Here is a 576716-nt window from a genome sequence, read left to right on the forward strand (position 1 = left end):
AGCTGGAACGTACATAATTACAAAAGATAACAGGATTTAGATTTCTGGGCTTTCGGCATCTAATGCCATTTAACCTGTCACGTTTTGAGGGATGACGCCCTTCGGCGTGCACACTGTCCGTGGAAATGGAAGGAAGAAAGCGGCCTGGGACCTATAAGGTAGGCACTACCCCAGCATTTGCCGGTGTGAATGAGGAAAAGCCAGGAAAACCTCATTCAGGGTGGTTGGCCTGAAAAAGTCTTTTACACTTTTTCGACCAAGTGCCCCCACCGGGAATCGAACTCGGGACCGCTCGCACCAAAAGATAATAGGAACAGACAAACATAGACATCAGGATACTTTATGCAGCTTATAATCGCACTTTGATTGAAACAAGTGTGAACTGAAGGAAATGGCAGGTAATTTATTTTATCAATAGAAGAACAAAACAAAGGTTGAACCGATAAACAGACACTCACCTCTCGGTTTTATGGACCCTCAATTTAACGAGTTTCGAAAGCAAGGGACAAAATCTAGAGCAGCCGATCCAGTTTGAAAGTCCTTAATTCAAACTAAAATGTTAAATATACTGTGTTTAGTTTATATATTCAATTCCAGAGTTCTGATTTTAAACTAAAAATGTTTAATTTGCTGTATTATATGACATATTTTTAGTCTGAAAGTTCTGATTTTAAAATATTGCACTGCAAACAAAAATAACCAGGAACATCAACAATATCAGGCAATACCTAAGTACAAAACAATGTACTCATTGCGAACAAATGAATTTCCAAGAACACTACACTGTATGCCACAAAAAAATTAATAAATCCACAAAACGCATACAAACACACGAGAATAAAGAAACAGAAGACTAAAAGAAAGTATAAAATCAACACAGAACAGAACAATATTTGCAATATGTAAATACTTCGACAGATTCACACAATATAATCACTTACCAAGTCTACCACCACTGAATAATTCAACATCAACTTCGAAAACGAAAACAAAACTGAATGGAATTTCGAATAAAATAACCAACTAAAATAAAAGTACAGAGCAAAAACTTCATTTATCTAAAATTACAAATAATTAAAACATTATTACAACTTCATATATACAAAGCAATAGACGTATACATGACTAGTGTGGTTAAGTAAAAAATCTCTTAGTTCCTGTAATAATATATTTCAACGGTAAAGAAAAGACCAACAACAGGAAAAAAAGAATACCGAAAAAAATAAGGAAGGAAAAGGAACCAAAACCAGGTACGTAAAATATATTTCATTAGTTTTATACAGGGGACCTGTAGTTTAGAATCTACAAAATGCTATTATGTAAACAAAGTTGTGACCAAGAAAGCTGGGATCACTTTTATAACGATGTAATTATCGGCCACTTAAATTTCTCCATTATATTAAAGGTCTTAAGATAATAATTAGTACGTCAACGTGTGCAAATACCGCATTTTTTAATAAATGGAAAATTGGTACTTAACAACTGCGCTGTACGCTATCAAAACAGTTTCCAGTGTAAATGATAATTCAGCGCAGTGAACAGTAGTAATTTTCTCTTTATTAACTACATTTAATAATAAGGTACAAAGAGTGAAAAAGTGACTGACTGGACCACGACTCGAACCCGGGACCTTCGGCATACTGTTAATCCTAAGCCAGCCAGTCAGCTTCCCAGAACAGCTATTCACTCTCTCACTCTGGAAGTCGGTGCTCTTCACTTGAACCACGTGGGTTGTACCACAGACCCCTGCTGTGCTTAGACAATCCCTGTGTCCATATATATTGAGCACCTTATGACGGTTGGGATTTCATATAGATATTAATGAAAAAGGAAACAACCGATTGTGTTAACACACTATATCCTCTATAGATGTGAATTCAATAACGTAAAGTGAAAAAGTTACTGGACCGCAACTCGAACCCGGGACCTCTGGCATACCGTGCCAATGCGTTACTTTTTCACTCTTTGTACGTTATTGAATTCACATATATAGAGGATATGATGTGTTAAAAAATCGGTTGTTTCTACTTTCATTAATATCTACATTTAATAATGTTTCGAGTACAAAGATTTTATGAAAATAATAATAATAATAATAATAAATGGAGATGCAAATATGTTACAAGATTTTAGTACTCAAGTGTGATGGTAAGAAGAAAAACCTTGAGACTGTAATCTAAATGAGCTATTAATATGTTTTCCTTTTGAAAATGACTTGTCCTAAGGGACAAAGATGATATAAGCTAATGGGACTTTTAATTGCTGAAGAACCATAAATTTAGCATCTGATTTCATATTAATGACTAAAAAAATTGTAATAAAATGAGAAACCGGGAACGGGGAGGATGATTGGGTTTGGCAACTGCCAAGAGTGGCAAACGGAGGGAAAAGAGGCATTCACGAAAATCGCATTAGCCATGCACGTGAGAACGAACTTTGGACTTGGTTTGAGAGGTTCTCATATATATTCATGTAAGTTTTTTTCATTGACATATGTAAAATTTGGTTAAAAAACAGAGTCTGAGCTTTCAGTTTTGGTCTCTTTGCGAACACAGGCTTGTGCCATGTAACTCATAGCAGCTCTTAGATACTGTACATAGTGTTATTATTCTTCTTCTGTTAAAATTATAAATTTCTTTTACGTTAATAAAATTGTAGTACCAGCATTCAGAAGTGAAAGGGTTCTTTTACTTAAATTCCACAAAGAAAAAATAAAACCTACCTCTTATGCACAAATGTTATTAATGCTGTTAACTTTATTCGATACAACAACTACCAGCATAATTACATTATAAACTTACATTTTTATTAAACAATAACATTTTGTAAATACTAACTGGTCTACTTCCGAAAAACTGACATGTTATTTGGTGTTACATTTTTTTTTCTTTTTCAAATAGGGGCGAGAAGAGTGTGCGAAACATTTTAATATTGATCTTTGCGACTATATAATAATAATAATAATAATAATAATAATAATAATAATAATAATAATAATTATTATTATTATTATTATTATTATTATTATTATTATTATTATTATTATTATTATTATTATTATTATTATTATTATTATTATTCCAAGATTTATTTATTATACGTCACAAATTTTTACGCAACATATTAAAAAATTGAACTTACTGGGCTTCTTCCTCCGGCTGGAGAACATTTTCTGGTGTAATATATTTACAAAACCAATCCAAAAATGGTTCAATATTTGGGTTCTCAAACAAATGCTGGAAATCTTCCACTGTTATCCCACTCGTGTTACAACCAATATTCTTCAATATTTGTTGTAAACTTCTTCCTTGCACCAAGGCATCCATCTCCATTAGATGATAGAACTACCTAAAGTGAAGAAAGAGAACCAAACTGTTTAAAAATGAATCTTTATGATTTCTTATTTTAATTTAATCATAATTAGGGGCACGAGGTTTTCGCACTAAGAATTGGACAATTTCGCGTTTTGTCGTATTTTCCAAATAAAGTTTCGCATTTTGTAGCTCTTGTGGCAAAGATATTCTCTGACATTTTTACAATTGTTCCTTTTGTTACTAAAACACTACAGAAATAAACCACTAATTATCTAAAAACAAAATATACTGAATATTTCACTTGACATTGTAAATTTCACTCAGATTTTTTAGTCAAACTGAAGAAGAATTATTAACTAAACTTACTATAAGTAGGAAAGTTTTGCTGTATTCTGAAACACACAGGTATAAGTTACATTTAAACATTAAACATAAACATGTTATATATGATTCCACAATTTCCTCCTCCATATGTATGTTTGTCCATACTTGAAAAAAAAAAGTGCTTGGGGTCCCGGGTTCGATCCCAGCCCCCGCCAAGTGAACTTTGTGGTGGACAAACGACGTGTACGTGGGTTTTGTCGGGGTTCTCCCGTTTCCTCCCACTCTTCATTCCACCATTTCATTCATCACTCATCATCACCGTCTCCATTAGCCTAACCGGCATAACCGTGGGACGTAAAACTCAAAGATTTTTTGAAAAAAACATCTCAGAATTGGCATTCCTTGTTGGAAGCCACTCAAATGTAAGTGCATTTACAACAAACTTCAATCAATCATCACTTCGGAACTTTTGTCCATTCAAAACATTCACTACACTGCACTTTCCAGACGAATCACTTGTCAGGAGCTCATAGACCACTTTGTAAAACTTCAAATACGGTACTTCATAATTAGATGCTTACATTTTTTTTTTTTTTAAATGAAAGCAAAGCTTTAAAAAACTTCCTTCACGCAACAATGTCTGGCTCACTACTACATGCAATTACAGTAGGATCAAATAGCTTTCCCAAAGCAGCATATATTTCTGTAGTTTGGGAGTCTTTGGGAAGAAACCTCCAAAAATTATCTTTCCGCACATATTTTTTAAAGTATCATTCAACACTAGCCCTCTTTTCACTTGGTATCAAACGTCAGAGTGCTTTAATTTTTTCACCACAGAAGCCCTATATGTTCTCTATAACCGTGTCCGAATCACCCAAAATGCACCGTTCATGCTACGTTCTACCGTCCCATCAGCGGAAAAGTGGCGCTTTTAAATTAATGACAACTTATTTTTAAAATTTCGCGTTTTATCGCGCAACAGAAACCAATGAAAATACACATAGAATATCACAAAACGTCAAGAAACTGAAAATTACTTAATTCTGACAAATTTCGTTTTATCGTACATTGCGAAAAACTCGTGCCTCTAATCATAATATTCTTGCTCTTATAGGTATGTTAATGATAATGTTACTGCTTGTTAATATACGGTATATTAGTAATTGTACAATCTTCAAGAATTCAGAAAATTATTGCCTATAAATTATTTCACTCATATCATTAAAATAAGGCAACTACAAGTGATACCTACCAATGGAAGACCGTGTAGCGCCAACAACAGCTTTAATTTTAAAACACTCGCTGTTATAGCAGGTCAGAATGGGGAATATGTTTAAAATAGAATGAATGCAAAATTCTTGGTGGTAGGTACAAACGGACATTCTCACATCCTTCTAGATTCCAGATAACAGTAGCATCACTTCAGGTTTTGCCAGGGAGGGTAAGAATCCACTGACATAAGTCTTCCACGTTGACAAGTACATGCTTCTCAAACTTATGGGAGGCAATTGCTCCCCTGCCCTTCCTAAATGACGCCCTTGTCAGAAAGTAATATCCCATTACTTCATTATCCTTTAGGCATGATGTGATCTTAATTGATATGCTCCGCAGCTTGATGCATAATGGTTCTCATTTACAGATCGATGTTCGAAACATGATTGAATAGAACAAATTATTATTATTATTATTATTATTATTCGTGGCTAATACCTAGGCAATTCTTACGTCCTTCTAGATTCTATAAAAGTATAACATAATTTATTTCCCTCATCTGATAGAAATACAATACGAATCTCCTCCCAAATTTAGGCCCGAGAGGGGCACCGGGTTCACCCGGGTAGACGGTTCTACCAAATAAAACATTTATAGGTGCAGGTAAAATATGAGGATTTAGGATTTTAGATTTCTGGGCTTTCGGCATCTAAGGCCGTACATGAGGGATGACGTTCCTCAGCGAGTACACTATCCGGGGAAACGGAAGCAAGAAAGGATTGGGAAAGGAGGGAAGCGGCCTGGGACCTGTAAGTTATGTACCATCCCAGCATTTGCCTGGTGTGAATGAGGAAAACCCAGGAAAACCTCATTTAGGGTGCCTGGCCTGATAAAGCGTTTACACTTTTTCGACCGAGTGAGGTAAAATATGATTTTTCGTAAAGGAACGAGAGTGTGAACATTAGGGTGATGATTTTTGATTTTTTTTCTCAAGAATTATTTCCTGTAGCACGAATTATTGAACTTTTGTCTATTCATGAGTAAAATAACGTTTATTCCATTGAAATATTGAAAAAGGTCACGCACAAACCACTTTGAAAAGTTACGTTGACCATTCTACCATTATTATTATTATTGATTACAAGCTGACCCTTTCTATCAATTTGTTGACGAAGCGAGTTTAATAGGTACTAAAAAGTGGACGTTAAATGGAGATATAGCCAGAGTTTATTGTTATAATTAAGCATATAATATTTTATTAGTGCCTGCCTTTTTGTTTTGTGTAGTTGTTATTTGCTTGTTTTTAAACAGCAAAACGCAATAACAATATGAAAATAACAATTTCTTTAATTTGTTACGTATTTAATATATACGTTAATGCTTTTTCTATTTGACTTCCTGAGTAGAAGACAACACGTAGTTCAAGAAGAGCTTTTCCTTTTTTAACACGGAGAACAAGGAAACCTGGACAAAACTCACTCCAGTTTCAAGCGCCATCAAGAAGAGGCAACGCGGCAATTTATGAAGCTCCCTTGAGTGAACGGAGTTGTATACCCCTGAAAAACCACGTCATTGGACGATTCAAATTTCTTGAGCCGGAGAACGGTGAGAGAGAATCGGTATAATTGCTGTGGAACTTAAAGCCCTATGGAGCAAAACATTGAACTTCCTGTATGTATCTGATCAAGCTATTTTTGCAAAATTAGCAAACCTTCTGCAAGACTATGAGCGCTGTATATATATATATAACTATTCGTTGAATGAACTATTTTACGTGACCAAAGTAAAAGGCGAATGGATGTGCGAAGAGAATAAGAACCTCTACAAATTGCAAATTGAAGGTAAAGGTCAGGTTGGTTATTCCACTGGCAAACCTGCTACTGCAAAAACCATCCATTCATCCAAGCGAAGGATGGCAATGGAAGTGACTGTGTCAACACTTACCAGTAAGCAACACCTTATTGCTCCGCTAGTAGCACGAACTCATGCGACAACAGCGAAGAGAGCCCGTGAGAGAATAAGAATGCAGCATCAACGAGCAGAAAGAAGCATAACTCAACAGGCATTTGCAAGACGCCTTGTTACAAGCTCAAACTTGTCGTCTCAAGGAGCAGTAAAAGTCTGCATGGGTGAGGGCATTGAAATCCCAACCCCATGTCAGTCAGCAATCCACAAGGCTATCTACACGAGAGCTGCTCAGGTGAATAAACACTTAGTGAGCACGCGTCATCTGGAGAAGTGGAGCACACACTTTCACGGCAAACGCATTGATGGCTCTGAATATCTGGCCGTGGTCCTTAAGAATGAAGCAAAAAAATTAAGCTGATTGCGCTCAAATTGAAAGATGGAAAAGCTCAAAGAATCGCATAAGGACTCTAGTGTGTTAGAGGAGTCCAACCTGCGGAGTTTAATTGCTATGATTGCTGCCGACACAATAAGTATGAATACCGGGAAGAAAAGTAAATGTTTGAACACAAAAGTCACCCGAAACCCAAGTTCTTAAGCTGCCAGCACCTTGTGCTGGGTTGCGTTATTCGGGTTGTCATGGACGATGAGCTGCATGGGTCGACCAAATCACTAAACATCAAGTATTTCTGTGTATACGATTTGATGAGCAAATATGATAAACTGAAAGCAGCCTTCAGCAATGGTAAAACTGAGACTAAGGAACATGCAGCTGGAGAAACGACGAAGTTTTTCTACTACCTCGCTCGTGTCTTCCGTCACTTTACTGAGGACGGAAATTCATTTCGTGAAATTTCAACAGATCCCAAACACAGCAATGCACGCTGGAACTCTCGTGTCATTCTAGCCCTTCTTGCGTTTATTCTGATACCTGAAACCCGGAACAGGCTGCATAAAATCTGTTCATTCATTCCTATTTATGGACTGACCATTGGTTCAGCATTCGATTGTTTCATGCTGAAGATGTTGATGAACAATCTGAAACTCTGAGTGACTACCCAACAGGTCTCAAATGCTTGAAAACCCATCTGAAAGATGAATCTCCAATTTGCCCGCAGCAACCAGTGCTGTGAGCGTGCGATCAAAGTTTTGTAAGATTTGTGACTCCTGCTGCAAGAAGGGCAACCTCCCACTGAGATTCATCCTGTCTACTGACATTATAGTGAATAATTGACTTTCTGAGTATGTTTGATGACTCTATATAATATGGTATATATGTGATTCTAAAGCTTATAATCAATCTTGTATCTTTCTAAATTGACCCAAAAATTGGCAGAAAAGCTGATAAATAATAATTTTAAAATCGTTTTATGCGTGAGGTTTTTCCATCATACCGTATTGAAAGTGAGATTTTCTCTAATCTTGAATGAAAGCTCATCAAATTACGATACAGGGAAACGAGGTTGTAATCATCACCCTAGTGAACATACGTAAGTTCTGTCAGTGCACAGCACATTGAAATGAACTTTGGATGGTAGTAGAGGTATTGTATGTGTAACTATTTACTAACGCGGACGGCGGCAGAATACAAGAGTACAAATTGGGTAGAAATAGACGGCGGGAATTTTCGGTTTGTAGGTTCACCTAACCTAACCTGAAAATTTAAGAAATGTCAAAATTTGGTAAGCAGTAAAACAGTTTCGAAGGTAAGAATTATTACCGGTATTTTAGAAGCTCTAACCTAACCTGAAAATATAATAAATCTGCCCAAATTTGACAGAACCAACCCGAAAGCTCAAACCTCACCTAAAAATGTAAGAAATCTGTAACTATTTGGTAGAACCGTCTGCTCGAGTAATGTCGCTGCGCCAATAACAGGTCAAAATTCGGAATTTGCTTTAAGTAGAACGAATGAAAAAACTGATACCCTGGGATTTTCCTCAATATTTACGACATGAGACGAAAACACTTTTATTTTTTCTTCTCGTCTCGTTCCGTATGCAACACTATTCGAAAGTGTAAATATTCATTATAATGCAAAAGCTTGGGCCATATCCTGTACCAATTAGCGTCAACGCAATACAAAAATTCGAGTTTACTTTTGCGGTAATTGCTAAGGACATATTACCTAAGTAGTTGAGCCAAGACTTTTTCTGAAGTGGTTTAATAAGAAAAAGCATAGCATAAGATGAAAGTATCAACAAAAGCATATTAGTTGAGTGACACAGCTAAAGGATTGACTGTAACTTATGTTTGAATTTCAGGTAATTGTGCAGATGCGAATTGTAATCAATGATTCCAGTTTCTCGTGGAGTTTAATAAATTCCCATTTAAGAACAGAACTATCTTTGGCACATAAACAAGAGAACGCCTGTGCAAAAGCCACGGTTGGTCACGTTTGAGATTAACTGTAGGTAACATGTGTAGCTATTTCGTCGAACACAATAACCGCACATTGAATATTCAACGAACTTAAAAAGTTCGTTACTGAATTCTCTATGTCTGTGTGTCTGTCTGTTATTTGCGATTTTTTAAAATCTTGAACCCACCATTCGATAGACCATCAAAAACTATCTGAAAAAGTGATGAAATTTTTTGCGTCACTCTTACCGTTCCCGAAATATTGGCCAAAAAATGGCTGACTTTTAGAGATTTAAGGAGCCAAATCTCGGGAACAGTAAGTCGGATAGAGATCATATTGGTGTTGATCAATACTTAAGAGGATGGAAAATATCTTGGTACCAAATAGTAAGCGGTGGCCTCTGATCAAATGACCACCGTTTCCCAGATATTGGCCAAAAAAGTTCGAATTTCGGGAGATTTAAGGATCCATATCTCGGGAACCGTAAGTTATGGAAAAATGATATTTTGCGAATTTTTTCGAGAAACAGAAGGTCCGGAAAAAATATTTACTTTTACAAATAGGAACAATCACAGTTATCATTTCCGCTCCATTCTTTTTAAGTTCGTTCTCGCAATGTTCTTGGAGCATTCGCAACTCGTTTTTTTTGAGCACTAACAACATTTTTTATGGCTGAATCCGCGACATTCATTAGTATGATGCAACACTGAAATCACTAGATCCTAATTAACGACGGTAAAGTGCAGGATTAGGTAAAACCTTACTTTAGACAATTCATTTATTAGAATAATATTCCTATTTAATTTCATAGCTATTAGAAGTAATAAAAATTTAGTAATGAAAAATTAGGTCAGGTTAGGATTAGGTGTCTTAAAGAGACGAACCATTGAATAAATTGCCTAAAGCAAAATCTTGCCCAAGATTACCTCCAAGTGGTATGGGAACTCATTGTGAATACCCGAGTTTTTTCACTACCTTCACTTACGTCCATAACCCCACTAATCGCTTAGACCCAACAGTTTCGTCTTGCTCAAACTCGGTTAGAGAGTATTCATCCTTATTAGCAGCCACTTAGCAGAGGTTGAGTTATTGTCCGATATTTTTTATGGCATAGGTCCAGAACTGTATTTCTAAAATATGGGCATCACTTGAACAGAAAGTTCTACAAAAGTTTGATACTTTCTTACATTTTCACGTTAGATTAAAGCTTTGTATTAGCAGAACATGCACTAAATGAGGAACTTCATTATTGCTTGCAGATTGACTTCACGAGGGCTCAGTGTAGGCCTAAATACAGTGTGGTCGTATGGAATAAAACACGAACCAACTTGTGCTACGTGGCCACTAAAAAGCACGATGCTATTTAACTAAGTCAAGGTAGGAGCGCTGCAGGGGAGCATGAGAAATAGCGATGGGGTGCGTCCGTAGGTAGCAAGCGCGTCTGCGACGAGTGGTATAGGCGAAACGAGAATAGTAAGAGCACAAGGGTTAATTGCTGCATCGAAGGACCAATTTTAGATAATTTACCAGATGAATTGAAGAATTTATTTTGATTTGTGAGCAAGAGTGAGTGAAAATCAGGTGAGGGAAATAGTTGAAGAAAATAATTTTTGTTAATTGTTTTTGATGTTATAAGCGCCACTATAAGTGGAGGCAGAAGGACTATTTCGCGGAGAGATACACTAGTTATGATTTATGGGTAGGGACGTGAAATTTTCGTTTTAACAACATCATCGAAAACTTGAAAAAGGCGAAGTAAAGTATATAGATATACCTAAATATATGATAAAAGGCCGTGTTTGGTGTTTCTAAATCGCGAAATAACGCGAATTTGGTATTTTTTCAAAATAACACCAAAATGCACTGCATAAAACAATATATTTGCGAAATCGCCATGTTGGTCGGTAATACTAATAAAATAACATGTTTCCATTGCAACAAAATGAGATTCACAGAAGATACCAGCCCTGTTATTTTTAGACCGGGTGGTTAGTGAAAGTTTGCCCCTGAGATTTTGCTGCCTGTTCTCTTGAAGCAATATCTTTGCCAGCTTCCAACGTTGATTCTGAAAGATATTTTTCAGAATACAACTCTGTAGTTACGGTAAGGAGACAAAATCTTACAGAAGAAAATAAAATATTGGACATTTTGTCCTTTGAAAAATAACAAACATTGAAGAAACTATACATTCACCCTTAGATCTAACTCAAAATGAGTGTTGATAATGATTTGAATTGCGTTGCGAAATATATTGTGAATTGATTTTATTTTATTTATATATTTTGACGTGAAGAAAATGTTAAGAAACACTGCAGTGTGGTTTTTAGGCTATGCATGTATTCAAATTATACGTTAAGTAAATCCAACTTTAGGAGAGATAACGAGCCACTTTTTCTCAGACAGAAAATCCAAAAATATAATTTATTCCTTCAAATATGGGATGTCAAAATTTAAAACTACTCATTTAATTTTAAAATTAAATTTTAATTTAGTTAACTTTCACAGACTACCTTCTCTATGTTTACAATATACCGTAAATACGCGCGTAATTTTCACCCTCGCATAATTTTCGCATCCCAATTTTGAAGGGCATTTTCTGTATATTTTATTTTCCTCGCGTAATTTGCGCACGCGAGGATTTGAAAGTGATTTCTAAGGTAAGAAACTTCTTAATCCATTTTTTAATGTTAATTTTCTACAAATTTAGAATTAGTTGTTTGTTGTTAATTCTTGCTACAAAGAAAATGTGTTCCGGTATTTTCGTGTTAATTTGACTGGGGAAAAAAATTAGATGATCTTCACTGATGTGGCTAATTTTTTTTCCCGCATAATTTACGCACCCTTGTTTCAGAACAACTTTTTTCGTCTAAAAAGTGCGAAAATTACGCGAGTAAATACGGTACTTGCTTTTCAAAACCAGTATAGAACAAAGCAAATTACCTCTCATTGGTTGTATGAAATCGCGAAAAATAACACCGATTTTGGGCAAAGAATAACACCGATTTCAGGGATAAAATAAAATGAAAATTTCACGTCCCTATTTATGGGAAAGGGAGTGTGGAAATGGTGCGTAAATGACAAGATTGTCACATATTGAGTTTGAATTTTAGGAAGTTGTACAAAGTTAAGAAGTGTCAGTTGTTGAAATTGTGTGATAGTTATGGTCTGCTAAACAAGCGAACAGTTTGTCGTAAGTGAAGAAACGAATTGACACTATACAAAGAAGAACATCTAACCAAACTAATTTAACCTAACATAATTTAGCGCAATTGGTACTTTTTTGAATGGTACTTCGTATCTCCCCCAAAGCTGTGCAACACATAATCCATGCACTTAATGACAATGTGATTCCAAGTTTATGCGAATACCCACTGCTGCACACGCGCCTGCCCCATACGGACGCATCCCGTCGCTACCGCTTGGGCTTCCCTGCTATTCCTGCCCTCACTCGGTGCTTTTTAGCGGCCACCCACCTCAATTCAATTCGTGTTTTATGCCATACTTCCACACTGTGAGGTGACGTGATTTTGAGGTTAACGTCGCGTTCAGCAGCCAGGCTATATGAGACGTGGATCTACTGATTAACGTGGAATCCGAACCACATGAGCTCCCACCGGGAATAGAACCCGGGTCTCCCACGCCAAAGGCGTCCAGACCGTATGCCGAGCACAATTATAGGGTTAAGTTCCAAAGTTGGACGTCCGTTTCGAGCAAAATTTTGAAAATTTACAGGGAAAATGTGGACAATTTGATCGTTTGTGTGCTTGATAATATATAAGGGTCTCGAGAAATCTGTTTATTTGTAATATATATGCGGTTATAAACATGGGACTATACGGCGAGCGGGGGGAACTACTTGGCGCGAAGTAACCGAACAGGTGCATTGTGGGAAAGTAACTAGCATTTATGTTATCAATACTGCGGATGTACAAGGGCTGTAAACTAAGTTTTAACATATGTGAAGCAATACGTTCATAACGAGCAAAATCTTTTAAAAGTTTGCGAAGAGCACGGATTAATGAACTTAATAACAAATTGAAGAAAATGTGGAAATCAGATGACAGCGAAAAAACGTGGCGAAAGCGGACGTCCAAATTCGGATCAAATGCCTATTCACTCTCTCACTTAAAAAAAAAATAAATAAATAAAAATAAATAGTTTCATATCATATTCTACCTACAAAAAAATCCTAAGGATCTGGGGTAAATGTTTAGCAGACGGGGTTCACAAGTACGTAAAAAATACAAAATTTACTGGAGAAATGGTCAACAATTATTTCGAGTGGTGAGGTTAACTGTACCTGCACGACACTTTTTCTGTCTTCTCGGGATACCAACTGAAGTTGTAATTTAAAGTGTTAAAATAATGTTAGCTTCAAACAGACAGATATACTTACTTCACAAAACAACGTTCACTTTTTTATATGTTATCACTTCTTCATAAACAGCTTAAATGAGCACTGCGTTTAAAATCAAGGAGAACGTAAGGAAATAAACAGCTATTTATATCCAACTCACATTACATTAACATACTTCTCTTTACACAAAGAAAACGGAAACTTTATGAATACAAAATACATAACTCAAACAGTCCCGCCGCCATGACGGGCTCATACAATTCTTCTTCTTCTTCTTCTTTGCTAAGCGCCCAGAGTTGCCAGATCTCTTAGATTCAAAAGTAGCAAGGTTGTGCTCAAAAAGTAGCGGATTTGAACTATATCTAGCCCAAAATATTTTTTGCAGCTATATATACGTGTGTGTGTGTGTGTGTGTGTGTGTGTGTGTGTGTGTGTGTGTGTGTGTGTGTGTGTGTGTGTGTGTGTGTGTTCGAGTTGGCAACGGTCAGGCGGCGACCATGGTTTCACTGTTGTCGGTGGTGTTAGAGGAATCTCTACATACGTAAAAATCAGAAGAACTTCAATGCGCAGTGAACTGGGCAGATGGTGATAGTATAAAATAGACGACTTTTCTGATTTCCAAGTCAGTTTTGTGGGCTCTGAAATACTCTTTAAAACGATTATAGTATGTTTTTTTACTGTTATTGCTCACTTCTTTAATTCATTTCCTAAATTCTTTATCTAGAGCCATGAATTTTGGAAGTTTTTATTGTAAATCCACTTGCTCATTATGTTAATATGGATAATACATTAACATAATTAAATTTTCGATGTTCACGTTTACACAGCTCCATGAAACTATTATGTCTAGGCATTAGACACAAACACGATCACTGATACTGCAGCAGCTCAAACTCAACAAAAATCTAGTGTTGTCAGATCTGGGAATTGAAAGAAGAATTAAACTACCTAGGTATTGTCGAACATGTTAGCATTAGTAAAACTATTGTTCATTATAAATACAGTATTCAACACTTTTATTGTATAGTATAAAAATAATAATTTTTGATTTCATGTATGAAAATTAGAAAGTAGCGGATTCTTAAGAGTTATAGCCTGTATATAATTAAAACTAGCCGAAAAAGTAGCGTGTCGCCCAACTTGAAATTTTGGTAGCGAGGGCATCTAAAAAGTCGCCCAATCAGCTACTTGTAACCCAATTTGACAACACTGTAAGCGCCGGAACGACTTGTTATTGTCTTAAACAAGACCTATCAGAATTTAGTGAGGTAACAACAATTTAGATCCGCAGATTTAGCTTCGTCTAACTATTACGTGTACTTATTTCCGAAACTTAAATAGCACTTGAAAGGACGCCATTTTAGATCTGATAGGGGTAGTGCTACGAACATTGGTGCGAGGAAATCTTCAGATTTTTTAACTTTTCTGCAAAAACTGGAGCACTGTACAAGGTAGTATATTGACTTCGGGGGATGTGTAGAAGTAAAACTTCACCATTCCACGTGCACTCCTGGGTTGGGCTACGAATTTTTCAGCAGCTCCTAGTGAATATGGTAGACGTCACGTCAGTACTTTGAAACAAAATAAGTAAGGGAGCACTAGTATAAACCAATTACTAACTAAAGATCAGCACTCTGACAATACGTTTTATTGGGAAGCAATTTAATTCCACAAATTTATCATTATCATTATTGCAGGAAGGGAAAACACAACTGTTTTTATTCCCTTCAAAACATTAAGCCCTGGTAGTTGCAAACTAAGCTGCTATAAGCACATCCTCTGAATATTGAAAGCCGAGAATACTGTTTCAGAAAAAAGAAATAGTGAACCTTTAAATAAAACAAAATATGAAACTGAAAGCTTCAAACCTGGATAAATACAAACAAGTTACGTAACTGTTTTTACCTTTCTTTTGTTCTCTTCGAAGTTGATCCAATGAGAAGAAAACAAATCGACCAAATCAAGTATTGTTCGCTAGGCACAATAATTAAAAATCATAAGAAATAAGTATAACTAAAATTTACCTCAAAAGCGCTAAAGTAGAAAACAGAAGTATGCGTGCATACCCAAACGCTCAAAGAAGAAAGCTTGAGGACTAATCTGCCACATAGTAAATGCATGGAAAGTAGACTACAATTTGACGATGAAATTGGTTATGATACTGATATAAAATACTACATGTAGAATGTTTAAGGATTGTAGGAGTCTGGGGGGCAGTCTAGGTGGCAGTCAGGGGGGCAGAAGTAGCTACTAGGGGGCGCTCGCCCCCCTTGCCTCCCCTGTGGCGTCGTCACTGGAGCAAATTAAGTAGGAGATAAACTCTGAGAAAAACATCATACAAGGAAGAAAATTATGAACTGCAGGGAAACATGCGATTTGTACAAAGATAAAAGAGAAAAAATTGAAGAGAAAACGGAACCGTGAGAAGAATGGTATCCAAGTTGAAAAGTCCTGGTCCGTAAGTTGCATACAAGGGAGGGTAGAACTGGGAATATTGAGTAGATGCAAAAACCAAGTGATTACCTGTACGCATATTTTTTTTATTCCTACCCCAGCCTAGCCAAAGTTCATTGGCTGATGAAATTACGTGACAACATTCTTTTCGCCAAGTACATTTGTTTTGCACACAACAATATACATATTATAAGCATGGCGGGCAATTTCAACGTTTACTAAATCCTCGCCGGTACATATGCCGACCAGTGCACATATGTCCTAATTGTCCTATACTTCATTACGTACAATGCATAAAATCGGCTTAATATATGCCTGGCGGAAAATTTTAACGTTTACTAAGTGCTAGCCGGTACATATCCAGACCAGTGCGTATATCTCCTATATATTAATACGTAGAATGCCTAAAATCGGTCTAATATATGCATAACGTAAAATTTTTACTATTACTAAATGGTAACTATTATATTTGCTTACCACTGTACATATTTCCTATACTTTAATACCAACATGATATAAAATGTACTAATATACAAATGACAGGAAAAATGGCGCGTTGATGCTAATACTAGGTGGTACGCATTATATTTCCCGGCCACTGCGCATATTTTTTATACTTTAATATGTACAGAACATAAAAATGGACCAAAATTTGTATGTCGCGAAAAATCATCCGTTGCCTTACATAGTAAGTGCCAGCCATTATATTTGTCGGCCACTCTGCATATTTCCTATTCATCATTAAAAACAAGGAGTAGAAACGAATTACTGTATGTTTCGCAGGAAAAAATAACCCGTTGACGCTGATACTAAATAGTATCCATCATATATGTCGACCAGTGTGCATATTTCCCTTACTTCACTACGTACATAACATAAAAACGTACTAATATATGTATGGCGCTAATACTAAATGTTAGGCATCATATTTGCTGACCGCTGCGCCTATGTGCTATATTTCAATACGTTCATCGCATAAGAATGCATTAATATATGTTTGGCGGAAGATTTTAGCTTTTAGTAAGTGGTAGTCATCATATATGCTACGCAAAGTACCTATGTCCTATATTTCAATACGCACAACACATAAAAACGAACAAAATATGTATGGTGGGAAAATCTCCCGCTAACACTTATACTAAGTCATATCCACTATGTTTGCTATGCGGATAAAAACGGAGTAAAATGTCCCGCTGATATACATTTAAAATGTAATTATAATTCAGGAATTATCTGTCTCATCAAAAAATAATAAATGACCATGCAACTTAGGTACATCGTTAATTTTTTATAGTATAAATTGCATTGAGATGTTCTATTTATTGCTGGCTTATTTATTTATTTATTTAATTTATTTATTTATTCGTAGTTTGTGTGTAGGAGAATGTTGCGACAGCGAAATGTTATCCATAAAGATAGAAAAAGATACATATTCTGCTTGCTCCATACACCTCTATACCTTGCTGCTTCTCGCTCGTGACGTCACGTGAAACGAAGAGTTAAGCGTCTGAGCTTATAGCCCAACCTTTCCTTCTAGTAACCTTAGCTCAATATGCCGAAAGCGTGGGCACGGGCTTCTCCCTGCCTTTAAGATCCAAATATACTAGTATGGCCGCCCCTTGCAAAGGGACCCAGGAGTCAAAACTCAGGCATTTCTAATGACAGAACAAAGCCTATAAATAATCACTAAATTAGGCAGATAAGCATTTCTAGAGGACACCGGATCCAGCCTTTCTATCAGGCCTTTAGAAAATTTACTGCCTGGTGTTCAATTAATACCACATGAAAGAGTCATTAAAGGGATATCGAATAAAATTAATAATTTGAAGTACATAGCATTGTTAATATTGAAGTTGGGCAACGGCATTCTCTCATTACTTTCGTATAAGGAAAAATTCATGTATTTAAGTAATTTTTCTTTAGATTTGCTTAAACCCTTATATGTTACAGCCAAAATGAAATGAAATCAGTTTTACGTCCCAAGGTTATGCCGGGTAAGTTAAAGGAGACTGTGATGATGAAAAGTGAATAAAATGCTAAAATAAAGAAAATGGTTGGAAACGGAAGAATCTCGAGGAAACCCACGGACATATTATTTGTCCACCACAAAGTCCACACGGCGCGAGCTGGGACCGAACCAGGGACCCTATGCACCAGAGGTTAACGCTCTACCAGTGTGCCACCGCGGCCCCATGTTACAATCGATTTAAGAAAGAATCTTATCTCCTTGTATAAATCATAAGAAGCCAACATTACCGGAAAAGAACCAAGAAAACATTTGATCACAACACACGACTCATATACTTAGACAAAGTCAAGAAGTTTTTTCATCGTCAAGCGCATTACGTTACTTCCACTTGTCCTCACATTTATTCCGGTGATAGCAAAAGACAGACTGATGATTTTGCATCTTTCTTCGTATCGTTTTTTCACTAGTTTCTTGACAAATACAAACTACAAACTATTGAGCAAAGGGTAGACATAAACAACATAACTGTTAGTTTTCAATCTAAATAGTTATTCTGTAACTAAATAGTTATTCTGTAACTAATACTTATTCTGTAAATTATACGACCCACAGACGATAGTAGCTTCGCCTCGCCACAGATAATTCTCAAGAACCCAAATATGAATGAGTTTAGAATTGTTTTGAACTTACAGCGTACATTAAATACCTGTCGGTGCCATTCCAGTCAACTGAGAATGTGTTAAACACTTTGAAAGGCAAAAACTAAATGTCGATTTAGATTTCTCGTACAGCTACCACCAAATCTTGCTCCATCCGAAAAGCGGTAAATTCATGACACTCGAGGTCAATCATACAAGAAAATCTTAGAAATTTTTCATATGCGTAATGGGTCACAAAACTAGCGCCCAAGCTCTCTCAATTCCACCTATCATGATTTTGAACGGAATAACGAATATTTTTCCGATGACATCGTGCTGGGAGGCTACACTTTTCAACAATAGCTATCGGATTTATATTTGTTATTTCAAAAATTACGGAATTTTCATGCTTCACCTGAGAAGAAAAAAATATTTTACTCAGAGCTGAATGTTCTCGAATATTTAGTATCAGGATATTTTATTAGTCTCTCCAACAATAGCCAGAAAATTAGATATATCAAGATCCAGTCACAACGAGAATTTTGAAAAATTTTATTGGTTTATGTTCTTAGGGGCACATATAAAGGATTTTGCCATAAAAAGATAATTTTCAACAAATGATTCCAGTGCAATTATTTTGCTTTTCAAAAAACAATCTTGTGGATTATTCTGTTTCTGGTGAGGGGGCTCTAAAGTTTTGTACCCTCACGTGTAAGCAACTACTATGAAACATGTTATTCACTAGCACGTGTTATTGTGTCCAAAACATAATCACCAGCAGACAATGGAAGGAGGATACCAGCAACACACGAAGTTGGTTCCGAAGGAAATCGAAAATGGCCGGGCTTCTCCTCACGGTCCTCCCCTTCAGAGGACATCCATGAAAGAATTTTAAGTGGACAGAAGCAACAGTTCCATTGCTGATCGCTAACCTTCCTAAATTATCTCCTGAGACCTTCTTGTGTTACGGAGATTTCCTTAAATCCAACCTCTCAAACCGCAATGAGGAAAACAGCATTTCTATAACTACCTACTCCGGAGGCTGTAATGAACAAAGAGGTGATCCATAATTATACTATCTCCTGAAACTACGATTAGTAAGGGAGATATCTTTTAAATCACCGTATGAGGCCGCTGTGGGCTAGGAGATTTTATCTTTTAATCTGAAACCACATTTCGTTTGCTGAAGTTTTGTATCCTCACGGGAAAACATCTTATAAATTTTGAATTATTTACAAGTAAATTTTTAAGATAATATTTTTTATAATTATACGGTGAAGGGTTTCTTAGAATTTTATTAGATTCTACCAAGTAAAATATTGCAGTATGATAATCAGCTAAGCAGTTGGATATCATCATCGACTGCAAAAGCATTACAGCCAAGCCGCATGGTGTTACTACTGTCGATGCAACCATAATACGGGTCTGAGAATAAGCGAGCAATTATTTATCTCAAACTAATTTAGGGTTGTAAACTTGTTTCAGAGGCATATCGAAAGGTGCGTCGAGTTGACATAGCTCTCAATGAATTTGCATGCACCGGAATATATTCACTGAACCCTCAGATATTTACATATACCGACTGTCTGTCCTTAAACGTGACTCATGTTGCAAAATGTTACACTAGGCCTACCTATGATTACCTAGAAACTTCACTTCGGTAGCGGTCGAGGGAAAGGGGGATACTTTTTGTTCGTCGTATGCAGCGGATCCACGTTTTCTACATATGACCGAGGAATAAGAATCTTCTCGTCCATGAACTAGTAAAGAGCTCTCCATTAGTAAACAGTTACCGTCATTGCCGGAATATCGCAAGACGTTTAGCGCCACAAAGCAGAATAACTGGAGAGGGTACGACACTAAAATATTCACCATATAAGACGCAAATTTAACGAAAAGTATCTTCAGCACACGAACTACCAAAGGAAGGTCACAAAAAAATAATCAACTACCTCACAGACAGAGAGAAAATACGACCAGACGAACAGGAAAGCACCACTAAATACATAATTTGTAGTGAAACGTTCAATAAAGCCTGGGTATTCATTTCTATGGGGCTATTTAAAGCAAGAGGTATACAAGAACAATTCTAGAACTATTCAAGACCTGGAAAAAAGCTTTCATAGTGCCATTAAGAACATTAACACTTCTAATCTTCGTAAAGTTGCTGCCAATCTAGTGAAACGTGTTAATCAGTATTTGAATCAAAACAGGGGACACTCCCAGCATCCGCTGTAAAGCTGGTAACTCATTTCTGATAGTAGCAGTATTGCCCCGGGTGCATGTAAGTAAACGTTTTATCATGATAATTTCAAAGTTTGTTTTTCATTGTTTTCAGGAATTGCATAATGTAGACAGATCCTTAGTACACCTTTTGATGCACTGAACCATAAGCAAAGTTGCCAATTCAGAGTGTTAATTTATGAAAACTACGATTTCCCTAGTTTCCCCTTAGAGAGGCTCATCCAATTAGTTACCGGTAGAAATGGAAAATTATTTTTCTGCTCCGTAGTTTCCAAGCTACTCCAACTAAACAAACTGAAAATTAACGACAGAACATCCATACGTATGAGTTATGAGTCAATTTACATGTTTTGCAGAAAAAAAATGATTTACACTTTCGGTTACATCTGGCAACACAGTCCTTTGCACCCTTCAAAAACAAACCGCGTAACTCGATGTTGTATCACTGCGCGGACGACTATTGCTGATTGGTGAAGAGAAAATTCTTTCATCTGTTTCCTGCAATATTTCTGCTGCAGCACGTGTATGTATTTCTGCCACTGCGATGTGCATTACTCGTCTCTCTCACACTATCGCTGTGATATGGGGCAAAATATCCAGTACTATAATATCCCCCTCTCATTTTAGAGCAACTGAACATTGTTAGTTTTCTCTAAATTATAATTACAGATGAAACTACAATGTGTTATGTTAAATTATTAACTGAATTATAAAGAGCTGGTATGTAATTGCAAGCATATTTATCATTATGGGAGATTATTTCTTCTTCATCTATTACCTAAATCATTACGCATATCCATGAAAACAGATGATACTTTTCCCCCTTAAGTTCAATTTATTGATGTGCTTTCTTACATTGTATAGCATGCGAACATACAAATAGTAACTACAGTAATGCAAAGTAAATAAATCAATAACCTGTATATACTATTCTATGAGAACATGAAAATTAGCTACTTAAGGTCATAATTTTCTTCAAGTGAATTGAACAACTATTTGCTTTTCTTCTGCACTTATGGGTTTGACTTGTTTATGTTTAACAGAATGACTCGGAGCAGCAGGTAACATCTGGTTTTCTTGGGTGAGATCTTTAAATTGTGGCGCGCACTTCGCGTGTTTTGACATTTGTTGTAACAGTTTTCTCTTACAAATTCGATTCTCTTACAAATACAATTTTTTATGTCTGTTCTTTTTCTACGAATACGGAGGGAATTTCACGAATGTTACCTCATTGGAATTTGTGCTCTATGTGCTTTCCAATGGTGTATAAATCATGACTCTGTGATAATTAGAGGAATTACCAGAGCCCCTAACGCGAGAGTCTACCATTTTGTTAAAATCCCTGGCGAGGGTCTAAAGGTTAATTGTGTTGTTAAGTGGTAGACACTAATCATCGTTAGCTGTCCATGTTGCAGATATAGATGGATCTTCAAAACTTTTCATTTGTTTCTTGTAGGCTAGTCACTGCTCTTTCCTTTGAGTTGTATTGTTTTTGTCATAGTATTTCTTCTTGCTTATGATGTGAGAACTGTTCATTATTATGGAAATGATAGTGACCAAAAAATGATAGTGACAAATTCAAAATACGAATTGAATTTGTGGATTTTTATCTTAGAATAAATAATAGTGTGTTAGTGTATAGTGTGCATAGTGTATAGTATAACCTCCGTTATTCTTGGAAATTAAGAAATGTTCAAATACTTAACTTGAATTTCTGTTGGTTTGGTTATACGCACATTGAAGTGCAGAATTTCGTTCAGTAATTACTGTTATAATAAGAATATAACTCTGTTTGTAATTTACTCCTGCACAAATCGTGCGGAGGATGGGTTGTTTCAGGCACGTAGCCGAGGGGGGGTCCGGACCCCCCCTTCGAGACCAGAAATAAAAAATTAAGGAAAAATAAAACAAAATGAAAAAGAAGGATCAGCGTTAAAAATTAAAAAGAAAACTACAGGAATCTTTTGCTTACTCTTTCTTATGAGGAGCTTTGTATTACTTGCAATATGGTGGCGAGGTAAGCGAGATATTCTGGAAGAGTCAGGGAATTTGAAATTTCTAGAAAAGTTATAGAATTCTCAGAATTCCTGCTACTAGTCAGGGAGATTTCAAGCTTTCGAAAGCATAAGTGCCGTTGTGTAACAGCGTGGACATTTTTAATCATAACTTTTCGTCATCGCATCCTTGCAGTATCAAACATGTTATTTCAAGGACAATTTTCTGTTGATCCTTTAACCTGTCATTTGGAACCGACAGTAGTTGACGGAACAATAAAAACAAAAAATATGTTGAAAGAAAGTTTTGTTAGCATTTGATTCAACAGAGAAAGGAACGCATATATTGTAAAACTAGTTGAATATACACATGCTTCGCACAGTGGCTGTATTTGGAAGTCAACGCCTGTGGGAGTATCACCATTGATCTCAGCGACCGCGAAAACTATGTATTTGATACTAATATCGGTCATTTTGGGCTATTTCTTTACATGTCTCGGTATCCACCCCCGCTGACTCCCGGCCCGCATACTTGCAAGTCATCGCTAATGGAAGTGTCACCATTGATTTCAGCGACCGCGAAAACTATGGGTTTGACACTAATATCGGTCATTTTGGATTACTTTTACATGTCTTGGTATCTCGCCCCTCTCCGGTGACCCACGGCCCGGAGCCGCATAGCGTGAATTTAGAAGTTAATGCGACTGGAGTTTCACCATTGATTTCAGCGACCGCGAAAATATGAATTCGACACTAATAGCCCAAGTGGTAGAGCGTTGGCTTCGCATTCGGGAGGTCGTGGCTTCGAACCCCGCTGCCTACCATCCTGACAGGTTTTCCAGAGTTTCCCTCAGTCCTACCAGACAAATGCCGGGATGGCACCTACTAAACAGGCCCTGGTCGATACCTTCCCAAATCCTTTCCATTGTGATTGTTGTTGGATATTCAATGTAAAATGGCCTCTGAGCTGTATCTGGTGATTGTTAAATAAATAAATAAATAAATATCGGTCATTTTCTACTACTTTTACATGTCCCGGTAAACGCCCCCTGAGACCCCCCTGGTTTGAATTTGGACAAAAATGTTTAACTCTGGTCTGGAGCGTGGACCAAGGTATTCGTGACTAAAATTTGGTAACTCTCGGACAATTTGTCTGGTTCCCAAGCCGGTTCCGGTAAACGCTCCCCCTGATACCCCACTGTTTCGAAATTAAAAAAAAACGCTTCGTCTTGATCTGGGGCCTGGGCCAAGGCACCCCTGACCAAAATTTGGTAACTCTCGGTCCACTCGCCTGGTCCCCAGGTCGAACGCAGACAGACAGACAGACAGACAAACACACAAACAAACTCTTTATTTTACTTATATAAGAAGATAGTTTACAAGACAGTATTCAGTGTGTACTTTTTATAATAATTGAGGTCATAACGAAAGGAAAATTGTTAAATTTGAATAAACAGGGGAAGGTCGTAAATATTGCAAAATCTTTTTCAATCCTTTTTTTTTTTTTATTATTTTGCTCGAAATTTCTTCATAGTTTGTTATTAAAATACTTGCCAACATATCCTCATTTTATTGTCCTAACAAACCAATATATGTTGATAGTAGTTTAGATTGATCGAGCTCCTGGGCCTTCAGAATTTCGTGCCACTCCCCCCCCCCGTTACGAAATCCTGGCTAAACGAACCAATATATGTTCCAGTAAAATAGTTTAGAGTGATCGAGCCCCTTTTGTGATGACCACAGTATTTCATGTCACGGACCCCCCCCCCTTCACGAAATCCTGGCTACGTGCCTGATTGTTTGTTAGAAAATTAAATTTGCTTCATCAATCTGACATTTTAGTTGTTTGAAACATGTCCAACCAGCATCGAGGAAAAACACGTTTAAAACAATTTGTTTAAAACGTTTAAAACAAACTGAATAAAACAACAGCTCTCGTTTTAACCCTTTGGGGATCCTATGGTACCTGTACAATTTTGTACCATACGCGTTTTTCATGGTACATTGTGTTATTTCTCTTCTATTTGAGCTTTTTCGTCCGGTTTTTTTTTTTTTGTTTTCCAAGTCCAGAGGCCTTGTAGAAGACATTACGTATGGCTCCACACCTTCCTGCGTCCAGACATAGGAGGTGATGACCTCATAAGTCAAAAATTTATTTTCTCATTTTCTAAGCCTATGTTCAATATTTTTTGGCGGGCTTATTTTTCCACGTAGAAGATTGAAACTTTGCACAAACATTCAGTACACCGAATAGTATTTACCAGATTTTTTGTTCCGATGTCAGTGCTAAAACAGGGGAAGAACCAGAGGGGCAAAGGGGTGAAAAAAGGGATATTTTTACCCCCAAAATCCCGTTTCTCGTCATTTTCCCGCCTCACATACATGATGGGGACACGTGAATCATACCGTCTGAAAGGCAGTTCCATTCTGAAGAGAATGACGGTCGAATCATTGTCCTAGGGTAATTAGGGACGTCTCAGGGATTTTTTGAAAAATATACTTCTATATAGGGAAAAATGGGACATGGTGGGCATATTATTTTGGCGGGCTTACTTTTGCACCTAGAAGATTGAAATTGTGCACAAACATTCAGCCTACCTAGTAGTATTTATCAGATTTTTTTTTCAGATCTCTGCGTTAAAACAGGGGGGGTCCAGAGGGGGAAAAACTTAAAAAGGGGATTTTTAGACCAAAAAATCCCGTTTCTCGTCATTTTCCCGCCTCACATACATAATGGAGACACGTGAGTCATACCGTCTGAAAGGCAGTTCCATTCTGAAGAGAATGACGGTCGAATCATTGTCCTAGGGTAATTAGGGACGTCTCAGGGATTTTTTGAAAAATATACTTCTATATAGGGAAAAATGGGACATGGTGGGTATATTTTTTTTGGCGGGCTTGCTTTTGCACCTAGAAGATTGAAATTGTGCACAAACATTCAGCCTACCTAGTAGTATTTATCAGATTTTTTCAGATCTCTGCGTTAAAACAGGGGGGTCCAGAGGGGGAAAAACTGAAAAAAGGGATTTTTAGACCAAAAAATCCCGTTTTTCAGGATTTTCCCGCCTCACATACATAATGGAGACACGTGAGTCATACCGTCTGAAAGGCAGTTCCATTCTGAAGAGAATGACGGTCGAATTATTATTCTAGGGTAATTAGGGACGTCTCAGTGAATTTTTTCAAAATATACTTCTGTATAGGGTAACATGGGGAAATTTCTGATTTTTTTTTCTGGCGGGCTTATTTTTGCACCTAGAAGATTGAAATTGTGCACAAACATTCAGTCCACCGAGTAGTATTTAACAGATTTTCTTTCAGATTTCTGCGTTAAAACAGGGGGGGTCCAGAGGGGCTAAAAGTTGAAAAAAGGGAAATTTAGACCAAAAAATCCCTTTTTTCTGCAATTTCCCGCCTTAGATACATGATGAAGAAATGTGAATGGTACCGCCTGAAAGGCAGTTTTATTCAGAAGAGAATATGGGCGACACATGACCCTAGGGAAATTAGGGATGTCTCAAAAAAATTTTTCCCTGAGATCATAGTGTTTTGTTGTAATTTGGGGCATGGTGGGAAATTTTGATAAAATTTCTCCCTCCCTTACTATTCAAGATAGAAACTTGAAATTTGACACACACATTCAGTATACCAGATTTTTTTAGATGGCTACGTTGACACAGGGGGGTCCAGGGGGGCCAAAGTTCGAGAAAAAAATTCCCTCCGAAACTTTCACTTTGACATTTTTTCCCGCTTCTGGTATATGGTATGAGCATGCAAGTGGTATCATTTGAAAGCCAGCTTTATTCTGAAGAGAATGAGGTATGAACCATGATCCTAGGATAAATAGTGTCGATACAGTAGCTGCTTGACTGAAAGTCTAAAAAAATAGCCCAAAAAGCCAGGATCCGGAAAGGGTTAAACATGTTTTAAACGTTTTGTTTTAAGCATATCAACTCTGACTGAGTAATGATCAGAAAACGGGAAAGAAACAACTTCAGTACTTATTTCGGTGCTATTCATGTTGGTAAATATATTGTGTAAACAAGCAGATCCCGTAGTAGGTCTGCGTATAAATAGATGACAAAGAGTTCCACTTGACCCTTTTCCTCCACTCAGCACCACGAGGACACGATATTCACAACACGGTAATCAATGCCAACAATGCCACGTCATCAACTTTACTATCATGAAAGTTCAAAGTTCTGCAGCCATAAATCGACAACTACGTGTATACTGCCTATACTTGTTTCTTCCATTCTCCTAAATCGTATCGTCCCCTTTGCTTTGTGTTCTCTTTCTTCTTCCTCCGATCCTAAACGAGTGTTCTTTGAGTTGGACATTCGACTGCTGTAGTTGATTATTCTGCCTTAAGTTAGATTTTTCGTTTGCTTTGAGTCTAGCGTCCTGTTCAGCAGCTACGATACAAGAGACGTGTGTTTACAAATTAAGACAAGATACAAATTAACATGGAATCTGAATCACATAAACTTCTGCTGGGAATCGAACCTGAGTCTTCCGCGTCACCTACTGCCTTAGGATTGGTTTGTATATTCATAAGTGTTCTAATTCCAATTCTCTGTCAATAATTTTATCAATTGATATTTTCTTTTCGAAATACAATATGATATCATATCTTTTTTTGGAACTTATTTCCATGAAATAAAATGCGTTATATGATCTAAATTTTTATTGGACATAAATTATTATTCAGTTAATATTACAAATAAAAGTACAGTAAATAAATATAGATTTTAAGATACACATAAGTACTTCAATTTTTGGATGATTGTTCTTTTGACTCAGTCCTGCACAATGTCTCTAGGCAGTCCTATCTTTACAATAAAAATTACAATAATAAGCATAATTGTTTTATTATATCTTGGATTGGGTCCCTGGTAGAATGGAACTAAATTTTGAAGATTCTAATGAAATCAAGAGTAAATTAAGACATAAAGAGCGAAGAATAACATACAAATAACTAGAACAAAAACAGAAGTCAAGAATTAAGATAGAAGGAAGGAGAGAAGTAATAATTCAGAAACGGGTCGGGACTCTAATTAAAGGATAGAAACCATTCTGACTCACGCCGATCTGAATTCAGATAATCTAGGGTTCTCATTGTCTCCAATTTCGAAGAAGTAACCAATCAAGGACATCTACATCCTAGGAATGGACAGAAAATACACAGACATCATCGTGCGATTGGCAGACATGTTCAAAATCCTGGTTTCGAAGATGTATGTTTCTTAGTTGAGATCTTTCTGTTTTTCTTTTATTCTTTGTCACTTTCTTCTTTTCTTGCAGTCAGAGGCAAAAGGGTTCTTCCACACTGACGTTTGAAGAACTCTTGGGCAATAAAGAATTGTAGCACTTACTCCTCCTTCCACAATAGGGAGAAAAGAACGTCTAGCTTTCATAATTTTATCCGTGGAATTGTATATAAATATTGTGATAGAAAAAAAGTTCCAGTAGCAGCATGTCGAAAAGTTATAACAGAGTAGAATTAGGAAAATGGCACAGTTCTACCTGTTTCCTCGTGAGTTTAATACTTCTTGTAGTTGGTCTTGAACTATGTTTTATGTGGTATGTATTTCTTGTCATGTCATGTGATTTTCTTTCATTTTCCTTCGATTTGTTTTAAATTTCTTGAGTGATGGTGATCAGTTGCCGTCACTCTTCCTCAAGTAGTTGGCTAGTCAAGCTAATGTCTTATGGATATGCCTGGGAGTGGAGCTATTAAGTAATGTATTTGTCACCGGTGAAGTATGAGTAGATATTAATTTCTGGATAAAGTTTCTTTTTAGTCGTTTGGGTTATTTTCTTGTGAAGTATGAGTAGATATTAATTTCTGGATAAAGTTTCTTTTTAGTCGTTTGGGTTATTTTCTTAACTTTGTATCAATTTCATGGTTGATGTTTCCTAGCGACACTTTCCTAATGGTGTCGTAGAGAATAAGCCGGATAATTTTGTTCACCATCGTTCCAATTTCTAGTATTAGTTCTGTTCTTTCTTGGTATGCTGTTGATAAGAACTATTTCTTGATTGGTATGTTTTATTGTGTTTGTCTTCTGGTAAATATGATATGGTAATTCTAGACAGAGGATGCGCTGCAATAGTATTGTCTTCATACTTCATGGTTCTTCTTCCATGCTCCATTGGAGTGAGCAGTTGTATTCTAAGATATGGTTTCATAGCGTGTTAGGTAAATCAAGATCATCCTGGATCACATTTCTGTGGTCAGAAGTGTAGAGGAGAACATGGACATTTGCTCACACCAGCTGGAAGGTTGCCTAAAGCTTTTACTTAGCACAATGTTCCTCTATCTGTGCCCAGCACCTGTAGCATTCGGTAGGATTACAAAAATTCTTTGTTAGTGTTGGCAGTACCTTCAGCATTTTCAACAAGGTTGGGGCCGCGGAAAGACCCTGTGTTCTTGTATTTCGTATATCTTCTTGCATATGTTTACCCCTGTCGTGATAAGCTTACTTATTGGATGAGATCCAGGATGAAGATGAATTAAAGCTTAGTGATTCTTTTATCAGAACTTATCCTGGTGATTTGGATGCAGTATGTTCTTGACTTTGAAGTTGACGAATAACTTCGTCTTTACTGAGGCTGAGATGAACCTCTGTTATTACGATGATGAAAATAGCTTCTTTTATGGGTAAGTTGGTCAAATCTGTCCTTTTCGAGCCATAATAGCTAGCTGCTGCACCAAATTCAATAGGTATTTGTTAGTAAGAAAACTGAATTTATATTCTTGTTTAATATCTTGAATTTCCCTAATATCATAGTATTACTAGAAGATCGATTTTGCATTGTGACCTTTAAACCTTGTGGAGAAAAGGTTTTCTGAAAGTGAAGTTCTTGGTTGTTCTCCTTTTGAATAATAAAAGCATGATAGTAGTTCTTGATGTAAATAGCTTCACGCTTTTTCTTGTTGTGAAGATAAATTAGTCATTGACATACTTGTAAGCATTCACCCCTCTAAACAGTAGAAAGTCATCCGGATAGATCGCTATTTTGTCTTTGAAACTTTGTGGAATCGTTTTAGAGAACATTATTTAACATGCAGCAGAAAGTGGGAGCAAAAATAGATCTTGAATAGCATCCTGTGTCGGAAGAATAGTTTAAATTTTCTAACACTCGAGTACTTACTTCTTTCTCCTTGATATCGAGTTCAGGATTCTTGTTTGGTTTCAGGGAACTATGCTCTGTCTCCTTAATGATATTGGCTCAATCATCTTTATAACATAGATGTGTTTAGTTTGTTGTAATCGGCTAAATGTTTTATTAGATGTATACAAATAAATTCCGGATTGGCAGACAAAAGTACTTGGACCTTCTTTTATGTTTGATAAGTGACATTGCAAATGTTCTTGCAAAAATGATAAAGTTCTTCATGTTTGGAGATGGTAGCGATGATAGTACGGATGTTTTGATAAATTGATCTTCCTATTACTTGTTTTGTAGTAGTTTCAATGAATTGGTTGGAATAACTTTTAAGTTGAATCACTTCATTTCTCCTTCTATTTCTGTACTGAGCCGTTCTTCATTCTGAGTAACATTTTTATTTGCTTTGAGGTTTACTAGCTTTTAGTTGCCTTCTTGTTCTTAGTGTTGTGGTCCTAAAGTGCATTTACTTGAGGTTTCCTAGTTTGTTCTAGGTAAAATTGCTGTCGTGTATGTCATTCCAAAAGACTACTTCATGGTTCTTCTAGGAGCTGCTGCTGTTGATGGTCATGTATAAATCTTCTTTGTGAAGTAGCGTAGGTCTGGCTTCTCAGTTAACGTTCGAGATATTTACCAGCTCCCGTTCGACGTTCCAATGTTTTACAGACGGCACATGAAAGAGAACGAGAGTTTCATTATTACAATGCAAAGAAAATTGTGTAAGCATACGTATTTTCATAGACATGATTTAGTGCGTTAAGTGTTATTTCAATTAATGAACGATCAAAGAGAATATAATAATACTAAGTTTGATTTGTGAAAAGAACCAATAAAACTGATACTGTATTAAATTTCTTGAAAGTTATCCAAGTAGTCTTAAGATACTAGGAAGAAATTTAATCTTAGCGTTATCTGTTTCAAGTTATATCCAGTAAAAACCCATCATCAACCCAATATTTATTTATTATTTTCCCTGATTTTTGTTTTTTGTTTCTCAGTGGCAACACTAAGCATAATCTCTTGCGATTAGAAATAGAATGAGTTGCTTGATAGCTATGAAGCACGTAAACAAACAAAACAAAACGATCAAGTTGTGAGTTGTTGATTCATTTTGTAGGAAAGGAATCTGTCCCTATTTTATGAATAGGTGTATGTATTTATACATGTACATGTTTTAATATAAAAATAGTAAAGCCTTTCTCAAACTGTCATAATCATAATCATAATTTATTGCACCCATTCATCGTCATACAACGAAATTGGATATGCCAGTTATATATATACCGGTTCACATAAACATATATACTATTGTTACATATGGATTCTTATAATTAGGTTCACTAATTTACTTAATAAACACTTAATTTTACGCATACGAATTATTTTGTATATATTCCTCAACAGAGTAAAAGCATTGTTTTATTAAGTACATTTTAAGTAAGATTCTAAAGCTGTTTAAAGAGACTTGATCTTTTATACATGATGGACATAGATTGTATAATACAATGCCTTTGTGAGTAACTGATTTATTGTATATATTTATTCTATATGCATGCAAGTGAATGTCTTCTTTACTTCTTGTGTTGTACCTGTCAATCGCTTTGTTAACAATAAATTCACTACCATGATTTTTCAAATATATTAATATTTCGATCAAGTATATTGAGGGAAGGGCCATTACTTCAAGTTCCTTAAAACACTTCTGCAAGGAGAGTTCCATTCTACTCTTGCTAGTATCCTTACCACTTTCTTCTGTAGCCTAAAGATGACAAGAGTTTTAGGAGTATTTCCTCAGAATATCAATCCATATTTTATTATAGAATGGAAATTTGAGTAATATTTACACTTAGTAATATTTACATTAATTTTATCTCTTATACATCTAATTACATAACACAGTTTGCTTAACTTACTTCTTACATGTTCTATATGTGGTTCCCAGTTGAAATTATTAGATATTTTAACTTCAACAAAGGTAGCAGTTTCTATATATTTAACTGTTTTATTATTTATTCTTATTATTGTATTGGCTTGATTACTTTTAACATTATGCAAATTTAAGGTACATGTTTTATTTGCATTAATAATTAGACCATTTTAGCTGTGTTGCGCAGACCACAAGCGGTGCTCGAGATCTTCCCTTGTGGTATTTTTAGATTGATCATTATTTCGAAAACACAGAAATAATAAAATTCTTGTTATTTTAATTGAAAATCTCAAATAGGTGTAGATTACGTAAATTGTAATAGTTTGTATATATGTATTATTATTCAGTCTACAATTATTTGAAAATGTATTTTCCTTTATTAATATCCATACATAATTAAAATAATTTTATTTAATACCATTTCTAAACTATAAGTATATTGGTATTACCTATCTTTAACAATAATAAATTTAGTTTCGAAGGAAATAAGAATACGGTGGTAACTAGAACATTCTGACTAATAAAACTGGTCCCCATTTGAAAAGAGTTTGTGAAACGTTAATGAGTTCAATCATAAAAGAAAAGTTTTGTTGAAAAAAATAATCAAAGGTAATGGCTAGTTTAGAAGTAAATGGGAGGTGGGAATTCTCCAAGTATTCAGTTGACCTACTGTGTTTCCCACAGCCATAAATGTAAATTGTGGTGTCACGTGCCTTGTGAAAAAAGCCCAGAGGGCATATAGTGTCATAGGATTGGACAACGTTTACTTCTTTTGTACTATCTACAAGGAATCCAGACATTTTGATATAGATTCAGAGGACGCGCGTGAATCTAAGAAAAAACAGGTAGTAGCAATCATGATGTGAAAGATAACTTTTGCAAGTCAGGTCAATATTATTATAAAACTTGTGGCAAAAATGTAAATCAAAACACCAATCAGGATATTAATGAAACAACACAATAAACTAATGTAATATAGAAAACGAGTATCGTATCAGAAAATGTAAGGAAAATAAATTATAATATTCATAAAATATGTCACAAGTGTGAAAGATTAAAGTCAAAGTGCTGTAGAAAATATCAAACAAAATCAATAGTACAAAGACTGACGTAAAGTTGTTACATTATGAAATATGCAATGAATTTACATTAGTCATGAGAAAATATACAGATTGAAGTTCCGTTCCCATGTGCACGACGCCTGACAGTCCTTACTAAAGCAAAATTACTTTAGCAGCGTTTCAACTGTTTCTCAAACAGGTTTACGGAGATGTCAATCCCACGCCAGTGACCATCATTCATACATCTAGTGTTTGTTGGTGGAGAGTTCCTACTCACAATCACACAGTTGATTAACTTAGAGAGCATTACACTCATGCCAGAGGTTCAACTTTGTTTCTCAAACAGGTTTACGGATATGTCAATCCCACGCCAGTGACCATCATTCATACATCTAGTGTTTGTTGGTGGAGAGTTTCTAATCACAATCACACAGTTGATTAACTTAGAGAGCATTACACTCATGCCAGAGGTTGAACTTTGTTTCTCAAACAGGTTTACGGAGATGTCAATCCCACGCCAGTGACCATCATTCATACATCTAGTGTTTGTTGGTGGAGAGTTCCTACTCACAATCACACAGTTGATTAACTTAGAGAGCATTGCACACATGCCAGAGGTTCAACTTTGTTTCTCAAACAGGTTTACGGAGATGTCAATCCCACGCCAGTGACCATCATTCATACATCTAGTGCTTGTTGGTGGAAAGTTCCTACTCACAATCACACAGTTGATTAACTTATAGAGCATTACACTCATGCCAGAGGTTCAACATTGTTTCTCAAACAGGTTTACGGAGATGTCAATCCCACGCCAGTGACCATCATTCATACATCTAGTGTTTGTTGGTGGAGAGTTTCTAATCACAATCACACAGTTGATTAACTTAGAGAGCATTACACTCATGCCAGAGGTTCAACATTGTTTCTCAAACAGGTTTACGGAGATGTCAATCCCACGCCAGTGACCATCATTCATACATCTAGTGTTTGTTGGTGGAGAGTTCCTACTCACAATCACACAGTTGATTAACTTAGAGAGCATTACACTCATGCCAGAGGTTCAACTTTGTTTCTCAAACAGGTTTACGGAGATGTCAATCCCACGCCAGTGACCATCATTCATACATCTAGTGTTTTTTGGTGGAGAGTTCCTACTCACAATCACACAGTTGATTAACTTAGAGAGCATTACACTCATGCCAGAGGTTCAACTTTGTTTCTCAAACAGGTTTACGGAGATGTCAATCCCACGCCAGTGACCATCATTCATACATCTAGTGTTTGTTGGTGGAGAGTTTCTAATCACAATCACACAGTTGATTAACTTAGAGAGCATTACACTCATGCCAGAGGTTCAACTTTGTTTCTCAAACAGGTTTACGGAGATGTCAATCCCACGCCAGTGACCATCATTCATACATCTAGTGTTTGATGGTGGAGAGTTTCTAATCACAATCACACAGTTGATTAACTTATAGAGCATTACACTCATGCCAGAGGTTCAACTTTGTTTCTCAAACAGGTTTACGGAGATGTCAATCCCACGCCAGTGACCATCATTCATACATCTAGTGTTTGTTGGTGGAGAGTTCCTACTCACAATCACACAGTTGATTAACTTAGAGAGCATTACACTCATGCCAGAGGTTCAACTTTGTTTCTCAAACAGGTTTACGGATATGTCAATCCCACGCCAGTGACCATCATTCATACATCTAGTGTTTGTTGGTGGAGAGTTTCTAATCACAATCACACAGTTGATTAACTTAGAGAGCATTACACTCATGCCAGAGGTTGAACTTTGTTTCTCAAACAGGTTTACGGAGATGTCAATCCCACGCCAGTGACCATCATTCATACATCTAGTGTTTGTTGGTGGAGAGTTCCTACTCACAATCACACAGTTGATTAACTTAGAGAGCATTGCACACATGCCAGAGGTTCAACTTTGTTTCTCAAACAGGTTTACGGAGATGTCAATCCCACGCCAGTGACCATCATTCATACATCTAGTGCTTGTTGGTGGAAAGTTCCTACTCACAATCACACAGTTGATTAACTTAGAGAGCATTACACTCATGCCAGAGGTTCAACTTTGTTTCTCAAACAGGTTTACGGAGATGTCAATCCCACGCCAGTGACCATCATTCATACATCTAGTGTTTGTTGGTGGAGAGTTCCTACTCACAATCACACAGTTGATTAACTTAGAGAGCATTACACTCATGCCAGAGGTTCAACTTTGTTTCTCAAACAGGTTTACGGAGATGTCAATCCCACGCCAGTGACCATCATTCATACATCTAGTGTTTGTTGGTGGAGAGTTTCTAATCACAATCACACAGTTGATTAACTTAGAGAGCATTACACTCATGCCAGAGGTTCAACTTTGTTTCTCAAACAGGTTTACGGAGATGTCAATCCCACGCCAGTGACCATCATTCATACATCTAGTGTTTGATGGTGGAGAGTTTCTAATCACAATCACACAGTTGATTAACTTAGAGAGCATTACACTCATGCCAGAGGTTCAACTTTGTTTCTCAAACAGGTTTACGGAGATGTCAATCCCACGCCAGTGACCATCATTCATACATCTAGTGTTTGTTGGTGGAGAGTTCCTACTCACAATCACACAGTTGATTAACTTAGAGAACATTACACTCATGCCAGAGGTTCAACTTTGTTTCTCAAACAGGTTTACGGAGATGTCAATCCCACGCCAGTGACCATCATTCATACATCTAGTGTTTGTTGGTGGAGAGTTCCTACTCACAATCACACAGTTGACTAACTTAGAGAGCATTACACTCATGCCAGAGGTTCAACTTTGTTTCTCAAACAGGTTTACGGAGATGTCAATCCCACGCCAGTGACCATCATTCATACATCTAGTGTTTGTTGGTGGAGAGATCCTAATCACAATCACACAGTTGATTAACTTAGAGAGCATTACACTCATGCCAGAGGTTCAACTTTGTTTCTCAAACAGGTTTACGGAGATGTCAATCCCACGCCAGTGACCATCATTCATACATCTAGTGTTTGTTGGTGGAGAGTTTCTAATCACAATCACACAGTTGATTAACTTAGAGAGCATTACACTCATGCCAGAGGTTCAACTTTGTTTTTCAAACAGGTTTACGGAGATGTCAATCCCACGCCAGTGACCATCATTCATACATGCAGTGTTTGTTGGTGGAGAGTTTCTAATCACAATCACACAGTTGATTAACTTAGAGAGCATTACACTCATGCCAGAGGTTGAACTTTGTTTCTCAAACAGGTTTACGGAGATGTCAATCCCACACCAGTGACCATCATTCATACATCTAGTGTTTGTTGGTGGAGAGATCCTAATCACAATCACACAGTTGATTAACTTAGAGAGCATTACACTCATGCCAGAGGTTCAACTTTGTTTCTCAAACAGGTTTACGGAGATGTCAATCCCACGCCAGTGACCATCATTCATACATCTAGTGTTTGTTGGTGGAGAGATCCTAATCACAATCACACAGTTGATTAACTTAGAGAACATTACACTCATGCCAGAGGTTCAACTTTGTTTCTCAAACAGGTTTACGGAGATGTCAATCCCACGCCAGTGACCATCATTCATACATCTAGTGTTTGTTGGTGGAGAGTTTCTAATCACAATCACACAGTTGATTAACTTAGAGAGCATTACACTCATCCAGAGGTTCAACTTTGTTTCTCAAACAGGTTTACGGAGATGTCAATTCCACGCCAGTGACCATCATTCATACATGTAGTGTTTGTTGGTGGAGAGATCCTAATCACAATCACACAGTTGATTAACTTAGAGAGCATTACACTCATGCCAGAGGTTCAACTTTGTTTCTCAAACAGGTTTACGGAGATGTCAATCCCACGCCAGTGACCATCATTCATACATCTAGTGTTTGTTGGTGGAGAGTTTCTAATCACAATCACACAGTTGATTAACTTAGAGAGCATTACACTCATGCCAGAGGTTCAACTTTGTTTCTCAAACAGGTTTACGGAGATGTCAATCCCACGCCAGTGACCATCATTCATACATCTAGTGTTTGTTGGTGGAGAGATCCTAATCACAATCACACAGTTGATTAACTTAGAGAGCATTACACTCATGCCAGAGGTTCAACTTTGTTTCTCAAACAGGTTTACGGAGATGTCAATCCCACGCCAGTGACCATCATTCATACATCTAGTGTTTGTTGGTGGAGAGATCCTAATCACAATCACACAGTTGATTAACTTAGAGAACATTACACTCATGCCAGAGGTTCAACTTTGTTTCTCAAACAGGTTTACGGAGATGTCAATCCCACGCCAGTGACCATCATTCATACATCTAGTGTTTGTTGGTGGAGAGTTTCTAATCACAATCACACAGTTGATTAACTTAGAGAGCATTACACTCATGCCAGAGGTTCAACTTTGTTTCTCAAACAGGTTTACGGAGATGTCAATCCCACGCCAGTGACCATCATTCATACATCTAGTGTTTGTTGTGGAGAGTTTCTAATCACAATCAGACAGTTGATTAACTTAGAGAGCATTACACTCATGCCAGAGGTTCAACTTTGTTTCTCAAACAGGTTTACGGAGATGTCAATCCCACGCCAGTGACCATCATTCATACATCTAGTGTTTGTTGGTGGAGAGATCCTAATCACAATCACACAGTTGATTAACTTAGAGAGCATTACACTCATGCCAGAGGTTCAACTTTGTTTCTCAAACAGGTTTACGGAGATGTCAATCCCACGCCAGTGACCATCATTCATACATCTAGTGTTCGTTGGTGGAGAGTTTCTAATCACAATCACACAGTTGATTAACTTAGAGAGCATTACACTCATGCCAGAGGTTCAACTTTGTTTCTCAAACAGGTTTACGGAGATGTCAATCCCACGCCAGTGACCATCATTCATACATCTAGTGTTTGTTGGTGGAGAGTTCCTAATCACAATCACACAGTTGATTAACTTAGAGAGCATTACACTCATGCCAGAGGTTCAACTTTGTTTCTCAAACAGGTTTACGGATATGTCAATCCCACGCCAGTGACCATCATTCATACATCTAGTGTTTGTTGGTGGAGAGTTCCTACTCACAATCACACAGTTGATTAACTTAGAGAGCATTACACTCATGCCAGAGGTTCAACTGTGTTTCTCAAACAGGTTTACGGAGATGTCAATCCCACGCCAGTGACCATCATTCATACATCTAGTGCTTGTTGGTGGAGAGTTCCTACTCACAATCACACAGTTGATTAACTTAGAGAGCATTACACTCATGCCAGAGGTTCAACTTTGTTTCTCAAACAGGTTTACGGAGATGTCAATCCCACGCCAGTGACCATCATTCATACATCTAGTGTTTGTTGGTGGAGAGATCCTAATCACAATCACACAGTTGATTAACTTAGAGAGCATTACACTCATGCCAGAGGTTCAACTTTGTTTCTCAAACAGGTTTACGGAGATGTCAATCCCACGCCAGTGACCATCATTCATACATCTAGTGTTTGTTGGTGGAGAGATCCTAATCACAATCACACAGTTGATTAACTTAGAGAACATTACACTCATGCCAGAGGTTCAACTTTGTTTCTCAAACAGGTTTACGGAGATGTCAATCCCACGCCAGTGACCATCATTCATACATCTAGTGTTTGTTGGTGGAGAGTTTCTAATCACAATCACACAGTTGATTAACTTAGAGAGCATTACACTCATGCCAGAGGTTCAACTTTGTTTCTCAAACAGGTTTACGGAGATGTCAATCCCACGCCAGTGACCATCATTCATACATCTAGTGTTTGTTGTGGAGAGTTTCTAATCACAATCAGACAGTTGATTAACTTAGAGAGCATTACACTCATGCCAGAGGTTCAACTTTGTTTCTCAAACAGGTTTACGGAGATGTCAATCCCACGCCAGTGACCATCATTCATACATCTAGTGTTTGTTGGTGGAGAGATCCTAATCACAATCACACAGTTGATTAACTTAGAGAGCATTACACTCATGCCAGAGGTTCAACTTTGTTTCTCAAACAGGTTTACGGAGATGTCAATCCCACGCCAGTGACCATCATTCATACATCTAGTGTTCGTTGGTGGAGAGTTCCTAATCACAATCACACAGTTGATTAACTTAGAGAGCATTACACTCATGCCAGAGGTTCAACTTTGTTTCTCAAACAGGTTTACGGAGATGTCAATCCCACGCCAGTGACCATCATTCATACATCTAGTGTTTGTTGGTGGAGAGTTCCTAATCACAATCACACAGTTGATTAACTTAGAGAGCATTACACTCATGCCAGAGGTTCAACTTTGTTTCTCAAACAGGTTTACGGATATGTCAATCCCACGCCAGTGACCATCATTCATACATCTAGTGTTTGTTGGTGGAGAGTTCCTACTCACAATCACACAGTTGATTAACTTAGAGAGCATTACACTCATGCCAGAGGTTCAACTTTGTTTCTCAAACAGGTTTACGGAGATGTCAATCCCACGCCAGTGACCATCATTCATACATCTAGTGCTTGTTGGTGGAGAGTTCCTACTCACAATCACACAGTTGATTAACTTAGAGAGCATTACACTCATGCCAGAGGTTCAACTTTGTTTCTCAAACAGGTTTACGGAGATGTCAATCCCACGCCAGTGACCATCATTCATACATCTAGTGTTTGTTGGTGGAGAGTTCCTAATCACAATCACACAGTTGATTAACTTAGAGAGCATTACACTCATGCCAGAGGTTCAACTTTGTTTCTCAAACAGGTTTACGGAGATGTCAATCCCACGCCAGTGACCATCATTCATACATCTAGTGTTCGTTGGTGGAGAGTTCCTAATCACAATCACACAGTTGATTAACTTAGAGAGCATTACACTCGTTGAAAATTTGAAAAATGAGGAAGTAAGAAATATTATCGGATGAAACTAAGAAAGAAAGAACTCAAACGAGGAAAGGAAAATTGAAGAGAGTAACACGGTGACAGCATGTTTACTTTTGCATACCTGGAAGAAATAATAGGTTATCAGGAATCACAAGACAATTAAGAAGCTATGGAATACTGAGCAGATTTTGGAGCGTATGAATGAAAGAAGCTTTGGAAACAGCGGAAGAGGACAGAAAAATGCACAGGAAGTTAAACAACGAGTTATGAAGGGAAACAAACAGAGCAGGAAAATGGTTTTTTAATAGAAAATTTGAGCACGTAAAAGAATTAGAGAGAGTTTGTGAATATGAAGATATGTACAAAGAGTTAAAAGTTATGAAACGTCTTTAAAATGAAGAGTTTATCACGATAACAGTGGAATATAAGACTGTGAAGGTGGTCGGCGAGAGAAGTGAAGTCTTAGGTTGATGGAAAGCATATGTTGAAGACTTGTATGAGAGTATTGATAGACCCCTTGACTTAGATGTATTAGTAGAAAATAAGGTAACCGAGAATAATAAAGAGTTTAATATTCTTTGGAATGAGTTGAGTCTGGAATGATGAATATTCGAGAATAGGAATTGAAAGACAACTGGGGTTGATAAGCGAGGGATGTTGTTACTTGCGATGTTATTTAATACATATCTAAAATATAATAAGTGGGGATGTTGAAGATGGCATTTTGGTAAAGTTAGAATAATTCGGTATACCCGCATTGTAAATGAGATGGTGCTTATTGCTTTGTCTGAAAATAAAATCAATAACGTGTTAGAAAACTTGAGGGAGGCTTTGAAGAATAATGGGATGGAAATAGATGTCAGAAGACAAAAACCATGGTGCTTGGGACGAAGCATTTTTTGTTAAATATAGAAATAAAAGGGGGTAGAACAGAACAGGTAACTAGTTTTCGTTACCTCGGTAATGTTATTAATGATGACATGAAATAAAAGCAAGAATAGGAATGGCGAAGAATTTAGGAAAAAGAAAAGTTTATATTATGGGTATTGAATAACGGGTTGAGAAAAAGACAAAATGCTTCGGGTAGAGTATTGTACTATGTGAAGCAGAAGCATGGCTTATCCAAACGTTATGAAAAAAGACTACACGCTTCTGAAATATGGGTATGCAGAAAAATGGAGAGAATTAGCTCGATCGAATGGAAAACAAATAAAATATTAGATATAGTAGGTGAGAAAAGGACCATTTTAGATGTAATTTTAAAAAGGTTAGTGACGCGAAAAAGGGATGAAGCGAGAGAGGCTACAGCACATGGAAGGTATCAAAACAGAAAAATCGTACATAACGACGGAAAGGTTAGCTGAAGACCGTGGTGCATAGAAGCTTCTCAGTTGCGGCAAGTGACCTGCCAATAATGGCAGAATGCTTATGATGATGATGATGATGAATAAAACTGTTACTTGAGAAATGTTATTTGCATCTGGAGGTCTAGTGCTGGATTTGATTATGTTTTCCCAAGTTGTATTCCAATTATTTCATTTAATGTTACTGCTTTCTCAATGATGATTATCATTAGACACTTTCTTCGTTTACCATTTCCGATCTACTTTATATTGAGACCTTTCAATTGGTCAGTCTATAGGTAAACATAGCAAATTAAACGTCAGAACTAATTTTTTCGTCCGTATGTTTACCTCCTTCATTGGTTCGATAAATTTTACCTACTGTTGTGATTTTATTTTTACCTTTATGCTATCTAATAAGATCATCTGTATTTGTCTGTTGCTACTTTACTAATTACATCTATGACAGCCCTGGATTTAGATTTGGTAGGGCCGTAAGCTATTGAAGATAATGGGGCCCTTTATGTGTTCAGATGAACGTAGGACCCTATATACAGAAATGAAGAAACCAGTGATATTTTAGGGAGCAGGCTAGCAGAAGGGGGCCGCATTACTTACATCATAGGGGTCTACACAAATGAACCACTGTTGCTATATGTAGATTTTACTTTATTGGTTTTCTTATATTTTGGAAATGTGCATTGAATTTTTCCCTTTAATTTTTGGGGCCCTGAACTATAGCTTGTTTAGCTTATACGTAAATCAGGCAGTGTCTATGAACGATATATCTGCCAATATAAAGGCAGTCCAACTAGTAGTTTTTAGAACACCATGTTTCAGAAAAGAATTTGCATTAATCCACCGAATTAAAGCAGGTTTTATATACGTGAAATCTCTGCCAGAAGGAATTTCCTGCTTTTACTTATAGGGTGCTGCACATTCGTATTATTTGATTTTAGAAAGACAAAGTACGAAGGAAGATTATCTTATTGATTTTTAAAGTATAAGGTATATTCTTCCATTTCTTTCTTTTCTTTTCTTTCTTTTTTTGTACTCCTCCCATTATTGTTCCTTTTGTCAAATGAAATGCCCATAGTTCTTTCATCGTTGTGCTGTCTTTCCCTACAATTATAGAATAATTTGCTAAATGTATATCTCATAGTGGACTGTTCGTTTGCCCATCTTCATTGTGAATGGCTTCAGCCATTTTGGATAATGTGATTGAATAGGGTAATTTATATTATTCTTAATCCCAACACCTTACTCCTAAAACCAAGAAGAAAGACTATGTACACAATATTTACAAATATTCTTAAAAACAACTAAGTACACTTGTCTAAAGTGTGGGTATTCTTCAACACCTTTAAAGATGTTTAAACTAGTGGATATCGACTGAATAAGTGTTAAATTAAATCAAATTATATTCTATTGCTTTCTTATAAGACGGTAGTCACGTTGTAAGTTGACTCACTGATTACTAGTTACGTAAAAGTTTTATAAATAAAATTTGTTCAATTATTTTTAACGTTGATTATAATTAAGTTCCTTATATACTTGCTAAGGTTGATTGTATACTATATTTCTCTACTTACCGTATAGCTCTAATAAGTAGATAATTATTACGAACTTTTTCATAATCATTGATTTCTTTTGCAAAACATAGACACGTTGGGAATTTTTCATCTTTTGTAGTTTCTTAGATGGAGGTTTCTTATTTTGAAGTAAATCTTGATTATGTATGACAATACTTCTCATTACTGTATTAAAAATGATTTATGATGCCATGAATTGTGATTAAAGTATATGGATAAATAATCAAAAAATTGTAAAATTGGTTTAAAAAATACACACACCACTAAATCCACAAGACCCTTACGTCATCTTGTAGCCTCGAAAAAGAGTGCGGATTCTTGTGTAAACCTTGTGTACCTACCAATGATTTATATTCATACACTTGATTGATTATATTCATTTTATATTCGGCTACCTGCGGATCTCGCTGCCCAAACCCTGACACTTACTTGACCTACGCCTTGCACTTCTTATATTCCTAACATATAACTAATCTTAAGAGATGTCGAGATATAACCATCTTATTATGGCAATTGCAACCTCCACCCTTCCCACATTTTTCCCTTCTAAAGGAAACATTAAAAAAAAAAAAAAAAAAAACCGCTGAAACATATCTTTCATTAACATGTCTCTAAAGGGACTTCAGGATATAACCATCTTATTTTAACAATTACAACTTTCACCCTTGTTTATACTCGCCTTTTTTCTTTCCTTCTAGGATAAATATATTTTTAAAAACTCTGAAATACGTCTTTAATTATTTTAAAATAAAAATATAAATATTAAATTTAATGTTCTAACAAGGGCGCCGATCCTGGGGGTCCGAGGGGGCCGGGCACCCCAAAGCTCAGGTGGGCCCTCTCATTGTATTTATAAATTTACGATATTTGACATAATTTGAATGTAATTTGTCTTAAAATCCTCATATACGCTTTCTGCATCTGAATGGGACCCCCAAATTTACAGAGAAATCGCCGCCCTTGCGTTCTAACGTAGACGAATTTCGAGATATGGACATTGTAAGATAATAATTGCCACACCTCTTTTTCCCCTTCTCCATTGAATTTCTAAAAAAAATCATTCCTTACCAGTGGTATCTTGCCCCGAAAGATTACAAGGAGCTTCCTTTGTCCAGTGCGATCGCGGGAGATATAATTTCTCCGTAGCTCAATGCAGCCGCAAGAGTAAGGTAGTTGTAGGATGATATCTCTTCTGCCCAATGCAGCCGCCAGAGACAAGGTTTAGAAGGATTTCTCCATAGACCAATGCGACCGCCGGAGAAAGGTGTTATCAACTGATACTTCTGTTCACTTGTGGTCCTCTTTTATGAGTGTACTCTGAAGGGGAGGTAGGTGAGGAAAGGGTCGTCCATCTTCAGTTTCCTTCCGAACCAACTTCGTGATTTCCTATTGTTCTCCCTCCATCGTCTGCTGGTGATAATGTTTGTACACAATAGCACGTGGTTATGAATGAAGCATGTCTTTATAAGAGGTTGCTTACACCCTACAATGTAGATATGGAACCCTACAATATTCTTACTTTAATAATATTATTTTCTGTCATTTATTCCAAGTGCTATGAACATAATTTCGCATTAGGTGAATATTGAAAGGCGAATTTTGAATTCAAGATTCAACAATATTTTCTCTTAAGCTTCCATATTTAAATTCCATTCACAGAGGTAATGAGACGAATCTTAAAAAAGAAACTTGATGTCACAATATTAAGTTGGTGAATATTGTATTTAAGAAGTATAAAGATCTTGTAAACTGATACAAACGGGATAACAATGTGTTGGTGAAATATGACGCAGGGACGGATCCAGGACCGACTTCTGGGCGGGAGGGCGGGGGGTTGTCATACTGCTACTTATAGATACTTTTAACAGCTTTAAACTCTGGGATGGGTTTTATTTATATGTATGTATGTATTTATTTATATGCGGATTGCATTATGATGAATGATAGGATGATTATGATAGGATGAATGTTAAGCTCGACTTGAGACAGAACGTAGAGTAGATAAGTTTGATTAGATAAAGAAGACTTGATAATCATTCGAGAATAGTAGTTAGTAGTAAGGATTTGCTGGTTTTTTTTCTTAAAATTTTATTTTGTTTTGTTTTGATTGTTTTCTCTGTTCAATGTGTTGTGGTTCGCCCTCGTCCTTGTCCTTGTCCTTGTCCTTGTCCCCGCTCTAAAAAAAAAAAAAGGAAAATGAATGATGAAATAAAGAAAGAAGAGAAGATTGCAATGATGATAGCCCGTTTCGGTTTAAATCTTCAGGTGCCGAAACCGAAGAGGCGCGTCTGAGCAATAATAAAAAAAAATATATGCGGATTGCCCCGATCGCCCCTCTGGATCCGCCACTGGTATGACGTAGCCGCCAGCAAACATTATACTACTGCAGTGTTCAAATTGGTTCAAATATTAAATGACATGTTCCAGTCAGTGATGCCAATTGCCAACCCTACGGGAAAAGCCCGATCTTTGGGGATTATTACGTTAGTTTTTTTGAATAGGGATAAAGGGAATTTTACTCAAAATTAGTAGCATAGTTATATGGGCTTTTTCATATATATTTTTTTTTTCATCGACGCCAATAAAATTCTCTTATGAGCGGAATATAGGCTAATAACACTTGAAGATAAGTAAAATCAGAGCTAATTGTCAAATTTTGTTATTGGAAAGTGCATGTTAGTGTAAAAGTTATTTACGTAAGAACTTGTGAATTCTTGTTAATTCAAAAAACAAGCACCAAAGAAGGTAAATTGTCCCTCTGGAATTTTAAAAATATCACGAATGAAGGAGAGTAAATTGCCAAATGACAAACAACCAATTCCTAAAATATCCTACACGAAATAACTGGAGAATGAAATTTACCCAGTTTTACTGCATTTAGTAGAAGATTATGGCACAAAAAGGTGAAGGGAATACTTAATTCTGATAACAAAATGTCCTTGTTTTCATCAAAAATTTCAATAGCTTCTTTTAATTCAGGAAAATACTTATTAGGAGCGGGGGTAAAAGTGGATGTGAAAAGGTAGGGGGACGGATGACGTCACACCGTCCCCCATGCCTATGCTTACCCATTGTAATTTTTTAGGAATGAGGGGATGTCATAGATATTTTTTGGAAGTGGAGTAACGGCGTCTTGCCGCTCACTTTTACCCCCTGATTAGGAGTTTAGAAGATCAAAATTTAGGAATAATGGACTCAAATATTGAAGAAAGAGAGTGACGTGCTATAGTTTCAATTTTCATATTTTATCAATTTGGAAAATTTTGTAATTAATATAGCGCGTAGGAAATTTAGAAGCAAAACAGGAATTTCTTGCTTTCGAGGTGGGATTTTATAAGGTTCCAGGTTGAGATCTCTGTTTCCAATTAGAATGAGAAATGAGAATATGACATTTTAGTATGTAAAGTACGTACCCGGAGAATCCTCGAGAGTTACCGTAAAGGTAGTACCGTGCCGTGGAAGGAGGGCAACGGCCACGAAGGCCGAAGTAAGGGGACGCAAAATTCGGGAGGAAAAAAAGAAAAGATATATAAAATGGAAGAAAAAAGTAGTAAAAGGTGCACAAAATCAAGGAAAAGCAGGGTTTATTTTTGAAAATTTTCTTACGCTTCGCGCCAATCATGGTGGCGCTTCGCGGCTGATCTGTCGACCTCATGTACGGGGGAGCTGTCGTATACTCTCGCCCCGGGCGCTGATTTTCTACGACACGGCACTGCGTAAAGGTGCCCAGAGAGTGATGCGTACATCATTTTCTGTACAAGCCAATAACTCAAAAAACATGAAGAAAGCACTTACCTCTACACTCCATGGTTTGATATTTTCTTCTTTATTCACTGGACATCTTGGGAGGTACCTTCTCCAAGCGCAAATCAAAATTCCAGTCGTGTTTCTCCGTCAATAATAAAGAGTCTTCATTGACTACCACTTTCGCTCTATGTTAAGTAACATTCCTCAACAAATATATCGTCACTATAGTTTTGATGTTATATTTATTTATTTTATTGTTGAAAATATGTCAATAATTAATTATATATTTTGAAACTAATTTTTTAATTGTTGGCAGGGATTTGGGGTAATTGATTTTTTCTTTCACAAGTAGATATCACAGACAGTGTATTTCTCGCGAATAATGTTGACTCCATCAGTTTCATTGTTTTTTTTTTTTTTGGTAAAAAAAAGATGAAAGTTCGTATACAGGTACTATTCCTTTAAGGGTATAAATCACTTTGGGCATGAATTGTCATAAAAAAAAATGAAAATATCGGGGTACAATGCAAAAGTAGTTTGCTAAGCGTTCAAATTTAAACACTTCACTTCACGTGACTGTTTCCTAAGTTCGATTAGGGTCATCCCACATTTTTACTTTTTACCGTTATAAAGACCCTGCACCAGGGCCGTAACTTGTTTGGGGAACGGGGCCAACTGCCCTCCCCCCAGGAAAGCACCTTGCCGTTTGAGGGGGGCCCATTTTGAGACAAAATTTTCTTACTCCATATGCGATACGAACATGAAATTATAAATGAAGCATCAAACATTTTCACTACATTACATAAACAAAACAGCACACAAAAGGTAAATAAAACAAAAACGAGTTGTGGACCCATTTCAGTAAAAAATGTCTACTATTAGGGGTTCTAGAAATAATAATTATTCGTATGGATTTGAGATTTGTCAATATTGTCCCCTTAACTAATTTGTTATGTATGGAACGGGCCCTGGGACATAACTAACAGCCCCGGAGACGTTACCATGTGGGAGGGCCACAGGCTCCGGGAGGCCCATAAAGAATGAGAGAAAGATGAAAAGAAGGTGCCCAAGAATGAGAAAAACAACTTTTCCTAGGGGCCCAAATATGCGTATTAATGCTTGCCCTCACCGAGAAAAAGACTCTAAGTTACAGCGCTGCCCTGCACTAACAGTTCGAAAGCGAGTCGAAACCGGTAACACAAGTCAGCCTTGTAGTATGTTACAATATTACACTTAAAAAAAAAAAAAAAAGTGATTTAAATTCGAAAATTTGAGATGTTTTCAGAAGTTTTGCGCTTCTCTTTAGCCGGCAATATGTAGGTATCTGGAGATAGAACAGAATTATTGTGGCGAGGGCAAACTGAACCTCCTGTTATGAAAATAGCGGTGGAATACCTACTCTAGACGCCGCATATCCGGAATTTGATGTTCGTCGACTCTTAGAATTAGAAGAGAAGAATACGGAAGTTGCACCATTTGTCACCCTTGCACTAGAGAATGTTATGAATGAAACTGAAAATTTGGGTCTCTGTATGTTATTCACTGTGTGGGCGAGGAAGTGATCTTACTCATCACAAAATCTGTGTGTTCACGTGCTATTATAAGAAGATATAAACTGAAAAATAAATGGAAAGAAAAAGCTCTTACTTTCTGTTTAGCCAACAATAATAAAATGAATTGGTAATACCATGATTTCCGATTGAGGGAATTAAAAGGTATGCTCCGTGGTGCTGTGTGAGTCGTCAAGGTATATTACTGACCATAAAAATAATATAAAGACACATGTCTGGCATGCAGGAAATCGCTTGGAGTGAATCATGGCTCGATCCTAACCGATTAGTAAACCGCTCCTGGTGATTACCCTTGTCTCAGGAGAGAGTAGTGTATTCTTCGGAAAAAGGGAGAAACCTATCAAAAATCCTGAACAGAGGAAAAGCTAGCGTGCTGAAGGGCTCAATATTCAGTGAGAACTGGAATAAAAAGGACAAAAAAAGAATTTGTAAACATGGTTTGAGCGTACAAGCATTCTGTATGGCAGTGGTATTTTGGACAGTGATTTCAAAGTGATTAAAATCCACACAAAGAAAGAAGAAAAAGGATATTTATTTCTTTAGAGACTACTCCCTTCTACTTCAGCCGAAATTTAGGAGAAATAAAACTACTGACTTCAGTCGAAGTCGGTGATTATTGGATGTGCTTCGTCGAGTTTGAAAAGTTTGAAAGGTTGTCCGAACCTCGAACAACGAAGGTTTAAAGCCTCTTTAACGAACCTTCCCAAGTATAAACAGATCTGCAGGAATGCAGTAATCAGGTAGGAGATAGGCTCGGATACTTGAAAAGAACTCAGAATAGTCACCGACAGCCGTATCACCGTGGATCGTGGATTTGTGATGGAAACTGTAGATGGTCAATGGGGCTGCTGGTTCACAGGATTCGCTCGGAACGATGCGATCAGTTTATTGCCCAGGACACGAGAACATGAGGCGACAAGCCTGCCGTGCAGGACATTTTGATCAAATACTCCGGTCTAGCTTCCTACCCTCCTCAGTCAATTCAATTACTACTTTACTCTTTTTGCTTGGAACTCAAAAAATATTTTTAAAGAATTTGTACATTTTCAAAATAGTTCAACTTTTCAATATTCCACAAACTTGTGAAAGTTGGTTGATCTTGTCACATTATTCCAGTTTAGTTGTGCTCTCAGAAGGTGATGATACTTAAATGATTGACGGATCAATGCCAAACTTAAGTAAAGAAAATCAATATTTTGTTTATTTTATTTTGTTCGTTTTCTTGATTTTTTTATATCGTGTTTTTAGTTTTGTCAAATAAATGTTATATGATTTTGGATTCTTGGCCTCCGGTCATTTTAGATACAATGCAATATCTCCTTTAAAGTTGACTAAGCATTCTGAGGTCACGATCCAGCCGGTCTTACGGTGTTGAAAACAGATAACACAGGACTAGCAAGTGGTAGAAATCCCGTACTTCTACAGACAAGTGTAAATACAATCACATGTGAATGATTTGATTGCCTTAGTGCATTGTGAGGATGGCTAAACCTTGACAAGAGTGACGGTGACACTATCTCTAGAATTGATCATTCCACATCTTCGTTAGTCTTACCTAGCGGTAGTAGCTGGGAGACACTTCGGAATCCGCACCAACTAGAAAAGAGCAGCTTGGTTCGTGTTCTGGAGATTCCAAACTATCCTCTCGGATCTGGTTCTGAGAAACTGACAACCAGTACCACCCTACCATCTGTTGAAAGTATATGAAAGGCCAATATTTACTAGGACAAATAATGGTGGAGCCCTCAATGATCAACCGGCCGAGCTGGTATAGACTTCTTTTGGTGGTACCTGCCGGTCGGTGTACACTTTCTTACATAACATCTTTGGATCAGCGTGCCAGGCAGCCTATGATGTTTTCTCGTCCTAACTTTTCTGACTTCCAACTTATCCAACCTTGTCGTTTGTAGGAATTAGATGCAAGAAATCCCTTAGTAAAAAGCCCTCCCAAAAGTGCGATATTTAGCTTTAGGTACAGGTGATTTTCGCGGTGGTTGTAATAAGTAATGTGTGTGTTTTTTTTATGATATCGTTGTATAATTACTGAGTAGAATGTAGGATCTTATCATAGAGGCGGCTCATGCCGTGTTCTCTATAATGGCAAGCACCTATCAGTTATAGGTTAGCAACCCTAAGTATAGAATTGATGAGGTAGCGACGAATATTGTGGAAAGCAGAAGGTAAACATTTCACCTGCTAGAAAGGGAAAGTTTTAAAAATCACTCTTGCATGCTATTATTCTTCAGCACATGGAGTAGCTTAACGGGGTTACTGCTTGGGGATGACATCCTGCTATATGCTTTCGGACATAGCGTCTGATTAATTATCTCAGTTAAAAGTCTGTGTTTTCATTCATATAGTCGAATTGGACACACGGTCGAACCCTGTCATACGAAACATGCAAGAGTAAAGCCTTTCTCACATGGACCTGAACTGAAGCCTCAACCCAGGTTACAATTTGACAGTGTTGCTTAACTCAAACTTCTATGCAATTTCTTTTATCCTGAGGTGATGGAAGGGTCTCAGACGATCCTTAAAACTAGGTGGGTTTTACCAGCAGATCCTCTCGTGGCCGCTCTATTAAACAGTAACGTAGCTTGAAGTACTGAAATAGGTAGGCTTAAATTAGATTCCTAGATACAGGGTTGCTAGGAGGGGCCCAGCCCCTGAAACTTGCAATTGTTTGTTGTATATATATATATATATATATATATTATATATATATATATATATATATATATATATATATATATATATATATGAGTGTAAAGTGAATTCAAGTTGCTCCCTCCCCCCAAAACAAACTATCCCACCGTTATTTAAACAATCACGTCTTAGTGTTCTGACTACGCTGTAATGCTTGATAGAAAAATGCTAATTCATGCAATATATTTTTCATACAATGCAAGAAAAAGTATAAGAGTGGTTCTGCTTCATATTTCCCTTACACATACGGTTTCGTTACATATGCGATACTCGCATATCACACATACACTGTATTACTGTTTCAAAGAAACAAATAAAATCGGATAGCTATAGGGCGATCTTAAGTGTAACTCCCCCATATCATAGACAAAATTAAGCACTTCACCACAACCTATCAGCATACTAATGGAGAAAAGTAGTGCTGCAGCTCACAGTCAATTAATGCTTTTTACAGAAAAAGCTAGTTTTAGAGGAAGTTTTTACAGAAATAGCTAGTACAGAAAAAGGCACTCTACCTCATCTGAGGCCTCATTCATATCAATCTTCGCAAAGCTTGCGGCTCGAAACGCAACGCAAAAAATGCAACAAGCAATTATCGCCAACTAAAATGCAAATTTTACGCTGCGATAGCGGAAACCGGTACGCAATAAGATCCCTTATGTATTACTACTATTCATAGTAAGATTTTTAATCTCTCTCCCTTTTCTCTCTTTCTCAGAACTTGTTACTGAATGCGAGCTCCTAAATTTTTCATAGTCTCTCTGTTTTATACTTTCTTACAGGACGTGTCCTGTCGCTTTTGTTTCCCCAAACACCCGAAAGGCTAGCCTTTCGTCAACATTCGTCCACTTTCGTTGCATCGTGTTGAATTTGTGTATTGCTCATGGTTTTCGTCTGCTGAGGGTGACTGAAAAGCGATTGCGACCACCCCATTCTCAAAATTACATAAGAAAGGAGGAAGGCTAGCGGCTCATAACCTTCAATGTGTTTTTGCAGAAGCTTCAATCTATTCTTGCATGATGTTTAAACAGTGCATTATAAAATAAATCCATTTTAATAAAATTAATTGTATCAATGTCCAAAAGCAAAATTTCAGGCTGATGTATAAATAAATGGATAGGCTAAGCCTTATAGTCTCAATGGACACTACGTCCCTGGTATTAAATAGACGAAGAACATTTGCAGAATTTGTTACGTACAGGGCAATACTAATTTGTTACGTACCAACAATTCCTTACAACTATTGGTAGTGATTCTATTGATTGATTCCTAATTTTATTTCGATGAAGCCATGTTGGATTTGTCACCGACAACCGGTAAAGTAATGATGGCGAAGTGCTGTACCTACGGCGATTGAATCAGTTGTACCTACGGCCACAGCACTAAGACTCATGAACAAGTAGCAGATGACAATGAAGCAGGACCATCCTCGAGGAACAAGGATAAACAGCATTCAGAACCAGTGATAGGCATAAATCAGCAGGAGCCTCATATTTCGGAAGCCACCATCATGCCTGGAGGTCCATCAGCATCCTTGTTGATATCGACAGAAGTTTTGAGGCCTTATTCCAAGGCCCTCCCCGAAAAACGAATTGGTGAGGGCGACAGAATGGCAGTTCAAGAATTCTGACAAGCTCACAAGAGATTAAGAAACTAGAGAAAGCTTATCAGGAAAAACAAGAAACGCTTCTGAAGAGAACTATAAAAGAAGCATCACCAAAGCTAGTAAATAAAGAGAAGATGACTAAACGGGCCTTGCCACTCACGAGTTTATATCTTAAGAAGCTGCCATAACCAAAGGTTGGATACACTGCACGTCAATCCCATCTTCTCTCATTTTCAGTTGGTTTCAGCGATTTCAACGTGGGTTAAAAATAAAAATTGCACTTTTCAAAAAAACGTGTGCGATTAACGAGCATAACCCTTGATAACTTTTGCTCAAAGATCTGTTTCCTTTACTACCTGTTTAGTAACAAAAATAAAGCGTTATTTGTGGCCTATTCTTGCCCATTTTTTCCAATTTCAACCTACTCATTGGTACAAACAATAGGTGGCCGTAGGTACCTAAGGCCAAAAAAGGAGTCTTTGGAAAATACAATAATTCTTATTGAACAACATTTTGAACTGGTCACAAATTTTGTGTATTCAAGAGACCCCAAACTATGGGCCTAAATTTTGAATTTGCGAAAAAAAAAATGCATTACAGAGATCAGAAAACATTCAAATCGAAATTTTTGCCGTAGGTACAGCATCCTTCCCTACCATTAATGCTTCTCTTGTTCAGGTAGCATCGTTTTGAAATGACAGCGAGAAATAAAGTTGAATATCGTCAGGCGCTAGTCTTTTCTGATGGCAGTTATATGCAAGTCCAGGAGAAAATAGAAAATGCTCCTATTTCTTCCAAGTCAGGATCCAAATAAGGATAGTAGAACATTTCAACCTGGAGAAAGGACAAGTCACTTCTCACATGATCGTTAAGTAAAGTCGTGAGTTTTAGATCGTGAATTGCATCCTTACTTCAGACCCGTCTGAGACAGGCTTTACAGAATTAGCGACACTTGCAAGATATTTCCGCTCCTATTACTATCTTTATTTCTGTTTCTATTCTACAGATATCGTAGATAATGGAGAGTATTCTTTTGTCTGTTATTTAGCAAGGAACATTATTAAAACTTATTTAACATTTGTGTTTTGACTGGCAACACTATGTATCTTAATTCGGTGCTGATGTTGCCGATCTTAGCGACAAGTCGCTAAATCTAATTGATTCCGAGAGGCAGATAGCGACAAAATTTTTAGAAAAGCGACTAACGACTTGGCGACAAAATTAGCGAATCCTTCCATTGCTATGCTCTTTTTAAATGTAGATACTACTGAGCGATTGTCAAAAGATCGCTAAATGAAACGAACGCGAATCATTATGTGAATGTCATTTTGCATAATTCGAGTATAATCTGTGTTGTTCACGACGTCATCACTTGAAGGTACCATGTGAGGCAAACTAGGACTTCCCTTGTGGTGCGGGTTATTATTACACGTTCGTTTCTCCAAAAGAAGAACCAACTAGGATAGTGACGGGTGAACTTTCTTAGAAGAGGACCTCCCTCCCCAAAAAGGGAAAACAATCTTAATCAGCCCAATATAATTTTCTAAAATAAGAATGGCACATTTAACAGTTCTTGTAATACTAAGCTCTATTACCAAATGAAGTTTTTGTAATCTGGTTCGTGCTGGGATGCAGTGATTCTCTGAAGTGAAGTTAAATATTCATGTATTGGTCTGTTCTAATGCAATTTAATCGAAGAAACCCCATTCTTCTTTTTATTCGCAAGATTAGGCATCATGTTGTGAAACGAAGAGAACCTTTCAGGAGATCTCATCTCGCCCGGAAGCCTAGTTTATCCATCACTAAATTAAAGCATTTCGATTTTTCACCATGTCTAAAAGTAGATAATATTTTCGAGCTGTTAGAAAAAAAAATCGAGTCTGCACAAGAAGCTGGTGTTGTTTCTGTCAATGATGTTGACAAACCTGAAATGCTGCGTGTTTCTGAGAAATACAGAAATACAGTTGTGGAAAATGTTAGACTGAGATTTAACGACGATTCTCAGGTTTGGGCACGTTTCAGGAAAGTTTAAAAAAGAAGAGAAGCCAGACTTCAAGAAACTGTCTTCTCTACTGAAAGTGTCGGAAGAACTTTCTTTTGAGTATACCTAGGCAGAATGGAAAAGAGGTTGCCAGACGATATTTCTAGCCCTTAACTACTCTGGTAGGTCTCACAGACCTCATGCCAAGTTATTCTTCACGTACTTTCCAAACGAAAAACTAGATAGCGTTGACACCTTAGATATTCTCTAGTGGGCAAAAGATGACTCTTATATCGGCTTGACTTCTAATTTATTTCGTGCTGTGTCGCAGTTTACTATAGTTGTATTTGCAAATGGATCTGTGAAACCCCACCAGAGTGTAAACGTAAGTTTTTTGTGACTGCAGTGAACATTTCGTGAGGAAGTTTCTGGCACCTCTGTGTGTTACATTTTCGGGAAGTGTGCTTCAATTGATGCGCAATTGCCAGGAATACGTTTTTAACAGATGATGTAATTCAATTTCTGGTGGATGACGTACGCGTAAAATACAGTGGTATAAATAAAGAAGAATTAACGTCTTTGTTGGTAATGCCTGACGGTATTTTTGACTGTAATGATGCATCAGCCTCAGCAGTGTGCGAATTAGATATCTATATTGGGGGGGATAAAATTAGGCCAAAGAACATAGTCTGAAGGTTCAAATTTCAAAACGAGACAATAAATGCCTTACCCCAATATATATATATATATATATATATATATATATATATATATATATATATATATATATATATATATATATGTGTGTGTGTGTGTGTGTGTGTGTGTGTGTGTGTGTGTGTGACATCTGTAATAAATAAGAGATTTATTAATTTAATAAATCTACCGACAATAACTATGCACATATATATTGTCTGACATACACACACCCCACTAAACCTTTCTGAACGGGTTTTAATGTTGTACTCACTCTTGTCCCCGTAGCTCTCTAAGGTTTATTTAGTTAATAATTTGGCTCGAGCGATAGCCATGATCACAAGCATATGTTAATTTTTCCACTCATATTGAAAGCTTCCACTTTGCATTAATACATACAGGTTGCGAAAAGAAACCTACTTCAGTCTTGTAAAAACCACTAAAATTATCAGTTAAACCGGACATTTTTTTTTAAAGAAAATCTAGATATTAGCCTATCAAATAAGAAATGGATTGTTGCTGGTCCCGAATTCTCACATCAAGGTCAAATCGAAGGCCAAATATTTAAAATCTCTCAATTCAAATTTCGAGCTTGTGCTTCTACTTCCCGCTAAAGCTGTGCTCATCACGACTTTTTTTCTCCAAATATCGATTCCGTGATGGGCACGGAAAGTCAACACTTAAAAATTACTTTACTGTTAGGTTGAAGATGAGTTGATTCACTATGGGCTACGTTATTCAAATAAAGTAAAACATTGCACTGAAGTTTTTCAGACAACATTAATTGCGTGGACAGCAAACTGTACAGCGTAAAGATGGAAAAATGAAGGGTTAACTTTTAAAAAAACCCGCTCCAGTTGAAATGCTTATACAGATACGGACAATGACACGGAGAACCAGTCGTATTAACAAATGCTGAAACAAATCTTGAATTATTCGCTTATTCACCTAAAAATCACCTTCATTAACATGTCTGCTCACTAGGAGCGTATCCCCCAGCGTGTACGTTAACATATACTTACGAGAGAATACCTATGTCTCAGATTTTGAGTACAGTTTCAAAAGTTTATTTCCGTAAACTGTAAAAGCAGTGATTACTATGCTAATTATCACAAATTAAATGCAACTTTTGAGTTTCATACACACAACCTACTAGGGAATGAAGACCATGTGCTAACAAAGAGTACACTGGAAAATGAAATAACATGTTATAACAAAAATTAAAATAAGATGATAATCGATACAAATATAGAGAGTGAATATGACATATCCGAACTTCGCCAAGTATGGTAGAAGAAGCTATTTGTTTACTTCTTCTTGGCCAACCGCTAAGAACATTTAAGGCGGATTTTCATGCCCGCGTTAGAACGGAAGCATCACATGTAGCGTATTCACCGTAAATTATTTTCGTTTTCATACATCCGTGCGTGTATTGCGCCAAATTACTACTCCCTAGCTAATGCGCATGCGTAAAATAGAAAGTTTGCGACTTCCGCCATGTTAGTCAGTGAATACAATAGTGTACGCGCGCTACTTCCGTCAGAATTGAACAAATTTCTACTCTGACGCGAGTGTAGCGCGCCATCTCCGATGCGTGATTTCATTGGCTGTTTAGCACAATCGCTCGCAACTCACGGAGGTAAAGGACACATGAAAATCCGCCTTTATAAATCTATATGTGGCTTTGTTATACGCAATTAGTACATTCAAATTCACAAACGATGACAAACTGAAGGGTACGAAGGTACAGTTGCAAGTAACAACCGTAGTCATAATAATATAGTTCTACTAAACAACGTTGAAAATAGTGGGTAATTAGGTGGTAAGTAGAAATGACCAAAACTGAACAGTTTACATCGATCATTTCGAAATACAGCTAGAAGATTAAATTTACAAGAAATAACAAAAATCAGTGAAATTTGGAGTTATATTAAGCATAGTTTGAGGGGAAAAGCTAGCATCCCCGGTGGGGATACTTCAGCTGACTTCTTTGGGGGGGAACAAAATGTGATTGAGGGGGAAAATCCCCCTCACCCCCTCCGGTAATTCGCACCCTGAGCCTCAGAGAAAAGAGAGCTGTGACGAAGATGGTGTGCCTGCACATTACAGCTTCTTTCTATGAAAAAAAAAAAATCAAGTGGAGCAGAACGGTCCCTGCACAGGGGTGTACAAGTGCCCACAACATGGTGATCAGGTTACCAGGAGTTAAGGGAGCCGCAAAGAATATCCGTGTCGGAAACATTTTAGGCGCGTGGCTATTATACATCACTGGCGCCATGCTACAAATTATAGTAGACAACACGAATGAGGAAAGGGTGTTGCCAGTTGTGTCCCCGAGAAAGAGACAGAAAAACAAAATCTCATATGTACAGTGTGAGAGTCCTTTTTTTTTTTTTTTTTTTTTAAACACAGTTTATGTATTTGCCCAGATTGTCCAAAGTAGCACTTTACCTGTTTGTAAGATCCATTGTACATTAATTGACACGTATGTAACTCGCATTCCAACAAAAATTAACGAATTAGCATATGATTTTCTTGTTATGAGGTCTTACAGACCCCACCAGAGTATTAGTGCAACATTTCTTCATTGTAGTAGTTAAGGGCTAGTGGCGTATTTTGTGTAGTTTAACTTACAATTACTCAACTGTTGCGAGGAAGATACTTTTTTCTGCCCATTGGAACAGCTTCTGTGGAGAGATCTTTCTTAACAACAACAGAATGTTCTGCTCTGAAAGAGTTAGACTCTCCCCTGAACGTGTGTGCTCTTATGAAAGTGTCCATCGACGGTCCCAACTGCAAGGGAAAGCGAAAGGGACGTTTCCCAGATGCAAGGGAAAATGAAAAAAGTGTTCGCCTATTCAACGATTTCATTGAGATAATTCACAATCGTTGGTTTAAGAAACCAAGGAAAAACCACTAGATGTGCATAGTGACATTTACTGCAAGTGTGAAGTGAAAAGTCGTTTATTTTTGAACCTGGTATATGATTAAACTGCAAGCGAACAGGGTGATTAGTGTTTGGATTGCTAGCTGCTTTTTGCAAATAAAGTGAAGTTCCTGTATATCTATTTGGTATTAATATGTGTTTTATGGACTTATGTGTGCATATGAGGGGTGGTTGAAAATCTAATTCTACTTCCAGAAGTCGTTGAGTGCTATTTTTTTATAATAGTTGCAATAGTTTTACGGTGAGTAAACGTATTATTAGCATGACTCGATAAGTAGGCTACACAAGTAGCGAGCAGGTTTTAGATTGCATTCATCTAACTTGGTATATTAGCTTTTTAATATATTTTAACATTAAATACGTATAAACATTAAATGTGTATATGGTAAAAGATATGTAGTAGAAGCCTAATATACAGAAGTCGGGACACTTCCAGGCCCGTATCCAGGAGGTTCTAGGGGGGCGGGCCCCCCTAAACTTTTGCTGGACCCCTCTAAAATTTTCACGGTAGGCTTGGAAATGAACTATAGTATGGTTGGATCGGGCCCCCCTAACTTCAGCCGGGCCTCCTACATTTTTGGGCTGGCTATCGGCCTGGACACCCCCTGAAATCAAAATCCTGGGAAAACCTACCTAAAATCCTTTTTATATTATTATTGAAGTGCACAATATACGAAAAAAAAGTTCTTTTAAAAAATGGTAATACAATACAATGGTCTCCTTGCAATGTTGTTCCCTTCTCAGTTTCTTTCAAGGCCCAGAGTCAAGTAGTAAAGAACAGGTAAAATCTTCATACGGCTATAACTGTTCTCTGAAAAAAAAAGTCACTTTCTTCTAAAGTGCAAACAAAGTTGTCCTTTTGGAAAACAGGGCAATAACAACATTTAAAGATAGTGTAGTGTATCTTTACGGTACCGTACTTCAGAAACTGGAGACAGAGAATACGTGGGACCAGAGAAGTAAAACCAGTATTATATTTATAGCTTTCTGTCCTTTGTGGAAAACTTTAAAAAAATCCACATTTGTCCAGTTTTCGATATTTAAGAGGAGGATGCAAGGATGTTTTAAAAGAGAGAATCTGCCCGTACGTATCTTCATTATATGAACTCAATAAATCCAAAAAGCAACCGAGCATCATCTGAGGCGGCACGTCTGATTGGCTACTCTCGTTTTCACCATGATTGTTGGCTCCAAACATTGCGATCTTAGTGACGCGGAGTAGGCAGAGGAGGTGTAGCGAAGCTGTGACGTATGGATTCACGATTTTGTTGTATGTGCAGATCCTCTATTTTACAACATCCTTGTTTTTCTGCCGGGTCGCTACGTTCGTTGTTCGTTCATGTCTACTCGGTTTCATTCGGAAGAAAATACGCCTCTCTGCAGAGAATCAACTAAATATTAACCTGAGCGATATTGCATGTTGCACCCTTGCAGAAGAGACGACATGAAGCTTGTTTGCAGTAGAGCAGCGAAAGACCTTTCCCCCCTACAAAGTGCAAGTCTTAGAATAATTTAAATCTTACTTTAAGAGGCACAAAGGGAGGTAACAGCCTGTTCCGTCTGTTCTATTGAGTATTCGCTCCGATTAGATTGAAGAATTACTGGGTCTCCTAATCACACTTCGTGTAAGTGGAGACCAATGAAAATTCTGAAGTATTTAGCAGCGATTTACTTTAGCGAACTAAGTCTTGCTTGGAGTTTTCCATTTAACGATAAACAGGAAAATTTCCAGTAGTAAAAAATAAATAATTTATTCCATTATAGGCTACTCCAACGGTATGACACTGCTTTGATAAGTTGATTCTATTTACGAATAAAGAGTACAACTTTCTCTGTGACACAGCTGTGTTTCGCAACACGTAAACTTTACCAGTGGAAGCTCATGTTGTTCGGAAAAGACGTTAAGCTGTTAAGTCCACGTCTTATATACGCTCGGTACTGGACGGAATTCTAAACTCTTAAATTAACAACAACAACGTAAAGTATGTGAAGTGATAAACACTCGAGACTCATGTACAGCATATGAACATTTTTATTAGTGTGTTAAGTGATCGTTTGTAGTACGTCAGACGGACTATCATGGAGGCGTACATTTATGCAAGAGACAGTGGTTAAGCTAAGTAGGAGACCTAAGTTTCAAAAAAGTCAAATTGTGAGTATGTGATTAATTGGCGAAAGTATATCTAAAGCGGGCAGTATGTTAGGTGTCACGAGAAAGTGCCCAAGATGATGACAACCTACAGAGCTCATGGCAAAATAACATTGACGAGGAGTAATTGTGAACGGAAGAGAAGAAACTAACAGAGATAATCGATTGGCCAGGATTGTCACCAAAGACCGTAGAATGAGTTAAGCAAATGTGACTTAGGAATTCAATCAGAACCTGGAACACACTATTGCGACAATTCAGTCCGATACGGTACACAAAACTACCAACAGAGACTGAAACATATATGCAAAACAAACTTCAACAACAAGAACGTAAGTAAAACTACTAATACATTTGCAGTACAACTTCTAACATATTCATTTGGAGTAATAAATAGGACAGAGAGTGAACTAGCAGATCTCAAAAAGAAAATCAAAAGAGCAGTAACAGAGAACATAATACTACGCCCTCAAGCTGCTAAAGAAAGAGTGTCATTACCAAGAAACGAAGGAGGACAAGGACTAATCATAATCCCAAATCTACATTATAGACAAATTCAAATACGAATATCGTATTAAGAAATTATTTCTAGGGAAAACAAGAACATTCAAAACTACGTGTACGTAGAGCAATAGTAGCAGCGGACCACAAATATATACCGGTACTATTTCACCTAAGCCAGATAGAGGAATCGAAAGCAATACCAATATTACAAACAACAGAAGAGAACGGGAAGAGATGGAGAGGAAGAACTATTACTTGGTCGATTCCCAGAATAAGTCAACAAGGAACATGTAGATAAATAAATAGATTAATTAGAGAGTTTAGTGGTGACGTCAGCAGCGAGGTGATTTCTTCCCGTCATGACTGAGGAAGAGTAAACCAAGTGGGAAAGCATTACACTCTTTATGATGAATATCACCTCGTCTCATACCTACGCTTCTACAGGCTTACGAAACTCTACAAGTACCAACTGATCAACGAACTACTTTAGTTTGCAGAAAATCATGTTCTTATTTTACAGAAGTATTTACTCAAATAGTTTCAGAAGGTCAGAATATGCACTTTCTGTACGGAATATCTGGGTTCAATTCCCAATGAGACCTCGTGTGGTTTCAATTCCATATAGTTGTAGATTCATACCTTCTATACCTTGGTCCTCAAAGGAATGCCAAACTCGAAACAAACCTAACCAAATAAAATATTATCAATTATTTCAGAGGCATTATGAAAAGAAATAGCATGAGATTATCACACTTCGTTGCCGAGTCTGTATCTATTCAATGTGCAAACACATGAAAATATGATTACTCAAGGATTTTTTTTACATTCGCTCAGTCGCGTTACTCTTAGTCGGTTACCTAGAGCATTCGAAAACCGACGAGTTATCATCATTGCGAATGATTTCTATAGTAGTTTTGTTGTTTTTTTCTTTATTTCCATAAGTGAAAAAAGAAAAAAATAGGAAAATTTGGGAGGGAAAGAATAGGGAAGGAAAAGAGACCAAAAAAAGGGAAAATTTACAAAAACGAAAAAAAAAAAAAACTAAGAATTTAACAAATAAGTTTGAATCTAGATTGCTTGTTTTTTGTGTATTTCTGTGTGTGTGTTTGGTATCTGTGTTCTCTGCGTATTTATGTTTTTACCTATTGGCTGCTTCTTCTTTTTACCTTAGGCTTCTTCTTGTTTCTTGCAGGTTTTCCCTGTATGATTAGGTTTTTTCACCCATATGTTTTATATACACGTATATATATACATACATACATATATATATATATATACATATATATACATACATACATATATATTTAAATATATTTCTTTGGTATTCACCTATTTCTTTCACTGCACTAATGGTTTTCACCTGTGTTTCCACACTAACACTTGTGCACCAAAACTAATATTCTTAACACTACACTAGACTCTATGCTTTTGCTGTCACTAACACTAATAATCACTGACACATTTTTTTTTTTTCGTTATCGAATTATTTATTTATTTATTTATTTATTTCGGAAAAACAACAGGCAAATGCCTAATTACAGTTTTCCCTTATTGTAAAGTGTATTTAATACACTTTAAAATACATATATAATAACATACTAATATGACACAATTCTATTATAATACACTCTAAAATACACATATAATAAAATAATAATATGAAAGTAAAATATACGTTAAAATACAAATAGCACGATATACAGGATACAACAAATTTATGTAGAGTGAAAATTTTGTTTGTAACTAAAAACATCTATATCTGGGTGTTCTTGTGACGTCTTATTATACAATATACACATTTTTCTGATAGGCGATACATCTAATGCATTAGTCCTTTGCGCTGAAAGATGGAATATGTCATTATGGGGTCTCGTTGCTCTATGTGGGACGCGAATTTTGATTTCTGATAACAAATATTCTGAATCTATTGCACCATGAATTATTTTATGTAAGAAAGATAATATGAAATGACTTCTTCTGCTTTCAAGAGATTGTAATAAATATTTGTTTCGAAGACCTTCGTAGTTCTCAAATTTGGGATATATACCTGTTTCTTTATATGTCAAAAAGCGCACAAATTTATTTTGAATGTTTTCGATTTTATTTATATATTTCTTACTATTAGAACCCCATATTATCGCTGCATATTCCACCTTAGACCGCACATAGGCAGTGTATAATGTTTTGAGAGCATTAGTATTAGAAAAATCACCTCCTAATCTCATCACAAAGCCAAGATTCCTAAAGGCCTCACCAATTACTCTGTTGACATGAATATCGAATGATAAGTTTGACTGCAGAGTGACTCCAAGATCAGTAACATAATCCACTCTCTCAATTGGCGTTTGATTAATAGTATACGCATTGCGTACATAGTTTATTTTCCTGGTGTATGACACTACTTTACATTTACTAATATTTAGTAGCAACTTATTTGATTGACACCATTGGGAAATAGCATTAATGTCATTTTGCAAAGAAATTGCGTCTAATTCCGTGGAGATACTGCGATAGATTTTTAGATCGTCAGCAAACAAAAGTTTGTGGGAAGATGTTATTACAGGTAGTAAATCGTTAACAAATAGTATAAATAACAGAGGTCCTAAGTTCGATCCCTGAGGCACACCAGAGTCTACGACATATTCCTTAGTTAAAATATTCTTGTATCGAACGCGATGTTTCCGTTGGTAAAGATAGGATGCTATAAGTTGTTGAAGATTTTGTGAAAAATTGAATGTCACAAGTTTGCTTAGCAGTATATCGTGATTAATTACGTCGAACGCCTTGGAGAAATCTGTATAAATTACATCTACTTGTTCCTTTTTATCAACTTGATTAGCTATAAAATGTGTAAGTTCTGAGAGATTAGTTACAGTTGACCTCTTTGGCATGAAACCATGTTGAAAGGGAGATATTACTGACCGTACATGTGAATAAATTTTTTCGTATATAATAATTTCAAATATCTTAGATAGGGCAGATAGTAGGGTAACCGGTCGATAATTTTTTATTTGGTCTGTAGGACAGCCTGTTTTGGGAATGGGACAGACGTCACCAATCTTCCATTTCGTAGGAAATGTAGAAGAAGCTATTGACTTGTTAAAAATAACTTGCAGGGGATGTTTCAGTATTTCTGAGCAGCCTTTAATGATATATGGTGGTATTTTGTCTGGTCCACAAGATGACCGTGGTTTAAGTTTTTTAATAGCATTCTCCACATCTTCGATATCTATAAAGTTAATGTTTAATTTGTCCAGGATTTCCGAATTATTGTGTTGCTCCATAGGAATAAGATTGTAGCTCGATTTATTGTGTGTCACTTGAAAATTTTTCATAAACGCGTTTGCAATATCAGCATCGTCACTCAAAGTTTGACCATCATAATGAAATATATTACTTCCCGAATTACTCTTTTTATTCTTAACATACGCCCAGAAAGTCTTAGGATTATTTATAATATTGGCCTCACAGTTGTTTAAATATATATTGTATGCATTAGAAATTTCTTTTTTAGAAAGAGCTCTCAATTCTTTAAATTTATTATAGTGATAAAGTGCGTCCCGAGAACCCTGCTTCCATTTCCTATGGTGATATGATTTGCTCTTAATTAATCTAATTATGTCACTTGAAAACCAAGTAGGGTAATTGAATATAGCTCTTTTTCTCGGGATGCATCGGTCAAAAATAGAATAGAGTATATTATAGAAAAAATCCACAGAGTCATCTACAGTCAAACTATTTGTGATAGGTTCCCAATTTGTTAGTGATATTTCGCGATACAGTTTATCAAAGTCAGCTTTAAAAAAATTATAGTCTCTTGCTTCGCTTTTGTTTGTACATTTAGCATTTCTAGAATTAATACATTTATATTCAGCTAGGAGGGCTGGATGATGAGCATCCTCCGGTAAAAGGGGAGGGTGTTCATGTATGACCTCTACGCTGGTAAGATTCGATAGTATTAGGTCAAGCGTTTTGCCATACGAGTTTTTAATATTATTGTAGGTTTGTAAATTATAAAAATTCATTAAGTGAAATAATTCTTGATAGGTTCCAGTACATGTTAAAAAATTGAAATCAGTTCCCGTGACCTGTGAGAGATTATAGTCGCCTGTCAGAAGAATGTTACTCTTTGGTTGTAGTACACTAAATATGTATTCAAAATATTCTCTATATATTGATTGATTTGACCCAGGCGCAATATATACAAGACCAATATATATACAATTAACCATATCTACAAAAACTTTTACTGTAATACAATCAACACCAGGAATGTTTGGGGAAGGAATTTTCTGCACACGATATTTTTTATTTACAGCTAATACAACACCACCACCCAATTTCTTACCAGAAGTAACAATATTTCTGTCAGCTCTTACCACGACATACCGCGAATCAAAGAGTTCAGAGTCATTATGACTGTTAGTAAGCCAAGATTCAGTTAATGCAATTGCCTGATAATTGTTACTTAATACATTTTCGGTCAGCGTTCTTAATTTGGTACGAGTTCCCCTTACGTTTTGAATATATATATTAAAATAGCCATCTTTCCCCTCAACTATATTGTCACTTTCACCTCTCACTTCGAATGTTTTTGTACTTACGGAAGTGTCCTTGGTGCACCCCCCTCATGCTGATATCTTTCTGCCTGCCTTGGAATGTCCAGATTGTGGGTTGGGGGAGGGAGCGGATGCTTGGTTTTCTTGTCGCAGATGCTGTCGAGGTTTTTCTTGTTCTTGATTGACAGGTGCTTTAGGCGATTCAGGTGGCTGATTGTAAATTCCCTCGGCTTGGTCAGTTTCTTGGAAATACCTGTCTTCACTGTTCTGCAGTTCGGCAAGCGTGAATCTTTTCCCTTCAATATACAAATATCGGAAATTGATATTTGCATATTTTCCTTCTTTGCGCGCTTTCATTAAATAATATTGTAACTGTTTACGTTCCTGTCTTACAGAACTAGAGTAATCTTGGTCCACATAAATGTTTGTACCCCGAAGTTTATTTCTATTTTTTAATACGTGTTCCTTTTTCTTATCACTTAAAAATTTACATACTATGGGTCTTGTTCTGCCCTGACACTTTCTTCCAACGCGGTGAGCCCTCTGTATAAGTTGGTCATCAGTTTCCATTTGCAGTCGGTCGTTTAGCAAATCACACACTTTTTTTTCTGTAGTTGCCCAGTCTTCATTCCCTTCTTCCTTCACCCCATAAAACACTAAATTTTGTCTTCGTGACCTGTTCTCGAGATCGTCAATTTTTTGTTCTAAAAACGTAGTATAACGATGTAGTTCACTTACTTCACCTGTCACTTCCAATAGTTTCGTTTCGATGGTATCTACTCTGTCAACCAGTTTTGTTACTGTTTCCCTTAATGTTTTGATTTCAGTTGTTAAGCGTTCATTAGATGCACAAAGGGATGCCACTTCAACCACTACTTTTTCATTGGACGCGCGAAGAGAAGATAATATATCTTTAATTTCAGCAATGTCATTACGTTGAGTACTAGGAGGCCCAGGATGCTGCTCTACACCCCCGATGATTAACAAAGTAAATATTATTAATCCGTAGGCAAAAAACACTTTCGCATAGCCTGGTGTATTCACTAACACAGAACATGACGATTCTTTCACAGCAATTCTGAATAAGCCTATTCTGGCCCTATAAATTCCAAGCTCAACACCCATCACGGTTCACTGCATTTTTCACCTATATGACTTTCTATTTATATATACTCGTATATATATATATATATATATATATATATTTAACTTCACCTTGCACCACACGAATTTCTGGCTTAACTTAAGCTTTTAGTTTTTCAGCCTGTATGTTTTTCCATTTATTGTCTACTTTCTCTCTTCCACATACTAAAAATTTATCTTTTCATTTAACTCTAATACTTTGTTCATTATTTATTTATTTCTTTTAACCGCTCATTTTGCGTTCCTTGGTATCTTGGCTGGTTCTTATATACTGGGTCCGGGGTCCACTCGGAGCACTTAGTGTGGACCCCGGTCCGTTGTATCCCAGTGCTATCCTCACCAACTTCACCTGGCGCCCGAAACGGTAAATGCGGTGTTTTCCATTTTGTCCTTTCTTGCCATTACCCTATTCCCTCCCGTGAACCCACCACCACTCTCCACTTCACGCACTCTTCTTCACACACTCTTGCACTGGAATTCCTCTTCCAGCCCCTTCCAAGGACTGTTTCAATTTAGAAAACCTCAGACTTTCGTAAAGTACCTAAGATACGAGGAAAAACCCAAAAGAATCCGGATTGAAAGCCACACGGCCATTTCTAGGCGTAGTAAAGAGTTCTTCCGCTATGTGAGTCTAGTAAGATATTCCCAAAATCAGTTGTCCAAGCGGTGTCTGTGTAGGCAGATAACGTTTGATCGTAGTGTTGTTTTTCTCAACTGTTTTCACTTTCCGCCTGCGAATCGTTATGGCAGATTTAAAGGAACAAAGAATGTGTTTAAAATGTTGCTTGCTGCTTTAAAACTCGGCAACGGAAGTTTATCAAATGCTTCAAGACGGTTTCAAGAAGGATTTCATGAGCAGTACACAAGTTTTCGGCTGGATTTGGGCGTTTGAAACGTACTGAAATGAGCGTTGAAGATCATATTTCTTCTGGGCGCCCTTCATCATCTAAAAAGAAGAAAACATTGAAAAAATCCGGCAATAATCAATGAGAATCGTCGTTTCATGATCGACGAAATTTTAGAACTGACAGGAGTGAGTTGGAGCTCGTGCCAGCGGGTTTTGAATGGGTATTTGCAAATGAGACTGTTGCAGGTAAGTTTGTTCCTTACTTGTTCATACAGGAGAAAAAATCGTCTGAATTCAATATGTAGATAAGGTTGAGTTGAGTTGATTTTAGTTTAGCGTCCCTTTCAGCAGCAAGGCTATATGAGACGTGGACCTACTGATTAACGTGGAATCCGAACCACATGAGCTCCCGCCGGGACAATATGTAGATAAGGAAACGACATTTCAGTGTATGAAAATAGGAGATTTATACCCAGAAACACAAGGCTTCATGGGAGGAATACAAGACGAGGTAAAAAAAATACAAATCACTACAAAAAACATACATTCTAAAAACTTTGCAATACAAGATAATAATTGCAGAAGATATAAAATATATCAAGAAACAATACAACTTATCACAAGTGAATGCTCAGTGGAACAGAAACCGAATGCAAGGAAAGACACAACAAAGTGGCAAAAATCATAACAGCAAGAAACAGCAATGAAATAGAAATTACAACGGAAGAAGTATCGTATTGCACATACCAACTGGAAGCCATACTAGAAACAGACAAATACAAAGTTTACTGAAACGGAACAATACTAACTGATAAAGAAGTACATCATAACAGGCAGGATATCACAGTAATAAGCAAAGAGAGGTACATCTAATAGGCATCACAATACAAAGCACAACAAACTTGCAAAATACAAACAACTAGCCCAAAACATAAAAGAACGGTAGAAAACCAAAACTGTGAAATTAATGCCAGTAGTAATATTGGATACCGGAGTGGTCCACAAGATGTTGAAAAAGTGCACTTGAAACAGTTAGAATTGAAGAAAAAACGACAAAGAAAATACAGAAGAGCACAATATTGGGTACATTGGGATAATTCTAAGAAACTTCCTGCAAACCCCAGAATAAAAGAAAAACATAGAGGAAAATTAATATACTACTATGTCGCCTGCTCAGATGAGGAATGGAGGAAATTGTTAATAATAATAATAGAAGAAAAAGGCAAGAAATTTATCAAATAATTAATTTAAACTCTGTCGTATTTTAATAATTTTCTCCATATGTTTATAAGGTTAATAATTATTTTAGAAATCTATCCTAATAAGACTTGCACATCCAAGTGATTGTGTTATATAAAACAAATTTTAAAATTTTGATGTTGCCGCTTTTTATGACTTTTATAAAATAGATGATAATGATGATCATTATCATATGTGTTCTGCCATTATTGGCAGGTCACTTGCTGCACATTAGAAGCTTCCATGCTCCACGGTCTTCTGCTAACCTCTTCGTCTTCACGTACGATTTTTCTGCTTTTGATATCGTCCATTGATTGTAATCTCCTTCGCCCCTTCCTCTCTTTCCTGTCATCATACCCTCTAGCACGTCTCTTATGATACAGTTGCTTCTTATCTGATGTCCTAACCAGTTTCTCTTCCCCCTTTCTAATAATATCTAATATTGTTCCTTTCTCCCCTACTATTTATAACATCTTCTCATTCTTTTTCCGCTCTCTCCATTCTCCACACATGCATTTCGAAAGCTTCCAATCTTTCTTATCGTTTTTGCGTAACGTCCATGTTTCTGGCCCATACGGTACAATACTCCACACGATGTATTTTATGAGTCTTTTTCTCAACTCTTTATTCAAGGTTCCACAAAATAGTATTCTCTTCCTCCTAAAGGCTTCTTTCACCATTCCTATCCTTGCTTTTATTTCACGTTCACATTTCATATCATTACGAATAATACTACCCAGCTATCGAAAACTGGTCAATCTGTTCTATTTTCTCCCCCTCTATTCAATATTTGACATCAACCGCTTCGTTCCAATCACCATGGCTTTTGTCTTTCTAACACTTATTTTTATCTCATATTCTTCCTCAAGTTTTCTAACATCTTATTGATTTTCTTTTCAGAATTTGCAACAAGCACCATATCATCTGCAAACTGTACGCCGTCTTCCTTCCCTAGGCTCCTTTTAACTATCTCTTCTAGATAGACATTAAATAATGTAGGCGAGAGACAGCATCCTTCTCGAACTCCCCTTCCAATTATTCTCTCCTCTGTCATTTCCTTCCCTATTCTAACACTTACTTGTTGGTCCATGTACAAGTTTCTTGAGTCTTCGATCCTTCCATTGCAACCCAATCTTCTTTAGAACTTCCAACAATAATTCCCAATTTACACGGTCAAAGGTCATTTTTCGATCAATAAATACAACATACATCTCTTTCGCTTTTTCTTTAAAACTTTCACCGATCACTCTCAATAATCCAATTGCATCCCTTGTGCCCTTCCTCTCCTAAACCTAAACTGTTTCTTCTCAACTTTTTCATTTGTTCTTCCACACAACCTTCTATTCATAATTCGAAGCAAAATTTTTGGTGCATGAGATATGAGACTAATAGTTCTATAACCCTCACATCTCTTTGGGTTCGATTTCTTAGCTACCGGTATCATGATCGTCTTCAGGAACTCTTTTGGCCATTCTGCTGTTTCATATGTTTCATTGCAGAGTCGGAACATTTTTTTCTTGCCCTCGTCTCCCATATTGTTAATGAATTCGATTGATATATTATCTATTCCGGTTGATTTCCCACTCCTAATCTTGAATATAGCTTTCTCAAATTAATCCCGAAGAACACTAAACCTTTTATCATCCCCACCTACTTCAACATCTATGCCACACGATCTATTCCTACCTTCATATAAGTCTTCAACATATTCTTTCCATCTTCCTAAAACTTTACTTCTCTTGCTGACTACCTTCCCATTCTTATTTTGTACTGCCATCGTAATACCCCTTGCTTCCTCCGCAGTTCCATAGATTTCACCTTCTTATACATTTCCTCATATTTCCCAACTGTTTCTAATTCTTCTATGCTCTTGCATTTTCTTTTGTAAAACTCTTTCCTTGGTCTGTCTGTTTCCCTTCGCAACTTGTCGTTTAATAATAATAGATGAAATTCTATTTTATAGATTTCTATGATATAGAGAATGTGATTTCGGTACAATATTTATAGCTGAAAAATGTAATTCACTACATAGGCAAGTAGTTTTCGGCCCAAACTTTTTGATTTGTATTTTATAGTACTTTCTTACAATCTGCGTTTGTTTTCCTCATTTTATTTTTAATTTCTTTTGGTTGGATGAGTTGGAGTTTAGCGTTGCTTTCAGCCCCAAGGGTATATGACAATGAGAATCGAACCTAGTTCGTCGGGCTGAAGCCACGTACAGTAACTACATGAACACGACGGAAATTTGCCACAGTTTTTGTACTATATACCACCAAGTCCTCTATTAATAAGAAAAGACGCTGGTAGGATTACAAATATATACAAAGTTTACAATTCCTGGTGAAACAGAAAAGGGGTCCAGAATTCACAATTTGTTATGAAATTGTAGCTTCCTACGGAACATCATAAAATTTCTGTGATAATTCTTCGGTTTTAAACGAAAAACCTGGCTACACTATTTCATTTCACTTACCTACTGCATTTTTTGGCTCTGCACCTGTCGGCTGTCAAATGAAGAACGAAAGGATAAATGGTGCGAATTTTAGTTCACCAGGTTTCATAATAATTTCAGTCTGCTTTCAAAATCGTTTCTGAGATGTTGTGGTGTGGAGCTGAGAAAATACCGGCAACATAACTGTGACTGTGTCAATCATTTTCTTTTGTTTAAGAAAGTAACTGTTCCGTTCTTTTACTTTTTAAGAAGTGATTAATTATTCGTTACAATTTTCCTCAAGAATTTTAAATTTAGCTCACCAGTTAATATCATGTTTATTAGCAACTTTCCAATAAATGTATAACTATATATATATATATATGAACAACAACCAGTACGAATTCACAGATCTGGTTCAAAGTTGGAGGATGATAGTAGTGGTAGTAATTCCAATATAATGCACGTGGGACATCTACAACATGCTAAATAGGATTATCAAATGAAAAATTTACCGTGCTAAGTAATTGTTTTCAATCATCCCTACTTTTATACAGGGTGTATCAAAACAACACCGACAACGTTTGGGAGGTGATTCCTCACACCAAGAGAAGACAAAAAAGTATAGACCAACCTGGGTGCAGAGACCCGTCATATCGGAGTTATAGGCTGCCAAAAACAAAAAAAGTGAAATTTAAGGTCCATAGCTCCAATACTATGGGACCTACCATAGTCAGATCATGATTTCACTGAGGAACTAGTATGTACCCTATCCAAATATCCAAATTTGAGAATCCTGCGATACTTCTGCAACAATTTTTATGGAGATAGTTGGTGAGTACTTCAAATTATATGCCCGTAGCCACTCTCTGTAAAAATGGTTGCATGAGTACCGCAGAATTCTGAAACACGTATTTTTGGATAACGCACATATTAGTTCCTAAGTGAAGTCTTGACCCGACTATGGTAGGTCCCATAGTATTGGAGCTATGGACCTTTAAAGTTATTTTTTTAATGTTTTCAGCAGCCTATAACTCCGAAATAATGAATTTCTGCACTCAGGTTAGTCTATACTTTTTGTCTTATCTTGGTGTCAGGAATCACCTCCCAAATGTTGTCAGTGTTGTTTTGAAACACCCTGTATATTTCTATAATCATAAAACATACACAAGTTAACATTGCAAGTCGATTAAACAATCAAAAATAGGCGAAAATGTTATTATAAGGTTTGCAAAACTAATAAAAAGCAATAAAAATGTTGATACCTTAACTAAAGGAAATAAATAAAAGGAAGAAATAAATAATTTTGTACAAACATTTTTTATTCTTTATATAACGCACCAATTTTTACAAGTACATTAAATAACTATCTACTAAATGTTTAAAAATTCACCCTCTTGCATACAATTCTCTGAGCAGCTCCATTATAAAAGTTAGGTTCATTTTCAATCATTAACATTTTTTATCGATAAAATTGTACATCCTACATATTGAAAATCTTTAAATATGAAGATAACTTCTTCCTTTTTCTTTCTGAAAAAGTTCATAATAATAATCACATATTCAACTCATATCACATTTATGATATATTTTCTGTGCATGTAATATCAATCACAGAATTTGTACACAAATTATTGCACATCAACATCACAACTTTTGTCACAAGTAGTTATATTATAGTGTGATGAAAAGTAGCTATTTTATAGTCACTTCACTAGATATCATTTTTAAAACAACTGCTAATTAAATTTTAATTAATGGTTCCAGGTCTTGACTTCTTATTTCGGAAGCAACCTTTGTTCTACCATAGCTTTGTTATTTTTCAAACTTCTGTTTCCTTCGTGAAATGCAACTCAGTCTTTTCTTCTTAGGATTAATATGAAATATTTAATAAATATCTTTACAATCCCAAATAGAAAGATTTGACAAGGCTTGTGTATCTTCTTGCAAAGTATCTACCACATCAAGTCCTTGTTGGTCATGATTGTCATATGAGAACAAATTGTTATTATTATATAATAGGATGTAATTGTATTATTTCTGATAGCGTTTCAGCTCTATTTATGTCTGATGCTGCATAATTAAGGAAGAGAAAGTAGTTTATGGAGAGAATATACTAGGCTTTTCTGTCTGTATCTGAATATAAACTGAATTATACACGAGGGTCGTCCAGAAATTAAAGAATGATTGCGCATCGCGCGCGGCGCCGACTCTTACCACTGCGATCACGTGCGCGGCAGTTAACTCCTTTCTTCCTTCACCTCAGTGTGAACCGAGTCTCAATGCTGTGCGGTCTCGGTACTTGTTTTCGCAGTGATTCAAAATGGTGGTGCCAATCGAAAATCCCGCCAAATGTGAAGTACGGAGTGTCATTCGTTTTCTGAACGCGTAAAAAGTTAAGCTTATTCAAATTTATAGGCAAATAAAGAATGTTTATGGTGATAATAATAATAATAATAAAATCAGGAAAACCAACGTTTCACTTATTTCCGGCACTTAAGGAAGTTTTGGGTGGAGAACAGTTCGCAAACGATAAGGAACTCAAGCAAGCAGTGACAACCTGGCTTAAATCTTTGGCGACGGATGAGTATAACATCGGCATTTAAAAATTGGTCCCACGTTATAACAAGTGTCTTGACAACTATGGCGATTACATAGAAAACTAGAGTTAAGGTTCTGTGGCTTTGTAAATAAAATTTTGTGCTGACATCTTTTGTTTTTTATTTCATCATGCCAAAACGTTCATTATTTTCTGGGAAACCCTCGTATTTTTTTAAATAATGACATCTTATTAATATTACATGTAGAAGAGAGTGTTATAAAATGAAAATGCCTTTTTGTGTTTTGAAACTGAATTGGAGGTTTTACAACTGATCTATTTAAAACTAGAAATTACTACATATATTTGTAGAAAGCCACTTTCTTTCTGTATATATATATATTACCAATATTTACCTTCGTGATTTGTCTGCAGCACAGGGTCAATTCCATTATTTAGCATTTTCTCCTCTTTTGGATTAATCTAGATTTACAATTTCTGTTGTATGGTTGTCATTACAATAAATTGTATTTATTATGAATAATGTTCCAAAAAAATACAATTATTCAATATATCATATAATACCAGTAAATCAACTATCAAACTGCATACTCTTTAGTCTTCGCCAGCAAATATAATTGGAAAACAATTCTGCATAGCTCAGTCGAAAGAATAAATGCTATTTCGTTTTAACTTCTGATATTAAATCTCTCTAGAACTTGATTTATACTTCAGCAAGTTTCACCACGAATATTTAACATTTTAAATCTTCCTACTGATCCGTTATCACAATTTAGCCTTGGTATTGGCTTTCAATCTAAACCTAGATACAAAATCACGATTGTGTTAATCGAAGTACTTTCTGCATGAAATCCCAAATTCCATTTGCAAATGGTACTAATGCCAGGAGGTTGTGGAAACATGGTGCTTTTATGCAGGTGGTAGCTTCATTGCTAGCAGATAATCCCTTTTCTTGGCATTTATTGTCTTCATTACTCCCTTTTGTCGTTCCACATTTGTCTTCAAAAGGAGAGGTTTCTGGAAATGAAATATAATATGTTTTTGTATTTGATATTGTTGCAAATAATTATAATTTATCATGCTTCTCAGAATGAACTAACATTTTAAGAATTAAAATACCTTTAGTTATAAATATAGTCCATTTGAAAGCTTATGTAATTGAAGATTTGACTTTGAGTTTAAAAATTTCGGGATGTATTGTATTAATTAATGAAGGGAATGATGTTCCGCGTGATATTGTTTTTATCGATTTTGCTGATAAGACATTAGCTTATTTGATGGGAAACAAAGTGTTTGACATTCTTCATGACTTTGTAAGCCAATTTATTTTTATTCTTAGGATGGAATTATAACTGTAAGATGATCTTATTTTATATACATTCAGGAGAATAAATGGTTATTGATCTGAACCCAGATATTCACATGGTGAGTATCTTGCAATGTTTAGTTTATGCTGAATTTTGAATCGGATCCCATTAAGTGCCCAAAATACAATTTTCTGGTGTTTTAGAACACATATGGAACTACATTCCAGACAATTTTGTACAAATTCGCAGTGACATTTCTGTGCGAAATTCAAAATTCAAATTTTACTTTGAATTTTTGAAGTATTTATTTATTGTACAAGCTTTTTCAATATAGTACAACTTGTAAAGCAATCTTTAAGATTTTCAATGATTTTTATTACATGTCTTTAGTGCACATATTAACCATTTTATGACAATTTTTGATAATCACTGTAATGAAAAAATGTCCTTTTTGAAATTTCTAAACACCCTGTATGGTGATACTTTCAGGAGGAGAGGGGTAATATTTGGATTTTTTCATCTCCCACTGTAACAAAGATGTGCCCCAATTTTTACAAAAGTATAAAATGGTCAGGTCAAATTTTGTCACTTCATTGGTTGATTTCACATGGAATATCCCTATTATATATATATATATATATATATATATATATATATATATATATATATATATATATATATATATTACAGATGACTTGACTTCATGGACATTAAATGCTTTCTGTTGAATATTGATGCTCGTTGGAATGTTATTTTAATAAGTGAAGACTTATTGATTAATACTAATTGGGTGCTTGAATATTTTTGTAATAAATCGAACCAAATTTGTTCAAAAAGGAATGTTATAAACACATACAATCAAAATTGCTAATTTGTAAAATTATAGAAGATTTAGAAGAATAAAACCCAGAAAATAAAATATTTTCATAGATAATATCAGGTAATCGCCTTGATGATTCAAAATATGTTTGAAATAACAAATAGGGAATTTTTTCTTATAATAAATAACTAATTCTATGGCTTTTGGAACTCCAAGGTTCAATACTGCGTTGACAAAAGCTCTCCATTGACTTCTATCCATAGCCAACTGGATCCAGTTTCTACTTTGTATTCCTATCTCTGGGAAGTCCATCTTAATATTGTCTTCCCATCTGCGCCTAGGTCTTCTTAAAGGTCGTTTTCCGATTGGCTTTCCAGTTATTTCTTATAAGAAGTACAAATACAGTAAAACCTGTCTTCAACGGACCCTTTATTAAACGGAAAACTGTCTTAAACGGAAATATTTCACGGTCCCATGAATTTTGGAGAACAAAACGTGTAAAAAGTCCCTTCACTAAGCGGAAACTGTGTTACGCGGACAACGGAAAAAAATAAACATTTAACGGAAAATTCTGAGTTCCGGACTACAGCGTTTTGAAGATGTTTAGACATTTTGTGAGACATATACTTTACACTGTCTGCGATAAAATGTTCGTTCTTTTGTTAAATATTTCTGGACAGTGTTTACCTTCCCCAACCACTACTCATATTCACCCCCACAAATTGTCCTTAATTCCCGCAATTTAATCAAGAATCATAAGGAATGTCGCAAAGAAGAAAACGAGATAGAGGAAGAGGAGGAATACGATACCGAGTTCGAAGAAGAGTGTAGAATAAATACATATCAAGATGCTCTCAGAAGTTTAAAGGAACTGCAAAAATTTGCCTTACTGAAAAATGATTCTGATTCACTTAGTATAATTTCTCAGGCTAAAGTGTATGCGGAAAGTCAAGCAGCCAAGCAGCAATGTACACAGAAAACCCTGCTTGGCTATTAGAAAAATAAAGAAAACGTGTGCATAGTATATTTTGTATTCATTTTAATTTTTTGTGTATTTATTCGTAGAAGAAAGAAGTATTGTAATCGAACAATGTACGTACAGCAATATATTTTCTCAGTATGCCCCTTTATAAGCATGTATTTTTTTTTAGAAAAAAAGGAAAGGTCTACCTCCACTAAGCGGAAACCTGACTTTAACGGAAAATTTTGCAAGTCCCGCTCGATTCCGCTAAAGACAGGTTTCACTGTATAAATAGAATATAAGAAATAGAAAGAAAAGAAGGAGAGATAAAAAAATAAGTAGAAATATACTAATTTATTTACACACGGTAAGTTACAATCCGCATAGATACATATATAAGAACTAAGAAGACGCCAAACTGAGAACATAATCTATTAACTAATTAGTATATACTATCCACAATGTAAAGCTATACATTTTAATCATGTATATTGTTTAAAATTTCAACATTTAAGCGTTGATCTATTGACGACATTATAAAAATAAGACTTTCCATTGTGTCGAATTGCTAATAATGTGAAATCTCGAAGATTTAATTTTTTTTCTAACAGAAATTGAATACGTTAACACTAATTGGGCTAAAATTAATTGACAACTCTACAAATGTTCATAAAAACTTCGTTAATTTTAGTTAATTTGTGATCCTCCAAACTTTGTTCCACTTGACAAATTCAATATGCTTTAAATAACTTTACCATTACATAAGACAAAAATCTAACTTGTGCGAAAATTGTTGATATATTTTGAAGAAGTTGTAAAACCAATTATTTATCACAAGTTTACTCGTTTCTGACTGTGACCAGAATACAGTGTTAACAAGGAATGCTTCTGATGATCTGAAAAATTGACTTAGAAAACCTAAAAATAAGTGATATTTTCCATAAGTAGAAGCTTTGCTTTGTTATAATTAAATATAAACTAATTATTTGCTAAGCAAAACTATATATTTTCATTAAAATTCAACACGTGTTACAGTTTCGCCAACTAACTCTTTGGCTTCATCAGACACTATGTGATATAATGTTTAAGTTAATTAATTGTTAGTTTAAAGTAGTTAAGATCGTCATTTTGTGTAATTAGCAACAATGGAATGCATCTATATAGAAATGTTCAAATAAGTATAATTGAAAGGGATTTGCTGCTGCCAGTAGCCAATCAGAAGAAAGATATCTTAGCTGTTGTATGTATATACGATTGTGCAGTTATCCTGTATCACATAGCACTGTTGCCACACTTGGTACAATTGTACCACATTCATCCCTTTGTGTCATTCATCGGCCCGTTGGTACTACGCTGGCATTTTCAGCCCCTTTTGTGAAAAAGTTGGTACAATTCTCCCCAATTCAGCACCATAGATACCATTGTGACTTAAAATTATTAATAATGTGTTTTAATGTCTTTCAGAGAAGGTTCTAGAACGCTGGACCGGTTTTACATTTCTTTTTACAGATGTCAGTTTACTTATCTTATATTCTTCTTACAGTCCATTATCCTCCTTCGGTCGCGAAATAAGCGAGAATACTGTGTAATAATTTATCTTTTAATGTTTTATTATAACGCATTGTTTATACACGAACTCGAAGATGATTGATTTATTTCTTGTTTTATTTATGTTTTCTTATATGATCATAATATTGTTTTGGTTTATTGGTCACTTTGAAATAGAGGCGCGTTTGGTTTCTCTACAATACACACCGAAGATGATAAGTGTTTTCCCTTTTAATTTTGCGGCCTCTGTTATACTTCCTACGTGCGAAAAAAAAAAAAAATATCTACATCTACTCCACGGTTGCTCGGGGTCGTCCTATTTGGACGTTTTTAAAAAGAGCACTTTCTTGATTTAGACTCTTGGAAGAATGGGGGGGGGGGGGGGGAGAATGTTCTAGAACTTTACCTCTTTTAGCTTCATGTTATTGAGCCATGTATATTACACTGGTACAAAATAATGAATTCAGCCCTTTTTGTTTCAATTTGGTACTATTTTTCAGCCCACTCCAGACCTAGGACTGTGGCAACACTGTCACATAGTGTCTGATGAAGCCAAAGAGTTAGTTGGCGAAACAGTAACACGTGTTGAATTTTAATGAAAATATATATTTTTGCTCAGCAAATAATTAGTTTATATTTAACTAAAAATAAGATTTTGTCGATATGGCTTTATAAAGTTAGGGGTGCTAATGCTATAAATAACAAAGTTATCGCACAACAAGGCACCCTCTGGTGCATGGTGTCCTTGGTTCGATTCTAGCTTGCGCCAAGTGAACTATTGGAGAATAATACTAAATTAAATAAAATTCAAAATTAATAGGCACAATTCCATCATAGAGTATAACGTATCAGGGTTGTGTTCCTGTTCAGGGCAGCCAAATCTATAACATTACAGGTTCGACGCCAAACATCGAAATAGACAGTCGAAAAGTAACCCTACAGACAAGAGCGCTGATTTCTCTGTAACTTTGGGGGGACCCATTCAGATGTGTGTTCGGTTGCAGACAAGGTAAGATTGCAGGTTGAAGGCTATATATATATATATATATATATATGAGGATTTTTACGACAAATTGAATTCAAATTATGCTAAATATTGTATACTCATAAAATAAATATAACAATATACATAACAATAAAAAAATACGTAGAAAAAATACATATTCATAAAAATACATGGGGCTCACCTGAGAATTGGGGGCTGGGCAATCCCCCCCCCCCACGATCGGAGCCCTTACCTACAGGAACGTTTAATGTGAATTTCAGTGATATAAAGGCAAAAATGACGTAAACTTGATAACAATAACTTACTTAATTGTTGTTCAATAAATATTCAGTAAAAGTTGCTTTACATCCGGTGATACTTATTTTTAACCATAACTCCATCAATGTTACAAGTTATTGGCACGCCTCCACGGATTCTGTTAATCATGGGCTAAAGTTGTGAACAGCAATATTATTTTTGGTGAAACAAAAATAGTTAATTTTGTGAAATAGTGTAGTGTTATGTTATATAATGTAACAGAATTGTGATATGTCGAAGTAAGCATGTTAAGGCGAATAAAAAAGAAAAGCTAGAGAGATATAACGCCGCCACAACATACCTAGTAAAATAACAGAAAATTAAATCGCATTGGTTAGATTTAAGTTGCATGTTAGTTTAAGATAATTGTTTGGTTTATATATTTGATGTGCTTATCTGAATGCAATAACGTTACACGTTATTTCATACAGACATGCCCGTTACAGTGATTTTATGGTGGTGGTGGTACGAAGATTTTTGTCACTCCAAGTATACTGTGTCAGGTTTGGTGCTTGTTTAAGTAAATGCCTATGACTTACCTAAGTCGTATATGAGACATTGAATCGGAATCACTCTGTGTATGAAACCAGCGATATTCGTAGGAGCTATATGAATATAGTAATGAGTGTCAGGAGTTGATAATCGAACCAAAATGCGACATACCTTTGACATTCCGAACCGAAACGAGTACGTAACCAAGCAAACCTGTAATGTTATAGATTTGGCTTCCCAGTACAGGAACACAACCCAGACATGCTATAAGATTTCCTAAAATATAAAGCGTTTTCAACTTTCCAGGAAACAAAAGGAAAACCAAAGCATTGAGGCAGTGATATCTATCAATAATCACTAAAATAAACATTTGATTAGGACTGAATTGTAAAATAACAGATATAGACCACCACACTAACCTTTCTTGCTTTCATTTCTTAAATTAAGTAAAATCACCCTGCAGTTCTTACAGAAATATTTATTTATTAAAGAAAACGAAATTATAATAGACTTTACGGAATACTTCGAATGAAACTCACCTCCCAAGGTTAAACTGCTACTTCTAGCTTTTTCACTAAAAATGACAAACGCCATATTGTAGGATTGCTATTGAATACTTATTTATGAAATAAAACAAGATCGCCTAATAATAAGCAATTTTTGACAAAATCTAAATAATTCATTCCAAGAATAAACTATCTCTTCTGTATACTTTCAGTAGATATGGCTTACGTCACATTATAGGCTTGTTAATAATATACGTATTTATGAAATATGAATAAAATCGTCTGAACAGTAATTGAGGAAGTAATTCTCGATAAAACGCACTCCAAAAATAAACTACCCCTTGTGAATACCTTGTTGCAGAATCTGAAGAGAAAGTCAATAAGATGTTAGAAAGCGTGAGGAAGGGCTGTGATGAATATGGGATGAAAATAGATGTTAGAAAGGCAAAAGACATGGTGACTGGAATAAAGGAGTCGGTGTCAAATATAGAAGTAGGAGGGGAGAAAACAGAACAGGTGAGTAGTTTGCGATGCGTGGGTAGTATTACTAGTGATGATATGAAGTGTGAACGTGAAATAAAAGCAGGGATAGGAATGGCGAAAGAAGCCTTCAGGAGAAAGAAAAGAATATTTTGTGGGATCTTGAATAATGAGTTCTAAAAAAGACCTATAAAATGCCTCGTGTGGACTATTGTGCTGTATGGGTCAGAAACATGGACATTACGCAAAAATGATGAAAAACAACTGTAAGCTTTCGAAATATGGGTGTGGAGAAGAATGGAAAGAATTAGCTGGATCGGGCGGAAAACGAAGGAGACGGTGTTAGAAATGGTGGGAGAGAAAAGAACAATTTTAGATGTTATTAAAAAGAGAAAGAGAAACTGGTTGGGACATTGGTTAAGAAGGAACTGTATCATGTGTTTTACGTGCTAGAGGATATGATGGCAGGAAAGAGAGCGAGGGGCAAAGGAGTGGATCAATATCAAAACAGAAAAATCGTACGAGAGGACGAAGAGATTAGCGAAAGACCGTGGAGCATGGAAGTTTCTCAGTTGCAGCAAGAGACTTACCAATAATGGCAGAATACCTATGATGATGATGATGATGTGAATATCTTCAGGAAAAACGGTTTACACCGTATTATAGGGCTGCTAATGAAATATCTGTTTATGAAATGTGACATATTATTATGATAGGCTGGCCAGCTTTTGACAAAACTGTCCGAGAAAAACTTAGCTCAAGAGTAAATTATTCCTTCAAAGTTTTATTCAGGAGAAATAGCTTATGGCATATTATAAGGTTGTTAATGAAGTAGAAACAAAATTAATTAACCCATATTTTTTTTTTCAGAAAATAGTCTAAGAAAAAAGCTCACCCGCAAGGGTAAACTACTATTTTTGGCAGGATAAACGGTTTATGCTATATTATAATATTGCCAATGAAATATCTATTTATTAAATATGAACAAAATTAACAGTGCAATTTTCGAGAAATAATCAAAAAAGAAGAAAACGTCCCGAAGAATAAACTACCTTTTTAGGAAATTTTCAATAATCAAATATTTATGAAATATGAGCAAACTTTTAAGAATCGTATAGGAAAAAATCACTAGGAAAATCCCTTTGGAGAGACCCGGGTTTGATTCACGGCGGGAGCTTACATGGTTTGGATTCCATGTCAATCATTAGGTCCACGTCTCATATAGCCTCGCTGCTGAAGGGGGTGCTAAATTCAAAATCAAATCAACTCAAACCATTTTACGGATGTAGGAGCCATGAAACATGTAAATATGTTAAAATCTCGAATTCGATTTTTTTTAAAGGATACACGGTAGCTCAGAGGTAGAGCGTTCACCTCTGATGTGTGGGTCCGTGGTTCGATCCCAACTCGCGCCAAGTAGGTTTTGTGGTGGACAAACACCGTGTTCCTGGGTTTTCTCGGGGTTCTCTCCAGTGTTCGAAGTGAAAAAAAACCAGAGGCGGTATGTTTTATTATGATTTTGACTCAACATACCTGTTATTTAAATATTGTCTTGATCACTGAAAAACCAGAGGTGGTATGGCATACCACCGCATACCGTCACACTTCGACCACTGGTTCTCCCGTTTCCTCCCATTTCCTTCATTCCACCATTTGGTCCATTTTTCATCATCACCGTCTCCTTTAGCCTTGCCGGCATAATCGTCGGACGTAAAACTTACATATTTTATTTAATTTTTTCAATTTTTTTAAACGATCAACATACTTTTTCTCTTCTATTGATGAAAATAAAAATATTGTACTACGCTCAATTGTATTAAATTTTATTTTTAAAATATCGTGTTATTTTTAATCGCTATTATTATACATATCATAACATAAAATACGCTTCATTGATTTAGATTAAAGGTCTACACCTATGAAGAAGAAAGCTCGAGAGAGGTCGAAATTAAATGAAAATGTGAAACTTATATAATTAATGCATTGAAATATAAAAAGTATTGGATAATTCTGAACTGAGCAATCTGATATCATCTGTGGCATTTCTTGAAGACGGAATATGACATAGTTTAGTCACTGTATTCGGCAATTTTCCATTCTTTCTATTAGATTGCTTTTGCCCATACCTCGAAATATGTAACTGTGGCATATAAATGTAACACAAAATCAAATGAAACAATATCTTATTGAGAAAAATGACATATGCAAATCACATGATACCAGAATATTAAATTCAGTGGGCCTTATGCAGAGACGTTCTGACAAGTGATTAATGCCATACTAAAGTGTTCGATTAACATATGTTTCCTGCAGTAATCAGGCCTTTAGTATGACTCTAATCATACGTCAAAACGACTCTGCATAAGGCGGAGTATGTTTAATATTTTGTTTTCAGTTATAAAATTATAAATTCTAGTCACATACAACAGAAGAAGGGTGGTTCTGGGTGTTTCCAACACGAAACTGTGTGATACAAGAATTAAGAGTTTATTCTCGTATGTATTCCATTGAGAATGGAAACCGGAACCACAAGCAGAGAAAGCACTTGAGTAAAGAAATAAAATAAAAATTCATATTCAAAACTTTTCAGTAAAAAATGTAAAATACGATATGTTTTCATTCTTGTTTTCTACAAATTAAAAAAAAAAAAATAACTCTATGGCCTATGGAACCCGGAGGTTCAGTGCCGCGTTCACAAAAGCTCTCCACTGACTTCTATCCTTAGCTAATTGCATCCAGTTTCTACTTTGTATTCCTATCTCTGCGAGATCCATCTTAATATTGTCCTCCCATCTGCGCCTAGGTCTTCCTAATGGTCGTTTTCCTATGGGTCTACCAGTCAAGACTTTGAAAGCGTTTCTACTTTCTTCCATTCTAGCTACATGACCTGCCCACCTAAGCCTCCTAGGCTTGATGACCCTCACAATGTTTGGTAAACCGTATAAATTATGTAGTTCCTCGTTATGAAGTTTCCGCCATTCCCCATTCCCGTTCCTCTTGGGTCCGAATATTCTTCTCAGGATCCTGTTCTCAAATACTTTCAGTCTATGTTCTTCCCTCAGAGTAAGCGACCATGTTTCGCAACCATACAGAACAACAGGCATGATTATAGTTTTATATATTTTAAGCTTCAAATTCCTCGACAGAATTCGCGACGACAAGAGATTTTGAACCGAATAGTAACACAAATTCCCTGCTTTTAGTCGACATTTAATTTCTTCGTGAATATGATTTTCGTCTGATTTTAAAAGAATACAAAAAAGACGTGAAAGAATCGATTTGTGCATTTCAACTTCCAACTTTTTCTTTACAACTTTTTCAATGTGAAATGGTTTTAAAGTACTCGCTGAGCAAAACAATCCATTTATTGTAGAAATTACTAACATGTAACACTTTCGCCAAATATTTTCATCAGATACTACTAACATGTAACACTTTCGCCAAATATCTTCATCAGATACTACTAACATGTAACACTTTCGCCAAATATCTTCATCAGATACTACTAACATGTAACACTTTCGCCAAATACCTTCATCAGATACTACTAACTGTTATACGTTAGCAATTTTTACAATAAATGTATCTTGCCTTGCTAAGCGAGTAGCTTAAGTCAAATTTAATTCTGTAAAAAGCAAAGCTTATACAGTGAAAAACTTTTTCAGGCGTAAACGAAGGAAAAGTATAACCGACCAAGAAGATTGAACGAACTCCTGATTCATACCCTATTCACTTAAACCGCTCGACTACTTCTTATGTTGTCTTGAACGTGGTTATGTACTTTATATAGACAATGTTTTCTCTGCTTAGTACAGTATTCTGTTTACAGTTACACGCAAGTGAGTTTGTGAAAATTAATTGAATGTTACAACTTCTGAGATTTACAACGATTTTCATGTAAAGTCACATTTTTGTTATATCATGGTAAGTTATAAAATACTTAAATAAAATAAAATGCGCCGAAGTTTGGAAGATAGTAAAATCTTCCATACTTAGAGGAATATGAGTAGATATCCATGTACGACTTACGGGTGGGGGGGGGGGATTTACTTGATTGAAACATAATACAAGAGCTGCGTTAGAAGTAACAACAATTACACGTTTCTTAAACATTACAAATATTTCCTTGCTCAAAGATGATTGCGACTGTTACTAGAGCAATTCATAAATAAGTGCGATTCTAAAGTAATTCTTAATAATGATACTAGTGTCTTACCTGAGCTGCAATTTTCCGAACAAGGTTTTGATTTAGTAACCCAAGGAATATTCTCGAACGAGTCATTAACTTTTAGTAGTTTTTGCCTTTTCCCTTTCGTAGGAAATCTATCATCATTTTGCTGCTGAAAGACCATATTGTTCAGCTCTTCCATGTCGCTGTCATCAGCTTCTATGTGAATTGGATTGTTCCAATCAATGAGAACTTTAGAATACGAACTATTCCTAGCTTCACTTTCACCTGATGAAATAGAAACATCTAGATTATGCAATCCAAAAAATATATTAGGATTTCTAATATTGATTTTTCTCATAAGTTTTATTTAAGCTAAAATTATTAAGAAAGATGGTAAGCACCAAAAATGAGAACAAAATATATGTAGTAAGTACTTCAGTGGAAATAATATATTTGTACCAGCATTTTTTCTCTTTTCGCGTAGCAATTTGAAAAACAAATCTAAACCTTTATCATAATATATAAGTTTGTATAGCATTTTAGAGCGCAACGGAAATGGAAATTATTATTTATTTCTCATACTATTTTACACGGACATAAAAGAATTAACACGTTTATAGGTAATAAATATGTGTGATAATACAGAGAAAATAGAAAAAAGTAATGTCAATCACACTTCTACGATGGTTCCTGAGCTTTGAATGTGTCCATATTGGGCGTTTTATTAAGTGCAGAAATCACAACGGGGAATTTACATTACGCAGACCACGAAGTGCGCTTTCAATGACAAAATAGCAATAACTTAATTTCACCCAGGTGATAACTTCTTAACTCAAATATTGTACCTAAATATTGTTAAAATGCAGCTCGTTTTTCAATATTGTAAGATCAAATAAAGTTGTAAATCAAACACTACCTTTCTTTCGCTGTTTCAATGAAAAACAAGAAAACGTAGCGAAAGAATACTCCTTGGTCAATGCTATGAAATAACTATGTAGAAATGTAGAAGTGTCATTTATGAACTACTTACCAGACCTTGAAACAACAAGACAGAAAAGGGGAAGTGCTGAAGGCCGGTATTTTCGCTAGTTATCTAATTTTCGAAAAGTAACCTTAGGTCTTGCATTTCGAAACTGCATCGAGACGCTTAATTTCCATATGCTATAAAACGTTGAAATATACATGCTTCCTTTATCCTCAACTTTATGACTAGTCTCCAGTAATATGGTGTGTAATCCATAGTGGATTGGTGAGTGCTATTGAGAACTAAGATACGTCCAAATGGAAACGTCAAGTTTTAGAGTGGAGATTCATCACAACTATTTCGTGAGAGCAAAAGAGAATTTAACTATCGTGAAGGAAATATTATACCGGTACTGTTTTGATCGCAAAAATGTCTCATTTCGGTAATAAGTTATGGTCATGGATGCATCGCGTTTTGGGACGCAATTTTTCGTTTCCATGCATTTATAAAACTTTGTATAGCAAAGTATGGTATGATACCGCTTAAATAAAACACTGGCGTATATATAGTTTTGTATGAATGTACTAAGTTATGAAAACGGGAATGTTCAGGAAGATTAAAAATAAATTGGTTGGAAGTTTACGTATATATATGACCAATTGCAGAATTAACATTTGAAATCATACTAGCGAAACTAAGGGAACTTAATCATATTGGAGAGTGATGAAACAACATAGAGTATAACGGTAGCAACGTTACATGCTGCATAAAACATTTTATTTACTCTTCGTATATATAGTTAAAATTTTTAGACGGAACTCTTGGAAGTGCAGCTAGGAGCTTCAAACGAGTGTATATATAATTGGGAGAACAGATAGGAGTTTCAACTGAGCATACATATATTCGTTCCTAGAGTCCCTTATAAAGAAAGAAAGAAAAAACGAAGTCTTAATTCGTTTAACTTTGTTAGTTGTATCATAGCTTACTATAAGTATTGCATCCAGTTGCTGTTCATCGAAGCTTGTAGAAGGCAAAAACGGGAATTTACTGATATTAATTTCATTAATTGATGAATATAATTGAATAGCAATTATATTGTGATGCCCAGTGATAAGTGTTGAATCTCTCATAGTGTCTTTTTCCTCTGTTAGGGGAGAGCGGAGAATTCTGCCATATCCTTTTCCCTCCTTTCTCCTCGCATCTAGTGCCAGCCACAGCAAAGCCAAATCAGAGGAGAGCAGTAACATTCTAACTATCATAGATTAACAGCGACGAATATGTATCTTGTGAAATTTGCGCCATTACATGTGCGCCCTGTGCTTTGTTTCAATATTTGAATAGTTTCTGTTTAGTTACATTAAAATATATTCTTTTAAAAATTAAGAGTCCAAATGTTGTGTGCAGTGCAGCAATGATAGTAGCAAAGTCTTCTTTAGTAAAATGCTATTTGCAAATTGAGACACGATTTGTAACAGCTACATAATGACGTAGTGGTCGAAGTAATTAGGAAATTTAGTGTTTATTTACGCAAAATGGAACAGTGACGATTTGGCCATATTGAACAAGAAGGACAGTGAGATTATTTAGGGAATATTATTTAACTATTTAAAAAATGACGTTGACAACAGTTTGACACGTTTCCAACTCCTAAATAATGCCGTCTTGAGACTTATACACCAGAGCTATTTCTTTTTCTTTTTTGTACTCGTATAAGAAACTACCTTTAGAAATTAGGCATGATGAAATGTTTTCTTTCAAATGAATGTAGTATTATCCTAGTGTCATATTGAATGCCTCATGAGTTTAAGAAATTTAGGAAAAATCAGTCTTATACCGGAAGAGTTTTATATTTTATTTTAAAGTAAGAGAAATATTGATTTTTTTCTCGTTATATTTTACTATGGTTATTATTTTCTAAGTTTTGTCATATCGTAAATTAGTATGTCTGCAGAATATATAGGAAGACATATGTTTCAGTTAACAGACTTTATACTGTATTAATTATTATTTGAATAAGCCCTGACAATTAATCATGAAGTTAATAAGCTAGCTTTTATCTGATGAGTAATTTCCTGGAGATCCCGTATATAATATCTTGTCAGTGTACGATGAATAGAAATAAATACATACAGATTGATTAATTGAGATTCTTGAAAATAAATATAACGTTACATTAGATAAAACAAAATAAATAAACAATTTTCCATCTTTATTTTTATTCACCGCAGGTAAATGTACACATATCGTGAACATAATCCTGGAAGTCAAGAGAGATATATCCTTAAATAGGGTCAAAGAGCCCGACATTACCTGTTCATATGAAAATTTTAGGTACACACGTAAATCGCATCTTGTTTCAATTAACTATCGCAACATTTTTACAGTAATATTTTCTGCCGAACGGAAGGACTTTCTCGACTGAGAGGAAGCTCACAGAAAGAGGAAGATGTGTCTGGTCTGTCTTAATTGGAAGAACCACCAATAAGAATTCGAGAAATTAAATTCTTTCTTTTCCTTATCCGTTCTGGGCAAGTTTATGACCATATCGGATCCCTTCCCCAATAAAGTTTTCCTACAATTTCAAGGAGGAAGACAGCCACTTCATCTAATTGCATCCGAATGTTTATTAGTAGCCTATAAACAGATAGCTGAGCTTTTAACTATGGATTTCTTTCCGCGTTTCTCAAAACATTAACAAGACGTGAGTTTCTTCAAATTAGACTGTGTGCGCTGCAGAAAGAATAACCTAACTGTAATATATGAACATGTAATATCATAAACAAATTTCTTTTTTAATATCTATAGACAAACTGCATATTCTTTAGTATTCTTTACTTTTATTTTGCGATAGAGTATTGCTTCTGTTTCTGTTTTTCCAATATGAACAAGTTAGTGTAAATATGTGGATGTATTAAATATACTATAGTTATTCTGTTATCATGGAGTTATTAATTGCTTTATATTAATTATTGAAGAAAGGAATTACGCCACTATCAAGTAATATTCGAAATTCTACTTTTAAATACATTCATCTGTCACACTTATTTTCTGTGAGTTGGCCAGATTTTGTGGAATCAGTTGCGGCTTACATTTAGGCTCTGCTGTTCATGTCTAATATACTATAGGACTCACTGACTGATTTATTAACGCCCGATTCAAAATTATGTATTGAAAATCTTCAAATTTAAACATCATCTCTTGTGGCTTAGGTAAAGGATAGAAAAATACCTGCGGAGATGTGAATCTTAAGAGAGATGAAAATTATTAATTACTTCAGTAGAATCTACAAACTTACGACTTGTTAAAAGTAAAGATTTAAATTTAGCATATAAACTACGCTTTTCAAAATTCAATTCCAAAGAATGCGAACAGGAGGAACATAAACTGATTTTTCAAATAACAAAGTGAGAAAGAATTCAACCTGAATTTACTTAAGTTGGAGAAATAAACTTCGGCATATGAACTCTCATTTAAAATAAGTAATCATTAAAGTGTTTTTTTTAAAATCGAAATTTAACTTCTAAGGGAAAGAGGTGACAAAATAACCTATAATATAAAAAACAAATTTTTACATATCTAAATTTTAAGAACAGTACCTTCACAAACGAAAAAAAAAATGTATTTTGTAATTATTATCATTTTTTTAATGATGAAAACTCATCACTTAAAGCACGAATTTTATGTGGAGTTTGATGAGAAAGCAGGTACAGAATATTATTCATGGTAACACACACAGATATTTCCTACCATGATTATATGTTTCTATCAACTTCAGTTCTTAATTGCAGCTACTATGACTAATTTTGATTTGACTGTCAGGAATGCTTAAAGATAACAGTGAAGGTTTCATAAGAAAAGAAAACTGATGAGTAAAGTTGAAGAATACTCACATTTCCTAACTTTCCTCTAACTAAATAGTCTAATAAGACAACAAACATGAGAATTAATGCAGTACAAAGACATTCTCACCAATTGGATTTGATCCTACAATCGCCAATTAAATAATCATTTTCTAAATGAGAAAACAATAAAAGAGCTTTATAGCCATTAAGATACTAGTATTTTAGACAATAGAATCTAGATTGAAAATTCTACTTGAAGAAAAAATGTATTTCTCTGACCTTGGCATTCTTCTAGTGAACTTACCATTTAGATTGAGTTTTGCAATGATCTCTTCTAACTCTTCTTGGTTTAATTTTCGAGTTCCTTCTGTGACATTTGGGACAACACTTCTCTTAAATAGTAAATGGGCAGGATGCAATAAATACTCAGTCTTGTGGAGTGGAGTTTCATCATCTCCAAAATCCTGGAAACGAAAAAGTAAATAAGATATATATATATATATATATATATATATATATATATATATATATATATATATAATAGTCTAAGAATCGTGTGATACTTACGCAACAACTTTTATAGAGGAAGTTTGGCTACGGGCATATAATTTGAAGTACTTACCAATTACCTCTATAAAAATTATTGCGTAAGTACCTTAGGATTCTGAAACATGAATTTTTGGATAGCGCACATATTAGTTTCTAAGTGAAATCTTGACCCGACTACGGTAGGTCACATAGTATTGGAGCTATGAATCTTTAAAATTAATTTTTTTATGTTTTCGGCAGCCTATAACTCCGAAATTACGGATATATTATCTGAAAATTAAATCTACGATTTTTGTGCCTAGAAGACATACGGTTAATATCGATATGGAGAAGATGGAGTTACAACATACGCAGGGATTTAATTAGGAGCTTTCTCATTAAGAGTAAAAATTAAGATTACGATTCATTTCCTCATTTTAGAAATCGCTGTGTGTCGAGGAAAGTCGCAATAACGAATAGAAAGGGGCAGAGAGAAATTGAATTAACAGAATGAACAGACTATACGAAGTAAATCTGTACGGTTGAGAATATTAAAAATATTTTGTGCGTGTGATTAACATGGTATTTCGTTGTGATTTATAAGTTAATTGTAAATAGTTCCCTAAGATAGAATTAGGTATCATCTCGTGAATGGTTGGTCAAGCATAACTTAGAGCCTAGAACTCATAAGCTAATCCATCCTTGTAGTGCATCAGTGTTGCCACCAGAAGAGAGGAAAAGCGTGGAATAGAGCTAGATAATTTTATGCCCTTCAATTAGTGAAAGATTCTCATGTTTAAGGCAGGTATGATATTGTATTGTACCTAGTATTACATTGTCCTGATTCATATTGTACTGATATGTAGTCCTACTTTCTAAAATATTTTGTACATAAACTAACGTTTTGCAGTCTTCTTTTATGGTAGAAGGAATATATTTTAATTATGAATTAACGTTTACTTTTTACTAACGTCTATCAGATTGCTATGCGTACGAAATATAAGTTTATTTATACCGTAAACATCACTTTAAGGTAAGTTGAGCAGAAAATAATTTTGTGAAAGGAAAGTTCAAATTAAGGAATTCTTTTGTTTTCTGGTTTAGTAGAATGAGATACATATTGTCAGTTTAAATTTGTTAGTTTAGTTCATTTAAAGTAAGGTCATTGCATTATGGTGTGTTATCCTGGCCGAATTTAACTTCCCTGTGGATTTCTGTTAATGAAAATATTAAAGGCAAGCGTTGTACCTTTGAAACAATGTACCTTTGAACACTTGTACTTTTCTCGAATTCAAAGCTATATAGGTGAAGTGATTAAAATTCATTTGATAGAGGAAGTGCGATTGGCAGTTGTTTACTGAGTGTTGTGCCAAGTAATGTTCGTTTTTCAATTTTTTTATCCTCAAAAAGAAGATTTGTTTTGTAGTTACCTTTTGAGTTTTGTGCCCTTTGGTTCTCGCGACTTGTGATATATATTTGTCCAAACTTGGGATAGAATCATTGGTGAGTACAGCAATATTTTTAGTTTTAACTTCTAGTGGAGAAATTTTTTTTCGTAATGGCGACCCTCTTCTACCTATGAACATTGATGCATCGTGTACCTTTGAACGATAAATAATAATGTTCAAAGGTACACGATGTAATTAGTTAAAACAATTTATCTATTTTATATAGGTTAGGTTAGGTTAGGTTATAAAGTTATTAAATATAATTTTAAGTAGTTTCTAAATATTCGCTTGTTTTTACGTGTGTTCAGGTAAAATGCCGAGAAGTAAGATTGGGAGGAAAAGAGAATCCATTAATCCTGATGCTATGAATGCAGCTGTTGCTGGCGTAACTGCATTAAAAAAAGTAAAATAAAAAGTAAAAAAGCAATTGAAAGAGCACGAGAAGTTGGGATAATAATGGTGACTCTACCTCCACACACTTCAAACAACTCACAGCCATTAGATAAAACTGTGTTTAGACCATTTAAGACATATTATTACCAAGCTGTAGATGAATGGCATCCAAACAATCCTGGAAAAACATTTGACATTTCTGGAATTGCAGAAATTGGAGAGAAAGTGTATGACAGAGCATTCAGTACTAGTAATATAACTATAGGATTTAAATCACCTAAAATTTTCCCATTGGACCGTGGTACTTTCACCGATGATGATTTTCTGTGTTCCTTCCTTACTGATCGACCACCTCCAGAAGAAATTTTTATAGCTAAACCTTTTATTGCAATTAATAACTCTTAATATTTGTGGCTTCTTTTTATATTATTGCCACAGAAACGTTGTAATTATCACTTTGTTCAAAGGTACAAGAGAGTCTGTTCAATGGTACATGACTATAATGTACCTGTAACAAAACGGATATGTTCATATTATATCTTATAAAAGCTATTGTAATTATGTAACACGTTTAAAAATTGTGCTATCTGATAGCGAAGAGATGGCACTTCAAATATACGACAAAAAATTGGGAAAAAGTGCTGAATATTAGCACCAACATTTCGAAAATTATAAGTGTTCACAGGTACAATGCCGTCCCCTACGTATAATTGAATTAAATCGATATTTTGCTGTTTCTTCCTTAGCATTTACATTTAAATTAACGAAACAAAACATATATGATTATTTTCTTGGATAATAAAGAAAACGATCCTAATTGGTAAATTCTTTTAGATATTCGGTTGGAAAGAATATAACGAAAGTAGAATTTGTCGATGGTTAGATTAAGGGAAAGATCTAATTACACATACACGCTTCAAATACCATACACAACAGAAAAAGTACAAGAAAACTACGAGAAAATAAAGCTTTGAAAGGAAAAAGTGCTCTACTTGTAATGGATGATTTGAATGTTGTTGTGGAAAAACAAAAAGGTAACATAGTAAATAAATGGTTTAGGATAAAGAAATGAAAGAAAAGAAGGATTGATCAATTTTTGTCGACAGAACTCACTGATGATATTGAATGCTTGGTTCAACCAGCAGTAAAGAAGTTTCCTTTCGATGAACATATATACCATATAAATAAATGATAATTAAGGTGGAATGGGTTTCGGAATAGTTTAACGAATACAGAACTTTTTCTTGAGGTCAGTATCTTCGGGTATTACATCTTGTGTTGGGTTAAGGGAATATCCAACTGAGAGATGTTACTTGGAGAAAAAGACTGGAAACAAGAAATATATATTTAAAATTCGAAAGATGGGGAAATGAAAATAGGTTCTCTAGAAAATGTAAAGAAAAGTATTTAAATTCAGACAATTAGAAACAAAACAACGGACAGTGAAAATATTTCAAACTATGAGTGATTGAGGGTGAGGAGGACACGGTAAAGTAATGCGAAGAAAGAGGGCCAAGAAGGCATTTTTATAGAGGATTTTTTTAATGAAAACTAGTAAAACCGAGACATGGAAACAAAGTTGTATAGAAGAAGGAAAAGGAACATATAGAAAGTTCTATACTGAATTGCGTAGAGAAAGCGGAAAAGTTGGGGTAGCTTACTATAAACGATAGTGCGATGATAAAGAAGAATTACAAAAAGTAAGACAATAGAACAAATGTAAAGGGAAACAAAATCAATGGAACTTAGAAAGAAAACTATGACACTAGCAATTAAGAAGGGAAAAACAGTAAGTGAGCAGAATTAAGTTTTAAGTTTAAGGTAGTTGGAAAGAATACACTGGAAAACTATATTGAAATAAAATGACTGTGTAATGTATCTATTCAAGAGCAAAATGAATTAAGCAAGTATGGGAAAGCATATAGAAAATTGACTTTTAATTCAAGAAAGTTCTTAGCGAGATGAAGAATGGGAAGGCAACCATGTCAAGTTGTAAATCAATTAATTTACTTAAGAAATAGGAAATTCCTAACGCTCTTGTTTTTGGTACGAGTGGTCCCGGGTTCGATGTCCGGTATGAACACCCGGTCGAAAAGGTGTAACAGCTTTTCTACGCCAGCCATCTTGAGTGAGGCTCTTCTTGGGTTTTCCTCATTCACACCAGAAAAATGCTGGGATGGTACATAACATACAGGTCGCCTCCTTCCTCCCCATTCCCGGGTAGTGTACTCACCGAACGACGTTATCCTTCATACGTGACCGACTTAAGGCTATAGATGGCGGTCATGACTAGAAATAATATAAATAAATAAGAATATAGGAGAAAAGGGATAGAAACAAATGTTATTTAAGAATATAGGAGAAAAGGGAAAGAAGGAAATGTTCCGGATATGTAACGAAATATATGATAGGGAGAATGGACCCAATATTTGACAGGGATGGTAATAATTACTGTGACTAAAAAAATGAATGCAAAACCATGTGAGGACTATTATTCTTAAACCTGATGCAGCAGAAATTCTGCTTCGAATATCGAACAGGAAATTATATAGCTGAACAAATGAGGAAGTAGAGAAAGAACAATTCAATTCAGGACACAAAGTACTGCAGACGAAATAAGCTTGTTATCAGTAATCAGTGAAAAGCTTCTAGAGAAAGAAAAGAATGTTTTTTTTTTTTTTTTTCCGGTTTGGAGAAGGCTTGTGACCATAAAAATTGCGAAGTTTTGATGGAATTGCTAAAGACAGTTTGGGTGAAATACAAGGACCCGAGATTCATAGAGAACTTGTATATGGACCAGCGAATAAGAGTCAGAATCAGATAAGGAAATAACAGAGGGAAGTGGAATTGGAAAGATTTCGATAGGAGCATGTCTTTAACCCACTATCATTTATATATTAGATACACACAGTGTGTAGTTAGCAAATAGTCAAAAATCGTTTAACTAAGGGAGAACAATGTTTGGACGGGAAGAGAAGAATTGAATGTGTTCATTTAATAGACGATGTAAGCTCTTTAGAGTTCAAAAATTAAAATAAAAGGAAATTTGCAGTAAAGTTGAGAAAAATGTTAGATAAAAATACATACTGGAAAGACAGAAGAAATGATGACTGGAACAAAGGGTACTGTTACATCTATAAAAGCTGGAGAAGAGAAAGTAGAACGGGTAACTTGTTTTCAGTACCGAGGTATTATTACCGAAAACTAATAACGATTTTGATGTGAACGAAATATACATAGGTATAAACAAAGATAACAACTAACTGGACGTATAGAACACACATTTTCAAAACTAATAATTGTGCTAATCTTTATGTGTTCTGTGATGAAGATCCAATCCCATTGACTTCTCATCGATATTTCAGGCATATTACACGAATATCTTTCATCAGGATAAATTCTAAGCTAAATTGTGAAAAGTTAAACTCTTCACATTCTAGAATATAGCACTTCAGTAACAATAATAAATTACTAGAAGCAAAGAAGTTCATCGTTTCACTAAATGAAGAAACCATTCTATTAACGTGTTCTATATCTATTTCCTATATGTTACATACTATATTACTTAATAGTGCATCATTTTAATATACTGTATATACACTTTTATTTCTTTTTACAGGTGGCTTTTACCAGTCTTCTAGTCAGTCTTAAAAAAATCATTGAACAATGTGTTCTTTTCTTACACATCAATGTCGTAGAAAATTTTATACGATTAAATACAATATAGTCTTGCAATTAATATTTCCATACCAAACTTGTTTCCAATGTACAAATTACGTATGAAGCAACTTATAAATTACAAAGTATTAATAAAATTTATATTAATACTGTTTAAATAAAGTGCTTATATATATATACAGGGTGGTAGGCAACTCCACGGACAAACTTTGGGAGGCGATTCCTTATATGAAATGAAAGAAAAAAGTTCTAATAAACATGGGACGAAAAGCGTCTCCTTTCAGAGTTATGAACCGCCGAAAATTCGAAAATTCACGTTTCGAAACGCTCTGCCTTAGAAACTACAGGACCGATCACAAGCGGTTTAAGGAATTGCAAAGGAACTAGTATACGAACTATCTAAATATCCATGTTTTACCATCCTCCGTTATCGGCGAAAGGAACTGTAAAAAGGAAGTTGAGGTATAGGGATACTCCTTTAAGTACTAATAACGCGTTCGTTTCGCCGATAACGAAGGATGGTAAAACATGGATATTTGTGCTAATCTTTATGTGTTCTGTGATGAAGATCCAATCCCATTGACTTCTCATCGATATTTCAGGCATATTACACGAATATCTTTCATCAGGATAAATTCTAAGCTAAATTGTGAAAAGTTAAACTGTACTGTAAAAAGGAAGGAACTGTAAAAAGGAAGTTGAGGTATAGGGATACTCCTTTAAGTACTAATAACGCGTTCGTTTCGCCGATAACGGAGGATGGTAAAACATGGATATTTAGATAGTTCGCATACTAGTTCCTGTGTAATTCGTTAAACCGCTTGTTATAGGTCCTACAGTTTCTAAGGCAAAGCGTTTCGAGACATAATTTTTCGAATTTTCGGCGGTTCATAACTCTGAAATGAGACGTTTTTCGACCTATGTTTATAAGAACTTTTTTCTTTCATTTCATATAAGGAATCACCTCCCAAAGTTTGTCGGTGGAGTTACCTACCACCCTGTATATATATATATATATATATATATATATATATATATATATATATATATATATATATATATATATATATATATATATATATATATATATAAGTAGATACCTAGGTAAATAGGTATGAATCATACTACTAGTTTGTGCTTCGGCTACGATTTGTCTCAACATATCTTACTGCCGCCAAGAGTTGTAAGTACTGAATTTCCAACACTGTACAAAGATGAAATAGTAATACATCTTTGTTACTAAAACATTCACTGGATGTACAAAGCTACTGTGTTCTGTATATTTTTATAAGTTCCGTATCTATTTTGGACTTGCAAATAACATTCTTCTTCTAAAATAGAAGAAAGTGTGTGCTGAAACATAACTTTCAAACAAACATACTTTTGTCTATATTTCTACCTAATTGTATCAGTAGTATAAATACTTATGTACTTACCAAGCACCTTCCGCTGATGCAGTATGCCTTTTTCCCTTGTGCGCCACGACTGCAGTCCGTTCCAAAGGGAAACCATCCATCTTCTCCATTTACTAAGTAGAATCTATATGTTACTTGCTCATCCTGACAGGCCACACGACATGGTCTATCCGGATCCTCTGTAATGAGCAAAGCTTACTTCACACGCTGCAACTATTACATGATTAGATATTATCCTAAAATGGGAACATAAATGATTTTCAAGCTTAAGAGCAAAGACTGTTTTATTTCGTAACCTTTGTAATCATTGGTTACAAAGTTTGAACATTAATTTCTTTTCTAGTTCTCCTTAATTCCACTTTCGGGACAATATGGAAATTAGGCGCTTTAGCATCTTAAACTTAGTTTTTCGGTGCAGAAATTACTTTAAAGCATTGAAAATGTAATTGATGGATCGTGGGTTGCATGCAAGCTATTTAACTCCTCATGATAAATACCAGTAGACCTTACATGAAGAAAATAAAATATTCTAAGTTAGAACGAAATAACGACAGTTAAAACTGCAAATTAGTAATTGTATGAATAGATAAACTACAAAGAAACAGAACTTCAAGAATGGGTAATAAATCGAATTATGGGCAAAATTAAGAACAATTAAAATAGGAGCTTAATCTCCATCGTTATCTATTAAAACAAAAAAAAAAAAAAAAAAAACATTAAATGGGCAACACTAAATGTTCTCTGCCTTGTGAGTATTAAGGGCAATGCATTTATGATAATACGAATGATCACTTCGCGATTTAAAATGCAATGGGTTTCGAATTTGTAATTATTTGTAATTACATTTTGTAATTATTTATTTTATTAGCTTTGATTTAACGTGCTCTCATGTGCAAGAAAGAAGTTCAAAACACGATTCAGTTTAATACAGCTTAAATATACTGATTTTTAACGTACTACTTTTTTGTGTCTATGTTTTAGCAAATATGTCTATGTCCCTGTCAAAATCCAGAGGAGCATGTTTGCCCTTCTGGATCAGAATCCAGAGGAAGGTCAAGGAGTTGCTTCGCAACCAACTGTGGCTAAATTGAAAGGAATTTTGTACTCAGACCAGCTCATAATAAGGTAACATACAAGAAATATGCTACAGAAAGAAGAGATTATGAACGCCCGAGCTTTCTAGTATTCTATGTAAACACTTTTTTAATAATTCTTTGTAAAACATTTTGTAGACAAATTTTGTTGAAGTATCCTCTTATTCTGTTCTAAGGTTGAGCAATTCAACAGCCTCTATATAAAGAAGTGTTTTTCTTATCAGCAATGAGTTGGCAAAGTAATTCCATCTCTTTCCTTTGGGTGTTGGTGAAAGGCAGAGACTAGCTGAATTGTATAATCTCAATCTCATTTAGTATTTATATTTTAAGTGTAATTTCTTTACAGTGACCAAATAAATTGTTGCTCTACGAATTCACTTTGCCTTTGATTGGCCAATATATGATTCCTTATGCTTGCATGTCGCTACAAGCACTCCAGAGCATAAAATGTGCTTGACGACCCTCCTATATTTTATAAAATTTAATATTTATTTCATTTGAATTTATTTGTATTCACGAAAATTCTTTTATGCATATTTGTACTTGTAAGTGTACAATAGTATACGTGTAAGTTTTACTTTAGTACTAGGCTAGCATTTAACCTGCAATATATTGTTTCTTTATTGCAGTATTTATTTACATATATGTGTTATATTTTGTATATGATCAAAATCACATACGCAGTACTAGCTAGCAAATTGTGTATCTATACCTGAAGAGAGTTTAGAGGTACTGTAGCCTAAGTTTCAATATACAAAATAAAGACATATGAAATTCGGAAAACGATGATAATTTTTCAGTAATGAATCCATCTATTTGAATAAGCTTTTCATCATTGCTTGATGATAGTTCTCCTTGTGAGGCATTCTGATGGCGACATGGATCAATTATAAATATCCACAATGTATTGCCGTTATAACTTACAATTCATTAACCTACCCAGATAGATAAAATTATTTTCTTGTTGTAATTTGCAAATGTATGTAAGCCATTAAAACGAACAGTCTTTCAGAACGAGTGGAATTGTACGAAAAGAATTTTACTACGATATTAAGGCATATTGTACCTGTTGATGGTGATATCTGCATGCCTAACCCAGACAATCGCCTTACTCGTTCACTGTACTTTGAACAAATGGCGCTTGCATATTCAAATGGTGTCTTCAGTCTTGAGCAGTCCTAAAAGGAAGAAATAAAAATAAATTTCTATATTTGTCTTTCAGAAACATAAGTAAAATCTCATTATTTTCATCCTGTTATTTCAATAAACTTACATATATTATATTACATATGTCATATATTATTATATTACATATATTACATATTATATTATATTTACACGATGTTTCAAAACAACATCGACAACGTTTGGGAGGTGATTTCTGACACCAAGATAAGACAAAAAGTGTAGACCAACCTGGGTGCACAAATGTTTCCTTTCCGAGTTAGAGGCTGCCGAAAACATGAAAAACATAAAAACATGAAGGTCCATACTGCCCAAATTATGGGATCTACTGTAGTCGGGTCAAGACTTCACTTAGGAACTAATATGTGCGCTATTTAAAAATCCATGTTTCAGAATCCTAAGGTATTCACCAACAATTTTTATAACGGGAGTTTGGCTTCGGGCATATAATTTGAAAGTACTCACCAACTACCTCTATAAAAATTGTTCCCGAAGTAACGTAGGATTCTGAAACTTGGATATTTGGATAGTGCAATATTAGTTCCCAAGTGAAGTTTTGATCCTACTACGGCAAGCCCTATATTTTTTCATGTTTTCGGCAGCCTATAACTCCGAAAGGAAGCATTTGTGCACCCAGGTTAGTCTATACTTTTTGTCTTATCTTGATGTCAGGAATTACCTCGCAAACTTTGTCGGTGTTGTTTTGAAACACCCTGTATTATAGTCATTTTTATATTATAGCAGATACCATCCAGACAATGTATTATTTGAAAAATATTGAATACAATGAATCACTGGTGTTAAACAGGTAACTATCTGCGAACATACGAGCATAGATGAATATCATTATAAGAAATAAGAGGAAGAAAAAATAGTTACACCAAAGAACTTAAAACGTCAGCAAAGATTGAAAATTAGGTCTGAAGTTGCAATACTAAACTTCCATAGTGAACTCTTACTTAATTCCTTCTCAGCTTCTGAAACGTGAAATTAGATGCCACTCGTTTCGAAACTATTACATAGTACTATGTAAATACTCGTATTACAAAGAAGACATATGAGAAATAGACGATGGACCCAATATAGTTTTGCAAATCCATCCTTTGTGGATCTAGTTTGAATTAAATTGAAAAAGGAAAACTGTGACTTAACCAGAGATTCAACGTGGATTTTCTCGGGTTCTCTTTCTTTACACTTTCTCATTCCACCATTATTATCCACCTCATCATCTTCTCCCTTAGGCTCGGTGTATAATCGTGGGACGTTAACTCAAAAAAAAAGTATTGCGGATTGCAGAATACCACCTAAAGAATAGGAAAATATATTCCTGTTTTAGGGACAATACGGTTTCGCAGTCGCTCCCACATCAGCACGGTAATTCCGACACCTAGGCTCGACTCCTACGGTCCAGTGAATATTTTCCACTCTTCGAGTGGCATGGTGATATTGATAGGTGACTATGATGTTTCGGTAGAAAATACAAAAGAAGTGAACGTGTGTACTTTGCAGAAACTATGACATTTTCAACGGAATCTGAATTGTAAATCAACACGGAGCACCGAAATTTGAGGAAAATTTGACGAATATGATTTTAAAAATGTTACAAAGACTAAATCAATTTTAATATTTTGAGGTATGTGATAGAAGGTATGATGAGAACAAATTAAGGGGGGAAGAACAACTTACAAATACAATAAATAGGGGATACAGTTCCTAGGTTAGGACGATGTTATCTAGGACAGTGGTGCATAGAAACTTCTTAATTTTGCACGTTTTCTGTCAGTTGTGATGGAATAGTTTTGACGTAAATTGTACTACTACTGATATTCTGAGGGTAGACAGGCCAGAAAGCAATTTAACAAATGTTTGGTTGTCCCTTCTTTTATAGTACTTTTGTAGACTTCTGCAAATTTAAGTCATTGTACAGGCTTTGACTGTAAATATATAAATTTTAAAAATATATTAATTACCTTCTTTTTCTGATACATGTTTCTTTATAACAATAGTAGCTTATTTATAAATGTAAAATGAAATTGAAAATACCACTACCATTTAGACTCTCGTTTGAAGTATCTTTATTTCAAAATTATGCCCTATGATATAGTTAAAATCATTATGTGGTTATATACATATGAGATGTATATAAGCAACACACATCTCTAGTTTACGTAATAATCCACTCCGACCAATTGGTAGAGCACCCTTCCGATATCTGTTCCCTCCTCTTTTCATAGAGCAAGTTGCTTTCCCAAAATATGTTAACCCTCCTTTAAATAGAGCCAGTCTACACCTTCTGTTATCAATACGAGATATAAATTCCATGAATTTTCAATTTCATCTATATTTACTAGCCATTCACACTGAAACAGTAACTTTTGAACAATACACATTCTTTATTGTGGGTACTTTTAGACGTTATAAACACTTTTTGAGAAGCTTCATGGTGATTGGATGAGTCCTCCGTAAACAATACTCAAGACGAACCTGCTTTCTAATATAAACTTTTCTTTGAAGGGTCGGTTGCTGGAAGAAAAAAATGCCTCGACTTTGGGTTACAAAACACTTTTCCACTCTGTCTTTCCTTCCCTCTGTCGGTTTGTTGCTAGTGGGTCATCCTCCAGACCTCAGCTTTCAGGTCATCCTATCCTTGTTTCTTAGTGTGTAATAATAATAATAATAATAATAATAATAATAATAATAATAATAATAATAATAATAATAATAATAATAATAATAATAATAATAATAATAATAATAAAATCTCCAATGAATGAAGACGCATTGGCAGCAGAGAGAACAAGTTCGAACTATATTTGACCTAGCCGATATATGGTGTAGAGTGAATGGGGCTTGGATAACGTTAATAAAACGCAGAAGTGAGTACAGTAGATCACTCGAACGGTAACGGTATCCGTCAGTGCCGAAAATATAGAAAAATACACTCGTCTTTCTCTTTTCTTTTCGCTTCTCATTTAAAGTATTGATATACCCCTTGTAAAAATCAACATACACTATTTGGAAAATTACCTCGCGAGACGCCACGAACCTAACTCAAAAATCATCCCCATAAAAGGGACTCTCTCTCTCTCTCTCTCTCTCTCTCTCTGTATGTCTGTGTGTGTGTGTGTCTGAGGAAAGAACAGCCAATGCGTTGTTTTTCTGAACCTAATTGTTGAATTTGCTGCCATGGTAAAACTTTCATTTCGCTAAACTTGACAAACAGTATAATAAAATATAAAGTTTGTCCAACAATGAGTGTAGAATGCACAGACAAGCAGTTAACTCTAAAGTTTCCCTATAGTCTCTCCCCGAAATTAAAAGCATTGATCTATTACTTCCAATTCGAAGTCATTCTTGCTTTTAGTTTAGCAGTGACAGAGTTCTTATTCTTTGCAGTCAAGGAAACACATTTTGCTTCGAAGTGCGGGAGTCTCATAGAGACAGGGACCCTTCATCTCATAGAGGCAGTAATCTTTTGTCAGTGTAGATCTTCCCGAGTTATTGGTCTCGGTTGTTCTTTCAATCCTTGTGAAAAATGGCGAAAAACAGTGACGGTGTTCTATATAATACTTTTAAGAACTTGAAAAACCGATTTGAATCCGCACGGTGTTTGATTAAAGTGTGAATTACGAAGAGGAAATGTGAAATTGGTGTATTGTGGCTGTGTCGCAAGAATGAAAACTTTCTTCGTGGTATCCGTAATTTTAACCCTTCCTTTATTGACGGCATTACGGGTAGTGCACTAAAGGAAGATAGTTGCGTGAAACACTCAAAATCTGAAATGCATGTAAATAACAGCAAGAAACCAAAATCAGTTCAAGATTTTTTTCGAAGACTCCAATAGAGCGAGTTACGTAATCCGTACACGATGTGACATTAAAACGCGTAGAGAAACTTATTGACATTGCGTACCTCTTGGCACAAGAAGAGATTGTATTGTATTTAATAAATTTTCTAAGCTGATAAAACTTGAGAAACGCCATGGTGTTGATTTAGATGATACCATAACGTGAATAAATGTGAAGAATTTACTTCTTGTATCGCAGAAGACATGATGAATAACGTAAAAGGTAGCTTGGCAAATGTTAAATATTTTACTATTTGTTGTGATGGGTCCACAGACCTTAGTGAAACTGAAAGGGACTTTTTTTTTTTTTAATATTTTGATTTATGAAGGTAGTGAGAGTTGCAAGGTGGAATTCAAGTACTTGAAAATAGCTGAACTTCCCTCTAGTTCTGCTGCAGGAGTTCTAAATTCAATAACAGACTCTTGCAGAGTTTGGAATCGAAAATTACAGTAATAACTTGGGTTTTTGGTAGACGGGGCTCCCGTTAATCTGGATTCTAGAAAGGGTGCAGTAACAGAATTGAAGAAAAATTGCCCTTGGTTGCTTACAGTCCACTGCCTCAGTCATCACTTAGAATTGAGTATTAAGGGCTGTGTCAAATCGACCTACCTTTCAGAAATACTTAGTTCTTTACAGAAAGTGAATGACTTTCACCTTAAGAGGCCTCATCACTACGAAATTAAAATACCGCTAATTTTACAGTAATTATGTAATATCTTCAAATAGATAAAAGATAATCGAAAAGTGGAACAAGACCTCCCTAGACAGTATTATTTTGCGTGAGATACCGTTATCACGACTCATTTATCTGCTTTCGATTTCCAGCCATTTAGATAATCGGCATTTATTTTCGCGTTTCTAAATAACAGCAAACGAAAAGCTACTAGGTGACTAGTGATAACAGTACCTCATGCAAAATAACATCGTCTAGGGAGGTCTTGATCCACTTTTCGATTATCTTTTATCTATTTGAAGATATCACATAATTACTGTAAAATTAGCGGTATTTTAATTTCGCAGTGTTACAAACTCTTAAAAGCCCCACTCGTTTAGCTCACAAGGAGAGGATACGATATCAGGACTCGAGTTGTGCAATAAGGGTTATGTATCCTTAAAGAGCATCAAGTAGTTAGTTAATTACGAAGTTATTAGCTGCAGTCAGCCAATGGAGAAAAAGTGACGGAACTTCAAAGGTAACATGGAGATCTGGAGATCTATGGTAAACACATGAAAGAAAGCGTTTCTCCCGTCTCTCCTATGTATTTTGGAAGCTGAGATAGCGATTCAAATAAAGTGTTCAAGTCACACAGTTGATGTGGAGAGTACAAAGAATCGAATGATCCAAACAAAAGCGATTTGCACAATGTACACATCTTATAATGACTAACAAAGACAACAAGCTTTCCGACAAATTTATTCCTGCGAATGTCACATTCACGAAGAAACTGATCCCGGTTGGATACACAGGACTAATCCACCCCCTGCAGGTGTACTTTTTCCGTCCTTACAAGAAATTTATCAAGTTCACCACAGACACAATCGTACTTTCCCAAGAAACGAACATGTGGCACCGTATATATATATATATATGAATGATTTACATCATAAACTCAAATTTACAAGTATAGCATTCTATTTCGAAGTATCAATTGTATATTTACTTTTGCTGAATTTTAAATTTGCATCAACTAATGAGAATCGAGTCATTATAACGTTTTGTAACACGTTTAACAAATATATGTAAAATTTTACCAGTTATTTGTTCACTACATGTGCTACAAAGATTCAATATTTTAAAAAAAAGGATATTCCAGTTATATGTAATCAATGAGATTTTTCATCATTAAAAAAAAGAACGAAGAAAAAAGTTCACTTACCGCCTTCTCAGGTTCACATAACTGAATACTTGAGGTACTTCCAATGCAGTTGGATGTTTGGCATTCTCGTTCCACTAATCTCAATCCTCTGCCTGGCGCAATGCAGTTAAATCGACACAGACTACCAGGAGTCCAGGCAGTCCATTCCCGAGCAAACAACGATGAATCTCGAGGTTGTTCAAAAGAACAACGGTCATGGGCATTACTAAATATTGCCGTTCCAAATTTGTCGCACACAAATTCCTGTGAAAGAAAAAGCAACTTTTCAATGCGAGGATTTATTGTCCAGTTACAAAGTTATACCTGTTTATTATGAGATACTATACACTATATATCTATATATCTATTATTCGTTGTTGAGATTTTTTTATATTTCTAATGAAAATAAAATAAAATAAACGTTGCACTGCTCAATTTTATAGCTAATAATTTCGATATCTTTCCGCTGTTGTCTTCTAGGAACCCTTAATAAGGACAGGTTACAAAATTTTAGATACCACAAATGCTATACAAGACTATCTTTAACTAATTTATTTGCTGAAATAGTTTTACTTCAAAACGAAATCCTCCTTAACTGTTAATTTTTAATTTCTCTTCCCTCGATTTTCCCGCTCTTTTGTCAGATTATGGAAGCAAATAATATGGCATAGGCTGTAGCTTTGTATATAGCTCGGATATTTCTGTTAATAAAACTACTTTTGATAGTATCCCATTCTTTGTTTAAATTTCTTCTTTGTTAAGATTTGAATTTTTAATGTGAATAAAAACTCTTCCACTATATTCTTTTCAATACGTGACGACTGTTTATGTAAAAATGTGAAAGTCATTTGTATTATGTTTGTGTTGTAATAAGTGTTTAGATGAGCTTGAAATTTTTAAGCTTTTCTTCTTACAGTTCTTTTTAATTTCAGTTTTAATATTGCTCTTTGTCACAGAAAGCTTCTAATCTCTAGCTTCTAATGTTAATAAACAAACATTGTTTGTAACCAATTAATGTTTTTCCCGCATCGATTGAAGATTTGCAACAAGGTTAAATTTGTAATTTTGAACAATTTTTATTTAAGCTGTTCGTCAGCTTTGGGGATAGTAGAATTACAATTCATTTCCATATAGTATGAGATTTCCATATGCTGGTTGTTGTTTATATACCAACCTAGAACGTGCATTTTTTTAACGTGCTGCGAGTCATATTGTAATATCCCACACTATATTTTTTGAAACGAAACATTAGTGAAATTGATAAAATTGTCAATCTCACTTTTTAAAACATCCTCTCAAGTTACAAACCTCTAAGCTTTAATGAAGAAATTAACTCGTACATCTACTTTAGTAAGATAAGAATATGCTGTTTTTATTATCAATACGAGCCACTAGACATTGCTTTTCTGTAATCTCTGTGGCAAACTTATTATTGTCTTCTGCGCATGGTTATATCCAACTAATTTAAGATATTATATTTGTAATTTTACTATGAATTTTATTTTCAGACCAATATTGTTTAATTCAGCTAATATATATGAGTTTGGTGAATAGCGTAGTAAAAGGTCATGAATGGGGAATTCAAGTTCCCAGATTCATGTTTTTTCAGGATTCATATATATATATATATATATATATATATATATATATATATATATATATATATATATATGCGGCCCAAAAGTAGGTATACACCCCTACATTGAATAAGTATAACATTCTAGCTTATGGGTTTATTTGCTTCTACTGTTCCGAGAGATTAAGGTATGAGTAAAAGGCTTTAAGAACAAATAATAAAGAAACTAAGCAATAACGTTAAGAAATGATATAAAATGCAATGAGCTGATCAGTACGGTACTGTATACCTACTTTTGGGCCACCCTATATATATATATATATTATATATATATATGGGTGACCCGGGAGGAAGGGGCAATATTTTGGGAAATGGTAGTATGGGTGATATTAAGCAAAAATGTTCATATGAACATAGGTCCTAATCTCAATGGTTTGAGAGCTGCAGGTTGTGAACCATTTTTGGCTTTATATTGCGTATTGCTCACCCTGTATTTACTTTACAGAGCGAATTTCAAAGGTGATGAAATGGTTTTTCGAACGGTATGCAAAATGTGGCAGTAGTAGCTTTGAAAGGAAGCTATTGAGGAAAATTTGGGAAAGTTAAGGTTATTTAAAGAAATTGGATGGCAACACTGATCCAAAATATGCCTCAATAACAATGGCAACAAAGACACCACTGCTACATATTGCATACCGTTGGAAAGGTCATTTCATCATCTTTCAAATCCTATATGCCTTACCTCTGTAGAATAACTACAGGGTGAGCAAAATGCAATATAAAGTAAAAAATTGTTCATAACCTGTAGTTCTTAAACCGCTGAGATTAGGACCCATGCTCATATGAACTTTTTGCTTAGAATCACCCATATTACAATTTCCCAAAGTATTGCCTCTTCCTCCTGGGATATCCTCTTCATATGCCAATATCTGCTGTATTTTAATTGTTTCGTTAGAAAAATTTTCATTCAAAATGATTAATTATTATATTAGCCAAGAAGAGGAGCGAAAGTCTATTTATATCCAAGGCTTTCTTGTTGCCTGTAAATCCTGAAAAACATTGATTCCAAATACAGTTCTAGTAGTTTACTTATCTCGTAAATTTCTGAATACAAATTTATTGGATCTTCACAAATTCTGTGTATAAAATATAATCAACATTTCTGCAATACAATAAGTCGCCTATATCAATAGAGGCGATTTTGAGGTTATTAACATTAACTGAAACAAATATCACACTTTTTATTCCATAGTTATTATCGACTATATTCTCTTTACACATGCTATAGCCTCTCTTAAAACTAACGTCACAGTATGTGCCACATTGAAAGCACTTTATACCATTCTCATATCCAACACTTCTCCCCAACGCTTATCTTCTCTATATCCAAATATTTATATTATCTTATATCTTCTCTATGGGCCATGGCCGCACCTACACATCCCTCTAGACTTGAGTCTGTTCTCAATTTCTTTATTGCAATAGTACGTTTTCGTGTTTCCGCACTTCGAATATTACCTAAGGAGGAAATTTTGCGATATCTTAATATCCAAACGCCGGAAGTACGCAGAAATAACTCTGATTTGAAGATTCTTCATAAGATTGTAAATGGGAACCTAAGACCAGAAACCCTAATTCAACAACTATCCTTACATGTCCCTTCCCGCAAAACCCGGAATACCCACCTATTCCATCTTGCACGCCCTAGGTTGACAATTATACAGAGGTCTCTTTTTCACCGAGTACCCAACTATTATAATAATCTAACAAGTGAGGTGGACATTTTTTTCGAGCTACCCGGTGTTTGAAAGAGCAATAAAACGCGTGCTGGCTAAATAATATTACTTGTGCACTCTTTGTTAATACGATTGATGTTACTGTTGTTGTTTATTTTTTAATTCTTTTTCTTTTTTCTTTTTTTCCCGCTTGTTGACATTTCCCTGTGTAAAATGGCACAATTATGCTGTATCCGGGAATTTGTTCAATGAATAAATAAATAAATAAATAAATAAATGTCCAAATATATATTATCTTATATCTTCTTTATATTCAAATATATATTATCTTATATCTTCTCTATATTCAAATATATATTATCTTATATCTTCTCTATATTCAAATATATATTATCTTATATCTTCTCTATATTCAAATATATATTATCTTATATCTTCTCTATATTCAAATATATATTATCTTATATCTTCTCTATATTCAAATATATATTATCTTATATCTTCTCTATATCCAAATATATATTATCTTATATCTTCTCTATATTCAAATATATATTATCTTATATCTTCTCTATATTCAAATATATATTATCTTATATCTTCTCTATATTCAAATATATATTATCTTATATCTTCTCTATATTCAAATATATATTATCTTATATCTTCTCTATATTCAAATATATATTATCTTATATCTTCTCTATATTCAAATATATATTAACTTATTATAAATAAGAGAACGAGAGCTTTTCGAAGAAATACTTTACAATCTGATATAAGTTAGGACAAGGATAAGCAAATGTTTAAAATAAATGAAGGAGAATAAATCTATTGAGTGAAATATTTTCTTTGCAACTCTCTATTGCAGCGTTTCCAAACCGGTTTGCTGCGGTACACTGGTGTGCCGTGAATGGGCCGCTGTGTGCCGCGAGAAAATCGAAATAAATTATAATTCTATAGCAATCAAATTCCAAGACAAAGGAAAAATGCATATTTGTATTTCACATACTATGAACCTCTACTATGAATGTACAACTTTAAGTTTCATACCGTATTACTTTTCTGTACATTTTTAATGTTGAAAAAAGTATTTGTTATCATTGTTATGACTATTATTGCTTCTTTATTGCTGCAGACTATTTCGTAATTTGAAATTTTAAAATAACATTCAATCCTTTCGACAAAGCAAACATACATACAAATTACCTACATTTGTGTTTTAAAACTAAAAGAGATTTGTTTGTTCATTCGTTATTTAGTGATCTTTCTTCTTAGTGAAAGGTTGGATACAGTTTTCGAAAAAGAAAGCTTAGTTTTAAAAATCTCAGTCCAATATTTCATTGCAATTGTTTTCTATTTTTAAATTAGAATGAAAAATAAATATGATGATTTACCACGCGGAAAAACCAGTGATCGAGCTTTCTTCTCTGTGAGAAGATCAGTAATCACAGAAAAAAATACCACGGTATTTTATATTTAGAAATAATAATTTCTATGAGTGTGCCGCGAGAATTCAAGTTACACCCGTAGTGTGCCGCAAGTTGAAAAAGGTTGGGAAACGCTGCTCTATTGCTACTACTTTATAGAACTTACTTCACACTTCCCATTAATGCAATACGAAGGTGGTTTCCCATAGCGTGAACCTGTTCTTGTTTGACATGTTGTGCCATCGGGGAATTTCCAACCACGACTTTTGGGTTCACCATTTCTCATGTAACATAACACGGTACAGGCTTCCTGGGCTGCAAAGAACATACAGAAGAAATAATTTAAATGATCTTCTTCATAAAGCATAATAACATTTGAAACGTATATTTATATAAGGGATTATTAAATATTTTTAGACCAGTTAATAGCAGGCTTACCACTTAAGTTAAAAAAAGTCTTTCAATTGACTTACTCTATGTTTGACTTACTGTCTTAAATTCGGTGTTATTGACAGCTGAAATCGTGAAAAGAATTAATTAAAGTTAACTTTGGGGCTAATTTACTTGAAATATTAAAGTTAATTAATGCAGTTTTTCTTAATTTTAGTGACATCATGCCTACTTTATCTCAAACTGCCAGTATAATAATCCCCACACTCTGTCTGCTTTATCCTTGTACTTTTTGTATGAAACAAAAAATACATAACCATTTAAGCGCGGAACTGTCAAACTTAAAATGCGTCAAAAAAAAAAAAAAAAAAAAAATCAAATAGTGAACTTTGAAAGTTTGCTGTTTTTAGACCCAGCTTTTCGCTCATTTACTTTGGCAAAAAAGCAGATACATTACCTACTTCTCTCAGTGAGAATAGCTCTACTTTGAATCTCACATAAGATAGAAAACTAACCAAGGGATTTCACGTTTAACTCTAAAAGTATTTTGATGTTATCCAACATTATCCTTACTACATTTTAGAATTACGTAACCTCCCATAATACAGTGGTGCACCCCCCTTATGTTTATGACGCACCCCCAATTGTCTATCCGTAGGTGTTCTTCCATGAAAAAAATCTTTTCGATTAATTTTTACACCCCCTCAAACATTTTATATAGATTTTTACCCCCCCCAATATTTAAATGACGCAGTTTGCGTCATAGCCCCCCTTTGTGGGCACCCCTGCATAATACTTCTAAATATCAAGAAACACTATTTGAAATAAGATGCATCAGTTAACGTAATTCTTAAAATTTGCCACAACATTCCTCCCCTTGCAACTTAGAACGTCAATAATTCTTCAATGATACACATTATACGCAAAATAATCTTATACTTTGAACTGGGTATTCATACGAATGGTTTCAAAAGCGAAGTAGTTAACAGCACATGCTAAAACTAATAATAATAACTAACTCTATGGCTTAGGAAACTCGAAGGTTCAATGCTGCGTTTACAAAAGCTCTCCATTGACTTCTGTTCTTAGCCAACTGGATCCAATTTCTACTTTGTATTCCACAATAATAATAAAGCATTAATACACATACATATGTCGATTTTAGAGAAATCGGTATCGGAAACCTTCTGCTTGATTTTGAAACAACTATTCTTTGTGGAACTATCAGCGGCAGGCAAGGTGATATAACGGATTACTTTAGAAACTGAATTTGAAATTTTCAAAATCAAAACGAAAAACGAAGTGTTAGGCAAAAGTGTGATGCTAACAGTCCCTTGACGGTTGAAAATATGAAAAGTAAATGAATTGCAGTTCATTATGATTTTGATCATTGCACTTGTAATATAATATCATTTCCATCACAATTTACTACACTGCCTTGGCTATTGCTGTTGTTATTATCTTCTTCATAACATCTACTTTTAATAAAGTCACTCGAGGGTTTTCAGACCTTTTCAGCACCGAGGCTATGAGAAGTGGACCTACACTTTAAGGTGAAATCCGAACCACAGTAATGCGTTTAAATTTTAAGGCTCTCTCACTGGTAATCGAACTCGGAATCCCTGCACTAGAGATGCATGCTAACTACTAGACACGGTATACTACAATTCATTTTGAAGAAATTTGAATTCGTGTATCAAGGACGATACTAAATTCGTCGTAAATACAGTAAGTGGAACGAAGTTTATTTATTTATTTATCATTCATCTATAACAGAGTTATTGCTTCTTTTACAATAGGAATTACAATAATTGATATAAATATAAATACTTATTACAAAAATAAAACGAGCAAGAGGAACAATTATAATACAATCGATTAATAAAGAGAAATACAAATATGTTCACACTCTCTTTCTCATGTACTTATAACCACACATACTTGAATAGTTATACAAATATGTATATACATATATCGCCTATCGTACATTCATACACATACACATATACATACATATACAACGGAAGTATAGCCCTCTATATTCAATACACAGAATCGATACGTATAAGAATAGACAAGAAACAAGACACACAGTATGTAGAACTATTTATTTAAATATATAATTTGAAATTGAGATGGAAACATATTTCGTAGCAACGAGAAATCTGCAGTTTTACCACATCTATTTCAGCATGTAAACACATGTACAAGTCAGTATTTTGAGGGAGATTACGTTTTCTTTAAGTAAAATTGCAAAAACGATTTATATATATATATATATATATATATATATATATATATATATATATATATATTTGGTCTAGGAATTAATTCGTGCGGTTGGTACGCACACATTGAAGCTGTAGTACAAACACAAAATACATAAATACCTTAAGAAAAATATTGTCCATCGCTAGCCACCACTTTCGCCCATCTGTCAGGCAATGTACGGATTCCGTGGCGAAAGAAGTCCTCATCCTTGGAAGCGATCCAGTCAGAGACCCATGTTTCGATATCTTCTGAAGAAGTAAACCGCTGTCCAATCAAATCGTTGTTCATGCAATCGAACAAGTAGTAGTCCGAAGGAGCAACGTCTGGTGAATACGGCGGGTGGGGTAAAACTTCCCATCCGACATTTTCTAAATAGGTTTTGACCGGTTTTGCGACATGTGGGCGAGCGTTATCATGTTGAACAATAAGTTTATCATGTCTGTTCTCCCATTCTGGTCGTGTTCTGGCCAGAGCTTGCTTCAAACGCATTAATTGTCGTCGATAACGTTCTCCATTCATAGTTTCACCCGGTTGCAGCAGCTCATAGTACACCACACCTTTCATATCCCACCATATACACAGCATAACTTTTGCACAGTGAATATCTCGTTTTGGTTGTGATGGACCTGGTTCACCTGGTTTCACCCAGGCCTTTTTTCGTTTAGGGTTCTCGTAATGGATCCACTTCTCATCACCCGTAATAATTCGATGCAGAAACCCCTTTCTGCTCTGTCGTTGAAGCAGCAATTCGCAAATGGTTTTTCGTCTTTCAACGTCTCTGTCTTTCAATTCATGTGGAACCCAATGTGACATCTTTTGAATCATTCCCATGGCTTTCAAGCGTTTGGAGACTGTTGTTTGATCAACGCCTAATGCTGCTGCAAGTTGTTCCTGCGTTTGACACGAATCCTGCTCGAGCAATGCTGTCAATTCTTCGTCTTGAAATTTTTTTGGCTGTCCAGGTCGCTCTTGGTCTGCCAAGCCGAAATCACCACTTCTAAACCGTGCAAACCACTTCTGACACGTTCGCTCAGCTAGAGCATGGTCACCATACACTTCCACCAAAATACGATGACTTTCAGTCGCACTTTTCTGCATGTTAAAGTAATGCAGCAGGACACCCCGCAAAAACACTTTATCAGGCACAAATTGCGCCATGTTCACTTAACTACAAACTGGTGTTGTTGACGCTTTAATCCACTGCCCTATACTACGAACGATACGCGATGACAGGGGTTTGCAACACATGTGTGGATACACGGAACTGTGGGACGCTCTGTTCGTTGCGCCATCTCTTGTCCACCCGCACGAATTAATTCCTAGACCAAATATATATATCGTTTTTGCAATTTTACTTAAAGAAAACGTAATCTCCCTCAAAATACTGACTTGTACAGCGGGGGACACTTCTAAATGGTACAGCCATACGGAGATTTACGGCTAAGGTGTACCATTTAGAAGTGTCCCCCGTTGTACATGTGTTTACATGCTGAAATATATATAGAAGAGTTCGATACGCTGTTGGGATAAAGGCTGAAACAAGGAGAACAAAACGAAACCGAGCACCGAATGTCCAAGAGTGCAAAATTAACAAGAAAGTGCCTTGATGACTGGGCTATTGACATTATAAGCAAGATAAATAAATAGGTAATTTATTCAGATAATACATCGGAGTTTGCTAATAAAAACCAAAGCCTATCTTATCGATGAAGTGTAGAAAAGCTTGTGTGATGTGACATTACCATAAATTATGACGATAAAATGAAACAACTGAATAAAGAAGTAGCAGGCAAAAGGTGTGCTCTGAAGAAATCCACACATATGAATACTGGTTCTTCACTAATTTCACATGTCTCGGCCTGGGATCGTTGACCAAAACTGAATGCTTGTTCTACTGATTACACTCTTCAGGGGCTGGCATTCGGGAGATAAAAACAGGCACCAACATCAAAACTACTCAAAGTTGCTTAAAACTAGCCACTCCAGTGTGTACAGCAGTGTCGAAGAGATGAGTAAATAGATAATGAATTCAAGTTTAAGTTGCTGGGATCTAAATGTTGATAGTATGTTTGATATCACATAGGGAATCCAAAGTGCGATTCCAAATGTGAAACGTGGTAGCATTGTTATGGCCTGGAGTTATTTAGATTGTGGAAAAGTAGAAGACTTGGTGAAACTTGAAAAAAACAATTCTACCATAACATTTTGAAAAGAAATCTGTTGCACGTAGCCATTTTCTGTTTTAATACGTCCATAATTTGTAACCGTTATCGCTCCTCCATGTTTTTCCTTCCACCATACATTCTGTCACGTCTCTCAGGATACAACTATTGATGAATAGATGGATCACGTTCATATTTCAGAGACACTATCACCTCTTGATCCACATTGAATCATCCAAAATTTATGGGGAAATCTATATTTTAAAGCTATTGCTAATTTTGTATTGGGGGAGAATAAGTAAACTTTTAATAATTTTGCAATAGTAAAATATTTACTATATACCTACACACCATAATTTTAGTAAGTTAAACACACCATGAATTGAGTTAAATATTTTAGAAAGTGTAGAAATTAATCTTGTGATAAATAACACTAAATATTACCCTTAAGATGACTATTGTAGCATAGGCCTGGATGTAGTAAAACTAACTGAACTATGTGTAACATTCTTATAACCAGTCTCTTTGGATTACACAAAAGTTATTTATCTAAGACTTGATATTCCGTTAGAAATCATAGAATAAACCATTTTTATCAATATCTCACATAGCGAGAGAAATAAATAAAATTTAATCATAATATAATTTATCGTTAATTATTGATTGGAGTTATCATTAGTTCCTTTATAACTTTATGGTTCATGATTACTCAAACAAATGCTGTTTAACCACTCAACTCCCATTATCCTAAGAATTGCTCGACTGTATGATAACAATACCGCGGTTTATTAATAATTAGGCCTAGCTTGGAATAAAGGACAGAATTTTTTATTATTATTCTTCTCCTTTGGTAAGTGTAGGAGGCAATTAAATTGCAGCACCGTAACTTTTAATGTAGCTACTTTCAATTAAGCCAACTGGTAAGTAAATTTTAAAAGCATGCCTTGGAATTCTTTTAAGGCAACTCTTACTTTTCTAGAACAAATCTTAGAAAAGAGTCCTTGAAATTACGAGAAAACTAATTTTTCAAAATAAATGTAAGAAATAACGGTGATGAAACATTATCTCCCTATTTGGTGTGTGTTCTTCTTTAAAAGTGCACCAGAAGCAAAAAATACTGCAGTACTAAAATTATCATGGATGTGCAAGGATGTTTGTACGCCAATGACAATGAACATATGTATCATGATTGTGCTTAAGTATTGAACAAAAGAACCTAAACTGTAATTATTCTAACTAATGATCTAACTCATAATTTTAGATTTAGATAGTCTCGTTAGTTTATTTTAGCTCGCGTTTAATCTTAAAAAATAAAATTAAAAAATGTAAAGTCTTTCTACCTAGATATATAAGGTCTATGTGGACTTAGAACCCTCTCACGAAGTTTCAACTGCATTTTTTGATTTAGTATTAAGTAAGGATCATACGGTATTTCAAGTATGTCATATTTCATGTGAATATTAATGTACACATATTATTACATTTTAATCAAGTAGTTATATTGATTGTTACAGCTTTACGTTACGTACTAATTGTTACAATCTATCCCAATACCCGAGTATATTGTAAAAATTATAAAGTCTCTTTTTTTACTTCATTGTGACTTAGCAACAATTTTGTAATATCTAATAGTATATGACTTTTTAGAAACACAAAATCCATGGTGATTGGAACGAGGAGGTCGGTGTCAAATATAGAAGTAAGAGAGGAGAAAATAGAACAGATGACTAGTTTCCGATATCTGGGTAGTATTATTAGTAATGATATGAAATGTGAACGTGAAATAAAAGCAAGGATAGGAATTGCGAAAGAAGCCATTATGAGGAAGAAAATACTATTTTGTGGGACCTTGAATAAAGAGTTGAGAAGACGACTCAGAAAATGCTTCGTGTGGGATATTGTACTGTATGGGTCAGAAACATGAACATTACGCAATAATGATGAAAAACGACTGAAAGCTTTCGAACTGTGGGTATGGAGCAGAATGGATAGAATTAGCTGGGTCGAGCGAAGAACTAATGAAAGTGTGTTAGAAATGGTGGAGAAAGAAAGAACAATTTTAGATATTATTAAGAAGAGGAAGAGAAACTGGTTGGGACATTGGTTAAGAAGAAACTGTATCATGAGGGATGTGTTAGAGAGTATGGTGGAAGAAAAGAGAAGGAGGAGGCGAAAGAGACTACAATTAATGCACTATATCAAAACAGGAAAAAGAGATTAGCAGAAGACCGTGGAGCATGGAAGCTTCTAATGTGCAGCACGTGACCTGCCAATAATGGCAGAATACCTATGATGATGATGATGATGAATAGTATATGTGATGGAAACTACAGAGTTTTAACACATATATCCAAGTTTCAAGTTTTTTACACATGTTATAGCAGTGATGCAAATAACCACTCGCCCGGGGCGAGTGGTTCATCGGTGCGGGCGAGTATTTAATATCATACCGAAGGTAAGTAAATGATTTCTATTGTGAGACGTGAGCTAGTAGTTTTTTTCCTTGGGCGAGTAAAATTTCGTTGCTTATTTGCATCCCTGTGTTATAGTATTCTATTTCAATGTTTTAAATTTGTGTTATATGTCAAAAAGTAGAATATTACAATGAAACCTTTCTCCTCTTAATGATCTTAAATGAACATCACTACTATACAGAAACTATTTAGAGGAAAAAGGAAAAGATTGATATTAATGTAATGGTCCTTTTAATCCACTATATAGTAGTATTTCGCTTTTTGTACTTCCGTGGGAAGAATGTGAAAGGGAAAAAAAAATAGCTCCTTCCAATAATACATCTCTTGGAAGGATTAGCAGGATTCTTAAACTAAAAGAAGGTTGAAAAAAGTGGCTGAAGGATAGGGAGAATATACTGAGTTATGATCAAGGCTAGAAAATCATCAGTTTCATTAATAAAAATAAATAAATAAAATAAAAATAAAAAATCCAATATTTACTTATCTGCTTTTCTCGTCTAATTAAAGAAGCTATTTTACGGTTTATTGAGACAAAATGCATTTTTATCGGTGTGCTACTTAGTAGTCACTGTTGGGAATGAGTCTTGCATGGAATGAGGTTGCTAATATATGGAATCGTTGTGTTACGGAATAAATGGTACACACGTATATTTTGATTATGCCTTCTTAGGATATATTTTGTGCAAGCAAGTTAAAATGTATGTATTACAAGATGGTTTGGTAATTCGGATTTTATTATATTGTTATATGAATTTGGAAGGAATATCTCAAATTTGGTAATATGTATGTATGAATTAATTGATGTATTATGGAAATGGTAAATAATATTATGAGATATAGAAGCAATCAGCAATAAATAATATCTGGAACTAAATGCATGATTATGTTGGCTTTATACCGTTTGATTAAGGGTAGTTAAGAGTAAGGTGCGTACTCCCGGAGATGTGGAGCGACACAATTATGGGTTATAGTAAATGGATATTGGAGGCACAGATTTTGAGTACATGGACCACGAATACATTCATACTCACTCACTTCAAAATTATATATTATTATTTTTTATTTTTTATCTTCTCACAGTCAATAAATAATTGATAAATTTTCAACCAACACTCTATTTTCATTGTATTATGGTAATGTCAAAAGACTTTTAAGATTATTTTATTTCTTTGTTTGTTAAAATTTATTTCATTTGTTAAATCTAATTGTTGAAACAATGCTTTTATAATATTATCTTATTATTGTCAAATTTCTAATGTTAATTAACTTTGAATGTTTTTCTTATATTATATTATATTATAGATATATTATTAGATATATTATATTATATTATATTATATTATATTATATTATATTATATTATTTCATATCATCCATCGTACTTGGAACCACTGAGGTACTGTAATGATTAATTATTATATGATAAATTCACAGGAGAAACGTTCGCCAGCAAAAGTATACAGCCATCGAATACATATTTATTTCTATTAACAGCGTTTGAGGAAAATGAATCAATTTGACAAAGGGCTTATTTAATGACGTTTTAGTTCTTTCTCTATAACACAGACACTATACTTAAAAGATAATGACTGTATCAGAATACTTACGATCAGAACTTTGTTTCTGCATGCCAGTTCCAAGAAACTCAGAATCGACTTGTCGTGCTCTTTCACAAATCTCGTCAGCAAAACTCAACACTGTTGTCTTCGGCACTGTAGAACATTGCTGTAAGTATGATTACGTATTTGAATTTATATTTTAAGAAAAGTAGAAATTAGATCATATGTTGTATTCAACGAAATTAGGTATTGTGAAGAAGTTTTTTTTTTTTTTTTTAAAGCAAAAATGAAGTTTTCAGTAGTAATTTTTCTTTAAAATGGAACTTTCTTTCAGCTCTTCAACCCAGCCGGGATCCCGAGTACTCACTCACCATTGATATACCTACTTTATAGGCAATGTTCTGAGTACACGCTAAATGCAACTATTAAAAAATTCGGGAATGCTCTGCTATCTATATATGGAGTTTTCTTTATACTTTAGAAAGAAGCTTTAAAAATCTTATTAGCAGAGAACTGTTTAAATACTGCCAGTCAGGTAGGGAAGTAAAGATTTAAATACCAGCTTGAGGAGTTACGAACCCAAAGTAAAAATAAAAATAATAATACAATAAAATAAGAAATAAATAAAAATAAAAATAAAAAAAATAAAAAATAAAAAGTATTTCCTTTAGAAACAGTTAACATGTTGTCACTTTTAAGATGCTAACTTTAAAATTGACCCTACAAAAATCATGAATATTGATATTAATTCAAATGTTATGTTCTATTTTTTCATTGCAGATTTTTAGCTAATTTAAAAATTTACTATTTAACAGGCTGCTTTTAAAATATTATTATAATATTTAAGTGTTCTACCAGGAGGTAGGTTCTGGACCAGTGGCGTGGCGTGACACTTTGACGATTGTTACCGGTTGTTGATATTACAACTATCTTTAGTTTTTCAATATCAGAAAATCTAGTACTTTTCATTGTTTCAGTGTATCAACCACTTCAAACTATAGGCATTGGCATCGATTTTTTTTTAGGAGGGATCAAATCCCACTTCATTACCTTAATCTTTTTGAAAATTGTGGCTATTCAGGTTCTTCAGTTTTTTTTACTAAATATAATCGAAACCGTTTCTTGGAAATTTTAGGTATTCTTCAAAGTCATCTATTTTCTTTCTGCAGTTACTTTGATCATTAATTTTCTTTTGTAAGACATTGAACAAGACTTCTTATCTTGATCCTATAACATAAAACAGTTCAAGTAAAAAAATGAAGTCAAAACTTTGAAGAGTTTGATAGAATTTTGCTCCACGAATTCTAGTTTGAGAATCCCGTTCACCGATGTTTTCGTCATGGATTTAAAGTCCTAACAGCTCATTTTTAAAGCTAAAAAGCACATCATTTATCCTACTTCTATAGTTCTATCTTGTGTTTGAGACTGTTGGGATACTTTTGTTGATTACACAGTCCAAAGCATTTGTTCTTTTTGTAGACTTCGAGAAAAAAGAAGCAAGTCACGACATAGTTAAAAAAAATACACTCTTTTGTAGAGTCAACGGACTTTTCTATAACTAAATTAAGCCTATGGGCATAACAATGAAAAATTTATACTTCTGCATATCTTTGTTGAACAAGAGGCTGCAGCTTCTTACGTCACCGACCATAACCGAAGCTATACCGAACCGAACCGTATGTTTGAGCAACAAGTTTTCCGTATTGAAAATTAGACAGTCAAACACAATTTGGGACAGTCAAACTACGGTATAATGAAGACGATTGCACAGTCCTTTTTCAACACATCAAAGTTCAAATTCAACTAGTAGGCTAGAGGCTAGACCTGGAAATTTGCTGAATAGAAAGTATTCTATACTAAATTAAAAACAAAATATTTTTAACTTAATAAATACTAAATAATAATAACTATTCGAATTAGAAGGAACGCGGGAAGCATCTCTACTTCTCTCTAATTATCATTACTACTCCCCCTTGCTCTTGAAGCAGTTCATATATAGCACAATGTGTTTCATCGATGGGCATTTATGTATATTTAATGACACACTTCAGAAACTGACAATATTTTTGCTCTTTCAGGCACGAGATTTTTTTTTCTAGTGTTTAGACAGAAATAAAATCTCAATAATAATAATAATAATAATAATAATAATAATAATAATAATAATAATAATAATAATAATAATAATAATAATAAATTCCCATAGCTCAAATTAACAGTGAATAAGAAACTTTATTTTCAATCAAAGTAAACTTATATTAAATTTGTTCGTCAGAATATCCTCTTAAAATATATACTGCTTGTTCTCTGTTGGTACTGTATATTATTAAAATTTAAAGGTAACGTATTAATATACAAAGCCATGCGAAAATGATATTTTAACATATAAATAATGCACTTGGGAACAGACAGTCTCACAGTAGCAAGTGTTCAATGCGATTACTATGAAAACTTGCTATTTATATTTGTCTGAAATTATATACTGTTAAGACAATGAAATAACCTTACGGATACAGAAATTACAGCCAAATTTCCATCCTTGGAATGCGAAAGCAAACGAAACAGTATAGTTGAATCACACTGCCAGCTCGATCCTTTTAGCAAGAGGAGAGCGAATAGAATAAACATGCTGATGATATTCTAGATTATCCTTGTTTTGACAGGGAACGTTCCTATTTTTTCCTGTTCCACTCAGCCGAACGGTAACATAAGGGCCATTCCGAACGTCCAAATACGAGCGCGCAGGATGCTTCTGGCTGCACGCTGAAAGGCGCTTCTGGAGTGAATGACCGCTATCGGGGTACGTGTTACCTCTGAAATCTGCGGTATCAACAACAGTATGTTCCTATTTGGCGCGTGCATTTTGCGTTCATTCGTATTGTAAATGCAATGCGGCATAGGCCGTCCGAACTTAAAAAAAAAAAGGAAAATATGTAAACATCTTCCCATGTTAATGATTAAATTTAGAGACATGAAAAGAACTAAAAAGTGTCATATTTTTAGCGTTACCGCCGGTAACAGCGGTAATATGCACTACACGTCCCTGTTCTGGACTACTTACCTAACGTTGCTAGATGTGGCCACTAAAATATTACGGCTGGGATAAGTGGTGAGTTCCATTTCTATGTGATCCAAAAGATCAAATTGGAAATTGGAAAATAAGAAGTCGGAGTGCAAAGGTAAACTGGGAATTATGATCAGAAATACCACTCATACAGCAACGAAATAATAATGTTTTAATTACATAGATGTCTCTTTCCGCACGTCAATTATTCCTCATGATGTCAAAAGCCAGATTTTTAATAGAAGTTTAAAAACAAAGACACAAAACTCTTTTCATTAATTTAAGGTAATAGGAGATGAAACTATTTTTGAAACTATCGTTTATATTACTTTAAAAGTCTCTAAAACTATATCTTCTGCAAGCTCAGCTTATTATCTATTTGAAGTAACTTCAAATATTCTAGACCGTCATCTTGAAAATTATGTTGGAAGTTACATAACAAGCCTACAATAATAATAATAATAATAATAATAATAATAATAATAATAATAATAATAATAATAATAATAATAATAATAATAATAATAATAATAATAATAATAATAATAATAATAATAATAATAATAAAGCAAGAGGTTATATTACTACGTTAATGCTAGTTAATATTTCGGATTTTCTTAGTTTATAAAGAAATGTTTTACCCAGTTGGAGATACTTCAGTATTAGTCAGAGGACTTCTGAAATTGTAAAAATAAAATATTGATAGTACATAAATACTTGAGTTCATGTTTTTATTTTTCTTTCTTTTTTTGTGAAAGAACCGTAATATATTAGAACACTTTACATTTTCGTTCAGTCCAAGTTCTTAATCTATTCATTAATTAACTTCTTTAATACACATAAATATGAAAACTCACTGACTAATTGATCGTTATTTTTTCGGAGTTCTTTAAAATTTATCAAGCGTGTCATTCGTAATTCCTAAGTGCTCCCTAAGAAAGGATTTTAAAAAAAAACTACGGAAATTGGAAAGAGATTAAATAGTATTACCGATTCTCTGATTAGAAGATTTACTAAGAGGCTTACACGAAACATATTTATTTCCTAAAAGGTTATGATTAAATCTAATAATGAACCATTTTGTGTAACCGTTCCAAAAAACAAAGATACAATTCTAAAAGAAACAAACAAACAAACAACAAAGATTTTCTACTGCCCGGATTTTGCTTGAATTCTTCCCACTGGTCCAGTGGATAGCGTGCACACTATGTACATAAGATACCGAGTTCAATTCTCGGGGGAAAGCTTAATTTGAATGCATTACGTTAGTTCGAATTCCAGCCCGCAATAACTTTATTATAAAATAATAATAATAATAATAATAATAATAATAATAATAATAATAATAATTCTTTCGGAGATTCATCCATTCAGAGTGAATAGATGGTCCAATCTTTCTATTTTACTAGATTTTTTTGAATCATTGAAAAATCATTTAAATTTCGATTTGGGAGGTGTATTTGGTTCTCAAAATATGAGCTTAAATTAATTTGAAAGAAATCAATATGGAAGGGCAGAGCACATCGCGGTACGAAACGTTAATGGTTGTGACAACCAAGAGTTAGCTACTCACATCTTGTACATCTTTGCTTTAATGAAAATATTCTACAACGATCTAGAAATTAACATTAAAAAATCCAAGGAATAGCTCCTCGAAAACAGAAGATAATTTCTCCTATTAAATGGACGTTATGAATATCTTTGACATTTTAGTCATTTGATCATGCCTTACAGAAATATATTATGTATGCAACAAAGAAACTGGCAACAATTTAATGAGAAAAAGCATCCATTCTGAGGCAGCAAATTGAAGACTTTCGTTCAATAGCGGCTCGTGACTCAAATTCACAGTGCTTCAGAACAAAACATTCAAATTATAACATTCGAACAAGCACTCATTAAAAACACATAAACGAGTTATAAGTGGTTCTCTGAAATATTGAATAATTAATGGAAAATATATATGATTTACTTCAGGATAAATATTATTAATATGTAAATTCTATTCTTCTTTCATCTTTAATGTAAATCTATAATCACACCTTCGTTGAAACCTTAGTGCGTCCTCAACAGCTCATCTTCGGCGAACAGCATTATTTCGTCTTCTGCGATAGAACTTGGAAGGAAAATTTTCATCTTCTTCAAAGATGAGAAGGAACACTCAGTTTCTACCGTCATTATATTTTCAAGAATACCAGTATCATTTAGTAAGATGTATACAAATTATTTCATGAAGCAAAATAAATCCAAACGTAAGTCTGAAGTCACCCCGAATGTAAAGAAGTTGCAATGCCCTAGATTGTTTAAAATAGAAGTTCATTTATTTGAAGGTATTTGAAACCTTTTTCTCTTCATTTTTCTTTCTTGAAAACAAAAATAAATACACGACTCAAAAACTATCATTGTTATTGTGATTTACCGTATGTCACTTGAATAAAACAGCAAAGTATGTTTCAATCACAAATCCGGTCACGTTATTTAATTATTTTGTTCCTTTGACGAGACAACGAAAGGAAATTTATTTTCTTCTAGCATTACATTATTTTGCATTATCTTAAAAGGAACTACACTTTACTTTCACACTATAATCAATTTAGGGTAGTTCACATGAACTAGAGAGTGTGTACAAGCAATATATAGGCTTCGCTGCAAACAATTATAGTTAATAATTAACAACTTCTGTTTAAATAAACCTGCAAAAGAAAACTAGATTATCAATTGTGTCCAAGTCAGTGACTTTTTCATATTTGTCCCCTTCTGTTGGGTTAAAAAAAAATAACTTAAGCGTGGGGTAAGAACTTACTAAACTGTCTTTGTGCAGTATCTTTCGGAGCAAACAACTGAAGTTCGAAAATTAACTTGGAATTAGAAAAACTGAGTGGAAATGTAACATATAAACAAAAAAACATGCACAAATACTTCAAATCAATATATAGTAAGAGTTATAATTTGACCCATTTAATGACGAGACACGAATTCTTACACAGGTAGAATAACTTGAATTTTACATTTTTATTTCATTTTCAATTTCTTGATTTTTTTTTATTTTGTAATAAGTTTGAGTTCAGTGTACATGTCATGTCAACTCTGTGTGTCTTACCTGTATTCAGAATACAGTTAGCGGTTCTATTTCCAGATTCTGTGTGTCTTACCTGTATTCAGAATACAGTTAGCAGTTCTATTTCCAGATTCTGTGTGTCTTACCTGTATTCAGAAAACAGTTAGCAGTTCTATTTCCAGATTCTGTGTGTCTTACCTGTATTCAGAATACAGTTAGCAGTTCTATTTCCAGATTCTGCGTGTCTTACCTGTATTCAGAATACAGTTAGCAGTTCTATTTCCAGATTCTGTGTGTCTTACCTGTATTCAGAATACAGTTAGCAGTTCTATTTCCAGATTCTGCGTGTCTTACCTGTATTCAGAATACAGTTAGCAGTTTTATTTCCAGATTCTAGTCAAATTGCACATTGCGCAAAGACTAGTTTAGAAACGTAGGAAAATTTAATGTAAAGAATTTTGGGTACAAAGAAATGAAGAAATATGTGAACAAAATAAAGAATTAGTACAAAGTAGCAAGGAAATGTAGAAAGTAAGGGAGAAAGAAAAAGCGATAGAGACTCTTGCACCAAAGTTCCCTATTTCCTGCTAAGAATTCTCACACATCTAATGTAGTTTAAATTTGTTCTTATGGAAAGGTACTTGTGGACTGAAATAGGTCTACACTAGACTAGAGGGTTGGTAGGGCAAAGATGATACGTGCATGTACAAACTGACTAGAACTACACTCAACTCCATGTGCGATATAAAGTTACGACATCGTTCCATTTGTTCTCATGTGCGCTTGCTTCTATTGGAAGTAGGTATTCCAGAACCGCAGCCTTAAGAGTTTTTTTTATTGATTTATTTTAACTTTGAAACTATTAATTCGCCAGAATGGCGAATTAATGTAGTCACAAATGTGGTATAATCTAAATAAAGTATCTACCTTACTTGTCAAATCTAACTACAAATGGTGGTTATGAGCTGTGTTTTTCTTGTATTGTTATTTGTCGATTCGATGTAAAATATATATTTTCAAAACGAAAAACTAAATAACTTGATACAAAAGTGTTTACAAATACTTAGAATTTGACAAATCGAAGTTACGGTAATTAGCTAAATGATTTTATTAACTTCTATTACAATTTCAAAGAATGATCTTACCTGAACAGCATTACACGTACGATATCTTCTATCATGACCCTGGCACTGACGTCCACCATTTTCTGGTCTGTAGAAAGCAAATTGTAATTTCACTGTTAAACACTCATACACTGTGTATTGGTACAGTTTTATTAACAGATTCCAAACAGAAGAAAGAGACAAGGAAAATGTTACTCAGAATCTTAGTTGTATGTTATCAGTTAGCTTTAAATTGTAAAGTAATACGTAATCGTTATTTAAAATAATAATAATTGTTATTATTGTTCAACTGAACTTGTAGGTAGTTCCAACTATTTTTTATACCAACAAGACCAAAAGCAGATATCATGATAATTCACCAGAAGTTAGTTTTTTTTTCTTGACAATGTCTAAATGAAATGAAATGAAACTAATTTTTCCAGTTTTACGTCCCTCAGTTATGCCATATAGGCTAAAGGAGACGCTGGTGATGAGAATGAATGTAATGGCGGAATAAAGAAAGTGAAAGGAAACGGAAGAATCTCTCGAAAACCCACGCACATTTGTTTGTCCACCACAAAGCACACTTGGCGCGAACTGGGATCAAGCCAGGGATCCACTTACCAGTGGTGGAAGTTCTACCATTGAGGCATCGCGGTCTCCACCGTCTAATATTTTAGGGATTAAAAGTGGGAATATATACAGACATAATTTTGTTTACTGTGCTGTATAAATGAAGAAGTTAATTTGGAGGGAGGAACACAAATTGAGAAAGCTCAAAACCAAATTCTGTAGGAATATATCTGGAGCAAAGAAAAAAAGACAAAAGAATGAATGCGAATAAGCTAGGCCACGGAGTATCATACGAATTCTTAGGAATAGAATATGCTGAGTTTATTCTTCTTTCTTTACAGATCGCCCTTATACGGTGCATGATGTGAATTTTCATTTCATATTACTTTTATATTGTGGAGATAAAAATGCAAGAAGTGATATTTACAAGAAAAACAACGTAGTATTGTGGTGTATGCGATTTGGCAACACTGTAAACAGTGTAGAAGACAGTAGATAAGAAAGTAGATTAACTGAGGTGTAACTAGCTTAACAAATATTTTACAGTAAATTTACTGTAAATATTTTACAGTATTTTACAGTAATATGCATAAGACGTAAGTAATGAACGATAAAAATATAATACAAATATGGAAACCATAAATTGTAAAATTACCAACACAATCGTATTTGGGGCCGCGGTGGATCAGTGGTACAGCGTTCATCTCTGGTGCTTGGGGTCCCGGGTTCGATCCCAGCCCCCGCCAAGTGAACTTTGTGGTGGACAAACACCGTGCTCGTGGGTTTTCTCGGGGTTCTCCCGTTTCCTCCCACTTTTCTTCATGGGTTGAGTATAGCCCGCTCCCCCCAGTGATTTTTAACGAATCATAGTGATTCTAACGATTCATAGTAGTTCATAATGAATCGGAATCGCATGTTATAAAGATTTAAGATGTAAATCTTGCGGTAAGGAAGCTTTAGTATAAGTAGTAATAGTAGTTAGTAGCAGTAGTAGTAGTAGTGGTAGTTAATAGCAATAGTAGTAGTAGTAGTAGAAACGGGTTAGAAGCCACGCAGGGGTTGGTTGGGTTCTGTTCTTGATATAACTAGTTGTAGCAGTAGTAGTGACTCTTCCAGTTCCGGTGACAAAGAACTGGGGGGAGCGGGCTATACACAAGCCTTCTTCATTCCACCATTTCATTCATTACTCATCATCACCGTCTCCTTTAGCCTAGCTGGCATAGCTGTGGGACGTAAAACTCAAAGATTTCATTTCATTTCATTAACAATCGTATTTTGATTCTCTAAACATACTGTTGCATAGTTACAGTTTCACGTTATACTGTTGCATAGAAAGAGAAAACTCTTTTTCTTTTTCAAATCACTGCAATAAGTTAACAGCAGAAAGACACCGAAAATTCAAAATATGATTCATAAGCGGGATATCAGGAAACAAGGTAATTCATTTTTATAGTATGAGTCCTTCGCGCAATATTGTAATATATACGAAGACATGATAGCACTTTACGTATTACTTATGTATTAGTCTGTATTGCTATTGGACGAATATAGCTATATATTTGGAACTAATATACACTATACAACACATATATTATTCAAACAGAACATTACGTTCCAGAGTGGTAGCCGTCAAAAGTCTTGCTATTTTCGTAGCCGAATAAAAGCCCTATCAAGATGGATTCACACTGATCCAATACAGCTTCCACTTTATTTCAGCAATTATGATCTTCTATCAACTAAATCAAGTACGGCTCCAGTTTTCAGTGAGTGGCTAGTTACAACTATTACAATCATTGTAACAAAAATATTAGACACAGAAAAGACACCTAAAACATCTATTAAGAGAGACTAATGTACAAACTTCATATATTTTAACTTCGTGTAGAACATATCAGATAGATCCACAATTTCATCACAAATAGCTTATATTGAAGTAAATGATACTCTATCTCTCCATTTCTTCCTTATTGTGGTGTAGCCCAAAGATCAGTCTTGTCACCGTTCCTATACGTTCTTTCCAGGACAGATTTCCTAGTTACCGGATAACACAAACTTTGTTCTCTTTGCTAATATATTATCACTGTAACATGTAGGCAGATCATCGTACTATATATACCTTCTTGAAAGACGCACCTGACCAATTTGTCCGATGATGCAATCTTTTGTGCCTAACTATCAATGGCAAGAAAACACAAAGCTCTTTCTTTCAAAACGACATACAAATAAAGTACATTATAATGCTATTTTACTAAATATTCTTATTGAAGGAATATCTAGTCAAAACAATAAAATAAATATTCCTTATTATTCACGCACACTATGATACGGAAATCTCGTCTTGACAGAACAAACCAACGACAAATCTGCTAAAAAGTTTTAACAAGTACAACTTTGGAACTTCTCACCATACTACATGCATATACATTTTTATGTGTGCATTCTCTCATATGGATAGCCAGAATTAAGCACTAGATAAATTTTAAAGCATTTAATATTACTTGAACATGCCTCCGAATAACTCATCACATTTAAGTACCTAAAATGAGCTTTGCGGTAGACAAATACGGTGTATGTGGGTTTTCTCGCTTTCTCCTACTTTCTTTATTCTACTATTTCATTTATTATCATCATCACTGTCTCCCTTACCCTCAGTACGTTAAAATCAAAAAAAGCAAGAAATGAAATATTGAACTATCTCATTCCTACTCGTTTCCTATACAATAGAATGATTTTCCTCATATGTCTGGAATAAATTCAGGAAAAGAACATACAAATTCACGTCTTCTGACTCAATATTTCAAATTGCTAGATACAATTCATCTTGCAACAGCTGATGATAACCTATCAATCTATTATTACTACTGCAACATCTGTTCATAGTCAGCTTCTAATAATACACATTACATCATTCATATACATCAATTGAGCAATTTTTACCATATATTTATCTACTATTGCACTATTTGCTATTACACATGTACTATTTAGTGAATTAACAAAACACACACAATAATCGTTGATAAGATCCGAGTCAGCTCAGAACAGAAGGTAAATCCTATTTTTCTTATTAATCTTTGCCGTTATTGTAATATGAAAGTACATTATTAATAATAATAATAATATAAAACTGAAAATGTGAATATACGAAAAGTTAATATAAAACTGGGAAGAAAAAAAATAATACAATGAAAATTTAAAATTAGACACGCTAAAGTTTGTAGCAACTTTTACATCTATTCCTCTAGACTCATGTCTAATCATAAGCTTCATAGCATAGTTATATTTTTGCACATATTATTCCCATTTGTAAATCTATTGATAATATCTCACTTAGTCCTTTCATATGTTCATGTTATATCAAATAATTTTATTGCTGTTTTGCAAAAGAAAGGGAGAAACTCTTCACTGACTAGATTTGAATAATATTCAAAAAGAAAAAAATATCTAGTCACTAAACTTGCTAGACAATTTCAAAAAAATAAGATAAAATATCCAATCATATCACCCTTAAAAAACATTTTGATAGCATATTTGCCTGCAGATACGCCCTTAAGAAATTTCAACCGCCTTAATAATAAATTAGCAATTAGGTTCTTTTTATGAAGGATCTTCTACCCTTTTATATGAAGTACGTTTTACTAGCACTCACCTATAACAGAACTATTTGTTTAGAACGACCTACAAAATGTTCGTAATATGCACAAAATTACGCAAGCGATCTGTCTGAATTTGATCTGTCCACTTGCTGAACTTTTAATTATGGTGAAAAAGAAAACTTAGAGCAAGAATGTATTTACAAGCTTAAATATATTTAATTTCTGCGATTGCTGAAAGTACAGCGCGCATATACTTGACCAAATCTACAACAGAATTAGTAATTCTCTCTGTAGCGAAATAATTAATAGTTCTATATTGTTTGCATAAAAGGTGCTTTTCTGTTTCGAAAACATGACAATAGGAAGTCTTTGATTTTGTACCTACCTACTTGAAGAGCAATAGAACTGTCATTTTAATGTACCTAGGTATATTAAAAAATCAAAATAGTACTACCAGGTTTACTGGAACGTTCTGTTCGTTTTTGCTCCAGTCAAATCTATTCCCTTCTACACATTAATAATTTCTGTATTAATATCATACATTATATATTTTTATTGTATGAATACTGAATGATTTTAGGAATGATAACTGATTCTTTCTCTACAATTCTTACAGGATCTGTGATCCTAAAAGATGTCTGTAGATAGAGTTCATCTGCGTCACTGAGTATTGTGAGTTCCAGCAGGGATGTCATTAAATCTTTGTGTGTTGTGTTTGGAGAGGGAGCAGTATTTGGCCGTACATGTAGAAGTTGGATCGAGAAATTCAACGATGATATCAATCAATTCTGACAAATACTACCTTCAGCTGGAAGTCTTGAATGCCAAACGCAACAAAAAACGGTGAGTTATAGCGAAAAAAAAAGAAAAAAAAAAAAGGTCATTCTGTTGCATCATAAGCAAGACCGAAAGTTCATTTAACAACTCAGCAGAAAATAGTGGAGCTTCGTTGGGAAGATTGAAGTCACCCATGATATTAAGATGATATTAGGTTGTCTAAAAAGTACCGAGTCTTTGGAGTCAAAATTGAAAAAAACATTTCTTATGAGTTTAAGGTATTAATATGATATCATATATGCATTATTTTGTTCGATGACCTATTATTTTTGATTGACAGAAAAGACTCGAATTTCTGCAGCTTTCTCTATTGCCATTATTAAAATAAATGCAGTAATAATAATAATAATAATGATATGGTAAGAAGTGATAAAAATGGAAAATGCATGGAAGTAAGGAAAACATGCTCAACCATTCATTTTAATACCCAGGTTAGATGATCCCGTTTATTGCTGTTTGTTTCATGCGTATTGTGTAAAACTCTCATCCTAGGACAGGGGTCTTCAACCCGCGGCTCACTAAAATATTACCTGTAATCATGATAAGTTACATTTCATGACCTTCTTCCGTTTAGGAGAAACTGGTAAGAGAGAAATGATAAATTTTTGAATTATTATGAATCTTGCCGGGCCACATATTTCCATTCTGTACATTATTTGAGGTATACTGTCTGGAGGAAGAGCAGAACCTTGGTTCGTTCCAGTCAATTCCTGATAACAGGATAGTTCAAGTTTGGCTTGTTCTCTTAAATATATTTCCTTATGATGCGAAAACTGGATTTACACCGTTGTACTTTTAAAAACCGACCACCTTATGTTTAAAATTGAAATACAAAGGAGGACCTAGCTATGATTTTAACTTTTTCCAGACAATTCTGCCACATAATTATATTCCCCCTTTCTTATTGTTTCCATTTTTAGAAGTACAAGGCCGTAAATTCCATTTCCGCATTAATAGTAACTGTATCCAAACCAAAAGAAAAAAAAAACTTTAAGTACCTGTAGTCAGGAATTGACTGGAACGAGCCAATGATCTCTCCTTTCCCCCGGACAGTAATACTTCAAACAACAAAACATGCAATCACAGAGTTCTCACTGATTGTAAAAATGACAATTTGTGTATGTGTGTGTGAGTGGAGAAATTATTTTTAGTTTGGCATGAAAAAGTTTCATTATGCTTGTTTCCTATGTTAGATGTACAATAATTAATAATTTAAAATTTGATATAGTTTCTGTTGTTGCAAGAAATATACAATTTGTGTGTGAGCTTTCAACTTGTCAATCTGCATTTACGTTGTCTGAAAAAAAAGAGTAGTAAATGTATGACAAATATTGATATGTTAGTAAAGAAAAAATCAACCTCAATGTTCTCACTGAAAATACAAATAACTTTTTGGAAAAATAATTTTTAGTTAGAAAAAGTTTAACTATATTTCTTTCTTATATATTATTATAATAATTAATAATTTAGAAAAATTTTACACTGTTCGGTTCAACTGTTACGAGTAATTTACGATTTGCAATTGAACTTTCTACTTGTCAATACTTATCAATTTGCATTTATGTTTAATGTGAAAAAACAAGCAGTATTTTTTATTACTGAATATATATATATATATTGACTGGACTTGACCGGAACCGTGCGACCCGGCAGTCTTTTATGAATATGAAAATGGCCCGCCACACGAAAAAGGTTGAAGACCACTGTCCTATAGAATCAACACTTTCAATATCTATATAAATGAAAATGAAAGTGATTATGTGTTTGTGACTTAATAATCCTTGAACCACCCGACCGATCTCGATCAAATTTTCAACATAGATGAGGTTCGGGCCTGAGATGGTATTTATCTATTCATTTTGACGATAGAACTTAGGGGAGGAGGTAAGAAGGGGAGATATATAAAAATAAACAAACCTTAATAACTCTTGAACCACCCGACCGATCTCGACCAAATATTCAACGTAGATTAAGTTGAAACATTAGATTATTTTTGTCATATCACTTTGACGATGTAACTTAAAGGAGGAGAAAGACATTTACAAATGATCGAAAATGACCGATATTAGTGTCGAATCTATAGTTTTTGAGGGCGCTGAATGAACAGTGACACTTCTGATGCCATTTAAATCTAAATTGAGTCCCTCAAAAATTTTAGGAGGGTGTATATATAATCAAAATGACCAATATCAGTGTGGAATTCATACTTTTCGGGGTCGCTGAGATAAACAATGACACTTCCGATGTCATTTAAATTCAAATTCAGCCCCGCAACTTGGGGAAGAAGAAATGTATATATATATATATATATATATAAATATATAAATGATCGAAAATGACCGATATAGAGAGCGCTTCAGTACTAGTAAAAAGTGCTTGACTAACGGAACATATTATTAATTTTTCTCACTTTAACTCAGTGAAGCAGTTAATTGACGCTAATTCTAAATATAAAGTAATTTAAAAGATTTTCTTTGTATAGATTGACTAAGAAAATGCGTAATTAATTACCTAGGTTTATTGCATCGTCGAGAAGAGACCATGATTCCAGTGCTTCCTGAAGAAAGACTACCATCTAATCCATAGAGACATCCTGAAGCACACTCTGAGAAGGGAGTCCACTCACTCCAGCCTCCATCAATGCGTTGATTTGGTGCGTAGCCTGCCTGCAGGGCTGACAGCCCACGAGTAATACATCGACCGCTACGACACCACTGCCAAAGACAATAAAACCCACTTTACTTAGGATAGCTCTTTGTGAGATTAACAACTTAGCTCAATGCTATATATTAACTTAGAATTCGGTTGAGATAAATCAGGATTGAATAGACTAGGTAATAATAAAATATATATTAAATGTTTTAAAGAATTACTGGTATTATTTAAATATAACATTTTGAATTACCGTGACATAAGTTATAAGTTACTAAATATTATTTCCCACTTTGCCTAGGCATACATATTGTTAACATTTTTTTTTTTTTTTTTTTAATTTTTAAATTGAAATTTTAATGTGGTTTTATTTAATGTAGAGCAGTCGGAGTAATTTTAGGTTGATAACATTAGCTTAAGCTATATTTTAATGTAGAAAATACCTACTTAAATGTGCTACTCGCTAGAGGGTTATAAATAAAGCATTAATAGGGAATTTTACCACTGTTTTGGGACAGCAAAACAGAACTGTGTGTGTAAAATAGAAACACAATTGAAGTTATTTAACATGTATATTATTTTACTTTTATTGTGTATATGTGTATGTTTGTGTAGCTGATATATGTTATGTTATTTTAGAGTGACTGACATTTTTTTAGACTACAAGAGGAAACGTTAACTTGTTTGTACCTTAAGTAGATAATGATGCTGTTTAAACTTTGGAAGTAAACCACAAGCGGCGAACAGATACTTTTAATGTACACGTTTAGTCTATTTGAAGAACTTGTGAATGTGCTGTTTTTGGTCCTATGACTGCTTTACCTTCTCACTTTTTGACTTTCTGTGACTTTGTTTTAATGCTTATTTTTGGCCCCTACAACGAAGTAAACTGAAGTATTTATACAACAAAAGTTCTTATATTGCAGCTTGTGGTTTTTAAAATTTGGGTTGAGATTATACATGTGCGTATGAGATTTTTTGAAGAAATTTTAATTAAACAATACTTTCTTAAGATTGAACATCAAGTCATCACTTAAAACTTAACATAACTTACATCACGCTGTTTGATAAAACGCGTGTGTGTGTTAACATTAAAACATACAATTATAAAATGCTTACATTAACAGAAATTATTTTAGAAGAAACTTACAGCATTAGCTACACTTACAGACTGTTTTATGGAAGTGAAATATCAACAGAAATAAACTTTGTTAATTTTTAAGAATTGAGCGCTTGAGAGTGAGAAGGGGCTATGCCACAAACAGATAGTTTTGAGAAAAATGAAGATTTATTAGATTAAGTACAAAATGCATAACGTATGGTTATTGTTATTGGGCAATGGCTTATTTGTCATCGAATATCAACAGGTTAATTGGAAAAATTGTTAGCAGCACCAACAGGAACTGTATCTACATCAAAATTTCAGGTTGTATGGCATAGCTCCTTCTCACTCTCAGGCACTCAATTAAGAATTAACATGCAAATGTCTCTATTATTAATTATTTTTAATAAAATGAGATGAAATTATTAAGACTTTTAAACAATACTGACGAGATGTCCTCTTTTACTGGCACGGACATCTTTAGGCATTGACAAGTCGGATAATTGCGCAGAGCAACCTCATTCCAGCAATCTTATATTGATCTATGTACTCTAACCAGTGCTTGTTTTTATTATATAAATTTATGTTGATTGACGATTAATATTCGTAACAACCCATAGTGTACCATCCTCTCTATTCAGTATATCAATTAACTTTCATATATGAGTGACACATTTGTATAATTTTGCTGCTTATGTACTATTGGTCAATTTCTTTGTAAGTTTAATCCTCTCTCTATATAAATACTTTTTATAGATTTATTTTTGTAAGTTCTACCCTTGTTGGGTTTTATGTAATTTAGCAGATTTTCTGTTTGAGTTAGTTATATTTCAGCACAGCACTTGGTAACATTGAAAAGAAGTAAGGTGAAAGCTTTGATGGTGGTATGCAAGGACTTGCAGTGGGACTGAGTGTTTTATGTATAGTCGAAGCAAAGTGTAACTCTATTTAAAGTAATTACAGTCCACATTTTATATAATAACTTGTGCCATTAATAACCTAAAACCATAATGAGACAGCTCTACAGGCTAAGAAAGACGATGAGAAATGAACAATGATAATAAAATGAATGGTGAAAAGCCAATTCATGATTCAAACACGTGATAGGCAACTATTGGCTGTGTTTACAGGCTTAAACCATTCGACCATGTCAACCGGCTGTTTAAACATTATCAAAAGATTTCTGGTTAACAGTTTACATAATTTTGAAAATAGATAGGCAGGTAGAGTCAAGACAGTGCTTTGTTCAGAATCTTTTGTCGTTAATAAGGAACAATACAGAAAGAGAATAACACCTAAAAAGAACAGAATAACATATCGTAGAGAAAATTACATATATTTTGTTAAAGCTACTATTTTAACGGAATCTTTGAGCTTTAGGAGAAGGATTATCTGTTAATACATCAAATACTGATTACAATTCTGTGATAAGAACCAAAGGATGATTCCATTGCACCTAGCATCTTTGAATAGAGGTATGAGTGGATTTCAAAGTTATGGAGTTGTTCTCTGACTTTGCACATATCCCAGACAAATGTGGGAAGCAGATGCGAGCATGGCGATTTAATTTTAATGAATGTTAATCTAATTTTAATTAATAATTCCATCATTTATCCTGAAATTATATTAATATTATTTCAGGTATCTGAAAGTCTGAAACGATGCATGAATCCCTCCTATATTTTATGAGATTTTTGAAATTATCTAAGCAGTGCTTCGGCTCAGAAAATATTTTTGTTGTTACTCAATAATACTTTACACATCTGAATGTGATTAATATTGCAAATTATTTCTGGTTATTAAATGCTACGTTTAAACTAAAACATCAGACGAAGATTAAGTTTGTTAGCTTTGAAAATATGGAAACAATTAATGTTAAATTATTTAGTGTTCGTAATTTACAAAATATGTCCCTCTGTTTACTGTAATGCCTAATCACATATACTTAGCATTATCAAATAAGGAAGTATTACTTAATAATGTATTAATAGGATACGGATAATATCGACAGAATTCATAATTTGTGTTTTTAATGAAGCTTCAATATTACTTTAAACAAAAGGTCTGAAAGATCTATGAATTGTAAATCTTTGGAAACATTCAAAGTACAGAGTATACCAAAAATTTATTTGAACATTGACCAAATGACATATGGCTCATATATGTTAAAAAAACTAAAATAAAATATAACAAAGATATTAATACTATTATTATATTTCAGATATACATATTATTTTGGTCGACTAAAGAAACGGATAATATGTAAAAGTGATTTAAAAAAGACTAGAGAATTCGAAATTGGGAATGAAAGAGAATGAAGAAAATTAGATGGGTAAAGTGGAAAATAAGCATAAAATGTTGAGAATAAGGAATTTGAAGAAAATGCTGGGGAAAATATGAAAGAACACTGAATATAATATCCATAATATTGAAGATAATTAAAGAGAGAAACAGGAATTGATAAAAATACTGTAAAGAGAAGTGAAAAATGTACTAGAATGCAATGGAAGGAAGACAGGAGAACTGAAAGAAGAGCACACATAATGAAGGGGTTAAGAGGGTTAATTCGTAAGTCAAAATAACGGAAGTATCAAGAAATGATAATACATGTTAAGTTTCATATAATAGAATATATATATATATATATATATATATATATATATATATATATATATATATAGATATAGATAGATAGATAGATAGATATAGATAGATATAGATAGATAGATACATATTTCAAACATTGTCTCTTTTCTTTTCCACCCAATTAACTAGAACTATACATCAATATAATATTACCATTCCAGAACCACAATAAGTTCCCTCCAGGGCAGGGTGAGAAGTCCATGTGACGCTGTTCTTCAAGGTATCTCTTCTGCAATGCAAGTCTCGACATACATCATCTAACGGTTGTTGTGGAGCATGATAACTACCTCGTCCGTATTTTAAAAGACCTGCAAAATAAATAGAAGAATATTAAAATATATATATAGTAAATATATCTTTCAAAGTTTATTACGAATGACCTATTCTTTCAGAAGTTGGTTATGACTTAAGGTACATTTATTGAAAAATATTATATATGTGTTTCAGAATATTAAAAATTATTAGTAGAAACACAATTCCGTTGATTGTTCTGTAAGATTTTCATTGATCGCTTTTGTCTATTTAGATTCAAGTTCTTTGTCTATTTACCTAAACACGTTAAATGTGTCAGCTGAACTACTGAAAACAATCTTCTATCGTAACCGTTTATGTTCAGTTTATTCCCAGACCAAACTGCAGATATAGCAAGATTTTTGGGGAATCATCAAAGCTTGTCGAAAACATTAAAGTTTTGAATTTTGTAACTTTTAGCCCTGAAATGTATACGAAAATGAAAATGACTGTAGAAATGAAAATTAGACATAATTGTACAGGTTTGATTTTGACAAATAAAAATCCATTAAAATTTATTATGATTTTTACTTTCAAATGATAGAAAAAAAGTGATCGTGGAAAGTATAGCTATCAAGATTTTAACGAATTTGCACATTTCAAGGCCCTTATGTACCGAAAAAAGGCTGTTGGATGTGTGTCTGTCCGTTCGTGCCGATTTAAAGACAGTGGCGGCTAGTGTCTATATGAAGTGGTAGTGCCAAAATTGTACAGGGTAAAAAAAAAATGGATATTCATAAAAAATAACATGGAAAAGGCAAAAATTATACTACACTACAGCTATATTACGCTAAATTTATTAAAAACATAAAGCTGAAAGAAAGTTTTTAACTTTCAACATATTTATTCTAAATTTTAAACTTGAGGTTTTTAAAGGTTCTCAAGGGGCGTTTTTCGAATTTTCTTCCTATCCTCAAAACTAAAGGTACTTTACTGAAGGATAAAAATCAAAATTTGCTATTTTCTTGGAAACGACTGTAACGATGTTCATATTTCATAAATACATGTTTCATTTACAACCCTATAACATGGTATAAATCGTTTTGTAGGAAAATCGTGAAATTGTAGTTTATTCTTGGGATGAGTTTTACTTGGGCAATTTTCTGAAAAACGACTATAGCAATTCCCTTCAAATTTTGCAAATAAATGTTTCATTCATAACATAACAATATAGTATAGCTCCTGATAAAATCTACAAAAGGTAGTTCGTTCTTGGAGATGAGTTTTTTTTCGGACGATTTTCCTAAAACGGGCTCAGGCGATTTTGTTCATATTTCATGAATACATCTTTTAATAATAACCCGATAATATTCATTCGTCCTGAAAAACATCAACAAGGAATGGTTCATTCATAGGGTTAAGTTTTTTGCTCAAAGGGTAATTTGATCAAAAATGACAGATGATTTTCTTTATATTTCATAAATAAATGTTTAATTAGTAACTTGATAATATGACATAATTCAATAGTCCTTAAAAAGAATTCACATGAGGTAGCTTACTCTTGGGGAAGCCAGATTTTCTCAGAAAGGACTCAGGCGAATTTATTCAAGTTTCATAAATAATTGATAATATTGCCTAACTCATTTTTCTAATAAAAAAAAATGCTATTTTGATTTTATTTCATCAGCAACTCTATATTGTCGCGCAAGTCAAATAACCCTAATATAGGCACAAGTAATTTCTCATTGAAAGAAGTCCACAAACAGTAGTTTACTTTTGGAGCATATTTTTCTTTGAACAAAGTTTCCCGAAAACATAATTTTGTTCGTATTTCACAAATAAATGATTCGGTAATTACTGCAGCATAACATGAATTAGTCTAAGAAATTGGAGCGAAAAAGTTTAGTGAGGTAACACGTACTTTTTATTTGATGATACTGTTCCATCATTGTCTAAGCAACCTTTATTTAAATTTAAAGTTGGACCTTTTTTACCTGATGTAAAACGATTCCAAGACACTTCTTCCTAAGAAGGATAAAGATTTGAGCAAAACATTTAGTTCTGTAATGTTTTGAAAAAACATGTAAAATAAAAAAAAAAATATACTTTAAGTAAATAAAAAAGTGTATGTGTAAAATATACTTTAAGTAAATATATTTCAGCTGTTTATTACGACGTAAGAGAAGATAATTTCGGAGCGAACTTAATTGAAAATCTGAGTTGCAAATATCTTATGCACACACACAAACAAGAAGTTCTAGGAAATTGTTGCTTATGGATTCCGCTGGGAATAATGTAGGTGTGTGTAAAGTAGCACGGTTTCATTTATTAAGTACGTATTGAAGTATTGTAAGTAATTTGTAGGTATGAGTACGCGCATTCTGTGGAGTGAATGAGCACAATACATAGTACGTAACTGTACTCAGTTTCTTATCTGCGTATGCTTGTGATGTCCAGAATTTGTCTGCATTGCGCAATATGTAGGAATCAAGTACGCGTATATAAAATAATCTTATCAGATAGAGTTTTCGGGCTTATTTCGTATCTGAGCAAGTTAGATTATTGGTTTTAGTGCTTTAGAACTTGCATGTTCTACATGCTACTTTCAGAGTAGGGTTGTCATTCTCTCTACTAAAGCCGGGTTCGAAATACATTCTGTGGGTCTACGAGCAATTGAAGTAAATTTACAGGCTTAAATGTTAAACTGCCCATAATTAAATAGCTCTGCCATTTTGATTTGTGTAGTATTTATTTGTTATTAGTTATTTAGAAGGAATTTTATTGTAACGAAAGATTATAGGTTTGAATTGTTTTCAATGTTGCACCTGTATTATCGCGCGACATCAACGCTATTTTCATTTAATTTGGCAGAGCACTGGATGAAACTTAAAATGGTGAAAATAAATTTTCTGTTTAGAAATCTGTAATACTAACACTTCATACGAAGTCGCTACGCGAGTCAGTAATGAGTGTTCTGTGAAATGAAAGTTTTATGATTAGATAGAAACTAAATGTCCACAGAATTTGTGCGGAATATTTGTTTATATGAACCTGAAGAAAAATACTTGTCCAGATATCCATAAACGGTCCACCTTTTTGAGGCAGCAAGGAGCCATGTCTCTCTCGTATATATATAGGAGTGTGTTATCATTGTTTTATGGTATTTTGATTTGTACCTTTAATGAGTAGTAATGATAGTGTCAGTTACTGTTAGAGGTTATAAGTGCAACGTGGTAATAACATGCAAAATTCTTCAGTTTCAAATTTGTATTCCCAATTAACACAAATGCGCTGGTCTCTGGGCTTTCCTTCAGGTTAATTTGGCAAGCCTGACTTTGAGAGACTTGTGCTTGAAACGTATTAATCACTATCGTCATTATTATCTGTATGTTGCGTTATGAACAATCCTTCTTCTATCCGTTTTTTGTATAGTAGAGAGAAATTCATAAATTTCTCCCGCAACAAAGATACCATGTTTTGTCTCATTGCACTACTTTCTATTAACGCCTGTTTTCCATTAATGTTTGGCTCTCGTCGGCCATTGCAACGATAAGTCATTCGATTCCTTGGCACTCTCCAAAGAACATAACTTAAGCAAACATCATATGTGCTGATCTGTTGTACATAGTTCTTTCAGTCTCTCATGGAGTTCACGTAGCAACCTTGGGTGATGTATTGGTTCCTTCTCTTTGAAGTAGGAATATTATTCGGTGACTATTATCTAATGTTGCTAACGACAGGTAAATGCACTACGTCTATCACAAAAGGGAGAACAAAAATAAATGATAGTTCACTGTCGCATTTCAGAACAAGCAATTCAAACAACTATTGATAAGATATACTATTGAGTCCTCAGAAAATCCCTATTTTTATCTTCTGAATATTCTATAAATCACGCTTTGGTACGTTGTAGTATTGTACTTTTTATTTTTTTTATTTATTATTATTAATCTTGGCAACACTTTCTGCTGCTGCTGGCAGCAGTGGCGGATTCAGGATATAAGCAAGGGAGGGATTAAACCATAGTTTGCAGATTTATCCAGTTTAAAGCAGGATTGAAGCCCATTTTATCCAGTGTATACCTGAGCGTCAAGGGATGGTGGCTATAGTTCCTATAGCACCCCCCCCCCCCTTTGAATCCGCGTTTGGCTGGCAGAAATTTGTTTTGTGTACTACACTATCACAGTCCAGGCTAAAATTCCTTCCTGCTATCAGTAAAGCATTTATTTTTGATTGCTGAATGTTCCTGACTGGACCACCAACATTTCCTTGAACTAACAAAAGTAAAAGCCACTTCCAATTCAGTCATTCGATTACAAGTTTTGGCAGGTTTTCCTCTATCAGTAGGAAATTTCAGCAACAAAAGAATTTTTTTCAATACCACGTAACTTTGATGTTGATTACCATTTTAAACTAGAAACATAATGAGTGTATTATGTTTCTATTTTAAAATGGAAAGCAACATGAAAGTAATATGTTTTAAGTAAATTTCTTCACTACCTTAAACTGAGAAATTTCTAACAAATTGTTTAATCTCTGAAGCATACCCTCAAAACAAATGTTTAAAGGCACTTCTTCCCAAACTTCTCTTCGTATCTTCATTTGATTGATGGAAGCATAAACGAATAAAAATGTGAAGAGATTCTTACGTGAAAATTATACAGATACTGGTAAAAATTAGGGAATTTGTTTCTCGGCACGATCTGATGACGTTCAGTCTGTCACGATATTAAACAAATTTGTTCAAGGTTATATAATTGTGATATTTGTTGAGTTACTAAATTTCCATGAATTTAATCACATTAAAACTCTCTGGAACCCATTTGAACAACATTCCTTTCATGATTGCAAAATCCTGGTGGGGATACTCGGTCGAAAAAGTGCAAAAGCTTTTTCAGTCCAGCCATCCTGAGTGAAGTTTGTCTGGGTTATCCTCATTTACATCAGGCAAATGCCGGGATAGTACCTAACGCTCAAACCTCAGGCCACTTTCTTCCTTCCTTTTCCTCGGATAGTGTGATAGCCGAGGGAGTCATGCATGCCGAAAGCCCAGAAATCTAATTCTAATTCTAATGCTAATGATTGTATAAATAAGAAAAACTCTACACGCTTCTAATCAAATTATGATAGATTACTAACCGATTTAAAATAGAGAGTACTATTGATTGCATATTAAATAGAACTGACTAAGCTACTGACATATGTTTCACCATTGTCACATTTCTTCTCACTTAAAATAATTTAATATAAACACAAAATAAATTGTTCATATATATTGTTGTATTTTGTTCTTACTTTGATTCCTTAGGTTGCACAATACTATATATGAGAATGGTGTGTAAGATTAGAGCAATCCCAGACTTTAAAAGATTGTATTTCCCCCTCGTGTCTTTTATTTCTAATAAACTTACATTGTACATCGGCATCGAATCTCTCTCCTGGCAATCTTCCTTCTCGTTCATGGTCGTACTTCGGCAGAGGAACACTATGATCCAACAGACAGCGGGATTGCGGTGTTCTGAAATCAATACAACACCAGCAATTTACATAAATTTATATACTTATTTACCATAGTGTATTGTCTTATATCTACTTTACAGTATACAAGAGAATTTATTGGCGGCCGCGTTTGCTCAGTGGTGGAACGCTCACTTCCGGCAGAGGGGGCACTGGCACGACCACAATTCCCACCATGTGGGTTTTTTGGTGGACAAGCACCGAGTGTGTGGGATCTCTCGGAATTCTCTCGTTTTTCTCCCAGTTTCGTCATTTCACCATTATCATCCGTCTCATCATCACCGTCTACTTAGCCTCGGACATAATCGTAAGACATTATAACCGCCACCAGGTTATAGAAGTATTTTTGTGGACGCTCTGTATATTTCGTAAAGACAGTGATTATTTTTTCGATTTATACTTTATTCTGCGACGCAAATAAGTTCTTTCTTCGATGGGAACTGTTTTTCTTCCCACGCAATCGAACAAAGAAGTCTTTCATCGTTTTATCATATGTATATTTAAAACATTGCTTTTTGGTGAGAACGTTTCTGTGAGCGACGAACCTTTTCAGTGTTTCTCCCTGACTTATTAATATGCACCGTATATATTCTACTGTTATTTGGAACTGAATTAAGTGCTTTCTTTAATCGTTTATGGAAATATTGCAGTAGATTAGAGCACACCAGAGCAGAACAGGTGTTCAAGCGTCTGATCGTACCAGCCTCACCGCTTTTCCAGTTCGTTACCTGTACTTTCACACGCCCGAGTTATCGCAATGTCTCGTGCGTCGTGGCCAGTGGACTAAAATTAACATAAATTCTTTTCCGTATTCTGTTTGCATGTGCATACAGGTGAATTAACTGAGTGGTTTTTAGAATGAACTGCCAACATTCTTCAGTGAACCGTTGCAGCTTGTATCTCGAATCTTTGCGCTCGAGGAGTTTGACTCCAGGTTTGGAAGCCGTAACTATGCACGTCGCGTCGAGCTTCAAGTATGACTTTGTGTTAAGGGGCACAAGCTATTGGGCGGTGAAGGACGTTTTCTTACGGCTATCCCCAACTAGTGAAGTCCCAGGTTCACATACCTTGTGCGTATAAGTTATAAACGAACCCTCCAACATTAGCATTCCACTTTGGAAACTTATTTTGCTGAAGACTTATCTCAACTCTTCAGGACTGTTTCGAGCAGCAACTAGATTACTACGTGGGATTATCCCGACAACTTTTCCCCTAGTATTAATCCCCCAAGTGCGTCAATGGTGGGAGAGAAGCATTTATAGCAAAATCTCAATTATAATTTTCTATATATATAATGTTAAGTGTTGTGATCACTTCTCTTCGTTCTTCTTTTAATAGTATTCTAATAAATAAGTATAGTGTCATTTAACCCACTGTGTTTTCGTTGTATGTGTGAATGATATTGTGTGCGTTATAGTCTGGAAGACCGTCTGATCGTCCGTGAGATTTTTGAGACGAGACATCCGAACCTCTCGGCGCCTAATGCTAATCTCATCATTGAGACCGACGAGCGATTTGGAGACAATTTTGCAATCCCTTCTTGGAGAGGTCCTTCAACGTCCTACCCAGGTAAGTCCAGGTCTCAGGAGAATCCTTATTGGCAGGACCACGGAGGACAGACTGATCCCAGGTCGGTCACAAATAAATGGCAGCCCGGACAGCGACCCGATACCTGGTCGGTTACAAATAAATGCCACCCGATCAGAGACAACGAACCGGTTACAACGTTAAACTAAAAAAATATATATTCCGTCAAATAGTAACCTTTAACAATAAAACTATTGTCGTATATTTTATACAATGAAACTTTTCGGGGTATATTACACTTTAAGTATTTATGCGAAATATCGAACTCCGATCAAAAAGTTGTGCTGAAAAAGAGTATGAAACTTCATAATTATTTTGCCATTATTGAGAGGTACATTACCACGCAAGTGGAGAAGCCTCAATGCATCGTAAACCCGCTAATCTCTTTGTCTTAACCTAAAAACAGTTTTTTTCAAATCATTAATCATTTGGTATATTTTTGTTTTCTTCCCTGATTTTCCCTTCACCGTACTTTCTGTCACGTCCTCAAAGTTCAGTTCCTCCTTAGACAATGTACTAACCAGTTATTTTTCTTGCGTCTAATCTTCTCCTTTACTTTCCCCAATACTTCTTCAGTACTTCTACTTTTCATTCAAATATTCAACTTTTCATTTCAATCTCCACACTTCGGAAAACTCTAGTTGTTTTATATAGGTTTTACGTAATGTCTCTGTTTCTGTGTTGTAAAGTACAACACTGTTCAAAAACCTGTATGAAACATTTTCTCAATTGTTTATTTAAATATCCATAAAATCTTTGGTGATGGACGTTATAGGATGCATATTAAATATTTGAGAGTGCAAATACATCTTACCTTAACATCCTTGTGCTAATTTTAACACAAACGGTTTCAAGGCTTCTTGGTCTTTTCTTCAGTGACTAGTGTTCCGCTACACTGTTAAACTAATGATGTGATGAATAGATCTTGCACTCTTCAGAAACCCAAAACTCAAATAAAATGAAAAACTATACAATTACATGGCGCACTATAATATTTCATAAGACAAAATCAGTTAATAGATTGATTTGAAACTTAGCGTCCCGTTGAGCCCGAGGCCATATGCGACGTGGACCTACAGCTTAACATAGAATCCGAAAAACCTGAGTTCCCACCGTAAACCAAACCTAGGTCACCCATGTCGAAGGTGCGTACGGTAATGTATAGAACAAAATCGATGAAATAGTTTCTCTTGAAAAACCGTATTAGATAGAAAAGGGTTTAATTACTGTTTGGTGTCCTGAAGATGTGCTACAATTTTACTTGTGATTACTAAATGTCTCAATTATAGATTGTAGAAACATATGATTCACACACTGTTGAAACCTTTGCAAATGTAGATGTGAAGATCGTATCCTAAATTCATTCATTTCTTGAACTCTTTCTGGAGGTAGCAGAACAATTTTAAATATCCACAAAATGCTTTTCTTCTTCCTAAACTTCTCTCGTCGTTTCCATCTTTGTGCTTATTTCTCGTTTCCATTTCATATCTAATAACAAAACTACCTAGATACCGGAAAATAGACATTTGTCCTACTTTCTCGCCTGCTACTTTTACAGTTGATGCAGTATACAGGATGCATACAGCATTAAAAGTTTTCGAAATGTGATTTCTGATATTAAAACAAGACAAGAAGTATAGACCAACCTGGATGCATAAATGCCTCCTTTGGGCTCCATGATCAGACGATTTGTCGGAAAAATGCAAAAAATAGTCATAACTCGAGAACAAAATGTCGGATCGAAGTCGGACAAAAGGGAACATTCATTACTTTTACTCGTAGATTTCATTAATGCTTTTCTCTTCCTAAACTTCTCTTGTCGTTCCCATCTTTGTTCTTATTTCTCGTTTCCATTTCTTATCTAATAATATAGTGTAAGAGCGGCGCAAGAGTAGGCAACTAGGAAAGTCCTTGGGTATTTTATCAACAGTGAAGGCAAAAGATAAATGGAGCACAAAGTCAAAATTAATTCCTCAACATCTAATGTTGTTAATAATTTTGGTCTACTGTTTTACTAATAACACATTTAAATTTTTCATAGCGCACTATTTTAAACTTTAAAAAGATATGGAGGGTATTTTGGTAATGTGATATAAATTCCTCCATTGTCACTTGTGAGAATGTGAATATTGGTCTTCAAAATCTTCTTGGAGACAGTATCTAGTAAGAATAGCCGGATGACTTTAATTACACAGTTGTTGGATTGGATCCTACTGAGGTTGTAAAACGATACTAGTTATGAGAGTAATTCTTCGTTTATATCCTCAATGGCGAATATGAGCGGCACACATGCAATCACGTAAGTGAAGGTGACCGGTTTCTTATACTTGAAATGAAATGATTTCTTGTTAATAGCAGGTGCAGGTTCTTGTTGAAGAGAAAATGTTTTCTTCTAAGGGATATTTTCTATTAGTAATGCAATGTCCTTGGACCATTACAATTCGATTTCTGTTGGTGTTTTAGAAAGTATACTCTTATTTTTGTTTTGAATATTGTTTCATGCTGATTTAGTCTTCTTACCTGATGCAGATTTAGATTCACTGAAGAAAGCCTTCAAAACTAATAATATTATTAAAAGTTATTCCAACTTCCATGAACTCTTGATAAGAGTGAACACCTTGCATTTTGAAAGAATATTGGGTAAATATTACAGAAAAAATAAATGTTTTAATTTTTAATGGAACAATAACAAACAACAATATTTACAATAATACATATTTGTACGCAAGTAATATTACTTACTCTAAGAAAGCCTCGAGATATCTGCGACTGCAAGATGACCAGGTAATCTTCCCTCTTCCCAGCGTTGGAGACATTATATAGCTTCCGGGATCACAGTCGTTGTTTGCCACTGGACCATCGTGACGCATACCCAAACTACAAGAGAATTTATACTCTGAAATTATACAGCGCGAGAAACTGCTTTCGTAATAACAGATCACATTATGTGGCAAAGCCAAGTGATATGAGACTTCATATTTACACATGTAACCATGTTTTCACTAATGCGATAACTACGGTCACATTTATTGCTATAGAAACGAGTTTTTGTCTTGCAGATGTTACTACCAAAGTAATTTCTCACCAGTGTAGAATTATGATCAAGCTAGATAACGTTACCAGAATTCGTGGAGTGATTATGTGTTCAGATTAAAAAGACTTAATTCCTACAAGCTGTTTATAACTTCAGCTCAATTGAAACAAATAGACTTCGATAAAATTTCAGTGAAGAATTTGGACAATGCAATTTAATTATTTATCAAGTAGATTACAACAATTCCTGAGTAAACACATAAATTTTTCTTGGCCTTTTTCATTATGTTGACCTAAGAGGCAGTAGCAGATGTCTACAGTACCAAATTTTAAAGAAAGTCATCTTTTTGGTTCATGTTTCTTTCTGATGGAAAGTATATTTTTGCTTTTCGGTCTTTGAATATGAATTTAAGAAAACTTCCTAACAGTCAACTAGGCATACTTTTCTGTACTCTGTTCAGTTTTGACTAAGCAAATTTACACTCTGAGCCTCCAAATAATGCACATGGCAGATTATTTGGGTATAATATATGAATTACTTTAGGTTTTGAAAGTAGTAGTGATTTTTGTGGCGATTTAAAATTTACTGTCTGCAGTCTAGATTTTATCTATTAATGATACTATATATTATACAAAAGAACAAAAGTTTTTCTTTCTTTCTTATTCGAAATTTTCATCGCTTTACCCTTTTATCAATTTGACATTGTTTCACACACACACAAACCATGACAATATATGTGTATGGTTTATAGTTTTAACATTATAATTTGCATTTTCCATGTATAAACAATATTTATAATTCTTGTAATTCTGGTAGTCACGTAATTCTTAAAAGATTTATGATTAAAAATTATTTTCTACTTTGTAGTGCATTTTTGGTAAAGTGAAATTTTAAAAATTCAATCTTGTTACTCTCCCTGTTTGCATAATTAGAAGTTAGCAATGACTTTTTTTATCGATGATAGTCAAGATAATAGTTAACATATTCGTCATGAAAAAAAAATTAAGTACAGTCAGTTATTTAAATATTAAAATATTTGAAAGTAAACATCTCTTAAACATGAAACTTTTTTTGACGTATGCAACAATACGCTTTTATTTGGTTTGATGGCTAAAATAAAACTAATAAGCTACATTCCATTTTTCACGAGGTTATGTATATCCATAATTATTTTTATAATATAGACACTTAAACAGAATATAAATATGTTTCCTACGTTGTTTCCTTTCCAAACAGTTTTCTCTCTTCTTTTCGGTAGTGCTTCTAGCCGAAGCATAAAGGAAATTTTCAATTTGTCCACAGCGTTTAAATTCATTAGTATGTCTCCACACTCGGACCAATCTTTATATAGCATATATGATTTATTTTTATTAATTTTTGTACTGCCATCAGTTACAGATATATATCTAACCACTAATAAAATTACGAATGTATTACCTACATGTTCTTTTGATATTATCTTCGAAATGAGTATACCAATTTTAATTACTTTCCTTCTGGCGTAAAAAGAATGTAACTCTCAGTGCAGAATCGGAAATTGTATTTCAATTGGTCAATTTGCTCAAAACTTATTGACTACAGAAAGTAAAGTAAGATGTATATAAACTTGTTTTGCTTGTAACGATACCAAACTTTAATTCTATTGCACAACTTGAGTAACTGAGAAATTACTCAGCAGATGATTTTAATAATAAAGAATAACACAATGTTTTAATGTAATAATAATGTCAGCCAAATTAACATTAATTTGATGATAAAACTGGTAGTAATATGCTTGTATATTTATCCTGTGAAAAAAATTTCAGAAATCCTTCTATTACTTTGATCGCTCACAATATACCATGAAAATACTAATAGGTATGTCAATTCTTGGCGTTAGAGTTTTTATCTTACATTCTGAACGAATAAAGGGAATAGAAGGGTTCTTGAAATCTTTTCTCGAGATAAATATACAGGCATCGTTAGTTTTATTGTTAAGTTTAAAACAGTTTAATGTTTATATTAAAAGAAAAATATTTTAATACCAAATCGAGAGGTAGGCCTACAAATTAAAACGCATACAAATGTTCCAGTTACCAAATCATTTCGTCTAATTCTTTTTTCTTTTCAGAATCTTTCAGTTACTAAAGTTATCTGTCTGAAAATTTACATGAAAGGCAAAAGCCATGGTGATTGAAATGAAGGGGTCGGTGCCAAATATAGAAGTAGGAGTGAAAAAAATAGAACAGACGGATACTTTTAGATACCTGGGTAGTATTATTAGTAGTGTTATGAACTGCGAACGTGAAATAAAAGCAAGAATAGGATTGGCGAATAAAGTCTTCAGGAGATGCTTCGTGTGGAGTTTGTGCTGTATGGGTTCGAAACATGGACATTACGCAAAATAATGAAAAACGATTGGAAGATTTCGAAATGTGGATGTGGAGAAGGATGGAAACAATTCGCTGGGTCGAGCAAAAAACGAACGAAAGAGTGTTAGAGATGGTGAGAGAGAAAAGAGAAATTTTAAATATTATTAAGAAGAGGAAGATAAACTGATTGGAACATTGGGTAAGAAGGAACTGTATCATGAGGAACGTGCTAGAGGGTATGGTGGCAGGCAAGAGAGGGAGGGGGCAAAGGTACAATTAATGGACGATATCAAAACAGAGAAATCGTACGTGAAGACGAAGAGGTTAGCGGAAGACTGTAAAGCATGGAAGCTTCTCAGTTGCAGCAAGTGACCTTCTAATAAGGGCAGAATACCTATGATGATGATCATTCCATCGGGCGAAGGAGACTACAATTAATGGAAGATATAAAAATAGAGAAATCGTACGTGAAGACGAAGAGGTTAGCGGAAGACTGTGGAGCATGGAAGCTTCTCAGTTGCAGCAACTGACCTTCTAATAAGGGCAGAATACCTATGATGATGATCATTCCATCGGGCGAAGGAGACTACAATTAATGGACGATATCAAAATAGAGAAATCGTACGTGAAGACGAAGAGGTTATCGGAAGACTGTGGAGCATGGAAGCTTCTCAGTTGCAGCTACTGACTTGTCAATATCTATGATGATATTTCAACTAGAAGTGGTAATATCCAAATATTTCTTATCTACAAGAAGAATTGAGATTTAAGTCGTCTGAGTGACGGTAATCTACATATCAAATAGATCCGGGTGATAATATTAGAAATATCCCAATAATGAAACTGGTTAAACAATACTTACTTATGACCAATTTCGTGGGCTACTACGTAAACGCTTTCAAAATGGCGTCCTTCATTCACAGTGCAGCTATTCATCCGAGTGCACATACCAGCCACAGGCGCCAGTCCTAAGGGTAAAAGAAGATTTTCTCAATTATACGTATAAAACACTTTTGAAGCTGCTATTGGGTTTTACATCAAACAATGTCTACTTTCAAATCTTTATGATATCTACAGATATATTTGACTACGTTTGCGGGCACAAGTTCTTGTTTGTCAATTTTCTTGTGTTTAAAAATTACTCTGATTATAAAATCTAAATTAAAGCTTCATTACACATAATTATATCAGAAGGTTTCGAAAAAAAGATTTTGTTTGTTTGTTTGATAAATATTTTGTTCTCACCAAGTTCCGAAGTAGATTACTGATACGGTATCCTCGCTTTGCAGGTACGGCAATGGGTGCTGTTTAATCTTTTCTTTCCTGTTTTTCCTACAACTTTCTTGGTAATTTATATTGTTTTATCTTAGATATAAGAGAAAGAAGAATTCATGTTTGGCTTATTCCTCTTCTAATTAGTCTTTCGGGAGAGATATTCAATGTTGTATCTACGGATTTAGGAACTTTTCCCATCTTGACTCAAATGACTCAAATGGAAACCCACGTAACAGGTTCTTCGAAGTTTCTTCAGTAAAAAATATTTGATCAACTACTTGTTTACTACCACTTTTACTAAGAAATTCTATGTTTACGTATTAAAAATTCAACGTTATTTAGGCAACGAAAATATGTAGTTGTTAAACTCTTTGCATGTTGGGCTCTATTTGTTCACTTTCCACTACCCACTCTACATTCCTCCTCCCTCATCATTCTCTGTAAAGCAAATAACATAGGGTAAATCTATGTCAAGTGGTCCAATGTATGTTTTTTCCCCAAACAGCGGTATGTAATTTTGTTTAAATACTTTTGTTTTGAATTGAGTTGATTTTGAGTTTAACGTCCCTTTCAGCAGCGAGGCTATATGAGCCGTGGACCTAGTGATTAACGTGGATTCCGAACCACATGAGTTCCTGCCTACTGTTGTTTTAATGTAAACTACCCACGAACTCCAAACATTTAATACAAGTTCTTGTTATTCCTCTGGTTTACATTGTTGCTGTGCCATTATTTATATTTTAATATAACGACTGCAATAAAAGCCCAGTTGTTATTAAAAATAGCGTTCCGTAGAAAAGTCCTTATGAAATGTCCTGCTTGTAACAAGTCACTTTACGCACAAAAAGCGGCGTATTTAGGGGGAGGCTATCGGTCTCAAGCCCCCCCGAAATAGTTCCATTATTATTTTTTGGCATTATACGTACAACACAAATGCTTCTTACTGGTTCTCAAGCCCCTCCCGAAACAAGATCCTAAATACGCCACTGAGTTCAAGTATGTCTTTCCTTTGAGACACGGCTTTAAATCAGGGACGCAAATAAGCAACAAAATTTTGCTAGCCCAAGAAAAAAAGCTACTAGAACACATCCCACAATAGTAATCATTTACTTACCTTTGAAATAAGTATTAGTGATATTAAAAGCTAATATTACCGATGAACCACTCGCCCAGGGCGAGTGGTTATTTGCATCCCTGCTTTAAATACATCAAGATTCGAGATAAAACAATTTTCTTAACTGCATACACAGCAAGAAATGAGGTGTTGAAATAACACAAAATGACTATCACTTTAGCGTGTTACTTGTGTGTCAATTCAACACCAAGCACATCGCCTTAGAGCATATCAGAAGTACCTGGTTAATGGCTGTGAGTATTTGCATTGTTTTTTATTGTCTGGTACGAGAAAAGCTTTGCAAAATATATTTCGCATTTGTGGCAATTAACTGAAAAATTCTGTTTTCTGTAATCGGTCACAATAATATTTTATTGTAAACCTGTGAATCAACTGACTATAGTTACACAGAGAGCAGTGCTTCCATATGTTTTATCTGTTATTCTTGTGTCTTAGCATGTATGAACAGAAGATGGCAGAACTGTTGCCTGTATAACTCTTGTCAGACGATTCACAGGTTTACAGCGATATTATTGTGACTGATTACAGAAAACATAGAACATTATTTGTTACTTGGCGTAAGTGCCAAATATATTTCGCAAAGCTGTGCTTATACTAAACGATAAATACCAATGAAAATTCTCTCAGGTAGTAAGGAATTATTTTTTATATGCCCAGAAGGCGATGTGCTTGCTGCTATCGCCCCAGGAACAGAAGATAACTTCATTCGTCTGAACTAACATAACCTTGTGATGTGACGTCCAAAGCACTGCATTTCATCCATTCATTACATTTGTTCATTTTCTTACTGCAGCCCTCAACTTTCGTTTCCTCTCATAATTTGTATTAATGTATGACTGCCAATGTATAACTGCCAATATTCACTTCCAGCCATTAACCTATTATTGCTTGTGTCGTATATATATATATATATTTTTCTCCTGGAATCATTTCAATCCATGTATGTTTAATATAAATATGATGAATAAAGAAATAATAAACCTGACAACCCTTAGACCACCTACTTTTCCATAGAGACCATTGATCTACCTTACAGCACTTACTCGAAGAAAGGGCACAACCCTTTAAACGGGACGACGAACAAAAAAAAAAAAAAAAAAAAAAAAGATGCTTGCTGCTGAATTAACACACAAGTAACACGCTAAAGTGGTAGTCATTTTGTGTTGTTTCAACACCTCATTTTTTACAGTGTACGAAAAAAATATTATATCCTATTAGGAAATCGAGGTTTTGTGTGTTTGTTACTCGAACTTTAGGGATATGACGCAATTCATCTTTGGATATGTATTAAAATGACTGCAAAAAGAATAAAACATGTTGAATTCTAACTCAAATTGCGTGCCGCTTGAAATGATTCTCAATGTGCCAAACAACTAGGAGTTACATATTTATCCCTTTTGTCCCACACGCACACCTCTATGATTGCCACTATTTTTGGTGAATCGTTCTACTTTCTTACATATAGGCCTAAATTAGCTACGAAACGAATTTTGAGCAATGCCATGTCAGTATTTTCGATCAAATAGTTGAGAGAGGTTAAACGCAACCTCGTCTCGATTAAATCTCGATATGTAGAGTCTCGATTTTCGACTTATACATGTTGGTTTCCGTCTCACAGCTATCCCTAATTCAAGCACTTACCGACAACCTGGTCATTGTTGTTCTTTCCATTCTTTGTCCTGACATAAAGATCCAGACCTGTGAGGATAAGCGCGTGATCCCAGTGGTTTGGATCGGAGTCTCCGGCGGGGTTCATCTCCCTTTGCCAGCGACAGAAGCTGGTGAGGAAGCTATCGATGTCACGGGTGCGCTCCAGCGATGGAGGGTCATCACGAAGGATCTCTAGACGTTTCAGAACGTAGTCCACTGGCCAACCTAGTGATGGGTCCTGATACAGCAACTGAACCTGAAATACAATGAAATGATGTTATAACCCTTCAATGCCCAGATTACATGAAATCATGACTTCAGGTGCCTCTGATAACCGATCAGAAGAAAATTCAATATAACTTCACCAAACAAAATTTAAAATATTGTTAGAAATCTGTTACATCATACCGGGTGTCCCAAAAATAAGTAGAATAAATTCTGGAAAAGAAATCTATTGCAGATCAAAATACAAATTGCTAAAATTCTTCAAAATAACTCCCTTGTGTATCGATACATCGTTGTCAGCACTTCTACCAGTTGCCGTGCGCTTCCTGGCAGCGTCGACAGGAATCTCATTCAGATAGCTAGTCACGGCCTCTTTGAGGTCATCCAACATTCCAAAATGGTTGCCTTTCAAGCTCCTTTTTCTACCTGGAAACAAAAGGAAGGCTGTAGGGCGACTGACGCAGCGTTGCTACCTTCTGCTTACTATAGCTACTCGGTCACGAGGAAGGCGCTGTGGAATAGCGTCCAGTTGGCAAAGATCTCCTTCCTGACGCGTTGCACTTTTCGCAGACCTTCGAGGAGTTCCATGTAAAACTTACTGTTCACTGTCTGTTCCTACGGCAGAAACTCTTTGTGGATAACGCATTTTGAAGAAAAAGAAAAGATGACATCGCCTTCAGCCGATACTTGCTTATCCTTGCTTCTTTCGGGTGCGGGAATCCTTCATATGTCGCTCTGCACTTTATATTTTTGACTCGGGTTCGTACTCGAAGACCCATGTCTCGCCAACAGTAACCAAGTTATCTAATAAATGCCGGTCACTTTCACAGCAGTCCAACAATTCACGTGAGATTATCACACGAGCAGCTTTCTGATGTTCCAAGAGCACTTTGGGGACCATCTTGGCACACATCTTTCCCATGGCTAAATCTGTAAGTGTCCGATGCACTATGGTTTTCGGAATATTGCACTCTTCTGCTAACAGTCTGACATTCAGGGATCAATTGGAATTGGTTGTCTCTCACTTTTTGCAGTTTTCGTCGCACTGTGTCGTTGACGGACGTCAAGGGGTTCCACGTCGTCAACATCCTCTCTGGTCTCCCGGAACATCTTGTACCAGAGGAAAACTACTACTTGGGTCATTGCTTCATTCCCATAAACATCCTTGATCATTCTCATGGTCTCTGAACTCGATTTTCCGAGCTTAACACAAAACGTGGCATCGTGAAGTCGTAACATATAGTCGAACAGGGCTTCAGTCTAGGAGCGATTCGCACATTGTAACGGGAAACTGACGTGGCTCGCGTTGCTATCCACAGATCCATCACTACCTTTCGCACCACAAATAGCTGTTTGCAGGGAATGATTTTAGCTGTTCCTGCTGAAACAGAGCGATACCAGAAATTTGGAATGGAAGTAACTGGTACTGAATATTTTCTTCATAATGTTCTGACTTATTACTTCCGTTTTCTACAGCTTGTTAAAAACCTCGATATATATTTTAGGGATGCGCACGAGACGAGTCGAGACAGGATTTTCCTGACAAAATTCGAGTCGAGACATGGCTCTTCCAATAGAAAAATATACATTTTTCGAGTTGAGACATCACTTTTACAGCACATTTTCGAGACGAGACAGTCACAAATCTTGTCTCGTGCGCATCCCTAATATATTTCAATTTGAATTCGCTGGCCTTAATTTTTAAATATATATCTCTGGCCAGTCTGGAAAGTTTTATGTTAATTTTGGTGACGACAGGAATTCGGGAAAACCTTCCCGAATAGTCCTTATATTTTTTCCAGTAAATTAGACCTTTGGACCAGGGACGGACTTCTTGGGGGCGGTGGGTTGTAATACTACTTAGAGCTACTTTTAAGAGCTCCAAACTCTGGGATGGGTTTTATTTATATTTGGTCTAGGAATTAATTTGTGCGGGTGGACAAGAGATGGCGCAACGAACGGAGCGTCCCACAGTTCCGTGTATCCACACATGTGTTGCAAACCCCTGTCATCGCGTATCGTTCGTAGTATAGGGCAGTGGATTAAAGCGTCAACAACACCAGTTTGTAGTTAAGTGAACATGGCGCAATTTGTGCCTGATAAAGTGTTTTTGCGGGGTGTCCTGCTGCATTACTTTAACATGCAGAAAAGTGCGACTGAAAGTCATCGTATTTTGGTGGAAGTGTATGGTGACCATGCTCTAGCTGAGCGAACGTGTCAGAAGTGGTTTGCACGGTTTAGAAGTGGTGATTTCGGCTTGGCAGACCAAGAGCGAGCTGGACAGCCAAAAATATTTCAAGACGAAGAATTGACAGCATTGCTCGAGCAGGATTCGTGTCAAACGCAGGAACAACTTGCAGCAGCATTAGGCGTTGATCAAACAACAGTCTCCAAACGCTTGAAAGCCATGGGAATGATTCAAAAGATGTCACATTGGGTTCCACATGAATTGAAAGACAGAGACGTTGAAAGATGAAAAACCATTTGCGAATTGCTGCTTCAGCGACAGAGCAGAAAGGGGTTTCTGCATCGAATTATTACGGGTGATGAGAAGTGGATCCATTACGAGAACCCTAAACGAAAAAAGGCCTGGGTGAAACCAGGTGAACCAGGTGCATCACAACCAAAACGAGATATTCACTGTGCAAAAGTTATGCTGTGCATATGGTGGGATATGAAAGGTGTGGTGTACTATGAGCTGCTGCAACCGGGTGAAACTATGAATGGAGAACGTTATCGACGACAATTAATGCGTTTGAAGCAAGCTCTGGCCAGAACACGACCAGAATGGGAGAACAGACATGATAAACTTATTGTTCAACATGATAACGCTCGCCCACATGTCGCAAAACCGGTCAAAACCTATTTAGAAAATGTCGGATGGGAAGTTTTACCCCACCCGCCGTATTCACCAGACGTTGCTCCTTCGGACTACTACTTGTTCGATTGCATGAACAACGATTTGATTGGACAGCGGTTTACTTCTTCAGAAGATATCGAAACATGGGTCTCTGACTGGATCGCTTCCAAGGATGAGGACTTCTTTCGCCACGGAATCCGTACATTGCCTGACAGATGGGCGAAAGTGGTGGCTAGCGATGGACAATATTTTTCTTAAGGTATTTATGTATTTTGTGTTTGTACTACAGCTTCAATGTGTGCGTACCAACCGCACGAATTAATTCCTAGACCAAATATATAAAATTAAAAAAAGTTTCCTCTTCTGGATTGCCCTCCTGCCTGGATCCGCCACTGCTTTGGACTCAAAAGGTTTATATCTCTTTATTCTTACGCAAAAGGATGGAAGATTCGGAGGACGCGCAGAATATTACCCGCAGTAACATTTGGCGTTAGCTAGTTCGTACTAACAATAGACTGAGAGCAGATTATTGATCTAACATATAGACAAAAAATACTTCTGTCGTTTCATGTTGTTGATAAAACACAAAAAGAATTGTATTTTCCCTTGAGAGAGCGCGCAGCCCCTTCTGGATCCGTCGCTAAGAAGTTATTATTTCTTTATTTATGTGAGAAAAGGATGGAAGATTCGGAGGGGCGTAAAATATTACCTGCTATAACAGTGCGTGCAATAACAATAGACTGTGAGCAGATTATTGGTCTAATATATTGACACAAAAATACTTGAGACATTTCATTTCGTTGAAATAATACAAAGAGTTTCATTTTTCCTTAAGGATGACCCGAGACCTTTTCTAGATCCGCTACTGAGACACGGAAAGTGTCTCTTCTTTCTTGCGCAAAAGGATAGAAGGTTCAGAGGGGCGCAAAATATTATCCTCTATAACACTTAAGGATATTAAGTAGTTTGTACTAACGATAGACTTACATCAGACTGTTGATCTATAATAAATATATTCAGACAGAAATACTCAGTTGTCTCATTTCGTTGAAATAACATAAAAGTTATATTTCTCCTTGAGGGTCACAGATCCCTTCTACAACCGCCACTGGACCAGGGAAAATTCGTATCTCTTCATTGTGCAAAAGGATGAAAAGTTCGAACAGAATGCAAAATATCACCCGCTATAACACATTGCAATATTAGCTAGTTTGAACTAACAATAGATTGAGAGCAAATTATTGGACAATTATACAGCAAATTATTACCACAATATATTGACAAGAAAAAAATGTCGTCTCGCCTCGTGAACTCGAGACAACAGCTTGACTGTTTGTCGTAATTAAATATTCTATTTTAAGGCAACAAAATGTTGATTCATTTTACACATATGCACATCCCGATGTAATTCCAAAAACGTGATTTCCAGTCATTAAGATAAGACTACAAGAATATGTGAAGCATGCTACTTTCAGATTATTTGGCAATTAAATACTAATTAGTTTGATGTTTTATCTTGTACTAAAAAATAAATTATGTACTGCAATGTTGAAGTCAAGCTTTACGACTTGAAGAAAAGATGGAATAGGAGAATTACTGTGTGATGCCAATATCAGGCGTAGTACGAGAAAGTTTTAGTTTGGTTGATCAGGGGGGGGGGGCTAAGGCGAGTTCTTGCCCCGGGTGTCAACTAGCCTAGTTGCATCACTGTGGATCCGCCACTGGTCCAGTGTGTGTATGTTGGTGGTGAACTCTGAGAAGTGAAAGTTACAAGTGGAAATGGAATATCTATTATGAAATGTTTATAAACCATTAATTTGCTGGTTTATATTAATTTCTTAATTGTTTATCTCTTTAGCTGATTATTACTTTGTTATTCGTTCAGATCCGTGGAGAAATCGACAAATTCAAATCCAGGATTTTTCTTCAAAAATCTTGGTCGAAATGTTTCTGCTAGTTTAATTAAGGGTTGTATAATAGTCCTTGGTATTTCGAAATGACTGCTTTATACTTTATTAACAGAGGTGCCAGTTCTTCACACTAACCGAATAATATGCAACCTTCAATACAATAGAGTAGTGTCGGTCGCCTAACTTAATATTCTATACTTTTTAAACCTCCAGAACGTGTGACTCCTACAGTTTTCCCTCGAGTCGAAAATCGGAAAAAAAAAGAAAGAAAGAAAAGAAAAAAAGACTGCTTTGTATGTGATTAAATCTGGTGAAGATCTGTGTGTGCAAAATGGAGTCAAAAATCGAAAAATAATCTGTGTAGTCTCCTCTCCTGCAGGAGAGTCTTCTGTTCTGAACTTGCATCCTTGACAGATAGGACAGGTATTTCAGAAATTAAATAGTTATTCGTCAACGAAGATTGACAGCTCGTGGAAGGTAACTACTTCAAGATACTCCTGTTTAAGAACTGCAACTTCTCAGCATACAAATAAAATGGTACAACTTGGATTGAGTTTCATCTGTTTTATTGTTATCTTCTCTTTATACTGTTTTCTAATAACGTTATTAAGCCGGTGAAGTTTTACTATACGGATCCATAGATTGTAAAATGTACAGAAAAAATTGGGCAACTCTTTAATTTGTACATTTCATGTCAAGAACAGAATCAAACCAACACCTGTGGGGCTACTATTTATACTATGGATCCGTATAGTAAAACTGCACGAGTAAACCAGTACAAAAATTAAAATTTCGTTCTAGAAACAAGTACAGCATCAGAATTAACATAGTGCTCCTGCGCCAGTTCCTCGTCAGTATAATTTCAAAACAATGTGAGCAAATTTTCCACGCTATACGTCACGTATATCATATACATATGTGGCGGAATGAGACCAGTGGTATGTATGTATACCAACTTAACTGACATACTTGAAATATACAATTATCTAGCTAAACATGTGATTAATGTACCTGGTATATAAAAAAGAAACATGTAAACATGATTGATAGGCATTTTACACTTGGACGGAGTTTCGATGCAGAGGAGTCAACGTAGGATTACTTTTAGTTATTCTTGCATTTTTCTCAGAATTATTCTCTGAACGCGATTATAGTAACTTGCGTACAGATAACTCTTATGGGGGCAACTTTTATATGTATTAACAGTTTTAAGGTGGATCACCACCCGGAAATCAGTACATATTTTACCTCAATCCATTAACTACTGCGCAATGAAACGTTACATGTTATAAATATTGTACTATAAGATAGAGTATTGTTTCAGCTACAGCACAAGACACTGATTCATTTGGTTGTGTCACCTGATATCGAAAAATGTAACAAATAAAAGAAAATATATGATTCGTTTTACAGTGAGAACACAAGATGGCACTGGCTGTTAGATCTTACTACAAGTGCTCCGTTTCATGAAATGTTTATTTGTGTGTGTAAAGCATTTTAAAGTAACAATCTTATCGCGAAATAGATATATTGTTTGACCTTTTTTCGTGTTATGTTTCATATTTTATTTAAATATGAATTTACAATTAAGGAAATAGATTTTGAGAGGAACTTGCGCAGAATGCCATAATGCATTGTTGCCAAATTTGTACGTTTACTGTAGTAGTCACAATAAGAAAATTCCTGGATTCTAGCGTTGCAGTTCGAGAAGCGGAATCGCGGTAAGGGTTGAAAACTAATTTCTCCAGTAAGTATCCAAGCAGAATTCCATGATTACTTCCTTTATTATCTGGCATCAGTAAACACTCGACATTATCTGGCAATGCCGCACTATTCAAGCAGCATTTAGTATAGCACCGAGAACACCTAGTGATCCACCTTAAATACGATAACTTAAAGCAACGGAAATTAAAAATAATAAGATTAAATAAGAAAATTCTATTAGGAATACAAATAATAATTCTGCAACGTCATAACTTTGCATCTCCTTCATACGCGATTAGATCTCATAAAGATCTATCTGTACAAAAGTTAGTAGACCTACGTGACCCTTTTGTATGCTACAATCTGATGACTGATACACAAACACATACACGTTCTTTTATATATTAGTAAGGATTAATAGCGAGAGACAAATACTTACTGCATTAACCATGGCAAGAACTACCCTGATAATTTCTCTCTTGGTGTCTTTGGGGAAGTTAACCTCCATTAGTACATAGAGATCTTTGTCAACGAACACTGCAGTTTCTATGTAGAGTCTTGTTCCTGGCGGAGGCTTCCGGTGCTCAGAGGAAGATCCTGACAGATAGCTTCCGGGGAAGTGAACACGGCGTCTCTTACGTCTTTGGTTCTGAAGCTGAAAGGGCTGGTGGCTGTGACATTCATTTCGAGGATGAGATCTCCTAACCACCACATGGGGCATCTCCTCCTCATCTTCCCCAAAGTCCGCAGAGCGTTTTCGGAATCGGTGAGGCAGAGGGTTTATTACGTAGTAATATTTATCCGAGGCAATAAGCCCTCTCTGAAAGAAAGAAAAAAGTATATAAATATATGGCGATATAAAATATAGAAAAAATCGGCTTAAATTCACATAATTATGGAATACACTCCTCTATATCAATAATTGAAACAAATAATTTATACAAGTTGTGGATAATGACAATTTTAGTGATTTTTCTTCTGGGAGTTAGATGTATTAAAATCCGAACTACCACACCATGGTGGAAATGAATTGGAAAGAACAAATTGTGGATACGAATAGTAGCGTACAAAGAAATTCATTAAAATTGGAGAAGGTCCAAGCCAGTGCCGTGCGCTGGAGTGGGGCAGGAGCGACGGCAACGGACGCCGAAGTAAGGGGGCGCAAAATTCGGAAGGAAAAAAAAAAGAAAAGAAACGAGGGAAAGAAAAAACAGAGTGGAAAAATTACTTGGAATATTACTAGTATGTATTTAAATCTTTCTACTTTAGGAAGTGGTCCTATAATATTACTCATGTTAGGAAAATACATGTGCGTAAAACGGAAGGAAAAAGTAATAAAAAATGCTCAAAATCAAGAAAAATAGGGTTTATTTTTGAAAATTTTCTTATACTTCGCGCCAATCATGGTGGCGCTTTGTGGCTCGTCTGTCGACCTCATTCATATGCCCTCACTCACACGTAATACTCTCGCCCCGGGAATGATTTTCCACGGCACAACACTTCTTCAAGTACCCAAATTCACATCGTTTCAGGATCAGCGACATTTTTGCATACATACCTTAATATGATATATTTGGTTTAGGAATTAATTCGTGCGGGTGGACAAGAGATGGCGCAACGAACGGAGCGTCCCACAGTTCCGTGTATCCACACATGTGTTGCAAACCCCTGTCATCGCGTATCGTTCGTAGTATAGGGCAGTGGATTAAAGCGTCAACAACACCAGTTTGTAGTTAAGTGAACATGGCGCAATTTGTGCCTGATAAAGTGTTTTTGCGGGGTGTCCTGCTGCATTACTTTAACATGCAGAAAAATGCGACTGAAAGTCATCGTATTTTGGTGGAAGTGTATGGTGACCATGCTCTAGCTGAGCGAACGTGTCAGAAGTGGTTTGCACGGTTTAGAAGTGGTGATTTCGGCTTGGCAGACCAAGAGCGAGCTGGACAGCCAAAAAAATTTCAAGACGAAGAATTGACAGCATTGCTCGAGCAGGATTCGTGTCAAACGCAGGAACAACTTGCAGCAGCATTAGGCGTTGATCAAACAACAGTCTCCAAACGCTTGAAAGCCATGGGAATGATTCAAAAGATGTCACATTGGGTTCCACATGAATTGAAAGACAGAGACGTTGAAAGACGAAAAACCATTTGCGAATTGCTGCTTCAACGACAGAGCAGAAAGGGGTTTCTGCATCGAATTATTACGGGTGATGAGAAGTGGATCCATTACGAGAACCCTAAACGAAAAAAGGCCTGGGTGAAACCAGGTGAACCAGGTCCATCACAACCAAAACGAGATATTCACTGTGCAAAGGTTATGCTGTGCATATGGTGGGATATGAAAGGTGTGGTGTAGTATGAGCTGCTGCAACCGGGTGAAACTATGAATGGAGAACGTTATCGACGACAATTAATGCGTTTGAAGCAAGCTCTGGCCAGAACACGACCAGAATGGGAGAACAGACATGATAAACTTATTGTTCAACATGATAACGCTCGCCCACATGTCGCAAAACCGGTCAAAACCTATTTAGAAAATGTCGGATGGGAAGTTTTACCCCACCCGCCGTATTCACCAGACGTTGCTCCTTCGGACTACTACTTGTTTGATTGCATGAACAACGATTTGATTGGACAGCGGTTTACTTCTTCAGAAGATATCGAAACATGGGTCTCTGACTGGATTGCTTCCAAGGATGAGGACTTCTTTCGCCACGGAATCCGTACATTGCCTGACAGATGGGCGAAAGTGGTGGCTAGCGATGGACAATATTTTTCTTAAGGTATTTATGTATTTTGTGTTTGTACTACAGCTTCAATGTGTGCGTACCAACCGCACGAATTAATTCCTAGACCAAATATTTTTTTATTTTTTTCATAATATCTTGTTTTTGCACACATACCTTAATATAATTAATTATTATTCTTTTATACGTTAAGCCAAAGGTGCATACATTAAGCGCTTAGCCACGAAGGGGCTCAGGAACCTCACGTGTCATGTCACTGTTTCGCCTATCTAATCTACGTAGGGAACGGTAAGGTACGAGTTAAAATCTCCATAACTCAATATCCATATAAACAGAAGGAAGACAATTTTTGTTAGATTACATGTACTAGAAACTTTCCACAATTAGTGGTCATTGCTGGAATAGTAACGGTGTAACGACATCACAATTTAAAAAAAAAAAGTACTTTAATACAATATTATTATTCATTATGAACAAAATATTTAATCGAATTCGACCAAGCTGAAGAAAATGACAAAGAGAATGACAGGAAAGGATTTAGAGGGGTAAAAGAAAACAGAGCTTTGCAAAAGTAATAGTTAAAGTCGATTTTCAAAAGGTTGAATGAAAAGGATTCACCAAGCAAAACTATATAACATTTGGCAAGTAGGAAAGAAAACAGAATCCAGGAGGAGAGAATATTTTTTCCTGCATAACACTTGTGACTCTATTTAAAATCCTTTCCTCCGTTAGTGATGGGTAAATTCTCGGGAATATTTCCAGGGAATATTCTCGGAAAGATTCCCAAAATGGGAATTTTCCGGGAATGTATGTACAATCACAAAGAAAAGTGCATTCTATTACTATATTAAGATTTCGAAGTTAAATTCGTTTTTTTTTTTTTTTATCACAGTATATTATTACACTTGTCTTCAGGGGATTCTTTAAAATGTATATTCTGAGCGGTACAATGTTGCTTTATTAGTATTTTATTATGTTTAGATAATACGCATAAATGTATATTTACTTATAATATGCTCTATGAAAGTAAATATGTGGAAAAAATGGTATAGCAAGTCCACATATTTTTTACACCGCTAAACAGTTTAAATTTATAACTAAGTGGATTTTCTATACTTGACTCTACTATTGATATTATAAACATATTAAATTTTTAAATGTTATAAACAAATTAGATTGGGTAACTGCCGTAAGATACATGTCTCACCAATTTATCAACATTTGCGCATACGCATTTATGTTCACAAAATTTGCAAGATACTGATTTATCTTTATAATTTAGCACGTAACATTGCCATACACGACCTTTCTTCCTACCTATTTCTCGAAATTTCATGCATTAATTCACATGTAAGAGAAGTCCGAGTACCTCTTCAGAAATTCGAGTTAGAGAGAGGAGACAGACCGACGTCTATTACTAACGGTGGTTCAGGGTTTATTAATAGTAGGCCTACTTCATCTCTATTTCTACATAATTCTACATTACTTTACAAAATGGTTCCTTTTCACCATTTGTAAATTAGTACTTTGCTAATTTTGGCTATTGTTTAACATTGAGGGGGGGGAAGCTTTTGCACCTACTTTTTTTTTGCTATATTCTATTCCGATGCGGTTGTTTTATGGTTTCATACGTTAAATTACGTTACCAACATTAAATTCAGACAGCACTGCAGAGCGAGCGTTAGCGAGTGAAGGCGGGTTAGAGCCCCGCATGTCACGTTGTTCTCTATCTTCGTTACCAACAACTTACTTTCTCTTCTCACATAAATCACTTCCACTTACCTTTACGGTTTGTACAAATCCCCTACTGCACTAAAAAAATTGTGTTCGGTACTTTCTTGACTACTTGAACACCACTATCAACTCATTTCTTCCGTAAATCATCCTACTTTTTGCTAGTTTTGGCCCCCAATATTAGTATTATTATTACAATTACCTTACTTTTTTGTGCAAATGGAAATGGAACTTAAAAAAATCATATTAGTTATATAAAGTACAGTCAAGAATTTTTAAGTTTGTAACCTCCAAATTCTTTAAAACCTACCGTGTAGAAGTAAATCATAATATATTAAAATTAAGTAATTTGTCATATGGTTCTTATAATTTGGAAGATAAAGTAAACAAATGGAAATAAATTCCTTCCCGGGAATTTATAGGCCAGGGGAAAAACCGGGAATATTCCCATTTTTTTAAATTCCTTCTCACCGGGAATATTCCCACTGCCCATCGCTATCCTCCGTTTTGAGTATCAGTGTTGTCAGGGGTAAGGAATATTGCCAAATGTCACTTTGAAGAGTTTCAGTGTGATTGGTTATTTTGGTAGTTATTAGTGCACTCCCTCAGATAATACTGAATCCGGTCCCCGGCCCTACACTTGTGAGTGTGTGTGTGTGTGTGTGTGTGTGTGTGTGCACCTGAATCTGGAAGTACGTCAATTGTCTGGACTGGCATCACAGCGCCGGGACCTTCATGGAGGTTTGTTAGAGAATATTCCTTACTACGTGAGGAGCAGAAGGGCAGTGTGCAATTGAGTAACGAGATGGTGAGAGTGGTGAACTCTTTGCTTTCGAATAAGTTATGTGCTGCCAGCGTAACGAAAGTAGCCAGTGCATTGAGTGTATCACGAAGGACAGTCAAATGTGATGATGACCTCCAATACCACGACAAAACCACATTGCCCAAGAGGAACAGTGGTCGGAAGAAAACATTCAGTGACAGGTCCTACCGAGTACTAAAGTGGATTGTTACTCACTTGTGGTGCATGTGACAGAAGAACTCAAGCAACACCCCCCACAAATTGTGTTGGCAATCACAGTTCGCCAGAATCTACATGAGAAACATACACAGTGGGGTTGTATGGGCAAAACCGTTGATAGGGGACCATCACGCTTTAGCACGATAGTTCCTTATTGTTGCTGGTACTTTTTTATTGGTACAATAAAGAAAAAGACATGGATCTTGGGAAAATACAAGCCAGCTATCTTCACATATTTCAAGTATAATTCCATGTTCATTCGTCTTCCCTTACTGGAAAATAATAAAGTGGGTTTTAAACATTGACTATACAAAGCATTTAACACAATATTGTTTCGGATCAGCGGCACCTTTTATATTCTAAACGACAAGTTTTACAGGTTTGCTCAATTGAACTTTGATCCTCATAGAAAAAAAAAACATGTACCTTATCTTATCAGGGATTTTAATGCGCTTATACTCTGATGAACCTTGTGGTTATCTTTCAGTGCAATGCTTTGACACACACAGACACATATAATAAGCGAGAAAGAAGATTATAGATTTAGTGAGAAAACACAGACAAAAGAAAATCTTGGTGGTTTGAATTAAAATAGTAGCCTTTCATATACTCCCCATGTGGGTATATAAAGATGTTCCGCGGTCACCGGGACATGACTCTATATGCGTCATTGGTCTGTCGGGTCACTGGGTCTAGTGAGTTACTGAAGGCATATCAGAAGAAGGAGTCCTATATTCTATATTCTAACAGAAGAAAGAGTTATTAAATATGGAAAAGCTTGGTACAAGGTAGATGCCGCATTTGTTCAATGCTGACCCAAAATAAATACAAAAGCGAATTTCTTAATAATGTTTAGTCTGTTTCAGGCCCGTATTCAGGAGGGTCTAGGGGGGACGGCACCCCCTAACATTTTGCTGGCCCCCTAAAATTTTCACGGTAGACTTGCAAACAGGGATGAATTCAGGGGGTAGCCCGGGGGGGAATCTCACCCCCGAAGAAAATTCATTCCCCCCCGGAGAAACTCTCAAACTTCAGTCACAAAATGTAGAAATTACTTCACCCAATTATTTGTTTTTCTTTCCGTGCACATGCAGCCGAAATCCGATCTCTCAATATACATATAAATGGAATACGCGACAAAACGTACTAACGACAAAACGTACCTCTTACCCTGAGGGCTGCTTGTGAGGGGTTTTCTAAGAACACTTTAAATAATGACAAGCGACAAAACGTACCACTTGCCTGGAGGGGTACTTGCGAAGAGTCTTTCAATCAGCCATCAAATAATGACAGGCGACAAAACGTACCACTTCATAGGATGGTATATATATATATATATATATATATATATATATATATATATATATATATATATATATATATATATATATATCGGCCAAAATAAGGTTAAAAGTTGAACAGATTGGTGCTGAGAAAAGTACCGATGCAAGACCAAGACTAAGACTAAGGCTAAGACTAAGACCATGCATGCAAGATTCTCGCAACACCAAGACCATACCTGCAAGATTCTCGCCAGACCAAGACCAGCAAGAATCTTGCATATGCAATATTTGAATATTTGCTTATTTCCATCACACTTTATCCAGGTTTTGGACCAGGGACGGATGGGTATTATTAGAGAGGCGCGGGCGCTTTCTCCCACAAGGGCCACCAGCATCTCAATGTCACAAATCAATTGCACAGTTTTCTTTCTACAATAAGTCAATAGTGTTAACAATTGACAATTAAAACCTGATATTCTTTCATCAATGTATTATTCTGAATTGTTCAAAATATTATATGAAGTTCAAGGAGAACGTATACTATATTACAAAATTAGCAGATGTTTTAGTGTATTAGTTTTTGATGCTACTGTATCTATCACTTTTGCATTCGAAATATTTTTTTAATAAATCTTTTTCAATAGACATCAACAAAATGTTTTCAAATGTTCCTGAGACATGGTACTCGTTAGCCTATTTTTAATGTTTTTCAGTTTATTTCAATTTTGAAAAAAGTCTTTCACATGTTGCCCGAGTTACGGGCAAAGTCAATAAAAATTTGTATGCTGGAAACCTGGATAAGTATTACTGCACAAATTACAATTCTTCAAAATTAAAAAAGCAGCACATTGGACAATTTTGCAACACGTTTTCCATTCGCTTTCCTTGTAAACAAATGTATTTTTTCCTAATTCTGAATCACTTGCACCATCAGCACAGTCATTTTTCCTCGGTTGTGCTCGTCATCAAGACTGACTTTCAAGGATATCCACGTCCTTCAAAAGTCCAAGAGAATACATTTATAGTATTCTTGGAAACTTCTTAACTGAAGTTTTTCAGAAAATATGTAAGTTTATCGAAAGGCACGTCTGGAAGTTCTGTTACTTGGTTGAAGTGGCTAGGGTTCAAATAATCCATAAAGTACATTGCTTCTTGAATCTTGAAGAAATACTCAAAACTACCATGTCCAATATTGTATTGAATGCTTCGATGCAGTACCTGGTCATTGGATAGAAACAGCTTCATCTTCATATTCACAGGAAAAATCTTTGTCCATCTCTGAAGGCGAATTGTCGATAGGTCAATAGAAAAAAAGAAATCACGTTCTAAATCTTCAAATTTGTTATTGGCCCATTCTGCAAAGCTTAATGCTGCATTCTTAATGGATTCAAAATCATCTCTCTACTCTTTCAGTTGGAACAGAGTAGTCTGCACCATCCGATAGGACTACACTAGCAGCACCCTCTATTTGGAGATAGTTTGACAGAGATCGTCACTTGAAATATCTTAAGGAACATTTGTGCTGTCCGAATTGTTTTGAACTTGAGAAGATCTTTTATATATCCTTTCGCTTTACACCTAGCTTTTGGTTTGATATTTTCTGTAGAAGCAATTTTCTTAATTGATATGATCAACTCTATATAGGCTATAAAGCAGTTTTTGGGTTCGAAAAATGACCAAACTTTTTCTGAAAAACAGTGTGTTTTCTATCATCTTGTTTCCGCAATAACTGTAAGACGCCTTTGTTAACATTTGATCTTCCAAATGTACATTCGCTGATAAGACTCACGCATAAATATCGCAAAGTCATTCAGCAGAACAATTACATAGTATCAATGCAATTTTTTGTCAGATCACATATGACATGATTGAAAATGAAATGAAATCTTTAAGTTTTACGTCCCACGGTTATGCCGGTTAGGCTAAAGAAGACGGTGATGATGAGAGATGAGTGAAATAGTGGAATGAAGAAAGTGGGAGGAAAACGGAAGAACCCCGAGAAAACCCACGAGCACGGTGTTTGTCCACCACAAAGTCCACACGGCGCGAGCTGGGATCAAACCAGGGACCCCAAGCACCGGAGGTGAACGCTCTACCACTGAGCCACCGCGCCCCCGATAAGACATGATTGAGTATATGAGCGTAACACCACACGTGTAACTGAGTTTCTTAGTAGTTAAGCGGTTAGCGTATGCGCCTTTGTCGTGGGAGACCTGGGTTCGATTCCCGGCGGGAGCTCATGTGCTTCGGATTTCCCGTAAATCAGTATGTCCCGTCTCATATAGCCTCGCTGCTAAAAGGGCCGTTAAACTCAAAATCAACTGAATCGCACGTGTAACTGATCATAGGTGAATTGAAAAAATCCGAATATTGTCCTTGCATCTTACTTGAGCCATCGGTTGAATTTCAAATACACTTCTTAATATCAAGGTTCAACTTCTGCAGAATTTCCAGCAGTAAACCGCAAAGACACTGGCCTGTGGTAGATATGCATTTTACAATGACAACAACACTTTGTTTAACAACCATTTTAACAACATACCGTAAAACAACAGAGCACTGGCCTGAAACTACTATATCTTGAGTAATGTCTAATAGAACAGAAAATATTGAAGCTTGAGAGACTTCTTTCGACATATCTTCTCTGATAAGTGTGCTGATAGCATTCAAAACATAATTCACCGTGTTTAGTAAAAGTTATGCGACCACTATCCTGCTTACTTCCTCGTATATGACTCTTCTCGGTGACCTTATCTAAATTACTTTTAAGCGGAAGATCAAATTTGCTTAAGAAAGGAATAATATGCAAAAAGTTTCCATGATCTATAGCTGTGTCTTTCAGTTTATAGGCTGCTACATTTCCTCTGTAAATGAGCCGTCTTTTACCAATAAGTTTCTGCATTTTGAGAACTCGATACATTACCTGTCTGTTCTTCTCAACCTTATACTGCCGTTGTTTTACCTGCTCATGAGGAAGTAGTTTCTTAACATGAAGTAGTACGTTTTGTCGCGGATTAAATATCCGAAATGTTTCAATTAGTCCATGACAGGTTGTAATTTATATAAGTGGTAGTTTTGTCGTGGAATAAATACCAGAAATGCTTTAATTAATCTTGATAGGTTGTCATTTATGACAGGTCGTCAAAAGTGGTACGTTTTGTCGCGAAAATTCAAGTGGTACGTTTTGTCGCTGGTACGTTTTGTCGGGACACCATATAAATGATGCAGACCTATTCTATATAAATATTAAAAATGTAACATCTAAGTTAGAATACCAAAATAGTCAATAAAACCTGTATTTATTAACGCTATGACCGAGTTTGGCAGAACATGAAATTACCAACTGCTGAAGAAAGGTTTGTATTTTAGTAGGTACTATACTCTCGCCCTATATTATATATTAGTAGGTAGCACTAGCACAGATTGAGATAGGAAAGATCTTTCGATCATTCCATATGATCTTTTATGTCAGCAGACTTCAGTTCTTGAAAATGTACAGTTCTTGCATTATTTGAAATAGAGCGCCTAAATCCCATTTCTCGCATGGGAAGTAACAGACGTAAATGTGCTTTACGATTGTTAAAGTAAACACACCTTTCTTTAACTAAAAATAAGTCAGTTAAAGGGTGAGATTCAGAGGGCGTCATTTAGAGGGATCAGGGAGGAACAGTTATCCATCCTCGGTTAGAGATTTATACAGAATTTATCAATATAATAGTAGTATATAAGTGAATGATTGCTAATGAAGGTGACGAAGGAGGGGCAAGCGGGGCGATGGCCCCGGACACCGAAGTAAGGGGCACATGATTGGGAGGGAAAAAGAAAAGAAAAGAAGGAAAGAAAGAGAGAGGAATGAAACACATGTGCACATGTGGGCATGTGCACATATATAAAATGAAAGGAAAAAAATTAATAAAAAGTGCTCAAAATCAAGGAAAAGCAGGGTTCACTTTCTAAAATTTTCTCATCTTTCGCAGCTGGTCTGTCGACCTCACTGATATGTTCGGGGGTGCCATCGTATACTCTCGCCCCAAGCGCTGATTTTCCACGACACGGCACTAATCCTACTGAAGATTTCGTAAACTAAACTATTGATGTGTATGAAGTGAAGAAACCAAGGCTAATATAGCCTACTTGATTTAGAATCAGAAGTGTGAGAAAGAATGATTACTTTTTGTTAAGATATTCCTTTGTATGTTTGTTTTAGGACAAATAATATTTGAGTTAATTTAAATCATTTTAAAAACTTCTACATTAGTAACAAACAGTAACTACTGAATATAGGAAAAACTAACTAAAATAGCTACTGTAAATAGCAGTTAAAATTTAGTCTAAAATATTTTTGTCAGTTTTTATTTAATGTTTTAGATAAAAATTAAACGATTGTTTTTTTTTTTTAAATTATAATCTCACATTGAATATTTATTAGCAATTAGTCTCAATATTAGCTAAGATGTACATGTGAATGGAATTGTTAAATATGCTGCTTTCTTGCAAAAATAGAGAAAAACAACCCTCCCCCCGAGGAGTTCACATTCCCCCCCGGGTGAAAATGTCTGAATTCAACACTGCTTGCAAATGAACTATAATATGATGATAAACTATAATATGGTTGGATCGAGCCCCTCCCCCAAACTTCAGCCGCCCCCCTCCCCTACATTTTTGGGCTGGCTCCCAACCTGGTCTTTTTTAGAAGAATTCAATCAATTTTGTGTGCCGATTTGTTAGTATGGGTAAGACATGGGTCGACAACTACACGCAAAACAGTGGGTGGAAGCCGATGGTCCTACAGAACTTTTTTTTTTATAAAAAAAAAGATAGAGAGAAGTTGCTTTTATCTGGTAGAAAGAATATGATGGCCAACTTTTCTGGGATCCAAATAGATTCTTCTTATTGATTACCTTGCAAAGGTAACAAATAATAGCTGGCGAATACTACGTAAATCTGATGCATTAACTGGATGTAAAAATACGTAAGAAGAAGCCCAGATAAAAAAAAAAAGTCATGTCATCAGGAAATGCATCTCTTTACAAAGTTGTTTTGCCAATGCAAAAACTGGATTTGAAATATAAAGTGCTACAACATCTACCATATTCAGAAGATTTGAGTACTTATTCCCACATCTAAAAAAAATTGCGACTGGAAAACGTTTTGAGTCCAATAAAGAGATAATGGTAATGTCAGCTGTAAATAGGTATTTTATAGATCTTCCAGAATTTCATTTCAGGAAAGAAACCAAGTTACTGGGAAAACGTTGGACAAATTGCATTGACGTAATATGTGACTGTATAGAAAAGTAAGTGAATGTTTGACCTTTAAAAAAAAAATCACTTCCAGGTCGATAACTTTTCCTCTTGCCCTTGTAATGCTTCAATAATCGTGAATGAATTTTTAAATTTTTTTTCTCAACTACAATATTAGTCATGTTTCTGTAACTATAAAGTCGTGAAAGGCCAAGGATTAATTTTCATTGGCAATGAAGAAAAATACGAGATGCATATAAACTTTCCTCATAGGATATGCAAAACATATTTGAAACTTCATTAGATATTGCAAGAATGTTAAAGAATATTTGGAAATGATTAGGAACATTCCTGGAATATGTTTTATTGTATGGTAACAGTAAAAGAGTTCTGTTAATAAGAATGATTGTATAATGTTCAGGGTGCGAATGACAGAGGAATTCGGGGGATTTTCTCCCTAATGACATTGTGATCGCACAGGGAAGCCCGAAGAAAATTTTCCTAGGGGGGGGGGCTCAACTCCATGGTTGCTATATTACATCTGGTATTTCTGGTACTTAATATACGTAGTTTGCTATATTACTTATACATTTTTGTGGACCAGAGGGGGGCCCGGGCCCTACCCCGCCCCCACCTTCGGTCGCCCATGTCACCGCCCCAAAGGAACCTATTGAAGCATTCCAGCCGGGGATGCTTGTTGCTCCTAAATCATGTTTGGTTATAAAAGATTTCATATCCCACTGCTTTTTGTTATTTTATGTAATTTTTATCTGATAGCTACTTGTATTTCGAAATGAAAGACCGCAATATCTCACTTTTCTCCTCTTCTAATTTTATACTTACAGCTGTCCAAGCCCGCACAGGAATTTTTTATTGGGAGAGGTTCAATTTTGGGGGGGCAGGGGTAAAAGTGAGATGGAACGCGGAGGCACGCCATCCTCCCACATCGAAAAAATATGTACGGCGTCCCCCCAGTTCCTAAAATATACAATGGGCAAAGATAGGCAAGGGGAACGGCGTAGCGTGATGCCGTTACCTACCGTCCCCCCTTTTGAGATCCACTTTTACCCCTGGGGGGATTGCAATACTACAAAACACTCTGTTTATCTAGTATTGAACTTATATTATTCTACATCCTGCTGTTATTCTACAGCACTGGCTAGACAAAAAAGTCATAAATTCTGTCAACGTAGAAGATTTTAGATTTAGAATAGTGAGTAATTTTCGCGGCCATTTGCAAAGTGTGGTGGTGTGTGCATACTAGCACACAAAGACACCCAGGTTAAAGAAATAAACATAACAAAGTTCGTATCGGAAATGCACTCAGAAGCGGCAGCAGTATATTTACATATAGGCCTATTTAGAATTTGTGGTTGGATTATATAGAGCTACATCGAGATACATTTTCTATATCAAGTTAGATGCATTACTTACATTCCTAAAGAAAACGTATGATAATATCATACTATGTGGTAATATAAATATAGACTGACTAACAACGTCAAAAGGAAAAACTAAGCTTGAATTGATTTTAAACGCTTTTAACCTAAATGCAATCCTAAATACTCCCACTTGGCAAGACAAAACAGCTTTAGATCAATTTGTTATTAACGTAGAAGAATGGAAATATTCAACCCAAGTTTCAAGTCTCGGTTATTTAGATCATGACGCAGTATTCTTTCACATTGACACGGAAGAAGTTGGAAAAAGCAACAAACCTTCAAATAGATCGTACATTTTAATGAACAAACGAGACTTTAGTGAAGAAGACTGATCTCTTACTGAATCTACCATTGTATTATACAATTGATGAAAAGTTTAATATACTAATTTCAAAGTTTAAATTGGTATTTGATTCTTCATTCCCTAACAATTTTTCAAATAAACAAGACTCAAAAAACCCTTGGATTACTACTGGTATTATCACAAGTAGTAGAACCCTAAAGGAGGAACTACGAGTCAAGTGTAAAAAGACAAATGATAACCGTGTTAGAGATCTTCACAAAAGATATAAGAAAATATACAGAAGGATAATACACCAAAGCAAACAAAACTACTGCGATTTATTGATACTTAAGTCCAAAAATAAAAGTAAAGTCACATGGAAAATAAATCAGGAGAGCGACAGACATGAATAAAATCAGGTAAACATAAAATCACACATAGATAATTCAAACGAAATTTTAAATAATCCAACTAGGATTGCGGATCGCTTCAATGAGTATTTGAGTTTAGTTGTAAAAATGCTCCCCAATCAGACATCTCTCGCAAAACATAGCCCTCAATTAAGATCTATACCTATGACCGTAAATTCTATTTCCTAACATCAGTTACTTCAAAGGAAGTTCAATCTGTTACAGGGGCATCATTTAGGGAGAGAAGGAAGGGGCAATTGCCCCCTGAGTTTGAGATTTTTATATAGATTCTATCAGTAAAACAGTATTAAATCAGTGAAAAACGTGAAATTTTACTTATATCAAGGGGTCTTGCCCCCTAAGCAAAATCTGAAATGACGCTCATGATGTTATTTTAAAATTAAACAATAAAATTTTCACTGGTATTGACGAAATCCCTATTCTTGTATTGAAAAAGGTAGCGAAAATAGTAGCTTCCCCACTTGCCTGTGTCATCAATGCATCTTTTAAAGATTACACATTTCCTACGAAATTAAAACCATTACTCAAGAAGGGAAGCAAGGATAAAGTGGAAAATTACAGACCAATTTCTTTTACGTCAGTGTTCTCTAAGATATTTGAAAACGTTTTCCTTTCTAGGTTACACCAACATTTAAAATGTAATAATATTGTTTGCTCATATCAAATTTTTATTAAAAAGAGAAATTAACTCAAACTGTTATCTACAATTTCGTTATGTACGTCATACACGCCATGGATACAAAATACTATCCTTTCGTGTCTTCTGTGACTGAACGAAAGCATTTCGCTGCATGGACCATAAGATTTTATTAAATAAGTTGTATAGATACTTTATAAGGGGTATTCCATTATCTTGGATAGAATCCTCCCTGGAGCAGAATACAAATGGTAGAAGTATCCAGAACTCGAAATATAATGAGTAAGCACAAATCAAAATCTGCATACATCAACATAGATGTTCCACAAGGTTCAATTTTAGGACCTATCCTGCTTCTTCTCTACATAAATGATATGCCAGGCTACCTTAGAGAGACTAAATTTATTTTATATGTAGACGATTATAAAATCACAACCACCCAAAATCCAAGAGAAAATAGATAACAGTATGTCACAGAAGTTTCCTGGTTTGCAAACAACAAACTATTTCTAAATTCCGACAAGACATCTGCTTATGCTTTCATTGTAACTATGCTAAATTAATATCATATCCAATACTTCAAATTAAAAAAAAAAAAAAAAAAAAAAAATGAAGCGAGCTGAAACATCAACTTTGTTGATTTTCTGATAGACAATAATTTGTCCTAGTCTCAACATATTGCAAAATTATCTCATGAATTATCCTCTGTAATTTTTCTAATAAGGACACTTGTTCCCATTTTAAGCAGAAAAGCAGTATTAACACCTTACTATGCACTGTTCCACAGCAAAATTAGATACGGAATAGCCTTTTGGGGTTCATCCACTGAATTTAAGAAAGTTACTCCAAAAGACAGTGATAAGAATAGTTACCAATACTTCATTAATACTTCTTGCAGAACGCTATTCAAAGACCTAAATATTCTTCTACTTCCTTCATTTTATATATACGAAACGTTAATTTTAGTTCACACGGAACAAGAACTGTACAAAAAGAACTCAATTTGTTTTCGAAAACAATTGCATACAAAGATGTACAACTCTTTAACTCATTGCCTAATCAAATTAAGTCTCTTTTCAGACATGAAATTTGCAAAAAGTCAGTACGTACTCTGTTGCTAAATCATTGCTTTTAGAGTGTGGAGGATTTGCAAACTGATCTAGGTTTCTGATAAATCGTAGGCCCAAATGTAATTTTTGTAATATATTTTTCTACTTTGTAAAAAAAAAAACCCTGTATTTTCTGTATAAGGAAACCACAATATTTTATCATGTTTTTGCATCATCTAGGAAATATTGTAAAAGTAGTTATGTTTTAAGTATAATGTGAATATATGTTTATACAGTATAATCACATCATTGGCATGTTCTACGTGTACCATATGGCAATCAGCCAGTGTAAATGGTCATTGAACGCAATAAAATTCAATTCAATCCAATTCAAATCAATCCGAAAAACGATAGGTAATTGTTAAGTATTGCAACCTATATTTCTAAGAAAAACATGATAGAACTAGATTGTTTTTATTGAATATGAGATCAAATATTTAGGCTACATCAATTTCTCTGCTAAACAAGTATAGTTTTAATAAGAAAATTAACAAATGTATGTCAACTAAGAGAATTTTGGATTAGGAGTTGTGGACTTGATTGCCTCTGCAGCTACCACAATATACACATTATTTTCTCCTGCTTTAACTATTTAACTTGAGCCTATATTTACTGAAACTTGTAACCAGGGGTGCCCATCCTCCCCAAAGCTGATGGCGCACTCCCCCCAAAAACTAATAATCTCTTCCCTCCTCAAAACTCAAGTCCTCTAAAAACAATTGCCCAGTGTAGCAGTAGTTTTTATAGTACTAGTAATTGTTATTTTGTTGTTGTTTTTATTTCCTGTAGTAGTATTATAGAATGCTTGTAGTAGTAGTAGGGGCAGTAGTAATTATAAAAATGGCATTACTTTTATTAGTAGTCTTGGTAGTGTACAATACTAAATATGTTCTATAAGGATATTGAAGGGTATAAAAACTTCTACACACTGTGTATGGCACAGGTATTCTTTTTTTACAATTAGTAGTATTATTTTTTTCTTTACAAAATATTGATATAATTCCCTTGTACATGAAAAGTAAGACGCAAGTTACAAGTTATTGAGTTTGATACCAAAAGAAAATGTTGTCCTCGAAATTAGCCTACAAAAAGAAGTGATATCCAACAAAAAATATTCCTGTAAAAGAGCCAAGTACGAGTGGCCTTAAAAAGAATTGAAATCACAAAAATAGGCGCCAAGTTCTGGTCGACAATAGTTACAAACACTCAAGGAATCACTTTCAAATTTAGATTTGAAACTTGGCTGTTGTCGGTATGGTTACCATTAGCTCACAATTATGACAAACTACTTTATAATTTTCAACAGACAACATAGGCAAGTTTCAAATCTAAATTTGAAAGTGATTCCTTGAGTGTTTGTAACTGTTGTTCACCAGTACTTGGCGCTATCCTTTCATATAGCAACTTGCGCGGTACTTCATTCATAGAGTTTCTAAGCAGGGGGTAGGGGGATTCATTCTCGAGATTTAAAAAAAAATCGCATCGTGTTGCAATGTTATTCTGACGACAGCAAAATTACTTATTCGACATTAGAGTAAAATTCTTCCCCAATTTTTTTATTCCCCCCAATTTTTTTCTCGATGGCACAACTTGCGCCATTCATCCCTCCTGTAGGCGGCCCTTCTCTCTTAAAACAAACCAACCTTTCCTTTCATACGGCTACTTGCGCGGTACTTCATTCATCGAGTATCGAAGCAGGGGGTACGGGGGTTCACCCCGGAAAATTTTTGAAAATTAGCTTCTCAAAATCGTGTTTTAATGCTATTCGAACAGTAAAATTGCTAGTTCGAAAGTAGAGTAACCCCCCCAATTTTTCTCAATGGCGCAGCTTGCGCCATACATCCCCCCTGTGGGCGGCCCTGCTTGTAACCATATCTTCATATCCTTCAATTCGCCGTCGGAGACGAATTTGGATGTAAGCCTACTAACTACACATATATAACGAAGTCATATATGAATTTGCAAGCGTCCTTAACTGTTGGCCAAGATTATATGAGCAAGTGGTGTGCATCTTGTGCAAAGGTGTCAAGATGTAATGTGATAAAACGTTTAAGTAACCTATTCATGATTATTTAATTGTAATAACTATAAAAAGCAAAAGAAATTTTGACTATTGTTGCTAAATTTGTTGATTTAGTAAGTTTCTTATTTATTATTGTTGCCAGGAACTTATATCTGTGTTGGGAGAGGGAAAAGGCGTTTTCGTTTCATTTTGAATTATTACAATCACGCAGTGGGCTGTTAGCATGCCCGTGCGTCCGTTACTCCACACAATAAATCTTTAAAACGAAAGCGAATTTTTAAATTGTTTTCTGCAATAGACAGGTAAAAGAATTATCGGTGGCGAGTTCGTTAATGAAGTTAATCCGTTAATATCTTAACGGGTAACGGTAACATTAAGAGTGGATACCCACATTCTGTTTAAAATCTATATTAACTAGCTTCTGTGCAAACTACATAATAGAAAATTGATGTTGGTTGCCCATAATCAGGACGTACGCACGGGGTGGGTTCAAGGAATCCGTATCTCCCCGAAATCCCGACTTTTCTGTAAATTTCCTTTAATTTATGAGTGATTTTTACAAAATTTAATATAATTTATCCTAGTGCTCCTTCGTAGCTAAGCGGTTGACGCATGTGCCTTTGGCGTGTCAGACAGGGGTCGATTCTCGGCGGGACCTCATGTGGTTCGAATTCCACGTTAAGCAGTAGGTCCACGTCTCATACAACGTCGCTGCTAAAAAGGATGCTAAATTCAAAATCAACTCAACTCAACTCATAATTTATCCTCATATTGAATTTAGACCACCCTAAAATAAATTCCTGTGTACGAACGTGCCTATAAAAAAATAATATGGAATTGATTAATTCTCTTTACTACCTTTGCCAGAATTTCAGCGGCGTAGCGTAAGGGAACGCCGGTATGCCCGGCATCCCCTGTTAATAAGAAAAAGTACATATTTCATTACATATAAATTGTTTGCCGTGTAACGTGGGTTCCTGTCACCACGGCATGGCGCGTCCTCAGGTTGCGGATCGAGGAGAAGGCCTCTAGATATAGAGGTTAGCTGCGAATATACTGAATAAGCAGTCGCGGACAGCCGACTAGGAGTGGTCCTCCAGCTTGGGGGTTTGGGTAGGGCTAACAACCTCATCCTATAAAAAAAAGCACTTGTTCAGAAATATTCACAAAAGCCTCGGACAAGGACTGATAACTTGGCACGACCTCAGCAAAAGAAAATGGACATGAGATTTGGAACATGGAATATAAGGAGTCTTTATAGGGCAGGCGCGTTAAAATCCGTAACGAGTGAGTTAGAGAAATACAGGATGGACGTAGTAGGAGTTCAGGAAGTTAGGTGGGAAGGAAATGGATCTGAGAATTCCGGAAATTTTACGTTCTTTTACGGGGAAGGAAATAAAAATCACCAGTTAGGAACAGGGTTTTTCGTTCATAAACGTATATTACCAGCAATTAAACGGGTTGAATTTGTTACTGATAGACTTTCTTTTATTACTCTTAAGGGACGGTGGTGTGATATTATTGTTTTAAATGCACATGCCCCAACTGAAGATAAGGATGACGATATAAAAGACAGTTTTTACGAAGAAGTGGAACGGATATTTGACCAACTCCCGCGATACCATATGAAGATTCTATTAGGGGATTTCAATGCGAAGGTAGGACGAGAGGATATTTTCAAACCGATTATAGGGAACGAAAGTCTGCATAAGGAAAGTAATGACAACGGTGTTAGACTCGTGAACTTTGCAACATCCAAAAACCTAATCGTGAAGAGTACAAAATTCCCACATCGCGACGTTCATAAATACACTTGGACATCACCAGACGGAAAAACACACAATCAAATTGATCACGTTTTAGTAGATAGAAGAAGGCAATCTAGCATAATTGATGTCCGGTCGTTTAGAGGGGCTGAATGTGACACTGATCACTACCTGGTAGCGGCGATAATACGAGAGAGGTTATCGTTGAATAAAGGTAATATTCATTGTCCGAAAACGGAGAGATTCAATTTAAAGAAATTAGAAGACAGCCAGGTAAGAGAGAAATACCAGATTGAAGTTTCGAATAGATTCTCGGCTTTAGAAGATTCGGAGTGCACTAGTGTTGAGGATACCTGGATTGAAATTAGAGATAGCATTAAACTTTCAGCAAAAGAAAAATTGGGACACACGGAAATACGTAGGAACAAACCATGGTTCGACCAGGAATGCATAAAACTAGCAGAGAAGAGAAAACAGGCAAAATTACGTTGGCTACAAAATCCGAATGAAATAACTACACAAAAGTTCGCAGATATCAGGCGGGAAACTTCCAAAACTTTTAGAACAAAGAAACGCGATTTTTTGAAAGCTAAAATTAAGGAACTTGAAGATAATAGTAAAAATAAAAATATCCGGGACATGTATAAGGGAATCAACGAATTTAAGAAAGGCTATCAACCTCGTGCTTATATATTAAAAAAATCTGACGGTACAGTTCTCATTGACACGGATAGCATCTTAAATAGATGGAAAGATTTCTTTGACGATTTGCTTAACACGCAACCAAAAACTAGTGTGCGTGGAGAAAAGGTGATACACACCGCAGAACCGTATATTCCAGAACCCAACCGAATGGAAGTAGAAACCGCTATAAAGAAATTAAAGAAACACAAATCTCCGGGTGTAGATGAAATTCCGGCTGAGTTAATTTTAGCTGGAGACGAAAAATTGTGGAACAAGATACACAAACTCATTCTCCTTATCTGGAACAAGGAAGAATTGCCACAAGAGTGGAAAGAATCAATCATTGTTCCAATTCACAAGAAAGGCGACAAAACTGACTGTAATAATTATCGAGGCATTTCTCTTCTGTCAACATCCTATAAAATCCTTTCAAATATTCTGTTAGCAAGACTGACCCCATACGCAGATGAAATTATTGGAGATTATCAGTGCGGATTTAGACGAAATCGATCAACTATCGACCAAATATTTACCATTCGCCAAATACTCGAAAAGAAGTGGGAATACAATACCCCGGTACATCAATTATTTATTGATTTTAGAAAGGCGTACGACTCGGTTAGGAGAGAAACATTATACAACGTTCTTACAGAACTTGGAATACCGAGAAAGCTAATTCGATTAATTAAGATATGTTTAAATGAATCCCAAAGTAAAGTCCGGGTAGGAAAATTTTTGTCCACGAGTTTTCACGTCGAAAATGGCCTGAAACAAGGAGATGCGTTGTCGCCATTATTATTTAACTCCGTTCTGGAATACGCTATAAGGAAAATCAAAGATAGCAACCAGGGCTTACAGTTGAACGGTATTCACCAGGTTATGGCATATGCTGATGATGTAAATTTAATAGGGGATGATAGGAGAACAATAGAAAGAAATGCAGAGATCTTATTAAACGCTTGCAGGGACATGGGTTTAGAAGTAAATGCAGAGAAAACTAAATACATGGAAGTGCGTCGGGACCGGAATACAGCAAATTATGGATGCGTTAAAATATTAAATAATACTTTTGATAAAGTGGATAATTTCAAATATCTAGGATCAGTATTAACAAAAGAAAATCATATTCACGAAGAAATTAAATGTCGTCTCAAAGCAGGGAATTCGTGTTACTATTCGGTTCAAAATCTCTTGTCGTCGCGAATTCTGTCAAGGAATTTGAAGCTTAAAATATACAAAACGATAATTATGCCTGTTGTTCTGTATGGCTGCGAAACATGGTCACTTACTCTGAGGGAAGAACATAGACTGAAAGTATTTGAGAACAAGATCCTGAGACGAATATTCGGACCCAAGAGGAACGGGAATGGGGAATGGCGGAAACTTCATAACGAGGAACTACATAATTTATATGGTCTACCCAACATTGTTAGGATCGTCAAGTCTAGGAGGCTTAGGTGGGCGGGTCATGTAGCTAGAATGGAAGAAAGTAGAAACGCTTTCAAAGTCTTGACTGGAAGACCAATCGGAAAACGACCATTAGGAAGACCTAGGCGCAGATGGGAGGACAATATTAAGATGGATCTCGCAGAAATTGGAATACAAAGTAGAAACTGGATGCAGTTAGCTAAGGATAGAAGTCAGTGGAGAGCTTTTGTGAACGCGGCATTGAACCTCCGGGTTCCATAGGCCATAGAGTTAGTTAGTTAGTTATAAATTGTTTGCTTGTAATTATCACAATTATTTCCACTGCAATCTTCTGAATGCGCTCTCTCGCCTTACTTTGACAAGCGGAACCTACGCATGCGTGTCACTCAGATGCACATTTTCTGTCTTTTCTCTTGTCGTATGCTATGTTCCTTGGGCTTCCAGGCCTACTGCAAGCATCGGAGTTTTCGTCTGCTTTCTGTCGAATGCGCATGCCCAACTACTTGCTTTCTTACTCTCCTCAACCCTTGCAACTCTACATTTTGCTTAAGATATACGGCTGGCATATTCAAGTATTTCCAACTCTATATATATTTTGAACTAAGTTATAGTTTCTGTACAGAACATACGCGCGCTAATATCAAGGAGATCGAACAAAACAGAAATGGATAGTTCAATGCATTTTTGAAGCATGTGAGTTACGTAAATAATAGTATAAAAATGTTGTTTTAATCGTAATTGTAATCGTAATTAAAGGCAAACTATTAATCTTCATCATAAATACATAATATGTCCAGTGGCGGGCCAGAAACTCTTTGAGGGAGCTCACATACACAAGCATAAATATAAAGCATTCTGTAGAATCACGGTCACCGATCTGGTAGGCCAAGAAAGCCAGCACTCCCCCCTTCGCAAAGATCGCTTGGACCCTTCAGTCACTGGCACATATCCCGGGGAGATGAGGGGGACATGTTCCCTCCAATCTTGGAACAGAGGGACTGTCCCTCCCCAATAATCCGATTTGAAATTGTGATGATTTGTATCTGACTGCCACAAAAGAAAGTGAGATGAAATTGATGTTCCTTGACTTGTTTCATTAAAAAAAAAAAAAAAAGAATCGTATTCTTTAATAGGCATATTTCATTGTCATTAATTATTGTTAGAAACATATCAATTATAAATATGCATGTATTCAGATTTCAGAATGTGTTCACAACACTGATTTGTAATGCTGATATGTACCACAATTTCATCTACACATGATATATATATATATATATATATATATATATATATATATATATATATATATATATATATATATATATATATATATATATATATATATATCACATGTTCTAACTTTGGAGTAAACTGGGAAAAAAGGATAAACATTCCCACGTAATTCAATGCAATGAAACATATCAAATAACCTTCCCCTACAATCTTAGATACATTTCTTTTAAGATTAAACAACCTACATATTGTTCTGTGGTTCAATTCCAACCCATTCCACCTAATAATTCAATTTCACCAGAAGTGGTGCTTTTACTATGATGTTCACCAGAGACAATCGTTTATTTAGAAAATAAACATTTGCTATCTGCAGCTATTTCTGAAAAGTTCCATAGATGGCAGCACCAACAATAAGCAGAGTTGTACTTCCCTGCCATCTGATGGATGCGGTCTGTAAAAGGCTTTCCCCGGTATTTGCTGTAAAATGCATTTATAATACCGTACATATTTTCTTACTTGAATAAAACATACTTTTTAAAAATGATATGTTAGTGAATTTAGCAATTTGGTTTTGTATACAAGCTTATTCTGTACACAGAGTGATTCATAAAATATAAGAGGCATTTTATCTTGAAATACAGACTTGACACTGGAAATGTTTTACAGAATATTCACATTTATTTATTTATTTTAAAATTTAGTTTATTATTATTATTATTATTATTATTATTATTATTATTATTATTATTATTATTATTATTATTATTATTATTATTATTATCGGTAGATCTACATGTCTGAATTCATTCCAGTCAGTACTCGACTACAATTATTATAATTTACATAATACTAGCTGTTATTAGACAGACTATTGTTACATGCTTTTCTTTAACTCGCAATGGTTCAACTGAGAGATCAAATCTTGTAACTTTAATGTAACTCAGTTCCCTACAATTGTTCGATGATAAATTATGTAAAAATGACATTGATCTTGTCTGTGATCGATTCATGAGAAAATTTCTAAACCGATTGAAGTGATTTGTTAGATACAATTATCACCTACCTCGAAATGGTTTCTTATCATGTTACTTTGATTAAAACGGACATTCTAAGGGGAGAGCGGGATTTATAATTCATGCAAAAAATTTAGTATTTCACGTGTCCGTTTATTTTTGTATACCGTTATAAATATACTGGTATACATATGACGTAGGAATCTCGAAACAAATACTGTGGGAGAAAAGACATTTCTAGCACCTAGGGATGGGTTGTGAAGGGGTGACGTAAAATAAGTGAAAACGACAATGTTAGATCATTGAGATGCCCAGTAACACTCTCGATGCCGTTCAAGTAAAAGATAAACCACCAGTGAGAGGTAAACATTCATAGCATCCCTAGGCATGTGGGTGGAAGGACATGACATGTGAAGAAAATCTTAAACGATCGATACTACTTTCAAATTCGTAGTTTTTGGGGACACTGAGATGAATGGTGGCATACTGCCGATGCTTTAAAGTCCAAATTCATCTCCCATCGGCATGGGTTTGAGGGTTGGGGTAAGCAGGCCCGTATCCAAGGGGACTAAGGGGGGACGGGCCACCCATAAATTTTTACTGCTCCCTAAAAGTTTCAAGGTAGGCTTGCGAATGAACTATAATATGTTGGTGAACCATAATATGGTTGGATCGGGACCCCCCTAAATTTTACCAGCCCCCCTACACTTTTAGGCTGGCTACTGGTCTGGGGGTAAGACGGGACGATATGTAAAAGTAATCGAAAATGACCGCTATTAGTGTCCATTTCATAGTTTTCGGGCTCGCTGAGATGATTAAGACAAACTCGCAACCTTAGTTTAACTCGTTTTCCGATTCCATAAAAAGAAATTTTTGCACGGCTACAGAAATAGTGCTGAGCAAATGTAAGACCAAAACCAATACCGGATGATCTTGGTCTTGCACTGGAGACCTTGTTTTAGTCTTGCACGTTTAGCCTTGGTCTTGGTCTTCCTTGCAAGAGTCTTGCAAGTCTTGCTTTTAAGAACTTATGCTTTTCTTGGAGATAAGGGATAATAAAATCTACGCATATCATTCTACGTCTTAATGCGTCAACAGCAATGGATTTTTTTTTTAATATTAATGTTCACCTTGGATTGTGAACAGAATTGGTGAAATTCAATATTAGAATTCGTTTTAGTTTTCAAAGAACTTCACTAACATGTTTTGTAAGTTGGTTTTTAGTTTATCTATTCTCTTAGGCACACAATTATTATCCGTAGGATTTTACAAAATCCTATCATGTGCTATTGTAAATCAATCAGATGGTACCCAAACTAATTGATTGGTTTTGAGTTTAACGTCCTTTTCAGCAGCGAGGCTATATGAGACGGGACCTACTGGTTAACGTGGAATCCGAACCACATGAGCTCCCACCGGGAATCGAACCGGGGTATCCCACGCCAAAGGCACGTACGCCAACCGCTTAGCCATGAAGGAGCTCAAGTAGCCAAAATAAATCAGACCCTGTAACAATTCATAAAGTTTGTACTCTCCGTCTTATACATCGTACCAATTTATCGTCATTCACCGCCCTTCATCCAGGTGAATTTCAAAGGAAGATCAAGGACTCACGGAGATGGTAATTAAACTTATATTATTGTTATTCATACATATTGTTACGTGGGTTTTCTTGGGGTTCTTCCGTTTCCTCTCTCATTATCATTCCAACAATTCTTCCATAATCATTCACTTGTCTTAATCATAGTCTCCCTTAGCCTAAAGGGAATAATCGTGGGACGTTAAACTGAAATATTTCATTTCATACATATTGCATAATATATCTGAACAGTGATGACGTCAGCTTTATATTAAGCCAGCTTCGGGGGGAGGGTGCAAGCGCAGAAGCAGAGACATCTTTTCGATGGCAGCTTTTTTTTTTTCTACACCGAAAATAATAATTTTATATAACTTAACCTATATTATAATACAATATATCTGGGGAAAACCCGTAGCTATGAGGAAGCACACGGGGACTGCTCTTCCAAATTTAGTGGTGCTCCCAAGTGGAAGATCAACATAACCCTAAAGCACAATTACAAAGCAGGCATATGACTATCATGTTCTCTCAGGTACATGGGAATGTATCCAGTATGAGCCTTATATACTTCTGAAAGAGAAATCATATGGATGGCAAGTGATAGTCACAGTCTATGTCTGCCCCTAGGCACATGCCTGACATATACCTGGGGAACTTACCTAGTATGTTCCAGGTATGTTTTTCCCCATACCGTAAGCGAAAATTAGTTCCCCAAAATATGTTAAATCGCCTTTATGCGTAATTTGTTTACATTAAGGTGAGTCAAAAAATACTTTTAAAAAGTATAAAGAAAGTACCCTGGGGTGGGTGCGAACCACCAATTCTTTGATTACTAGGCGCGTGCTCTTCCGACTTGGCCATGGAGGCCATGAAGAATAGGTCGCTTCTGGAGGGATAAATCCTTGGGGTCTTTTACATTTGGCTAATCAGACTACTCTTATAACCCTGTATATTCGACTATAACCGTTTGGGATCAGATAAAATCCGCTCGCCATGTAATTTTATAACAAAATGACGCGCGTATTTTTACTTTATTTCATGGTCCTTCCATCTTCACTTTTAAATGATCGACGATAGTTGGTATCTAAAAAATACAATTCTTTATCCCTAACCACATAAATACATGTATGAAACATTCATCTTAATCTTTATTCATCAGTTATGTCATTTCTTTCTTCTAAATTTATCTCCCAAATTTGATGCATTTGTTGCTTCTTTTTTCTAAGCGATTGTGTACTAGAAGGACAAAGTGGAGCAGAAACCGAGAGAAACCGTTGCATGTTACTGCGCATGAGCAAATGCAAACAGCTGACTGTCATTCGTGCGTCGCTGCAGATATCAATTATGTGTCATCAGTATCTGAAAAAGTATGCACCTAAAGGAAGTACCTCGAACACGAAAGATATATGTCCCAAGTGGCGATATAACAGCAAATGACTATCAGAGTGCGAAACTGAGCCAGGTGTATAAATGCTACATTTGTGGTACATAGTCGCAAATATCAATTTGGTGTAACAAGCACCTAAAACTTTGGGTAGCTGAAGTACATACTTAGCACATGAATATCATAAGTACCAAGTGTCTGGTACCTAAAAAGTAGCTGAGACACCTAAATAGTACATGCCTAGCACATCTTGTGTTGTTAGGGAAATTATTTAACATGTTTTATATTAGATTTATTGGTTTAGAAATTTCATTCATCGATCGGTGCTAGTTTTCGTCATTTCGAGGCTAAAAGAACAATCTACACTTGGATAGTTTATAGCAGAATGAAAATAAAGTGCTTCAATGGTCTTTCGAAGTGCAAGACATCAGCAATTAGATAACTAGCGAAAACAGGTAACTTGAGCAATACTATCTTTCTGTCCTCTATTGTTTCAAGCTCTGGTTGAGTAATTCATAAATGACACATCTACATAATTATTTCATAGTGTTGACTCAGAAATGTTCTTTTGCTAATTTGTCTTGTTTTCCATTGAAATGACAGAAAAAAAAGTAGTATTCGGTTTACAAGTTTTAAAAAATCGGAAGAATGAACTTGAACTGGGTAGCATTTGGCTATAATATGAATTACAAATTAATGTTTGTGCCTGTGCGAATTAAGTTATTGTATTTTTGCCACAAAAATAAGGTTCACTTTGTGGGTTACATAAAGCTAACTCCCGTATCTTGACGACATTACAGATTCAGAAAAAAAAAAAACTCCATAAGAGTACATTCTAAACTAGCAACCATCTTAGGAAATCTGTAGAATGACAGACAATATATACGTTTTCTAACATACAAACGAACTTATGGCGAAATCTGGAACGAAAAAAAAAAAAAAAAAAAGCAATAAGATGTTAGAAAACTTGAAGAAGGGCTGTGAAAAATATAAGATGAAAATAAATGTTAGAAAGACAAAAGCAATGGTGACTGGAACGAAGGGGTCGGAGTCAAATGGAAAGAAATAGAATATGTGACTAGTTTTAGTGATAATATGAAGTGTGAATGTGAAATAAAAGCAAGGATAGGAATGGTAAAAGAAGCCTTTAGGAGGGAGAAAATACTATTTTATGGGACCTTGAATAAGAGTTGAGAAAATTACTCATAAAATGCTTCGTTTGGAATATTGTACTGTATGGGACAGAAACATGGACATTACGCAAAAGTGATAAAAAAAAAGACTGTAAGCTTTCGAAATATGAGTGTGGAGAAGAACGGAGAGAATTAGTTGGATCCAACGGAAAACGAATAAGAGACTGTTAGAAAATGTGGGGAAGAGAAGAACTGCTTTGATATCATTGAGAAGAGAAAGGGAAACTGGTTGGGACATTGGCTAAAAGGGACTGTATCATGAGGGATGTGCTAAAGGATATGATGGCAGGAAAGAGAGGGAGGGGCGAAGAAGGCTACAATTAATGGACAATATAAAAAAAAAGAAAAGTCTTACATGAAGACAAAAAGATTAGCAGAAGATCATGGAGCATGGGAGCTTCTCAGTTGCGGTAAGTGACCTGCTAATAATGGCAGAATATCTATGATAATGACGCTGATCATGGTTACATACGAAAATGTTTATACTTGTTATTTCAGATCCACATAAAACAATAAAATTCAGAGATAATAATTTCCTTCAATTCCGACAAGAAGGCATGCCCCAAATGAAATCGTTACGGGCCTGGTCTGAGGGGGCAGTCGTAAAGGACGGACGACGCCATTGGGACATACGCCCGCCTTCTAGCATTGTCACTGTATCCAAGTGTCACTTGATTTCAAAGCTTGATTCCAAAAGGACAACTCGTAAGTCTAGACATTCTTTACCCTTTTAAAGTAATAAATGTTGGGATTAGTTCCTGGAGCGTCATTTAAGGAGGGCAGGGGGTTATAAACCCCTCTGAGTTTGAAAAACACAAATATTTTAAATACATTACAGAGTAATATACTAATAAAAAATGTAAAACCTTTATATAGGTGAAACATCTAATCTCCCCTTCAAGCAAGATATAAAGTGACACTGCTGATTAGTTCCAAGGCAGCTTATTCTGATTGAACACTTCTTTCGGAATAATTTTTAAAAATTAGAGTGTTTTCTGGAGATGAGCCATCTCGTCTCAAAACTTCGGGACTAGATAGACATTTGTCTCGTCTCGTTTCGCGATCATCCCTACTCCTTTGTGTTAAGTGGTCAATGAGTATGGGGCGATGGGAAATTACCTAATAGATGTTCATACGATGTACTTTTGCTGGGTAGGATGAAATTCAAAGAACGTGAATGAACTGTACGTTTTTTTTTTTTTTTAAATTCAAACGGATACCTTCCACAGATACAAAGTACCAATAACAGTTAGGTGACTCATGAAGACCATCTTCGAATGTAGCATTGTCAAATAAATATTCACGGGACCATGCAAAGTGAGTGGAAATTAACAGTCTGTGAAGTGTAGCTGCGACAATTGCATAATTGCTATTATAAAATATTCGTGAATGCCCTTTCCTAAGAAACGTTGTGCCAGAAGGAAATAAAATGATCGTCTTGGAAGAAAGGAAGAAGAAATTGTAGCACTAAGTGGAGCAGACAACTTAATATTTTAGGTAATAGATGGCGCTCTTTGTATCACATGGATTGTACCGTTCGAGAGGCACTGAGTGTGAAGATTTCCTTTAACAAGGGGTGGAGTCAACAATTCACAAGAAGAAATGTGTCAACAAAATATGATGGAGTACAACACAAATGATATAATATACTTTTTTTGCACAACTCGGAGAAAGGTAATAGAAAACAAATTTGACTCAGTCACTGAGGTCATATCGAGTCATTTGATGGAGCCCTGTGCATACGTAAAGCTCCAAACGGCCTCAATCCGTCTTATAGTGTTCCCATATTCTCTAATAGGAACACAGTTGAAGATTTAAGTGAATATTATACTTATTTCATAATCTTTAACAAATTTCTAGAAACTGTATAAACACACACAAATTCATGGAAGTCCTCTCTGGATGGTTACAGCTAGGCCCGTAGCCAAGGGGTGGAAAAGAAAACAATTTTAGATATTATTAAGAAGAGGAAGAAAAACTGGTTGGGACATTGGCTAAAAAGGAACTGAGGACGTCCTAGAGGGTATGGTGGAGGGAAAGAGAGAGAGGGGGCAAAGGAGACTACAATTAATGGACGATATCAAAACATAGAAATCGTACGTAAAGGCGAAGAGTTAGCGGAAGACTGTGGAGCATGGAAGCTTCTCAGTTGCAGCAAGTGACCTTCTAATAAGGGCAGAATACCTATGATGATGATCATTCCATCGGGCGAAGGAGACTACAATTAATGGAAGATATCAAAATAGAGAAATCGTACGTGAAGACGAAGAGGTTAGCGGAAGACTGTGGAGCATGGAAGCTTCTCAGTTGCAGCAAGTGACCTTCTAATAAGGGCAGAATACCTATGATGATAATCATTCCATCGGGCGAAGGAGACTACAATTAATGGAAGATATCAAAATAGAGAAATCGTACGTGAAGACGAAGAGGTTAGCGGAAGACTGTGGAGCATGGAAGCTTCTCAGTTGCAGCAAATGACCTTCTAATAAGGGCAGAATACCTATGATGATGATCATTCCATCGGGCGAAGGAGACTACAATTAATGGACGATATCAAAATAGAGAAATCGTACGTGAAGACGAAGAGGTTAGCGGAAGACGGTGGAACATGGAAGCTTCTCAGTTGCAGCAAGTGACCTTCTAATAAGGGCAGAATACCTATGATGATAATCATTCCATCGGGCGAAGGAGACTACAATTAATGGAAGATATCAAAACATAGAAATCGTACGTAAAGGCGAAGAGTTAGCGGAAGACTGTGGAGCATGGAAGCTTCTCAGTTGCAGCAAGTGACCTTCTAATAAGGGCAGAATACCTATGATGATGATCATTCCATCGGGCGAAGGAGACTACAATTAATGGAAGATATCAAAATAGAGAAATCGTACGTGAAGACGAAGAGGTTAGCGGAAGACGGTGGAACATGGAAGCTTCTCAGTTGCAGCAAGTGACCTTCTAATAAGGGCAGAATACCTATGATGATAATCATTCCATCGGGCGAAGGAGACTACAATTAATGGAAGATATCAAAATAGAGAAATCGTACGTGAAGACGAAGAGGTTAGCGGAAGACTGTGGAGCATGGAAGCTTCTCAGTTGCAGCAAGTGACCTTCTAATAAGGGCAGAATACCTATGATGATAATCATTCCATCGGGCGAAGGAGACTACAATTAATGGAAGATATCAAAATAGAGAAATCGTACGTGAAGACGAAGAGGTTAGCGGAAGACTGTGGAGCATGGAAGCTTCTCAGTTGCAGCAACTGACCTTCTAATAAGGGCAGAATACCTATGATGAAAATCATTCCATCGGGCGAAGAAGACTACATTTAATGGAAGATATCAAAATAGAGAAATCGTACGTGAAGACGAAGAGGATAGCGGAAGACTGCGGAGCATGGAAGCTTCTCAGTTGCAGCAAGTGACCTTCTAATAAGGGCAGAATACCTATGATGATGATCATTCCATCGGGCGAAGGAGACTACAATTAATGGAAGATATCAAAATAGAGAAATCGTACGTGAAGACGAAGAGGTTAGCGGAAGACGGTGGAACATGGAAGCTTCTCAGTTGCAGCAAATGACCTTCTAATAAGGGCAGAATACCTATGATGATAATCATTCCATCGGGCGAAGGAGACTACAATTAATGGAAGATATCAAAATAGAGAAATCGTACGTGAAGACGAAGAGGTTAGCGGAAGACTGTGGAGCATGGAAGCTTCTCAGTTGCAGCAAGTGACCTTCTAATAAGGGCAGAATACCTATGATGATAATCATTCCATCGGGCGAAGGAGACTACAATTAATGGAAGATATCAAAATAGAGAAATCGTACGTGAAGACGAAGAGGTTAGCGGAAGACTGTGGAGCATGGAAGCTTCTCAGTTGCAGCAAGTGACCTTCTAATAAGGGCAGAATACCTATGATGATAATCATTCCATCGGGCGAAGGAGACTACAATTAATGGAAGATATCAAAATAGAGAAATCGTACGTGAAGACGAAGAGGTTAGCGGAAGACTGTGGAGCATGGAAGCTTCTCAGTTGCAGCAAATGACCTTCTAATAAGGGCAGAATACCTATGATGATGATCATTCCATCGGGCGAAGGAGACTACAATTAATGGACGATATCAAAATAGAGAAATCGTACGTGAAGACGAAGAGGTTAGCGGAAGACGGTGGAACATGGAAGCTTCTCAGTTGCAGCAAGTGACCTTCTAATAAGGGCAGAATACCTATGATGATAATCATTCCATCGGGCGAAGGAGACTACAATTAATGGAAGATATCAAAATAGAGAAATCGTACGTGAAGACGAAGAGGTTAGCGGAAGACTGTGGAGCATGGAAGCTTCTCAGTTGCAGCAACTGACCTTCTAATAAGGGCAGAATACCTATGATGATAATCATTCCATCGGGCGAAGGAGACTACAATTAATGGAAGATATCAAAATAGAGAAATCGTACGTGAAGACGAAGAGGTTAGCGGAAGACTGCGGAGCATGGAAGTTTCTCAGTTGCAGCAACTGACCTTCTAATAAGGGCAGAATACCTATGATGATAATCATTCCATCGGGCGAAGGAGACTACAATTAATGGAAGATATCAAAATAGAGAAATCGTACGTGAAGACGAAGAGGTTAGCGGAAGACTGTAGAGCATGGAAGCTTCTCAGTTGCAGCAACTGACCTTCTAATAAGGGCAGAATACCTATGATGATAATCATTCCATCGGGCGAAGGAGACTACAATTAATGGAAGATATCAAAATAGAGAAATCGTACGTGAAGACGAAGAGGATAGCGGAAGACTGTGGAGCATGGAAGCTTCTCAGTTGCAGCAACTGACCTTCTAATAAGGGCAGAATACCTATGATGATAATCATTCCATCGGGCGAAGGAGACTACAATTAATGGAAGATATCAAAATAGAGAAATCGTACGTGAAGACGAAGAGGTTAGCGGAAGACTGTGGAGCATGGAAGCTTCTCAGTTGCAGCAAGTGACCTTCTAATAAGGGCAGAATACCTATGATGATAATCATTCCATCGGGCGAAGGAGACTACAATTAATGGAAGATATCAAAATAGAGAAATCGTACGTGAAGACGAAGAGGTTAGCGGAAGACTGTGGAGCATGGAAGCTTCTCAGTTGCAGCAAATGACCTTCTAATAAGGGCAGAATACCTATGATGATGATCATTCCATCGGGCGAAGGAGACTACAATTAATGGACGATATCAAAATAGAGAAATCGTACGTGAAGACGAAGAGGTTAGCGGAAGACGGTGGAACATGGAAGCTTCTCAGTTGCAGCAAGTGACCTTCTAATAAGGGCAGAATACCTATGATGATAATCATTCCATCGGGCGAAGGAGACTACAATTAATGGAAGATATCAAAACATAGAAATCGTACGTAAAGGCGAAGAGTTAGCGGAAGACTGTGGAGCATGGAAGCTTCTCAGTTGCAGCAACTGACCTTCTAATAAGGGCAGAATACCTATGATGATGATCATTCCATCGGGCGAAGGAGACTACAATTAATGGACGATATCAAAATAGAGAAATCGTACGTGAAGACGAAGAGGTTAGCGGAAGACTGTGGAGCATGGAAGCTTCTCAGTTGCAGCAAGTGACCTTCTAATAAGGGCAGAATACCTATGATGAAAATCATTCCATCGGGCGAAGAAGACTACATTTAATGGAAGATATCAAAATAGAGAAATCGTACGTGAAGACGAAGAGGTTAGCGGAAGACTGTGGAGCATGGAAGCTTCTCAGTTGCAGCAAGTGACCTTCTAATAAGGGCAGAATACCTATGATGATGATCATTCCATCGGGCGAAGGAAACTACAATTAATGGAAGATATCAAAATAGAGAAATCGTACGTGAAGACGAAGAGGTTAGCGGAAGACTGTGGAGCATGAAAGCTTCTCAGTTGCAGCAAGTGACCTTCTAATAAGGGCAGAATACCTATGATGATGATCATTCCATCGGGCGAAGGAGACTACAATTAATGGACGATATCAAAATAGAGAAATCGTACGTGAAGACGAAGAGGTTAGCGGAAGACTGTGGAGCATGGAAGCTTCTCAGTTGCAGCAAGTGACCTTCTAATAAGGGCAGAATACCTATGATGATGATCATTCCATCGGGCGAAGGAGACTACAATTAATGGACGATATCAAAATAGAGAAATCGTACGTGAAGACGAAGAGGTTAGCGGAAGACTGTGGAGCATGGAAGCTTCTCAGTTGCAGCAAGTGACCTTCTAATAAGGGCAGAATACCTATGATGAAAATCATTCCATCGGGCGAAGGAGACTACATTTAATGGAAGATATCAAAATAGAGAAATCGTACGTGAAGACGAAGAGGTTAGCGGAAGACTGTGGAACATGGAAGCTTCTCAGTTGCAGCAAGTGACCTTCTAATAAGGGCAGAATACCTATGATGATAATCATTCCATCGGGCGAAGGAGACTACAATTAATGGAAGATATCAAAATAGAGAAATCGTACGTGAAGACGAAGAGGTTAGCGGAAGACTGTGGAGCATGGAAGCTTCTCAGTTGCAGCAAGTGACCTTCTAATAAGGGCAGAATACCTATGATGATGATCATTCCATCGGGCGAAGGAGACTACAATTAATGGAAGATATCAAAATAGAGAAATCGTACGTGAAGACGAAGAGGTTAGCGGAAGACTGTGGAGCATGGAAGCTTCTCAGTTGCAGCAAGTGACCTTCTAATAAGGGCAGAATACCTATGATGATAATCATTCCATCGGGCGAAGGAGACTACAATTAATGGAAGATATCAAAATAGAGAAATCGTACGTGAAGACGAAGAGGTTAGCGGAAGACTGTGGAGCATGAAAGCTTCTCAGTTGCAGCAAGTGATCTTCTAATAAGGGCAGAATACCTATGATGATGATCATTCCATCGGGCGAAGGAGACTACAATTAATGGAAGATATAAAAATAGAGAAATCGTACGTGAAGACGAAGAGGTTAGCGGAAGACTGTGGAGCATGGAAGCTTCTCAGTTGCAGCAAGTGACCTTCTAATAAGGGCAGAATACCTATGATGATGATCATTCCATCGGGCGAAGGAGACTACAATTAATGGACGATATCAAAATAGAGAAATCGTACGTGAAGACGAAGAGGTTAGCGGAAGACTGTGGAGCATGGAAGCTTCTCAGTTGCAGCAACTGACCTTCTAATAAGGGCAGAATACCTATGATGATAATCATTCCATCGGGCGAAGGAGACTACAATTAATGGACGATATCAAAATAGAGAAATCGTACGTGAAGACGAAGAGGTTAGCGGAAGACTGTGGAGCATGAAAGCTTCTCAGTTGCAGCAAGTGATCTTCTAATAAGGGCAGAATACCTATGATGATGATCATTCCATCGGGCGAAGGAGACTACAATTAATGGAAGATATAAAAATAGAGAAATCGTACGTGAAGACGAAGAGGTTAGCGGAAGACTGTGGAGCATGGAAGCTTCTCAGTTGCAGCAAGTGACCTTCTAATAAGGGCAGAATACCTATGATGATGATCATTCCATCGGGCGAAGGAGACTACAATTAATGGACGATACAAAAATAGAGAAATCGTACGTGAAGACGAAGAGGTTAGCGGAAGACTGTGGAGCATGGAAGCTTCTCAGTTGCAGCAACTGACCTTCTAATAAGGGCAGAATAAATATGATGATGATCATTCCATCGGGCGAAGGAGACTACAATTAATGGACGATATCAAAATAGAGAAATCGTACGTGAAGACGAAGAGGTTAGCGGAAGACTGTGGAGCATGGAAGCTTCTCAGTTGCAGCAAGTGACCTTCTAATAAGGGCAGAATACCTATGATGAAAATCATTCCATCGGGCGAAGGAGACTACATTTAATGGAAGATATCAAAATAGAGAAATCGTACGTGAAGACGAAGAGGTTAGCGGAAGACTGTGGAACATGGAAGCTTCTCAGTTGCAGCAAGTGACCTTCTAATAAGGGCAGAATACCTATGATGATAATCATTCCATCGGGCGAAGGAGACTACAATTAATGGAAGATATCAAAATAGAGAAATCGTACGTGAAGACGAAGAGGTTAGCGGAAGACTGTGGAGCATGGAAGCTTCTCAGTTGCAGCAAGTGACCTTCTAATAAGGGCAGAATACCTATGATGATGATCATTCCATCGGGCGAAGGAGACTACAATTAATGGAAGATATCAAAATAGAGAAATCGTACGTGAAGACGAAGAGGTTAGCGGAAGACTGTGGGGCATGGAAGCTTCTCAGTTGCAGCAAGTGACCTTCTAATAAGGGCAGAATACCTATGATGATAATCATTCCATCGGGCGAAGGAGACTACAATTAATGGAAGATATCAAAATAGAGAAATCGTACGTGAAGACGAAGAGGTTAGCGGAAGACTGTGGAGCATGGAAGCTTCTCAGTTGCAGCAAATGACCTTCTAATAAGGGCAGAATACCTATGATGATGATCATTCCATCGGGCGAAGGAGACTACAATTAATGGACGATATCAAAATAGAGAAATCGTACGTGAAGACGAAGAGGTTAGCGGAAGACGGTGGAACATGGAAGCTTCTCAGTTGCAGCAAGTGACCTTCTAATAAGGGCAGAATACCTATGATGATAATCATTCCATCGGGCGAAGGAGACTACAATTAATGGAAGATATCAAAACATAGAAATCGTACGTGAAGACGAAGAGGTTAGCGGAAGACTGTGGAGCATGAAAGCTTCTCAGTTGCAGCAAGTGATCTTCTAATAAGGGCAGAATACCTATGATGATGATCATTCCATCGGGCGAAGGAGACTACAATTAATGGACGATATCAAAATAGAGAAATCGTACGTGAAGACGAAGAGGTTAGCGGAAGACTGTGGAGCATGGAAGCTTCTCAGTTGCAGCAACTGACCTTCTAATAAGGGCAGAATACCTATGATGATGATCATTCCATCGGGCGAAGGAGACTACAATTAATGGACGATATCAAAATAGAGAAATCGTACGTGAAGACGAAGAGGTTAGCGGAAGACTGTGGAGCATGGAAGCTTCTCAGTTGCAGCAAGTGACCTTCTAATAAGGGCAGAATACCTATGATGAAAATCATTCCATCGGGCGAAGGAGACTACATTTAATGGAAGATATCAAAATAGAGAAATCGTACGTGAAGACGAAGAGGTTAGCGGAAGACTGTGGAGCATGGATGCTTCTCAGTTGCAGCAAGTGACCTTCTAATAAGGGCAGAATACCTATGATGATGATCATTCCATCGGGCGAAGGAGACTACAATTAATGGACGATATCAAAATAGAGAAATCGTACGTGAAGACGAAGAGGTTAGCGGAAGACTGTGGAGCATGAAAGCTTCTCAGTTGCAGCAAGTGACCTTCTAATAAGGGCAGAATACCTATGATGATGATCATTCCATCGGGCGAAGGAGACTACAATTAATGGACGATATCAAAATAGAGAAATCGTACGTGAAGACGAAGAGGTTAGCGGAAGACTGTGGAGCATGGAAGCTTCTCAGTTGCAGCAAGTGACCTTCTAATAAGGGCAGAATACCTATGATGATGATCATTCCATCGGGCGAAGGAGACTACAATTAATGGAAGATATCAAAATAGAGAAATCGTACGTGAAGACGAAGAGGTTAGCGGAAGACTGTGGAGCATGGAAGCTTCTCAGTTGCAGCAAGTGACCTTCTAATAAGGGCAGAATACCTATGATGATGATCATTCCATCGGGCGAAGGAGACTACAATTAATGGACGATATCAAAATAGAGAAATCGTACGTGAAGACGAAGAGGTTAGCGGAAGACTGTGGAGCATGAAAGCTTCTCAGTTGCAGCAAGTGACCTTCTAATAAGGGCAGAATACCTATGATGATGATCATTCCATCGGGCGAAGGAGACTACAATTAATGGACGATATCAAAATAGAGAAATCGTACGTGAAGACGAAGAGGTTAGCGGAAGACTGTGGAGCATGGAAGCTTCTCAGTTGCAGCAAGTGACCTTCTAATAAGGGCAGAATACCTATGATGATGATCATTCCATCGGGCGAAGGAGACTACAATTAATGGACGATATCAAAATAGAGAAATCGTACGTGAAGACGAAGAGGTTAGCGGAAGACTGTGGAGCATGGAAGCTTCTCAGTTGCAGCAAGTGACCTTCTAATAAGGGCAGAATACCTATGATGATGATCATTCCATCGGGCGAAGGAGACTGCAATTAATGGACGATATCAAAATAGAGAAATCGTACGTGAAGACGAAGAGGTTATCAGAAGACGGTGGAGCATGGAAGCTTCTCAGTTGCAGCAAGTTACCTTCTAATAAGGGCAGAATACCTATGATGATGATCATTCCATCGGGCGAAGGAGACTACAATTAATGGAAGATATCAAAATAGAGAAATCGTACGTGAAGACGAAGAGGTTAGCGGAAGACTGTGGAGCATGGAAGCTTCTCAGTTGCAGCAAGTGACCTTCTAATAAGGGCAGAATACCTATGATGATGATCATTCCATCGGGCGAAGGAGACTACAATTAATGGAAGATATAAAAATAGAGAAATCGTACGTGAAGACGAAGAGGTTAGCGGAAGACTGTGGAGCATGAAAGCTTCTCAGTTGCAGCAAGTGATCTTCTAATAAGGGCAGAATACCTATGATGATGATCATTCCATCGGGCGAAGGAGACTACAATTAATGGAAGATATAAAAATAGAGAAATCGTACGTGAAGACGAAGAGGTTAGCGGAAGACTGTGGAGCATGGAAGCTTCTCAGTTGCAGCAAGTGACCTTCTAATAAGGGCAGAATACCTATGATGATGATCATTCCATCGGGCGAAGGAGACTGCAATTAATGGACGATATCAAAATAGAGAAATCGTACGTGAAGACGAAGAGGTTATCAGAAGACGGTGGAGCATGGAAGCTTCTCAGTTGCAGCAAGTGACCTTCTAATAAGGGCAGAATACCTATGATGATGATCATTCCATCGGGCGAAGGAGACTACAATTAATGGAAGATATAAAAATAGAGAAATCGTTCGTGAAGACGAAGAGGTTAGCGGAAGACTGTGGAGCATGGAAGCTTCTCAGTTGCAGCAAGTGACCTTCTAATAAGGGCAGAATACCTATGATGATGATCATTCCATCGGGCGAAGGAGACTACAATTAATGGAAGATATAAAAATAGAGAAATCGTACGTGAAGACGAAGAGGTTAGCGGAAGACTGTGGAGCATGGAAGCTTCTCAGTTGCAGCAAGTGACCTTCTAATAAGGGCAGAATACCTATGATGATGATCATTCCATCGGGCGAAGGAGACTACAATTAATGGAAGATATAAAAATAGAGAAATCGTACGTGAAGACGAAGAGGTTAGCGGAAGACTGTGGAGCATGGAAGCTTCTCAGTTGCAGCAAGTGACCTTCTAATAAGGGCAGAATACCTATGATGATGATCATTCCATCGGGCGAAGGAGACTACAATTAATGGACGATATCAAAATAGAGAAATCGTACGTGAAGACGAAGAGGTTAGCGGAAGACTGTGGAGCATGAAAGCTTCTCAGTTGCAGCAAGTGACCTTCTAATAAGGGCAGAATACCTATGATGATGATCATTCCATCGGGCGAAGGAGACTACAATTAATGGAAGATATAAAAATAGAGAAATCGTACGTGAAGACGAAGAGGTTAGCGGAAGACTGTGGAGCATGGAAGCTTCTCAGTTGCAGCAAGTGACCTTCTAATAAGGGCAGAATACCTATGATGATGATCATTCCATCGGGCGAAGGAGACTACAATTAATGGACGATATCAAAATAGAGAAATCGTACGTGAAGACGAAGAGGTTAGCGGAAGACTGTGGAGCATGAAAGCTTCTCAGTTGCAGCAAGTGACCTTCTAATAAGGGCAGAATACCTATGATGATGATCATTCCATCGGGCGAAGGAGACTACAATTAATGGAAGATATAAAAATAGAGAAATCGTACGTGAAGACGAAGAGGTTAGCGGAAGACTGTGGAGCATGGAAGCTTCTCAGTTGCAGCAAGTGACCTTCTAGTAAGGGCAGAATACCTATGATGATGATCATTCCATCGGGCGAAGGAGACTACAATTAATGGACGATATCAAAATAGAGAAATCGTACGTGAAGACGAAGAGGTTAGCGGAAGACTGTGGAGCATGAAAGCTTCTCAGTTGCAGCAAGTGACCTTCTAATAAGGGCAGAATACCTATGATGATGATCATTCCATCGGGCGAAGGAGACTACAATTAATGGAAGATATAAAAATAGAGAAATCGTACGTGAAGACGAAGAGGTTAGCGGAAGACTGTGGAGCCTGGAAGCTTCTCAGTTGCAGCAAGTGACCTTCTAATAAGGGCAGAATACCTATGATGATGATCATTCCATCGGGCGAAGGAGACTACAATTAATGGAAGATATAAAAATAGAGAAATCGTACGTGAAGACGAAGAGGTTAGCGGAAGACTGTGGAGCATGGAAGCTTCTCAGTTGCAGCAAGTGACCTTCTAATAAGGGCAGAATACCTATGATGATGATCATTCCATCGGGCGAAGGAGACTACAATTAATGGACGATATCAAAATAGAGAAATCGTACGTGAAGACGAAGAGGTTAGCGGAAGACTGTGGAGCATGAAAGCTTCTCAGTTGCAGCAAGTGACCTTCTAATAAGGGCAGAATACCTATGATGATGATCATTCCATCGGGCGAAGGAGACTACAATTAATGGAAGATATAAAAATAGAGAAATCGTACGTGAAGACGAAGAGGTTAGCGGAAGACTGTGGAGCATGGAAGCTTCTCAGTTGCAGCAAATGACCTTCTAATAAGGGCAGAATACCTATGATGATGATCATTCCATCGGGAGAAGGAGACTACAATTAATGGACGATATCAAAATAGAGAAATCGTACGTGAAGACGAAGAGGTTAGCGGAAGACTGTGGAGCATGAAAGCTTCTCAGTTGCAGCAAGTGACCTTCTAATAAGGGCAGAATACCTATGATGATGATCATTCCATCGGGCGAAGGAGACTACAATTAATGGAAGATGTAAAAATAGAGAAATCGTACGTGAAGACGAAGAGGTTAGCGGAAGACTGTGGAGCATGGAAGCTTCTCAGTTGCAGCAAGTGACCTTCTAATAAGGGCAGAATACCTATGATGATGATCATTCCATCGGGCGAAGGAGACTACAATTAATGGAAGATATAAAAATAGAGAAATCGTACGTGAAGACGAAGAGGTTAGCGGAAGACTGTGGAGCATGGAAGCTTCTCAGTTGCAGCAAGTGACCTTCTAATAAGGGCAGAATACCTATGATGATGATCATTCCATCGGGCGAAGGAGACTACAATTAATGGACGATATCAAAATAGAGAAATCGTACGTGAAGACGAAGAGGTTATCAGAAGACGGTGGAGCATGGAAGCTTCTCAGTTGCAGCAAGTGACCTTCTAATAAGGGCAGAATACCTATGATGATGATCATTCCATCGGGCGAAGGAGACTACAATTAATGGACGATATCAAAATAGAGAAATCGTACGTGAAGACGAAGAGGTTAGCGGAAGACTGTGGAGCATGAAAGCTTCTCAGTTGCAGCAAGTGACCTTCTAATAAGGGCAGAATACCTATGATGATGATCATTCCATCGGGCGAAGGAGACTACAATTAATGGAAGATGTAAAAATAGAGAAATCGTACGTGAAGACGAAGAGGTTAGCGGAAGACTGTGGAGCATGGAAGCTTCTCAGTTGCAGCAAGTGACCTTCTAATAAGGGCAGAATACCTATGATGATGATCATTCCATCGGGCGAAGGAGACTACAATTAATGGAAGATGTAAAAATAGAGAAATCGTACGTGAAGACGAAGAGGTTAGCGGAAGACTGTGGAGCATGGAAGCTTCTCAGTTGCAGCAAGTGACCTTCTAATAAGGGCAGAATACCTATGATGATGATCATTCCATCGGGCGAAGGAGACTACAATTAATGGACGATATCAAAATAGAGAAATCGTACGTGAAGACGAAGACGTTAGCGGAAGACTGTGGAACATGGAAGCTTCTGAGTTATAGAAAGTAACCTGCCAATAATGGCAGAATACCTATGAGGATGATATCAACAGACACTGAATTCATTTTTAACCAGTTCAAAATGCTCGAAGAACATTGCCAGAAAGAACTTTAAAAAGAATGAAGAGCTAGAGCGAGAAGAATAACGGTGATTGTTCCTACATGTAAAAGTAAATCTTTGTATCCGCACCTTCTTCTCTTTCTCGCAAAAATTCTCAATATCATGTCTCTATGACTTACGGTTCATGAGATATGGTTCTTGAAATCTCCTAAAATTCGAACTTTTTTGGCCAATATCTAGGGAACGGTGGCTAGTTAGCCAGTGGCCATCGGTTACTATTTGGTACCAAAATGTTCACCATCCTCTTAGGTATTTACGAACACCAATATAATCTTTTTATAATTTATGGTTTCCGAGATAGGCTCCTTATATCTCCGGAAATCGGACTTCTTTTGGCCAATATCTCGAGAACGGTAAGAGTGACGCAAAAAATTCCATCATTTTCTCAGACAGTTTTTGATGCTCTATCGAATGGAGGACTCAACATTTTAAAAAAAATCTCAAATAACGAATACACACACAGAGAGAGAGAGAGAGAGAGAGAGAGAGAGAAAGAGAGAGAGAAAGAGAGAGAGAGAATTTAGTAAGGAACTTTTTAAGTTCGTTGAAAATCTTGCTGTTTCTCACTCTTTTTCTGTGGTATCTGTGGACAAATATAAAACTTCTATAAGGCTTTCCAGAAAAGAAAAATGGTGCGATTGCTAGTAGTACATATTTTTTATGAAGTACAATGACAATACGCAGACAATTTTCTTCGAACGAAAATCTTGATTTCCGCAACTCAACTCTTTTGATTTATAGTGTTAAATTTATTGCAGTGTTGATTGTTAGAGCGTATTACGAGAAACACCCATCCCACATTTGCGTATTGTTCCTCACCAAGGCTTACCGAGGACAAAGCAACTTGCCAGGAACAATACCTTGCTATGTAATAGTTAATAAGTTCCACCCAACTGGTAGGAGCCTAGTAGTAGATATATAACCCTAGCGATATATTTTACACACCTATAAGCCTACGCCTTTTCCTCCGCTGCATTCTTTGATGAGAAAAAACAGTTACGCAATATACTAGTAATCAGTACGGCATTTAGAAATTACTGTGTTGCAAACAACTCCGTTTACTTCCTTCAATTTTTTATGGTTTTTAGGGTTGTAGTTTAGTATCCCTTTCAACATCGAGGCTATAGGAGACGCGGACCTACAGTTTAATGTGTAATCCGAAATACATGAGCTTCCGTCGGAAATCGAACCCAGATCTTCCACGATGAAGACATGCACACTAACTGTATAGCCAGGAGCGCCCCCAGAAATTTTTGAGTTGACTTTTGAGTTTAACGTCCCTTTTAGCATCGAGGTTATATGAGGCGGGACGTACTGATTAACGTGGAATCCGAGCCATGTGAGTTCCCGCCGGGAATCGAACCTGGGTCTCCCACGCTAAAGGCGCGGACGCTAACCGCTTAGCCACGAAGGAGCTTCCAGAAATTTTTATTGGGGTTCAAGCATTGGAGGGGGGGGGGATCAATCCTACAAACCATTACGTCTATGTAGTATTGAACGGGTATTATTCTGCATCCGAAAAGACGATAAAAAAAATTGTAAAATACTTCCGCCTATATTTTTGTTAGGAGAGGTCTAAGCTTTGGGGAGGAGGCTCTAATACTACAAGCCACTACACCTACACCGTACGTAGTATTGAACGGGTATTATTCTGCACCCGAAAAGAAGATAAGTAATTATAAAATGCTTCCACCGATATTTCTAGGAAAAAATGACAGAACTAGATTGTTTTTATAAGAGAAAGAATATAGATGAAGTGTAAGATCAAATTTTCATGCTACATCAATCATTTCCCTATTAAACGATTATAATTTTATTGAGAAAGGTACAAATGTATGTCGGGTTAAGAAGTTTTGGGTGGTACCCCCGTGGGTGCTCCCCTGCATACAACCTCCAAATTTCGAATATTCAATACTTTTGAAACTTAAGAAATCTGAGCATAACTTCTACAGATGGCTAGAGTCTTGTTTGTTTATTTAGTATAACACCCTAAGATCATGCATGTCTTAAAATATGATTCATGGTATCCTTCCATTGTAAATCTGCGGAAGAACAACCAAAAAAACTAGGTACTTCTATTGTTTTATATTTCAACAAACTGTGATATCCATAATCTCAGAAAAACCTGCAATGAATCCTTTCCTGTGCTACGTCAACCAAGTTAAAACTATTATTACCTGCTTCAACAAGACCCAGCTTTATGCTATGTTTCCATCCTTCTTTCTAGAACTACTAAAGGTATTTTCTATAAGATATTCCGACTAACACTCTCAATACTCCACGTACTATATCTCATGTGATACACATGTAACACTCATCCAAGAACTCATTGACGTTAACTTATTCCATTTCGAATAAAAAACTAAAATACACTTCATTCTTAGGTGAGTCGTGTTTTTGTTTGTCAGTTACATGATAAGATTCGAAAACTAAAAGTCTCAAACGCTAACCCTAATATTATTCTATTTTAAAAATGTAATTGATCTTCCTTTGATCGCTTCCATATGTGCACCTTCATGACGGTATAGAAAAATTGATTTCACGCTATGATACTTGAATGAATGTGGTAAATATGTTGAAAAGTGCGTAAGGCATGTAGCTTCTCTGTTACAAACCTTTTGCACACATTATTATCGGTTGTGTTTCAAATGAAAACTTTCCTTTTTTCTGCATGACTCTTATAATACTCGCAAGGCAGAGTACCCTGGTGTAACACTCATTGTGATAAGATTGCACGGACGTAAAGAACATAAAAAAAGAAGCGACACATATATTTTTTTTACATTGGCCAACAAGCACATTGAAAGGATCAAATAGGGGCAAAAAATGGGGACAAAATGAGATTATGTGGAATATAGCGAGAACGAGAAGAGATATCGGAAAAGGTTAAATGTAAGAAATACTACCCATAATCGACGCAAGGCAATGAGGTAGAACACACCCTTACGAAGGAAGCAGAACATCCGGAAATGGACCAATCACGTGTACAACATTGTCACAATGTGTTACAGAAATGAGTAAAAAGGATGGTAAAGAGCAGAAGAAAGAAGAAACGAAAACAGAAAATATCTGTTTTTGTTTTGGGTGCATATGTTGCCCGTATGCGTGAGACGCAGATTCATCTCAATGCACGAATGCACGAGGATGGGAGAAGACGCAAGGAGGAAGCAAACGCCGGTCGTATAAGCAGCCAGTGAGACAGTACTGACCAGTGGGTTGCATATATCGCGTAATGGAAACAAAAAATGCATAGCACAGTAGAATGTAATAGCAGGGTGTCCACATACGTAAGATAAAAGCAAGAGTAATATATCATATATGTAAGTACCATGCATATCAACATTACATCACTACGAAAATCTACCTACACATCTCCTCCCTTCGTGGCTGAGCGGTTAGCGTACTCGCCTTTGATGTGGGAGACGTGGGTTCGATTCCCGGAGAGAGCTCGTGGTTCGGATTCCACGTTAATCAGTAGGTCCGCGCCTCTTATAGCCTCGCTGCTGAACGGGACGTTAAACTCAAAATCAACTCAACTACACACTAGGGATGGCCAAAAATTTTCGGATCTAAATCCGAAATTCGGACCTCGTATCTGGATCCGAAATTCTAATTTCAGATCTTGATTCATATCCAAACCTATCGAAATTGCTATGATAAAATTGAATATCTAAAATTCGTCCAAACCTTTTTCGTATTCATTAATATAGTAGGTTGTTGTGCTTTTAAATGTTTGCATAACACGTTTGTGCTACCTTTGTTCTTTATTTTATTTTAACCTTGCAATACTTTCATGTTGCACTTTCTGTCAAAGTCTCTTTAGTAAAATGTTTCCAAGTTTGACTTCTTCCCATTTCAGAGTATACTGAATTGTCTGAAAACTGATGTAAATGGTAACAAATTCTTCTGTTTAACTCCTCTTCGAAACTTAATGTTAGCTTTACATTGAAAATATTTTTTTTTTATTATTAGAAAATAAACTTTCTTATTTTCTCATACACGAATGAAATATCTTTTAGGTAAGATCCTTCTAATCGCAGAAATACTAGACAAAACAAACTCTTTATTAATAGTAGTTTCTGACTCACTAGAGTCCAACAAATGTAATAATGAATATCCTTCACTTCGAAGGTATAACATACTTGTTGATTACTTTTTAAATAATTTTTATATTTTAATTCTACTGTTTATTAAAATTATTTATTTTGTACTCTTTATTCAAAGTAAATACAAATATTATTTAAAAAGTAGTTAACAAGAAACACAGACAGCATGATCATTCATCAATTGCCGGTGAGTTCATTTTTCTAGTCGCTACCATAACCTAAATTTTTGGGTAATTCAAATTCTGGTCACACTGTAATTTCTATGGATGGCAACACTGAAAATTCTTCCGATTCGTATTTTCGGGTGTAGAATAACATTATCTATTACTGAAGTAAGTTACATTTCATTATCTCTTTTCACTTACGAAAAACTGGCAAAAGAAAAATTGTTAGCTTTTGAAAAATAGTTAGCAATCTATATTTCCTGGCTTTGTTCCCTATATACTGGACTATTTAATAACAGCGTAAAAATTGTTTCAAGAGGAAATGTTAACTATTAAGAGGTGCAGGACTACCAACGTATGCGAGCTAAACCAAATTGTAAATGCAACTTTCACCTAATACGAAAATTAACTCTGTGCCATCACTTTGATTGACGTTTTCATAGCTAGGAGATATTAGGCGAATCTTGAATACGCGAAACTTGAGGCCCCGTCAAAGACTGGACTAATAAGACAAGATCTGCAACAATCACAAGTCAGATAAGGGGGCGTAACAATGTCCTCCAGCAAGGGGGGGTGAGGGTGGGAAAGTTTTCTTATTTTAGATTGTACTTCAGTTTGTGGAAGAAGAACAGACCGTTAACCTACCAGAAGCTTGTATTTCTTGAGCATTATATTCATTAAATATGTAATTCTAGTTAAATTGGGTCTTATTTTTACGTCCTTTTTTCCAGTTTTTAGGTTCTTTTCTAGACTTTTTAGGCGTTTTTATAGGTTCTTTTTTAGGCAATTTTTAGGTCTTCAACTTCCGAGTCCTAGTGATTACACAGAAAACAATACAGACAATGGGATACATCAAGTACGCTAATTCTTTTAATGGGAACTTGTATACTTTTTTTTGCTTATAGAACGATGTTCTGTATCGCTCAGTGTTGGAAATATCGATCTAGAACAAAGATGTTCATACCAATTGAAAAGCATTTTAAATTTCTTTTTGTAACAGGAACCACCAATATTGTTTCATTCTTGCTCTTTTCCTTCTTTGTTTAACACTGGCCATAATTTTGTTTTGACCGCGCCCTGATTATTTTCACTGGAAAATTTCTTTACCCACAGACCTATTGAGATAACGGACATTTCACGCTGCCTTGCTTCAGCATGTTTTATTTATGAACAAAAGCATTGTTTCTGGACTCTTCAGACAAGACATGCAACCCACGAGTGTTTTGCTTATTTGTTTTTAGCTGCAGTATAGAAAATGAAATGTTATTATTTTGAACAATAATTGGTATAAATTAGCAATAATAAAGCGTGTAAAAAGCAAAGTTTAAAAAACAATTCCTCGTGATCATTAAAAGTAATACCTTGAATTTATAAGAGCTGACGCTAATAATAGTATACACAAATACTGAAAATATATAACCATAAAAGAACATACACATTGACCTGACAACAGAAATGCGAAGTTCTTGGGCACTTCCCTATGGTATAGTGCACTGGCGTATTTAGTAATTTGTTTCGGGGGCTACGCACAATACGGGAAAGCAAGGGAGCAATTGCCCACCAGACTCTGAGAATTAAATATATTTTAATTTATGCATAAATTGAAGTTTTAATGGCAAGAATTGCAGATTGGTGAATCTTATGTGATATGATACAAAAATTTAGCCGTGAATCTAACCTTTTATTCTATACCTAGAAGAAAAAGGAAACACCCTCTTAGCCTACCTAATTTCAGGGCTACTTATTCCCTCTCTCTCGATTTTCTTTAATTCAAACATTTACCTTTCTTTATAACTAAACGATGTAAATATTCCTTTTCTATAATAACTAAAGTCCCGTTCTGTTGATATTCGTGTAAGTTGGTCTGGAACACCAGTTTCTCTTATCAGCTCCTCTTAGTTTTGGTGTTACTGACGACGACCGACTTGAATCTCAGCTAACAACGGTCGAAAGTATGATAGGAAAAACGAAAGAAAGAAAAAAAACAGAAGAGTAGAATGGACAAAAGAAAGTATACCAAAAAAGAACGCAGTTTTAACATGGAATGACATTTGACAAATACAGTATTATTATTTCTGAACAAAGAAGATAAGAAAATTTAAAGTTAATGAAATTCTTAGAAATGGTAAGAAGGATTATTGTTGTATGCAATGCCAAAAACTAACAAATTTACTTCGGAGGGGCTTGAGCCCGATATCCCCCTAAATACGTCACTGGTATAGTGGCTAACATATACGCATTGGGCATATGAGGTCCTGGGTTCCAGTGGGAGACCATTGAACACATTACTGTTGTTCATAATTCACCTTAAACTACAGATCCACGTCTCATACAGCCTCAATGCTGAATAGAGACGCAAATCTTATACAAACAAGCAAACCAAAGCTATTACCCTAACAGCACAAGATGTGCTAGACATGTGCCATTTAGGTGTCCCAGTTAGTTTTTAGGTACCCGACACTTGGCACATATGATATTCATGTGATAAGTAAGTAAGTAGACCCTACTTGAGCTACCTACAGTTTTAGGTACTTGTTAAACCTAATTGATATTTGCAACTATGTACCACAAATATATCATTTACATACCTGGCTCAGTTTCGCACTCTCACATTCATTTGTTTTTATGTCGACACTTGGGACATATATATGTCATGTTCTAGGTACGTCCTTTAGATACATACTGTTTTAGATACCCTAACATCACAAGATGTGCTAGGCATTTGCCATTTAGGTGTTCTAAGTTAATCTCCCACATTTGATGCATTGGTAGCTTCTTTTTCTAACCGATTGTGTACTAGAATCAACTAACGCATTAACTTTATTAGATGGCAACTGTCGCCGATCATTTAAAACTGAATATGGAAGAACCATGAAATAAAATAAATAGACACTCGTCATTTTGTTATAAAATTACATGGCGAGTAGATTTTATCTGATCCCAAACAGTTATCGTTGAATATACGCGGTTAAAGGAGCACTCTGATTAGCCAAATTCAAAATACATTAATAATTTATCCCTCTATAAGCGACATTCATTTTATCGCCTCCGTGGCCAAGTCGGTAGAGCACGCGGCAAATAATCCAAAGCTTCGAGGCTCGCGCCCACCCTTTTTTTTTTACTTGTTTAAAGTGTTGTTTAGACTCACCTTAATGTAAAAACATCACGCATATAGGAGATTTAACATATTTTGGGGGAGTAACTTTTTGGTTCATTGACGCTTACGGCATAGAGCACATACCTAGAACATACTAGGCACGTTCCCCAAGTACATGTCAGACATGTACCTAGGGGCGAACATAGACTGTGACTATCACTTGCCATCCATGTGATTTCTCTCTGAGAGGTACATAAGGCACATACTGGACACATCCCCATGTACCTGAGGGAACATGATAGGCATATGCCTGCTGTGTAATTGTGCTGTTAGGGTAATATAGAACCTGAACGTACTGTACATTTATTCCCATTCAACTCTTAGTGGAACGTATCTCTCTCTGTATATATATATACAAGACTATATTTGTGACTTAATAACTCTTAAAACACCCGACTGATCTCGATCAAATTTTCAACATAGATGAGATGTGGGCCTGTGATGGCTTTTATCATTTCACTTTGAGAGTTCAACTTAGGGTAGAGGGAGATATTAAAAATGATTGAAAATGACCGAAATTAGAGAGCGCTTAAGTAACAGTAAAAAGTGACTGATTAACGGAATATACTAGTAATTTTTCCTATTTTAACCCAGCGAAGCGAGCCAAGTTATGCTAGTATAAGATAAAATACTGTAAAAGTCTAGTCTTGTGGAACGAATGAGGGTGTGAAGTTAAAAGTTCCCTCATATTTCACCAGATCTCGGAAACTGTTGGGCCTAGGAGCTTAAAATTTTTAACAAAAATGCGCCCTTTAAGCCTCAAACTGTAATAAACGAGGTTTCGCACAGGCCATAATTTGGATCCCGAGAGAAACTTGCGATCTTCCTTTTGAACTATTGGATGTATAGGGAAGAAACTTGGTATTAGGGGACTTCTGGATATATAGTGCATGATATCTTATTCTTTGGGAAATTCCTTCTCGAATGGATAGGAGAAGAGAGAACATTTACTATTATTACATGCTGAACGTGAATCAACGAATTTTTTATAGTTATTTTTTCATTCATTAGAAATCCGCCATTCATTTACACAGAATGAGTACGGTATGTGTTATGGACATACGGCTTTATTTATCACTGTATCACAGTGTTGATGTCCCTTCAATACCCAACATAAGCAATAAGCACAACACAAGGTAAAGTTTAACTACACTAACTTATTAGTATTCATTCGTGGTACCTAGGTATAAATAAACTTTTTTCTACTATGGTAATCACTTTACGCTATTTTCTCAGGGGATGGGAGTGTTAGAGCGTAAAAATTATAGAGGGCGTAGGAATTCCAGCATGCCAGAAACATGAACTATCAAGGCATGTATGCAACAATACATCTCTCACAGACGAACAAGAAAGGACAATGCTCTCCTTTTCAATCGAATATTTACTGTGTTTTCCTGAAAATAATACCTATGCAGAAGAAAAAGCCCTGGCTTAGTTTTTCAGATTACTCGTAATATAAGCCCCACTTCAAGAATAAGCCTTATCCCCAAAATATGACCCAGTAGTTGGAGGACTCTAAACGAGTTACGGGAGATCGTGTGGTTAAGCTTTAAATTCTCGTCTCAAATACGCTGGCGCAAATCTCGGGGAGAGAAGATGAAGGGACATGTCCCCTCCAATCTTGGAACTGAGGGGACTGTCCCCCCAGTAATCCGATTTGAAATGTGTTTTTTGGGAAAAAAAATGTGATGTGTCCGATTGCCACAAAGGAAAGTGAAATGAAATTGATGTCCCCCCAGAATAAGTCTCAAATCTGTCCGCCTCCCAATGATGAAGACAACTCTTCTCCCTGATCCTCCAGAGAATTGTTTTTCAACTTCACAAATATTTCGAGCGTCGCTTAACAAAAAATAAAAAAAAGTGGTCTTACTTGCGCCCCCCAAATGTTGAACATAGATTTGCGCCGCTGCTCAAGTAGCCTCGTTGCTGACCGGGTCGCTAAACTAATCATCAAACAAACACTCAAACGGGTTACTTTACACATAATAAAACTATAGAGATATTTCTATTTGTGTACAAGATAAACCTCAAGGTGTCTTTTGGGAAATAATAATAATAATAATAATAATAATAATAATAATAATAATAATAATAATAATAATAATAATAATAATAATAATAATAATAATAATATAGCCAGTCTTATCTTCAGGGCGACGCAGTATTAAATCCAATTTTGAATTTGTCTTTGTTGTTGAAATAACCTGTCATCAGTGATGACGCCAGCTTTAATATCTTGGGGACGGCAAGCTAAGGGTCAGCTTTTCTTTTTTTGCATGCCGAATATAATTATTTTATATTATAAAGGTAACGAAGAAAGTCCTGTCATTTTTTCACCCACCAACTTCGAATATCGATATGTCACCATTGATGCTCTGACCAGATGTTAGCAGTTCCCGATGCACAATGCCGCGAGAAGTCTACCAAACACATAGGAGGACATTCTTCTGGTGCAGTGTTGGTTTCGGCTGTTTCGAAACCGGTTCATGGGATGCTAACCAATGATGACGGCGCCATGGTGCTTCGTACAGGACCCATTTCTTATTACATGTCAACACCCTATCCGGAAATGGCTCTTACCTCAGACGAGAGACCAAAGATACACAAGTGTCTGCTCGCATTGCCTTCTGACCCGGAGTCAAATCATGTGGGACGCATCGACCCAACTTGTAGTGCTTCCCAAGTTGATGGAGGTACTGCCGAATGGTTTCTCCACTCACACTGAATTGTAGTTCCAGTTCCTCACATGTCTGGCCACTGTTCGCCTTAATTGCTGCCTGAAGATATTCATTTTCCACATGTGTTTGTGTTCCGGCACGTGGTGCGTCTCCCAATGTATCACCGTCTTTAAATTTGTTAAACCGCCGTTGTACTGTACGCGTAGTCATGACACCCTCACCAAAGGCCTGACATATCTTCTCCCTTGCTACAGCGGCGTTTCACCCCAGTTTGAACTCGTACACCATACTCGCCCTTAGGGCTCTCTGTGGAGGTCCCATGTTCAGTCTGTCATTCCACAAGTTCACTGTGTAACTGAACTGCCAAAATCAGGTAATATGTTGGATATACCCACAACAACTTAACTCCATTGGGCCAATTGAACACAGACCTCCACAGAAAAGCGACAGAACTTTCTTGGTTCCTTTTATACCAAGCTACATTACAATACAATATGACTGGGGCAGCCTCCCCCCCAAAAAAAATAGTACAGCAAATGTATAACTGAAAACGCATGTTTTATAATACTTTCTGTACAAGTGTTCCATTTATACGTACTTTCCGTATGAAACAATGTAGGCAGTCAGGATCTCACATACAAATGGACGTATATAACATATAGCTGACGAAGGTAACATACATATATGTATGTAATATAAGGAAGACTGTTAGATATCAGACATCCTACAACGACATGATGTAACACTTAAGGGCAGTGCATATGTAGCATACGGATAACGTATGCTCCGTACTGATTTCTGTAGTAAGCAAGATGATTCCGTATATTTGTACAACATACCGTTGTCCGGAGACGGATTTTTCTCCGTGTAACTTTGTCTAAAGAATAATATTTCAAATTCTCAAGATATTCTATATTATTTTTTTGTCTATGTTCATATTGCTTCATCTAAATGTGTCATTACAAGACAAGAAAATATTTTGAGTTTAATGTAGTCGTGTTTCTTGTAGATATATTTTTAAGATATTATGGGTAAGGTTGTTATTGGCCGGCCGAGAGAACCAAATGCTCAAATTAATAATCCACAATAGACAAACAGTCGCAGTAAAATGTCTGACGTATAAGATTCAATAGGTAATATTCAGATCAAATTATCAAGTGCAAAAGCTATAACCTCGAATTTCATTGCGTAAGCGACGGATTTTGGGGACAAAAGATCTGGTCAGTCCAATCTAGGTTGAGTATCTCAAAACAAAGTTCGGTGAAAAAGAACGTAGTTTTCAAAGTCAGTGGTATTACACAAGGACTTGGTCTGAATATTCCATTTGAAGAGACCAACATTTCTGCTATCCTTGCAGGAAGTTTTTAAGGAACAGTCCATGGGATATGACTTTTATTGTGACAGGGGTTTGCAACTGAAGTCAAGATTGGAGCAGAGGAAAGGATTTGATAGCATGCTTCCTCTAAAAGCCACACAGAAGCAATTCAAATTTGTGAAGAGAAATTAAGACAGTGCAGTACATCTAAAGCAAATTTTTAATGTCATTCGACCATACAATATTAGAAACTAGAGAGAGACAGATTTGCAAGGAATAAAGAACAATATTTGAAATCTCACGACTGATTGTTGCCACAGTCAGAAACATTTTTGAACAGCCGAACTGTTGCAGCTATTGAATTTCCTAGACTGAATTAAACTATAGTTTTTGACTTCACTTTATTTAGAAAACAAAATCTGACCTAGAATCTTCCCTCCCCCTTCCCCTACAAGCTAAATCTGAAATTATGCTGCTTTTCCTTGTTATGCAATTAGCACACTTGACGAATAGGGTATAATACTATCCTTTTAGTAAAATCTAAAAATGACCTCTTTTTAGAAGTCTGTTGTATGCTAGTCCTAATTCAAAGGTCACAACAACTATGGCTGGACAAACAGTTTTTGTTGTTGTTGTTGTTGAATAATGTGTAGTCAACGCTCGGTTCTTCAAGCCATGGTTTCTGGCTTCCTAGACCGCAGCTCACTAAATTTTAATTCAAGTAGTTATCAAAATGTCTATCAAAATTTGTTTATTTGTGGTGGACAAACACCGTGTGCGTGAGTTTTCTCGGAGTTCTCCCGTTTCCTCCCACTTTTTTCATTCGACAATTCACTCATTTCTCATAATCACCGTCTCCTTTGGTCTAGCCGACAGAAGCGTGGGACGTAAAACTTATAGATTTCATTTCAAAATTTGGTTAACACAAAAAGTTATGTGTTCCACTGGGAATGGAATCTCACACTGTAGCTACATACAAAATCTACATGTGCTAGTCATTGCCAACATTAATCTGGAGCCAAAAGCTGTAAATGAAAGTTGCTATTCCTGGCAACACTTCTTATATTTTGTTTTAGAGAAGTGGGTACATTTGTGCAGGCCTAAAGAAAAAGTATGCTCCTAACAGCTTGATATTTCAGCTTCATATTGTAAAAGTTACAAGAGAATTGCACCATTGAGAAGAATAACAGAGCAATTTTTGCTGGAAAGGTCATTTTATCCCTTGGTACATGCTGGGTCTGTACCAGGCCCGCAACCAGAGAGGGGCTACGGGGGTCTGGCTCCCCCTAAACTTTCCGTGGCCCGTCCAGACCTTAACACAAAATGCTATTATTAATACGAAAAACACAATTTACCATTTGTAAGAGAATTTTTAATGAGTTGGCCTCCCCTCACATATTCATGCCCCCCCCCAAAACCTCTGTGGCTGGTTGCGGGCCTAGTCTGCACTAAGGGACAATGGTTATTACACCCAGGGACAATATTAAATCTAATGATGATTGATTATTTTCAATGATTAATTTATTTGTTGCAAAACAATCGATTAAAATGCCATACAAAAATTATAGACTGTTTCTTCTTTTCCATCAGAAGTTGATTTTTTGTTCTGTAAGTTAACTTTAATAACAAGGGACACAATATGCGTTTAAAGACAAACATATTACTGTTTTATCAGATTATTTGTTGAAAGAACATACAATAAAAGTGGAATTAGGCTTCTTGGTTTCAAAATTAGATATATATATTCGATCAGGGCCGGATTAAGGTTTGAAGAGGCCCTAAGCTATTGAAGCTAGTAGAACCCTTTTTATGTCTAGCTGCCTTTCGCCAATAATAAATTGTCTCTGCTTTTGTGTTGAATATATGTTATACGGTAATTTATGAACCTAATAGACCTCTTTAAAAGAAAAAACATTTGCATATGATAAAATATATACTTTATCCAATTAATTATTGAACTAAAGTACAATTAGGAAGAAATGAACTAGCTAGTGATATTTTAGGAAAAAGACTAACAGAAGTCCCCATACTTACATCATAAGTGCCTACACAACACAAACACTGTTGCTAAATGTAGGTTTTGTTTTATTTACTTGATGTGAAAAGGTGTTATGGAACGTTATATTTTGAAAATGTACATCCAGTTTTTTCCTTTAACTTTCTTTTTGGACCTACCAAGAGAGTGGAACTCTCAGCCATAGCTTGTTTATCTTATATGTAAATCCAGCACTGATAAAAGTGCTCACTATATCCAAATTATTATTCCATGGTACACCAATACGCATGTTTCTTGGTATAACCATCGCTCAAATCATAAACAGAAGCCAATTCTTAAAAAGATGTATATAATAAATTAAAATTATCTACGTGATGAAACAGTAGATAGACGTCTTAAATATAGCAATACCCCACATGATTGTGTTTACAAACAGCCAACATGTGCTTCTATTTACAAATATCAACAATGTACGTCTCACTACGGATTACTATGCCTGCACACGACAGGGACAGCAGCGACACAACTGGTCATGTGACGACGCTGGAACAACAGCACCACCGCCTCACCTGGAGCACCTACAGTGCATAATCGAGGGGATTTCAACAAAACGCATCAGTCTGCGACTGGTCATCCCTCCTCTAGCTTGCTCTAGAGCTCTAGGAGATACCTAACGCAAAGTCCCTAGTTTATTCGGAACTCTAGGCTTTCTATCTTGCTCGGAACTCTGTTGGGCCTCCTAACCTCAGTTACCTAGCTTGCTTCGGAGTTCTATGACTTTTAACCCCCTCACTGCTTGCACGGAGCATTGTGGACGATAAAAACCAGTTCACCTAGCTTGCTTTGGAGCTCTGTGGAATTACTGCCCTACGCTGCCCGGGCCTTCGGTCACCTCTCTTTATCCAGTATTAGAGAATTTACATTATAATAACATTTTTGTAATATATTGTTTATAGTGGATTTTGTAACAAAAACCGGTAGTTGGAGAACGATTCCGGACTGTAATTTGCTCTACCTACACCTGCACAAACAGAACTTTACATGGTAGAGGCGCCGGGTATCGACCCCGGAACTTTACAATATACAGCAGTATTTGCTTGTCACTTACATTTATACAACGGGAAGAAATTTAATTTTAAATGTCAAAACCATTTACTTTTATACACTAACAACATAAATGGCCTTCTCGCTAGCTTGTTTCGTTGCTGTATACAATTATTTCACGGTGTTCAAATAACTCATGGAAAAATGACTTCATTGGAAGAAAGAAAGAAGTGCCTCGGAAATTCAGGGGAGATATAGGTGTCATGTTCTCTGGGATGAACAACTTTTTCTAGTGTCTAAAATTGTGGACCCATAAATTAGTTTGTCCCTTAAAATATACTATATATATATATATATATATATATATATATATATATATATATATATATATATATATATATATATATATATTAGGGATGGCCAATTCCGGAATTTTTACTTTCCGGAATCCGGAAAGTAAAATCGGAAAATTCCGGAATTCGGAAAAATTCCGGATTTCGGAAAAATTCCGGAATTCGGAAAAATTCCGGAATTCGGAAAAATTCCGGATTTCGGAAAAATTCCGGATTTCGGAAAAATTCCGGATTTCGGAAAAATTCCGGATTTCGGAAAAATTCCGGAATTCAGAAAAAATCCGGAATTCGGAAAAATTCCGGAATTCGGGAAAATTCCGGATTTCGGAAAAAATCCGGAATTCGGAAAAAATCCGGAATTCGGAAAAATTCCGGAATTCGGAAAAAATCCGTAATTCGGAAAAATTCCGGATTTCGGAAAAAATCCGGAATTCAGAAAAATTACGGAATTCGGAAAAAATCCGAAATTCGGAAAAAATCCGGATTTCGGAAATATTATTTTTTCTTTTTGTAATCCTAAGAATTTTGTTCAAATGCAAACGAACAAATTTCCTTTTTGTAATCCTAAGAATGTATGATGGAAGTTAAGCTGAAACTTACATCCTAAAGTATACACTACTCAATCTTCCCATGGTTAATGAGATGTAGTCCAAAAGTACGAGGTACTCCTAATATTTAATTTTTGTTTTACTGTGATATTGTCCAGAGATAAGACATATATCACACTGAGATAAACAACTTGACATTATGACGATGTTATCATACGTAGTTTTCCAGAAAATCGTGAGAAACGATTTTTTATGAAGTTAAAATATGCGTCGCTTGTTGCCAGTGTGATGCAATTGATAACTTTTATGCTGGAATAGTCTTATTATTATTATTATTATTATTATTATTAATCGTCTATGTATTGTAAAAGAAAAATATGAACCGTTAAGTAGTAGATTTTATCTGTTGTTTTTTGATATCTTCTAACAGTAATAACAAATTGCTTGTAAATACGCAATGATTATCAAGGACAATGGCACATTAATGTAAGGACTACTCTGCAGACTAGCAATAAACAATAAACAATAACAGATAAACAGTAGTCCCCCCCCCCAAAAAAAAGTAACTAACTTGGGCACGTCAGAATGTTCGCGAGAATATAGGGACGCATTGAGACTAGCAAAAAACGTTTTGTTATTATTACTCAAAGGGCCGTACGATGGAGGCTTTAACGTTAATGTTAATGGCACCAATGAGCACTTACTTGCTCTAACGGTTAACCTCATTTTTGAGATGATTCTTAGAAGTGGGCGTGTTGGCATGCAGTTGGAGTACTAACGATTTGCGTCACTATCGAACACTAACGTAGCACTAGCGACGTTTAAAGTCGAAATTGGAGTCTGACATAAGTGGCTTGTCAACTTCACGGACATTATATTTTCCTTGAATGCGAGAATTTTGCGCCCGGGAAATTTGCGCCCTACCACAAAAATAGGAAAAAATGCGCTCGCAATATATTTGCACTGGGATGTTTGCGCCCTACCCCAAAAAGAGGGGAAAATGCGCCGGCTATATATTTGCACTGGGATGTTAGCGCCCTACAATTCAACTTTTTATTGTATTGTGTAAAGTAACTTCCACTCGCACTTGAACTAGGCTTGCCTCTCATCGTCTCAGTGAGTTACTCCATCCGTTATAATATTCCGAACAAATGAAAAGAATCATTTTTAGTTCACTAAAGGGCAATCAATACAAATACAATTTCCATTATACTACAAAATTTACAATAAAAGTATAAATGACTGATATATAATTATTTATTAATATAATCAAAGAGTATAATTTAATCTACAAAAGGCTGTTTGGCTCTACCCAGATATCTCTGTTCACAATCCTTGCGAGTTGTTTGGCTTTTCAGGACACAAAATATAGAAAAGAAAATGTAAAGTGAATGTAAAATCAGTTCAGTAATATTATCAAGAAAACTATGTACAGTGTGTTTACTTGCTGGAATTACACTTCAAACACACAGTTGCGTTCAGTCGTTCTTTCAGGAAAAATGTTCCGGGGGGCACATTTAGTATTCCGGAGGGGGGTCACTGCTGGTACTATTCTATTTATTATTATATTATAGACGTATTAATTTGGTCTCCTCCGAGGGGGCACTCTGAGAGCTCTGGGGAGGCCAGTGTTCCCCCAAAATCATCTCTGGAAGAAGCAGTGATTGCGTTGATCCGTTGTGTTCTTTTGGCTTATATTGAAGTTTATTCTCCCCTTATATAGCCACAACGAAAATAAATCACAAATGGCATGGTTGTGGGGGGAGGATTGTTTATGCTGTAATGTCAGCCCCTCCGAGGAAATGCGTAAGCTCCAGTAGGTTCTTTTATTTCGCAGGGCTCAAACTTCCCGGTGGAGGTACATCGCAGGCGCAATTTTCCCTGTTCTTGAGGTAGGGCGCAAATTTCCCAGACGCAAAATTCTCGACACCGTTCGAATGACCTCGGAAGACGATATCTTTTTCAATACTTTTTTTATATTCTTTTACTCGAGATTTCTTCATAGCTTCTTATTAAAATACTTACTAATATATCCTCATTTTATTGTCCTAACCAATCAATATGGGTATGTTGTCAGTAAAATATTTAGATTGATCGAGCCTCTGGTGTGTAACCACAGTATTTCATATCATGCCCCCATTAGAAATCTTGGCTAAACGAACCAATATATGTTGCCAATAAAATAGTTTAGAATGATTGAGCCCCTGGTAAATAACCACAGTATTTCGTGACAGACCCCCCCCCCCTTCCTATTACCATATTCTAGCTACGTGCCTGACTCAGCTAATTCTCTACATTCTTTACCAAGCACACATTTTCTAAAGCGGAAAATGCTCTCTAAATACCTAAGCTCATTATTTTCAGCAGATGCACAAACTGGGTAACATTCTATCTACATGAATGTTATATATGTCGATTGCTGGAAACCGCTTCTCGCTATCTATTACCATATTTACTATATAATGATTAACGTTAAAACCGGAAATGGTTGATTTGTACCGCTTCCGGTTTGAATATTACATTCATCAGGGAACTCGATTCTTAACTATTGACTCTGTACATCATGGCCAAAATTGATTGGTAATCCATCAGATAGTTCTTGAGACTGTTTGTTTCACTGACGGACAGAATGAATATATGGCTATAGAGTTTTGATAAACTAAATTCGTTAATGAGTGATGATGGAACAAATATAAGAAAGGGAACCAAGAGTACGACCGGGAAAATTTTCGAACACAAAATTAGCCATCGAAAACCCACATGTCCTGGGTTAGAATACCATAGATGAAAACTCTACCACTGAGTCATCAATCACCCGCTTATTAGTTTTGTTAACTATTATATTAATATAAATTAATGAATGCCTGCTTATGTTAATTATTGAACAATTACATTGTATACTTCGTAAAGTCAAAAATTATAAATTTGTATTTACTGTACATACAGTGAGCGCAGAAAGTGTTCGTACACCTATGCTATTGAAACGAGAATGCCTGCGAAAAAGAAACAGAAAATTTAAGAAGTGTAATAACACACACAATATGAATAATGAAAACTAAGCTTTATGAATATATCAATAAAGAACCACAAAAACAAGTTTAATGGTCAGAAAGTAAATAAATTCCGTAGAAAATGTATAGAGTAGACGCAAAAAGTGACCGTACACCTGACGTACGAATACGAAACAAAGATACCACAACTGGGGTTCACTAGTATTCACCTGAATATACACCTCTGTATAGCATGACGAGTAACAGAATGAGTTTAGTTGTGAATAGGAGTGAAAAAACTGCACGGTGGGCTGTCGAAATGGGAAGCAACCGAACAGAAACAAATGAGGAGACAAGAAAAGTAATTATTAAAGTGCATAAGAAGGGTAAGTCTTTGAGAAAGATAGCAAACCTCAGGGGCAGATCCAGAGGGGGGCGATCGGGGCCATCGCCCCCCCCCACAAGAGGAAACTTTCTTATTTTATATATAAATAAACCCATCCATAACAAGTTTGGAGCTCTTAAAAGTAGCAGTATTACTGCCGACCGCCCCTTCCCCAGAAGTCCGTCCTGGATCCGCCCCTGTATAGAGTAGCCACAATCGAGTATTTTCCGCTGTATGTTTGGAGTCGTTGTCTTGCTGAACAATAAATTGTTTTCAAGAACCATCTTCTGCGCACTAGTATGGAGATATTCCTTTAATATGTTAATATACACTTTGTGGATCATCACTCCATCGATAAGGTGGAGACGACCCACTCCTGAGGCACTCATACAACCCCAGACGAGCACGGACCCTCCTCCGTGTCTTACTTTAGGGACGAAATTTTGAGGATTCATCTCTGTATTCACCTTGCGCCATACCATACGCCTCCCATTGGACTCGATAAAATTAAATTTACTTTCGTCCGAAAATATGACTCCATTCCAGAAAGAAGCCTGATTCCTTATCTTTATACTCTTTTTCAAACTTTAGTCTCTTTATACGATTTGTCTTGTTCACCCAGAACATTTTCCTGGCTATCCGACCATGATACCCTGCAAATATTCCGCACTGTACTGGCTGATACTTTAACACCGCGTGTTTCCAGATCCGTTGCCAATTGCACAACACTACTTTTTGGAACCTTTTTTCTTTCCCTAATAATGTAACGTTTAACTTGTTCACTCAACACTCTTGGTCTTCCAGTTCTTTTTTTTATTATTATATTTTTTTTATTTTTTTTTTATGGTTTCGCACAGTGATAGAAACATTATACATCGCAATTATTGTTTGTACTGTTGAACGAGGCCTGTCTGCAAGGTTTGCCAGGGGCGGATCCAGGACGGACTTCTGCGGGGGGGGGCGGTCGGCGGTAATACTGCTACTTTTAAGAGCTCCAAACTTGTTATGGATGGGTTTATTTATATATAAAATAAGAATTTCCTCTTGTGGGGGGGGGCGATCGCCCCGATCGCCCCCCTCTGGATCCGCCCCTGACTCTATAATACCTTGAAACAGCTTCGCACACCTCCCCAATCCCCAGACATGAACCCCATAGAACATCTATGATCTGTTCTGGAGACAAGAATCAGAATTCACAGCTTGTCTACTAAAGAAGGCCTAAGAAAAGCTATTCAAGAAGAATGGGACATAATCAGTCCCGAAGCGACAGAACTACGAACTACTACAGGTGAAATCAATGCCACGAAGACTACAGACAATCATTAACGTACAGGGTAATCCCACAAAATATTAAATAGCGTAATATACTTTATAAGCATTAATTCAAGCATAAGTGTACGGTGACTTTTTGCGTTTACAAAAAAGGAATTCTCTCTTTTCTTCTGAACAAAACAGTGATTGTGTTTGTTTGGCCTTTCTCTTGTATATAGAAATAAAATGTATGAATGTGTAGTCTTAATTCTGTTTATATATATTTTCCACCTCCCGTTCTCATGCTAGCTGTTTTCAATATAAAGTATGCACGGTGTACGAACACTTTCTGCGCTCACTGTAGGTATGTTGACAATAAGCGAATGTTATTAGAATATTTGTTGAGATTTATTTTCCTTCACTGCCTTTCGCCTGGTTAAAAAGTAGTTTGCAGTGCTTTGGAGCAGCTGCAGGTGGGAACGCGATAATGTTTGAGACATACCGGCGACTTTTTTGTGTGTGAAAATAAGACCTTTCTCATAAAGTAGTAAATAACTGCAGTAGCAATTGTCTACGTAAATGATAAAGACATATCCAACTACAAGAAATTAATACAGTATATATAGCCTATTCATTATTATGTTTCTCTTTTAACAGCTATTAGCTAAGGATGGATAATTCCAGAATTTTTACTTTCCGGAATCCGGAAAGTAAAATCGGAAAAATTCCGGATCTCGGAAAAATTCCGATTTTTTCTAAATTCCGGATTTTTTCCGAATGTCGGAATTTTTCCGAAATCCGGAATTTTTCCGAATTCCGGATTTTTTCCGAAATCCGGAATTTTTCTGAATTCCGGAATTTTTCCGAAATCCGGATTTTTTCCGAATTCCGGATTTTTTCCGAATTCCGGAATTTTTCCGAATTCCGGAATTTTTCCGAATTCCGGAATTTTTCTGAATTCCGGAATTTTTCCGAAATCCGGAATTTTTCCGAAATCCGGAATTTTTCCGAATTCCGGAATTTTTCCGAATTCCGGAAAGTAAATTTTCCGATTCCGGAAAACAAAATTTCCGGAATCCGGATTCCGGAAAATTTTGGCCATCCCTAATATATATATATATATATATATATATATTCCTACAGTAGTATGCCTAGGCATTGTCAAAAAGAAATGTAAACAAAGAAAGAAACGCACACAAGGAGGAACGGAATGGCTTGTAAAAGAAATAATTATATATATATATATATATATATATATATATATATATATATATATATATATATATATATATATATATATATATATATTCTTTTTGAGTTGTGAGGAGAGTTCAAAGTGAATAAGGAGACTACAATATCTCATGTTACTGTTGTTTGTTGAAATTGTAAGCTTACATGCTTTACGTGATCTCAAACAACGAAACACCTAACAAAATTATAAACTTAATAATAGCTTTGTATAAAAGGATGCAGCCATTTGACCAAGAAGTAGCTTCGTCATTTTTCTTCCATGAGGAAGACTTACACAAGAAATTGCTGGGCCACAGTACTGAACGAACAATATAGGTCAAACTCTATGCCTCAGTTGTTTCTCTGTAATTTAATCCGAAGCAGAAATGTTATATAATTAAGAAATTAGGAATGATTTAAATTCACGTTCAACTCTTTCAAAAGTACTGGTACTGAATGGATACAAGTTATCGAACATTATGTACCCATATTGTTACACCACGTAATAATACAATCACCAAGTAGAATAGTATGTCTAAAACGTATATAATCTTGCAGCTAGATACTGGTGTCTATACGATTCAGATATTTTTAATTTTTACCGTTAATTTATTTTCCCGAACTGACTGACGAGACTTAATGTAAATTCAGTCCCCAGTCTCAGCTTCCGAAAACATTATAATTTCATTCAAAATTCCATTATTCATGATTTCACAATTGCATAATGTGCTAATTTCTTTTCAAATCTATGCTGTAATGTTGCGAGTAGTATATCTGCTAACATAAGTTTTGAGCTGTACAGCTGGGTTTATTTGGAATCAAGCACCAATGATAGATCTTTTTTCTGTGATCCGCTACGCTAGAAATTCACATGAGTGTTCTCTAGTAGTAAAATGGCCTATTTACTATCTTCCTACATTAAGACATACTCAAGTCATGCAATTTTCTTAAGTGCTTTCAAACTATTGTGTAAAATCGTTCGTTTTCCAGAGGTCTGCTAGATTCCAATGCATGCTCTGTATAACAAGCAATAAGTGCTTATTTGCAGGGTTAACCAGACTATTATTGATTTGACTTAATATTCTAGCTTACTCCGTTTTGCCAGGCCATTTCACTATTTGTTTCTTCTTTTCACACTAATTGAAACGTAGTAATTTTACATCAAAACAGTGTGGGATAGAAAGAATTAATTATGAAGACCTTGACTGAATAACTTAAATGTTACATATGTACTACAATAATGACTGGATGTAAAGCTATCACAATAACAGAAGTAATAATCAGAATTTATGTGTGAAAAGCATAAAGAAAATGATTTAAAAGGTCTGATTTCAATCCTTGAGTTAAATTATTACATTCTCATGATGATTAAGGGTTTATTAAATTAAATAATTAAAATTATATACTTTACTGATTCAATCTCTTCACATACACATATTTTAAAATATTTTTTCTCGTTTAAACACATACATTAATATTAATATTAATTATTGAAGTAATTAAAATACTTTTTGCAAAGTACTTTCTGAAATTTTCACAGAAGAAATCATGTAATAATTGACACATTATTTGCTTTCATGTTTTCATCCATGTTTTATTTGACTTTAAATCCAAATGATGACGTTTCGAAACTATCATGACTATTTTCATTATCTTAGTTATTATAACTGATTAAATATAATTTTTAAATTATGCAATTGTTGACACATGATCTTAGACGTTGATAAAATTCTGCAATTTTAAGAATTTCCAATGTTATCGTTCTTAATTTTACATCACTAGAAATTCTTAATTTTATAGTCTTTTGCTTATCTTTATACTATATATGCATTTAATTTTACATTTTTCGTTCTTTGTACAGGGTGATCTAATACAACTTCCCACATTTGAAAGGCTAATAAAACAAAAAGTATTGCAGATAGAAGGTTGTTTACTGAAAAATATAAAATGGTATTGAAAACCATTCTGTAGAGATCCTGTCTGCGACCTCACGGCCAAAGACTACCTGTAACTAACCTTGCAAAACTTAGAGAGATTATTTATATAGTATTTTGAAAAAGTACTTTTTATAGTGGAATTTTTATAATAAAAGCCGGTAGTAGGAGTCAATTCCGGAATGGGACAAAGTTTTACAATAACTTCGTCACTGTAGCTATTTCTTTTGAAAAGAGTAGAACTTAATTCTCTATTCTGTAGAGTTTTCTAGTGTCAGAGAACTTAATTCTCTGACTTAAGCCTCTAGAGGTCTATCTGGTAGCATTGTAAAATTTATCAACTTTAAATATGTGTTTCCCTATTAATAAGTAAGTTGTGTATATACCTGTACGTATAAATTTGGAAGGACTTTTGAGGTTGCGCAAAGCCCGAACTAAATTATCAAATAGCATATCATAGACTCTAGTTACATCTAAACATATTGTTAATACTGATTGATTACTCTGAAAAACTGTTCATAAATCTAGAATTAAACATCCGATTGTGTCTAAAGAAGATAAGTTATTGCTAAAAACCACAATATTTGGAGTAAATAGATAGTTGTATTCAATATATCAGATAAGTCTATTTAAAAATAATTGCTTAAATATCTTAAGCATGATATAAGAGCAATTGGTCTATAACAAATAGCTTGATCTATTGTTTTTAGGCCTCTTTAACAGGTACTATAAAGATTTTGTCCACATTTTAGGAATATACGAGGTATCCTAGATTTTATTATAAATACTCAACAGAATATCTATGTCTCAGCACTGTAAATTTCACAACAGTGAGTAACGCACCCTATCTGAACCTGGGTTATATTTTGTTGTGTTGTTGTTTGCTGTTGCAAAGCACACTTATATTAATTTGAAAGGATGTTCTAAAGATTAAAGATGTTCTAAAGATTAAACCGACCCAGGATAAGTGTTATTCGGTAAAACGACCTCTGTTATTAAACCTACGGTTATTATTCACATATGGTGGAGCTGAATTACTTATGCAATTCATCAATCCTGGATGAATTTTCTCCTAAAGATGTGTGAAGTAATTGAGGAGAATTGATTTGTCGCCTATGTTTTTCCACAAAGTATAAGAAGATGATTTGGTTGATAAATTATTACAAAAATTCTCCCAGTGTTCTTTTCTTATTCTCAAAAGGTTTCTTTTCATTAAAGCTTTAGATTTTTCATATAACAAAAAATTTCTAGAATTTGACTTTAAAATATTTCTTAAGATTCCAGTGATAATTATTCATCCACATTTGGCATTCTACTCTCCACCAGATGGATTTTGCAAAAAGTTTCTATTATTTTCCTTTTGTTGAATTTTATCTGTTGAATTATGAGCTTTTTATGTGTCTTTTTGGCTGCCTCTTTTAAAGTTTCTGTAAAATTTTATAAGGAAATATGATTATTAATTGTTTGAAGTAATGTTCTGTGTTATTAGTATATTGATTCCATCTAACAAATATGAAATAAAAGGTATTTTAAGTAATGAAGGTCATGAAGACATATTTGTAAAATTATAAGTTAATATTGAATTTGTTTTATTGTGAACTTGACAGATTATCACGTAGTGGTCTCTGCCTAAAGGATTGTAATATACTTTCCATTGACTTAATTTTCTAAATTTGTAATTGTAACGTCTGGAGCACTAGTACTATAAAGATACCACATTGACTTGATACCTAGCCTTCCGTTACAAGCGCTGCTATCGGCTGAAGGAATTCCACTCGCTTTCTCTCGCTTAGCAACAGCTCAACCTTTATTGGCTCAACGCGTGGGTGTGTGAGGATGTGAGCTTTAGTTCGCATTTTTGCCACGGCTCAAGACATTTTGGCAGCACAATAATACTATTGTATATAAGCCTAATGAGAGTTCCATCATTAAGGTAAGTAGCATGCCCACTAGCTATTACCCCATAACCTTGAATGACAATTACCATCTCCAGCAAGTACAAACAGTTTTTCTAATTTCTTATATAATTCACGGGGCCTCGGTGGTTCAGTGGTAGAGCGTTCACCTCTGGTGCTTGCGGTACCCGGTTCGATCCCAGCCCCCGCCGAGTGAACTTTGTGGTGGACCAATCCGTGTGCGTGGGTTTCCTCGGGGTTCTCCCGTTTCCTTCCACTTTCTTCATTCCACCATTTCATTCATTTGTCATAATCACCGTCTCCTTTAGCCTAACCGGCATAACCGTGGGACGTAAAACTCAAAGATTTCATTTCATTTTTTAAAATTAATTTATGCAAGAAAAGATAAGAAAGAACAATATCTGGAGGTGATAAAAATTTATAATTGACAGATTGTGAATTTTGATTCCAGTTATTTTTGTATTTTGAGGTAAATTTAAAGAATCAAGGTACTAACTGTGTTATTGGATACACATCTCCATATGAATAATATCGTTAAGTAAGTTACGCATACGTCTCTCCTTAGTTGCTTCTGCTCAAAAAATTATTGAAAAAATACGATTTCATACTCATGACTGCTTTATATGCAGTTTTAATATCTCTCTCACCCTCAATTGTACTATAGTACTTTTACTAAAAAAATGATGGAAGCTAATAAAGATAGAGGATGAATCCCTGAGATTTGCTTCAGTTCGAAAATATTTTTCACTAAAAAGAATGAAAATCGGATCGGTTACATTGAAAATGATCATACATTACGTTAAATAGGATATTTCGAGACAATTGATATGATCACTTTCCATCCATAGGCGGAGCTAGGAATTATCTGCTGGGGAAGGGGCAGACCTTTTGGTCGGTCTCTGAGGTCTTGGTAGGTGGTCATTTTTAGGTAGCATTTTTATTTTTTGTTGGTTGGCAATGCCCTCATGCCGCCACCAATAACTCCGCCCATGTTTCCATCTCATAACTAAGTATTTATGTTTCAAACTGAAAGGATAAAAAGAACTCACTCTTTCAGCATAATTGAAGCATACAAACTTCGTAATGATTGAAAGTCAAGGGAACCACATAAATACGTACGCAGGCAACCTGGCGCCATAACATGAAGAGATGAAAGAATTGACATCTCAATTCAGACAAACACAAGGTCACTGTTATTCGAGTCCGCACCCCTGTCAGAATCACGGACGGATGATGTCTTCCCTTACTTTTTTTTATATTTATTTTCTATTTTGATAACGAAAACTGAAATGATATTCACTTGTCGCTTTTGGCGAAGGGACATCCTGACAAACGATGCACGAACGATGTGCGAGCCGGAAGCCCTTTGGTCCGCCTCGTGCTGGCAATGACCGACATATGTTAGATCGTAATCACATCGAAAGTGTCACGGTTGCCTATCATGAACAATGTTAAAGCGCACTGCAGTTCGGTATTCATGCATTATTTTTAACAACTTGCATATATGTGATCAACTCTCCGCATCCTCCTGGAACAATTTTGTATCTATGCATTAGACTAATGGGCCAATTGGTCAAAATATCACATATATCATTGATTGCTGCATGATTATCAAAAAAATTCTCTTTCTTTTATGTAGTTACGCTTGCGAAGATTTCTCGTTAGGTTATATTGAATTATAATTGCATGGTACTATTTTATTTACGGATCAACAAAGGGAGAAAAATCTTTAAGTTTTACGTCCCACGGTTATGCCGGGTAGGCTAAAGGAGACGATGATGATGAGAGATGAGTGAAAATGGTGGAATGAAGAAAGTGGGAGGAAACGGGAAAACCCCGAGAAAACCCAAGAGCATGGTGTTTGTCCACCACAAAGTCCACACGGCGCGAGCTGGGATCGAACCAGGGACCCCAAGCACCGAAGGTGAACGCTCTAACACTGAGCCACCGCGCCCCCAACAAAGGGAGAGTTTTCAACTAAAAATGAAATGAAATATTTCAGTTTAACGTTCCGATTATGCTCTTTAGGCGAAAGGAGATAATGATTTAGGCGAGTGAATGATGATGGAAGAACTGGTGGAATGAAATCTGGGAGGAAACGGGAGCACCCCAAGAAAGCTCACGGATACGATGTTGTTCACCACAAACTTGCTTGACCCGGGATCGAAGCAGGGATCCCACACACAAGAGGTAAGCGCTCTACCACTGAGCCACCATCCTCCCTTTCAACTAAATATATTATATCAGAAGCGGCTCGTGAGGGAAGTCACAATAGGAAAAATTAAAGTTTCATTGCCTGAAACTAAATGAATAAAGTAATTTAATGTATTACGTATTGTATACAACAACTAATACATTAAGAAAGTTTTCTTCTTTTAGTTTCAAGCGAAAAAACTTTAATTTTTACGATGTGACTCCCCTCACAAGCCGCCTCTGTACCAGAGTTGGATTTAGGTTTGGTGGGGCCCTAAGCTATTGAAGGAAATGGAGGCCCTTTAAGTATTAAGATGAACGTAGGCACCCTATATATAGAAATGAAGAAACTACTGTTTTTTTAGAAAGCGGGCTAGCTAAAGGGGCCCCATTACTTACATAATAGGAGTCTATACAACGCGAAATCCTCCCTATATGTAGATTTTATTTTATTATATTTCTTATATTTTGGAAATGTACAATCCACAGCAAATAAACATGCAACATGTGCATGTAAGTTTATTGTGAAACTACGACTAACGGCACAGTGGCACGAATCACGCCAGGAGGAATCTTGGCGTCCTCCTCTGCACACTAATTTTGGAGCAAAAGACCTCATCATTTCACAATAAACGTACATACACATGTTGCAGGTGTTTTTACTGCGGACTGTACATCCAGCTGTTTTCCTCTTTAATTTATGGGGCCCCCAAGAGATTGGGGCCATAAGATATATCTTGCTTAGCTTATACGTAAGTCCGGCACTGCGTCGGCAATTCAAAACCTGCTATGTGCATTTTTAAAAATTTTTCAGGAGAAACGAAAAACAGTAGATTTTTCGCTTTATAAAAGTGATGTTATAAGTAATATTTGATGCTGCAAGTAACTTGATACCTTCTCAAGTAATAATAAATTAGAGAGTCTAAAAGAGTCTAAAAGCTGCACCAGATAGTACTATTATCTCGAAATATCCGAAAATGTCACATAGCAGGTTTTGAATTGCCGACGACGAATACTCTTGTCACTTACCAGTGATATGGTGTAGTTCTTGTCGTATGGATATTTCACATGAACCAGATAGTAAAATATTTAAGCAAATAATATACTATGGTTTGAAGCACATGTAGTTTAGAAATATTCCCTGCTGGCATAGCAACCAGAAGTCAATAAATTCATTTTGTTTTCACGTATTTCAAATATTCTTTACTCGATTCGCTGAATAGCACATTCGTCGAATATACTAACAAAATAATGATTTGAATAACGAATAGCTGTTTTATGTTAATGATGTTATTAACGAATAGCTGTTTTATGTTTTAACAACATATAGCCAGTTTCACTAACTTCCGTTATTCCATTTAACGTGGGTTAAAATGTTTTAACGGAGCTATACGAATAATTTTTGTTTCACCATTCATGGTTAGATGTGACGCTGCGTTAAGCTGCCTCATTTTGTGGTGGTAAATTAATGTAAATGTATTTCTTTCTTTTCTAGATGTAATACAGTAGAAGAAACATAGTTTTATTAGAAATTTGTCGATCCCAAAAATCTCGTCAGGTGTGGTGGTGACAGCAGGAACAGTGAAATGGCGACCAATGCAGAAAAAGCGCAGGTAGTGTGGTGGTGGTATGCAGAATTTGGTTCCATTGTCGCAGTGCAACGACTATTCCGCGAGGAATACCAGAGAGAACCCCCCAATGCGAAAAAAATTCGAGTATGGAAACAGAATTTCCAGGCGACTGTTTCAGTGGCTAGAAAGCACAGTGGTGGTCGCTAAAGTGTATCAGAAGACAATGTGCAGCGCATTTCGGAAACATTTCAAAGAAGTCCGCGTGGGGCACATGTTGAAGTGTTCTGACTTTCTTGATATTTGTATACAAACTTAATGTGTGTACCTTCTTAGTGCATTTTGGTTCATTTGGATATCTCAAATAGTGTGGGAGAAATGCAGAAATGAAAATAGGGAGATTCAATTGGGACACCCTGTATTAACAAATGACCAAGTTAATAATAGTAAGGAGAGCAAACGAAATGTACACCTCCTGACTTTAATATTGAGTGTTCCATTTTATGTAAGAGTTTTCTGAATGTTAAGACAACTATAACAATTACAATTTAAACAAACTAAGTTATTTTAATTTATAAAACGATTTTAAAGTATACAAACCGGGAACATTCGAAATTAACTTCCGCTGAATTAGCCAATGACAATGCAGATCTTTCAACGAGAAAATCTGCAGTAATATAATTTCCATGGTAACTAATATAGATCAAAGCGATAAGTAGTTTATGTCGATGAAACAATTTTACTTATAGAATACTTAGAATACTTAAAATACTTAACACTCGTTAAATAACAATTTATATGGGTATTTAACAGCAATTGGTGAAATTGGACGATTCTGTGAAAACTGAATAACTTTAAGATACGGTACTAGTCTTCTTGAAAGGAAAATAAGTGTTAGTTCAAACTATCCTCAGTGCAAGACTCGTTCAAAAAAAAAAAAGTTGCTCGTAGATGTTACATGGTTCCCTGAGTCTCGAGGAATGTGAAATAAGTACAGATTAACAGACAGTGGCATTCATAGGACTTCATCAAGGGAGAGGAAGGATATTTAAGCTCCCACATTCACATATCTAGATATATATTTTTAGCTTAACGTTCCACATTTATACATTGAGAATAATGGAGATGGTGATGATGAGATGGATGATAATGGTGGAATTATGGAAGTGAGAGGAAACGGGAGAAACTCGAGTTGAGTTGAGTTGATTTTAGTTTAGCGTCCCGTTCAGCAGCGAGGCTATATGAGACGTGGACCTACTGATTAACGTGGAATCCGAACCACATGAGCTCCCGCCGGGAATCGAACCCGGGATTCCCGCGCCAAAGGCGCGTACGCTAACCGCTTAGCCACGGAGGAGCTCGGGAGAAACTCGAGAAAAAAAACACACACACGATGTTTGCTCACCACAAAGTTTAGTTGGTTGGAATTGCGATCAGACTAGGGATCCCATGCGCAAGATTTTTGTGTGCAGATCTTAACCCCTTCAGTGTGGGTGGCGTATATATACGCTTTCATTTTGCTTTGGCTATTTTGTATTGCGTATGGCGAATATACTTGCCTATAATATGAGTAATGTTATCCCGACAATATTTAGCTAGTTTGCGCTCAGCTGGTTTCAATTGTTGCTTAATTAAAAGAAGAAGAGGAAAAAGAAAGAAATTAAAATAGAGTTTGGGCTTCGTCAAATACAGTTTTCATTCTTTGTTTTGTTTGAGACCAGACAGCACAGTAATGGCTTCAAAACGATATTTCAACGATGCTGACATCGAGCAAGAATTATTATTAAATAATTAGTGATTCTGATGTAAGTGATTTTGAAACAGATTTAGAATCAACATCCGAAGTTCCCCCCAAAAACTACACTTTTTACAGCGGTTCGCATCTGAAAATTACGCACTGAAGGAGTTAATGTGGTAAAAGTATATGTTTTCATATCTTGTGAAAAGGGGGATTATAACCCGGATCTTCCCCTTTGTGTACGCCACTGAAAATTCACAGGTACACAGATAAGAATTAGCGCAAATAAGGGGAGCAATATGTAATTAAGAGGTCTTACAGTGTCTTTTGGTAGAAGGCCGCGGTGGCTCAGTGGTAGAGCGTTCACCTCTGGTGCTTGGGGTTCGATCCCAGCCCCCACCAAGTGAACTTTGTGGTGGACAAACACCGTGTGCGTGGATTTTCTTGGGGTTCTCCCGTTTCCTACCACTTTCTTCATTCCACCATTTCATTCATTTCTCATCATCACCATCTCCTTTAGCCTAACCGGCATAAGCGTGGGACATTAAACTCAAAGATTTCATTTCATTTCAGTATCTTTTGGTGATTTACTTTACATACGTAACTTGGGAAGGGAAATCTTCCAATCTTGTCCCCCTATCCTTCGTTCTATAGTAATGTTTTTCCATGCAAGGCAAGTGTTTTTATAAGGCATTTGACATCTAAAGAGATTGCTTAAAAATTGTTTCAATATTTGTCCCATGAATTACGAGATATATGTATTAAGAATATTTGTGCAAAATGTATTTAATTATTTCCTCGTCTTAATGATAATATTATACTTAACTATTATCAATGAAGACTAACTTACCATTCCTCCGCAGAGTCCGACGGCCACGGGGTCATCTTGGCTTCTGTTGGAATGAAGATCGGAGTGGCGAACGCGGCCCTGGTAGAAACAGTGTTCTTCAGGGCTGAGATCCTCAGACAAGATGTCGGTTCGATTCTCGTAGCGATTGAGCATTACAAAATTTTCGTCGAGGAGTCCCGAAGAGGGCCACAATGTGAATTCGAACTTCTCTCCGAGCGCTTGCAGAGTCAAATGTTCGGTGGAGAGAGACCGCCTCCTCCTCGTCCGATGGGGAAGCTTCACGACATCGAATAATGGCACTGCAAAGAAAGAAAAGCTGTTGATGAAGTATTTGTGTAAACATTGTGATCTTGTGAAAATTACACACTAGAGTTTCAACCGAGAATTAAATTACTATTAGTCGGTTCCCAATCTGTCTAATTTACAGACTAATTAATTACTCACAGAATCTTGCTAGAAATAAGACAAAGCGTAACGAAGAGGATGCAAATGCAAATTAGGGATGGCCACGAAGTTCGGGTTCCGCGAAGAACCGGTTCTCGGAGATTCGGTTTTCAGAACCCGTTCCAGACCTGGATCCGAAAACCCGGTTCCAGAACCGGATCTTAAGAACCGGTTCCAGATCTGGATCTGAAAACGCGGTTCCAGAACCGAATCTTAGGAACCGGTTCCAGACCTGGATCTGAAAGCCCCCAAAGACCCATAAAAGAGGCACAAAGTTCACCTTCAAAAAAAATGCAAAGAGGACCATGCGCTTGTGCCTTCCCCGCCCAGACCCGCTTGTGCCCCCAGAAAAAAATGTTGGTCCACCAGTGGGTGTTTAGTAGCTAAATGAGTTGGCCAGTTTGCCTGTTTACCCAATGAGTTAGCCAGTTACCCAGTTTATTTAGCCAAATGAGACAAGCTACCGCCGCCTGGGCGCCTGCCTGTCGCTTCCACCATTTCATCTAGCATACTGTTCACAGCTTGCCAGCAGCTCGCGTTTAGCGTAGGGATGGACACAAAGTTTCGGTTCCAGCGGAACCGGTTCCACGAGGAACGGTTCTTGGGGATCCGGTTTTCAGAACCGTTTCCGGATCCGGTTCCAAAAATGGATCCGAAGAACCGGTTCTAGACCTGGTTGCGAAGAACCGGTTTCAGATATGTATCCGAAGAACCGGTTCCAGACCTGGATCCGAAAAACCGGTTCCAGACCTGGATCCGAAAAACCGGTTCCGTTTAGACCCGAAAACCGGTTCCACGAGGAACCGGTTCTGGCCATCTCTAATGCAAATCCAATTGTAGATGTTACAGAAATATGCTAACTACTCTCCACGCAATTGTCTGTAAACAAGGGCGCCGACTTTCCAAAATATATGTGGGTGCGAATAGTGGCGGGATGTGTTATATGTATTTAGGGGAGTCTCAATATTTTTTATTGATTTTTTAGTTAAAATCTTTTATGAACACTGTCACTGAGGACTGTCTTTGACTAGGCCAGAGACAGGCAAGGAAGGGTAGTTTGTTGCTTGGTTGCCTTTGCACAAACAATTATGTTTTAGAGGTTACAAATTATAACTTCCATCTCAATATTTTAATTGCTTACTATTTTTTTTCATAAAGTCAAGTGAGAAATATTTATTTTATTTTGTTTCTATCAAACTAAAAATCTTGTGGGTGCGCCGCACCCACAAGATTATTTGTGTGGGTGGTCGAGTCCCGGAGCACCCATGTAGTCAGCGCGCATGTCTGTAACGCTGTGCTTGAATGTTGGTAGAGAGAAGATTTGAAACATTGTGAAAAGGAGATACGTGAAGGCATTTATATCCTATCTTATTAACAACTGTTGTATATGGCCAATGACTTAAACATCCATAATCGAACAGTGTTAAATCATTTGGAGACCGCTAGCTACCGCATTTGGAGTCTTGATGTTTGGGTACCGCATGACTTTGACTCAAAGACGTTTACTCGATCGAATTTCTATCTGCAAATCTCTACTGAAACGTAACGAACTCGAGCCATTTCTGAAAGCTGTTGAACACGAGTAATGAAAAGTGGATAACCTATGACAACAACATGGGGAAAATATAGTGGTCGAAGTAAGGTAAAGCTTTACAGTTTGTGGCAAAGCTTACACTGACGTCCAGGAAGAATATGCTGTACGTTTGAAGGGATTGGAAGGACAGCTGCTGCGACCTGTATTGTCGACAAGTAGCGCGACTTGGAACTGGTCAATAAAAAGAATGCCGTATACTTCGCTGATAAAGCCAGACCGCATACATAGTTAACGACCAGCAGAAATTGGGAAAACTTGACTGAAAGGTTTTGGTGTATCCATCATACGTCTCAGGCAAGGCCCCGTCACACTATCATTTGTTTTGGTCTTCACAGAATTCCCTGTATGGTGTTAAATTACTTTCAAATGAAGTCTGTGAAAACCACGTGTCACTTTTTTTTCTTTTACCAGAAACAACAGAAGTTTTGTAGTGACGGGATTATAGTGTTACACAAAAATTGCAGAAGGTTATCGAACAAAACTATTTTCAAATAACGATAAATGTAAATCTCAATTTTGATTTCCAAAAACAAATCGTTTAAGACAACCTGACATTATTATTTTCTTCCATTTTTTCTCCTATATCGAGATGATTGATGTTAGCTTGATATTCTTTCTATTGTTGTAGGTTATTAAGCCATTGCGTGTTTTTGAATTAGGAGCTGACATGACATGGGGTAATACTGTAATCCATTTCTCTCGGAGGCGAAATACTGCGATAATAAAAGCAGTCTATTTGATATTACCATTCACTTCAGCAGCGAGGCTATATGAGACCCGGATATACAGTTTAACGTAGGATCCGAACCACATGAGATGGGAATCTAAAAAGGGTCTCCCGCGTCGTCAAAGGCGTGTATGCAAACCACTTAGCCACGAAGGAGCTCAGGAATACAGCGTATTGCGAGGATTGATCTTACTTGATGGTCTGTGCACCCGTCTACTACATCGTATTTAAGCCCCGATCATGGTTCGGAGCCCACGTTAAAAACAGGTCCCGTCCTTCTTAACCTCCATGTTGAATAAGGACACAAAACCAAAACTCAAAGTCAAGAGTAAATTTGGAGTTACTGTATTTCACAATAGATTAAGGAAACACTGAAGGCTAAGATGAGAGCAATTATTATATGAACTATTTTAATTCAGCGCAGTTCTATCTTTTCATACTCTGTTCAGAGGTTTGCCTCTTACTTTGACAATATTGATTTCATTAGACGTATAACAATTAAAAGAAGGTTTCAACTAGTGGTGGGCACAAAAACCGGTTTTTCACCGAAACCTGTTTCGGTTTTTCACCGCAACCAGTTATCGGTTTTCTCCAAAACCGGTTCGGTTTTTTACCTGGTCCGGTTTCGGTTTTCTTCAAAACCGATTCCGTTTTTTTTCCAAAATTTTGTTCTATTTCTGACCAGAATGGTGTATCGTTGTTCTCCGGAAACCGAATCCATTTCCGGTTTCGGTTTTATGTGTTTACGAAAAGTTTTCACCGAAACCAGTTTCGGTGAAAACCGAACCGGTTTTGGAGAAAACCGAAACCGGTTTCGGTGAAAACCCGAACCGGTTTAGGAGAAAACCGAAATGTCGGTTTTTCGGTTTTTATAGAAGCCGGTTTTGCCCATCCCTAGTTTCAACCTTTGTCTGTAGATACAGCAATGACTTACTAAATAGCGACCTGCATTCAGAATAACATTCAGTTATCGACTTCTGATTACAAAAGAGCTCTTGCTCTCTCACTATATTGGATAACGTTCACCTTTCCCTCATTGTGATCTCTTCTTGAACCACCCTGATGCCATCATGGAAAGGTAATGATGAATACTAGTGTTTTGAAATATAAGTGCCATATGTTTTTAGTGGTGTTATTTCGTAATGGAAATTTCTCCTAAGGATATTAATGTTACTTTTGAAGGTAGCTTAACCACCAGCATTTTTAAAAAGCAGTATCGCATCGCAATTTGCTATACAAAATTACACAATTGCGATGCAAACGTAAAACGTAAAATCGATGCGATGTCTCTATAATCATAATTTATTACCGAAGTGAGGTTTTATTTATTTATTTATTTATTTTTACAAGAAAACAGTATAACATGGTATTCCGATCATGATAGAGAGTTTCTTTTTTCATCTCACATATAGTTGCGGACATTCTCCCCTCAAAAATCTGACGTTTTCCTTCAGATTCATTTTTTGTTCTAAATAACACACGCAATTCATTATGAACTGAAGACTATATTACTTGAGAATGTCTGTAGAATATTACTTGAGAAAGTGACACAATATGCACTTCGACATTTTATAACACATGAATACGAAGCATCTAAGTGTATTTTCGAAATGCAAGACCTTAGCTTACTTTTTTGGAAGTTAGAAAACTAGCGAAAACATATAATCTTAGCTTTAGGAGTACCCACTTTCTCTATCCTATTGTTTGAAGCTTCGATAAGTAATTCATAAATGACACATCTGTATGGTTCTTCCATAGTATTGACTAGTGGTGGGCACAAAAACCGGCTTTTGATTTTCTTTTTTTTAAAAAAAAAGGGCTTTTCGCCGAAACCGATTTGGGTTTTTCTCCAAAACCGGTTCGGTTTTTCACCGAATCCGGTTCCGGTTTTCTTCAAAACCAGTTCAGTTTTTCATCGAAATGAGTTTCAGTTTTTGCAAAACTGGTTCTATTTCTGATCAGAATAGTGTTTCGTTGTTCTCCGGAAACCTCAGGTACAGATATATCGATTTTACGGCATTGTAACATGCGTCGTGAACACATGTGAAAGAAGCTAAAAAATATGTGTAAATTCTCATAAAAAGGAAGTGCAAACCGAAACCAATATGCTTAAAAACCAATATGTTCAAAAACAAAACTGCTTTTGTTGAAAACGAATTCGGTTTTCGGAGAACAACGAAACTCTATTCTGGAGAGAAACTGAATCGGGTTTTGGAGAAATCTGAAACCAGTTTCGGTGAAAACCGATCCGGTTTATAGAGAAAACCGAAAAAGATTTTGGAGAAAACCGAAATGTCGTTTCTTCGGAGTTCGGTTTTTCTAGAAACCGATTTCCGCTTTCTTTTTAAAATATAAAAACCGGTTTTGCCCATCCCTAGTCTCGACCCAGAAATATTCATTTGTTGCGTCCTGAAATGGTGAAAGAAAAGTTGTGTTGGGTTTACAACTTTAAACCAGTTGAGAATAGTCGAAGAGCACTCACAGAACAAACTTAGAAGGAATTAATTTTTTTCGAAATTTATATGAGATTGTATATTAAATGTATTTGATTAAATTCGATACATAATACAATATAGATAATTGTATTAATAAAAAATTATAATTGTAATAAAATAATTTAAAAATTATAATACAAATTGTTAGCAATTATTTAAATGAAAAAGTATGTAATATTATTTAAAAGTTTAAACTGAAATAACTAATAACGCAATAATTATTGAATCAATAACTAATGACACAATAATTATTGAATCAATAACTAATGACACAATAATTATTGAATCAATAACTAATAACGCAATAATTATTGAATCAATAACTAATGACACAATAATTATTGAATCAATAACTAATGACACAATAAATATTGAATCAATAACTAATGACACTATAATTATTGAGTCAATAACTAATGACACAATAATTATTGAGTCAATAACTAATGACACAATAATTATTGAATCAATAACTAATGACACAATACTTATTGAATCAATAACTAATGACACAATAATTATTGAATCAATAACTAATAACGCAATAATTATTGAATCAATAACTAATAACACAATAATTATTAAATCAATAACTGGTATTAGTATTGATCAACACCAATATGATCTCTATATGATTTACGGTTCCTGAGATATGGCTCCTTAAATCTCCCGAAATCGGAACTTTTTTAGCTAATATCTCGGGAACGGTAAGGATGAAGCGAAACATTCCATCACATCTTTCAGATAGTTTTCGATGTATGATGTTCCATTGAATGGAGGGCCAAAAATGGAAAAATTCTCAAATAACAGACACACACAGAGTCATAGAGAATTCAGTAAAGAAGTTTGTTGAAAATTGAAGAATGAGCTGGATCCGGGTAGTATTTGCCTACAATATGTGTTAGGAAATTAGCACATAGGTGAAAAAAAAAGATATATTGTTCTTTTGCCATAAAAATGAAGGTTTACTTCGTGGGATACGTAGTACCAATTTTCCGTTGCTTGACATTACGGATTCAGTACACATAAAAAACAAAACCCCATATGGACACATTGGAAACCAGCTACCAGATAGTACTGAAATATACTATATACACGGAGTGATTGGTTCTAAAGTGAAATAGTCGAAAACTATTAATACGTTTGTGCTAATACTGAAACGAAATAACACATCTGAAAGGTTCACTTCTCATATTCATAATCTTGGCTTGTAGCATGGTGGCAGATAGAAGCACAAACTTAGTTTCCAAATGGCGTCTATGCAGCAGAAAGCATTCTCTGCTTTAAAATACTAGAATTGCTTTCCGTCGTTACCGTACAGTGTGCATTCCGTAGCCAGTATGCAACTGCACTGACAGGTCACTGACGTGGTATTGACAGTTTACGGACACATGTCGTCTGTATAAAGGTAAAACCAGAAGACGTCCAAGCGTTTCTGATGAAACATATGGGGCGAGTTTCATGCGTAGCCCACAGAAGTCAACACGACGCTCCGGTCGGGAACTTAATACACGGTGTCTACTAAAATTCCAAAATGAAATTTCGTGACTTTTTCCTGACCTTTTCTTTCCCAAACCATAAAATTTAGTAACATTTTCAAGAGCAAATTTGGGTGCGAATTGAGCCGAATTTTCATGCATGCGATAAAAACGTGCTTTGCTTGCGATTTGGTAGCGTCTAAAGCCAACCATAGACATTTTTGGTGGTGAATTTTGACGCTTTGGTAAAACAAAATTTTCCAGTCTACAGTACTGGCACAATTATTATGGAATTTTGAAAAAAAAAAAAACATATTTTTTCTACAAAAACGCCATTTAAGCAAACAAATAATAATGCAAATCAATTTTATTCACAAATAATGAGTACGTCAATAGTAAACAACTATTTTAATATTTAGTTTGTCCACCCTTTGCATTAACAAGTGCTTTAACACCTCTGGGCATTCCAGTGATCAACTTTCTGCACAATTCCCTGATTCTACCTGAATGAACCCATACTTTCATAAGACGTTGTATGAGTTCTGTTTTGGTCGTTATGGGAACTTTATGTATTTCATCTTTCAATACAGACCATAAACTCTCAGTCGGATTCATATCCGGGGAATTTTCAGGCCATGAGAGCACTTCTACACCATTTTCTTCAAACCAGGTCTTAACTGATCTTGCCGTGTGACACGGGGCAGAGTCCTGTTGAAAAATCCAAGGTCTATCCGCAAACCAGTCCCTTGTTTGAGATAGCAAACGTCTTTGTAGTACTTCTTTGTACTTATACTGGTCCATGGTGCCATCTCCAAACGACTTGTTCCATGCACAGAAATGGCTCCCCAGACCATGACCTTCTGAGGGAATTTTACAGTCTTCTTTAAACATTCCGATGTAAATTGCTCACCTGATCGCCTTCTTACAGTCTGCACACGGTCGTCAAGCACTGCAATGGTAGACTTGTCAGAGAACACAAAATAAGGCGTCGGACAGCTGAAGAAAGTGATTAAAGCAATTGAATAACTAATAGACTTAATGACATGAAAGTCTGCAAGGTTTAAAATTGGAAGTAAAGTTTAATATTTTGCATAATTTTAATCATTTGTGTTATTAACGTTTTTACATGGATATTTTAAACTCTTACCTTCTCCCATTGCTCAGATGTCCAGTCAACGTGAGCCTCTTCCCAGGCCTTACGAGCCTGTTTCATCTTGTCAGTAAGGCGAGTTTTTTTTTTCTGGGACGATATGCTTTTAGCCCACCTTCCAATAGTCTCTTATTTACTGTTCTACGAGCAATGGTAATGCCCTCTGCTTCAAGTTGGTTGGAAATCATTCTGCAAGATGCTCTTCTCTTGTTAATTGCCATTTTAAATATTTTTCTGTCCATTCTCAGTGTTGTTTTCTTAGGTCTACCACATTTTCCAAGCCTATTTGATGCCAAACTGTGGCCATATTCCAATTTCTTCTTGATATTACTGACGGTTTGAGTTGAAACTTTAAGTTTCTTCGCTATTTCTGTCTGTTTTAAGGTGGTTTATTACAATAAAACACTAATCTGTCTAACCTTGCGAGGACTGAAATCACGAACTTTGCCCATGTCTGCTCAATTGCATAAACACATTAGAAAATCTGAACAAAAAAAAGTTGGCATTAAACTTAAATGCACAAATACACAGAACTAAAGTGATCACGTGACAGGCAGACAATGCAATAAAAACACATTTTTCCACGCAAATGCCAGACTATTACTGAGCTCTGTTCAGACAATGCAGTGATTGTGTCAGGGTTATCAGACGTTTTCTCTCTGTATTGCCAGACACTCCCATATAAGACTGTAAAACCCACTTAAAATAACTAATAAATATTTGTTTGGTACAGGTGTGGTAAAGTAAATAAAGTATTAGTTAATAAAATTGTTTGCAAGAGATTTGCACAAAAGTTTTGTTTTTATCAAAAATCCATAATAATTGTGCCAGTACTGTATACTTATATTTGTACAGATGAAAAAAGTTTTGGACTAAAAGCTAAATTTCGTGATTTTTCCTTGACTTTCATGACCGTTTTCTGATTTCGTGATTTTTTCATGACTTTCGTGACCGATAGACACCCTGTAATATCCCGCAACCGACTGCCTGGAAGAATTTGGAACCCAATTGAAACTGAAACCATACCGCATACAGTTATTGCAAATGTTAAAACCGGACGATCTTGTCAAACGATATGCGTAATTCTATGCATAACGCTATGGACGACGATGGTTTTCTGGGACTTCTACAATTTAGTGACGAAGGAACATTCCATTTGAATGGTATAAAGTTCATATCTGGGGCATTGAACAATCACACATTACAGTACAATATGAAGGAGATTTCCCAAAAGTGAATGCTGTTGGTGCAGTTCTAAATCAAAGGTGCACGGTATGTTTTTCTTTACAGGGAACATTATTATGGGCAATACGATTGCATTTACGAACATTAGTGGGAATATACTAGAGTGCGTGTGGGGCAAACTAGGGTAGAATAGATGTGTGCCGTGTGACGAAAGTAAGAAACATCGAACATTCGTCGCAGTATGTCTGACAGTTTCTGTACATTTTCATGTATCATTCGGTACTGTATGTATTAGATACAATTTTCAATACAGCCCTTTTAAACCCGATTAATCATTTATAATTAATATGTATTATCATTACTTTATCTTCTTTTTCATGTACATTTGCTACATACAAAAATTGTGTTTTTATTATTTCTTGTCCATGTAAGATAGTAAAGTAAATAAATAAATAATTTGTTTCGATTACGAAAATGTGATTTAAAAAAATATAAATTGCAATTAAAATTTAAATTTGCTTCCTAAATTGCTACGCAAAAACCAAAATTAAAAAGAAGAAATTTTTTGTATAACTAATTACGAAAGTTATTTATAATTTAGCTAAATTTATGTATAAATGGTCTCTCTCATAAGAATTAAGCATTGCTATATTATGTGGTATGAAATTTCTATTATGAAGTATACAAGCTGTATTAGGAATTTGAAAGACAAAGGACGAATCTGAAAATTAAGGATTCGAAAATAACATTTGAAGCTGATGAAGCTCAGAGAGGAAAGAAACCACCAGTACACTAGTCATTAGTGGTGTTAGAACATCTCGAGAAGTGATTTTCTTTTCTAAGTTGGGAAATTTTCACGTTCTGATCCATGACGGATTTCAACTTCAAAGAATAGGAACACCTTTCGTCTAGAAATAAAGCAATCTTTTAGAAAAGGAAGTGTTATTTTTCCGAAAGTTATACCCTGAAATATTTTTCAAAAGTTTGGGAGTGAATTCATCCTCTTATCCTTAATGAATTTTAACTATGACCAATACACATCACTGGGAAGTCTCAAAGAAAAGGCAGGCCTATCTACTGAAGATCGTTAATGTTTAGGATAGTTTTTTTTTAAATATATATATATATATATATATATATATATATATATATATATTAAGATGGGGTAAACTCATTTCTTACAAGTAACTGATTTGAAATATAAGTAACAGATCATCACGGAGAAAACGTTATATTTCTTGCAGGCGCGCACCCAGATTTTTTTTTTTTTTTTTTTTTTTTATGGAGAGGCAATTCGAGGTTTGAAGGGGAGCTTAAATACTACAAGCCACTACGTCTATATAACGAAGGTGTAGTATTAAACCGACTTCCTTCTATATTTTCAGAAAAAAATGATTGAACTAGATTATTTTTATAGGAGAAAGATTAGTCTAAATTTTCATGCGACATCAGTCATTTCATTATAAAATTATAGATTTATTGAGAAAGTTCACAAATGTATGTTGAGTTAGGAAGAATTTTTTTTGGGGGGTATCCGAGCCCGGTGGACTTTCTCTGCGGGTACACCCCTGCTTTCATGACTTTCTTAAACACAATTTACAACGGAACATTTTATGGGATGTGGTTAAATTACTCATTATATCTCACTGATTAAAGGTCAAGTAATGATATGATTAGGAAGTTTCAAAGAAATATACGCCATCCTCTTTCTAAAATAGAATTTCCTCTTTAGACAAGTAATCTTGAAATATTTTGTCTTGTTATTAATATGAATGTATTCGAATTTGAATTAAATTTACCCCCTTACTTCAACACAAATGAAAGACCTGTTTTTGAGAAATTTCCACAAAAAATTAACGCTAACGTCAAAACAGAAGAAATTTTGGAAAGTTATCATGGAATAGACAGACACAAAAGTCCAGATAATAGGAAATAACAATGATAGATTGATGACAAAAATGCAGATGATATAAGATAATAGATGATATACACAACAATCCAAATGATAGAAGATAATAGATGATAGATTGATGATAGACAAAAATCCATATCATTGAGAATCATATATGTTAGATAGATGGTAGACAAAAAAAATCCAGATGGTAGAAGATAATAGATGATAGAAGATAACAGATGATTGATAAATGATAGACACAAAAATCCTGATGATACAAGATAATTGATGATAGATTGATTATACAAGATCAGACGATAGATTGATGATAAATACAAAAATCAGATGATAGAAGATAATAGATGACATAAGATAATATATGATAGATTGATCATAGGCAGACACAAAAATACAGACGATAGAAGATAATAGATATAGACAAACACAAAAATGCAGAAGGTAATACATGATAGACAAACACAAAAATGCAGAAGATAATAGATGATAGAAGATAATAGATGATAGACAAACACAAAAATGCAGAAGATAATAAATGATAGATGATAGGCAAACATAAAAATGATTAGGATAGAAGATAATAGATGATAGATTGACAATAGACACAAAATCCAGAAGAGAGAAGATAATATATAATAGATAAATGATAGGCAGAAAAGTCCAGATAATAGGAGATAACAGATGATAGATTGATGATAGACACAAACATTCAGAAGATAAAAATAGATGACAGACAAATGCAAAAGTGCAGATGAAATAAGACAATTGATGATAGACACAAAAATCCAGATGATAGAAGATAATAGATTATTGACAGACATTAAAATGCAGATGATCATCCTTGTCGATGATAGAAACTTATGGTCGCTTCAAATTTTAAAATAAATAAAGTAATGTACTGAAAGTACTTATTGGGATTACTAAAAGAATAAATTATAATAATAACTGCATTAAACTTCTCAGTTCAATTCCTTAAACTAGGCTATATCATGTTATGTTGCAGTTATTATTGAAAAATTTATTTGTGAAATATGAAGAAAGTTATAAGTCATTTTCAGGAAACCTCGTTCTAAAAAAGTCACCTCTAAAACTAAACTACCTCTTGTTGATATTTTCATGACAAATGACCAAGAGCGCCGATCCTGGGGAGCCGGGACCCCAATGCTCATGTGGGCCCCATATATTTTTTAAATATCAATTTTTACATGTATTTTTAGTATTGTATGTATTGTTATGTGCATTTTTTATAAATATCCAATATTTGGCATAATTTGAATTCAATTTGTCTTAAAATCCTCATATATGCCTTCTTAGACTCTTGTCTGCAACCAAACACCCATCTTAATGGGCCCCCCAAAGTTACAGAGAAATCGGCGCATTTGCAAATGACTTGTGCCATATCTTAGAGTTTTTAATGAAATATAAACAAAATTTGAGGAAATTGTTTTTAAAAAACAAAGGAACATGCCACTATCGAAAGAACAAATTGTATATCATTCAATAAACAGTTGATAACTGATCAGCTCTCGCTGCCATAGCAGCGATAGAAAAATGAATTTGAAGACGACAAGAAAGTTAAAGTTAGCAAGAATGAAAGTTTCCAGGAACTTCTACGTATAATAATACATATAATAATGTGATGCCATGCACATAATAGTCGGATAATCAGTGGTGAGCCAACACTATTTCCGCCAATCCGAATTTCGTATCAGAGACAGACATGAATGGCGAGCACTAGGAGCTGATTTTATTATAATTTGCTTCTTTAAAAAATAAATAAAATAATATAACAATAAAAATAAAAAGTACCTCTTGTAGGTATTATCATGAGAAGTGATGTACGTAATATTCTTAAGTTATTAATGAAGTATTTTTTATGAAATGTGAACAACATCGCCTGTTGATAAAATCATCCAAAAATAACCCGTTTTGAAGAGTAAACAACCTTTTGTAGTTTTTTTCTGGACAAATGAATTATCCTATATTGTTAGGTTAACAACTGACTCGCTTTTAAGAGAATTGTCCGTAAAGAACCCATTCCATAGAGTAAAGTCTCCCTTCTGGATTCGTCCCAGGGAAATTCTTTACATCACAGTATATACTGTAGTTATTCATGTATGTGAAATATAAACAAAATCATTAAAAGTTTTTGAGAAAATCGATTTTTTTCACCTTTTGCTATACTACTCTATTTTGGGCACTAGGAAAGAAATTCAACTCACTTACTACAGAATATATATATTTTTAAATGTTTAAAATTTGGCTCTGATATATCGAACGATATGATCTCATACATACAGCGGGACGAACAGACATCCAAAAATTCCCTTTTTCGGTATGTGGGGGTCACGAAATGTGTAACTCCGTAGAAATCTGGAATTCGATTTCTTTTTCACGATCACCATAAACTCTCCTATCATAGCTCAAAAGTAGAGGAAAGATGAAAGATAAATATTATGGAATGTTTTAAAATCCTGATCATAGTATGGAGTTTGGGGTGATTAGTGCACTATGTCAAAAAAAGTAAATAATTAGATATTTTACTGAAGCATGATTTTAACTCACAGTGTACACCGAGCCAAAGTCTTGACTTGGTTTGATTCGATTTTTAGATTAGCTTCCCTTTTCAGCAGCAAGACTATATGAGACATGAACCTACAGCTTAACATGTGATATATAGTAAATCACATGAGCTCCCACCGAGAATCAAACCTGGGTCTTCCATGCCAAAGCCCTAACAGCACAAGAGGTGCTAGGCATGTGCCATTTAGATATCCCAGCTACTTTAGGTAGCTGACACTTGGAACATATGCTATTCATGTGCTAAGTGTGTACTTCAGCTACCTACAGTTTTAGATACTTGTTAAACTTAATTGATATTTGTAACTATGTACCACAAACCCACGTAGCATTTATATACGGGGCTCAGTTTCTCACTGTGATAGTCATTGGTTTTTATGTCATCACTTGGGACATATATCTATCATGTTGTAGGTACGTCCTTTAGGTACATATTGTTTCAAATACCCTAACAGCACAGGATGTGCTAGGTATTCGCCATTTAGATGTTCTAAATTCATTTTCCAGATTTGATGCATTTGTTGCTTCTTTTTCTAAGCGATTGTGTACTAGAAGCAATAAACGCATTAACTTGATTAGATGGCAACTGTCGCCGATCATTTGAAAGTAAATATGGAAGAACCATGAAATAAAGTAAATAGACACTCGTCAATTTGTTATAAAATTACATGGCGAGCAGATTTTATCTGATCCCAAACGGTTATAGTCGAATATATGCGGTTAAAGGAGCACTGAATAGCCGAATGCAAAAGACCTCAATAATTTATCCCTCTACAAGCGAAGGTAGTTGGAAGAGCACGCGGCTAGTAATCCAAATGTTGGTGGTTCGCGCCCACCCTAGGGTAGCCCTATATTTTTTTACTTGTTTAAGGTGGTGTTTAGACTCACCTTAATGTAAACACATTACGCATATATGTGATTTAAAATATTTTGAGGGAGTACTTATGTATTTCATTGACGCTTACGGCATGGGGAACATACCTAGAACATACTAGGCACATTCCCCAGGTACATATCAGGCATGTGCCTAGGGGCGGACATAGTCTGTGACTATAACTTGCCATCCATGTGATTTCTTTCTCAGAAGTACATAAGGCACATACTGGACACATTTCCATATACCTGAGGGAACATGATAGGCATATGCCTGCTATGTAATTGTGCTGTTAGGGAGGCGCTACCAAGACCGCTCAACCAAGAGGTACCTTGGCCGACATTTGAGCGCGGAACAACTAGCTTCAGTAATTTCAAGATGTACATAATCATTGAATTCCGCTCTGTTATCCCCGTTACGTATGTGATAGCGATACATAAATATGACGTTTGGAAAGCTATTCAATTCCACAATCAATTTAAGTTCACGTAAGTTCAGTTTTGATTCCAGTTTTTTTAATATATAATACTTAAGTTACTTCTATAGAATCTGTCTTGAAGGAAATTCTTCGTTGGTGTCAATCGCAGCAGAGATTCCTGAGCTAAGCTTTACCAGGGCCGGAATTAAGCCTACCACTGGGCCCAACGTGGCCAGGCCTAGAAGCGTAACATTCTTAAGGGAGCATATTGGAACAAAATTTAGTAAGACAAAAAAATTATAACTTTAATAATAATAATAATAATAATAATAATAATAATAATAATAATAATAATAATAATAATAATAATAATAATAATAATAATAATAATAATAATAAACATGATTATAGTGAGAGCAAACGCTCTCCAAGTAATAATTCCTTTAACGAGTCTATTGGCTTCAATCATTGGTAGTTAAAGTAAAGTGGAACTTTATCATTGTACTTAGTTAGATACTTGGGTAACATTCATTAAAATTTACACAAAAGTACTGGAACAAATGTAAGTATCAAGTCTTAGTTTTTATTCCTTATCGTGTTAAAATTTTGTACGTCGGAGAGGCGGCAAACACCTTTCCGCCTAAGGACAGCAAAACATTAATTCTGGTCCTGGCAACTACCAAAATGCTGTTAGTACAATATGAAAACGAAAGCTACTTGATATATTTATAAGTTTAAAATATTCAAAGTAAAAGAAGAAATATCAACTAACCTTTCTTGGACGGCCCAAAGTAGCTTTCCCACTCAGGCGCCGTAAGCAGTCGGTGGAGATTTTGCGCATCCACCTAGAAAAGGAAGAAAGAAAAATATTAACGTGAGTACACAACCTCCATTTGCAACTAAACTTTATAAATTGATTATTACTTGAAACCCAAGGCCTTAAATCAAGTACGTCACTGTCGAGGTAGAGAATTTATTTTTATTCAGTGAACAATTAAGCAAATGATCAGCAATATCCATTATATAAAGATAACTTCTGTCGCATTTTCACCCACTACCTTTGAACATAGATATGTCGCCTAAAATGTATCTGAAATATAAAAAATAGTCTCCATCAGCATCGACGACTTTCTGCGAACGTTCTGGAAGGCCATGGATTCCATCGCAGTAGAACTTGGTGGGCCATGAAGAAAAGAAGGTATCAAGTGTTTGCACCCCTACTAGCGATTTGAACTGGCGTCCTCTAAGGTTATTGACCAAGGAATGGAACAGGTAATAGTCGGACGGTGTAATGTCCGGAGAATATGGCGGATGCAATAATGTTTCCCATCCACGGCGTAGAATAGTGTCTCGGGCCATCCTAGTCACGTGGGGCTTAGCTTTGTTGTGTAACAGGAGGACCTCTTTGCGATTCAGAAGTGCTGGCTCCAGAGTTTTGAGTTTTTCTTGAACACGGCTCAACTGCTGACAGTACATAGTTGCGTTGATGCTCTAACCAGCTGGTAGCAGTTCCCCGATGCACGATGCCGCGAGCAGTCTGCCAAATACATAGGAGGACCTTCTTCTGGTGCAGTGCTGGTTTCGGTTGTTTTGGAACTTGTTCCTGGGATGCTAACCAATGATGATGGCATCGTTGAGCTTCGTACGGGATCTACTTCTCATTACAAGTCAATACCCTGTCCAGAAATGCCCCTTCCTCAGAGGAGGCAGGAAACAAGCACAGGTGTCTGCACGCGTTGCCTTCATCATGTAGGACACATAGACACATCGACCCAACTTGTAGTGCTTCCTAAGTTGATGGAGTTGCTGCCCAATGGTTTCTTCACTCACACTGAATTGTAGTCCCAGTTCCTCACATGTTCCTCAATTGTAGTTCCAGTTCCTGCCCACTATTCGCCTCAATTCTGCTTGAAGATCTTCATTTGTACATGTGTTTGTCTTCCGGCACGTGGTGCGTCTTCAAGTGTGCGTGGTGCGTGTTAAATCATTATGCACTGTTCGCATAGTCACGACACCCTGACATATCTTCTGGCTCCCTGCAGCGGCGTTTGATTCCAATTTGAACTCGTACAGCATACACGCCCTTATGACGCTTTGTGAAGGTCTCATGTTCAGTCTGTCCTTACGCACGTTCACGGTGTAACTGAACTGCCACAACTAGGTAATATGTTGGTCACATCAACAACTGACCTTCGCCTTATCTCCATTTGCATTTAACTTACGGAGTGAGAGCCAATGGAACACAGACCTCCACAAAAAACGACGGAACTTTCTTGGTTACCTTTATAATTAGAACGTATATTGATTATAACCTTAATATACCATCTTGTATATAAAAGGATAATCATACTGTGTAATGCAAATGAATATTAGACGGGCTTTTATGAATACATAGTTACATAATGGACAGCACCCTGTAGGCACGGAAGCTAAGTATACAAAAATTTAAAGTTTCACTTATGTACAGGGCGCGCTCTGTAGTTCAACATTCGAAACTTCAACAAGCCCAGTAGTTCAACACTTTTGGGTATTTTCCAGGCACGCAGGGCCAGCTCTACAGTTCAACAGTTTTGCAGCCACTATGTTCGGCTACATTTGGCAAAATGGCTAGCAGATTGCTCTGTACTTCAACGGTTTTGAGGTTCAGTCGCCCAGTAGTTCAACGCACTGTTGACAAACAAACCTGACAGAAGGCGCTACCGCTGAATTGTACTGTACTCCCCTCTGTTTCACCGCCGAGCCAGACGACACGACGCAAGTGAGCAATTTAAAGCGTGCAATATTGTTTCAACTGTACTGTACATGGTTTTGATAGAAAAAATGTGATTTTAAATTTGACTTAAATTTTTACCAGTAAATGCGCTTTTTAAGTACAGTACATACAGTAATGCCGTTTTAATACGTATTTACACTTAATCTAACCGCGCCCACAGTTTTTGCAAATATATCCAGTAGTTCAACATTTCCGGTAGTTCAACACCTTGCTAGCCCCATAAGTGTTGAACTACCGAGCGCGCCCTCATATTGTATCAATGCATTTTGTAATACACTTTTAAGTTTTGCTCCCAGTGAAATGAGTGTTTTCCATTAAATAAAAAAATAAAAGCACTGGTGTATAGCCAAGAGCAATGTATTAACAATCAAATTGTTATACAGCAATACAAACACAGCATATATGATCCATTTGGCACCTTTTTTTTTAATTTTCTGGTACACTTTTTACCTAGTAATGTTATTACTTATTTCATGTTACATATATTTTCAGTGTATATTACTAATATTAACAGATTAAGGTATCAATGGATTGAAAGTGAGTTCCGTACGTACAAACCTTTATCTGGTTTGAATATATTTAGTACGTAAATGCAAGTTCGAAGCTGAGATGCTTGAGACAATACTCACTCCCTCATTATAAATTATGCAGGACAATAGTAAAAGACCGTGTTCCAATTTTAGGGACAAATCGCTGAATCTAGCGGATTTGAAGAGGCGGATGGCGACTTTTTTTTTTTTTTTTTTTTTTTTTTTTACAAAAGCAACTTGTCGACAAAATTGGAGAATTCATTTAGTTTTTTTTTTAATTTCGATATGATTTACTGAGCAATTGTGGTAAGACTGGTGAGTGAAACGAAAGCGAATCATTATGTGAGTGCCACTGGGCATATTTGAGGAATAGCACATGTGGTTCATGACGTCACCACCTTAATTCACTATATGAGACAAATTCGGGAATTCTGAGGCCGCGGTGGCTCAGTGGTAGAGCGTTCACCTCTGGTGCATGAGGTCTCGGGTTCAAACCCTGCTCCCGCCAAGTGAACTTTGTGGTTTACAAACACCATGTACGTGGGTTTCCTCGGGGTTCTTCCGTTTGTTCCCACTTTCTTCATTTCACTCATTACTCATCATCACCGTCTCCTTTAGCCTAACCGGCATAAGCGTGAGACGTAAAACTCAAAAATTTCATTTCATTTTCAAATTCGGAAATTCTCAGGTGGACAACTAACAAGACAACACCTTATTACGGTAGCCAATTGATAAAATTAAATATTAAGAACTGAAAAACTCAGAAGATAAAACTAAAAAGTCGATTGACAGTGGAAACTGTGTCAGCTATACTCGAAGTGGAATATTCTTTAGATCTTGGGAAAGAACTGCCATTCATATGAATTGTTAATAAAATAACTGAAGTAAAAGCAACTCGTAGCAGACGTCTTTCTAACATCCAACCTTACAGCACCCGCAGCAACTGAAGAAGAAAGTATGGAGAAAGAGACTGTGTTTGTTTTCAAAAAGATAAATTATTTTACATGATTTGTCTTTATTGATTATGTTTACGTATAAATGTTTACTTTATTATCCTTTGCAAAATGCAAATAAATAAATTAATTAAAAATCGCTTTTGGGCTTAAATTCGACAAATATCTGTTTCAGCGACTATCTGAGCTGAATTTAACGGCATTTTTGCCAGTACAGTGGTAAAAGAGGAGCTATGGTATACCTCTGCAGATGCTGTCTTTAAACCCAGAGGCCAGAGCAAATCATCGCCGCGGATTCTTCCTAAAATTTGAATTGGTGGCATTCATTCCAACAAACTGGTTACACTTTCGTTTGAAGAACTGCGTAAATTTCTTGGTAAAATGAAGTCGAGTAGGCAGTGAAACGCTGCAAAAGTACATAACATTTCTACACGGCGAATTTTATTGCTGCGAGGATGCACGGGAGAGGTTAATACTCAAGGCAATGATTTTTTTTTTTTAAAAAAAAAGTAAATAGTAATGCCTTGTGTAATTAACACTTGGAAATATTCATAATAAAATATTTGACAACACTGATTAATAGGCTTCATTGCTGTTTAGAAAACGTCTGTTCTAAAATCGTAAGAGTTAGAAGGACATTTCATCTAATTGTTACAATACTATGTGAAAATCAAAGGTTACGTTCTAAAAATATTGTTTGCAAAAATTTCGTTTTCTTAGCTGCAAGTAACATTTCATTTTAATTAATTGTTAGCGAATAGATTTTTAAAATCCTGGATACGGACTTGTTAACTTGGTACAGATTGGCAGACATCCCATTGATATTGTTTTGTCGTTTGAAATAAAGATATCGTAAGTGAATTGTTTCCAATTGTCTCCTATGTCTGCTGTTGCAATCACGTGGTTGAAAAACCAACAAAGGTTGTCCTTGGAGTGTCATGTCATCGAATACTGTTGAAATACAACCCTTTCCTGGCAATATATTATTTTTTTTTTTCATGTGACATTTCCACATACAACTATGAATTAACTAACGAAGAAATAATAATAAAAAAGAGCTGTCAAATGTTTGCTGTATCTGTCAATAAAGAACGTAATTGAAACGCCGGAAGCACCCAGACACTGAGGCGGTGAAGCCCATTCCTGCAATTACGCCGAGCTGCATTACATTTTGTGCCTCCATACTATACATAAAAATAGAATTTTCTTTAACCGTATTTTTACTAAGTTTGTGCGCTTGTATGTTATAAAGCCTGTTTATTGAAACTTAAATATTGAACTGGCACGAAAATAAGAAACACTTTGGTAACTCTTTACTTTGAGCAAGGCAGTGATAAACTGTCAATACATATTATTGCCAAGCGAGCGTCAGCGAGTGAAGGCGGGTTAGAGCCCCGCAGGGCACGTTGTTTTATGCCTTTCCTTCTTGGGAACTGTAACTATAATTGCGTGAACCGGTTCAGATTCATTGCTTATTGTCACTGCCTTGCCCAAAGTAAAGACTTGCCAACACTTTTTACGAGTAATATTTCTTCCTGTTAGGAATATGTCAGGATCTCTGTTAGAAGAAATCGAAGAACAATGGATACAATCCGGATATTATTTTCTATTGCAATACAATTAAACAATCTCTGTATTAGGCTTGCATCCAGACATTTTTTTTCTGTTAAAATGGGTCCAAAGTTTTTGGAAAGTTCAATACTACAATACTACTACGTTTATATAGTATTAAACTGGTGTTATTCTGTACGCGAAAAGATGATAACTAATTGTAAAGTTTTGCAACCAATATTTTCTGAGAATGATGAAACTAGAATGCTTTTATAAGAAAAGAAACAACAGTAGATGAAGTGTAATGTCAAATCTTTATACCATATCATAATTTCTCTGCTCTTCGGCTAGGTGGGGACTCTGCTCCTAAACCCCCATATTTGCTCGGCCTATGGCTTCGCATCTCTTATGTATCAGCATTTGCATCAACAGTGAATTTCGCGCATTTGCTCTTAATATTTTGTGAATTTGGCCAGGTGAGGGCTTCGCTCTGAGACCCTCCCACCTCTTAAACTCATAATTTTAGCAAATGTTAATTTTGTTTTCCTATTTCAACTATCTAAAAGATAAGATTTTGTATCTCAACAAAACGCCTTTTAAATAACATTACAATTTCTTCATCCCCCCTTCAGACCCCTTGGAAACTAAAACTACCGACATTCACTTTTGGCAATTTTCCCGTGGGTTAGTCCCGGAAGGCTATAATCATGCCAAATTTTATCATTCTAATGCTGCCGGAAGTGTCTAAACATTTTGGGGTGTAGATGATGTCCCATATAAATAATAATTGGGAAAGATTTTTCAGTTTCCGATAAAACCACTCTAAAGTTGGAAAGTTTTATTTTTGGTGATTTAGTTGCGTAACGCTAAAAAAGCCGTACAAGCATACCTATTTTCAAGTTTTTATTTTAATTCCAAGCCTGAAATATGAGATTATACGTTAAAAAAAAAAAAACTTTAAATAACATGGGGGATTTCTTCATCATCGCTTTAGACAACTAAAAATTAAAAATATTCACTTTTGGCAATTTTTCTGTGGGTTAGTCCCGAAAAGATGACAATCATGCCAAATTTCAATTGTCCACGTCAACCGGAAGTACCCATTTATTTTATGTCAGTCAGTCTATTTAGTTTTATATATAGTTAGGATATAGAAATGCGTGTCGAGATTTGAAGTTTTAGAGGAGTGAGTTCGGCCCTTAATGTGTTATCAATGAACGACAAACTTTGTAAGACCATAAAAATGAGTTTCTCCTCTCCTTTTTTTTTTTTCAACTTACTCTGAAACATTTATGTTCAGCTCGATGTGGCTCATCTTTGAACGATATTAAACAAAGATAAAATACTGTGGCAGTAACAATCTTAGATTTTATTTTCAAGTTAAATCTGATTCTCATTTTTAGTTCATGAAATAAGAAAATACGGAAATAAGTTCATTTGTAAACAATTGTATCTGAAGAATTAAATTAGATCACGATTTAACTGTTATACAATCATGTTTGTGAATTTGTCTTATGCGCTTATGACAGCTTTACTTACATAATTAAACTCATTACGAAAAGCAGGGGGCCGCGGTGGCTCAGTGGTAGAACGTTCACCTCTGGTGCTTGGGGTCCCGGGTTCGATCCCAGCCCCCACGTGTGTGTGGGTTTCCTCGGGGTTCTCTCGTTTCCTCCCACTTTCTTCATTACTCAAGATCACCGTATTTTTTAGCCTAACCTGCATAATCGTGGAACGTAAAACTCAAAGATTCCATTTCATTTTCATTACGCAAAGTTAGTATAGACATACTTCTTTCTTTCTAAATTCTGAAATTTGTTCTGGAACTTCTGGAATCGGGACTTGGAATACTTTTATTACTGCACGTGGCTTTACATCACGTCGACGAGCTTTTAGATTGTTAACCTCAGCAAAGTTCCGGATATAAAAGATTAGGTAATTTCAAGAAAGGGGAGTTGCAACAGATCTAGTAGTTCATGCAGTTTAGATAGTTCATGGAGTTGGTTGACGTCTTGGTCTATCGTCATCATGGACATAATGACTCCTTTTAAGTTTAACACCGCCGAAACAGAGGGTGTTCGGCATAACCACTATAGGACTAGTAAAGGACTACTAGTCATCAATACTCTGTCTTCGAGGTAATAATTCACCACCAACAAGAACTATATATATCAGAAAGTTAAAGTAAAGAAAGTTAAAGTCTTACTACATAACATAAAGTATATGCACTTTATGGATAAAAATAAATAAATAAAAGTACAGACATGGTACATTGGCGGTACACTGAATTTTTATAGATAAGTGACAGCATCGATTACGTGCTCTAAGTGAAACAAAAATTCATTTTTGTGAAAAGTTGACAATTTGTACTTAAAATTATTACTTGTCGCTGGTTGTTTAATATTCAACATATTGATTGTAATTTGCAACAGTAAAAGTTTTACCATTACAATATTCTACTATTTCTTGGTCTTAAAGATAAAGCAACATTAGTGGTAAAGGAGAGGAAAACGTTAAATAAAATCAAACACACACAACGTTGATCAATCGCATGCAAGAATAATGATAATAAAGGTTGCTTACACGTGCGTAGCAAGCAGCATGAGGAACAGTCAGCTTATATACCAGTTACTTATATACCGGTATACCAGGATTCGTAAGAATAAATTACAATACTGGTTTAATTTAATCATGAAAGAATTCATTGTTCAAAAAGTCTCCACATGGTGCATGCAGTAAAGATTGTGACCTTGCAAAAATTGCACATTCTAACGAAATTTGTTTCTGTTTGAAATTTCACGTTTCCTCCCGACACCGAGGCTATATAAGGTATGCACTTATAGCTTAGAGTGAGTTAGGAACTAAAGGCACTTGCACCAGGATTGAACCCGAAACTCAGTACTAAAGGTAAAAAAGTAAGCCTGCGTATTGATTAATTATGTCACGAAGGAGTTTAGTCTGGTGAAATTATTGCCTGTAAGTTTAAGACATGGTGCTTTGCATATCATTTCAAGTTTCCTATAATTCATCACCATCGTAGGTATTCTGTCATTATTGGCAACAAACTTGCTGCAACTGAGGAGCTTCCATGCTCCACAGTCTTCCGCTAACGTCTTTGTCTTCATGTACGATTTCTTTGTTTTGATATCGTCCATTAATTGCAGCCTCCTTCGGCTTTTCCATCTCTTTCCTGCCACCATAGCCTCTAGCATGTCCCTCATGATACAGTTCCTTCTTATCCAATGTCTCAACCAGTTTCTCTTCTTAATAATATCTAAAATTGTTCTTTTCTCTCCCACAATTATAATGTACGTAAATGTTGAATTTCAACTCTAATAACACTAGAATTAAAAAAGACGGCTTTTAATGTGTCTACCTGTTGCAAAACTTATATAGCGGCTAGAATTTTCTGTTAACATCAATTCAATCAGAAATAAACAAGGTAGTAATTTCTGTGTATGCATTAGCGATATTTCGAGAATAAACAACACATTGATATGACACTTATTATTGAAAATGACATCGGTGACTGTAACGCGTGAAAATGCCTTAACGCAACACATATTATAATTAAACCCAAATTCACTTAGGATGTCTTAGAAAAATTGACAATTATTGGTAGCCTTTAAAGCAGAAACACACACGAAGCACACAAATACTGTGTAAGTAATTATGTAATGAGGTTCATTTTACTTCTATTAATGAAACCAGAACCACTTATATATTTAAAAAGACAATTAAAGCGTAACTTTACGAAAAGAAACATAATTTATGCAGTTTGTAAGTTTTTAAAACTTCTAATTACTTCACATAATTATTTTAAAATATATGTATCTATGTATGAGTCTATTAAAATCACCTAAACTATATTATGTTCTCAGATTAAAGAGGAGGAGATTATACATCCTCATAGTTCTGAGAATATCAGCTGCTAACAATACTTTCTCTGGCAGAAGTTTAATATTTGGTGGCAGTTTATATTCAGATATAGTATTTGTATAAATTTGTTGACCCGTTTTGATACAGTTAGTGTAACAGGGTTTCAATTTTTCTAACATGGCGGTCAATGTATGTACTTGATTTCTTTTTACTCATAGAAACGATTAAGGTGTCCTTGTTAGTTGTAATTCCACAACCAGTTGTAAAATCACTCAAATATATATCTCCGATTTTAATGAAACTTATACAGTGGATAGTAGAAACAATAGAAAGAGACTCATATTTTGTTATATCGGCAACCATCGTGTTTAAGGGGGCAAAAGTGCAGGAAAAGAAAGACAGTACTAATATTAATTATGTCTGATATGAATATTGCAAGACGTATTCTTTTGACGTGGCTAAAGAGATTAATGTATGCATTGCATACATGTTATCAAGAACGTGTGGTATAAGAATTTTGACCACGATATAAGTATTTGGTTAGAGATTGATAATTAGCTATGATATAAGTGTTTAGTTGCAAATTGATAAATTGATACATTACATTGATAAATTGATACAGTAAAGTTACTCTTGATACATTGCAAGAATAACTTTACTTCATTATATAAATAGATCCGACAATAGTAGTGTTGATAACATTAAAATACATTTCTCTTGATCAGAAAGGAACACTTGTAAATTAAATAGCGATCACATGAATTAATAAATGATAAGTAGTGTTACAATGACATTTGTTAATTTCACACTCATATGACTTGAGTTATTTTTTAAAGTACTACCTTTTATCAGTTATTCCAAACCAAGGGCAAACTTACACTTCCATGTCCTTATATTGAATATAAATTCGGCTCTGGCTAGAACACACCAGAGATTACGTGGGTCAATGAAAACTTGACCCACAACCTACCGTGACCCACGACCCACCATGACCCGCTCCGATCCACCAAAATCCATCGTCATCAACTCTGACCCATGATCCACGCCCTCTTCTCTACTGACTAAAGAGTTTACACTTGTAATAAAACAAGGCTATGAAATTGTCACTAATCGGAGTTTGAATTTCTACGGTCAATCGCTCAAGCACCGCTGTTACAATAACGGTGGATCTGACCTTTACAACATAAAATGATGAAGTGTTTGTCATGGGCTAAATTACGATGAATTTCAATTAAATTTATCATGGTATAATTATTTCCTTGTTGAATTACCGATACTTTTCAGTGGAAAAAAAAAGATGAAATTTGAAAGTCCCAAATCAAGGTAAGTAGATCAACGTAAAGGGAAAAAAGTGTAAAATTTTTCATATAATTAAGCGTTCAGTACAAACTTAAAATTTCCATGTAATTAAGCTAACAGTACAAATTTTATGTCTATTTTTCTCACAACTTTATGGGTTGATTGCCTTGTGCTCTGAGCGCTTCATATAATAAACACAAGCTTCACCAATTATTATAGTAGAAAGCAGTGGATATATACAGCGAAGCAGGGTACTTTTTGTTTCTCAATTAATAATTGTTTCTGAGTTTGATTCTCAACTAATATCAATCGGTTTCGATTATTTTTGTAAATCAATTCACTACCAGTTTCTCATATAAAAAGTGCCCCTCCCCCCTCATAAAAGAGATTTTAAAAAACGCTAAGACACGTTCTGTTTATTTTTAATAAATAGTTAATATACTGAATTTCAGCTCCCTGAGTTGAACGGCTTGTGAGATACGCAATTTTTTTCGCAAAAATTCCGATTCTTACTACCCTCTTACGATATGTATTATAATGAAAGCGCTATGATAACATCTCAGTTTGGATTAAGGTCTAACTATATACCAAAAGTAATTTCATTTGACTTTGCAATTTGGCCGTGATGATCAGGCACACATAGTTACATTCGGGTTTTTTATATAATAATTCATATATTAGAAGTGATTCAAAAATGTATTTTTTTTTCAGTAATTAGCTCCTCTAAAAATTCACAGGCTGTGTCTCGAAACCCAAGTAGTAAATCCTATTGCTATTATTACAACTACAATTAACAATATCCAAAAGTGTCTGAAATTCTTTTTTCAATTAGGTATACTTATCTCAGGTAAGTAAACAATAACGAATGAAAAAGGAAGAAAATGGAAGCCTTGAGAGTAAAATGTAGACAAAATCACCAGTGTTCAGAAGATACTGTCTACAATGCACTCAGCAGAGTGAGTCGGTAGGTCAGTGAGTCGATGGGTCAGAGTGGGTCACGGTGGGTCGTAGTGGCTCACATCCTGTTGACCCATGACCCACTCACAAATCTTGATCCACCTACCCACTCCATCTCTGCAACACAGTTGATTGTATTAAAACAATTGAACACAGTGGTAACATACACATCAATTCAACTAATGTTATACGACTAATGTTGGTGTATTTTGCCAGTATGATTAGTGTTGTAAAATTTCCGAAAATTTTGAAGCCGTTGGTTTAAAAAAAAAAAAAAGTTTTTTCCGTTTCTTTCCGGAAAATTTGGAAAAACTGGGAGAATAATAAAAACCTTTGTATTAGGTTAATTTTACTAGTAATGGAACTATTTTTTTTATAAAAAATGTGCAAGTGTAAGTTGAGAAACTAATATTTCGATTAAAAAAAAAAACAATCGAATATAAAACTGTTGTAATTATTCTTGAAAATTAATAGTCTGCACTCATTTCCTTTACATGCTTTTTGGTCGTTTATTCGTGGATGTGCATTAATTACAGAATTTTTACAGTCGGATACACATCTACAATCATGAAGCGTTTCTGTTGCAACAAATAGGGCTCTTGAATGAAACTGAGTTCTTAATTTGCTCTTTGATCTGGTGAAATTTTGTTAATTTTAACCAAATTACTTCTTAAAAGAGAGAGCAGTAGACAAATTTCACTAATACTCATGCACTGAAACATATAATTACTATTACTAAATATTCTAATATAGATTTTTATATAAACTTTATGCACAAAATTTTGTATGTAAACAAATACCTGTTTTCTAGTGTGACAAATTATATAAAAATCAAAGTGACTATATTTGTAACAACTTTTGAACCACCATACCGATCTCGATAAAATTTTCAACATAGATGGGGTTCGGCCCTAGGATGGTTTTTATCATTTCACTTTGAATGCAACTTGGAGGAAGGAACGGGAAATATATATTGAAAATGACCGATATTACTGTCGAATCCATAGTTTTTGAGGTTGCTGAGATAAACAGTTACACTTCTGATGCCGCTTAAATCCAAATTCAGCATTGCAACTTAGGGGAAGGGAGAGGATATATATATATATATATATATATATATATATATATATATATATATATATATATATATATATAGAGAGAGAGAGAGAGAGAGAGAGAGAGAGAGAGAGAGAGAGAATGATCGAAGATGACCAATAGTAGTGATGAATCCATAGTTTTCGGGTTCGGTGACATGAACAGTAACACTTCCAATGCCGTTTAAATGAAAAAAAAAAAAAAAAAACATGCCCGCAACTTAGGGAAGGAGGAAGGAGAGAGAAAAAAATGATTGAAAATAGCCAATATTAGTGTCGAATCCAAAGTTTTCGGGATCGCTGAGGTGAACAGTGACACTTTCGATGCCATTCAAATCCAAATTCATCCCCGCAAATTGGGGGAACGGGAAATATATAAAAATGATGGAAAATGACCCATATTAGTGTCGAATCCACAGTTTTTGTGGTCGCTGAGATGAACAGTAACACTTCCGATGGCGTTTAAAACCAAATTCAGACTCCATCAGTACTCCTAAAAAGGGGGTGACATGTAAAAGTAATTGAAAATGACTAAAACTAGTATCGAATTCATAGTTTTGGGGGTCCAGTTCATTGCTGACAGTTTTGGAGCCCTTCATGTCCAAAATGAAACGTATTCTCCACGTGCAAAGAACGGGTATTTTGCTAGTATTTAATAATAACGAACGGAAGTTTCACATGTTAAATTCTTTAATATATTTCTCGCTACTCAAGTTTACACTTGTGCGGTGTATATGTATGTGTAAATAAGATCATCTCTCTTTCTAAGTTGTTCGAAAAATTTACAAATAATAAAGAGGGATTTTTACCACAAATCAGAAAATTAAAAAGTAAAATTAAAACCTGTTGCTTTAAGTACTTTTCATGCTAGCGAAATACATTGAATATACGCTGCAGACATGTTGCAGCAAATAAGATTAACATCAGGCGAAGAAATAATTTTAAAATTATATTTTCCGGTTTTTGCCGATATTTCCGAAATATTTTTAATTGGTTCAAAATTTTCAGAAATTTTACACAGCATAAGTAAGATACGTATCTCCATAATATATATATATATATATATATATATATATATATATATATATATATATATTGATTTTAACATATCGGTATTAACTAAAATGGTTCTGGCCTCGTTATTTTAACACTTCCCTGATATAAAGCGGGAACTTCATAAGATTGCTTAAGATAATTTAAATGTGTCTATTTTAATTAATATTATTTTAGTATCCTTTGTAGCCATAACTTCATTCTATCACGGTGCTTACTTTAAAGGAGTGGTGCAAATATATTTGTTGACACAAATTTTCCCTATTTTAATACAAGAAACTTAAGTACTCATTGATCTTAACTAAAGTAAGTATATATTTTCTTAGTAAGTATATATTTTCATTTTAAAAGCATAATGTAGTAAAATATTCGAAAATTTAAATTTTCCCCAAATTTTCCGCCTTTTTTCCAAGCTCAGGAAAAAAACGGTAAAAAACTATTTTTTAAAACCCAAATTTCCGTTGTTTTTTTTTTAAAGGCGTTCTCAACACTAAGTATGATGGACCTGAGGAAAACTAGTTTATCACAAGCGATGAAACTCATCTCGCTAATCCCATACAGGTATGAAAGGGTCTCTGCCAGCGTATGAAGTTCATTTTGATGGAACTGATGACATCCAAGAGCCATATGTTATTCAAGACTGAAGAACTTTGAGAACAAGATTATGAACATATCAATAGAATGGAAGATACCGAAAGCTGTGGTGAAGGGAAGGAACTAGTGAATTTGGAATACAAGCGGAAGAATGCCAACTACTGGAAGAGTGGAAAACGTAAGTTAATATCGTTGGGGAACGAAATGATAACGTACAAGAGGGTTAAGTCGAGAACTCAGTTGTACCGCTGAAAGAAACGAATTACTTTTGACGGTACACACAGGGACAAACTGCGTGGGATGTCATGTGTTGTGCTTCGATCATTAAAATTTCTCTCTTGCACATATCCATGTTCATGACGTTGACCTCCAACGTTGGGTTCTACAAACAATATTTCCCAACGTTCACTGCATCCAGAAAGAAGTTAAATATATTTAAATGTACCCACAACGTTGTTTCACGAAAGATGACAAAATTAATTACGATGGTGTGGCTGGAAGAAAACACGAAGACAAAGCAACACTAGCAACCTTCAGTCAACTAGTGCAGGAAACCATTGTTCATGTTGGAGCTGAACATGTCTATAATTTGAATAAAAATGGATTTCGACTGGAGATACATAGCAGTCAAATTTTAGTCCTTCATGGATCAAAACATGTGGAAATTGTGGTACAATCCGCAGCAAAAAACTTGCAACATGAGCATGTAAGTTTATTGTGAAACTACGCCTAACAGCCCAAGGAATCAACATAACGTCTAAGTGGCACGAATCACGAAAGGAGAAACCTCGGCGTCCTCCCCTGCACACGTATTTTGGAGCGAAAGTCACAATAAATGGAGTCACAATATTTGGAGTCCAATAAACTTACATGCTCATGTTGCAGGTTTTTTGCTGCGGAGTGTACAATCAGTAAGTTCTACAACACGCAGTCACATAATTCAATCAATTGCTTTCGCAAACGATAAGATACTTCAAATATTGTGACTGTTCTTCAGGAATCTAGCGGGGACTTCAGCTCACAAAGCAAGAGAAACATTTTCTATCTTGCAAACACATATTTCGTTGCATAACCCTCAGTGAAGCTTACCAGGGAGCACTGAAGAATGTGTATTTCCCTAACAGGAACAATAGTGTGCTTCTACTAGATTCTTGGACAGTCCATTGTGAGGGGAATATGCAAGAAATCACCCCAGAGGGAATAACCATAATTCTGCTGGCGATACGAAAAGGACTTATGGGTGAGTTACAACTTTTGGATATGTACGGTTTCCGATTGTGGAAACAATTTGTGCGTAGATTTTTAGACATTGTGATGTTGGAGAGACCCAATATTGAATTGTATATGCTAATAACATTATCAAAATAAACTCACCTGTACATAATCACCTTTCAACTCCATGATTTTAAAATGTATTTTAATATCCATTCTACAAATCAGGGCACGTTGTACACCAGCCACCACCAGTTTAACCCTGTTAATTTTTGTTTCAACACAATGAAAGCGTAACATATGACATAAGTGGTGAAGTTGAAGTCATAAGGTATCGTTGGTGCTAGCACTTGCTGTGTTTAACTTTTTGCACGTACCATTAGTATGACAATGTCATTCAATAAAATATAGATAATGTTCCCGAAGTGTTTTTTATCTTGAAATTGGAGGAGGGTTTTGCCCCCCTTAAAACCCACGGTGGCCGATATAACAAAATAAGAGCTTTTTATTTTGTCTCTGGCGTCCACTGTATAAGTTTTACTAAAATTGGTGAGTTATTACCTGAATACCTTCTCTTTCTAGCTGGTTGCGATTATTCATTATTCACTCACTTTCAAGATGGACGTTTGATGCGAACATTTACATGGTATTACCAAAACTGCTATCTTTAGCATATTCATTCTTATTAATTAAGAGTAAACATTGATTATTATTATTATATTGGTTTAACGTTATATTTTAATGATATATCGTAGCACGTTGCTCAACAGTGTTTCTTTCAGACATAATGTTCCGGGGGAGTACGCTCAGTATTCCGGGGGGCACTGCTGGTATTATTGTATTTATTATTATATTCTAAATGTACTATTTTGGTCTTTTCCGGGGGGCAGTGCCCAACCAAAAAACGTGTCTGGAAGAAACACTGTTGCTAAATATGGAGCGAGGAACCAGTTTCATTACATTTACTTCGAATAACAATCATAACTTATCCAAGGATGTAGAGCTTTCTCCAGCTGTCTTCTTTATTTACATTAAAAAAAAAAAAAATATTTACTCTATTACATCCTATAATTTGTCAAGGTTATATTCAACCACTCGTAAACTTTCATTGCCTCAATTATAAGGTAGTGTTTGTTGCAGGAAGTATCTCCTCAAACGTTAAAAAAAATCCCGCAAGTTCAAGGTATGCTAAAGCTCCTCAAATAATTTGTACTACGCTATAACTTTCAGTTACCTCTGTTTGCAATGCTGCCCTCATTTATTGCGCCCTGTGAGCGTTCCCTTAGCATGTTTTAGCAATGAAAACATTTATCGCCAATTGACATATAGTTTATGTAAAACGGCAACTACATTTCAGGCTAGATTTGCGAATAAGACTAGTTTTTTTTTTCTAAATTTGTTGAAGGTGTATAGTGCCCTAGAGAAAATTCAGTCTTTTCTCTCCCAGACATGATAATTATCTTCTGGAAAGATAAAATTTAGTATTATTATATTTTATATAACAGAAGTTGAACAATATACAACCGCAACACCGCAGAGTAGTTTGGGTTGTCTAACTTTAAGGGCTTTCCAGAACGCGTAATTCCCCTTGAGTAAAAAATTTAAAAAGGCTTCGTACACAATTAGATCTGGTTAAGATATATGAGTTCAAAAATTTGGTGTCTCTTTCCTATGGAAAAATCTTATGACAAGACACACATACACATATACGTTCTTTTATATACTTATTAGTAAGGATAAGGATAAAATAAAATGTGAAAATAAAACCCCGAGGCGAATATTCGGACTAAAGAGGCACGAAAATGGGGGAAAAAATGAAATCTTTGAATTTTACGTCCCACGGTTATGCCGGTTAGACTAAAGGAGACGGTGATGATGAGTAATGAATGAAATGGTGGAATGAAAAAAGTGGGAGGAAACGAAAAAACCACGCACACGGTGTTTGTCCACCACAAAGTTCACTTGGCGTGGGCTGGTATCTAACCCGGAATCCCAAGCACGGGAGGTGAACGCTCTACCACTGAGCCACCGCGATTCCACGGGAATGGGGAATGGAAAAAACTTCATAATAAGGAACTGCAATTTTGCTAATTTTATACCGTTTATTCAATATTGCTAGATTCATTGGACCGTATGCAGAGTCATTTTGACGCGTGATTAGTGCCAGACTAAAAAGTTCGACTAACATAAGGTTCCTGTAGTAGTCAGGCCTTTAGTATGACGTTAATCATACTTCAAAACGACTCTGCATAAGGCGGATGAAGTCTAGGAGCCTAAGCTGGGGAGATCATGATGGCAAAATGGAAGAAAGTAGGAATGATTTCACAATTTTAAGTTCCAAAAGGACTATTAGAATGACAGATCTAGGTGCAGATGTGAGGGCAATATTAAGATGGATTTCGCAGAAATACGAAAAGAGTGTAGAAACTGGATCCAGTCAGCTAAGAACCAGGTCCATAGCCAAAACACTAAGACAGGGGGACCGAGATCATGTTTGGTAGGGAGTAACTAGTGTCCACTTTACATTCATACATTTAAACATTCATAGATACATACCAACATGCAACTGAAAATTTTAGGAGAGGTTGAAGGAACTAGTCACTGTGGGATTGATACATCCTAGCCACTCCGTATCTACGGGCCTGCTAAGGGCAAAAGGAATACAGCATTTTGTGAATGCGGGATTGAACCTTCGGATTCCATAATGCATATACTTAGTTATTTAGTTATATACAGGGTGTTTCAAAACAACACCGACAACGTTTGCGAGGTAATTCCTGACACCAAAATAAGACGAAAAGTATAGACCAACCTGGGTGCACAAATGCTTCCTTTCGGAGTTATAGGCTGCAGAAAACATAAAAAAATGAACTTTAAAGATCCATAGCTCCAAAACTATGGGACTTACCATAGTCGGGTCAAGCCTTTACTTAGAAACTAATATGTACTCTATCCAAAAATACATGTTTCAGAATCCTAAGGTACTTAGGCAATAATTTTCGAACAGGCAGTTTGGTTAAGGGCATATAATCTGAAGTACTCACTAACTACCTCTATAAAAATTGTTCCGAAAGTACTGCAGGATTCTGAAGCATATATTTTTGGATATAACACATATTAGTTCCTTAGTAAAGTGTTGACCCGACAAACGTTGTCGGTGATGTTTTGAAACGTAAGTGAATGAAGTTACTGTTTGAAACGGGGGCTGGCCATCAACACGCTAGCGTAAAAGTGAGTCACTTCATTCACTTATGTTGTGGGTCCAGCATTGCATTTTCATTTAACATTAGGCGCATAAAGAGCGTATAGCACAAACGGCTCATCCGACTTAAAAAATTCCTTCACTTTAGATTGAAAACATCATATTTGGAGAAGGTTTCCCCTCTTACGTTTTGTTGTAACTCTGATAATAACAGAGTTACCTTGTCAGGTTACTTTTCAGACACCCTGTATGTGTGTTTATTAAGTTGTTTACGTACAATTCTTTATTTTTAACCTCAGTAAGTTGAGGCTTATATCTTACGGTGCAGATCTAGATCCTAGTCATCTATATTGCTGCGTTTTGTTATAAATACTGTAATTCCTTTTTTCGCCGTTAGTTTAGCGTCCCACGACAATGTTCCAAGGCTAAGGGAGACGCTGATAATGAGATGAATACTAATGTGGAATGAAGAAAGTAGGAGAAAACGGGAGAACCTCAAGAAAACCCCTATAGACGGTATTTGTCCACCACAAAAGCACAAAATTGTAAGACCTGTGATCGAACCAGGGGACTCCACGTACCAAAGGTCTCTACCATTGAGTCACCAAATAATTGTTTTGTAGTATGGAATTTTTAATGCAAAAAATTGATGAAAATAATTAGGTAATTCTAATGAAGAATAGTGTCGAGATCTCGAAAAAAGCAGGTAGTGCTGACGGTAATATCTTACCAATAATTAATAAAGAGGATTTAGTAGTCGTAGATAAATCTCCCGGAATATATATTCGAGATAGTTCCTAAGTCATACTTGACTTTTAGATAGACATGCACTAATTAGCAATGAATAAAATGTGAATAAAACGTAAATATATACACGAAAATGAAATGAAATTAAATCTTTAACGTCCCACGATTATGCCCTTTAAGCTAAGGGACACAATTATTAAACCAATGAATGATTATGGAAGAACTGGTGGAATGAGAAAGCGGGAGGAAGCGGGAATACCCCGAGAAAGCCCATGGAAACCGAACCAGAGACCCCACGTACCAGAGGTAAGTGTTCTTCTATCTTTGCGCTACCATACCTAAAAATATTTCGAGAAGTTCACTTTATACCTATTATGATTATAATCAGTAGAGCAACCCACATTATGCTTTATTTTTTGTTTAATTATGCTTTATTTGTTTTCAAATTATGCTTTATTAAGCTTTATTGTTAATTTCAATCATTGTTTTACGTTAATTGTGTATAATGTATAATATTTACTATACATTAAATATTCTAAATATCTTGATCTATTTACGAATATTTTATACAACCAGTTTCTTTCATATTTAATGAACTTTCTACTTAATGCATTGTAAAGAGATATGCTTTAGTCGAGTCAGTTTTTTTCTGTGGCGGATCCCAGAGTTTGGAGCTCTTAAAAGTGGCCCTAAGTATCTGTATTGCATTCCCCCCAGAAGTCCGTCCTGAATCCGCCTCTGTTTTTTCTATCACTTGTGTGCGCCTTAGAGGTGCATATATACAAAAAGGGAAAGTAAAAGATGCCACCAAAAAAACAGAAAGTTCAAGAGGTACACATAACAATATAGTGTGTTCTTATGCACTTTTTGTATATTTCGAAGCATCATACATACACTTGTACACATGATTTTTGTACCGGAGAAAGTAACTCGCTTAAGATGTTCACAAACTATGTACCGTACAATACCACATTAAAAAAAAAAAAAAAAAAAAAAGGTTTCAAAAAATATGAATACAATATGCTAAACTTGCAGTTAAACAGAATTTTCCAAAATTGTAAATTATGCTTTATGCTTTATTTTCTAAAATTATGCTTTTAAAATTGTTCAAGGTACCAAACATATGTGTAAATTGCTATTATGCTTTTTACGCTTTTGCGTGGCCCTACTAATCAGTTGAACTCTAGGGCAACTATAATTAATATAGATTACTAATATTTTGGTATTTAAAACAAACTAAGGAAGAACAGCATAGGGACAAAGGGACAATGAAGAGGAAGAATGTGGTAACAAACAAGAAATGTTTGTAGATTGGAAGATAATAATCGTCCATTGTTTCACCGCGTTATCTCCTTTCAGCTCCACGTTTCCTCGCCATGGACATAAGGCTAAAAATTATTATTTGCTTTCAACAAAGATAATACAATCTTTATAACATCAAGGAGCATGAATCACACTTGTGTATCAACAGAAGAAGCAAAGAAGGCATAGGAAGAGGTCTGGGGCAGTGGGTGAACACAGAAAAGTAGAAGAAGAAAAACTTGTCGGAAATGTGTTCCAAACGGAAATGCTACAAAGCATGCAGACCATTTTGTGAAAGTTTAATTGTAACATGTTGAGCTTTTAAAAATGGTGAAATCGACAACCGAGAAATGCCTTCTTTCTTTTATTCTTTTTGGATCTTATCGATGTAAATTTCTTCATTCACAAAGAAAGGGGTTAAATAATACAACTATTGGTAATTCAAAACGTACATACATATTCTTCCTGTTTTCAACCACCTGGAACCATTCTTTGCTTACTTCACCAGGAGAAATTACCAGCGCCAAAGAGCCGAACGAGAAAGCTCAGTGGCGTATGCGATCATCATACTCCTGCTGCATAAGAAACGAAAGCTGCAGAGTGTAAAGACGAATGAAATGTAATAATTTTATGACTTTGTAGGAGATGATTCCCGACAAACGAAGCTAATAGAGATATATTCAACAATAAAGCTATTCTTTCTTATTCAGAGTATTTCTACTGTCAAGGAAAATTCGCATAAGCAATTGAGATTTCTAGAATAACAATAACTTATGCGTAAATCGTTAGTTTCATTCAGGAATCCTTGCGCCGTACATAAGGTTCAATGTTTTTGTATTTGAACTGAAATTTCACGTGCATCTGCAATGTATAAACCAATAACACGAATTGAGTACGATCAATAATGATGGAGAAATGTTCATGGAATATGTTGACACAAAGAGTAAAAATGGAAATGCTGGCGTATACGTTGTTGCTACTCTAGAGTTCTCAATATTATTTCGTCACAGATAAGATATAATTTTTGATGAGTTTTATTTTCATGTTTACACGTTTATTTTCATGTTTACACGTTTTTTTCATGTTTTACAAATGTTGATATTTATAGTATTTTCTGCGGTTTATACTATTAATAGTAATTTATACGGTTCACGCAATATTGTTAGGGTCGTCAAGTCTAGGAGGCTCAGGTGGGCAGGTCATGTAGCTAGAATGGAAGAAAGTAGAAACGCTTTCAAAGTCTTGACTGGAAGACCCATCGGAAAACGACCATTAGGAAGACCTAGGCGCAGATGGGAGGACAATATTTAGATGGATCTCGCTGAGATTGGAATACAAAGTAGAAACTGAATCCAATTAGCTAAGGATAGAAGTCAGTGGAGAACTTTTGTGAACGCGGCATTGAACCTGCGGGTTCCATAGGCCATAGAGTTAGTTAGTTAATTATAGTATTTTCTGCGTAAATTATGATTGCATCATACCTTCTGTTAGAATGTCAAAAATGGAGAGTGGGAAGCTTGGGTAACTCGAGTTGAGCTGACTTTTAGTTTACCGTCCCTTTCACCAGTGGGGCTATATGCGACGGTTGAGTCACTTGAGGGAGTGTAACATTTAAATTACAAACATATTCTTTTAATAATTTCTGAAGTTCCTCATGGAGATAAGTACAGATTGTGAGCCGGTTGGTATCCACGAAAAGTGCCCATGGTTCTAGATTCAATTTGTGAGCCACAGATCCCGTTGGTTGGTGAAGTACTTGAGACGGTTGGTGAAGTCTTGAATTAATTCGAGCCAACTAACAAAACATCAGGTTGACACAACCCAATTTAAAAGAGTTTAATGGGAACAGTAAAACAAAAATCTCATTCATATGTGCATCATGTATGATAAAAACTTATTTTAAGGAGGAAAAACGCGATGTATTGCTTTATAGAACCAAACAACACTGAAACCCAACAGAGTAAGAGGAAGGATTATTTTCACATTCCCATTTGAAGTTTCTATTGATAGGCGTGGTTTCATTAAAAGTCATCCCAAACTATGAAATAAGATACATAAAGCTTGAATTTGTATTTAAAAAGAAAAAAAAATATCCAATGGTCGCGGAAAAGACCAAAGGCATACATTCATTGGATTGAATGGGTCTCCATGGAGGAAACTGGAGGAAACACTGATTTCCATACAATTTCTAAGAATATGAGAATCACAACTATTTCTCCACATCAGAGGTCCTTCCAAAGTGGACTGCTTTATCATTATAATTCACGTACTTCATACCTTTCTTTTTCTACTCGAACTCCCAAAGGTCCGTCACAACTGTATATTAACTAGTACCGTTATTCTAAAAGTGTCTTATTAATGTTTTATAGCTCAAATATTACCAATGTTACACTACTACTATTACTATCTCCCTTGTGGTTATAGAGTTACGCCATGCTTCTTCGGTGCTGGAGACCAGATTTCATTATCGATGGGAACTAATTTGGTAGGTATCCTACATAGCTTGTAGAGCTCATAAGCTTTTGCTGAAACGGACGCTAAATTACGAAGCAAATAACCACCAATCAATTACTATTATTATTATTATTATTATTAAAAAAAAAAAACGTTCGTCCGAGATTTTTGTGATGGATTCTCAGCAACAAGAAGGAAGCAATTTCCAGCCTTTCTAATGTTTGTTTTACACACGGACGATCTTGCATGCAACTTTACCACTAGGATTCTCTCTCTATTTCAATGTTCATCAATGGCACACAATAATATTGTTTCCAGACTCTATAAACTAGCATCAATTACAAGCGTCGTCAACACCTATTAGCTCAACAACAATAGACAATAAATTCGGAGATGAGTGTACCTCTCGCCATTTTCTTCTAAAATAAAGAATAATACTAATTCATTTAAGCATTAAATTGTTCTTATACTTTACGTGTTAGGGAACTAGTAATGAGCTTCCCGGTGTCGAGTAAAAAATGTCCAGGATTTGAGGATATCTTTATTATAAGCACCATAAGCAAATGATATTACGTTTCTGGCAGAATCTGAAAAGAAAGTCAGTAAGATGTTAGAAAACTTGAGGAAGGACTGTGAAGAATATGGGATGAAAGTAAATGTTAGAAAGACAAAACCCATGATGATTGGAAAGAAGGGATCGGTACATGGGCGTCCGAAGAAAATTTTCTAAGGGGGGCTCGTTTCGCTGGTTATATTACGCTTAGTATTTTTTATTTGTATTTAAAAAATCTTAAGAAATTTAATACATTTTCGTGAGGCAGGGGGGGGCACCCTGCCCTTCCCTTCGGGCGCCCATGGATCAGTGTCAAATATACAAGTAGGAGGGGAGAAAATAGAACAGGTGATAACTTTTCCTCACTTGGGTAGTATTATTAGTAATGATTTATAAAATGTGAGAGTGGAATAAAAGTAAGGACAGAATGGCAAAAGAAGCCTTTAGAAGGAAGAAAATATTATTTTGTGGGACCTTGAATAAAGAGTTGGCAAAAGGGATCATAAAATGCTTCGTGTGGAGTAGTGTACTGTATGGGGCACAAACATGGACATCACGCAAAGATGGTAAAAAAAATAAATAAAATAAATAAAAAAAACTGAAAGCTTTTGAAATGTTGTTGTGGAGAAGAATGGAATTAGCTGGGTTGAGCGGAAAACGGATGAGAGGGTGTTAGAAATGGTGGGGAAAAAAGAACAATTTTAAATAATCCTAAGAAGAGGAAGAGAAACGGTTGGGACATTGGTTAAGAAGGAACTGTAACATGAGGGACTGTTAGAGAATATAATGGCACGAAAAGAGGGAGGGAGCGAAAGAGACTACAATGGATGGACGATGTCAAAACAGAAAAATTGTAGTGAAGACGAAGGGGTTAGAGGAAGACTGTGGAGCATGGAAGCTTGTAAGTTGCACTAAGTGACCCGCCAATAATGGCAGAATATCTATAATAATAATAATAATAATAATAATAATAATAATAATAATAATAATAATAATAATAATAATAATAATAATAATAATAATAATAATTATTATTATTATTATTATTATTATTATTATTATTATTATTATTATTATTATTATTATTATTATTATTATTATTAAGTACACACTATGTTCACTTAACTTTTGATAGTTGTAGGTTTAACTTCAAATTAATATTTTACAGGTTTGTTCCGCGCATGTTTTTTCGGAATTACTTTTCTAAATAGTAATCAGTGAATTGTTTTGAGAAAGTTTGACTAAATCCAAACATTCATCTTCGATGGACCATAACTCCGGAGTCAACATACGTGCTAGACAAGCCAAGGTCCACCTCCATATAGATGTTAACGTAGTTCGGGAGAGTTCTACAGGATATGTGAAAAGTAACTAGATATTAAACACAAATTGTTATAAATTCTGTAACATTGATTATTATTTACAAAAAAAAAAAAAAAAAAAAAGTACGTGCCCTTTATCAGACACGAAAACGTATGTTAAGTGTCAACATAGGTACCTGTGTTGTTAACCAGCTTCCTCAAACGGGAAGGGATCCTTCGCGTCATTTCAGATTTCGCTTGGAGGCGGGGGCAAGAGCACCACCGACATAAGACTTTCACGGTTTGTACTAGTATGTTAGTAGACAATCTATTAAAGTATATGTATTCCTCAAACTCTTGGGGGGAGGGCAATTGCCCCCTCCTGCCCTCCCTAAATGACGCCCCTGAAAGGGATACAATTCACACTGTTCTGAAAGAAGCCACTTGGCATGTTGGCAATAACCACTTGAATCCGTGGCTCCAGTTCCTCCACTGTGCGAGGCTTGGACTTGTACATCTCTTTCTTAGTGTAACTACACAATAAAATATCCCACAGTGTGAGATTTGGATTTCTTACTGTCCGTTCGTGAAGTCCACGCCGTCCAAAGCCAACGTTCAGAAAGCTCGCCCATAAACAGATAAAAGGTTCGCCATGTTTGTTTACAATCCACGTGCTGCTTCCAGTGGTCAACGATTGAACTAACAAGGAACCCCTCGAGTGAGAGTTCGCAAGTGCAATCTCTAGTAAGACTCATTTGAAAGTGTAGTGTGAACAATGGTGATAGAAAAATATTAGCTGCTAAGACTCACCATGTGCATCAGGAGACCGACAGAAAATAGGTGTCCGGGAGGTGCAAAGATCAACCTTCTATGGGATATATGTAATAAGCTTCACAAAATGGACATCGTCGACATTCTTGAAATGTTCTTAACTTGCACCATGAACACCGAATGAAAAATGACGCGCCAAAGTGATCACAAGAATCATATTGAAATGACGGGGAGATGAGAACTGATGGAATGTGGTGGCATCTATACACCAATATGATTCTATATACATTCTTTAAGAGTGGATACCTAGCTGAATGCCCTGAATGGTTTGTAACTACCAAGAAGTTCGCCATCGATCTTGATGATGCGAACATTTGTGACTGATCACTGTAGCGCGTGATTTTTCATTCGGTGTTAATGGTGCAAGTTAATGGTTTGTTTTGAACATTTCGTGAATGTCGACGATGTCTATTTTGTGAAATGTAGTACGGAGTTCCTTGTAAGTTAAGCAGGAAATGTGAAATCTTAATAAAACTTTATATTACGGGGCTGTTTCAAACATGAAGTCAGTTATGTTGTAATTTTTACAGTGTTAAAAATACCTAGTTATTTTTCACCCATCCGGTATAGATAACACATGATATTGATCTTTAACAGTCCCCTCTATTTGAAGGCTCTCTATTGCCGTCCGTAGGAAGCATATTTCTACACATAGCAAAAGAACTCGAAAGGAAATTTAATTATATTTGCTACACTCGTTGTAATGGAATAGAGTACGTATGACGGAGTATGCACCAACACAGAAAAACAGGTAGAATGAATGAAAGAAGGATTGGCTATGTATGAGTAGTGATAAATCCACGAGAGGTGTATCTGCAAAGCCATCGATGTTTTTGTTTGTCTCTCACCATTACCTTTATCAAATCCATTTATCGTCTGTCCTTTGTGTATGTTTATGCATTTACTGAAACATGGATCTGCAAACTGTTGGAGTCAGCTACTGTTTTTACTTCCTTATTATTTTAAAACTACAAATTACACAATATTTTGCTTAATGTGTAGAGAAAATGTGAAAACCATCCTAATACAAAAGTGAGAACGCATTGCCAAATAAACCCTCACAACTCTTCATACAATATATTGCTTTGTGTATGGAGTGAATACACGAAATATTAATAATGTAAAGTACAAGATTCATAGAAACTTTGCTTAGAGATTTACAGCAGAACTGAACTTAAGTCAATTCGACTGACTGTTTCTAATTGGATGCCTCGGTAGAATATAGTATACTCTCGGCTTGTCAAGTATAGACAACATTATATAAGTTGGCTGGGATCCTAGATCCGATCAAAGTTGTTCCCAATTGAGTCCTGCACAACTTCCTAAGGCGGGAACTGCCATGAAGCGTCAAGAAATGTTACAAAATATTTACCAACACATAGGTGTAGCAACTTCAAAACGAAGTAACATATTATTTCTCATTATTAAAATACAATAATGTTAACATTCGAGAAGAGCTTGTAAAGATATAACGAAAACATTGATGTAATACAGGGATACAAATAACCATCCGTCCGCTAGCCTGGAGCGAGTGGTTCATCAGTAGGGGCGAGTTTTTAATATCACTATTAAAATACCGAAAATAAATAAATGATTTTTATAGTGGCATATAGGCTAGTAGCTTTTATCTTGGGCTAGTAAAATTTTGTTACTTATTTACATCCAAGATTGTAATGGATAATAAAGATTTGGTTTTATCCTTTTGATGTTTTTTATAGACTACATCTGTATAGCCGAATGGCTAGTGACAAGTCTTGGGTTCGATAGTTCTTGGTAGGACTGAGTTTCAGCATTAACCCATCAGCGTTAAAAAAAAAAAAAAAAACTTACGAAATATTTGAGCTAAGAGCCATTGAAATTCGGTCTGAAAAGCCAAAAATAGTGGTTAGGAGATTGATGTACTGACCACACACTACCTAGTTGAAGGTGCACCATCTAGACTGCCTAAATCTGCATGGACTACAGTCGCAGGAAATTAGTTCTAGTTATATCATTTAGATTCAAACTATAAATTTCCGAAAAACTGCGCAATACTATTTTCATATGTACTGTACTTATGTCCCACACAATACACATCTTCTCTTCATTTTGTTGAAACTATCAGATTTAAACAATCAGCTGATTTCCGCATATTTTTCACGCCCTGAGTTACGTGATTTATTCTTGTCATTGAGTGCATGATCTCACAAGCAGGCAGAGCAGCCTCTGTGTACCAAGTCACAATACATATTCCTTCATGTTTTTTCTAGGTTATCTTCAAACATCTTTGAATTTGGTCGCTGAGCCGGCCTCAGCATCTGCAAGCTCCCTTGAAAAGGCGTGTCAGTGCACAAATGCAAAGAGGCCAAAACGACGTTCCGCCTTCCTTCCATGTCTTTTAGCCTCGCCAACGCTGCATAAAACTCTATCACGATATCGTTCATAATAGACGACGTGGCAGACTCCAAGGTCCATGGACCATAAAATGACCAGATTATGTTTTTGCACCTCCTCCTTTGTATCAAAACATGATCGGTTGAGGAATTCGTTCCACTTTGGTTGCAAATAATTATGACAGGTTAACGGTCAAGGCTCAAGGCGTACATCACAAATTGGGACAAAGGAAATAATCATTGAACTCCTATGTCCGACAGCGTTCTAATATTTGGCTGGTAGTCAGGATATAATTGAATTCAATGTACCGCAACTGCCACCAGCTCTCTTGAACATTTTATGAGAGCCAACAGTGTTTATCAGAGACTCTCTTGAAGACTCTCTTGAACCTTATGCTCCTGGTATGCCATTCTAGGGCCTATGATAGTCATGAACAATTAAAAATATTTTCTACTAGCAGCTGAATTACCCTACGTACATAGCCTGGCAAAAAAAATCTAAATAGGGTACGTTCAATGACATTCGTCGGCATGACAAAATCAGCACAATCTAATTTAAACTCATTATTGGAAACCCTGAACTTCTTTCACAATAATACCACCATTACTAATATGAAGTTCAGGGTTCCCAAATGTCCTGGATTTTAAGGGACAGTTCCTTATTTTATGATTTTGTTCCCCGTTCCGGGGAGCTTCGATACGGGACGGCAAAAGTTCCGTATTTTGTCCAAATGACAAATTTACATCACACAACAACTTTAAAGCCCGCAATTTTTAATGAGTCGTCTGCCTGCCCGGAGCCCGCGCCCCTCGTCTGTCGCGAGTAGTCGAGTCGTCCGCCTATCCAGCAGACAAAATATACAGCAAGAACCACCGTAGTTTGTCTTTCTATCTTCGCGCGCATTCTAGCTACTGTGCAGTGTTTCTTTCAGACTTGTTTTTGGAGGGGCATTGCACCCCCGGAGCTCTGAGAGTGCCCTCCAGAGCACACCAAAACAATACATTTATAATATAATAATAAATAGAATAGTATCAGCAGTACCCCCCTGAACATTATTTCTGATAGAAGCATAGCTACTGTGAAAGTGGCAGAATCCTGGAATTTGAAATGAACTGGCACAAGAAATACTGCACAAGTTGCGAAAGCTGAACTTAACAATAGCAATCAACTCTTCAACTTCAAGCTGCAATAAGTTTTACGACAGCCTAAAGAAAAATCCAAACTTGAAAAAGATTATAGGTGTAGTTAAGTCTAGGTGAAGTACGATTTTTTGAAGAAAGTTTAAGTAACTTAAATCTAATGTTTAAAAAAGTAAGATTTACCTAATTTTTCTTATAATAACTCTTTGTATTAGTTCATACTTTTGTATTTCTTTTAATCTAAAATGATTACTCTTTTTATTTGATGCCTGGCTCATTTTTTTTACCACTAGGTCATGTTTATCAAAACCCTTCCCGTAATACTTATTGAAATACGTCAACCCGTCCCTTATTTTCACTATTTTTATTTAGCAACCCTGATGAAGTTTTCGTTTTAAATAAGTATTTGATACTTCTCACTGTGTCTAGAGACAGGGGGCACTGTGATTCAGTGGTAGAGCGCTTAACTCTGGTGTATGGGTCCCTGGTTCGATCCCCGGTGAAGAAAGTTTGTGGTGGACAACATCGTGTCTGTGTATTTTCTCGTGTTAATCCCGTTTCCTCCCACTTCCCCATTCCACCAATTCTTTCATCATCATTCACTTGCTTTAATTATCGTTTCCTTTAGCCTAAAGGGCATAACCGTGGGACGTTAAACTGAAATATTTCATTTCTATTTAACGAAAGGAGGACAATAACTGTTTTGTTAAGAAGAGAACAAGGATTAGGGAAAACGTTAGGAATATTTCCTAGAACTATATACGTATGTTAATGTGTTTTGGGTGAATTATATATAGGGCTCCCAAATTTTCCGAGTAAAAAGCCAGGATACTCTATGAAAATAGTTACTTTACAGTATAGTTAAAGTTATACACTTGCTATTTGCTGAAATTCCTGAATTAATTAAATAAAATGTGGACACCCACCAAAACTGAGTGACAGAGAATAGATTATTCCTATTAGTTGAGTGCCAATGACCAATGAAAGAAGTGAATTTTTATATATCAAATTAATTATATTAACTAATGTTTTGGAGAAAACTTGAGATATTTCAAGTTTTGAACAATTTTTGGTGGGACAGATGATGTAAAGTAAATTAGGGACTGTCTCAGCTAAAAAGAAGCATTTAAGAGGCCTAACTATACAGACAAATCGTAAAATAAATAAATAAAATTAAATTAAAAAGTACAAATGAAGGTATGTGACAATATGCGTCAAACAGAATACTTTACTGTGTATAATTTGTTTCTTTAACCGAGTGCAGTTGATATATTGTATAAAGAATGTCACCTTCTACGTATGGTGGCTCGTGCCATAAATAAGTCATTGCCCGTGGGATCTTGCGGAAAACAATCCCGATAACTAAATGACCAACCAGGACCTTCATTTCAAACAATTGACAATCGCTTGTCAACTCCACGTGGAGTCTTCGTTGCCACAGCTCCAGACGCTGTCCTTTAAGTCAGTGCTCGATTCCCTGTTCCCAAGACCAGCTTCTTTGTTCTTACATTGCCTGACGTTTGTTTCAATTAGTCATAGACTAGTATTGGGAAGCAACAACAGACATAATGGGTGTTAAGGGCATTCACTAGTGCGAAGTTAAAATACCGCTAATTTTACAGTAATTATGTGATATCTTCAAATAGATAAAAGATAATTGAAATATGGAACAAGAGCGCCTTAGACAATATTATTTGGCGTGAGGTACCGTTATCACAAGTCACCTAGTGGCGTTCCGTTTTCAGCTGTTTAGAAACGCGAAAATAAATGCCGATTTTCAAAATGGCTCGAAATCGAAAGCAGATAAGTGAGTCGTGATAACGGTTTCTCATGTAAAATAATATTGTCTAGGGCGCTCTTGTTCCACATTTCGATTATCTTTTATCTATTTGAAGATATCACATAATTACTGTAAAATTAGCGGTATTTTAATTTCGCCGGGATGAAGACTTAAGGGCATTCACTAGTGCGAAATTAAACTACCGCTAAATTTTAGAATTTTTCTGTAATATCTTCAAAACAAATAAAAATATTGAAAAAGCAGCCACGTAATGAACTAGATAATACGATTTTGCATGTGATACCCTTATCACAATTCACCTATTTGCTTTTGGTATGCCGCTATTTACAGAACCCGCAAAAAAATGCTAAATCTATCTACAGTTGCAGATCGAAAGCGGATAGATGAGTTGTGATAATGGTATCACATGCAAAATCGTATTGTCTAGTTCACTACGTTTCTGCTTTTCGAATATATTTATTTGTTTTGAAGATATTACAGAAAAACTCTAAAGTTAGCGGTAGTTTAATTTCGCTGTAGTGAAGACCCTTAAGACGTTGCAACCGTGCAAATGCGGTCAAAAGATGGATGGAAAGAGGAAGGGATACTGTTGCAAAATTCAGTATGGGAACTTCAAAGCCATTTGCTGAATTGTACACCTATTGAGTGAAAACACTATAATGAGCTATGCTTTTCTTAAATGATAGAATTGAACCTAATGATAATATTCCAAAGTGTGTCTAATTGGAATACCTAAATCAAATGAAGCAGTGCAATTGCATAGATTATACAGTAAGGAAAGTGCAAGAAAAACGCGTTCTTTCACAGGGTTCCAATATGGACAGCTTCAATGCCCAGTGGTGTAATTCCAAAATGAACATTTTCAGGAGGGAAGTTTTATGTTCAATATCTTTTGAAACATACATATTTCTTTTATGGTTCCAACCAAAGACATAGTTCTGAATTTTATTTTTTTTTTTTTTTAAAGGATTGTCAATAACTTATCTACATGATGTCTTGAGGTTTAAAGTTTTCTCCCGAAAAAAAAAAAAAAAAAAAAAAAAGACACCACTGGCATCTAAGCGGCCCAATTGTATCATATCAACGCGTTTTCAACATTTGTTTATAAGTAGTAGTATTTATAACTGTTACGAGTATTGGTGTCGCTGCTAGGAGAATTTGTGTCACTGTTAGGACTATTTCTGCGACTTTTAGGAGTATTTATGTCACTGTTAGGAGTATCTTTGTCACTGCTAGGAGAATTTGTGTCACTGTTAGGATTATTTCTGCGACTCTTAGGAGTATTTATGTCACTGTTAGGAGTATCTTTGCCACTGTTAGGAGTATTTGTGTTACTGTTACAAATATTTGTGGCATTGTTAGGAGTACTTGTGACACTGTTCGAAATATTTATGCCACTAATCCGAGTATTTGTATCACTGTTAGTATTTGTGCCACTGTTAGGAGTATTTGTGTCACTGTTCGGTGTACTGGTGCCATTGTTACAAGTATCTGTGTGTCACTGTTAGGAGTATTTGTGTCACTATTAGAAGTATTTTTGTCACTGTAAGAATAAAATAAACAACATTAAATATAATCTGTCAGTTAACAATGTATTTTTTACACATCCATTACACAATATATATATATATATATATATATATATATATATATATATATATATATATATATATATATATATATATATATATATATATATATATATGTGTGTGTGTGTGTGTGTGTGTGTGTGTGTATGTTAGCATACGCATCTTTTGGCGAGTGAAACACGGATTCGATTCCCAGTAGGAGCTGATATGGTTCGCATCCAACGTAAGGCTGTGGATCCACGTCTTATGTAGTCCCATTGCTGAAAGAAACGCTAAATTTAATTCAGCCTATCAACAACAATAAATACTCCATGCCGTAAACGCCGCCAACACCTAGTGGCCCACTTGCTAGTAAATGTCGACTGTCGATATAGCGACACGTCGAAGGATTGCCGCTAGTGTGTCACTGGCGGCAGGGTTTCGTCGAGTCGAAACAGATATCTAGAATCGGGGTGTTGAAGTTATCACTGCGTAGGAGCGAAGATTTAATTTTGGTCCGCGCTCCTTCGATCCGTCGCGGAGAATCGCGAAGGGACCAACACGAACTATCACCAGTTACGTGCATGCGGTTAATATTATATATTATTTTTTCCTGATGAATTGTTTCTAAAATGAGCTCCGGGGGTCAAGAGTAACCCCTCTCCCAGTGAAAACTCTTAAGATGAGTGCGTATAATTGTATGAATTTAGATGGGAACTGTCGCTGATCGTTAGAAAGTGAAGAGAAAGAACTGTGAAATAAAGTAAATACATGGTGAACGCATTTTATCTGATCTCAAACGGTTATCGTCGAATATACACGGTTAAAGGAGCACTCTGATTAGGCAAATTAAAATACCTCAATGAATTATCCCTCTGCAAGCAATGTTTTCTTCACTGCCTCTGTGGCGAAGTCGGAAGAACAAGTGTCTAGTAATCGTAAGTTTGGTGGTTCGCTCCCTTCCCGGCGTACTTTTTAAATTTTTTTCCTAGTGTTTTTTAGACTCACCTTGATGTAAGCAAATCCCGCATATAGGCGATTTAACGTATTTTGGGGGAGTAATTTTGTGGTACATTGGCGTTTCGTCGCATCTCCTCCGCTGTGGTATAATTTTTTAAAACGGAAGTGGGGCCACCAATTTTTGGCGAGATGTCGTTAGTGGCCCATCGTTGGTCCACTCGACGCTTACGGCATGGGGTAAGTAATCTGTTCCAACCGAATAACAACTATTAATTGTTTTTAGATTTAACGACATAATTTAGCGTCATTTCTCGGTTTTCTCGAAGACGAGGAATGAGAATTTGTCCTCAAATTTATCCAAAATTTTCATTATGTTAGCAATAAAAAGGTTAAGTTGTATTTCTTAGAAATAAGGCCAGTAGTTCGAAATGTCCCTTGAACTTCTTTAAAAATCATAATAATTACGTGTCTTTTATGCATGCATATTACAACGTTGTAGACTGTAATTTGTCCTTTAACCTTATTTCGCGACCTCGCCACGTTTTCTTATAATCTTCTGCACCAACTGATGAGTTTGACCTTCAGGTTCCCGGTTTCCTTTCTGCTTTTGTTGACAATGACAAAAGTCTAGCCTTGTCCTTCGATCTCAAACGACATTCAGTGACAAGAAAATGATCGTGGCACAACAACACAACCATACAACAGTCAGTCATCACGGCATTCGTAATATATCAGCTGCAGCAAGACGAAAATTTTTGACGTGAATGGCTCAAATTCGCCTTTTGTGTTGATGGCCTTAATTTTCTTTTTAAAACTCAATGAACCAAACCCATGCTGAATAGTTAGGAACATCATGCTTCAAAATCTAAGGTCGAAATCGTATCTAACTATAATATTAAAGGCAGTAGCTTAAGCAGTTAGTACAAACCACACCTATTCGAAACTAGTACTATAATTTAAATTAGGAAAATACTTTCGTTGATTTGAATTATCTAATCTTTTTGTGTGAATAGGTCTATTCATACATAGGGGAAACCGGGGTTTTCGCGAACACAGGTAATGCCGAACACTCAAGTTTACACCTAGGGAAGCTTGTTGGAAAACAGACCATTTTGTTGCACACTAGCAGAGAGAGCTGGAAAAGTGTAGCAGAAATTTGGTGACAGTTAGTTGAGTGGATTGCCAGGAAGAAGACGTTTTGTTGTTTTTGTCGATTCACTTATAACGTTGATTCAACAATGTGGGCAAAGTAAGTTGGCTCTTATCTATATTGTTACAGATGAGGCTATATATTCCTCTATATTTGAGCACTAGTTCTTTGTAATCTTACTAGCCTATATGCAGTCAACAATTAGTTTCAACTGTAACAATAAAATGGTGTCTCATGGGGAAATGAAAGACAGAATGTTCTCCATTACCCCGGAGTGTTCGGGATTGCATCACGGTGTGAAATAAATCATCACAAAAATTTTAATAGTTTTTTTTTTAAAGTAATAAGTTAATGAAATTGCTTTGGGAAATCAATCATATCTTGGTAATAAGTGTTATTAGCTTTATTAATTAGAATAGCTCACTATATTTATTATTTGCTATATTTATTAGTTATGTCTGTAATTATAATTCTTATTAAAGATTTAAATATTAAATTACGGTATATTTTTAATGTATTTTAATGCATTTCGCTTGTTCCGTAAAGGAATGTTTAAAGTAAACAGTATGTTCGGGATTACCCCGACCACTGGGGCAATCCCGAACATACGTACCGTATATTTTTAAAGCATCTCACTGATTTGTTGAAAAACCTTAATTTTGACTTTCCTTTGCACTTAGTAAACAGGAAAAACTCCAAGCTTTCTATACACAAAAAATTTTAATTTTATCTTCAAAAACGAAAGAGTTACCGTATTTATAATCAGGTTAAATGTTCGTGAATACCCCAGTCTCCCTACTTCTTGAATAATTAATTAGGAGCTGAAATTATCGCCAATAAAAAGTAAATTATAACTCCTAAGATGTAATAAAAATAACACCATTAGACTTTTAACTATTAAACATGCTCTTTGAATAACATACAAGAGCCGATGCTCAATTCTAACCCCATTTATAGAGACGAAACTTTTTCGCAACAATTTTGATATTTTCATTAATTACACATTTTCGCATTTATGTTGCATTTATTTTTTTAAACGTAGCACAAGTTCTTTTTTTTTTTTACTTAATATGGAACTTGTAAACAGTATATTTTTGGTAGTAAGGTGTATATCTAATACAAAAATGAGGATATACCTTGGTTAGGCGCACATTCTAGGCAATGTATTCACTGAAATATAGAAATTAATGCAAAATTTTAAACACTTACTTTGACCTCATCCTTAGTTAAAGGATAACATGTTGCAAGACATTATCAATTCTTCTTTTAAGTTTGTTCTCCTGTCAGTAACAATCATATTATATTTGCAAAAATATCTCTCGGCACTAACACTCGAGACTGGGAACCATATTGAACGTAACGAGCTGACAGCAAAAGACCTTTGGTTAATTTTTAAACCAGGGATGCAAATAATCACTCGCCCATGGGAGAGTGGTTCATCATTGCGGGCGAGTATTTAATATCATAACCAAGGTAAGTAAATGATTTTTATTGTGGGATGTGGACTAGTAGCTTTTTATCTTGGGCTAGTAAAATTTTGTTACTTATTTGCATCCCTGTTTTAAACTGTTTAACAATGATACAATGTCAATTTCCTTATCCTCACTGTTGAGAACTTCAATAACCTTACTTTTAAATTCACAGTAAGCAACCAGCAGATCATGAACACATTCACCACAAAACATAGTTAACGATTTAAACAGTAGTTCAGTTTTGTTGATGTCTACATCTTTATGAAGTGAAACAGTTTCTGGATAAAATAACTAGAAGAGTTTTTTCGTAAATGCAACGTTTTTTAAGTTAAATAATGTTGGAATTGCGTTTTTTAAGTTATTATTAGCAATAATTAACAAGAATTCTAATTTTTCGTTTTAATTCGCATTTACCGCAAGTCATGCCGAATTTAGCAAAAATTCGCGACAATATAAACGTGATTTCAGGCTCTGAAACGAAAAGTTTGAAGTTTCCTGAAACATATTCGATTTCTTTTTAAAGTTTCGCACATATCGCTTTAGCGAAAAAGTTTCGTCTCTACCCATCTACTATAAGTATATTGCTCTGTAAAATGTGTCGTCGGTGAAAATAGGTTGGGAAGCAATAACTTAATCTATATCATCTAAATTTCTCAATATTAACTAGTCTCTGTAATAAATATTTCAAGGCTCTGATTTCCTGACTATTAAAAAAAAAAGATAGTGTCTTATACAGGAATTGACATGAGCGCATAAATACCTCTGATTTAAATGAAAATAAATTGAATACGTATACTAGAGTTTTCGAAAATTTCCCTTGTAAGAGATTTTACTTTCCCAAAGACGTAAGTTCAAGAATAGCGCAGGCTAAACAAGCATTCAATAGGAAAAGAGGACCGTTAACATCAAGAAATGTGTCGCCGGACGTTCGAAAACGATTTATTAAGACCCTGGTATGGAACATGGCGCTTTACGGGTCAGAGAGATGGAGATTGAGAAGGAATGAAGACTACTAAAGGAAGCTAACGAAGAACGACAGATCATGAAGATAATAAGATAAAGAAGAAACAGCACTACTTGGCCATCTTATTGGGCATTCCAATTGGATCACCGTGTTGATAAAGGCAGAAGGAAAACCACGAAGAGTAAGAATAAGGATAGAATATCTAGACGCAGTTACGAAGAAGAGGCCTTATCAAAGGATAAAACAGCTCTCCCAAGGAAAAAAAAAAGTTTTAAAATTTCCATATTGCCTGCCAACCTATGGTTGAGGAGAGAAAGAGCAAAACAATCAGTGCCTTATAAAGGAATTGACGTGGGTGCATGAGTTAGAAAGATGAAAGTCAGTGCTATAAAAACTTCTGATTGAAAATAATTGGACATGTGTTCTAGAGTTTTCGAAAATTCCCTTGTAAGAGATTTTAGTTTCCCATTTTTTAAAAATTAATCAAGTGTCAAAAGTAAGGAAACAGATAAACCGTTCAAAAGGAATTTTTGAAATAGTTAGCACTTGGAGCAACTCGTTTATTTTATTATATTTTATTTTATTTATTTATTTTATCATTTCCCTTTGAAATGCTTATCCTGCGGAGGAACGGAGATTTAAATTCAAACAATAGCAGCTGCGCTGCTTGAAATAAATTTTTGGACATTTAGGTGGAGCTGGGATTTTGTAATTGCATTTTGATTTAATACACATTCTAAAAGGGCAAAGAGGTATCCAAATATATCTTTCAAATATTTTCCATAAACATATTATCCGTATATCAGGATGCCAACCTGTGGGGAAAATCCCATTTTTTTGACTAGTTTTTCGAACAGGGATAAAGGGAATTTTTGTCAAAATGGGCAGCATATATGGAGATTTTCATATATTTATTTTCTCGACGCCAACAAAATTCTCTATAAGCGGGAAATAGGCTAATGACGCTTGAATAAAGTTTGTGTTATTACGAAAGTGGTTTGTGCGGAAACTTATGAATCTATTAAAAAAAAAAAAAAAAGCAACAAGGAATGTATATTATACTCTGGTGTTTTTGAAAAAAAAAATCATGAAGAAAAGAAAGTAAATTACCAAACGAGAAATAACCAATTTGTAAAACGTCCCACACTAGGGAATAAAGTTTGTCTAATTCCACTACATGCAGTAGAAGATTATAGCACAAAAGCGTGAGAGAAATGCTAAATTTTGACAACAAAATGTAGGCCTATATGTTTTCGTCATCAATTTGAATAGTCTCTTTCTAATTAAGGCAAATATTTATTAGGAGTTTAGAAGATTGGCATTTAGGAATAATGGACCCAAATATTGAAGAAAGTGAGTGACATACAGTAGTTTCGTTTTTCATATTTTATAAATTTTGTAATTTTGTAGTACAGCGCGTGGGAAATTTAAGAGCAAAATGGGAATTTCTACCTTTCGAGAAGGGATTTTATAGGGTTCCAGGTTGGCAACACTGATGTACATTTCAACTAGTTATGTCTCGCATACTTCTACGTAACAGTAGGGAAGAGATCATAGTCAACTTAGAATTTTTACGTAGTAATTTACTACTATCGGTACTCAGATTTTCGTGACTTTATCAAAACCGGTTTCAACACATTAAACTGGGTATATCAGGGTCTCTACCTAAATTCCAAAATGAAATTTCGTGTCCTTTTCTTTCCCAAACCATAAAATTTAGTAACATTCTCAAAAGGAAATTTGAGTGCGAATTAGGCCGAATTTTCATGCATGCGATAGAAACGTGTTTTGCTAGCGATTTGGTAGCGTCTAACGTCGACCACAGACATTTTTCGTGGTGGATTTTGATGTTTTATAGAATAAAATTTTCAAGTCTGTACTTATATTTGAACAGATTAAAAAAAAAAAAAATGTGACCCGAAAACTAAATTTCGTGACTTTTTCTTGACTTTCATGACCGTTTTCTGACTTCATGACTTTCGTGACCGATAGACACCCTGTATATGAACTGCTGTGTGAAAGAGAGCTAAGCGGTTAGCGTACGCGCCTTTGGCGTGGGAGATCCGAGTTCGATGCCGGGAGGTCCGAGCACACGTGATTCGGATTCCACGTTAAACAGTAGGTCCACGTCTCATGGGTAGATTCGATTGATGATTGCGAGAAAGTACAACAAGACTTAACTAACATTATGGAATGGTGTATTAAAAATAAATTTAAAATGAATGTAAATAAATGTAACTTCCTACGTTTTACACGTAAGAGTAGTTATGTAGACTATACTTATTCGATTGATGGGACAAAATTAAGTTCTCCCAAGTATATCAAAGATCTTGGAATTTTCTTTGATCAAAATTTAACATTTAAGCATCATATGGAAACAGTAACAAGCGAGGCTTATAGAAACCTTGGTTTTATCATGAGGCTAGGTAAAGAGTTTCGTAATGATTTAACTTCAATGCAATTGTACTTCACTTACGTTCGGTCAAAATTAGAATATGTTACTGTTGTGTGGACACCAAATATGCAAAAATACTGTGATATGATTGAGGGAACACAGAAAAAATTCCTAAGACTTCTAACGTACAGGAAAACTGGGCTTTACCCGAAATATGAATCTTACAGAGAGTTACTGGAAAATTATCAACTACCCACTTTATACGAAAGAAGAAGATATAATGATCTAATATTTTTATATAAATTAATAAATGATAAGATTGACTCTATTGAGCTGCGTTCGTTGCTTTGTTTCCAAGTCCCATCAACCAGAACGAGGATAGGAAACACATCTACGTTTTATCCAAGAAAGGCAAGAACAAATATCCTTCGGAAATCTCCTATATGAAGGATAAGCACTTTCCACAATGAGGTCGAAAAAGACTTCAATATTGATATATTTAGCATGTCGGAAAGTGTGTACAAAAGAACAATTAAACAGGCATGTTTTGGAAACGGCATATAAAGAGCACATATGCTAAAGACAATATGACAAGACAATATGACAATATTTTTTTTTTAGATTGTCTATTATGTAATGTGTATTTCTTTTAATTATTTGTATATCTCACTGTTTTGTACTACAGTGAAACCTCTACTAACGGACACCTCTATAAAGCTGACACCTCTCATAACGGACATATTTTGTAATCCCCAAACACTGTAATAGGAAAAACCATGTTGACAAACCTCTCTAAAGCGGACACTCTCTAGTACGGACACGGACAGTCTTTTCTGTCTCTTACAGGTATTATATACCTCCATATTACGGACACTTTCTCTAGAAACAAGTTGAAAAATACAGAAAAAATACATTTTCAGAAATGCATACATATATCACCAAGGAAACATTGTAATAACATTTTTCCTTGTCAACTGGCTGTTCAGAAACTCAGATGGAGCGTCTTTGTTTAACAACACCTTCATATCCTTTGCTTGCATTCCACTCCCACCCAACCTGTTTTAGAATCAAGTGATTGACAGTTGCCTGCCATTTGGGATGACACGTCATTTTACTGTTTTGCTGGAATCAAGCAGAAGACATGTTTGGTAATTTTTGTTCACGTATTCGCATATTGTCTTAGTGCCTCTATTTGTAGACGGAAGCAATAAGGTGTAAGTTGTTGTGAGCTTTCGAAATGCCATGAGAAGCGCTAATGTTAAAATCGAATTGATTGAATTTTCGAAGAATACTGATGTGTGCGAAGGATAGCTGAAAATTTTTGTATCGGTAAAACTCAAGCACCTGAGATCATATAAAACCTAGACAAGTTAATAAAGTTGTGGTGTGAAAATGACAATGAAAATTGTGTCTCATTGCTTTGAACAAAGTTGGTGTGCAAGTGAATGTTTTTATAGAGTGCGGAATGAAAAAAAAATCCTGTGTTAGAGTCGATGCTAAAAGCTAAGAATTTAGAGGTAGCAACAGAAATGAATGTTTCAGATTTCAAGGTCTCGAACGAGTGGTTAGAGAAGTTTCGGATTAGACAAAATTTCTTTCAAAGCGATTTGTGGAGAATCCGCAGATATCGACATGCCCACAGTCATAGAACGGTTTGATAAATTACCTTCAATAGTTTGTAATTACATATCACCTTATTTACTAATTTACGTAAGAAAATATCGAAACCTCTCTAAGACGGACACCTCTCTATAGCGGACAATTTTTGATTCCCCACGGCTGTCCGCTTTAGAGAGGTTTCACTGTAATATGTATTTCGTTGTCAAAGACAACACAGTAATTGGGCCTAGCGCCTGTTGTGTTGTGCTTGAACTAAAATAAAAAAATAAAAAATAAAATGTACGTATCCTCGCTACGGGACGTTAAACTCAACTCAATTTCTCATATACCACCCGAACACAGTGATGTCATCCTAAAATGTTTTAACAGGTTGACTGCCAAAGCCAGATTGTGTGTAATACTCTGTGGGGCCAAGTAATAAAAATTTGCGAAACTGAATCAACATTGTACGTCTATTTTGACGCCATTGTGAGAAGCGCCGGTTGCTTTCTGGGGCCAGGCTACGAGTATCGTGTAATATTCTGGAGCCAAAAGATTATTATTATTATTATTATTATTATTATTATTATTATTATTATTATTATTATTATTATTATTATTATTATTATTATTATTATTATTTTACCATGTTAACAAGTGCTACTTTTGATAAAGTGGATACTTTCAAATATTTATGATCAATATTAACAGACGAAAATCATATTCACGAAGAAATTAAATGTCGACTAAAAGCAGGGAATTCGTGTTACTATTCGGTTCAAAATCTCTTGTCGTCGCGAATTCTGTCGAGGAATTTGAAGCTTAAAATATATAAAATGATAATCATGCCTGTTGTTCTGTATGGTTGCGAAACATGGTCACTTACTCTGAGGGAAGAACATAGACTGAAAGTATTTGAGAACAGGATCCTGAGAAGAATATTCGGACCCAAGAGGAACGAGAATGGGGAATGGCGAAAGCTTCATAACGAGGAACTACATAGTTTATACGGTTTACCCAACATTGTTAGGGTCGTCAAGTCTAGGAGGCTCAGGTGGGCAGGTCATGTAGCTAGAATGGAAGAAAGTAGAAACGCTTTCAAAGTCTTGACTGGTAGACCCATAGGAAAACGACCATTAGGAAGACCTAGGCGCAGATGGGAGGATAATATTAAGATGGATCTCGCAGAGATAGGAATACAAAGTAGAAACTGGATCCAATTAGCTAAGGATAGAAGTCAGTGGAGAGCTTTTGTGAACGCGGCACTGAACCTCCGGGTTCCATAGGCCGTAGAGTTAGTTAGTTAGTTATGTTAACAAGTGAAAAGTGAAACACATATACGGGTATCGCAGCTTGAAACAGTTGGCGAAGTGACACACTAAAGTGGGTATCACGGCCTCACGAATGACAGTACTTGAGAGCCAATTTTGGATCTCATGGCAGTCAACCTCTTTAAAATTCCTTCTCAAGAGACAGAAATTTCAATTTTGCTCTTGAATTTCACACGCTAGAAAAAAATTTTCAAAATTTATCAAATATGAAAAATGAAGCTACTGTATATCAGTCACTTTCTTTAATATATGAATGACTTCAGACCTATATGTTAGTAAAACAATTTATGAATAAGTAATTTACGTGAGAAAACAACTACATTTTGTTGTTAGGAATTAGTATTTGCGTCACCGCATTTGTGACGTAATCTTTAATAGAACGTAACGAAACTAAGTAAGAAAGCTTCATCTAGCTTTTCAGAATTTATTACTGCGTATTTGTTGTTTTAGACGCTCCTTGTCTCTACGGAGAGGTCGTTCTCAGAATTTATATTAATAAAACACTATGTAAGAAGCACAATGGGCCAAAATAGATTAAATAATCTAGCACTGCTCTCAATAAATGCGAACGAAGCTGAAAAATGGATGTGCGGGGGTTAGTAAAGGATTTTGCTGACAGGAAAGCAAGAAGGAAACCATTCAATTAATTCCTACTACTTTTTATGAAGAATGACGTCACTCACTACAAAGAGGCGAGTCCATCTTCCATTCTGAAGCTTATTGAATAAATTATATGTATAACAAAGTGGTTTCTATTTATGAATATTTAGGCCTAGTAGTTGCATGCATTTAACTCATTATTCACGGATACAGGGAAGTATGATTATTTATTATGCTATCTATCATTACCCAAAAAAATGTTAAGACGGGGACGGCCTTAGGTATTCTCTTACGGGGGGGGGACATAAAACGTAGGTACGCCACTGTCTGACAGACTCCAATCTAATGGTTTCTTTCGCGAATATTGACTTTGTTGTGTGTGTGTGTGTGTGTGTGTTTTTTTTTTTCACGCCACACATACGTAAGTTAGTGTTCTTCTGCATGTGTCTCGTATTACAGAGTTACGAATGTATATGAACTCATTGAACGATAAACAGCACATCTGCTGAGAAGTTGCTAGTGCCATGTTGAGGAACATGAGGCTGAATAAGATTAAAAAAAAAAAATGTAAGTTCGTTACTGAATTCTATATGTCTGTGTGTATGTCTATCTGTTATTTGCAATTTTTCTTTCTTTTTTGAGTTCTCCATGCGATAGAGCATCAAAAACTAACTGAGAAAGTGATGGGATTTTTCGCATCATTCTTATCGTTCCCGAGATATTGGCCTAAAAAGTTCCGATTTCGGGAGATTTAAGGAGCCATATCTCGGGAACCGTAAGTCATGGAGAAATAATATTTGGTTGATCAATACCTAAGAGAATGGTGAACATTTTGGTATCAAATAATAACCGGTAGCCACTGGCCAATTGGCGACTGTTCCCCAGATATTCCCAATGTCTTTGGTTGCACCAAGATCAACTTTTATCAATTTGACTTTGGCCCCTGTCATATGCAGACCAATCAACTTTCTTTTCAGGATAGTAACAACTATTTCGTTCCTTCTCAGGAAACTGTTTGGTTACCACGTATGCCCAACCTTTAACCTTAAGAGTCTCGAGCAACTTTTGCACCCGTTAGGTGTTCCACCGGTTACCTAGATTTGTTTTGAGAGTAAACCTTTCCGAGCCCTTTATAAACTGTTTTGGGTTCTATCGGTACCTTGCGCCCAGGGTCACTCTTGGATATCGTGCACGTGGTGGGAGTACGTAATCGCCTAGGTACGACTGACCCAATCGGACATTCCCCCTGCTTTTGGATCCCTCAAAGTCGTAATATCTAGAGGGAGTCCGCAATAGCATAGAACCCAGAGCTCCAAGCTTGACTCCTGGTAAATCCTTGCCGTCACTCTGCCCGACTTCCTAGCGGTCATTCTACCAAGTTATCTTATCCTCTTGGCTAACTTAACACACAGTTTAATATCATTATTGATTCAATAATTTTGCGTCATGAATTATTGACTGAATAATTATTACGTCATTAGTGATTTTGATTCAATAATTGAGGCAATAACTGACACAATAATTGATGAATCAATAACTGGTATTTGAATTGAAAAAAAAAAACTTTTTAAGTTCGTTTTGACAATGCTTTTCGAGCATTCTCAACTGGTTTCTTCGTTTTTTTTTTGTTTTTTTTTTGTTGTTGCTATTTTCATCTTTAGATATGTAATGTATAACTCCACTGAAACTAGAGCTAAAAGAGGGCAGGAAATATAAAATTATGTACGCTATACATACATATATTTTTTTAAATTAACATTATCATATGATGTAGCCCTGATCCTTAAACTTTTTTTCTTTCTGTTCGTTCTTAAATGACCACATAAATGTGAAAAGGTAATCATAAAAAGAGTCAAAATTTACAGTTTTTAGATTTTGAAAATATTCTCGATAGTTGACTACTTTTTCTGGACAAAGTCGCATTTTTACGAAGGCGTTACGAGTAGACTAGACCGTTCAAAAATATTTTATTGCGGAGTTTTTATTTTTTATTTATTTATTTATTTTCTTTTGGAACTAGGACATATAAGAAAGACTCTACTGTACTTGGAACGATTTTTTTTTTTTTTTAAATATTGGAGCTCATCAAGGTTAGATATGCTATGTATTTGGTATTATATTTCTGGGTAGTGCTAACGGTAAAGACACACGTTCGATCTCACGTAGTTAAAATTCCATGTCAAATTGTAGGTCCATTTCTCATACAGCTCCAATATTGAAAGAAGGCGTTAAACTCAAAACCAACTTACCTATAGACATGAATGAGTACAACCAAAAGAATCACATACAATTAACAAGTAAACTTTGTTTTACATTTTCACATTGTTCCAGAAAACAATAACAACATTGTTACACATGCAATAAACGTTGTCTGCATTTATATTTCACATAGACAAAAGCACTGATTATAAGATAATTTCACTGTTTTGGTACGTTCATTCTAGTTCGTAAAATCATTACTATATAACATTGTTACTTGAGTAATAACATACTTGCAAGTACTTTCAATATATGCAGACACCTCAACTTCTGTTCAAGAACTTCAAAGGTACTAAGTATTAAACAATATTTTCGTAAATACTAACGCATTATGCTTAACATAAACATTTCTATTGAATTGAGTGTACTATTACTAGTCAGAAGTACATATTAACAATAGTACGATTATCAATGATACACTGATTAACAATAAACACAGACCTAACCAAGATTATCTCCAGAACTATAACATAGAGTAAATAGCTTGAAAAAGTAAAAAAGTCAACAATCCAACAAATTGTGTAATTCCACACAACTAATCGTGTTTTATGAGCATGTTTACCATACTTCTTCAGGTTCATTACTACTAACAGTAATGCCTGGTTGATCACTTCTCATGTCTGTTCCCCCATAATTGGAAGCACCCGTATATGATGAGCCATAGTAACTCTGTTCAGCTTCTTTTGCCAGCCAATCAGGAACTTCTTGAGACGCCTGAGTTAGAATCTTCACTAGATCCTTAACCAATGGCTTATCAACATCTGGATCATAGAAGCTAGTAGCTTTTCCTCTGTTGCCAACCCGACCTGTTCTACCAATACGATGAACATATTCATCAATAGTGCTTGGTAAATCGTAGTTTATAACGTGTGACACATTCTTGATATCCAGCCCACGAGCAGCTACAGCCGTTGCTACTAAAATGGACATCCGACCGCTCTTAAAATCTCCCAGCGCCTCTTCTCTCTCCCGCTGTAGGCGATCACCATGAATACTCGTTGTGGGAAATCCTTGTTGTGAGAGGTAAGCCGCTATGAAGTCTGCTGTTCTTTTTTGTTCTACAAACACTAAAACCTTCTCTTTGCCTTCCTCCTGAATAAGTTCTGTTAATTTTGGTCTTTTATCAAATTTTTGTACCAGATAAAACTTCTGTTCAACATCAGCGCATGCACCTCCAACAACCCCAACAGCAAGAAATAAGTAGTTATTAAGAAATTTAGATGCGAGTTGTTGGATTTCTTGCGGAAAGGTGGCCGAAAACATCAATGTTTGTCGTTTGCCAGTAGGAACCATTGTAGAATGGCCCAACATCTTCTCTATTTCTCCAAGAAATCCAAGATCTAACATGCGATCAGCTTCATCAAGAATGAAATATTGAACTGAGCTGAAAGATATTCTCCCTCTTTCAACTAAATCCATCAATCTCCCGGGAGTAGCGACCAAAATATGACATCCTTTCATGATTTGTTTAATTTGATGAAAAGTCGCCGTGCCACCATATGCAAGACATACGCGTGCAATCGAACCAAAAGCAAACTTCCGTGCTTCATTAAATGTTTGAATCGTAAGTTCTCTCGTGGGAGATACTATTACAATTTGCGGTTGACTTTGCTGACCAGTGATTATTGCTTCAGCATTGTTTTCAATAAGACTGTGAATTACGGGAAGCAGAAACGCGGCAGTTTTTCCAGAGCCTGTTTGCGCAGATGCCATTAAATCTCTACCAGCTAATATTATAGGTATAGCATGCTTCTGTACTGGTGTTGGTTTTACGTAACGGGACTTTTGGATATTTTCGATTAAAATTGGCCGTAAACCAGATTCCTCAAAACTTGAAATGGCCTTAGGAATATTCTCGCCTGTAACATTAACTGAAATATGATCATATTTATCGAAGTTGATGCCACTGCTGATTCCACCTTCGAAAATAACTGTTTCATCTTCTGAAGGTTCCGGTGGTATGTATAATTCACGTGGCTTTTCTGGTTTGTCCCCGTCACCACCACCTTCGTTACTGATTTTCTTCTCTTGCTCACCATCATTACCTTCATCAAAAGTTTTCTTTTTGTAGAATTCATCTCTATCTCCATCGGACCTTCCACCACCTCTATTACGATCATTGAAACCTCGAAAATTAGGTGCACTGATTTCCGGTTTTGATTGAGGTACAAAAGTTCTACAATCATCTCCATCATTCCAATTTTCATTGCCACAACTTTCAGCATTCGAAGTACTACTGGATATTGCAAAGGAAGAATTCTGTAATGATCCGACTGTACATTTTGGATCATATCCTACGAAACCTCTTCCTTTTCCAAATGATGTTCCCTGATCGATGAAGTCACTACCTGGGTTTGATGATCCCGAATTCAATCCAAAGTTTGCCATCATTGGAAATATGTCTTTCAACACCTTTCTTTAGATATTAAAATACAGGTGAAAAGTAAGACTGAACTGAATATACTTCTTTCTTGACCTGTGCTTGCTAACCAATTGCATTTAGCTTCACTGAAACTATTTACTAATTTAAAAGTTTTTTCTTCTTCTTCACCTCTGTATGAGGTATATATACATATAGGCGCAGACTAAAATCCAAGTCACCTTAGTTCTTACACTTGTTACGAAGTTTGAAAAAAATATATTTGTTCGATGATTGCTGAAGGTATTGTTTTTGTTACAATTTCCTTAAATTTATTTAATAATGTACCTATACTATTGATACACACTTTAATTATATGCATTTTCTTATTTTCTTTTATTGAATCTAGTTTTTAGATTTCCTGTAATTACTTCTTTACAAAATTTGATTCCACTGTTTAATTTAATTGTTGAATTAGTTGAATTCTACTGTCTTGGTGAAATATGAGCTTACTAACATTCTTATTTGATTCTAATATTTCTGTAATACAATAAGGGCTTCCCCATAAGATGATGAATTTAAAAGTATCTTGCGTATTTTCTCAAAGAACATTGAAACGTAATGTGATTTATAGTAACTCTTTCTTTATTGCACCAAAATAAATCTATGTCGTTGGTTTTATTCCGTATATAACTATGTAGGCAGACTCGTTTATACGTATGGATAACAGAAACCTGGGTCCAGGGCAGTACCGGATTTAGGTTTGATGGGGTCCTAAGCTATTGGAAGGGGCCCTTTATACGTCAAACTTTAGGTTTCTTTATACGTCAAGCTTTAGGGGCTCTTTATACGTCGAGCTTTAGGGTCCCTTTATATGTCAAACTTTAGGGTCCCTTTGACTTCTAGCTTTCTTTATCAGCGACAAAATGTTGCAATTTTTTAGGTTTTAATTAGTGGTGGGCACAAAAACCAGTTTTTCGGCTTTCGGTTTTTAGAAAAACCGAAACCAGTTTTTGAAAATTTTCAAAAAACCGGTTTCGGTTTTCTTCAAAACCGGTTTCGGTTTTTCGCCGAAACCGGTTATCGGTTTTCTCCAAAACCGGTTCGGTTTTTACCTGGTCCGGTTTCGGTTTTCTTCAAAACCGATTCCGTTTTTTTAAAAAAAATTCTATTTCTGACCAGAATGGTGTTTCGTTGTTCTCCGGAAACCGAATCCATTTCCACAGAAATAGTTTTATGTGTTTTCGAATATTTTTCACCGAAACCAGTTTCGGTTAAAACCGAACCGGTGTTGGAGAAAACCGAAACCGGCTTTTGGAGAAAACCGAAATGTCGGTTTTTCGGGTTTCGGTTTTTATAAAAACCGGTTTTGCCCATCCCTAGTTTTAATATATGGTAATTTATGGATTTGATGGATATCTAAATGGAAACAAAGGCCCATTGCAAGCAGTACTGGGAAATGGGGACTCCATTATAAGCGGGGCTGTATAACAGTTGCCTCATTATATGTGGGACTGAGAAATAGAACCCTATTATTTGCTTCATAAAAGCCTAGTACATAACAATACAAAACACCATTGTAGTATGTGCATTTTATCTTATTTACTTTTTCTTGTAATTCGATCTTATACTAGATTCCAATAAGATTTGTCTTTAATTTTTTTGGGCCTCCAAGTGAGTGGGGCCCCTAAGCTATCGCTTGTTTAGCTTGTACGTAAATCCGGCACTGGTCCAAGGCGTCAAATTTTTAGGGGCGACATATGTAAAAAGATCGTGATTGAAATATGGTATGTAGGAAAAAAAAAGACTGGGTATTGCTGGGTTATTACTTATTAGAGTAATTTGTGTGTTTAGTTCTGTACGCCATGGGTAGTTGCTGATGGTTCATTATAAGCGTACTCGACTACAAGGCTACACTGTTTAGACCTATACTAAATAGAAACAAATGAGGAAGGGTGTAAAATTTTCTCGAACACAGAAAAGTAAAGTATCTAAATAGGGGCTAGTGTAAGTATCAACGTGCAGATTGAGTAAAGGTAGCCTTTTTTTTTATACTTTTCTGGGATTAAATGAAATCCTGTACCAATGAAATCTGGGCCTCTGCCTCTGCACGTTGCGCACAAGTTGATAATATGTGTGCAAACTGATATGTCATGAGAACGTTTATTGATTGGGAAAATATATGCAGTAACTTGTGTTACGTTACAGTAGAGTAGAGTAGAACTGAGCGGAGTAAAGTAGAGTAGGGTAGGTTATATCGGGTTACGCTAGCACAGTAGGGTAGGGAATGATCTTTTTTAAAGTTTAACTTCCCACAGTTAAGGTAAACGCGCCTGAATTCGACAGGCACTCGAATTCTACATACCTGTGCTTAAATGTTGTGAAATAAGCGTAAGATGTCATCCCTGCAATCATGAATAGAAGTGGCAACATTATGGGAGTGTCTTTTCTCCTGTCAAAAGTACGGTTACAGTAGATGAGTCATATGTATGGAGAAAAGAAGTACATTGTTGTGTGTGTGACACGCTCTTCGGGAAAAAACACATAATCTTAAGAAAATCATAAGACGGCAGGTTATTTTCGTAAGACTTTTATTAAAGCTAGGTTTGCTTCAAGCAAATAGTGGTACTTTAATGTTGTAAAGGAGTTTGAATCAGTGCGTTTTATTTTCTTCTGTGAGGACAAAGGTTGTGATGTAACATAAACGGGGGGTTGTCGAAAACACGAGCCTTTATTTGTAAAGTGAACCGGATTTCGACAAGGTTGTCGAATTCATGCTCAGTAGTGCAAATATAATTTTAACTGAATATCTAAACGTACAAGTATGTTCAAAGTCTTTCATAAAGCTATTTGTTGCATAATTCTGCGATAGTTGTAACCTCAGTTCGACATGGAATGTCGAAATCAGGTTCCAGCGTGTCGAATTGAGGATCATCGAAGTAACTACTCAGTTCAGAAAATTTAAGTTGTGTTCTTTTGCCCGTCTGATAATTTCTGCATAATAATAAAACAATATTTGAAGCTGAGAAGAGATTACTACTACTAATAATGCCGACTTAATATTTTACATGGATATAATTGAAGGTGTCGAATTCAGATACCGCAACTGTCGAAACCAGGTGAGGTGTGTCGAATTCGGGTTCCATTGGCGAGTTCCAGTTTCATAAAAAATTTTAACATTAGCATTTGAGCCTTGAAGTGACTTTTAGTATTAGTAGAGACTGTACATTTCAAGGGAAAAAATGGGCCAACACCGACCAATATTATGGTCACAATAGGCAATTGATTTTGAAAAAGGTCCTTAACCTGTCGAAATCCGGCGCGTTTACCTTATACCTTTTAGCCTAACTTAGGCAGATGATTAATGAAAGTGAATCATTCTGAACTGAATTTTCTTGCAGGCTAAGTTTAGGTACACCCTTGAAAGGATTTTCGAAGAATTAAAATTCTTTCATTAACTTTCTTCCTAATGTCCTCCGAAAGATTTGCGCTGGGCGACTTGATAATACCCCACTTAGAATAAATGAAATTAAAGGGACTAGCAGAAGTAAGTGTTGAATTCTTTCACGATTTGTGTATAAGTGCAGCATCTACACATATGCTAATAAAAGCTACAGTGCAAAAACAGATATCAAATTGTGATAGCTGGCCACTAAAAAGCAGGAATCCTATTTAACCGAGTTAGTATTAGGTGAAGCTAGTGGGCCCACGCTGGGTTCATCCGTAGGGGCTACACGAATTACCATGTTGGTATGAAGCGAGGGTAGTGAAAACATGTGGGTTTTCGCAGTGATACGAGTAAAATTCAGCTTTTGCATACTGTGCAGAAATACTACGCGTCAGAAAATATTATGTAATATCCTTTTTCATATGCATTTATTTATTTTAAACGTCATGAACATAAAATACATCTGTATTACTTACTTTTTATATCAGTCACCTGGAGAAATTTGTTCCTTATGAACATGTTTTTGTATGCAGTGTTCAATTTCACCTATAAATTTTGCAAAATGTGGTGTACCTAAACTTAGCCTGAACCTTATTTTTTATGGTTTCCCACCGGGAATTGAAACCGGGACAACGTGAACCAAAGACACACGCCCTAACAAGCAGACCAGCACTGAGGGCTCGGGTAGGGTAAGTTAGGTTGTTAAATTACTTTAGGATAGTAGAGTAGATTAGGTTAGGTTAGTAGGGTAAATCAGGTTAGGTCAGTTTAGTAGGTTAAATTAAGTTGATGCTTGTTTCTTGTATTCAAATACCTTAATGTGTTTTCGGCAGGTATACGAGTTCTTATAGCACTTGTAATTGTTTCATACTAGTTACAGTACAGTTGTAAACGAAAAATACAGTGTTTTCTACACTATGCAGAAGTACTCTACCCGGGTAAATTACTATCTAATATAGTCCTCTTTCGTATACATTCACTCAGTTTAACCGTCGTATAGCATTTGTTATGGTTTGAGATTACAAGTAACTCTATAGGGGAGAGGGGGGTACATTTGAACATCTGTTTTCGAATATTCGTTTTTGCTTCCAAACACCCAGTAAATTTCCTTATAGAACTGTAACAAAAGCTAAATATAATATACATTATATTTGCCATAAAATAGAGTAGTTTGTTTGATCTTGTCATTCTGTGCAAGGGCGCAGGGGGTGTCGTTCAAATGTACCCCCTTGGGGGGTAGATTTAAACAAGCATGGGGTAGATTTGAACATACGTGGGGCAGTTTTGAACAAACCATTATTTTACTACAATAATCGTTATTTTCAGGATGAATTCGTTTACGAACAACAAGGCTAATGTAACAAAGCAGCATTAACAGTTTAAGGCACAAGAATTAACCAATCGCGTATGGCAAGGAAATAATAATAATAGTAATAATTGCTGAAACATATATGCAGGCCCGTATTTGTATATTGTGCGCCTCTGTGCTCTAAATAATTTGCCTTCCCTTCGGAAACACATCTGAATTGAGTTGAATTCATAGTTTTTGGGGTCACTGAGATGAATAGTGACAGTTATATTCCAATTCAACTTCAAGGTTATACTCAACTCCCAAGTGAGGCGGACGAGAGTTTAAAAGTAATCGAAAACGACAGACAAGAATTAGAAAGTCCACACACAATATCAGCAGTTGGTATTGAACATTTGTCTTCATTGTCTGAGAACACAAACATGTTGCTGGTACTTATAACTTTCAGAAAAGCATAGGTAGAACAATGTTCAAATGTGCCCCCTAATTTTTGTTCAAAGCTGCCCCAACCGGCATGATCAAGCAGAATTTGATAATACCCAGATAGTACAAGCTATTGTGAAATACAAAGGGCAACATTGGATAAGTAAATTAATGTACCAAATTTCACAAAATTAAATCCCCACGTTAAGCGGGTTTGCATATCCAGGCTCCTAACTATGAAAACATTTACGCTCAGTCCAACCTCAATCATTTCACGAATTCAACCTGTTTTACGTATGTTATTAGGACATAATATCGATTGTGATTTATTCTAAAAACACTTTTATACATTGCAAGAGATGTAACGTCCAAATATTTACTGAGAACTCATAGTCGTATCGGAATAAACAAAAGCGAGTATGGAACAGTAAACTGCTTTCACAAAAGTAAAAAGAATATGTGCAACAGGCCTGCAAAACGGTCGAGTGGTTTGGGTCGATACACTATCAATCACATGTTTGTGAGTTCAAACCCTGTACCAAGTTGTTTCTTTTTTTAAGTGTCTTCCTATTTTCACCCGGAGGCTGAAAATATTTCTTTGAGTAACTCATTGAAAACTTCTTTTGTTTCAAATTCAATTAGAACGGAACATTATATGAATTGCGAATCTTAAATTCATAGCTAAAAAAAAAAAAAATGAAGTATACTCACTACTCCATTATCCTCTGATTTGTAACGAAAAACTATTTATAAACAGTGGTGACTTCAGAAAATTATTTTCGGGGGGAATTTCAATATGCGGGTGGAGGGCAAACATTGGTAGTCCACATTGAGCGCGATCGAATATATAGTCCTGAAGGCGGAAATTTCTTAGCTCGAGAGGGGTCTCAAATTCTCCCTCAGATCACGTCCTGAAAACATCATTGCTTAAAAGCTTTTCGTAACAAATATAATATTACACTTGTTTCTCGTTCTACATTTAGAATTGGTAAAATCATAACTTATAGAGGATTATAATAAAAGCATAAACATTACAATACCGATCATGTATAAATTATCCTGTAAGTTACCAACTTTGGGTCAGATTAAAACTCAAATATTTGTTTTCGGATTGCACTTAGAAGTAAGTCATCTCTATATAATCCTGATTGGAAAGCCATGTTTAACACTAATCAATTAATCAATATTTATACTAATATTTTTTTTTATTTTACTCGTTTTACTATTCAGTATTATATACACTTCATTTCCAAAATCAAAATCTCGAAAATGTATATTGTACGAGTGCAGACTCGCAAATAAATGATTATTTATCATATATATTGGTCTCTATTCGAAATTCTATTTAATCGAATCAGACAGAAACACAGACAGAAACATCGAGAACAGGTGAAAAAAGAGAGAGAAAAAGACGTTGTACCCGGCGGGGACTCGAAGTAAGTTCGAATGGTTCTTTACAAGCCGAACGCCTTAGACCACTCAGCTATGGTAACAACTAGTGATTGTAGCAAAGGCTTCAAGCAGTAGATGTTATTACAGAATAACATTTTTTCTATTGCCTAAAATTTAAACCTAATTTACTTTGATATAATATATCTATTAATTTGTTACATGAACACGTTTTCGTTACTTTGATGAATGATGTATGTTGTTAATATAGATTCTAATACACATTCTTTCGTAAATATTATAGTAAGTATCAGGGTTATTTATGATCTTTCATGGAAATTGACTGGCGCATGCGCAGTACACAGACAGTTCAATTGGAAGGCGAGGAAGGAAACGCTAACAGACTGTTAGAATGTTTCATCGCTATGAAGTATAAAGAATAGCTAAAATGTATTTTACGCTTGTCATTGCGTAAAGAATCACCAGGTTAATGTTTGTCCAAGTTCTCACTAATCAACTGGACTCATGTAAAATAATTAATATTGTCATTACTGCACAATATAAAGAATAAAGAACGTAAATTACACCAAATTGTTCTCGAATTCGAACTTAGCTAAGGAAGGGACAATAAACAAAATGTGATTTATTCATTAGAATTGAGATAATTCAATGAAACTAGAAATTACACAATCAAAAGGAAAAATATCGTTAAAAAGACAATAATACTTTTATCCGAGATGTGAAATAAAGTTATTAATTAACTGAAATGAAAGTAATATTTGGCATGATATAGAGTAAGGAAAAAAAGTAAATGTATTCTTAGAAACGTTCAAAGTAAATTCACAAATACTTTTTGAAGATATACTACTCTTCCTTTACGTTTTAACGAACTAATAAGTAAACAAGCAAAGGAAAAGAATGAAGAACGAAAGTATTGCTCTTGAAAAAAAATATAATAAATAAATGAAACTTAAATAAATGTTTACACAAAAATAACACACTAGTACTTCGTGTAGTCACCTCCAGAGTCAGTAACTTCGTGTAGTCACCTCCAGAGTCAGTAACTTCTTGAAGTCTGGAGGGGATACTAGACACAAGTCTCGAGCAATACGACGGTGTGTCACGAAAATGTAGCCACAGTTCCATAACATGATTTTGAAGAAACGTTTGGTCTCTGTCTTCACGTCTCTCTTCCCATTCTTGCACCATGTAGGCCCACAGATGTTCATTTGGGTTCAAATCTGGGGATAGAGGGGGGCACTCAATACAAATTAACTCTGGATGTTCATTTAGCCACTCTCGTGTTTGCCGGGAAGTGTGAACAGCACTGTTGTCATGCATAAATATATATTCTTCCTGTTCGGGGAAGTTTCTTTCTAAGGACGGTAACAACGTATTTTCGAGAATATTAATGTAAACACTGCTGTTCATTCTCTCAGGCACCGCAACTAAATCTCCAGGACCAGCAGCCGTCATGTATCCCCAAAAGTGTGCTGATATTCGTCATGAACAAGAAGTTCTGATAATATTTTGTTCAGCATACCTGGTTCCGCGCGGTCTATACAATATAACTCTGCCTTGTTGGTTAGACTTGAAAACCTTCTCGTCGGTCCAGATGACTAAGTCCCAATATGACTGAGGTTGGGTTATGTTATTCTGTGCCCATTCCATTCGTCTGGCCTTGTGAGTTTCAGTCAGGAGAGTCTTCCTAGCGGGTCTTGAACAGTGTAGACCAGCCCCAATAATCTTCTTATTGTTTCGTGAGAACAATTATATTCTCTGGCTTTGTCCAAGAGGACTGACGTGTGGCATAGAGGTCTGTTGATTACTTCTGTAACTAAAGCTTGATCTTGAGCTGAAGTTGTCACTTTTGGCCTTCCACTTCTTGACCGAGACCTGAACCATTCACCACCTTCTTCATGTCGCTGAACCCATTTCTTCACCGTTTTCTTGTCACATCCCAGATCTCTAGCAATCTGAGACGCAGTTTGTCCCATTTTTGCTCGGCCTATGATTTCTCCTCTCAGAGCAACAGACAGTTCTCCACAGCCTTTAGAGCGAGGCATTTTGAGAACCTGTTAGAAATTTGCGTTCTGGTGTGTATGACAAATGTCGGTAAAGTGCATCTTTCTGTTTCTACTGCGCATGCACCAGTCAATTTTCATGAAAGATCATAAATAATCCTGACAATTGTTGTAATATTTATGAACGAATACGTAATAGAACCTATATTAACATCATTCGTCAAAGTAAAGAATACCGTAAACTTAAAACAATTTCAACAGACTATTAATCAGGGCAAAATAGGCTTAAACTTCAGAGAATACAAAATAAATTTCATACTGTAACAAAAGATTGAACATGAAACACGCTTACTATATTTTCAACTTGTCACATTAGCCGAGTGGACTAAGGCATTCGGTTAGAGATTCTGAAGCATCATTCAAGAGTAGTTCGAATCCTACCACAGTATAATTTGATTTTCCCTCTTCTTGACGTTTCTGTTTGTGATCCTACCGGATTCTATTAAATATAATTTCGTAATACACTAAAATATACGTAATATTTGAAGTTCTTAACCTCCCATTTTTACATTTTTCAAGCTCAGTTGAGAAGAAAGAGGGAAAATGAAAGTACAAAGATTTACAATAATTACTTAGCATCTACTGTCATTGTAATTGTGGATATTTTATTTATGAAAATGTATAACTAACTAAAAATATATTTAGTAGGTCACATGTCTCCATTTTTCGATTCTAACTTGAAAGTTACAGTTTAGGCGGTGACATATCGAAGACCCAGGGGGTTGAGGGGGTTGTAACTCCTCCCATTGAAACTTTTATATTCTATTGAAATAAAAAGTGTTTCAGTTTATAATCTTGGAAAAGCAACAATCACTGTACATTTTATTTATACTACGATTTATCACTTCCAAATGTGTAGAAGATGTGACTGGATATTGTGTATAATTATTCAAGAAATATAAGACAACGAAGGGACTTCGTAAATCCTTCACGCCACCCCAGGAGGAGGAAGTGCGTCCCGCCGTCCCTCGGTTGGGAACTACTGCTTGCGAGAGAAACATTGAAACAGTGTGTAAGCGTTTCATTCCTCGCCTTCCAATTGAACTGTCTGTGTACTGCGCATGCGCCAGTCAATTTCCATAAAAGATCATAAATAACCCTGATACTTTCTATAATATTTACGAAAGAATGTGTAATAAAATCTATATCAACAACATACATCATTCATCAAAGTAACGAAAACGTTCATGAAACAAATTAATAGATATATTATATCAAAGTAAATTAGGTTTAAATTTTAGGCAGTGGAAAATGTTATTCTGTAATAAAAACTACTACTCGAAGCCTTTGCTACAATCACTAGTTGTTACCATAGCCGAGTGGTCTAAGGCGTTCGGCTTATAAAGAACCATTCGAACTTACTTCGAGTCCCCGCCGGGTACAACGTCTTTTTCTCTCTCTTTTTTCACCTGTTCTCGATGTTTCTGTCTGTGTTTCTGTCTGATTCGATTAAATAGAATTTCGAATAGAGACCAATATATATGATAAATAATCATTTATTTATGAGTCTGCACTCGTACAATATACATTTTCGAGATTTTGATTTTGGAAATGAAGTGTATATAATACTGAATAGTAAAACGAGTAAAATAAAAAAATATTAGTATAAATATTGATTAATTAATTAGTGTTAAACATGGCTTTCCAATCAGGATTATATAGAGATGACTTACTTCTAAGTGCAATCCGAAAACAAATATTTGAGTTTTAATCTGACCCAAAGTTGGTAACTTACAGGATAATTTATACATGATCGGTATTGTAATGTTTATGCTTTTATTATAATCCTCTATAAGTTATGATTTTACCAATTCTAAATGTAGAACGAGAAACAAGTGTAATATTATATTTGTTACGAAAAGCTTTTAAGCAATGATGTTTTCAGGACGTGATCTGAGGGAGAATTTGAGACCCCTCTCGAGCTAAGAAATTTCCGCCTTCAGGACTATATATTCGATCGCGCTCAATGTGGACTACCAATGTTTGCCCTCCACCCGCATATTGAAATTCCCCCCGAAAATAATTTTCTGAAGTCACCACTGTTTATAAATAGTTTTTCGTTACAAATCAGAGGATAATGGAGTAGTGAGTATACTTCATTTTTTTTTTTTTTTAGCTATGAATTTAAGATTCGCAATTCATATAATGTTCCGTTCTAATTGAATTTGAAACAAAAGAAGTTTTCAATGAGTTACTCAAAGAAATATTTTCAGCCTCCGGGTGAAAATAGGAAGACACTTAAAAAAAAGAAACAACTTGGTACAGGGTTTGAACTCACAAACATGTGATTGATATGTATCGACCCAAACCACTCGACCGTTTTGCAGGCCTGTTGCACTTATTCTTTTTACTTTTGTGAAAGCAGTTTACTGTTCCATACTCGCTTTTGTTTATTCCGATACGACTATGAGTTCTCAGTAAATATTTGGACGTTACATCTCTTGCAATGTATAAAAGTGTTTTTAGAATAAATCACAATCGATATTATGTCCTAATAACATACGTAAAACAGGTTGAATTCGTGAAATGATTGAGGTTGGACTGAGCGTAAATGTTTTCATAGTTAGGAGCCTGGATATGCAAACCCGCTTAACGTGGGGATTTAATTTTGTGAAATTTGGTACTTGCTTCTGCAATGAATGGCAGATAATATCAAAACACAGGCTTCTGTCAAAAATCTTACAAAACTTCACAAAAATTCCAACTTTTCACCCCACAAATGTAACAGAGTACTGCTGTTCATCAACAGTTACATTAAAATTGCAGATAACAGTTGACCGTCATGCAACGCAGTTTTGCCAAACTAAAAATTTTGAAACCACCAGATATGCTATTATTTCTAGCCTGTTATCTTAAATGTTCAAAGGTACCCCCTGTTCAAATGTACCCCCCTCTCCCCTACTCGTAATCATAAAAGGTAGCTTTACTTCTATGTGCAGAAATATGCCGCTGGTGGAAATTAGTATCTCATACAGTCCTCTTACATATACAGTCACTAATTTTAATCGTAAAAGTACCATTTTATGACGATCTATTGTCAATCTGCATTGGTGTTAATCCTATATTTTATTTTAACCAGAGTCCATATTATACATATAAAGGTGACTGCGAAGTTTAGGTGGACTACACCATATTTTGGAAAATTTACAGGTAAAATTCAAAATCCTGCATAGAAAGACATGTTTATTAGAATCAAATTCCTGCAAGCAGCAAAATTGAATATTACGTAATACGGCTGTATTTTATGTTTATAAGCACAGGCTTACTAGTGTAAAATAATTACAAGTGCATTACAACTGTTAAAATAAGTGAGTGCATATACAAGATGACTGTATTGAATAATATTTTTCGCCGATGGAGTATTTCTGCACAGATACAAAAGATGTATTTTATCTTTACAAGCGATGGTAGTGTGAAACCATTACAAGTGTTATAGGAACTCGTATCATTGCGAAAACCAACGTGTTTTCACTACTATTCTCTACACGCACACCCAACGTTGCTGACCTTCCTTCTATCCTCGGACGCATCCGTACGCTGCCACACAGACCCAACAGCTGCGCCCTGCCGTAACTCAGTTTGATATTTTTTACACAGTGGTTTTTATGGTATATGTCCAGACACTATATTATATGCAAATCATGTAATAATTAGGATTTTTCAACGATTGCTTCTGGTGCCCCGGTTGAACTTCATCTAAGCTGAGTGGAGTATTGTAAGTCGCCAGCACAAATTTTAGAGGAGAATAAGAAGAAAATCAGTGAAAGAATCATAATTTTTCAACAATTATTTCAAGCGATGTGTCTAAGCTTGACCTTCACGCTTATAATTCTGATTTCATACATCTAATTGTGTTAATTTACTAACATAATGAGCTTAAACTAGCATGAATCTAGGTAAAACGAATTTACAAATAAGTAATTTGATGCTTTTTCCGTTAAAGTTCATATTAACAAAATTTAGTTCACAAATTAAGTAGGAAACAATCGGAATTGGGCCGGATTTGGGGGTTGAAAATGTATGCGAAAACTTAGACACATTTCTCGTGGTTTACAAGAATGCCTTGACTCTACAACCCATATTACGTCATGGTTTTGCGGGCTTACACAACAATATAGGATAAATATCGGGAAGGACACTTTCTCCCTCTCTTTTAATAGCACTTCTAAATTAAGGTTCGACAACGACGAGTCCTTGCACCTAATATCCAATAAGACAATTAGTATTTGTGCACGTAATTGTAATCCCATATGGTGAATAAATCAACATTATATCACTTTGAGACTAATAATTAAATATGGCAGCTTACAAGACATAGACTTATGTGACATTGGATCAAAAATGCATGTCTCTTCACACCTGAACTTATTAAGTTCTGTTGGTTATGATTTAAAAGTAGAAATGACCCCCCTTCTCTAGCTTGTTTAATATTTTAGGATCTGAATATATTTATGTCCTGACATCCTCTAAAATTTGCATGTCTCCTTTAAAAAAGATGATGTAGTAGTACCCGTGCTCAAGAGCTGGAGCTAGAAAAATAAAAGTACGAACAAGTTTCAAAAAGTAAATACTGTAAATGTAAACACATGTGTAGTGAAATATTATCGTTTGATGTTCAAATATTGGCAGAAATCTTCATTCAAATCCATTAGCTCTGCTTGAATGAAACGTAATCATAAGTGCGTCTGTCGCACTGTCGTTAACGATAATTAGTTAAAGATTTCATTGCTAAAATACCTATTTTAAATTGTATCCTTATTACAGTGCCATGACGTAGAAAATCAGCGCCCGGAGCGAGAGTATACGACGGCGCCCCCGTACATATGAATGAGGTCGATAGACCAGCCGCGAAGCGCCACCATAGCTGGCGCGAAACGTAAGAAAATTTTCAAAAATAAACCCTGTTTTTCCTTACGTCCATTTAGACAGCCCCCCACCTTGTCAAAATAGATAAAAAATGGTGTCAATGGGGGCTGTCTAAATGGACGTTTTTTTCCTTGATTTTGAGCAGTTTTTATTACTTTTTTCCTTCCAGTATATATATATTCTTATATATATATATTCTTTTTCCGTCCCGAATTTTGCGCTCAATTACGTCCCGGGGCCGGCACCCCGCTTCCCCCAAGCCACGACACTGCGCTTTTAGTCTTCATAATAAACACCAGTTAAATAGAATGAATGACTTCCGATATAGTTTAATATGTAGGATCTTTATTTATTAACTGTTCCAGGTAACTCATGAATTTAAGTTGAATTTCAGTTTAGAGTCCATTTCAGCAGCGAGGCTATGTGAGACGTAGACCTACTGATTAACGTGTAATCCGAACCACATGAGCTCCCGCCGGAAATCGAACAAGGGTCTCCTACACCAAATGCGCGTACGCTAACCGCGTAGCCACGGAGGAGCTCAGATAACTCATGAAGACATTTTATACTGGAAAGAATTCGCTAGGAAACATGGGAGAATTCTGGAAGGAACTGGAACAAGGTTACATCGGGTGTTCTAAAAATAGCGTCCACGGACCACAGAGCACTATTCTACAAACTATAATATATTTGTATACCTTTCAGGATCTTGTCTGGAGGCACGAATTGCACTATGTGGCAACGTCGCAAATAAAGAATCATAGAACTCATCTATCAAATAGTTGCATCGATTCTTTCAGATGGCAGCTAAAGTCGATATAGATCGATACTAGCATCACTTATTAGTGTAGCAATCGATTTTTACTGCTTGATGTAATTGTAGAGTGATGCTAATGGTTCCAAGTTAATATGCGACGTTGCCACATTATGAAATTTTGATTCCCATAGCGTTTGAAGTACGCTCCGAAGGGCAAACCGTCATATAACAACTTCGCTTTATTTTGGCCTATAGAATAGTGCACTGTGGTCCGTGGGCGCCATTTTTAGAACACCTGATATATATTACAGAAATCGTATTACCATTATTAGTCCAGTGTTACTTCCAGACATGTTTTTTGGGGGGCACTGCTCTCCAGAGCTCTGAGAATGCCCTTCCCCGAAGGAGACCAAAATAATACATCTTTAATATAACGAATAGAATAGTACCAGCAGTGCCCCCCGAAACGTTCTTTCTGAAAGAAACACTGGTTATCACGGTGAAACTGCAAGAATCCTGAAAAAAAAAAAAATCAGTAAGGATCAATAGATTCGAACCCAAGATTTCTGGATTGCTAATCACGAACGCGAAACTGTTCACCAAGTGAACGTGAAAATAGTATATACTTATTTACCTATCATTTTCATTTTATTATAATTGGAATACAAAAGCATTATTAGTTGTTCTTCTGGTTGTAAATATGTAAACGGAAATAGTGACTTGGAAGAGATGGACAAGAAAAGAAAACTTGCTTGATTTTGCTTTAAATAAGAACAAATAGTATTTTATCTTAATCTGCGGTTGTACTTTTTTGAAACTCCCGCAAAGTATTACTGAACTATACCATAAAAACTGTACTTTAAAACTGTTTCTATAACCATAACTCTAAAGCTTCAGAGAACGGTAAAGTGTTTTATTGTCATAGGTAGAGGATTTTGTTCAATTTCTTTTATGGACGAGTGACTTGAAAGTAATCATCTAAGATCATTTGAGCGTTTAGAAGAATGGGTGGGGCGAAGGTTGAACTTCCGGCCCGGATTCTGTGCACTGTTACAACTTGGGATTTTTTTACACTTGGTTTGTAATTTAATGATGTAATATACGGGTCACGATGAAAAGAAAATTTTAAACACTGAAAATTCAAAAGTAATGCACTGGTTGAATTCTGCGGTGTCATTCTCACTTATACAATATAATCAAGTTATTTCAAAGGAAATAGGACAAGAGAATTGGTTGGGAACGTGGTGACTCAGTGGTAGAGCGCTCGCCTGTGATGTGTATGGTCCCTGGTTTGATCCTAGCTCGCGCCAAGCGAGCTTTATGGCTGGCAAACACCATGTGTGGATTTTTTCGACGTTCTCCTGTTTCTTCCCACTTTCTTCATTCCACCATACCACGCATTATTATCATCACCGTTTCCCTTAACCTCGAGATATGATCTTGGGACATTAAACTAAAAAATAAAAAAAGTTATTGACAATATCTTTTAAATCCAACTAGTATAAATCAGAATTTAGGAAACCACTTCTTTATACCGGTATATATAAAAGTAACTATATTTGTGACTTAATAATTCTTGAACTACCCGACCGATCTCCATCAAATTTTCAACATAAAATTCTGCCTTGTTATGGTTTCTATTATTTCACTTTGACGGTACAACTTAGGGGAGGGAGAGAAGGAAATATTTAAAAATGATCGCAAATGACTAATATTAGTGTCGAATCCATAGTTTTCAGGGTCACAGAGACGAACAGTGACACTTACGATGTCGTTTAAATCCAAGTTTATCCCTTCATGTCCAAAATGCAAGGAATTCTCCCCGTGCGAAGAACAGTTGTTCTGCTAGTAACCACACTAAACCAATGTGCAAGTAGTTGCGGCAGGATTAATCAACGAGAACTGACATTAAAAGAGAAACAGTAATACTTTATTAGGATTGCAAACAATGTACGAGTCAGTGGCGTATTTAGGGGGCTTCCGGGCTTAAGCCCCCCGAAATTTTACTTACTATAGTAAAGTATATGAAATATCTTGCAGAATTTTCAAATGTTCATGCAAAGTCCCCCCCCCCGATACAAAATCGTAAATACGCCACTGGTACGAGTAATAAAATCTTTAGCTTAACATCCCACTTTCTTCGTACCAGAGGTGACCACTATTTGTTTATTGCAAAGTTCCTTATATGCAATCTGTAAATGGCAGAGATTGGAGAGAAAAGTAACAATTGGACATTTCCATATATAAAAGAATTACTAGACAAGTATACCCTTATGGCATTTGCTATTAAGTTGTATCATCATTCTAAGAGAAATGCTGCATCCTTACTAATCTATTGTCAAATTCTTTCCCTTAGGGTAGAGCTGAAAATAGTATACGGGAATTTTGGACTTTCGGAATCAACTATTATCATAAATAATTTCTCACATGTACAGTAATAATTACAGTTCAAATATTAAATTCATCTTTGATATTTGATGATGAGTTTGTAGGAACCCGAAGACCAAGCGTCCTAGGGTAACAGGATCCAAGGCTCTTGTGGTCAAGAAGTGTGTATAGGTATATCTCTCAGAGACCAAGCGTTCTAGAGAGTGGAGGTGGAGATCAATCGCTAAAAATCGATGCCTTTTGGGTTATCGTGACTCCTTTTACCCAGAAATATTCCTGACTTCATTGATCGTTTCTTGACGATCGTTGACGATGATTGATGACCTGGGCCAGATTCACGGGGGTGGAAAAGTGCATGTTCACCCCTCTTTGTTGTAAATATACACTAACTAAAGTGAGAAGCTAGCAGTAAAAATAGCAATACTTTCCGAAATTTTCTGCTGTCGTGTTTCCATTTGGCCTTAAAACAAAGGGACGTTTTGTAAAATCGATAGTTTAAGTCAATTTTCTAAAAGTTGAAGGAAAAGGATTCACCGTAAACAGATACTTAGCATTTCCAGGGCATTTCCTCATTCACACCACAGATGCCTAAAAGCATTTTAAAAATTCCAATTCAATTCAAATGTACTTGTAGTTATTGGTGCATCCCCCTTAGAAAATCCTGAATCCGACCCTGTTGATGACGTCTTCTTCATGGCTGTCGTCTGAAGTTGTTTACAGCCAGCACGTGGTGTTGGGAGCACGTGCAGAATCTTGCAATATAAAAGAACGTGTATATTGTGTGTGTGTGTGTCCGTGTGATAAGATTTTCATGTAGTAAGAAGTCAACTAGATCCACCAGATTTTTACACACTTAGATTTTCACCAGAGTTAATCACATGTTTTCGATTTTCGACTCGAGGAAGAATTGATTATCACATATTTTGGAGGTTCAAAAAATATTTCAAAAGTCCCTCAAGTTAGAAAACCCAAACTATTCTACCGTGTTACAGATTACATAATGTTCAGTACATACAAAGAAACCGAAACTTCTGCTAGTTATACACAAACGTACTTGTTAAAGAAATGGAAAGTGTATGTATTCGACTAAAATTCGGAATGTATTCGACATCTCGCAGACGAATCATTAATCACAGTTACAAAGTGCAATCTAACATAATATAGAACTACTGATATACGAAAATAGTGAAAAAGAAACAATCAAATCTAAAGAAGTAAGGGCCGGCGAGAGAAAAAATATATGATTTAATAAAAAAGATTTAAGGCGGAAATGTAATAACGTAATGTCCTATAATTAGTTAAATGTTTTTGATAGAGGGTGTTCAACTCTGACTCAAACTTCAGAATTATATTACACTGGACAATCTCTGTATATGAAAGGAGAATTCCTGTCTGAGCAATGCCTAGGGTGAGCTGCTCAAGATATGCACTTGGAATTTTGACAGTATATAGGGTTTGTGACGTACGGTACCATTTCGGTCTGAATCGACGTGAAATGGAGAGAAATGGAAGTTGTAATGTCCATTTCTCGCAATCACTTAAGGTTATAGACATGAAATTTGGTATTTAGATTTCTAATTTAAAATGGTTATACACGTGATTTATTAATGTTTGACGTAGAAAGGGAAGAAGAAGGTGTTGGAAATTTGACGTGGAAGGAATTAACTGAAGATTGCGATTATTGTAATAAGCAGGGTTGAATTCAGGGGGTAGCCCGGGGGGATCTCCCCCCCGAAGAAAATTCATTCCCCCCGGAGAAACTCAAAACATTTCGGTCACAAAATGTAGAAATTACTTCACCCAATTATTTGCTTTCTTTCCGTGTACGTGCAGACGAAATCCGATCTCTCAATATACATATAAATGACGCAGAACCATTCTATATAAATATTAAACATGTAACATCTAAGATAGAACACCAAATAGTCAGTAAAACTTGTATTTCTTAACTCTATAACCGAGTTTGGCAGAACATGAAATTCTTAACTGTTGAAGAAAGGTTTGTATTTTAGTAGGTACTATACTCTCGCCCTATATTATATATTAGTAGGTAGCACTAGCACAGATTGAGATAAGAAAGGAAAGATAGGGAAGATCTTTCGATCATTCCATATGATCTGTGATGTCAGCAGACTTCAGTTCTTGAAAATGTACAGTTCTTGCATTATTTGAAATAGAGCGCCTAAATCCCATTTCTCCTATCGGAAGTAACAGACGTAAATGTTTTTACGATTGTTAAAGTAAACACACTTTTCTTTAATTAAAAATAATTCAGTTAAAGGGTGAGATTCAGAGTGCGTCATTTAGAGGGATCAGGAAGGAACAGTTATCCCTCCTTGGTTAGAGATTTATAGAGAATTTATCAATATGATAGTAGTATATGAGTAAAAGATTGCTATTGAAGGTGATGAAGATCCTGCTCAGTGCCGTGCCATGGGGGAGGGGCAAGCGGGGCGACGGCCCCGGGCGCCGAAGTAATGAAGTAATGGGGCTGTAGAATTCGGGAGGGAAACAGAAAAGAAAAGGAGAAAAGAAAAACAGGAATGAAACACGTGCACATATATAAAATGAAAGGAAAAAAGTAATGAAAAGTGCTCAAAATCAAGGAAAAGCAGGCTTTACTTTTTAAAATTTTCTCATGTTTCACGGCTGGTCTGTCGACCTCACTCATGGTATACGGGTGCCATCGTATACTCTCGCGCCAAGCGCTGATTTTCCACGACACGGCACTAATCCTACCGAAGATTTCGTAAACTAAACTATTGATGCAGTGAAGAAACCAAGGCTAATGTGCTTGATTTAGAATCAGAAGTATGAGAAAGGATGATAACTTTTTGTTAAGATATTCCTATGTATGTTTGTTTTAGGACAAAAAATATTTCAGTTAATTTAAATCTTTTTAAAAACTTCTATATTGGTAACAAACAGTAACTACTGAATATAGGAAATAATAATAAAAATAGTTACTGTAAATAGCAGTTAAAGTTTAGTGTAAAATATTTTTGCCAGTCTTTATTTAATGTTTTAGATAAAATTAAACGGTTGTTTTTTTTTAATTATAATCTCTCATTGAATATCAGCAATTAGTCCAGTGTGCGAATTGAAAAATTTTCCCAGGGGGGATGAATTTCACCCATATGTGCACCCAGTCCTCCCCCCATATATATATATATATATATATATATATATATATATATATATATATATATATATATATATATATATATATATATATATATATACTAACAAGTACAAAACAGTTGAGATGTGAGATCTTTCATAAATTTTCACTCAAGTAATATTTAGGTTAGCTACGCAAAGAAGACCTACTTATCTTTATGTCCACTTAAAAATACTCCAGAGGGGGAAAAAGTTATCCCTGCCAGGGATAAAATTTTTCTTCTCCAGGGTGGGAAAGATTTTTGTCAGGGGGGAAATCCCTGGCATCCCCCCGCCAATTCGCACCCTGAATTAGTCTCAATATTAGGTAAGATGTGGATATGAATGGCATTGTTAAATATGCTGCTTTCTTGCAAAAATACAGAAAAACAATCCTCCCCCCCGAGGAGTTGAAATTCCCCCCCGGGTGAAAATGTCTGAATTCAACACTGGTAATAAGATGTCCATATCTCGAGATTCCCTGAAGTTAGAGACCTGAAATTTGGTATTTAGACTTGCATTTAAAATAATATAATATGTATTTAATAATTTAATATGTATTTAATATACATTGTATTTAATGTATATGTGTTTAATTTAATAATTAGACCCTAAATATGTGTTTTAGCGTTTGTTCATGCTTGACCTAGAAGGGAAGAAAAAGAGTTGGGAGCGGTTCACTAATATCCTCGTACGAGTCATCCAAATTTCGTGGAAAACTTTAAGTATAGGCGAATTGTATACGGGGCATTTTGGATAGTAAGGCCAAACTCAACAGAAGCTAGATCAATCTGAACGCTTGGAAGGAGTTTGAGCAGTAATACCAACCAATTTCTCTGTGAGAACCAGTTCTAGTGCTTATATCGTCGCATGGGAACCAGAGGAACGTAACTCAATTTTCGTAGTTTTACAGGCGAGAGGACAAAAATGTTATTTTCTTAAAAAGATGTGTTTTTAATAAGGTGTTAATTGAGTTACATTACAACAGATGATGGCCAAGGAGAACAGATGGCGTTACGTTCCATTTACACGAAGTGGAGCTTTCAAAATTATGTCCAAACATGAAGAAAACGAAAACCACATTTTTGGAGTTACGTTCCTCTGGTTCTCAGGTGACGATATGTATAGTTTGTTAAAGTCGTTCCTTTTCCCCTTAGAAAATACACTCTCAAAATAATTTGATTTGATTTGCAGTTTAGCGTTCTTTTCTGCAACAAGGCTATGTGAGACGTGGACCTACAGCTTAACATGGAATCCGAACCACACGAGCTCACGCCAGAAATCGAACCCGGGTCTCCCACGCCAAAGGCGCGTACGCTAGCCGCTTAGCCACGGAGAACCTCTCTATAATTTGATGATTATTTTGACCGCTCAGATTTATTTGCAGAAAAACAAGCCTTTGTTTGAGTTCGCCCTTACTACTCGGAGCACCTCATATAAAAGATACAAAAGAAGGAATGCAAAATATTGTCCATCAGAATGCAACCCACGGGGAATATCCAGATCTCCACAAACACTTCTTAAGAGTCTTCATCCCGGCGAAATTAAAATACCGCAAATTTTACAGTAATTATGTGATATCTTCAAACAGATAAAAGATAATCGAAATGTGAAACAAGAGCGCCCTAGACAATATTATTTTACATGAGAAACCGTTATCACGACTCACTTATCTGCTTTCGATTTCGAGCCATTTTGAAAATCGGCACTTATTTTCGCGTTTCTAAACAGCTGAAAACGGAAAGCCACTAGGTGACTTGTGATAACGGTACCTCACGCAAAATAATATTGTCTAAGGCGCTCTTGTTCCAGATTTCAATTATATTTTATCTATTTGAAGATATCACATAATTACTGTAAAATTAGCGGATTTTAATTTCGCCGGGATGAAGACTCTTAACTCAATATACATTTCTACACTTTCTCAATAAAACTATAATTATTTAACAGAGAAATGATTGATGTAGCATAAAAATTTGATTTTAAACTTTATCTGTGCTCTTATAAAAGCATTTTAGTTCTATCATTTTACCCCTGAAAATATAGGTGGAAGTATTTTACAATTACTTTTCGTCATTTCAGGTGCAGAATACTTGTTCAATACTATACACACGTAGCGGCTTGTAATATTGGACACCAACCCTCCAAAGTCTGGAACCCTCCCCAACAAAAATTCTGGATGCGCCCCTGTTGCTCACAGTAGCATGTGGGAAGATTCCACTGGTATAAGATACAACACGCACTACTAACAGCGCTGACATGAACAATAATATCATATTTTGCTGTATTATTGATGAAACAAATCTGAAATAGACAAAAGTGATAGTTGGTAGTTATTCATAGTATTATTCTATGACATGCAAACACAGGATGGTAGAAAGGGGAATGGACCACGGATGCTGTTGATACCATCCACACAACCGCCAGTTGACCTTGCATGGTGAAGGTCCTGATAGCTACAACACGCATGCCACAAAAACTCTTTTTATTTTCCTCAGAAAGTGAGTTTATTTCCCTCCGGAAAAGGTGTATCCTAAATTTAGATATGTGTGTTATAGTGTTACCTATTGTGTTACTAGTATTGTATATGCATTTGTTTGATATAAAATGGATTGAAATATTTAGTTTTAAGTTCAAAAATATTTAGTTTAGCATCTTCTATGCACTATAGAACGAAAATAAATAAATACATAAATATACCGGTACGGTATATAGATAAATACACGGTACGTAGATAAATAAATTTCAGTACATAGATAAATATACGGCATATAGATAAATAAACATACGATACATCGATAAATAAATATACGATACATAGATAAATATACGGTACGTAGATAAATAAATATATGGTACACAAAGAATTATAAGGTACACATTTGATCATAGTGTTGTTTTTCTCAGCTGTTCTCGTTTGCCGTCTGCGAAATCGCTATTGCAAAATTAAAGAAACAAAGAGTATTTAAAATTTTGTTTCCTGCTTGAAAAAGTGACAACGAAAGTTTACCAAATGCTTCAACAGATTTTTCAAGAAGAATGATAATGAGCCTCACATAAGTTTTCGAGTGGATAGGGCGTTTTAAACATGGTGAGATGAGTGTTAAAGGTCATGCTCGTCCTGGACACAAGGGCGCCGATTTCTCTGTAAATTTTGGGGGGGGGGCATCCAGATGCAGAAAGGATATATTAGGATTTTAAGACAAATTACATTCAAATTATACCAAATATTGTATATTCATAAATACAATGTGAGGGGACCCACATGAGCTCTGGGGGGCCCGGGCCCCCTCGGCCCCCCAGGATCGGCACCCTTGCCTGGACACCCTTCATCATCTCGAAAAGACGAAAACAACAACAACAACAATAATAATAATAATAATAATAATAATAATAATAATAATAATAATAATAATAATAATAATAATAATAATAATAATAATAATAATAATAATAATAATAAAGGCAAAAACTCAATGAAGATCGTCGTTTCTTGACGATCAGCCAGGACTTGAAAAATCAGACTGAAAGTGACTCAAACTTTTTGACCAAGATCATTAAAGGTGATGAGAGTTGGTATTACGAACGACTCTGGGACCAAGCAAGGGTTTAGCCAATGAAAACCCCCGACTTCCAAGACAAAAAAAAAAAAAAAAAAAAAAAAGTGAATTCTAATATTAGAACAATGATCTTTTTTATGTTCGTGAAATTCGGAACCGAGTATTTGTCCCACCCTCCTCCCGGCCAGACTGTTAACCAGCATTTATCTTTGGAAGTTTTAAGACGTTGTGGGAGACTGTGCGGAGGATACGCCTGGAACTCTGGCGATCAGATGACTGGTTTCTTTACCATGACAACGCCCCCCACACACGTCCTTGTCTGTAAACCTCTACTTGGGCTCTCAGAGATAGGCCATTGATACCCACCCTCCGTATTCGCAGACCTAGGTCTATGAGATTTTTTTCTGTTCCGAAGAACGAAAAAAAATCTAAAAGAGAATTGTTTTGATGATGTGAAAGACTGTAAAACCAGCATCACAGAAGATACTGGACGTTATCAAAGTTGAAGAGTTTCAGAGGTGCTTTAGGGGGAAAAAGACTGGAGTAATAGGTTTACATTGGATCTAATGAAGAGTACTTTTTAGAAAACTGGAAGAATTTTGTAAAAAGAAATTAGAATAAAATAAAAATAAACTTAATAAATTATTTTTTTAGAACAGAAGACCGTTTTTTTTTTGGGGGGGGGGTCCCTTCTCGTATGCATACTGTTTGTAATTTCTTGATAATGAGTAAGCTGTCTGGAAGTGGAATGTGTGCATTTAAATTGAATCGAATAATTACAGTAAATTAAGTCAGTTGTTTCTACATAAATCAAAGTCGTTCAACATGAGTTATTCAGTCGCAAAGGTGAAACGTTTCTGGTTTGGAGTGACTTGGAGAGAGTTACGTTTTCTCTATGCGAAACTGTATCCAAATTATTCCATTAGTTTCGGAGCTATCAATAAACGAATATTGATTGATTGATTGATTTAGATACATCCTTTGTCAGCAGCAAGGCTATATTTATTTATTTATTTATTTATTTCAATGCCCTTGACAGAGCTATATGCTCCATTTAACAAGTTGCAAATAAAAGAATACATGATTATGACAAAAGCTGGACAAAATCTTCAGTCTAAACCAGGTTTTGACTCGTGGTTTTCCAATGAAACCTTACATAGGATTACATGTTCGAAAGGTACGTTTTCTAGGAGGGGGAAATAAAAGAATATGTCACTCCATTTGTGAGTGTAATTTGTTTCACCGTACAAGATTCGAATGGTGTAGAATTGTCTTCATTCTTACCAACTCTCATCATCTCAAACAAAAGAAAGAAAAATGAAACACAATTAGTACTTGGAGTGACAAGGGACTTTCTCCACAGTACAACGAAAACAAACACCCATCCAAAATGTTTTCTTGTGAGTTACATGTAAGTAAAACAGCAAGGAAAACAATAGAAACACGTTTGGATACACTCACACCCAGTTATAACTTTCAATCACAGACAAAAATTTGTAAATTGGGCAGTTGTTAAAAAAAAAAAAAAAAAAAAAAAAAAGAGTATTTAAAATGACTTGAAAATTTGCATCACGAAGATTGAACCGGACATTGCTGCACTAGTGAAATGACACCATGTTCAGGAATCTCACTATCGTTCAATTTTAATTGTATTTTCAATATGCAGTTTTTGTTGCATTTGTATTTTTCTCGTATTTCAATTTGCAGTTCTCGTTAGTGCAATATCGTACCTTTTTCATTTAAATTGATTTTTAAACAATTCTGCGCTTGTTGAAAACGTTTAGTAGAAATATGTTTTGTTGTTCTTAACAGTATGTATAAAAAAAATGTGCATATCAGAATAAAATTCAAAATAATACTTAAAAATATTTTCCAGTATTAGATTCTAATTATATTTATCTCTTCCGCTTATCTTCGCAATACACATGAAGCCCTCTTGCGACCCCAGGTTGAGAAAACCCTGATTCAAGATATAGTATCTCCATCAGCACCGACGCTATATTAGATGTGGACCAAGAGCTTAAGTGGGATCTGAATCACGTATGTATATATACTGTGATAAACACTAAACTGATACTGAGAAGGGATAGCAGTGGATTGTTCTCTGGTGTGAAAATTCCTAGTTCGTCTCAGGGAATTTTTACTTCCGGTAGACACCAGGTGACGTTGGTTGTCGCGTAGTGCTTCCGTTTCTTCCTATTTTCATTCCAGGCACTCTTCCGTCATCATTCACATGCAAGGGTGCCGATTTCTCTGTAAAATTATGGGGGCCATTCAGATGTAGAAGGTATATATATGAAGATTTTAAGACAAATTGCACTGAAATTATGCCAAACATTGTATATTTATAAATACAATAGGGGCCCACATGAGTTTTAGGGGGGACCGGGCCCTCTCGGCTCCGCCAGGATTGGCGCCCTTGTTCACATGTATTACTCATACATCGCTTTAGCCTACATTCCTAAGCGTAAACTTGGAATAGTAAAATAAAAACATTATTTTATTGCAGTTGGGCGCGGACTGGGATGAAAATTTCACTGTGGAACAATTCCAGCAACCGACCCCTTTCAAAAACAGTAGCCCCTATTTTTTTGTTACAAAATAATAATTTTTATAATTTTATATTTTTGAATTGTTCCTTTATAAATTAAGGAATATACGCTCTTGTATATGAAACTATATTCAATTCGAGGTAGATCTACTTCGTGGTTCAAGCAAAACAAAAGTTAGGGAGTTTGTTGGTTGTTATATATTTTAGCAAGTTTTATGAAGCTGTAAAGTGAATTAGAAATATGAGCACATAGCTACAGCCAGACATTGATACATACGTACATATCTTTCAGATTATATTTTCAAATTATGAGTAATTTTTTTTTTTTTCAGGACATCACTTTTCTGAGCTACACGATCTATGATGTCTACATCAATATATTGAAACGTTTCCTTTTCCATTGACATAAACATAAAGGATTTCAACTTATCCTGTGATAGAGTCGTTCTTAGTCTTTTTTTTTTTTTTTTTTTTTTTTAATGAACTTCAATGACAGAAAAGCCTCTCTCGCTTGCTACCTGTGTAAAAGAAAGTGTGAGCATGTACTTGTAGGCAAATTCTATGTTACAATAAGTTCCTGTTAAAATATTATACATACACAAAAATCTAACAACAAACCTAACAGTCCTGACATGAAAGTAGTAATGGGGTTACTTTACCGCACTCTCGATTATCCAATTTGGGTCCCCATGGACCATAGTGAATGAATCAGGGATGCTTTGGCCCGGGATTACGTCACCTATTGAAATTTTGCTTATGCTTATTCAGGGGCCATGCACGTTGGTGTAAATGTGTCAGAGGTACCTTGGCCCTGCTATGACGTCATAGAATTGGGAGTATTGGATCAGAGGTCATGATGATTCTTTAAAATTACTAAAAATATGGTCTTGATGATTCATTACGTTATGAAATAGTACAGGTTTACGAATGCTTTCGTTCCCTTTTATAGCATAAAATTTGGAGTTTGTTATATCTTTGATGAGATGGACTAACACTTGTGCAAATGAAATCTTTAGTTTTACGTCCCACGCTTATGCAGTTTAGGCTAAAGGAGACGGTGACGATAAGAAATGAATGAAAGTGTGGGAGAAAGTTGGAGCATAATGTTGTCCACCACAAAACTATTTCGTGGAGTTTGAACCAGGGACCACATACAGCAGAGGTGAACGCTGTACCATTGAGCCACCGCACCTCTACCGGTATGAATGAATTAGAGGTAGTTGGTTCGAGCTAATATGTTCGTTTGACGTCACTGAACTGGGATCTTTAGCTTGGAACTTATGATGACTTGTTTCGTTCCCTTTTATGGGTATAAAATTACCAAAACAAGGTTTGATCTCTTTCTTGATGACCTATTACATTATGAATTAGTAGACCTCAGTAATAGTATAAATTAGTATTAATATGAAACTCGAAAACTTTGGAGTTCCTTTGTGGCTAACCGGTTAGCGTATGCGCCTTTAAAGTGGGAGACCAGGGTTCGATTCCCGGAAGAAGCTCATGCGGTTCGGATTGTTATCCCTTTGATGAGATGGACTAACACTGGTGCAAATGAAAAATCTTTAGTTTTACGTCCCACGATTATGCCGATTATGCTAAAGGAGACGGTGACGATGAGAAAGGAATGAAAGTGTGGGAGAAAAATGGAGCATAATGTTGTCCACCACAAAACTATTTTCTCGGGGGTTTGAACCAGGACCCTATACAGCAGAGGTGAACGCTTTACCACTGAGCCACCACGTCCCTTACTGGTGCGAATGAAGTAGAGGTATTTGGTTTGAGCTAATGTGTTTGTTTGACGTCGGGCTGACCCTATTTCACTTTTGGGGCCCACATGGACCATAGCGAATGAGTTAGAGATGTTTTGGTTTGGGATTGCATTACCTATTGAAATTTTGCTTATGTTTACTCAGGGGGCAGGGGTCACTCAGGCCACATAAGATCACCTTGATTTACATCAGGAGTTGGGGGGGTGGGAGGGCAGTATCGGACCTCGTTCCCTTTGATGATTATTGATTTTGGAGCCTTATTACGTTATATGGAGGCGTATTTAAAATTTCCTTAAATTTGATAAGTACTTTGTGATCCACTTTGTTCCGCTTCAGGGGTGAACATGGATACCTTGCAATCATTCCGAGTTCGATTCTTGGTGCTAGTTTAGGAAATGTTGAATTTAACGTCCCCAGCGAAAACGATGGTGATGAGAAATGATAGGACGAAACAGGAGAAAACATGTTCCCTTTTAGGGGTACAAAATTGCCAAAATATAAACGTAAGCAATACGTTGTACCACGTGTTTGGTCTTTTGGCCCAATTTATCCTCTTGGATGAGGTCCTATTACCTTATATAGTTATATGGGCGTATACAGGGGTTCATTATCTTTCATAAGATATGGGTATATTTGTGCACTCCTTTAAAATTTGGGTGGAGTACTTTGGCCACAAACTTCAGTTTTGGAAATTGCCCAATTTAAACATTTGGTATAATAGTATAGGGCTCTAATATATATTATTATAAATTTGGGTGGTCCACCTCGTTCCTTTTAGGGGCACAAAATTACCAAATTTTACTACAACCATGTGTTTGGTATTTTGGCTCATTTTATCACCTTGGATGAGGTCCTATTACCTTATATAGTTATATGGACGTATACAGATGTCCATTTCCTATTATAAGACATAGGTACATTTGTGCACCCTGGGAGGAGTACCATAGCACACCCCTTAAATTTTGGAAATTTTTTCTAGTTTAAGCATTCGGTATTATACTACTGGACTCTAATATGTATCATGGTAAATTTGGGTGGTTCACTTCGTTCCGTTTTAGGGGTACAAAATTGTCAAAATATAAACATAAGCAATATGAAGTACCACGTGTTTGTTTTTTTTTATCCAATTTATCCTCTTGGATGAGGACCTATTACCTTATATGGTTATATGGTCATGTATAGGGGTCTATTCCCTATCATAAGACATAGGTACATTTGTGCACCCCTTGAAATTTTTGGGAATGGTACCTTGGCCCACGCCTTAAATTTTAGAAATTGCCCAACCACGTGTTTGGTCTTTTGGCCTAATTTATTCTCTTGGATGATGTCCTATTACATTATATGGTTATATGGTTATATATAGGCGTCTATGCCCTATCATAAGACATAGGTACATTTGTGCACCCCTTTAAAATTTGGGATGGGGTACTCTGGCCCACCCCTTAAATTTTGGAAATCGACCAATTTAAACATTTGGTATAATAGTATAGAATCCTAATATAGATCACTATAATACCCCTATGCACTCCTCTTAAGCTTTTTGATAAGAGAGAACCACGATACTTTAAGGTTACCTTCTTGGTCTTGGTGTTAGTTCATGTAATTTATATTTTAAATAACATTGACGGTTTAGTTAAAATCATCTCAAAATATTTTAGCCAAAATTTTTCAGTGAGTGCAAAGAGGGAATTGTTTCACGGTTAACCGCCAAACGTTATCCGGTTTTTAACTATTCGATTAAAAAATTATCGGTTTTTAACTATTTGATTAACAAATAAACGGTTTTTAACTATTCGATTAAATTTTGAGTCCACTAATTTCCAGTTATTACAAAAATTCAAGTGAAAATTTGAAACTAAATTTTCGAAATCAAATTTTTCAAATCAAAAATATTCAAACTGAAATTTTCGAATTAAAAACAAAAAACTAAACTTTTCGAACAAAAAAGTTGAAATCAATATTTTCGAATTCAAATTTTTAAACAAAAGAAATCAAACTGAAATTTTTGAATTATATACATCGAACCAAAATTTGAAATAAAACTTTTCGAATTCAACTTTTTAAACCAAACAATTTCACACTGAAATATTTTGAACTTGAAATTCTAAACTAAAATTTTCGAATCAAAACATTTCAAACCAATTTTAGAACTAGAAAGTTGAAACTAAATTTTTCGAACAAAAAAAATTGAAAAAACTTTTCGAATTCAATTTTTTTCAAACCACACGATTTCACACTGAAATTTTTGAACTAGAAATTTTTAAATTAAAATTTTCGAAAAATGAAATCAAAATTTTTGAACCAAAACATTTCAAACCAATTTTAGAACTAGAAAGTGGAAACTAAAATTTTCGAATTAAAAGTTTCAACCTGTTTTCGAACTAAAAATTTTATAACGAAATTTTCAAATCAAAATTTTGGACCTAAAATTTCAAAACCAAAATTGTCGAACTGAAAGTTAAAGTTTCGAACAAAAGAAATTATTCGAAATTTTTAAACAAACTTCTTGAAAATATTTAACCATAGCCGTTTACTGCTTTTAAAAATTTAATTGTCTTGAAGAAATATTTTGGACTAAGTTTTCAGAGATGAACCGTTTGATAAGCCATAGCCAGACCGAGACATTGATATTGCTTGAAATGAAGTGTAATGAAGCTTTATTTCATCAGACAGTACTAACTTACGATCCGTTTTAGTGCATTTTGGTTTCAGATCAACGGCCAGCCATAATCGGACTTTTTTTTTCGTAACATCATGAAAGTACGCAAAGCTTAGGCGCTACGCTACGTAAAAACCCGAATCTCTACCACAGAACAAACATAAACGCATATTTCAAGACCTTGAATCGAACCTGGGACCATTTTAAGAAAAGGTTACTTACCACAGCGATTCCCCTCTGATGAGATCAATCGACCCAGCCAATCTCTTGAAACAATATTATACTGTAAACTGATCGACTTTCAATTTAAAGAAATCTTAATTTTGCATTTGAAATCACTCAGTTTTGTCACCGGTAAAGAATGCAGCATTTGCAGATTTGTTTTGCGTCATCATTCGAAGCTCAGTTTGCTTCGTGTTCTGCAATAGGATTTCTTGAAAACGTGTTTGTGATGTTAGTTTGATTTCTTCCCTGAGATACGATACCAGTGTTGTGCCGTTCTACTATTAAGGATCGCTGTTTCACAACAGTGCGTAAACTTCATTCGTCAGTCTTTCCATGAAACTTTATCGTACAGCTGATGCTGACCCTTGCAGAAATCATCTTAACCGACCTTGCCACAGGAAGTCGCATTTGTTTTCATTACGAAATCCAACCATTCAACCTATCTTGAGTTGTACTTTGTTATTACAGGAGAGGGAGAGAGGGAGAGGGAGACAGAGAGCGGTAGATGTTTAATGTCAATCTGTTGAACATCTTAGCATTTTGTTTTGTTTTGTTCTAAGGAGTACCAAGCATGATTGATTTTAAGGTTTCTTGATCTCATCAGATGGGAATCACTGTGGTAAGTAACCTTTTCTTAAAATGGTCCCAGGTCCGATTCAAGGTCTTGAAATATGCGTTTATGTTTGTTCTGTGGTAGATATTTGGGTTTTTACGTAGCGTAGCGCCTAAGCTTTGCGTACTTTCATGATGTTACGAAAAAAATAAGTCCGATTATGGCTGGCCGTTGATCTGAAACCAAAATGCACTAAAACGGATCGTAAGTTAGTACTGTCTGATGAAATAAAGCTTCATTACACTTCATTTCAAGCAATATCAATGTCTCGGTCTGGCAATGGCTTACCAAACGGTTCATCTCTGAAAACTTAGTCCCAAATATTTCTTCAAGACAATTAAATTTTTAAAAGCAGTAAACGGCTATGGTTAAATATTTTCAAGAAGTTTGTTTGAAAATTTCGAATAATTTCTTTTGTTCGAAACTTTAACTTTCAGTTCGACAATTTTGGTTTTGAAATTTTAGGTCCAAAATTTTGATTTGAAAATTTCGTTATAAAATTTTTAGTTCGAAAACAGGTTGAAACTTTTAATTCGAAAATTTTAGTTTCCACTTTCTAGTTCTAAAATTTGGATTGAAATGTGTTGGTTCAAAAATTTTGATTCTATTTTTCGAAAAATTTTAGCTTAAAATTTCTAGTTCAAAAATTTCAGTGTGAAACTGATTGGTTTCAAAAATTTGAATTCGAAAATTTTAGTTTCAATTTTCTAGTTCAAAAATTTGGACAAATGTTTTGGTTCGAAAATTTTGATTTCATTTTTCGAAAATTTTAATTTAAAAATTTCTAGTTCAAAAATTTCAGTGTGAAATCGTGTGGTTTGAAAAAAATTGAATTCGAAAAGTTTTTTCAATTTTTTTTGTTCGAAAAATTTAGTTTCAACTTTCTAGTTCTAAAATTGGTTTGAAATGTTTTGATTCGAAAATTTTAGTTTAGAATTTCAAGTTCAAAATATTTCAGTGTGAAATTGTTTGGTTTAAAAAGTTGAATTCGAAAAGTTTTATTTCAAATTTTGGTTCGATGTATATAATTCAAAAATTTCAGTTTGATTTCTTTTGTTTAAAAATTTGAATTCGAAAATATTGATTTCAACTTTTTTGTTCGAAAAGTTTAGTTTTTTGTTTTTAATTCGAAAATTTCAGTTTGAATATTTTTGATTTGAAAAATTTGATTTCGAAAATTTAGTTTCAAATTTTCACTTGAATTTTTGTAATAACTGGAAATTAGTGGACTCAAAATTTAATCGAATAGTTAAAAACCGTTTATTTGTTAATCAAATAGTTAAAAACCGATAATTTTTAATCGAATAGTTAAAAACCGGATAACGTTTGGCGGTTAACCGTGAAACAATTCCCTCTTTGCACTCACTGAAAAATTTTGGCTAAAATATTTTGAGATGATTTTAACTAAACCGTCAATGTTATTTAAAATATAAATTACATGAACTAACACCAAGACCAAGAAGGTAACCTTAAAGTATCGTGGTTCTCTCTTATCAAAAAGCTTAAGAGGAGTGCATAGGGGTATTATAGTGATCTATATTAGGATTCTATACTATTATACCAAATGTTTAAATTGGTCGATTTCCAAAATTTAAGGGGTGGGCCAGAGTACCCCATCCCAAATTTTAAAGGGGTGCACAAATGTACCTATGTCTTATGATAGGGCATAGACGCCTATATATAACCATATAACCATATAATGTAATAGGACATCATCCAAGAGAATAAATTAGGCCAAAAGACCAAACACGTGGTTGGGCAATTTCTAAAATTTAAGGCGTGGGCCAAGGTACCATTCCCAAAAATTTCAAGGGGTGCACAAATGTACCTATGTCTTATGATAGGGAATAGACCCCTATACATGACCATATAACCATATAAGGTAATAGGTCCTCATCCAAGAGGATAAATTAGATAAAAAAAAAAAAAAAACACGTGGTACATCATATTGCTTATGTTTATATTTTGGCAATTTTGTACCCCTAAAACGGAACGAAGTGAACCACCCAAATTTACCATGATACATATTAGAGTCCAGTAGTATAATACCGAATGCTTAAACTAGAAAAAATTTCCAAAATTTAAGGGGTGTGCTATGGTACTCCTCCCAGGGTGCACAAATGTACCTATGTCTTATAATAGGAAATGGACATCTGTATACGTCCATATAACTATATAAGGTAATAGGACCTCATCCAAGGTGATAAAATGAGCCAAAATACCAAACACATGGTTGTAGTAAAATTTGGTAATTTTGTGCCCCTAAAAGGAACGAGGTGGACCACCCAAATTTATAATAATATATATTAGAGCCCTATACTATTATACCAAATGTTTAAATTGGGCAATTTCCAAAACTGAAGTTTGTGGCCAAAGTACTCCACCCAAATTTTAAAGGAGTGCACAAATATACCCATATCTTATGAAAGATAATGAACCCCTGTATACGCCCATATAACTATATAAGGTAATAGGACCTCATCCAAGAGGATAAATTGGGCCAAAAGACCAAACACGTGGTACAACGTATTGCTTACGTTTATATTTTGGCAATTTTGTACCCCTAAAAGGGAACATGTTTTCTCCTGTTTCGTCCTATCATTTCTCATCACCATCGTTTTCGCTGGGGACGTTAAATTCAACATTTCCTAAACTAGCACCAAGAATCGAACTCGGAACGATTGCAAGGTATCCATGTTCACCCCTGAAGCGGAACAAAGTGGATCACAAAGTACTTATCAAATTTAAGGAAATTTTAAATACGCCTCCATATAACGTAATAAGGCTCCAAAATCAATAATCATCAAAGGGAACGAGGTCCGATACTGCCCTCCCACCCCCCCAACTCCTGATGTAAATCAAGGTGATCTTATGTGGCCTGAGTGACCCCTGCCCCCTGAGTAAACATAAGCAAAATTTCAATAGGTAATGCAATCCCAAACCAAAACATCTCTAACTCATTCGCTATGGTCCATGTGGGCCCCAAAAGTGAAATAGGGTCAGCCCGACGTCAAACAAACACATTAGCTCAAACCAAATACCTCTACTTCATTCGCACCAGTAAGGGACGTGGTGGCTCAGTGGTAAAGCGTTCACCTCTGCTGTATAGGGTCCTGGTTCAAACCCCCGAGAAAATAGTTTTGTGGTGGACAACATTATGCTCCATTTTTCTCCCACACTTTCATTCCTTTCTCATCGTCACCGTCTCCTTTAGCATAATCGGCATAATCGTGGGACGTAAAACTAAAGATTTTTCATTTGCACCAGTGTTAGTCCATCTCATCAAAGGGATAACAATCCGAACCGCATGAGCTTCTTCCGGGAATCGAACCCTGGTCTCCCACTTTAAAGGCGCATACGCTAACCGGTTAGCCACAAAGGAACTCCAAAGTTTTCGAGTTTCATATTAATACTAATTTATACTATTACTGAGGTCTACTAATTCATAATGTAATAGGTCATCAAGAAAGAGATCAAACCTTGTTTTGGTAATTTTATACCCATAAAAGGGAACGAAACAAGTCATCATAAGTTCCAAGCTAAAGATCCCAGTTCAGTGACGTCAAACGAACATATTAGCTCGAACCAACTACCTCTAATTCATTCATACCGGTAGAGGTGCGGTGGCTCAATGGTACAGCGTTCACCTCTGCTGTATGTGGTCCCTGGTTCAAACTCCACGAAATAGTTTTGTGGTGGACAACATTATGCTCCAACTTTCTCCCACACTTTCATTCATTTCTTATCGTCACCGTCTCCTTTAGCCTAAACTGCATAAGCGTGGGACGTAAAACTAAAGATTTCATTTGCACAAGTGTTAGTCCATCTCATCAAAGATATAACAAACTCCAAATTTTATGCTATAAAAGGGAACGAAAGCATTCGTAAACCTGTACTATTTCATAACGTAATGAATCATCAAGACCATATTTTTAGTAATTTTAAAGAATCATCATGACCTCTGATCCAATACTCCCAATTCTATGACGTCATAGCAGGGCCAAGGTACCTCTGACACATTTACACCAACGTGCATGGCCCCTGAATAAGCATAAGCAAAATTTCAATAGGTGACGTAATCCCGGGCCAAAGCATCCCTGATTCATTCACTATGGTCCATGGGGACCCAAATTGGATAATCGAGAGTGCGGTAAAGTAACCCCATTACTACTATGAACGAATACACTTTTTCTTCAGAGTGAAGTCATCCGGAGAGATATGTGTTGTTCCTCTTCTAATTCCATTACATCATATTCATCTATAGGGGGCTCAGTCTCTCCCAATGATTAGCTAAACTGGTCATTTCCGTTCTTAATAGATCTGCTGTGATATGTGACTTAAAATATGGCAATGTCTTAGCTAAATGTTCAAATGCAGGTGATTGAAGTCCTCTGCTTCTAATATCTTGGAAACATTTTGGATCAAGACTAGCTAGGTCAGAAAAAAAAATGATTGTTCAATAGGCCTAGATTTAAAAAAAAAAATGTTTTACAGATATAGCCTACATCTTTTGATTTGGTCATACTGTCCTGTTTGAAATTCTTTTAGATCTACCGGTCCCTTGAAATTGTAATGGACCGGCCCCTGTGGAAAGCTCCACAACTCCACTATAGCCAGTCCGCCTCTGATTGCAGTCTATTAAAAAGTACACTGTTACCTTCGAATTTTTCATCTAGTGGAAAAAATTTGAATAACCAGAAGAATTCTGTTTACTGATTTCTGGACTATAAAAATATTTGTTGGACACTTGGTACTTTTCATTGGTCCTCAACGGAGGTTTTAACGCGCTCAGAGGGTGTTCTCGTTTCCAAAGAGGGTGTTGGAACAAGAAAAGGGTGATAGACTATGTACGGGGCGTTTGAGATTTCATCATCTGTTAGGATTTTTTTTTTTTTTTTTTACTATTGGGAAAATGGAATTAAGCATTTTATAAATTATCAGAAGTGTAGAGCTTTTTACAAATAATAATAATATACTGAATAGCACATTTAAATTCTTTTAACCCGGATCCGCCCAGAATTTTCTTTTCGTGTGATATGATGATGCCGCTTATAGTATTTCTTCTTGATGAGCATTTATGACAAATTTTGAGATTTTTATGAGGATCGGTTTTCAACGTGCAGAGGGAAGGGGTGTGACATATTTGTTACATTGAGCGGTTATCATGTTAATTCGTAAATATGGTAACTTTTGGCTTCTTTTGCATAATCAATTATTTATTTATACACGTCTTGAACTAGCTGTAACAATGATTTTTTCTCAATTTAGCATGTATGCAGACTCCAACGTTACATTTTACACGTTTGTTCTCACAACTGCCTTGCGATGATCTGAAGCACTTCTTCGCATTTTTTGTCAGAAATTGCAGCCACAAAATGATTTTTTTTTCCATCGTAGCGGATTTCCATACGCGCCTCCACACCAGTAGATTCAACCATTATGCGCTGATATCTTGGGAATGATTTGTAGCGTGTTATAACACATTTTAGTGCATACACAAACACAAACACACATACACATACATACATACAAACTGGGACATATACAGGTATATATCACTGTGTAACGGCCCGTTATTTTATAACGATCTGTTAATAATCAAACAATTTATATTCGTTGTTGTTATTTAATTTATTTTATGTGGCAGTATCCTTAGTAACATTAAAATTTTAGTTTATACGTTACGAATAATGGTATGCACTGTATAACTAGAAAGTCTTGTCATCTCCTTGAATACTATTTCCCTATTTCAACATTAGATTAGGCTTTGCTAGAAGAAATATTATATGGCTATAACAAATTGATTTTAATCCAATCGGAAAAGTTTATAAAATATAATACCTATTGTGATTTTACTGATTTTACGGTAGTTTGAGAAAAAATAGAAGCGTTACAACTGTATGAGGCTTCATACTTTTAGAACTGATCAAGGTCGTATAGCTAGCTGGAGTTTGGGATGCTACAAAAAATTATAATTTTTAATCATTAATCTGTATTAAAATTTAATCTGGACCAATGATATGACCACATTTAAAAAGCATTAAAATATTTTCCCAAATCACATCATCCAGAAACTTCAGGCAAAGCAAAAAAATGTGGGCCTGGCCCCCTAGTTTCCCTTGGCTACGATTCCGGAGCCGATCCTACATAGAAACAACGTATGCAGAAAAAATTGTTTTTGTTCAAAACAAATGAGAAAGTGAACCTACCGTGTCCATGGCTATCTCATTATCTCTGTAAGAAGGCAAATTTAATCTATAGCTGCCACAGGCATAACTAGACATCCATACAACCAGAACATCCACAGAAGCAAAGCTCTAACACTCATAATTATTTTACTTAAAGAAAATAACGCGATAATTTTATCTGAATTTTTACGTACATCCATTGATATTATCAGAAGTAAGGGGTCTTGCTCCCCAGCAAAATATCCTAGTTACGCCAATGATAGAAAGAAGTACGTTTCAATTCCTACATTACTTTTTAAGAAGTCTAGCAACTAATAAAAAATATAATGACAAGGAAGTATAAAGTAAGGAACAATTTATTTGCATAAACTTTAGATCTTGGGGGTGTTCTGCCCCTTAAGTCACCTGTGCATAGAAGAGCTGTTATTTTTTTAAAACGGCTATACGTAGCTTGTGTTACAGCACTGAAAGTAACATATTTGTATGGAAAATCAAGAACGTAAACAGGCGCACGACGACAGTTGGCTGAGCACCGTAAAACTGAAATGATAACATAAGCGCTCAATGTAACATATATGTAACAGCATAATTTACAAGGACACAAAATCAAAACGTGCAAATAAAAATAGCGATCTGAAAAATAGACTACTCTTTAGACCCTTCTGCGAAATGGAACATATAGCCATCCAAGAAATAGAAAAATAAGTAATTACCTAAGACGTGTGTGCTCAGCTCTCATATCGAGAAGCTGTATATAACTACGACAATCTTCTGTTCATGTTGGTATCATTTGACACAACTTTTGTTCCCATACAGCAAAACAGCTTGTAGCAATGACTCATATCTACTTATCTTTCTTGAGTTACATATATGTTACATTGGGCAGATCAGGGTTAAGAGATTCGACTGCAGAAAATTGCTTATCGCTATATATACTGTATTACCATTATTGTTCTATGGCGGCAAATGTTGAAACCGGAAACCTTTAATCTGAACCACTTCCGGTTTGAATAGAAGGTCAATGTAGAAGGCGGAATCTATTCTTGGTAGGCTGAATCAATTGCTAAAAACTGCATCTCGATATCCTTTACCATTTTTGCTCTCTGAAAACCAATTTTGAAACCGGAAATAGTACTAAATTTCAACCACTTCCGGTTTTGGTAGAATGTTGTAAGTTGTGATGGTATGTTCTCTTATGAAGCTGCGCGACAGAGTGTTTGGCAACCACTAGCCTAAGGCATTCATTAAATCATGGTTAAACGATTCTGAAATTGGCGGTTCAATAGTACAAGAGGTATATATAGTAACGAACCGATGTTATTCTACATCCGAAAGGACGATAAATACTTGATACCTGGCAATCCTAATGTAGACTGTTTTCATAAGGAAAGAAACAGTATATATGAAATATAAGATCAAATATTTATAGGAGAACAATTGCTTTCATGAGGAAATATTAGTTAATATATAACATAAGTACGTCAAACTGAAGTCACTGCCTTAACAGTATTTTTCAACTCCTGATGTATCTTCTCAAAATTGACTATTTTTTTTTTTTTTTTTTTTTAATATTTTTACTTTCCGTCTCCTATATATTTCCAATCAAACCCACCTTATTAAGAAAAAAAGTTGAGAATGCTCCAAGAGCATTGCCAGAACGAACTTAAAAAGAATGGGGAGATGGAGCGGAAAGGATAACTGTCATTGTTTCTACATGTAAAAGTAAATCCTTTTATCCGCACCTTCTCTTTCTCGCAAAATATCATCTCTCTATGACTTAAGGTTCCTGAAATATGGCTCCTTAAATTTTCTGAAATTCGAACTTTTTTTTTTAACAATATCTGAGGAACGGTGGCCAGTTGGTATACCAAAATGTTCACCATCCTCTTAGATATTGATCAACACCAATATGATCTCTCTATGACTTACGGTTCCCGAGATATGGCTCCTTAAATCTCCGGAAATCGGCCATTGTTTTTGGCCAATATCTCGGGAACGGTAAGAGTGACACGAAAAATTCCATCGCTATCTCAGATAGTTTTTGATGCTTTATCAAATGGAGGGCTCAAACTTGAAAAAAATCGCAAATAATAAAGACACACACACAGACAGAGATAGAGAATTTCAGTAACGAACTTTTAAGTTCGTTGAACAGCATAAATTGAAAAGATAAACTTTTTTTTTTTTTTTCAAAATGTGATCCTGGTCTCTCTATTTCAATTATAAGCATATCCTTTAACTCATTAAGATCAGTAATTCTCTTATCTATTCTCTTATTACATCCAACAGTTGTCTGTTACGTAACTAAAGTTTTATTAAGCAATCGTACAAATATATATCAAGTTACGTAGTTTAGAGGGTTTGGAACTCGGTTGGACCCCTCATGGTTGCGATCCTGATGTCATGAGTTAAATTTTATGTTGTGTTTCCATTTACATATAGCAGATTGTTAATCCCGTTTGTAAATGACCTAGGATTCTATAATAATATAAAAAGTTGAACTATATTTAAAAGGGCTCTGCTTAGTCCGATATCCTGTCACAAATGTATAAATAAATATCACTCAAGAAGTGTTTAAAATGAAATATACAACATAATGTGCGTCAATGAAGAAATTTCAAAAACTTTATTTGAAGCTCCTGAAACATTGCTGTAGGAGACCTCCACGAGTACCATTATCATATAGGATTACTTAGGCCTCATAGTTAGACATACCTTTTTTTTTACTACGGTACTACACACAGTAACATCGGGGTAATAGAACACGATAGTCTGTTTTGCAAAGATATCTGATCGGGTAAAGGATAACAGAACAATTTTACGTAGAAGTAAAGAAATATTTGGAAGATATGAAAATGCTATATGTTGTCAACATTATAAAATCCTTTCTGATGGAAAGCATGGAGAATTGCAATTGCGTCATAAAGATGAAGAGACGAAAAATAAGATAAAACGAAAACGTGTAGGGCGTTAACATTTCCACCCACATAAAAGCGCTCACCGGATAAATCTTCTTAATACAAAACGGAATGCCAGGTAATTACCTAACTACATCGTTATTATGTGAGGAATAAGTGGAAAAATCTCCTCACATAATAATAAGTGGGAAATTACACAAGATGAAATCGCATTTTCCAAAAGACAGGACGGAACACTTGCAATGTCTGATAAAAGTGGACATCACTGAAGGTGGACCATTGAGTATTCAAATGAGAGAGATGTTGCTTTTACCTCCTCAAACCAACGATATGGACATCACGTACAGAATACGTACCGTACAATAGAATAACTTTAGTGCTTTTGCCTAAATACCCACCGATACAATGCTCACGGCGAATTAATTGTTTCAAACAGCCCGGATACGTCGCCAACAGAGAGGCCATGGGTCAATAAATACTTGTCCCATGACCCACCATCCGCCGTGACCCACGCGACCTATTGGATCCAAGACACATCGTGACCCACTCAGGCCCACAGCCCATAATGACCCACTACCCACTGTGCTATAGTGTGACCTACCACCCACCATGACCCACTGGAACTCATCGTCATCAACTCTGACCCTTCTTCCCACTGACTAAAGAGTTTAAAAAGGCTTCAAAATTTGCAAGAGGTTTAATCATGATGTTATTGGCATCAGGAGTGATTTAATTCAAGATGACGGCAGCGAGTCGGAGAGTGACTCGCTGCTTCAGCTTGAAGAGAGTTCAAGTTTTGTATAATTACAGAAGAGTAACGTTTAAAATTTATAAAATTATGTCCAAAAAATTAAAAAATGTGATTAAATGTATTTACAAATGCATACATGTTTCATTACCATTTAAAAAGGAATGGCTCTCAAACGTAGCTTTCGTAGAAACTTTAGAGTTTAAACTTATAATAAAATAAGGATCTAAACAGATTGGATCGATGTGTCAGAATGGGTCAGATTCGGTGGGCCGCAGTGGGTCACGTCCTGTTGACCCGCGACACACTGACCCACTCCATCTTTGGTTGCCAACCATCTCTTTTCATTCGTTTACCTATTTCCAAATGGGTTCGGAAAGATAGAACGGTGAAAACTATATATCACCTATGTGAGGTCATATTTTCTTATGTACAAATCGTATGCTCTTCTGTCAGGAGTGTTTGATACTACAAGAAGTCAGCCTATCTTATATTGATGGAACATTAATACATCGCAGTAAAAAAAAAAAAAAAATACCTGTATAATGAAGACATTATCCCCGAATGCAAATATACTACTTACAGATTACTTTGTATTTGTGTATTTTATATTTTAGGTTATATATTTTTTCTAATATGTGAACTTCCATTCTTCGTAAGTTTAAGGAGGGCATTTGAACCTCTCCCTCTTTTAGGATACGAATTTCAATGAAAATTTAATGACAATAATCCGTAATGCCACCCCCTTTCCAACCTCATCCCTCATCACTTCTTACCCCGTGTCAATAGGGACTGAACTTTCACTTAAACGGAATTGGAAGTGTCACAATTTATCTCAGCGAACCCGAAAACTACGGATTCAACACTAATATGGGTGTTTCCGATTGTTTTCCACGTCACACGCTTCCAACAGGCACCCCTATACCCCATGCCGATGCAGAATGGATTAGCACTTAAAAATGGTATTTGGGGTGTCACTATTCATCTCAACGACTCCATAAACTATGGATTTGACTCTAATATCGGTCCTTTCTGATTATTTTCACCGTAATCATCCCCATGCAACGTAATGTCGTAAGATCCTTGGGAGGCCTAAGGTTCATTATTATCATGCCAATTATGATTTCGATTAGTTCAGTAATTAGGCCTATACCGTGATAAAGTCACAGACAAACTCACAATCACTTATATATATATATATATATATATATAGTATATGCTAATCGATAGAATTGAACTGTACAAAGGACTATGCATAAGTGTGAAACCTCATGAGCAGTTTTCGAAAGAAAGGAGAAAAATGAATTTCTTTGTAAACATAAAAATTTACCTGCTCAAGAACTGTGCAGCTTACTGAGGTGAAACTGATACTAAACCAGTATGACTGTACATAGTATAGTTCAGTGGTTCTCAACCTTTTTTGATTGTTGGCACAATTTACTGAACGTTCGGACATCGCGATACATTCGTTTGATATTTTTATTATTACAAATAATAATAATAATAATAATAATAATAATAATAATAAATATTATAATAGTGAAACGTATTAGTTTTTATAATGACTCTATATAGCACTGAGCATTATTACTACCGCTGGAGGTGTTGGCTGGTACAGTCCGTCTCTATTTTAACTAATTTTATTAAATTCTTCATGATTTTTAAATTCTAAAATTTCTATTAAGTAATGACTCTATATAGCACTGAGCATTATTACTACCGCTGAAGGTGTTGGCTGGTACAGTCCGTCTCGATTTTAACTAATTATTATTAAATTCTTCATGATTTTTAAATTCTAAAATTTCTATTAAGTAATGACTCTATATAGCACTGAGCATTATTACTACCGCTGAAGGTGTTGGCTGGTACAGTCCGTCTCGATTTTAACTAATTATTATTAAATTCTTCATGATTTTTAAATTCTAAAATTTCTATTAAGTAATGACTCTATATAGCACTGAGCATTATTACTACCGCTGGAGGTGTTGGCTGGTACAGTCCGTCTCTATTTTAACTAATTTTATTAAATTCTTCATGATTTTTAAATTCTAAAATTTCTATTAAGTAATGACTCTATATAGCACTGAGCATTATTACTACCGCTGAAGGTGTTGGCTGGTACAGTCCGTCTCGATTTTAACTAATTATTATTAAATTCTTCATGATTTTTAAATTCTAAAATTTCTATTAAGTAATGACTCTATATAGCACTGAGCATTATTACTACCGCTGGAGGTGTTGGCTGGTACAGTCCGTCTCTATTTTAACTAATTTTATTAAATTCTTCATGATTTTTAAATTCTAAAATTTCTATTAAGTAATGACTCTATATAGCACTGAGCATTATTACTACCGCTGAAGGTGTTGGCTGGTACAGTCCGTCTCGATTTTAACTAATTATTATTAAATTCTTCATGATTTTTAAATTCTAAAATTTCTATTAAGTAATGACTCTATATAGCACTGAGCATTATTACTACCGCTGGAGGTGTTGGCTGGTACAGTCCGTCTCTATTTTAACTAATTTTATTAAATTCTTCATGATTTTTAAATTCTAAAATTTCTATTAAGTAATGACTCTATATAGCACTGAGCATTATTACTACCGCTGAAGGTGTTGGCTGGTACAGTCCGTCTCGATTTTAACTAATTTTATTAAATTCTTCATGATTTTTAAATTCTAAAATTTCTATTAAGTAATGACTCTATATAGCACTGAGCATTATTACTACCGCTGGAGGTGTTGGCTGGTACAGTCCGTCTCTATTTTAACTAATTTTATTAAATTCTTCATGATTTTTAAATTCTAAAATTTCTATTAAGTAATGACTCTATATAGCACTGAGCATTATTACTACCGCTGAAGGTGTTGGCTGGTACAGTCCGTCTCGATTTTAACTAATTATTATTAAATTCTTCATGATTTTTAAATTCTAAAATTTCTATTAAGTAATGACTCTATATAGCACTGAGCATTATTACTACCGCTGAAGGTGTTGGCTGGTACAGTCCGTCTCGATTTTAACTAATTATTATTAAATTCTTCATGATTTTTAAATTCTAAAATTTCTATTAAGTAATGACTCTATATAGCACTGAGCATTATTACTACCGCTGAAGGTGTTGGCTGGTACAGTCCGTCTCGATTTTAACTAATTATTATTAAATTCTTCATGATTTTTAAATTCTAAAATTTCTATTAAGTAATGACTCTATATAGCACTGAGCATTATTACTACCGCTGAAGGTGTTGGCTGGTACAGTCCGTCTCGATTTTAACTAATTATTATTAAATTCTTCATGATTTTTAAATTCTAAAATTTCTATTAAGTAATGACTCTATATAGCACTGAGCATTATTACTACCGCTGAAGGTGTTGGCTGGTACAGTCCGTCTCGATTTTAACTAATTATTATTAAATTCTTCATGATTTTTAAATTCTAAAATTTCTATTAAGTAATGACTCTATATAGCACTGAGCATTATTACTACCGCTGAAGGTGTTGGCTGGTACAGTCCGTCTCTATTTTAACTAATTATTATTAAATTCTTCATGATTTTTAAATTCTAAAATTTCTATTAAGTAATGACTCTATATAGCACTGAGCATTATTACTACCGCTGAAGGTGTTGGCTGGTACAGTCCGTCTCGATTTTAACTAATTATTATTAAATTCTTCATGATTTTTAAATTCTAAAATTTCTATTAAGTAATGACTCTATATAGCACTGAGCATTATTACTACCGCTGGAGGTGTTGGCTGGTACAGTCCGTCTCTATTTTAACTAATTTTATTAAATTCTTCATGATTTTTAAATTGTAAAATTTCTATTAAGTAATGACTCTATATAGCACTGAGCATTATTACTACCGCTGAAGGTGTTGGCTGGTACAGTCCGTCTCGATTTTAACTAATTATTATTAAATTCTTCATGATTTTTAAATTCTAAAATTTCTATTAAGTAATGACTCTATATAGCATTGAGCATTATTACTACCGCTGAAGGTGTTGGCTGGTACAGTCCGTCTCGATTTTAACTAATTATTATTAAATTCTTCATGATTTTTAAATTGTAAAATTTCTATTAAGTAATGACTCTATATAGCACTGAGCATTATTACTACCGCTGGAGGTGTTGGCTGGTACAGTCCGTCTCTATTTTAACTAATTTTATTAAATTCTTCATGATTTTTAAATTGTAAAATTTCGCGGCACACACTAGGGGACAGCGTGACACAACAGTGAGTCGCGACACATCGATTGAGAATCAATGAGATATGTCGTAAAATTATCATTAATTCTGAAATTTTAATTTCTGCTTAAAAGAATGTCCAACGATAGGACACGTATTACATCGAGATGAACAAAGGGTACATTTCTATGTCTGATTTTCGAGAAGGCGCTGATTGGCGCTAAAAAGTAGGCCTATGATTCTGGTTTATAATAATTTACAGTTTTTGTTTTGCTAAGAGAACTTGCAAATTACACTGTTAAATAACATATTTTGTGTATTTATTTTTTGTCTTCTCCAGAGATACTACATGTACGTAAATGAAAACATCATAAAATAATAAGAATAAGAATAAGAAATTCATAGGAAGAAAATTCGAGATAACCTTAATGTCAAGTTTTCCAATTACCTATATTGCTTTCCATTTCTTGGGCCGCGGTGGCTCAGTGATAGAGCGTTCACCTCTGGTGCTTGGGGTCTCGGGTTCGATTCCAGCCCCCGCCAAGTGAACTTTGTGGTGGACAAACACCGTGTACGAGGGTTTTCTCGGGGTTCTCCCGTTTCCTACCACTTTCTTCATTCCACCATTTCATTCATTTCTCATAATCACCGTCTCCTTTAGCCTAACTGGCATAAGCGTGGGACGTAAAACTCAAAGATTTCATTTCATTTCATTTCCATTTCCATTTCTTGTTTCATAGATTTTTAAAAATAGTGAAAAATATCGTCACATATACAAACTTCTAAATCTTCTCTCTTTTATCTTATGCAATCCACACATACCTTGCAGTTACCGTTATTATTATTATTATTATTATTATTATTATTATTATTATTATTATTATTATTATTATTATTATTATTATTATTATTATTATTATATAATTCTACTTATTGATAAATAAATACAGTAATAGTAGTTCTTTAGGAAAATTTCTTCCGTTTGCTCAACACACCATCCTACTAATAACTTACGTTAGAATGATCAGACTTAGAAAATAAGAGCTGGGCACTGGCATATTCTGACAAATCGCATAGGTATAATCATTGTTATGTCGGCATTCATGCCACTAAGAAGAATTCTCCATTTTCAAAATAACATTTTAGGGGGCCGCATCTGTCCCGCAGACCGTAGTTTGTTTATCAGTGGTCTAGAACATATCTTAATTGTATAAACAATTTCGGCTATTACATAAAAATAATAGTTTTACTTAAATGTAAAGTAATCTCAAGAATTTGTTAAGTGTTTGGTTCACATGTGTTTGAATATAGTTTGTGATGTTGATTATTTTTCAGTTGTTTTTTTTTTTAATCTAACACACACACACACAAAAAAAATACACAAACTGTTAAATCCTGAAGTACGTACACTCATGTCCAAAATTATTGTCGCATGTCTATAAATATGTTATTGTAGGAATATTATTTGATAACGAATTCGCCCGGTATTTCTTATAATGTTAGTATGTGTATAATCGGCAAAGACATGTATGTGGCACATTTCATGTCAAAAGAACAGTAAATACGAACAATAAAACGAAAATAAAACTTTCTTGCGCATTTAGCAACATTTTTTTCCCGTTATAATTTTCGTATTTATGATTCTTTTCCTATAAAACTTACCACAAATATGCATTTCCGGATTATACAAATAGTAACAGTATTAAAAATACCGTGTAAAACCATTAGCAAATTATATTCTTACAAGAAGACAGTTACAGTTATGCGACAATAATTTTGGACATGAGTGTACCTATTTTATTTTCCGTTGTACTTGATTTTTTCTTTGAACCTCTCAGTGTTCTTGTACTTTTGAGCATTAGTGCAAGTTGTTAAAAATCTTTAAATCCTTAAAATGGGTATCTTTCTTCCCTATTAAATTCCAGTCAAAAAAAAAAAAAATAATAATAATATGGTTACATAAAGTATGATTTGTATCACTTATTAACTCCTACATTCAGTGGCGGATCTAGAAGGTGAAAAGCAGTGGTGCCCCCCCTCATATCCATGACGCACCCCCTTTCAATTGTCTATCTGTAGGTGTTCTTCCATGAAAAAAAAAAAACTTTTCGATTCATTTTTACACCGCCTCAAACATATTTATATAGATTTTTACCCCCCCAATATTTCAATGACGCAGTTTGCGTCATAGCCCCCCTTTGTGGGCACCCCTGTGAAAAGTGACAGAGGAGGGGCAACCAGACTGGCAGGCATATCACGAGATTACTATAAACTTTCAAAAATATATAAGTAATAGTTTCAATTATTTTTGTCACTAAAAAAGCTAGGGGCATAGCCCCCCCACTCCCGGGCTAGATCCACCACTGCCTGCTTTGGATTCTTGGATATTCCTCTTAAAGTTTCATCAGGATATAAGTAAGATATATTTTCTTTCTTCCTTAAAAAAAAATCCAATATCTTCAGAGAAAATTCTTATAAATTTAAAATTTGTTTTTGATTAAAAGAAACTTTCGTTCTTTTGGCATCTGATGACTTTCCTCGGGTAATGATCAGGGCCAGATTAAGGGGGGGGCTTATGGTGGTTATAGCCCCGGGCCTCTAGATGGAAAGGGGCCTCCATTTTGATCCAAATCTCAACTGGCTATCTAAAAAGTATCTTGAAGATACCATCATCATCATCATTATCATAAAATAAAATATGACCAAAAATATGAAACATATTCTCTTAACATTCCTAATGTACTTTCACAGAAACGTATTAGATGAAGTCAGCAGGGGCCACATATTTTTTTTCTTGCCCCGGGCCTCCAGATTGGTTAATCCAGCCCTGGTAATGATCCCTGTCTCTCTCGTAGCTGTGAAATTTTGCGAATAGTAATGATTTCGAAAGACTTCATCCAAGAACTCTCAATACAGAACAGATGAAAGTAATATTGCTTAAATACTGGTAGCCGAAGTTGAGCACGATCGGAAATATGTCCGGATGGGGGAGAAGGAATCATTTTGTACTAGGGCACTCCGTGAAATCATCACTGTTTGCAAAGACTGTACTGATCCATCACTGTATTGATCCCGTTCTTTTTTTTTTTTTTAAAAAAAAAGTATGGGATGTTAACACCAATGCATTTCTTAATTGCAGCGTTAGGAAGGATGAGAGTTGTTAGCAAGATTTTTCAAGCTATTCTTACATGTGCAAAATATATTGCGTAAGACCAGTAAACAAGAATGTAATACATATGTTAAATGTTTTATGATAGGCAGTAGAAGTACCACAGGAATAAATTACATATGAGCAGTTACATATGCACGTATGAAAGATGTAACATGTATGACGGAATTACGGTACAGGAAACTAAAAAAAAATATGTGACGGTTTTGACGCAAGATGGTAGGTTCAACGACATTATTAACAGTTCGTAGTTACCCCGTTTAGTATACTTTTATGTCGTAACTAGTTGCTTTTATTGCAAACGAATTAATATTAAATAGACTTTGTAATATATAATGCATTCAAGGATTTGTGAATTACTGTATCATTCCGTTAACCCTTTCTGCATAAGTGTAGATGTAAGAGTTAAGCATAAGTTAAACAAAAAAAAAAAAAAAAAAGATATTACTTCCTGTTTATTAGATAATTACAATCCATGACTAACTATAATATCACGAAGCAATGTAAGACATTTGTGAATGTTTTTAATATTTAGATCAACTGAAGGTCAGTAGTATTAAACACATTCGATTATTCTATTCACATCACGATTCTTTCATATTGTACAGTCAAATTACTGTTGAAACCACAATATCGTATCATTAAACTGAGTTGAAAACATGGTTTGTCTCGTAAAATACAGTTAAGACTAGTAGTTGAACTTCAAATTATACTATTTATACTTTCCTGAAACGTGTTATTTTTCGCTACAATTATGTCATTGAATGCAAGGTCGTGTCACAAATCTTTACGGAAATGGAAGTGTACTAGTGCATTATCCATGGCCGACGAAACGTCCAAAATATTTTCTTTTTTTTTAAAGTTAGGATAAATTCGCCCCCCTATTCTGGTTGATTTCAACCCCTAGATACTAGACTAGTGCTTATGTCTTTTAAAAAATCACGCAATGTTTCACATGAAATGGATTATTATTATCAGACACGTACGCAGGAATTTATTTCAGGGCATGGGCGCCCAAAGGAGAGGGCAGGATGGGGCCCGACCCCCCCTAGCTCAAGAAAATGTATTAAATTTCTTAAGATTTTCTTAATACAAATAAAAAAAAACGTAATATAGCAACCAGGGACTTGAGCTCCCCTTGAAAATTTTCTTCAGGCGCCCATGCTTCAGGGGATCTAAATTCAATATGAGGATAAATTATATACATAAAAATTTATAAAATCACACCTAAAACTAAATCAAAAATACATAAAGGTCAGGATTTTGGTGGGGGATCCAGACACCCAGTATCTACTCCCTGTGTACGTCCTTGATTATTTTATAAAAGTTTTCATATAATTTTATTATTCGAGTCCAATGGAAAACAAAAATGTCAGAAGATGATACATATACCAATCTCAATAGATCTACTTGAGCTAAAGAAAGAGATATAGATAAGTGTAAATCCTCATGCATAGTTTTTGAGAAAAACGGGTTTCCTTTTTGTAAATCTAAAAATCACTGCTGTACGAAAATCATATCTGCTGTTAAGAGTAAGTAAATACTAAAGTATACATTAAACAAGGTTTTCATCGTGATACTAGGGTTAGTGAGATACATCTTAAAATGATTAACCCTGAACTTCTGTTTAACTACATTGTCCAAAGATAAGACACTAATAGATCATATCCAAGTAAAGAAAAAATAAGCTTGAGGGTGTAGTTTCCAAGAAAATGAATGTTCATCAGTGTTAGTAGGTTTCCTTAAGAAAATTTCCCTCAAATGACATAAAATTTTCCCTTTTCTTATTAAAGTTTCTCTAGTTTGCTGAGTGTGCACTTTCTATGTAAGAAGTTATGTGATAAAATTAATTTAGCTATAATGAAGGAAGTGCCAGCTACATTTGTTTTATTCATTTTCTTTTTGCTTCTATTTTTTTTCTTAAAAAAAAATTACACACAAATACACCCAGTCAACAATGAGTGTAAATTAGCTACAGTACTTTGAATACACACAAACCATTGCTATTTTATTGCTTTACTTCTGAATAACAAAGGCAAATTTAAGCACTTATATTGGTTAATAGTCAGCGCAAGAATTTCCCTGGATTTTCACGTTTTACTGAAAAATGCCCTTTCTCCGTTTTTGCTAAATTTACCTACGAAATTTCCTTAGATTTAGGAAAAATTTCCTTAAACTACGAACACTGATGTTTCCGGCTTTAGAAAGTAGGTTGCTCGTTGATAATCTGATGCAGTTGATAGTTTTCATTCTGCAGAAACAGTTTATTGATTTATTGTGTGCTATACACGAATAATATACACTGTTAAAGTGCTGCCAAAATGTCTTGAGGCGTGGCAAAAATGCGAAATAAAGCACACACCCTCCCACACCCACGCGTTGAGCCAATAAGGGTTCAGCTGTTGCTAAGAGAGAGAGCCTTAGTGAAAGGGAGTGGAATTCCTTCTGCCGATAGCAGCGCTAAGAACGGAAGAGTAGGTTCCAAGTCAATGTGGTATATCTATAGATTGTCAGTACTTTGCCGTGGGACGACGGCCTCGAGCGCCGAAGTGAGGGAGTGCAAAATTCAGGAGAGAAAAAAGGAAAAAAGAGAGGGAAAATTACTTCCAATATATGCATGGGGGCACCCTCGTATACTTTCGCCCCGGGTGCTGATTTTCCACGATTGTATCTATTGTTTTATGATTTCTCGTAATAATGACACGCATACTGCTAAGTCACACGCATATTCTTATCAGTGACAAACATATTCCCAATAATCTTTACAGTGACTACATATATTCTGACCAGCGAGCGAGTTCAGGCGGCCGGGTTTGTAACTAAAATGTAAACAGTAGTGTTTCCAACCAGTTTACTTGTAATTAATCTATCACAGTTCTTTTCCCCTTGTTTGTAATAAATCATTTCACGCATAAGCTTACAGTCAATCATATGTAGCACATTTTAAGACTTATCTTAGATTTGAAATAAAGATCATAACTGATTAAAAAAGATCGCCTTTGTCCTTGAATTCTATATGTGGATAATAATGATCCTACGATAATGATCCTAAAAGAAGACGTATTGAAATCAAATTTTAGATGCCAATTCCGAAAGGCAAGTTATCTAATCTCATAATCCTTTAAGAGCTAAGAGGTACAGGGAAAACTTCTTCGCCTTCTGTTTCCGCAAAGGGTTCAAATTCCTCGAAAAAATTTAAATGAAACGTTTTAGTTTAACGTTCTATGATTATGCCCTTTAGGCTAGATGTATGGTTAATGAAAGTGAAGGACTGTGAAATTAAATTTTTCATTTTCTCATCGGGAATCATACCGGGATCACATTCACCAATGGCACACGTGTTAGCCATTAGACCAGCGGAGAGAACTTCGACACTCTTCAAATGAAAAAGTATCTGACTTCTTTCTTGACTGAAATTGGAGAAAATAATTTGTGTTTCAACCGTCAAACATACATTTAAAATACAAAAGCAAGCACCTTTTGTTGTTCGTTGAGCCTTACCCTTAACTTAATTGAAACTTACAAGATATTGCGCAAGTCTTTACACTATTAACTGTACATTAATCTAATAGTCATTGACATCGTCAGTTTTGTCTTTTACGGGCTGCTCCTGTTTTATAATGAAATCGAATAAAATGTAACAAATTTTTACAGAATCTGCTTAATGCATTGTAGAAGTTCAATGAATTGTCAATTGTGTTATGTTGTTCTTGCGTTTGCAATTTCCATGCATATACTGCTATTCACAATACATCTCCACTACTGCAGGAATAATGAACAATCCTCCATTGAATAACAACTAACTGTATAGTTTATGGTGTTCTTTATTAACCGCAAACAGATTAGGCTACTTGTAACATCTAAACTGTAACTTTGATAAACCATTGGATACTGCAGCAGTGACATTCTCCGCTCCGCTGTCCCACCGCGCTCGCCCAGTAACTAAGGGAAACACAACACTAACGCCCTCAGCCAAAAACAGCACTCCTATCCTGGTCACTTAATACTACTTATAATATTTACGAAGTCTATCGTTGGGAATCGTTTTGTTATCACATTACTTGTAAAGTAATTAGGGTTTAAATTCATCTACCTCTTCTTCCTTATCTTTGGGCAATTTCAAATTAAAGTGATGAGACCAATTGGTAAGTTTAAAAGCTAACATACACACTAAGTTAGTTGGAAATCTGAGAAGAGTGCATTTGTGGCTCAGTTGAGCACACCTTCTGCATCTGAATGGGCCCCCCAAATTTACAGAGAAATCGGCGCCCTTATATTCATGGGATCCTTGCATTTTTCCTACATTCCCATTCATCAATCCTTTTGATTATCATTCATCACTTTTGACCTGCCGCAAAGTGGGGCCAAACACTCAAATTTTTCAAATAAATAAATAAATAAATAAATAAATAAAAATGTTGCAAATCTATTGAAGCAATGCTTAGAATTTATTCTTAATTATCCATAGAAGGCAACCCTGTTTAATTAGTTGAAAACATTAGAAGGAAGTGGATTTCTCGCACAACATGCCTACACGTGGCAGTTCTTATACTCATCACTCACCACTACGTTTAAGCGCAGCCTTCGGTACGGAGTTCCTCCGCTTATATTTCTTTAGTGTTATTAGTGATTAATTTCAGCTTGAAGAAGCATCAGTTAAGACAATCTTTTAATATTTAATTAACGTCTAATGTCATTCTGTGTATTTTATTCTGGTAATTTAAAACAGAATGTTAAATGAAGAACATTGCTCACATGTACATTTTTTATTTTTAGAGATTTTTTTAAATACCAAGACAAATCATGTCAGAAACAAAAGTACTGTCTTTTCATATCACACATGTTTGTGCCAAAAGTTCTAACAGATCCTGCGCATTCTTTCACTTTTTTGATACATGGCATTTGGTTCTGTAGATAGATACGCACAGAAGGATGACTTTAAAAAGGTTTTAGATGAAGAAACATTAGATATCTCAACACTGGAATTTGAATTTTCGGTGCTTTATGCACGTATGTCTTCTTCGAATGTACTCTTCTACATCTTAGCTACAAACTACCTCTTAAAAAGTGGCATGTCCATTGAAGAAATTAAAATAAACTGTGGCCGAAAGGAAATGCATTTAGAACAAATTCAGAAGGCAATGGGGTTACTAGTTGACAAACCAAAGATAGGATTTGAAAGGACCAATGATGGCAACCCAGATGTTTCTTTGCAAACCAGCAAACGTCCACAACCATATTTGTCATTGATGTCGATATAATCAGAAGATAAAATATTGTGCTACAAGCTTTTTCTAGTGGCTATGAAAAGGAAAAGTTTCGCACTTACACCTTGTAAACAGTATTTTATTTCAAAGAAGGACCCTTGGAAGCTTATGCGCCAACTATACACAAAGTTCACCTATAATTGCACACGCTCTGACTTCAATAGGACAACTGACCGAAGAAGTTTACTTACTTCATCAGGATCCGATGATTTCATGCTTGCGAAAACCCACGAAGAAACAAGCTTCAATATTTCAAAGAGGTGTAATCGAGATCTTATTGATACCAGAAGTTAGTTCAATTCAAGATGGTAGCAGCGAATCGGAGAGTAACTCCGAATCTGAAGCTTCAGCTTGAAGAGTTCAAGTTTTGTATAATTACAGAAGAGTAATGTTTGAATTTTGTAAAATTATGCCCAAAACATGAAAAATGTGATTAAACGTTATTTACTAATACGTACATGTTTCATTACCATTTAAAAAGAAACGAATCCAAACAGTTTTTGCCCGAAACTCCAGCGCTTGGCCCCACTGTGTATTGGGCATAACCATTGATCTTTAAACTACAAATATTGTTTCATTTTGAAATTCGATGCTATTTTCAACGACAAGGTTCTCAAACAGATCCACTTTTCAGGATCTTCTCCATATCTTAGTTTTGTCCTACAAAAGCCTATAATCTTGAATGTGTTGACAGAATTTTCCCGACAGTCCTCATAAAACACAACTCACGTTTCCTTTTTCTCCTTACTTTTTACATTTCTTATTCGATTCTTAAACCAAAATACCAGTAATAGATAGTACATCATAAAAACGTGATTGAAGGAAAAAGTGTCGGAAGGAAGACAAGATTTTGTTTACATGAACTTGAATATTGAAACCGGAAGTAGATAAATCTGCTTTGGTTTCGATACGAGGATGAGGACGCAGATAGAATCTACTCTTGGACGTTTAGTTAACTAACTGACTTTATGGCCTATGGAACCCAGAGGTTCATCGCCGCGTAGCTCTCCATTGGCTTCTCTTCTTAGCCAGTTGGATCCAGTTTTTACTTTGTATTCTTATTTCTGCGAGATCCACCTTAATATTGTCCTCCCATCTGCGCCTAGGCCTTCCTAATGGTCATTTTCCAATTGGATTTCCAGTTAAAACTTTGATAGCGCTCTTACGTTCTTCCATTCCGGCTACATGACCTGCCCAGCTGAGCCTCCTAGACTTGATGACCCTAACAATATTTGGTTAATGGTATAAATTGTGTAGTTCCTCGTTATGAAGTTTCCGCCATTCCCCATTCCCGTTCCTCTTGGCTCCAAATATTCGTCTGAGGATCTTGTTCTCAAATACTTTCAGTCTTCTTTCTTTCCACAGAATAAGCGACCATGTTTCGCAACCATACAGCACAACAATCATATTTATCATTTCATATATATTTTAAGGTTAGTGTAAAGGGACAGGTTTCGCCGATAGATGTCACTACAGTCTTCGTATATCTCCCATGTAATTTTTACCTTTCACGAAAATTTACAATTTCTTTTACAAATTTCAACGTAGAGACTTCAAATTTTTATAGAAAGAACTTCATAACTTATTAAAGGGAACAATCCGTGCCGATTTTTTACTTAGAATTTTCTTCATTGTTGAAACAGTTCCATTGTTAAAGGTTTGGATATCCATTTCAACAATCAAGACTTTTTAACAATGAAGAAAATTCTAAATAAAAAATCGGCACGGATTATTGCCTTCGGTAGATTATGAAGTTACTATTCTAAAAATTTGAAGTCTGTAGGTTGAAATTTGTAACAGAAATTGTGAATTTTCGTGAAAGGTAAAAAATACATGGAAGAGATATGAAGATTGTACTGCCATCTATCGGCAAAACTTGTCTCTTTAAACTAACCTTAAGTTTCAAACTCCTCGAGAGAATTCGCAATGAGAAAAGGTTTTGAACGGAATAATAACTGGAATTCCCTGCTTAATCGACGTTTAATTTCTTGGCGCATATTTAATTAATGTCAGAAAACAATTTATCGCTTTCTCCTGCCGTTTCTTGCTCTTTATAAACCAGCTAAAGACGGATATGGAACTGTATCATATCAAGAAAACATTTCTCGCTACCGTTTACCCTGTTCCAGTCTGATACCTATCAACAGATGGACGAATGAACAGGCAATCTATAAAAAAATCCCATATTAATGCAGGGCATAGTAGACCCTACTAACACAAGTTCGTCGAGTTCGTAGTATGCAAGTATGGATTCAACGTAAATAGGAATTTGAAAAGATCTTTTGGTTAAAACCTGCAGTGAAAATTCGGGCATTACGTTTGAAGGACAGTTAGTGAAGTTACATTGTTCATTTCTTTGTCTACATTACTTTTTGGTTTCAATGCCATGCCAGAGGACCATAAAGTCTAACAAATGAAGAGTAACCAGTCACAAGCACACCGTACATCTAAAACAAAGCATGTCAACTATATTTTTAAAAATGCACAAAAGACACGCCCCAAATAAAAGATTGATTGGTGGTAGTTTCTCCGGTGAAACAAAGAACATCGAGTCAGGAGGATGCGGTTAGATATGTCCCACTTCGAGGAACAACCTTGATCACAGAAATAAAAAAAATACAGGGATACATAGTCGTTGAACCGAGCACAATTTCCTGGATATTTTTTAAAAGCAAGGTAATCCTTTGAAACGGTCCATCTCCCTATTGTCGACAAGATTGTTTTATTATTACAAAAAAGCTTTTATAAAGTAGGACAACAAGCATTTATATATTTAATCCAAAATTTTTTTTCTTCATTGTAAAGGAAATATGGCAATTAAAATCGTATTATATACAGTCTCTTTCCAGCTTTCCTTTCGAAAATTGTGGTTTCAATGTCAAGAACCAAAACGAATTTCCACTAATGTCTCCAAGAAGCACACCCAAACATTCTTAAGTGAAAGGGTGGTGAAGGCAGATAGAAAGTGTGTTGTAATCCTGAAATGAAAAGACCTGGTTTGAAACCACAACTTGTATTGAGCTAGAATTATTTCTTTCGTCACTATTGTAGACAGTTGTAGATATTATTTTGTTCCATACTAAAAACTTTACTGTAATGAAAAACTTAGTTGTTAAGAAAGTTTCGGATAGATGCTGAGATTATCTTATTACGAGGGCCACTAGAAAAGTTTTGCAGCATGCACCTCTAGATACTCATATCTTTATATTAACTATTATAAATAGACATCGCATTTTTATGCACTTAAAATCCTTGAAATATACATGTAACTATGCTGTTAAATGTGTTAAAGTATGCACTTAATATGCACTAATAATCCAATAAAAGAGAGCATTTTTAAACATGCAGCAAAGTTGTGACAAAGTTTTGTAGTTGAAATACGTATAAAGTATTCATCGAAAGCAGGTTCTCAAACTTATTGTTACCGCGACCCACATTAAATAATGAAAAGTATTTTGTGGCCCACCTACTTTTATCCAAATACACATTAACATTCTACGTAATGGTGGTGTATTTAAAAGCAATTACATTTTGTAAATTATGTCTTTAATTCCAGTTCGTTCAATAACAGTCCATATAAGTGAGTAAGATGAAATTTATTTGAAGATGTTGTGAACACTTCGATATCAATCAGTGACGAACGAGCAAGCGTAATGTAAATTTCTCTCTCAATAACTGTATCATACGAAATTGTACGCTTGCGCCGAAAGGGCTAAAGTGTTTTCATAAAAAGGTAACACAGAGCTAAAACTACCCCCGACGGAATGCCGTACCCCGCGATAAATTTTGACTCACTCGCTTTTCATTATTATTCAGCATCTCTACTGACTGTATAACTCAGCAGAGATCTCAGTAACCACATACTTTTTACCTCATTAAGAAACGCTTCCAATTTTCATTTTTTGAATAGTAATTCACAATATATTTTTCTGAATCAAAATATAATCTTCATAAAAACAGGAAAACTTATCTCGATCCACTAAAAAACGGTCTGCGACTCACCAATGGGTCTGCGACCCACACTTTGAGAAACGCTTATCTAAAGTGTACTTTATCTTTCAGGGACTTCTCTTCAGGATTTAATTACAGTTACAGTTTATATACTCCTAACTTTTTCAAACGTACACAAACTAGGAGATTAAAATAAACACAGTGATATGAGAAGACAATCTCTAATTTTTCATCACATTTGTGTTTTAGAGTGCATTTTGCTTTACACGAAATAATAAGAGCCTGACTTTTCATGTTTTCACTGTAAAAAAAAATCGTTTTTAAGGATTTAGTCCTTCAAGTAATTAGCCTTACAGTGTATCACAAGTTGCTCCTTTTCAATTTTTTGGTGTCATTTTGTGACATTTGTACGAAAAATGACCTCTTAACATCAATACATGTTACGGGACTACATTTGTAGAGAGGAGAAAGTTTAGTATCTATATTTTCTGGTAAGTTGAAACTTAACCCTTGAATGTATTTCCCCATGGCTTCAATTACTTTGTAGTCGGAGTTTCTGGCAATAACATTCATCATTTTTTTTTTTCCACAGAGCATTCGAATTTACCAGGAACTGACTGGAGCTCGTGTTGAACTTCATCAATTAGAGCTAAGCATTCACTGAGCAGCATTCGTCGCGTTTCTTGTTTTTGAATCAATATCGACACGATATTAGACTATTTTTATCATTATCAGATTTCTCTTAACGTCTTGGCAATTGTAAGCGTCTTTGCTCTGCTGGTCGGTTGCTAACGTCATTGGTCCTCCACAAATTAGGCATTCTTCCAGTTTCCCATTCAGAAAGCAGTTTTGTTGCATCAACATGTAAATGCATTGAAAATACAAACTAAAACTGGATTTATTCCGTTTTTAGCTGTAAGCATATCTCTGAAATAGAAACTTATGCTGAATATGCTCTTAAGCACTAATATATGCTCTAACCTTTGAAATATGCATTTATATGCACTATAAAACTTTAAATTCGAGCTGTATTATTGTTGTTAGAAACCCCTACCAAGTTTAACAGAGATCCATACAATCAATCAATCAATCAATATATTATATATATATATATATATATATATATATATATATATATATATATATATATATATATATATATATATATATATATATATATATATATATATATATAATATACATTTGCATAAAAATCCCCTAACATTGCGCAAAACGAAAAGAAACAAATAGCAAGGCCCTCAACGTGCGTCATTGCACAATGACTATACCTAGGTGGACTGTCAAATTATGCTAATTTGTCGATTGTCCCTTTAAATTATTCTCTAAATCTCATCACCCTACTGTATACTGAAGAGCATGTAATAACATATATCAGAGTAAGTTATTGAAATATTTCTCAACCAAGTTAGGGATTAAAAAGAAATAATTACAAATACATTATTAATTTAAAAGTGTTACATTTTGCTGTTTTACTTTTCTTATCGCTCATAAACTCTAACCCCTAATTCGAGAGCGACTCAATCCTCAAAAGTTTCACTGCGGGTTTGTCTGAATATTTTGAATTCAAAAATTCACATACATTGGAGACCTACTTGTTTGTAACAATAGTAAAAGCCCTGTTCACTTTCATTGCCATTATTCGCACAACTGGCTTTACTTTTTCTGTTTGAATCGTGCGCAATTTGATTTTTCTCTTCTTTAACATAGCTTTTTCGATAAACAATGTTTCGTTTTCATTTAAAAAATAATCGAGGGTCGATGAACGTACTCCAGGAAATGCTCTACATTCTGAACAGCGGCTTTTCCTGTGGTAAACGATTCCCGCTCGGCAAGGACGTTCAGACGAAGCTTTTGTCATGGAGCTCCACATGATTGGACTGTCCACTCAACACAACTTTGCACTGAACATTGACGCAGATTCTCATGACCTAAATAACGTTTCTATATCTGCTCTTTTGACTTTTTCCCCCCATCTGCCTCACTTAAGAGGATACGCGTATGACGTATTTTTCAGGGACGTTGCCTCGAGACACAGGGAGAGTTTCAGTTATTGTATTATTGTTTTTTTTTTCTGATTTACATGTATGTTAAAAGTATCAGTTACTCAGGTAAAATAATTAGCATCTAATACAGTATATGAGAAGCCTAGTATTAAAAGCCGACATTAAAAAAAAAAAGGCTATATATTGCTTGTTATGTTTGATCTAAAGGAATACTAAGGAAACAGAATTTTGTTTAAAAGATTAATTTTTCATACTAAAAAACTAGTTCAAATATGGGACTTTGTACGCGTCTATATGGAGCTTCACTGCACGTTTTGCGAGATTACTCGAAACTAAGCAAAATGAATGTGGCGGATTTCGATACTAGGCCCTTCATATCAGGGGCGGATCCAGGACGGACTTCTGGGGGGGGGCGGTCGGCGGTAATACTGCTACTTTTAAGAGCTTCAAACTTGTTATGGATGGGTTTATCTGTATATAAAATAAGAGTTTCCTCTTGTGGGGGGGGGGCGATCGCCCCGATCGCCCCCCTCTGGATCCGCCCCTGCTTCATATCATGAAAAGAACATAAAAAGAGAAACATAATTTCTCCGAAGCTGATCATTTATAGGTTTTAGTACATGAGACGAAAAGTTTGTTTCTTAGTTCGCATTGATTGATTGGAATTCAGCATCCAGTGGAATCCGAACCAGCGCAATTCAGATTTCAAGGCTCTTCCACCGAGGATTGAACCCCTAACCACGTGCACTATAGGTGCGTGATTATCAAGGTTTATATTATAGACGCTCTGAAATCCGGCACGTTCGGAACCACGATCTTGTCGGATAAGCTATTTTACCGGATTATCGAACGACAATATATTTATAGTTTTAATGGGAATGCTAAAGATAAATCGATTAGATAAAAATGCATACGTTTTACGTGTTTACACACATTTTGAGTTTTATTAGCACTTGGAGAACCTGTGTTGGGCTTTTAAAACACTTTACAGAACAGTATACTATATGTACACAGTTCTAACTGGGAACACTGTACTGAAATGAAAATTGCTACAAAACACCAAGCGAATTAAAAACGCGCGTAACGCAGCGGCGCAACCTGGAGGTCAAGAGAAACCCACAGAATGAACCCGAGAAAGCGCGAACGGCTTGACCAGTGCCGATCCGTGAAATCCTGGATTGAAGAGCGTCTGCGGTAATACGAGACGTACACCTAAAGTATCCGAACTAAAAACTCTCTCCACCGTGAATTGGACTCGGGTTTCCCACACTATACGCGAGGATGGAAACCATTTAGAGAGTTCAAGACTGAAATACGTCGTTGTTTATTGAAGTTTCAACTCCCATTCAGCACCAAGGCTATACGAGACGGCCTACAGTTTCAGATGGAATCCGGCCACCGTACTGCATTCAATGTTCTCCCACAGAGCATCGTACTCGAGACCACGTGTACAAAAAGCGTGCACGCTAGCCACTAGACCAGTAGAGAAGATTTTGTTTAGTAGATTTCCATGAGTAGATTAGTGCCTAATATTATAGTCTACATATAGACTGTAAGATAACTCAAAATAGACATCTCTCATACGAAATTTATTGCAGAAGGGAAATTTTATTCACATGCGACATTCCAGTCAACGTTTCTTCTATACAATACTGAGCATAGCCAATACACTACTAGACCAACAAATTTCTAAAATTAGATTCATGGACCTATATTTTATCTCGTGTTGCCACGTTTGGCCTAATCCTCGTTTCGCCTAACCAATTATCTGACACTTTTATGACAGATAAATGATAAGATTTGTGTCCGCCATTTTAGGCGAAAAAAGGATCCTCGTTTGGCCTAATCCTCGTTACGCCTAAAATGGGGGACAATAAGAAAAAATCGTGGAAATTCAATTAGAGGGAAATTATATAAGAGAAAATTCCCTAGTATATAAAGAATTAAGAAATGCAAAATATATAGATTAATATTATATTAACTATTTTCGAGGAGTTAGGATTACCAAAACTCCTTTATGTATGTACTAGGACCATGGATATATACGAATATATAGAGTAGGTGAATAGCAAAACCCGTTAAATTCACATTTTAAGATTTGTGACAAATCGAGAAAAACTGTTTAAACACGTCATAATTGTAAAATAACATTAGAAACTAGAGAACATTTAAAAAAATAAGAATAATGTAAGTGTTGGTCTGACGAAAGCTGTATAATCACACTAGTCTGTGAATTGCGTTATTGAAGAAAATAGTTTGGATTTAACAGGTTTTGCGTATGTAAATGTAAATAACAGCTTTTGCATCTGGACGAGCGGCCATTTTTGTTGAGGCTCAAGATACAAAACCTATCAAAAAGAAAGGGAGTCAGAGTCAGAAAACAGTATTAGGCCTACTAAAATATTGGGGGAATGTATTATCAACTATACATTGCACAAGATTGGCACAAATGAATATGGATACATAAATGCTACATTAATTTTGTTCTAAATTGAAAACAATGGATCCATATGTGCAAAAAATTGAATTATGTAACCTCCTCTCCATCATCATCTACTAAATGGAAATCCATATCGTCGTCGTCCTCTGGTGCATCACCATTTTCTCGGTTTTCTATTCCTCAAAAACCTCTTTGTAAAACGTGAGCTTTGAGCTGCTTTCAATCGTCAAACTCTTCGTAACTACAAGCGGAGTTAATTATACCTATCAGTATACATTTCTAAACTGAATGACTATATTCTGGAAGAGTTTGTAACCTTTACGGACTAACTAGGGTGAATATTAATTTGCCAATTATCCCAATATATGAATTTGAAATATAGCAAAACAGAATGTGCAAATGTTCAGTTTGAGCAAAACAGTGGCAGAAAGAGAATCAGAAATGGTAAATAAGTGGCAAAATTTTTTAACATGTTGTACCAGAAGCATGCTATAATTTTGAATGATAATTGACACGAGACATCTTAAGAAAGAGGTTCTGTTGAAGCTGAAGAGATCGTTTAGAGAAGAACCTAATCCAACAATGTTCTGTTCAGAGTAAAGAGTTACCCTGAAATACAAAACAAACGACTTTTAACCATAGATAGTCTTGTCACCTTGTCTTTTTGGCTACATTTCGTTTCCAGTTTTTCATGTGTCTTGCACGTTTTCTGGACAATTTTGGTGTTGTCTAATAACAAAATTATGATCATTGCTGCTTAGAGTATCGTTTCCTTTCGATTTTGCGTGCATTTGTCTAGTAATTATTAAAGAAAAGCAAATAAGCACAGAAAAGTTTCACGAACAGTTAGGTTAAGACGTATAGTGTCTCCATTTTCAGTCCAGGGTACGAGGTGGCTCAGTAGTAGAGCGTTCACCTCCGGTGCTTGGGGTCCCTGGTTCGATCCCAGCTCGCGCCATGTGGACTTTGTGGTGGACAAACACCGTGCTCGTGGGTTTTCTCGGGGTTCTCCCGTTTCCTCCCACTTTCTTCATATCTCATCATCACCGTCTCCTTTCGCTTAACCGGCATATCCGTGGGACGTAAAACTAAAGATTTCACTCTGTTTCTTTTTTTAATTTTCAGTCCAAAAATAAAAAAATAATGAAAGCGCACCCTTCAAATTCTGCCAAATAAAATTTCGAATGATTTACGAAGAGTTGCAATAAATATTCAGATTACTAAACTAATCCTATACAGTGCGAAACCTCAAATTGTTTGAAATATGGAATGAAGCGGGTTTGATTCTGCTTTTCTCATTAGGTTATTTGCAAGTTTGGGATTTAACAGTTTATGAAACTGAATATGGAAGAGGGATTTATAGTTTTGCATCTGTATTTCTCAGTTTTTCACATAGTAGGGAATATTTTTTTTTCGAAAAATTTCCCTCCAGTTTCATCTCCACGGTTTTTTTTATAGTCCACCATGTTAGGCAAAACGAGGATTAGGCCAAACGAGTATCCTTATTTCGCCTAAAATGGAGGACATAAAGCTTATCTTTTATCTGTCATAAAAGTGTCAGATAATTGGTTAGGCGAAACGAGGATTAGGCCAAACGATGCAAGATCATTTTATCTTATTAAAACATTTCCAAAACACCCATTTCACCTTGAATGTTGATTCCATGACCGAAATTCATTACTAACATGCAAGCCCATTTGTTTCTATTCAACAATTGTTTAGTGAGTTTCAGATACTTTTGCTAACATTGTTGTAAAGAAAGAAATCGATTATTCCTACAATTGGAGCAGATAAAATGAGGTATCTATGCATTTGCCAAATGTAGATAACGATTCTCATTCAAACATACATGAAAAAGAAAGAAAAAAAAAACACGTTACATTCGTTGAAGCATGTCTCATTATCATTAGAAAGAAAATAATGACTTTTGGCTTTCCTGTTCACAGGACATTTGTCAAATCACAGTATTTTGTGCTTTGTCAACACATTGGTCAGTGTGAATATAACCGTATCTTGATGCGTTTGGACAATAACTGATCGTTTTGATGGACACTTTCTCTTTCAGCACCTAAGCTCTTCGCCATTCGGCGTGCCTGAGGATATGAATTAGGTCATATACATATCGCACTGGCTTTACAAACGTAAATGTCCATAAACGAAGGTCAAATATTATTTACAACTACACCAAGAAAGGTGAATTTAATCAAAGGAGCTGGGCAGACGATAATACTTGTGGATAAATAAGAAGTGGACTCCAAGGTTTAGGAACAGAACGACTGGCCCTGAGAACAATAGGCAACTTGGTTCAGACATTGGAATCACATGGTGTTCATTGACCATGAACCAGAGGCGTTGACTTGTAACAAACATTGAGAGTGGGCCTCAACAGAAGTTGAAAAGTTCGTCGGAGTTAAAACAATACACTACTTGATAAATTAATTCAATGACATTCTAATTGATTTTAAAAATGTTCATAAAGAAAAATACTGTCCCAAACATTTCTTAGACCTTGAACTATAATAAAATGGTAGTATTATAAAATGGTGACCTCTGATTTTCAGGGGCCAAATTGTGGATGTGAGGTTTGTTAGAGTAAGTACATTTAAAGTAGACTGCAATAAAATAAGTTTCAAAAATAGTCAGAAACCTACAATATAGAAATGATAATCAAAATAATTGAGATACCTATAATTTGAAACACATAAGATATATGAAATGGTCCCGCAATGAATAGTGTCTAGGATGATGACAGACTACAGAATTCATGGCAAAACAACAACTTTTAGCGAAAAGAAATTGGTGCCAAGAACATATAAAATGGACCACCGATGCCTAGGGACGCATAATACAACTCGATAAGTCCTCTTTCGCTTATTACGAACAATAGGCTATGTCTATGTATTCCAGACGCTTAAAGAAGCTTATGCTCCGAACTTTCCACCTCCGAAACGTGAAACATGGTAGCGGCAATGCAGCGTTGTGAAACTGCAATACGTAAACTGGCCACCTAGTCCCCAAATCTCAACATTATTAAACACCTGTAGTCAGTTCTGGAGCTCAGGCTCTTCCATTCGCGTTGACGTAACTGAATGCTTCACTACGTGAGGAATATTTGTGTTGAAATCATTCGTGACTTTTTGACTCCATTCCATGACAAATCAGCGCTGTTCTTTAGGCATGGAGACTAACAATTGTTCCACCCAGTATTAATAAGAGAATTTGGATTTTATTAAGGTGTTACCATTATTTTAATGACCATCTGTATATTTAAATTGTGTATTTTAATATTATAAAAAGTAACGAATTACAATATCTCGTCATATTAATATACAGTCGTTTAACGCTTTAAATTCGGATACACCTTAGTAACATTAAAAATAGTAATCGTAAACGTTCAAAATTTATAACAAGTTATTTCTTGGTCATTGTAAATTATAAATATTTCAGTTTCAATCAGTAATAGGCGAACCTTCTCAGATTTACAAATTCTGGATTCAATGGAATCACTTTTCATTGAGTTCTAGTTGATACTTTTATACTATGCAGCCATTATATTATTATTATTATTACTAGCAGCGTTCACCCCGCTTCGCTGCGGTCACCCCGGAACGCAATAAACTTTGTAACTTAGATAATTTTTACTTTTTCGCTTTCAAGTGATATGATAAAAACCATAGAAGATTGCAGTAAATGTTAACATTATATCGCCTGTCATTTATGTTAACCCGCCCCGCTTCGCTGCGGTCACCCCAACCCGCCCCGCTTCGCTGCGGTCATCCCGGAACGCAATAAACTTTGTTACTTAGATAATTTTTACTTTTTCGCTTTCAAGTGATTTATAGCGCCTGTCAGTTATGTTAACCCGCCGAGTCACAGGGTCATGCGGGTTGCATATAAATACGTTTATTTTTATACCTATGATGAACTAATAACAAAGGATTTGTACGTATGGACACCTGAATGGTCAATTATCTCAAGACACTGGTAATTGAAAATTAAAGTGATATGATAAAAACCATCTAGGGTCCACATCCTAACAACCCCCCAAAAATGAAAGAAATCGCTTCAGCCGTATTAGCGTGATGAGCGGACAAAGGATTTTTTGTACGTATTGACACCTGATTGGTCAATTATCTCAAGACACTGGTAATTGAAAATTAAAGTGATATGATAAAAACCATCTAGGGTCCAAATCCTAACAACCCCCCAAAAATGAAAGAAATCGGTTCAGCCGTATTAGCGTGATGAGCGGACAAAGGATTTTGTGCGTTCTCTTTTATATATATAGATTATTATTATTATTATTATTATTATTATTATTATTATTATTATTATTATTATTATTATTATTATAAAAGAGTTACAATAATGATGGAGTCAATGGTTCATATCTATTATTTGGTTGAATGGAGAGAAAAGATGTTACTTCATTATTTATGAAAACCAACCATTTTTTTATAATGCAAAAGTTATTTTCATTCCATTTTCCTGAAAGAAAATAAAAAGAAAAACGCCTCCTAAACCCTGAATCGAACCAACTACAATAGTAATATTAATACGAATAACTTCCTATCTGAAAAGAACAAACTAATTTATTAGAAGAATCCAGTTCACATATACATTCACATTCACATTATGGACAGCTCCCTCGTGGCTAAGCGGTTAGCATACGCGCCTTTGGTGTGGGAGATCCGGGTTCAATTCCCGGCGGGAGCTCATGTGGTTCGGATTCCACGTTAATCAGTAAGTCCACGTCTCATATAGCCTCGCTGCTGAAAGGGACGCTACACTAAAATCAACTCAACAGTATGCAGTCTTTGAACTAGTATCAATCGAAATATCATAACATAAGGAACAAACAATCAATGAAACTGAAGTTATGTATCATCAACAAAGAGCATAAAAGTTAATATAGCATATCCGAATATAATTAAATTCGGTATTAAACTCATACTTCAAATGTTCACATTTGAAAACAAAAAAATAGGAGTTAATTAGGTTTCCTGAAATTAGGTCTCGAATTTTAAGTTTCTTACACAAACGAGGTTACTCTATATAGCATATAGGACTGTAAGGCCTGCTATACACTATGTGATAAGTTTTAGGAAATATCTGAAGAAAAATATTACGACATATCTCGTAGGAAATCCTATCCTTTTTTTGTGCCATACACGTAACTACACTGCATATCCTACTGATATTGATATCAGGCGTTATATTGTTAAATAGCACACCTCTTTAAAAAAGCATAAAAAATAGAAGATAAATTAGCAAAACATACCTCATCAGTCCCTGCACCGCTCTTCATTTAGTCCAGTATTTTTGCTCTTTCACCCACATACGGCAGGCGGAAGAACAAATTTATTTTCACTTTGTCTCACCTGATGTCGCTTAAATCGAAACCTTACGAATTTTCTTTTCGAAATAGAGCGTGCTCTAAACAAGAGAAATCTCATAGGATCGTTCCGAACATAGGAAATGACATATGATCTGATATTATACATGTTGAGATTTTGGCTCTAGGAATAATCGTACGAGATTTCCTAGGATCTATCCTATAATGTATAGCAGGCAGGCTTAAGTGAGAATTAATGATAGGTGAAGAAATAAACTCTAGGAAGAAACAAGGTTATGTACTTGAAAAAAATATATGCTGCGTTTATTTAAAAAAGTATCGCAAGTTGCATGTAGTGCACGCAATTTTCTAAATTTCAGATCCAGCTACCGCAAACAGGTGCTATTTGTACTAAAATCAAAACAACAAATTCAGTCATAAGTCAAGACTCTCATGACTATTTGCTCCCATAATGTGAATCGAATACATTATTTCTTGCCATCCTTTCCTTTCTGTTACACTTTACAAATGAAAAATTCAGTGAACAGCTTGAGAAAAATCTCACACTCGATTAAAACGAGTTCTCATTAGTTCTCGTAAGTAAACAGTGAAAAGTTCTCACTCTCTTGACGAAGGTTTTTTTTTTCGTTCGGAATCTGAAAGTCACAAGAATTTACTCAGTGGTGAATACGTAGATGATGTAAGAAGCATTCATTAAAACCAAGTGATGAATCTCTTCCCTCATTTATCTTCGTTGATTATTATATAGCTCATTAGCAACTAATGATATTAAGATTCATACTCATATATCTTGCAGCTCTGGCCTATTGCATCAGACAACTTTCAAAACATGCATGCGAATCATGTAGTTTTGTTATATTATACTTGTATATGGAGAAAACTTTTTAACATGTTATCAACAAAGTATATGAAATTTCAATAATTAACTTTACGTTTACAATTATAGTTTTCTCGTATAAACAAATATGTGTTTTAGAACGTAGAAATGCTAGTACTAGGAATGCAATGGATGTACCCGATTGCAATGAAATGAGCTGAGCGAGCTTAAACTACGTAATCATTCCTGGCCATTATGCAATAATAAATGCCATTTTTAATTGTTGACAAAAAAATCGCGTGAAAACTTTTCCCCCATGTTAAGTCTATGCAAGCGTTTTTCGGTGATTATTCCTCGATGGTACATCGGATTTTTGATTTCGACCTATGTTGTCACTCAGCACGACATACTCTATCAGCGTGCTAAGTTTGGTTGAGATCGGCCAAACAGTCTAGGAGGAGTTCGCGGACAACCAAACGGCTAACCCGAGTATAAGAGCTTCGCTTCGCTCAGCTCAATAATACGACACATTACACTATATTTCACTACCTCAACTGAGGTTTCATATTTTCAAGAACAGACCAATTTTACTTATTATTGTTATAATCAATGATATTTTAATAATATAAATATTTATCATATCATAGTCCAAGTGTCTTGTTGGTAATTGTTTCAGAACTTCCACTTCTCATAAACTTGAAAACTGTCCTTGCTCGAGATTTTTCCATTCTATATGATTCTTCATTATTCCTTGTTGTGAGACACCTAGATGAGATATTTAATGTTCTTCATATTTACATTGTTTCTAATACATATAATTTTGTATTTTAGTTGAGAATTGTATGAATATCAATATACCTATTAGAAGTAAAACTGAATTAATGAATCGAATCATCTGGCAAAGTTTGCCATAGGTTTTTCTTCAAATAATTCCTTATGTCATATTAAGTACATATTAATAATTCTTTTTGTAATAATTAATACTTTTTCTGACCAGAGTAGAGTATATACTTATTTATTGAAATTAAAATAAAGCATAACAGTTTGGATAATTTAACGTTATCTTCATCAGATATTAACTGGAAGAGCTATCTTCTGTAATAATAATAACATTAAATTATAATTGTTATATAATTCTAATTGTTTCATTTTATAATTTTGTTTTAATATTAAACAATCAGGTATCGTTCTAATTTATTGTTTCATTTTAAATTTATAATTGTTTTCTTAATCATTATTATTTCCCCTTTCCTTTTATTATTATTATCATTTTAATAAATAATTTCAAAATATCATTTAATTTTAGTTTCCTCTTAATTCAATGTTCTATTATATAATTTTATTTCTATTGTTTCTTTTTATAATTTATCATATCCGTGATTTTTATTTGCTACAATTCGCTCTAACAATCTATCCCATAATTCATGTATTTGAAGTTATTTTGCCCAGTTCATTAATCTTTCACTTATTTCTTCCTTAATCCTCCGCGCTTTTTCCCCATTTCCTTATTATTGTTCTATTCTCTTTTTCTAGACCTTGGACCTTTCTCAAACTATATCATGTCATGTTTCTTTAACATATTTGTATACGTATAGCGTTATTCTCTCTTTTAAGTCCAACATCATCCCTATGTTGTTTTTCTCTTCCCTTAAGCTTTTTCCTTGTTTCTCCAATGTATATCATATTACAATTCTTGCACTTCACTTAATACATTACTCCTTCATCTTCTTCATTTATGTCTTTCCTTCTATTTCTCATTTTCTTCACCATTTCCAAAACTCTTCTTCCTCCTTTTCTGTATGTATATATACACTATGTGATCAAAAGTATCCGGACACCTGGCTGAAAATGACTTACAAGTTCGTGGTGCCCTCCATTGGTACTGCTGGAATTCAATATGGTGTTGGCCCACCCTTAGCCTTGGTGAGAGCTTCCACTCTCGCAGTCATACTTTCAATCAGGTGCTGGAAGGTTTCTTGGGGAATGGCAGCCAATTCTTCACGGAATGTTGAATTGAGGAGAGGTATCGATGTAGGTCAGTGAGGCCTGGCACGAAATCGGCATTCCAAAACATCCCAAAGGTGTTTTATATGATTGAAGTCAGGACTCTGTGCAGACCAGTTCATTACAGTTATGTTATGGTCGTGTAACCACTCCGCCACAGGCCGTGCAGTATGAACAGGTGCTCGATCGTGTTGAAAGATGCAATCGCCATCTCCGAATTGCTCTTCAACAGTGGGGAATAAGAAGGTGCTTAAAACATCAATGTGCGCTGTGAGAGTGCCACGCAAAACAAGAAGGGATGCAAGCCCCCTCGAAGAAAAACACGACCACACCATAACACCACCACCTCCGAATTTTACTGTTGGCACTACACACGCTGACAGATTATGATCACCGGGCATTCGCCATACCCACACCCTGCCATCGGATCGCCACATTGTGTACCGTGATTCGTCACTCTACACAACGTTTTTCCACAGTTCAATCGTCCAATGTTTACGCTCCTTACACCAAGCAAGGCTTCATTTGGCATTTACCTGCGTGATGTGTGGCTTATGAGCAGTCGTTTGACCATGAAACCCAAGTTTTCTCACCTCACGCCTAACTGTCATAGTACTTAGAGTGGATCCTGATGCAGTTTGGAATTCCTGTGCGATGGTCTGGATAGATATCTGTCTGTCTATTACACTTTACGACCCCTCTTCAACTGTCAGTGGTCCCTGTCAGTCAACAGACAAGGTCGGCCTGTACGCCTTTATGCTGTACGTGTCCCTTCACGTTTCCACTTCACTATCACATCAGACACAGTGAACCTAGGGATGTTTAGGAGTGTGGAAATCTCGCGTACAAACTTCTGACACAAGTGACACCCAACCACCTGACCACGTTCGAAATCCGTGAGTTCCGCGGAGCGCCCCATTCTGCTTTCTCACGATGTTTAATGACTACTGAGGTCGCTGATAGAGTATGTACCTGGCAGTAGGTGGCAGCACAATGCACCTAACATGAAAAACGTATGTTTTTGGGGATGTCCGGATACTTTTGATCACATAGTGTATATTTACTTAAATTAATAAAACTTCTAAAAATTAAGATTCTAACAAATAAAATTATATAAAATTTCGAGCACTGGTTAACTCTGTCTTATATGTCGATTGTCTTGACCTACCCCGACAGTTGACCTTATCCTATTGCACGAGCTATGCAAAATAATAATAATACGATAAATGAATAAAATGAAGGATAATGGAGGAACAAGCAAAATCTTTTATCTACTTATTGGAGTTTCAGAATAATTCTTTAATATTGTACAGTAAAATAGAAAAGTGCCCTGGGATGGGATTCCCAAAAATGTTTTAAGTAAATGACATATTCGTATTCTGTGTATCAAATATACAAGATACACGAGCATCACTTGTAATTTCAAAGGGTGATCCGGTGTTGGGGAGAGTTTCCCTCAGAGCTATAAAATCTTCCCATGAAATAAATTTCAGATTGTGCTCAACCTGGTTACCAGAAATTTCACAGAACTACTTTATTTCACGTGTATCTAAAGTCCCTTCTGGGGGAAATATGAAATCATCACTGTATATTCTATTTTCTTAGAAAGTTTAGGCTACGGGCTTCATAATCCGACATTTACTAGTATATCATTATCACGTTATATAGAGGTTATATTGTCCTGCAGATACGATACAAGTTTTATCTTTTTTTAAAAAAAAAATAATTTATTATCTAGAGCGCTCACCTTTAGTGCTAAGGTTCCTGGTTCGATTCCACCTCCCACCAATTGGACTTTCCGATAGACGATCACCATGTGAGTGAATTTTCTCGAGATTTTCCCGTTTTCTGCCACTTTCATCATTATTATCTCATCATTCCCATCTCCCTTAGCCTTGGTGCACAATCATAAGACGTTAAACTCAACAAGTAATAGAAAGGAAACATGTAATAGGAAACAAACTCGTAAGGATATTTAATGGTAGTTTACTATTATTATTATTTAACGCACTGATGATCAGAACTTATTATTAGCAATTAGTCCCCTTCATTTAGAGGTACAAATTTTACGCTTCATGCAATTGTCTTTCTAAGCTCTTGGCCGAGTACAAGGTCTTTTTGCAATGAAGGAAGTTCAGACTATTAACCACCTCAAGGATCAAAGTGCTTGGAATAATCTCACTTAGCAAGATTTACACGTCAAATAATATCAATTTATCTTTTTATATATTCTTTTCCTTTTCCCGTACAATATGGGATCAACACATGGGATATAATTAATGTCTTCCGATTTCCCGAGATGAACATTATTCAGTTTACGTTTTGGAAATTCTGCTAGTGGAACAGCGATGTTATTCTATTTTGTAGAGTTTTACATCATTAAATATCATACAACTGAAGAACGTACAGTACGTAATTGCAAGTCCCTTCTCAATTAGGAATTTTCAAGATTGGGATATTTCAGATTAGAAATTTTGCAAAAAATAAACGTAAGTACTTGTTTTTGTCGTATGTTTATTCCTCCTACCCCCAAATATTACAATTTTTACTTTGTTTGACATTATTTACATGAATCAGCTATCCATCAAAGAGTAAGGCATCAATCGTGAGTTGCCTGCAGAAACTTGTGGAAGCAGTACATTGATTGGTTGGTGTTCAGCACCATCAAGGCTATACAAGACGTGACTCTACAGTTTAAAGTGCAACACGAACCACGATAATGCATTCAATTTTCAAAGCTGTCTTACCGGGAATCGAATCTGGAACACCTAGCACTAGCACCAGATCTACGAGGAGGGTTGAAGGCAATATGTGTTGTTCGTATTGATCAGGAAGTATGTATAGAGCATGATATTTTCCTTTTTTTTCTTTATTCTTAACTACTGATATATACGTATGATCTATTTCATTTCTTTCGCCATCGATATCCACTGTTTCCACCCTACAGAGATGATGTTCAAGATCTGAAGTCTGAACTCGAGCTGATTGTCGAGTAGAAACAGAAAAGTGATATCAGAGTTTCCAAGAACATTAAAATAAAATATTACGTACTTGGTCAATATAGTAACTGAAAGTAAAAGGAATGAAGGTGATCTAAGTGAAATGTCATGTTGTATTACGTATTTATTTATTGTCGAGTAGACCTATATGACTATACATATATTTATAGTATACGTGTAAAATCATAAACATGTTACAAAGGATGTTCCTACATTACAACCATTAACAGCTGTTAGAATGATGGATTATATAACGTAATTGTCTCGACTTCAGACTGTAGGTCAAAAGGAACTAAACACAACTGTAGTGAAAAATTACTAAAAGAAAATATTCTTATATGTACATTAAAGGTACACAGATGTTCTCAAACTGTGGGTAAAATATCAGAGATTGCAATCAAGTTGGTAATGAGAAATACTTGTGTATAATCTATCTTGCAAGCTCTCAACTGTCTCTAGTGGCAAAATTTTGTAAATAATTATGGGGATTGCTTCACAACAAAATAGAAAGACAACATGAAGCAAAGAATCATAGAAGAGTACGAAGGGATTCAGATACAGAGCAAGGAAAATTTCAATAGTTGACGTATGCATTCAATAGGTTACAAGATCCAGGGCCGAAACTCATGTCTAACCTTGTAAAATATATGTTTTGTCTCGTAATAAACTAATTACTTTGTAAAATACATATTAGGACCTTTTCATATCATCGACGATTTCTTTATGCCAAAGGTACTAGTTTCTTCTTGCATTTTAAAGGGACTTAAACGTAGGTAAACATGTTTTTACCATTGTATACATACAGGCCCGGATTTAGGGGAGAGGCACTGGAGCACGTGCACCTCCCTCCGTTGTGAATATACACTATCTAAAGTGAGAAGCTAGCAGTGAAAATAGCAATACTTTCCGAAAATTTCGTGTCATGTTTCCGTCTCGGGCTTAAAAGAAAGCGGAGTTTTGCAAAAAGGAATAGTTTAAGTCAATTTTCTGAAGGTTGAAGCAAAAAGGATTTACCGAGAATAAACACTTAACATTTCCAGGGAAATTCCTCATACACACCACAGATGCCTAAAGGCATTTTAAAAATTTAAATTTAAATGAAATGTACTGGTAGTTATTGGTGCACCCTCCGTCAGGAAATCCTGGATCCGGCCCTGTATACATAGATCGGGGGCCTGATAGGGTATAGTTAAAAGTATCATGTTTTCTGAATATTTTCAAATCTTGAAAATAATAATAATAATAATAATAATAATAATAATAATAATAATAATAATAATAATAATAATAATAATAATAATAATAATAATAGAATTTCGATCCCGAAACGATTGCTAAATACTATAAATTTTTGTTGATTGAACTTATTAACGAACTTCCGACACATTCAAAGTCCACTTTAGACTCCAATGAATAACACACATGTATTTCGTTTGGTTTAATGCCCCACGATTATGCTCCGAGTTTAAGGGAGACGGTCATAATGAATGAAATGGTTGGATAATGAAAGTGGGGGGAAACGGAAGAAAAACCCACCCACACGGTGTTTGTCCACCACAAAGACCACTTAGTGCGAGCTGGGATCGAACAAGGCAGCCCATGCAGCTCTACCATTAAGACATACGCAATTAAACGAAAGGTTTGCATTAAAGTAGCGTTGTAACGGAGAATGGCATGTGGTTACAGAATTAAATATACCAATACATGCACAGTTATCGACAGTAATAGGATATTTTAAAAAGATTACATATAAAATACTTTATCTACTTTTGTCAATAACTACATAAAATATTACACGAGCTTAGGAAGTCTGTGTCGCAGAGAGACTTGGATGATCCATAACCTAGATCAATGTAGAGATTAGTGTTCACGTGCCCACGTGGAAAGAAGTAGGAAATACTGTTGTTCGGTGTCAATAGAAACTCGTCAATTTAATGTAACTTCTCATTGTTCATGTAACTTGTTCCATATCGCAATACTTTACTCAGCATTTATAAATTTAAAGGGTAAATCAGTGTTGTGATTCTGCCTTGAGATTTATTTCTAAAGAACAGTTCAGTGAATTGATTGTAAAACAGACATGTCATACTGTACAGCTGTAGTTTACGTTCTTTTGCAACTGGATTAATATCAAACATGTAACAAGTTTATTATTTACAATTTTGTTCAATAAAGTACGATTTTATTTGACACCCTGCAACACTACTTATCACAAACAACTCAAATGGCCAGTAGCAAAGTACCACCCATCTCCTTTCTTGTATTAGTTAAGAATTTCAGCAGCTGACTTTCTTCTTGCACTTGAGGAAATTATACTATTGGGGACAATTGAGGAAACAGACAGTTGAGGAAATAGCCTTATTTCTCAAAATTATAATAAATAAACTCCATGGTTCTGGATAATCACAATAACATTTTAAAACACATTTATCGTATAGTTATTAAATATTTCATTTTGTTCTGGTCAGAAATGCGTTTTAAAATGTTATTCTCAAAATTACATATTCTGAACAGATAAACGGGTATCAGATGGCCAGTCACGGTTTATTAAAATCGCTGTGTGTGTGCCTATATTGATCACATACGAAGAAGATATTAGGAATTCATTCCTGAGAAGTTTGTATTAAGTGTCACTGATCAGGTTAGTAATCAGAACTCAAGTTCAGATTAAATTAGTGAATTGTGTGTGAATTACACGTGAATAACCTCAGGGCATAACTAGTAAGATGATGTATTCTAATTAATGTTTTATTAAAAATTAATCCATTATAATATTTGACATGAATACTAATTAGGTCAAGGTTTGGTGCTAAATTTGGTGAAAATCGAAGGAGTTCAGCTGAGGGCATATGATATTGATTCCTTGTGATATTGATTCTTTTATACAGAAGAACCAAATGAAAGACGATTATATACCCGGTCATTAAATTTTCAAAACAATGTAAGGGTTATTTAGATACATTTGAAGATTAAAACTGTAAAGTGAAGACCTTGTATTCACGTTCATTTCAAGGAAACAAAAAAAAAAAGAGAGAGAGCATTTCTTTATACTTAAATGACGTGAAATACACTGTCAATTATGCTTCCCAGCCGAAATAATATTAATGTCGAAGGCCAATCGAAATAGTACTGGTATTGATGTTGAAGACAAAAGCATTCAAACTACAGAAACTGCATCTTTTACAAAGTGTAGGATGTGTTATTCTTTATGCACTTCACAAGAAACTTGGTGTTACGGAAGTTGGAAGTCCACCAAAATGGAAGAGGAAATGTTTTCCTCTGTGTTAACGAAAGTCAAAATCGGAAGACAACTGTACTTCACCGGAAGAAGGAAACCCAAAGAAGAAAACAAAGATGATACGAATAATAATAATAATAATAATAATAATAATAATAATAATAATAAACTCGAATAACAAGGGGTAATGTCACTGATGGTATCAGTGATATACTACAGGCCAGATTTCTTCAACTCTTCTGAGATTTTTGCAGAAATAATGATAATAATAGATTATTATGTATTTGTGGTTACTAAACTATTTGTTCAAAACAACGTTGACAAAACATTTATTTTCCACGACCAACGCAATTTAATACAATTTAGTTAACAATTGGTTATTTGGATGTATGTGATCTGCCCCATTTATTATTATTATTATTATTATTATTATTATTATTATTATTATTATTATTATTATTATTATTATTATTATTATTATTATTATTATTATTATTATTATTATTATGTGTCAATTTCTGAAAAATGTGAGAAGTACATTTAAGAGACCAGAACACGAACAATTGATTGGATCGGAATAATCGAATAACTCTTCAGTAAACAACACATTCAGGTTCTCCACACTAGTTGTACATGTAAATTAATCATTGCGGAATATTATTATTATTATTAGTTTTTGAACAATTACTTCAGTTTTATTTTTTTCATGTAATCTTTATAGTGAAAATTATATTACTAATAACAATATTAATGTATTTACTAATCTTAATTGTGATTACAGCTTGAAAAACTTTGTAAAGGTTAAATTAAATTGCAAGTAGGCGGCTATATTGATGTTGGGTTGGGTATCAGTACCAAAATCATAGAAGAGATTACGAAACGTTCTACCATCTTCATTATTTATATCAAACTCTTGCCGAATGCGTTACTTTAATTAAGAATATCTAATTAAATGGCTTGATCCACTCCTTTTCATTATTATCAATATACAATATTCAAAATATTCTTGGCGGTGGCTCAGTGGTAGAGCGTGCACCTCTGGTGCTTGGGGTCCCGGGTTCGATCCCAGCCCCCGCCAAGTGAACTTTGTGGTGGACAAACACCGTGTGCGTGGGTTTTCTCGGGGTTTTCCCGTTTCCTCCCACTTTCTTCATTCCACCATTTCATTCATTCCACCATTTCATCGTCACCGTCTCCTTTAGCCTAACCGGCATAACCGTGGGACGTAAAACTCAAAGATTTCATTTTCATTTTTCAAAATATTCTTCTTTTACATAAAACTAAATGTATGTACGAGTATGTTTGTATATTCGTCCTCTATGCACATTTTTTCGTCACACTCGACCCTACTACGGGTGTAGGCCAACTGATAACTCCAACCAATCAGAAAAGTGTATTTAATTTCTATGGCTAGGGTCTAGCGTGAAAAAAGTATGCGTTCACTATATATAGTCTTTCCAGCCTTAGAACAATGTAGATGTAAACAAAGCGAAATGTATTACTCCGCGGCTCACACGTGCTTCGGCAGCGAGAGATGTGAACAGCAAGATCTTCTGCTAGCTTATTGTCGTGGTATAATTTCCAAAGCGTAAAGCTCTGTTGGTTGGTATATAATTAACGCACTGACACTGATTACTGTTATGTTGGAAATACATATTTTCTTAAATTGTTATATAAACGAGATTGCCTCTGTTCCTGATGTTCTCTTTTGTGTTTTATAACACGAGAGGAAGGTGGATTATTGTAACACTTTTTCGCCATGGAACTCTCTGCATTCTACAATTTCAAATGAGTGAGGTCGGCGCGCGAACGTATACGCATGCGCAGTAAATACTATATGTCCCAAAACGGGTAAGGTTGAAATAAAGCTACATCTGTTGTTAAATATTACATATATTGCGTTTATTATCATAAAGTACAGGATAAATTCGGATATTTTCATTTGAAATTATCATTTTAGTAGGGATTATATTGCGGTAGGATATTAGTGCAGTGAGACCAACAACCAATCACTGGTCATCGATCCACTGGTAGTCGGGTGGGTTTGTTTACATCCACTTTTTTCTAAGGCTGCAAAGAGATTAGATACAAATTCAGTGTCTCCATTTCAAATTAATTTTTGAACATACTTTGCAGTCGTTTCAACCTGGGTTCTTATCATTTCCTTTCGATTTAAACATGCGTTCTAAGAAGAAGGGAGAAAGGAGTTCGAATATTTTTGATAGACCTATTATCAAGTATTTCAACTTTTTCTCAATACACGAGATTCAGAGTAATACATAATTAAGCACCACGTGTTACTGTGAATATTTCCCCTTGATCCTTTAACACCTTTCACAGAAAATTTGTCATAACTCGAAGTCTTGCACGAAACTCGATTATGACGATGAGTTTGAGTTTAACGTCCCGTTCAGCAGCAAGGCTACATGAGACCTGGACCTACTGATTACCCCATACGGGCATCTCAGTAAACCACTCTACATCTTCTGCTTCCGTTCTAGATCAAATGTCAAAAACGCTGAAACACATATTTAATTATTTTGAATTAAAAATCCTAAATATCAGATTTCATGTCTCTAATCTTAAGAAATACCGAGGTATGGACATCTTTTATAATATCGTAACTGCAATCCTGCACCTTTTCTCTTTCCATCTCTTTTCTGCAATTCTTTGAAGGTTGAAATATAATCTTTAAAAAAAAGTGAGGTCACAGTGGACCTACCTTTTTTATCATTCAAGTTCAGATATGATGATGAAGTAGGTTTCCACAATTTCTCAAATTTAGGGTCGCGGTGGATCTGTGGTAGAGTGTTCGCCTCTGGTGCATGGAGCCCTTGGTTCGATCCCAGCTCGCAGCATTTGAGCTTTGTGGGGGACGAACATCATGCGTGTGGGTTTTCTCGGAGTTCTCCCGTTTTCTCCTATTTTTTTTCATTCCACCATTTCATTTTTTTTCATCATCACCGTCTCCTTTAACCTAGCCGACATAACTATGGGACGTAAAACCTTAAAGATTTCGTTTTTATTTTTGTATCTCAAATTTAAGAAATTCAAGTAAGCGCGAAACTCAAATTTAGCTGGTTTTAGCGTAGTGGTTTATACAAAAGTAAGTTTATCATATTTGCCCGACTATAAGACGAGGTTTTTTTTTTTTTTAATTCGTCATTCCAAAATTATGAGGTCGCCTTAGGCTTTGTAGATGACGTCAATGTTTTTACATTGTGTAATATATATACCGAACGTTCCTATTGTCGTGGTCAATTGTTGTTTTGGTTTTAAATTTTTAATAGTTGCACTTTTCGTCATTTTTACCGTAAAATGCATGTAGACTACAATAAATTCCTGTATCTGTTCTTATTTACGGTACTGTACTTTACCATATTATTTTATTACCATAATTGAGGCAACCAATGATTGGCATAAGTTTACAATAGGTAATGTTACCGTTTTGTTGTATGTTAAAATGTTTTATATCAATAAAACAATTTGTAATTTTGATTATTCAGAATTTCTTATAAATAAGAGAATTCTCAAGAAGACTCCAGAATAAAGGTGTTTTATATTCAGGGTGATCTTATGGTCGCGTAAATACTGTCAGTTATGAAATAATATTTCAGTGAGGTAGGTTAGGATCATTAAAAGAAAAAGTAGTTTACTCAACATTTTCATACATGAGCACGCATTGTAGAACAAATTTCTCAATTATAAATGTTTTGGATTTCACCAATTTTTCCTTTGACGTTAACGAACATATATGTTTTATACTTTCCCTGTGTTAAAAATAATAAAATTGAATAAAGTTGTGAATTTTGCTGAAACGTTACGCAATACAAATTAAAGAAAGATATGAGAAATCTTTAATACTGAATATTCCACAGTATATTTCTTTCCTTTTTATTAAGGTATTGACAGAAGAAGAAAAAGAAAAGGTAATTACTTATCTCATCTGCACGATTTATGGTTGTTGGTCATGCTTGTGTGCATACTTTACAAAAACACTTTTACACTTTGTAAACTTACTTGCAGACCTTTTTTATGGTCAGTAAATCCTTATATCTGTTCGATCGCCACGATTTTTGGATTCAACCTTGAGAGAGAGAGGAGGAAGGAATGGTCTACTTCCTAGCAAAGTGAATATTTACATGTGTCAGCTTAACGTGCAAAGTGAAATAAATGGCAATTAGGTTTTTGCACCAGGATTTGGAAAGTGAAGCTTACACGAAGGGATGCAACTCCTTTTTGTAATAATTAATGTAGATTAAAATTCTCAAGTGTCATGGGAATGAGTGCTCGCAACACAGCTGTTTATTCTCGCAACATGACTGGTGACGAAAATTGTAGCTATCCAGGCGTTAATCAGATGCAATAAGTACATTTATTTATTTATTTATTTATTTACAAACTTAATTCTAAATTCAGCTGAACGTCAATTTATACTGGAATATCTAACAAATCTAAGAGATGATAACATAATACAGTAATAATAATAATAATAATAATAATAATAATAATAATAATAATAATAATAATAATAATAAACATCTAAGTAATTACAAGAAAGATTGACAATAGCTGACTCTAGCGTGTCACCCGAATTGGCGTGTGGCATCAGCCAATAAGCTCGCAGTGCGCTGTTACTAAACTTTCAGGGAGGAATCTAATCATTTTGTTCGTATTTGTGGACAATTATGAATGATCAAATTCCTTCCTGAAGGTTTAGTAACAGCGCACTGCGAACTTATTGGCTGATGCCACACGCCAATTCGGGTGACGCGGACTATACAATTTATCCATTAAAATGGCGTCGTAGTGCATAGTTAAATGAAGTTTCAGAATTAAATAAATCTACGGGTGTATGTGGTATTTCATTGTATAACTTAGGAAGCCTGTAGAACAGAGAGCGTTGAACTACTGAAAGTCTAGGTCGTACTATACGAAAAAGATATGTGTTACGTGTTTGTTTGAATGGAATTCGGAAATACATTTCTGAGACTAACGTTTTGGATCTGAGTTGGCCAAGTGTCAGTATGTACAGATAATTGGAATCACTGATTTCATGACGAGTGTCACGTACTTGAATATTTAATATCCGCAACAATTCGTGTTTTGTCATCACATGTGTGGGAGGTACTCTGAAACGTACTGTTGCCAGGAAGAAGTTTAGAACTGACTTTAGCCGAGATAGGTTTGTAGGAGCTGACATTAGTATTAGTGTATTCCCCTTCGTCGCGGGAGAGCCGGGTTCGATTCTCGATGGAAACATTTACGGTTCAGATTCCACATTAACCTGAAGCCCATGTCTCATGTAGCTTTAATACTGAAAGAAACGTTGAACTCGAATTTATGTATAAAACTTACATAAATTATTAAAAATAAATAAGTTATTACAAAATAAATAGAAATATTATTTAAAAAGTAGTAAACAAGGAACATAGACAGCATGATAAGTCATCAATTACCGTTGAGTTCATTTTTCTAGTCTCTGCCGTAAACTAGATTTTTGAGTAATTCAAATTCTAGTCACACTGTAATTTCTATGGATAGCAACACTGAAAATTCTTCCGATTCGTATTTTCGGGTGCAGAATAACATTATCTATTATTGTGGTAAGTTACATTTTAATACCTCTTTCCACTTACGAAAAACGGGCAAAAGAAAAATTATTAGTTTTTCAAAAATATTTAGTAGTCTGCCCCCTTAACATGAGATCGAATAAGATTTCGAATCTCGGTACCTCTTGATTTGGCGGTAAATGCCAACTGAGTTTCACATTCCTTGCAATGAGAGCAGAAACATATCAGCAGTATTAAATTATAAGATTGGAAATAAACGCCATAGCAAAAATGATAAAACCCTAAAATATTTTCCTTGCATACACACAAATAAGTTATAAATTGGTAGATATGTTAACTTTCTCTAAAAGAAAAATGTTGTTACTCTCATAAGGATATTGAAGTTAAACCCTGCATTTATGTGCTTGTTCTTGAGGTTTGCTTCTAAGTACGTGAGAAATTTACAAGGGCACAAACTTGCGGTGTAACTCGTATTGCCATTAAGAATCGGCGACCGCCGTGAAATTTTCACCCAGAGCACATGACCTTTACGTCAACGATACAGAACTCATAACCTGCTTAGCATAACGAATGAAATAAGACGAAAGGTTATACATTACGTCACGTGCCTTTTTCTCAAAATATGACATTCAAGGGTGATATTTCCAAAGAAGGAAAAAAAATGGTAAGATACCATAATGACATATCCATACAACCATAAATACTTCAAAGCTCTCTCCACAACGTGAGAAAATTTTCTCTTTTTGCTTTCATTCACGTATTTTGCACAGGTTGAATTTAATCTTGCGTTACGCAAGTCACAATTAGAATATTAAATTATGCACGGTCATAAGTAAACACATTACCATTTGAATAACAACAGTCATAAGGCTAACGAAGTTGGCACATGTTGTGCACATTACTGTACCGCATTATTCAAAATATGCTACATAAAATCTACTAAATATATCAGTAAAAGGTAACATACAACAATTTCAATTAACGCAGTAGTCACATGGAAACATACATTACTGTTGAAGTATGAAAATAATAAAGTTCATTTTGATATTAATACGGATCACTAGTGGCGTATTTACGATTTTGTTTCGTGGGGGGAAGGTTTTGCTAACTTTATTCCTGGAAATGTGAAAATTCTACAAGATATTTCATTTACTTTATTGTAGATAATACAATTTCGGGGTGGGGGCTTCAGCTCGGAAGCCCCCCCCTGAATACACCACTGCGGATCATTAACTTCATATTAAACGAAAATATACATGCAATCTTTAATTTGATGCACCACGGTTATGTCCAGTAGAAGGGGACGATTGAAAAATGAAAGAGAAGAGTTAGTAGAATGAAAATATAGAAGAAACTAGGAAAACCTAGAGAAACCGCACACAGATAGGCCTACACATTTATCCATTACACATTCACATACATAGATCCTTCATACCGGAAGTTAGTGCTCTGCCAGAACCATTTTGAAGAAACTGTTGTTGCAATATTTATACACATCATGTATTATAAGTCCCAGGTCGCCTATATTCTTGACGTACGTACTCTCTTGATACTTGTCTCCACAAAACCTTGATACGTGTCTTGTATAAATTATGGCCTTTTATACGAATTTCATGCTCCTAACTGATTCAAACGTCAAATTCTTCCGTCACCCTAAAATTTAAATAATGCACTTTGCATCATAATTCCGAGTTACAAATGTAAGTGGTACATATATGGGAAAGTAAACAGGCACAATTGTAGAATTTGAGGAACAGAAAACTCTCATAATATTGTTGAACACGAGTGAGATTCTCCAAAGGTCAATGTTTCTTTTGCTATGTCCCCAAGAAATTTTATGGGTCTGTCTTCTTTGAAGAACAAACTGTAAATGGACAGTCTTTCCTTCAGATATTATAGAACTCATTAATGCAATTGTTGTACACTGAATCAGAGAATATTGTCCTTTAGTTAGGTCCATTTTCATAGTGGTGTTAAGGCATATCTGAACGCAGAGCTACACAATTGTTTGATTGGTCGTAGTGCAGCAATCGACCATGTGTGATAAAATGGCCTCCTAGGTCCCCGGATATTACCCCTTGTGATTTTTTCTTACTGGGGTTATATAATTAACATTGGGTATGTCCCTCCCCTTCCACGTGATATTGTAGGTATCAAAAGGAGAATTGGGCAAGTAATAGCCACAGTCCTAAAGGATATGTTGGGCCGTGGGTGGCAAGAGTTCGATTATCGTGTCGACGTTTGTCGCGACACATATAGTTTCCACATAGAATGTTTGTAAAGTGAGTGTTGTTGAAAATACTTACAGGTACACCCTTTAAAATGATATACTTTGTTACTTTATAATGCTATTCATTTGGCTACAATATATTTTTTTAAATGTTCCCAACTATTGTTATTTTGATATTTTGAAATATATTTTATATCCAGCTTTACACTAATTTTCATTTTGCGGTTTTAAATCTAAGGTTGTTTCGCAAATGGCCAGAGGAAAAAAATCTGCGCAGGAAGTCGGACTTCTTTTATTATTCGTTCATACTCACATTGCATTACTGACAGTCGTTATTCATATTCATGGTCGATGTAGAATATAATAAAACGCTTGTGTTTGGAAGATCATGCGTTCCGCTTGTTAGCGGTTTCATGGGTTGCCACAAATTATGCTGGCCATCTGAAAGCTAAATTATCGACCTAGTTTTGGCCAGATGGAATGCGATATTAAAGACAATTTTATTACTTTCTCCTCAAGTTACAAATTGAAAACAAGAGTTATGCTATTTCAATCAAAACAAATCATATATATGCACGAAGATAGTGTATTTCGGTATGCATTCACGCATCATTTTTTTCCTTTATAGGAGAACATAGGTAATATTAACGAATACCTTATTTCCTTGCTATCAGACAACACATGATAATCACCATAGCGTTACTTTCTACGTTCGAACAATTTCTATAGGAGAGGGTCATTATTGTTAATGTCTTATTTAAGAAGTCGCTTCTGCTGAATCGGACTTTGTTTTGAATACTTTATTTATTTATTGCGGACGTCAGCAGCAGGACTAATTTAAATACTTTATTTACTTATTTAATTTAATTTAATTTAATTTAATTTAATTTATTTATTGTTGGATATTTAATGGGGACATCTACTGTGATATTATTTTAAATTATTTATTTATTTATTATTGGATATTTAACGGGAACGTCAGCTGAGGTGCTATTTTAAATACTTTATTTATTTATTTATTTATTTATTTATTTATTTATATTTAATGGAGACACCAGCAAGAGGACTAATTTAAATACTTTATTTATGTATTTACTTATTAATTGTTGGATTTTTAATGGGGACATCAGGTGCGGTATTATACTAAATACTTTATTTATTGATTGATTGTTGGATATTTAATGGAAACGTCAGCTGCTGTATTATTTTAAAAATTTTATTTATTGATGGATTGTTGGATATTTAATGGGAATGTCACCTGCGGTATTATTTTAAATTATTTATTGATTGATTGTTGGATATTTAATGGGGACGTCAGCTGCGGTATTATTTTAAATACTTTATTTATTGATTGGTTATTGGTTGATTGGTTGACTATCTTCTTATTATGTTCTTGACGCGACCGTAACATGTAAATCTCTCTCTATCGCCACAAATACAAGTGTGCAGAAATGTTAAATGAAAATTTTAAACACTATATAAGGACAAGAGGAGGAATGCATTAGAAAAAAAAATAATAATTTTAACAAGGAATCCAATTTCTTTTTTATCTTAATGCTATAATAAATTTCCTTCATTGATTTTTTAAATCGAAACTTTTACAGAATTATATTACAACATAGTTGAGCAATCGCTTCATCACTTATTTTTTTATGCTTTAATTAACAAATGGTATGACATTTCTATTTTTACGTCCAACATTTATGCCCTGGAGGCCAAGGGCGCCGATTTCTCTGTAAGTTTGGGAGAGCCCATTCAGATGCAGAAGGTATATATCTGCAGATTTTAAGACAAATTGCACTTAAATTATGCCAAATATTGTACACTCATAAATACAATAGGGGAGCCCACGTGAGCTTTGGGGGGCGGACGCCCTCGACTCCCCAGAATCGGCGTCCTTGCTGGAGGCTAAACACGGATGATTAATTAAAATGAATGATTGTAAATGAATTGGTGGAATGACGATGGACTAGGATCGAACCAGAGACCCTTCACACTAGAGGTGTGCGCTCTACGGCAACTTCTAAGCAACGTTTATTAACAGATTTATTCCATGTATTTTTAATATAAATCGCAATTAGACACTTTTTTCTGGATATATAGGTAATCCCAAAACTCCACTTTGGTTGCCCTACGGAAACGATATTTCGATACAGTAATTTCTATATCTATGCAGTAATTTCTTATGAATAATAGCCAATTTTTTTGGTTTATTACGCATATTAAACAAATTAAGTTTATGTGTTTGGTTGAATGAATGGTCAGCACCCCTTTTGAGTACCAAGGCTATACGAGACGTGGACCTAGAACTTAATGTGGTACCCGATCCACATGAGTTTGCTCCAAGAATCGAATCTGGGTCTCCTGCGCCGAACATGCAGGAGGGAACTAACAATATAGGCACGAGGGAGCTGAAATTAAGATTGTAATTGGTGATTATTACGATTTCATAAGTTAGCTTACCACTTATTTCAATTATATGCAACATGCAGTACTAAACTGCATAATAATAATAATAATAATAATAATAATAATAATAACCTATATTCAACAATATTGCCTTAGAATGGTTGGTAATCAGCTATTCCATCCTGTGTTATCCCCGCAATTCCAACGCAGTACGTCATTATCTAATTAATCATCGTTATATTACCTTTATGAATGAGTTTGGACAGAGTCAAAATTAATGAAGTGACGGAATAGTGGAATATTCGTTATGTGAATATGAATTCTACTGCATACACAGTATATTTGGGTTTTGAAGTTAAGCAGCGTTAAGACCTTCATGGCTGCCCATAACCCAAGGCATCGTCACATATTTAACTCTGCCTATGGCCTTCCATTGATTGTCCATGACTGAGCAGATAAAATCAATGAAACCGGAAAACACATAATACCATCCATCAGTCAATGATGCTGTTAGCCTCTCTTGGTTTTAAACCTTTCTTTTTTTGTAAACGGAAAGTTGTATTTTCAAGTACAATAGAAACCAATTGTGCTTTTGGTGGTTCTATATTATGTTCTTTAATACAATTTCAATAGATGCTAGAAATCAGTACTTCGAAGTTTTGTAAACACAAACATTTGGTTAATACATTTCTTTAAGAATAGGGGAGACGGAGTGAATATTACTGTACATTATATTGAGAATTAGAAGTATCACACATTACAAGAACTGAGTTCTTATAGCTTCAATATATAAATACTATTCATTTCCACGTGTCAATCTCAGCATTCGTCCAAAGCAAGATACTATGGGCCTTATGCAGAGTTGTTTTGACGCGTGCCATACTAAAGAGATCAACTAACATGTTTTCTACAGTAATCTGGCCCAGTGGTGCCCACCCCCCCTTATGTCCATGACGCATCCCCCAATTGTATACCCGTAGGTGTACTTTCATGAAAAAATCTTCTTTTCGATTAATTTTTACACTCCCTCAAACATATTTATACAGATTTTTTACCCCCCCCCAATATTTCAATGACGCACTTTGCGTCATAGCTCCCCCTTGTGGGCACCCCTGATCTGGCCTTTAGTATGAGGCTAATCATACGTCTAAACGACTCTGCATAAGGCGGTCTATCTTCTTTAAGAGCCTGTCTTACTAAAAAATAATAAAAAAATACTATTTTCTTTCGCTTGTTTATTCATAAGTGAAAGGAGATAATGAAATCCAACTTAATACAATCATAGATAATGTTATCCTACAACAGAAAATATGAACTGAAGAATTTTCAGTGTTGCCATCCATAGAAATTACAGTTTTGTCAGAATAACAATTCCCCCAAAATCTAAGTTAAGGGAATGAACTCAACTGCATTGGATCACGTATCATGTTGTTATGGTTTGCTGTGGACTACTTTTTAAATAACATTGTTATTTAATTTTAATAACTGTATATTGAAACTATTTTGTTTATTACAAACTAAATACAACTATTATTTAAAAAGTAGTTCACAGGATACCAAAACAACATGATACGTAATCAAATGCAGTTGAGTTCTTTCCTCTAGTTGCTCTCTTAACTTAGATTTTGGGGGAATTGTTATTTTGGCAACACTGTAATTTCTATGGATGACAACACTGAAAATTCTTCAGGTTCATATTTTCTGTTGTAGAATAACATTATCTATGATTGTGATAAGTTGAATTTTATTATCTTCTTTCACTTATGAATAAATAAGCAAAAGAAAAATGGTAAATTTTGTATTATTTTTAGTAAGGCAGGCTCTTAAGTGATAAAAGGCCAAATGTTTCAAAGAGGAATGTCTACCATATTGTGAATGGTAGAAAGCCTGAAATGGCAGACATTTTTTTATCACCACCTACGAAGTTTGAAAGAACTCATTTTACAAAGCGTGAACAAGCCTTTCTTCTGAACAATCTGAAAATTATAATAACAAAAAAAACTAAAATGAAACGTGTGCCCCACATAAAGTTCAATAAAGGCAGGCAGCAGTGTAACTGCCATTAATAATTTGATAGTGCTTTTTCTTCCTTTGACGCGGTTGATTGCAAGTCATGGAGCAAAAGAAAACAGTAATCAAGATTGACATCACCACAACAGGCACAGCCAGCATTCTTCAGTGAACACGAACGATCCGATCGAAGAGTCTAATGGGGCGTGGAACAATTCCACTTCCAACAAATACCAGGTGAGAAAATTCTTTATTATTTTTTAAACTTCTTTTTATTTCGTGACTGATCTTTCTCGACCCAATTATTCTATCCTCTATCGCTATGCAAACAAAAAGATACATCACCAAAATAATATAAAATGTCTTGAATTAAACCTACTACCAAGGCAGGGTACCCAGGTGTAACACGCCAATTGTGATAAGATTCCACAGACATAAAGAACATCGAAAAAGAAGCGACATATAGGGACATAAAAAGGGGGTCAAAATGAGATTATGTGGAATATAGCGAGAACGAGAAGAGATATCGGAAAAGTTTAAATGTACGAAATACTACCCATAGCCGACACAATTCAATGAGGTACAAAGCACCCATGAGAAGAGAGCAGAGCATCCGAAAATGGACCAATCACGTGTACAACATTGTCAACAATGTATTACGGAAATGGGCCAAAAGGGCGATAAGGAGCAGGAAGAAAGAAGAAACGAAAACAGAAAATACGTGCTTTTGCTTTGGGTGCATATGTTGCCCATATGCGAAAGAGACGCAGATTTATCTCAATGTCTGAAGATGTAATAACACCCAGGAAGGATGCAAACGCCGTCAAAAACTTTCTAACTCAACATACATTTTGTACACTTTCTTAATAAAACATTTTTTTTAACAGGAAAATGATTCATGCAGAATGAACATTTGATTTTACACTTCATCTGTATTCTTTCTCTTATAAAAACAACCTACAGGTAGTTCCATCATTTTTTCTGCAAATATAGATGGAAATATTTTACAATTACTTATCGTCTTTTCGGGTGCAGAATAATACCCGTTCAGTACTACATAGACGTAGTGCCTTGTGTATTGGAGCCCCCCAACAAAAAATTCTGGTTGTGTGCCAGATAGAAAGACATGTATTCTTTTTAAGTGTTCTATCCGAAGGTATTCTCTCAGTTATTTGCTTTTAAATGTACCGTAGCCTAGTGTAGCACAGGCAGATGGCCAGTTTTAACCAACTAGAATAATATTGTTTCTCTGAAATGAAAGAGGGTTGCAAATCATGTTTATAATAAAATTAGGTATCTCAGTTTCACACACATATAAAAGAGTTACTTGGCGTCCATTTGAAAATATTCACTGAGGTTACTCTCACTTTATTCTCGGGATCACCATCTTTGTGAAAGCAAATGAACTATGTTAACATGGAAGTTGTTAATATCCCTTGATATTCAATAATTTTGATAGAAATAAGTATGGACTAATGGTAAGATTAGTAACCAATTAGACTAATCGGGCGGTATTCAGAGAGGATTCGTTAAACAAACGTTAGTAATGCGATTAGTTCGCATCGTACTATATCTGTAGTACGGAGGATTTACTTTTTGCTAATCAGAATCTGCTTGGAGTTCAGCTAATAAGTTGATTTGGGCATGATTAACTAATATAATACATCGTGTGAGAAAAATAATATGGCAACTACGGAAATCTAAACGTGCGCACACATAGTCTGTAAAAATGAAAATACTGTATATGAAATATAAAATTCGAAATCTTTTCTTCGTGGTTTGACATCACAATAACGTATTACTAGTTACGAAGTCGGATTATAATTAACTTATTTATTTCTAAGGGATGTATTTATGACAGAATAAGTAGAAGCCAATTAATATTAGATATAATAGAAAGATTAAGTTGTAATTATAAGAGAAAATAATTTATCGTGTTTTGTGAATAGAATAGGTGCTATATCGTGTTTTGTGAATAAAATGGGTGCTATATCGTGTTTTGTGAATAGAATAGATGCTATACCATGTTTTGTGAATAGTTCTATGTTGTTCAATTTTTCTTCATGAAACACTGATTTGAAACTGAAGATACTATTAACATATTTTATGTATTTTAATATAGTAGGCTATACTTGCTAGTATAGATCAAGCTAGTAGTTAAATTATTTGTTCTGCATAGTATGCACGATCAATCGATTTTCAGTAAAGTGCATTTTCAACGCAAAATTAACTAAAAACTTGTATGCAATGCTTTGAGTTCTTAACATTTTAATTATTGAGATATCTGAAATGCTTGTCACTTAAATTCATTTACCTCAAAAGTCTAGAAATGGCTCTGATCTCATCGGCGGTGTTAGGAAGGAAAAAAACATTCCATAGTTTTTACAATATACTATTTCTTTAACATGGTAAAATACTATCTGAAAAGATTTTGTTAGTTTTGTTGAGTTGGCAATAATATTTAATTTTAATAATTTAAAAATTGATATATGAGATAGATAAGTGAAATGTTGGAAAGAAAACTTCGTTTCTTGACTAGTTGTAAGGAAGTACTTATAAAGTCGTTACTATATGGCATAAGACTAATGTCTAAAATGTGTTTGAAGGTCTGAAAAAAAGCGAATTCGTCAAGCGTTAAATAAACTTATGACAAACCGTTACGTAACAGTTGGATCAGTATACTGGATTGTAGGCGGCCTAACAGTGCATTCTCCGCTTGACAGAACCCTTTGCTCTTCAAAAAACACATCATTTCTATCTGTCAGATTAAGCCAAACCATTTGACATTTTGCGTTCAAGTTCTCCGTAAATTTCTAACGTTTTGACGTTATGCTCCTGAAAGTAAACCTTCTGGAAAATTCCAACGCTGAAAATACTTCTGTGGCAACAGAAATATGTACATGAAACTAAATTAAATCTTAAATGTAACGTCCCATGATTATGCCCTATAGGCTAAAGGAGAGTAATATTTGATGCAAGTGAGTTATTAGAAATAACTGTTAGATTGAGAACGTAGAAGGAAACAAGAGAACCTCGACAAACCCTACCGACACGATGCTGTCCACCACAAACTGACATGACACGGAATCGAGCCAGGGTCCATCAATAAGCCAGGTTCCAGTTCTACCAATAACCATCGTTATCCACATGTGTTTGACAGGCTTAATAGTTGTGTTATTAGTTCAACTCACAAAGTTTGAAAACTGATTGTAGTCATTTGACAATCCCCTGTCTTCTTCCATAACAGTTATGAATTTCTCTATTAGCAGTAATTGACTATCCGTATATATATAAATGAAAGTGAGTATGTTTGTGACTACATAAACTCTTGAACCACCCGACCGATCTCGATGAAATTTTCATACGTAGATGAGGTTCGGGCCTGGGATGTTTTTTTTTTTATCATTTCACTTTGATCGTGCAACTTAGGGGAGAAGGAGGGAAGCGTGGAGTGTATATATACACTCCATGCTTATTATTATATATATTAGGGTGTCCCTTATATAAGGTATTTTCATGTTACGGTACACACACTTACGTATTCTATGTGACCGTAAACAAGCATTAGTGAAATAGCAGCTTCCTCCGAGAACATTAACCCGTGCCGACTTGACGACAAAGTAATGAAATAACGTAACCACATTATAACATAATTTAGAATGTCTAACCGTCGAAAATGACCGATATTAGTGTCGAATCCGTAGTTTTCGGGGTCGCTGAGACGAACAGTGACACTTCCGATGCCGTTTAAACCAAATTTAGGCTCCATGCCCTTTATGTCCAAAATAAAACTTTTCTCCCGGTGTGTAAAACGGGCAATTTGCCAGTAAGTTATAAAATTACAGAAGATATTTTCGTAACCGTATACCGAAGTACCAATCAGAAGTAGGGACCACACGCGCGTGTGTACGCATTACTTTTAGGGTCCAGTAGACCTTACTGTTATGATCTATATTGACAGTATGAGGAGTGCATAGCCCTCTTTAAATGCTCTAAAAGTCACATGTTATCTTTGGACAGGAATTGTCTATCCGTGCTCCTTGTTTCTTTTATAGTGTGAAGTATAAACAGGATTGAGACATTGTAGCATTTTTCAACGTTTTGAGAAATAATTTTAAAGAATTACTTGCCAGTGTTGCCCATGGGTTTTCGAATCCAAAATAAGACGAGAAACATGGACAGTTTCATCTTCAAGACTAGATAAATTTTCCGAATCTGCGAGTGCACAACACTACTTCACCCAAATTTCCGATTTCAAACACTGTTTTAATGTTACGTCTAGTGGCGTATTTAGGGGGGTGGCTTTCGGGCTTAAGCCCCCTAAAATCTTACTTAGTATAGTAAAGTAAATGAAATATCTTGCAGAATTTTCACATTTCCAGGCAAAGCCCCCCCCGAAACAAAATCGTAAATACGCCACTGGTTACGTCATTCATAGTATAACTAACTAACTAACTCTATGGCCTATGGAACCCAAAGATTCAATGCCGCGTTGACAAAAGCTCTCCACTGACTTCTATCCTTAGCCAACTGGATCCAGTTTCTACTTTGTATTCCTATTTTTTGCGAATATGGAAAGCGTTCTTACTTTCTTCCATTCTGTCTACATGACGTGCCCATTGAAGCCTCCTAGATTTGATGACCCCTAACAATGTTTGGTAAACGACACAAATTATGTATGATAGTTCCTCGTTATGAAGTCCCCGCCATTTATCATTCCCGTTCCTCTTGGGTCCAAATATTCGCCTTAGGATTTTGTTCTCAAATACTTGGAGTCTACGTTCTTCCCTCAGAGTAAGCGACCACGTTTCGCAACCATAGAGAACAACAGTATAAACACTACGAATTGATAATGTGATTATAAATGCTACTGAAGGTTTTCTTTACCAACGTTTAAAGATACGCCAAGTCATTACTTAATATATTCCAATAATAAATGTGGTTTAAATGCTCTTATATCATATCAATCGTGGACTTCTCATTGACATAGAAAGATTCTGATGATAATTTTTTAGATGAAATTAAGAACACAATCAGAGTACACATTTTTTTTTTTACATTAATTTATAAAACAAGAGAGCTAAATTTTGAGGCGAGACTACAAAAGCTTTTTCGAGATTAAAGACAAGACGTAACTTCTATAAAATTTAAAAGATGACACGAGAAAACCTTATTTCTCGTCTCGTCTCGTTTGTTAGGTAACACTAGTTTCAACGAGCACATTTCAGATTGTTCGATAGATGTTTTACCTCTTCTATCGCTCATTCAAATCTCTCGCTCCTTATAATGTATATCTAAACTGCGAATGAAACAATATATTTAAAACAATTTGTTGTTTATCGGAATTATACATTATGACAATTACTTGCAATTACTGATCTATATGTTACAATGAAATAATGATAATAATCCGTGATATGATAAGATTTGTTAAGAAACTTCTGTAAATCCCGGTAATTTTAATGATTGGCTAGAAAAGAATGAAAATAGCTTATTTTCACAATAATAAATTATGTCTGGTCATCTTTTTCCCCCTCATATATAATCCAATATGTGAGCCACGGGGACGTAATTAGCGCTAACACTCTACCTGTCAACTGAGTTATCCGGGTTCGATCCGCAGTAAGGGCGGGAAATATGTTACTCAAGGTAGTTATCACTAATACAGCTCTTGGAACTTAATAGTCTGTGCTCCCAAAATAGGCAAACATTTACTTTTTTGTGTGGTAATATAATATAAAATCTTACCATATTAGTTTTCCCCTCAATAATGATTTTATTTTGTAGTTACTCTTGTTTTTGGCCAATACTTGTAATTCATTTCAAAGAACTTGCAATTTTACAGGTGTTTTTCTAAGGTAATCAAATATAATAGTTTTTTTTTAAAAGAATACCCAGTTCTAATTAATCTTACTTTCAGCGACATTTTGCAACTTTATCACTTGAAGTTAACTCCGCTGAAGGGCAAGGGAATAATGGATTGATTCTACGCTAACTTAAATGTTTGTGTGTATTAATCTTCCACAATAGCATTCTTAAGAAGCTTGTGTTTTCTTTAAGGGTTTCCAAACTCACCTATTGCTTGAGATTGAAATAGAATAAGGAGCTAATTCAGCCCTTAATATAAAAAGTAAATATTAGAAGTAATTTCCGTAAATAAAAAAGTCAAAGATTTTTTTTAGTTCAACATCTTACGCTTATGCATCGAGAGTAAGGGATACAGTGGTAATGAGATAAATAATAATGATGTAATGAAGAAAGTAGGGGAACGGGAGAACCGCGAGAAAACATATGCACATGGTGTTTGTCCACCACAAATTTCACTTGACCAGAGCTGAGATCGAGCTGGAGGTTAGCGCTCTACCACTTTTTTTTTTTTTTTTTAAAGAAAAACTTCCTGACTGGTCAGGACTACTAGACTCGACAGGAACATTGAGAACAGTTAAAATTCCGAAGGCTCTCCCACCGGGAACCGAACACGGGACCACGTATACCAAAGGCATACTCGTTAGCCACTAGACCAGTAGGGAGGGCTGCCACTGAGCCATCTCGGCATCCTAGCTTTTATTAAACATGATTGTTTCCTTTAAGGCTTTGGATCGAAGTTGGTTAAGCAAAAGGGGCAGTGTTAACCTATTTCTGAACTACGAGATATTCCACGAAAAGAAAAGTGTGATGTTTAGGAAATATCGTATTGGTTTTCTTCCGAGATTTAATAATATCCTGTATCAGAAAGAATTATCTCTGTCACATGAATTCTTTATGCCTTTATTGCAAGTAGTGTATGCAATATGGTTAGAATTATATGCATCAATATCAGAGGAAGACAATTACAATAGGTTAAGGGTGTCAAAATGTATGCATAAAAGATGATAGATTACCGGAACGCCGGGTATTAGTGTCAAATTCATACTTTTAAAGCTCTATAAATAGTAAAACTCTCGGCACGTTTCAAGTTCAACTTTAGTTCCCAACTTCAATAGGGGTGACTGGAGGAACGTGAAAAGTAACATGTCCAAAATGACCGATATTATTGTCAAACTCATCGTATTCGGGGTCGTTGAGATAAATAGTAACGTTTCTGACGTGTTTGAGTGCAACGTTAGCTCCCATCGTCATAGGGGACTGGGGAGCTTGAAAAGTATGTAAAAAATAAATGATATTAGTGTCGAATCCATAATTTTTTGGGACACCTAAGCTGCTTAGTGAAAATCCAGATGACATTTCAGCCCTAATTTAGGCAATAAGGAACATGCCAGCTGAGCTAGAAACTGACAGGAGCAACACCGTAGGTTGTTCCTTGGGCAATGTCAAAGGTGTTGCTCTTGGGGCAATGTCAAAGATGTTGTTCTTTGGGAAATGTCAAAGGTGTTACTCTTTTGGTAACGTCAAAAGTGTCACTCTTCGAGCAACGCCAAAGGTGTTGCTCATCGAGCAGCGTCAAAGGTGTTACTGTTCGGGCAACGTCAAAGGTGTTGCTCTTCCTTATTCATTTATTACACTAATTTCTTTGCCTTCAAATATGATATATTGCAGAAATCTTACCCTTTCTGTACCCTTTCGGTATTTGAGCTAGTAATAATAAAAATATATGTATCTCACTTTAACTGTGCAAAGTACCACTAGTTTCAATTTATATTTGCAATATAACTACAAAAAATAATTTTTACAAGATCTGGTATATTTTGTGAAAAAGCCTGTGATCTTCAGTCTCTCTCTTTCTCTCGTAGAACGAATAATCAGAAATCGACCTTTTAAAGTTAAAATTTATGTACCTCTTATTCTCATTACGATCTAAATTGTTGTCATGTGAACTTTCACTTTCCTTTTTTTTTCAGCATATAAATTGTATTTTTGAGTTTACTATACAACTGTATTTACATTTAGAAACTCAACATAATGTTAAAAAATAATTTCCTTATGCTGTTTGGTTTACATAAATAAGAAAACAATCTCTCTTCCCCTCCACTCTTAATTTGTGAAACATGAAATGACAGAGATTTTATCGTGCAAAAATTTGGACAGACTCTGCTAGTCATGAGTGTATAAGATTATGCTTGTTCAGCTGCTTTTATTTTACACAACGTTTGTGACAATGGATTCCCCGCCCTTTCACGGATCACGGATATGCTAGTCTCGAAACTGAAATTCCTTACATATGTGGAAATTTCTTTAACGAATGACACAACTCGATTTTTCTTCAAATCAATTGTTTTTTTTTTTCTAAGATTGATTATCTAAACATAACAATAGATCATAGAACTGAACATACACATGCGGCGCAGGATATGGCTTTTATATTACCTTATATTCGAAATAGTGGCGTAAACAATACGGGTTCGGAGTTTAAACTTACCCTTTAACAAGATATGGAAAAATAAACATTTACTATACAGGGTGTTTGAAAAAGAACTCCCTAGTTTTAAGTATAAATTTAATTGGGAAATGAATGAAAACTTACATCAATGAGTACATATCATGAAAGAGATTTCCTTCAAGTTTTGTTCTTCGGGCTCCGAACACAAGAAAGACGGATCTGTTCAACAACATCTTCAGAATTTCTCGGTCTACCTGGTGATTTTGCTTTTAAAACACTACCGGTTTCCTTGAAAGACTTTAGCCAATGACGGATAGTCTTTGCTGTAGGTGGTTCGCCACCACACTGACGTCTAAAATTACGCTGCACTGTTATAACTGACTCAGTTTTCACAAGCCAAATAACACACTGCGCTTTCTGTTGCGGAGTACACATTGTTGCTGAGTTGCTCTGGACTGCACGCCTGCCTGGACTGAACTGAGAAAACAGAGGAAGAAACAGCACTGGTGCCGTCTCAAGGTCAAGCAGACCTGCCAACTGCAGGGGAACCAAACTTGGAGAGTTGATGAATCAAACACCACAAACTACAATAGTGTATGTCACTTTGTACAGATTCTAGGACACATTAAAACTAGGGAGTTCGTTTTCAAACACACTGTATATAGTATATGCAAAATTTATGCTTCTCGTAAAATCATGCAACTCATACTTCTCTTTATGTACTGTGATTTCGAGATAAACAGTTGGAAATTTGAGCTAAACGGAGATATTGTTTAGAAGAATCGTTGGAGTGACCAAGAAGGGGCCAAAAAGCTAAGTATAGGAGAATTTTGCTCTCATTTTTTAAAATTATTATTATTTAAATTTTAAACAATTTTCACTTTAGATTAATTTTGAGTTTGATACAATACAAGTATAAAAATATTTAGCACACTTTAGTTATAGTTGGCGACTCATCCACCTTAAATACATAATCAATAGTGAAAAATAAGTCTACTTATAATAGGCCATTCGTCCATATTAGACGGGTCAGTTTTTTAAAAACCAATTTTAAATTATAACAATCTTTAGCGAGATAGTTAATTTGGTTTACTTAAGCCGCGACTTATAATAATTATTATTCCTTGCAAGAGGACGAAAACAGTTCAGAAAGAATCTTTTTTTAAAATTTTAATAAGCGGAATTTCAGATTGATGGATGGTCGGTCACATTTAAGGAAAGTATAAAATTTTAGGGATCTTAGGTGTACTGTGTAAAAGAAAAGCAGAACAAAGTTAACTTATCAGAAATTGGATTCCTGTTGGGATTAGGCTTAAGTAGCCGTAAGACTTAATTACTACGATAAAGCAGCTAATACTTAAGGTAAAACCATTTTAAAAAGATACAACAGAACCCTCACCCTTGACGAAATTCTACTACGCCATTGATCCGAAGAATGCTAATTGGCCTGTGCAAGTATCTATATTATGATGAAATAATCTACAAAGCACAATATATCCATGAAACATCTTTTCAACATCCTTCAGGTTCTTTACTTGCGCGGGACATTCAGACTCACAGTAGAAACTTTATGGATAATAGTAATATCCATAAGATCTCCCTTGAATTTCAATGGAATTTGCCTGTCACGTGACAATATTTGGGTGTCTAAAAGTTGTCTCGCAGTTATCCGGAAGATTCCAGAAATGTTCTACAGGAAGTACCACTTGTAGGACATTACAATTGGGGAGGAAATGCCAGAGGAGAGTGCAATTGGAAGGGGAGTTCGACAAGGATGCTGTCTTTCGCCAACAATATTTAATATCTATCTAGAAGAGGTAGTGAAAAAGAGTCTACAAAATGAAGACAGCATTTCAGTAGGATATAGAATGATTAGATGTATACAGTTTGTAGATGTTATGGCGCTTATTGCGGAATCTGAAGGGAAAATCAACAAGGTGATAGAAAACTTGGGGAAGGGCTGTGAAGAATATGGGATGAAAATAAATGTTAGAAAGACAAAAGCCATGGTGATCGGAACGAACGGTCGCTATCAAATATAGAAGTAGGCGGTGAGAAAGTAGAACTGTTTAGCGGATGTCTAAATTCAAATAGTATTTCCACATGTTATTGTTTCTCTACATACTTACGTACAGATTTTTACTTTAGGAAATAACTTTGTGAACTACATACAAGCAATAATTTTGTAGTTTCCCAAGTAACTAAGAATGAGCAATTCAGAGAATGTGATATACAGAATAATCTGTGTTGAGATGCTATTTTAGGTGTTGCGAGTTCTCAAATTCTGTCTCATTATTTACAACTAAAATATTTTAAATTTACTTTAAGTTTCAGGTGTAAAAACTGTAATATAATGAAATTTCCTGTCTTGCATGGTTGTTATTGTATGCAAGTTGGAACACCATACCATTACAAAAGCTGGGAACATTCGAACGGAAATTACAGCGACTGAAGAGGAGGCCATAGATACGTGTATATAGCGTTTATTTTTTCAATGCTTAGTTGGACTAAAGAAGCTAGGAACAGCTCTAATTCGTCAGTATCGTATAATGAGGAACTTTTATGGAATTTATTGCAGATCTATCTCTCTTTTTAATAAACTTCAAACACTATTCATCGTGAGAAAATCTGCTCTGTTTTTCACAAAAAAAATTAGCACCAGAAAAATGAATCCCCCCACCCGGTTTTCCCCGCCTATTTGAATGATGCCATCCAGTGCAAGGACACGCGCTTGTGACAGCTTCCGATGTGAATGGAGACAGCTTTACGACTGCTTAATACGCAAGTTAACAGACCATAACAGTTTTATATTTTTGCGTAATTTGAATACACTAGGCGACATGGAAATAACGGAAGAATATTAGTTTAGTATCCACAAAAGTCAGAATCAGTGCGATTCTTCACTTATAGTGCTTTTCAATGTACGTACTGACTGAGGTTGTAAGAGATGTGGACCTAACGTCTAACATAGAATCTTAATTACACACATTTCTACCGGGAAACAAGCTCGGAATTCCCATAACAGGGGCGTGAACACTAAACAACAAAAGAGAGGTCTCTGGTTTGTTTTCAGGACATGTGAGCTTTGGTGGACAATATAATTATGTCCGTGGGGTATTCTCAAAGATTTGTCACATCCTCCATCATTCGCATTCTACTAATATTTTCATAAACATTCACTTTCGCTAACCATACGTCTTCTTTAGGTTACAAGGCATAATCGCGGAATGTAAAAATTAAAAAAAGAAAAAAAAATTTACTAAATAACAAAAAACCGAATAATACATATTCTTCTTCGTTAGAAAGTTTAATGTTCCATTTCTTTCTATTACGAGTGTACAAAGTATGTAGCATTCACATTAAGACTCTTCTTTGCGCTCTTCTATTTTTTGTTGTTGTTTTTGTTTTGAATTTTAGTGAATTGTTTTAAAGACAATCAAGAGTATCAAACACAGTGGCAGATCTAACCCGGGGCTGGAGCAGCCTAGATCTTTGAGTGGCAAAATTAATTGAAGCTAATGTTTTAAAGTTTATAGGGAACTCATGATACAATTATCATAGTCTGAGTTCTGGATGCTCCTTCCAGTTTTTACTTTCTAAATCCGCCACTGATCAAACATCTAGTAAGTGAAGCAGATAGTTATTTTTAGTTTAACGCCCCACAGTTATGTACTTTGGGCTAGTTAAGACGAATGATTAATAAGAGTGAATTCTTATGAAATTAAGTTTTTTTGCTCTTCCACCAGGGAAGGCTGTGAGTTACCTACAAAATGCTATAAAATGAACAAGTAGTTGTCTGCAAGATTATTCGCTCGTGAGACGAAACATTTTTTGACTTGTCTCGAAAGCGTGGCGAAAAGTATCTTATACCATTCGATACGAGATAAGAAATGTGACAATTCTCGATGAGGCGCGAAATTTCACGAATCTCACCGAAGTTTTTGATTTCAAGTGTTACATGATTCGTAGTATAAAAACTACAAATTGATAAATTCTTTGTAGGGACATCATGAAATACACTTACCAACGTTTAAAGATACGCGCATCATTACACAATAAATTTCAATAATAATCACATCTTTCATGTTCCTCTCGTGACACAGAAAGATTCTGATAAGTTCTAGATGAAATTATGAAAACTAATGGTTTAAATTTCGTACATAATTTTACAAAACGAGACGATGAAAGCTTTTCGAGAATGGAGATGACATAACAAAGAATTCTTTGAGAATCAAGACGATACGAGAAAGAATTCTTTGAGGATCAAGATGGCACGAGAAAGAATTCTTCTAGAATCGAAATGACACGAGAAAAAATTCTTCGAGATTCAAGATTACATGAGAAAGAATTCTTGAAAAATCGAGATGACACGAGATAGAATTTTTCGAGAATCGAAATGACACGATAAAGAATTCTTGGAGGATCGAGATGACATGATAAGGAATTCTTCGATATCGAAATGATACGAGAAAGAATTCTTTGAGAATTGAAATATGAGAAAGAATCTTCCAGAATTGAGATGACACGAGAAAGAATTCTTAGAGTAACAAGAAGACACGAGAAAGAATTCTTAGAGAATGAAGAAGACACAAGAAAGTATTCTTCGAAAATTAAGATTACATGAACAATTCTTCGAAAATCAAGATGACACGAGACAGAATTCTTCGAGAATCAAGATGACACGATAAAGAATTCTTCGAGAATCGAAATGATACGAGAACGAATTCTTCGAGGATCGTAATGATACGAGAAAGAACTCTTCGAGAATCGAAATGATATGAAAAAGAATTCTTCGAGAGTCGAGATGGCACTAGAAAGAATTCTAAGAGGATCAAGAAGACACGAGAAAGAATTCTTCGAGAATCAGGAAGACACGAAAAAGAATTCTTAGAGAATCAAGATGACACGAGAAAGAATTCTTAGAGAATAGAAGGCATGACAAAGAATTACTCGAGAATCAGGAAGACTCGAGAAAGAATTCTTAGAGAATAGAAGACTCGAGAAAGAATTACTCCCGAATCGAGGTGAGATAAGACATCTAGAAAAATTACAAGACAAGGCGAGAAAACCTTATTTCTTGACTCATAAACAACACTATTTTATATAATATTGCTATTTGAATGTCAGACAAGTGCATACGCTGTGTGTGCATCCATATTACTGCTCTATAAAGAAAGATCTGAAAACATACGCATTTTAACATATTTAATAGCATTTTGACCGGTAGTATCTGACTCAGTTTATATTTTTTTATGTTCTTCGTTGTCTTTAAGTAATTCGTTATTCTTCTATTTTCTTTTTTTAAAGGAGTGGAAGTGAGCGTAGTGAACAACCTTAATGGTTCAATGTGATCAGATCTTTCGTAAATAAACATTAATTTTTTGTGATAGTAAATGAACTTTTATCAAAAAGTTTATTTCATTTCGTTTTAAATCGTGTGCATTGCAGTTTTCAATTGTAGTGCATGTTGACAATATTGTATTATATAAAATGTGATACAAGATATGGTAGAGTGAAAATAAGGGAACGAAAGGAAAGAAATGAAATCTTTGAGTTTTACGTCCCACGATTATGCATGTTAGGCTAAAGGGGATGGTGATGATGAGAAATGAATGGAATAGTAGAATAAATAAAGTGGAAGGAAACGGGAGAACCCCGAGGAAATCCACGCATACGATGTTTGTCCACCACACAGTTCACTTGGCGCGAGCTGGAATCGAACCAGGGACTTCATGTATCAGAGATGAACGCTCAACCATTGAGCCACCGCGGCCCCAGGAACAGAAGAAGATTAGTATTGAAATGGATAACTTTTACTCAGTGGTGGATCTAGAAGATAGAAACTGGGGGGCAGACAGAACCCATATTATGATAGGTATATCATGAGTTTAGTATAAACTTTCAAAAGTATATAAATAATAGCTTAAATAATTTTTGCTACTCAAAAAACTGAGGACCTAGGCTCCCCGGCCCCAGGCTAGAACCGTCTCTGCTTTTACTTCAGGAGACCCCGCATGAAAGTAGCAACTTATGGTGAATGATCTACCAATTATAACAAATTATTATTATTATTATTATTATTATTATTATTATTACTATTATTATTATTATTATTATTATTATTATTATTATTATTATTATTATTATTATTATTATTGCTTTTAAAATAACTTGCTTATTCCAATTATATGTTAATTGACATGCATAGTGTTCGAAGTGGGGAAATAGGCAAAGCCGGTATGTTTTATTACGATTTTGACTTGACGTACCGGCTACATAAACGTTGAAATGTAGTGAGGGTATGTTGCCTAAAAGGTTGCAATTCTATTTACATAATGACTAACAATTATTGGAGAGCTTCTCTGTAGTTACGAGAGGGAGAGGGGGTATGGAGAGACTTTGATGCCTCGCCAACAACTTTCTTTAAAAAAATGTTTTAAAAATATCCCTTTATGTTGTATTGTAGAGAATTATACACGATAATACTCAAAAATTGAGTTTTTATATTAACAATTTTCTGTGGGAAAACTCCCGGGATCACCTACCCGACAAAGAGGTATTTCAAATCCCTGGAAGATCCACCATCCACAGCAGACAACCCCATAAATCCTCCATGCTCAAAACATGACATTTGTACGCATTAAGGCAAGAAGACACACATACATAAGAAACAAACAATTCAATATGGCACAATAAAATATAAACTAGATGAACTACTTTGAAGACACCTCATTTTTGAAAACAAAAGGTAGAAAAAATATAACAAAATGTCGGTGTTGTCAACTTAGAAATTATTTCTAGATAAAAAAAAAATAGAATCGTTTTACATGTAAAGCTATTCGTTAATTACTGTGTATAAAAATGGATTTATTAAAGGTATTTACTATCTACTCTCCAGTGACGGTATGTCTTGACCACTGAAAAACCAGAGGTGGTATGGCATATTATCGCATACCGTCTCATTTCGACCACTGGACCTGCATAACCGTAGAAAAGAATTGAATTATCCGCTTTTCATATTAAAGAAAATTCTGTCTTAGCTGCAAATGTATATAGAATAGTAAATGACTTGTTATTGAATAAAGGACATAAATACTAAAATACATTGAGCTCATTGTGAAGATTTGAATGCATGAGGTCATAATTTGATGTAGTGACCGATCTTGATAAAACTTACGTATTTCCTTTGCAACCCTCAGTACCATGTGGAATATTTAATAACAAATTTTGAAAAGAAAAAAAAATGTTTGTATCTTAACACACAAAATCCATCTCCTATTTCACTGACACGTAAAACTTTGTGTATGAATTAAAACGCATTTGTCAGAGGCATAAATACAGGCAAGTAGAAGAGAAGTGTCGACTTTGTGAGTACATGATACTTTCTTTTCGTCCGACTCGGAACGTTTTCGCTTCTACTTTATTTTTGAATGGGATAGCATTGATTCTTAGATGATTACATACTAGCAATTCTTAACCATTCTCTTTTAAATACGGGGGCCGCGGTGGCTCAGTGGTAGAGCGTTCACCTCTGGTGCTAGGGGTCTCGGGTTCAAACCCTGCTCCCGCCAAGTGAACTTTGTGGTGGACAAACACCGTGTGCGTGGGTTTTCTCGGGGTTCTCCCGTTTCCTCCCACTTTCTTCATTCCACCATTTCATTCATTACTCATTATCACCGTCTCCTTTAGCCTAACCGGCATAACCGTGGGACGTAAAACTCAAAATTTCATTTCATTTTTTCTTTTAAATACCTTTAACATTTTTAAAAATGAAAGACAATCAATTCATTATTTCGAGATCAAAGCTCGGAAACATGGCAGTAGGTCCTGTCTCATATAGGGACGTTAAACTTAAAATCGAGTCAACTTATTTAGAGGATTTAATTACAATTTTGCCGCTTCAAGTAGTAATCCCATCCAAGTTAGACAATTAAGGAGATCGAAGTTCATGATGGCGAATCTACGTTAATGCTACTCTTGGCGACTTTAGTGTTAAAACGTTGACGAATCATTTGAAAGAGAAATCTTAATATTCTGGTTTGAAAGCTACTACAGACTTAAAATTGAACACTCTTGTGTAATTATCTTAACAGAAGTTTGCTAATAAATAAAATACACTGTAATCAACTAATGTCTGTACTACTAACATACAGACTACCGTTAGGGTCTGTAACAACAAATGCAATGTCATCCAAGAAATTAGGTCATTTCGCTTTGAAGAATCGTTAGTAACAAAACGTAGTTGATGGTTCAGAAGAAATCATTCGACCATAATGTTTTCGTATGTTTCTTAGAATTATAACTCGCTATTCTTTTAAAGCGTAAACCATTGTTTACTTTTACATGGAAAGATTAGTTTTCCAAACCAAACACGCTTAGTTAAGCTTCTAAAAAATAGCAACTGAAAAAAAAACTGACCGTTATTGTGAGGACCTGCTGTTGATTTCTTCAATTTTGATTTTTCTTATATATATAAAAAAAACAATACCTTGATTCTTCTCTCAGACTAGACAAATGATAAGAGTTTTGTTTATATTATTTCTTATTCATCTTTCTATTGACAAAATAATGAACTTCAGATAATTAACACCTTCAAGTGTTATCAAGTTAAACAATGAATAGCTACGTCTATCATGAAATAACCATATTATAATTTATGACAGATTTAAATGTCATTTCTAAAACAAAATTACAAGGGAACTAACTACATAGTCTCTTAGAAGCAGTATCTACTTCTCTAATTTTCAAATTCGGGTAGAGCCAATTCCGTTCAATATTCAGCAGCTGATCTAACAATCGACGACACTTGGCATTCGAGTCCTATTCTGCTAAGTATTGCTCAATTATATCTCGTAGATATAAATATTGAATAAAATATTTGAAGTACACTCATGTTTAAAATGATTGTCGCATATCTATAACTGTCTTCATGTAAGAATATAATTTGATAATGATTTTGCAGGGTACTTGTAATACTGATACTATGTGTATAATCGGGAAATGTATATTTGTGGTAAATTTCATATTAAAAGAATTATAAATACGAAAATTAGAATGAGTAAAACAAAATGTTGCTAAATGGACAAGAAAGTTTTATTTTCGTTTTATTGTTCTTATTTATTGCTGTTTTGACATGAAATTTGCCACATATATGTCTTTGCCGATTGTACACATACTAACATTACAAGAAATACCGGGGGAATTCGTTATCAAATTATATTCCTACAACAATATATTTATAGACATGGGACAATAATTTTGTACATGAGTGTACGTAATGAACCTTTTCTGATTTTCCCTATTTGTATTCAGCTATTACATTATAGTGTTATTGGAGGATGTTTCGCAGACATTTCTTAAATATACTGCGACTATTTTTCATGTATAACAAAACACATGATTATAGATATTTTAACTCTCTGAAATTGACCGATGGGCTTTTCTGAAATATTTGCTGAAATCTACATTTATTGTTATTATTATTATTATTATTATTATTATTATTATTATTATTGTTGTTGTTGTTGTTGTTGTTGTTGTTGTTGTTGTTGTTGTTGTTGTTGTTGTTGTTATTATTATTATTATTATTATTATTATTATTATTATTATTATTATTATTATTATTATTATTATTATTATTATTATTAAAGTTTATGTATGTTCTGTGGCTAAGGCAGACAGTTATGAATGAAAGAAATAAAGATAATGAAATAAAGATGAGAAGGAAATGGAAAAATCCTGGGGAAATTCACGCAAATAGCCTTTGTCCATCACAAAGCCTACTTGGCAAGAAGGGAAATCGCACCAAAAGTGAGCGATCTGCCATTAAACCACGCGGACTTTTGTACGTTGCAAATATTATTTGTGTTCATAATGAATTGTATAACATTTTGGTGTTTAGTTATATACAGTAAAGAAGAGCTGACATTGTATATTCGGGTTCTTGGACAATTTTGAATGGTCATAAAATTTATCTTTGTAATATTCCACTATTTCATGCTTGGGTTCACAAAACTAGTTTCTGTTCTGTCAACTCAGATAAGCTACTGTATATTCACTTGTTTTCGCTATCGGACACCTGTTCTTTCGACGCTGTACAAGGGAAGTTGGGCGTTCTAATATGACTTTTTATATTCCAGAATTAAGATATTGAAATTATGAGTTACAGTTATTATTTGTAAAGCAGTTTGCAGACACGTGTACAGCGTAATAGTTCAAATAACGTTTTCGGTAATAGTATACATGAGAACCCCATGTCTTCCGTGCGCGAGGATACTTCATATTATATATTTATACGTTACCAAATTAAATCACTGCGTTGTCTTCATTATATGTACTTAACATTCTATTTTTACTTTCTAGAATAAATTTTGTTGATTTCGATTCGAAAAATGTTAAATATTTTTAAATTTATATCATGATGCAGACCAAAATCCTTGTTGCATATAATGTAATGCGCTATAGCATATAAAGTACAAGGGCAAATAGGTACGTTCCTTTTTATTTTCGTATCAGTGGATAAGTAAATTAAAGTGGGTTTGTTACCCCCTTTCTAAGTTCGTAGATACTCAATGAATAATCCCTAAAAGTATGAGCGTCCAGCTTCTTCTGGAACTCAGACGGTCTTACGTATACTATATCCACGTTTTCTTATATAGCCAATTGACCATTTGTAATAATTGTTCCAATCACTTTATTTACCGCAGTAATTCATTTGACGACAAAATAATACAAAAAATTAAACCTTAACGTAGTTTTCAAAAACAAAAGATACAATAAATGATAAACTCTACAATTTATCTAAAGAATTATGAAAATAATATGTGAATATTTTATTTAAAAACTACAATCAAGTACTTACCTCTTCTTGGCACGAATATTGGCTAAGAGCCGTCAAAAAGATGAAAATAAACAGAATGCGAGAGAGTCTGTGAAATAAACATTTGCTACGCGAGAAGCTTGATGACATTTCCACACTAATCCAGTCCATGCTTGAAAAATAAATTTTAATAAAGTCAATAATATCTCTTCAAAAGTGACATATTTTATTTAATCGTCTGGCTGAAAACACTCACTGGTTAGCAGTCTATTTTACTTCATGTTATAAATTACGAAAAAATAAAAGAAGTAGGAACTAAGTCATAAAAATTTCAAAGATAATATTTGCAACAAAAGCCAATGTCGTAATACCAGTTCAAGCATTGTCTACAAAACATTCTGAACGAAAAAGAAACACCACCCATCCACGAAAATGGTTTTGCCTCCGCCAATCTATTGTTCTCCACAAAAGAAGAAAAAAAAATGTCACTCACACATAAAAATCGAAGCACTATCACGCGCTCAAAAGAATAAAATTATTGGGTGTCGAAAATTGCGAACAACCTTCACTGTCGATTAAAAAGTCAAGTTACGGCTTCACTTATCAACAGATTGGTATCGTTTGCGGCCTTCTTCGGTGAAAGGATATTTTTGGTTACGTTCTGGTAATGATCCGAGAACACCACCTCGCGACTATTATGATGTTCATTACAACTGCTACGGAGAGCGATTGTTCCTAACCTCCTTCCGCGTTCACCATTCCCGCCACACTGTCACTGTCAGTGAATCAAGACTCCAGTATCCAGTAACCAGTAGAGCACGCGGTTTGCCTTTGGTAGTGGCGCTTGAGTCAGCTACACTCACCTGACGTGCGCCGCCGTGAGTAAATCAGTGGAACGTTTATTATCCCAGCGGGGTAAGATCATTGCAATGGTGATGAATAAGGAAGAAATAATAACAAACAAAAGCGGAAGTGGCCACTCCCCTTAGCTTAAAGAGTAAAACAACTCACACGCTTCACCTACCCTCTTACGTAAGTTTGTCACTTGTCAACATTCGAAGTAGTAAGATGCAAAATTTTAAAGAAACGTGTATATTTGTATTTAGAAAATCCATTTAAATTATCTTTTAGACATTATCAACATTGAGAAAACTCTTTTTCCAAACGAACTCATCTCAAACTCTTTCTGGAGAGCGCAGCGGCTGTCTCAATTCGATTGTCCACCATGTGAATAGGGGAGAGGGGGGGGGACATTGGTACGATTTTTACCTACAAGAGATTTTAGAACATATCGTTAGCTTGAGAAACATGATTTATTTTTTTCCTGCTTAAACTGTGATTCTTTAGCTAAATTTACAATGTACAAAATAGAGCTCCTCCGTGGCTAAGCGGTTAGCGTACGCGCCTTTGGCGTGGGAGACCCGGGTTCGATTCCCGGCGGGAGCTCATGTGGTTCGGATTCCACGTTAATCAGTAGGTCCACGTCTCATATAGCCTTGCTGCTGAAAGGGACGCTAAACCAAAATCAACTCAACAACAATGTACAAAATTGTTTCTACTAATGTCCTACCTGCAGTAAATTACATTTTACGAAAGGTCTGCAATCTGTACCAATCTTCCCCATGTGGAGGTAGATTGGTACTGGCTTGGGGCTGATTGGTACAAGCAAAGTGAAATATCACACAGATTTTTTGATAATAGAGATAACGTATTTTTTTTTTTGTTTTATTTTTTCATGAAATATTTTGAAATGTAATATTCAGTTAACTTCCACAAACTCAAGTATTTTAACAATAGATTTAAGGGCTTACAGCAGCAAAAAATGCAAAATAAAAACATGTTTCATAAAAAGAATGTGAAGATTTGTCAGAATCTTTAGTAATTCAATAGATCTAGTTCAACCTATTACAAATAAATAAATAAATAAAATAAAAAGTCCAATGCTTGCTTGTGTTCTCATCAAAATTTAAAAGTTCCGCAAGCTATCTACAAAGATAAAAAGTACTATAAATGAGGTTCTGTCTCTATAAGGAAAAATAGAAGTAAATAATCCAAGGGCTATCTACAGTTTACAAAATTTTGAAATCTATATATATAAAAGAGAACGTACAAATCCTTTGTTAGCTCATCACGCTAATACGGCTGAACCAATTTCTTTCATTTTTGGGGGGTTATTAAGATTTGGACCCTAGATGGTTTTTATCATATCACTTTAATTTTCAATTACCAGTGTCTTGAGATAATTGACCATTCAAGTGTCCATAACGTAGAAATCCTTTGTTAGCTCATCATAGCTAAATCTAACCGTATTTATATGCAACCCACATGACCGTGTCACTCGGCGGGTTAACATAAATGACAAGCGATATAATGTTAACATTTACTGCAATCTTCTATGGTTTTTATCATATCACTTGAAAGCGAAAAAGTAAAAATTATCTAAGTAACAAAGTTTATTGCGTTCCGGGGTGACCGCAGCGAAGCGGGGTGAACGCTGCTAGTACTTCATACCTCAACTACTAACTGGAAAAGATGTTATAATTTTGGTTCGAGCGTCCCCTTGTCTCCAAAGGAGCTTTGTTATTATAAAGGTAACCAAGAAAGTTCTGTCGCTATTTCATCCACAACCTTCGAACATCGATATGTCACCTAAGACGTACCTGGAAGATCAAAAATAGTCCCATCAGCATCGACGACTTTCTGCCAACGCTCTGGAAGGCCATGGATAGAACAGGTGGTAATCGGATTGTGTAATGTCCGGGGAGTATGACGGATGCAGTAGTGTTTCCCATAAAAGGCATAAAATGGTGTCCCGGGTCATCCCAGCCACGTGAGACTTAGCGTTGCCCTGTAACAGGAGGACCCTTTGCGATTCAGATGTGCTGGCTCTAGAATTTTGAGTTGTTCTTGAGTACAAACCAATTGCTCACAGTACACAATTGTACTGATGCTCTGACAAGCTGGTAGCAGCTTCTGATGCACCATGCCACGAGCATTCCACAAACACACAAGAGGACTAAAGTGCAGTGCTGGTTTTGGCTGTTTTGAACCGGTTCATAGGATGCTAACCAATGATGACGGCGCCGTGGAGCTTCGTACAGGACCCATTTCTCATAATATGTCTACATCCTTCCAGAAATTTCTCCTTCCTCAAACAAGACAGCAAAGAAACACAGGTATCTGCTCGCGTTGCATTCTGGCTCGAATCCAATCATGTGGGACCCATCGACCCAACTTGTAGTGCTTCCCAAGTTGATGGAGGTGCTGCCGAATGGTTTCTCCACTAACACTGAATTGTAGTCTCAGTTCCTCACAAATCTGGCCACTGTTCGCCTTAATTGCTGCCTGAAGATCTTCATTCTGTACATGTGTTCCAGTGTTTCGTCACCATTTTTAAACTTGTTAAACCGCCATTGCACTGTCTACGTAGCCACGACACTCTCACCAAAGGCCTGGCATATCTTCTCCCTTCCTACAGTGGCGTTTGACCCTAGTTTGAACTCGTACACCATATTCGCCTTTAGGGCTCTCTGTGGAGGTCCCATGTTTACTCTCTCCTTACACAAGTTCACTGTGTAACTTAACTGAACTGCCATAATCAGGTAGTATGTTGTGCATATCCACACCAACAACTGACCTTCGCCTTATTTCCATTTGCATTCAACTCATGGTGTGAGGGCTAATTGAACACTGGGCTCCACAAAAAGCTACTTAACTTTCTTGGTTACGTTTATAATATTAAAGTTTCAAGAACTTCGCCGAATAACTTTCAAATAGGTTGCTGAAATTTGAATAAATATGACGCTTACTATATGCTGGCTTTTAGCGTCCATGTACGAATATATATTTGAGGTTCATTTTGTTAGACATGTGCGTATTAAAATCACTTGCATGTTATGACCTGGGGGAAAGAATCCTTCACATTTTTGCTATCATGGCTCCTAAATGGTTAAAAAATTTCCATTCGAAAGTTTGTATACCTATCGACTATACCTATAGTTCCGGAAAGTCGGATATATAATAATAGGAAAGTTTTCCACATTATTTTGGTTAATTTATTTTTATGCTTTGATTACGGAAATCAAGCGATCACACATAAGATATCCTATATTATTAATAAGTTTTTCTACTTGATGTTAATCACAACGAAAACTGTGATACATGGGAAGTGCGCAAAGAGTAGTCTACCCTTATAATTACAAATGGAAGGGGTAGATTAGTACAGAGCAGTGGGGGCACATTGGTCCGTACCAATCCACCCCACATGCATGTGTACTAATGTGCCCCAACCGAACTTCAGGATCATTAATTCCTATAACTTAAAAATTACTCCACACAGGGCAATTGAACATAAATGAAATTATTTGTAAAAAATTACACTTTCATGCAACATACATAAGTTATCAAAAATCCAGTGCTTATTACAAATATAAGCTTACAAAAACGTAAGTTAAAACTTACTTTTGGTCTAAGAAATCAAGTTTTTTTTCTGCACAGAGAAAAGAACGCTGCGTCCATCCAACAACTGTGCCTCACGATGTTCGTTTGTCACCAATGTTGCGAACACCAAACTGTTGTCCATTTACCTCGTCACAGTGGAAAAATATCTCCATCGTACCTATGTGCCCCGTGTACCAATGTACCCCCTCTCCCCTACGGGGAGAACATAGAGCCAGATTAAGGGGCGGGGGTTGTCGGGGCTGTAGCCCCAGACCTCCAGTTGGACAGAGGCCTGCATTCTGATCAAAATCTGAACTGGTTGTCTAGAAAGAATCATACGAGTTACAATCAACATCATAAAATAATGTATGTCCAAAAATATAAAACGTGTTCCCTTAACTATCCTACTGTACTTTCACAGAAATTTATTTGGCGAAGTCAGCAGGGCCCATATATTTTTTCTAGCCCCGGACCTCCAGACGGATTAATCCGGCCCTGGGTGAACAATATTGTATCTGTGGGTTTACTCAAGGTGTCTTTGATTTCCTAATTCTCTTCATTTAGCCTTAGGAGCATAACTGTGAAAAGGTAAGACAAAAATTCTCTTTTCTCCAAACAGCTATTTAGATTCTGCCTTTTGTAATCTTGTGGTGGTGGCTCTATAAGAAAAAGAGTGAAGCTGCAGATAAGTTCAATGTACAGAATATCAACTGTTTTTCAAAAGTAATCATTATCTCTCTATGTTAAAATATAAATTAAGTTTTGTATTTTCAAAACTAATAGTGCCACACTTGCTAGGCTTCAAATACCCAGTTCTGACTTGGGCGTACACTAAACGACAGGATCTAAACGTTTTAAATTCTTTTATTATTATTGATGATAGACATGAGTTTATCAACAACATACAACGACGGTAAACATAGATCATAGGAAAAAGAAACGGCTAATTACTGAACTTTTAGGATCAGTCATATGCAATACATTGTTCTTAGGTAGCACAATATAAAGGCAGTGTTAATAAAAATTTGCAGAGATTGTCACTATTATGTATTGAAAAAATTAAATTCAGTTAAAATTACTTAAAACATTTGTGAATAAAATACGTGATGGTTTAGGAATTTTAAAACTCTTATGTGCCTTTTGTAATGAATAAGAAGACACAGAAAAGTCACAAATCATGAAGTTCGTTTCTCTTAATTCAGCCAAAGATTACACTAATTTAACACAGAGGTCGATACTGGGGTTCAGGGGGCACGGATCTCCTAAAGTTTCCTTGGGGCTCTCAAAATATTAATATTTTTGCTTGAATATCAGACAACGATTCAAGTGTATATTAATGGAGGGAGGAAACAACTGATTTTAATTTATCTTTATTCACCAGATCCTTTGTAGGTGTCAATTCAATAACACTCAAAGAATGGAAAAGTAAATAACTGGTCCCGGACTTGAACTAAGGATATCCTGCATACCCGCGTTAACCACTACTCTATAAAATCCACTTCCCAGAACGCCACACACTCTCTTACTCCTGAAGTCATGCTTGTTCAATATGTGTTCAATTGTCTCGTGAATCTGCAACAACACCTAAAATCCTACTCTGCTACTGGCAATCATGTATTTGCGTTTGCCAAACGCATCCCTTAGACCACAGAGTTACACTAAAAATCGAGGTCTCAAAAATTTCTTTTTTTAAATGTTGGCCAAAAAAGCCAAGCTGAAACTCGCGTTTTTGAAAGACGGTAATCAGAACTTAAGTTAAAAATTCATGTCAGTTTCAGTCACTCTTACTTTCAAATTACATAAAAAGAGAACCATGTTCGTTTGACTGAATGGAGAATATCGTCTTTTAATTTTATTCAGTGCATGTGACATAAAACTACAATTCTATATTATTCACATATTTTCTCTTTTTCTTTCGTTACATATCATCTTTCAAAATCTGTTGAATATATTCTCAAATATTTAGTTATCGTGGTCTTATTATCATATTCTGAAATATTTAGTTATCGTGGTTTTATTATCATATTCTGAAATATTTAGTTATCGTGATTTTATTATCATATTCTCAAATATTTAGTTATCGTGGTTTTATTATTATATTCTCAAATGTTTAGTCATCATGACTTTTATTATTATATTCTCAAATATTTAGTTATCATGACTTTTATTATCATATTATCAAACATTTAGTTATCATTATTTTTATTATCATATTCTCAGATATTTAGTTATCATGACTTTTATTATCATATTATCAAACATTTAGTTATCATTATTTTTATTATCATATTCTCAGATATTTAGTTATCATGATTTTTATTATCGTATTCTCAGATATTTAGTTATCATGATTTTTATTATCATATTCTCAGATATTTAGTTATCATGATTTTTATTATCATATTCTCAGATATTTAGTTATCATGATTTTTATTATCATATTCTCAGATATTTAGTTATCATGATTTTTATTATCATATTCTCAGATATTTAGTTATCATGATTTTTATTATCATATTCTCAGATATTTAGTTATCATGATTTTTATTATCATATTCTCAGATATTTAGTTATCATGATTTTTATTATCATATTCTCAGATATTTAGTTATCATGATTTTTATTATCGTATTCTCAGATATTTAGTTATCATGATTTTTATTATCATATTCTCAGATATTTAGTTATCATGATTTTTATTATCATATTCTCAGATATTTAGTTATCATGATTTTTATTATCATATTATCAAATATTTAGTTATTCATGATTTTTATTATCATATTATCAAATATTTAGTTATTCATGATTTTTATTATCATATTATCAAATATTTAGTTGTTATAATTTTTATTATCATATTATCAAATATTTAGTTATCATAATTTTTATTATCATATTCTCAAATATTTAATTATCATGATTTTTATTATCATATTATCAAATATTTAGTTATCGTGGTTTATTATCATATTCTCAAATATTTAGCTGTCGTGATTTTATTATCGTATTCTCAAATATTTAGTTATCGTGGTTTTATAATAATATTCTCAGATATTTAGTTATCGTGGTTTCATTATCAAGTCTAAACATTTTATAAGTAGTATATACGCCACTGAACCACTATTAGGAAAAATGAAATAATGGATGCAATCTTTCTCTTAACAGGATTTACCTTTTTGAAACACGTTTTTTAGATATTTTAGCTCTCTGAATTTGACCGATGGGCTTTCCTAAAATATTTGCAGAAATCTAAATTTATTATTATTATTATTATTATTATTATTATTATTATTATTATTATTATTATTATTATTATTATTATTATTATTAGTTGATTCCAACGGTAACAGCTATGTTAGTAATAATAAAACTATTGTTAATAATGGTAAAGAGTAAAGAATAGTTAATTACGAGTGTAACTATTTGCTACAGGTAGAGTTGAATATGATAAATATACGTATGTTTAAAAATAATTTACTTCAAATCAGCACAAAGAAAGCAAAATTTATAACGTATATAACTATATATATATATAACTATATATAATATAACGTATTTAACTAAAACACAACATTATGTTACTAATACAAGGTCAATGGTGTGGGAATAGAAAAAACAGACATTATGAAAGATCTGGGAATCACATTTGATAGATTGTTAATATATTGTGACCACACAAATGCTATCATATAAACAGCAAGAAAGAACAATAGGCTTTATTTATTTATTATTTCAGAACGATAGAACATGTATTTATACAAATTACTTGTAAGAACTAAGCTAGAATCTGGTTCTGTAATATAAAACAGTTTATCTAAAACTTTGACAGTATTCTTTGCACGGACGCGATGGTAGCGCCACAAGGGATTTTTAGGTCCAATGCCCTTTAGCAGTAGCGTACGCAGGAATTCATTTCGGGAGGGGTTCAAACTCAATATGAGGGTATTTTATATTAAAATTCCTAAAGTTACCCCTAAAATTAGGCTAAATTTACATGAAAGTCGAAATTTCGATGAGGATCCGGACCCCCAGGACCCACCCCCTGCGTACGTCCCTGCCCTTTAGGACTTGTGCCGTTTAGGACTTGTGCCGCGAAATTATTTTTAGGTCTTGTGCCATTTAGGTCTTATGTCGTTTAGGACTTGTGCCGCGAAATGATTTTTTAGGTCTTATGCCATTTAGGACCAGTGCCGCGTTCCCTTTTGAACATGGGCTATATGGAAATAAAAAAAAATAAACCCGAAACAAAATAATAACGAAATAGTTACCTTTCAATACAATAATTTCTCACGGGGAGATGATGGTTCAGTGTAGATCGCTTACCTCTGGTGTGTGGAGTCCTTGGTTCAATCCCCGGCCAAGTATGTTTGTGGTGGACAACATCGTAATCGTGGGGTTTCTCGGGGTACTCCCGTTTTCTCCCACTTTCTCATTCCACCAATTCTTCCATCATCATTCACTTGCTTTAATCATCGTTTCCCTTAATCTAACGTGAATAATCGTGGGACGTTAAACTCAAAGATTTTATTTCATTTTTGCAATACTTTCATACACAGTAACAGTCTCAAAAATATTCTCTATGTCCATGAATGTCCGTTGTATGGCCGGGTCACACTGGGTCTGTCTGGGTCATGAGCCAGTTCGGGCCACTGGATTTGGTAGGTCATGTGTCTGACTCCATATCATGGGTTAGTGAGAGAATTATGAATAACATTTTGTTTCTTACAAACAATTTAGTTAATTTTCATGTGAAATAACTACTTTCTGTACGAATTTTAGACGAATTCAATGCTCTGTAATATCTAACTATACTTCTGCAAATTCTAGCAAAACAAATAATTTCTAAAAACGTGAGGGACGATAAAAAGGGGAAAAGATATGGAATAACATGTATTTTGATACTTTAAGGTGTTTTCATAGAAACAGCTCTGATGCTCAAAAAAAGAATACATCGCATAACAGAGGAGATCGCTAGTCCGTATACCTTCAGTTCTTCTCCCTCTCATATCTCCTAGGCCAGTGGTTCTCAACAGCTGTGTCACGACACACTGGTTTATCACGCAATCTCATGAGGTGTTTTCTCAACTTTCAGTAATTTAATGAACCGATCAGGTAGAATCAATTTTGAGATACACTTCACCAGTTAACGCCTCGAACGGCAGTATTACCTACACTATAAAAAATCGTTGTGTTATTTCAACGACATGCCTATGTATTAACACGATTGTGTTAAAATATAACACAAACAAGTGGTTAGAACAACTCACTCTCCATTTGGAATTGTTGTCAAATAACGGTAGTTGAAATGACACACAGCCTGTGTGTTAAATTAACACAAGTGTAGAATCTTCGGTGTTGTTTTCTGCGTGATTGCCAAATATGTTGGGCATCTAATTATAAAGGCTTATGAATTGAAGCTACAGACAAACACAGTAGAAAGAAACACTTAAACAAATTCAGGTATACGCAAAATTTCAAAATGCAAACCGCGCGATGTTTTCAATTGTTTTACATAATGTTTCTGAAGGAACCCTAACAGCACAAGATGTGCTAGGCATGTGCCATTTCGGTGTTCTAAATTTCTCTCCCACATTTGATGCATTTATTGATTCTTTCTCTAAGCGATTGTGTACTAGAAGTAACAAACGCATCAACTTTATTAGATGGCAACTGGCGCCGATGATTTGAAAGTGAATATGGAATAACTATAAAATAAAGTAAATAGACAGTCGTCATTTTGTTATAAAAATAGGTCTACATGGCGAGTAGATTTTATCTTATCCCGAACTGTTATCATCGAATATACGCGACACTCTGATTAGCCAAATTCAAAAGACCTCAACAATTTATACCTCTACAAGCGACGTTTTCTTCCTCGCCTCCGTAGCTAAATCGGAAGAACACGAGGCAAGTAATTGAAAGGTTGGTGGTTCGTTCCCCCGCCACTGGAGTACGTTTTTTTACTTGTTTAAAGTGTTTTTTTTCAGACTCAGTATAATGTAAACACATTACGCATATAGGCGATTTAACATATTTTAGGGGAATGGTTTTGTGGTTCATTAACGCTTACAGCACGGCTCAACACCGGTTGTGTGTTAAAGACGTAACACACTCCTGTGTTGAACGCCAACACCGCGGGGTATGTGTTGAACTAACACCGCATAGTGGTAGTCACGCTGGAACCACTGCCCTGTGTTAAAATTGAGTTGAATTAACACAACCATTTTTTACTGTGTAGAGTCACTATTTTGTAGAAATATTTAATCTTACACTACTATAAGTGGAGTACGTAACTGGGCTTTCGGGATTTTAAGGCCCTCACCCCGTGAGGAAGATGTTAGAAGGTTATATTAAGATATATATCCAAAAATCATGTATGTCCTGAAAGAATATGAGATTAGTGCTTGATAAAAGTCTGCTTATGCCTCTGACTATTATAATTTTATGATTTTAATTTAAAAAATCAAACAAGTGTGTCCTGCTGTCGTAGGTGTACCGCAAAATGTGTCATCAGTTAAAGAAGTTGAGAACCAATGTCCTAGAGCAACAAACACATTACATAAGCGTTGTGTTTGAATGATTGACTCATTTTTAACTGAACAAAATGTTACATTTTCCCAATACTTTTGAACGGTACATTTCCTTTGCACTTCATCAATGAAACGTGTCGATCGACTTTAATCGCCTTTATCAGCATCCTAAAAACAACGACACGAAAACAGCTAACATGTTGTAATGTAGTTCCGGGAAAAATGGCCCACTTAACAATAAATCTCCACAATGATACAGGAGTTTCATTAAGTTAAATCAAATATCACTTGTTATAGTGTTTTTGTAGATGGCTACCTACACATGACAAGCCTTAAACACATAAATTGTTAACAAATGAATTATGACAAAATTATAATTTGGACATCTCTTCCGGCCGTACGAGATAGATTCTTACCATCCAATTGAGAAACTTCTTCACTCTTCTTCCCTCATTTGTCAGTTATACTTGCCTATAAGAAGTCTGTAACTTCCTTATCCAACACCATCTCATTATCACCAAAAAATTTGATCGTAATCACTGAAAGCTATTCAATATTAGATAAGTGTTTTAAAAAAATGCATTTCTACTATTTCTGTCAAGGGAATCGAATTGATGTGTAGAATATTTAATACCTTGTTTACTTCAACATTTTGTCCAACGACTAAAACAGTGACACATAAACACAGTTCATTGAGTCATCGAATGCTTAAATTAGGAAACACAATAATTAGGGTATTTCTTCTGGCATTACCTTGACGTGTTTTAGAAACATATAAGATAAATAGATACACAAAATCTCGACAGTAAAATTAATTGATGGAGTTGATTTTGATCAAAAAGTTATAAGTAAGAACTTGACAGTGTATTTAATTTAACCCTTTTAGGATTTTTGGTAACTTTTGTTATCATGGCGTAGTATCGCCTATGGTCGCTTATTTAGGTTCTATAACAGGTATTTAAGCCGAGGTTTTCTATTACTCAAGTCAAGAATGGACAAAATAACACCCAAGATGCGTTGTGGAACCGGATGCTCTACTTGGCGGTACCAAGTGGGGGCGGAGGGGCGTGACATTTTTTTTTTTTCTTGAGACAAATCTCAAAAATTTTTCACGCCTCAGATTGAAACTTTGCATACAGATTGTGTGTACCTTTGGGTATTTCTCAGATTCTTTTGCGATCCCTACGATAAATCGGGGCCGGGCCCAAGGAGCGCAAGTGTTCCGAGGAGGTGATTTTTTAAAAGAAAAAAATCCGTTTTTTCCCAATTTTTCCCATTCAGGTGTATGATGCGGATAGGCGAGTAGTACCGTTGAAAAGAGCTTGTTATACTGAAGAAAATGGAGTTTGATCTATGACTCTAGGCCAAATACTGATGACCCAGTAAATATATATATATATATATATATATATATATATATATATATATATATATATATATATATATATATATATATATATATATATCATATATATAAGGTTATGATCAAGGAAGGGGATAAACCATAGTTTGCCGACTTGAAGGCCATTTTATCCAGTGTATACCGAAGCGTCAAGGGGGGCTATAACCCCTATAGCTCTTGGTTCCTCCACTATAGCAATTTGTGCCCAAGTAGCGAAAGTGGAATTAATACATATTGATGAGACTACTGAACGCACTACAGCACGAAGTTCAATTTGAAATACTACAGAATACGATTCCTTTTAGAAAGCCAAGAGAAATCAATTTCATCTTACATTCCTTTGTGGCAGTCGGACACAAATCATAACACTTATCCCAAAAACCACTTATTAAGTCAGATTGTTGGGAGGGACAGTCCCCCAGGTCCAAGGACATGTCCCCCTCGTCCTTCCGGGATTTGCGCCAATGTTAATAGGCGAAAGTTCCCTAAGCTGTAGCTACTTTTCTCTCTTCATTCAATGCAATCAATTGTACGGAGTGAAGATATTTACAATCCAACTACAAAAGAATTGCCTTAAAAATTCAAAATGACGTCTTATAAAAATACTTTACGGGAAAACGATATGCAAACAATCTCGTTTTATTTAAATTAGTAATGTACCTTCAAAATTTTTCGCGTGTTTAGCAATATTTATCTACATGGCTGTATTTCTGAAAATTACATTTGTCAGTTTAATCCGACGAAAACTTAGCTCATTTTTGTCCTTGCGTCGTGTGTGTAATTGTCAGGGTTGGATTTACATATTTTTAAGCTCTAGACCAGAGCACAATTCTGTTCCCCTAGCTTCTCAAAAAAGATTATTTATAATTCTTGTTAACTTATGTAATGTTTCGCTGGAGAAAAAGTGAGTCATCTTCCTTGTGCTTGTAGATGTAGAAGCACTCGAACCCATCTTATGTTTGCTTGTTTTTTGGTGTTGGAGAGTGTCTGAGTTTCCACTAGGTGCAATGAAAAAATATAACATTGCAAATTTTGCAGTCAATTTTATAGTTCAAATTCTTTCCTTTCAGAAACGGGTACTTCTCCTTCAAATTCGAAGAATAAGTGCACTTCAATTTACGTATTCTTACTGATACAAAATTAGGATACTTCACTTGTAATGTATTATCAATGACATCTTAGTTCATGCATTAAAGGCTTTCAAGTATTGGAGATCTACTTGACTGCTAACGGTGTATAGAGCATACAAGATAGTATGTAAATGTATTTTTCATATGAACATTTTTCATTTGCATATCATTAATTTTATTAATTTACATATAGGAATAGTGTGATAATTTGCATATTGATAATTTTTATTATAGATATAGGTGGTTAAAAATAAAGGATTAGTTGTGGAAGCAATAATGTAGATTTAGGTTGATTTATGTATGTGTTATTATGTTGTTTATATAAATGAAAATTAGGTGAAGGAAGGAAGTATGACATTACTTTATTAATGAGGAATATTAATTCATATATATATTCCATGTAAAGCTTAACACTAGCTAGAGATATTATAGCAAAACGTATAGAAATTTCAAAACTCTCTCTTCCGAAAGCACAGCATAAAAAAAAAAAGAAGTTTAAAGACAAGAGTCTTTGTATACAATAGGAACAGTATGCTTGGTTTGATAATTTCCAGTGTTTGATCTTGCTTGTGATCAAAACATTTAAAAAAAACTTTATAAAATTACTTCGGAGTTACGCCATGGGTGCAAAAATCTAAATTTTACGTGAAGTAAGTGTGATCAAAAGTTCCAACAGTTTCGCGGACTAACAGTAGTCAGTGTCATCTTCCCTTAGTTATTAGGGTGATGAAACTAGTTAAACGCTTTTGAGCCACTTAACAGGCTGGGTCGCGATAGTTAGAAAAAACACGCATTCTGACTACTCAATTTACAATAACGATGTGCACCGTGATAAGGGATATGGGAAAAGTAAAATTGTTCCCGAAAGTCTAGCTTGTTGCTGCGAGAAGGACTAGTTATAGCAGTAAGTAGTTCATTCCAGAAGGTCGTCGTGGCAAACCTCCAAGTCTACAAGACGTCTCGTTTTATGGGAAGAAAACGAGGCCAACGTGGGACGTATGTCTCGTTAATTGGGAAGATAGCGGAACCAACGTGGGAACCCAGGAAATGGAGTCCACCCAGAAGCAACAAGGAACCAGGAGCAACAACAGATGTGACGGAGTGACGTGCACGAACATTTGAAAGTTCTAAAAGGCCTAGAATAAAGAATTTCAGCGAATTAATGCTGTCTATCCAAATGAATATGAGGCGCATTCTTTCTACCCCAGGAGACATTGCAAGGTATGTGAGAAATTTTAGTAATATGTATCTCTTTCAGCTGGCTTGGAGTTGTCTTAATCTAGCAAGACATGGTTTGGAATAACACTCATGTTGTTGTGTGTGTGTGAGCGATAGTATTGTTTCAAACAACCTGAAGTTAAAACTGCAGGAAGGCCCTGTTATTTAGAGTCTCAGCTAAATTTAACTTTCTAGTAAATTTATTTTGTTTCATTAATCTCTTTACTATTTTTTTTTTGTTTTAAATTTTGCTCTACCGACTTTGCTTAGGTAATACTTTAATTTGCATAATATTCAAATCATCTCATTTGCATTCTCTTAATTAATTACATATTTATTCACATATTTGCATATTTCCCCCTCACATTCTATTTACATGTTAGCATTCACAACGGACAAGTGCGACTTCGTGCTGCGAGTCTATTGGCTTACTCGTATCAAATTGGAGAGGGCGGTGTAATAACCAGCTCAAAGCTGTTAGATGCTACAGTTTATTGCTCATTCTCAGCCAATGTCACAAGTTTTGATTTTTAACTTTTCGAATAAACTAATATTGATAGCAGAAATGGAGTTTGATTAAAATACGGGGCATTTGCCCGGCCCGACTTCATTTACGGGGACGCCAGACACAAGGGCCCAAATCGGAATTGTCAAATTTTTCATGGGACATATGGCAGGCTTACTTATAAAGGATGTACCATAAAGAACCAGCTTTTGAAATGGCCGCCATTTTTGTTCTAGTAAGTTGGCAGCACTGAACGTTACACAATTTTCATCTGTCTTTGTGATTAGCAGTCACGGAACGCCGAATAGCACAGATTGTCATCTATTTTCTGTACGGGTCGGAATGGAGCGCTTCACGACGGAACAGCGCGTTGTCATAATAAAAAAACTTATTACAAATGTGGTGCATGTTGTGACAGGGGCGTCATTTAGGTGTGGCAGGAGCGGGAAATCCCCCCCAAGAGTTTGAGGAATACATTTACTTTAACCCTTTAATGGACAAGCATTGATAAACTTGCCATTAAAAATATTTAGTTTGCTTTTATGGTTTAACCATGCCTTCCTGATGGTATTTTGTGATTTTTACTTTGGTTACAAAATACAGTGTGTTTATTTCAAAGTAACATTGCCATAAAATAGGTCTTATGAGTAGCTGGTGAGCAACATTGCCATATTGTGGTAAAATATCATAAGAATACTCTCAGTAATTATCAAAAGTTTCGTTGAAATATTTTCCCACAGAGCAAGGAACCACAAATAAAATAAAAAAAATAAAAAAAAAAAATAGAAAAAGAACTTTCGCGGAACGTAGGACATAAAGCTTTTACAATACTAAATTTGACTGTCCCCTGTTGACGAAGATAAGAAGTATCTAAAGAAACGACCCGCAAATCATGTATATGAATATTGTATGAAAGCAATAATTCCAATTAAATGATCACTGAAGTTATAATTCGTGCGGATAACGCAATAGAATGCGATGTTGCTTGAGAGCAACACTGCCCAATAAAGGGTTAATCGATTGTCAACTAATATGCTAGTACAAAACGTGAAAATCTTATGTTGGTGATGCTCTTGCTCCCCTTAGAAATGGTGCCCCTGGTTTAAATGGTTCTCAGTTAACTTACGAGAAAGTGTCGTAGTGTAATGATCACTTAGGATCAGGACTAGTGATGGGCAGTCGGAACATTCCCGGTGGGAAGGAAAATAAAAAGTGGGAATATTCCCGGGTTTTATCCCTTGCATATAAATTCCCGGGAAGGAATTTATTTCCATTTCTTTAGATTATCTTCGAAATTATAAGACCATGTGACTAATTACTTTATTTTCATTTATTATTATTTACTTCTAAGTTTAAAATAATTTGGAGATTAAAAAATAAAATTCGATGACAGTACTTTGTATAACTAATAATATTATATTACTTTTAAGTTATATTTTCATTTCCACTAAAGAGTAGCAAAGTACTAATTTACAAATGATGAAAAGGAACCAGTTTGTAAAGTAATGTAGAAATTATGTAGAAATAGAGATGAAGTACTATTAATACACCCCGAACCAGCATTAGAAATAGACGTCGATCTGTCTCCTGTCTCTGACTCGAATTTCTGGAAAGGTGCTCGGACTTCTCTTACATGCGAATTAACACACGAAATTTCGAGAAATAGGTAAGAAGAAAGGTCGTGTGTGGCAATGTTACGTGCCAAATTATAAAACTAAGTCAGTATCTTGCAAATATTTTGAAAATAAATATGTTTGCGTAAATGTGTCTTCTGAGACATGGCAAGACATGTGTCTTCTGACAGTTACCCAACCTAATTTGTTTATAACATTTAAAAATTCATATGTTAATAATATCAGTCGTAGAGTCAAGTTTAGAAAATCCACTTACATAAAAATTTAAACTGTTTAGCGGTATAAAAGTATGTGGACTTACTATACCATTTTTTCCACATATTTACTTGCATAGAACATATTGTACTGTAAGTAAATATTCATTTATGCATACTCTCTAAATATAATAAAATAAGATAATACCGTTCAGAATATACATTTTAAAGAATCCTCTGGACATACCAGTAATAATATACGGTGAAAAGAAACGAATTTACCTTTGAAAATATAATATAGTTAATAAAATTCAATTTTCTTTGTGTTTGTACATAAATTCCCGGAATATTCCCATTTTTGGGAATCTTCCCGGGAATTTACCCGTCACTAATCAGGACAATATACACTGGAAGAATGAAAAAAAATTATAAAAACTTTACTTTTAATATTAAACAAAATAAACCAGTGTTTTCCTACAAGTCAACAAGAAACCGTTGAAAAAGTTTCCGTGGCTGCATTAAAATACAAAACAAAAGCTAAAAATTAACTTCCTAAGTAAAATTTAGTTACAAAAAGTAGCTCGTGACCTGAAAACCAAAAACAGTAAGCAGTATTTAAACTTCGGGTTTTGAGGTCACAGAGGTCGTTTTCGAATGGTAGGCAAAGGTGCTGCACGTTCGCTGACAAATTCTTGATTAACAGGCTGCCTCGATTTCGGAAAAGAGAGGTCCTGAGTTCAAGCCAGTTTTATCCAGCTCCATAAGCCAGGCAAAGAGGTTTGCTATGGGCTATCACTAATGCTATCCTTAAAGGTCCAAAGTTCGATCCCGACTCCGTAGCTACACAAAGAGGTTTGTTGTGGGCTTGCAATCTGATCGCTACTCTTGGCTTGGAAGAGGAAGAAGTGATGCATCTAGTGACATATAGTGCCCATAATTAGTGCGTGATTATCGTGTGGTATGAATATAAGACCAAAAGCTAACTTCCAAGACGAGACCGAAACATGTAAGTAGTCAGTAATGGAGTTCAATGCATAAATAATAGATTCACTCTTGAGGCAGTTCTAAGCGATATAGCCTAATGCTTATCTTATGCTTAGCGTATTATTTCAAATCACCTTACTGATATAATGATTTTCTTTATAGTCAAACAGAATCTATATTATTTAATTAAACTCTATTAAACTAACTTTTATGACACACAGAGTTTGACCCTCGTTTAACAGGTAAGCAGTAGTGACCAACAGATTCCCTTTTGTTGTATGTATAGCTTATGTAAATAAACAATCATCATCATTATGTTTTCTCTCTTATTCCATTTTGCAATTCTTAAATAAGTTTAACGAAAGGTTGTAAGAACTAGTAGCATTATATTAGCGAAGGTTCACCAAGTAGTTTGTCAAAATAATTACGTCCTTATTTATGATGGAGCTGCAGGGGCTTATCGCCCAGCCTCGTTAGGGAAAAAAGCACATCCGTTTTATTGCATTGCAAATAACATACCGTACAGGGTACAACGATACGTGTATTTTTACTTGTATTTTTATATTTTGTATTTCAACATCTTTGGACAAGATGTGCCTTCATTTGATGCATAAGCTATTAAAGAAAAGGAAGAAGAAATATATAGAAAAAGGATGTAAAAATGTAATTGCTTAGCTGTTAATAAACTTTGCTGTTTTTGTATTAATATAGATATTCGTTGTAATAGCTACAAAAAATATCAATAAGATATAATTCCAGAACCATTTTGTAAAAAGCTATACGCATGATCTCTAAGGTGTGTATTTATTTTAATAATTAAGTTCCATAATAAAAAAGAGAAAATATTAATGCAATAAGAAGTGTTTTATGGAGTTTTTAGTAGCCTTAGTTGTTGAGCTGAGCGAAGCGAAGCTCTTATACTCGGGTTAGCCGTTTGGTTGTCCGCGAACTCCTCCTGGACCGTTTGGCCGATCTCAACCAAACTTAGCACGCTGATAGAGTATGTCGTGCTGAGTGACAACATAGGTCGAAATCAAAAATCCGATGTACCATCGAAGAATAATCACCGAAAAACGCTTCCTCCTAGACCGTTTGGCCGATCTCAACCAAACTTAGCACGCTGATAGAGTATGTCGTGCTGGGTGACAACATAGGTCGAAATCAAAAATCCGATGTACCATCGAAGAATAATCACCGAAAAACGCTTCCTCCTAGACCGTTTGGCCGATCTCAACCAAACTTAGCACGCTGATAGAGTATGTCGTGCTGGGTGACAACATAGGTCGAAATCAAAAATCCGATGTACCATCGAAGAATAATCACCGAAAAACGCTTCCTCCTAGACCGTTTGGCCGATCTCAACCAAACTTAGCACGCTGATAGAGTATGTCGTGCTGAGTGACAACATAGGTCGAAATCAAAAATCCGATGTACCATCGAAGAATAATCACCGAAAAACGCTTCCTCCTAGACCGTTTGGCCGATCTCAACCAAACTTAGCACGCTGATAGAGTATGTCGTGCTGAGTGACAACATAGGTCGAAATCAAAAATCCGATGTACCATCGAGGAATAATCACCGAAAAACGCTTCCTGATTACGTAGTTTAAGCTCGCTCAGCTCATTTCATTGCAATCGGGTATATCCATTGCATTCCTAGTTATATAGATTTATATGAACTGAGGACTCGTTTGAGTTTCGTCGTTATATAAAATGTTTGGTGGTCCTCACCGCAGGATCATCATTATAAGGGAAATCAAATCATAGGTTACACTCTATCACTGTACTACCACACCAACACTAATAAAATAGTAATATTTTAAGACAAAAACAATTATCATGTTCTAATAGTCGAAAGTTGGACTACTTGTAGAACTGATATTAAAAAATAAATAAAATAATTATGGAAACAAATTTGTGTTTTGTACTCAGAAAATAAACAAAAGGTTATTTGCTAAATTGCAGTTCTGAAATTAAAATATCGCAGGCATTCGTTGATACAGTACATATTGGTTCTCAGTCTCCGTACAACTTGCAATCGTTTAACATAAGTTTTATAGGAGAAAAAAGGACATCATTTGGAGCAAATTTATTAAAGTAACTCAAACTCCATCAGATAAGAAAACGACCATACGAGCTCGTTGCAAAACGTGTAAGAAAGAAATGTTTGGTTTAGTTCAAAGAATGAAGAATCATTATGAAAAAATGTAATGCTGTGGAAAAAAAAAATTGAAAACCCAAACAAATGGTAAAAGTTGATCCGAAAATTGCTTCTGATGATTCTAACGTCAGTGATGTGGTTGAAATATAGCCGGAAACTTCAGGTAAGAATTAATTTTGTATCAAACATATCTTTTTCATTATATTACGAAAATTTAATTTCGTCCCTCTTCCCCACCTCAATTCTAAATTTCCTTAAAAACTTTACACCCTGGCATAGCTTGTATGAAGGGACCAGGCGAAAAAGCGCATGGTGTGGCAGTCACCCGCGTAACTAACCATTAAATCGTGATACTTATTGTAAAATTAGTGTCGGGGACAATTTGATGTCAATTTGTTCGTCTGGCTATATGTATGCACCACGCTATAGGGCGCAATTTTCGGTCTTTTAACATTAAATTTTGAGGATAGAGGTACGAGACGTCGGAATTTGCTGTATAGATTTTGACTGCGATCCGATGAAAAATTTCAAAATTGGTGGTTTGGATCCCACTTTAAACCAAAAGCCCTGTCTCATAAAGCCTTGATGCAAGACTGTAATCAATCAAACTAAACAAACTAATTTTATGCGTTTCGAACAAACTTGGGTTGCACGATAAATTTGGCTTTAACTCCGTTTTTATAAAATATTTTTAGATATAGGGCGTTCAGAGCAGAAGAGATCCAAGTCCATTTTCAGAAAAGTTTACATTTGCTCAGCAAACGTAGTATCTTTGTAGCCGAGGTACGAAATAAATGAAATAAAAACCACGTGAAATAGTTTGGACTAGAGTTTCATAGAACAACAGCTGGACAAGGGCGTTGATGGAATGGGGAAGGAGGGCTAATTTCCCCCTCCTTGCTCATAAATTTAAGATATTAACATTATATTGTGTACGGTGTAGCGTCGGAATGATTAACAAGTCAAGCTCCGAATGCCATAGTCAATGCTGCATAATTACGTTAAATAATTGCAGAGTATGTCCAAAAGAATACACCACGTCATATTTTCACAACGACGAATCCGAGATGAAAGAACTACATGATAAGATGCAATCTAAAATTTTATATGATTGCCGCTAGAGAGGGCGTTCTCTTAGAGGCCACCCGCCTCCTACCTTGCATTTCAGATTTTGGGAGCAGTAATGCAGATTTAGAAACCGATTGCTGAGCAAAGTGCTACACAAAAAATCTTAAGTCCTTACACCGAATAAATACGGATTATGATAAGTTATAAACAATTTCCATTGGCCGTAAGGAGCTATAGGCCTATATTGCTCTCTAGTATATTTCTTGGCTCAAGGATTCCAAAGGTGGCTCTACTTTCGAGTTTTGGGCCTGCTTAAAATTCTGGAAATTGGGCCTAAGCAACTTTCCAGTTTTAATCATCTGTATGTTCTCCGTGTTTATTCGGTGTAAGGACCTCAAACTTGTTCTGTTGGACTTTGCTTATAAAAGATTTCTAAAACTGCCTTACTGCCCCTAAAATCTGGATGGGGGCGGTTGCGCTCCTGTCCCGCTGACGCTTCTGTCTAGTGTCTGCCATATGAAACTATTCCAGGCCCTTTCGCATGGTTTTAGTAACATTTATTTTGAACTCCTGATTGCGAAGATATTAGTTTCTAAATAGAATTCATTTGCTGCGCAAAACTGAACTTTATTGAAAATGGATTTGGATCTATTGTGCTATAAACGCCTCAAATATTACCTTTCTCCAATAAATTATTGACTCAGAAAACAACCTGAAGTGTGCTTCAAACATTACTTTTCGAAAATTTATTATTTTAAAATAATTTTATTAGCATCAGTGTTCTGAAATAGTAATCAAATTTTGCAACAAAAATCTCACCCACGAAACGTGCGTTTAGCCCCTAAATGCATAACTAGAAAACTTTCAGAAGCAGTAACTGCGAAATGATTTACTTTAGGGATAAAATAACCACACAACCGTATTTCTGGTAAAATTCTAGCCTTGAAAATGTAACATGACTTCCTTTGCATTTGAAATTTCGAATACCAATCAAATATATCCTCCATGATGCTTGATAGCACCATATGATGTGTAAGACTACTTCCAAGTTTCATCATTCTCCCTCAACCCGTTCTCAACACACAAGACTTTTGTTTTGCCATGTATATTTATAAATTGTGTGAATCTCTATAGTAGGTAGATTTTAAAATCTGCCTAAAAACTTATTACAACCAAGAAAGTACTTATGAGAATCACTGGCAAGAGGGTATAGTATAAGGGGGTCGTGGTATAAAACAAGTTGGAAATTAGGAGAAAGTCGGACAAAACCGGGCCCCAAAATGTTTTTACTTGTTCCTCAGCATCTATATGGATGGTATAGCTTGAATTAGTTTCCAAATGCTAAATAGATTTGTTATTGACACAAAAATGTTTATTTCAGTGGAAAAAAGTCATAAATTCGAAAGCAAAAAACATTTTTTCAAAGGGAATGCGAAAACCCGGTTTTGTCCGACCAGGTCCGACAAAACCGGGTACACAAAAAATAATTATAAAAAAGCTTTTTTTTAAAGAAGAAAAATATGTAGGCCTAATTACTCCAAGAGCTGGTACAGTAAGCCTGAAAACAGCTGAAAAAATTTGTGAGCTTAAAAAGTACGGAAAATATAGCGGATTAGACTATATTAGACCAATGACATAGAAAAGTAACTTTAAGTCACGACTTTGTTAAACCTAAGAACAAAAATCACAAGTAAAAGTTTCGTCATACTCATCCACATTGCTACAAGCTTCGTGTGTCCATCCTTTACAGTTAAGACACTGTATCCAACCTTCTCACATTTACACTGTACTACCAGGTTGTGTCCGACTTTTGAGGTCCCGGTTTTATCCTACTACGCCATTACTCAGAACTACAGGCCTAGCACCTCTCAAAGAACGCATAAATCCTGATATAAAATAATAGCAGAAAAAGGTATTATTATATGCTGTATACTTACATAAGTCAATCTTTCAGCGGTAAGAAACAGCAGTATATTATCGATGGGAGATAAATCAAAACTTTTTTGCACAAATTCTTACACACATCGCCAACGACAAAGAAGCCAGTTACTCAGCTTTGTCTTAAATTAAGGATGATATGGCTGATGTTTGTAACTAATTCCATGAGTTGGCCGACAGATGGCGACACTCAGAAAACCCAGGTCCCGTTTTTATCCGCCTACTCGGTTTTATCCGACTTTCCTCTACTAATATATACTGAAATATTCTATACCCAACACAGTGTAGTCTTTACGAGAATAAAATAAATAAAAATATTGGTTGTAAGAGCAAAGACGTCTTAATAAATACATTATTACACGATTTTGAAATATGTTTAAAATCATATGTTTAAACTGTTCAAAATGTTTAAAATATGTTTTTTTCGTGTGTGTTTTAAAACATGTATAAAACATTTTGAACACCTTTTTCATGTTTTAAACATTTTTTTTTTACAAAAACTATTTTTTCTAACCCTGGTTCAAACAAGATTTCTGCACACCATTGTAGTGCAATATTATTTTTATCAGCTTTATTCTTAATGAAACCACAATCCTTACTCAATTGTATTTTGTACTTTACGGAATTTACAGTAATTTAACTCATCTATTTTACAACATTCGTAATACAGTATTTGTAAAATAACCATAAGATACAGCATAAATGAAGTATACATTCTTGGCTCTTTGGAAATCAGTTATACATTGATAAAATGTTACTTTCAGTTTTTTTAAATACATCCAACAACACCCACAGCCTTTCCGACGGTAGGAAAAAGCCAATGCTATTGTTAACCAAAAAAAAAAAAAAAAACTTTAAAAGGGAGAGTAACTTGTAATGTAGGAAGATCCAGTATGTAGTTTAGTATTTAGAAGTCAAACATATATCGTCTGTAAAGTTTGCTAAATTTAGTTTCAAGTGATGTTTTATCAATAATTTCATGGTTAATTTCTGTCAGTAGTGTGCCCTTTTTGATAGCTCTTCACATCCCCTCAGGAAGTCTTATCCACAGTTTGGAAACGTCTGATCTAGACGCTGAACAGTAGAAACAATCCCACTACCCATACCTAAAAATATCCGTATCCAACCTTGTTCCAAGAAGTACTGTAATGTTTTAAGTTTACTGGGCGTGTTCCTTATTGATTGCTAACTTACGATCATATTGCAAGAGTTTCCTGTAATTATCATGACCATATGAAGGAAAAACGTCGTGACATGCTCAGAAAAGGTATTCATCTGTTAGTTCCTGGAGAGTTGGAGTTTTTTTTTTCTTTCTTCGGAGGAGGCCATTCCACTGTAGAGTACTGGGTTACTAGCCAATCTCACAGTTTCTGTAAAGAACGGGCGTGGAATTTGAAAGACTACAGAAATGTATTTCTTTGCACGATGACTATGTGTAAAACGACAAACAACATGTGTTAGTTTCAAGCTTTTAGTTCCACTCTCTATGCAAGGTAAACATTTATTGATCGCGCCACACATATGTAACCTTCTCCGACGTGTGGATTACATATTAGCCTCCCCAAAACGCCACTGGTTCGCAGAAATAGAGTCATGGAGCTTTCGAGGATATATGTCAAGCTTTTGTAACAAAAATATGTACAACTTTTACTCTATAAATTAGTGAACCCGGTGATGTTCATGAAGTTGCTATGGAAGAGTTACTATAGAGAATAATATTCTCCATGGTTACATAATAATGGATTTAATATGCAAGGAATTATCTTGAATTGTTTAAGAAAAAAATCCCTCAGTACTTCCTCAATATGCCTTCTCAATTATTACTTTTTGCAAACAAAACTCATACATATAGGAAGTACGAAGTTCTGTCTGAAATGAAGCATAATGGAATCCGATCTTTAAAAAGAAACTATTTTCCATATTGCTTTCATGCTAAATATTGTGTTAAAATGTTTGCTAGAATGGTTTCATACAAGTGCAGTACATTGCATTTCACTGAGACCGAAAGGAAACCGAATGAAAGTACTTGTGTATGTTTATCGTGTTAATTGCAAACCATGAAGGATTTAATTGGAAGTGTTTGTTTTGTTCATTGACACCTAAACTTGTAAACATAATTTCTTCAGTTCATCGCCAATTAACCTGGTTTCCTTCACTTTCTTCTATACAGAGTAATCAGTCAACTCTCAACATCACTATTCACACTCTTTAACAATAGAATACTTGTTAACACTCAGTAAACACACACATGCTTATTCTCTTCTATTGTAACGTATCGTAAGTTAGAACATAACTTAGTCTTCACTATATTGTAAATTGCTTGAATAGGTTGTCTAACATCAGGTCTTATTCCCCGGTTACCTCACAATGATGATCGTCTTGAAACTAATTACTTAAATACAAGTTATTTACTTCATATCTGTAAGACCAAGTTCTGCTCGGTAAGAGTTCTGACCTAGCTAAATTGCTTTCTCACCCCCGAAGGTGATTGATTCACGCCCATTTTATTAAAGCTAGGCGTAAGCCGTTTTCAAGATAAAATACAAAAAGAATTGACCGTTTTAAAGTATGGTGATAAATTTGACAAGTCGAAATACAATCAACACTATTTTACGTTGAACAAAAGAGCATCACTCAAAATTGGTTAACTCAAGAAGGTGCTAACTTTGTAAAAAATACAGCGGTATAAATAAGTCATCGGTTTTTTAAGTGAAATATTGAAAATTACTAATGCGAAACGTTTGTGCTAATGATGAAACGAAATAACACTTTTGAAAGTTTAACATCTCAAATTGGCATCCCTCAGCTTGCGGCTACAGATGACATTAAGCCTAATTTTCAAAATTGCGCCTATCTAGCAGATAACATTCTATGTTGTGGGATATGAAAAGTGCTTTCCCGTTGTTAAGTACAGCATGCATTGCGCAGACAGTTTGCAAGTACCCTGCCAGGTCACCAAAGCATTCTGAGATTGCAAATTGATAGGACACCGCTCTATTGGCACCAGTGTTTCTCCAGACATGCTTTTAGGGGGCACTGTCCCCGAAGCTTTGAGAGTGTTCACCGAAGGACACCAAAATACATCTATAGTATAGTAATAAATTGAATAGTACCAGTAGTGCCTCCCGGGAAACTAAGCATACCCCCCCCGGAACGTTGTTTCTGAAAGAAACACTGATTGGCACATGGAAGTGCATGGCTTCTTGAACGAAAAACTCTCAGGCGTTTGATTGGTTGATATGCTGAAGATGACTTAGTTAGCACTTTTCTTGTAGCTTCCTAGATCTCCCGATCTTGTAGTTTGTAGTTTTGTTCCCTTGGAGGCATATGAAAGAAACAGTGTATGTGCCTACATAATGAAGAGGTTTGAGTGAGCTCTATTGAAAAGGTTTGATTGAAAAGGTTACATAATGAAAAGGTTTGAGTGAGCAAGATCTATTACAACTGCATTCACGACCATCAGTGGAAATATACTAGAACGCGTGTGAGGCGAACTACTCTACCGTATAGATGTGTCATGGGACAAAAAGAAGCCCATCGAACACTTGTAACAGAATGTCTGATAGTTTCTGTATGTTGTAAGGATTCTGTATCCATACCCACACGCACTGCAAGCAAACCACATGTTCCTACTACAAATACGTGTTTCTACATTCATCGTAAGGAGACCACACCTCCAAGAAAGTACGAAGAGGATTCGGGAAAACTATGAAGAAGCCCGACTACCCCTATATGGGTCTTCCTTCCAATAAGACGCCTATAAAAGATGACGATACGAGGAGATAATCAGTTCATTGTTGATCACTCACCTATGAACACCTTCTCCTGAGGACACCATTGGCTACGGAGGCTTCATTTGAAACCATCTCCTGAGGCTGATATGAGCTACGGAGTATCCTCTATATCTGTTTAAGGCCACTGTGTGCTAAAAATGATTAACTTTTATTTTGAGGTCAATTCATATGCCGAAGAACTTCGTTGTAAACTGAAAACATCTAGAGACTTACAAGAACTTCGTAAAAACATTTATAAAGACATTCTTTTTTTGTAATGAAAGTTGAAGCATTTAATTCTCAAGTCCGTTATTTAAGACTGTACTAAACAGAACATTGCAATGTTACATTTTTAAATACAAGCCTTTCGAAGCAGATGGATATTTTGGATCACCTTGTACATCTCAGGTAGGATATTTCTTAACGCACCAAGTCTAAATCGTCAACGTTGTTTACCAAGCTGGGGTCTTCTACGAACCCCAGTTATTTTAATCTCTCAGCTTATTTTTTGCACTTTTTTAACGAACCTATCATTGATCTAATTATGTAGCAGATATCCCAAAAGAATGCAGGACACATATAAAAATCGAGAAGAAATTTGTTCTTATAGTTGCAGCAGTATCACCAAATATCAACCTTTGGGGTCCCTAGAGGACCCCGCTTGGTTTGTTAAGGGATATATGAACGCACTAAAATGTCAGCAACAATCTTCATATACAGATCTTCATGTTCGCCAGGGAGCAATAGAGATAGAGGGCAGTGTCAGAAGTCAGTCCATAGTGGCGCATTGCACCACGATCCTTTGACATTAAAAAAAAAAAAAAAAAAAAAAAAACTCTGATTAATCTTGGAAGTATTGGTGCTACAAAAATGATTCTATTGGATTTCATTGCAGCATGTACTCTTATAGAACGGCTATGTCCGTCCGTATGTCTGTCTTCAACAGGTGTCACAGCTAAAACAATAAGATATATTGAGATATGTATTTTTAATCGATTCAATGTCCCAAGAATAGGTGCTATTTCCTCCGCGAACCCTCTATTGAAACCTGAAGTAGTTCAAATTAGCCATTTCCACGTTGAACTTTTATCGCCATAGAACGAAAACGGTATCAGATACCGAGAAGCTATTTTTCGCAAACAATTCAGCGTCTCAAAACCACGTATAATGAATGTTCGCAATATTCTATTGAAACCGGAAGTGGTTTAAATTTATTATTACATATCAGAATACTATTACTATTACATAACAGAATATCCGTTCTTCGCACGGGGAGAATACTTTTCATTTTAGGAATAAACGAATTTTGATTTAAACGGAATCGAATATGCCACTGTTTGTCTCAGCAACACCGAAAACTATGGATTTGACACTAATACCAGTCATTTTCGATCATTTTTATATCCCTCCCAAGTCGCGGGGCTGAATTTGGATTTAAAACGGCATCGGAAGTGTCACTGTTCATCTCAGAAACCCAGGACACTATGAATTCGGCACTAATATCGGTCATTTTTGATCATTTTTAAAAATCATTCCTCTCCCTTACGTTAAACTGTCAAAGTGAAATGGTAAAAAACATCCCAGGCTCGAACCTCATCTATGTTGAAAATTTAATCCAGGCCGGTCCCGTAGTTAAAGAGTTATGTAGTCACAAACATACTCACTTTTATTTTTACTTACAGTATATAGATGAAACTTAAAATAAATAATAAAAAAATAATTGAAATTAATCATCGACTTTGCTACTGTTATTTGTCTAACTGAAGCACACTGTTCTGAATTCATCATATTACTGCTGAATAACAGTCTCTGTATTTGAACTTATTTTTTTTTAATCGAATTTTTTTTTAAAATCATTTATACCCTTAAAAGTGTAGTCAAATAAATTGACTGCCTCGACAGTTTCTTGTTTCTTTAGCTATAGTTTATTGGCATCTTTCCTACAATCTGCGATTCTAATTTCACACACTGTCAAGACCTATGTTTCAAAAAGGTAACATATTGGAAATAATATGTACGTATGTGTATGTGAAATATATATGTAAGTATGGTAAGTTATTAATGCTGTCATAGGCCTATTTTGGAATATGACTTTTGGTTTGCTTTTAGTCTGTAAAAAGCCCGGTTCCCTGCAACGTCATGTTTCCTTAGAACAACTTCCGGCTACCCAACTATGTAAAATGTGCCTAGATACTGAACAGCATGCGAAATTCCCTCCTGGCTATATGAATATCGTACGCGCGTTTGCCGCGGGGGACGACAGTTCAATTATGTAGGCTTATCTAGTTTGGATCCCACGTTAAGCTATAGGTATATGTCTCATACAGCCTTGTTGCTGATCGGGACGCTAAACTCCAAATCAACTACTCAATTTGATCTGTCTGTCATGGGACAATATTTGAATGTCCGATCCTTGTCCTGTGAATAAGCGGCAAACAGCTCAGAAATGATCCACAGTAAGTCTCGTCTCTGAGATACAAGCAGACATGTGAATTTCTTACAAATATCCAAAGGATGTCTACTGGTTAAATTTGAGCACCCCGCGGGGATCTCTATATTCCAGGACTAACATACTTTGGACGTCTCTGTGCTATGTGAATTGGTTGCGCTTCGAAACGCCTTACGAAAACCCTAAAATGAAAAGATAGTGATTTATTATGAGTGTCAGGCCCGTAGCCAGCCCAAAAATGTAGAGGGAGGGGCGGCTGAAGTTAAGAGGGGGTCGATCCAACCATATGATAGTTCATCACCATGTTATAGTTCATTTGGAAGCCTACCGTGAAAATTTTACGAGGGAAAGTAAAAATTTAGGGGGGCGACCCCTCTAGACCCCCATAGATACGGGCCTGGTGAGTGTACCTGAAACATATTTGAAATCAAAGGTTAATAGTTTGTCCTTTTACCTGTATCGAAAGAATAAGGAGTGTACACAAAATATTGTTAAATACCGTTTTTCTTCGATGCTTTTAAACGGAAAAATTGAATTTTTTGCCGTGGTGAAGATATCCTCTGCTCGCATAATAGGTCAAGCGTGTGATCAGCGGACGACCAGACTAAAAGAGAAAGTAATTACTCGTTTATTGCACGGTGTTCGCCTCCGGATTAAGATATCCAAACAAGCTCAGCGCATCAGTCTGTAAATCACTTTTTATACGACAATAAAATAGAATAATTTCTAATTATATTTTGTTAAGATCCCAGGTAGCTTATGATTAACACTCTCGGCTGCATGTAGTACCGGATTCTATTGTCAATAGTGGGTTAAGATTTTTTTTTTTTTTTTTTTTTTAATCATGACGCAATGTACTGAACAGGGCCGTCTTCAATGTTGCGTCGTCTTAACTTTACGATCATGGATTTAGCCAAGTGGTAGGAGGCGCTGGACATAGAGTACATTAATACTATATTAGCTATCATAGTATAAAGTTTACTTTTGGTGCTAAATATATTAAGGAAACCAAATTTAATATCCATAAAAACTACAGGTTGGAACGAAATGGCATACTTACAAGATGGCACCAAATGATGCCTAATCTGTGGGTAGGCATCATTTGGTGCCATCTTGTAAATACGTTATCTTGTTTCAGCCTTTGTTTTAGGAATTAGATTTCTTGCTTTTTGCATCTATGGCCGTGTTTGCCCGTCATGTATGAGGGGTGATGTCAATCGGCAATCACACTATTCGAGGAAAAGAAATGAAGAAAGGATTGGGGTAGGAAGAAAGTGGTCTGGGACCTATATGTTAGGTACCAACCCGGCATTCGCCTGGTGTGAATGAGGAAAACCTCATTCAGGATGCCTGGCCTAAAAAAACTTTTCACTTTTTCGACCGAGTGTACCAACCGTCGGCTTTTTTTAAAAAAAAAACACTAGTGCTCGAGACGGCCAAATATTAAACACAATTTGAGATAGTACTTGAAGAAAATATGGCAAACTCTGGCTCACATATGCCAAACCGTAGCGCTATTTCGGAACAAAACAAGATTGATTTCATTGTATCAGTGAGTAAGGATATTCACTAACTCCAACCACTTTTTTTTTCATTTTTAAAGGTAACCAAGAAAGTCTTGTCGCTTTTATTTACCCACCACCTTTGAACATCGATATGTCACCTAAAACGTACCTGGAAGATCAAAAATAGTCCCCATCAGCATCGGCGATCTTCTGCCAACATTCTGGAAAGCCATGGATTCCATCGCAGTAGAATTTGGTGGGCCGTGAAGCGAAGAATGTATCAAGTGCATTTTGCACCTCTACTAGGGATTTGAACTGGTGTTCTCTAAGGTGATTGTCCAAGAAATCGAACAGGTGATAATCGGACGGTGCAATATCCGGGAAGTATAGCGCATGCAATAGTGTTTCCCATCCAAGGCATAGAATGGTGTCCTAGCCACGTGAGGCTTAGCGTTGTGCTGTAACAGGAGGACCCTTTTGCGATTCAGAAGTGCAAGCTCCAGAGTTTTGAGTTTTTCTTGAACACGCTCAACTGCCGACAGTACACAGTTGCATTGATGCTCTGACCAGCTGCTAGTAGTTTCCGATGCACGATGTCGCGAGCAGTCCACCAAATACACAGGAGGACCTTCTTCTGGTACAATGCTGGTTTTCGCTGTTTTGGAACCGGTTCATGGGATGCTAACAAATGATGACGGCACCGTGGAGCTTCGTACAGGACCCAATTCTCATTACATGTCAACATCCTGTCCAGAAATGGCTCTTCTTCAGACGAGACAGCACACGGGTGTCTGCTCGCGTTCCCGGGATTAAATCATGTGGGACCCTTCGACTCAACTTGTAGTGCTTCCGAAGTTGATGGAGGTGCTGCCGATTGGTTTCTCCACTTACACTGAATTCACACGTCTGGCCTCTGTTCGCCTCAATTGTTGTCAGAATATCTAGGATTTAGGATTCAGATTTATGGGCTTTCAGCATCTATGGCTATTTAGCCCGTCACGTTTGAGGGATGACCTCTCGGCGAGCACACTATCCGGAGAAAGGGAAGGAAGAAAGGATTGGGGAAGGAAGGAAACGGCCTGGGACCTATAAGTTAGGTACCACCCCGGCATTTGCCTCTTCATTTTGTACAGTCCGCAGCAAAAATCCTGCAACATGAGCATGTAAGTTGATTGTGAAAAGACGAAGCCTTTTGCTCCAAAATAAGTGTACAGTTGAGGACGTCGAGGTTTTTCCTAGCGTGATACGTGCTACTTAGCGTTATGTTGATTCCCTACGTTGTTAGTCGTAGTTTCACAATAAACTTACATGCTCATATTGCAGGTTTTTTGCTGCGGACTTTAAATGTGTTGGCTTTCTGGCACGTGGTGCGTCTTCGAGTGTTTCGTCACCGTCCTTAAACTTGTTAAACCACGGCTGCACTGTTCGTGTAGTCAGAACACCCTCACCAAAGGTCTAGCATATCTTCTCCAGCTGTAGAGGTGTTTGACCCCAGTTTGAACTCACACAGCATACACGCCCTTATGACGCTGTATGGAGGTCCCATGTTCACTCTGTCCTTAATCAAGTTCACGGTGTAAGTGAACCGCCACAACCAGGCAATATGTTGGATATACCTACACCAACAACAGACCTTCGCCTTATCTTCATTCGCATTCAACTCACGATGTGGGGGCCAATTCAACTCAGACCTCCACAAAAAGTGACAGAACTTTCTTGGTTACCTCTATATATAATAACTCAATAACAACAATTATTATCATTTTATTGCAAGCGGTGATAATGATTAGAAATAATGTAAGTAAAAGGCTAATAGTCACCGCAAGAGACAAACCTTATTTCTAGGAAGTACTTAGAATATTTGGAAAAACTTCTTCAGGAGAGTTCTTCTATTTTCTGATCTTGCTGATGACCTCAACCAAGAAATTCAATATTTAATTAAAATTGGACAACAAAATGGCTATCCAAAGTCTTTATTACTGAAGTGGTACAAACAGGGACAGCGGGAGATCGACGGCACCCACCATCGGCCAACAATAAATGCCAAAGAACACAAATGGATTGGTGTTCCTCTGTTTCCACATATTTCGGTAAAAATTAAGAAGGCATTGCATAAATATAACATCAAGGTCTCCGAAGTTCCTTCTAAACCTATAGAAAAATATATTACAAATTTTAAATAATTTTTTACTGATCCCTAACAAAGTAGTTGCGTCTATCGAGTTAAATGTCATTGTGACCAAATATATATAGGCCAAACAAAAAGAAATATTTGTACCAGAATCGCTGAGCACTTTCGCACGTCCAAATCTTGTAGCTTACAACAGTTCTCTGGATTGGCACCACATCTCAAAGAAAATAACCACAACATTGTTAATTCATGTTCGATCGAAAATGCAAAAACAGCAACTGAACGGAAAATTAAAGAAGCTTATTACAATCATAAGGAGAAACCGGCAATCAATCATGGGCGCCGATTTCTCTGCAACTTTGGGGGGGGGGGGACACATTCATGAAAAATACATATAACAATAAAGAAATTCATATAGAAATACATATTCATAAAAATACAGTGGGGCCCACATGAGCTTTGGGGGGAGGGTGCCCCCACGATCGGCGCCCTTGCACTCAATTCAGATAATGGTGACATAAATGCCATTTGGAGCAATGTTTTTGCTACTCATTTTCGCCGTCTGGAAGATAATAATAATAAAAAAGTAAACAACAGTGAACAGTGACAAGTGAATTACTATTAGCATGTGTCTAATTATAGTGACAAGAAGATTTTTACTTCGTACATTTTTAAAATTTCCTTTATGGTTTAAATCCTTTTCGAAGTGTACTTATTCTGAAGATGTTCTTCGAAAGTACTTCCTAGAAATAAGGTTTGTTCCTTGCGGTGACTATTAGCCTTTTACTTACATTATTTCTAAACACCAATTATTATTAATTTTACTCATCTAAAAGTTATTTCCAAATTAGTTCGATTGAGATCATGAAATAAATTGCTACGTAAAGTATGCAAATATAACTTTTGTTATGTTTAAAACTAAAAACTGCAAGATGTCGATTTCATTAAAATTTGTTTACCTTATTATTGTCAAAATTATCACATTTTAAAGTATATATTTTTATGACAAAGGCCAATACAAGGTATTTTTGGTATAAATGTTGATATACAAGTAGACTAAGTTGTATTGAATGCTTGGCACAACTAATGCCCGACTGAAGTTAGGGAGGGCGATTAAACCATATTATAGTTCATCACCATATTATAGTTAATTTGCAAGCCTGCCGTGAAAATTTTAGGGGGGCCAGCAAAAATTTGAGGGGCCTAGACTTCCCTGGATACGGGCCTGCCTGACACTAAAAATAATACAAAATTTACCATTTTTCTTGTGCTTGTTTTTCATAAGCGAAAGGAGATAATGAAATGCAACTTACCATAATCATAGATAATGTTATTCTACAACGGAAAATATGAAGAATTCTCAATGTTACCATCCATAGTAATTACAGTGTTGCCAGAATAACATTTCCCCAAGATCTAAGTTAAAGCAGCGACTAGAGGAACGAACGTAACTGCATTTGATTACCCATCATGTTTTCTTTGAATCCAGTCAACTACTTTTTAAATAATAGCTGTATTTAGTTTGTAATAAACAAAATAGTTTCTATAGATGGCAACACTGGAAATTCTTCAGGTTCATATTTTCTGTTGTGTAGAATAACATTATCTATGATTGTGGTAAGTTGCATTTCATTATCTACTTTCACTTATAAAAAACAAGCAAAAGAAAAATGGTAAATTTTGTGCGGCTGAGGCTTCAGCGTGCTGTACATATAGATTAAACTCGTGCGATCAACATAAGATATGTGCAACATTTCCTTTAGAACAATAAATAACGCGAAAACACTGAAAACATATTCCTTAACTTATTGCCTAGAATCGAGCAAAAAACTTCAATATCATGAAAGCCTTTCACTTAAAATAAATTTTTTACAATAAATTTAAAAAAATAAACAGACACCACTTGGAAATGTCATCGACGAAAGACAGGGGAAAAATAGATAACGCCGATGTTAATAAATCTGAAAAAATCTACAAAATAAAAAAAAAAAACTGGCCTATGCCAATTTTAGGGTGATTTACCCTGTACTTTAATGAAACGAAACGAAACGAAACCATTTGGTATGTTGAGATGGAAACACTTTGAGAAGCTAGCTCCAACTGAGTTCACTACAGACGTTAGAAGCGACTTACGCAAGTGACCTCTCTTGATACTGATACAAACTACGTAGTTTATCCGCCCGCTTTAATTAATAGCTCTTGCCCACCAACCAACACGTGGCTGCATAAATACTAATGCTCACCTTAATAGGATATACCTACAGCCAGGGGTGCATCCACGGGCGGTCCACCGGGTCTGGAGCTTCTGAAAATTCCTAACTCAACACGCATTTGTACACTTTCTCCACAAAACTATACTTGTTTAACAGGAAAATGATTAATGTAACATGAAAATATGATTTTACACTTCATCTGTACTCTTTCCCGTATAAAAACAATCTACTTGTGTCATTTCCCCCCCCTGAAAATATAGGTAAAAGTATTTTACAATTACTTATCGTTTTTTAGGGAACAGAATAATACATGTTCAAAACTGCATAGAACTGGTGACTTGTAGTATTGGCCCCTCCTCCCGAAGCTTGGACCTCTCGCAACAAAATGCATGGTGGCTCAGTGCACACTGAGAAAAAGAAATATAGGTGGCGTACTTAAACAAATAGGTTACATGTGTAATTCCTGTTGTTTTTGGACTTAACGTACATCAGACGTATAACTAAACGTACGTACTTTCTGTATGAAACAATCTACGCGGTCAGGATCTCACATACAAATGGACGTGTATAACATATAGCTGACGAAGGTAACATAAGTATAGAAAGCGCGCTCAGATGATAGCCAGTCGGGAGACTTTGAATTTAGCACAATGAAGCCGTCATAAAGTTTGTGGTTCCTTCGGAAGAAGAAAAAACTAAACGTTGTCATACGTAGTGCCTTCCTTTCCCTCTCCCCCTTTCCTTTCTCCCTCTGTTTCTCTTCCATCCATGTGTCTATCAGTGTGTGTGGGTGAGGTTGTCCCAAAGAAAAAGGATCATTGACGAAAATTTGGCTACAGTTTGGGTTCCGTTTACTGCCCGTCAGTCAGTTTTCAAGGGAGAGGAAAACCAAACAGGACAGTATGAAAAGAAACCGCACACGGGGGCGGCTTCCCTTTGTGAGTAAGTGACTGTCTTTAGAGTGAGTCTACTATATATGTATGTGATATACGGAAAACTGTTAAATGTCAGACATCCTACAACGGCATGATGTAACATCTAATGGCAGTGCGTATGTACCATACGGATAACATACGCTACGTACTGATTTCTGTAGTAAGGAAGAGGATACCGTATATTTGTACAATATACCGCTGTCCGGAGAACGGATTTTTCTCTGTGTAGATGTAACTAACATTTAGAAATGTCACTACTAGATGCCAGTGTAATAAATAGCTATTCGTCTTATCCTAATGTACTGTTCACTTCAGTCACTTTAGGTTTGGTAATAGTTTCTAATTGGTTTCTTTTGCGAGATATATTTAGTCTTAACAGGCGGGTACAAAATGACCCTCCCCCATAGATAGCCCGCGTTACAAAAAAATACCTAGGTACAAGGGTGCCGATCCTGGGGGGCCGTGGGGCATAATTTGAGTGCAATTTGTCTTAAAATGTTAATATATATACCTTCTGCATCTGAATGGGCCACCCCAAATTTACAGAAAAATCGGCGCCCTTGCCTAGGTAGTGCGAGTGTTAAGCGTATTCTACGTATAGCACTTGTTTTCAGTGTAAGATCCATGCCATAGGAACATCCTTCCAATGACTCTTGTAATCTTGCCAAGTTTACACTGTAAAGGCTAACGAACAATCCAGAAGAAAAAGGAAGAAAAACATTCTAAGAATCGTCAGAGCTGAGAAAATTTAACATCATTATTTTGTGACAGAACGACAACCTTATCCAGTTGAATGTCCCAATCTCCTTTACGCTGTCGGATTTTTGTCAAAAGAAAATATTTTGCTTGAATCCGGATTTCCACTTTCCTAGGCACGTGATTAGCTTCCGCCCGTGGAGAAGGGGACAAAACCTTGGCAGAAGGTGATTCAGGAAGTTCCCTCCAAAACACAAGAACAAAATGAAAGAAATAAAAAAGAAAGGTGTTAAACATGACGAGCAAAAACTAATAACTTTTAACAAGAACTACAAAAGCCATGTTAAATCAATATAGAAACCAAACAACTGCAAATAGTTAAATGACTAATTCCTTGAAAGTCTTTTTCTCTCTTTTGATAGCAAATAATGGTCTTACGACTGTTGTAATAGCAAACGCAAGAAAGGATTTGCAGAATTTATTCATTTCCTTTCAACATTATCATCTTCATTTTCTTCTTTTCAGTAAAGAAATAATTCACTATCCATCAAGCGTGAAACTCATGCTTTGTCTTTATTTGGATTGGTTATAATTTTATCTACATTTATCAAGGAAGTTCACGAAAACAAGGATATTATTGTTTCGAAGGGCAGGAAGCCATTTGCGAAGATTGGATTCGTACACATAACACTTAAAATATTTGCTAATATTTCCGTTTGATATGGTATATTAATAGCACTTGTCGATAATGATTTTTTTTTATGACACTAGGTGTTTGCTCCTGAGAGTTTTCTAGTTTCTGAAGACGAATCTAAGGTTAGTTTTGTCCTGCACTCTTTTCCAGTTAGAAATAATGCCAGTAACTTTAACCCTTTGAAGATTATGTTTGATTGAAGAGCAAATTATAATTTCACTGAGGAAGATTTTGATTCTATCCTAATTTCCTCAGATTCATGATCATACATGTCCGCTTTGGACTAACCTTACTCAAACTCACGCTCACAACATTTCGACCTCATGCTCCGTCGACCTCACACTCACAACATCTATTCGACATCACGCTCACTCGAACTCACACTCACATCATCATCTCGATCTCACGCTCACAACATGCATTCAACATCACGCTCACTCGGCCTCACGCTCACAACATCCTTTCGACATCACGCTCACTCGACCTCACGCTCACATGATTTGGAACTCCGCTCACTTCGTGAGGGTGAGGTCCAGTGAGCGTGAGTTCCGAACTCATGAACACCGTCCTCATGCGTTCGGGCACCTTTGTTCATGATTAATGCATTATTATCTTTGTAATAATTCGTATTTTAGAATTATATCACATAATAAAACTTCACAACCCATAATTTGGGGGGAAATCCAGGAAAATTTTTCAGAAAATTATGTTGTTTAGAAATTTGAATGTCCCTGGTGAGGCCCCAATGTGGGGTTCCTACAAGAAATATACACAACCCTTCTGCCTAGTTTCATCGAAGGACAGTTGGGGTAAGTGAAAAAGGTAGGATTTTCGAAATATATTGCGATATTTTTAAATATAAAAAATGTGCTTAATAAGCTTCTGCTTACACCTTAATTATCATATATTCATGACTTGTACGTCATTATCTTTAGGATAATGCAAGCTTTCGAATGATTCCCTATGCATGTGTAGCGATCCATATAGTGTGGAGAAATTCGGGAAAATTCCAGAAATTTTCCTGTAAAATGTATATTTTAATTAAGCGCTCTTATCGGGGCTCCGATGTTAAATATTTGCATGAGAACTATCACGAAAGATTCTGCATGCCTTAGGTTATAGATTAAAAAGATGATTAGTAGTTATGAACATATGAGGACTCTCAGACCCCGTTTTTACTTTTCTCCAAAAATGCTTTTTTGTCGTTAAAATGAACCCTTAGGAATGTAGGAAGATTAGGAATGTAATTGGACTATACAGTAGTATACGACGTGTACCCACTTAATACAGTCCAGTGTATACCAATCTCAAATTTACGAAACAACGAACTATACAGAAGTGGGTATAAGCTTTATTTTTGAAAACAGTGTAACGTATACCCATCAGAAATTGTAACGTTACATCACTGGTTAAAACTGTATCGTCTAACATCGTTAGATCGAAGCGAATAATGTGTCAAACTTGTCTGTTATGCTAAAATCCGTTAAACACGTAGTTGATTGGAGTATTATCCAGGGTGTTTACTTATTGTGTAGCCAAAACCCACTGGTGAAATCCTCACACCTAAAAAAAAAAAAAAAAAAAAAAAAAAAAAAATTTTAAAAGAAAGTCCATATGAACATAAGGCGAAAAACGCGTTGTTTCATAGTTACAAGATGCCGAAATCGAGAAAACTGTAACTTTGAGGCTGCATAGCTCGAAAACTATGAGAGATATCAACGGCAATTAAGGAACTAGTACATCTTACGAACACGGAGGGAGCTTATCCCTTTTAAAAGCTGATCAACATGTGGTTGAAATAAAGTGTTTTCATTCGACTGGTATTTACATACTCTTAATTAATTTGTGGAACTTTGAATAAGGAATTGAGAAAAATACTTCATAAAATGCTTAATATGGTGTATTGTACCGTATGGGTCAGAAACATGGATATCACCAAAAATTATGAGAAACAAATGGAAGCTTTCGAAATGTGGGTGTGGCGAAGAATGGAGTGAATTAGCTGGGCCGAGCGGAAAACGAATTAGAGGGTGTTAGAAATGATAGGGGAAAAGAAACTGGTTGAAACACTGGATAACAAGGAACTTTATCATAAGGGATATGCTAGAGGGTATGGTGGCAGGAAAGAGAGGGAGAGAGTGAAGGAGGTTAGCGGAAGACCGTGCATCATTGACCTGCGTATAATAGCAGAATACCTGTGATGATGACGAATTACATTGTAAATGCGTGTTATGCAACCTATCTTACTCATAAAACTATTATTTTTATATGAAAACACATTCTCCTTTACTCTCTACTATCTCCGTTGCTGAAAAGTCATATTTGCTGGAAATAATATTAACATATATAGAGAATTTGTAATCATAACTACTTATCTTCTTTTCAATTTAAGTTGACAAATATATAACCTAGAACATGTAGGATTTTTCGGAGCACATCTCATGCAGATGCCTGACAGTGGTGCTCTGATATGGTAGCCTAAATTAAAATATACCTTTTAAAAGGAAAATTTTGGGAATTTTTCAGAATTTATCCTTAATTTATAGATCGTTACGTATGTGTGTAGGATATCATTCGAAAGTTTGCATTATTCCAAAGTCTGCATCACGTACAAATCATAAATCTATGTTAATTTGGGCACTATTTCAAAATATGGGGACCTTTTTTTTTAAAGAAATCCTATCTTCTCAACTATCAACTGTACTTGAATGAAACTTGGTAGAAATTTAGTCCAAAATATGTAATAATGTATGTATACACTTGGTGTAGATGTCCTACCAGGGGCGCTTAGATTTCTAAAGAACACACTTTTCTGAGAAATTTCTCGAATTTTCTAGGATTTACCCTAAATTATAAGTCGTGAGGTATCATTAGATGCTATCATTAATAGATGATACCATACAAAGATAATTACAAAGATAATAACGTACTAACCATAATCTAATTAGGGTCAAAATATTTTAGGTCTAATTAGGGTTAATTAGGGTTAATAGGGTTAGGGTTAGAGTTAATAATTAGGGTTAGGGTTAATTAGGGTCAAAATATTTTTTTTTTTAAAAAAAAGGTGATTTCAAAGATTTAATAAAACAATTAAAGTTGAATTTTGTTGGCCAGCGTAATCAAAAGGTACGTGATTCGAATTCTTTTACTCATCCTGCCTGAAATAGTTCTACATGTAGAGTTTATAAGGATAACAGTTATAAATATGTGTTAATATATGTTGACATGGACAACAATCCGTATCGTATGATATCATTTTTCTTTATTGCCAGACCTAAACTTGTATAAACATGTTTTTCTATGGTTCTGATATACGGAATGAAGCCATTAATAGTTAATTGTATCTTCAATTCAGAGGTATAGAGCCAAACCTGCTAAATTCATTTTTCAATTTTGTCAGGAAACGAAGAAAAAGTGACACCTTATATTTCAGAATTGTTGAACTTTTCTTGTTTAGTGGTCACTACTTAATGATGATGAGTGAAATCTACCACCAAACAAAAAATTGTTCAACAATTCTGAAACATAAGGGTGTCCTATTTCTTCGTTTCTTGACAAAATTGAAAAATGGATTTAGCAGGTTTTCCTTCTATACTCCTGAATTATGCCCTATAAAGAAGTAATTTTGTAAAAATAAAAATAATAAATGCAAAAAGTCTTAGGAAAATTCATCAGTTTAAATATATTTTATCTTAAATGTTATCATTGAACTTTTAGTGAGTAAACTACGTTTTAATTAGTTCCAGAAATTGTAATATAGCGAACTTAAATATTGCTGATATACGTATATAGATGTTATAAGTTCTCCTCAGACGACGCATACGAATATTGATATAGTACCTTTACTTCTGTATATAAACTCTCTAATCATTGTAAAAATGTTCTCCTTCTTCCGCTGTCAATGCAAATTTCCTTATATAAAATGGTCTTTCAGCTTTATTTGGATATTGGAAACAAATAATTATTCATATTCAAGCATATACTGTAATGCTAGACTTTCACACTGAAATACTGCAGTTGAAATCTACGAAATCCAGCATAATACACGAAAACATCGTCTTCAAATATATGCTGGGTGGTAGATTAATCAATGCCAAGGATTTGAGTGTAACTAATTGAAATATCAATAAAAGAACAAAAAATCGTTTGAACATGTGTTGAAACCAGGGCCGGATCTATAATCCTGCGAACTACGCGTTTGCAGTAGGCGCCAGGTGAAGAGGGAACTGGAAAAGGAAATTTGTGTTTAAGTATAAATATTTATTAGAGAAAATGTTACGATGGAAAAATTTCCAAATAACTTCAAATAAATATTGTTCAAACTGAGAAACAGATAAAATATATGGAAAGGACAATAAAGTCGAATCTTTGCATGAATGGCTATACAACACTCATTTACAATTGAAATGGACTCCTACATCAATTGGCGGCAATGCCACACTCACAAGTGATGCTAGTTTGAGAAAAATATCCGGTCGAGCAGGGAGATTTAGGAAAGATTTTTAAAGAGAGAAAAAGAGAGATTTTACGAATATAACATAAAATGTAGGAAAATTAAGCTTTTCAATACATGTTATATTACGCACTACGGCAGTATGACTAAAGACAGCGGCAGTCTTTGCACAATCCCACCATATGCACAAAATACAAATATAACAGGCCTCATTCCTCTCCCTAACACACTTCCGCGACCTTGCTAGAGAATATCATCGCCAAAAACATCTTTGAAATAGGAATGTATCAACAAACAAAAGGAAGTCAACTGCACGTTTTGCTTATGAATTGGGTGGCATTATAACAATAGAAAACAAAATCGTCTAGGTGCTCTGCCCTGTCATAAACAGTGTCCCCACAGTGCTTCAGCTCAATGACCACAGTTAAGGGTTGAGAAAAGTCAGCATAAATGAAATTCACATTATAGAAGTTCAAGCGACTAGGCTTTGTTATCCATTGGTCCAGGGAAGGGGCAAATACTAAGAAAAGACGAGTGCTGCAAATGGAAGTTTTGAGCATTTCTGAGGGACATTTTAACGTAAGTTCCTAATATCAGTGGCTCACAATCGCTATCCTCTGTTTAATGGTCACTTTGTTAAGGTCTATTTGTCCATTTGTCATTCGTCAACATATTCGTTTCTATCCCGAGTAGTTTGGCTTTTTATTAATAATGATGTTTGTTCTCAGTAGTATTTTGTTTTCAATAGTATTTTGTTTTTCATATAATAATAATAATAATGGCCAACGATAAAAAAATGGAGCATTTTATCGGAAAAGGAAGCTACGAAACTTGGAAGAAGATGAGAGGCAAGCGAAGGCTCTAAAAAGTGTCTTTCGATTTCTGGACAAAATTTCGAAAGTGATAATCATACAAATGTTGAGTTTGGGGAGTTGTCACTACCAGTTACTGTTAACGAAGCATCTGCAAGTCGACAAACTGTTGAAAGTGTAAGTTAATTTTACTTGATTAGAGTAATTTACTTGTTAAAATAAAATGGAATGAATACGGCCTCTTCGTTTACGGGTCTGAGCTAAATTTATGTATTTCAAAATTTCTTTGAATACAATTAGTTTTCACGTAGTATATGCGTATATAACTGGAAAAAGTAACTGTAATCGAAATCGAAACTCTAAGCCTAATTGAAAAGTCATTAGGATTATATAAATAAGTAACACATTTTTCAGAACTCTCACTGTCATTCTTAGCAGCGTATACATATTGTAATATCCCACATAGTTGTGTTTATAAACACCTAACACGTGCTTCTATTTACAAACATCAACCATGTGCATCGTACTATGGATTTTTATGGCTGCAGATGACAGACAACAGCGACACCACTGGTCACATGACAACAAGGGAACAGCAGCGCCATAGCCTCATCTGGAGCACCAATATAACCAAGATTATACCAAGGAAACTCATCAGTCTGCGACTGGTAACCCTTCCTCTAGCTTGCTTTGGAGCTCTAGGAGATACCTAACCTAAAGTCTCCAGTTTGCTTCGGAACTTTAGGATTTCTTTCTTCCCGCTTAGCTTGCTCGGAGCATTGGGAATTGATAATAAAATCCATTCCACCGAGCTCTGTGGAGATCATACCCTAGACTGCACGAACCTTGAATCTTTATCTAATATTAGAGAATTTACATTATTTTATCATTCTGTAAAATACTGTTCATAGTGGATTTTTATAATGAAAACCGGTAGCGGGAGACGATTCCGGACTGTAATTTATTCTATCTATGCTCTATCCAGGCCAGTAGCTAGTCCAAAAATGTAGGGGGGGGGCTGAAGATAGGGGGGCCCGATCCAACCATATTATAGTTCATCACCATATTATACATTATTTGGAAGCCTACCGTGAAAATTTTAGGGGTGCCAGCAAAACCTTAGGGGGGGGGGGGCGAACTCCTAGACCCCCCTGGATACGGGTCTGGCTCTATCTATACCTGCACAAGCAGAATTTTACAATATGCTCGTTGTATTATAACAGTATAACAATCATTATCACTCCATTCTCTCGTATTAAATTTAGATGGAATAATATTTTAAAATATTTGGTAATAGTCCTAATGAAGTAGAGATTTGTTACTTGTGTTCAGGGATGCACCGACAGAGGTGGTCCAAGAATCAGTGTCTCTAAGAGCTTTTAATTTTTAAGAAAATTAGCACAATTTCATGGGGCAAATACACAAAATTATTTGTATTTTGTAGGTTACACCAAAATCTTCGGACCCAAAAGAGAAGAAATCTTGAGTGCAGCACTGCTTGTGTTTACATTGTGTTACTCATTGCCTAATTTCGAATGTCTATGTAGAAAGAGACATGAAAAGACTGAATTATTTTATAGGCCTAAGAGAGCCTGAAAATAATTTTTGAGGGAGCGGGTTAAGAATTTTTTGCGGAAGTGCCTGATTTTGAAGTTCCGCCTCTGGAATATCGATTACTGCCTAAAATTAATAAAGAATTATTTCAGATCAACTGTATCACAAGAACGATTAAATTGACTTGCTTTAATGGCCATTGAAGATGATATACTCAATGAAATGGATACGGATGCAATAATAAGAGAGATTTTGCCCAATTGAAAGCGAGAAAGTATCTTTATAACATGAACTTTTCAATCGTATTACTAGAAAGTACTATGTAATGAAGCATAAGAACATAAGTCTTTGAATTCATTAAAAATATAGGAGACAAGGGAAAGAAAGAATTGTGGTGACTATGCAATGAAATATATGAAACAGGAGAATGGCCAAGACACTTTCTGAAAACGATCATGATACCGATGGCTAAGAAATCGAACCCCAAGAGATGTGAGGATTATAGAACTATTAGTCTCATATCTCATTCAGCTAAAATTCTGCTCCGAATACTGAACAGAAGGTTATATGGAAGAACAAATAAAGATGTTGAGGAAGAGCAGTTCGGGTTCAGAAGAGGTAAGCGCACAAGAGATGCTATTGGATTATTAAGGGCGATCGGTGAAAGATTTATAGAAAAAGGGAAAGAGGTGTATGTTGTATTCATTGATCTAGAAAAGGCTTTTTACCGCGTGAATTGGGAATTGTTGTTGGGAGTTCTAACAAAGATAGGGTTGGAATGGAAAGATAGAAGACTCATAAGAAACTTATACATGAACCAACAAGTAAGTGTTAGAATAGGGGAAGAACTGACGGAAGAGAGTGCAATTGGAAGGGGAGTTCGACAAGGATGCTGCCTCTCGCCAACACTATTTAATGTCTATCTAGAAGAAATAGTGAAAAAGAGCCTACATGATGATGATGGCATTTCGGTAGGAGGTAGAATGATTAGATGCATAAGATTTGCAGACGATATGGCGCTTCTTGCAGAATCTGAAAAGAAAATCAATAAAATGTTAGAAAAAATGAGAAAGGGCTTTGAGGAATATGGGATGAAGATAAATGTTAGAAAGACAAAAGCCATGGTGATTGGAACGAAGGGGTCTGTGTCAAATATAAAAGTAGGGGGGGGGAGAAAATAGAACAAGTGAATAGTTTTCGATACCTGGGTAGTGTTCTTAGTAATGACATGAAATGCGAACGTGAAATAAAAGCAAAGATAGGAATGGCGAAAGAAGCCTTTAAAAGAAAGAAAAGTCTGTTTTGTGGGACCTTGAACAAAGAGTTGAGAAAAAGACTCATAAAATGCTTCGTGTGGAGTGTTGTATTGTATGGGGCGGAAACGTGGACATTACGTAAAGGTGACGAAAATCGACTGGAAGCCTTCGAAATGTGGGTGTGGAGAAGAATGGAAAGAATTAGTTGGGTCGAGCGGAAAACGAATGAGAGAGTGTTAGAAATGGTGGGTGAGAAAAGAACACTTTTAGATATTATTAGGAAGAGGAAGAGAAACTAGTTGGGACGTCCTAGAGGGTATGGTGGCGGGAAAGAGAGGGAGGGGGCGAAAGAGACTACAATTAATGGATGATATTAAAACAGAAAGATCATACGCGAAGACGAAAAGGTTAGCGGAGGACCGTGGAGCATGGAAGCTTCTCAGCTGCAGCAAGTGACCTGCCAATAAAGGCAGAATACCTATGATGATGATGATGATGATATTCTGGAGCGCCGAAATATTGTTTGCTCACATTTAAGAAATGTCTAGAACCGGTTCTGGTTGAAACTTCATAGTTTCCACTGTAAAAGCTCCCAAAAATATATTACTGGTTGAGAAAATTTCAATACCAAAAACAGAGACTTATAAGTGGAATGTAATCCACTAGAGGTTCGTTACAAGACTCTATAGAAATAAGTATAATTCCAGAAGTGTACAACACCTCCAATCAGGAGTGTGGAAAATGAAAGTTTGATTCTCAGTGGGAGCTCACGTGGTTCGGATCCTACGTTTTAAGTTGTAAATACAGGTTTCATACAGCTCCGCTGATGAAAGGGACGCGCTCAACTAAAAATCAAATCAAATTAAACCTCTAATCATGCCCACAACTAGGATTTTTGTCACCCAAGGCAAAATATATACGAATATTGATATAGATATATATTGCCCTTTTAGGCACCCTCACCAACTTCACGCCCTGAATACGTGCCCAGCTTCCTTCCCCTCAGTTTCTCCCCTGCCTCGAATCTATTTTCACCTGTAAGACGTGAATTTGAGCTGTTTACAAACTTTTTTTTTTTTTTTTTTTTTTTTAAAGAAATAGTTTAGTTTGAACTTTTCCACTCATTGAATAAATTGTTAGCTTGAATACTGGTAACATCTTTCCAGGATTGAGTATTATTTTTTACGAAAGAAAAAACTGGGTACTTTTTGTTTTGACAAATCTGAACCAATACATCACCTACCGAATTATGTAATGCTCCCATTTTTAACGGGGTTATAACTTTTTTTTTTAGAAAGTGGTCCGATATCTGAAGAAAAATGCTAAAGGGATGCAAAATGGTCTCCACTTTTTTTAAGCGTCCAGCTTTTAGTACGTTGTAATTTCTGTTATTAGTTACTAGTAATTTCTTGTATAGACTTAGTAGTAGTGGTAGGCGTTGGCGCGAATGACTCATCCTCACTCTCTTTTATGACCGGGGTGAAAGGTCAATGACCTGGCCCGGGGTCAATGACCTAGGGGTTCCTAGGACCACCCCCTCTAAATTTTGGCAGGGGTACCTTGGCCCACCCCCTAAATTTTGGCAGGGGTACATAGGACCACCCCCCTTAAATTTTGGAAATTGCCAAATCTAAAAATTGGGTATGGTAGCCTAGGACCATAGTATGTACCTCTATCAGTATTGGGTGTCTATGTCGTTCCCTTTTATGGGTAAAAAATTGCCAAAAATTCAAATTTCGGGGTTTTTTGACCTAATTTATCCCCTTTGATGAGGTGTTATTACCCTATATAGTTATATGGGCGTATACAGGGGTCCATTACCTTTTATAACATATGGGTATATTAATGCACCCCTTTAAATTTTTGGGAGGGGTACCTTGGCCCACCCCTTAAATTTTGGAAATTGCCCAATTTCAACATTGGGTATTATAGTATAAGACCCTAATATGTATTAGGTTAAATTTGGGCGGTCCACCTCATTCCCTTTTAGGGGTACAAAATTGCCAAAATATAAACGTAAGCAATACGTTATACCACGTGTTTGGTTTTTGGTCGATTTTATCCCCTTCCGAGTCAGCAAAAATTTTTGTGACGTCATAGGTCAAAGGTCAATCACCTTGGCCCGGGGTCAATGACCTAGGGGTACCTAGGACCACCCCCTCTAAATTTTGGCAGGGGTACAATGGCCCACCCCCTAAATTTTGGCAGGGGTACATAGGACCACCCCCCTTAAATTTTGGAAATTGCCAAATCTAAAAATTTGGTATGGTAGGGTAGGACCATAGTATGTACCTCTATCAGTATTGGGTGTCTATGTCGTTCCCTTTCATGGGTAAAAAATTGCCAAAAATTCAAATTTCGGGGGTTTTTGACCTAATTTATCCCCTTGGATGAGGTGTTATTACCTTATATAGTTATATGGGCGTATACAGGGGTCCATTCCCTTTCATAAGACATGGGTACATTAATGCACCCCTTGAAAAATTTGGGAGGGGTACCTTGGCCCACCCCTTAAATTTTGGAAATTGTCCAATTTCAACATTGGGTATTATAGTATAGGACCCTAATATGTATTATGATAAATTTGGGTGGTCCACCTCGTTCCCTTCTAGGGGTACAAAATTGCCAAAATATAAACGTAAGCAATACGTAGTACCACGTGTTTGGTTTTTGGTCGATTTTATCCCCTTTGATGAGGTGTTATTATCCTATATAGTTATATGGTTATGTATAGGGGTCCATTACCTTTCATAAGATATGGGTATATTTGTGCACTCCTTTAAAAATTTGGGAGGGGTACTTTTGCCCACCCCTTAAATTTTGGAAATTGCTCATTTTACATATTTGGTATTATACTACAGGACCCTAATATGTATTATGATACATTTGGATGGTCCACTTCGTTCCCTTCTAGGGGTATCAAATTACCAAAATATAAAACGTAAGCAATACGTAGTACCACGTGTTTGGTTTCGACATAAGTTATCCCCTTGGATGAGGTCCTATTACCTTATATGGTTATATGGTCATGTATAGTGGTCCATTATCTATCATAAGACATGGGTACATTTGTGCACCCCTTTAAATTTTTGGGAAGGGTACCTTGGCCCACCCCTTAAATTTTGGAAATTGCCCAATTTAAACATTAGGTATTATACTACAGGACCCTAATATGTATCATGATAAATTTGGGTGGTCCACCTCGTTCCCTTCTAGGGGTACAAAATTGCCAAAAATATAAACGTAAGCAATACGTAGTACCACGTGTTTGGTTTTTGGTCGATTTTATCGCCTTTGATGAGGTGTTATTATCCTATATAGTTATATGGTCATGTATAGGGGTCCATTACCTTTCATAAGATATGGGTATATTTGTGCACTCCTTTAAAAATTTGGGAGGGGTACCTTGGCCCACCCCTTAAATTTTGGAAATTGCCCAATTTAAACATTTGGTATTATAGTACCGGACCCTAACATGTATTATGATAAATTTGGGTGGTCCACCTCGTTCCCTTTTAGGGGTACAAAATTGCCAAAATATAAACGTAAGCAATACGTTGTACCACGTGTTTGGTTTTGACCTAAGTTATCCCCTTGGATGAGATCCTATTACCTTATATGGTTATATGTATAGGGGTCTATTCCCTATCATAAGACATAGGTACATTTGTGCACTCCTTTAAAAATTTGGGAGGGGTACCTTGGCCCACCCCTTCAATTTGGAAATTGCTCATTTTATATATTTGGTATTATAGTACTGGACCCTAATATGTATCATGATAAATTTGGGTGGTCCACCTCGTTCCCTTTTAGGGGTACAAAATTGTCAAATTTTAGTACAACCACGTGTTTGTTTTGGCTCAATTTATCCCCTTGGATGAGGTCCTATTACCTTATATGATTATATGGTTATGTATATTGGTCCATTCCCTATTATAAGACATGGGTATATTGATGCACCCCGGGAGGGGTACTTTGGCCCACCTCTTTATTTTGGAAATTGCCCAATTTAAACATTTGGTATAATAGTATAAGACCCTAATATATATTATGATAAATTTGGGTGGTCCATCTCGTTCCCTTTCATGGGTACGAAATTGCCAAATTTTAGTACAACCACATGTTTCGTTTTCACCTAATTTATTCCCTTGGATGAGGTCCTATTACCTAATATGATTATATGGTCATGTATAGGGGTCCATTTTCTATCATAAGACATAGGTACATTGATGCACCCCGGGAGGGGTACCATAGCCAATCCCTTAAATTTTGGAATTTTTTTAATTTAAGCATTCGCTATCATAGTACATGACCTTAATATGTATCATGATAAATTTGGGTGGTCCACCTTGTTCCCTTTCATGAGTAAAAAAAATTGCCAAAATATAAACATAAGCAATATGTTGTATCACGTGTTTGGTTTTTGGCACAATTTATCCCTTTTGATGCGGTTCTATTACCGTATATGGTCATATGGTCATGTATATAGGTTCATTTCATAAGACATGAGTACATTGATGCACCCTTTAAAAATTTGGGAGGGGTATCTTGACTCATCCACTCAGTTTTAGAAATTGTTTAATATAAGCATTTGGTATCTTCGTACAGGTCTTCAATATGTACCACTATAAATTTGGATGGTCCACATCGTTCCCTTTCATGGGTAAAGAACTACCAAAAATCAAATTTCGGAGGTTATTGACCCCTATTTAGCACGTTATATGGTTTATTACCTTTATATGTTTATGTTCTCTTTTAAATTTGGGAACTATAAAATAACATAATTTGGTAAACGTTTTCTAGGACCCATTGGTGTTCCTCTTATGGCCAAATATTCAAAATTTAAAGGTTATTGAACGGCTTTATTATTGAATAACTACAGGATTTATTACTTTTTCATAAGACACAGGTGTATTTGTGTACCAATCTTAAATTTCGGGAGGGGTGCATTTCTTATTGTCATATCAATAATTGGTAATTGTTCTTTGGGTAAATCATTATGATCACGTGATCAGTTATTGACCTATGATGGGATTAGGAGTCCAGGACATTGGTACATTTAAACTTTGTAGGATAATTTGAGAATGCGTCACTGGTATTGATTATTACAGCCAAATATAAACGTAAGCAATACGATGTACCACGTGATTGACCTTGATGAGGTAGTGTACAGGGATACATAGCTAACCTTATTGAATCTTATGACTCATAGTCTTAAGGGAATACATGCTACAACACTGGCAAAGTTATTGTTGATGTAATTTGATTGGTTGATCACTATCTTTCGTGCAATCTGATTGGCTGATCACTATCTTTCGTGCAATCTGATTGGTTGCTGATTTTCAAATCTTTGCTGCATTCAGTTTTAAGTTTTGTTTAACATTTAAAAATCTTGGTTTCGTTCAACATTTTGCACTCACTGATAAATATGATCAAAATCGTTTATTTGTTAATCGAATAGTTAAAAACCGGATAAAGTTTAACGGTTAACCGTGAAACGTAAAATTTTTAGTTTGACATTTTTTTGTTTGAAACTTTTTGTTTGAAAATTCTTGCTTTCAAATTTTTGTTTGAATTTTTTGTTTCAAAATTTTGTTTGACATTTTTTTTGACAACTTTTGTTTCAAAATTTTTTTGTTTAAAAATTTTTCGTTTGAAATTTTTGTTTGAAATTTTTCGTTTCCAAATTTTTTCGTTTAAAATTTTTTGTTTCAAAATTTTTTCGTTTGAAATTTTTTGTTTCAAAATTTTGTTTCAAAGATTTTTGTTCTAAATTTTTGTTTCAAAGTTTGGTTTGACATTTTTAAAAGTTTGTGCACTCATTAGTAAAGAACCGGAACTGTTTAGAGCAAAAACCTTTGACAACATTGTGGTGCAATAGTACACGTCAGAACCTGGGGTTGTACTTGAAATGAAAAAACACAATTCATTGAAATGGATCATTTTATTACACTCCACATACATCCATACCAGATAGTGGTTCTGGATATTGTCGATACAATGTATTTTGAACTTCTTGCACTAGTTTGTCTTTAGCATATAATTTTAATTCCAATTGAAGTCTTTTAAGGTCTAATGCAATATCAATTGGTGGAAACTCAATGTCCATTTGATCACAAATAAACTGTTTATCAATACAGGTATGCACTAGCCGGAACTGTTTAGAACAAAAACATCTGGCAACGTTGTGGTGCAATAGTACACGTCAGAACATGATAATGCAACGTCATCAGTTTTGCATCATATATAAGTATCGTTGGAGTTAGTATTCATGATAACGTCATCATGGCTACTTGTCTGCAGTTTCTAAACACACGTGATGTGATGAAATCATTTACCAAGATTACTAATTTACAACAGAATGTACCTTATAGAATCTTAGCTAGCCAAATGATCCCTACAAAGTTTGGATTAAGAATCGTAGTGAAGCTTGAAAATGATAAGAATATAATTTTACCAGCAAGATATTTACCCATGGAAGCATCAAAACAAGAAGAACTGCTGCGTTTCTTAAATACTGGATCTGTATCTTTATGTTACAAAGGATTCTTGGGTCGAAGTCATCAACTTGAATTTAGTACACAGCCGGATTCCTCAGCAAAATCATGAATTCAAACGTCAGACATAGTTGTATGAATGTGGTTGGTCAGCATGACGTCAGCAACTGTGATGAAACCATGAATCAGCACATTCCTTACCAATGACGTCAGCAATAACTATAAACCAGCAAATACAGTGTCAGCTCATGAAATCATTTGAGCAAGTGCTTTTCAGGAGGAAAGATGTGTACTTCTAACGATAAAGAGTTCATCTTCGCAAGCTATTATCCAATAAATATATTTCAAACAAAACATGTGATGATTGGTATCAGTGCTAGAACATTTGAACCTGTGATTCGATTGGGCAAAGCAGAACAATTTGGTGTACAACTGACCTGTGAAGAATGGCACGAATCGACCAAATGAACGATTAGTTTCATGATGAGCTAAATGTGACCATAGTCAAATCATTAGGCTCAAATCATGAAGTGGTGCTGCGTACAGTCCTCGAAGAGAAGATGGTGCTGTTACGTAAAAAGAGTACATTCCATGTCCCTCGCAATATGGTGTATCTAACACAAACTGAATGGAACAAATTCATCAGCGTATTTCAGTGTGTGAAACATGCAGTGGAAGTGTGCAACAAAACTAGTATATTCCTGAAAAAGTACTATTTTGAAAAATGTGTTATGCATATTGTACAACATGTATCTAGATATTGTGATGGTTGTCAACATCGTTCGTGGGTGCATACCTGTATTGATAAACAGTTTATTTGTGATCAAATGGACATTGAGTTTCCACCAATTGATATTGCATTAGATCTTAAAAGACTTCAATTGGAATTAAAATTATATGCTAAAGACAAACTAGTGCAAGAAGTTCAAAATACATTGTATCGACAATATCCAGAACCACAATCTGGTATGGATGTATGTGGAGTGTAATAAAATGATCCATTTCAATGAATTGTGTTTTTTTTTCATTTCAAGTACAACCCCAGGTTCTGACGTGTACTATTGCACCACAATGTTGCCAGAGGTTTTTGTTCTAAACAGTTCCGGTTCTTTACTAATGGGTGCACAAACTTTTAAAAATGTCAAACCAAACTTTGAAACAAAAATTTAGAACAAAAATCTTTGAAACAAAATTTTGAAACGAAAAAAATTCAAACAAACAATTTCAAACGAAAAAAATTCAAACAAAATTTTGAAGCGAAAAAAATTTCAAACAAAATTTTGAAACAAAAAATTTCAAACAAAAAAATTTGGAAACGAAAAATTTCAAACAAAAATTTTAAACAAAATTTTGAAACGAAAAAATTTTAAAAAATTTTAAACGAAAAATTTTTAAACAAAAAAATTTTGAAACAAAAGTTGTCAAAAAAATTTCAAACAAAAAATTCAAACAAAAATTTGAAAGCAAGAATTTTCAAACAAAAATTTCAAACAAAAAAATTTCAAACTAAAAAAATTTTACGTTTCACGGTTAACCGTCAAACTTTATCCGGTTTTTAACTATTCGATTAACAAATAAACGGTTTTGATCATATTTATCAGTGAGTGCAAAATGTTGAACGAAAACAAGATTTTTAAATGTTAAACAAAACTTAAAACTGGATACAGCAAAGATTTGAAAATCATCAACCAATCAGATTGCACGAAAGATAGTGATCATCCAATCAAATTGCATTAACAATAACTTTGCTAGTGTTGTAGCATATATTCCCTTAAGACTATGAGTCATAAGATTCAATAAGGTTAGCTATGTATCCCTGTACACTACCTCATCAAGGTCAATCACGTGGTACAATCCGCGGCAAAAAACCTGCAACATGAGGATGTAAGTTTATTGTGAAACTACGCCTAACAGCACAGGGTATGAACATAACGTCTAAGTGGAACGAATCACGCCAGGACAAACCTCGGCCTCCTCTCGTGCACACTTATTTTGGAGCAAAAGACTTCGTCATTTCACAATAAACTTATATGCTCGTGTTGCAGGTTTTTTGCCGCAGATTGTACATCGTATTGCTTACGTTTATATTTGGCTGTAATAATCAATACCAATGACGCATTCTCAAATTATCCTACAAAGTTTAAATGTACCAATGTCCTGGACTCCTAATCCCATCATAGGTCAATAACTGATCACGTGATCACAATGATTTACCCAAAGAACAATTACCAATTATTGATATGACAATAAGAAATGTACCCCTCCCGAAATTTAAGATTGGTACACAAATACACCTGTGTCTTATGAAAAAGTAATAAATCCTGTAGTTATTCAATAATAAAGCCGTTCAATAACCTTTAAATTTTGAATATTTGGCCATAAGAGGAACACCAATGGGTCCTAGAAAACGTTTACCAAATTATGTTATTTTATAGTTCCCAAATTTAAAAGAGAACATAAACATATAAAGGTAATAAACCATATAACGTGCTAAATAGGGGTCAATAACCTCCGAAATTTGATTTTTGGTAGTTCTTTACCCATGAAAGGGAACGATGTGGACCATCCAAATTTATAGTGGTACATATTGAAGACCTGTACGAAGATACCAAATGCTTATATTAAACAATTTCTAAAACTGAGTGGATGAGTCAAGATACCCCTCCCAAATTTTTAAAGGGTGCATCAATGTACTCATGTCTTATGAAATGAACCTATATACATGACCATATAAACATATACGGTAATAAGACCGCATCAAACGGGATAAATTGGGCCAAAAACCAAACACGTGATACAACATATTGCTTATCTTTATATTTTGGCAATTTTTTTTTACTCATGAAAGGGAACAAGGTGGACCACCCAAATTTATCATGATACATATTAAGGTCATGTACTATGATAGCGAATGCTTAAATTGAAAAATTTCCAAAATTTAAGGGATTGGCTATGGTACCCCTCCCGGGGTGCATCAATGTACCTATGTCTTATGATAGAAAATGGACCCCTATACATGACCATATAATCATATTAGGTAATAGGACCTCATCCAAGGGAATAAATTAGGTCAAAAACGAAACATGTGGTTGTACTAAAATTTGGCAATTTCGTACCCATGAAAGGGAACAAGATGGACCACCCAAATTTATAGTAATATATATTAGGGTCTTATACTATTATACCAAATGTTTAAATTGGGCAATTTCCAAAATAAAGAGGTGGGCCAAGGTACCCCTCCCGGGGTGCACAAATGTACCTATGTCTTATGATAGGGAATAGACCCCTATACATAACAATATAAGGTAATAGGACTTCATCCAAGGAAATAAATTGGGCCAAAATACCAAACACGTGGTACAACGTATTGCTTACGTTTATATTTGGCAAATTTGTACCCCTAGAAGGGAACAAAGTGGACCACCCAAATTTATCATAATACATGTTAGGGTGCAGTACTATAATACCCAATGTTTAAATTGGTCAATTTCCAAAATTTAAGGGGTGGGCCAAGGTACCCCTCCCGGGGTGCACAAATGTACCTATGTCTTATGATAGGGAATAGACCCCTATACATAACCATATAAGGTAATAGGACCTCATCTAAGAGGATAAATTGGGTCAAAATACCAAACACGTGGTACAACGTATTGCTTACGTTTATATTTTGGCAAATTTGTACCCCTAGAAGGGAACAAAGTGGACCACCCAAATTTATCATAATACATGTTAGGGTGCAGTACTATAATACCCAATGTTTAAATTGGGCAATTTCCAAAATTAAAGGGTGGTCCAAGGTACCCCTCCCAAATTTTTCAAGGGGTGCATTAATATACCCATGTCTTATAAAAGGTAATGAACCCCTGTATACGCCCATATAACGATATAGGATAATAACACCTCATTAAAGGTGATAAATTAGGTCAAAAGACCAAACACGTGATTGTACTAAAATTTGGCAATTGTGTACCCATGAAAGGGAACGAGGTGGACCACCCAAATTTATAGTGATACATACTAGGGGTCTATACTATTATACCAAATGTTTAAATTGGGCAATTTCTAAAATTGAAGGGGTGGGCCAAGGTACCCCTCCTGGGGGTGCACCAATATACCCATGTCTTATGAAAGGTAATAGACTCCTGTATACGCTCATATAAACATATAAGGTAATAGGACCTCATCCAAGGGGATAAATTAGGTCAAAACCAAACACGTGGTACTACGTATTGCTTACGTTTATATTTTGGCAATTTGGTACCCCTAAAAGAGAACGAGGTGGACCATCCAAATTTATCATAATACATATTAGGGTCCTATACTATAATACCAAATGTTTAAATTGGGCAATTTCCAAAATTTAAGGGGTGGGCCAAGGTACCCCTCCCAAATTTCTCAATGGGTGCATTAATATACCCATGTCTTATGAAAGGTAATGAACCCCTGTATACGCCCATATAACTGTATAAGGTAATAACACCTCATCCAAGGGGATAAATTAGGTCAAAACTGAACACGTGGTACTACGTATTGCTTACGTTTATATTTTGGCAATTTGGTACCCCTAAAAGGGAACGAGGTGGACCATCCAAATTTATCATAATACATATTAGGGTCCTGTACTATAATACCAAATGTTTAAATTGGGCAATTTCCAAAATTTAAGGGGTGGGTCAAGGTACCCCTCCCAAATTTCTCAATGGGTGCATTAATATACCCATGTCTTATGAAAGGGAATGAACCCCTGTATACGCCCATATAACTATATAAGGTAATAACACCTCATCAAAGGGGATAAATTAGGTCAAAAACCCCCGAAATTTCAATTTTTGGCAATTTTTTACCCATGAAAGGGAACGACATAGACACCCAATACTGATAGAGGTACATACTAAGGTCCTAGGCTACCATACCAAATTTTTAGATTTGGCAATTTCCAAAATTTAAGGGGGGTGGTCCTATGTACCCCTGCCAAAATTTAAGGGGTGGGCCAAGGTACCCCTGCCAAAATTTAGAGGGGGTGGTCCTAGGTACCCCTAGGTCATTGACCCCGGGACAAGGTCATTGACCTTTGACCTATGACGTCACAAAAATTTTTGCTGACTCGGCGCAATATACGCGGGTCCCTACTACTGACTTCAACAATATTTTGCAGGAAAACCCAATGCTTGTGCAGAAAAACTCACTCATTTTTTTTTTTAAAGAACGAGTCATGAAAAACATAATTCTAATTCTAGTCGAATGTTAAAAGATAAATATTAAAATTAGAATAAGCTTAAATAAATAATAGAAAATATTTTAATAAGCTAGAGACATTTTCCTCACTGGCGTGAGTAACAACATAGCTATGACTATACTAGGTGGACTCTCCCTTTTACCATCACCTCATTATTATTATTATTATTATTATTATTATTATTATTATTATTATTATTATTATTATTATTATTATTATTATTATTATTATTATTATTATTTTCTAAATGTAGTGAACCTAGAATTACCGTGCCCCAATACATAACACAAGTCGATAGTTTCAGATTTATGCTCACTAGAGTTCTCTTTATTTTTTTAGACAAGATAGTGTGGTGGGAAACGCACTATTCTGTGAAGGTTGATTTTGCATGATAATCTGTGCACCCACCAACTGCACCAAATTTAAGGTCCAAGTTTAAAGTTTTATAACATCTTATCACTACAAACAACACTTACATTTCTCGGAAGAGGCAGAATCCTTTCTTGAAATATTTTACTAAATTATATATTTTTCTCCAATAAAATCTTACTTTGAAGAAAATTCATAGAATAGGCAACATTAGGCACTAAAGCAATTATTTAGACAGAAATGGGCAAAATAGGCACAATAGGCAGCATAAAAATGGCTTACAGTGAAACTATAACTCCATATAAACTTTGAAACGTTATTTTTGATCATATCTTTAATATTAAAGAACAGGCATTTTGCCTTGTATCCGGTCTCTAGTTATGATTCTTGTGTCTTATGGATCTTCTTCGTGGCCGTGAGAGTTGTGGGATCAATAGTCCTGTCACTGATATGGATGGGCATTTACTAATATAGTAGTTCATATCTATCGAATGTCCATCTACTTCCCAATACCCATGGACATAAAATGGATGTGCCATACAAATGTAAAAGGTAGAATTCAATGCACAGTACATTACATTCATATAAGAAGAAGAATGACTTGGGTTAATATATGATCTTTGATAATTCCGATTGCTTCACTTACAATGAACATTGCAGTGTCTTATCCTAATTAGACATAGCCTTGACTTCAAAAGCAATATAAAGAAAGCCAAATTGTTATATGAGTGAATTTGTCTAAAGAAAATCATCCTTTCGTGTGAAAATTACTTAAAGGAGTGTTGTCACGTGCAAAGTAATTATTTCTTTTAGGTGAATTCATGGCTTCAGATGAATCGTGTCCCATAAATCACAACGAATTGCTTCATTAGAAGTGACATGAAAATTCATGGAAGTTGACTTGCATTCTCCATTTGTTAAGTAAGTTTGGTGACAGGATGCTGTTTTGTAATTTCGTAGTCACTCAAGTCCTCTTACATAATCCCTAAAGGTAATATTATTCCACCAAGGTGATAATTGTTTTGCAAGACCAGTCATTAAAGCATGGTACAAGCAGCTTTACATCATTACTCTATTCGTCTCGTATTCATACGTGAGAGAATATTCAACTTATTTCCCTTGAATGGAAAATGGAACGCCCTCCTCCTTTCATATATTCTCAGAGGGAGACACTTCTCAACATGATCATAGTGGCCAAACCATTAAATTAATTTCACTACATAATTCTCTCAGAACTGTTGCAATATACTTGTATTATCTTATTTTTTTTTTTTTTTTTTATTCTTGAATACTCACGTGTAACGTAGGAGGATGCATTAAATCTATAAATATATGGAACAAGGAATGAACTATGGAAGTGAGGTCGTGGTTTATGAATCCTTGCTTGTGAAAGAAAAACATATATATATAATGTGAAAACGGTGACCTTCTAGTATATGAAAGAAATTGCTTTCATGCTTAAAATTTTATTGGGTGGAGAAGCAAGAAAGGCATTTTTGTGATGGTAGAGCGATCAGATATACTACTGCTGAAATCTTGACCTGTGAAAATTGTATCGTAAAGGTTTTCGGAAAAGTATCAAGGAATTTAAGGAAGCAAAGGAAATATGGCCCGTCAAAGGAAATATGGCATTAGTATTCGACGGACAAAACGCAAATACTAATGAGTAGAGCAACCCGCATTATACTTTATTGTTTTCCAAATTATGCTTTATTTTAATTTCGATCATTGTTTTACATTAATCGTGTATAATGTATAATATTTACTATACACTAAATATTCTAAATATCTTGATCTATTTATTAATATTTTATGCAACCAGTTTCTTTCATATTTAATCTAACTTTCTACTTAATGCACTGTAAAGCGATATGCTTTACTCGAGTCAGTTTTTTAAATCACTTGTGTGCGCCTTAGAGGTGCATATATACAAAAAGAGAAAGTAAAAGATGCCACCAAAAAGTACAGAAAATGCTCAAGTTCAAGAGGTACACATAACAATATAGTGTGGAGTTCTTGTATACTATTCATTGTTGGCGGAAAGTTTTCTTCTTCTTTTCCTTTTTCTTTTCTCCACATCAAAGGATTACACCGAAATAAAAATAGGCTTTTCATTGTTGCATTGTTACGTGATTTTGCATTGTAAATATTGATTTAAAAAATATTAATATAGCATGTTAAACTTGCAGATAAACAGAATTTTCCAAGAATTGTTCTAATAGAATTTTCCAAGAATTGTGCTATATATTTTAAATTATGCTTTATGCTTTATTTTCTAAAATTATGCTTTATTATGCTTTTAGAATTAGTTTCTTCTGGACCCTTAGACAATCCGAATCATGTTCAAGGTACGAACCATATGTGTGAATTACTGTTATGTTTTTTGTGCTTTTTATGCTTTTGGGTTGTCCTACTAATGACTTTAAAAAAATATAAAGGTATTTTTTCCCTTATACATGGGCGCGACCTTCGCGTTATAGGTTCTTCAGATCATATACAAGAGTTCCTGCAGCGTTCCATTTGTGATTAAGGGCTGGACAATAACTATATTTGGATATGAAGAGTTCATACCGACAAAGTACTAAAATATGGAAACCATCGAAAGACTCGCGCAATTTTGCGGACTCCGGAGATTTTTCTGCATTCACAATCGACGAATTATCAACTGAATCAAAAATTATGAAAATTCCAATAAAAATAAGCTAAGAAGTATAAATAACAAACAAGAATAATCTGAAAGCATCGTGTGTAATATAAGCAATGTAATGCCCAAATCAAGAATGAACTCAGTGGTAGAACGCTCACCTCTGGCGCATGAGGTTCCTGGTTCGATCTCAGCTCCTTACTTTCGTCAGTCCAATATCCTGCCAAGTGGGTTTATTGTTGGTGGATAGATATCGTGTACGTGGGTTACCTCTGAGGTTCCTTCTGTTTCCTCCCACTTTCGTTATTCCACCATTGTCATCAACCTCACTATCACTCTCTCTTAGCCTTAGTGCATAATCGTGTGTCATTAAACTCAAAAAGAAAAAAAAATACGCCTTTCCTATACGAAATTTATGGGTACTTTAATAATTGATCAATTTCCTCAATTCTTGATAATTGCTTCACCACAATGAGAAAAGTGATACGATTTAAAAGTGAAATAAGATAAACCTTTCCTAGGCGAGATATTTCTTTGTATAATATTTTATCAAAATCGGTTTAGACGTTTTCTCGTACTGATGTAACACACAAAGTTAGACTTATTTTTTTATATAGATTTTTGGTATGCCGATATTTTGAAATATAGATATTTGATAATATTTTGAAATCACTTGACGATAGCCGAATGGTACTTGTCAATGGAATGACGAACAAAGAAACCATGCCAGTCGGAGATTTGAGTCCCGCTTAAGGTGTAAGTGTTACGGAGGTATAACGGAAGGAAAAGGATAGGAGGAACAAATACAATAGCACTTAAAGAGGACAATTGTTATTCTAGACCAGCGTTTCCCAACCGGTGTGCCGCGGCACACTAGTGTGCCGCCAATGGTCCGCTAGTGTGCTGCGAGGAAATCGAAATAAAATTATTAATTCATGGCAATCAAATTGCAAAACATAGGGGAAAATGTATATTTGTATTTAACATTACTATGAACCTCTACTACTAATCTACAATTTTAATTTTCATACTGGGTTACTTTTCTATACATTTTTAATATTTTTTATCAATTTTTTTAAATATTATTTAATTTTAATAACTTTTTTGAAATATTGACAATAATACAATAACAATAGTACAGTAATTGTTGACAATAATACAATATTTCAACAATTTTTAATATTGAAAAAAGTATTTGTTATCATTGTTATGACCATTATTGCTTCTTCATTGTTGCAGATTGTTTCCTAATATCATTCAATCTTTTCGACAAAGCAAACATGCATACAAATTACCTACATTTGTGTTTTAAAAGTAAAAGAGATTTGTTTGTTCGTTCTTTATTTAGTAATCTTCCTTCTTAGTGAAAGGTTGGATACAGTTTTCGAAAAAGAAAATGTATTTTTAAAAATCTGAGTCCTATATCTCATTGCAGTTGTTTTCTATTTTTAAATTACAATGAAAAATAACATAATAATTTAGCGAAAACCAGTCATCGAGTTTTCTTCTCTGTGAGGAGATCAGTAATCACAGAAATAAATTACTACGGTATTTTATATTTACAGATAGACTAATAATAATAATAATAATAATAATAATAATAATAATAATAATAATAATAATAATAATAATAATAATAATAATAATAATAATAATAATAATAACATGAGTGTGCCGCGAGAATTCAAGTTACACCTGTAGTGTGCCGCAAGTTGAAAAAGGTTGGGAAACGCTGTTCTAGACAAAGATATAAACGAAGAAGCAGTATACGTGCAGGCTCTTAATTTGTTTGTTAACTTGTTTGTTTGTTGAAGTTTAGCGCTGTATATAGCACTTAGACTATATAAGACCAGACCTGTAGCTAGAGGATGAGCACAGCTCCATGAAAATTGCAGTCTTTCTTAGTATGTATATTGTAATATCCCTCTGTTGACAAACAACCTACATGTGCTTATGTTTACAAACAATAACCATGTGCATCGTACTACTACTTACTAGAGTGACAGACGACGGAAACACTATTGGTCATGTGACGACGAATGACTACCACCGTCACCGTACACCCGTACACAGCAGTACCCATAAAATTAAGAGAATCACAATGATGATTATCCATCTTGGTTTGTCACCTCTACTCTCTCAGCTTGGTTGAAGCTTTGAATCCAACCACGGAGCTCTAGGCCTTCTTTTCTATCCACTTAGCTTGTTCGAAGCTCTGTTGGGACACCTAACGTCAGTCACCTAGGTTCCGTGGAGCTTATGTGCCCTTTAACTCCTTTCTGCTTGCGTGGAGAATTGGGGATCCTAAATTTACTCAACCTAGCTTGCTTGGAGCTCTGCGAAGATCTTTCCCTAGGCTGGTCGGGCCTTGGGTTACCATATACCCAAATATTAGAGAATTGTAAATATAGTGGCTTTTGTAATATACTGATTGATTATAGAAAAGAGCATTTTGCAATAAAAGTCTGTGGTAGGAGAGAAAGATTTTGGACTATAATTTGAATATACCTGGATTCCCCATTAGGAAGTCGCTGTCGGAAAGATGGATTGCCGCCATCGACGGTAGCGGGCTGCCGGAGGCAGGCGGAACCCGTCCGCGGCGGCACGACGATCTACTTGTTCAAAGTTGGCGACCGAGGCGGCAAGCGATCGAAAATCGTAAAATAAAATGCCCTTTGCCGACTGTTGCCGACCGTCAGGGTTGGCAAAACAGTCGGAAAGGCCTCTTCCCGACCCTCTGCCAACTTCTTATGCCGGTCTCTTTTCGACGGCGGTGCCTTCACTGCGCCTTTAGAGCTGTTCGCCGACTGCTCGGGAAGGCAACTATTCGTCGCGGTCGAAAATCGCGCTGAAAGTCACAGGCGCCGGCAATCCGACCGCGGCATCTGGTCGGCATGGACAAATTGTCCGACTGTAGGCGGCAGAATCCTGATGGGGTTAACAGAACTTTACAATATATCGTATATAAATGTTAGATGAGTTCAAGTTAGCCCCTGAAAAAGGCCTACCCTGTCTTAGTGTTCTGGATACAGGCCTCTGTGAGAGGTAAACGTTTTTCAGATGGAATTCGAACCACCGTAAGCGTTCAATTTTTTATGCTTTCTCACCTGAAACAAATTCGGCATACCAAAGGCATATACGCTACCACTAGACCACTAGCAGAGAGAGCCTGTTCTTAATTTGCATCAAGCAACCGATGAGTGATGAAGGAATAAGAAAGATGATGACAGATGAACAAAACTTAAAAATTCGTTTAAACACTTTGTCTGCTGGCACCTAAAACTCGCTTTCTCAAGAATGGTGGAACCTTTTTGCTATATCAAAACAAAAATGGAAATTTAGAAATACAAAATTTATATATCATACATCGCTAGAAAGTTTGAAGTTTCTTATTCATTTTCGAGTATTATATTTTACATTTCAATAATAAGGTAGTATTGGAAAGTGAATAATGTATTGCATAAAATTCATAAAAATAAATGAATAAATAAAATAACGAATCATAATATACATAAAAGAACCATGAACAAAATATTCTTTTCCTGCCACATTTGTTTATGTTTTACAAGTCACGGAATTTTGTTTTCAGCATTTGCACTACAGACTCTTCCATAGCAAATTAATTTACGATGTGGAGATCTTTTCTTGAATGAAAATTTCTAAAGCTTTTTTTTTTTTTTTTTCAAAGTGTGATTTTTGCTGTGGAATTTTGTGTATCCGAAAAGCCCCTGACAAGAGATTGCTTTAACAGGAGAAATATCTCCGCTCTGACTACTGTAACTGCATTAAGTCGGCCATAGTACTTTTGCTGGCATCACAAACGCCTGGACAGATGCAACAATTTACACCTAACATTTTGATGAAATGTGGACCTACAGCTTAATGAAAGATTGTCCAAGCGTCCTAACGGTAGGGCACACAGAAACTGTATGGCTCCTCGTAATGCTGATAGGATGTACTGTAATTGGTTTGTATACTCTAGCGAATAATTGCTTGGTATAATTTAAAGATATTGCTACTTGGTTACAGACCCGTATCCAAGGGGGGAACGAGGGTAGGAGGCCGGCCCCCCTAAACTTTTGCTGGCCACCTAGAATTTTCACGGTAGACTTGCAAATGAACTATAATATGGTTGGATCGCCCACCCCCCTACATTTTTGGGCTGTAACGGGCCTGCTTTGTTATCGCAGCTTTGAAGCCAGCTTCGTAGTGAAACACATGCATTTATTGTCTTATATTAACTCTATAAATAAGTCTAGTGTAATTAAATATATAGATCCATATGGAAATATAATATAGTTTACTTAAATGCCCTTTGCAAAAATATTTGTAATATTGTATTTTGAAAATTGAATATAATGGTTCTTGCCTTTGTAACTTTACTGTTTGCATCAGGTATACTATATTGTAGTTAAGAAATACATTCGAAAAAGTAAGAATAATGTAATATAGCAAAATATACTAAAAAGAAAACATTATAATCGCAATATTACAATACTCCCATCCTACTGCAAGGACGTTTCTGTCTTACTATCGGGGCTGCAGCATCGTCTTACCGAAAGGACAACCATTAGCGTGGGATTCGAACTACATGAGCTCTCATAGAGATTCGAATCTAGATTTCGGAAGAGAAAGCCTGTATAATAATGACGTAGCCATGAGGAAAGTCATGGTCATAATGTCACATGGAAAGTCATAGCCATGGTCATAATAATTATTTAAGATAAATGAATTAATGTTTTAGGTTTTACGTTACTCAAGGTGATATGGTAGGATTGGATTTTTTTTTTATTTGACTTGATTTTAGCGTCTCTGTCAGCAACGAGGCTATGGACCTAGAGCTTAACGTGGGATCCAAACCATATGAGTTCCCGCCCGGAATCAAACCTGAGTGTTCCATGCTAACGCAACGCTAGGATTCTAGTTCTGCCTCGCCTCACATGAGTACTTTCGTTGCAGAGTTTCTTTCAGTATCGTTACTTAAATATTTTTTGTTTCAGCCCACAGAAATAATATTTAAAAGTGAACCAAGAAACAGCTATTATCCTATCATATGATTTTATGCCCTGGCAACACCGATAAAATTTCATCTATATCGCTACTCCACCTCATCATTTCCTTTTGATAAGACGTAGCTATAAACTTAGGAGCGCGGATAAGCTCTCTGAGAAGATCGGTTCATCAGCATGTTTAAAAATTACGAAACGGTTTGTATCTGAGTGAGTTTCCATTTCCTTTCTTTCTTTTTTTTCCACATTTCATGTTCCTCAGTGCATTTTATCATCACCAAACGCTTGTAACGTTCACTTGAGATCATTTTCAACTCTCCAGTTGACCGAATTCCTTTTCTTGCTGCACTTGGTTTCTTTCCTTGTCTGCTGCCACGAGTAATCAAAAACTTTCAACTTTCATTGAACACGATTATTGTCAGGTTTTATACAACGATAACTTTTAATTTTGAGTAGAGAAAGATTGCTACGTGTTTTGGGATACAAAATGGTTTCTTTTCCTTGCGAATCATTTGTAGTAATTCCTAGTATTACAAGAAGCTTTTCCTGTTTGTGCACCGTCCATTAAAAGAAAGTGAACAATGAATGCAACAGAGAAATGATTTCTTCAGTGAAACGTGTGCAAAAAGTATTACTTACTTATTTGTTTGTGACTTACAGACAGATTCAAAAACAAAAAGAAATTTAATTGATTTGCTTTCTAGCTTTGTCCAGCCCACATTTGGAAATGAAAGCTATTCACTCCATTACAGAAGAAGTGTGCCTGCTATAGTAAGATATAAAAATGTGGGCTAGTATAGGGGCGATATTTAAAATATTATACAATAGCGATATTGATTTGTAAGTTTGTATGTTTTATTATTTATTTATTTTGAGATGATATAGGTGTATCTTCCAGTTCTGCTTTTAACTGTTTGATCAGCAAAGTTACATTGCCTCTTTAATAACTAGAGTTATTAAAAATAATAGTAATAACTAATCAATATTAACAGAGGAAAATCATATTCACGGAGAAATTAAATGTCGACTAAAAGCAGGGAATTAGTGTTACTATTCGGTTCAAAATCTCTTATCGTCGCGAATTCTGTCGAGGAATTTGAAGCTTAAAATATAAAAACGATAATCATGTCTGTTGTTCTGTATGGTTGCGAAACATGGTCACTTACTCTGAGGGAAGAACATAGACTGAAAGTATTTGAGAACAAGATTCTGAGACGAATATTCGGACCCAAGAGGAACGGGAATGGGGAATGGCGGAAACTTCATAACGAGGAACTACATAAATTATACGGCTTACCAAACATTGTTAGGGTTATCAAGTCTAGGAGGCTTAGGTGGGCGGGTCATGTAGCTAGAATGGAAGAAAGTAGAGACGCTTTCAAAGTCTTGACTGGAAGACCAATCGGAAAACGACCATTAGGAAGACCTAGGCGCAGATGGGAGGACAATATTAAGATGGATCTCGCAGAGATTGGAATACAAAGTAGAAACTGGATGCAATTAGCTAAGGATAGAAGTCAGTGGAGAGCTTTTGTGAACGCGGCACTGAACCTCCGGGTTCCATAGGCCATAGAGTTAGTTAGTTAGTTAGTAATAACTAGAGTTAGGGATTTTAGGTGTCTTTCTTTTATTTTCTTTTACAGAACAGAAACAAGATTTTCGAATGTATCCGACTACGCAGGGTATGAAATGAAAATCTTTCTTCATTTCTGTTTAACGTCCTAGGATTTTGCACTTTAGGTTAACAGGATGATGATTCAGGTAAGTGCATGATAATAGAAGAATTTGTGGAATGATAATGTGAGAGGAAATTGGAAACCGATCGAACCGATGTTGTCCACCACAGGCTTATTGGCCGAGGATTGAACCAGGAACCCCACACACCAGAGGTAGGCGCTCTACCACTGAACCACCGTGCCCCCAACGTGTCAAATGATGCTTCGAGTTGAGAATAGAGATTCAGTTTTCCAGTACCTTTCTCCTCTTTTTTCAAGCCATTTATTTAGTCGTACGTAGGTTGTTCATGGAAAAAAGACTTTCTGTTATCAAAAATTCATTTGTTAAGGTACAGACAAAAATCAAGTTCCACCAAGTAGCATGGTCCTTTCTCACTTTTCAACATAATCTCCAAGGTGGCACAAGCGTTTCTCCTATCGTTTCACGAGTTTTTAAAATCTAACTGCGACAAATTCGGGATTCAGAAAACGAAGAACATTTTTGACAGCTACCTGAACCTACAAATCAATCTGAGAACGTTGGCTCTGCAGGTGGAACTTCAGTTGAGGAAACAAGTGGAAGTCACTCGGGACTAAGTCAGGGCTGTAGGGTGTGTAGTAACCTTTCTCATTTCATTTCTCGAAGTTTAGCCTGTGTTAGTGCTGCTGAATGGGGACGAGCATTGTCATTCAGAGAAATGACACCAGCAGAATGAAATGAAGTCCTGGACGTTTGCCGCGAATTGAGTTTTTTAACTTTCTAAACGCGATTTTTGCTTGGAGATTTTATAAAGCATTACGTTTACGTGCTCCACTGCCTACTCAGCCTACTATTGCCTATTTTCCGACACAAAATTAAAAAAAAAGATCATTTCCATTATTTCAGACATGCTGAGTGAAACCTGAGCAGAACTGTCGTCTATGTGTTGGATATGTGTCACATGAGAAGAAATATTCACATTGAATATTTGTGGAGAAAAATTGTAAGTGATGCTCTTTCATTTTGTGTAATTTATCATTCTAACAAAAAATTCAGAATTATTAAACAGATTCAGGCGCACATCCAGAATTTTTTATTGGGAGAGGTCCAAGTTTTGGTGGGGAGGGGTGGAATAACAGCAGCCATTACGTCTATGTGGTATTGAATGGGTATTATTCTGCACCCGGAAAGACGATAAGTAATTTTAAAATACATACTTTCACCTATATTTCAAATAAATAAATAAATAAATAAATAAAAAATAGAACCAGACTTTATCTGTTTTATAAGACAAAGAGTGCTGATGAAGTGTAAGATCAAATTTTCATGGTACATCAATCATTTCTCTATTAAACAAATATAATTTTATTGGAAAGTGTAAGTATGTATGTTGAGTTAAGAAGTTTGGGAGGATCCGAACCATGTGGATGCCCCGCCTGCACGTATTTAAAACTTAGTGTTGTTACTTATCTCGTCTCGATTCTTCTGTCCATAACGAGACGAGACTCAGTATGAAAAAACTTTTTCTTTTAATACGAGGGGAGAAAAGAAAAATATAAATTTAGCGAGTTACGTAGACGACACTAGTTCATCCAGTTAATAGATTTCAAACGCTTTTCAGTGATGCATGATTTCTATTATGAAAACTTAAACTTACAAAGTGATTATAAGTACAATGGAAGCACATTTATCAGCGTTTCAAGATATATAAGTCAATACACAATATGCTCCAATCATAAGTATGGTTAAAGTATAGACTATGCAATTTTATACATTATAATCGTTCTTTTATTTCCTACGTAATTTAATATCGTTTTAATACATAATGTATTCTGAATATTTAGCTCTTGTAAATAAAATTTAAAAAATAAAAACAAAACATGAAGATCTGAAGTTAAACCCCCTTCATATGTCATTACATGATTTAATGCTTTAGCCCTTAACTATTTATTGAGTATTATTTAACTGTAAAACTGATTAAACTATTTCTCGTTGCTATGCCTCGAAGAACCGCTATGTAACATTTTTGTCGAAAATGAGTTATGCCGTGCAAATAAACCTGAAAGCTGTCAGACAACGTCCCTTATAATATGACAAGTGAATATTCAATTGTTTCGCCACAACAACGAAAAATTATAGACTGAAATTATGGCTTAAGATTCTCATCACGTACGTATTGATTAATGTATAGGAATCCTCTATGCGCTTATAAAGGCGCAAAAGGTGCTACGTAAACACAAAAATAATACAGTAGTAATATAATACTGTTGAAGCAAGCTACAACATTGTCCAGTGCATAATATAGGCAGAATTAATTTTATTACATTTTTCAAGTGTTTCCGTGGACATTTGACAAAATTTTAAGTTTGGAATGGTTTTTGCTTCTCCTGAAAAGTTGTGGTTTTAACACATAGCGATTCTTCGGGGCGCACCGACGTTATGTCATATTCAGTTATTCTTTATGAAGGAAATTAATTCCATGTTAAAAATTAAAGCAGGCTAATTTTTCATAGTAAAAAAAAAAAAAAAAAAAATGGCCGCGTTGATGTGATGTGCTCGCTACGTAGTATAAATGTCAAATATTGTATACAATGTAAACCATTGCTCATACCGAAAAATAAAAACTAATATAAATTCTCAATGTCAGTTACTAGATTTTTGTGATATTCTTAGAAGGCAATGTATAATACATGCTTAAAATTACAGTATGTATCAAATAGATTTGTCTCGATACACATTGTTTCGAGACGACTGTTGATTCTAATTTGATTACGTTCACCGCTGATGAATAGTGCAGTTATTAATATTAGTATTTATGGCTTGCGTTCACTTTGTTGAGCGGGGCACTACTAAATATTTATATATATATAGAAAAGTCTGCTTTTTTGGGAACTTGAAGAAAGAGTTGAGAAAAAGACTCATAAAATGCTTCGTGTGGAGTGTTGTGCTGTATGGGGCGGAAACGTGGACATTACGTAAAGGTGACGAAAATCGACTGGAAGCCTTCGAAATGTGGGTGTGGAGAAGAATGGAAATAATTAGTTGGGTAGAGCAGAAAACGAATGAGAGAGTGTTAGAAATGGTGGGTGAGAAAAGAACACTTCTAGATATTATTAGGAAGAGGAAGAGAAACTGGTTAGGACATTGCCTAAGAAGAGATTGTATCATGAGGGACGTCCTAGAGGGTATGGTGTCGGGAAAGAGAGGGAGGGGGCGAAGGAGACTACAATTAATGGATGATATAAAAACAGAAAGATCATACGCGAAGACGAAGAAGTTAGCGGAGGACCGAGGAGCATGGAAGCTTCTCAGCTGCGGCAAGTGACCTGCCAATAAAGGCAGAATACCTATGATGACGGTTTGCGTCAACGCAACGCAAAATTTGAACTATTTAGTTTCAATCATCAGCATTGCAATTATCACGTTGGCTGCCATGAGACCCGAAAACGGATCTCAGTGAACGTCAAGAGTGGAGCCCTGATACCCACTTTTGGGTATCACCTCAGGTACTGCTTCAGGCCGCGATACCTGCACGCAAAGGCGCCCATCAGTGGGGGGAAGGCTGGGGCGCTCGACCCCTAGAGGAAATTGTACTTCAGAATATCGAAAATCCAATAGAATTTTTACATTAGTTGCAGCAAAATTTCAAAACTATTTTTGAAGCGTCGCTTATACTTGTCCCCCCCCTTGGAAACCACAACATGGGCGCCCTTGCTGCAGGGAAGTTTCACTTACTATTAGTTTCTCGGATCAAAAATAATCTTTGGCCTCAGAATGTTACATTGTATTTTTGGCCCGGGGCCACAGATCACCACCTGCTGACAACAATGGCGTGAAATTGTCCCTAGCATTGTTGTAATAAAAGAATTGCTTTCTTATTGTTTATAGTGAGTTCATTTTGTTTATTTTCAAATCAACTATTTATTCATTGGTATGGTAAGTTAGTTAATTGATGTTGGTTGAATTTTAAGAAAGTGAAAAAAGAAGAAGAATAAGAAAGTAAGGCATTATGTTCTGTGTTTGAGACATCTTTTATGTACAGTAATGTAGTGTGGCCCCTCGATGTGCTTCACACTATTTGGCTTGTTTTTTTAATGTTTGCGTTGCTTTACGACCAATAAATTTTGCTAAGGTTGATAGTGAAAGAGCCACCGTGGTGCTGTTCCGCGTTAATTCGATTCAATCACCTATTTCTGTAACACCACCGCGGCACTGGCGCAAATCTCGGGGGGGATGAGGGAGAATTGTCGCCCTCAATGTTGGAACTGGGGGGACAATCCCCCCAATAATCGACTTGAAATGTGTTTTTTGGGGGGTAGAAATGTGATGATTTGCGTCCGACTGTCACTTCTTCTGCAACCCCTGATATATAATATACAACAGGTTCACCTCAGAAATGAGATCATGTACCATAATATGAATCTCAGTCCTCCCCCCTTCACAGAATAAGCCTCATATCTGCTTGTTTGAAGACAACTCTGTTCCTCCGATCGTCCACAGTATTGTTTTTCAACTTCATAAATATTTTGAGCATCGGTTAAAAAAAAATGGAATGGTCTTACCCGTCCTCCCAATGTTGAAGACAGATGTGCGCCGCTGCACCGCGGTGTAATTTTCACATTACTCAACAGCCTCTCTGTGAAATCAGTAATATTAGGATTGAGTTAATTACAACACTGGATCTTTAATGTTGAAAAAGCGCGCTAAAATGGTAGTCATGCTGGGACCACTAGTCTATATTAAAATTGAGTTTCGTAACACCATCATTTTTTATGTATATATTGTATTAATGGTGATATTTTGTCTATTACATAATTAGTTGTATACTATTATATCTGTTACACTATTATACCTGCAAGATGTGAGAAGTTTAATCATTATTCTTGCCTGATAATTTGTGGGGACACGGTGGCTCAGTGGTAGAGCGTCTGACGTGGGGTTCTTGGTTCGATCTCCGACCAAGTAAGTTTGTGGTGGACAACATAGTGCCCTTGGGGTTTCTCGGGGGTACTTCTGTTTCCTCTAACATGAATTCTTCCATCACCATTCACCTGCCTTTATCATCTGTCCCCCTTATCCTAAAAGACATAATCATGGGTAGAACGCTAGTGGTAAACTAAAAGAATTGAAGGAGAGTTCCGGTAATTTGCCTTGTTAAAATCAGTTTCTAGTAGTTCGCTATAAACGACTTTTATGTTCTTTTGTGTATGAATATTGATTAAGCAACATGGGTGACTTGTATTTATTATAACTAATTTTTCAACAGTTTCCTCTATTTAATATCTAATTTTTCAACAGTTACAGTTTTCTCTATTTAATATTTGAATTTCCTACTACTAAATGCAAAATTCTGTCAAGCCTATTTCCAAAAGGCAAATATAAATTTAGAAAATGAGACGAACGTTTCTGAGACGAGACGAGAAATAACTCTTCGGAAATGGAAACAAGAGGCTTATACAAAATTTCCGAGACGAGATAGAGAACTTTATTTCTCGTCTCATGGGAAACATTAGTTCCAATCGGAAAGTCTGTGGGAAAAAGGACCTTTAGGTAGACCAACAGAGATGAGAGGATAAAGGATTGGGTGTATTGCTTTGACATTAGTTAAAATAAGACTCAAGGGTGACACTTTCATTTTGCAACGATGAACCTTTGGATTAGCTAAGACATACTCAGCAGTGTCGGACTGGCCACGTTGGCTACTTGGCGATTGCCAAGGGCCCGAAGCTAGAGGGGCCCCGTAGGGATCACGAGGCACAGGACTTGCAGGCCTTGGTCGAATTTTCGCGATCGCAAATGCTTTCTTGAGTCTTCCTACCAAAAAGATTGCAGGAGCATAAGTTCTTCTTTCTGAACGAATTCTTCTCGCCCCCCACCCCCTCCCTTGCTCATCAGTACAGTCCCGTGAGGCAGTAAAACTTCGTACTTAGCAAAGGCCTCCTCTAGTCCGTAGTGGCCCCTTGCGCTTATTCGGTTTCACCTGCTATCTCATGCGTACACCATATATATATATATATATATATATATATATATATATATATATATATATATATATATATATATATACAAAATCATGAGAGACTACAGTGTATCTAATTAGGACTTCGATTTGTCCCGGATCATATTACTTAAAGGTTGGAAGGTTAACCATTCATCTACTAAGAACTACTCGGAGAATTACACGTTGACGACTCACGTTTGTGCCTGTAAGCTGGAGACGAGTGGTTCACAATCTTTGGGTTAAACGGAGGTTAAATGATTATACAAGACAAATCTACGATCTCCAAGGTATTTGGACCTCCAATTGACATGTATTTCTCCATTGGCGGCGCTGGTTTCTCTATTATGCCCACAGTACTCGAGTCTTCAATGCTTTCGGTTGTTTATGCATGGTGATAGAGTGAGTTGCGTAACGTAATAATTATATTCTAAGAATTGCATTGAGTTGTGGAGAGCAGGAGGAAGCCCTTATGCCTTTCCACTTTCTTCACAGACCATCTTCCTTCCTTCGTTGTACACTCTTTCACGCCACACAATTATTATGGATGGAACAGATGCTTTTTCTTAGCAGTTTCTACGGAAGGAACTGTGCGGGACGTCCGTTTTACTCGTAATGGAATACAGTAGGTGCTGAAAGTTAAGACTCTGCACCTTATTTCTAATTACCATACAGGAACTTCCGAGAGAGCCAGTCCAAAAGCAACTTGTGGCAAAACCATTATTTTCGGGTTTAAAATTTCACTTTTTTTTTTTTTTTTTTTTTTTTTTTTGTTTCTTAATGTTGCTGTGTATTTTGGTCAACAGTTAGGAAACAATTTCGACAGTATTTCACTGCATTTTAATTTCACTGCCTAAATTAAATATTCCCTTACTCATCCGTCCATATTCAATATTAGGTTTCAATAAATTAGACAAAATAATTAATGCTTCAAATCATACTCAGTGGTTTGCTTATCTAAGACAGTGCAGTGTGTTTTTATGTTCAGAAATCTTTTTCGGAATGCTTCTTATCCGAAAAAATGTTTTTGGCCTTTTTTAGGTCCTATTTTAATGAAACTTTCCATATGGTTTCTTTTGAGATTATCAAACAAGTTAATTTTTTTGGAACTGAAATCGGTCAAGAATCAGATAATAAAAGTGATAAATTAAACACTAACTTGGAAGTTCATACATTACTTGATAAAAAATATTCGATTTTATTGAAGGATGTCTTACAGTATCCCTTTGGCTTTCCAATTATTACCAAGACCATCATGGCTCAATGATAGAGTGCTCACTTCTAGTGCTAGGGGTCCCTGGTTCAATTGCAGGCCAAGTGAGTTTGAAGTGCATACAATTGTGCCAATGGATTCCTCAGGGTTCTTCCGTTTCCTCCAATATTTTTATTTTAAAAAACTTTTCACAATCACTCCCTTTCGTTAATCACACTTTTCCGTTAACCTATAGGACAGATACATTATATGTGAGACGTAAAACTAAAATATCTGCTATTTTTAAACTATAAAAAGTATTACCACACAATTAATACTCGGAAAAATAATCATCATTCATTTAATTTTCTAATTATCCCTTCATTATGTTAGGAAGTAAAATTAAAGAATATAGGTAACATGGTAATGGGTTAGTACCACATGATATAAGGTTGGAAAATGTTGCCATGTAGTTTGAGTCTGTGATGCAGTTATGTTATGTTACTATTATGAACAAGGATGTTAAAGCAACAGAGCATCGGTACGTCTGATTGGCTATTCTCGTTTCTACCATCGACTGATTGACTACTTTCGTTTCCGCCATGATTGTTGGTTCAAAACATTACGATCCTATTGGGCGGAGTGGGCAGAGTAGGGGTGGCGAAACTGTGACGTATGGCTTCAAGAGTTTGTTGTAAGGGTAGATCCTCTATTTTATAAGATCCTTGGTTACGAAGTGGCAGGGTCGTAACTTGTGAGGGTGACAGAAGGTGCAACTACCCCGGGGAAGCTCCTTGCCGATTGAGAGGGGTCCACTTTCAGACAAAATTTTCTTACTTCATATACGATACGAACATTTAATTATAAATGAAGCATCAAACAGGTTCACTAATTTACACAAACAAAACAGCACACGAAAGGTAAATAAAATAAAAATGAGTCGTGGGCCCATTTCAGTAAAAAAAAAAATGTCTACTATTAGGGGACCTAGAAATATTTATTCGCATGGCTTTGAGATTTGTTAATATTGTCCTCTTAATTTGACATGTATGGAACAGACCCAGGGGCGTAAGGGAGGGTCCAGAAAGAGTAAGAGAAAGATGGAAAGAAGGGGGGCCTATTTTCGAATTTTGCGGAAGGGCTCAAGACTATTTTTCCTAGGGGGCCCAAATATTAATGCTTGCCCCACCAGAAAAAAAATCTAAGTTACGGCGCTGCGAAGTGGATTATTTAACAGAGTAGAATTAACCCCCCTATTCTCTTGGATAATATCGGTTTAGAGATTTACCAGTTTAAATGAAAGGTAGTTCAAGTTTGTATCGGCATTTAATTATATTAAAGGATAGACGTGTGAATTTAACTTAACCCTTTCACAGAGGAAGTCGACTTTTGTCGACAGAAACAAAATTTCCTTAACATGCGAATGTCGACTATAGTCGACGTGTTAAAATTTGTTTGTCCGTATCTTGGCTTTGTCGAGAGTAGTCGCCAAAGTTGTACCGTTCATTTTTTTTTTGTGTTCTATTGTTTTCGATAAACAATAGAAATCACACAGAAAACCTTTGGCGACTACAATCGACAAAACCAAGATACAGACAAATTTTAACACTTAGACTATAATCGACATTCGCAGGTTAGGGAAATTTTTTTCCGTCACCTTCCACAGTGAAAGGGTTAATATATTAGCTTGAAATCGATCAAGATAAGGGAGATATGGAATTAACCCTTATTTAAAAAAATATATTCCACATTAAATCTGTATACTACTACTGCTACAAATTACAGTAATTAACTCTTGGTTGAAGTTAAAATTTGTCAAGGATAAAGGCATGATGTACTGTCAAGTTTTAAGAAAAACTCTTCGCTCCTTCCACTATGTATGTAAGCAATTGGGGATAATTTTGGAACTGGGGGGCCAAAATCAGGTAAAAAAAAAAAACACAGTAATTATTTAATATAATAAAAAAAACATGTTTACAGTAGAAATGAGTTGATGTTACCTAAGGGTAATTACTTAGTACTAACATAACCTAACCTAACCAAGCCTAAACCATCAAAAACACAGAAAATATAGGAAGGTACAAATTTTAAGCAAAGAATTCTGGCCCCCTCATATCCAATAATCCTAACCTAACCTAAACTGAACTAACCTAACCTAAACCATCAAAACAGAAAATATACGAAGGTACACATTTTAAGCAAAGAATTCTGGCCCCCTCATATCCAATAATCCTAACCTAACCTAAACTGACCTAACCTAAGCCATCAAAAGATACAAAAAATATAGTAAGAAAACACGAAATTTAAGCAAAATATTCTAGCCCCCCAAATCCAAAAATATACCAGCAATTGTTTTATTTACATCCATTTTGAACATGAATATAATTAGTTTCCAAGAGGATGTTGTAACTAGCTTAATCCGTTTTACTTTTCGACGCCAATGTTGTTTTCTCTTTATATATCTTCTTCAGGAGGGAACAAACTCATGTATCAGGAAACACCTTTTCCTGCCTGCTGAGAAAAGTAGATTGTAATTATACAACTTCTAAGGAATAAAGATCAACCATCTTTCAGCTTCTGTTGCGTTGTTCTGCTGAGTACTTATCGTTCTTAAAGATGCTTTGTACTCTGATCATACATAAAACAAAAGGGTAAATAACACTACACTATTGTGATAGTATCTCACGTGTCTTCAGCGTTTGCATACAACTCTCTTAACGATATAATTACTTTGGTAAAAGCACTTGAATTTGTATATAATTGTATGTATAGCACTGTTTGGCGAGCCTATTTACTTGTATTTAATGACAGCGAAAAATGAAGTAAAGCAACACCTTAAGTCTTTGTTTTTGTGACATGAAACATAACGTTATAATATTTGTCGCGTGCGCTTGTATGTGTTGGCGTCATGTAAGTGAGGTCCCTCATGCATTAGTGTCACCAGACGTGGCAGATGCCAAGGAAAGAAACCTCCAGAATACCATGCCTCGCTGCAGTTTCCGGTCCTCTTTTCGATGCACTTCCTCGCTTACTACTCGGGTCGGAAACGAAAAAATAAAAAGTTTTCTCCCCCTCCGGACAAATAATTTTCTACACCAGGTACATGTTAAAGCAGAACAAGGAGTTGACGAGCCTTTAAAGATAGATAGAGGTGTATGTACAGTCCGCAGCAAAAAAAAAAAAAACCCTGAAACATGAGCATGTAAGTTTATTATGAAACTACCCCTAACAGCGCAGGGAATCAACATAACGTCAATTACTGTCAATGGATCGAGTGCCGTTAAAAGGTTGAGTTGATTTTGAATTTAACGTCCCTTTTAGCAGCGGGGCTATATGAGACGTGGATCTACTGATTAACGTGGAATCCTAACCACATGAGCTCCCGCCGGGAATCGAACGCCGTTACAAAGTGTTAGCCAATTGCTATTATAATCCCTAGTCACAAGAAAGACTGTCCGGCTCTTCCCTTGAATAGCCACCTATTTCTTAGTCTTCGAGATAAAACGTTGCTTTTGTTTGTGCGCAAATTTTATGATTTAAATACATACTTGTAATTAGCTTTAAACAAGAAGGATGAATATGTAAATAGTGAATAGCACCAGATGAACTTGATTGTTCGGTTGATTTGGGTTTTAGCGTTCTGTTCAGTACCGAGGATAACGTACCAGGTATATTAGGTGTGAACCAGAGATGGCGTGGTCAATGCAAACTTGCCTGCAGTTCTTTTTTTCATTTTCACTTAGATACACTCATTTGAGGTAAGTAAATAGAAACAAATTAAAACGGAAGAAAAATTGAGGCTTTGAAAATAAATCACAGACAAATTCACCAGTGTTCAGAAGATGCTGTCTACAGTTCATTGAGCAGAGTTTATCGGTGGTTCGGAAGGTCAGAATAGGTCAGTGGGGCCAGAGTAGGGCACGCTAGGTAGTGGGTCGCGGTAGGTCCGTCTTGTTGACAAACGACCCACTGGACTTCTCACAAACCTTGACCAACTTGACCCACTTGACCCAAGACCCACTCCATCTCTAGTGTGAACCTAAAACTTAACATGGGATCCGAACCAACCATGTATACTATTTACCATTCAAAACTATTTAAATAATAATATCCGAGAAATCTATTATAATGTATATTTAAAAAATAAAATACTGCACGTACCACCACTCTAAACTTTCTTTTTTCATTTTATTAAATTAAAATAAGCCATGCTGCACTTATTATTAAAACATATATGAACAAAATCACCTGCGTAGTATTTAAAAAATCATCTGCGTAGATTCACCCCAAAAATAAACTACCCTTTATGGATATTTTCAGAAGAAACTATTTGCACTACATTATAGAATTGTTAATGAGATATTTATTTATAAAATTGAACAAAATGATCTAAGCACTTTTCGATTTTTGATAAAACCATCTGGAAAAAGATCATCCCGAGAAGATTATAATGTTCTTAATATTTACTTATGAATTATGAACAAAATTTCCTGAATAGTATCTGAGAATATCGTCTGAATAAAGCTCACCCCAAGAGTAAATTACCACTTACGGGTCTTTGAATGAGAATAGACCTACGCCACATTGTAGTCTTATTCAGAAAATATATCTAAATCGCCTCATGTTTCCGAAAAACTTGAAAAAAAGAAAATGATCCTAAAGAATAAACTACATGTTCTGGATTTCTCTGGAGAAAATTTTTATGTGATATTTTTTTAAAGTTTATTTCTACTATTGTGTTCCGAGACTACGGGAGACGTTGATGATGATAATGAACAAAATGATTTAACGAGGAAAGTGGGAGGAAACGGAGGATTACCGAGAAATACCACGCACACGGTGTTTGTCCAACACGAAACACACTTGGTGTGAGCTGGAATCGAACGAGGGATCCAACACCAGAAGTGAGCGCTGTACCCACTGGGTCACCGCAAACCACTTACGCCGTATTATAGGGCTGTCAATGAAATTATATATTAAAATGCTAAGTTTATATGTTTGTCTCCAATACTTTCAACAATGAAATCTCGAAAACCACAAGTGCTAGCAACGTGCTGTTTTCATTAGTCGATTCCAAATTTTGTGTAGATTGTCCAGTTCTCATTCAAATTTTCAAAAACCGTGCCGTTATTGTTCTATTCAACATTTTAGAGGCCGTTTTCAGCCCATAAGATTAATATTGTTGTAGGCCGAAATTACGGTGTTAGGCAACCAGTACAGATGTTACGTATGGCGGGTTGACAGACATTGCAGGCGCTTTGTTTAAATCTGAATGGCAAATCTATTGCATGTTTACAACTTGAAAGGCCTTAAGAGGCACAATGAGGCGCACTCGGACGGATATGGATTTATTAGAAAAAAAAAGTAGCTGAACTTGCGCTCTCTACACAGCGCATGATTCGTATATGAGCATGAGGCTCCTTGCCATTCCTCACAACATCTGTACATGTCCCTCTACAGACAAAAGTTAAAGACGTCGTAAGAAAAATCCGCAAAATATACTATAAAAGGGAGATATTTTTCGATTATTTTTCAATATCTCGGACCGTTTGCAAGATTTGAGCCTACTTCCGGTTGAAATTTCTAATTCATGTATCATAAGTGTATTCTTTCTTCTTGCATGCAATATGTAATAAGAAAATACATTACATACAGAATTAATTATAATGTCAGATATATATTGTATTCATTGGGCAAAACACTCCAAACAATAAAGATTCAACTTAGAGTGGAGAAATGGTTATCCTTGCTTTTTCATTATTATTTGGCCATGATACAAACGCCTGAGACATATACAACCACAATATAGAAATATGTGATGTTAGAATATATAATGCGTAGGATATGATGCTTTAGTTTTTTTAAATTTCAACATTTCCAGTGTACCCGTAAAAATGCAATAAAGAAATAATGGTCATGTTTTTTAAATATTCAATTAGAACTGGACAATCTACGCAAAATTTCGAATCGGTCAGTGAAAACGTCATCTTTCTAGAGCTTGTAGTTTCCGAGATCTCGTTGTCGAAAGGATTGGCCACAAATATATAAACGTCCACAACATATAGTTTAAAAGAACTCGGAAGATGGAAGCACAATTCACGTGCATTGATTTTGGAGAAGACTTATTAAAATACAAAGGCTTTGAACAATAATTTGAAACCATAAACTTTATGAAAAAGATTTATTTAAATAATTTATTTAAAGTACACCCACTTATAATGTTTGTCTCTGTTAAACGTGAAATCACAAATAACCGTAAATGAAAGATTTGAAAGCCAAAGTTATAGGTTGAGCTCAGGCGTTTTTAATTGCTATTGTAGCATTTTAATAGATAGATATTTCCACTTGATATTGCGTTACTTCTACAAATTTGCTACAAACTCAGTCCAACAACTATACACAGCAATTCACTTCCTTTGTGAGTCTCCTATCCTTTACTTGTTTGAGTAAGAAGACATGCTCAGTGGGAAGGAGATTCATGGTCATAACAGAACGACGTGCTAAGTAGAGAGCGCAGGTACAGCTAGTATTTATTTATAAAATATGAATTAAATCGCCTGACCGTTTTTGAGACAATCGTCCAGAACCAACTTAATATCCCAAAAAGTAAGGTACTGTTTTTGGATATTTCTTAAAATGACAACTTATACCACATTGTAGGGTTATTAACGTCATATTAATGTATGAATATGAAACAAAATTGTTAGAATCATTTTCGAGAAAAAAAAAACAAATTTTGACTTCACCATTCAGTAAACTATCCATATTTCGGGGGCTAGGAAGAAATTTAAAAGAAAAACCCTCTAGAGAATCTTATAAAAGCCGTAAGTTTAAAAATCGGTCTGTACAGGCTTATCTACATGGCCTCTAGGCAAGTTTACTGTATATTGTAATGTACCACGTGCTAGTGTTTATAAACAATTACAGTGCTACCGTTTGTAAACTTCAAGCACATACATTTACGTATTACCTTACCAGGATATTAATGCGGTTTTTCGAGGAGGGCGCTGCTGTTGTGTTTACATCAGTTTCTTGGTAAGCGCGTTGGGACAGGGGAGCGGAGAGCGCCACTCTGCAGTGTATCCAACGATTTCTAAAAGTTGCAGTTTACGTTATAAGTAGCCTAATCTGTTTCACTTAATAAAGAACGCCATAAATTATATAGTTGTTCTTTAATGCAGGAATGATTATTCCTGCGTAATGCAGATATATTGTGGATAAGACATATGCATAGAAATTAACAATTTAAGAACAACATAGCATGCAAGTGAGTTTCTACCATGTGTTAAGCAGATTTTATATTTAAAAAAATGATTTCATTTGATTTTATTTGATTTCATTATAAGACAGGAGCAACCTGTAAAACGCAGGAATAACGATGCCAATGACTAAAAAACTAATTAAGGGTTGATAGCTTAGAGTGCGCAATACCTTGTAACTGTAAGTTGAAATCAAGTTAAGGCTCGCGATGCATGTGTTTGTTTTAGATGTATGTTTGTCGGTTGATAAATACATTATTTTCACGAGTTTTAGCCAAGGAAGAATTCCGATACCTTTCCACTCGAGAACTGTGGAAGTTCTCTCCGTTGGTCTATTGGCTAGCGCATGTGTCTTTGTTGTACGCAAAGACAAAGACAATCATCTTTAAACAGCTGTATTTTTATTTCAAGTCTAAGTATTCAAATGTGCTATGTATGGTTACAAGAGGTTGGGTGACTTTTATTTATTTATTTATTTATTTATTGTTAATACTGAACTTAGGTACCTAACATTGTCACTCATCTTCTCCTTCACGAATTGATGTAAGAAGCGGCCGCGTGATTTCCGGCCAATTGTTCCATCACCGGTATCTTTGAGCAACAAATTAACAGTGGAAGACAAACTTCATTCTTCAAACTTGATATTTTGAAAAACTTGCAAGTGATTTTGTTATTCAAATGCATATCTATTCACTCTAATCAGTTTTAGAAGTAGCATTAATTTTATAATAACACAATGCCTGTTAGAGTTACCCTAAAAATGTATTTTGTATTTCTTTTTTAATACATAATTAATTGTTTTCCGAATTTCAATGGAGATCAATTTCTTGAAAGGACAAATAATCTTCAATTGTTAGGCACCCCACTTTAAACTTTAATCGCTCCCCTATCGCCTCCAATGTAACACTGAGTATATTTCTTTTAAACAAAGTTTTCAAAATATGGCAGAAATACTGGATTTTTTAAATTACCAAACGATGCTCAATAACGGCAGGCTAGACATCAGAGAGAGTTAGCTTTATCATCTCAATCAGGGGCGGAGCCAAGTCTCCTTTGGAGGCGGTTAGAGTGTGGCGGTGAAAGATTATCAGTAGACACATGATGTTAGGCAAAATGCCTATTCTTTAATATTAAAGATATAATCAAAAATACGTTTTAAAGTTTATATTGGGGTTATAGTTTCAATTTAAGCTAATTTTATTTTGCCTATTTCGCCCCTTTCTGCCTAAATAGTTGCTTTAGTGCCTAATGTTGCGTAATGTAGCAGGCCTTTATCTAAGCTAATAATGCACATAGAGCTGTCAAACAAACAATTGAACTACCAAATCGTATGTGTAGAATGCAATAAAAATAGTAGCGACACCATTGGCGTATCGTGAATATCTCCAACGGGGGTCATCTGCAAAATTTGACATGAAAACAGGGGTTGGTTGTGCCTCCATTGAAACAAGCGGACAATGGGAGAAACGTCGAGTGGAAACACCTTGGCATATTTCTTCCTCGTTGGCAGCAACACGGTTGCATTACTAGGTCAAAGTCAGGTGGTGCAAGGGTATTTCCTCTCGACGTTTCTCCCATTCTGCGCTTGTTTCAATGGAGGCACAACCAACCCCTGTTTCCATGTCAAATTATACAGATGATCCCCGTTGGAGATATTCACGATACGCCACTGGTGTCGCTACTATTTTTATTGCATTGTACACATACGATTTGGTAATGCAATTTTTTGTTTGAAGGCTCCACGTGCAGTATTAGCTGCGATATAGGTTTGGTACGTTCTTATTGAATCACCCATATATATATATATATATATATATATATATATATATATATATATATATATATATATATATATATATATATATATATATATATATATCTGTGTGTGTGTTTGTGTGTGTGTGCATATGTGCGTCGAATTTAAGTAATATTTTTGTGCGTGTGTTATACCGTATTGGGTTGTATCATAAGTGTACATTATTTACAGAAAACAACATAAAAAAAATGTCTTGCTCCCTGGTTAACAGGTGTGCTAAGTACAGCAGAAAAACTGAGAATACAAACATAGTTGTTGTAGTCGCATGAGAGTTTAGCGTTGTATTCAGTAGTGAAGCCATATGAGACTTGGACCTTCTGCTTAACGTGGAATCGAAATGAGTTCCCGCCGGGAATCGAACACCGATCTTCTACGCCGAAGATGTGTACGCTAACCATATAGCCACGAAGGAATTGCGGTACCATCGTAGGATATCGTTCTTTCACAAAATACCAATTTTTACAAAACAATAATCCTTTAAGTTTATGTTCCACTCCTATCCATATAGGGTTAAGGAGATAAATAATTAATGGAGCTTAACGGTTAAGAAATAATTGGTAGAATGAGGATGTGAAGAAACGCGAAAAACCCGCAGACACTATGTTGTTTACCATAAAATTACATGTCCTGGGATCAAACTAGGGACCTCTTGCACTAGAAGTGAGATCTCTGTCACTGAGCCATTGTATCTGCCATGTTTACAAAACGTGGAGTCTTTAGTATCGAAGGATAACCATCTTAATTTTTTTTTCTATGTCTTGCTGGATTTATCGCTCATTGAGGAAGAAAATTTAGAGATGTATTTCCTTCCAATTAGGTAAAGCATTTGAAAGTTTGGTAATTTCTGTGTCACTTGGTGGTCTCTATGGGCGCCGATTCTGGGGGCTGCGGGATTCCGCCCTCCAAAGTTTGATTGGACTCCTTAAAATTTGGACATACTGTATTTATTTGGTTATATTGATAATGAAACACATAGCCTATGCCTGAAACTGAAGCCCCCTGCCCCAAGCTATGCAGAAATTGGCCGCTGATAGTCTGTACGCGTGATGAGAGATGGGTAACGAAATTAAAAGGCTTTGGGCTTATTTTCCATTGTATAAATGGCAGCAACATAATGTTCAATAAAAAGTGTAAAAATAAAATATTCGCAAAAATAACTGAAACATATCTTACGGTCCATGGACAATTAATTTAAGCTGTTGTGAGAACTAGGATGTTCATTCATGTAAAGTATATGAATGACAACAATAAGATTCAAAAATCAATTTCAGTCTAAAGAGGAAAACCTCGTCAACTAAAATGAAGCCCGAAGCAAACAATTAACCAGAAAAAATAGATACGCAGCGATTAATATCATTATTTCTTTAGCAAACGTCAAGAGTCGTCTGTCTGTGTTTGTGTGCTTCTTTCGCTCTTCTCCTAGTGACGTAATGCCACCAGCCAATCAGTGTCTCGTTTCCGATATGACCCAACCTTACTACTCTATTGGAATTGTGGTAGAACTGTCCCAGGTATAAAGCCAAAAGTTGGCAATGTAAGCTCAGTAAAAAATAAAATCCTTCTGCTATTCGTATGATGCTATTGTTCCATGCACGCGGGAGTAAGTGACATCGGTTCTGAAAATGGTCACATAAACTTATTATTCCTTATTTTTTCAAACGGAAATTTTCTGTAAACAAAAAACGGGGTAAGATATTGTACAATTAAGCAATTCTTAAGTTATATACATTGTATTCGTAAGAAACAAAGGTAAACAACGAAAGGATATGATTTTTATCAGAGACGTTGAGCACAAAATGTCAACTATTGTCCATTGAACGTCATTGTTTTTCGGTAAGCCAGATCGTGGAAAGTTGATGACTTTCTGAAAACATTGGGTGGCATATGACTTGTCACTAGATCGTATAACCACGTATTCTAGTGACAATATCAGGAACATGTAAGCATTGTTTTTCATTTCCTTTCACCCAAAATGCTACACCTTTTAATGGGTGACTGAGGGAAGAATGTCTTTGAACTTGTGTAACAGCATTTCTTTTCCATACTGACAAACACTCAAGAAACAAGTAAGATTATTTTCTTTTCCGAAAAGCCACGAAGAGAAAAGATGGTCTCTGATTTACTGCTCTGATGGAAAACAAGACCTACTGTAAATAATGAGATGTCGCGTCTACGCACTGCATGCTAAAGATTATATGAATTGTACTTCTTTTTGTTCTTTTGCAGGTTATTTTCAAGCCTTGGTAACCATCAACAAATGACGTAACAATCCATCTTACTTTACAATGAAACAGTGTTAATTGTATAACTGAAATGGGAAATATTAGAATCAAATATAAGTATTATATTTAAACGATGGAACGGATGGAACAGACTATAAATCTTCATATATTGTTTGTGCTCAGACATAAATGGTTGTCCGATGAATGTTTTCGAGACTTACAGGAGAGAGAAGATTATAGCGTAATGTTGAACAGGGATCCAATAAGTGAAGTGAAGAAATAATTAAAAGCATGATTTTTCCCCATTAGTTGCTGTCCTGATATGACGAAAGTGTAGACTTGTTATTGATTTTATGTATGAACACTTTACTACAAAAATGTAGAATGTTAATAATACACAGTGTTCGGCCATAAGTAAATAAACACTCGCAGGGCAACACGATTAAGTGGCAACACTGAACGAATACGAGCGGTTTATCAGTATCTATGACGCAGATAGTATAGTAGGTACAGTAGAAGTTGCACCCTGGTACGTGGAAGTGGCTGTGAGCAGCTGATGGAGTTTATCTATCTAATGTTGCATAATTGGGCAATAAGAGTGTCGTAGAAGTCAACAAACAATTAGTGCTGTGCTACGTGTGTACCGTTACCAATTGTTGACAGGATTATAGCGCAGTTCAAACAGAACAGAAAGGTATACTAGACCCAAAATCAGGTCGACTGGGAACAACGACAATCCTGAAACGTCTGATCCTCCGGATTGAAACGACTCAGAAATCTATATCATACACTAGTATTTGCATAATGCTGCAATGCACAAAAGCTTCGCCAAAAACAAGCTTCTGCTTACGAAAACACACATGACATAGATACAGAATTGTTTGGGCTACCGTCATGTGCAACAAGCAACAACACTTCTGAAATCATGTTGCATTTTTCGATAAGTTTCTTTTGACAGATCTCGGATTGTGATCGACAACGGGTAAGAAAGCGATTGACAGACCAAGTTTCACCAGAATTCCAACGTTTTACTGTGGAATACGGAGGCGTAAATGTCATTGTATGGGATTTAGTCGGGAATGGGTGTCATAGGTATCCCATTGTTTACGATGGGCACGCCAATGTCCTCAGAATTAATGTCGGATAGTACTAAACCCATTCCTCATGAATGTAAAATTCGATAACTACTGAGAAATGAGGAAATATTCGAGAAATTTCCCGAAAAAAAAAATGCTGTGTCTAGTCTTATATCGGGCCCCTAGGTAGTAGTATACCTGCATAAAATCATCATCATCATCATCATCACTGTAGGTATTCTACCATTATTGGCAGGTCACTTTCTGCAACTGAGAAGCTTCCATGCTCCACGGTCTTCCGCTAACCTGTTCATCTTCACTCTTCTGTTTTGTTATCGTCCATTAATTGTAGTCTTCTTCGTGTCCTGTCCCTCTTTCCTGCATGTCCCTCATGATACAGTTCCTTCTCATCCAATGTCCCAACCAGTTTCTCTTTCTCCTCTCAATGATATCTAAAAGTGCTCTTTTCACCTTAGCCATTTCTAACACTCTCTCATTTGTTTTCCCCACGACCCAATTGTGCTTATATTAAAGGAATATTACTTGTCTTAGGCTATATTTTACTGAAGTTTCATTGACGTATGATCAGTAGATATGATTTTCGAAATATAGTACATTTTGAAATATCATTTTTTTTTTTAAATAATAAGTTGGGAAGCTCTTGTTCGTGCCCTAATTATTTTAGGTTCATTTGCCTTCAGAATGAACTAAGCTTTTGAATGACATCAAATGTCCAGGCTAAATTTAAGAAAACGTTCTTTATATTAAATTGATTAAACGCATGGTATTCACATACTAAAAAAAAATCAACCAGTGTTTCATATAGACCAGGCCTAGTAGTAATAAGTCCCGTAGGAATGACATGTCTGACAGCTATTCTCTCCGGATGTGGTATCTACATTCTACAATCAAAAACAAGCTTTAAAAAACTTGGGTAGACATTCTGAATTCCGGGCAGTTTTTTCTATGACGTCATCAATATGGCCCCCATCGAATTTCAAGTTACCAAGTTTAAAATTTTATAACTTCCTTACTATTCACAATAAAAATTTTGTTCTTTATTTATTTATCAGATACTATATTGGGCTCTTATTATAATTATAAAAGTTTGTCCTCTATTGCCGCCATTTTTAAATATGGCCACTCAAACTAGAGAAATTATAATTTTCACATTATTTTTTAAACAATTATAAAAATAACTTTGAAACGGCTACGTTTAAGAAAAAACATCCTATAACAAACGTTATACAGCATTTCAATAGCTTTCGAACGCGACTAGAATCATTGATGTATCTCAATTAACAACGGAGATATTCACTTTTATGTTACGTTAAGTGTAAAATTTTCTTCAGTAAGTTCGAAGTATTAAAATTGTATTCATAAATGTCGGCACCGTGAACTTTCAGTGCCAGAGCTGAAAAAGTCGAGAACTAAGCTTTGCAGAAATGTTTAGGAATAGATTTGCCTTGACAACGAGAAATAAGGTTGGATAAGTTAGGTTGTGGATAGCTTTAGTGACTTTAGTTAGAATTTCGGCCGTAATTCCTAAAATAGACACTGGGCTCCGAAACACAGTGTATTCATAACTTATTCAGTAGTATGACATAACTATCATTATTTTCTGTAAAATAACACGATATTTAGCGTAAACTAATCACTTTACATTCTTTCAGGTCTATATTAATCTTATTGCTAATGGAGTTAAGAATTTCTTTTGATATTTACAAAGTACTATTTCCATTTTCAGAATGGTGGTGAGAGATGAAATTTTTGTGCTTAAATGTCCCGCGATTTTGCCCTTTAGGCTAAGGGTGACGAATAATTAAGGCAAGTGATTGATGATGACATAATTGGTGGAATGAGAATGTGGTAGCAAACGGGAGTACTCCGAGAAAACCCACGGATAAGAAACTGTCCACCACAAATCTACATGGCAGAGATTGAACCTGGGACCCCAGGCACCAGAGATAAACTCTCTACTACTGAGGTCCCCTGGTCTCATTTTCATTTGTAAACGGTGACTCATAACATGTGCAAGAAGGGTTGCATAACCTTCATTTTAGGATTTAGAATTCTCGGCTTTCGGCATCTAAGGCCATTTAGCCCTTCACGTTTGGAGGGATGACGTACTTCGGCGAGCACACAATCCGGGGAAATGGAAGGAAGGAAGCGGCCTGGGACTTATAAGTTAGGTACCACCCCGGCATTTACCAGGTGGGAATAAGGAAAACCCAGGAAAACCTCATTCAGGGTGGCTGGCCTGAAAAAGCGTTTTTACACTTTTTCGGCCGAGTCCCCCACCGAATCGAACCCGGGACCGCTCGCACCGAAGGCGAGAGCGTTAGCAACTACGCTACTTGGGGCCACTGCATAACCTTCGTGTATAATGTAATTAAATACATACAACGTATAAATATCAGTCAAATGACATCTGGCCGTGCCCGTGACGCATATGGTTTGTCACTAATTTTAAAAGGGTTTAGGTACAATCTCCTGGTTTGAGAAAATTCTTAATTAAAGGTCGAAGGTTAAATAAGGTAGAAGACCAATAAATCTTGTTAGTGAAACCAATATCAACATATCACAAAAAAACGTAGAAAGTTGTCGCGTGTTCATTAAAGAGATTGCCTCCTAGACTTCACACAACTTCCGGTAAAGGCAAAGGAGAAAGGTCCCAACAATTCGCTCGACTGATCTCTAACAATGAGAGATTACTCTGACCAACGGTATTATGGTCGCTTCACTTACCAACGAAGAAGATTTCAAGAAGTTCGTTTCTGCACTTTCCATAATTTGATCTGAAACAAAAGAAAATGTAATTTTGATGTTGAGCATATGTTAAGCATCATGTAAACACTGACTGCTTGTATCACTTTTGGAGAGAAAATTCTAAAGATTGAATTGTTCTCGAATTGCGAGAAAGCTGCGCGTCATGTATCATCCCATACGTTCAATTACAAGCAATGCTTTCAGGTCACTAACCACTATACTTGAATGAATCTGTAAAACCAAGCATTCTTCTCTGCCCTTGCTTACAAGCGTATAGCAGTCTCAAAAAAATTCCATTAACAACACAAGTCAGTCAAGCAGAATTAGTGAACTGGAAACCATCAAAAGTGTAATTACTTCAGTATTGAACACTGGGAATTGTATTTTGCATCCAATTATATATATATAAACCTAGGCTAACTGCTTAACTTGACCTGCCTTTTGTGTAATTCCATTTTATCAATGACACATAAATTATATTATTAGCCTGCTCTTGTACAATATAAGCTGAAAATCTATGCAGGCTATATGGAACTTGGAAACATGAAAAATGTTATTCTTATCGTATGTCCTTAATGTTAAACTCAATTCTGTTATAAATGGTATTCATCTAAATTGAACATCAGATTGTATATAGTGCTTAGTAATATTTCTTGGAGAGGAATTTCCAAGTCATCTTTGTTAGAAAAATACTTGAAATTCGTGCTCAAGCGCGGACCCAGAATTTTTGCTGGGGTGTCCATCACTAGTAGTTACTACGTCTATGTAATATTGAACTAGTATTATTCTACAGCCAATAAAACGGTAAGTAAAGTACTGTCATCTACATTCTCATTTAAAAATAAGAAACTTAAATTGTTTTTATAAGAAAAGAAAGAGTACAGATGTAAGTGTATGATCTAGGAAGATGTAGTATAAATCTTTGAGGTACAACAATAATTTCTCTCTACAGCATCCATAGTTTTCTTAAGAGTCTTCATCCCGGCGAAATTAAAATACCGCTAATTTTACAGTAATTATGTGATATCTTCCAATAGATAAAAGATAATTGAAATATGGAACAAGAGCGCACTAGACAATATTATTTTGCGTGAGGTACCGTTATCACAAGTCACCTAGTGGCTTTCCGTTTTCAGCTGTTTAGAAACGCGAAAATAAATGCCGATTTTCAAAATGGCTCGAAATCGAGAGCAGATAAGTGAATCGTGAAAACGGTTTCTCATGTAAAATAATATTGTCTAGGGCGCTCTTGTTCCACATTTCGATTATCTTTTATCTATTTGAAGATATCACATAATTACTGTAAAATTAGCGGTATTTTAATTTCGCGGAGATGAAGCCTCTTAAGAATTGCAAAATGTCTGCCAAGAGTAACAAAGTTGGGTTGGGGGTAACAGACCCGTTGAATCACCCCTGTGGATGAGCCCCTATTCGTGCCCGATTGTCCTAATGTTTTTTGAGTATTAGGTTGCTCTAGGTTACCAAATGTGACTTTACATTTGGCATTGGCGTAACTAATATATTTTGCTAAGTAAGAATAGGAGAGTGCGTGGCGGGTGAGCGGCGTTGCATTTGAGAATTAGTTAAGCCTTTTAACAACCAGTTTCAGCCTACGGCCCAATGATAATCTAGAGAATTGAACAATTTTGTTGGGGGCTGACCCCCGGTTGTTTATCTTTTAGTTACGCCTATGACATCTTATGAAGACTAGAGCTAAGATTGAAAATAGGTTCCCGGGTCTTTTAACAGAGTAGGAGGTTTCGAAAATGTTTGGAAATGGATTTTTTTGTGTGTGTGTGTGTGTGTGAATCGTGGTATACCCAAACTTAAGTTCCCATATAGGGCAATTTGGGGTAATATGGGCAGCAAAAGAAAAATGTTAAAATTTCTCATAGATAATAAAATATAATTTGACAACAAATATTACAGCAATGCAGACTGACACGTTGTCTTTACTCTCATAGAGTTTGCTTTCAAAAGTATTTGAATAGTTGTTGAGAAAATTAAAAATACTAATTACCGCAATTGCCCATATTTAACAAATATGGGCAGGTATTATGGATTAAATGAGCAGATGTCTTTCATTGGTACTTAAATTATCCATGAGAAACTAAGAACAAAATATAATAATGGATGAAATGATACTAAATACTGAACAAATTTAAGCCGTACATAACACTACAAAATACATGAAAGCATTAAAAAGAAAATACACAATGTACATTGTAATATTCTTAGCTACTTGAAAACTACAATGTTAGAAACCGAAACCAAATGTGATAAATTTAAATGTATATAATATGATAAAAGTAAAATAAAGTTTTTGGTTACATGTTTCAGTTTATTTCCAACGTAAAGCTATTGCTATTGCGTTAAGGTTAGGAAGGCCTTGCGCAGAACCTGTTGACTACTTAAGGCCGATTTTTCCGATTTTCATCATGCTTTTGACAAAATATGGCAAAACCAAAGTTTAGTTAAAGGTCGAACATTGTGATCACAGATTTAAGGTGGATCACTATGTGTTCTCGGTGTTATACTAAACGCTGATTGAATAGTGCGGCGTTGCCAGAAAGTTTCGAGTGTTTACTGATGCCAGATAATAAAGGGAGTAATCATGGAATTCTGCTTAGATACTTACTGGAGAAATTATTTCTCGACCCTTACCGCGATTCCTCTTCTCGAACTGCAACGCTAGAATCCAGGAATTTTCTTATTGTGAATACTACAGTAACGTATAAATTTGGCAATAACGCATTATGGCGCTCTGCGCAAGTTTCATCTCAAGATCTATTTTTCTAAATGTAAATTAATATTTAAATAAAATATGAAACATAACGAGAAAACAGCAAAACAAGATATCTATTTCGTGATAAGATTGTAACTTTAAAATACTTTACACACATAAATAAACATTTCATGGAACGGAGCACTTGTAGTAACAGCAAGTGCCATCTTGTGTGCTCATTGTAAAACGAATCAAATATTTTATTTTATTTTGTTACATTTTTCAATATCTGAAGACACAACCAAATGAATCAGTGTCTTGTGGTGTAGCTGAAACAATACTCTATCTTCTAGTACAATATTTATAATGTGTAACATCTCATTGCGCAGTAGTTAATGGAATGAGCTAAAATATGTAGACCCTACTGACTTCCGGGTGGTGATCCACCTTAAATACTTTGCACAAATTTGTAATGTGTATTCTTTCAGCGGTCTTAAGAGAGATTTGTCAGTTAGTTGTAGCCAATTATTTCAAGTCAGAAGAGGCGTACTTTGAAGTAAAATATAATTTTTGCGCCTACAATATTTTTCAAAACATTCTCTTTCAAGGTGAAAAGGTACTATGAAGTTTCATTGTGTTTATCTGATAATTGTTTAGTGCATATTTATTATACAAAATGGATATGCCTACATTATACGTATTGACAATGTTTAGTCATTTGCAACACTGAAGTTAGACTGTAATCGGGTAGCTCTATCCTTTACTGTGTAGTGATAATGCAATGTCTGTAGATTGCCATAAATGAGCTGACTTTTGTATTCAAAAGATTATAGTACATGAATTCCCTCCATCCATGATACTGAAATTTGCAAGCAACAAAATGTGCAAATCAAATAACGATAATTACTCACCTTCAGTGGCGTAGCAGCTGCCCCCGCAACCCCCGCAGTGCGGGGGGGCCCCGAGGTATAGGGGGCCCCGAAGTCTTGCGATGAATAAAGTTTTAAAAAAGTAGAACTTCAACCTTACTTCTGTCGGCTTTACAAGTGGGGCCCCTTCTCTTTACTTTGCGGGGGGGCCCGCAAAAGTGTGCTACGCCACTGCTCACCTTTGTTTATCAAAATAACACAAAATAACAGCACAACTGTCTTGCACATTCGTATTCAGCTTTTATATGATGTATACAATGTTATCAACTAACAAATTCAGTTTTAGATTGATTTTGGTATAATACTCTGAAAACGGATTCGCCCATCTTATCGAACTGCTCATACTACCCTAAACTTCCCTATATAAACACTATGAAAATTTACGTTATATTCATAGTTGTGTACGTACTTCTTGCTGAAATATCAAAATTAATTAAACAATAGGTCAATAGACACCTAATCTGAATGAAGTACATCAGCTTAGTCCTCAGTTGAGTATCGATGGCCAATAAAATCATGATTTTTAAATATGACACCAATTATACAAATTATTAACTTATATTTTGGAGGGTAATCGGGGGTTCCTACTTATTTTTGTATAGTAATTCATTCGTAGTTGCCATTACACTTTAGTCAGTACTTTTTCTTAATTCTTCGATCTTTTACTTAAAACTCGAATAGCCTTTCTGCATGTCTGGTGGGAGACCATTAAACTGGTGGGAGCTATTGATGGGAGAGCATTACATTCGTGGTAGCCATTGATGGGAGAGCATTACATTCGTGGTAGCCATTGATGGGAGAACATTACATTCGTGGTAGCCATTGATGGGAGAGCATTACATTGGTGGTAGCCATTGATGGGAGAGCATTACATTGGTGGTAGCCATTGATGGGAGAACATTACATTCGTGGTAGCCATTGATGGGAGAGCATTACATTCGTGGTAGCCATTGATGGGAGAGCATTACATTGGTGGTAGCCATTGATGGGAGAGCATTACATTCGTGGTAGCCATTGATGGGAGAGCATTACATTCGTGGTAGCCATTGATGGGACAGCATTACATTCGTGGTAGCCATTGATGGGAGAGCATTACATTCGTGGTAGCCATTGATGGGAGAGCATTACATTCGTGGTAGCCATTGATGGGAGAGCATTACATTCGTGGTAGCCATTGATGGGAGAGCATTACATTCGTGGTAGCCATTGATGGGAGAGCATTACATTGGTGGTAGCCATTGATGGGAGAGCATTACATTGGTGGTAGCCATTGATGGGAGAGCATTACATTCGTGGTAGCCATTGATGGGAGAGCATTACATTCGTGGTAGCTATTGATGGGAGAGCATTACATTGCTGGTAGCCATTGATGGGAGAGCATTACATTCGTGGTAGCCATTGATGGGAGAGCATTACATTCGTGGTAGCCATTGATGGGAGAGCATTACATTGGTGGTAGCCATTGATGGGAGAGCATTACATTCGTGGTAGCCATTGATGGGAGAGCATTACATTCGTGGTAGCCATTGATGGGAGAGCATTACATTCGTGGTAGCCATTGATGGGAGAGCATTACATTCGTGGTAGCCATTGATGGGAGAGCATTACATTCGTGGTAGCCATTGATGGGAGAGCATTACATTGGTGGTAGCCATTGATGGGAGAGCATTACATTCGTGGTAGCCATTGATGGGAGAGCATTACATTCGTGGTAGCCATTGATGGGAGAGCATTACATTGGTGGTAGCCATTGATGGGAGAGCATTACATTGGTGGTAGCCATCGATGGGAGAGCATTACATTGGTGGTAGCTATTGATGGGAGAGCGTTACATTGGTGGTAGCCATTGATGGGAGAGCATTACATTCGTGGTAGCCATTGATGGGAGAGCATTACATTTGTGGTAGTCATTGTTGGGAGAGCATTACATTCGTGGTAGCCATTGATGGGAGAGCATTACATTCGTGGTAGCCATTGATGAGAGAGCATTACATTCGTGGTAGCCATTGATGGGAGAGCATTACATTGGTGGTAGCCATTGATGGGTGAGCATTACATTGGTGGTAGCCATTGATGGGAGAGCATTAAATTGGTGGGAGAGCAATAAATTTTGAACTCATCACAGTGGGTCGGATTTCAACTTAAATTTTAGGTCTATGTTTCATGTAGCTTTGGTGCTGAAAACGGACACAATATTTCAACAACTAATTACTCGAAACTCAGAATTTCAACCATCCAGGTCAGACTTCACATTTGTGAAGTGAAAGGATTGTAACACCAATTGATGCAAAATTTAGAGTTTAAATTTGTTCTAAAAGGAGTAAAGAAATTGTCTTAATAAATTATTGTAGGGAATTTCAAAAGTGTGCGAACACATAGTACTGTTATGCATATACCAATTTTAACAAGCCTTTTTCGTATGGTGACAGTTATTTAAGCGCGTAGTCAGTGAGAATTTCCTTTTTCGTAACATATAAATATCAAATTGAATCATCATGAAATATATTTCATAACATTTCCCAAATACACCACAATACTGCACTATCACCCTTCCCCTCTAATATTGTAGCCTTCGGTGAGCAGAACCGGGTTCGATTCCTTTTTGAGAGTGTCTTGAAATTCGAACACATCACGATGGTTCGGATTCCATCTTAAACTGCAGATACGACTCCTTGATGGCATACTTCCCGGCTTCTTGACCATGTGCATTATGTACGGCAAGAGGCTTCAACTCTACAATCCACCAGACAGTGAGGACCATATTAATAATATCAACGATGCTTGCGGGTAACTATACAATATTGCAGTGTTTAGAACTGTGTCATACTGCCAGCAGCAATAAAGTAGTAGTAGCCTAGACCTAACATCGTAGTTAGGTAAACGGCCGGTATACGGTGTTGGATGAGCTTCATTTGCAGTCCCGTAACACATCTCTTCGGTGCTCCAGTGCAGTACAGCACAATATTTATGGAGCCCTTTAATTCGCGAGTTGGCCCTAGTGCAAGAGGATATTGTGGAACTCCAAATCAGAGACTCATTTTGAAGATGTAAAGGTTGAAGCTTGGTCTCATTGCCAGAAGCCATAACAACGCGACCCTTTGAATTTGTTTAGGTAAGGTTCCCTGGTTGGTTCTGCGAGTTCTCTTCTGAGTGTTTAGTGAATAACAATTATTAGTGATTAAAGTCGCCTTACATTAATATGGTGCTTACGAGTAAAAAACGTTAAATCATATGATTCGTACCGCGTCTTTAATGAAAAGCGGATCACTTTGTTCTTGTCGTGTGGATCAACAACTCTATCTCCATTTCTTTACCTTCTTTATGTGGCAGATCTCCCACTTCTTCCAGGCACCATAAGCACTTTTCAATATACGAACGACACTGTATTTCTGGCACTTGGTAAAATCATACAGCAAATAAACAGAAATATTCAGGCAGCTATCGATCTATTCTCGTCCTGGTGCCTCAAATGGCGACTTAAAATCAATGCTGAAAAAACTCAACTAAGAAGTGCTTGTGTACCTTCTGGCTAACGTACAAGAGTTCACGACAATCTAACTTGTACTCTGCTGAATTCATCCCTCTCTGTATATGGATTCATCCTTCCGACACAGCAAAATATCTCGGGCTTCTCTTGGACAAACATTTCACTTGAGGACCCCCGTTTAAAATTGCCTTTGACCAAAGCCTATAATCAAATCAACCTACTCCGTCGCTTGACTGACACCAACTGGGGTCTTAAACCCACTTCAGTTCTCACCACACATTAAGTCTTTCCTCACTAGTACAGACCCATTGATTCACTACCTGGATTCTGCAGCACCTTTCTTTTGCAAAAACTATAAATTCCAGTACATCATGCCTTCAGAATCGGTCATCGCAAATCTTTACCCATCCACAGTGCAATCTCTATAATCCCGTTACTTTTCCCACACTTTTTCAAACGTCCTCTACTAATGGACACTGTACACACTGCAGCTGACTTTGTCACTCCCCTTGAAATTACGATCCAGTCCTCTCTCTCTGCTCTTTACTTTATATGGTTATGCAATACCCCTGAACACCTGACATTCCTCTTCTTAATGAATTCCACCTCGATATCCATTCATATTTCTTCTTTCCATCATATCATCCACAGTAGCCTTAATGATGTAAGGGCTCCCATTATCTTACATCAATGCCCTGCGTTGTCTCGGAGACAGACTATAATTTCACTCGTCATTCTAACATTACCTAAGTGTTATGACGTGTATTGCACATACTCATTACTTTTATTTCTCATATACATTTCATCCCTCAAGATCATAAAATCCTGAAATAAATAATTAAAGGAAAGCCAACAAACAAATAAATAAATAAATCACAATTATCCCGACAGAATTACCCTACAACTATTTTCCTTATTAGCTTCCGGCGTAACCCTTGGGCAAAGTTAGCTTCAGTTATCAAAAGAAAATACACATACTCTCAATCGATTGCTACTCCTATCCGATATCAATAGCTTATTATTGCTTTTTGATTCTTGGTTGATCCTTTTCCAGGATTTTTTCTCTTATTATACTTGTGAGTACTGTTCCAGCCAAGGTGTCTATTGTTATGAGTTTGTCTAGTGAATTCATCCATCCTTGAAGTTATGCAAACTGGTCGTCTTACTTTCACATCCTCTCATGGGGACGCGGCAGAAGTCCTAAATGGCAGAAGTCCTAAAATGCAGAAGTCCTAAACGGCATTAGACCTAAAATGTACAAGTCCTAAAAATTATTTCGCAGCACAAGTCCTAAATGGCAGAAGTCCTAAAGTGCAGAAGTCCTAAAGTGCAGAAGTCCTAAAATGCAGAAGTCCTAAAATGCAGAAGTCCTAAAGTGCAGAAGTCCTAAAATGCAGAAGTCCTAAAAGGCAGAAGTCCTAAAAATCATACCGAGGCAGAAGTCCTAAAGTGCAGAAGTCCTAAAAATCTCTTGTGGCGCTACCATCGCGTCCGTAAGAAGAATACTGTCAATCTGTTAGTCAAGTTTTAGATATACTGTTTCATATTACAGAGCCTTAGTTCTTACAAGTTATTTGTATAAATACATATTCTATCGTTCTGAAATAATAAATAAATAAATAAATAAATAAATAAAGCCTGTTGTACTTTCTTACTCTTTCCATGATATATTTCTATGTTGACAAAATTTTAACTTTCTACCAAATGTGATTCCCAGATCTTTCATAATGTCTGTTTTTCTCTATTTCCACACCATTGACTTCATATTAGTAACATAATATTGTGTTTTAGTTATGTACGTCATAAATTTTGCTTTCCTTGTGTTGTTTTGAAGTAAATTATTTTTACACATATATTTCTTGTACAGAAGTCTTTCTGTAGCAAATAATTGTCATATTCGTAATTAACTACTCCTGGGATACGGCTGTTTCGGTGTAGGACGTTTTGGTGCAGGGCGTTTCGGTGTACGGATTGCTCGGTATAAGGACGTTCGCCGGTTAAGGTCAGGCTGGTTCGGTGTAAAAGTTCTAATGTTTACACCGAAACGTCCACTCTTCAAAATGAAAATTATTCGTTAGGGAGAAATAAATTCACGAAGTAGAATATATAAATTAATAAATAAAATAAAAATTAAATGTTTCTGTAATTGGCAAGGGTTACTTATTTATAGTGAGTCCCCTCGCTTCACTCTATGTCAGAACTTCTTATATCCTCAAATGTTATAATTATTAATTGATTGGGAAAACGTTTTACGGTAATGATATATAGTAAAAAAGTGTGTGATGCATAAACATTGTGTACACCACACACACCTTATCACGGCAATAACTGTGCACAAATCGCAAAATGCTGCACAATCTTTGAAAGAAAATTTTCAAACACAGATGGTTTTTCTTCCAATAACCGCTTTTATATCATGCATACCCAATAAGATTAGCAAATCTAGGAAAAGAAAACTGATTATGAATCAGTGATGAGATCTTAATTATATTATTACGGAGATGTAAATTCATGTTATAGTTGTAGAGAAGGACAGTGTCAGAAAAATGGTTTGGGTACAAAACCTCGCGGCCAGAACCTCGCGGCGACAACCTCGCGGACCAAAACCTCGCCTGGCCAAAATCTCGCCTCCCAAAACCTCGCGGCCCAAAATCTCGCCATGCCGAAACCTCGCCTGGCCAAAACCTCGCCGCCCAAAACCTCGCGGGACAAAATCTCGCCGGGCCAAAACCCCGCCTAGCCAAAACCTCGCCGCCCAAAACGTCGCGGGCTAAAATCTCGCGGGGCCAAAACCTCGCCTGGCCAAAACCTCGCCGCCCAAAACCTCGCGGGCCAAAATCTCGCCGGGCCAAAACCTCGCGCCCCAAAATATCGCCATACCCAAAATCTCGCCTGACCAAAATGTAAATGTACCAACAGATGATAAGGATGACGGTATAAAAGACGCTGTTTCAGAAGAAGTATCACGGGTATTTGACCAAGTCCCGCAATACCATATGAACATTCTATTTCTGTATTAGAGGATTTCAATGTGAAGGTAGGGCGACAGGATGTTTTTAAACTGGTTATAGGGAAAGAAAGTTTGCATAAGGAAAGTAATGACAACTAACGAGGTTAGTTTCGTGAACTTTGGTACATCCAAAAACTTAAAATTTTAACAAAAATCTAATAATATTTATGAAAATATGAAACAATATGTGAGTTTTTACGACGTCCCTTGATTATGTCCTATAGGTTAAAGGAGACGTAGATGATCAGGATGAAGGAAATGATCGAATAAAGAAAGTGGGAGGAAACGGGAATAACCCGAGAAAGCCCACGCACACGATGTTTTGTATCTTATTATTATTATTATTATTATTATTATTATTATTATTATTATTATTATTATTATTTGTAATATGGAATTGCATATTAGGAAACACATTGGGTAAATTTTAAAGAAAAGTTTCATTCGCGGCGAGGTTTTGGCACGGCGAGATTTTGGGCGGCGAGGTTTTGGCCCGGCGAGATTTTGGCCCGCGAGGTTTTGGGCTGCGAGGTTTTGGCCACGCGAGGTTTTCGGCGGCGAGGTTTTGGCCACGCGAGGTTTTGGCCCGGCGAGATTTTGTCCCGCGAGGTTTTGGGCGGCGAGGTTTTGGCCATGCGAGGTTTTGGCCCGGCGAGATTTTGTCCCGCGAGGTTTTGGGCGGCGAGGTTTTGGCCACGCGAGGTTTTGGCCCGGCGAGATTTTGTCCCGCGAGGTTTTGGCCGGCGAGATTTTGGGCGGCGATGTTTCGGCCGCGAGATTTTGTCCGTATACCCAGAAAAATGTCTCAAGAAAATTTTTAACGGCCTAAAGAACACAACAAGAGGCTGAATCCTACCAGTTGTTCCTGCAGAAATCGTTTCTATTATGAGTTACTCTTTTGTTCTTAAACGTGTTTATTAATTACAGCAAATGAAGGATGTTTATAATAGAATGTGAAAGAATACAGTTTTAAAAGAATTAAACTACGTCAACATGTTAAAATAATTAAAAGAACCTAATTAATTAGCCAGTTTGTACTCTCATTTGCTTAACTGGAATAACCGAGGCCTAAAGGAAAAGAGTTTTCTGCCCAAATCTTATAAGCAGTGGGATATTTTAATATTATAGAAATTGACCCTCCTTCCCCTTAGAAGTGTAATTTTCAAGATACTGAAACATATAGTATTTTATTACTTTTAGTTAAAAGTTCAAATACCGAGTTTCACGCATCTAGCTTAAACAAATCCTTCCTTAATTTATTTACATATTTTCTGAGTAAGTAATGGGGAATTCGAACATTAAAAAAGTGCTCCCTTTGCTCTTTCCTTTTTATGTGTTCAATTTTCAGTTTTTTTAAACAGGAAAGATTATATGCCAAGTTTCATTTTACTAGCTTCAGAAACTTGCGAGATACACTACCCTTTAAAAAAATCTTGCCCCACCCGTTTTACGATACTTATTTCCAAAAATTCTTTCTTATGTCCTGCTTTCATAAGAAAATTATATTTTATAATTAAAATTTAACGACTCTACTTGTAGTAGTATGCCCAAAAAATCACTCATCTTTACTCTTTTATATAAGAGTACAGAAGATAAATACAGTCAAACAAATGGATTTCCATGAACAGTTTCCGATTTCTTATAACTACCTGATTCGTACATTTCCCACAAGCTGTGATTTTAAATTTACGCTCTGTCAAGGTCCAGGTTTCAAAAAGGAACTAACTGGAAATATAATAATATTATGTATTTGTGTACATGTGTAATATGTATAAATTTATTGTCTTATTGAAGCTTTCGTAATCTGGAAATAAACTTTTGATTTGCTTTTAATATATAAAAATCATGCTCCCCTAGAAAATTTTGCAGGCTACACCCCTAAATGACTATGTAGTAATTTCTGCAAAAATGGCACAGGACCTAAAATTTAGGTCTAATGCCTATATTTTTAGGACTTGTGCCATTTAAGACTTATTAATGTCACCCACTGTATTGCATAATAAATGTTCTTTGCTCAATTTTAAATTTACTGCGTTCTTTATGTATACAGTTGGTATTTAATGTTCACTCGTGAAATGTCTAGTGAGCTTTTGTCCTAATTAAGTAAACTTTGGTGGATTTTTGTCCTACTCTTAATAAAATACGCTCCGCACAGTATATATTGCAATTCTGAATGTTTGCTTGGTTTCAGAAGTCTGGTAAAATATTCTTTTTAAACATTTTTTTTATTATTTATTTATTTATTTATTTATTTATTCTTGTTTTAGGAATTTGTCTTGGGATTCTCGTATCTCCATTCGAAAGAAACGAATTTCTTAACAAATTATGTAATTAATTCTTAGAATGAAATAGGTTGTATTATGTAATTCGTGTATAAGTGCAGAACAGATAGTGATAATAACGATCTTAGTAGTACAAATATAGCTGTTACTGTTGGAATTAGATACGTTCGTAACATTATTGCCAACTAGTTGCTGCATCGTCCCAATTTCGTGTGGTGGTGGCGAATTTCAGAACTAAAGCAAGTGAATGATAAAGGCACAAGTCCTAAATGGCAGAAGTCCTAAAAGGCAGAAGTCCTAAAGTGCAGAAGTCCTAAAATGCAGAAGTCCTAAAATGCAGAAGTCCTAAAGTGCAGAAGTCCTAAAGTGCAGAAGTCCTAAAATGCAGAAGTCCTAAAGTGCAGAAGTCCTAAAATGCAGAAGTCCTAAAGTGCAGAAGTCCTAAAGTGCAGAAGTCCTAAAATTTAGGTCTAGTGCCCATATTTTTAGGACTTCTGCATTTTAGGACTTCTGCACTTTAGGACTTCTGGATGTCACCCCCTCTCATCTTTATTTCATCAGCGCTTCCCACATCTACGGCCTTGTGACGCATCTCTAGTCTAATTCATGGCGGACTCTTGCACAACTCCTGGGCCACCTATATAATGTCGACATGGAGTTTTATAATCTATTTTCGCAGTTCTCTCTTCTGTCCACACGTAGGTGGAGAAGCAGAGACATCACAAGAGACGTCGTCAAGTTTCAGAATGCTCAAGTTCCTTCACGAAGTCTAGTGTCTCAAACAGGTAAAGATCAAGATATCTGCACTGTCAAAATAGCTATGCCAGGAAGGTACAGAATTCTTCTCCTACTGGGAAACATCACATCGCCAATGACTCAGACTCAACCAACATGGATAGCATCACATCACGCCGAGCATCAACAACTAATATTCCCCCAAATCGTCCTTTTATTGCTTCTTGGTGAAAAAATATTACATAAAATATTCTACCGAAAATTTCATTTTTCTCCAGCTTCGGAAATATCTATCTAGCTTTCCACTCCAGGAAGTTGTCAAAACGCGAAATGGATATATCATAAAGTCAACAAATCTAAATTTCCTAGTGACAGTACGCAATGAGACATCATGTAAGATATTTCCTAGCAGCACCATTCTTACATTTTCCAATTGTACTTCTCCACCTCGACCTAGACGACCTCCGATGCTTTCTGTCGTAATTCGTGAACTTAATCCCACGTACCCCAGCGAGGAAATCAAAGAGCAGTTACAGCACGAAGAACATACCATCAATAAAGCCATCCGATTCGTAATAACACTGGGACAACTTACATGGTGAGAATCTTCACTTCATCTCAGGACTATTATCTTTATTCAAGACGCTCTAATATACAAGAGACAACACAGGATAGAACCCTCTCGCTTACCTGCACCATTACTACTTTGTTGTGAATGGTACCAAATAGAAACAGCCATGCTACAGCCGACTGTACAAATGCAACTATCTGTCGATATTGTTCTGGTCAACGTTAGACATGCCTTTGACCAAACATGTTACTTTTTTCTCACTGACTAACCGCTTTTCTCACTGTCAGGATAAGTACACCGCTTATATCTCTAATTGTAAAACAAACAAAAGCCTTATAAAGCATATACAGAATTAATTGCTCCACTACGAACATACTCTGCATCAAACAACACTGAGAAACATATCAGTGATCCAGTCATTTTAGGCAAATTCTTGGAATTTCTTACCCTGGCACTTTAGAATATACATCCTTTCAATTGTCAGTATATTCTACGACAACTTACTCTTCCCAGAGAATTGATTTTCAACATCTCTCTATATGACACTTATTCCAATAACTATGTTTATTTCATACTGTATGATATGAAACAACTGTTTAAATTCCTATAAACATGGATTTAGCATTCTTCTTCTTAAATAGATCTCTACCTAAAAACAAAGTACTCTTTCAGACCATTTTAATCGAAGAAACACATAAAGAGCTTCCCTTCTCAACGAAATTTGTCTCATTAAGTCTCTCTCCTGCCGGATTCCGAACTATGTATTAGTGTGTCATGATAATTCACTACTGGCATTGAGAGCGAGTGGCAAAGTTGCCAGCGGATTTCGAAAAATCATCTCCTACAGGCAGCAACAATGCCCTATCTTACATTTACCAGAGCATGTCATTACGACTCTGTATTTTAAAAATATCACAATCATTTTGGCTACAACATGCATTACGTCAGGCAATCTAATTATTTTTTATTTCTTCTGACGTATCTTAACTACGAACCAGCTCAGATTACTTCTAATGCGCTTACCACACGCTGCACTGTCACAGTTCTTGATTTACTTAGTAGTGATCAGCCCTGATCAAACTATCTATCATCCAAATCTTGCTCTTCAACAGGCCCTACCGCCGCCACCTCTTCTTTCGCTCCGCTACGATAAAGCCGACTGGCCCAGTTACCGTACTTCTCTCTTCTGCTATTGCACCATACCTCGAACCCAGTACTTCTGACGAACTTACCATTCAAGTTGACTATATTATTTCTGCTATCCAACAAGCTTCTACTCTCTACATACCACATACAGAATGCATATCACATCGTCCTAAATTATCCCCGCATTATCTTGCTTTGATTCGTCATTCACGAAAAATTTTAGCTTGAGTACCTTCTTACATACAAACCGGATGCAGTTCATCATCACCATTAGCTATAGAGAACTGTTCGAAATTACCTTATAGTATGTAGGTAAAGGCAGTTGGTTGAAAACTTGCTATTATCTTGCCAACATAAAACATCCAACAGTGTACTGGAAGCATTTTAACACCTTGTGCGGTAAAAATTTTAAGACTCTCTATCCTCTTTTTGTCGCTGACAAACCGTTGCACTTTGATCTGGACAAAGCAAAGGCTTTTGCTGATTACCTTCAAGGCATATTTGCACTTCCTTCACAAGTTCCTATTTCCTGCTCTCATCCTATTGCCGGAGCAAATACGAAGCTATACCACCTTCAGTCGGACGCCAATCATACATTTCCGCCACATGTTCTGAATGTTCCCATTCAGTTGGACGAAATAACGAATATTTTCACCGTAAGAGGAATACTGCTCCAGGGTTCGATGGGATAACTTATTGGCACATCAAAGAAAGTCCTCTTATTATACTGCTAAATATTCTAGTACTTATATTTACACTCATTCTTCGCACTCGTTTCTACCCAACTGATTAGAAAGTTTCAAAATCTCTCATGTTTCCGTAACTTAACAAATCCCCAAATGTCGTCTTTAATTGTTCCTTTATTTATAGAGAAAGTGTTCAATGTGAGGATTTACATAGTTTGAGGACGTGGAATTCAGGATATAAACTCTTAAATAAAAATAATAGAATATATGTTCCGGTGTTTTCGAAAATTTTGTTTTTAAATTGGGAAAAAGGAACAATATCTTTTAATATTGAAATTTCCCCTTATGTATTCACAAGATGACAAATGAGGAGATTCGTTTAAATTAGAGATGTAAAATTCAGTTTATAAACTCCTAAATAAGAATAAGGGTCTTTCAAAAATTCTGCTTTTAAGGGACGAAATAGACCAATTTCTATAATATTAAAATTTCACTGTATTTTTTCACCATGTGCCGAATCTGGGCATTCACTTAAGTGGAAGATGAGAAATTCGGTATATAAACTCTTATGTAAAAGCAAGGATAAACATGTTTCAACGTTTTCGAAAATTCCGCTGGGAAAATTGTAGTTGATTCTATAACTTTCGTTTCTTTTTTCTTTTCTTTTTTTCTTTTTTAAAGAAAGTCTCCAATGTATGGATTCTCGCAAGTTGATGACATGTAATTTGGTATATAAACTAATATAGAAATAAGAGTAATGTATTTCAGCGTTTTCAAACATTCCACTTTTAAGAAAAAACACTGGAGTCAATTCTATAGCATCCAAGTTCCCCTTTCTTCGTTGAGAAAGTGGTCAATGCGAATATTTGCTGATGTAAGAAGTGTGAAATTCGGCTTATAAACTCAACTAAAAATAAGAGAATACGGATTTCAGCAGTTTAGAAGATTCCGCTCCTAAGGTGAAAGGAAGGTACATTTGTATAATATTGAAATTTCCTTTTACTTATTCACGAAGTGTCACATATGAGAATTTGCTTAAGTTTAGGGACGTGAAATTCAACATATATGTAAACTCTTAAATACGAATAATGAGACATATTTCAGCATTTTGTAAAAATTCCGCTTCGTAGAGGGGAGAAAGTGGTCATTACTACATCCAAATCCCCTTTCCTTGTTGAGGAAATGTCCATTGTGAGAATTTGCTTTAGTTGGAGATGTCGGTATACAAACTCTTGAATAAAAGTAATTAAATTCGTATTTCATCGTCTGCGAAAATTTCACTTCTAAAGGGGACAAAGGGACAATTTCTATAAGATTTTCCATTATTTATTCAGAAGTTGCTGAATAAGGATTCATGTAAGGCTTACTTAATATAAGGATTCGCTTAAGTGGGAGTTGTGAAATTCGTTATATAAAATCTTAATTAAAACTAATGAAAATACGTATTTCAATGTTTTTGCAAATTCTGCTCCTAGAAAGGAGAAGGGATCAACAGGTACGATTAAATGGAAGAATGAAAGTGATTTACTGAAAATTCAGGCTACAAGTTTATTATTATTCAGGGTTTGGGGATTGTAATCCATGAAGAATCAGAGTAAATTTACCCCAATAGACATGCAATCGAGGTGAACTATATGATGTAATTCGATTTCTCCAGGCAGAGGAACACAATTCAATGCAGGATGTGCGATGTTCAATGAATAGGTTTGACTAATTTGCGTTTCATTATCTCATGAAGCTTCTTGGTGGCTTAATGGGGGTCAAAGAAAACGGCTCTCGTATATTATTTACATATACCAATACACCAAATGTATAATACAGAATTACAAAAGCTGGCGACCTAATTGCGACATAAGAAGCGTAGTCGTGTCGCACTTACATGTATAAAACAACCTGACATTTGGTCTTTGTAGCAATTTGTATATTGTGTTTTCGAGCATTAGGAACTTTTCAATTCCACCCTATTTTCCCCCCACAATCGTTCAGAAATGAAAGAATTTCTTTGTATAATTTTCCAGAGAACACAAGATGCTACTTAGTAAACTAACCAATGTTTTTCAGATGGCTTTGGTTCTTATTTAGTTCGTCATCTAAGCCAATGAAATCATAATTGTATCGAAGACTTCTGCTAGAATGAGAAATACATTAACAACATGAACTACTTCATTAAGTAGTCTGTTCACTTGTATGTGACACTCGCCATTGTTGTTGAACCTGCATTTTCCCATAAGATATACTTTATTTATTACTCTGTAAGTTGGCCGCTGGTCTATTTTGGAACTTGGCCGCATTGAAGCAATGTTATTCCTATGTTGTTAGTGTTAAATTCATCTCTGTATGCTGTACACCGAAATATTTGGCAGTATGTGTGATCTTCATTTCTTACAAACCGTTAGAAACATGATATCCTGTTGTTTTGGAAATCAATGAACTCAAGGTAGAAAAGAAGAAAGTTATGCATTCAGAGTAAGTTCAACCGCCATTCATTGTCGAATGATTAAATATTATGACGGGAAACTTGCAGAAGGGCTACAGAAAGTTCAAAGTAAGACTTACCAACCTACACGACGAGAGAAGCCAAGAGTGGATATCTATGGCGGGAGACGACCTTGATAAAATAATAAATCATATGGCTCGTGAAAGGGGTAAGATGTGGTTTCTGAACTGTTAAATCTCAGAATTTTAGGGAAATCAGCAGTTGCCTCGAGAAATCAAATTACATCATGAGTTCACACTTGGTGGGCGCTTCGATTGCACTCGATACGGTTTCAAGCTAACGCTAAGTACTCCACAATGATAGAACACTAGAGTCTGTCTTTTGAGATGGGGAATGTGTGATCTCTAATAAACAGATTTGATTAATTTACGTTCTGCCATCTTACCTGATTCTCGTCTAGTGGCTTAAAAAAAGCAACGACACCCCGTATTTGCGAAATTCTATGGACATACAAGTTGGAGTTATGAAGCTATATATATGATTTCCGACCAAAAACGACAACTTTGTTTAGTAGAAAAGATGTTTTGAGAGAGGAGGAGAGGAGAAAGAGTTAGAGAAAGTATATTCTTATGGTAAAATGATACGTAGTTCGTAGTCGTAGTCTTCGGAGTAAGAAGGGTTTCATAACCACCGATTATAATTTATTTAAGTATTATTATTATTATTATTATTATTATTATTATACTCGCTTCTAAGAAATATAATAAACGAAAAGGTGGATTGAAAAAAGTAGGAGGAAAAGGGAGAATCCCGAGGAAACCTACACACACGATGATTATAAATCACAAAGCACACATAGTGAGAGCTCGGATAAAACCAAGGACACCTGTGATATTCAAGTACACAGAAATACCGCTTGAATAAGAACACTTCTGGGACAACATGATGGGGTGTTAAAATGTTTGATTCGCTCAATAAAAGTCGAAATTCTCGTAAAAAGCAGTTGCAATGAGATACCAACTTGGTAGTATCAATAATGTACTAATGAAAAGCTAAAAAAAATCCAGGTGGGTTTTGAAGATTTTTTTTTTTTCAGAGCGTCAAGCCCGAGAAAACCACTAGGCAGATGGAAGGAAATTGGTACGTAGAAAATTCATTGTTTACTATATCACCATACAGAATCTTTTTTTTTTTTTTTTAAATCTTACGAAGAACTGCATTTATTTCTGTTTTCCTACCTTCCTGTATTTTCCTCTGTGTGGTTTTAATGTTTTGTTGTATTCTAATGAAATACACATGTCGTCATATTGCCTTACTTCACACAGTTAGTACATTTAAAATGCTAACTGTTTTAAATTCTCTCTCTAAAATTTACTAACTATGAGCTCAGAGAAATCTTACAAAAATGGTTTCCTTACTTGAAGAGACACTATGATAGTCCGTCGACTTGGTGAAGAAGGCAAGTCTTTGAAATATAGTTGCAAAACTTCTATCAATATAGGGCGTCTATGATATAAGTTGAGTTTTTGATTATAACAACTCCTTCATTTGTTCATAAAACGCGTGTCGGTGGTGTTAGCAGTGGTTTCTTCCAAGTTCTTATGTAACTGAACAGATTTAGAAGTTATTATAATATCAGAATATCTTGGAAATAGTGATGTTAACTCGCAGAAATTTTACATTAGTCTTGAGAGAGAGACAAAAGGAATTATCGTCGAAATTTACTCCATGGGGCATTTCAATCAGTACGAAGAATACTTATGCTCAGAAATATTGACTATATTATTATTTGATCAATTATAATGACAAACTTAAGTCAATCGCACTGCGTGATGAGAACCACACAGATGGGGTATTTGTTTTAGCGTGAAAATTTCAACTTTAGGTTTATAATATAGGAGAAGATAGTACAGGGTAGTGGAGTGCATGAGGTAATAGCATGAACACGATACCAGTGCTATCCATTATTTTAGTTAGGAAGCATTTTCTTCGTTATCGGAGAAGTTCATGTTATGATCATGAATAAGTTTCAAAAATTAAACATAAAATGTTAACTTTTGTGGAAAATCAGGAATTTAAGATAAAAGGGTTAACTTCTAAAACGTTCAAGATATTTTTCATTCAGATGTCAAAACAAATAAATGAATAAAGAGGTTCACCCAGTTAAATTCCGTGGGTTTAATTCTGTCAATTTTACAGGCGCATGGATTCAAAGTTGAGAATGTTTATCACAAATATTATCTTTACTGAAAACTCTCAAAGGCATATATTGTCTTCGTTACGCACTGAAAATGCCAAAAGATTTAAAATAATACTATGTTTGTACATCTTTGTATCTTCAATATTTCAGCAGAAAATTATTAGAGTTGTTTGGAGCAAGATCCGTTGAGAGAATTTTAAGTTTTCGGAGAGAATTGAACAATGAAGGTTTCAAAACTGCACTGTAAAAACAGTTTAAATCTAGATGAAAGCTGTTCGATGAAATTTGTAGTTGATAATTCAGTGTTTCCAATTATGGCATTTATTTTATTAAGCAAATTACAGTTATCGAACAATGGTATTTATATTTTATATAAATTTCCTTAATCAGAATTTAAGTTTAGAAGTTGTGTTTTAATAAACGGTTGACAATTTCTGGATAGAACATATTGAATTATCAAATCATCTCATACAAAATAAGTCCATCTAAAATTTTATAAAGCAGATTTTAAGGGGCCCTTGTGGATAAATGGTTAGTGTCTTTGGTACAGAAGAATCGGGTTTGATTGCTGGTAGAAATTTATATAGCTGGAATCCCACGTTAATCTGTAGAACTACATCTTATGAAACAGTAGGAAAAGATATTGAATTCCATACATCAAAAATATTTACTTCAATTATTATTGAAACAACATCCCGTGACTACAGTACAACCAGTGACATTACTAAGTACTGTACACAAGTAAGAGTGACACAATGGATCATTTATGCAGTTCGTATTTTACTATTTGAGTGATGTAAAACTTTTACGTCACTCAAATAGCGAGCTTTCCAATCAAATTTCTGTGTCTGATACATGTTTATATAAACTTTTTACTCAAAATAATTGACTCAACTCAACGGAATCAAGAAAATTCAAAGTGTTCCTGGTTTCATCTCAGGTCAGGTCATATGAGTTTCTGATGGACAGCTTGTCTCAGAAGTCCCCATTCCCTGCCTTTCTTATTATTTGATCCCTACTCACGTACATTTAGCCAGTGGTGCTATTCAGCTGGTTCGCATCGGTTCCCTGGAACCGGTTGTTAAAATATTTTCAGTTCGCAGACCCGTTTGTTATACCCAAACATAACAGTAATTTTTACCCTGTTATAACCAAGATCAGTAAATTTTAGTTTAAGTATCTTTGTTTTTAGAAGTCCTTACAGCTACAAGGTTAAACATTGATCTCTCAAAACAAGGTATAAGCGTTTATTTTTTAATCTCAAATGCTCAGATATCAAGAAGGAAAACTAGGATCACATGAGCGCAGTGATAACTGTTATTTATATTTGAAACTCATATAAATATGTATCATTGTCAACAATTGCTTATCCATTCCTGAGTTAAGAACTTCTCAATACTTTTTGACAACTATCTATATTCCAAGATATCCGCAGTGCTACCTAATTTCGTCACACCACCTTGTATTCAGATGGTGTGTAGGTCTCTACTTGTCACTTGTGGTATACAGTAAAAAATTTGCTTTTATCTACCCTCTATGTTTTTTCCCTGGTCAAGATGCCGAATATCGGATACCGAGAAATATTCCGTATAAGATGCTGCAGTCTAGCGGCCGTTATCCTAAATGCACACCAAACGGTGGGCCATTAGACGCCTGAGTTACGATATCTCTTGTAACATGTTTATTTGTGTGGTGAAGTGTTTTGTGACTTTCACCGTGTGAAATATTTCTAATACTGCAGTTGACTGCATTACATCGACCATAAAGGTAACCTAATCATATTCATGCTATAATTATAATATAGGCTAAGAACAGTAGTTTTAAATTACGTGACGTTTTGGTAGTTCGTTTCTGTTTACGTGACGTATATAGTTGAAAGTTGCCACAGACCTACATTGCCAAATATCGGATAGTGCAGAGGTTCCAAGTATTGGATAAGCTCTATTAGTTATTAGGAAAATGGATTGCTGATGTCATTCTTCGATTATTATAGATGACAGAAATCGTTCAAAGGAAGAAGTGGGATCCTGATTCTGTGCTCCAGGCTTTTGCTGTCGCTAAGGGAAAGAAAATAGGTTCCTTCCCCAAAATCTTCAATGTCCCTCGATCTTCAACCTCACAAGTTTCTGCATCACCTAGAATAACTCTCTCTTCTTTCGACATTCAACCAACAACAACCTTACCTGTACGGTCCTCTAAACGTTTTAGGGATCGTTCTGTTGGAAGTGCTGCAGTCATAACTGCTTCCGCGTACAAGAAAGATCTGGAAAAAGCTAGAGGCTAGCAAAAGGATACGAAAAACAGTGTGAGTAACACCCAAGGAGAACCCCTACCTTCTTGCAGCAAGACACCAAAACCGTGGAAATCATTCGTTTGTGATTTTTGCTAGTAGTTTTAACTTCTTGGTAGATCCCACTACAGATGAGTAGAACAACGTTTAGTTACCAATACATCTTCAATATTATAAAGTAGCCACTTTTGTTGAACAATGTTTAAGTACCAAAATATCTGCATATTTAGATAGATGTCTGTTTGATGGAACAATGTTTAGTTACAAGTAAATTTACATGTTGAAAATGTTTACGATTTTGTAGAACAATGTTTAGTTAAGATAACTTTACATATGTACATATTTAGAAAGTAGTCTATTTTGTATAACAACGTTTAGTTAACTCTACATGTTTTGCAACTACGTTGTTTACACCATGTAATATTATTAAAATAATGCAGAGTCTTCTCCAGTTGTGGTTTTCCTTAAATCCTTCTAATTTAATTTCCGTCCGATATTAAGACCCCTTACTGTCCAATATTAGGCAACCTTTTGCCGAACTGAGAAAAATGCCACTTTGTACCAAAGTGTATGTGTCTTTCTTTTAATATTTCCTTATTGCTTCGAAACTTTCAAATTATAAGCTAGAAAGATAATAGAACATTTAGAAGAGGCTATATCAATGAAATATCTGTTGATAAAGTTTTTATTCTTTTTTTTTCAAATAATATATATATATATATATATATATATATATATATATATATATATATATATATATATATATATATATATATATATATATATATATATATGTGTATGTATAGAGAGAGAGAGAGAGAGAGAACCGGTTGTTAAAAAATTAGAATAGCACCATTCCATTTAGCTTATCATCTCTCCTCTAGTCTATTTTGCATAAGATTGGTACTTTAAAGTTTCAATAAACTTTTTTGCTTTATTTTGCAAGCAATTCAGATAGGAACATTCCATACATGAACACAATCTGCACGATAATTTTTAAAAATAAGTTGTTCACTTACACTTTTATACGCTGAATCTGTACTTTAACGTACTATTAAACACATTAAAGTGTTTCGGTAATCTCTAGTACCTTCTTCACTAGATCTGACTAATTCATGTGCCCAACTCTTTTCATTTCTCAGAATGTCGTACGCACAGCTAAAAAATAATGAAGCCAAAAAGCTTGATAATGTGAATTTCTTACAGTTGAACAACTTTTCTTTTGAATAATTCGTATATTCTTATCTTCTCTTCTTTCTTCGTATATTCTTTTATTTATTTATTTATTTATTTATTTATTTATTTAACAATCACCAGATACAGCTCAGAGGCCATTTTACACTGGATATCCAACAATAACAATAACAATAGAAAGGATTTGGGAAGGTATCGGCCAGGGCCTGTTTAGTAGGTACCATCCCGGCATTTGCCTGGTAGGACTGAGGAAAACCCTGGAAAACCTCAGTCAGGACGGTCGGCAGCAGGATTCGAACCCACGACCTCCCGAATGCGAAGCCAACGCTCTACCACTTGAGCTACTTCGCTCGGTAAATATATATACAGAGCCGGATTTAGGGGGTGCACCCCTCTTTCGTTGTAAATATATACTATCTAAAATGAGAAGCTACCACTGAAAATAGCAACACTTTTCGAAACTTTCTGCCGTGATGTTTCCGTTTGGGACTTAAAAGAAAGAGGGGTTTTGTAAAAGTAATAGTTTAAGTTGATTTTCTGAAGGTTGAAGGAAAAGGATTCACTAAGCAAAGCAATATAACATTTTTCAAGTAGGGAAGAAAACAGAAACCAGGAAGAGAGAACAATTTTTCCTGCATATCACTTGCGACTCTCTTTAAAATACCCCCTTCCGTTCTATGTATCAGGTGTAAAGAATATTGTCACATGTCACTTTGAAGAGTTTCAATACGACTGGTTATTTTGGTAGTTATGGTGCATCCCCCTCAGAAAATCCTGGATCCCACCCAGTATACATATATATATATATATGTAGATAGATAGATATAGATATAGATATAGATATAGATATAGATATAGATATAGATATAGATATAGGTGTAGGTATAGATATACATAAACAAAAACTTGAATACAAATATGCGTTAGTTTATATCCTTATACAAGAATACCAAGTACAATCTTCAAGCAGTTATTTTATAAGATTTAAGCAGTGTTAGTTCACACATAGTCTAACTAGAAGGGTATTAAAACAAATCAAATGTTAATATTTTTTTGTCTAAAATAATATTCCCTGGTGAAATGTTATTTTAACTTTTGAAAAGGAATTCGGTTCCCAGCGGAAGCTCATGTGGTTCGGATTCCACGTTAAACTGTAGGTCCACATCTTACATAGCCTCGCTACTGAAAGGGACGCTAAAGTCAAAGTCAAATCAAACTTTTAAAAAGGAAAATAAGTAATAGATACTTAGAGTATAATAAATAAACTCTTAATTTGTAGTCAGCAAGGTAATTTGAGTAAGTTAATTTACTATGATAAAAACGCGGAACTTTTCATCTGGTTATCTACGTTTGCAATTATCTGATTGAGAGTTGGTGCAGAAACATATTTTTCTACATACTCTATTCCACATATGAATTACTTCAGAAACTTAATTATAGCAGTGGTGTACCCTGGAAATCTTAACATGTTTACCGCAGTTTATATAGGATAATATGTTTACAATGCAACATCATTTCTCGATAAGCTACATATTATTATTTGATATTTTAAAATTTTATAATGCACGAATAAATACTGTTTTCGGAATAATCATGTATCTACTTTAAGTTGTAAATAAAGCGTTTTATCTAAAGCTATCAAGACCGAACTTAAAAGGCCTTGATGTCTTTTACTTATTTAAAATAAAAGGAAAGAAACTGACTTGGAACTGACTTAGAATACAGTTTTATATAGTGTGAATTTAAGGGTTTCTCTCGCAACATCCTCCCTAGATAGGCTTTGGATATTCTAAACACTTTCTTCTCCCATCTTCTGAATGACAGGCACAGAAAAGCTTGAATTCGACATTGAAACTTGCACATACTAAAAAAAAGGAATTCTAACACTACAATGAATAATCAACATAAGCTTGCAAATTTTACAAGGCTCATAAAGTCACAAATTCTACTGTAGTTTTTTTTTTAATTTTATCTTTTTATTTATTTATTTATTTATTAGTCTTTTCTTATTCTTAGCCTAGTGGCGAAAGTAAATACTGTTGTTTTATCTGGTCCCGGATTGAATGCACTACAATGGTCAGTCCCATTTTAAACTTAGGCTTTGTCTTATCTATTTCGTTGCTGATGTAGGACACAAACAAACAAACAAAACAAAACAAAACAAAAAAAAAAAAAAAAAAAACATTTGTTTCGTTTCGTCCCACTGCATCTCATCTTTCTATTTTGGAGGGTAATATTTTAAAAAAGATCAAAGTAATGGCTAAACAGCGTATGGAAAACGTACTGCAATTTAAGTATTATATTCTTTTCTATATTTAAAAACAAGTACTGAAGGAATTAATTCTTTGTTGACGGAAGCTGTAGATTTTACGTTGTCTACTTAAAGTGTCAAGGATGTCATTCAGTACCAGTCTTTACAAAAATTAGGGAGCATAGTGCAACGCATAAAAACATGCAAAAATCAATTATAATTGCAGTGGCTATTATCAGAAACTAAAGCGCGGATTTTGTGTTACGTACGTTGACGCAAACTGTTACGGAATGGAACTTCAAATGTTTTTCAGACAACCACCAAAATAGCTTCCCCATCTGTAGGGAAGGAATATTCTGATTGTGTATGATAAGCGGATAACTTGGAAGTTCTCACAGACATTTAGTGGTCAACTTGACTGCTATTTGGAACGTGTTGGTTCTCCTCAACCCTCTTAAGCTTTCACTCGTTGATACGAATAGGATGGTTGCTTGCCGTGATATAGCGATATTTTAAATATTTTCTTATCCCTTAGAAGGTACTGGTGCTTTCTGTCTTTCACTGAAGCTTAGAGAACATCGTGAAAGGAAGAGGGATGTTTTAAGCTCTATTTTGAGGAATTTCCATAATAAATTGTGCTTTAATTATTTGTTTGCTGGCACTGCAAGCGATAACAGAAAAATCGCCATTGATTTACAGTTAAGGCCTACATATTTCTATCTACCCTAATACGTTTGCGGTATTTATATAGATTGTTAATAAATTGCATTGAATAAACAAGTCATAATTATTGTAAAAGAAAATGAACCTGATTCAATTATAAAAGTGCCTAAAATGATCACTAATTCGGCGTTTAGAAGTCGAAGACTGACAATTTGCGAAAATTTTTATTTAGAGCAACAATAAATAATAAAAACGTAAGCAAAAATCAAATTTGTGACTGATTTATGTCTTTTGGAAATGCCTCAAAGAAATAATAATAATAAAACAAATTGCAAACCATTAGGAGGAAGGAAGTACAGAAATTCACACTGCACTTAGAAACATTGGCATCAAAATATACCTTCGGTGGCTGTAAAATATATCTTCAGGATTAATGTTTACAGACTGCATTTATGCATTTTTAATCAAGTTTTCCAATTGAATGATGATAAGATAATAATAATAGAAAAAAATGCGCCAAAGATATGAAGAGAATGTAACTTATTATCAACAATTACCATTATTTCATAGAAGATGGTTTCAGGCTCCGAAATATTAATCATCGACTGTAATCGTTATCTTGTAAACTGGGATTACCATTTGTTGAATAGTAAGCCTATTACAGCTCTTTGTAATCGGAAGAATTTCTTTTCTCTGCTGTCATGACACTTTAAGATACACGATTATACTTATCTATGGAAGCTAAGGATGCATATTTCATATTTAGAAGAGGAAAAACTTCTTTCATCTAGAATCCAAGAAATGAATGTCAGAACGACAAACTGTTTCAAAGCTCCTCTGGCTCTTTTATCGATGTATCTTCTTCTGCTGTGCTACCCACTAAAACATGATAGCTTTTTGTTCTTCTGTAAAAGGTCATGCTGAAATAGAAGACTTCAGTAAAGAGAAAAATAAGTAAGTTCAATCTACATTATCTAAATATGTTAGTTGAAGATGAAAAAGGTGCTACGTGTAAATGATATAGTGTTCTTTAATCAACTTATTTAGATAGTATGTATTGAACTTACTTATTTTGGTTTTTGCTAAGATTTTTTTTTTAGATAAGGGTTTATTGAAACAGAAGGTGATAGAGTTATGAACTGGAACTCTGGACTTAAAATTGATGAAAAATGGAATAAGTTATTACGAAGTCTTAAAGGTTAATTAAGTTAACTGTACAAGTTTATTTCTATAAATTTAGTATTATTTATTTATTTATTTATTTATTTATTTATTTATTTATGTGAATTTATTTATAATTTATATTATATTATTAGTATTCATATTTAAGAAGTTAATTGTAAAGCATATTATTTTGTTAATTGTATTACGCCTGGGGGAAAGAGGATTAACGACTTTTGTTTGTTTTTGTATTTTTGCTATGTGGTATAAGGAGATTGGCTGTTATAGATTTGTGTAATAAATCAGGATGCGTGGAATTTTTCACTGTCTTTTATAAATTAATTCTGTCACTACCTGTGTATTTATAGTGTCTAATAAAGCCAAAGTAGGTAGTTGGCGAAACTGTTATATGTTAATAATTTTTACATGTTAATAATGTATTGTCTTGCTCAGCGAGTAGTTTCAATCAAATTTAAGATTTTCTATTTAAGCATAAACCGAGTTCGATTCCCGGCGGGAGCTCATGTGGTTCGGATTCCACTTTAATCAGTAGGTCTACGTCTCATATAGCCTCACTGCTGAACGGGACGTTAAACTCAAAATCAACTCAACTCAACTCTATTTAAGCATACGTTTTCACGGAAAGACAGAAACTATTACGATTTTTTAATTGGTAGCGTAGAGAAGGACAATACATTGAAAAAGAGATAGAGAAGTCCTAAACAATTTGTTGTTTTGATATTGATTTCCAGGGTGCTAAAAGAAAAGCTTTTCCCCTTGTAAATACATGGTTACTCATATCAGAAATGAATTGTCAACTTGTTTAATTGTTATTAAGGACTGACAAGTAGAGCTAGTATCTTTATGACTCTTTATGTGGTCCCTAGTTGCTGAGAACTCCATAAAGCATTAGTAAGTAGGAACAACTACCAGCAGCCAATAATACCTGTGGTAACACAACCATACTGTCAATAGTCGCTTTCCCTGCTAAAAACGCAAGTTTAATATAAATGGTTTGAGTTGATAAAATAAGTAAGATCAGTTTTCCGTCCTACGACTCAGCAAACTCAATATAGACGATAGAAAAGTAAAGAGTTGGAAAGATGACGGAGTCCCGTTAAGTAAGGCATTCAACTGTAACCTGTGTGCATTAAACTATATATTGAAACTTCAGAGGAAGACAGTAGTGAGTTATAAAACGGCAAATGTGCTATACTGATTTATGTAATTTTTTTTTTTTTTTATATATAGAAAATATTGAAAATAGGAAGTGACTCGCCACGTACTTTGTATAATAGACGAAGTATGGCAATTATGATGAATCATACAGGTATTCGCAATCGAGTGTACTGTGACATGTTGAAACACTGGTTTCAGTTCAATTGACTCAGTTTTCACGGAATAGCAAAGAAAACAATACATGTGTGCGTTAGTCTTTTTGCAGTAAATAGAGGACAGAATTCTGGAGAACCACTAAGTGAATGTGAGTTCCTAATCCAGAGTTCCTTACCGAAACTTGGATCAATTTGTTCTCCGATTTAACAACATGCGATGTTTGGCTGTTTCCAAAATTAAACACTGTCTTAAAAGTACATAAATTTGATGACATTCTGGGTATTTAGTTCTCCACGATTAACATACTGCGCAGCTTTCCAGAAAACAAGTTCCAGGGTTAAGTGCTAATTAATACGACTAGATGCGTATGCAAACTGAAAATAAAAAAGTTCTCATACTTTAAAACACCTAAAAGACAAAATCTATGAAGCAGTCCTCACGTCTTCCTTGACGTACATAAAGAAAATTTCATATTACATAAAAGATATGATGTATGAAACTCTATGCTTGTCGTTCCTGTAGATTAGAAATGATGAAATGAGTTTAAAATTTGATGATAAGATTTTTATTATTCTTCTGACTTTATGCATTATGGAAAATCACGTAAGCTCAAGACATCTATTAAATGTTTTCTATTTATAATATTACACGTAAGTACTGTACATATCAAGGATTTTTCATTACAATAGAACCGGAAGAGTAGAAAACTTTACTATCAAATTTTAAACCCATCCTCTCATTTTTAATCTAAGGACCAAGAAAAAAAAAATCATACATCGTGTCTTTTGTGCAGGGAGAATTTTCTTCAAATTCTCCGGGAAAGAGGTTAAGATTGAATCGAAACTGTATACAGATTTTTATGTCTTGCGGATATTTCAAGGTACGAAAATTATTTATGTATATTTAGTATTCCAGAATTGTTTCAGCAGTGGTAGATTCATCTTGCTACCACATCAATCCACAAAGAGACTTCTTTAAAGGTGAAGAAGCTGTTATCGTGTAGGTAAGCACAAACATGTCCTCTTATTGACGGTTCTGAGCCAGTTAGATTACCACCTTTCTCTTTCATTGTCTCTCTCTAGAAAAAGTCTGTATTCGAATCTTTCGTGCAAAGCAAACTAAAGAATTTTACAATTTAGTTCCTGCGCGGATGGCAGATAAAATTACAGATGTTTCGTGAAAAGTTAAATATTTTCGTGATCATTCTTAATACTATTGATTATTGACATCTTCTAGTAAAATTGATTATTCTCTTGTGGCAAGTAATCTCCAGAACAAAAATATTACGTTGGGTTTTCTTTCTTTACTTTCAATACTCTATAATAGATATATATGAAGTGCTAATATGATTTTGTGCGAGTTTTCTGAGGTGGTTTCTTCTTTGTTAAGGACCTTCTATCTCCATTTCACATTTTGAATCTGAATAAAGACGCTCATGTGGTATGAGTAATGATATAAAATAAATTAAAAAGAATGCTCCGAAATTAATTGACAGATATGGTATTAACAACTATACAATTTTCCTTGCTAGGAATCTATGTATGACACTTTAAGTATGTATGTTTTCCAAATTTCATGTGTGTTTGCATGAAGTTGATTCTATTTTATTTACTGTAGTTGGTTTACAATAGGAAGAGATTGTATTTTAATGTTCAGCTTAAATTTCATTTAAATAATATCAAATTAAGAAAACTACAAAGCAGGTATTTAGAATTGTTGTGCTACCAACTATTTTAGACATAGAACCAAGAAGTTGCATGTATTTGTTATTTTGTTTTCTGCGTATGCGGATAGATATGTTGTTGAGAATGCAGATGTGATATTTTATTTCTAATCCAGATTTCTAATCCAGACTTAATGAAGCATAGAACATGTCGCAAATTTGACAAAAACATCCAATACTAACATATGCACCCGCGAGTCATAGCGACGATTCATTTCGTTTTCGTCACTCACATTGGATTCACGCAAATGTCTGACAGCTTTGTATTATCTTAAACAATAAGCCCTCATCTTCATCAAATGTAGGTTTCTCAACTGATGTTAGTGTCGAATCCATAATTTTATAAACTGCTAAACTGATTGGTGCGACAGTCTTGATGACATTTAAGCCCAAGTTGAAACAAAAACGCGAATGTCAGCTGGCCCCGGCTAACTTTCCGATCTACGCTGGGACTCGAGTCTCTAATAACTACTTAGCGATCTCTCCAATAACTAGAACGCGGAGGAAAGATGGTAAAAATTTTCTGTTGGCAACATATACCGATCACTGTTGTTACGATATAACTATTCACTCATGCCAGGGCAAGACGTTGCCGAAAGTTGTCATTGATCTCGAAGAGAAAGATTTGCCTCTCGGAATATCATACGTTGCTTTGTCTGTAATCCGAAGACTTTCGCACATCTTATTCCAACTTATGTTTATTTAGCAAAGATCCTCATTCAAATACTTAAAAAAACTTTAAACGTCACGAAATGTTCTACGATACATTCACAAATACTATTGGTGACTTGAGCGGACTCGTCTTCAGACTCGAGATATCAGAAAGTGAATCTTCTAATTCTGAGAATAATAACAGTAAACCTACCAGTTTCAAGTCTACTGACAGAGGAGAGAATATGTGTAATTTGGACTTTCCTGTTAATTTCCATCTCGAAAACTACCCGCACAACTACAATTACATTATATCAACTTTATTGTGAGTTTAAGTTCATGAAAGGAGAAATGAAGACAGTGTTGCTTGACTAGATTCTACAACAACAGTCCATTCAATTCGGAAATTCTCCTGAGTACATTGACGTCGTGACTTCTTTTCAATTGCACAATTGATGATTGTTGAGACACTCACTGACAACTTAGTTGCTGAGTCTTATCTTAACATGTTACAAGCGACAGTCTCAGTCAATCTTCATGCTTTACATTTAATTGCATCCACTTCCTAGAGTTGCTTGGTTAATAAAGACTGGGATTATCAAAACCTTGGCAGAATACTGAATTGCAGTGGTGTACACAGAAATTCATCAAGGGGACTCAAGCTCCCAAGTTCATATAATTTCAGGGGTTTGTATCAGGGTTGGAAAAAATACAGTTCTTTTTTTTTTTTTAAAAAAAAAAAGAACAAACATGCGTTTAAAGCATGAAGAAGGTGTTCAAAAATACATGTTTTAAATATTTTGAACAGTTTAAAACATGATTTTAAACATATTTCAAAATCGTGTAATCACGTATTTATTAACGCTTTTTTGCTCTTGCAACAGATCTTTTCATTTATTTTATTCTCGTTAAGACTACACTGTATTGGGTACAGAATATTTCAGTATAGATTAGTAATTCTCAACTTATTCATATCACGATCCCCTTTTATTACACCCTCTTGACAGTGACTCTCGTAAGTACTTTCTTGGTTGTAATAAGCTTTTAAGGTAGATTTCACACAATCTATCAATATACATGGCAAAACAATAAGTCATCACTATCCTTGTGTATTGAGAACGGGTTGAGAGAGAATGATGATACTTGGAAGTGGTCTGACACATCAGATGGTGCTATCAAACATCATGGCGAACATCTTTGCTTAGTATTCGAAATATCAAATGCAAATGGTGTGATGTTACATGTGTTAAGGCTAGAATTTTACCAGAAATGTGGTTGTGCGGTTATTTTAGCTCTAAAGCAAGTCATTTCGAGTTACCGCTTCGGAAAGTTTTGTAGTTATACCTTTAGTGGCTAAGTAGCGTTTCGTGGAGGCGGGTGAAATTTTTGTTGCAAAATTTGCTTACTATTTCAGAACACTAATGCTAATAAAATTATTTTGAAATAATGCGTTTTCGAAAAGTAATGTTTGAAGCATACTTCATGCTGTGATAACTTTGGAATATTTTCTGCAAGCCTATGTAATTGGTTATTTTTTGAGTCAATAATTTATTGAAGAAATGTAATATTTGAAATGTTCAGAGCACAATGGATCCAAATCCATTTTCAATAAAGTTCAGTTTCGCTCAGCAAATGAATTCTATTTCAAAATGTAATACATCGCAGTCAAGAGTCTAAAACAAATGTAACTAAAATCATGCGAAAGGGCGTGGGATAATTTCATATGACAGCCGCTAGACAGGGGCGTCAGTGGAACAGAAGGGCAACCGCGCATATACAAATAAACATATGTTTAAAACAAGTCTTAAAAATACAAGTGTTTAAAACAAAATGTTCAAAACGTATACAAAATTTGTTTTAAACAAAATCAATTGTATAAAACAAGTTTTAATCATTTGTTTTAAACATTTTGTTTTAACAAAACAACTGTGGTTTGTATACATATATTAATATGACAAATGTATATTTTTGAATAATATCCTGCTGAAGAAGGTGGTTAAAACTCAAAACTGTTCTCCTTGTGTACACTACTTCTTAACTGTAAATTCATATTCCATCCACACTGTGAGAGTTGGATACAAAATCATTGATACTTACTCACCTGTAACAAAAGAATTAATACAATAAGCTGTATTCATTAAGGAAAAATCAAAATCATTCTACAAAGAAAGAAATTGTGATTGATTTCCGTGTTTTCCTCAGGAATAGTTATCGAAAGAGAATAGAGCAAAGATATACATGTGTTTAAGCACATTTTTTATATCCGTAACACATCATTGCAAAGATATTCTGACTGTGCTGTTTTCGGTGATGTTCTGTAAACTATTCTCTGAAAATTTACTGTTTACAAAAGTGCGGTCGTGGTTGAATATATACCTGAACTTTGTATTTTATTAGCTTACGAAATAATATATGTAAATCATTTACCAGTATCTCAGCTTAAGGGACGGATTGGCATTGAAAATTTTTCTTACATCACATAGATGTTCTTCAATGAAAATGAAAAATAACATTTCATTTAATTTCTTGAGAATCTAATATACGTTTTAAATTTTGATTTTGTTTCCTAATTGATCCTAGCAACGGGAACAGAATGTATACAATTTGTAATGATTTTGTATTTTTAAGTTCTTTTATTGTTGATGCTGTTTATCTCTTTTTCTTCTCTTTTTACTTTAAGATTAAAGATTGAAGCCTTTTCTTGTTTTCTGAGATGTAAAGATTCTTATAGCTTGCGTCTTGTGTATCAGTTATATATTCTACTTTATGTTTTTTTTTTTTTTTTTTTTTTAATATGAGACATTATAAACACTACAGTTTTATCGTTTTAATTTTTTAAATACTTTATAATCTATTTCAATAATATTTTGCGATGAAATGAATTTTATATCTGAACATGATCTGTACATTCTACTTGCATGCGCAGTATGCTAGTACTATTGTATATCATCTATTGTATTATTGTACTATTGTGTACGTCTGTCCTGTAAGTAATGTCAGTGAATTTATTGAGACACAACTGTACGTCGGAGCGCGGTCTAACCAGTTGAAACTGGTAGAGGAGGAACCCAGCTAAGTAACGCTCCGTCGTTCAGTGTGCTCCGAGCATCCAGAGAGTGAGGACGGGCCTGTCCGTGAGGGTTGTCTTTTGATCTTGTGCAAGTGAAAATGCAGCGCCCGTTAGAACAAAGTTGTGCGTGTAACTTGGCAACACCGCTACGGAAACTGTTACTATGATCAAGACTGTTTACAAAGAACATGCCCTGTCAGATCGGCAAGTGTTTCTGTGGTACAAGGCGTTTTTGGAAGGCCGGGAAGAAGTCGACGACGAGGATCGCGCGGACGGCCATCCACGACCACCACGGTTGATAATGTAGCGCGAGTGAGGGAACTGTTGAACTCAGACCGACGACTAAGTGTTCGTTTAATGGCCGACATGTTAAACATTCCGCAAACTCAAGTGCATGAAATCGTTACAAACTATATTGGCATGCGAAAGGTGTGCACAAGAATGGTTCCAAAAGTGCTCACTGACCACCAAAAGTACCAGGCCCGTTCTCTCACTCCTGCTACGGAGTGCTGCTTAGCTGGGTTCCCCCACTACCAGTTTTAACCTGTTAGACCGCGCTCCGACGTACAGTCGCGTCACAATAAATTCACTGACATTACTTTTAGGACACCTTATACATATATATAATATAAGTCGGAAATTCTTATTAAAATATTTTTTTCTTTCCTAACATTTGACAAGCTCATCTCTCTTAGTTCTTTAAATTTACACCTTAACCAAGCTAACAAAGCATTCTGAACTGATCCCATAAAATAACCAAAGTATCTAGTTTCACTATTCCAGACAACTGTACTATACAGTACAATAACTGTAAGAATGTGATCTAATATTACACATATAATTTTCCAAGTAGTAATATTTTTGAAATTTCAACAGAACCATTTCAACATAGCTAAATTCTTTCCGGCTTTTGATAGTACTGCTTGAAAATGTTTTCGGAAAAGCAATTTGTGATTCTATATTACTTCTAAATCTTTAACATGCTTAATAAATTGAATATTTTGATAATCAATATTATATTCGTATATTAAAGGAGCTATTTTCTTGAAATTATTATCATTTGAGTCTTATTCAATTTCAAAAGAAAAAATTCTTTAAGACCATTTGACTATTATATCTATATTCTTTTGCAAAATAACTGGATCCTGAATAAATTAAATTATAATTAAAAATCTTTTTATCGTCTGTATATAATAGTAACTTGCATGTTAAATTCTCAGAGATATCATTAATATATAATAGAATCAATGCAGAACCGAGATTAGAGCCTTGAGGCACTCCAGAGATAATACTAAGAGTAGAGAGAAGACATACCTTTATACCCTACCATATATTTCCTATTATTTGAATATAAGTTAACTAACTAATAATATTGTTAGGCAGATTATAACTCTTAAATTAATTTGACTCTGACAGTGCAATTTGTCAAATGCTTTGGCGAAGTCTAAATAAAAAGCATTTATTTGACAGCCTGTATGAATCGCTGAAAATAAACTGTGCATTTGACTTGCCAAATTAGTTGTTACAGAGTTGGAACTCACGAACCTATGCTGATTTATATCAATTTCATGCTTTACCTTATTGTAAACACATTTATAAATTATTTTCTTGAAAATTTTTGAAATAACATTCATTATAGACATAAGTCGAGAATCTTTGGTATAGTTACCCTTAGTTGTAAGTATGTGTGTTATTCCTACCATCTACCGTGCATACGGATAGGCATTAGTATTAAAACCCTTTTTAAACAGAGGATGCATTTGAAATTCTCTCTACTATTCTTTTAACAATAAAGACTTGTACACCACCAGTTCCAAATGCAGATTTAGTCTTAAGAGATTTTCTAATACATGTCTAGTTGTATATTATTTACTTTCACCAAATGTAGTATTAAATAATGATTGATCATCAACTACGTCAACCGGAAGAACCTGCAAAAATATTTAAAAGTACTCAGAAAACTGTTCAGCCAGTACTCCACTCTCAATCAACAATAAAACACAAGTCGATTGTTGCTTTTCATACCTTTTACGTAACTCCAAAATTTATCAGGAGCACAAGTTAAATTATTCTCTATTCTTCTATTATAATTGTGCCTATCCTTATTTAATAGGATTTTAACCTTTAAACTACGGAGGCAAATTCTTTAACCTTTAAACTACGGAGGTAATTTACCTTTAACCTTTAAACTACATTTAAAGCGTTTTCATAAGGGTTTACAAAGAAGTCAATTTCTTTACTCCTATTTATCGAAGACACATGAAACAAAACGTGTTAGAAAAGTTATTGTAGTCCATTTTGAAATCGAAATATCCGTAATTAAGACAAGAAACTGGGTATTTTGAAATCAAAATATCCCGTAGTTTATAGGTTAAACGACCTTCTAGAGTTCAAGGTGACTATAAAACCATTAATACTTATGGAAATTTTATGTTTTTTGTAAGCTTGATTTTTAGTTTTTAACAAGGATATAAATTGTTTTGGAATACCATAAAGAATATATGATTTCCTGGACTTAGATTTGGGAATATTATTCTCCATCACCAGTACAATGACTTCTCTCAAATTTACAAGCAACTTCATTTATTCATTACTCAATAATATGTTACGCTAGTCAATATTTGCAATTTGGAAATACAGTAGAATCCCGAAAGCTCACCGAAGGGTGGCAGAGTTTGTAAAAATGCCGGGTTACGGGAATAGGGTTGAAAAGAATAAGTACGAACGTTTCCTCAGAAAATACAGTACTGTACTTGTATGTATTGGTTCTTGAGAATACAGCAGAGAATAAACTGCCCAAATACCCTTAAGAATTCGACTAACCCTGACAAAGGTTTCAGGTAGGCTGAACAGCTGAGCACGTGGTGGAGGAGTGGGATTATGACGCGAGAGATAGGAATGCGGGAAGAGAGAACACACGCACCTGGGCAATGACCTTGAACGGGTCTGCGAGTGGGGTTTCTTCTCCCTGCCAGGATATGACCGAGTTATCCAGGTTGCCGGATGATCGAATGCCGAGTTTTAGGGACTTTACTCTACAAAGAAATATAGTAACTTTTAGTCAATAATAATAATTCTGTGTCCACCAGTTCAATAGAAATAAGGAATAATGGTGAGAACCTCCTTTAGATCGAAACTTTGCAAAACCCCATCCTTCTCCCGGTTTAGAGCTTAAGGGAAATATTTGTACAAACAGTTCGTAAGTCGAACACTTTCTGAAATCTAATGATGAATTAGACAATTTTTTATCTCTCTTATATCACCTTAAGTGTAGAATCTTGCAAAACATACTCTTATCCACAGCTCTGAGATTAAAAAAAAAAAATCATCTATATAAATTTTCAAGTTTCTAACCTCTCTAGTACTTTGAAGATTTGGCGATAAGCGAGTCGATGGGTTTAGTCTTTTAATATACGAGAAGCTGCTGAAAAGTTCGTAGCCATACTCAGAAGGAGTATACGTATAATGACGAAATTTTCAGTTATTATACATACTTCTCCGAAGTCCAACACACTTCCTTGTAACGTGTTCCAATTTTTACAGGTCAGTTAAAAACAAACCCTCTGAAATCTGTTTGTCGTACCCTGTTCCGTAGAACTAAACACCTCGTTATCAGATCCAAAATGGCGTCCTTTTAAGTGTTGTTTAAGTTTGAGGAATAAGTAATAATCTGATGGAGCTAGATCTGGGAAATAAGGAGGATAATCTACACTTGAAACCCTGGATCATGCAATGTCGGTTGTGTTTGCATTGCACGAAGAACAGACATTGTCCTGAAGCAACAGAATTCCTTTTTTTTTTTTTCAATTTTCTGCGTCATTGCACTTGCAATTTGTCTTTCAGCTTTGTGAGTAATGCAAAGTAATACTCTGTATGAAGTGCCTAGCCCTTGGCCAGGTAGTTTATGACTACGACTTTATCCTTATCCCAGAAGAATGTTATAGGTGCAAACACTTTCCCAGCTGATTTCTGCCGCTTGAACTTCTTGGAGAAGAGGAATCTGAATGAGGCCAGTTCATTGACTGTTGTTTCGTTTCAGGATCATAGTGGTACAAACATGCTTCGTCCATTATAACTATTCGTGGCAGATATTGGTAGGTATTCCTGTCAAAATGGGAATTGTTTTCCCTTGATGCCCTCACTCTTTCAAGGTTTTGACCTGCTGATAGATTTTTGGGAATACATTTTGTCGAGAGCTTGCGCATGCCCAAGTTGTTATGAATTTGCTATCGATACATTTCTCAGATACACCCACAATCTCTGACACACATTTTGCTGAGATTCCGCGATTTTCAAGAATAATGTTATGAATTTCATTCATGATTTTAGGGACAGTCATTGTTCCTGGTCTTTCTGCACGTAGAACGTCATCTGTTGAGAAATTAACACGCTTAAATCATGCCACACACTTCTTCACCACTGCATATGACGGAAGAAAGTCCCATAGTGTTTTGCTGATTTTCTCATGATTTTGCCTCATTGACTTTCCTTGATGGAACAAAAATTTGATGACAATCTGTTCTCGGTGTTCGCGAAATTCGCTTGTTGCGTACATATGATCACTTGAGGGTCCTGAAAAACACAATAAGAATTCGTTATTAATATGAAAATTTGTATTTTTTTATATACATAGATATGTTTTTTAAAAGCATACAATTACATAATTTTACCAGCATTCCTTCTGGGTTAGGCTAAGAATTTTTAGCAGCTCTTGGTTTGTATAATAGAAGAAAGATTAATCCTTAAAGCCCCGAAGTATTTTATATGTACAAATGACAAGGTGAGCCCTTATTCTTTTATCATAATTTATGCTTAAGAGAACTACTGCATAAGCACCAATATAATCTTCTGTAAAAAAAAGTTTCGTTGACTGTGCACACAAATAAAAGTGGGTCATGCAATTGAAATATGTACAGCTGGTGAGAATTCTTGTGAAACTCCTCAGACATGTGAATGTACTGCGTCTGCGCTGCTTTAACCAATATACCTCTTTTTAGCAGTATCACAACACTAAGACTTTTCCACAGCAGTGCGTTTACAGGTCTTGAAGAATTAGGTAGTCTCGAAGAAAGTTCTCTTTTATTCCTATAATGGAAAACCAATTTTTGTTTCTCGGGTACGATCTTCCATTTTCCTATACTGCTGTTTCTGTAGCTTCAGTAAAACGATACATCGCCCAATACTACATTTTCTTTGCAGCACCCGCCTATCTGAAATTGTTTGCTTCCATATCTGTTAATGATTAGCATTCCTATTTGATGAAGTTCTGTTCAAATTAGTGGTGGGCACAAAAACCGGTTTTTCGGTTTCCGGTTTTTAGAAAAACCAAAATGGGTTCAAAAAAGGTTTTTCTTCAAAACCGGTTTCGGTTTTCTTCAAAATTGGTTCCGGTTTTCTCCAAAACCGATCTCAGATTTTTAAAAACTGATTCTATTTCTGACCAAAATAGTGCTTCGTTGTTCTCCGGAAACAGATTCCGTTTCCACAGAAATAGTTTTGTATTCCCCAAAATAGTTTTCAACGAAACTAGTTTCGGTGAAAACCGAACCGGTTTTGAGAAAATTGAAACCGGTTTCCGGTATAAAAACCGAACCGGTTTTGAAGAAAACCAAAATCGGTTTCGGGTTTTCTAGAAGGCGGTTTCCGGTTTTTATGAAAACCGGTTTTGCTCATCCCTAGTTCAGATACCAAACAATCGTAATTTTTGTAGAAAGAATTGAAATTGATGTACCACGCAACAATATTTTTGCTTTTGTAAACTTGTTCAATACCAACACTATTCCTTCATAAGAAGTGTTTTCAGAAGTTTCGCAAGGAACCTCACGTTCTCTCTGCTGGTACGATAGGTATGTGATTAAACACCTGTAACACAGAATAACTGCAATATTATAGGGGCGATAAACAATGCGACTATTGCCAATTGTTAATTTATGTATTAGTACTTGCCACTGTTGCCAGTACTCATCTAGAGTTCTTTATATGTACTTTGTTTCTTCAGCTCCTTCTGACACAAAAACGGAAATACATATACTTTGACACATTTTGAACAATCTAGGAAAAATTAGATAATTGCCACAAAGAATCAAGATTTATTTTTTCAAATATTTAAACCATACGAACTAAAATTAAGCGATGAGTCAGATTGACATGCCTCGGAGTTTTAGCCAATTATTTCTCAAGTAACATGTAATGATTACTTTTCCATGTCATATATTTTAAAAATTGCATGAGAAGCAACATAGCAATTTTGTGATAGAGGCATTTCATTATTTTTATCTACTCAGTTGATAACGACCTGTAGACATTGGGAAACTGAGGAAAGTTTTACTAATATTTGTTTTAAATATTAATTAAATAAATGTACGGCGGCTTTTAATGACTAGTGCTATCCAGGGGCGGCAGGAGGGGTCGGTTTCCCCCCACTTCTTTGAAGTGACCCCATAATGTATATAGTTTTATTTGGAAATGTAAAGTTTTGGTATGTATTATTGGTTCATAGAAAAAATAGTGCTATATAATATTTGCCGTTGCGTGAATACATATTGGTTATTTGTCTTCCCGTGGAGTTAAGAAAGCTACAGGAATTGCGTTTTATCTGCCACGGAAAATGACCCAAAAGTTAATCTATTGGAGCACAACAATTCCTGTGTATTTTCATTTCTACTTAAAAGAGCTCGATATGTTAGTCAGCCGCTTTAAAACTAATCGAGAGAACATTTCGACAAAAAAAAAAAAAAGTATTTCACAAGTTATTCTTTAATTGCACAAATATCGACAGTTCCTAAAATCTCTTTTCTTCTTTCTAGTAGTAACAAATATTGATTAAAAAGACAATAATAAGAAAAAACAACTACCTTTTCCATTTTTTTGCCTACAGCATTTATGATATTCCGCGGTTACAAATTTGTCGAAAAGAAAAAAATATTAATAATTAAAATATATGTTGTTCATTAGTCCCCAGTTTCAATACTTTTTTTTTTTTTTTAACAAAATAAGCCTCATTATTTATTACTATGATTAATATTATCCTTTCTATTTGTTTGTTTTGCAAATTTGTTATTAAATAATCTGATCACACAATTTTCCAGATAGAATTTTAACATGTTCACGGGCAAGGAATTATATCTCTTCTTACACCTTCGTTGTTTAAGAGTACAAAGGGCTACTACCTACTTGCGTTGCTCTTGTCAATTTATTTCATAAAATAAAAATACGATATATGGTATTTTAACTGGAAGAGATAGTATCCTATTAATTATACAACCTTTCGTCAAACAAAATGTTAGAAACAATCAGGAAAACTAACATTTACCCCACTTTTAACATCCAAACGCCGCCACTGGTGCTATCCATAGTTATTCTTCATTGAAATACAACTTCCTTATTTATGATTTAGAAGGAAAGTGTTACCCATGAACGTGGTCTCGGATTCGATCCCTGAGGGGAAGGAGGAGGGACAAAACCTTAATACAAATCCGAGTAATGGTTCGGGTCCTACCTTAAGCAGTAAATCTCGTCTTAATAATGTAGGTGCTGAAAAGTGTCGTTGAATTTCATTAATCAGTGTTGATTGTTTAAAATAAAATGCACTAAAAATACACTAAATAGTGTTTGAAACTAGTTTTAAAAAAAAATGATTTTGGTTAAAACAATCTTAGCAAGAATTTTTAACCTTTTTATTTAAATAAGTGGATTTTGTAAGACTTAATTCAAACAATATTTTTATGAAAAAGTCAGCCAGACCAAAAGATGTTCCTGCAATGTGTTCTCCAATCAGAACTCAGTACTCCTCATTTTCCCCGTGTGAATATTTTTTTAATTTTTTGCTAACAAATTACCTTTATGTGGCGTTCTAGGATTTTATTTTCATTTTTCACTTTTCTTTCTTTGGGCGTTAGATGTTAGTAAGATTATATAAACATAGTCTGCCCAGTGGAAAAGGAGACTAATGAGAAATGAAATACAAGACGTTGTGGACTACCAAACTACAACACTGTTTATGCAAAATAGATACCTCATGAGTTAATACATGCATTAATTGGGTGTAGAACTTGGTGAAGCAGTCTTGGTACTCCTGTTTCGGAAATCCTCCAAAACTTCGATCGAAGCCGTTCGGAGGTCTGGAATGGTGTCGTTACACATTCCTTTCAATAGCAATTTCAGCCAGTTTCAGAAATAGTCAGAAGTCACATGGAGATAAATTTGAAGAATATGGAGGGGTTCAAATTTCACGATTCCTTTTCGTTTATCACAAACTGACGTACCATCCTGCTCTTGTGTTGGGTGCATTGTCATGCAACAGACACCATGAGCCTTGTTGCCAATATTCAGTTCGAACTTTACGAATCCTGGCCAATGGACGTTGCAAAACACGCATGTAATACTCGGCGTCCACGGTGTCACCCTTTGGAGTAATTCCTTATGGATCGTGCCTTTGAAATTGAAGAAAACAGTGAGCGGAGTTTCATTTCCTCTCTTTTGCATGTAAACTTTCTTCGATTTTGGAGAGCCTTGACCGTTCCATCCTGAGCCTGACACTTTGTGAGTGATTAGACTGAAAGCGGCATGTTTTGTCAACTGGTACAATGCTTGCCATGAATCCTGGATTCACATTACTGCTTGTTTCATGTCTCTGCAGTTCTCCACTCTGCACTTTTCTGTTTAATATTACTGATTGTATGTGGCACAAACCACACACAGATCTTGCGTTTGCCCAAATTTTCGGTTAGAGTGAGATGAACTTTGAGCTTCAAAATTCCAGTGAGGTTCTTGATTAATCTTGAGTACAACGATCTTTTGTACAATCTTCGCCACAGTTTGGACATTTTCGTCAGTTCACAAAGTTACTGCTGATCCTGATCGTGTATCGCCTTCAGTGCTTTCCTGACCATCACGAAATCTTGCATACCACTTAAATATGTTCTTACTGCTCAATACTTCACTACCGTAACCAGTTTCAATAGTTTGAAACATCCAGAATATAATGTTAGTACGTTGCTCCATCTCTTCCTTCCCGACTAACGTTCAGCAGGTACTGTCAGTCACAAGATCCGTATGCATCGTCCGTCGCAGCTAAGACTTTGTAACTTTGACGGAAGATAGTGAAAAGGTGTTGCTACTTAAAAAATAAAATAAAATAAAATATATATAAGATATTTTTGATTTATTGACGATTATTATGTACAAAGAGGGTAAAAATTTAATAGATCTATTATTTGACTTGAACAATATTTATCCGAACTTAAAATTTATTTATGAGGTTGAGTCTAAGAACTGCATTAATTTCTTGAACTTCTACATTTACAGAAGAAACAACAATTTTTCCCCTTTATTTATAGGGAACCGAATACATGTGAGTATCTCGTGTACCAAAAATAATACATAATTAAGGCCAATATTTCAGTTTAAGAGAAGACAAACGAACTTGAGAGCATTTACAACTATTTCTCAAGAAAATGAAACTAGTGAAAGAGAGAATATAAAGAAAGAATATGAACTATTATTGAGGTAAAAAAGACATGCTAGCGAAGTTAAAATATCAAGCATGGAAACTACAATAAGCTTGATAACCTCACCAGTCCACCCAACTTATATATTGTAAGGTACGTCTCTCTTTTTGACCTCTCTTCATACACACATTTCTTAAAATAGACACAAAGAAAAGAAGAAAGCAGACCTTAACATTACTTTAAAATTTTCATATAGTATCAAAAATACACGTTCAGGTTGTAAAAATTCTTTTACTTAGAAATTTTCTACATTTGAAGTTAAGTAATTAATTTGTAGTTGGGGGTTTTATATTAATATAACCAGAAGGAATTTTTCCATCAGAATCGAGGAGTATTCGAGTGACATAAAGAAGGATGATATAACAACATCAGGACTATTGAGACATCTTTATAACTCGCGTCATTAAATTAAAGAAGTCGCAGTTCTTCACAAAAGTTCATCGCCTATTCAAAGGAATGCATTTGAAGATACCAAAACCCAACATTAAACTTAAACAAAGGAAACTTAGATAGAAAATGGAATACTATTATCAACAGCTCAGTTAAACACCGAATTGGGAGTTGGTAGGATTGGTAGGGTTGGGTTGGATTGGTAGGATTTTTTTAAACTCTTTAAATCCTTCATGAATTTTAATGAAACAAATAGCATTGTATTCCTCACAATGGTAAAATTGTTATGAATTGTTAAAATATTACATAGCGCTGTGATCCACCAGTTTAATGATTGTGGATGGTTACGATAGACTTCTGCAGATATATCACATTTGCAAAAACTTGGCTAATTCGCAACAGCATTTCATTAAGAGATTTTTTTTTTTTTTTATTTCATGCGATAAACAAATCTCCTAACATAAAACAATACTTTATCTATTCACAGGATATGATTGAAAGGATCGGGCCAATCTTCGTATCAAGCAAGCATCATCTCCCGATATGATCTTAATCTTCCGCCGATAATTCTAGGCAGTAATGTGGTTTCCATGGATGGAAATTCAACTCTTCCTTCAAAACAGATCGGATTGAGTCAGGTTAAATCACTTTCGCGAGATGCCTGTCTTTGTCATTTCTAAGAACTTCGCATTAACATTTTCTAACCACCTGCACATTTCCCTGCATCCTCAATGTTGAATAACGACTGAGTCTCCTAAAATCTGCTATTGCAGTGCTATTCAACCGAAGGTACGTGTACCTCTGGGAGTACGCAATGATGCTTCTGGGAGTCTGTTGTAAATGTCTGTTGACAGTTCATTGCAAATGAAATTCGATGACTTGTCAATTTGTGACTTTTGGATTTATGCTCGAAGAGAGTACAATGAAATTTATGACAGTGCTATTTCACAACTTCTTCCATTTCCATCAACATATTTGTGTGAGCAGGGTTTCTCTGCATTAACATCAATAAAAATGAAGCATAGAAATTGCTTGAATCCGGAATTAGCTCTGATTCTCACACTCTCGAAGATTCGACCAAGAATCTTCGTCCCGGAAACAAGCTCAGTCATCACATTAACAGCTCAGTTATAAAGTTTCTTTCAGTTCTTGAACCTTTAACAGTGTCCTCAGTGTACGAATTATCAGGAAGGATGAGGGGAAAATCCTCCTCAATAGAACTGGATGTCTCCCATATATTTTGAAATTTCCCATGTTAATTTTTGGGATGTGCACTTTATTCCCTTGTAAATAGTCTTTCGATTGGCACACTGATTGTCCTTTCGTTGGGTCAATTTCCCCCTTTTTTAATCAACAGAACATGTATATTAAGTTTAATAAGTTAATTTCAATTTAATTTCTTTTAAACAGCTTCATTGGTACACAATTGGATGGTGAACTGTGTCTAGGGATACGCGGGAAAAAAAAGTTGAATATCACTGTGCTATAGAAACTGTTTTTATTAGTTTCTAAGGAAATTGCTTATGATCTTTAGTTGCTTTGTTGTTTTATGAAGCTGCAAACTTACATTTCTTCGATTAGAAGTTGGGATGCATGGACTATAAATGTGTTGTCTCATATGGAATTGGCAAGCGTACATCATTGATTCTACCATGGATTTCGAGCACATTTTAAAATGTTCTGATATTTTAAGTGTTTTGTGCATAATGACAACTTTGTACGGAATTTTACATGTAGAATGAAATATAAATCAACTAACATTTTAAATTTATCTTCGTGTTAATGTTTAAAATTTTTCGTTGAAATATTTCAAAGTTTTAGCAGCTGTAGTTTCCTTCAAAAGTGCATACTAATTAATATATGAAAGTTTTTATTACAATCTATCTTTATCTTCAATTTAAGGATTTCAAGTTTTACTATTTCATCTCTATATAATTTTCAGTATTGATGAGTTAAAGAGAACTCTACAATGTGATGTGTTCTACTACAGCTTGAGTTTTCACGGATGAAGACGGAGGTTGTCCATTGAAACAATTAGGTCAATTGAATAATAGGATGCTCGTGTTTTAACATATCGATAAACCTACTTTCACAGGAAACCAAACCCGGCACCGTGCACACAAAAGACATGCGAACTTCTTATTCATGTACGAGGGAATGCGTTTACATTAGCAAGTTTTTTTATATGTTATATGCTAATATGTGATGAAAACTTTTATGGCCAGCACAACATAGTACCAATTACTATATAGCGCTTAAGAATGTAACTGATAAATAATAAACAAAAATCTATACTAATATATCTTCCTAAATTTTAATTTTTCAGTTCGTGTTTTAAATGTTTTAATATATGTTTTGTTTCTTTCATTTTTATTCATTTATTTATTTTGCAACACTGTAATTAATGAAACAATTTAAGAATTTAGAAACGAAAAGGAAAGAACTGTTTTGTTAGTCACAATAATATTCATTCTGCAAACTCCGTATGAGTGAACAGGTTTATTGCACATGCATTTGTTCCTGCAATTTATATTTGTATCACAGGTACTTGGAAGGTGAGAAAAATTACTAAAGGCAAGAAATATCTTTTCTTATATTTGAGTCTTTGATCAAATCCCATTGCAATGACGACAATAAGCCAAAGTGTTGTATCTTAAGCGCGAAACTAGGGAATAATGGCTCATTGCTGCCAGAACAAATATATATAACACTTTCTACTATTCGTCACTCATTTGCTTTTTGAAACATGTTTAAGATAGATCTGCCTCTCATCATTAAAATGAGTGTTGACTTCATAGCAGTTCATTGTTACATGAAAACAAGTTACTTTGCCTTTTCTTATCAATTTTTACCTTCTCTAACATATATATCAAACGAAAACATAGAAACAATTAATGCATGGACTATAAGTATGGAATGGAATTGGAAAGTGGACCTCCTTGGTTCTATCATGGAACCCGTGCACATTTTAAAATGTTCTCATATTAAGTGTTTTGTGCATAACGCTTTTACTTGAAAACTTAGTTCTCAATCTTTACTTCAGCTTGAGATGCAAATGTAAGTAACTGCGAGCCATACCAGGAAAATAGGAAGGTAATATAGCACTTCAACGATTGTAAACTCCATTGCTACTATTGTATGGTGACTTCTGTGTAAGGATTATTATCATGATAAACAAGGGTTTCCTGGTGAATTGTCCTCTGTTTTCGATTGGATCTCTTAATTTCGAAATAATTTATGAGTAATAATATTTCGTAGCAGTGATACTCTTTAGGAGAATCTTACGAAATAGAGACCTCAGATATAGCCTAATGTTAAATTTGCGTGATATTTATTTATTTATTTATTTATTTATTTATTTTATTTTATCTTTTTTTTTAATGCCACATTTGAATAATGTATTGTTTCAGTGTCCAGATTTCATCTATAGTACATATTTGACGAAAAATGTGCTACAACAGTATCACATGACTAATTTGTAATTACGAATAATTTGTAGGAAAATACGTTATCATCCAGCACATCCATGTTAAATGAACTCTTCGTATCATTCTTAGTGTACTCTGAATACTGAGAACCGAAAGCTTGAGTTTTAACGTGCAGCTGAATAGAAATTTGTATATCTGTAATTGTAGTATACGGTATCTGTAGCATATATATATCTGTAGTATAATTTCGACTTAGCTAAAATTTAACTTACTTAAAGGTTTGCAAGACTTATTTATTACTCACGTAAGGCTTGGGGCGGAGGTGGAACATATTCTACCAATATTGGTGGAATTTAAAAGAGTATACGTTAGTTGGAACCATAGTTTTGAAAAAATAGGGTTCTCGAAAATTAACTCGCATGATTTTGCAGTGCTTAATGTCAAGAGAACGTAAAGTTTTACCTGCAATTCGTCCGTACAAAGAAATGTATTCATAGTATTGATATCTTGTAATTTAAGTAGAATCAACGAATGTACTTAAAATAGGAAAAAAAAAATGTTTCCTATATGTTATAGATGTCATATAATAGATGTTATAGATGCTATTTCTGCAATATTCACGGATATATATCAGTGTTTTTGAAAGCTGTATCATGTTGCAGTTTGTGACATAAAATCATAGAAATGGGATTCAATTGAAATATTCTATTGCAATACGCGATACACTTACAATCATAATTTATTACCGAAGTGAGCTATTTTTTCTTGGAACAAAAAGCATTATATTATGTTTTTCCTTCAAGATATAACATTTCTCTTTCGATGATACATATACTAGTAAACGTTCAGTGACAAATGAATTGTCTGAAACCAGAGTGAACTAATTACATTTACGTGTTGTCGGATATTAGCCTGTATGGAAAGAGTGACTTTTTTTTTTTTTTTTTCACGAACTGCTGCCATTGGGAAATGTGTTTCACGTAACCGTTTTGTCAATTTCTGCACTTGGTTCGTAGTAACATAAGCTTCGGAGTGAAATACACGTAACTCAAATGATTTTATGCTGAAACTCAGAAATTGACAAAAATGAAGTTAGTTCTCTTTGGTTTCAGATAGCTCCACTAATCACAAACATTGAGTAACGATCCAAAGTAGATTTTATTTTGTCCGTGACTATTTATTTCGTATCTTCGGAAAACAGTAAAACAAATAATAATAATTACACACACTTAAACTGTTTTCATTTGAGCTGTCTGAAAACAGAGTGAACTAAATACATTTTCACATGAACCCCATTTCTCAATCAATGGCAGAAGTTAGTGATAAAAAAAAATAATTAAAAAGTTGTGGTTGTTTCCTTAAAAGCTGATTTTCCACAACACGAAATTGTGATTAATTCACTCTGGTTTTAAGCAACTCAAATTCTCCCTTGGGGGTAATCCCAACCTTTCGTCTTTAGGTGTATTTTAGGATCTCAATAACACAAACCAATTCATTACGTACTACACACCATATTACTGGAGACTGCTCATAGAATTGACGACAAATATACCTTGAATGTTTTAACGTTACATATTATCTATCTAGTACCTTAATGAGATTTCTAGATGCAAAACCCCATCTTCGTTTCGGAGACAAGATAACTAGCAAACGTACCGGACTTTAGGAACACATTCTTTCCTGTCCTTCCAACTTTTCATAATTATCTCAAGCTCTGGTAAGGACTTTATAAATGACGCATCTAGTAGTTACATAGTTTTGATTCAGAAATATTATCTTTGCTAAGCCCTCTTGCTCACAATTAGAAATCAAAGTAGTGTTTGCTTTAGAACTTTTAGAAAAGTGTGAAAATGAACTGGATCCAAGTATCATTTGGTTACAAAATCAGTGAGAACATGAAATGAACATTATATTAACTTATTGTGTCTTTGTATTAATAATAAAGGTTCACTTCATAAACTGCACAATTCGACTTCTCTTTCTCGTGACGTTGTTACGGATTCAACATATATATTCAACAGATTCAACTCGACATGGACACATTCAAAACTAGCTTAGACAATCAATAGGGCAAAGTTAGCAGTTTTTTTAAAAAATACAACTGACAAAACTTTTTCTTTTCATTGTGTTCATTATCATTATTGTTCGTAATACACAAATAATGTGATTTTTTTATTATTTCCTATCCACATAAAATAGTAAAATGATTTTATGTACCTATGATCTACAGGTGGAAATAATAAAAAGAAATTAATTTTGATAATAAAGTGAATAGTGATATGATGACAAACATTCACCCACATCTTTTTGTTTTCTTTTACCTCAATTTGTATTTGTCATGTTTGTCTGTTTGATAGTATATTAGCTTATTCTGTTCGAATATAACAGCTGTTTTTCTACGATAAATTAATGTTCACCTTGTATGATAATTTATTGGTTAGGCGTTTTTTTTAATGAAAAGAAATGAACTATTAAAATACAGGCATTAAGTATATAGATATATCAACTCGCTTTTATCCGACTTTGCACATTTGCAACTTTATATTTTGTCATTTTAGATATGTAAATGCTGATGTAGCTTCAGAAATACAAATAGAACGCGAATGTTTACGTCTTTGTTGACGTTATTATTTTGTCTTCTTTAGCATATAACATAAAATTCTTTATGTTCTATGATGTTTCAAATTAAGATTCGTGTATTTGAATCACTTAACTTTACAATATTTTTTCTTTTCATTTAATTCAGTCAATGCTGTCAATAAATACTCTTACTACGACGTCTAACTTATTGAAATTTATTACTTTGTGAGGAAAAGTTTGGCGATATTTTAATTTACTCATTAAGAAAAAATATGTTGATAAGTAAGACAGCATTGGTTCATGACGTTGACGGAAATACTTCTTCCAGGAGAATTATTTTTATTTTTGTCTCTCTTTTTGTATATCCGCTATTAGTTGTTAACAAAGATACCGATAGCCTAATATAGTGTAAAATTTTCAGAAATGTTGAACCTGTTGGTAAAAAACCGTTTTTTCCGATTTGTTTCCGAAAAAATTGAAAAAAGAAAATAAAAATCTTTGTATTAGGTTAATTTTACGATTAATGGAGCCGTTTTTCTTTTGAACGCGTGAAAAATGTAAGCTCAAAAATTTCAATATTGCGATTTAAAAAAAAAAAAATCGAAAATAAAACTGTTGCAATTATTCTTGAAAAATAATGGTCTGCACTCATTTCCGTTATGTGTATTTTAGTCATTTATTCCTGGATGTGCATTAATTACAGAACTTTGACAGTTACATACACATCTATCACTATGAAGTGTGTCGTTTGCAACAAATAGATCTTTTGAATGAAACTGACTTCTCATTATGCTCTTTGATCTGGTGAAATTTTGTCAATTTTAACCAAATTACTTCTTAAAAGAATGAGGAGAAGGCAAATTTCACTAATATTCATGCACTAAAACATATAATTACTATTATTTTATATTCTAATGGTGTGGACTTTTATATAAACTTTATGTACAAAATCCTGTATGTAAACAAATACCATTTTTTCTACTGCAACAATCTACGTACCTACGTAATTATCTACGTATATGTATCAAAATAAAAGTGACTATGTTTGTAACTTAATAACTTTTGAACCACCCGACCGAACTCGATAAAATTTCAACATAGATGAGGTTCGGGATATATATATATATATATATATATATATATATTGTTTATCAATTCACTTTGAAGGTGCAACTTGAGGGAAGGGGAGAGGGGAGGAGATATTGCGAAGATAACTTAAGTGTCGAATCCATGATTTTCGGAGTCACTGAGATGAACAGTGGCAGTTCCGATGTCGTTTAAATCCGAATTCAGCCCTGCAACTTTGGAGGAGAGGGATATATATATAAAAAGTATTGAAAATGATAGACATTAGTGTCAACTCCATAGTTTTCGTGGTCGCTGAGATGAACAGTGATACATCTGGATATTCAAATTTAAATTCAGCCCCACAACTTGGGGGAGGTGGAAGAGGGAGATATATATATATAAACGATCAAAAATGGCCGTTATTAGTGTCAATCCATAGTTTTCGGGGTCGCCGAGATTAACAGCCAATACCGTTTAAATCCAAATTCAGCACCATTAGTACTGCTAAGGGGGAATAGTGACATATAAAGATAATTGAAAATAATCGATATTAATGTCGAATTCATAGTTTTGGAGTCCATAAGTTGATTGATGATAGTTTTGGTGCCCTTTATGTCCAAAATGAAACGTATTCTTTCCGTGTGAAGAACGGATACTCTGCCAATCTGAAATAATAACGAATGGAGGTTTCACATGTTAAATTCTTTAATATATTTCTCGCTGCTCAGTTGTGCGGTATATGTGTGTATATGTAAATATGATCATATCTCTTTTTCGGTTATTCGAAAAATATACAAATAATAAAGAGGGATTTTACCAGAAATCAGAAAACTAAAAAGTAATATTAAAACCTATTGCATTAAGTATTTTGTCATATAATAAATCTGCACATAATAATGCATAAGGTTTTTTTTTTTTTTTTTTTTTAATATAACACTAAAATTATTGGAAACGTATTTTAGTGTATATTTTCGTACACGGAAGGTGAGAATAGTAATAGAAAGTTACAACATATGGTCAAGGTTAGTTATGTGAATAGGAAAACAAACTTATCCATCAAGAGCAACAACAGCCAATTGACCTCTACGTAAGCTTCTTGGCCCGTTGCTTTTTTTCAAAACATAAACACATCTGGTGACGAACGTATGGACTTCCCAGAAAATAAAATAGCAACACACTTATTGAAAAACAATTTTTTTGGATTTTTCTGCGTGATACGTCATGAAATTGAAAAATATAAAAAGCACGGGCAAGAGACATGGAGGCATCACATCAATTCACATCAACGAATCATACGCTTTGGAACAAATCACCAGTAACCGCAATGGAGTTTGGAACGCTTGCCGTGTAAGTACCTTCTCTTTTCCTATGGTATCCCTTCTCCACTTTGGGGAGGAGCTTCAGTAAAACTCTGCCATCTGGCATGCATGAAAAAAAAAAGTCATTCATCATTGGGGGTATAAGTCTCCTGTGACAAGCAACCCACTGTACATTTCAGTTTTAAAAATGTATTTTCATATTCTTGTAAATTTAGTCGCAATAAATTGTAGTTTAAATGGGGCCTCATGTTTTCATTTCAAGCCCTGAAATTTAACAACGCCAAGAAATTTAGGTTGGCTTCAATTGCACTTTAAAAAATTCAGTTTTATTTACAATGTCATGCTTTTGCATTTTTTAATATGTTAATTTTTTTCTCTTAACGAAATACATTGTATATATGCTGCAGATAGGTCACAGAAAGTAAGATTAGAGTATTCCTGTTTCAAGTGTGCCCTCGGAAGAAAAGTGAAACATTCTTCGGCCTCACCCCTGCCGACCTTCTACGGAGGAAACCTTCCTTTTGCTTTAGGGAAAGAATCCTGTCCGCATGCAACTACTGAAGATCTGGGCCACAGCAACTTGTCCCTCCTCTTTCGAGGGAATTATGGGAAAACACACATCGACAGCAGAAATAGAAAGGCTCTAGCATCAGGCGAAGAAATAGTTTTTAAGTTGTATTTTCTGGTTTTTGCCAATATTTTCGAACAAATGTTTTTTCCTAATGAGTTCAAAATTTCCGGAAATTAACTAAAATGATTCTGGCAGTGTTATTTTAACACTTTCCTGCCATTAAGCGGGAACTTAATAGGATTAATTAAGATAATTTAAATGCGTCTATGTTAATTAAGCAAACTAGGATTATATTTTAGTTTCTTTTGTAGTCATAACTTCATTCTATGACGATGCTAATCTTAAAATGTTTGAATAAATGTTGTACATTTGTTTGCTGTCACAAAATTTCTCTATTCTGATACAAGAAATATAAGTACTCAATTATTTTAACTCTAAACTAGTAAATATAAAATAGTTTTCATTTTAAAATCATAATAAAGTAAAATATTTCAATTTTTCCCAAATTTTCCGTTTTTTCCAAGCTCGAAAAAAAACCGAAAAAACTGTTTTTTTAAAACCCAAAATTTCCGTTTCTTTTTCAGGCATTTACAACACTAATCATGCATATGGTTGCCTTTTGGCTGTTGCCAAAACTTTATTTTACAACTTTTGTATTTCAAAATTCCAGTAGAATTCTAGTACAATGTTGTTATCATGGCATGAGGCGTCCTCAGATTGTAGATTAAGGGGAAGAATTTTATAAAACTGGATTTGACTTTAAATTATTGCGTGTTACATTTATTCAGAACTGTAACTCATACTGACTCAGACTCATATTGAAATTGAATTTGGATCAGCTTAATTTTATACTATGGAAGCTCAGCTAAACTCGGTCAAAATCTCAGTAATTCAAAATGACCTACGTTGACCAAAATCTTCCTTACATTGTAAGCTCGTTATCAAGAATTGGGAAATAAACATATTGTGACCGAGTATCAAAGTTTGAAGAAAGTGGAACCCATTTCGAAGGAAATTGAAGCAACAAATATCAGGAATATTACAATTTAGTTTCATTTTATACTAGTTCTAGTTTTTCATCAAGCAGACATGTTCATGACATTATTAGTGGAGTTGTATAGTCCTTCAGGAACATAAACACTCAATGGAAGAACTCCATTTGTATGCAAAACAGGCAAATAAATAAATTAATAAATATTCTTCTTATCTGTATAGGCTGTTGGCCGGCTTCTTTTTATTATACAATTGGCGTTTCAATTCCTTTTTAAAAAAATTAACGTAATGTTACTCTAAACTCTTCTTCTTCTTCTTCTTTCTTTTTTTTTTTAAAGCAATAAAACTCAAGTCTCATTTTACTTACAGATTCATGTAATTTCTGAACTTTCTTTAAATTTCCAGGTTTTCGACTCTCTCCTGGAGTCTTAGCTACGAAGGATAAAAACAGAAAGAAAAAAATAAAAATATCAAAGAATAAAATGGAATGGACTTATCAAGGGAAGGGCTGTGTTGTATGGAAAAAAGTTGTCAAGCACGTCAGTGGTCTCTAAATGAAGATGATGCAAACTAAGAAATGGCAGAGTCAATTTGTGCGTCTTTCTTGTTCCTTGTTGAAAGGTTGCCAGCTCATGTTATTATTTTGTTGTTATGCCAATGCCGTGAAAATATTGTAATCACCGCCTCTCATTCGTCTCTGAACCATCCCTTATCTAAATTTAATTTCGGTTTTTCTAAATAAATGAATACATTTTTAAAAACTAGTTTCTCTACTTCATTTCTAGCTCCAAATAACATTTTTGAATCCTCCGCCCTGTGTTCTGTTTTTTTTTTTTTAATGTCTTGATAAACCTGAAACCGGGTTTTCAGCTTCTAATCTCTAATATGTTCTTTTACTCAGACTCGGACGGACTTTTCTTTTACTCGGATTTCTTTTCATTTTGCCTATATAACTCTCGACATTTTATTTTATAAATACCTAATTTTTCATTGGGATCAGTGCAGTGGTGCTATTCTAATTTTTTAACAACCGGTTCTGCAGATTATATATACATATATAAAATTAACCAAGAAAGTTCTGTCGCTATTTCACCCACCACCTTTGAACATCGATATGTCACCTAAGACGTACTTGGAAGATGAAAAATAGTTCCCATCAGCATCGATGACTTCTGTCAACGTTCTGGAAGGACATGGATTCCATCGCGGTAGAACTGGGCGGGTCGTGAAGCGAAAAAGATATCAAGTGCATTTTGCACCTCTACTAGGGATTTGAACTGGCGTCCTCATACGTTCACGGTGTAACTGAACTGCCACAACCATGTAGTATGTTGGATATACCCACACCATCAATTGACTTTCGTCATATCTCCATTTACATTCAACTCACGCATTAAGGAATAAACGCTTATACGGAATAAACGTTTATACTTTGTTTTGAGAGATTGTGTGTTTAACCCTATATCTGTAATAGTTTCTAACAACAAAGACACTTAAAATAAAATTTACTGATTTGCTCGCCCTCCATTAATCTTCTGTATTAACAAAGGAAAGTTATATTATTCAAATAAGTCTTTGGCTATGAAAAATTTGTATCCTACGAGCTCTCCCTCTCAGCTGAAAATTGCAATACACACTCTTGCTAGAAATACAAAAGATACAAAAATCTTATCTGCGTGTGTTATTTTTGATTTCCGAAAATGAGTTCTGCTAAGTAAAGTTGGTACGACTCATTTCGTTTTTGGTATAAATTGTCTGTAAATCGTAAGTAAACGAAAATTTTATGTGAATAATTGTGAACAAACGATTTAAGTGGGGTTATTCGAATTTCTAAAAACGGGTTCTGCTATGTGAAGTTGGCACAGGCCATTTTGTTTTTGATATAAATTGTTTTTAAATCGTAAACAAACGAATATTTTATGAGAATAACCATGAACAAACAATCTGCATGGTTTATTTCTGATTTCCGAAAATGGGTTCTGGCAGGTTCAAGCACATAATTTGTTTGCACTCTTTGCTAGGTCATTTGTGTTTATGTATGTGTTATGTCTGAGTAGGATTATAATAAACGGTTCTGCGAACTCGAAATATTTTAACAACCGGCTCTAGCGAACCGGTGAGAACCGGCTGAATAGCACCACTGGATCCGTGTAATAACTCTTAAATTGGGCCATATTCTTTTCTAAAGTTTTGGGGGCTTTTAAGGCTGTTCGAAATCCATATTGTGCATAAATCCTATTTAGTGCAGTTGTCGAGCTGCGAAAAATAGGCAAACCAATTCATTTTTTTAATCTTTCATGTCGGTTTCAAGTTTATCGGAACTTAAATTCCTTTTTACTTGTTTATACCAATTACTTAATAATGAAACTGGGTATCCATTCAAACTGCTCAGCTTCATTAGGTAATCAATCTCTGTTTGTAAATGTTTTTAAAGAAGCAAGACGTATGGCAAGGAAAAAGAAATTCTTCCAAATGTTTGCTTTGGTACCTGCTCAATGTGCGGATCTATAATGTACGTACTGTGTACCATCTGTGGGCTTGTAGAGAACACTGGTAATGAATTTGTTGTTATACCTTCTTATATTGAGATCTAAATATGTAAGACTGCCGTCTTTCTCTTTCTCAAAGGTGAATCTCAAATTGTTGTGAATATTGTTCAATTTTTTAAATAAGTAATCCAGCTGTGAATCGTCTTTGTACAAGAAACGTTCATCGTCAACATATCTATAATATCGAACTATACCAACCAAGTTTTTGTTGTTTTAGAATTCTAGTTTCAATCATATGAAGTACTAGATTAGCTAACAATGGTGATAGGAGGCTTCCCATAGTCAAATCTTCAACTTGGTAATATATATATTACCTTCAAATGAGAAAATATTGTATTTAAGGCAACATTCAAGAAGATTAAGAATTTCATTCACTTCTGGAGTACTAAGATATTTACTGTACAAGAAAGGAATGGACGGATACATGTCAACTACATTTATGGATGTCATTTAAATGTAATTTGCGTTTACTAAATTACATATTTGTTGTTTAAACCTGAAACTATCCTCCGCGACCAAGACTTTAGGTATAAGTCGAAAGTCTGGAAATTTAAAGAAAATACGTGAATTACAGAAATCTGTAAGTTGAATGATAGAATTCTTGAGCGTGTTTTACATTGTCTGAAACTCAAGGCTCATTTATAACCCTACTTTTAATGTTGTTAACCCATTTTTCCTGTTCGGCACTTGAAGGTGAAACTTAATTCAACACTGTAGCAGCAAAATTCCATAACTTGTTTACAACTTATTTTGTAGCTTCGAAATGAATAAAACGATTTTGATAATATTTAATCGTGGGACGTTAAACTGAAAGACAGATTTTGATAATATTTCTGTAATCTAAAGATACTGTGATCTAAAAATACTTCGAGGTATACTCAAATCAACCTATTTTTCCTAGAGGCCATGAGAAAATAGCTCAAATAGAAAATAGGGGTTGCTAATGATTTGCAAAAAGTGTATATTTTTACAAACAGTTAAAACGAAGTATGGTCAAATATACTGACTTAATTCCGTTGTTGTTAATTTTTTCTGACTAATTCCAATATTCATTGTAGTAATTATCAGATAGAAAGGAAAAGAACAATAGAGAAATGATTGATAAGAATTTTTTTCTATTTTTAACTGTAGACGTCCAGAAACAAGATTCTGTCTAAAATGTACTGAGTAAACTGACATTATTTTATTTAGGTGGTCTACATCGCGTAATTAGTGTAAACCAATTAATGTCGTTTAACCATGTTTTACAACATACTTCTGTCTGGAAATCTTTTGTAATTAAAAAAAAATCTTAGTAACATTTTGTTTTGGCCTTTCGGGTCTCTTGGAAGAACCGTTCAAATGTACACTCTAGAAAATTAATATCAAAGGCGTTAAGTAAATATGTACGAGAGTTGTTTAAATAAATCCGACTTCTATTTATAAGAAATTTGTCTACTCAGGTACCACAATCTTACATTAATCATCTTCAAAGTAGTCCCTTTATGCTGCCATACAATTCACCCAACTGTTCTTCGACTGTTGGAACCAGACCTAGAAAGTATGTTTTTGGGATTGCGCGCAGTTGATCCATCACATTCTGCATAATATCTTCTCTGTACTGAAATATGGTTCCTTTCAGTATCATTTTCAGCTTGATTAAAACCTAGAAATTACATGGAGTCATATTGGTTGAATAAAGAGCCTAACGAAGGGCAGGTGTGGCGTGTCTCCCCAACAAATGTGAAGAATGGAGGGTTATACCACTTGTTTTGGTGCCTAAGCTTCGAATGCGATAGTCTGCTGACTCTTTCGGATCATTTCAATTTGGAATTCTTCAAGCTTGGCACAAAATTTAATGCAGTGGTGTTGTTCAAGTTTTTCAGTCATTTTGTCAAAAACAAAATTCCGACGTCACTCACAGCTATTTATTCATCTATATTCTGCCGGCGACTGATTGCTTTTGCTCGCTTATATAAATAAAAAGTAAAAAATAAATGCGAGTTAGAATCACCTACATACGTGCATCCAACCACGCATTTCTAACTACATCTATTTACGAGGGAAAAAGTTCGGATACTTTTTGAATCTCATATATTGATCCTGTCAGCTACTGGTGTTATCACTTAACAATCGGTGTTCGCAATTTAGATACTTTATGTTCGATGAACAGCCAATTTGTATTTTCTTCTTAACAATTTTAGACACTTTATTGTATAGTTGGAATTTTGTACAATTTTATCGGAATACGTAAAGGTACAACCCTCATTTAGGACAAGCCAACGAGGTCTAAGAATAGCGTTATTTAAAGTAATGCGCTTCCATTGCCTCTTGGGAGAGGTGATCAACATTACACTCCTTTGTCCTTTCCCTAGCATCCATTTGATAGAGGTTGGGTGAACTCTGAGGGTAGAACGAAATAATCAATCTCTTCCTTGCCGGAGATGTTTAGTGGGTAGGTAAACACATTGTCGACTACACAATCGCGATTCTATTGGAATAAGTCGTCTAGTATCTTGGCGAAATTAGGGAAAAGAAAACTAATTACTTCAGCTAACGTCACACATTCAAAAATGCACATTCGCTAAATACTTTATCAGATAAAGTGGGAAGAAAGTAGAGAGAAAAGGGAACGAAAATTTGTCCTGAAGTATCCAAGTGGGCATAACGTTCGAATGTGTACATGAATTGTGTCAGATTGTATAATAAACTTCCTCTGTACTTGAAAAATATGACCAATGTTTCCATTCTTGGTAAGACTTTATATAATCTACTCACTGAAAAGTGCTATTATACAATTAAAGAATATTTAAATGGCTCATTAACTGAAGAGTTGGAAACAGATACTTACCCGTGAGTACATGCCTGGTGTGGTACAAACAGTTACCTAATTATGTGGTTTTGTATTTTTAGAAAGATTGCATGATGTATACTTCTGGTACTTGACAATATTGTATGTTTTTTTTTTCTTTCTGATAACTGTAATGCTTACATGAGAATTTCTCATGCTTTGTAAGCTAATGAAACAGGCAAATAAATGAAATGAAATGAAATGCAGGATTACATGATCACGTAGTAGGCATATGGTAAGCTGTTTTAAAGTGACTTTTGGATCGGAAGTGGATGATTTTGATGTTGTCAAATTATGCTGGGTTAGCCGTGGTGTATGAGGAGTTGGTGTTCTATGGTACTGAGCAGGATTTTTTTTTTTTTTTTTTAGTAAAAATATTTTGCCTTGAGTAACAGGATTTGAAGGAATCAGTGTAAAGGGGTCAAAGTAGTTGACCTGGTGTAGCAAAATCACTTTGAGAAGAGAAATCACTACTTCATCTTTTGTCTGCTTCTGTCTTTTTCTCCTTCCCTGAGAAGAAACCTGAAATCCAATGTCTTTGTTGCATATTGGTGGAAAACATTTCTATTTACATCCTGGAAGACTATAAATACACGGGAGATGAACGTAGTACTGGGAAAATTCTGGTATTCCACATTGAACATGATCGAAGATGTAAATACGGGAGATTATTCCCCGGAACACCTCCTGAAATCATAAGTGGTAATTGTGATAAAACGCAGTTTTTTACCCCTCTACACAGAATGATAGGAAATGTTTCGAGTATGAGAGATATTTGATAATCGTTGGAGATATTTTGGTAATAAACCAAGGGTTTGAAGATATCTATACTCAAGTACTCTAATGGTGTACAGTTACGTGGTTTTTAGCAGTAACGTTATTTCAGCGTCCGATATAAATCAAATTTCATATTTTCATTAGTATATTATTATAGTACTGAGTGACATGTATATCCCTATCTATATAAGATTATTCATGACTTTAATTTTAAAGTTTCGTAACAAATTACTGTAAGTCTAAACCTAATATACTAAATGTAGGAAATCATACTATGAACTGAATATCAGTGTAAAAATTCCAGTATTAATGACTTAGAATTAATTTCAATAAGGCTACATATATGTATATACAATGTGAGGACCAGAGACGTTTTTGTGGAATGAAAATGAAGGAATTTTTGTATGTTTTCTTTTGCAGAAGGATCTCTCTGCAGAACTCTGTTAAATATTTATTTATTTTTAATATACTTTTACTCGCTTGAGCAATATGATCGCGTTGTAAAAGTGATCAGAGAATATTTATTTGAAGAACTAAAATTATTTACTTATTTATTTATTTTCAGAAGAATGGAGAGCAGGAAACAATCTATTTTATACCCTGCGATATTCGTAATTATCTGGATGAGAGGATAGATAGGGGATCAGTGTCAGGGCATTTGTATGAATCCGAAGTGTGTCCGTTCAATAGTGCCAAGTTAAAACATGACACATATATAATTATTGGATTAACTTGTGACTAATAGACGTGTGTTGTGAAAAAATATGAACATGATCATGCATTTGTATGAAAAGAAGGAGAAACAGAAAGTCTAAGGATATATTCAGAGAAGATATTACTAAATTAGAGGAGGTGGAAATAATGAGAGTGAAAGGAGAAATAAAGAAAAGCGAATGAGCGTGTGGGGGAGGAGGAAGAAGAGGGTGAGGATATTTTAGGTTTATAAGAAAAAATGTATATATCATGTAAATAAATTGCTTTTAGTAAGTTAAAGCCTTATTTTACTTTTCCTCGATTATAACCCTAGTTAATCAGTGTGCTTTAGAAACTTTGTTTCGGATAAATAAATAAATAAATAAATAAAAACTTTGGTTTTAATTATTAAAATCACTTAAATGGTTCATGTTAACAAAGTTAAAATTCATAGTTCAAAAGACAATATGAACTTTTGGATATACAACATACATTACAATATAATTACAGATGTAGAGTAGAGAGAAGGAGAGATAGTCAAATGTCGGAACAAGACGGGTACATTCACATATGCAAGGCTAGGAATGGAGAAACAAATTATAGGAAAACCTCCACATTCTGAGCAAAATTGTGATTTTGTAAAGCATAAGAATCAAACATTCTCAGTCGAGCATATAGTGGAAATTACAGAAATGAAAGTTTTTACTTTTATTTCCCACGATTATTACTTATATGCTAAAGGAGATGGATATTTAATACAAGTGAACAGTTGTGAAATTAAAATTTTGTACTCCCCACTAGAATCGAACGCGGGACCACATGAATCAAAGACAGACGCGCTAACCATTAGACCAGCAAAAAGAGGTTGTAAAAGGTCGAGACTAACGTACAAATAAGATATTTTATAGATTACAATGTTAGCTTTTAGATTCTTCTAACTCCTATACCCTTTTATCAGATTTTGTAATCTAGGTTAGTGTCTTATAAATATACCGGACCTTATGCAAAGCCTTCTGACGCGTGATTAGTGCCACACTAAAGAATTCGACTAACATATGTTTCCTGTAGTAGTCAGGACTTAAGTGTAACGCTAATCATACGTGAAAACGACTCGGCATAAGGCGGACCATGTGTACTTCCCCGATTGTTGAGTAAGAACGTTTACTTATGAGACCTTATAATACTTGAGACGCTGAACTTCCTCGCCTACCATGCTCCTTAAACATTGTTTTTTTATGGACATTGCAATGCCTATTGGAGTGGTTATAATAAATAACTATTTTTAATAAAAGTAAGAGTAAATTTCCAATTTACAAGCCTCGAAAGTGTTGACATTCTTCAGACATGCTAGAAGAACATGGTTTATCAGTTATCTATGGGTGAGTGGTTAACGTCATGACTTCACAGCCGAAAGGTTCTTGGTTCGAAACCCATCTCCGAAGATTCTGATTTTTTTAATTCTTCATTCTACAATGTTAAGATCTTCCTTATGCGCAATCATTTGATGCTTCAAACAAAGAATTCTACGCCTTAATTCGACATCTGATGGTGTGAGGTTCACAAGTTTTACTGGCAACCTGTGATTCTTAAAATGCTTCAGAAAATCACATTCCCCTTCAGAATATGGAAGCTGTCCAATCATCTGTTTCTCCAATTCTAAGCTTCCATACGTGAATATATCCATCTCTGTCTCCATATTTGAATCTTTTCCCCTCCTTTTTCTGTCTCAATGTCGTCCCATCACGGCTTGGAAGCCTCTATCAATGATCATCGTCACTCCTTATAGATTTGTTTTTAGTAGAGTGCGGATATCTAGGTTCTTCAAACAGAAAATAGGCTCAAAAGTCAGTAAAACAGTCGCCTTCGTTCTGGAAACTTCGATCTCCAAGATGCTTATCATAGTGAGCAACCAATCGCAGCAGAAGTGGATGATATTCTGCTAAAAGTTGAGCAAGACCGGTATGTGAACAGTTATGACATCGCCAATGACCTAAACATCCATCACCAGTGTTAAATCATTCAGAGAAAGCTCCCTGAAAAGTGTTCTTACCCCATGATTATAGGCAACCTGTCTTATTTCGTTGAATTTCTGGCTGAAGTATATTGCAAGGATCCATGCATTCTCATATACTATAAGCTACATGTTTTCACCACAAATACGCGTTTTTACGATTACAAACAAACATTGGTAGAAGACAGGAGGAAACTAAATCTTTCAGGAAGAAAAGGACACGGAAAGCCACGAAGAAATCCGACAGCCCCTTCACAGGACCTTCTTCCAAAAGGACGGCTATATAAGAGAGCGAAGCGACGAAGAAGTTATCAGGGCCAGTGCTGATCATTCACCTACAAAACCCTTCTCCCGAGGGTCTACGGAGATAGCCTTTAATACCTACTCTTGCTGCTTCTATGAGCTACGGAGCATAACCCATCCCGTCTGAGGCCGCTTTAGGCAAACATCCTTTCTACCCGAAGGCATCTTATGCCGAAGGGGAATTCATAACCTACACTGAGCACATTTCAGTGATCAAATACTTAGAGAAAACTCTTAAAAACTTTGTATAATAGTTTATATAAGATATTTTTAGGTAATTGTTTAGTAATAGGGGGCCAACACTAACGAAGACAGAAAATAATGTGCCCTGCGGGGCTCTAACCCGCCTTCACTCGCTCGGCAATATTGTCTAAATTAAATGTTATTAACCTAACCAAACCGAATGTGAATATAATATCGCAAACAAGTCGGTTAAAAACCTGGCCCCCCAAAGCTAAACAATAGCTCATTTTTATAATAAAAGGTGAAGGATTAAATTGTCGAGTACCTTATTGCAACATTTCAGGCTATTTTTTGTCATTATATGTTCCAAGAATTATTTGATTTTTAAAAATTGACTAAGTAATTATTCCTTTTTTCAATTTTTTATATGTATAAATCTTCCTTGGGAATAGCATATCGATTAGTTAAAACCGCATCGAAATATGACCAACATTCTCGAGATAATCGCTACAATCACACATAGTACAAACATACACACATACAGATCAAACTGAGAACCTCATTTTTTTCGAAGTCGGTTAAAAATCAGCCCTCATTCGTAGAACAAAATTCTAGATCAGTTATTGGTTGATGTCAATTCTTTTATATTGAAATTATAAAGGTAAAAGTTATTTAATTGTTTTGAGCAAAACAATTAAATCATATATTTTTAAAACACCAAATCATTGTTTCTAAAGCCTAGTAACAAATTTTAACTTCCAAATAAACTATTAATGAACTTAATACTGAAATTCAGTGTATTTAACTATGTTCTAATTGACAATAGTCTTTTCCATATTAGTCAGATTACGTTTGATATGTGGTATATTGTCAGAAATTATTAATTATTCATCTGTCATATTTATTTTTCATTTTAATTAATTGACAAGAATTTAATAAACAGTTTAAAATTTAACAGTTTTGAACTGTTAACTTAATAATCGTCGAGTTAATAGTTTTTGCTTTTACTTGACTAAGATGATGTGTCTATTTTTGAGTTTTAATCAGTTGCAGCAAATTTTACAAAACTTCTGATTGGGCTTCAATATCTTTCTCTATAATAATTTAGAAATTGTAGGAAAATAAATCCACCTGAATAGATAGACCCGAAAAGGACAGAGAACGAAGGGCAAGATATTCAAATATGATACCAGAAGAAGTGAGTGAAGAAAAAGAAGTAACACGGATTACCAGAAGATGAATGAAATGTTCAGAAGATAATTTGGAACACCGACTGATAAGAATTAGATTTGATATTCCCAAGGACAACGCTAAAAGGACATGGAGAAAAACAAAACATTCAAAGAGGATACCAGAAGAACTGGATTAAGAAAGGAAAGGGAACAGACTCGAATTACTGGAAGAAAAATAGAACATTGGAACATTGATATGAAATGTATAATACAGATTGCTATAAGATGACCAACGTACAATCTCGCAGGTTTAGGCATTGATTTCAACAGAAGCACTGGGCAAATAAATGGACAGAGACATTAAAGTATAGAGCTGCACTCCAATCAGTCAATCAGAGACATTCAAGTATAAATCTCCACTCCAATCAGTCAATTAGAGACAATCGAGTATAAATCTCCACTCCAATCAGTCAATAAGAGACACTCAAGTATAAATCTCCACTTTAATAATTCAATCAGGGATATTAAAGTATAAAACTTCACTCTAATAAGTCAATCAGACACATTAAAATATAAAACTCCACTCCAATCAGCCCTTCAATATATCAGAAGGTTGTAATCAGTGTGAAATACAAATATATGTATGAAATACAAATGAAATCACATGATGAGACATGAGAGAATAAGAGCTGATAAATCTGAAGAAACATTTCCAAACATTAGAAAAGTAAATAAACAAAAAAAGTCGCATTAGAAGACAACCTAGACCCAGGAAGTAGCAGCAAGTTACAGAATTCCGGAGACTGATCAGTTACATTCAGGTAAGTAATAGTTTATACTACTGTATGACAAATGTAGTTGGTACAATAAATAGTAAATGTAACGTTATTATTGTCGTCCGTAAACTTGTTCACTTTCGGTACAGTTAATATCACGTCTACCAAAAGTGCTCAAATATTCTTATCAATTTACAAGAAAGTTGCTAAATACTTGTTGTCAGAACTGGAGACAAAAAGTCAATAAGGGGAAAATGGATACGAGAAGCTTTGCTGATGGAAGGTAACAGCAGTGACCTTGCGTAGAGAAGTGGCTAACACACGTGCTCCTTTTTAGTGTGATTCCGTGTTCCATCTCTGTTGAACTTGATTATTTGGGATAGAAACCCGAGTAATGGTTCGAGTCCTACTTTGAGCAGTAGTTTTCATACAGTTTCTCAATGCTAAAATGGTTTATTAATCAATCAACCACAACCGAAACAACTTTACCAAAAATCATTGTTTTCATTTGTTATCAGAAAATCTCAGAATAGCATGGCATTCACTCTAAATAATATTTCAGATTTTCCACTGATTCTTTGCTATTTGCAAGAGTTTATTTTATTGAATGATTCTGTAAATGGTTTTAAGGATTTATTAAATTTTGAAATGCTTGTAAAGTTTGTCTTTAAAATAGTTGTCTGTGGGAAGCATTTCCTGCGGGACACTAACAAATAACAATTGTAAGTTGAATTTAATATATCTGTATGTCAATAATGAGGTCACAGTAAGGAGCTAAGTTTGGTAACACGGGATTTGCTCTCTCACGTATTGCAGCGAACAGAAACTACAAATACTTACAAATTTAACGGAAACAAAATGTCAGATGTCTGAGGTGAGAACGGTAAGGTGGGTACCACTAGGCCGGACTGTTGGTGGTGGTGTGTTCGGCCGAACTCCGTACGTAAGGAACAATAGAACGGCAGTGTGCAGTGAACTGATTAGTGTAAAGCGGTGTAAAGTGGGTAAGCTCTATGATTTCCAAAGAGAGCTCGGTTATGTGGTGAGAGCATGACGAAAGTGGCAAGTGTGTTCGGTTTGTTGCAAGTGACAGTGTCCGAGGTGATGATGGCTTACAAACCTTACTGCAAAAGCACATCGGCGAAGAGGAACAGTGATCGGGTAAATCTTCAGTGACAGATTCCGACGAGTATTGAAGCAGATTATTACTCGGAATCGTAGTAAGAATTCGCTGCAAGGGATGAACGAACTCAAGAAACACCTTCCATGGCCTGTGTCGCCAATCACAGTTCGCTGTGAGTTACACAGAATGGATATTTAGCATCGGATTGCACTACCGAAATCGCTCATAAGAGTCCATAAGCACTGGGGCCTTATCAGCGATGCACAACGCCAATTGTCCCGCGAATTTGCAATATGGACAGTGGATGACTGGAAATGTGTGATATGCTCGTATGAGTCATCATTCACCTTATTTTAAATCATGGGCCAAGTTTATGTGTGGTGGACGCCCAAAGAAGCATGCGATCCACAGTGTTTCTGCCCAACTACAAACATGGCGGTGGCTCTGGGATCTTGGGCTGTAATATTCTCGTTTTCAATGGGTCCTGTGAGACGCTGATCAATCACGTAACTGCAAGTGATAACACTAGAGGGAGAAAGGAGGCATCGTCGGTTCCCCACCGTCCCTGGAAATGATGTGTTACAACGCACGTCAAGTAAGATAAAACTATTATTTTCGATCTGCACCAAAAATGTCTCTACTCCTCTGCTTGACCCCCAAATAAATTAAAGCTGTTCACTCTCCACGATTATGTTGCTATTTTAAGGAATTGTGCCCATCTTATGGTTCAGATGTTTTCTCCGGGCAATAGCGCCGTATTCAAGGATGATAACGCGCCATCCGTAGAGCTGGAGCTGTTGCGACGTAATTTGTGGAACATCTGGATGAAGTTGAATACCTCCCCTGGTCAGCTCGATCTCTGGTCCTCAAAAGTATTAAACATTTGTGGTCCTTTTTGGGGACACCAAAACGGTGCAGATTTCCACCTGCATTCTCTTGCAAGGAACTAAATGAATCATTGCGTTCATACACGGTTTCTCAAAGTTCTCCGCGGAGTCCCGGGGCTCCATACAAGGTAATCGAAGGTCCCGCAAGACACTTGGGAATAATGAAGAAAGAAACCACGAAGCTCATAAAATAAAATAGCTATCTCGAAAAAAGAATATTAATCTCAATAAAACAATATTCTTAAATTGCTTTTAATTGAAAGATGTTTATGGTGCTTCACATACTGTAAAATTCCTAGTCAACACTGAATATCCGTGTATTTTGAATTCGTTGCTTTCTGATAACTACCAGTTGTGAGCAAAATACTATTTTCCTCGCATTTCAAAATGTTTGCTGACAGTTTATCTACATATACAAATCTGTAATTCTTACGTCGGAGTTTACATTCACACTGATTTGAGAAAAAAAGTTTATATCTAAAAATAGTTTTCCTCGCATGGATTTTATCTTCCATCTCTACCTACGTCATCTCTGGAGGGAACAAAAGAATAGGTTTTGTAAAAGTGTATAAATTGCCCGGTAGGTCTTCCTGGTAACCAGATAACCCTTTTCCAATAATAATTCAGATTTTCTACATAAATTCCACATGTCTTTTGCTTGTTACGCTGGAAATGTATTTTCTTTATAAGCACGAGCAGAGTATGTATAGTAGGAATTTGAATACTTTCCATATTAGACTACCTACTATTTACAATTTATTACTCAAGTTATGCAGACATACGTAGTATATATTTCAAAATTTTGGCTCAGATAGGGGAGAGGGGGGTACATTTGAACATCTGTTTTCGGATATTCATTTTTACTTCCAAACGTTCAATAAATTTCCTTATAGAATTGAAGCCCATGCTAAATATAACATACACTACATTTGTCATAAAATGGAGGGCTTTGTTTGAACTTGTCATTGCATGCAAAGGCGTAGGGGGTGTCGTTCAAATGTACCCCCTTGGGGGGGGGGTAGATTGAAACAAGCATGGGGCAGATTTGAACTTACGTGGGGAAGTTTTGAACACACCATTATTTTACGACAATAATCTTTATTTTCAGGATGAATTCCTTTATGAACATAAAAAGCTAATGAAATAAAGCAACATTAACGGTTTAAGACACAAGTATTAACCAATCGTAAATGGGAAGAAAATAATAGTAATACGAGGTAAAACATATGCTGTACTTTATACGTTAGATAAAAAAAAATCAACATGATATACAGTGAAACCTGTCAACTTGGCCACCTCTCTAAGTTGGCCACCTGCTTATCTTGACCTAGTTCGTCTTGAACCTGCATTTTCCCATAAGACATTCGTTACTTACTACTCTATAAGTTGGCCACCTGTCTATCTTAGAAGTTGGCCACACAGAAGCAATGTTTACCCTATGATGATAATGATAAATTTACCTGCGTATCTTGGCCACGAAAAATACAGTTTTGTTATTTTTCTTAACTCTTTCGAATTCCCATATGAGAGGCAGATGTTCTGTATTTGTGAGTGGACACAAAGAAGCATAGATTCGAACGATTTGTTCTTGGAGGTCAATGGCCAGAACACTACCCTCATAAAAGGATGGTGAAAGAAGATGTGAATAAGACAAAGCACGTACAGAAATTCAGGAAATGGTTGTACGTATTTGTTTACCCTGTCTGTTTTGGTAAAACCATTAGCTATATCGGCTCCTTTCATCAGTGGGAAGCTTTAGTAATTCCGGAAAATTCTCAAGGTTAAAGCTCAATTGCCTTTTATTGCATGTCAAAAGGTAGCGGAGGTTTTGAGATATGAATTCCCTCAAGATTTTCTCAAAACATCTTTTGCTCCGAAGAAAACACTTCTATGTCATTAACAAGAGGTAGTTAACTACAATATTAGAATGTGCATATCTGACAAAAAGAATAAAGCAAATATGTTTAGAATGAACCACCATTCAGTAACAACTGAAAAGAAGTCATATAAATTGCATATGAATTTCTCAATTTATAACTTTGCTTTTCTTGCTTTCAATCTGAATAACTCGGTGTGCTCTAATATCAATTTCAATAAACTGCGTACATACACTTCTATTTCATGGTTGTTTGTGTTATTGTGTTTTCAATCCGAATAATCTAATGTACCAGACTAGTTTTCAGGAAGAGAAAGGTATGCATATATAATAAACATACTATCAAGAGCGCCGATCCTGGGGGACCGAGGAGGCCCCCTCAAAGCTCATGTGGCCCCTATTTTATTTATGACTATACAATATTTGGTATAATTTGAGTGCAATTTGTCTTAAAATCTTCATATATATACCTTCGGCATCTGAATGGGCCCTCCCAAATTTACAGACAAATCGGCGCTCTCGCATACTATAGTAATATTTTGTAGTACTTATATTTTTTATGATTACTCTATATACATTATTTATAAGTAGCTGTCGTGCCACTGTTTATTAAAATTTTGCAATTAAGTAATACTAGAAATCCTATTCTAAAAATACACAAATCACACTTATTTTCTGTAAGTTGGCCACTTTTCGATGGAACCGATGGTGGGCAACATAGACAGGTTTCACTGTATAAACAACATATCTATAGGCGTAGGCGTGTTCTGAAGAAAATTAAAAAAATATATATGATCATCGTAGACTATCTCTGAAAATATGATTATGATTCATTCTTTAATTTTGCTCATCATACCTGGATAGGCTTAATGAAAGGCATATTGCTACTAGCAGTTTGTTAAAATTACATTTTTTTCCTGCGGGTATTGGGCAGGAAATTTATCCAACTCTAAAATTCTGAACATCTACATTAGGGATGCGCATGACAAGACACAATTTGTAAAATTCGAGACGAGTCGAGATAAACATTTCTCGCCTCAAATTTTCGAGTCGAGACTGCTCAATGTCTCGAAATTGTTTCTATAATTTTTAATGTTATTTTGAGGAAAGTATTCGAGCATTTATTACTTTAGAAACGAATTCCAGCATTTATTACTTTAGAAAGGTACAGAACGCATAAACTTAATAGTTAATCTTTCGAGATAAAGATTTAATTTTTCGTTCAATTCAGTTACTTAAAAACTAATAATTAAAGTCGTGATATTTAATTGTATTTCAAATACAATAATAATAATAATAATAATTGGTTATGTAGTTTGTATAATACTATTGCGATAAAGTGAACTTAATAAATTCTCTGAACGAAATGGGGGGGGGGGTACGAATCCGTCATGCTCAAGGGAACAGCTCCTTGACACCTGTACTACGGGACGGATACAAGCTTGCGGCGGCTTAATTTGCTCTAGGAAACATTCACGTTGGCATCCATGTGTCTAGTGGAACTCGAAAATGAAATGAAATATGAGTTTTACGTCCCACGATTATGCCGGTTGGACTAAAGGAGATGGTGATGATGAGTAATGAATAAAATGGTGGATTGAAAAAAGTGGGAGGAAACGGGAGAACCCCGAGGAAACCCACGCACACGGTGTTTGTCCACCACAAAGTTTACTCGGCTAGTGGAACTCGAGTAAGGCACCATGACGGCCGAGGCGTATCGTACACTGCTTCATGGCGACGATGTTTCCCAACGGTAGTGGCATTCGAGGAAAACAGGGTCGAGTTCCAATTGATGTGGTGGCCTCCCAACTCGCCGAATCTGAACCCAATCGAACACATCTCGGATGTAATTGAACGTGACGTCAGAGCGCATCGCCCCCTCCTAGGAATTTACGGGAATTAGGTGACCTGTGCGTGGACATGTGGTGCCAACTCTCTCCAGCAACCTACCAAGGATCATTGCGTCCATGCCAAGACGCGTCGCCGTTGTTATCCGTGCCAAAGGTCTGGTAGGTAGTCAGACGTCTCGTCTCGAATTCGAGACAGAAATTGTCGAGTCGAAAAACAAGTCGAGACAAAAACATTTTTGAGTCGAGACAACACTTTCTCGAGACGAGTCAAGACAGGCTTAAATCTCGACTCCACTCGACTCGTGCGCATCCCTAATCAACATGAAATGTCGGAATTCTTGCAGTACGCTTCGTCTCGCCAGAAGTTGTTGAAGCATTAGGAAGTTTACACACAATATCAGCAGCTGGTACTGAACATTTGTTTTCCTTGTCTGGGAGCACAAACATGTTGCTGGTACCTTTACATTTCAGAAAAGTAGAGGTAGAACAATGTTCAAATGTGCCCCTTAATTTTTGCTTAAACTGCCCCAACCGGCATGACAAAGCAAAATTTGGTAACACAAAGACAGCATGAACTACTGTGAAAGACAAAGGGCAACACTAGATAAGTAAATTAATGTACTTACTTCTGCAATGAATGCCAGATAATATCGAAACACAGGCTTCTGGCAAAAACCTTACAAAACTTCAGAAAAATTCCAACTTTCCACCCCACAAATGTAACAAGGTACTGCTGTACATCAACAATTACACGAAAATGGTAGATAACAGTTGACAGGCACGTAACGGAGTGTTGCCAAGCTAAAAATTTTGAAACCACTAGATATGCTATTATTCCTGTCCTATTATCTTAAATGTTCAAATGTACCCTCATCTCCCCTACATGTTATTGAGACACATGACTGCAATTGTACTCTGAGAAATATATCGCTTGAAAATTTCCGTTGTAACTGGCCGATTGTTGTGCAATACTAAAAGTTATTTGTTTGTTGAATTACGTGCTTTCATGCAGAAAGTGGATCGGTGACTGAAATTTGGAACGTTGTGGAACAATACAAAGTCGACTTCAGAAGATTGTGAACCTCCGTTTTCTCGTATTACAAAATCTGACATGCATATTGTACTTTATTCATCGGATGTGAATCCCATAAAAGATCTGTCGGTAACTTAAAACAGTTCCGGAGAAGTGTAATATAGATAAAGAAAAAGAATTTACATAAACTCGAAATGAACTTTGTGAAACAACAAGGAAGCGTATCATGAAAGTTATTTGTCTTTTGTATTCACTGACACCAGTAACAGTTTGTTGCAGTGCGTTACATGTAGAAAAGCGTTTCCCAACAGCTCCACGTTCCCTGCTAAATTAAGTCGCCATTTTCAATCATGTCATCAAGGTCATCAAGATAAGTCAATTGAATATTTTCAATTGAAGTGCGATGAATTGTTATAGGCCCAAGAATTAATGTTTCAAGTGTCTGACACTGAGAATGAAAATACAACGGAAGCATCTTATTTGATCAGTTATAGAGTTGCACGGGAGGGACAGGTGCATACTATTGGTGAGCAAGTCGTCAAATCCTATGGTATGGACATAGTTGAGTTCTTGCTAAACGATAAAGCATTTAAAATCATTGTTGCTGTATCATTTTCAAATGACACTATATCTCGTGGAATAAAAGATTTAGCAGACAATGTGAAAAGTGAACTGATTTCGTGGCTGCAACGCTGTGCGTTCGCTTTCTGGATGAGTCTTCAGTCATGAGACAAATGGATGAGTCTTCAGACGTAAGGACCACTATTATTTGTCTTCGTCAGATACCAGCATGAACTTCATCTTGATGAAAACTTTCTTCTGTGTGAACCACTAATTACTCACGCAACGGGAGAGGAAATATTGAACGTTCTAAGTACATTTTTAACGAAAAATAACATACCATGGAGCATTGTATGCTTTTATGCTTGTATCGGTGTGGTGAGAGCAATGATATAGCAATGGTGCTGTATCACGAATAAAGGAAGTTTCTACAAGTTGCACTAACAGCCACTGCATTCTTCATCGTCATGCGCTTGCTGTAAAGAAAATATCAGTTCATCTTTAGAAATTTCTCGATGATTTTGTGAAGGTAATAAATTTCATCAAATCAAAGACACTTAACTCTCGAATTTTTAAGATTCTCTGTGAAGATATGGGAAGCATCTACAAAACTTTGTTTCTCCACACTGAGGTCAGGTGGTTATCACGTGAGAATATATTAGTTCGACTGTTTGAATTGAGGCTGAAGTGAGTACTTTTTTGTTCAGACCAACTTTGTGACTTGCAAGATCTTATGCATGATAAGTGGTCATGGTGGTCCTTACTGACGAATCCAAGGAATATATCTAAAAAAGAATAAGGAAAATTATTTATTTTTACAATATAACTAAATTTATATGGTATAGTATATATGTACTAACTTTTTCATCATTACTTATAATAATAACACTTATTCTTTGTTAATCAAATGTTGTGTTTCTGTACATGATGCTACCCTATTAGTTTTTTGTACATGGTTCTGTTACTATATGTGTATATATCCACGTTCATCCTGAGTTGTTTTTTTTTATTATTTAGGGAATTGCCAATTGTTCTATTTGTGGGGTAGCGACCCCTCACTTTTCTATATTTATATGTATTAGGAGTTAAAGTGTGCCTTTTGAAAGGTCTCTCTCCGAAACCTTTCTGAAATGAAGGGAGCTATCTCCATTAGTGATATTAGAGTGACAGTGAATTGTTCACGATGATCTACTGACAAATTTGGTGAAAACAGTTTCCAAATTGGATCAGTGGTTGAGGAGTTTCAAACAAAAACGATGATTGTTCTTGATATTGACTAAAGTGAAAGGATCTAATTGTGTTACATTTCTCTTTTTATTTTGTAAGTGACTTTTTGACCTTGTTCTAAGATTAGGTGACGGTACTTTGAATTTCGCAGTCGAGAGATTGTCAATAATATTCTTGATTGCATTAATTTTAAAATTTTAACAATAACTGATCATCGATTTCGGTTGATATCAACAATGGCAAAGATGTCATCGTTCATTGTTATTTAAAATTTAAAATTAATTTTCTTTCTAATACACATCTTAATTGAGTATAAAAATACAAAATGAACTAATGGAATCATCAAGTGACGGTTCAAGTGTTCCTTCGGTTGAATCAGCCGAATCAGGTGAATGTAATATACCTCAGATTGATTCAGTTGCCAACATTAGCAGGCCTAGTAATGGCCGTTTATCTACTAACTCTAAGAATTTGTTACCATGTCCTCACTGTGGAAAACATTATGTGAATTCCAGAGGATTAGCTATACATATCATCATCAGGTTATAAATGGGGACGAAGATTGTTGTTACATCTATAATAATAGCTATCCTGATTATAAAACTAAAAGAACCAACATCTCTAACCGCAATAAAGGCACACAGGATTTGATGTTGCCTAACTTGGACAAAATATTAATATCGTAGGTCCTCAACACATATTTTAAGGCGTGTCCCTCGAGGTGCTCGAGCTGCAGTTGCTGATGCACTTGCCGATGTGTTACTTCAAGTAACTATTTCAAATGACGAAAGAGATTGGATCAACTTGTTTCTATTTCCATTAGTTGCACTAACTGCTCCCAAAAAATCAGAAAATGTAAAAAACCTTACCTCTTGGGTAAAAACAAAAGAGTTCGTCATTGGTGTGATGTAGGTATTGACGCCTAAACCTGGCATCCAACAAAGATAAGGAAATTCTTTCAAAACAGAATGTTTCAAATCTTAAGATTGTAGAAAACAAACTTGCAGATGGTGACATCCGTGGAGCAGTCTACTAATCTCAGATGATACTATTGCAGCTCCCGACATTTCTGTGTTTGAGACGCTATTAGAGAAGCACCTAGCCCACCCTGGTGAATTTACTTTACGGAATCTTCCAGATGACCCAAGCAACTGTCAAGGAGTTTCGATTAATGAAATTATGGTAGCTATTAATTCCTTTCCATCTGGTAGCGCGGGAGGTCTCGATGGTATTCGCCCTTCGATTCTCAAAGATCTCCTATTCTGTCAAGTACTTGAATCGAAGGAAAAGCTCGTAAAATCATTATGCGATCTGTTCAATGTAATTATTTCAGGAAAAGTTCCCTTGCAAGTTCGGTCATTGTTTTTCGGAGCCGAACTTATTGCTCTTATAATCGCCACCAGGTTATAGAAACATTTTTGTGGACGCTCTGCATATTTCGTAAAGACAGTAATTATTTTTCGATTTATACTTTATTCTCCGACGCAAATAAGTTCTTTCTTCGGTGGGAATTACTTCTTTCCCACGCAACTGGACAAAAAAGTCTTTCATCTTTTTTCATATATACAGTATATTTAAAGCATTGCTTTGTGGTGAGAACATTTCAGTGAGCGACAGACCTTCTCAGTGTTTCTCCCTGACTTATTAATATGCACAGTTGTAACGTGTGATGATTTATCACATTATTAATGTATATATATCTGACTTTGTTATCCTGGAGGTTATGTTAGACTGTCCGAATCATTGGGTACTTGAGTGCCTCAAGCGGGACTTTCCAATTGTCTGCCTTCGAATGTGCTGCTGAGGGAAGGGGAAGCTATTCGAAGTGATATGTATAACTGGGCAAGGTCGTAATCTGCTAGTTCTGTGAAAATATAACCGCTATCTCTGTATGGTATAGTTCGAAAGAGAAAAAAATCTGTGTAGTGAGCAATGTTAAGTTGTTAAAGTTATTACAGTACTCGAGATTGCGAGGATACATACATAATTGAGGGTACTTCTGTTGTGGTGTATTAAGAGGCGTTCCAATTAATTTCTTCCAGAGGTGGTTGAAGGTTAGATTTGCTTAATACATTTGGTGAGTGTTAAATATTTGAATATATTATATTTGCTTGAAAATTTATAAATAGGAGAATTATATATTTACAGCTAATTTGGCTAGGGTACTATTCAATCATTCTTTTCTAAGAAAGTTAAATTCATTCTATAAACTTTAATCATTGTGAGCTGATATTTGCTATATTTTGTTGTTGGATATTATATGGACCACCATAATATATTCTGGCTTAATTCTTATAAAATTTTCGAAAAGGAATACAAGTATCTTCTTCTTTTTGGCTACCTAGACTACCCATTTATACTGAATTGTTTGGTTTTCAAATATAATAATTAGATGCTAAATTTCAGAATACATAGGGAAAATTAATTCAGATTATTTAAAGTTATAGCGGATTTTCCTACATTATTAAAGCTATTTTTTTCATTTCTTTTTACAAATTGACAATTCAAATCATACTTATTATTCTTGTCCTGGTTAATATAACCAGTGTCTCAGGACGGAGCTCATAGTAGCACGTTACACAGTAGGCCTATATATTCTACAGTTATTTGGAACTGAATTAATTGCTTTCTTTAATCGTTTATGGAAATATTGCAGTAGATTAGAGCAGATCAGAGTAGACCAGGTGTCCAAGTGTCATATCGTCGCCAGCCACTACGTTTCACCAGTTCGTTATCTGTACGTTCACACGCTCGATTTATCGCAATGTCTTGTGCGTCGTGGCCAGTGGACTAAAATTAATATAAATTCTTTTCCATATTCTGTTTGCATGTACATACAGGTGATTTAACCTGAGTGCTTTTAAGAATGGACTGCCAACATTGATTAGTACACCAATACAGTTCGTATCTCAAACCTGTTAGTTCGAGGAGTGTGATCCACGTTTCGAGGCAGCAACCACGCACGTCGCGTCGAACACCAAGTATAATGTTGTGCTAAGGGACACAAGCTATTAGCCGGTGAGGGACGTTTTCTTACAGCTAGCCCCAATCAGTAAGTTCCAGGTTCACATACCTTGTGCGTCAAAGTTATAAACGCGCCTTCCAACATTAGCATTCCACTTTGGAGACTATGTAATTTTGCTGGAGACACATGTCAACTCTTTAGGATTGTTTGGAACAGCAATTGTCTTACTTCGTGGGATTATCCCGGCGACACTTCCCCCAGTGCCAATTCCCCAAGTACATTAATGGTGTGAGAAAAGCATTTATAATCAAATCTCAATTATAATCTTCAGTATATATATCAAAGTGATAAAGGGCTACAGTATAGTGAAATAATTATGCATATTCAGTGTTAAGTGTTGTGATTGTTTCTCTTCGTCATATTTTTTTAATAGTATTCTAATAAATAAGTGTAGTGTCATTTAATCCAGTGTATTTTCGTTGTGTGTGTGAGTGATGTTTGTGTGCGTTATGGTCGAATGGCCGTCTGATCGTCCGCGAGGTTCTCGAGAGAAGAAATCCGAACCTCTCGGTGCTTAATGCTCATCTCATCATTGAGACCGACGAGCAATTTGGGAACAATTCTGTAATCCATTTTTGGAGGTGTCCTTCAATGTCTTACTCAGGTAAGTCCAGGTCTACGGAAAATACTCATTGGCAAGACAGCGGAGGACAGACTACGGAAAGCGGTTATACTGTTAAAAAGAAATGTGGTGGAATTAGACCTATCGCCGTTGGTAATGTCTGGCGCAGAATATCAGCAAAAATTATATGCCTCAGAACACTGGAGCATTTTAAGAACTTTTTGTCTCCGCATCAACTTGTTGTTTGTATTCCCAAAGGAGCCGAAGCAGCTGAACATGCAACCCGGGGTTTATTTTTCCTCCATTCACAATGCTCCTAAGGCTATCTTAAAGCTGGATTTTCGCAACGCATTTAACGAGCTTCGCCGCGACTTCATGCTCACTACAGTGTTGAATGAATTTCCTTCAATCTATCCATATGTTTACCAATGCTACGCTCAACCCAGTGATCTATTCTTACTATTTCATCCCATAGGGGAGTACAACAAGGCGATCCCCTGGGCCCAGCACGTTTTGCTATAACCATTCATTCCTTAGTGAAATCAATCAACACTGAATTAAACATTTGGATGATGGGACTATCGCTGATGTTTCTGAAGTAGTTATTTCAACTCTAAGCACAAATAAATGAGAAGGCATTTGCACTTGGCCTACATTTGAATTTTTCAAAGTGTGAAGTTGGGTTTCTTGGGTCAGATGAAGCCAAGTTCGACCTATTATTTAAAAAAATGACGAAGCTGCCCCAGGAATACGTCTCCTAACTAACCAGTATGCTTTAGGCGCCGCTCTCACAAAGGAAGCTTTTACCAATGTTCTGTTAAGCAAAATATCGAAGTTAGAAAATTTTTTGTCTCGACTCGCCTCGATTTCTGTCCATGTAGCTTTCTTTCTTCTACGTGCCTCTTTGTCAGTCACTAGTTTAAACTACTTCTTACGATGCTTTCCATCTTGGAATGAGACTCCACTACTGGAGAAATATGATCTTGTCCTTAAAATGGATCTGGAGTCAATTTTAAACAGCTCCTTAAGCGACAAATCTTGGATTCAAGCATCCTTACCTGTGAGATTAGGGGGTCTTGGTATTCGACAATCCGTGGATATGGCGATTCCTTCCTTTATAGCGTCCTACCGTGTATCTCTTCGTTTGGTCGAGGCTCTTCTTCCGCAAGGTTACCACCTAGACACAGATGGCACAGTTCTAAAAGGCTCTACCAAATGAAAAAAATTAACAGATACAGATCTGAGAGGCAAATCACTAGTATGGAACTTTACGTGTTCAGATGCATTTGCCCATTCAAGTCTCCCTTTAGCTGTTATGAATGCTGGAGCTGTTGCTAGTCATAGAGAGGTAGAAAAGCAAAGGAAATATAACAACCTCCTTGGTAAATTTACTTTTGCTCCAATTGCCATCGAGACTAGTAGTGCTTGGGGATCTGCAAGCCTTGATTTTATTAGAGAAGTAGGCAGATGCATTTCTGTCGTTACTGGAGATATTCGTTCAACATCTTTCCTAATTCAACGCATAGCTATTGCTATCCAACGTGGCAACGTGTCGTCAGTTCTTGGCACCTTACCACATGGAAAAGAACTAGATGAAGTGTTTGTTCTCTAACACAAAGGACAACACTGAACATTTATACAACTGGACGGCATACTATACAAATAAGGTCAATATGGTACAGTGAAATCTGTCTATGTTGGTCACCATCGGTGAAATAATTATCGTAGTAAGTTTGTGTGGTTATTAAAGTAAGTTTAATCAAACTGGAACCGCAATATTTAATTGTGTATTGCATGCCTCAACAAAAAATCATAGGTCAGTAGGGTGAGACTAGATCCTCCCCATGATAAAGCTCGTACTAATCAAAATATCATTATCTTAACTACAGAAGGGGAAGGCCACTTCGAAAATCCCTGTCAGTAAGGAGTATAATTACCAAGTTGCGAGATTAAAGTGGTCCGAAGGATTGGAGCAACCAGAATGGCTTTCAAATAACTCTGAAATACATGGTTAGATATTAAATTAGTAAGCCCTGCTGGAAGGAGACTAAGAAGGGATACGAGGACAGTTTCTAGGATAATTAGGCAAATCAATATATCTAGCGATTTTCAAGATAGCTAGACTAAACTCAGAATTCTCCTAGAGGAACTCATAATTTCGGAAATTTATAGATAGAAAATCAGTGATTGGCAGAACAATGTGTATTAAATTGGTTTGCTTTCTCTTGCATCGTTGTATCCTATTTCGTGGTCCAGCATGTAAATTCACTGAACACTGTTATAATCCAAATTCCAACGGTCCGCAGTTCAAGTCTATGTTGCACTGTGGTTATTCACAGAGTTAGATATTCATAGGTCTACAAAATAATTTAAATGGATCAGTCTGTCCTTCTTCGCAGCCTGGCATCAAATTGTGGTGTCCTGAGATCTAAGCGTCACTGCAAGAAGACTTACATCAGGAGAGTGGTGTCCAAATTCTGATTATCAATCTAAAGACTTTTAACGTTCTGGAGGTTGTAATGAAAATCACCCTAGAACTGTAGAAGAATTGTTCAGAGAAGTTTTCTCGTCCTGTATGTCCATGTTAATGAATGGTCGGTAATGCTATTTCTGATTCATGTTCACGGGTCGCGACCGGTTTTGTTAAGCAGCATGGATTTGGACAGTGTATGGACGTCAAGGATAATCGTTATACTTCCTACCGGTATTGGAGCTTCAATTTGAGACATGATTGATTAATTTAGCAAAATTTCCCCTTTCTATGAGTTTGTTTTGCTGAGAAGATAGTTACAATTATCGAGTTTAGCTTGATTTTTGCTGTTGAAGATTTTCATAAAAAAAAAAAAAATAAAAAATAAAATAAAATGAAAAGACAAAATGAGGGGAGAGCAATGCAAAGAATGGAACTAGATTTTATCCCTGTTGTTCCATTCCAAGATGTCTACCTTTAGTTCATTTTTTTAAAAAATGAGAATTACAGAATATTTCTTTAAAGTGAGCCCCAAAATCAATGCGTTATATTACGCTCCTCCACTGAGAACGTATGGTTAAAACTACATTAATGTTGAGCGTCGCTAACCCTCCCTCCCAAAAAATTAGCATATATTATGATTAATAGAACGTCCTGATTAATGTGTATAGCCCATTTAAAGAAATCCTAAATTGTGGAATTTATTAAAGATAAAATATGCACATACACAAGATAAAAATGAATATATGTTAAGTATTAACTATATACGAGTATATAGCATATATACATCTAACCCCAATATTAAAATTTTTGTATTCTGAAAGCTGAACAATGAAAATTCAAACAAAATTAAGGCATTAGTATATAGAATGAATCAATAATTTGAGTAAAGTCTGCTCAGAATTATGAATAAATTTTTAGTCTCTGCTTATTGTCAACAGATGTTCCTTTTCCGATGTGCAAATAAAATCAATTGAAACATATCTCTTAATAGGACTA

General features: G+C 35.5%; 2 protein-coding genes and 1 pseudogene across 2 annotated transcripts in view; all 3 read right to left on the reverse strand.

The window, feature by feature from the left end:
• Positions 1-13743, reverse strand: part of LOC145673504 (HAUS augmin-like complex subunit 3) — a 61109-nt gene extending 47366 nt beyond the window's left edge. The window contains exons 1-2 of the mRNA XM_081743274.1: positions 13514-13743; positions 3142-3348 (exon numbers count right to left, since the gene is read on the reverse strand). Coding sequence (XP_081599400.1) covers positions 3142-3332 — 191 coding nt within the window. The 5' untranslated portion in view covers positions 3333-3348; positions 13514-13743. The remainder of the gene's footprint in view (positions 1-3141; positions 3349-13513) is intronic.
• Positions 13744-72239: 58496 nt separating this feature from the next.
• LOC145673507 (A disintegrin and metalloproteinase with thrombospondin motifs adt-1-like) lies at positions 72240-406733 on the reverse strand. Its single transcript, XM_081743275.1, has 19 exons — positions 405989-406733; positions 250592-250664; positions 234963-235261; positions 161472-161852; positions 154325-154589; positions 151136-151241; positions 147631-147765; positions 143196-143302; positions 137707-137861; positions 133665-133867; positions 126190-126256; positions 118971-119088; positions 110233-110381; positions 105346-105588; positions 99502-99613; positions 97363-97520; positions 90184-90343; positions 85119-85358; positions 72240-74502 (listed from the first exon to the last, which is right to left on the reverse strand). Exons 1-19 carry the CDS (start codon positions 406115-406117, stop codon positions 74300-74302), a joined length of 3303 nt encoding a protein of 1100 aa, XP_081599401.1. The 5' UTR covers positions 406118-406733; the 3' UTR covers positions 72240-74299.
• LOC145673506 (ATP-dependent RNA helicase vasa pseudogene) lies at positions 295747-298224 on the reverse strand (annotated as a pseudogene).
• Positions 406734-576716: the final 169983 nt, after the last annotated feature.

This window comes from Thermobia domestica, chromosome 16 (genome assembly GCF_964235325.1).
Source record: "Thermobia domestica chromosome 16, izTheDome1.hap1.1, whole genome shotgun sequence".
In the NCBI taxonomy this organism is placed as follows: domain Eukaryota; kingdom Metazoa; phylum Arthropoda; class Insecta; order Zygentoma; family Lepismatidae; genus Thermobia; species Thermobia domestica.

Bases quoted from the DNA above. Each gene is read 5' to 3' on its own strand.
- LOC145673507 (XM_081743275.1), bottom strand. From the start codon at position 406,117: ATGGACTGGATTAGTGTGGAAATGTCATCAAGCTTCTCGCGTAGCAAA. The intron at 137,862-143,195 runs GTAAGTTTATTA...TTTATTTTGCAG, and splicing joins ATTCGATGCCGATGTACAAT to GTCTTTTAAAATACGGACGA. The intron at 97,521-99,501 runs GTACAATATGCC...TGCTCATTACAG, and splicing joins GCAGATATCACCATCAACAG to AGGATCCGGATAGACCATGT.